Source organism: Ranitomeya variabilis, chromosome 1 (genome assembly GCF_051348905.1).
Source record: "Ranitomeya variabilis isolate aRanVar5 chromosome 1, aRanVar5.hap1, whole genome shotgun sequence".
In the NCBI taxonomy this organism is placed as follows: Eukaryota; Metazoa; Chordata; class Amphibia; order Anura; family Dendrobatidae; genus Ranitomeya; species Ranitomeya variabilis.
Genome location: NC_135232.1, coordinates 914,710,136 through 915,128,580, shown reverse-complemented (window position 1 = coordinate 915,128,580; position 418,445 = coordinate 914,710,136). Strand labels below are relative to the sequence as shown.

The window sequence follows — 418,445 nt, the reverse complement described above, 5'->3', positions numbered from 1 at the left end:
TCTACCTGTGTGTCAATATGATCACTGCACCCCTAGCTGAATTTACTGAGAGGTGTAATTGGTAAAAATGGGGTCACGTATGGGGGGATTCTGCTGTTCTGGCACCTCAGGGTAAAATCTGCCCTGCAGTATCGGTGTACTCAGGAGATGCTCCACAACAAATTTTGAGGTTCAGTTTCTGCTGTTACCCTTGCGAAAATGCAAAATTTGTGTTTAAACAAAGTGGGAAAAATTATTTTTTTATTTTCACGGCTCATCGTTATGGTTTCAAAGTGCTCACCACACAGCTAGATACGCTCCCTGAGGGGTCTAGCTTCCAAAATGGTTGGGCCTGAAGGAATTTATCTAGAGGTACGGTGAGCACCTTGAACCCACAGGGCCTTCACAGGAGTTCATAACACTGAACCGTGAAAATAAAAAAAATAAAAATCACATTTTTCCCCACTACAACGTACCGTAATTTTTCGGACTATAAGACGCACCAGACTATAAGGCGCACCCAGGTTTTAGAGGTGGAAAATAGGGAAAAAAATATTTGAAGCAAAAAAAATGTGGTAAAATATTTAATAACATAAATAACATACTATTATATGTGGTGTTATTATATATAATAGTATGTTATTATGTTGGAAGCTGCGGGACCAGTGTGGTGTCTGTGAAGTACGATATGAAGACGCTGGAGGGTGAGTATAAGGGCTCATTTCCACATGCGAGGCACACGTCCGTATCTCGCATGTGGAAACCAAGCTCTGGCGCCGGCACTTTGGAGCGGAGCTGTGCAGCTCCATGTGTTCCTATGCGGCCGCACGCTCCGCTCTGGAGTGCCGGCTCCACAGCTTAGTTTCCACATGCGAGATACGGACGCGTGCCTTGCATGTGGAAATGAGCCCTAAGAATGGGGGCACAGGGCTTATAGTGAAAGCACCACTCCAGCACTGCAAAATAACACTGGAGTGCTGCTTTAAAATCCCATGGGAGAACTATAACTCCCAGCATGTCCTGCAGATCCTATGACATGCTGGGAGTTATAGTTCACCAAAGGAGTGGCAGAGTGCTTTATTGTGTTTTGTAAAGACTGACCTCTTAATTGTGGCAGCCAGCCACACTGTTGTGAGGTAAAAGCTGGAGCATCCCATGGCTGCACACACACAGAGCCCTCCCTGTTGTTGCCTTTCCACAGCGCAGGACATAAGAGGAAGCTGCAGATTCTAGGTGGGAGTCTGAAGGACCTGTGATGATGTCAGAAGAGGGAGGGCTCTGAGCTGCCATGTGATGCTCCAGCCCGCCCACTTCTGACATCACACAGGTCCTCCCTGTGCACCACAGACAGCTCAGCGCAGGTATGCAGCGATTTCCTGGCCCCTGCTGCTGCCTCCTCCTCCCCCGGACACACAGATTCTCCCCGGAATCAGTGCTGGGGAAACGGTGTGTCGCTGCTTAAGTGCAGTATTCATTTGCTGCTCCCCGCTCACCGCTCAGCTGGTCGGTGGGTGGGGAGCCGCTAATAAATATTCACTGCACTTAATCAGCGGGGCCATGTGCTTTCCCCAGCAGCTGATTCCGGGCAGCGGGGACATCCTGAAGTGGGATAACAGTGTGATCCCACTCGCTGCTGCCCCCCTCCCCACATGCTATATCCGTACTATAAGACGCACCCACACTTTCCTCCCAAATTTGGAGGAAAAAAAGTGCGTCTTATAGTCGGAAAAATACGGTATTTTAATTTCACAAGGGTAACAGGAGAAAATGGAATTCAAAATTAGTTGTGCAATCTCTCCCGAAACCCATATGTGGATGAAAACTACTGAGGAGTGCTCAGACATCCCATGTGTGGTAGGAGACACTGCCGAGCTCCGAATGGAAGGAACAACGTTTTTTAGCTATACTTTGATGGAATTGTCTGTGAGTGGCATGTTACATTTGGAGAGCCACTGATGTGCCTGAACAGTTGAACCCCCCTACAAGTGACCCCATTTTGGAAACTACACTCCGCAAGGAATTTATCTAGACGTGTAGTTAGCACCTTGATACCACAGGCGCGTAAAATAAATTTATAGCATGAGCTGCGAAACAAAAAAATTATATCTTTCCCACAAAAATGTTGCTTTAGCCCCAAATTTTTCATTTTCCCAAGGATAAATAGGCAAAATCAAATGGTTCAATTTGTCACACAATTTATCCTATGTACGCCAATGTAATCTTATTGACACCACAGGTGAGTCATAGAACCCTATACTGGATGGTGAAGAAAACATAATTACATTATTACAACAAAAAAAGTTTTAACCCTTGAATTTACATTTTAACATGGGAAAAATGGGTAAAAATGGCACCAAAAGTTGTCACACAATTTCTGCTAAATAACCCATATGTGTCTGTTCAGTACGGCTTAGCCACACAGCGAGACTCTGGAGTGATGGAGCACTATTTGACTCTTGGAGCACAGATTTTCATTGAATAGTTGCGTACTCCATGTACAGAGTCTCAAAGCTCCAGAGCAGCAGAATCACCCCCAAGTGAAATTACACTCCTTTGGGAATTTATCTACAGGTGTAGTGACAATTTTGACTCCATGGGCATTTTCCAGAAACAAGTAGCACTAGATGTTGTTGAGTGTAAATTGCTTTTCTGCCATTGTACTGCCCAGTACGTTTTAGTGCCGTACATTGCGCCCAGCATGTGCTTCTGGCGACATTCTGTAAATTAAGCGGGCTCTCATCACTACAGTCCTGACAAAAATGTGGCTTAGGCACATTGTGTGGCTTAGAAGGAGGGGGCATTTGCTGGATTGCTTTTTAGCTTTTCTCCAGAGCCTTTGTGTTCCAGTAACGTGGAAGCCCCCTATATTTCTGTTAGCAGATGACAAACCTGAGTGGGGACTTTCGTTTTTTGTAGATTGAGTTGAAGCTTTTATTGGGAACATTTTACATAACATTTTAGCTCACTTATCCTGTGCTCTATACTGAGTACTTACGTCGGAGTTTCGATCTAAATCTCCAACTAATGCGATTCGGATGAAACCCCCTTTGGGCTCAATTCACTATAATGAGGCAACAGAGTTACTCTGGACTCCGTTCAGCGCTGGCCTTTTCAGAGGTGCACAAATCTGTGGCCAATGCACACTTAAAAACAAGGACACTGCTGAATCACTGGCTGGACAGAGTCCACGGTGCCTCCATCGGCCTTATTAGGCTATGCGCACACGTTGCAGATTAGCCTCTGGAATTTTTTGTGCAGATTCTGCATCTCTTGGCAGAAAACGCAGGTGCGGATTTGATGCACTTTTTTATGCAGATTTTGTGCGGATTTCATGCGTTTTTACCCCTGCGAATTCCTATAATGGAATGGATGCAGAAACGCTGCAGATCCGCACAAATAAATGACATGCTCCTTCTTTTAATCCGCAGCGTTTTCCGTGTGGAATTTTCCACACAATTAGCACAGCATTTTTTTTTTCCATTGATTTACATTGTACTGTAAATCACTTGCGGATCTGCAGTGTTTCTACGCGGAAAAAGATGCTGCGGATCCGCAGTAAATCCGCAACGTGTGCACATAGCCTTAGGGCAGAGACACACAGCCATATTTCTGGTGCAAGAAGCGCATCACACTGCATGGACTGGCCGGCACCTCTCCTGACCTGAGCACGACAGCATGATGGATTACTATGCAGCTGTCAAGCTCAGGTCAGGAGAGCCAACAGCCAGTACGAGTTTTACAATGCGATTCTCGCAGGAGAAATACGGCAGTGTGTCCCTGTCCTTATAAGGAATCACGTATTTCAGAGATTTAGATGAAAACCCCTTTAGTTTGTTATTTTTCTTTAATATTATTACAATTTTTAAAACTTTTTTTTTACCTTGTCCCAGTATGGAACATCAACTTTTCCTGCCCTTATTGCTGATCATAATACTCTGCAATGTTTTTGCATTGCAGTACATTTGATCAGTGAATTGAACACAGGGAGGAGGCGTGTCAGCTCCTTCTCTCAGTAGGAACTTTCAGGCCACCATACCTGGGTTAACCCGTGGACATCTTTCGGCCAAGGGCCACCATAGAGTCCATGGCCACAATGCCATCGCAATCTCGATGCAGATCAGAACAGAGAGGGGCACCCTCGCTCTGCACTCCGATTTAGGTCGCTGTTGTTGACAGCGGCATTAGAGGGGATAAATGCCCGAGATCGGCGCTATCACCAATCTTGGACGTTTCTGCATGCTGTCAGCTACCAGTGCTTCTCACAAAATTAGAATATCATCAAAAAGTTAATGATCTATACACTATGTTCCAAATTATTATGTAAATTACATTTTTATCAGATTTTCCTAAATGGTCGGTGCAAATGACAGTCAGTCTAATAAAAGTCATCACCCGTTAGATTATACATCAAATTTTATTGAAGAAACCTCCCAATGATAACAGTATAATCTCCAAAATGAATAAAAACTCAAAATGCACTGTTCCAAATTATTATGCACAGTAGAATTTCTAAACATTTTATATGTTTTAAAGAACTGAAAATGCTCATTTGTGGAATTTGCAGCATTAGGAGGTCACATTCACTGAACAAAAAAGCTATTTAACGCCAAAACATCCCAACAGGCCAAGTTACATGTTAACATAGGACCCTTCTTTGATGTCACCTTCACAATTCTTGCATCCATTGAACTTGTGAGTTTTTGGAGAGTTTCTGCTTGTATTTCTTTGCATGAAGTCATAATAGCCTCCCAGAGCTGCTGTTTGGATGTGAACTGCCTCCCACCCTCATAGATCTTTTGCTTGATGATCCTCTAAAGGTTCTCTATAGGGTTGAGGTCAGGGGAAGATGGTGGCCACACCATGAGTTTAACTCCTTTTATGCCCATAGCAGCCAATGACTCAGAGGTATTCTTTGCAGCATGAGATGGGGCATTGTCAGCATGAAGATGATTTTGCTCCTGAAGGCACGTTTCCGCTTTTTAGACCATAGAAGAAAGTTGTCATTCAGAAACTCTACATACTTTGCAGAGGTCATTTTCACACCTTCAGGAACCTTAAAGGGCCTTACCAGCTGTTTCCCATGATTCTGGCCCAAAACATGACTCCTCCACCTCCTTGCTGACGTTGCAGCCTTGTTGGGACATGGTGGCCATCCATCAACCATCCACTACTCCATCCATCTGGACCATCCAGGGTTGCTCAACACTCATCAGTAAACAAGACTGTTTGGAAATTAGTCTTCATGTATGTGTGGGCCCAATACAACCACTTCTGCTTGTGAACACTGTTTAGGGGTGGCCGAATAGTAGGTTTATGCACCACAGCAAGCCTTTGAAGGAGCCTACACCTTGAGGTTCGAGGGACTCCAGAGGCACCAGCAGCTTCAAATATGTTTGCTGCTTTGTAATGGCTTTTTAGGAGCTGCTCTCTTAATCCGATGAACTTGCCTGGCAGAAATCTTCCTCATTATGCCTTTATCAGCACAAACACATTTGTGCTCAGATACAGCCACAAATCTCTTAACAGTACGATGATCACGCTTATGTTTTTGGAAAATTTCTATTGTTTTCATCCCTTCATCAAGGCATTGCGCTATTTGATGCTTTTCAGCAGCAGAGATATCCTTTTTCTTTCCCATGTTACTTGAAAACTGTGACCTGCTTAATAATGTGGAACATCATTTTTAAGTAGTTTTCCTTTAATTAGAATCACCTGGAAAACCAATTATCTGTTGTGAATTCCGTTCTCGGTCTCCCTCCTGTGGTCGTGAATGGTACTTTGGTGAGTTCTGTCCTTGGACACCCTCTGGTGGCTTTGAGTGGAACTGCTGATCTTTGAGGTTGGCTTTCTCAGCTGCCCTCATTTATTGCTTCTGCTCGCTTCCCTATTTAACTCTGCCCAGGTCTTTAGTTCATGCCAGCTGTCAATGTCTCAGTACTGGTTCAGATCTCTCTTGGAATTCTCAGATGACCTGACTGCTCCAGCAGAAGCTAAGTCCTTGCTAGTCATTTGCTGTTTATTGGTTTTTGAATATATTTTTCAGTACATGCTATGTTTCAGTCCAGCCTGCTATTATATTTCCTTGCTAGCTGGAAGCTCTAGGGGTGCAGAGCTGCACCTCCACACCGTGAGTCGGTGTGGAGGTCTTTTTGCACACTCTGCGTGGTTTTTGTAGTTTTTTATACTGACCGCATAGTTCCCTTTCCTATCCTCTGTCTTTCTAGAGAAGATTCGGCCTCCTTTGCTAAAATCTGTTTCATTCCTGTGTTTGTCACTTCCCTCTTAACTCACAGTTAATATTTGTGGGGGGCTACCTTTACTTTGGGGAATTTCTCTGAGGCAAGGTAGGCTACTATTTCTATCTTTAGGGGTAGTTAGCTCTTAGGCTGTGAAGTGGCGTCTAGGGAGAGTTAGGTACGCTCCACGGCTATTTCTAGTGTGTGTGATAGGATTAGGGATTGCGGTCAGTAGAATTACCACTTCCTCAGAGCTTGTCCCAGGTTTTCTATTTTAACCATCAGGTCACTTCGGGTGCTCCTAACCACCAGGTCACAACAGTACAGCTGGCCCTCAAAGTGTTGATGCATCTCAAAAGAGGGATAAGAGAAGTTCTGAGTAAATTTTTTTTTCTTTGCAGCTTGTTTTGTCTTTCTTTTCCCCTTAACCTCTGGGTGGTTCAGGACTAAGGTTTGTCCTCTTGTGTGGATCAACTCACTGCTAGGGTACAGAGTATTCAAGATTATGTAGTTCAGAATCCGATGTTAGAGCCTAGAATTCCAATTCCTGATTTGTTTTCTGGGGATAGATCTAAGTTTTTGAATGTCAAAAATAATTGCAGACTGTTTCTTGCTCTGAAACCCCGCTCCTCTGGTGATCCCATTCAGCAAGTAAAAATTATTATTTCTTTGTTGCGTGGTGACCCGCAAGACTGGACATTCTCCCTTGAGTCAGGAAATCCTGCATTGCTTAATGTGGATGCATTTTTTCTAGCGCTTGGATTGCTTTATGACGAACCTAATTCTGTGGATCAGGCAGAAAAGATCTTGATGTCTCTATGTCAGGGTCAGGATGAGGCAGAAGTATATTGCCAGAAGTTTAGAAAGTGGTCTGTGCTTACTCAATGGAATGAGTGTGCCCTGGCAGCAATTTTCAGAAAGGGTCTTTCTGAAGCCCTTAAGGATGTTATGGTGGGGTTCCCCACGCCTGCTGGTCTGAATGAGTCAATGTCTTTGGCCATTCAGATTGATCGGCTTTTGCGCGAGCGCAAAATTGTGCACCATTTGGCGGTGTCCTCTGAGCGGAGGCCTGAGCCTATGCAATGTGATAGGACTTTGACCAGAGCTGAACGGCAAGAACACAGACGTCAGAAGGGCTGTGTTTTTACTGTGGTGACTCCTCTCATGCTATCTCTGATTGTCCTAAGCGCACTAAGAGGTTCGCTAGGTCTGTCACCATTAGTACTTTGCAGCCTAAATTTCTCTTGTCTGTTACTCTGATTTGCTCACTGTCGTCCTACTCTGTTATGGCATTTGTGGATTCAGGCGCTGCCCTGAACTTGATGGACTTGGAGTTTGCCAGGCGCTGTGGTTTTTCCTTGGAGCCTTTGCAGAGTCCTATTCCCTTAAGGGGGATTGATGCTACGCCATTGGCCAAGAATAAACCTCAGTACTGGACTCAGCTGACCATGTACATGGCTCCCGCACATCAGGAAAATATCCGCTTTTTGGTGTTGCATAATTTGCATGATGTTGTCGTGTTGGGTTTGCCATGGTTACAGGTTCATAATCCAGTACTGGATTGGAAATCAATGTCTGTGTCTAGTTGGGGTTGTCAAGGGATACATGGTGATGTTCCTTTGATGTCAATTTCTTCTTCCACTCCTTCTGAAGTCCCTGAGTTTTTGTCGGATTACCAGGATGTATTTGATGAGCCCAAGTCCAGTGCCCTACCTCCTCATAGGGACTGTGATTGCGCTATTAATTTGATTCCTGGTAGTAAGTTCCCTAAGGGCCGACTGTTCAATTTATCTGTGCCAGAACATGCCGCTATGCGGAGTTATGTAAAGGAGTCCTTGGAGAAAGGGCATATTCGCCCGTCTTCGTCGCCGTTGGGAGCAGGGTTCTTTTTTGTGGCCAAGAAGGATGGCTCTCTGAGACCCTGTATAGATTACCGCCTTCTCAATAAAATCACGGTAAAATTTCAGTACCCTTTGCCTCTGTTGTCTGATTTGTTTGCTCGGATTAAGGGGGCTAGTTGGTTTACCAAGATTGACCTTCGTGGGGCGTATAATCTTGTGCGTATTAAACAGGGCGATGAATGGAAAACAGCATTTAATATGCCCGAGGGCCATTTTGAGTACCTGGTGATGCTATTCGGGCTTTCTAATGCTCCATCTGTGTTTCAGTCCTTTATGCACGACATCTTCTGGAAGTATCTGGATAGGTTCATGATCGTATATTTGGATGATATTTTGGTCTTTTCGGATGATTGGGAGTCTCATGTAAGGCAGGTCAGGATGGTGTTCCAGGTTCTTCGTGCTAATGCGTTGTTTGTGAAGGGCTCTAAATGCCTCTTTGGAGTTCAGAAGGTTTCCTTTTTGGGCTTCATTTTTTCCCCTTCTACTATCGAGATGGATCCTGTCAAAGTTCAGGCCATTTATGATTGGACTCAACCTACATCTGTGAAGAGTCTTCAGAAGTTCCTGGGCTTTGCTAATTTTTACCGTTGCTTCATCGCTAATTTTTCTAGTGTGGTTAAACCTTTGACTAATTTGACGAAGAAAGGCGCTGATGTGGTGAATTGGTCCCCTGCGGCCGTTGAGGCCTTTCAGGAGCTTAAACGTCGTTTTACTTCGGCCCCTGTGTTGCGTCAGCCAGATGTTTTGCTCCCTTTTCAGGTCGAGGTTGATGCTTCTGAGATTGGGGCAGGGGCTGTTTTGTCTCAGAGAAGTTCTGATGGCTCCTTGATGAAGCCGTGTGCTTTCTTTTCTAGAAAGTTTTCGCCTGCCGAGCGTAATTATGATGTCGGCAATCGGGAGTTGTTGGCTATGAAGTGGGCATTTGAGGAGTGGCGACATTGGCTTGAGGGAGCCAAACATCGCGTGGTGGTCCTGACTGATCACAAGAATCTGACTTACCTCGAGTCCGCCAAGCGGTTGAACCCTAGACAGGCTCGATGGTCACTGTTTTTCTCCCGTTTCGATTTTGTGGTCTCATACCTTCCGGGATCTAAGAATGTGAAGGCTGATGCCCTTTCTAGGAGTTTTTTGCCTGATTCTCCGGGAGTTCCTGAGCCGGCTGGTATTCTTAAAGAGGGGGTGATTCTGTCTGCCATCTCCCCTGATTTGCGGCGGGTGCTGCAGGAGTTTCAGGCTGATAGACCTGACCGCTGCCCAGTGGAGAAACTGTTTGTCCCCGATAGATGGACTAGTAGGGTTATTTCTGAGGTTCATTGTTCAGTGTTGGCTGGTCATCCTGGGATTTTTGGTACCAGAGATTTGGTTGCCAGGTCCTTTTGGTGGCCTTCCTTGTCACGGGATGTGCGTTCTTTTGTGCAGTCCTGTGGGACTTGTGCTCGGGCCAAACCTTGCTGTTCTCGTGCCAGTGGGTTGCTTTTGCCTTTGCCTGTCCCGAAGAGGCCCTGGACACATATTTCCATGGATTTTATTTCTGATATTCCTGTCTCTCAAAGGATGTCTGTCATCTGGGTGGTTTGTGATCGGTTTTCTAAGATGGTCCATTTGGTACCCTTGCCTAAATTGCCTTCCTCCTCTGATTTGGTTCCATTATTTTTTCAGCATGTGGTTCGTTTGCATGGCATTCCGGAGAACATTGTGTCGGACAGAGGTTCCCAATTTGTTTCTAGGTTTTGGCGGTCCTTTTGTGCTAAGATGGGCATTGATTTGTCTTTTTCTTCAGCGTTCCATCCTCAGACAAATGGCCAAACCGAACGAACCAATCAGACCTTGGAAACCTATCTGAGATGCTTTGTTTCTGCTGATCAGGATGATTGGGTGACCTTCTTGCCATTGGCCGAGTTATCCCTTAATAATCGGGCTAGTTCTGCTACTTTGGTTTCGCCTTTTTTTGTAATTCTGGTTTTCATCCTCGTTTTTCTTCAGGGCAGGTTGAGTCTTCTGACTGTCCTGGTGTGGATTCTGTGGTGGACAGGTTGCAACAAATTTGGACTCACGTGGTGGACAATTTTACGTTGTCTCAGGAGAAGATGCAACGTTTTGCTAACCGCCGTCGCTGTGTTGGTCCCCGACTTCGTGTTGGGGATTTGGTTTGGTTGTCTTCTCGTTATGTTCCTATGAAGGTTTCTTCTCCTAAGTTCAAGCCTCGTTTCATTGGTCCTTATAAGATTTCTGAAATTATCAATCCTGTGTCGTTTCGTTTGGCCCTTCCAACTTCTTTTGCCATCCATAATGTGTTCCATAGGTCGTTGTTGCGGAGATATGTGGCGCCTATGGTTCCTTCCGTTGATCCTCCTGCTCCGGTGTTGGTTGAGGGGGAGTTGGAGTATGTGGTGGAGAAGATTTTAGATTCTCGTATTTCGAGACGGAAGCTTCAGTACCTGGTTAAATGGAAGGGCTATGGTCAGGAGGATAATTCCTGGGTTGTTGCCTCCGATGTCCATGCTGCCAATTTGGTTCGTGCCTTTCATTTGGCTCGTCCTGATTGGCCTGGGGGCTCTGGTGAGGGTTTGGTGACCCCTCCTCAAGGGGGGGGTACTGTTGTGAATTCCGTTCTCGGGCTCCCTCCTGTGGTCGTGAATGGTACTTTGGTGAGTTCTGTCCTTGGACACCCTCTGGTGGCTTTGAGTGGAACTGCTGATCTTTGAGGTTGGCTTTCTCAGCTGCCCTCGTTTATTGCTTCTGCTCGCTTCCCTATTTAACTCTGCCCAGGTCGTTAGTTCATGCCAGCTGTCAATGTCTCAGTACTGGTTCAGATCTCTCTTGGAATTCTCAGATGACCTGACTACTCCAGCAGAAGCTAAGTCCTTGCTAGTCATTTGCTGTTTATTGGTTTTTGAATATATTTTTCAGTACATGCTATGTTTCAGTCCAGCCTGCTATTATGATATTTCCTTGCTAGCTGGAAGCTCTGGGGGTGCAGAGCTGCACCTCCACACCGTGAGTCAGTGTGGAGGTCTTTTTGCACACTCTGCGTGGTTTTTGTAGTTTTTTATACTGACCGCATAGTTCCCTTTCCTATCCTCTGTCTTTCTAGAGAAGATTCGGTGTTATGATCCTTAGTGGTTGAGGATCACAAAATACTCCAGCTAAGTAACAAAACATAGGACAAGCTCTAGAGAGGTGGCAAACTGGACTGACCGCAAATCTGAACCTATCCAACACACTAAAGGTAGCCGGTGAACGTGTCTAAAATCCTAGACGTCTCGAGCCAGCCTGAGGAACTAACTACCCCTAGAGAGAAAGAAAGACCTCACTTGCCTCCAGAGAAATAATCCCCAAAGATATAGAAGCCCCCAACAAATAATAACGGTGAGGTAAGAGGAAGGCACATACACAGGGGTGAAAGCAGATTCAGCAAATGAGGCCCACTAATACTAGATAGCAGAAAATAGAAAAGGGGTCTGTGCGGTCAGTAAAAAACCCTTACAAAATATCCACACTGAGATTTCAAGAACCCCCACACCAACTAACGGTGTGGGGGGAGAAACTCAGTCCCCTAGAGCAGCCAGCAAGCGAGGAAATCACATTTTAGCAAGCTGGACAAGAAACATGATGAATGCTGATAATCAAAAAATAAACAAACAAAAACTTAGCTTGTCTTGGAGAGACTGGGAGCAAGGTAGTCACAAGGAATCTGAAGAGCACTGAATACATTGAGAGCAGGCAAGGAACTGAGTATCCAGGTGAGCTAAATAGGAAACCAACCAAGGATAACGAACCAGCTGATGCTGCCAACCTGCAGAAAGACAACACTACACAGTACCGCTTGTGACCACTAGAGGGAGCCCAAAAATAGAGTTCACAACAGTACCCCCCCCTTGAGGAGGGGTCACCGAACCCTCATCAAGACCCCCAGGGCGATCAGGATGAGCCGCGTGGAAGGCATGAACCAAATCGGCCGCATGAACATCAGAGGCGACAACCCAGGAATTATCCTCCTGACCATAGCCCTTCCACTTAACCAAATACTGAAGCCTCCGTCTAGAGATACGAGAATCCAAAATCTTCTCCACCACGTACTCCAATTCGCCCTCGACCAGCACCGGAGCAGGAGTCTCAACAGAAGGAACCACAGGTACCACATACCTCCGCAACAAAGACCTATGGAACACTGTTGTGAATTTGGATTCTGGGCTCCCCCGGTGGCCGCTTGTGGAATTGGACTTGTCATCCTCTTTCCTGTTTCACCTGATTCCATCAGTAGTGGGTGTCGCTATTTAAGCTCATTTCTCTGGTGGTTTCTTGCCGGTCAACAATGTTATCTGATGCCTCTCAGTGCTTGTTCCTGCTTCTAGACAACTACTGATAAGTTGGACTTTTGTCCATGTTTTGTTTTGCCTATTTGTTCCAGTTCGCAGCTGAAGTTTTGTTACTGTGTCTGGAAAGCTCTCGTCGATCAGGGATTGCTACTCTGGCGTTATGAGTTAATGCCAGAGTTTAAGGTAATCTCTGGATGGTGTTTTGTTAGTATTTTTCTGCTGACCATGAAAGTATACTATCTGTCTTCTGCTATCTAGTAAGCGGACCTCAAATTTGCTAAGACTATTTTCCTGCTGCGTTTGTTGTTTCATCTGAACTCACCGTCATTATATGTGGGGGGCTACTGTCTTCTTTGGAATATTTCTCTAGAGGTGAGCCAGGTCTTATATTTCCCTCTGCTAGCTATTTAGGTCTTAGGCCAGAGCTGGGCATCTAGCGATTAATAGGAAATGCTACCTGGCTATTTCTAGTTGCGCGGCAGGCTTAGTTCATGGTCAGTATAGTTCCATCTTCCGAGAGCTTGTCCCTCTATAGGCTTGCTATGATCTCTGCCTGCAGAGATCATGACAGTTTGACCGGCCAATAAAGTGTTAAAGACCCAGGTTGAGAAAGGAGAGTTATAAGAAGTCTGCTGGAATTTTTTTTTTTTTTTTTTTTTTTTTTTCCTCCAGTCTGCCTTGCTGCAGTCTTTTTTCTCTCTCTCCTCCTAATCTCTGTATGCTCTGTGTGCACCTGACAATAATGGATCTCCAGAGTGTAACTGCGGGTTTGAATAATCTCATCACGAAAGTACAAAATTTACAAGATTTTGTAGTACATGCTCCGGTATCTGAGCCGAGAATTCCTTTGCCGGAGTTCTTCACAGGGAATAGAGCTAGCTTCCAGAATTTCCGAAATAATTGTAAGCTTTATTTGTCCCTGAAGTCTCGTTCAGCTGGAGACCCTGCTCAGCAGGTTAGGATTGTGATTTCCTTGCTCAGGGGTGACCCTCAAGATTGGGCCTTCTCATTGCCAGCAGGGGATCCTGCGTTACGCGATGTGGATGCGTTTTTTCTGGCCTTGGGCTTGCTTTATGAGGAACCTCATTTGGAACTTCAGGCAGAAAAAACTTTGATGGCACTATCTCAGGGGCAAGACGAAGCTGAAGTTTTCTGCCAAAAATTCCGTAAATGGTCTGTGCTTACTCAGTGGAATGAGTGCGCCTTGGCGGCAATTTTCAGAGAAGGTCTCTCTGATGCCGTTAAGGATGTTATGGTGGGGTTCCCTTTGCCTGCAGGTCTGAATTTGTCCATGACAATGGCTATTCAGATTGATAGGCGTCTGCGGGAGCGCAAACCGATGCACCATCTGGCGGTGTCTATGGAAAAGACGCCAGAAAGTATGCAGTGTGATAGAATTCTGTCCAGGAGCGAGCGACAGAATTTTAGACGGAAGAATGGATTGTGTTTCTATTGTGGGGATTCTACTCATGTTATATCGGCATGCTCTAGGCGTACAAAGAAGCTTGATAAGTCTGTTTCCATTGGCACCATTCAGTCTAAGTTTATTTTGTCTGTAACCCTGATTTGCTCTTTGTCATCCATTGCCACGGACGCCTATGTTGACTCTGGCGCCGCTCTGAGTCTTATGGATTGGTCCTTTGCCAATCGTTGTGGTTTTGATTTAGAGCCTTTGGAGACTCTTATTCCTCTGAAGGGGATTGACTCCACCCCATTGGCTAATAATAAACCACAATACTGGACACAAGTAACCATGCGTATCAATCCGGATCACCAGGAGATTATTCGTTTCCTGGTGCTGTATAATTTACATGACGATTTGGTACTGGGATTGCCATGGTTGCAGTCTCACAACCCAGTCTTGGACTGGAGAGCTATGTCTGTGTTGAGCTGGGGATGTAAGGGTATTCATGGGGACGTACCTTTGGTTTCTATTTCGTCGTCCATTCCCTCTGAAGTCCCTGAGTTCCTCTCTGATTATCAAGACGTCTTTGACGAACCCAAGCTTGGGTCGTTACCTCCGCACCGTGAGTGCGATTGTGCCATAGATTTGATACCGGGTTGTAAATATCCAAAGGGTCGTTTGTTTAATTTGTCTGTGCCGGAACATGCTGCTATGCGGGAATATATAAAGGAGTCTTTGGAAAAGGGACATATTCGTCCATCTTCTTCTCCCTTGGGAGCTGGGTTTTTCTTTGTCTCAAAAAAAGACGGCTCTTTGAGACCATGTATTGATTATCGGCTTCTGAATAAGATCACTGTTAAGTATCAATACCCATTGCCATTGCTTACTGATTTGTTTGCTCGTATAGAGGGTGCTAAGTGGTTCTCTAAAATTGATCTTCGTGGGGCGTATAATTTGGTGCGGATCAGGCAGGGGGATGAGTGGAAGACCGCATTTAATACGCCCGAGGGCCACTTTGAGTATTTGGTCATGCCTTTTGGTCTTTCTAATGCCCCTTCAGTTTTCCAGTCTTTTATGCATGATATTTTCCGCGATTTTCTGGATAAATTTATGATAATATATCTGGATGATATTCTGATTTTTTCTGATGACTGGGACTCTCATGTCCAGCAGGTCAGGAGAGTTTTTCAGGTTCTGCGGTCTAATTCTTTATGTGTGAAGGGGTCTAAGTGCGTTTTTGGGGTCCAGAAAATTTCCTTTTTGGGGTATATTTTTTCTCCCTCTTCCATTGAGATGGATCCCGTCAAGGTGCAAGCTATTTGTGACTGGACTCAGCCCTCCTCTCTTAAGGGTCTTCAGAGATTTTTGGGCTTTGCCAACTTTTACCGCCGATTTATTGCTGGTTTTTCGGATGTCGTTAAACCACTGACTGATTTGACCAGACAAGGCGCTGATGTTGCTAATTGGTCCCCTCATGCTGTAGAGGCCTTTCAGGAGCTTAAGCGCCGTTTTGCCTCTGCCCCTGTGTTGCGTCAGCCTGATGTGAATCTGCCTTTTCAGGTTGAGGTTGACGCTTCGGAGATCGGAGCTGGGGCAGTGTTGTCGCAGAAAGGTTCCGACTGCTCCGTCATTAGGCCTTGTGCCTTCTTTTCTCGCAAATTTTCGCCCGCAGAGCGGAATTATGATGTTGGGAATCGGGAGCTTTTGGCCATGAAGTGGGCGTTTGAGGAGTGGCGCCATTGGCTCGAGGGGGCTAGGCATCAGGTGGTGGTATTGACTGACCACAAAAATTTGATTTATCTTGAGACTGCCAGACGCCTGAATCCTAGACAGGCGCGCTGGTCTTTATTTTTTTCTCGCTTTAATTTTGTGGTGTCATACCTACCGGGTTCTAAGAATGTTAAGGCAGATGCCCTTTCTAGGAGTTTTGACCCGGACTCTCCTGGTAATTCTGAACCCACAGGTATCCTTAGGGAGGGAGTAATTTTGTCGGCCGTTTCTCCTGATCTGCGGCGGTCCTTGCAAGAGTTTCAGGCGGATAGACCGGATCGTTGTCCGCCTGATAGACTGTTTGTTCCGGATGATTGGACCAGCAGAGTCATCTCTGAGGTACATTCTTCTGCATTGGCAGGTCATCCCGGAATTTTTGGTACCAGGGATTTGGTGGCAAGATCCTTCTGGTGGCCTTCTCTGTCACGAGATGTGCGAGTCTTTGTGCAGTCATGTGACGTTTGTGCTCGGGCCAAGTCTTGTAGTTCTCGGGCTAGCGGACTGCTGTTGCCCTTGCCTATTCCTAAGAGGCCTTGGACACACATCTCGATGGATTTTATTTCAGATCTGCCTGTTTCCCAGAAGATGTCTGTCATCTGGGTGGTCTGTGACCGTTTCTCTAAAATGGTCCATTTGGTTCCTCTGCCCAAGTTGCCTTCTTCTTCTGAGTTGGTTCCTCTGTTTTTTCAGAATGTTGTCCGATTGCACGGTATTCCTGAGAATATTGTTTCTGACAGAGGTACCCAATTTGTGTCTAGATTTTGGCGGGCATTCTGTGCTAGGATGGGCATAGATTTGTCTTTTTCATCTGCTTTTCACCCTCAGACTAATGGCCAGACCGAGCGGACTAATCAGACCCTTGAGACATATCTGAGGTGTTTTGTCTCTGCTGACCAGGATGATTGGGTTGCTTTTTTGCCATTGGCAGAGTTCGCCCTCAATAATCGGGCCAGTTCTTCCACCTTGGTGTCCCCGTTTTTCTGTAATTCGGGGTTTCACCCTCGATTTTCCTCCGGTCAGGTGGAATCCTCGGATTGTCCTGGAGTGGATGCGGTGGTGGAGAGATTGCATCACATCTGGGGGCAGGTTATGGACAATTTGAAGTTGTCACAGGAGAAGACTCAGCGTTTTGCCAACCGTCATCGTCGTGTTGGTTCTCGGCTTTGTGTTGGAGATTTAGTGTGGCTGTCTTCTCGTTTTGTCCCTATGAGGGTCTCTTCTCCTAAGTTTAAACCTCGGTTCATCGGCCCTTATAGAATATTGGAGATTCTTAATCCTGTTTCTTTCCGTTTGGACCTCCCTGCGTCCTTTTCCATTCATAACGTTTTTCATCGGTCGTTATTGCGCAGGTATGAGGTACCTGTTGTACCTTCTGTTGAGCCTCCTGCTCCGGTGTTGGTTGAGGGTGAGTTGGAGTACGTTGTGGAGAAAATTTTGGACTCTCGTGTTTCCAGACGGAAACTCCAGTATCTGGTCAACTGGAAGGGTTACGGCCAGGAGGATAATTCTTGGGTCAATGCATCTGATGTTCATGCTTCTGATCTTGTTCGTGCCTTCCATAGGGCTCATCCTGGTCGCCCTGGTGGATCTGGTGAGGGTTCGGTGCCCCCTCCTTGAGGGGGGGGTACTGTTGTGAATTTGGATTCTGGGCTCCCCCGGTGGCCGCTTGTGGAATTGGACTTGTCATCCTCTTTCCTGTTTCACCTGATTCCATCAGTAGTGGGTGTCGCTATTTAAGCTCATTTCTCTGGTGGTTTCTTGCCGGTCAACAATGTTATCTGATGCCTCTCAGTGCTTGTTCCTGCTTCTAGACAACTACTGATAAGTTGGACTTTTGTCCATGTTTTGTTTTGCCTATTTGTTCCAGTTCGCAGCTGAAGTTTTGTTACTGTGTCTGGAAAGCTCTCGTCGATCAGGGATTGCTACTCTGGCGTTATGAGTTAATGCCAGAGTTTAAGGTAATCTCTGGATGGTGTTTTGTTAGTATTTTTCTGCTGACCATGAAAGTATACTATCTGTCTTCTGCTATCTAGTAAGCGGACCTCAAATTTGCTAAGACTATTTTCCTGCTGCGTTTGTTGTTTCATCTGAACTCACCGTCATTATATGTGGGGGGCTACTGTCTTCTTTGGAATATTTCTCTAGAGGTGAGCCAGGTCTTATATTTCCCTCTGCTAGCTATTTAGGTCTTAGGCCAGAGCTGGGCATCTAGCGATTAATAGGAAATGCTACCTGGCTATTTCTAGTTGCGCGGCAGGCTTAGTTCATGGTCAGTATAGTTCCATCTTCCGAGAGCTTGTCCCTCTATAGGCTTGCTATGATCTCTGCCTGCAGAGATCATGACAGAACACATTATGAATGGCAAACGATGCTGGGAGATCCAAACAAAAAGACACCGGGCTAAGGATTTCCAAGATCTTATAAGGACCGATGAAGCGAGGCTTGAATTTAGGAGAGGAGACCTTCATAGGAACATACCGAGAAGACAGCCACACCAAATCCCCAACACGAAGTCGGGGACCCACACCGCGGCGGCGGTTGGCAAAGCGCTGAGCCTTCTCCTGTGACAACCTCAAATTGTCCACCACATGGTTCCAAATCTGCTGCAACCTATCCACCACAGAATCCACCCCAGGACAGTCAGAAGGCTCAACCTGACCCGAGGAAAAACGAGGATGGAAACCAGAATTGCAGAAAAAAGGCGAAACCAAAGTAGCAGAACTAGCCCGATTATTAAGGGCAAACTCGGCCAATGGCAAAAAAGTCACCCAATCATCCTGATCAGCAGAAACAAAACATCTCAAATAAGTTTCCAACGTCTGATTAGTTCGCTCGGTTTGGCCATTAGTCTGAGGATGGAAGGCCGACGAAAAAGACAAATCAATGCCCATCTTAGCACAAAAAGTCCGCCAAAACCTGGACACAAACTGGGATCCTCTATCAGACACAATATTTTCAGGAATGCCGTGCAAGCGAACCACATTCTGAAAAAATAGAGGAACCAAATCGGAGGAAGAAGGCAACTTAGGCAAGGGCACCAAATGGACCATCTTGGAAAAACGATCACACACCACCCAGATGACAGACATTTTCTGAGATACTGGAAGATCCAAAATAAAATCCATGGAAATGTGCATCCAAGGCCTTTTCGGAATAGGCAAAGGCAAAAGCAAACCGCTGGCACGAGAACAGCAAGGCTTAGCCCGAGCACAAATCCCACAAGACTGCACAAAGGAACGCACATCCCGCGACAAGGAAGGCCACCAGAAGGACCTAGCCACCAAATCTCTGGTACCAAAAATCCCAGGATGACCCGCCAACACCGAAGAATGAACCTCGGAAATAACTCTGCTGGTCCATCTCTCCGGGACAAACAGTCTCTCTGGTGGACAACGGTCAGGTCTATCCGCCTGAAATTTCTGCAGCACTCGTCGCAAATCTGGGGAAATAGCAGACAAAATCACTCCCTCTCTGAGAATACCAGCCGGCTCAGAAACTCCCGGAGAGTCAGGCACAAAACTCCTAGAAAGTGCATCAGCTTTCACGTTCTTCGAACCAGGCAGGTATGAGACCACGAAGTTGAGACGGGAGAAAAACAACGACCAACGAGCCTGTCTAGGATTCAGGCGCCTGGCAGATTCAAGGTAAATCAGATTTTTGTGATCAGTCAAGACCACCACGCGATGTTTAGCTCCTTCGAGCCAATGTCGCCACTCCTCAAATGCCCACTTCATAGCCAACAACTCCCGATTACCAACATCATAATTCCGCTCGGCAGGCGAAAACTTTCTTGAAAAGAAAGCACATGGCTTCATCACAGAGCCATCAGAGCTTCTCTGCGACAAAACAGCCCCTGCTCCAATCTCAGAAGCATCAACCTCGACCTGGAAGGGGAGAGAGACATCTGGCTGACATAAGACTGGAGCTGAAGAAAACCGGTGCTTCAGCTCCCGAAAGGCCTCCACGGCCGCGGGAGACCAATTAGTAACATCAGAACCCTTCTTGGTCAAATCCGTCAAAGGTTTAACCACGCTAGAAAAATTAGCGATGAAACGACGGTAAAAATTAGCAAAACCCAAGAACTTCTGAAGACTCTTAACAGACGTGGGCTGAGTCCAGTCATGAATAGCCTGGACCTTGACTGGGTCCATCTCCACAGTAGAAGGAGAAAAACTAAAACCCAAAAAGGAGACCTTCTGTACTCCGAAGAGGCATTTTGAGCCCTTCACAAATAAAGCATTAGCACGCAGGACCTGAAACACCATCCTGACCTGCTTCACATGGGACTCCCAATCATCAGAAAAGACCAAAATGTCATCCAGATAAACAATCATAAATTTATCCAGATATTCTCGGAAGATGTCATGCATGAAGGACTGAAACACAGAAGGAGCATTAGAGAGTCCAAAAGGCATCACCAAGTACTCAAAATGGCCTTCAGGCGTATTAAATGCTGTTTTCCATTCATCTCCCTGCTTAATGCGCACAAGGTTATACGCACCACGGAGATCTATCTTGGTGAACCAACTGGCACCCTTAATCCGAGCAAACAAATCAGACAATAGTGGTAAAGGATACTGAAATTTGACTGTGATTTTATTCAGAAGACGATAATCTATACAAGGTCTCAAAGAACCGTCCTTCTTGGCCACAAAAAAAAAATCCTGCACCAAGAGGGGAAGAGGATGGGCGAATATGTCCCTTCTCCAAAGACTCCTTTATATAACTCCGCATCGCGGCATGCTCTGGTATAGACAGATTAAAAAGTCGTCCCTTAGGGAATTTACTACCAGGAATTAAATTTATAGCACAGTCACAATCCCTATGAGGGGGCAGGGCACTGGACCTGGGCTCATCAAATACATCCTGGTAGTCAGACAAAAACTCAGGGACCTCAGAAGGAGTGGAAGAAGCAATAGACACCAACGGAGCATCGCCATGAATTCCCTGACAACCCCAACTTGACACAGACATAGCTTTCCAATCTAAAACTGGATTATGAGCCTGCAGCCATGGCAGACCCAAAACGACAACATCATGCAAATTATGCAGAACAAGAAAGCGAATCACCTCCTGATGTACGGGAGTCATGCACATGGTCATTTGCGTCCAATACTGAGGCTTATTCTCAGCCAATGGTGTAGCATCAATTCCCCTCAGAGGAATGGGAAATTCCAAAGGCTCCAGGACAAAACCACAGCGCCTGGCAAACGACAAATCCATCAGATTCAGGGCAGCACCCGAATCCACAAAAGCCATAACTGGGTAGGACGACAAAGAACAAATCAAAGTAACAGACAAAATAAATTTAGGCTGCATAGTACCAATGGTGACAGGTTTAGCGATTTTTTTTAAGCGTTTAGAGCATGCTGAGATAACATGAGTAGAATCACCACAGTAAAAGCACAACCCATTTTGACGTCTATGACTTTGTCGCTCAATTCTGGTCAGAGTTCGGTCACATTGCATAGACTCAGGTCTCTGTCCAGAAAATACCAGATTTGCGCTCCCGCAAACGCCGATCAACCTGAATGGCTAAAGCCATAGAATCACTCAGACTTGTAGGGGTGGGGAACCCCACCATAACATTCTTAACGGCCTCAGAAAGACCTTCTCTGAAATTTGCAGCCAGGGCACACTCATTCCATTGAGTAAGCACCGACCATTTCCGAAATTTTTGACAATACACCTCTGCATCATCCTGACCCTGAGAGATAGCCAGCAACGCTTTTTCTGCCCGATTCTCAAGATTAGGCTCCTCATAAAGCAGTCCAAGAGCCAGAAAAAATGCATCTACATTAAGCAATGCAGGATCTCCTGGCGCCAGAGAGAAAGCCCAATCTTGAGGGTCGCCACGTAACAAGGAGATAACAATTTTAACTTGCTGAGCGGAATCACCAGAGGAACGAGGTCTCAGAGATAGAAATAACTTACAATTATTCTTAAAATTTAGAAACCTAGATCTATCTCCAGAAAACAACTCAGGGATGGGTATTTTTGGTTCAGACATAGGGCTATGAATAACAAAATCCTGAATACTTTGCACCCGTGCAGCAAGATGATCCACACTAGAAGCCAGAGTCTGAACATTCATGTCTGCAGCTGAGCTCAAAACCACCCAGAGTTCAAGGGGATGAAAGAAGCTAAACAGACTGCAGCAAAGGAAAAGGGGGAGGACAAAAAAAAGTGTACTCAGGTCTTCTTTTTATCCCACTTCTGCGATGCATTAAACACTTTTTTGTCCTGCTCTACTGTTATGATCCTTAGTGGTTGAGGATCACAAAATACTCCAGCTAAGTAACAAAACATAGGACAAGCTCTAGAGAGGTGGCAAACTGGACTGACCGCAAATCTGAACCTATCCAACACACTAAAGGTAGCCGGTGAACGTGTCTAAAATCCTAGACGTCTCGAGCCAGCCTGAGGAACTAACTACCCCTAGAGAGAAAGAAAGACCTCACTTGCCTCCAGAGAAATAATCCCCAAAGATATAGAAGCCCCCAACAAATAATAACGGTGAGGTAAGAGGAAGGCACATACACAGGGGTGAAAGCAGATTCAGCAAATGAGGCCCACTAATACTAGATAGCAGAAAATAGAAAAGGGGTCTGTGCGGTCAGTAAAAAACACTTACAAAATATCCACACTGAGATTTCAAGAACCCCTGCACCAACTAACGGTGTGGGGGGAGAAACTCAGTCCCCTAGAGCAACCAGCAAGCGAGGAAATCACATTTTAGCAAGCTGGACAAGAAACATGATGAATGCTGATAATCAAAAAATAAACAAACAAAAACTTAGCTTGTCTTGGAGAGACTGGGAGCAAGGTAGTCACAAGGAATCTGAAGAGCACTGAATACATTGAGAGCAGGCAAGGAACTGAGTATCCAGGTGAGCTAAATAGGAAACCAACCAAGGATAACGAACCAGCTGATGCTGCCAACCTACAGAAAGACAACACTACACAGTACCACTTGTGACCACTAGAGGGAGCCCAAAAATAGAGTTCACAACAATTCGGCCTTCTTTGCTAAAATCTGTTTTATTCCTGTGTTTGTCACTTCCCTCTTAACTCACAGTTAATATTTGTGGGGGGCTACCTTTACTTTGGGGAATTTCTCTGAGGCAAGGTAGGCTACTATTTCTATCTTTAGGGGTAGTTAGCTCTTAGGCTGTGAAGAGGCGTCTAGGGAGAGTTAGGTACGCTCCACGGCTATTTCTAGTGTGTGTGATAGGATTAGGGATTGCGGTCAGTAGAGTTACTACTTCCTCAGAGCTTGTCCCAGGTTTTCTATTTTAACCATCAGGTCACTTCGGGTGCTCCTAACCACCAGGTCATAACAATTATCACATGTGTTTAAGATTGATTTCAGTGATCCATTGAACCCTGAGACACAATACCATCCACGAGTTTATTTGAAAAACAAAACAATTAAATCTTTATGACACTTAAATCCAATTTGCATAATAATTTGGAACACAGTGTAGAGTGATCTATTTCAAGTGTTTATTTCTGTTAAAGGGAATCTGTCACCAGTTTTTTGGCCTGTCAACTAAAAATATAATCTAATAGAGTGTGAGCTATACATTACACAACTACTTGTGAAACCCCTCTGACTCCCCATGAATCCCCCATAAAAACCTTTTATATTGCTCCTGTGCTGTATGGAAATATCCTTGGTCCGGTCCGATAGGTGTTGGTTCTGGTCTCTATCTCCACCCCAAATCGGCATGCTGTACGCAGTCCGTTCTGTGAATAGCGTTGTTCGTGTACAGGTCCTGCGCATGCGCCTTCAAATTGCCCTCTGCGCGTGCGCAGTATGCTTTGCCCAACTGCGGGCAAAGCCGAAAAGCATTAGTACGCATGCGCTGATGAACTTTGTCCCGGAACACAGTGAAAGACGTCCGGGACATAGTACTTCCGGCACATGCACACTAATACTTTTCGGCTTTGCCCGCAGTTGGGCAAAGCTTACTGCGCACGCGTGAGAGGCCAATTCAATGTGAACGCGTGGTAACTCTATGAGATCTGTGATATTCACAGATCACAATACGTACAGCAAGCCGAGGAGGGGGAGAGAAGAATAAGCCCCGCTCATCGGATCGAGGAGATTTACATACACCGCAGGAGAGCTAAAAATGGTATTTATGCATCAAAGGTGGACAGTCGTGGTATCAAAAGTACTGCTATAATGCTTATGTGACACTAAATTGAATAATATTTTTAAATCATATCACAAAAAATGGGTGACAGATTCCCTTTAATATTGATGATTATGGCTTACAGCCAATGAAAACCCAAAAGGCATTATCTCAGTAAATTAGAATAATTAATATAAAACACCTGCAAAGGCTCCCTAAGCATTTTAAAAGGTCCCTTAAGGTACCTTCACACTGAACAACTTAACAACGATATCGCTAGCGATCCGTGACGTTGCAGCGTCCTGGATAGCGATATCGTTGTGTTTGACACGCAGCAGCGATCAGGATCCTGCTGTGACATCGTTGGTCGGAGCTAGAAGGCCAGCACCTTATTTCGTCGCTGGATCACCCGCTGACATCGCTGGATTGGTGTGTGTGACACCGATCCAGCGATGTCTTCACTGGTAACCAGGGTAAACATCGGGTTACTAAGCGCAGGGCCGCGCTTAGTAACCCGATATTTACCCTGGTTACCAGTGTAAATGTAAAAAAAAAAAAAAACACTACATACTCACATTCCTGTGTCTGTCGCGTCCCCCCGGCGTTCTGCTTCCCTGCACTGTGTCAGCGCCGGCTGGCCGTAAAGCAGGGCACAGCGGTGACGTCACCGCTCTGCTTTAGGGCCGGCGCTTACAGTGCAGGGAAGCAGAACGCCGGGGGACGCGACAGACACAGGAATGTGAGTATGTAGTGTTTGTTTTTTTTTTACATTTACACTGGTAACCAGGGTAAACATCGGGTTACTAAGCGCGGCCCTGCGCTTAGTAACCCGATGTTTACCCTGGTTACCCGGGGACTTCGGCATCGTTGGTCGCTGGAGAGCTGTCTGTGTGACAGCTCTCCAGCGACCACACAGCGATGCTGCAGCGATCGGCATCGTTGTCTAGATCGCTGCAGCGTCGCTAAATGTGACGGTACCCTTAGTCTGTTTCAGTAGGCTTCGTAATTATGGGGAAGACTGCTGACTTGACAGATGTCCACAAGGCAGTAATTGACACACTCCATAAGGAGGGTAAGCCACAAAAGGTAACTGATAAAGAAGCTGGCTGTTCACAGAGTGCTGTATCCAACCAGATTAATGGAAAGTTGAGTAGAAGGAAAAAGTGTGGTTGAAAAAGGTGCACAAGCAACCGGGATAACCGCAACCTTGAAAGGATTGTTAAGAAAAGGCCATACAAAAATTTTGGGGAGATTCACAAGGCATGTACTCCTGTTGGAGTCATTGCTACAAGTGTCGCATTCCTTGTGTCAAGCCACTCATGACCAATAGACAACGCCAGAAGCGTCTTACCTGTGCCAAGGAGAAAAAGAACTGGACTGTTACTCACTGGTCCAAGGTGCTGTTTTCAGATGAAAATAAATGTTGCATTTCATTTGGAAATCCAGGTCCTAGAGTCTGGAGAAAGACTGGAGAGGCACACAATCCATGCTGCTTGAGGTCTAGTGTGAAGTTTCCAGTGATGGTTTCGGGAGCCATGTCATCTGCTGGTGTAGGTCCACTGTATTTTATCAAGACCAAAATCAGTGCAGCCGTCTACCAGGAAATTTTAGAGCACTTCATGCTTCCCTCTGCCGACAAGCTTTTTGGAGATGGAAAATTCATTCTACAGCAGGACTTGGCACCTGTCCACACTGCCAAAAGTATCAATACTTGGTTTAACCCCTTCCCGACCTGTGACGCCACGTAGGCGTCATGAAAGTCGGTGCCAATCCGACCTGTGACTCCTATGTGGCGTCATGGAGGGATCACGTCCCTGCAGATCGGGTGAAAGGGTTAACTCCAATTTCACCCGATCTGCAGGGACAGGGGGAGTGGTACTTTAGCGCAGGGGGGGTGGCTTTGCCCCCACGTGGCTACGATCACTCTGATTGGCTGCTGCAATTTCAACAGCCAATCAGAGCAATTTGTAATATTTCACCTATGAAAAGTGGTAAAATATTACAATCCAGCCATGGCCGATGCAATATCATCGGCCATAGCTGGAAACCCTGATCTGCCCCCCCCCCCCACCGCCACCGATCTCTTCCCCAGTCCTCCGTCCTGTGCTCCGCTCCCCTCCGTCCGCCTGTCCGCTCCCCCGTCCGCTCCCCCCCTCATACTTACCGAGCCTCCCGGTGTCCGTCTGTCTGTTCCATGGGCGCCGCCATCTTCCAAAATGGCGGGCGCATGCGCAGTGCGCCCGCCGAATCTGCCGGCCGTCAGATTCATTCCATGTACATTTTGATCACTGTGATAAAACCTATCACAGTGATCAAAATAAAAAAAATAGTAAATGAACCCCCCCTTTATCACCCCCATAGGTAGGGACAATAATAAAATGAAGAAAATATATTTACTTTTATTTTTTCACTAGGGTTAGGATTAGGGTAAGGCTATGTTCACATGTATTCTGGTCCTCTGCGGATTTTTCCGCAGCGGATTTAATAAATCCGCAGTGCAAAACCGCTGCGGATTTATCGCGGATTTACCGCGGTTTTTCTGCGGATTTCATTGCGGTTTTACAACTGCGGTTTTCTATAGGACCAGCTGTAAAACCGCTGCTGAATCCGCAGAAAGAAGTGACATGCTGCGGAATGTAAACCTCTGTGTTTCCGCGCACTTTTTTCCGCAGCATGTGCACAGCGTTTTTTGTTTCCCATAGGTTTACATTGAAGTGCGGATCCGCAGCGTTTTCCGCAGCATGTGCACATACCTTTAGAATTAGGCTGTGTGCACACGGTGCGGATTTGGCTGCGGATTTGGCTACGGATCCGCAGCGGATTGGCCGCTGCAGATTTGCAGAAGTTTTCTATCAGGTTTACAGTACCATGTAAACCTATGGAAAACCAAATCCGCTGTGCCCATGGTGCGGAAAATACTGCGCAGAAACGCTGCATTGTATTTTCCGCAGTATGCCAATTCTTTACGCGGATTCCGCAGCATTTTACACCTGTTCCTCAAAAGGAATCCGCAGGTGAAATCCGCACAAAAAACACTGAAAATCTGCGGTAAATCCGCAGGCAAAACGCAGTGCCTTTTACCTGTGGATTTTTCAAAAATGCTGCGGAAAAATCTCACACGAATCTGCAACGTCGGCACATAGCCTTAGGGTTGGAATTAGAGTTAGGGTTGGATTTAGGGCTAGGGTTGGAAATATGGTTAAGATTAGGCTTGTGGTTAGGGTTAGGGGTGTGTTGGGGTTAGGGTTGTGGTTAGGGTTGGGATTAGGGGTGTGTTGGGGTTAGGGTTGTGGTTAGGGGTGTGTTGGGGTTAGGGTTGCATTAGGGTTATATCTAGAGTTGGGATTACAATTAGGGGTGTGTTTGGGTTAGTGTTGGAGTTAGAATTGAGGGGTTTCCACTGTTTAGGCACATCAGGGGTCTCCAAACGCAACATGGCGCCACCATTGATTCCAGCCAATCTTGCGTTCAAAAAGTCAAATGGTGATCCCTCCCTTCCGAGCCCTGACGTGTGCCCAAACAGTGGTTTACCCCCACATATGGGGTACCAGCATACTCAGGACAAACTGGGCAACAACTATTGGGGTCCAATTTCTCCTGTTACCCTTGTGAAAATAAAAAATTGCTTGCTAAAACATCATTTTTGAGGAAAGAAAAATGATTTTTTATTTTCACGGCTCTGCGTTGTAAACTTCTGTGAAGCACTTGGAGGTTCAAAGTGCTCACCACATATCTAAATAAGTTCCTTGGGGGTCTAGTTTTCAAAATGGGGTCACTTGTGGGGGGTTTCTACTGTTTAGGCACATCAGGGGCTCTGCAAACGTAACATGATGCCCGCAGACCATTCCATCAAAGTCTGCATTCCAAAATGTCACTACTTCCCTTCCGAGCCCCGACGTGTACCTAAACAGTGGTTCCCCCCACATATGGGGTATCAGCATACTCAGGACAAACTGGACAACTTTTGGGGTCCAATTTCTCCAGTTACCCTTGTTCAAATAAAAAATAGCGGACTAAAAAATCTTTTTTGAGGAAAGAAAAATGATTTTTTATTTCACGGCTCTGTGTTATAAACTTCTGTGAAGCACTTGGGGGTTTAAAGTGGTCACCGCACATCTAGATTAGTTCCACGGGAGGTCTAGTTTCCAAAATGGGGTCACATGTGGGGGAGCTCCAATGTTTAGGCACACAGGGGCTCTCCAAACGCGACATGGTGTCCGCTAACGATTGGAGCTAATTTTTCATTTAAAAAGTCAAATGGCGCCCCTTCCCTTCCGAGCCCTGCCGTGTGCCCAAACAGTGGTTTACTCCTACAGTGTACTCAGGAGAAATTGCCCAATAAATTTTAGGATCCATTTTATCCTGTTGCTCATGTGGAAATGAACAAATTGAGGCTAAAAGACATTTTTTGCGAAAAAAAAAAAGAGCACTTTTTCATTTTTACGGATCAATTTGTGAAGCACCTGGGGGTTCAAAGTGCTCACTATGCATCTAGATAAGTTTCTTGGGGGGGTCTAGTTTCCAAAATGGGGTCACATGTGGGAGAGCTCCAATGTTTAGGCACATAGGGGCTCTCTAAACGCGATATGGTGTCCGCTAACGATTGGAGCTAATTTTTCATTCAAAAGTCAAATGGTGTCACTTTTGGGTATTTTCAGCCAGATAGACCCCTCAAACTGACTTCAAATGTGAGGTGGTCCCTAAAAAAAATGGTTTTGTATATTTCATTGTAAAAATGAGAAATCACTGGTCAAATTCTAACCCTTATAACTTCCTAGCAAAAAAAAATTTTGTTTCCAAAATTGTGCTGATGTGAAGTAGACATGTGGGTAATGTTATTTATTGAAGACAAAAAGAGAAATGATCCAGCTGGAGGTGGAGGCGGTTCAGAATTTGTGAGACTTTATTAGACAACTAAAGCGATAAATGGTTCTTCAAAAGGAAAAATCTTTACATAGCAAACACCTGGCACACCAGTGAGGAGGATTTATCGCTTTAGTTGTCTAATAAAGTCTCATAAAGTCTGAACCGCCTCCACCTCCAGCTGGATCATTTCTCTTTTTGTCTTCATTTGCTGTCGGTGCTCACCCCGAACCGTGCTGGGCATTGGCAGGTCTGGGGATTTCGTCTAAGACCGGTAAGCTGACTACATTCCTTTTTTCTAATGTTATTTATTAACTATTTTGTGTCACATAACTCTCTCGTTTAACAGAATAAAAATTCAAAATTTAAAAATTGTGAAATTTTCAACATTTTTGCCAAATTTCCATTTTCTTCACAAATAAACGCAAAAATTATCGACCTAAGTTTACCACTAACATGAAGCCCAATATGTCACGAAAAAAACAATCTCAGAACCACTAGGATCCGATGAAGCGTTCCTGAGTTATTAGCTCATAAAGGGACACTGGTCAGAATTGCAAAAAACGGCCAGGTCATTAAGGTCAAAAGGGGTTAAAAACAACAATATTACTGTGCTTGATTGGCCAGCAAACTATTGTCAAGAGGAAGATGAGAGACACCAGACCCAACAATGCAGACAAGCTGAAGGCTGCTATCAAAGCAACCTGGGCTTCCATAACACCTCTGCAGTGCCACAGGCTGATCACCTCCATGTCACACCGCATTGATGCAGTAATTGATGGAAAAGGAGCCCTGGCCAAGTATTGAGTGTATTTACTGAACATACACTCACCGGCCACTTTATTAGGTACACCATGCTAGTAACGGGTTGGACCCCCTTTTGCCTTCAGAACTGCCTCAATTCTTCGTGGCATAGATTCAACAAGGTGCTGGAAGCATTCCTCAGAGATTTTGGTCCATATTGACATGATGGCATCACACAGTTGCCGCAGATTTGTCGGCTGCACATCCCAAAGATGCTCCATACAAGGCAGGATGGATCCATGCTTTCATGTTGTTTACGCCAAATTCTGACCCTACCATCCGAATGTCGCAGCAGAAATCGAGATTCATCAGACCAAGCAACGTTTTTCCAATCTTCTACTGTCCAATTTCGATGAGCTTGTACAAATTGTAGCCTCAGTTTCCTGTTCTTAGCTGAAAGGAGTGGTACCCGGTGTGGTCTTCTGCTGCTGTAGCCCATCTGCCTCAAAGTTCGACGCACTGTGCGTTCAGAGATGCTCTTAGGCCTACCTTGGTTGTAACGGGTGGCGATTTGAGTCACTGTTGCCTTTCTATCAGCTCGAACCAGTCTGCCCATTCTCCTCTGACCTCTGGCATCAACAAGGCATTTCCGCCCACAGAACTGCCGCTCACTGGATTTTTTTTCTTTTTCGGACCATTCTCTGTAAACCCTAGAGATGGTTGTGCGTGAAAATCCCAGTAGATCAGCAGTTTCTGAAATACTCAGACCAGCCCTTCTGGCACCAACAACCATGCCACGTTCAAAGGCACTCAAATCACCTTTCTTCCCCATACTGATGCTCGGTTTGAACTGCAGGAGATTGTCTTGACCATGTCTACATGCCTAAATGCACTGAGTTGCCGCCATGTGATTGGCTGATTAGAAATTAAGTGTTAACAAGAAGTTGGACAGGTGTACCTAATAAAGTGGCCGGTGAGTGTACATTTCAGTAGGCCAACATTTCAGATTTTAAAATAATTTTTCAAGCTGGTGTTATGAAGTATTCTAATTTACTGAGATAATGACCTTTGGGTTTTCATTGGCTGTAAGCCATAATCATCAACATTAGCTGAAATAAACACTTGAAATGGATGACTCTGTAATGACTCTATATAATATATTAGTTTCACTTTTTTTTAATGAAGAACGAAGATAAATAACTTTTTGATGTTATTCTACACTGTGTGCAGAATTATTAGGCAAGTTGTATTTTGATCACATGATACTTTTTATACATGTTGTCCTACTCCAAGCTGTTCAAGCTTTGAGAGCCAACTACCAATTAAGCAAATCAGGTGATGTGCATCTCTGTAATTAGGAGGGGTGTTGTCTAATGACATCAAAACCCTATATAAGGTGTGCTTAATTATTAGGCAACTTCCTTTCCTTTGGCAAAATGGGTGAGAAGAAAGATTTGACGGGCTCCGAAAAGTCCAAAATTGTGAGATGTCTTGCAGAGGGATGCAGCAGTCTTGAAATTACCAAACTTTTTAAGAGAGTTCACCGAACAATCAAGCGTTTCATGGCAAATAGCCAACAGGGTCGCAAGAAGCGTGTTGGGCAAAAAAGGCGCAAAATAATTGCCCATGAATTGAGGAAAATCAAGCGTGAAGCTGCCAAGATGCCATTTGCCACCAGTTTTGCCATATTTCAGAGCTGCAACGTTGCTGGAGTAACAAAAACCACAAGGTGTGCGATACTCAGGGACATGGCCAAGGTAAGGAAGGCTAAAAAAGGACCACCTCCGAACAAGAAACATAAGATAAAACGTCAAGACTGGGCCAAGAAAATTAAGACTGACTTTTCAAAGATTTTATGGACTGATGAAATGAGAGTGACTCTTGATGGGCCAGAGGCTGGATCAGTAAAGGGCAGACGCTCCACTCCGACGCCAGCAAGGTGGAGGTGGGGTAGTGATATGGGCTGGTATCATCAAAGATTAACTTGTGGGACCTTTTCGGGTTGAGTATGGAGTGAAGCTCAACTCCCAGACCTACTGCCAGCTTATGGAAGACAACTTCTTCAAGCAGTGGTACAGGAAGAAGTCAGTATCGTTCAAGAAAAACATGATTTTCATGCAGGACAATGCTCCATCACATGCCTCCAACTACTCCACAGCGTAGATGGCCAGTAAAGGTCTCAAAGATGAAAAAATGACATGGCCCCCTTGTTCACCTGATCTGAACCCCATAGAGAACCTGTAGTCCCTCATAAAATGTGAGATCTACAGGGAGCGAAAACAGTCCACCTCTCGGAACAGTGTCTGGGAGGCTGTGGTGGCTGTTGCACGCAAAGTTGATAGTAAACAGATCAAGCAACTGACAGAATCTATGGATGGAAGGCTGTTGAGTGTCATCATAAAGAAAGGTGGCTATATTGGTCACAAATTTTTTGGGTTTTGTTTTTGCTTGTCAGAAATGTTTATTTCTAAATGTTGTGCAGTTATATTGGTTTATCTGGTGAAAATAAGTGAGATGGGAATATATTTGGTTTTTATTAAGTTGCCTAATAATTCTGCACAGTAAGTTACCTGCACAAACAGATATCCTCCTAAGATAGCCAAATCTAAAAAAAAAAACACTCATACTTCCAAAAATATTAACCCCTTCATGACCCAGCCTATTTTGACCTTAATGACCTGGCCGTTTTTTGCAATTCTGACCAGTGTCCCTTTTATGAGGTAATAACTCAGGAACGCTTCAACAGATCCTTGCGGTTCTCAGATAGTTTTTTTCGTGACATATTGGGCTTCATGTTAGTGGTAAATTTAGGGCGATAATTTTTGCGTTTATTTGTGAAAAAAATGGAAATTTGGCGAAAATTGTGAAAATTTCGCAATTTTCAAATTTTGAATTTTTATTCTGATAATAAGTTATGTGACACAAAATAGTTAATAAATAACATTACCCACATGTCTACTTTACATCAGCACAATTTTGGAAATAATTTTTTTTTTGCTAGGAAGTTATAAGGGTTAAAATTTGACCAGCGATATCTCATTTTTACAACAAAATTTACAGAACCATTTTTTTTAGGGACCACCTCACATTTAAAGTCAGTTTGAGGGGTCTATATGGCTGAAAATACCCAAAAGTGACACCATTCTAAAAACTGCACCCCTCAAGGTACTCAAAACCACATTCAAGAAGTTTATTAACCCTTCAGGTGCTTCACAGCAGCAGAAGCAACATGGAAGGAAAAAATGAACATTTAACTTTTTAGTCACAAAAATGATATTTTAGCAACAATATTTTTATTTTCCCAAGGGTAAAAAGAGAAACTGGACCCCAAAAGTTATTGTTATTTGTCCTGAGTACGCCGATACCCCATATGTGGGGGGGAACCACTGTTTGGGCGCACAACAGGGCTCGGAAGGGAAGGAGCGCCATTTGACTATTTCAATGAAAAATTGGATCCAATCTTTAGCGGACACCATGTCGCGTTTGAAGAGCCCCTGTGTGCCTAAACATTGGAGCTCCCCCACAAGTGACCCCATTTTGGAAACTAGACCCCCCAAGAAACTTATCTAGATGCATAGTGAGCACTTTGAACCCCCAGGTGCTTCACAAATTGATCCGTAAAAATGAAAAAGTACTTTTTTTTCACAAAAAAATTCTTTTAGCCTCAATTTTTTCATTTTCACATGGGCAACAGGATAAAATTGATCCTAAAATGTGTTGGGCAATTTCTCCTGAGTACACCAATACCTTATATGTGGTCACAAACCACTGTTTGTGCAAACGGCAAGGCTCGGAAGGGAAAAAGCGCCATTTGACTTTTAAATGAAAAATTGGCTCCAATCGTTAGCGGACACCATGTCGCGTTTGGAGAGCCCCTGTGTGCCTAAACATTGGAGCTCCCCCACATGTGACCCCATTTTGGAAACTAGACCTCCCATGGAACTAATCTAGATGTGCGGTGACCACTTTATCCCCCAAGTGCTTCACAGAAGTTTATAACGCAGACCTGTGAAAATAAAAAAATCATTTTTCTTTCCTCAAAAATTATTTTTTAGCCCGCAATTTTTTTTATTTTCACAAGAGTAACAGGAGAAATTGGACCAGAAAAGTTGTTGTCCAGTTTGTCCTGAGTACGCTGATACCCCATATGTGGGGGGGAACCACTGTTTGGGCACACGTCGGGGCTCAGAAGGGAAGTAGTGATGTTTTGGAATGCAGACTTTGATGGTATGGTCTGCGGGCATCATGTTACGTTTGCAGAGCCCTTGCAGAGTTCCTCATGTGCCTAAACAGTAGAAACCCCCCCACAAGTGACCCCATTTTGAAAACTAGACCCCCCAAGGAACTTACCTAGATATGTGGTGAGCACTTTGAACCCAAATCATATATAAATGCCCTAACTATAAAATAGTCTTTATTATTAAAACCAAGGCAAACTCAAAGTGACAAAAAAAACACAACAAAACAGGTGCTCAAACACAAACAACGTATACCCACAACCTAATGGGGAATACTAGACACCCTAGCTTGAAAATCTATACTAGCTCCTTCCTGGCTGCGGAGGTTGACGTCCTAGGGGGGAACGTTGTGGCGCCCCCGCTCCACGATGGCTGGCCCTGCACGCCCTGATGTGTCCTACAGCCTCTAGTGAGAGCCCCTACCCACAGACTTGAGGGTCCTCTACCACTATACAGAGAAAAATCTATGCTAGGGAAGAACTAGGTCCCCAATGAGTATAAAAACAATGTATGAACACATGGCGAATATATGATGAAGAGGGATATAATACCGCTCTATTGATGAGCAAATCAGTTCCAGCCCAGGTGGTTTTAAAAACCCAAGCTAAATGTTCCACCTCATGGAACCAAAATAACCAGACCACCTATGCCATCCACATGATTGGGGACCTCTCTTGTACTTTGACCTGATATATAAATCAACAATGTACATCCCCTGCAGGTAAGGCTAAAGCTCATACCATACACACCCTGCATAGAAAAATCATAATCAGTGGAATATATGAATACTCATCTCTGGTTGTATATATGGTAGTTCATCAATCGCCATAACTTATTAGCGCCTCAACGCGTTTCGCCTACTTAGGCTCCTCAGGAGGCCTGATACTCAGATGATACGTGTCATATCCAATGATAAATAGCTATCTGCCCAATCCAATTCACCTACTTTTATAATTACCGCCTGGTTCCCCGCCGAAGCGAGGTGCCTCCCCTCCATTTCCTGTGGCATCCAGGGGTAACTCCTGTGCATGCCCGTTCTGGACCGCAAACAGGACGGAGGGTCCCTCCCCTTTCTGACCAATGACGTCGTGGCCGACTATTACGCCCACTCCTCTAGGAGCGCACGCCAGTATCATGAAGCCCCCTTGCCTTGAAGAATTTGTTCAATGAGGTGTATGGTGGTTACAAAGAATATCTTAAATCCTGGTGGGAGATTAGGGCACTAGAAAATTACTTGAAAAATCGAATTGTCCCTAGGGGATTAAGGATCAATATTACCCCCTCACAAAGGATTGCATCACCTGAGTTCTTGAGCATTTGGCTTAAAGAATCTGTGGAGTCATCCATTAGATTCATGCAAATTCTCTTGATTGAAGAGAAAAAAGTTTTTGAGACAGCAACCAGCCAGCTTAATCAACTCATTGAACGGGTCCTTAAGTGCAAGTCAGACCCAGATTTCAACAGGAGGGAGGGACTGCTACAGACCTCTGTTGAGAGATATCAGGCATTACTCAAGGAGAGAAAACACCTACAATTTCAGAGGGATCTGAAAGACTTTAATGAAAATCAGGTTCTTACTCCTCAGGTAGAAAGATCGTCTGAAGCATCCTCCTCAGACATAGATACATCCGACACAGAGAGGTCTGACTTTACAGGTGGTAGGACGCAGTTCTTTAGGGGCCATCAGAATAGACAGAGATGGCAAGGCGGAAAGGGGAAATCCGGGAAGAGGGGGAAAGGAGCACACAGGAATGGCTTAGGTACTATGACTCCATTCCTGGCACCCAACTCAGCACCGGCTCATCCGTCTGGGGCCTCTTCAGCATCATCTGTCTCTTTTTTGGAGCGGGGTGCGAGTACAGGATACCAGCTCAGAACCCGACTCAATTGAGTAGGGGCCAAATCATTAACCTGTCCTCGCACACACTCTCAAGGGAAGAGTATAGCGTACTCCAGAGAGGTCTGAACTTTGTTCCAACCAACAATTATAATTGTTTTGAGTGGGTTAAAGACTTGAACCTTTTCTGTAGAAAATTAAAATGGAAAAATTTTTCAAGCACAACACCCGTGAGGAATGCTATAAATTGGGTCTGAATGAGGAAGACATGGAAGGGAATGAAGCACTGTGTGGTCTAATTCAGGAGAATAACAGGACTCCTGAGGAAGGAAAAGGGCCGTTTACCTCACTGAAAAATAAAAGTGTAAGAATGCCACCACAGGGGGATACTGGAAACATTGACATGTTCTCACTATTAGTGGAAAGGGACCTCAAAAAGCTGGGGAAAAATGATTGGCATACTGAGGATAACCTCACGGTGAGTGAACGGGGGGCACTAGATGCCCTTAGGAGAAATGACCAATTGTGTTGTGAATTTGCTTTTTGCTCCCTCTAGTGGTTACTAGTTTTTTGACTCTGGTTTTTCTGTCATTCCTTTTATCCGCACCTGGGTCGTTAGTTAGGGGTGTTGCTATATAAGCTCCCTGGACCTTCAGTTCAATGCCTGGCATCGTAGTTATCAGAGCTAGTCTGCTGTGCTCTTGTCTACTGATCCTGGTTCCAGTTATATCAGCTAAGTCTGCCTTTTGCTTTTTGCTATTTGTTTTGGTTTTGTATTTTTGTCCAGCTTGTTCCAAATCTATTTCCTGACCTTTGCTGGAAGCTCTAGGGGGCTGGTGTTCTCCCCCCGGACCGTTAGACGGTTCGGGGGTTCTTGAATTTCCAGTGTGGATTTTGATAGGGTTTTTGTTGACCATATAAGTTACCTTTCTTTATTCTGCTATCAGTAAGCGGGCCTCTCTGTGCTAAACCTGGTTCATTTCTGTGTTTGTCATTTCCTCTTACCTCACCGTCATTATTTGTGGGGGGCTTCTATCCAGCTTTGGGGTCCCCTTCTCTGGAGGCAAGAAAGGTCTTTGTTTTCCTCTACTAGGGGTAGCTAGATTCTCCGGCTGGCGCGTGTCATCTAGAATCAACGTAGGAATGATCCCCGGCTACTTCTAGTGTTGGCGTTAGGAGTAGATATATGGTCAACCCAGTTACCACTGCCCTATGAGCTGGATTTTTGTATTCTGCAGACTTCCACGTTCCTCTGAGACCCTCGCCATTGGGGTAATAACAGTTTGCCAGGCCCTTATTAAATGTTTAATGCATTGCAGAAGAGGGATTATAAGAAAGAAGATTCTGAGTTTTTTTTTTCTCCTTCCCCTTTACCTCAGAGTGGCTATGCTTGCTGCAGACATGAATGTCCAGACCTTGATTACAAGTGTGGACCAGCTGGCTACTCGTGTGCAGGGCATACAAGACTATGTTATCAGAAATCCTAGGTCAGAACCTAAAATACCGATTCCTGAACTGTTTTCCGGAGACAGGTTTAAGTTTAGGAATTTCGTGAATAATTGTAAATTGTTTTTGTCCCTGAGACCCTGTTCATCAGGAGATTCTGCTCAGCAAGTAAAAATTGTTATTTCGTTCTTACGGGGCGACCCTCAGGATTGGGCTTTTTCGCTGGCGCCAGGAGATCCGGCATTGGCTGATCTTGATGCGTTTTTTCTGGCGCTCAGTTTACTGTATGAGGAACCCAATCTTGAGATTCAGGCAGAAAAGGCCTTGCTGTCTATGTCTCAGGGGCAGGACGAGGCTGAAGTGTATTGCCAAAAATTTCGGAAATGGTCCGTGCTGACACATTGGAACGAGTGTGCACTGGCCGCTAATTTTAGAAATGGCCTTTCTGAAGCCATTTAGAATGTTATGGTGGGTTTTCCCATTCCCACAGGTCTGAATGATACTATGGCACTGGCTATTCAAATTGACCGGCGGTTGCGGGAGCGCAAAACCGCAAATTCCCTCATGGTGTTGTCTGAACAGACACCTAATTCGGTGCAATGTGATAGAAAAACCGCAAATTCCCTCATGGTGTTGTCTGAACAGACACCTGATTTAATGCAATGTGATAGAATCCTGACTAGAAATGAGCGGAAAATTCATAGACGCAGGAATGGCTTGTGCTACTACTGTGGTGATTCTACACATGTTATCTCAGCATGCTCTAAACGTATAGCTAAGGTTGTTAGTCCTGTCACCGTTGGTAATTTGCAACCTAAATTTATTCTGTCTGTAACTTTGATTTGCTCACTGTCATCTTATCCTGTCATGGCGTTTGTAGATTCAGGTGCTGCCCTGAGTCTCATGGATCTCTCATTTGCTAAGCGCTGTGGATTTACTCTTGAACCATTAGAAAATCCTATTCCTCTTAGGGGTATTGATGCTACACCATTGGCAGCAAATAAACCGCAGTATTGGACTCAGGTTACCATGTGCATGACTCCTGAACACCGCGAGGTGATACGTTTCCTGGTTTTACATAAAATGCATGATTTGGTCGTTTTAGGGCTGCCATGGTTACAGACCCATAATCCAGTCCTGGACTGGAAGGCTATGTCAGTCTCAAGTTGGGGCTGTCGTGGTATTCATGAGGATTCCCTGCCTGTGTCTATTGCTTCTTCTACGCCTTCGGAAGTTCCGGAGTATTTGTCTGATTATCAGGATGTCTTCAGTGAGTCTGAGTCCAGTGCACTGCCTCCTCATAGGGACTGTGACTGTGCTATAGATTTGATCCCAGGCAGTAAATTTCCTAAGGGAAGACTGTTTAATCTGTCGGTACCTGAACATACCGCTATGCGTTCATATATCAAGGAGTCTCTGGAAAAAGGACATATTCGTCCGTCTTCTTCCCCTCTTGGTGCGGGATTCTTTTTTGTGGCAAAAAAGGACGGATCTTTGAGACCTTGTATTGATTATCGGCTTTTAAATAAGATCACTGTCAAATTTCAGTATCCTTTACCGCTGTTGTCTGACTTGTTTGCCCGGATTAAGGGTGCCAAGTGGTTCACCAAGATAGACCTTCGTGGTGCGTACAACCTTGTGCGCATTAAGCAAGGTGATGAATGGAAAACCGCATTCAATACGCCCGAAGGTCATTTTGAGTACTTGGTGATGCCTTTTGGGCTCTCCAATGCGCCTTCAGTTTTTCAGTCCTTTATGCATGACATTTTCCGGTAGTATCTGGATAAATTTTTGATTGTTTATCTGGATGATATTTTGATTTTTTCTGATAATTGGGATTCGCATGTGGAGCAGGTCAGGTTGGTCTTTAAAATTTTGCGTGAAAATTCTTTGTTTGTCAAGGGCTCAAAGTGTCTCTTTGGTGTACAGAAGGTTCCCTTTTTGGGGTTCATTTTTTCCCCTTCTGCTGTGGAGATGGACCCAGTCAAGGTCCGAGCTATTCTTGATTGGACTCAGCCCTCGTCAGTTAAGAGTCTTCAGAAGTTCTTGGGCTTCGCTAACTTCTACCGTCGTTTTATCGCTAATTTTTCTAGCATTGTGAAACCTTTGACGGATATGACCAAGAAGGGCTCCGATGTAGCTAACTGGGCTCCTGCTGCCGTGGAGGCTTTCCAGGAGTTGAAACGCCGGTTTACTTCGGCGCCTGTTTTGTGCCAGCCTGACGTCTCACTTCCCTTTCAGGTTGAGGTGGATGCTTCGGAGATTGGGGCAGGGGCCGTTTTGTCGCAGAGAGGCCCTGGTTGCTCTGTTATGAAGCCTTGTGCCTTTTTCTTTAGGAAATTTTCGCCTGCCGAGCGAAATTATGATGTGGGCAATCGGGAGTTGTTGGCCATGAAATGGGCATTTGAGGAGTGGCGTCATTGGCTCGAGGGTGCTAAGCATCGTGTGGTGGTCTTGACTGATCACAAAAATCTGATGTATCTCGAGTCTGCTAAACGCCTTAATCCGAGACAGGCCCGCTGGTCATTGTTTTTCTCCCGCTTTGATTTTGTTGTCTCGTATTTACCAGGTTCAAAGAATGTGAAGGCCGATGCTCTTTCTAGGAGCTTTGTGCCTGATGCTCCTGGAGTCGCTGATCCTGTTGGTATTCTTAAAGATGGAGTTATCTTGTCAGCTATTTCTCCGGATCTGCGACGTGTGTTGCAGAGATTTCAGGCTGATAGGCCTGAGTCTTGTCCACCTGACAGACTGTTTGTCCCGGATAAGTGGACCAGCAGAGTCATTTCCGAGGTTCATTCCTCGGTGTTGGCAGGTCACCCGGGAATTTTTGGCACCAGAGATCTGGTGGCCAGGTCCTTTTGGTGGCCTTCCTTGTCAAGGGATGTGCGGTCATTTGTGCAGTCCTGTGGGACTTGTGCTCGAGCTAAGCCTTGCTGTTCTCGTGCCAGCGGTTTGCTCTTGCCCTTGCCTGTCCCGAAGAGACCTTGGACACATATCTCCATGGATTTCATTTCTGATCTTCCGCTATCTCAGGGCATGTCCGTTATCTGGGTGATATGTGATCGCTTCTCCAAGATGGTCCATTTGGTTCCTTTGCCTAAGCTGCCTTCCTCTTCCGATCTGGTTCCTGTGTTTTTCCAGAACGTGGTTCGTTTGCACGGCATCCCTGAGAATATTGTGTCAGACAGAGGATCCCAGTTAGTTTCCAGGTTCTGGCGATCCTTTTGTAGTAGGATGGGCATTGATTTGTCGTTTTCGTCTGCTTTCCATCCTCAGACTAATGGACAGACGGAGCGAACCAATCAGACTTTGGAGGCTTATTTGAGGTGTTTTGTCTCTGCTGATCAGGACGATTGGGTGACATTCTTGCCGTTGGCTGAGTTTGCCCTTAATAATCGGGCTAGTTCCGCCACCTTGGTTTCGCCTTTTTTCTGCAACTCTGGTTTCCATCCTCGCTTTTCTTCGGGTCATGTGGAGCCTTCTGACTGTCCTGGGGTGGATTCTGTGGTGGATAGGTTGCAGCAGATCTGGAATCATGTGGTGGACAACTTGAAGTTGTCACAGGAGAAGGCTCAGCGCTTTGCCAACCGCCGCCGCGGTGTGGGTCCCCGACTACGCGTTGGGGATTTGGTGTGGCTTTCTTCCCGCTTTGTTCCTATGAAGGTCTCCTCTCCCAAATTTAAACCTCGTTTTATTGGGCCTTACAAGATATTGGAAATCCTTAATCCTGTATCTTTTCGTCTGGATCTTCCTGTGTCGTTTGCTATTCACAATGTATTTCATAGGTCCTTGTTGCGGCGGTACATTGTGCCTGTAGTTCCTTCTGCTGAGCCTCCTGCTCCGGTGTTGGTTGAGGGCGAGTTGGAGTACGTGGTGGAGAAGATCTTGGATTCTCGCCTCTCCAGGCGGAGGCTTCAGTACCTGGTCAAGTGGAAGGGCTATGGTCAGGAGGATAATTCCTGGGTGGTCGCCTCTGATGTTCATGCGGCCGATTTAGTTCGTGCCTTTCATGCCGCTCATCCTGATCGCCCTGGTGGTCGTGGTGAGGGTTCGGTGACCCCTCACTAAGGGGGGGGTACTGTTGTGAATTTGCTTTTTGCTCCCTCTAGTGGTTACTAGTTTTTTGACTCTGGTTTTTCTGTCATTCCTTTTATCCGCACCTGGGTCGTTAGTTAGGGGTGTTGCTATATAAGCTCCCTGGACCTTCAGTTCAATGCCTGGCATCGTAGTTATCAGAGCTAGTCTGCTGTGCTCTTGTCTACTGATCCTGGTTCCAGTTATATCAGCTAAGTCTGCCTTTTGCTTTTTGCTATTTGTTTTGGTTTTGTATTTTTGTCCAGCTTGTTCCAAATCTATTTCCTGACCTTTGCTGGAAGCTCTAGGGGGCTGGTGTTCTCCCCCCGGACCGTTAGACGGTTCGGGGGTTCTTGAATTTCCAGTGTGGATTTTGATAGGGTTTTTGTTGACCATATAAGTTACCTTTCTTTATTCTGCTATCAGTAAGCGGGCCTCTCTGTGCTAAACCTGGTTCATTTCTGTGTTTGTCATTTCCTCTTACCTCACCGTCATTATTTGTGGGGGGCTTCTATCCAGCTTTGGGGTCCCCTTCTCTGGAGGCAAGAAAGGTCTTTGTTTTCCTCTACTAGGGGTAGCTAGATTCTCCGGCTGGCGCGTGTCATCTAGAATCAACGTAGGAATGATCCCCGGCTACTTCTAGTGTTGGCGTTAGGAGTAGATATATGGTCAACCCAGTTACCACTGCCCTATGAGCTGGATTTTTGTATTCTGCAGACTTCCACGTTCCTCTGAGACCCTCGCCATTGGGGTCATAACACAATTGGTTATAAAACCCTCCGATAAGGGGGGAAACTTAGTCATCATGAATCACCCTGAATATCGCGCTATGTGTACCTCGATTCTACAGGATAGGACAACGTATGAGATACTTACCACGAACCCACTTGAGACTTCTAGGAGTGAGTTGAGACTCATTCTGGAGGAAGCTCTGTCCCTGAAATTGATTTCAGGAAACGAATTTAACTTTATGTTACCGAAATGTCCTTTGGTGGCGACGTTTTACACACTCCCCAAGATACATAAGGGGTACCACCCCCTTAAGGGATGTCCTATTGTCTCCGGGGTGGACTCCTTAACACAGAATTGTGGGCTATATGTGGATCAGGTCCTTCGCCCCTTCGTCACATCCATCCCGTCTTACCTGAGAGACACATCTGATTTATTACTCAAGCTAGAAGGATTGCATTTGGGACAAAATGCGTGGTTGGCTTCCATCGATATTGAAGCACTGTACAGCAGCATCCCGCATCAAACGGGCGTTAATGGGGTGAGACACTTTTTACAACAAAGATCGGTTGCGTGCTGGGAGCACAATGAGTTTGTGCTTACATTGCTTCAATATATCCTTACCCATAATGCATTCAACTTTGACAGGAAATACTTCCACCAGCTTAGGGGCACTGCGATGGGGTGTCCCTGTGCCCCATCGTATGCAAATATGTTCCTGGGCTGGTGGGAGGAGACCATTGTCTTTGGAGGTGACGATAGATGGTGGCACGAGCATATATCTATTTGGTATAGATATATTTATGATGTATTTTTGGTGTGGACAGGCTCCAAGGAGAGTTTTGAGGAATTAATGATACACCTGAATGTGAATGATGTGGGTCTGAGATTCACCTCTGAAATTGAGAATGAAGAATTGGCGTTCCTGGATCTGAGAATTGTGAAAGAGGCAAATGGGGGAGTTGCCACAAACATTTATAGGAAACCTACAAGTACTAACAGCTTACTACATTGGCAGAGCCACCACCCAGCCTCTCTCAAGAGAGGGATCCCTAAGGGTCAATTCCTAAGATTGAGGAGGAATTTGTCATGTCGGACGCTGTTCAGACCAGGTCGTTCGACAGACAGCGGTAATTCCGCTTTTGACCACTATGGGCTCATTGGCGTCGGCTAGATTTTTTCTAGCTGTTCCGGGGTTAATTTACCTGATTCTCGGATTGGAAGCTGGGCCATGCCCATTGCCTTTAAATAGTTCTCCTGATCATTGGGCGTCGCCGATTATAGCTTCTGTCTTGTGCGTTGTTATCTCGGTCTGGAGTGGAGAGCTGGTTGTTGGAGATTCGTTGCTGGTGGTGTATTTTCCTTTGTCTTATTTACTCCTTCCTATATTTGTATTTATTTTAACCTGCACATTTATAATGTATTCCTGAGTGACTGCGGCATGGTGTATATTTTCCTTTATCCTTGTCTGTGCTAACTGTGGGTATTGGAGTATTACCTCTTCACTGGGTGGTGCGCGGCGGTTTCAGCCTAGGGTTGAAACAGGAGACAGGGTGAGGTTCGAGGCCTGGACATGCACACCATCAGTGTAAACTCCAGGTAGAGGGTCAGTCAGGATTTCCCTAGTCTGAGGGAAATTGCAGGGGCCCGGGTTATTAGCTCTCGCTCACCTAGTCTTCCCGTGACAGAATTGCTCTAGATATGACATGTTCAAAAGTCAGGCAGGGTACATGTTTAATAGATTTGATGAGAAGGGGTACCCTAGATATGTCCTGAACAGGGCCTATGATGCTGCAAGGAAGGCAGATAGACAAGCCCTACTGCAGAAACGCACGGGGGAGGAGTCGGCTGACATTCTGAGGATTATCGGCACCTTTGATACGCAGCACCAGGATATTAGAAAGATCCTTACCAGACACTGGGATGTGCTTAAATTTGATCCCGACCTGACGGACATAGTGGGTGAACGCCCTAATATCACGTTTAGAAAGGGCAAATCTATCAGGGATTTGCTGGTGCATGGCCAGTATCAGAGACCTAAGCCAGGGGACACATGGTTGGATAGAAGATCATGTGGCTTTTTCAAATGTGGCGACTGTAGCCTTTGTAAGTGGATGAGACCCTGTAAAAGGTTCCAGAGTTCCACCACGGGTAAAATCTTTTACCAACGTGATTTTTCCAACTGTAAGACAGCAAGTGTGGTGTATTTGGCTTCCTGCTCCTGTCCGAGAGATTATGTGAGGAAAACTAAGAGGGAGTTCAGGAGAAGAGTGGGGGAACATATGGGTGATATTAGTAACAAAAGAGACACCCCACTGGCCAAACACATGCACACGCACCACAGGGGGGATCCAACGGAGGTGATATTCATGATTATAGAGGTGGTCAGGATGAACCCAAGAGGGGGAAATCATGACAAAATGATTCTCCAACGTGAATGTGAGTGGATCTTTAGGTTAGAATCCCTCGAACCAAAGGGTCTTAATGAACTGATATCGTACGCATGTTTCCTGTAGATGGGTGGCAGACATCTCTTCACCACATGGTCTGTGGAGTTTATTTGTCAGCCTTTTATAAGTTAATTTTGCTATACCAATGCTTTGATGGATTCCCCATCTCTGGGGAATTACATGGATTTCCATGACATATTGAATTTTTCATCATTTTGTTATGTTTTTTTTGGTTTATCTGCTTTATATACTTACCGCCTCGTTGCACACATTAGCCTGCCCACTAGAGAAATATGTAGGTATGACAATCCACTCCATCTTTGTGGGCTATCGAGAGATTGTAATATACAATGTTTATGGTCCCTAAGATCAGTCAATATGCCTATATGTTTATAGAATGCAGGCTACACCGCCCTATAATTTCTTCTGGCCCGCACTTGTGTAATTACTGGGTTTATTATCCCCTATCTTATTTATTGTCGGGCTGAATACCCTAGAGGATTGATAGTGGCCGGTAGTCTGCGGAGTGACCATCTAGGTGGCTTGTGTGGGTAGGTACCAGAAAGTGGGACCTAGAAGCTGTTATTTGAGGCTGTCTAGCAAGCATAAATGATAACTAAAAAAATTTGTTTATTCATATTATACACATTCAGCGTCTTTATGCGCTAGCGCACTGTATTTGGGATATGCACCCCCCACCCCTAGTTACCCTGGGAGAGCCTTTTCTTTGAAGTGGATAGAATATGTTCTCTTTTGACTGTGTACACTCCCCCTTTCTTTGACGCGTTGGGACCGGGTTTGGTCAGAGACCGGCGTCACTAGGGGCGGACTCATCAAGAGGAGCAGGCGCAATAGTCTGCCATGATGTCATTGGGTAGTAAGGGGAGGGACCCTCCGCCCTGTTTGCGGACCAGAACGGGCATGCGCAGGAGTTACCCCTGGACGCCAGAGGAAATGGAGGGGAGACATCTCGCTCCAGCGGACTCATGATACTGGCGTGCGCTCCTAGAGGAGTGGGCGTAATAGTCGGCCACGACAGCATTGGTCAGAAAGGGGAGGGACCCTCCGTCCTGTTTGCGGTCCAGAACGGGCATGCGCAGGAGTTACCCCTGGACGCCACAGGAAATGGAGGGGAGGCACCTCGCTTCGGCGGGGAACCAGGCGGTAATTATAAAAGTAGGTGAATTGGATTGGGCAGATAGCTATTTATCATTGGATATGACACGTATCATCCGAGTATCAGGCCTCCTGAGGAGCCTAAGTAGGCGAAACGCGTTGAGGCGCTAATAAGTTATGGCGATTGATGAACTACCGTATATACAACCAGAGATGAGTATTCATATATTCCACTGATTATGATTTTTCTATGCAGGGTGTGTATGGTATAAGCTTTAGCCTTACCTGCAGGGGATGTACATTGTTGATTCATATATCAGGTCAAAGTACAAGAGAGGTCCCCAATCATGTGGATGGCATAGGTGGTCTGGTTATTTTGGTTCCATGAGGTGGAACATTTAGCTTGGGTTTTTAAAACCACATGGGCTGGAACTGATTTGCTCATCAATAGAGCGGTATTATATCCTTCTTCATCATATATTCGCCATGTGTTCATACATTGTTTTTATACTCATTGGGGACCTAGTTCTTCCCTAGCATAGAATTTTCTCTGTATAGTGGTAGAGGACCCTCTAGTCTGTGGGTAGGGTCTCTCACTAGAGGCTGTAGGACACATCAGGGCGTGCAGGGCCAGCCATCGTGGAGCGGGGGCGCCACAACGTTCCCCCCTAGGGCGTCAACCTCCGCAGCCAGGAAGGAGCTAGTATAGATTTTCAAGCTAGGGTGTCTAGTATTCCCCATTAGGTTGTGGGTATACGTTGTTTGTGTTTGAGCACCTGTTTTGTTGTGTTTTTTTTTGTCACTTTGAGTTTGCCTTGGTTTTAACAATAAAGACTATTTTATAGTTAGGGCATTTATATATGATTTGGATTCTGGTTCCCCTGTGCTACTACATATTTTTTCTAGAGCACTTTGAACCCCCAAGTGCTTCACAGAAGTTTACAACGCAGAGCCGTGAAAATAAAAAATCATTTTTCTTTCCTCAAAAATGATGTTTTAGCAAGCAATTTTTTATTTTCACAAGGGTAACAGGAGAAATTGGACCCCAATAGTTGTTGCCCAGTTTGTCCTGAGTACACTTGATAACCCATATGTGGGGGTAAACCACTGTTTGGGCACATGTCGGGGCTCGGAAGGGAAGTAGTGACGTTTTGAAATGCAGACTTTGATGGAGTGGCCTGCGGGCGTCACGTTGCTTTTGCAGAGCCCCTGATGTGCCTAAACAGTAGAAACCCCCCACAAGTGACCCCATTTTGGAAACTAGACCCCCCAATGAACTTATCTAGATGTGTGGTGAGCATTTTGATCCCCCAAGTGCTTCACAGAAGTTTATAACGCAGAGCCGTGAAAATAAAAAATCATTTTTCTTTCCTCAAAAATTATGTATTAGCAAGCAATTTTTTATTTTCACAAGGGTAACAGGAGAAATTGGACCCCAATAGTTGTTGCCCAGTTTGTCCTGAGTATGCTGGTACCCCATATGTGGGGGTAAACCACTGTTTGGGCACACGTCAAGGCTCGGAAGGGAGGGAGCACCATTTGACTTTTTGAACGCAAGATTGGCTGGAATCAATGGTGGCGCCATGTTGCGTTTGGAGACCCCGATGTGCCTAAACAGTGGAAACCCCTCAATTCTAACTCCAACACTAACCCAAACACACCCCTAATTCTAATCCCAACTCTAGATATAACCCTAATCACAACCCTAGCCCCAACACACCCCTAACCACAACCCTAACCCCAACACACCCCTAACCCTAATCCCAACCCTAAACCTAATCCTAATCCCAACCCTAACCACAACCCTAACCCCAACATACCCCTAACCCTAACCACAAGCCTAATCTTAACCCTATTTCCAACCCTAGCCCTAATTCCAACCCTTACCCTAAGGGTATGTGTCCACATTGCGGATTCGTGTGAGATTTTTCCGCACCATTTTTGAAAAATCCGCAGGTAAAAGGCACTGCGTTTTACCTGAGGATTTACCGCGGATTTCCAGTGTTTTTTGTGCGGATTTCACCTGCGGATTCCTATTGAGGAACAGGTGTAAAACGGAATCCGCAAAAAGAATTGATATGCTGCGTAAAATACAACACAGCGTTTCCGCGTGGTATTTTCCGCACCATGGGCACAGCAGATTTGGTTTTCCATAGGTTTACATGGTACTGTAAACCTGATGGAAAACTGCTACGAATCCGCAGCGGCCAATCCGCTGCGGATCCGCAGCCAAATCCGCACCGTGTGCACATAGCCTAATTCTAACCCTAACCCTAGTTCTAACCCAAATTCTAACCCTAGCCCTAACCCTAGCCCTAGTGGGGGAAGAAAAAAAAAATATATTTTCTTTATTTTATTATTGTCCCTACCTATGGGGGTGATAAGGGGGGGTTCATTTACTATTTTTTTTATTTTGATCACTGTGATAGGTTTTATCACAGTGATCAAAATGTACCTGGAACGAATCTGCCGGCTGGCATTTTGGAAGATGGCGGCGCCCATAAAGAAGACGGACGAACACCGGGAGGCTCGGTAAGTATGAGGGGGGAGATCGGAGCAGAGGGGAGGGATAGGAGCACAGGGGGGTGGATCGGAGCACGGGGGAGCGGATAGGAGGACGGAGGGGAGCGGACCGCAGTACGGGGCAGAAAGGATGACTGGGGAGGAGATCGGTGGCGGTGGCGGGGGGCAGATCAGGGTTTCCAGCCATGGCCGATGATATTGCAGCATCGGCCATGGCTGGATTGTAATATTTCACCACTTTTCATAGGTGAAATATTACAAATTGCTGATTGGCTGTTTCACTTCCAACAGCCAATCAGAGCGATCGTAGCCACGGGGGAGCGAAGCCACCCCCCCGGGCTGAAGTACCACTCCCCCTGTCCCTGCAGATCGGGTGAAATTGGAGATAACCCTTTCATCCGATCTGCAGGGACGTGATCCCTCCATGGCGCCACATAGGCGTCACAGGTCGGATTGGCACCGACTTTCATGACGCTTACGTGGCGTCACAGGTCGGGAAGGGGTTAAGCTTTGATATTTGTGAGTCTTTTGGGTTGATTGAGAACATAGTTGTTGATCAATAATAAAAATAATCCTCTAAAATACAACTTGCCTAATAATTCTGCACACAGTGTAATTTTGTGAGAAGCACCTGCATATCATATAGCTGACACCCGCTAATGATTGCACCATCTCTACAAGTGGGCAGACGCGATAGTTGTGCCGTACATGTACAAAGGGTTTACGGGAGAGCACACCTCCTGCTGCACCATAATTGCACGGCTGATGTTGTGAAGGTTAAACCCGCAGCTCTTGTCAATTTATGCTGTGGACATTTTACATAACATGTTAATGATATTTTTACAATATCATGCACTATATGCTGGCAGTTAGACTGCCCCCAATCAGCTGATTGCTACTACGTATTGTTTTTGCTTAATACACAGTAAATGTAACAAATGCCACATGTTGGCTCTCTGGGAACTTGGTCTCAGCGTAAAAGTAAGTCCTCGTTCACACTTCCGTCTTTCAGCTCCTGTCACAATCCGTCGATTTTTGAGAATGCATGATAAAAAATTTGCAGGATCCTGCATTTTCCCATAGACTTGTATTAGCGATGGATTGTGACGGATAGCCATCCGTTTCATCAGTCGTGCACTGGATCCTGTGTAAAAAAACCAAAACGGTCCGTCGGGCAGAGAAAACGTTCAGAGGAACGTTTTTTTCTGCACGTCGGAAAATCGGTCAGCGACGCATCCTGAGCTGCCAGTCACTGGCTACAATAGTAGCCTATGGACACATCCTGCGCCGCTGACTGTGAAAAGCAGGAATCCAGCGACGGGTCCCGCCTTTTCAAACTGAGCATGCGTGGAAGAATTTCCCGTCAGGGAAATACTCGCTCGCTCTCTTTCTCTTTTTACTATTGATGCTGCCTATGCAGCATCAATAGTAACAAGATATAATGCGAAAAATAATAAAAAAACCCGCAATATTCTCACCTACCGGCATCCCACGTAGCGTCACCGATGCTCCCGGCAGCCAGTGTTCCTAGTAATACATTGCAAAATCTCGCGAGAAGTTGCGGTCTCGAGAGACCGCGACTTCTCGCGAGATTTCGCAATGTATTACTAGGAGCGCTAGCTGCCGGGAGCATCGGTGTGCGGGACGCCTGTAGGTGAGAATACTGCAATTTTTTTTATTTTTTTTTAATCTGGTTTGTGTTGTGTATGAGTTTTCGCAGCGGAAAACCGCTGCAAAGACGCATATACAACAGGTGCACATAGCCTCGAAGGGTCCATCCGAAAGACGGGCCCGGTGTACACGTTTTCCACAATCTGCACAGGATCCGTCATTTCAACGTCTTGACAGATCCTGTGCAGATTTGGAAGATGGAAGTGTGAAAGAAGCCTAAGTGTTCTTGGAGGCAATCGTGATTTTCCTTAGAGGTTTTCAGGGTTGCAGGCATTGGTCCTAATATGGGGAATATTATAACATAAAAAAATAACTTGGTTGTACCTGAGAGTACTGGAAGTGATGAGGTCATGTCCATCAGCCACCTGACGTTTGCAGCCAATCACTGGCCCTTATTGGTAATGGTTGCTCTTGCATGCTTGTCTTGACTGCTGATGTTAGTGACTGGTTGCAGTGGTCAGCTGACTAATGGACATGACAATTGCTTCAGCGCTCTCTGTCCCCAATGAAACGCACATGGGCAGAGAGTGATGACAATGTTTAGGGAGCGGAATTTGTTGATGCCACAGCTACTTTACTAGTGTGATGAAACTGTTCTAACTACACACAGTAGTAACAACTGGATTTAAACTTGTCAACAATTTATTGTTATGGCCAATGAAGAAAGTCACAAAATTTCACAGTTAATATTCTGTAGTTATTACAGAAAAATAATCATATTGCACATTATAAAAACGCAACGGCAGACATTTTACAGTGCCGAACCCCACTTTTTAGTCCAAAATATACATAGTCATGCAATGCTTTATCCTTTGTGAAAAGGTAGCATGCACCATGGTAAACAGGTACATTCACAACGGAATTATCAAATCCCTCTCATCCCTGAGTCTTCTTTATATTGAGATGTATACAGTGCTGGAGAAAATCCAAATCTGAGGTTTCCCTCAGCCAGAATGTATGGAAACGGAGTTCACAGAGTGCCATGTACATTGCAGTAGAATATCACAAATACACGAAAAGTGTGCGCTCACAGGAAGGGAAGTGGTTCACAGGGATGAGAGAACAGCTGTTTCTCACTTCTAAATCCATGTTAAAACATCTCCCTGTACAATATAAAAACACATGTAACGCATTTGATCGTTGTCATTTGTTCATATTTGATAAATGTTCAGTGCTCCTCTTTGTCCTTTCCTTTCTTTTCCTTCTCATCTTGTAAAGCTGATCCAAGCTTTTTTATGAGGACTGACAGGACTTTGTCTAGCGGATCCATTACTCCACGCTGAAGCCATTTGGGAATGGTGGTTCTTGCATGGTGGAAACCTAACTTCTGAAGTATGTAATCAACACCCACTGGATCAATCTTCCTTCCAGTCCAAGATATGAGCCTATGGGGGTATGAAATAGGAAAAATATTTCAATGTATATTAACAACTCTGGTCATAATTTTTTTTATTTAAGGAAATGCATTCCTTTAGGAGGATTCCTTCCACATAGATGATGTAACGGATGGTGAGAAGAAATAATTTCCTATGTATACTGTGAGTAGAACATTAAGGAATAAATACCTAAGTGTGGGCTCCAAGTGCCAGGTATTACACATGAATTCCCTCCAGTCCACATAAGTGTAGTTAGAGCTCTCCTCCTTATCCTTGTCAGAAGTCCCATCATCAACCTGTATCACTGGACTTTTCTGCCCTGGACGAGTAGTGAAGACTCGCGGTGGGAGAATGACTGTGTAGGAAAACCACACATTACACAAAGGATAGACTACGAGAATGGAAATGAGAACTGTTTAATACTCAACCAGAGAATGAATTAATTAGCAGCTAAAAAATAAATACATGAACTAACCAATCTATTACAGCTGCTGAAGAGAAACAACTAATAGCACATAAAGATAAAGCATGGGCATCATTTCCTCTGTATACCTGATACTACTGGACAACTCAGATTCTAGCATGTTAAATAGACTGTCACCAGGCGTTTGCTACTTCATCTGGCAGCAACATGCTGTAGAGTCCAAGACCTTGATTCCACTGCTATGTCACTTACTAGGCTACTTACTGTAATTTTCATAAAACACTTATCAGGAGATTATTACTGAGAAGACTAGCAAATTTAAGGAAAGCAGTTCTCAATATTCATGAGACCCATGAGCTTCATCTATCCCAGGGGTGGACAATTAATTTTTCCGAGGGGCCACATGAGAAACTGTGACTGTTCTGGAGGGCGAAACCAATAGGCTGAAATTAATTCTGCTCAATATGAATATTAACATATTAATTATAATTATTTTAGATTACTTGTATGGCTTAAAATTGAGCAGAATTACCATATTTTTCGGGCTGTAATATGCACCCCAAATTTTGGGGTGGAAAATAGAAGAAAAAAGATTTTTATAAAATGGGGGTTTGTATTATTGTCCGAATTTAAGGTATGTTACCGGAGGGCCGGCGGTGGTAGAGCGGGGTCATCGGAGAAATGGTCCCTTTCTCAGGGAGGAAGAAGTGGGGCAATGCTTCAGTCCCGAGGTATCCCAGCAATGCGATGCTGTGGGTCCGGTGTCAGCGGTGAGGCAGAGCGTGGAGCAGGGTCCCTTCCTCAGGATGCCGGTGGCAGAAATGTGGCGACACCGTGGCCCGAAGTCCACGGCAAGCACAGATTGAGATCTCGGCAGCACTCAGAGTCAGGAAAATGGCTGCCAAGATCTCAATCTGCGCACGCGCGGCCTCCGGCAGCTTCAGTAAAATAGCCGCAGGGAAACAAACGATGCACTCCACACCGCCCACCGCTGACACCGAACCCCAGCATCGCCACACCACTGCCGGTTCCCTGAGGACGGGACGCTGCTATACCACTGCGGCAACCCCCCCGGTAGAATAAATATCAATTGCACACTCCTTTTGAATGCAAACAAGATTTATTTTATTAAAAAGGTCAAAAAATGTTAAGAGCAACCTTTGAATGCCAATGCGTTTCAGCCAACTCAGCCTTTTTCACGACAGTGGCACTCAGTAGGTATTCTCTTCTAGACAGGGATTTTTCTTCCCTGGAGGTGCAATTTGTTAAGTCTGGAAGGTATTGTTCAAGAGATATCCTTGAGTAGGTTGATGAATGTGGAAAGCCTGTATTTCACATGTCCCAGACCGAGTGCTTGCTTAAATGTGCTCTTATTTTTTTACCTTTAATAAAAGAAATCTTGTTTGCATTCAAAAGGAGTGTGCAACTGATATTTATTCTACATGGTCTACGAGGGATTTCACCAATCCCCTCAATTGGAACCTCCACTAACTCAGAGTGCACGGCGATATCTATTTTTCACGCAACCTCCCAGTAAACCTGTGTTCGGACTATGACGCACCCCCCATTTTCCTCCCAAATTTATTTGGGAAAAAGTGAGTCTTATAGTCTGAAAAATACGGTAAGTATTCTGATATCCCCCTATATACCGTTTGAGCTCCCACACAGGCTCTCCCTGACCAGCATGAGCGCCCATAGCCTCCCCATGCCCAGCAAGAGCCCCCATATCCAGCAGTAGCCTTCACGGCCTCCGCATGTCCAGCAGGAGATACCCATAGCCTCCCCATGTCCAGCCAAACATCCCGTACACATTAAAAAAAAAAAGCACCACATGCTCACCTTGCTCCAGTTTCCCCCAGCGTTCTGCTCCTGTCTCTGATGCACTGACTTTCCGAAGTGCACAGCTGACGCAATGAAATTACGTCATCGCATCAGTTGTTTCACACACTGATTGGTGGAAGAAGGGGTCGGCGGCCCCTCCTCCACTAATGCATTCACAGTGGATGCAGATAGCGGTGGCAGCAGGCAGGGGAGGGCACGGTGCGGCCTGTGGGCCATTGTTTTCAGCCCCTCTCCTGTCTCGGTCCACAAGCCGGACTTGAACAGCCAGGGAGCCTGGTGTGGCCCGCAGGCTCCACTTTGCCCAGGTCTGATCAATTCCCACTCCACAAAACACAGATTGCAGAGGCAGAAAAGTGTCACAGTGTACTCAAAGCTGTCAGTCAGTGGTGTGGACAGAGTTATACAGAGCTGAGAATTGAGAGAACTGGTAGATCTGCATCAGATAAAACAGTGATTTTGTCAAAAACTACAGTAACTACAGTAAGAAGCCCAGGATATGACATATCACTGGAATCAGAGTATCTGCGCCGACATTATGCGCTCAGATGGGGCAGCAAAACCTGGTGACAGTTTCCTATTAAAATAAATTACAATTTAAAAAAGCTGAACATTTACACAATACACAAATGCACAAAGGACTGTATAGTGCACCTTTCTCTTTTTCCTTCAGGTATGCAGATACCATATCATGAAGAAATATTATAAGCTCTGCATCCATTGTGACACAGATGTGATCTGTAAACTCAGTCACAACACTGCATTCCACCTTTGGTTTGCTGTCGACATCTGTAAGACACAAAATGATATACAGTACATAAATCATGTAACATCCACCTCAGTATTCAGATTTTACATATATGTACAATAAATAAATTCTCTACACAAACTAACTTCATATGCATTTAAATATTCTCACTTATTCTGAGACTTGCTGTATCTGTGCTGAGACCAAGCAATGGAGACAGGCTCTTATGCTTAACACAGATGTAACAAAATCAGAAGTGTGCGGTACACAGCAGCAGACCATGGAGGATGCATGTTGAATACAATGGCAGAGGAAGGAGCCAACAGGTCCCGACATTCAGCCTTAGGTCTGAGGTTCAATGCAGCAGGTGCAATGACTTCACTAAATCGCGACTGCTGCTCAGAGCCTCAGACTGCATATTGCACAGAGCCTCAGACCGCACGCTGCTCAGAGCCTCAGACCGCACGCTGCTCAGAGCCTCAGACCGCACGCTGCTCAGAGCCTCAGACCGCACGCTGCTCAGAGCCTCAGACCGCACGCTGCTCAGAGCCTCAGACCGCACGCTGCTCAGAGCCTCAGACCGCACGCTGCTCAGAGCCTCAGACCGCACGCTGCTCAGAGCCTCAGACCGCACGTTGCTCAGAGCCTCAGACCGCACGTTGCTCAGAGCCTCAGACCGCACGCTGCTCAGAGCCTCAGACCGCACGTTGCTCAGAGCCTCAGACCGCACGCTGCTCAGAGCCTCAGACCGCACGTTGCTCAGAGCCTCAGACCGCACGTTGCTCAGAGCCTCAGACCGCACGCTGCTCAGAGCCTCAGACCGCACGCTGCTCAGAGCCTCAGACCGCACGTTGCTCAGAGCCTCAGACCGCACGCTGCTCAGAGCCTCAGACCGCACGTTGCTCAGAGCCTCAGACCGCACGTTGCTCAGAGCCTCAGACCGCACGCTGCTCAGAGCCTCAGACCGCACGCTGCTCAGAGCCTCAGACCGCAAGCTGCTCAGAGCCTCAGACCGCACGTTGCTCAGAGCCTCAGACCGCACGCTGCTCAGAGCCTCAGACCGCACGTTGCTCAGAGCCTCAGACCGCACGCTGCTCAGAGCCTCAGACCGCACCCTGCTCAGAGCCTCAGACCGCACGCTGCTCAGAGCCTCAGACCGCACGCTGCTCAGAGCCTCAGACCGCACGCTGCTCAGAGCCTCAGACCGCACGCTGCTCAGAGCCTCAGACCGCACGCTGCTCAGAGCCTCAGACCGCACGCTGCTCAGAGCCTCAGACCGCACGCTGCTCAGAGCCTCAGACCGCACGCTGCTCAGAGCCTCAGACCGCACGCTGCTCAGAGCCTCAGACCGCACGTTGCTCAGAGCCTCAGACCGCACGTTGCTCAGAGCCTCAGACCGCACGTTGCTCAGAGCCTCAGACCGCACGCTGCTCAGAGCCTCAGACCGCACGTTGCTCAGAGCCTCAGACCGCACGCTGCTCAGAGCCTCAGACCGCACGTTGCTCAGAGCCTCAGACCGCACGTTGCTCAGAGCCTCAGACCGCACGCTGCTCAGAGCCTCAGACCGCACGCTGCTCAGAGCCTCAGACCGCACGTTGCTCAGAGCCTCAGACCGCACACTGCTCAGAGCCTCAGACCGCACGTTGCTCAGAGCCTCAGACCGCACGTTGCTCAGAGCCTCAGACCGCACGCTGCTCAGAGCCTCAGACCGCACGTTGCTCAGAGCCTCAGACCGCACGCTGCTCAGAGCCTCAGACCGCACGTTGCTCAGAGCCTCAAACCGCACGTTGCTCAGAGCCTCAGACCGCACGCTGCTCAGAGCCTCAGACCGCACGCTGCTCAGAGCCTCAGACCGCACGCTGCTCAGAGCCTCAGACCGCACGCTGCTCAGAGCCTCAGACCGCACGCTGCTCAGAGCCTCAGACCGCACGCTGCTCAGAGCCTCAGACCGCACGCTGCTCAGAGCCTCAGACCGCACGTTGCTCAGAGCCTCAGACCGCACGTTGCTCAGAGCCTCAGACCGCACGTTGCTCAGAGCCTCAGACCGCACGCTGCTCAGAGCCTCAGACCGCACGTTGCTCAGAGCCTCAGACCGCACGTTGCTCAGAGCCTCAGACCGCACGCTGCTCAGAGCCTCAGACCGCACGCTGCTCAGAGCCTCAGACCGCACGTTGCTCAGAGCCTCAGACCGCACGCTGCTCAGAGCCTCAGACCGCACGTTGCTCAGAGCCTCAGACCGCACGTTGCTCAGAGCCTCAGACCGCACGCTGCTCAGAGCCTCAGACCGCACGCTGCTCAGAGCCTCAGACCGCAAGCTGCTCAGAGCCTCAGACCGCACGTTGCTCAGAGCCTCAGACCGCACGCTGCTCAGAGCCTCAGACCGCACGTTGCTCAGAGCCTCAGACCGCACGCTGCTCAGAGCCTCAGACCGCACGCTGCTCAGAGCCTCAGACCGCACGCTGCTCAGAGCCTCAGACCGCACGCTGCTCAGAGCCTCAGACCGCACGCTGCTCAGAGCCTCAGACCGCACGCTGCTCAGAGCCTCAGACCGCACGCTGCTCAGAGCCTCAGACCGCACGCTGCTCAGAGCCTCAGACCGCACGCTGCTCAGAGCCTCAGACCGCACGCTGCTCAGAGCCTCAGACCGCACGTTGCTCAGAGCCTCAGACCGCACGCTGCTCAGAGCCTCAGACCGCACGCTGCTCAGAGCCTCAGACCGCACGCTGCTCAGAGCCTCAGACCGCACGTTGCTCAGAGCCTCAGACCGCACGCTGCTCAGAGCCTCAGACCGCACGTTGCTCAGAGCCTCAGACCGCACGTTGCTCAGAGCCTCAGACCGCACGCTGCTCAGAGCCTCAGACCGCACGCTGCTCAGAGCCTCAGACCGCACGTTGCTCAGAGCCTCAGACCGCACGCTGCTCAGAGCCTCAGACCGCACGTTGCTCAGAGCCTCAGACCGCACGTTGCTCAGAGCCTCAGACCGCACGCTGCTCAGAGCCTCAGACCGCACGCTGCTCAGAGCCTCAGACCGCAAGCTGCTCAGAGCCTCAGACCGCACGTTGCTCAGAGCCTCAGACCGCACGCTGCTCAGTGCCTCAGACCGCACGTTGCTCAGAGCCTCAGACCGCACGTTGCTCAGAGCCTCAGACCGCACGCTGCTCAGAGCCTCAGACCGCACGCTGCTCAGAGCCTCAGACCGCACGCTGCTCAGAGCCTCAGACCGCACGTTGCTCAGAGCCTCAGACCGCACGCTGCTCAGAGCCTCAGACCGCACGCTGCTCAGAGCCTCAGACCGCACGCTGCTCAGAGCCTCACACCGCACGCTGCTCAGAGCCTCAGACCGCACGCTGCTCAGAGCCTCAGACCGCACGCTGCTCAGAGCCTCAGACCGCACGCTGCTCAGAGCCTCAGACCGCACGTTGCTCAGAGCCTCAGACCGCACGCTGCTCAGAGCCTCAGACCGCACGCTGCTCAGAGCCTCAGACCGCACGTTGCTCAGAGCCTCAGACCGCACGCTGCTCAGAGCCTCAGACCGCACGTTGCTCAGAGCCTCAGACCGCACGCTGCTCAGAGCCTCAGACCGCACGTTCCTCAGAGCCTCAGACCGCACGCTGCTCAGAGCCTCAGACCGCACGCTGCTCAGAGCCTCAGACCGCACGCTGCTCAGAGCCTCAGACCGCACGCTGCTCAGAGCCTCAGACCGCACGCTGCTCAGAGCCTCAGACTGCACACGGCTCAGAGCCTTAGGCTACTTTCACATTAGCGTCGTTTTGGAGAAAAAACGCATCCTGCAAAGTTGCCCGCAGGATGCGGTTTTTCTCCAAAGACTTTCATTAGCGATGCATTGCGACGGAGTGCCACACGTCGCAACCGTCGTGCGACGGTTGCGTCGTGTTTTGGCAGACCGTCGGCACAAAAAAAGTTACATGTAACTTTTTTTGCGCGTCGTGTCCGCCATTTTCGACCACGCATGCGCGGCCGAAACTCCGCCCCCTCCTCCCCAGACATTACAATGGGGCAGCGGAAGCGTTGTAAAACTGCTTCTGCTGCCCACGTCGGGCATTACTTTCACAACGCGCGTTGGCACGTCGGGCCGACGTTAGTGTGTTGTGAACTCTATTTTTGGGCTCCCTCTAGTGGTCACAAGCGGTACTGTGTAGTGTTGTCTTTCTGCAGGTTGGCAGCATCAGCTGGTTCGTTATCCTTGGTTGGTTTCCTATTTAGCTCACCTGGATACTCAGTTCCTTGCCTGCTCTCAATGTATTCAGTGCTCTTCAGATTCCTTGTGACTACCTTGCTCCCAGTCTCTCCAAGACAAGCTAAGTTTTTGTTTGTTTATTTTTTGATTATCAGCATTCATCATGTTTCTTGTCCAGCTTGCTAAGATGTGATTCCTCGCTTGCTGGTTGCTCTAGGGGACTGAGTTTCTCCCCCCACACCGTTAGTTGGTGCGGGGGTTCTTGAAATCTCAGTGTGGATATTTTGTAAGGGTTTTTTACTGACCGCACAGACCCCTTTTCTATTTTTCTGCTATCTAGTATTAGTGGGCCTCATTTGCTGAATCTGCTTTCACCCCTGTGTATGTGCCTTCCTCTTACCTCACCGTTATTATTTGTTGGGGGCTTCTATATCTTTGGGGATTATTTCTCTGGAGGCAAGAGAGGTCTTTCTTTCTCTCTAGGGATAGTTAGTTCCTCAGGCTGGCTCGAGACGTCTAGGATTTTAGTCACGTTCACCGGCTACCTCTAGTGTGTTGGATAGGTTCAGATTTGCGGTCAGTCCAGTTTACCACCTCCCTAAAGCTTGTCCTATGTTTTGTTACTTAGCTGGAGTATTTTGTGATCCTCAACCACTAAGGATCATAACATAGTGTGAAAGAAGCATCAGACTGCACATTGCTCAGAGCCTCAGCGAGCACATTGCTCAGAGCCTCAGACTGCACATTGGTCAGAGCCTCAGACTGCACATTGGTCAGAGCCTCAGACTGCACATTGGTCAGAGCCTCAGACTGCACACTGCTCAGAGCCTCAGACTGCACGCGGCTCAGAGCCTCAGACTGCACGCGGCTCAGAGCCTCAGACTGCACGCGGCTCAGAGCCTCAGACTGCACGCGGCTCAGAGCCTCAGACTGCACGCGGCTCAGAGCCTCAGACTGCACGTTGCTCAGAGCCTCAGACTGCACGTTGCTCAGAGCCTCAGACTGAACGCGGCTCAGAGCCTCAGACTGCACGTTGCTCAGAGCCTCAGACTGCACGCTGCTCAGAGCCTCAGACTGCACGCGGCTCAGAGCCTCAGACCGCACACGGCTCAGAGCTTCAGCCTGCACATTACTCAGCCTCAGACTGCACATTGCTCAGTGCCTCAGACTGCACACGGCTCAGAGCCTCAGACTGCATGCGGCTCAGAGCCTCAGACTGCACGTTGCTCAGAGCCTCAGACTGCACACGGCTCAGAGCCTCAGACTGCACATTGCTCAGAGCCTCAGACTGCACGTTGCTCAGAGCCTCAGACTGCACACGGCTCAGAGCCTCAGACTGCACATTGCTCAGAGCCTCAGCCTGCACATTACTCAGCCTCAGACTGCACATTGCTCAGTGCCTCAGACTGCACACGGCTCAGAGCCTCAGACTGCACATTGCTCAGAGCCTCAGCCTGCACATTACTCAGCCTCAGACTGCACATTGCTCAGAGCCTCAGACTGCACGCTGCTCAGAGCCTCAGACCGTACAGAGCAGCTTATTGGGGTGCAATCAGAACTTTTACTAGGTGCAGCATGATTTCTGTCTACAACCCTGATCAAAATATATTAATAAGCAGCAGCTCTATCAGGATTAAAGAGAAGCTATCATTGGAAAATGACCCATTATTTAAATGAGGTTTTTGAATTACATGTATTATTAAACATTTTTGGCTTTTTTTTCATATCACAATCTTTAATAAAAAAGTTTATTGCAAAGATATAAAGAATCAGATACATTATGGAGACAGCAAATGAAGAGGTGTTGATGTTTAGTAAATCATTACTAGGAACGAATGGAAACATATTTAGTACATGGTAGTAATAGTATCAAGGATATTGTAGAACAGATATAGAGTACTTAAATAGAATATCTTAAAATCCATGTGTGTTTCTTTCACAAATGGAAAACCATACAAAATAAACTAAGTTAAGCTAAAACTGACTAGTGTAAAGACAGTATGGTCTGTATGATTAGTATGGTCTGTAGAGACAGAAACATCACTCTTTTGGTATCATCAGCCTTCTAAATTGCTGGACCCATACCTGTTCCTCAATACCATTGATGTTAGCTGTGCAGACAGTATAGGTGTTATGCATTATGATTGGTAATACCTTGCAGTGTGGGCTCTTGTGGCTCCTGTACATGGATTGATTTAAAGTCCAGCTGCATCCTAGGTAGAGCAAAGATGGTCTCGGTCTCATGGTTGTAACTGGATCCTCCACGAAATCCGCTCAATAAACTTGCATTTTTCACTGCAGTGCTGCTTTCTGAATTGTTTGCATCAACATTTCGAAGCAAGTTCAGCTCTATAACAAAATAAATATATGCTTTGCTATAAATTAGTTCCGTTTGATCTTTTTATTAATAATAATTGTTCTGTCTCCGCCATCTAATTTGTTACCTCTAATTATCTGTTTGCATAATTTGCAGTTTTCTCAGCCAGTATACAGCAACTGATTTAGTCATACCTTTATTTGTAGCGTTTTGGCTCCCTCTAGTGGTCAGAGTCATGTTCACACTTCTATTTCTGTTTTTTCCTATTTTTTCCCCATGTCTGATTCTCCTCCCCCTTTGCAAAGCATTATGGTAGCTCAGCCTACATCTCCCTCCATTTTCTCTTCACTTCCTTCAGTCTGCTTTGCTTTCAAGGAAAGACGCTTCATCCCCCTTGCGATTGCATTGCCGGTATGTCTTTATGCTTTCTGTAGATAATTTCTGCTCTATATTAGCCTAGCTTAGTCAGTTGTACTCCTAGTTCAGTTACTAGCTTTCTAAATGTTTATGCATAATGTACATCATGTGTAGTATGTATTTCTTCTATACCATGCACTGATTGTATGTATATCATTGTTTACAGTTTCACCGCATCAATATACCACTACGTTTAATAAAGCATAGACTCAACCACAGTCTCCTTATTGGACTCCGGTATAGCGGTTTAGCTGCCTGTATAGCTACATATGAGCCTGCCTCATTTAGTGAGGACAGAACAATAATTTTATTTATATAGTAATAATTTTATTTATATATATAATTTTATTTTATTATGTTTATGTAGTAAAATCAAATACAAATGTGAAATTTACTGCCTGTTTAGCCTCATGGGGTAGACCAATTAAAACACGTGAACATGTATCTGCAGCATAGGTGATAACTTGCTGATTGGTGGGTGTCCTATCGTTGAGACCAGCACTGATTGTCAGCGCAGCAAATTTTTATCCCTGCTACAAAATGATGCGGCAGGTCAGACGACCAACTACAGCTCCATTCATTCTCAATAGGGCTGCCAAAAAAAGATGAACACAGCACTCCATATCCCCATAGGGAATGAATGGAGCAGTGGTTGAGTATGCACAATTCCGCTTCATATTAATGGGAATAAAAGTTTATCGTTCTGTTGATTGATGCGGGTCCCATTGCTCAGATTCCCATTGAATCAATAAGTTGTCACCTGTTCAATGGATAGTTACTTTTAAAAAAAATTCCTCATGAAAGTCATTTATGCTTTCAGTAGACTTGATTTTCCATTATGGATCACGGTCTTGCTGTATTAAACAAGTATGCTTCAGGTTCTTAGGACAGATTGCATGTATTTTCAATAACACTCAGAAAAAAATAGATCCACCATGCTGACAGTCTGTTTTTTTTACTGTGAAATTTTGCATTTGGGCCATATCAGACATGTGGGGGAGTTTTTTTATGTTGTTCACACAGTTCCACAGTAGTTTATAGGACCATAGAATATTAAAAAAAAAACTGAGAGATCATCTGGTGTTTTTTTCTGCAGTTATTAACTTTGATTAAGGGTGCTCTGTCACCAGAAACGCGTTGATACTGTTTTTATTTCTGTTGTTGCTGATGTTTTTATCCTCCACATATATTATTGAAGTGAATAAAGGAACGACACGGTTTTTTCACTATTTCGTTGAGCTGGATTTTCCTTTTTTCTTTGATCCCTCCACGCCCTGACACAGCGGTTCCGTGCTCCGAATATTCAGAGATGTCAACTATGGTGAGCTGGACTTTGCTTTGTTTAGTTATTAACTTTACACATGAGTAGTATGGCTGATGTTTATTATTAGGACTTTGATATTGATGGCCCATGCTAATTATGGGATATCAATAACAAAATGATGGTGGAGTTGGACTATGCCGAAGTGTAGAAGCGATCATCAGATCACATTGTTATATCCCTTATTAGAACAAAAAAAGATTAAATACTATTTTAAAAAGTTTATTAAAATCAACATGGTGAAGAAAATAGGTAACACTCCTGTAATTAAGTGGTTAAAAGGGTTGTCTAGTGACTAGATATGACTGGAGAATCGTGACAGAGTGCAATGCGCAAACTGCCACTATTCCTTGAGCCAGTGGGCGGTCATGTGACTGCATGTATGTGATTTGCATACTAGTGGCCACCTGCCAACTAGACTCCGGCACTTCTCCCAGTTCTTTCTTTTGAGAGAATATGGGTGAGACTAGTCTGCTTGTGACTGCATGTACACAAATCACATACATGTGGTCACGTGACCATCCACTCACATGGACATACAGGGAAATCATTGCATATTGTCCTAATGTGTCAGTCTGCAATCACAAAGACTGCAGACTTTTCATCTGAAACTGGACAAGTAACAAAATCCCAGGAGGAGAAACGCATCAGGACATGGGTTTATACATATGTGGATGTTTAAGAGTCTGCACGAGGTAAGTATGGTTTACTACACTTTGTCCTTGGACTGTATTATTTATTCAATAACCAAGTAATCCACCTAGATTACTTTTCATAGGGGCATCATTCTCCCGCTGATTTGATGTGCTATTCCTGGGAGTGAGCATGGTTCACTGTTCAATGCTCAAGTATTAGACTTCTCTAATCTGGGATTTTGTTACTTATTGATTTGTCCATCTGGTATTTATCAGGGGTATTACTGTTCCCCATATACATATTTTTTCTCTTTGACATATTTCCAGGACTTAGGTTCACTACCTGTGCTGCACTTTATTTTTAGATTAAGTGTGTAACAGGGTTTACAGGGCTATCCATCGCAGAGCGGGGCTCCATACCGTATACATTTAGGGTGCCCAACTCCAAGGACAGGTATGTGTGAATTAGGGCAGAGGTGTCAAACTGCATTCCTCGAGGGCCGCCAACAGGTCATGTTTTCAGGATTTCCTTGTATTGCACAGGTGATAATTTAATCACCTGCCCAGAATGATTCCAGCACCTTGTGGAATGCTAAGGGAATCCTGAAAACATGACCTGTTGGCGGCCCTTGAGGAATGCAGTTTGACACCTCTGAATTAGGGTATTATAAGCGATACCGTATATACTCGAGTATAAGCCGAGGCACCTACTTTTGCATGGAAAACTGGGTAAGCTTATTCACGCGAGTATAAGCCGGGTATGCATTGTCCCCCTCATCCATGTCCTGCTATGCATGGCTCCCCCCGTCCTGTCCTGGTATGTGGCTCCTCCTGTTGTATGCATGGCTCCCCCAGTCCAGCATTGCACAGCTCCCCCGGTACTGCATTGGTCAGCTTCCCTGGTCCACATGGCTCTGCTCCCCCGTCCCGCATGGCTCTGCTCCCCCGTCCCGCATGGCTCTGCTCCCCCGTCCCGCATGGCTCAGCTTCCCCTGTGCCATGGTTGTATGCATGGCTCACATTGCCCCGCCCCCTCCCCGTCATGCTCACCCTCCTCGCGTCTGCACCTCCGTTGTCCCGGCGCCAGCGGCTTGCCTCTTCTGTGCTGAGTGGTCATGTGGTACCCCTCATTAAGGTAATGAATACGCGCTCCACGCCTATGGGAGCGGAGACGCATCCATATTCATTACCTTAATGAGCGGTACCACGTGACCGCTCAGCACAGGAGAGGAGAGCTGCTGGCGCCTGGATAACGGAGATGCAGGGATGGAGATGCAGCGACGGAGGGTGGGTATGATCTCTTCTGTTAGCTGGCGGCTGCAGCTGTTACTGTGCCACAGCTGCTGACTCCTGCCGCTGCTTGGTTAAAAAAAGTAACCATTACTGACTACCACATTTTTTGCTCTTGATTTCTTTTAGTGTTTTTTAAAGCCAGAAATTTGCCATTTGAAATGACTTTGGTTTTGTGCCATGTCTGTGATCTGCTTTTTTTTCCACAAAATTAAACAACTGAATGAACATCCTCCAAGGCCGGTGATTCCATAATTTTTGCCAGGGGTTGTAGTAGATCACACCTAACGTGTGACTGTGGTAAGTGCGAGGAAATAAATCACTCGGAGGTAGAGGTCAATGTGAAAAGAATATTACATCAACATATATTTGTGTGATAATACTTCTGCTGTGATGTTAGCAGTGACATTAAAGGATTTCCATGAGGTAAATGAAAGCAGATTTGCTGGCAAAAAAGTCAGGGTCATCTCACAACCTACCTTCATTTCTCATGGCGGTGACATAATTAAACCATTCCTTTACACTAGCTACTCCGTGCGGTGGATTTTCATGGCGCCTTCGTGTGATTTTAGTGATTGTTGCCATAGGGCTCTCCAGTGCACCACAGGGCTTTGTGACCATTGTGTTGTGTCCTAGGTGAAAATCGAGGGTCTGTACAATGTAAGTCGAGTGATCACTTGAGCCTTAAAAAATAAAAATTCATAAAAAAAACAATTAATTTAGCACTTACAAAAGAGCCAGCCTTGTGCATTTACTCTTAAATTAGGAAAGCAACAATACCCTTTTTTATTGCAACTACAATCACTGAAGGCAAGCATAAGACTGCATATTCCCTTCCAACCATACTATGGATATATGGCTACCCCCACCCACCAATAAGCATACACAGCCTTTACAATAAAGAAAATCACTACTTATGGTGAACATTTGCTTATGAGCAAGTAATGTAAATATATACATAAGTACCTTCTTCCCAAATTTTTTGTGCTTCTGTCCAAAAGGCAATATTTGGCTCTTCTAAATGAAACAATGCCCACGATTTTGAACGGAAATTAGGCCCATGGAAACATGCTAATGTCATATGATTGCCATGTAGGCTCATTGAGCCACCTAACTGGACAGTATCTTCTGGTAGTGGATTCTCAAACAAGGATATGTGGCATCCAGATATTATCTTCAATACTCCTGGCCAGTGACGATGGTGAGCGGCATCCAGCACTGAAAGACAAAGTTGCACAAATAGTATACTTTGTGTCTATTTGGGTGTGATAATATTTAAAGGGTCATTCCTAAAATCACAATGTGGTCTCACAAAACCGCTCGCAAATATCTATTCAGTTATCCAATATGGCTCATTTTTAAATCTGCTCTGTTTTGCACTTTTTTGCCCTCCAAAGGATGACACATTGGCAGTTGCCATTGGATTGGTCCTGCTGCAGTTCCACTGCTCTTGGTTGATAACTAGGCAGTGCAGAGCTGAGACTCAAGCAGGGCTGAGCTGAGTTTAATACCTGTAGTAGAGAGACCAGTGATGTGAAACAGCAAATGCTCTGTTGATGCATATGGCTGAAGATAATCCTCTGTCATATGCATCATCAGATCATATGCAGTTTCACATCAGTGATCTGTTTGCCACAAGCATCCAACTCAGGTTAGCCCTGTTTGTCTGAGCTCTCCACTGCCTACAGTCACATATACTTCTGTAGATGGCATAAGATAAAATAAGGCTACCAGAGTTGTGTATATGGCTATATAGTGCACAGAAAAACAGAGCAAATTCTACATTTAGATTAGCTTGATGACAAGTCAAACATATGATAAACTGTCATTTTTTTTACAGGAGTAAGTTCACTAAACTGCCCCAATGAATTATATAACAAGTAAAAAAAATAGTGTACTTGGTGTACCAAAAAACAGCCCTGAGGGTGTTTTACTGCAATGCTTAGTGGTAGACAACAGACAGGGCTCTCTCACTGCAGTATTGCCCAGTAATCGAATGTACCAGGATGGCTGAAAATTGTGTCAGGATAAAAAAAGTACACACGTGCATATACACCTCAAAATGATGGAATAAAATAATTCCAAAGTGAATAGGCCTTTACAATTTAACTCTTTGGTTAAAGGAAAGGTGTCACGATTCATGCTGCCGAAACCATGAAGAAATATACCTGGCTTCAATCTTCAAGTAAATTGTTTGCCTACCGTGACCCCCCAAAATAACCCATGTTATATGTCTGTTTATACATTTTTTTCTAGTGGAGAAGTGCTCCAATAGCTCTTGTTAGTTAGGCTGAGCATACACAGTTACATTACTGTCAGTCTACAGTACAGCGAATCTGGGCACGTGCAGTCTGCCTGTTCTAACTGAACTGTGTGAGCATGTGCAGTGTGTACAGCACAGTGTGTGTGTGTGTGTGTGTGTCCCTGAGCTGAAGAGCCTCATTTTCATTAGTGCCGCCCGATTGTATGACAGCAGGAGTTGAGCTAGAACAGAAGACCGAAGTTCCACACTTTGTATTTGCGGCACTCAACTTTGTAACATCAGCAGTTCCGTAAAAGAGGAAGAATGAAGCTTCAAACATTGCATAGCTGCTGTTACGTTACAGAAGAGGCTGGGCGAGACTGAACATATGAAATCGCCTGTGATACAAGGCCGGAGCCTGGTGGAAATTCAAGGCGTTCTGATACATACAGTTCTAAATCAGTGGTCAGATGCAAGACCTCCCACTTTACTTAATGTTGTGAAGAATGGGGGAAACTGGGCAAGAAAAGTGACAATGCAGTCATGTACATTTATCTATGCACAGTATTGGAACGTTAAGTAGGTACTGTGGTTAAAAATACCCCAAACATTACATTTTTTAATGTATCATAAAGCTTTCTTTCCTTATATGCAAATTATTGCATAGGTAGTGACTATATAATAATATGTGTACACATGAAACAAATAACAGACATTCTACACATTTACTAATGTAACAAAGCACAGAGAGGGGCAGCTCCTACATTGTTCCCGTGAGTTCTTTTCCACGTTGGTCACAACAGCCTTGGGTGGGAGGTATGGAACAGGCCCCCAAGTGGATAGAGCTCGCTTGCTTGTGTCAAACTGCTGAGTAAAAAATTCTTGCAACTTCATTCCAATTTTAATAAGGTCTGGAGTGGTTGACCGTGATATCATCACCTGAAAAATGTCCCACTGCAGGTCTCCGTGGATAAATATTACACTAAGGAAGAAAAATGAGTTAGAAAAACAACGGAAGCAATTGTGTCACAGAGTGTACGCAGAACACACGTGTGTATACCTTTTGTCAGATATGCTCGTGTCCATTGGGGTGTATAGGTTAACGTTCCACTCATCCTGTAACTTTAGGTCTGCATTACTGAAGATTCCCATGAGGATACTGGAACCCATGTAATCAACACGAGCTTCCGTGGAGCCCATCGTGATCTGGATTTTATGACTGGGCTGTTGATTTGGATGTTCCGAAATGTGAGCTATAACATAACAATTAACCATATTATTGTTAACACTTTAAATGAAATGTGTAAAGTAACCTCCATTATGTTTGTGAGCAACAAGCATTTAAGCATTCATTACAATGTGTAGTCTAAAGGAGTTGTTCCAACTTACAACCACAGGATAAATGAAAACTTGCTGGTCGCTGGTGATAACTTGGGACAAATCCCTTTAAGTCATCCCTCACATTTTGTTTTCTTAAACCTCAGATATCTGATGACATGATGTTGTAACAATGTGACAATACAGTTTTAAGGAGGATCTGTCATCTGGCAGCACATTGAAAGAACAGGTCTGCAGTAAAACTATTATAGATTGGGCCAATAGAGCCTCCAAGGAATACAGGGGATTCATACTAGTAGATATGAGTCTGCTCTTCTCAAAAGGGAGGTACTCCCATTGCCATACCCACCAGAGACTTGCAGTAACTGCATGTGTACAAAGTAGCCATCAGTCTCTGGTGAAGGGAAAAGCAAATTCAAGTAACAAATCCAATAAAATGCATCATGTAATAAATTAGATATAAAAATGCAGCAAACTTCTACGTCCATGTACAGCAAAATGGAGCTACATTAAAAAATGAAACCAAAATAGTTTGTTGGCCAACTTACCAACCATTTCCAAGGTATTAACATCTATTGTGCCACCAACAACTCCCCCTCTGGAGTCCAGCTGAGATCTTCCCAGGCCTACAGACATGCTGATTTCCCGGTCTCTGTTACTTCCTACAGACAGACGGCCCTGGCTTTTCAGTCCACTTGTGGTCCATCTGAAGGCAATGCAATTTGTTACAGGAGCTATATTTTCCCTCTTCTTCAAGGTGTTTATATGCATACATTCCATGTACTAAGTGCTCCTGTGTTCTCTATAAGAGGGCCACTGCCAGACTCATCTGATGGTGACATATTTCCCAAAAAACAAAACGATCGGCTGTTGGAAATCCACCCAGCCAGACCCTTCTCTAGCATTATGGTCAGGGGACAATTGGGACGTTCCCATACACATTGGACTATTGGTTAATCCTGCAGATAGCAGGACCGGGCAACTTTAGTTTATGGACCTTGAAATCACTGAAGAGTATCAGCCGTTATAATTTTAAATAATTAATTAATAGAACAAATATAAATAAGAAACTTTGTAGTATATCTAGTTAGAGAAATCAGGTTTTTCTCCTGAACTGATTATTCATTTGCATCATGAATTTAGAGTAAGAGATCAGTCTAGGTGGAGAAAGAAGCAGATTTCTCTGATAAAATAGATTACAAAGTTTCTTATTTTCATGTGTTTTATTAATTTATTAAATAAAATTATAACAACCGTTACTCTTTAACATTTCCCAAAAAACTAACACGCAATACTAAAGACTAGCGATGAGCAAATTTGTCCGGGTCCCTCCTTATTCGGCAAGCTATAACGCTTACCGAATAAACTGCAGAGGGAACCCGGCGTCCTGGATCGCTCCGGCTGATCAACTCTTCGGCGCCACAGCTGCATGTGTTGCGGCTGTTTCACTCACAATATATGCATGGAAAGCCCAACAAACAGGTTATCCATGCATGTGTTGTGACACAGCTGTGACACATGCAGCTGCAGTGCCGGGCAGCTGATCAGCCGACGTGCTCCAGGTATCCGGGTTCCCTCTGCAGTTTATTCGGTAAGCGCCATAGCTTGCTGAATAAAAGGGAACCCGAACAGATTCGCTCATCTCTACTCAAGACTCATTTTGATATCACTGCTGGAACCTTTTTATTGAGAAGCCATCAAGAAAAGATGACAGCATGGCTAAACATACTTCAAGTGCCCTAAAGATTCATTAACAATGTTTTGTGAATAGGACTAGCCAAACTCTGACCTGATGTAGTAAGGGAAACAAGTGTCCACAAAGGGGTCTGGCAGATGTATATTTCCCCTTCCAAAATAATATTAAAAATAACATTCACCCTAAAATCAAACATTTTATTCTGTTAGCAACCCTTCATCTTGTGTTATTTGATAATGTTGATAATGACAGATGTTTTACCTCCTTAATCATCATATTAAAAAAGAACTGTACTAATATCCAATGTTACAAAAAAGTTATCATTTTATCTATTATTATAAGCACTCATCAGAAAGAAATATGGCGTCCCATATTTCTAAATACGTACAAGGTAGAAATGTGGACCAAGAAGGGAGCCAATTCCAATGTAAAATATGGGGTCACACACCTATTCAAAGGGAATTCTGTTCCTGGGTTGTGTAGAGCAGAGGTGTCAAACTGCATTCCTCGAGGGCCGCAAACAGGTCATGTTTTCAGGATTTCCTTAAAATTCCACAAGGTGCTGGAATCATTCTGTGCAGGTGATTAAATTATCACCTGTGCAATACAAGGAAATCCTGAAAACATGACCTGTTTGCGGCCCTCGAGGAATGCAGTTTGACACCTCTGGTGTAGAGGATACTGTGGTCCAACAGCAATAAACCAACTTACAGGGGTGTTCAGGTTTGAAAGTTATCCCCTATCCAAGTGAAATCCAAGGGGACAACTTTCCGATGGGGGCATCCACCAGCGATCCCGAGAATTGGGGCTCTAAGGAGTCCTGGATGCGTGGAGAGGAGGTCAATTGCTCTGTCTATCTATTGACTCTAATGGGAGCGCTAAAGATCAGGTGACAGCAGCATTTGTCAATCTCCAGGATTTCCATGAAAAATAAATGGAGTAGTAGTGTGCATGACTGACCACCGGTGTGGGATTGTTGGGGGCCATGCTGGTCAGACTCTCAACCATCAGAAAATTATCCTCCATCCCATTGATATGGAATAACTTTCAAAGATGAAAACACTCCTTCAAATCAAATGTTCTCAACTTACGTTGTATTTCCCATTACATTGCTCATGTTCATTTGAACATTCAACTGCTTCAGATTGATAGCAAAAACAACGAGCGTCTCCCATGGGGAGCCCTGCTGGCTGGATGGCTTACTGGACTTGCTAAATGCGGGAGTGGAAGTCTTCGTGACAGAATCTAAATGAGAGAAAAGTGGAGACAGAGTTTTTACTGTTGCACATTGGAGAAGGTTCACACGGAAATTGAGATAATAAAAAGACATAAAACAAAGCAGACCGAAATAAAGAAATAACATTAATCTCCTCACATGTAGTCTTGATAACCACATAAAAAACACTGGCTTCACCAAGTACGCTTTGTCTTAATTTAATAGTGTAACAAAAATTGTGCAGTCTGGTTATGAGCGTCATGGCTGGACAGGGCGGGCTCAGCGCAAATATTATCATTGTGGCGGGGAGCTCTGCGCAATCTCATTATTTCATGTTAGTACTGTAATAAACATTGCTCTGTGTTATAGGAGGTCATATGCCCTTTGTAGCTTTATATCAAATTACCTAGATATGTAAAATGCCCATTTTATTTTACTGAACATTAAGGCCGGGCAGCCCCCAGACAATGCCTACATTTCTACTGCATGCTTGAGTATACATTATTGAGGTGCCACAGATCTCGTGAAACCATAATCTCGGATGATGTCTGTGCAGTGAAAATTGTGTATAGTTAAAGGCTGTGTACACCATGACACAGCTTTTTTAATTGTTTGCTTGCTTACTAAATAGAAAATTAAGCAACTTTTTAAATAGCAATCATTAAAATGTTCTATTATTTAGCGACTGCAGTGTCGATAAGTCTCTTATCTAGCGGAGTTCTTTTCCAAATCGTACAAATCCTTAAGATTCCTGATGTCTCTCATTTCTCTCAGTGTTTGGATTCACACGTACAAGTTTTGCAGTCCAAGTACGCACTGTGATAGACAGACCGGCTTATATATGCCTATGAGGCTGTTAATTTCAGGTCAGGAGACCCCCGGCCAGACCATGCATCGCAGACCATACTCAGACCGCAAAACAAGATTGTGTGAATCTGGTTTTACAGATAGCAGCAGGGAGGGGGTTCTATACAAATCTAAAAAGGGGATATACAGGAAATTATCTTGCACCCCAAGGACGGAAGAGAAAACAGGCCATAGAAAAGGAGCAAAAACACACGGAGGCAATAAGTGCAGGATAAAAACTGCTGATATATGAGCTAAAGACGACAGCAGCACCCTGGATCCAAACAGACCTCACACCCAGCCTATATTGCAGGGAGGACAATCCCACAAGAGAAATATCTGAAACTTGGATCAGGCTGCAAACTGCATGTCAGGGGGGTCTGAAAATGAATGCAGGAATAATGGCTGCAGACAGAAACAAAGGGCAATTTTATTAACCCCTTAGTGATAGAGCCAATTTTGTACTTAATGACCAAGCCACTTTTTAAAATTCTGACCACTGTCACTTTATGAGATTATAGCTCTGATTCTGAGACTGTTTTTTCGTGACATAATGTAATTCATGTTAGTGGTAAAATTTCTTCGATATGATTTGCATTTATTTATGAAAAAAAAAAACGGAAATTTGGCAAAAATGTTGAAAATTTTCAAACTTTTTATTTTTGTGCCCTTAAATTAGAGAGTCATATTGCACAAACTAGTTAATAAATAACATTTCACACATGTAAAATTGGCTGGAATCAATGGCAGGAGCCATGTCGCGTTTGGAGACCCCCTGATGTACCTAAACAGTGGAAACCCCCCAATTGTAACTCTAACCCCAACACGCCTCTAACCATAACCACAACCCTAACCCCAACACCACAACCCTATCCCCAACACTACAACCCTATCCCCAACACCACAACCCTATCCCCAACACCACACCCCTAACCCCAACACCATAACCCTATCCCCAACACAACCCTAGCCCAACCCTAACTCTAATGGAAAAAAATACATTTTTTTTATTTTATTATTTTTACCAAACTAAGGGGGTGAGATAAAGGGTGGTTTTATTTACTATTTTTTTATTTTGATCACTGTGATAGGGTCTATTCACAGTAATCAAAATGAACAAATAGGAAAAATCTCGGCAGGCGCACTGCACATCTGCCCACCATTTACTTCCCGGAAGAAGATGCCGAGGGCCTGGGAACAGAGCCGGATGGACTGTGGGATGCTGGAGGTACTGGGGACCCCATTTCTCTCTCCTCTGGTATGCTAGATCATATCAAAGGAGAGAGAAATAAATGGGAAATCAGACTTTTTTTTTCGGTTGCCGTTATTTGGTGAATAATGGTGATCGCAACACTGGGGATAGTAAAAACCGACTCGAATAATTGTTTTTCTGATGCTGGGGGGCGCTCTCCACTTATTTCTCAGCGCAGTTAAACATTAAACATGTAATATATTAAACACAGACATGTAAGTTTTTATAAGTGTATATTACAATTTAGTATTGTACAAGATTAGATGCATAACTTGAAGCTCTTGGACCCAAAGGTAAAATCTGTAATAAAGCTTCTCTTATAGAATACATACCCCTGCGTGGCACTGAGGAGTCAGACACACTTCTAGATCTAGTCACAGCTGGAGATTTTAAGGAGGCAGGAGACATGCTGGTGTTTGGTGTGTGCTCATTAAACACATTGGGTGACTGTGCCATGTGACTGAATGATGCCGACTGGCTGGGCTGCTCCCAAGTTCTACAGTAGGCTTTGCGAGAAGATTCAGGAGAAAGATGCTGATTTACTCCCTCAACAGAATCAGGCGTTCCAGGTCCAGAAGCTGGGAAAAAGACACATTGGTTACTGGATCAAAAAATCTATCAACTAATATAGCATGAAATCAATCTTTCCATATCAGTAGGAGTCAAAAACCACACTGCCCAATCTATTTGTTAGGTCACTCAATTGGTACCTGCACCCAGGCTGAGCTTATAATGGTTCCAGTAAATATGGAAAACAGTTTAAGGATCCAGCGTCTAGTAAAGTAATAAAATTCTATATTCAAATATTAAAAATCCATGGGGATAAAGCAGGGAACAGGAAAACACATGGCGAAGCGTTTCGAATGCAATCGCCATGTGTTTGATTGCGTTCGAAACGCATCGCAATGTGTTTTCCTGTTCCCTGCTTTATCCCCATGGATTTTTAATATTTGAATAAAAACAGGATTTTTATTACTTTACCTGGAGCTGGAATCTTCAGCCTTGTCACAGCGTTATTCCCTGCACGCTGCACTGCATGACATGATGAGCTGGCTATCTCTCCAACTGTTTCAGTAAATGTGCTCAGAGCAGCACATTTAACTTACTTGGTAAATTGATGGTTTGGTCACCAAGGAAAAGACGTCTTGCAATGCTCCTTCTGTACCATGCCCTTGGAAATGCCAAAATTTCACTGAGACGGCGCATGTCATACTTGAATGAAGCAGAGCCTATATCACAGACAGCTATAGGAAGAAAAAAATGATAAGCTTTCAAGGTTCAACCTGAGAAAATACTACCCAATGACTACTACATTCATATCAATCACAGCGCTAGGCCACACTGCATTTTCTTCCATCAATCTAAATATTTCTATGTTTTAGTGTTCTCTTATTCTTTACTAATAGCTTCAGAAAAATAAATCTCAATACCGGAGATGTTTATTAAGGTGGTGTCCATTTTACTTGATGCTTTATTAGGTGACAAATTTTCAAAGAAAGATGTTCCTCCTGAGCGCCTCATTCTAGACAAGCTGACTTTGACAAACTCCAGATTGATACTGAGGGAGTCTTTACGGCCAGTTACTGACGAAGGCTCTTCATCAACGTGTCCTACAAATAAGACATTTGGTTTAAATTAATTACAGTTAAAATAAAAACACTAATTGAAAGGTTTTCCTTTTGATTTGGAAAGCCCTTTATTTTCTATAGGAGATTCAGTCCCACTCCTGGACATTACAGCAAAGGGATATAATCTTTGATGGAACTTAAAGGGAACCCATCAGCAGGATTGTGCACAGTAAGCTACAGACACTGTTAGGTCGACACTGTTATACTGATTAAAATAACTGGGTTGCTGACAGGTTCACTTTAGCAGTTTGATCCCTCTGCAGGACCACAGGAAAAAAAGGAAGCATTACTAAAACTGATGAATGGTCTATGTAACACACAGATGCACAGGGTCCTCAAGAGTGAGAGACACCCATTGTAGGCGCTCTCCACTGACTAATACATTAGTGTTATGAACAGAAGACATCAATATATGAGGCCACTTGAAACCTGCATGCTAAAAGGATTAAAGAAGGGAATCAGTCAGTATGACAACCCGTCTAAGCTGTCTATATTGCCACACAGGTCATAGGAAGCTGAATAAAATGACACCTTGATATCTGCAATCCGATGTCTTATTCCAGAGAAATCCATGCGTTCCTTATGTAAATGAGCTGTTCCAGGCTATGGGCCAGACACTGATCTGCATGAGAATCTGCCGTCATTTTACACAAATAGGGAGTTACCAGTGTGATGTGTAATGGCCGCTCTCTGCTCTCCTGGTCTCACTGCAGAGCTGTGTGTGATTATAACTGACACTTCCGCAGATTCCTCTCTGCTTCATCTTCCAGCTCACAGGCAGACAGGGCTGTAATATTATTACATTGCAGCAGAGCTGTGGTAGCTACAGCTGCTAACGTGTGATTGTTGTGAGACAAAGTTTAGTTCTACTGTCCTGTGTTAGTTACATGTCTCACACTGGTAACATCATGCAAAATAAGCTCTGGAGGCAAATTCTCATACAGATCAGTTTTCGCCCTATAGCTTGTAAAGCTCATTTACAAATAAGAAAAACATGGATTTCTCTGGACTAAGACATCAGATGACAGATATCAAAGTATCAATTTATTCAGCTTCCTATGACATACATGCCTATTTATACAGCTTTTAAGGGTTGATCCTACTGACAGATTCTCTTTAAGGGCTACTTGGGATATCATTGTATACACAGGGAAATTATGTAACTATAGAACTTGCATACTGGTCATACCTAAGCCACTGGGTCCTGGAGCAAGACCAGAAACTGCAGATTTCTGCTTGCCAGCTCCATAAGGATGAAACACGTATAGAGAAAAATCAGACATGCATGCTGTGAAGCTCAGCCCTGACGAGTTGCTGCTTGTACTGGTAAGATCTGATTGGCTGCTGCTGTGCCGTGTTCTTCCCAGAGGGCTTCCCAGCCCGGGGGACGGTCCTGTAAATTTGTAAATTAGAATATCATGAAAATCTATTTTGGAAGGAAAAAACTATTGCAAAACTAAATGTATATAAGGTATACCATTGCGTACCTGCTGTTCCTAGTTTGTTCAGGGACAGTTTTGATCCACTCGGCATTGAGAGATTACCAATGCTGGAATCTGAAGGATGTGTTACTCCTTGTGTTTCTAGTTCACTTCGATTTGAGGAGAACACAAGGTCTAATGATGGAAGCTTCAGCATGCATTCAACACGTGAGACTGGTAGGCAGCTAAACTTAATCTGGGAGGGCTGAAGAAGAGAAAATAAGAATGACAAATGTCATGTCACTAAGATAAGCCATAAGATTCTGAACTCCCGGACCCCCACTGATCCCTAAAACAACTTTGTATATGCTGCATTAAAGTCGTTTTCTGTTTTGTTTTTTTGTTACATTATGTCTGTAAGTTACATTGAGGAACATTACTTACTAATGCACTGTCTCTAACAGCGCTGACTCTATAAGCGGGTCTAGCATGTAGTCCCACGACCATGCTCCCGATCTAAGACGTCTACTTATGTGAAGTCTCCTAAACTGGACAAGTAAATATATCCATCTCCCTGTAGTACTAAATATCACACATCACATGCGCCTCGTCTCCACTGGTCTCTGCTCATGCCATTTACTCGCTGGTTCTGCCAAGGTCCCGGCTTAAAATCCTAGACAGCAGCTAAGGCTGCTTTCACACATCAGTTTTTTACTGTCGAACTCAATCTGGCGATTTTTCAAAAAACTGATCCGTTGCATCAGTTTTTCACAATTTCCGACGAATCCGTTTTTTTCAAAATTCGCCAGATTGAGCCTGACGACAAAAAAATGATGTGTGAAAGCAGCCTAATGCAGAACCAGTACATAAAAGAACATCTGAGAAATCTCTCAGTAGCAGATCTATGTTATTTGAGGCAATGTCTGTGATGAAAATCCTTCACATTGGAAATCCCATGCACAGCCAGCCCTGACAGCATCAAAACAAAGGTGCAAAGCAGAGCTTTACTAGATAATGAAAGTATATATATAAAAAAGTCTACTTCTACTGTAGGGTGGCCATTTAGACACAGAGTAATTATTTTACATTTTTAGAAATTAATATAATCTTTATTTTTTATATAGAGCTAACATATTCCGCAGCGCTTTACAGGTTGCACACATTGGGGTCGCTGTCCTCATTGGGGCTCACAATCTAAATTGGCTAAATTAGCTAAATATAGCTAATGTTGTAGAAAAAAATGTTAACATTTCTATTTAGAGATTTTTTTTATGGTAATAAAAAAACAAGATCATAAGAAAAAAAATGTTCTTAGCATGTTAAAGAAGTTGTCCACTACTATAACCTTTTTTTTTTTTTTTTCATAAATCTTGCTATTATGGGCCACTGAAAACATCTACTGTGTTTATTTTAGCAACATTACCTTTTATCATGCTGTAGCAGCACATTTTAGTGCTGGATTCAGCTCTCATGGGGTTAATCGACAACTTCCTTTCTCCTGAGTCATTGTGCTCTAATACTACAAGTTCCATGATGCATTGCACTGCTACTAAGCCTGAACCTACCACACCCACTCCAAAACACACCCCAACCCCTCCCTCCTCTCCCCCCTCTAGCTTCAAAAAGATTTGTGATGTCATTTCTGTCCGACCTCCTCTTTTACATTTGTCCAACCCACACTCCATTACAGATAGATAGAGGGAAAGATAGATAGATAGATAGATAGATAGATAGATAGATAGATAGATAGAGGGAAAGATAGATAGATAGATAGATAGATAGATAGATAGATAGATAGATAGATAGATAGATAGATAGATAGATAGATACAGATATATCTATATATCTATGTCTATTTCCATAGATATGTCCATATCCATGTTTCTAAACCCCTTCACCCCCTGGAGCTTTTTTGTTTTCGTTTATCGCTCCCCTTCTTTCCAGAGCCATAATTTTTCCGTCAGTATGGCCATGTGAGGGCTTATCTTTTGCAGAACAAGTTCTACTTTTGAACGACACCATTGGTTTTACCATGTCGTGTAGCAGAAAATGTGAAAAAAATTAAAAGTGCAATGAAATGGCAAAAAAAGTGCAATCCCACGCTTGTTTTTTGCTTGGCTTTTTGGCTAGGTTCACTAAATGCTAAGGCTGTGTGCACACGTTGCGGATCTGATTGCAGATCCGCAGCGTTTTTTGCTGCACTGAATTGCATCAAATCCACAGTGTAGTGCACAACCAATGTAAGTCTATGGGAGCCGCAGACTTGTTGTGCACATGCTGCGGAAAAAGCCGCACCGAAACCGCACCAAGAACTGCATCAAGACCGCACCAAAAACTGTATCAAAACCGCACCAAAACTGCGAAACTGCACCAGGTTTTGATGCAGTTTTTGGTGCAGTTTTGATGCAGTTTTTATGCTTTTTTGGGTGCAGTTTATGCGCGGTTTTAATGCCGTTTTTGGAAATAAGTAAATAAACGGAAAATGTGCATGATTTGAATGGAAACATGCATGAAAAAACGGATTCCAAGGCCGGATTCATCATTTCACAGCTCAGTTTCATACTTTTTTTGCCGGATCCGTCGCTGTGCGTTTTTTCGCCGGACAGAAAAAACGTTCCTCTGTATGTGTTTTCCATCCGGCGGAAACAGCTTTTTTGACGGATCCGGCAAAAAACGGATGAAACTCTATGAGAAAAAGACGGATCCGTCGGAAAAAAATGGATCCGTTTTTTTCAAAACTCGCCGGATTGTGCCTCACGGCAAAAACCTGATGTGTGAAAGCAGCCAAATATATGGATAGATACATCTATGTATCTATAGATATATCTATAGATAAATATATCTATAGATAGATATATCCATAGATATATAATAGAAAGGCCGATGTTTCTAAGGCTACTTTCACACTTGCGTTTTTCGCAATCCGTCTTTTTGGGAAAAAAAGGGATCCTGCAAATGTGCTCGCAGGATGCGTTTTTTACCCATAGACGTGTATTAGTGAAGGATCGCGACGGATGGCCACACGTCGCGTCCATCGTGCAACGGATGCGTCGTGTTTTGGCGGACCGTTGGCACATCCGTCTCGTCTGCCATTTTCTACCGCGCATGCGCGGCCAAAACTCCGCCCCCTCCTCCCCGGACTTCAGAATGGGCAGCGGATGCGTTGAAAAACTGCATCCGCTGCACACGACGTGCACAAATTTCACAACGTGCGTCGGTACGTCGGCCCAACGCATAGCGATGGACCCGTGCCGACGCAAGTGTGAAACAGGGCTTAATGAGCATTTAATTTAATAAAAAACTGAAAAAAATGGCGTGGGCTCCCGCGCAATTTTCTGCGCCAGAGGGGGAAAGCCGACGGCCGAGGCCAATATTTGTAGCCTACTATGAATATCAGCCCGCAGCTGTCTGCGTAGCCTTTACTGGCTATTAAAATAGAGGGACCCCCCCAAAAAATGACGTGGGGTCCCCCTATATTTTATAGCCAGAAAGGCTACGCAGACAGCTGCGGGCTGATATTAATAGCCTAGAGAGGGGCCATGGATATTGGTCCCCCCCCCCCCCCGGCTACAAATACCAGTCCGCAGCCACCCCAGAAATGGCGCATCTGTAAGTCTACGTTCACATTAGCGTTCGTCGCCGCATGCGTCATGCGCCCCTATATTTAACATGGGGGCGCATGGACATGCATTGTGCTGCGTTTTGCGACGCATGGGTTTTTTTGGCCGCAAGCGTTGGGCGCAGAGGACGCAGCAAGTTGCATTTTTTTTGCGTCCAACTTTCGGCCAAAAAGGACGCATGCATCGTTTTAGCGTGCGTTTTGTTGCGTTTTTGTGTGCGTTGCGTCTCCGACGCTGCGGCGCACAACGCAAATGTGAACGTAGCCTTAGATGCGCCAATTCCGGCACTGAGGCTGGTTTCACACTTGCGTTTTTGGACGCTGCGTTTTAGCGCTAAAAAACGCATGCGGTTTTTTCCTATACTTAACATTAAAAACGCATGCGTTTTTTCACATGCGTTTTGACGCGTTTTCGGCAACGCATGCGTTTTTGAACGCGCGCGTTTGTTTGCGTTAAAAACGCATGTGTTTTTATAGAAAAAAAACAGAAAAAACACTGAAAAACCACCCACCACCATCAGGGTGATAAAGGGATCCAAACCCTAACCCTACCCCTATAACCTCACCCCTAACCGTGTAATGAACATTTTATGACATAGTGCCACGATATGTAAGTGCCACGTATGTAAGTGCCACGTATGTAAGTGCCACGTATGTAAGTGACACGTATGTAAGTGTCACGTATATAAGTGCCACGTATGTAAGTGTCACGTATGTAAGTGCCACATATGTAAGTGCCACGTATGTAAGTGCCACGTATGTAAGTGCCACGAGCCACGTATTTAAGTGCCACGTATGTAAGTGCCACGTATGCAAGTGCCACGTATGTAAGTGCCACATATGTAAGTGCCATGTGCCACGTATTTAAGTGCCACGTATGTAAGTGCTATGTGCCACGTATTTAAGTGCCACGTATGCAAGTGCCACGTATGTAAGTGCCACGTAAGTGCCACGTGCCACGTATGTAAGTGTCACGTATGTAAGTGCCACGTATATAAGTGCCACGTATGCAAGTGCCACATATGTAAGTGCCACGTATTTAAGGACAATGGCTCCTGCAGTGCATCACTGAGGTTACTATAGTTCACTGGTCTCACTTTATGGCAAAAAGCTGCGTGGGAACTTTCTCATACAGCATGCCATAAAGTGAGACTAGGGACTATTTTCTCACAGGGGCGTAGGAATACATTGTGGGGAATACATTGTGGAAGGATACCTTCCTCCCCTCATTGTCTTCCTGGAGCCCCTGGAGAGTGGTTGCATCAGCAGATGCTCCTGTTCTCCACGGGAGATCGTCATGGGACACTCGTTTTAATTGGATTTCTGCGGATCAGGGAGTATATTGGTTGTTTATTATTTTAATATTTTTTATGACACTGGCTTCGGGGATCAAAGTGACAAGTGATGGTGAGTATGTAATCTATGTTATATGTACTGTATGTCTGTATGTATGTACTGTATGTCTGTATGTATGTATGCGCATGTCGTCGCATGCCATCGCATGGCGCATGGCGTCGCATGGCGCATGGCGTCGCATGGCGCATGTCGTTACATGGCGCATGTCGTCGTATGCCGTCGCATGGCGCATGCAGTCGCATGGCGCATGTCGTCGCATGGCGCATGCCGTCACGTGGCGCATGTCGTCGCATGGCGCATGTCGTCACATGGGGCATGTCGTCGCATGCCGTCGCATGGCGCATGTCGTCGCATGGTGCATGTCGTCGCATGGCGCATGTCGTCACATGGCGCATGTCGTATGCCGTCATATGGCGCATGCAGTCGCATGGCGCATGCCGTCGCATGGCGTCACGTGGCGCATGTCGTTGCATGGCGCATGTCGTCACATGTCGCATGCCGTCGCATGGCGCATGCAGTCGCATGTCGTCGCATGGCGCATGCCGTCGCATGCATCATGTCGTCGCATGGTGCATGCAGCATGTCGTCGCATGCAGCATGTTGCATGTCGTCGCATGGCGCATGTCGGCGCATGTTCTGTATGTGTGTATGTACTGTATATGTGTGGGTTTTTTTTTTTTTTTTACATTCAACACATTAGCCGGATGATGGGACTACTACTGTCCCATCATTGGCTAATGTGTCACTTACTGTCACTGTAGCAGACAGAGCCCGATGGGACTTGTAGTCCCATCGGACAATGCCTGCACACAGAGACACACACACACACACACACACACACCAAAGACCACCCCACCCCCCGCAGCAGACCCAGCACATACCGGCAGCAGAGCCCCAGCGCCGGCCCCCACCCCCACCCCCACCCCCACATGCCGGCGCAGAGCCCCGGCGCCGTACCTACATACCGGCGCTGGCACGCAGAGCCCCGGCGCCGTACTTACATACCGGCGCTGGCACGCAGAGCCCCGACGCCGTACCTACATACTGGCGCTGGCACGTAGAGCCCCGGCGCCGTACCTACATACCGGCGCTGGCACGCAGAGCACCGGCGCCGGCACGTACATAAAGACCTCAGCGCCCGCACCTTCATCATCACTGCCTAGCCCCGCCGCCCCCAGCACAGCCCCGCAGGCAGCCACCAGCCCCGCCCACAGCCCAGTCACTCTTGATGAGTGACTGCTCTGACTGTGCGGCTGGGACACACCTGCTGCTGACGTCACGTCAATTTCCAGAGCCTGGAAATTGACGTGACGTCGGCGGAAATAAGCGGTGGCTGCAGCCTGGGGGTCACGTGACCCGGACTCAGCCGCCGCTACAGCGCCGCTCACAGGCAAAAACGGCAACAAAAGGTATTTGCACAATTCATCAGGGGCCCCGGGGGGATACATTGGGGGGTTAATTGAAAGTAGTGGACAACCCCTTTAACTATTAAACTCTTGGCTTTTTTATATAAAACATGATAAAGACCTGTCAAAAATCTGAAAAAAAAAATAAAATCCCTACATAAAATATAAAAATTGTAAAACATACCTGAACTCTAACATAGACAACCACATCAACAGGAAACGATGAGTAGGCGGATGTTGAAGATGACACCAATGAAGTTGTTGATTCCTCTAGTGGATCCTGGAGGTCAAACTGCCCAATATCTTCATCCTGGGTGCTTACTGCTGTTAGCAAAAACATGCGTGTTTGTTACAGTATTTCTACATACAGATATCATAGGAAAATATGTTGGGGTAGGAAACACTAGAGCAAATCAATGTGAATGGGACATCTGTGTGGGGCTCTCCATTGTGAGGGCAATGGTATTGTCTATGCTATAAGTATTTTCTTACCAAAGAAAAATACAATTACCACAAGCTTCCAAAACATACTGTATGATCAGGACACCAGGCTACCTGTATAGTTTCTTTCAATGGGTGTGATTGGTATAGTTTCCAAAGCTTTCTCTAAAAAGTCAAGCAGATTTGGACTGATGACCATTTCTTCAGGTAGAGACTGTAAGGCGACCCAGGCATATAACTTTGCTGTTTTCACTCCACCACTTCCCTTTCCTTTAGCTGCAAAGTAAAAATATATTACTAATGCTGAAGCCACTAATCTAATATATAATTGCCTAGAATACTACTTCCTGCAATTTGTGCCAACTTCCGTGGCTTTGTCCGGAGCTAATGTCCGGAGCTAATGTCCGGAGATAATGTCCGGAGCTAATGTCCGGAGCTAATGTCCGGAGCTAATGTCCGGAGATAAGTGACGTCACCAGTGTCCTACACCCAGGCAGAGCACAGGGGCCCCAGGCAGCATATGGGGCCCCAGGCAGAGCACAGTGGCCCCAGGCAGAGCACAGGGGCCCCAGGCAGCATATGGGGCCCCAGGCAGAGCACAGTGGTCCCAGGCAGAGCACAGGGGCCCCAGGCAGCCTATGGGGCCCCAGGCAGAGCACAGTGGCCCCAGGCAGAGCACAGGGGCCCCAGGCAGCATATGGGGCCCCAGGCAGAGCACAGGGGCCCCAGGCAGCATATGGGGCCCCAGGCAGAGCACAGTGGCCCCAGGCAGAGCACAGGGGCCCCAGGCAGAACATGGGGCCCCAGGCAGAGCACAGGGGCCCCAGGCAGCATATGGGGCCCCAGGCAGAGCACAGGGGCCCCAGGCAGAGCACAGGGGCCCCAGGCAGAGCATATGGGGCCCCAGGCAGAGCACAGGGGCCCCAGGCAGCATATGGGGCCCCAGGCAGAGCACAGTGGCCCCAGGCAGAGCACAGGGGCCCCAGGCAGAACATGGGGCCCCAGGCAGAACATGGGGCCCCAGGCAGAGCACAGGGGCCCCAGGCAGAGCACAGGGGCCCCAGGCAGCATATGGGGCCCCAGGCAGAGCACAGGGGCCCCAGGCAGCATATGGGGCCCCAGGCAGAGCACAGGGGCCCCAGGCAGCATATGGGGCCCCAGGCAGAGCACAGTGGCCCCAGGCAGAGCACAGGGGCCCCAGGCAGCATATGGGGCCCCAGGCAGAGCACAGTGGTCCCAGGCAGAGCACAGGGGCCCCAGGCAGCTTATGGGGCCCCAGGCAGAGCACAGTGGCCCCAGGCAGAACATGGGGCCCCAGGCAGAGCACAGTGGCCCCAGGCAGAGCACAGGGGCCCCAGGCAGAGCACAGGGGCCCCAGGCAGCATATGGGGCCCCAGGCAGAGCACAGGGGCCCCAGGCAGCATATGGGGCCCCAGGCAGAGCACAGTGGCCCCAGGCAGAGCACACACCAAATCGGAGGCCGAGGGGCCCCGCCAACCAAATCGGAGGCCGAGGAGCCCCGCCCACCAAAGCGGAGGCTGAGGGGCCCGGCCCCGCCCACCAAATCGGAGGCCGAGGGTCCCCGCCCACCAAATCGGAGGCCGAGGGTCCCCGCCCACCAAATCGGAGGCCGAGGGTCCCCGCCCACCAAATCGGAGGCCGAGGGTCCCCGCCCACCAAATCGGAGGCCGAGGGGCCCCGCCCACCAAATCGGAGGCCGAGGGTCCCCGCCCACCAAATCGGAGGCCGGGGGTCCCCGCCCTCCAAATCGGAGGCCGAGGGGCCCCGCCCACCATATCGGAGGCCGAGGGGCCCCGCCCACCAAATCGGAGGCAGAGGGTCCCCGCCCACCAAATCGGAGGCCGAGGGTCCCCGCCCACCAAATCGGAGGCCGAGGGTCCACACCATCCAAATCGGAGGCCGAGGGGCCCCGCCCACCAAATCGGAGGCCGACGGGCCCCACCCACCAAAGCGGAGGCCGAGGGTCCCCGCCCACCAAATTGGAGGCCGAGGGTCCCCGCCCACCAAATCGGAGGCCGAGGGTCCCCGCCCACCAAATTGGAGGCCGAGGGGCCCCACCAACCAAATCGGAGGCCGAGGAGCCCCGCCCACCAAATCGAAGGTCGAGGGGCCCCGCCCACGAAAGCGGAGGCCGAGGGTCCCCGCACACCAAATCGGAGGCAGAGGGACCCCGCCCACCACATCGGAGGCCGAGGGGCCCCGCCCACCAAAGCGGAGGCCGAGGGTCCCCGACCACCAAATCGGAGGCCGAGGGTCCCTGCCCACCAAATCGGAGGCCGAGGGTCCCCACCCACCAAATCGGAGGCCGAGGGTCCCCGCCCACCAAATCGGAGGCCGAGAGTCCCCGCCCACCAAATCGGAGGCCGAGGGGCCCCGCCAACCAAATTGGAGGCCGAGGGGCTTCGCCAACCAAATCGGAGGCCGAGGAGCCCCGCCCACCAAATCGAAGGCCGAGCGGCCCCGCCCACCAAAGCGGAGGCCGAGGGGCCTGGCCCCGCCCACCACATCGGAGGCCGAGGGTCCCCGCCCACCAAATCGGAGGCCGAGGGTCCCCGCCCACCAAATCGGAGGCCGAGGGTCCCCGCCCACCAAATCGGAGGCCGAGGGTCCCCGCCCACCAAATCGGAGGCCGAGGGTCCCCGCCCACCAAATCGGAGGCCGAGGGTCCCCGCCCACCAAATCGGAGGCCGAGGGGCCCCGCCAACCAAATCGGAGGCCGAGGGGCCCCGCCCACCAAATCGGAGGCCGAGGGGCCCCGCCCACCAAATCGGAGGCCGAGGGGCCCCGCCCACCAAATCGGAGGCCGAGGGTCCCCGCCCACCAAATCGGAGGCCGAGGGTCCCCGCCCACCAAATCGGAGGCCGAGGGTCCCCGCCCACCAAATCGGAGGCCGAGGGGCCCCGCCAACCAAATTGGAGGCCGAGGGGCCCCGCCAACCAAATCGGAGGCCGAGGGGCCCCGCCAACCAAATCGGAGGATAAGGGGCCCCGCCCACCAAATCGGAGGCCGAGGGGCCCCACCAACCAAATCGGAGGCCGAGGAGCCCCGCCCACCAAATCGAAGGCCGAGCGGCCCCGCCCACCAAAGCGGAGGCAGAGGGACCCCGCCCACCAAATCGGAGGCCGTGGGGCCCCGCCAACCAAATCGGAGGCCGAGGGTCCCCGCCCACCAAATTATTCTTACATTTGAATAAATAAAGTATATATGGATTCTAGACTCCCGATTCTTTAGAATCGGGCTGCCATCTAGTTTAACATAACATGGTAAACTTTAATATTTAGCTTGCCCAACCTGACCCTTATTCTCCAGCGAAAAGGGCAGGACCAAGAACCAACTCCCCTGAGAGACATTCTGGGGGAGATTTATTAAAACTCGGGTAGCACTATCTTTTCCCTTCACAAGGGTTATGACATTTAACATCAGAGGGCATGTCCTGAAATCAAATAGAGCTTAATTTTAATACTTAAAGGGGTATTCCCATCTCCAAGATCTTATCCCAATATGTAGTAGGTGTAATAATAATATTAACAAATACCTCCAATTATTAATGTAGCATGGTTTTTCTGATTTGCTATGTCTCCTTCTTCTTGTGCAGGTATTGTAGGACCTTAGGTATCCAAGGTTACGACCACTGATATAGTGACATTTAGTTAGCTAGTTGCTAGTGGTCGTAACCATGGATACCTAAGGTCCTGCAATGCCTGAACATGAGCAATGAGACATAGAAAATCAGAAAAACTATACTACATCTCTAATCAGAGGTATTTGCTAATATTATTATTACACCTGCTACATATTGGGATAGCATCTTGGAGATGGAAATACCGCCTTAAGCCTTTTTAGTAAAACCTGGCACAATTCAGTGAAACCTCCTATATTCATGCAGTTGTAATGATCCTCTTTAAATGTATAAGGCTTAAAATATTCCAAAATCATGAAAGTAATACAAGATGGCAATCGTACGATATCATATTAATCCATTGATTTTGAGCAACCCCAGAATGATGGGATGTCATGGAAAACTCCCATAAGTCTATCTACTATCCCACTAGTGCTACACTGGATTCAATTATGGGCTCGTATGCTGATGACATCCTAAACTAGTTCCCCAAACTCCAGTCCTTATGGCCACCCAACAGATCAAGTTATTAGTATTTCCTTAGTATTGCAGGTGATGGAGTTATCAATGCATCAGAAATGGCCACAGGTTCTCTTAGCTGTGAAATACTATGGAAATCCTGAAAACATGATCTGTTGGGGGCCGTGAGGACTGGAGTGTCAGAAATACTGTCCTAATAGATGGCACTAGTATTTTGTGATTTTACGATTTAGGAGCTATAATGAAAAGTTTCTTAAAAAGGAATAGGTCACCAGGATTTTGCCACCTAATCTGGACCATGGCCACAATGACTCCGTCAGCTCCATTTAAGGGACACAGTCACAGAACGTTACAACTCTACATGAACGATCACGGAGGTTTGCAAATGAACGTACAATGAACGTTGTTCCAGACACAATAGACAAAGTACCTGAGGGGATGGGTGGGGGAGGGGGTGGTAATAAGGTGTTAGTCTTGCTGTGGACAGCACTAGGTAAAGGAGATGTTGCAGTATCTTTCATACCATACAGTTTTGATTCTTTTGAAAGGGTTCTTGGTAAAGATGATCCTCTTGAAGCATTTGGCGATTCGGTCTTTAGTGTTTTCGAGTTATAGTGCAGCTAAACAGAAACACGTTATCATTTAATTTCACATAGTTGAAGAAAATTCTAATTTTCTGTAGCCAAGACCCCCTAGCATTCAATCCCGGAACACAGAGGAGTTAAAACCGAAAACTTAAAAGCTTTGTCAAGCGTTTTCTTAGGCATTGGTTGTTATAAAAAAAATAAAAATAAATGGAGGCATTCTCACCTATTGTCACCCTGTGCATCCATTGCAGGATGCTTCGGTGGTTAAAAATGCTGACTGTGCAGACCAGATGTTACCAGACCGCTGAAGCCTGTGACTGGTGGCAGCGGTCAGTTGAGTGCAGCAGCGCATCATGAGAGAAATATCTGACGATGAGCTGGTCCGGTCACAGGATTCATTGACAATGACATGGAGCAGTTATAACTTATGATGCGGACATCCACCCTTGGAGTGAAAGCTATGGGGTTAACAACAGGTGACGACATACAGTAGAATCCCAGTATTTTATAACAGCCCATGCCTGAAAGAAATGTCAAGAGCTTGACAATGCCTTTAAAAGGAACCTGTCACGTCCAGAAATGCAATTTATCTGTAGATATAGGGTTAATCTTTAAATAAATAGCGTTTAAATCTTGTGCAGCCGCTAGAATGAGACAATTAGGTTATATTCTTCCTGCAGCCTAAAAAATGGCCAACATCATACAGGGAGCAGGGAAAGGGATTAGTGGTGCCTCACCGGAATCCAAATGAACACAGGTGCCAGGAACAAGTGGCTGGATAGCACTCTGTAGCAATAGCAAAAAAGGAAAAAAAGGTCCAGCACCAGGCATCTCTTCATAAAATCTTCAGTACTTTATTCTCATGTCAAGAAAGAAAACATCATGGGGGGATGCAGCCCCTAAACGCCTGACGCGTTTCAAACAAAGTTCTTAGTCATAGGCAATGCAGTTATCCGGCTACACAGGATCTGCATGCTATTTACATGAAGATTAACCCTATATTTGAAGGTAAATAGCATTTCTGAATGTGACAGGTTGATTGTGAATGGTACTAAAAAACCTCACCCAAGAGATCTTTTCATTCACCATGCAGATATACCTTAAACAGGTAAGGGCATGCACATTAAAACATGCGGCTTACTTTACGGTGGATGGAGTCTGTGCATCAGATGTTTCCCACACCTTTTTTATCTTCCCTTTTCTTTTTTTCAGTCATCCCCATATTCTTTTCCCCATTCCCAATTTTCCCAAAGAGCCTATATAATTCCCCAAGAATAGGCAACATAATTTCTCAAAGAAGCAGAAAAAAAACAGTAATCTACTCCCACTGCAATATTCCATGAAACATAGGGCTACCATAACAGAAATATACTAAAATATACTAATACCCTACATGGACCTGTGACCACTTCTTCATTTGCCTAAATGACAACACCATAGACCTGGACACTACAGACCATGTTAGCGCCAAGTATGATCACCTACCATTAGAGATGAGAGGATCAATTTTGCAGGACTCCGGACCAGCGTCAATGGTATCTGGCAGCTTGATGGGAGATCCATGAATCTCTGACCTTCCAGCACCCCTGCCACAGCATTTGATTTGTCAAGGCTGGTGCAATGTCATCTGTGCGATGTGACTGGAGTCCCACCAATCAATTCGCTCATCTCTACCTACCATATTTGATCCCACCCTATATTTCCCTCTTCTCTATAGTGTCCTTTATTTTTACTTTGCCCCTGTCATTGTTTCAAAAATTATGTTGAAAAATGTTAAAATGAAAACCTAAAAGTAAAAAAACAAAATGTTGCTTAAATGTCTAAATGTCTTATAAACAGTTGTATGGATAGAACAAAGCTCAATAATAGAATAGAGTATTGAAGACCACCATCAAGGGGCGGATAGCATATTACAACACATTATTACTGTGGATATATGGAGATAGTTAGAAAAATGCAAAGTTGAATGTTTCGCAGCCAGAAAATCTGAATGGTACAATATTATTAACATGAGCACACTATTAATAAGTGAGTGGCTCATGCCAATAGCTAAGCCAACCCCCTTCTCTGTTACAGGAGATGCACAGACAGACGGACATAGGAAACTATGTCCTTTGTCACGCACATACTAGAAGTATAGCTGCCAGGACAGGATCGATATCTAAAGAACAGAGTACCATTGTAAATACAAAAAAATTACTAAGCTTTATGTATTTATAGCCCTAAAAAGTTAAAATATTTTTTTGAATGGATAAACCACCTAAAAAACTTTCCAATGTCCACTTACTACTCTACTGGTCCACTCTACCAAAATTCGGGTCCACTCACCAAATTTTAGAGTACCTCACCACAGATGATATGATTATTACAAAGTAGTTACAGTGGGTACGGAAAGTACCGTATTCAGACCCCTTTAAATTTTTCACTCTTTGTTTCATTGCAGCCATTTTGTAAATTCAAAAAAGTTCATTTTTTTCACATTAATGTACACTCTGCACCCCATCTTGACTGAAAAAAAACAGAAATGTGGAAATGTTTGCAAATTTAATAAAAAGTAATACTGAAAAATCACATGGATATAACTATTCAGACCCTTTGCTCAGACACTCATATTTAAGTCACATGCTGTCCATTTCCTTGTGATCCTCCTTGAGATGGTTCTTCTCCTTCATTGGAATACAGCTGTGTTTAATTAAACTGATAGGACTTGATTTGGAAAGGCACACACCTGTCTATATAAGGCCTCTTTCACACTTCAGTTGTTTGGCGTCAGTCTAAAACCGCCAGTTTCCTCAAATAACGGATCCGTCATTTTTTTTTTGGCGGATCCTTTATTTTCCCATAGACTTGCATTGGCGACGGATTGTGACGGATGGTCGTCCGTTCCATCCGTCATGCGACGGATCTGTCGAACTTTGGCGGACGTTGTCTAGACATAGACGGACATTGAAACGTTTTTTGTCAACGCCAAAATGGCGGTTCGCTGCGGATCCGTCGCGTCCGTCATTCCATAGAATGGCCGCCTATGGGCGACGGATCCGTCGCGACCGTCATTTCGGCGGATCCGTCGCCCCAATCCGCTTTTTCAATTGCGCATGCTCCAAAAAGTAGATACTTTTCCCAGACAACCCCCAAGTAACGGATCCGTAAAAAAAACGGATCCGTTGGAACCGTTTTCTCAACAATTGTGACGGATCCGTCGATCCGTCACTATGTCGGAAGTGACTGACGCCAAACAACTGAAGTGTGAAAGAAGCCTAAGACGTCACAGCTCACAGTGCATGTCAGAACAAATGAGAATCATGAGGTCAAAGAAACTGACCAATGAGTTCAGAGACAGAATTGTGGCAAGGCACAGATCTGGCCAAGGTTACAAAAGAATGTCAGCAGTAATCAAGGTTCCTAAGAGCACAGTGGCCTCCATAGTCCTTAAATGGAAGAAATTTGGGACCACCAGAAGTCTTTCTAGACCTGGCCGTCCAGCCAAACCGAGCAATCGTGGGAGAAGAGAGCCTTGGTGAGAGAGGTAAAGAAGGACCCCAAGATCACTGTGGCTGAGCTCCAGAGATGCAGTAGTGAGATAGGTGAAAGTTCCACAAAGTCAACTATCACTGCAGCCCTCCGCCAGTCAGGCCTTTATGGCAGAGTGGCCCAACGGAAGCCTCTCCTCAGTGCAAGACCTATGAAAACCTGCATAGGGTTGGCTAAAAAAGACATGAAGGACTCCCAGACTATGAGAAATAAGATTCTCTGGTCTGATGAGATGAAGATAGACCTTTTTGGTGATAATTCTAAGGCTTCTTTCACACTTCGGTCGGCTGGGGGCCGTCAGAATGCGTCACTGCGACGTATCAACGGATGTCTTAAAAATAGTGGAAAACGGCTGTAACGCATCCAGTTTTTTTACGGATGCGTTGAATTATGCACTGCCTTAAATAATTTGAATGGGGAGAGAGAGAGAGAGATTCCCCTAACTAGAAAATCCTTCCAGGCATGCTCAGAAGAGAAAAACTGGATACGTCACTGGATTCCTGTTTTTGACGGTCAGCAACGGATCCTGCGCCCATAGGCTTCCATTATAGCCGCCGACGGACAGCGCAGGACCCGTCGCTGAGCGATTTTCTGATGTGCAGAAAAAACATTCCTATGAATGTTTTCTCCATCCGATGGACCGTTATAATCCGACGGATCCAGTGCACGAGGGATGAATCGGATGGCCATCCGTCACAATCCATCGCTAATACAAGTCTATGGGAAAAAACAGGATCCTGCAGAAAAATTTGCAGGATCCTGTTTTTTCAAAAATCGACGGATTATGACGGGAGCTAAAAGACGGAAGTGTGAAAGAAGCCTAAGCAGTATGTGTGGAGAAAACAGGCACTGCTCATCACCTGCCCAATACAATCCCAACAGTGAAACATGGTGGTGGCAGCATCATGCTATAGGGGTGTTTTCCAGCTGCAGGGACAAGAAGACTGGTTGTCATTGAAGGAAACATGAATTCAGCCAAGTACAGAGATATCCTGGATGAAAACCTCTTCCAGAGTGCTCTGGACCTCAGACTTGACCGAAGGTTCACTTCCCAACAAGACAATGACCCTAAGCACGCAGCTAAAATAACAAATGAATGGCTTCAGAATAACTTTGGGACCACTCTCGACTGGCCCAGCCAGTGCCCAGACCTAAACCCAATTGAGCATCTCTGGAGAGACCTGAAAATGGCTGTCCACCAACGTTCACAATCCAACCTGACGGAACTGTAGAGGATCTGCAAGGAAGAATGGCAGAGGATCCCCAAATCCAGGTGTAAAAAACTTGTTGCATCATTCCCAAGAAAACTCATGGCTGTACTAGCTCAAAATACTGAGCAAAGGGTCTGAATACTTATGACCATGTGATATTTCATTTTTTCTTTTTTAATAAACTTGAAATTACTACATTTCTGCTTTTTTCAGTCAAGATAGGGTGCAGAGTGTACATTAATGAGAAAAAAATGAACTTTTTTGAATTTACCAAATGGCTGCAATGAAAGAAAGAGTGAAACATTTAAAGGGGTCTGAATACTTTCCGTACCCACCGTATGTTCATGTAAATGGCCTTAGCCATGTATATTGTTCGTACAGAACTTACCTTCACGTCAACCCCAGGAATATAGAAGACTGTGGTTTCAGAGTCACTTGCTTTAGTTTGCAGAGATGATGGCACTTTCTTCCCAGCCAGTAAATGAGTTGTAGATGCATAATTATTTTGAAACTTTTTCTTTTTAGAAGGGGAGTCTTGATCAAGACTTCGAGAGCTTCGGTCATAGCTGCTGCGCAAACAATAAACAGGATGCGCTCCGTAAATGGTATACGTATGAGGATAGTCCAGCAAACATATTCGCACGCAAGTGGTTTTATGTGCACTAAATAGCCGATTACACATGATATATTAAAATAGTACTAAGGCTTAAAAAAGTGAAATTACCATCATTCTCATGATATAAAAAATCAGCACAAATTACACAAAAAACTGATATATTAATATACAATATTAGTAAGAGTAGTGTATTACTATGATCGATGAAAAAATAGCTATAGAAAATGTAAAATCAGAATCTATATTGCATTCCCATACTGTAAAAAGATTTACCGTAAGTACGTTTTCGCAAAAGATTCACTGTGGTTTCAAATATCTATTTGGCTTTTTAACCAGTACTAGTTGATTAAAAGGGTTGTCCAGGCCTGACATAAAAGACCGCAGTCACTTTAAGTGCCTGCAGTCTGCTGAATCGTGGCAGCGAGTGCTGCACATACAGTCAGGATTCCCCGATATTGCCAGTGCAAGTAAGTGGCCATGTGACCGCATGTTTGCGATTTGCCAGATATGTCTAGTCGGCTTGTGACCACAGTTATGCAAATGGCATATATGCGGTACAATACATGTCACAATGTGACCCCATTCACCTGCATTTCACTGTGATGTACCGGCGGTATACAGCACTCATTTGCTGAGCGACCTATGCGAACATCCGCCTTAATTGGTCTGTGCTTAGACACTGATAACTATTAAAATTACCGTCTCAAACTTATGTCATCATGATCTGGTTGTAGAGTTGTGGGGTGTAGCACACATTTGCCACAGTCTATTTCCACTCTTATGTCTAGCTCAAAGTCTATGTTCCTTTCAGTTGCAGTGCTAGACACGTTTCGGCTGGATGGAGTAGATGGCCAGCGCTCTGTAAACAGTTGGTGAACTGCCGCAAATCCAGACGACTTCTTCCGGTTGTTTGGTCTGAGTGAAACAGGATTACATCGTTGCTGTGTAATCTTAACAATTTTTCAACAATTTGTCTAGAAACATACCTTAAAGTGGACCTATCAGCTTAATATGCTGGCCTACATAAAGGCAATACAGTATGAGGGTAGGTCCGTACTGTAAATATCCAAAATGACACGCAAAAAAATGTTGTTTATTTTGGTTAGTAGTAGCACTGAAAGAAAACTCTAGACACACAGTGGCCAATTCAGTAAGACAGGCATTTCCTATGCTGGAGGACTCGTTGGAGTACAATGCACCAAATTCATTATGAAGCACCAGTGGCTTTATAAAATCGGCGCATCTTATCAGAGGCGGGGGCCTCCATTGCACCTGGCAGTTTCAGTCAGGGGCTGGAGTAGTTTCTGGAATCAAAAACGAGGACAGTTTTGCAGAATTTGACAGGTGGGCATAGCTGTGCCCTGTCCTACCCAGCTGCTCCCAAGCTAGGTCCATTTTTGTGCAGCTGCTTCAAAGTGCCATAAAAACGACAAAAGGGGCAAAATGTTTGCGCAATTGCGAGTTGCGCAAACATTTTGAAACTTTTTAAAGTATTTTAAGCAAGTTTTCTGAAGTAAAAGCTTTGATGAATTGTCCCCAAAGTTTATGAGCCTGATATATTAATGAGGATATATCAGGGATTGACAGATTGCTGTGCAAGCTCTCTCCCAACTTCTCCCTGCCCCTCAGAGTAGTGACTGTAGGGCTTCTGTGTATGCACTCCAATCACCATTTCTTCCTGCCCCTCATGTAGCGTTGGCAGACTGCTGTGTATGCTCTCCTCACCTCTCCAGGGTAGTGATTCACAGATTGCTTTATACAAACTTCCACCATTTCTTCTTGCCCCTCATGGTAAATGACTGAAGTCTGCTGTGTATGCACTACCCCCACTTCTCCCAGCCCCTCAGAATAATGATTGACAGATTCCGGTGTATGAACTGTAATGATTGAAAACTGCTGTTTATGCACTCCCTCCACCTCTCATTGCCTCATGTTAGGGATCACGGGCTACTGCCGTGTCTATGCACCACCTCTCCCGACACTCAGGTAGTGGTGATTGACAGACTGCTGTGTACGCACTCCCATTACCTCTCAGGATACTAATTGACAGGCAGCTATGCATGCACTCCCCTCAACGTTTTCTGTCCATTACGGTAGTGATTACACACTGATGTCTATAAACTCCAACCATCTCTCTCTTCCCCCCTCATGACTCCCACTATGTCTCCCTCCCCCTCATGCTTCCCACTACTACTCCTACCCCTCATGACTTTCACCACCTCTCCCTCTCATGACTCCCCCCACCTCTCCCTCCCCCTCATGACTTCCACTACCTCTCCCTGCCACACATGACTACTACCACCTCTCCCTGCCCCACATGACTACCACACCACCTCTCCCTGTCCCTCATGCTTCCCACTACCACTCCTAGCCCCTCATGACTTTCACCACCTCTCCTTCCCTCTCATGACTCCCACCACCTTTCCCTGCCCCTCATGACTTCCACTACCTCCTCTCCCTGCCCCACATGACTCCCACCACCTTTCCCTGCCCCTCATGACTTCCACTACCACCTCTCCCTGCCCCACGACTCCCACCACCTCTCCCTGCCCCTCATGACTTCCACTACCACCTCTCCCTGCCCCACATGACTCCCACCACCTTTCCCTGCCCCTCATGACTTCCACCTCTCCCTGCCCCACGACTCCCACCACCTCTCCCTGCCCCTCATGACTTCCACTACCACCTCTCCCTGCCCCACATGACTTCCACCACCTCTCCCAGTCCATCATGACTCCCACCACCTCTCCCTTCCCCCTCATGACATACAGCATAACATTTTTGTGTCATTTTGGCTACTAAAGTATAGCTGTAATAGACTGCCTTCAAATTGGGAAGCATTTCAGGCTGACAGATCCACTTGTATACTAGAAAAAAGGCATACTTGCATTAATAAACTCAAAGAATAGATTCAGAAAAATAAGAAACTCAGCTGACCTTAATTTTGTGCTTAAAATACCTTTTTCTAGTTTGCACCTGAATTAAGGCCACTTACTGTGGTCTCCTGTAGATATACATCTTTTCTCTATCATGATCTTCCTCTTTTTCAGAGTCTTCTGATGATGAAGAAGTAGTGTCTTCCCTCTTTTCTTCGGTCTGGAAAGGAATGCCTGGTGAAAAAACTTGTGGGGTGTTGGGGGAACTGAACACGGAATGTGAACCATCACTAATGGATGAGTAATGAGATGGACCATCAATGGAAACTGACAACAGATCAGCATCTACCTCCTCTGGAAACTGTGTCAAAGGGAAAACATAACAAAATACAGTTATAACACGTTTTACTTAAGACATTTTTTTCCCATGGCATCATTTAAGCAACTGCTAGTGATGAAATAGAGCAATTACATAAAAAAGCAGCAGCAATTAAAGTCCCAACAGATCTCCACTATAACAGACACTGATTAGTGAGCGATGTAAATGTGGGAACATGGCGAATTATGAGGCATTTCCAAACAGAGCATAGGAATGAAGACCAGCCACCGAGAGCAAGTAAACAAGGAGCCAAACAAGATGGAACACGGATTCATTAAGATTGCCTGAAAATCAAATACGATTAGTGATAAGAAATTATTCATGCAGACTCGAGCAGAAAACTGTACAGCAACCTCATTAATAACCGGTTCAGGGGTTCTTGACAGATTTATGGGGATCCAAAACTGCTGAATGACCCAATTATGGATCACACTGCAATACAGTTGTATAATATGCCAACAGTGGTGCCAGTAAGACATATAATGTACACCTCATTATTTCCTTTAAGAAATTTAATTCAATGGAATTTAGAAAATGCTTTCATTTGTTCTAGTAACAGAAGTGCAGAAATGTCCAAGAGCAGAGATCTTAGGAAATCCCTCTATATAGAAGTATGTGTGGTAACCTACACATATAGAGCACTGCATGCGGACCAGGTAGTAATGTGGTGTAATGTAAAGTATACCTATCTCTTCATATATTATCACTCTGCACACATCCCGCCAATCATTGTGGTTCACATCCTGAGACCTCCACCAATTGCCAAAAAATTGTTCTAAAACATGCAGCTCATCAGGCACTCATCTCCTGTGTGACACCACGCACACGGTGTATGGGTTAACTACAATGTCTATGAGCCCACACTCCACTCTGGACAATCTCACACTAAACACCGGTAATTTCAGTAAAATGCACTTTACTTCGGTCCCAGGATTGCAGATAGACACATCAGTGGAATGAATGACAGCTGTTTCGTGTTTTGTTTGATTCTATTTTTCCTTGTAACTGGGTGTAGTGGTAGTGACAGCTTTTTTTCTTTTGGTCTTTGTCCACTACAGATTAGCCCAATGCTTTGCTCTTAACCATTCTTGGATGTTTTTAGCTCTATGTTTTGGGTCAAAATATTGTTGGAGGACCTATGACCTATAACTCAGACCAAGCTTTCTGAAACTGTGAAGCATATTCGCTTCCAGATTGTCTTGATAGTCCTGACATTTATTTGTACCTTGAACAGATTCAAGACACCCTGTGCAGTAAACCAGCCCCAAAACAACCAAACCTCCTCCATGTTTCACAGTAGGTACAATGTTCTTTTCTTTGTAAGTTTCATTCTTGCATCTGTGAAGATAGAGCTGATGTGTTGCCAAAATACTTTGTCTCTTCTGTCCAAAGGACATTCTCCCAGAAGCTCTGTGGCTTGTCACTGTGCACTTTGCAAATTCAAATTTCGCTTTTTATTTTCTACTTTCAGCAAAGGTTTCCTCCTCAGTTGAATTCCATGAAGTCCACCTTGGCCATGGTAAAGTTGGATGGTGAGAGCTGACACTGATGAACCTTGGAATTTACCTCTAATCGCTTTGGAAGTTGCTCTGGGCGCTTTTGTTACCATTTGTATTATCCAGCTCTTTAATTTGTCATTAATTTTCCTCTGACAGCCACTTCCAGGGAGGTTGGCTACAGTCCCATAGACCTTACATGGTTTATTCACCTACAAACATGATCAGTCAGTCTGCCTATTCAAAATGTGAAAAGTGGTCACTGTGATGTTTCGTATCACGATGGTGTATCACAATGAACATGGACTAAAGAAAGCTGAGGAAAGAGTTGTTTATAGACAAACCTGTTAAAAGGTAAAGGCTATAAGACCATCTGCAAACAGATTGATGTTCTTGTTCCTACAGTTGCACATATTATTTAGAAGTATTTTTTTTTTTACTTAGATGCATGCAAATGGAGCTAAAAATCATTTTTGCAATTGGGTTTTATTAAAAATGTTGAACTGTTTGCCTCCTGTAGCCACTATATTACACTGTCTAGTGCAAGATGCAGAGTGAGTTAACGGCATGGGCCATATTCTCTTTATTTTTAATTATTCTGTTGAACCACAATTCAAAAGCAATGGCTGATATTCATTAATTGATATCCAGGAAATTTAAATAGAAAATTAAGTTTGTCACTTTCAAGTTACAGTATTTCAGTGATTATCGTGGGTTTTTCTTACTAACAAAAGGGTACCCACAAGTGTGTCAACGTCTATACATCTATATACACACATACAAATGAATATAGATAAACACACATATATGTATACATACATACACACACACATATATCTCTCTATATACTCCTTAACACGGAGACTGAGACACAAGAAGGAAAAGATTGACATTCTACTCTGCACAAGTGTACATACATACATACAAGTGTACAGAGATAGGTGTCAGTCTGTGTCCGCTGGACCCTGAGCCAAAAGTAGCATGTAGTAAATGAATAAACTTATACTGAATCTTTTCCTGCAAAACTATACACCAACTCCTCCTGATGCGGGCAGGTCAAAAATGTTCAAAGCACATCATTATTTAAAGCACATAATTTTAATTAATAAAGTAAGTTTGTGATTAAAGTTATCAATCTCAAATTTGAACCGGCATTAAATAAGAGTTGTTGCACACTCTGCTTTGGTTTCATGTAACAAAGAGAGTAAAATTTGGATGAAGTTGGAGTAGATTTACAAGACAGTTTTCCATTTACAAATACCTTGAAATACCCTTCCTCCCATGAATATCGAGACTGATGATTAAATCCTAAAACTCTCTTATTCAACTTCAATTTTTGAAAAGAAGAAAGAAAATGATAATGGATTTTAGATAATTATAATTAAGCAACAGAAACCAAATCACAGCTCTGATGTTTAGAAGGAGATCATACATATATGACCAAAGGCACCGCACACTGCATATATGTCAGAAGCACGGAAATCAAGGATGACATTCTCTTAATGGCATTGATAGTAAAATTACCATTCAGAGGGCTATAGTGCACTTATCCGCACTGCTGCATGATAGATGCAAACAAAATGACCCAATACATACCCTTACCCTAGGATTGATGCATCTTATATTTGTGTTTAATATCACAAGTTCATCAGAGAATTACAATATAGGGATATTTTTTGTAAAATCCCATTAGCAGCACAACTGATTACTACAGCAGTGATACTAAACTGGCGTTCTGACGTGCAGGCCTTAGTGTGGTACTTACACTGTCCTGAATGTTGAAGGTCACTCTGGGACCGGCAGGAGAAGCCGCTTCAATACGGATTTCAGGAAGTTCTTCACCGTCTAATCTTGAGCTGTATAGTGGGAAAAAAAAGTCTGATCACTGTAAGGCCCTAATCACACATCATTTTTTTTTTCTTTTTTGTTCAAATGAAACCTGGATCAATTTGGTTTTTCAGATTTTCATCTGTGTTTTGATTTCTGCATCTATTTTTACTATTAACATGTCATATTCCTTTTTCTCGTACTCAAATAAAAAGTGTTTTCGCTGTGGAAGACCTGCCCTGTCCCGCATTACAGACAACCTATTAATTTGAATGGTAGCTCTGTAACATAGTTGCACCTGTGGTGGTGCTACAAGGTAACTTACTACTGGTAGGAGTTTCAGCTCAGGTAACAGCTGATCACTGGGGGTCTCAAGCATGGGGACAATCTGTGACATGTATACTACAGAAGGACCCTTCTGACGAATAATGTATAAGGCCAGGTTCACATAGCGCCTTAGCGTTACATTACTGGCTCTGTCAGGTCTTCTGTCTTAAGCCCTGGAAAACGGAATTTGGACATTTCCGCTGACGGGGCCATTGAGCGTAATGATGCAGAGGAAGTCACTACATGCCCTGTTGAACATAATTTTCATCCATAGCTGGCTGAGGTGGGCAGCCGGCCTCAAATGTGAGGTGAGGACACAGCAGAAAATGATGTCTTACTCCGTCTGCATCATTACAGTCAATGGCCACGTCAGCGCATATGTACGAATGCTATTTTCCAGATTAAGCCACGACACAGCTACTGACGTGAGAGTAAAATGCAATATGGACACACCCTAAATTGTAGAACCCCTTTAAGTTTATTTCCACTGCCTCTCCCCAAACTGTATTACTTTTAATAGACTTTCACAATATATGGAAGTTTTAGAGGAAGGAAGAGATAAGGAGAAGGATGTTATTTTCTCCCTGCACTGCGAATAGGGGGATCAGTTGTACCTTTGTGTTTGATAGACGGAAATGTGCAATATTTTATGAATAGAAAGATACCTTCACAGAATTAACAGGTTTTCAAAAAAATACCAAACTGCAATATTTAATAAATTACCTTGCTCTGTCTGTTCTTTTTAGAGGTGGTCTTCCCGATGCAGTGATGCTCTTGGAACGATTATAGCTTGGTTTATATCCAAGGCCCCATTTATCCTTCAGTGAAGCTGCCTTCAATCATAAAAAAGAGAAAACGTATTACCTTCTCAATAATTTTGCATATTGCAAATATATGGCCATTTGTAAAGACTCACCCTCATACTGGATCTACGCAGCTTCTTCCGAACATCTCTACGGATATCATTAACCGCCACAGACTCAAGTTGCTGATACCGCTGAATTTCCTGGTTTATAGTTCCTTCACTTGCTCCAAGTTTCCTTATAGAAAATGAGAGCTGCTTAACAAACGCCCTTGAGCTAGAATATATATTCTACTAGACCCTTCATAACCGGACGGGAGAATTTTGCACTTTTGTGTTTTCCTCTCCTTCTTCCAAGAGCCATATCTTTTTATTTTTCTGTCATTATAGGTGTATGAGGGCTTTCTTTTTGTAGGACAAGTTGTAGTTTTGAATGGCATTAAAGGAACAATGCACAGTATATTTTATTCAATTGATGATACAGAATAAAATAGTAAAAAGTGCTCGGAGAAGGTGTGATCCGAGCATGCTTGGTGCTAACCGAGTGTCTTTGGTGTGCTCAAAATATGTTTGAGCCCTCGCGCATACATGCCTCGCAGCTGTTAGACAGCCAAAACACATGCAAAATTGCCTGTTTGTTAGACAGCTGCAACACGTGTAGGCGAAGGGACTCGAACAAAAAATAAACGCTCTTGACATGTACGTTGGGAGTTTTCTCCAGGATTCACCAAGTATTGAATTATAAAGTGATTTGTTTCAAAACGAAAAAACGAAAAGATATTAGTATAGCTTAAGTATTACTATAGAAAAATGTGCAAGTCTACTTTTATACACCATATCAATTATGGATCTATTATTTGAAGACCCTAAATAAAAAAAAAAGTTGATACAGAAAAACAATCAGCCCATGCCGAAGGGATTAGGAAAGTTCCCTCATTGCCCACTTACTTGAGATCATCAATAACTTTGGCTTGTTCATTCAGCTCTCGTATATCAACTAGACGCTTCACAAACTTCTGTCCTCCCCGTGCGCTCTGAGATCCAGCCTGCCCTGGTCGCCTGTAGTCTGCGCTCTCCTGGATTAATATATCACATTACATTCGGATTTAGCCCCACAATAGCACTGACTGTATGACAACCAATAACCATGTAAGTTAGGCATGCAGTAATCATGGATTAAGATTCAATTAAATTCCTTGTGACATTCACCAGTGATCCGAGTTTGGTTGATTTGATTAAGGTTGGCTCATTTTTACATACATTTGCCCATGAGTGAGACCTGCTTGCGTTCGTATGTAAACTGACAGAACCGGATGTTTCTGAACCAGAGAGATAATCTGCAGGGACTGAGTAACGTTGTCGTTTGGGGTGCAGGCCAAGTAGGTGATTTACAAGTCGCTGACCAAAGGTAAGTTTGTGGCTTTCTCCATTTACACAAACTGCTTCTGGGCTCTAAACAGCAAACAGCGCGGTTAGTTCTAAATGCTACAGGACAAAATAGTTACGTTACTGCGGATCTTATATTCATCTTACATCTTTCTAAAGCTTAAAAATGTGAACGGAGTAGATGACATTACCTACAATTCTCTAATGTGTAACTTATAGCCAAATGACTACCTTCAAAAAGCAAAGGAAAGACGGGCAAAAAAGAATGTATTGGAAGCGATGGTGTGGCCTCAAGGACCATACTATGTAAGTATTCTCTTTCTGATTTAGAAAAAACAAGGCAACAAAGTGTGTTTGTACCAAAGAAATCTTTCTGGAAGTAGTGCAATTTCGGGAAGAACCCCAATAATAGCTTTCACTACTGAGGAGAGCAGCCTGGTTGAAGATAAAATTGAACAGCTCCAAGCGACATTACCAAGTCCCAGACTCCATGGCACTCACCCACTGATAACATAGTGCTTCTTACACTGGAGTAGGTCAGTGGACATGTGGAATAACTGCACGGAAGCTTTATAACAAAGGACAACCGCAGATATATATGGGATGATGCCATGGATCCCCCCCCCATCATCATCAGATATGTTCTCATACATACAGATCTGCCATGTTACAGTTGTGCACAAAAGTTTACATACCCGGCAGAATTTTTGCTTTCTTCTCCTTTTTTGCAGAGAATATGAATGATAACACCAAAACTTTTTCTTCACTCATGTTTAATGGTTGGGCAAAGCCATTTATTCTCAAACTACTGTGTTTTCTCTTTTTAAATCATAATGACAACCCAAAACATCCAAATGACCCTGATCAAAACTTCACATACCCTGGTTGACATAAATGGGTTTGAATGGCTACTAAAGGTAACATCCTCACCTGTGACCTGTTTGCTTGAAATCAGTGTGTGCATAAAAGCTGAGTGAGTATTTGGGATCCAGACAGACTCTTGCATCTTTCAGCTACAGACTTTTCTGGATTATGAGTCATGGGAAAAGCAAAACAATTGTCAACGGATCTACGGGAAAAAGTAGTTGAACTGTATAAAACAGGAAGGGGATACAAAAAGATATCCAAGGAATTGATAATGCCAGTCAGCAGCATTCAAACTGTGATTAACAAATGGAAAATCAGGGGCTCTGTAAAAACAAAATCACGGTCAGGTAGAGCAACAAAACTTTCGTCCACAACTGCCAGGAAAATTGTTCAGGATGCAAAGAAAATCCCACAAATAAGATCAGCTGAAATATGACAACAATCCAAAACACAAGGCCAAGTCGACCTGACAGCAGAACAAAGTGAAGGTTCTAGAGTGATCATCTCAGTCTCATGACCTCAATATCATTGAGCCACTCTGGGGAGATCTCTAGTGCGTAGTTCACGCTAGACAGCCCAGGAATTTACAGAAACTGGAGGCTTTTTGACAAGAAGAGTGGGCAGCTTTACCATCTGAGAAAATAAAGAACCTCATCCACAACTACCACAAAAGACTTTACACTGTCATTGATGTTAGAGGTGGCAATACAAGGTATTAAGAAATGAGGTATGTGAACTTTTAATCAGGTAGTTACTGTTGGAGAAATAGCGCAAAATAGAGTCTTATCCGAGATTCAGATGGTTAAGATTGTACTCACAAGATAAACCATAAACTGGCTCTATGATAGTATTCTCTGCAGCAGATCCATAGGTCTAATATTGACCAACTGAAGGAAAAAAAATGGCAGATGTGGTGCTTTTTTCTGATGAAGAGGTCGGTGAACTCCAAAACGCGTTGAATAAACATCCTATATGACATACGTCTGGACTTTCACTTATTCAGCAGCACAGAGTGAATCCACGTCTACCCATTTTTTTAATCTTTTGATCAGGGTCATTTGGGTTGTCATTATGATTTAAAAAGAGAAAACAGAGTAGTTTGGCAATACAAGGCTTCAGCCAACCACTAACCATGAGGGGAGAAAAAGGTTTGGTGTTATAATTCATATTCTCTAAAAAAAAAATAAAGGCCAAGAAAGCTAAAATTCTGCCGGGGTATGTAAACTTTTGAGGACAATTGTATATCTAATATAGGAGGGTTGTCAAAGGCACAGGTAAGTTAGTGCATGTAATGCGTCAGCATGCTGCACTATTCTGATAGGAGAACTGGTGCCAACGTGAACAGTGTTAGCCAAATAGTGCAGTTATTTCCTCTCTATAAAAGCTATTAGACCAAGAATAAAGCTTTGCAATCCCTAACACAAAGCTATGTGTATGGCTTTCATTCTAGAAAGATAAAAGATGTGAACACTTACACAGTAAATGGCAAAGATCAGTCGCAGCATACGGAGCACAATAATAATGGCAGCCAGAACTTACTGCATGTACGGTGGGAGACATAGTATCAATGTCGTCTTCGTCTGACAGGTCAGCTATATTCACAGAGTTCAGGTCCGCAATGTCATCAACGTCTTCTTCTCCGGTCAGTGTGGTGAGGGTATTGCCAAGAGCATTAAGCCTTTTACCAATGTTTGGGTCCATGTGCACATCAATGCCACACATCTTCCATAACACATTCAGAGTCCATATGCCCGCACTGCGGCTTTCTACAGTACAAAAAACAAATATCAGATGTGTATGTACTTAAAGAGGTGCTGTCACCGGGTCTAAAGTGGACTCGTTACTCTTATTTTATTCCTGCAGCTCCCTGGAGTATTTCGGTTTAGCTTTTAATTCCGCTACATGGTTCCAGGGAAATGAGCCTTTTTATTTAGGTCTAATTTTTGTGTTTTTCACCAAGGAGGCGGTGCTCACAATTTAATTATGCAGAGCAGCCTGAAAACACGCCCCTAGATATTCTGACATGTTACTAAAGACCAGAAAAACTAGCATATCTGGCACACTTAGTAAAAAGAGCCCAAAGTATATACTACTAATACTACTATTATTAATAATTTAAAAGGGGGACAGTGGGAATAACTTAAGAGTAAAATCACTTTTGTAGTGGTGTCCGCTTTAATGTGACCATAGGGTTCAAACATATATTTCTCCAGAATACCTCACCCCATACAGTGCCTTGCGAAAGTATTTGGCCCCCTGGAACTTTTCAACCTTTTACCACATATCATGCTTCAAACATAAAGATACCAAATGTAAATTTTTGGTGAAGAATCAACAAGTGGAACATAATTGTGAAGTTGAACCAAATTTATTGGTTATTTTACATTTTTGTGGAAATTCAAAAACTGAAAAGTGGGGCGTGCAATATTATTCGGCCCCTTTAACTTAATACTTTGTTGCGCCACCTTTTGCTGCGATTACAGCTGCAAGTTGCTTGGGGTATGTCTCTATCAGTTTTGTACATAGAGAGACTGAAATTCTTGCCCATTCTTCCTTGGCAAACAGCTCGAGCTCAGTGAGGTTTGATGGAGATCGTTTGTGAACAGCAGTTTTCAGCTCTTTCCACAGATTCTCGATTGGATTGAGGTCTGGACTTTGACTTGGCCATTCTAACACCTGGATACGTTTATTTGTGAACCATTCCATTGTAGATTTTGCCTTTTGTTTGGAACAATTGTCTTGTTGGAAGATAAATCTCCGTCCCAGTCTCAGGTCTTTTGCAGACTCCAACAGGTTTTCTTCAAGAATGGTCCTGTATTTGGCTCCATCCATCTTCCCATCAATTTTAACCATCTTCCCTGTCCCTGCTGAAGAAAAGCAGGCCCAAACCACGATGCTGCCACCACCATGTTTGACAGTGGGGATGGTGTGTTCAGGGTGATGAGCTGTGTTGTCTTTACGCCAAACATATCGTTTGACATTGTTGCCAAAAAGTTTGATTTTGGTTTCATCTGACCAGAGCACCTTCTTCCACATGTTTGGTGTGTCTCCCAGGTGGCTTGTTGCAAACTTTAAACAACACTTTTTATGGATATCTTTGAGAAATTGCTTTCTTCTTGCCACTCTTCCATAAAGGCCAGATTTGTGCAGTATATGACTGATTGTTGTCCTATGGACAGACTGTCCCACCTCAGCTGTAGATCTCTGCAGTTCATCCAGAGTGATCATGGGCCTCTTGGCTGCATCTCTGATCAGTCTTCTTGTTTGAGAGGAAAGCTTCGAGGGACGGCCGGGTCTTGGTAGATTTGCAGTGGTATGATACTCCTTCCATTTCAATATGATCGCTTGCACAGTGCTCCTTGGGATGTTTAAAGTTTTGGAAATTATTTTGTATCCAAATCCGGCTTTAAGCTACTCCACAACAGTATCACGGACCTGCCTGTTGTGTTTCTTGGTCTTCATGATGCTCTCTGTGCTTCAAACAGAACCCTGAGTCTATCACAGAGTAGGTGCATTTATACGGAGACTTGATTACACACAGGTGGATTATATTTATCATCATTAGGCATTTAGGACAACATTGGATCATCCGGAGATCCACAATGAACTTCTGGAGTGAGTTTGCTGCAATGAAAGTAAAGGGGCCAAATAATATTGCACGCCCAACTTTTCAGTTTTTGAATTTCCACAAAAATTTAAAATAACCAATAAACATCGTTCAACTTCACAATTGTGTTCCACTTGTTGATTCTTCACCAAAAATTTACATTTGGTATCTTTATGTTTGAAGCATGATGTGTGGGAAAAGGCTGAAAAGTTCCAGGGGGCCGAATACTTTCGCAAGGCACTGTGCACCCCATGGAAATTTGGCCGAGCTGTCCTCAGTGTGAGGAGAATTAGCTGTTATCCAGTAAGAACATAATGATCGAGCATGTTGAAATCCAGTATCCAATACAATATCTATACTGCTTGGTATACAGCATTTTATTCAGCAGTAACATTGGAGCCTATGAGTGACGAATGTCACTGTATTGTATCCTCAGTATTAATGTGATCTGGACAGGGCATTGGAACCTGAAGATTTGGCTACAAGTGACATAACAGTTGGTATTTGGCCAACGTTGGCAGTAGGCGTGGTATCAGCAAGCCCTTACACCCCATGCTGCTTTCTAAAATAAAATGAAGAGTCTGTGTAAACTGTGCACACATTTGGAAGTAATGCTGATATTTGGTAACCTGTCCAGGAAAAAGCATTACATACACTAATATTATGCAGATTTCCTCTTCAGAGAGGAAGAGAACTAGAACTGTATTGCCGGCTATTGGGGTAGCAATCCTAAAAGTCAATATTGACCGTTTAAGAAGCCTTGCCATGTGAAGCTAAACCAGGTACTACATTTGCAGAGAGTGTTTGCCCCTCATCAGGGGAAAAGCAGGAGGTGCGATTTGGCTAGGTGGTGGGGCCTGTGACATTAACCATATCTAGGTATAGTCTACAATGATTGTTGATTTATGAAGAAAGGAAGAAAAAGTATGGATAATGGCCTTCTAAATAGCTCACTTACTATGCTTGGCAGAAATATCACATGTGGCTAGGATGAGAAGACAGTTATCTCAGTTAAGAGGATTAGAGGTGTGTTCTACTACTTTAATGTTCATTAGAAGACTTGTGGGGTCCAACACCATGCACCCCCATGAACAGCTGTATTCAGTGTTGTTGCTGGCTGGATGTTTGCATTTGCAGAAAAAAAATAATACCTAGCTAAGAATCTATGACTCAAACGGGAATGCTGCTCGGGTGAATAAAGTTAATTTTTCTCTCCACAGCTTTAGGATAAGTGCAGGTGCCATCCAGCATCATAATGCTATTAACCTGCAGATTAACCCCATATCTGCAGACTAATAGAGTTTTTTTCTGGTGACAGGTTCCCTTTAAGGTTTGCAAGAAATTCATAGAATATACTGTATAAGTGCTTCTCACTAAATAGGAATATCATCAAAAAGTTAATTTATTTCAGTTCTTCAATACAAAAAGTGAAACTCATATAGAGTAATTACAAACAGAGTGATCTATTTCAAGTGTTTATTTCTCTTAATATTGATGATTATGGCTTACAGCCAATGAAAACCCAAAAGTCATTATCTCAGTAAATTAGAATACTTTATAACACCAGCTTAAAAATGATTTTAAAATCCGAAATGTTGGGCTACTGAAATTCATGTTCAGTAAATGCACTCAATACTTGGGTCGGGGCTCCTTTGGCATCAATTACCTCATCAATGCGGTGTGGCATGGAGGCGATCAGCCTGTGGCACTGCAGAGGTGTTATGGAAGCCCAGGTTGCTTTGATAGCAGCCTTCAGCTCATCTGCATTGTTGGGTCTGTGTCTCTCATCTTCCTCTTGACAATACCCCATATGGGGTTAAGGTCAAGCAAGTTTGATGGCCAATTAAGCACAGTGATGCTGTTGTTTTTAAACCAGGTTTTGGTACTTTTGGCAGTGTGGACAGGTGCCATGTCCTGCTGGAGAATGAAATTTCCATCTCCAAAAAGTTTCGGCAGAGGGAAGCATGAAGTGCTCTAAAATTTCTAGTAGACGGCTGCGCTGACTTTTGTCTTGTTAAAACACAGTGGACCTACACCAGCAGATGACATGGCTCCCCAAACCATCACTGATTGTGGAAACTTCACACTAGACCTCAAGCAGTTTGGGTTGTGTGCCTCCCCGTTAGTCCTCCAGACTCTGGGACCTTGATTTCCAAATGAAATGCAAAATTTACTTTCATCTGAAAACACCACCTTGGACCACTGAGCAACAGTCCAGTTCTTTGTCTCCTTGGCCAGGTAAGACGCTTCTGACTTTGTCTATTGGTCATGAGTGGCTTGACACAAGGAATGCGACACTTGTAGCCCGTGTCCTGGATATGTTTGGGTGTGATGGCTCTTGAAGCAATGACTCCAATTTTTTGAATGGCCTTTCCTTAACAATCCTTCCGAGGCTGCGGTTATCCCGGTTGCTTGTGCGCCTTTTTCTACCACACTTTTTCCTTCCACTCAACTTTCCATTAATATGCTTGGATAAAGCAATCTGTAAACAGCCAGCTTCTTTAGCAATGACCTTTCGTGGCTTACCCTCCTTGTGGAGTGTGTCAATAACTGCCTTCCGGACATCTGTCAAGTCAGCAGTCTTCAGCATGATTGCGAAGCCTAATGAAACAGACTAAGGGACCGTTATAAATGCTTAGAAAGCCTTTGCAGGTGTTTTTGTTAATTATTACTGATGAGCAAATATTTTTTAGTGCTCGGAGTCCTCCGTAGTACATGCCTGCACAAGGCAATCTTGCCTTACGCAGGTGTGTACTATGGCGGACAGAGAATTAACTTCAATCCAATATTGCAGCCAGCATGCAGCCAGCAGGTAAGGAAAGGGTGAATCAAACACCCGAAAACCCCGCCCATATGACTGAAAATTGTTCCCTCCAAATTCAGGTGACAGAGTCCCTTTAATTATTCTAATTTACTGAGATAATGACTTTTGGGTTTTCATTGGCTGCAAACCATAATCATCAACATTAACAGAAATGAACACTTGAAATCTGTCCATGGAATAACAAACTGGAGGATTTGACACATTTCTTGAACAAAATCTATATATAAATAATTGTCTAAGGGGTACTTCCGTCTTTCTGTAGGCAAATTCCGTCACGGTTATTCATTCGCTGATTGGTCTCGCCAGCTGCCTGTCATGGCTGCCGCGACCAATCAGCGATGGGCACAGTCCAATTAGTCCCCCCCTACTCCCCTGCAGTCAGTGCCGGGCGGCCGCTCCATACTCCCCGCAGTCACGGCTCACACAGGGTTAATGCCAGCGGTAACGGACCGCGTTATGCCGCGGGTAACTCACTCCGTTACCGCCGCTATTAACCCTGTGTGACCAAGTTTTTACTATTGACGCTGCCTATGCAGCGTCAATAGAAAAAGGATCTAATGTTAAAAATAATAATAATAAAAAAAAATCATTATATACTCACCTTCCGCCGCCTTTCCCGCTCCTCGCCACCCTACGGTAACCGCTCTGTGCAAGCGGCAGGTTCCGGTAGCAAGGATCGTATGGCAGAAGGACCTGCCATGACGTCACGGTCATGTGACCGCGACGTCATCACACCCTGGGACCGGAAGCTGCCGCCCGTACCGCGCACAGGCGACAGAACTACACGTATGGTGAGTATGTTAGAACTACAAGGGGCCCTCGGATCGGAAGGTGAGTATGTTTATTTTTTAACCTGTGACATATGTGGCTGGGCAATATACTACGTAGCTAGGCAATATACTACGTGGCTGGGCAATATAGTACGTGGCTGGGCAATATACTACGTGGCTCTGTGCTGTATACTACGTCGCTGTGCAATATACTACGTCACTGGGCAATATACTACGTGGCTGTGCAATATACTACGTGGCTCTGTGCTGTATACTACGTCACTGGGAAATATACTACGTCACTGGGCAATATACTACGTCACTGGGCAATATACTACATGGCTGGGCAATATACTATGTGGCTGGGCTATATACTACGTGGCTGGGCAATATACTACGTCGCTGGGCAATATACTACGTCGCTGGGCAATATACTACGTGACTGGGCAATATACTACGTGGACATGCATATTCTAGAATACCCGATGCGTTAGAATCGGGCCACCATCTAGTACTAGAATAAAATGCCACACCACATTTTAGGTACTTACTTAATGTACACTGCTCCAAAACAATAAAGAGAACACTAAAATATCACATCATAGATGACATGGAATTAAATATTCCAGTTGGAAATCTTTATTCATTAAATAGTGGAATGTGTTGAGAACAAAAACACATAAAAATGATCTATGTAAATCAAAATTAATCCCATGGAGGTCTGGATTTGGAATGATGCTCAAAATCAAATTGGAAAATCAAAATACAAGCTTATCCAACTTCAGTGGAAATGCCTCAAGACAAGAAAATGATGCTCAGTAGTGTGTGTGGCCTACACGTGCCTTGTATGACCTCCCTACAACACCTGGGCATGCTCCTGATGAGGTGGTGGATTGTCTCCTGAGGGATCTTTTCCCAGACATGGATTAAAGCATCAGTCAACTCCTGAACAGTCTGAAGTGCAACATGGCGTTGGTGGATGGAACGAGATATGATGTCCCAGATGTGCTGGATTGGATTCAGATCAGGGGAACGGGCAGGCCAGTCCAAAGCAACAATGCCTTCATTATTCACTGCTGACACACTTCAGACATATGAGGCCAAGCATTGTCATGCATCAGAAGGAACCCAGGGCCCAGTGCACATGCATATGGTCTAACAATGGGTCTGATGGTCTCATCCCGGTACCTAAAGGCAGTCAGGGTACCTCTGGCTAGCTTGTGGAGGGCTGTGCTGCCCTCCAAAGAAATGCCACCCCACACCGATACTGTCCCACTGCCAAACCGTTCATGCTGGAGGAAGTTGCAGGTAGCAGAACGTTCTCCATGGTGTTTCCGGAACCTGTCACATGTGCTCAGTGTGGTAAAGAAAATGTTCAGCACAGCCTTGCAAGGGGGAGGTGCACAGGAATAGGTTCCCAAACCTTAATGTGAAGTACAAACTACTGGCACACTCCAAAGATGTGATGCAAAAGGGGGTTTGTTTATTATACATACAGTATAGAACGTTTCGGTCTACAATTGACCTTCATCAGCGTGCTAGAAAATAGCAGGGGAAGTATGGATGTCAGAACCCCAATAAGTCTTAATAGATATGCATTAAAAATGTTGTGGATGTCATGAAAATTTACATACATATGTGTATGTGTAGGCCAAAGTAAATGGCACACGGTCCGGCGAGTGGGGAGAGGACGGCACAGGGACGACGCGGTATCCACCGCAAGTAGCAGGAGGTCTATTTTCTAGCACGCTGATGAAGGTCAATTGTAGACCGAAACGATCTATACTGTATGTATAATAAACAAACCCCCTTTTGCATCACATCTTTGGAGTGTGCCAGTAGTTTGTACTTCACATGTGCTCAGTGTGAACCTGCTTTCATCCATGCAGAGCACAGTGCACCAGTGTCGAATCTGCCAATCTTGGTGACCTCTGGCAAATGCACAAAGGAGGAGGTAACGGTCCTGCTGTGGATTGTTGCCCTCCTTCGGCCCCCTCCACATTTCCTGGTGTACTGGCCTGTTTCATGGTATCTGCTCCATGCTCTGGACACTGTGATGACAGACAGCTACACTTATTGCCACAGCTCGCATTGATGTGCCATCTTGGATGAGCAGCACTACCTGTGCAACTTTTGTGGGATGTACACACCGCCTAATGCTCCTGTACAGTACCTCTAGGGATGAGAGCAATGACAAAATGCAAAAGTGACCAAACCAACAGCCAAAAAGGATGAGAACAGAGAAATGGTCTGTGGTCACCACCTGCAGAACCACTCCTTTATAGGGATTGTCTTGCTAATTGCCTCTCATTTCTACCTGTTGTCTGTTCCATTTGCACAACAGCTGGAGAAATTGATTCAGAATCAATGTTGCTTCATAACTGGACAGGTCGAATTCACAGAAGTGTAATTGACTTGGATATACAATGTGCTGTTTACGTGTTCTCTTTATTTTTTCTGCAATGTATGTGCTTGGGCGTATGTATTAAATAGATGCTTCAAATTGGTGTCACACCGTGTCATCCATCAACATGATTATAAAAAAAAAAAAGCATACACATTTAACATATATATCTATACTGGATACTGTGGTTTGGAATAACAAGATTGGGCTGTTCCAAACAATGATATATAGTAAAAAAAAAATAAATAAATAAAAAAAAATGTACGTATATGCTCCCCCCCCCCCCCCCCAGATTCATATACTGACAACTGCCGTTTTCTATTCTGAAGCATCCGTTTTAAAGTATTACGTTAATAAAACCCAATTGTCAGAGAAGACGCACTGTGTCCTCCTACCTGCAGAAGCCTGTCCTGTGGTCCTAGAGCACACCTCATAAGTTCCATCAGGTACCACACCTAGGTATTAATTCACAAAGACATTAGATTTCTGTAAAAGTGTATTAAATAAAAGTGTTTGCTATATTTTCATTCTGCAGTGGAAAACGTCTGATAATTTAGTGTTTTTCTAGTCTATATTCAATTGTCTACCAAATAAGCAACTTCTGTCACAGTTGTAAGAAGATCTTATTAACACCCAAACTGTACACAGAGAATAGGTAGATAAATGCTTAGAGGGGTTGTCTGGTGTTGTGCTGTTGATAACTTATCTTTAAGGTACCGTCACATGCCGACGATGCCGATCGCTGCAGCGTCGCTGTGTGGTCGCTGCAGAGCTGTCACACAGACAGCTCTCCAGCGACCAACGATGTCGAAGTCCCCGGGTAACCAGGGTAAACATCGGGTTACAAAGCGCAGGGCCGGTGTCTGTCGCGTCCCTCGCCTTCAGCTTCCCTGCACTGTGTAAGCGCCGGCCCTAAAGCACAGCGGTGACATCACCGCTGTGCTTTGCTTTACGGCCGGCACTGACACATTCAGTGCAGGAAGCTCTGAGCAGCAGCGCGGACGCCGGGGGACGTGACAGACATCAGAGGGTGAGTATGTACTGGTTTTTTTTTTACTTTTACAATGGTAACCAGGGTAAATATCGGGTTACTAAGCGCGGCCCTGCGCTTAGTAACCCGATATTTACCCTGGTTACCATTGTAAAACATTGCTGGCATCGTTGCTTTTGCTGTCAAACACGACGATACACGCCGATCTGACGACCAAATAACGTTCTGGACTTTCAGTAACGACCAGCGATATCACAGCAGGATCCAGATCGCTGCTGCGTGTCAAACACAACGATATCGCTATCCAGGACGCTGCAACGTCACGGATCGTTGTCGTTCTCGTTGCAAAGTCGTTTAGTGTGAAGGTACCTTTAGGATAGGTTAACATTATCAGATCGGTGGGGGTCTGACACCCGGCACCCTCACTATTCAGTTCCGAGTGGATGTAAACAGTGAATAAAGCCAGATCAGCACAGCTCTATTTACCATGTAGTGGCCATTTCTGAGAACTGCAGCTTTGCTCATATTCACTTCAATAGGAGCTGGACTACAGTCCCTGAGAATGACCACTACATAGTAAACGGAGCTATGGTGCTTCAGCTGTGTTCACTGTTTACAACCAGCCGCTGGTTGTTGGGGGTGCCGGGTATCAGTCCCCTACTAATCTCATATTTATGACCTATGTTGTGGACAGGTCAACAAAACTGCAAAGCCGAACTACCCTTTAAATGGGGATATCCACTTTTGACAATTCTGATTAGCAACAAAGGTCCCTTGAAAACACACTAATCACAAAGAGTCCGCTTGCTGAACCCCCAGTGATTAGCAGTTATCTGTGGAGAAATTTGGCAGAAAATGTTCAATTTCTCTGCAGCGCCACTAAAATGAAAATTAATCATAAATCAGTGTTCATTCATATTAACCAGTTGTCCTTGTAAGGATGGTCATACAACCATGGTCTCTTCTGCATGAACTGGCCACAAGTTTTCTGAGCACAACTCAGCAGCCTTATACCTTTGAGGTTGTGGAGATCGGGTCAGGAGACCAGCGGTCAGTCAGTTCATCGTGGTCCTTACTAAGACCACGGAACTCAGATGCAAGATGTTCCCCTATTGAAGGACAAGGCAAATCCTCCAGAGTGAGAGATGCATCAAATTTCTGGGCTCAGTGGTCTTGTGCCCAGTACAGCGCCATCACGGCTGTACCCAGTGGTCATATGTGCTGTGGTTAGCATACCAAAACATGCCAGGGGCAGCAGTGGTGGAGAGGCAGCAATAGACAAGTAAAAATTATTATTTTTACAGTGAACAAGTTTCTGGATTAAAAAAAAAAAGCCTGGAAACCCCTGTTAAAAATATAACTACCGTATATACTTGAGTATAAGTCGCGAATTTCAGCCCATTTTTTTAGGCTGAAATTGCCACTCTCGGCATATACTCTAGTGAGGGGAGAGGTGGAGTGGCAGCTGTCTAAGCATACTCACCTGCTCCTGGCGCGGTGGTCCCTGCTTCCCCAGCGCTGGCAGCTTCTTCCTGTAGTGAGCGGTCACATGGTACCACTTATTACAGTAATGAATATGGACCCCACTCCATTCCCATAGGGGTGGAGCCGCATATTCATTACAGTAATGAGTGGTACCACGTGACCGCTCACTACAGGAAGAAGCTGCCAGCGCCGGGGAAGCAGGTGAGTATAAGCAGTGCGCAATATTCACCTGCTCCCCGTTCCACCGTCGCCGGCCGCCGCTGCGTCTTCTGCATCCTCTGCACTGACGCTCAGACCAGAGGGCGCGGTGACGCAATTAGTGCGCGCCGCCCTCTGCCTGAGCAGTCAGTGCAGTGGACGGGGAACGTTGCGCCAGCTGGTGGCGGTGGAACGCGGAGCAGGTGAATATAGAAATTGCCGGGGGCTTGAGCGACGAGAGGGGAGTATGTGATTTTTTTTATTTTTTTTTATAGCAGCAACAGCATATGGGGCAAATGACTGTATGGAGCATCTTATGGGCCATAATCAGCATTTATGGGGCATTACATGGGGCAAATGACTGTATGGAGCATCTTATGGGGCATAACCAGCATTTATAGAGCAGTACATGGGACAAATGACTGTATGGAGCAACTTATGGGGCCGTAATCAGCATTTATGGAGCATTACATGGGGCAAATCACTGTATGGAGCATCTTATGGGGCCATAATCAGCATTTATGGAGTATTACATGGGGCAAATGACTGTATGGAGCATCTTATGGGGCCATAATCAGCATTTATGGAGTATTACATGGGGCAAATGTCTGTATGGAGCATCTTATGGGGCCATAATCAGCATTTATGGAGCGTTACATGGGGCAAATGACTGTATGTAGCATCTTATGGGGCCATAATCAGCATTTATGGAGCATTACATGGGGCAAATGACTGTATGGAGCATCTTATGGGGCCATAATCAGCATTTATGAAGCATTACATGGGGAAAATGACTGTATGGAGCATCTTATGGGGCCATTATCAGCATTTATGGAGCATTACAAAGGGCAAATGACTGTATGGGGCATCTTTTGGGACCCATCATGAACTGTATGGAGCATTATATGGGGCTCCTGATTCAATATGGATATTCAAAAACACTTAACCTACTGATGTCTCAATTAAGTTTTTTGTAGCAAAATTAGGGGGTCGGCTTATACTTGAGTATATACGGTAATTGAAGAAAAAAAAAGTATGCACTGCCAATGTATTCAAAGACATAGTCCTTAAGCAATTCCACTAAGTAGGTCATGCTATATATCAAATATATGTAGACAACAGTGGACATAAATATAAATTCTAGTTCCAGGTTCCTTTAAGTTTAACACAAAACATTGAAATTGAAAAATATCATTAATTTAAAAAAGAAAAATAAAATACTATGCATGTAAAAATAATTAGATTATAAAGCAATAAATATAACTGTTGATCCATTGTACATGCTAATAACATACTTACATGCATTCATAACCAGGTCAGTTCTAATTTCTGGCTTCCAATCATCCCATGAGGTTTCAAAACCATCAGCAAAGCGAATGCAGAAGTTTTTGAAGTGCCCTTTGCTCACCAAAGACTCCGAAGAACAGGCTGTGATCAGAGTGCTCTCAATTGTAAGCACCAACGCAGAACCGGTATCAAAGTCAGCTGTATGATTTGCCTATGGAAAAACAATAATTTATTGCTGAAAAAAATGAATTGTATATATATTTATTTCATGAGGCTTATGATGATTGTCATTACAACAATTCAGCCCAGATTCAGGGAGCGTAACGCTGCAGCAGAACTGACCAATGAGCCAGTGTGTTGACCAACATGCAGGTACACAGAAGTATTTGAACAGTGAAGCTTCCCAATTTAACATTGGTACATCATGAGAGAAAGAACCAAGCAATCAAGAAATGGCCAAAGTGTAGACTTACAGATTCAGTCCAAGGAGTTTTACAAAAAGTTTGAGTATTCTCAGGTTTGGAAGTCATTCCCTATCCATGGGACAGGGAATAATTACAGATTGTGTGTTCGATTGCTGGGATCTCCACCCATCCCCAGAACCAAGGCTCTGAGGAGCATAGTGTGAACTGAGCGATGATCGACCACTCCATTCATGTGGGTAGAGCCCTGGTTCTCAGGATCAGTGGGGTTCTCAACCGTCGGACCCCCAGCTGCCTAGAAGTTGTTCCTTATCCCATAGATACGGAATAACTTCTCAACTTGAGAAAACCCTTTAAGCATTTAGGGATTACAGCTATTTTAACATAGGCTCACAGGTCCAAATGTGAATTAACAAACAATTATAAATATAAGCATTATGTTTAATGCTTGGGTGCAAATTCTTTGTAGTCAATGACTGTCTGAAGTTTGGCACCTGGACATCAAGGAATACCGAGTTTTCTCCCATATGATGCTTTACCAGGACTGTTCTGCAGCAGTCTTCAGTAAGTGGATAGTACAGTCAGTCAGGCTGAGGTCAGGAGACTACTGAAGATTATTCCATTTCTATTCTTTCATAACAAAGCTATGGGGATGATTCTTGCTCTATGTGTTGGTCATTATCTGTACTGTGAAGCACGGTCCTATCAGTTTTGTATCTGAACAGGACATATAATTCCATATATTTTCAGAACTCATCCTGCCGCTTCATCTCAGATACTTATAAGGCCCCTGCCAACTCTGTGTCACTGAATTAAGGCGACAGAGCAGTGCCAGAAGACCGCAGCGTCTGATGGCTCCTGCTTCGCCGTGGAAAAGAAGCACTTCTCCAGTGTATTAACCCCTTCATGCCGCGGCCCTTTTTCTTTTTTGTGTTTTCGTTTTTCGCTCCCCTCCTTCCCAGAGCCATAACTTTTTTATTTTTCCATCAATATGGCCATGTGAGGGCTTGTTTTTTGCGGGACGAGTTGTACTTTTGAAAGTCATCATTGGTTTTACCATGTCTTGTACTAGAAAATGGGAAAAAAATTCCAAGTGTGGTGAAATTGCAAAAAAAAGTGCAATCCCACACTAGTTTTTTATTTGGCTTTTTTGCTAGGTTCACTAAATGCTAATACTGACCTGATATTATAATTCTCCAGGTCATTACGGGTTCATAGACACCAAACATGTCTAGGTTATTTTTTATCTAAGTGGTGAAAAAAAATTCCAAACTTAGCTAAAAAAAACAACAAAAAAACAATGCGCCATTTTCTGATACCCGTAGCGTCTCCATTTTTCGTGATCTGGGGTCGAGTGAGGGCTTATTATTTGCGTGCCGAGCTGGCGTTTTTAATGATACCACTTTTGTGCAGATACGTTCTTTTGATCGCCCGTTATTGCATTTTAATGCAATGTCGCGGCGACCAAACAAATGTAATTCTGGCGTTTCGAATTTTATTCTTGCTACGCTGTTTGGCGATCAGGTTAATGCTTTTTTTTTATTGATAGATCGGGCGATTCTGAACGCAGCAATACCAAATATGTGTAGATTTGTGGGTTTTTTTATTGTTTTATTTTGGATGGGGCAAAAGGGGGGTGATTTAAACTTCCATATTTTTTTTATTTTTTCATATTTTTAAAAACATTTTTTTTTTTACTTTTGCCATGCTTCAATAGCCTTTATGGGAGGCTAGAAGCTGGCACCACTCGATCGGCTCTGCTACATAGCAGCGATCTGATGTTCGCTGCTATGTAGCAGAAATGCAGGTGTGCTGTGAGCGCCGACCACAGGGGGGCGCTCACAGCAGGTCGGCATTAGTAACCATAGAGGTCTCAAGGACCTCTATGGTTACCATCCTGATGCATGGCCGACCCCCAATCATGTGACAGGGGTTGGCGATGAGGTCATTTCCGGCAGCCCGGCCGGAAGCGCCGGTTAAATGCCGCTGTCTGCGTTTGACAGCGGCATTTAACAGGTTAATAGCGGCGGGTGAATCGCGATTTCACCAGCCGCTATTGCGCGCACGAGTCAGCTGTACAAAACAGCTGACATGTCGCGACTTTGATGTGGGCTCACCGCCGGAGCCCACATCAAAGGGGGAGACACGACATGCGCAGTAATAGTACGGCACATGTCGTGAAAGGGTTAAATGTGTTTGTTTTCTTTCAGCAGGGCAAAGGTTAATCGGCCATGTGGAAATCCCTGCATTCAGCTGTGCTCGGTTAGCCACTCCTCTCTCCTATAAAAGCTAGGCCTTCTGGCCAGATCCTTGTCTGAGTTAGCACTTGCTACATAGACTTGGAGAGTGAGGAGCTCGTGTCTGGAGAGCTGGAGGAGTTTATTGTGCAACTGTTGCTTGGTTCCTACACTTGGAAATTCCTCATCCTTACCTGCCTTATTTTCCTCCCCCGCCCTTCACACCCTGGTGAATACCTCTGCTATTTGTGAGAGTATATTTGTGTGAGTGGAATTTTGTTCTACCCTTGTCTTTGTTCCCCAGTATGTCGGTTTGGTGTACTGAGATACACGCTAGCGCCTCTCTTCCCCAGGTGGGGGAGGGGGACAGACGCAGGGCTGCAGCTAGGAGACAGGTCAAGGGCGGAGGCCCCGTCATCCTCGTCATCTGAGATATCAGGGCGAGCTAGGGCGCCCCCTAGTGCTAGGGCCAAGAAAGGTGCCCATGGTCCCAGCTTGCTCGCCAGTCCTATTGTGACACTCTGCCATAGTTTTCTTCTTTTTCAGTCTAGTAATGGCTGCCTTCACTTGCACTGACACGTCTTTGGATCTTTGGACTGCATATTAAGAGTTCCCAATAACAGCTACCAGATGCAAATTCAACATTTAGAATCAACCACGACCTTCCTTTATCACCTTAGCTTGCCATGAATTATTTAGGCAACGCGGCGGTTCATGGCAGGAGACCTATCAATCAAGTGTCCAACTAATTTTGAACCTGTGAAAATGAAGGCACTATGTAAATAATGTAATCATTCCCAGGAGGTAAATGTCATTCTTTCACAAAAAAACACTTGAAATAAAGCTGGAAATCTACATGTCAATCGCATATTGATGGCTTTGTTTTAAAAGGAGTGTTCCACAGCATATGCCATCAACGTGTAGTAAAAATGGGTTCTACTAATGTGACCACAAGGCATTCTGCTGTAGGTTTAGAAGAGCACAGAATTCTCATATGAATGAGGATTCACACCACCTCCTCTCTGAAAGATGCGTGGGTCAGGTCCGCGATTTTCAAATACAAGCAGCTCTCATTGTTGGCACCCATATCTGCTATACATTTATGGTTATGCCATAAAGTAAAAAAATCAGAATACCCCTTTAAATCCATTGTACTGATGTCCAGAGACTAAATTATCTAGATTGTGTCACTGTCCATATACTGTTGCACCCTACTATATATCACACATACACATGCAACATTTACCAGCACTGAAACACATTTTAGTTTGTTTTCCTACCGCTGGAGCATTGGTGATGGGTAAGCATATACCCAGGTCATTAACTGTTAGCTGAAGGAAGAGTGTTCCCAGAGCCTGAGCAGATGTTTGTTGAATGCCTGGCAGCATGTCCACCACTTCTTTAGTTGCCACATGAATATCTTTATTTAGTGCCAGTCGCTGCTCATTCCAATTATCATATGCTGCCTTGTAATTCAGCCAAAAGAGGACAGCTGAAAAGAAGCAGAACAAATTCATCATGAAGATTGGCATCAAAGGGCGGAGGGGATTCTAAATAAATATATATATATATATATATATATATATATATATATATATATATATATATATATATATATATACACACACACACATAGTGTGTAACAAACCAGCAGACTTCTAATATAGTTGAGGTGTTAACAGTCAAGTATTTTCAAGATCTCTGCTTATTACTATTAAATGACGCAACAAAGAACCGAAACTGAACCAGAACCTGTAAAAACACAGATTACAGATGAGCACAAGTTACAGGCGTGCCCAGCCTAGAGGATGGTAGACTCTGCTTAGCTGACGGGTTTGCCAATCTGTATTTTGTTGTGAAGTTCAGTTTTTTACAGAAAATGTAAGAAGAATTAGTTCTGGACAAAGACAAATATTAAGATTGGAGAGTCCTCAGTGGTTGATACCTTTTAGGCCAGGTGTCCACGATCCAGAACTAGTTGTGTTTTGGATGCAGCACATCTTCGCTGCCGCCTACTGAACACAGGTGCCTCCGCATGAGGTCACTGAACCGTGCGGATTCACCGCAAATACATTGTATGGGGGAAATTTCTCTAGACTAGTGTCTCCGCAAGAGAAATTGCCATGCTGCTGTCTGGAAAGACGCTCCACGGGTGAGCTGCAGGCATCTGTGGGCTCTTACTGGACAAGGGATTTCTTGAAATCCCATCCACTAAGCTGTAACGTCTGGGTGCTGCGGGTTGGATGCTGCACAAGTACCCAGCGTCCAACCTGCAGCGATTACTGATCATGTGCACATACCCTCAATGGCTAACTGAAAAGATGGTAACAAATTGCAAGCTTTCAAGACTACTCAGGTCTCTTCATCAGGCATAGACTAACAGAAATTCTGAAGAATCACATATGTAGGCACAACAAGACATAGAAAGGAGAAAGGTCGGTCACTGGGTGGAAACATGAGCATTTTCAATAATTTACAACTAACAAAGATCTTGAAAAAGGTAATGGACTAAAATTAAGTACATTACAAAGGTGCGTACATTTTCTTAATACAAGAAGAATATGCTTGGTTAAACTAAGGGTGTTATCCGGAAGGGATCGCTTCAAAAAAAGGTGAGGGAGGCCATGTAATGGTTACATGCAGCTGTCAGATCAGTGGGCACTGTAAGGATGGAGGATATAGGTTTTAACCAATATTGTAATGTAAAGGCCTCCTAATCATGTACAATTGAAGAATTATATAAAAAAAAATAAAAAATAAAAATGTAAATCTAAATCCAAATTTTTGTGCTTTTGCTTTAGTACCACAGAGATACTTGGGCATTGCTAAAAAGTGACAACTTAATGTAAGCAGTGAAATAAAGGTGGGGTAAAATATTAGGTTAATACCTCTGTCAAAGGCGACGGGCTGTGCATAGACGATAGGCCTACTTAGGGTGATAAGAACTGCTTCTCTGCCTATTGAGCCACTGATCTCCTCCTGGAAGGCATTACGCAAGCCAATACGAGTTTTAAAATACGCAACTTGATGAAAATCGGATCCAGCCTCTTCATAAACCTGTACAGGTCACAGCAAAGAAAAATGCAAATAAAGGTAGGAAATATTATAGTAAAATCAAAGAAAACCACACGCAGTGCAACCCATCACATCAGCGGTGTAATATGAGCCTAGATCAGAGCTAGGTCAGTTATTATATAGAGCTACACGTATCCCTGCACATAGTTAGTGCCCATGTGTAAACAGCACGTGTGCTGCCGAGAACAATGGCCATGTTCCTTCTACAGCCTCTGTGTTGCACTGTCCATTGTAGCCTGCAGAATAAGCATCTGAAAATCCATCAGTTTGTTCTGCTGGGAAAATTTGTATCTTTTTTATCTGTTTTTTTTAGCTCCTCTCAGTTGATCTATATTCACTGATCACATTAAAGATGCTGCATTTTATCTGTCAATTGAGAATTTTGAGAATGATCAGCTCAGAAACAGAAAGGTGTGGATTTTTCTAATAAATATTACAAAGTTTCTTATTTTCACATGTACTAACTATCTATGAAAAATCATTTAAACAATTAATTACTTTTTAAATTAAAAGAAAAAATTATCCCTCAGTGGACAGTCCCTTTAAAGTGTAACTAAACATTGAAAGCATTTTTCAGAAGTGCTCAGCACGTAGAAGTGCAGACAGCTGTTCATGAAACCTTAAGGCCATGTTCACACTTTGCGGGTTTTACCGCGGATCCGCAGCGTTTCTGCAGCTGCGGGTCCGCAGCAGTTTCCATAGCGTTTACATTTACATGTAAACGCTATGGAAACCGCAATCCGCTGTGCACATGCTGCGGGAAAAACTGCGCAGAAACGCAGCGGTTTACATTAAGCAGCATGTCACTTCTTTGTGCAGAATCGCTGCGATTCTGCACACATAGGAATGCATTGATCCGCTTACTTCCCGCATGGGGCTGTGCCCACGATGCGGGAAGTAAGCGGATAATGTGCAGATGGTACCCGGGGTGGAGGAGAGGAGACTCTCCTCCAGGCCCTGGGAACCATATTTGTGTAAAAAAAAAAGAATTAAAATAAAAAATAATGATATACTCACCTCTCAGCGCTGCACGCGGCCGTCCGGTCGCAGTGCGAGCAGGACCTGCGGTGACGTTGCGGTCACATGACCGTGACGTCGCGCTCACATGACTGTGACGTCACGAAGGTCCTTCTCGCACAGCATCTTTGGAACCAGACCGCTGTGTGCAGCGCCGAGGAGATCGGGACGTCAGAGGGTGAGTATATAACCATTTTTTTTATTATTTTTAACATTACTATTGATGCTGCATATTGCTGCATATGCAGCATCAATAGTATAGGAGTAAACCCGCAGCGGAAACCGCAAAACAAACCGCGATAAATCTGCAGGGATAACCGCAGCAGTTTTGCCCTGCAGATTTATCAAATCCGCTGTGGGAGAACCCGCAGAGGGACGCCGCAAAGTGTGCACATAGCCTAAGAATTTCGAGGTTGCTGTTGCCAGATTCATGCAGGAGCACAGGTGATTCTACCTGATAATCTGAACGCTTCCCCACAGTATTTTGGGTGATCATTTGTATTCTCAAGACCCAGAAGTTTATAGAAGCTAAAACATTATATACAGCGGGTGAAATAAGTATTGAACAAGTTACCAATTTTCTAAGTAAATATATTTATAAAGGTGCTATTGACATGAAATTCTCACCAGATGTCAGTAACATCCCATCCAATCCACACAGGTAAAGAAATCAAACCATGAAAGTCCATAAAATAAGTTACGTGTAATAATGAGAAATGATACAGGGAAAAAGTATTGAACAAAAAGAAAAAGAGGTGCAAAAATGATGAAAAATCATGACACCAGCTGAAATCTATCAGTAATTAGAAAGCATTCCTAACTCTTATCAAACATAATATCAGATGATTATTACATGATGGGTAAACCAGTGAGCTGTCTCAAGACCTTTGCAACCTTATTGTTGCAAAATATACTGATGGCATTGGTTGCAGAAGAATTTCTAAACTACTGAAGATTCCAGTGCGTACTGTTGGGGCCATAATCCACAAGTGGAAAGAATGTCATTTCAGCATAAACATAATTTAAAATAAATGAGCAGGGATCATGTTTATTCACTCACAAGATCAATGGAAAGGGTTACATAAACAAGTAGAACACAATAATGACAACAATATTGTAAAATTGTATGCTCTAAATATAAACAAGCAAATATATCTGTGATACTAATCAAATTCTTATAAAATACAAAAAAACTCACAATGTGACCTATGCTTCTAGGAAAAAAATAAAGAAGTTAACCTGATGCTTCACAATTTGTCCAAGGGCCAAGTTCAAATCAACCTGACATTTCCCAAAAAGCTTCAGATAGCTGCTGCTTCCAGGCATGGCCTTTGTCTGAATCCGATTTGACAACTCCAGTTCTATTAGCCCAGTCTCAAATCTGACTGCTCTCATGGATGGCGTGGTAGCTGTCACTTGAATGCCCTGAAATATAAAATATAGATGAAATATGACTCAAATACCCGTCAGTGTGAATTGGTGGGAATCTAGATGACATGTTACAAAAAAATACAAAGCATGAATTACAAGATATTTTTCTCATAACACTGTCTGTACTATGGAGCATCAATATTGTTTTTCTACATCAATGGGGGATGACTAGGGGACCAGTCTATATATATATATATATATATATATATATATATATATATATATATATATATGTGGCTCCTATTGACTTCAATCAGAGACACCTTCAGATCTTCTATCTAGTGGTTGGAAAAGACAGCCGAGATTTAAAAATATGATAATAATTAGATAGAATTCTTTCTTCAAATTAACTGTTAATTGATAGATCAAATTACTGCAGCGGCCCACAGAAGTGTATTGAGAAAGGAGCTGGCAGATACAAGGATGGAAAAAGAGAAGCTGCTGCAGCTTCTAGTGCCTACAACCTGCAAGGCTGAAAATGGATAAAAGGTGCCGTACACAAGTCACATAATGGCCAGAAATACTATTATTTCTCATGTACAGACAAATGTGACATCTAATTCTGAAAAGTCACCTGAAATTAAAGTGACACCTTAACCTTTTAGCGTGTGATGAACAGGCATAATTTGCTTTGTCAGAGATAGACTGAGCACAGTATTCTATAAGGGAAGCACTCTAAATCATTACTATTGCTGGTTTTGCAGGGGTACCTAAACTAGAAATAGCATTTGTTCCTACATAGATCCTTTAGTAAAGAGCACATATAAGAGTCTGCAGTGGATGCAGACCCGCTGGATGGTACCTGAACTCGAGACTCGGGCACCATTGCAAATCATGAGCGGGATAGTGATGACAGCGGATTGGCTTCAGAGACAACACGTGGTCACGACTTCAAATCATTTTGGGGGCATATAGTAAATAAATGACATAAAATCTTGCAAATATATACCTTAAATCGCAAGTTGAGGGAATAAAGCAAGATTTTTGGTTTATCTCCATCTGTGGCACCATCATGTTCATTCCAGAGAGGAATTGGCTGTTCTCCACCTAAAAATATGTTCAGGTCATGTGAGTGGGCTGCTAACACCAAACCATGGTTCTCATAGGGTACAGTAGTTTCAGAAAATAAGAGCGCTTATTTTTAAAATGAAAAGTAATACAATTTTACAGTATACCGAACTTTCTGTAGCAATTGCATAGAGCTTGTGGTTATTCATTAGGAACTGTCATTGTTTCCTCCCATCCTGGTCGTGTGATGACCCTATGGGCGTACAGCTTGTGACAGATTTTTAAACATTCAGGGCCAAGAACAAGAATTTTAAAGGAGTGTTCTAATTGTGTTACTGACTTTGAAGATATGACAAAATTATCCTCCATTTATTGAAAACTGGCACATCACATATTTTTACCTACAACGCAGACTGGCAGAGAGCTATGAATTCGACCTAGGTATGCAATGCTGTAAGCTAGCAGAGTCTTCCTCCTTTCTGATCTACAGCACAAAAGCAAATTCTTATAACTGAAGGAAAAGCTCCAGCAGCAGCAGAGCCCGGGGTCTATCCTCCTAACACATCTATATGGGCATTTGTGGTCATATGTTGAATAAACTACCTTGATATCTGAGATCTGATGACTTATACACAAAGAAATCGACATTTGAGTATAAATGAGATGTTAAAATCTCTCAGTGGGACATAGGTCTTCCTGAAAGGGGCTGGGCAAATCCTAAGCAGAAGAAAGTTGAAGTTAATGTCAATAGAAGAGCATCTGTACACGCCCAAGATTTCATGAGGGATCACTAAGAATTAAAATAAGCTCTGGAGGCAGACTCTCGGGAAGATCTGTCATCGGATCTCAGATATTAAGGTATTGATCTATTGGTCAATATTCCATGACCTGCATGCCTATATACAGTATATACTCGTGTATAAGCCGAGTTTTTCTGCACATTTTTTTATGCTGAAAACGTCCCTCCTCGGCTCATTCTCGAGTCACGGTACAGAAAACCGGCGGGGAAGGGTGGTCAGCGGAGCAGCGGGTGCCAGGAGCCGGCGCACACATCATACTCACCTACCTGCGCGCCCTCGGTGCTGGCACTGCATCTCGTTCCGGCCTCCAGCGCCTGCCTGCAGCTTTTCCTGTGCTCAGCGGTCACGTGGTACCGCTCATTAACGTGATTAATATGGATGCGTCTCCACTCCCATAGGGGTGGAGCGAATATTCTTCACCTTAATGAGTGGTACGACGAGACCGCTGAGCACAGGAAGAGCTGCAAGCAGGCGCCGGTGGCCGGAACAAGATGCAGTGCCAGCACCGAGAGCGCGCAGGTAGGGGGGAATGATGCTTTTTGTTTTGTTTTTTCAATAGGAAACATGCACACAGGGATAGGGAATAAGGAGGCATGCATACATGGAAGGAACTGGGAGGCATTTATACCAGGACAGAGAGGGGGAGGCATGCGGACAGGGACTGAACGGGGGAGGCATGCATACATGGAAGGAACTGGAAGGCATTCATACCAGGACAGAATGGGGGAGGCATGCATACAGGGACTGAACGGGGGAGGCATACATACAGGGACTGAACGGGGGAGGCATACATACAGGGACTAAACGGGAGAGGCATACATATAGGGACTAAACGGGGGAGACATGGAGACGGGCAGGGATGGGGAGGCATTCATACCAGGACAGAATGGGGGAGGCATGCATACAGGGACTGAACGGGGGAGGCATACATACAGGGACTAAACGGGGGAGGCATACATACAGGGACTAAACGGGGGAGACATGGAGACGGGCAGGGATGGGGAGGCATTCATACCAGGACAGGGAAGAAGTAGGCATGCATACAGGGACTGAAAGGAGGAGGCATGCATACAGGGAAGGAACGGGGGAGGCATTCATACCCGGGCAGGGAAGGGGGAGACATGCATACAGTGACTGAACGGGGGAGGCATGCATGCAAGGATTGAAAGGGGGGGGCATGCATACAGGGACTGAAGGGGGGGGGGGGCATGCATACAGGGACTGAACGGGGGAGGCATGCATACAGGGACTGAACGGGGGAGGCATGCATACAGGGAAGGAATGGGGGGGCATGCAGACAGGGGAAGGGATGGGGAGGCATTCATATCAGGACAGGGAAGGGGGAGACAAGCATACAATGACAAGGACAGGGGAGGCATGCAGACAGGGACAGGGATGGGGGAGGCATTCATACCAGGACAGGGAAGGGGGAGCCACGCATAGCAGGACAGGGATGAGGGGACAATGAAGACCCGGCTTATACTCGAATCAATAAGCTTCCCCAGTTTTCCGTGGCAAAATTAGGTGCCTCGGCTTATACTTGGGTCGGCTTATTCTCGAGTGTATACGGTAGATGGCTTAGGATGGTTGATTTTCTGACAGGTTCCTATAAGTGACCAACTGTGTAAATTTTTTTTTTTTTATTCAATCCTTTCTCTTGCAATGTTCAGAAGGGGGTTTATGGCTACTAGAAAATTCCTATTGAGTTTTCCCATTCACTAATGGGCTAAACATAACCAAGATAGACTAGTGAATGGCTGCAACCAGTGATCTGAAAAGCTATTGGGAAAACTGTGCAACTTTTCATTATATTCATATAGCATTTATTTGCAGAACCAGGTGTACACAATGTAAGATAAAGCAGTGTGTGATGATACACAGTACATAGAATACTTTGAGGCTATGCGCACACGTCCGGAATTGCCGAGGAAATTTCTGCGGCAATTCCGCAACTCCTGCCGCGGGTATATCGCATGCGGAATTGGCATGCGTTTTCCCGCTAACACTAGCACTTTACAAGCATAATTAGTTTGCAGAATGCTAGCGCTTTCCAAGCGATCTGTAGCATCGCTTGGAAAATTGATTGACAGGTTGGTCACACTTGTCAAACATAGTGTTTGACAAGTGTGACCAACTTTTTACTATTGATGCTGCCTATGCAGCATCAATAGTAAAAAGATCTAATGTTAAAAATAATAAAAAAATCATGATATTCTTACCTTCCGGCGTCCCTCGCAGCGTTCCCACTCCTCGCGATGCTCGTTTTCCCAATAATGCCTAGCGGCAATGACCCCAGATGACGTAGCGGTCTCACGAGACCGCTACTTCATCATAGGTCATTGCCGCAAAGCATCCCTGGGAACGGGAGCATCGCGAGGAGTGGGAACGCTGCGAGGGACGCCGGAAGGTGAGAATATCATGATTTTTTATTTTAATTCTTTTTTTTTTTTTTTTTTTTTTTTTTATAACAATTATATGGTTCCCAGGGCCTGGAGGAGAGTCTTCTCTCCTCCACCCTGGGTACCAACCGCACATGATCCGCTTACTTCCCGCATGGTGGGCATAGCCCCATGCGGAAAGTGAGAGGATCAATGCAGTCCTATTTGTGCGGAATCCCCGCGATTCCGCACAAAGAATGAACATGCTGTGTTTTTTTCCCGGAATGCGATTCCGTCGCGGAAAAAAACACAGCATGTGCACAAAAAATGCGGAATGCATTCTAATAATAGGATGCTTAATGTATGCGTTTTTTTCATGGTTTTATCATGTTTTTATAGCGAAAAAACAAGAAAAAAACGTGAAAATTCCTGAACGTGTGCACATCGCCTAAGTGATTAAAAGTATGTATAATATGTAAAATAATCATAGAAAACATTGAATATTATTAATCCAAAGGAAGAAACATAAGTCTGTGCTGCTCTAACAACATGTTAGGCTACTTTCACATTAGCGTCGTGCACTGCAAGTCGCAATGCGATGTTGCGGCGCACCGACACATACTGTGCAAGCGCCGCACAACGGGGGCAGCGGATGCTGTTTTTCAACGCATCCGCTGCCCCATTGTGAGGTGCGGGGAGGTGGGGGCGGAGTTCCGGCCGCGCATGCGCAGTCGGAAATGCTGGACACGACGCACCAAAAAACGTTACATGCAACGTTTTTTGGTGGCGACGGTCCGACGCAACCGTCGCACGACGGTTGCGATGTGTGGCAATGCGTTGCACTGCGTTGCTAATGCAAGTCAATGGAGAAAAAACGCATCCTGCAAGCACTTTTGCAGTATTCGTTTTTCCTACAAAACGACGCATAGCGACGTGCAGTGCACAACGCTAGTGTGAAAGTAGCCTAACATGTGATGAGCTGCTTTATTTTTTTAACTTGTATCAAACTGGGAATTTCGTCAAGGCACCTCAGCTACATTATAAATTATGATGAATTGGGCTGATCACTTCTAGCAGGTTATTAAATCTATCCACGTTGCATAGAGTTTTACACAAATGAAAATACACATAAGACAACTAGTAAAACAATGGTGAGGTTAACGTCATCTTCTAAATTGTTCTTTGGTAGAGGTCTGAGCCTAAAATTATCCCAGAACCCAATATGAAAAGTGATAAATGGCAAACAATAAAGAAGTCTTACAAGCCACATAATGGTCAGAAACCTGCCCAATGTATGAGGAGTCTGCCTCACTGCAGTGTCGGGGCTGCCCTCTGCTAAATTCAGAACATTTATTAAAATCAATACTTTATAATGAGCCTCAACATTTCTAAGAAGTTCTGAGGTGTTACCACAGCTGACAATCGTATGCATTCAATGAGAACATAAGAAGAAATAGAAGCTAAAGGAGCAGATCTGCATTCTTCACACAGTAGTCACCCACAAACCTGACACTTTCTGTATGACTTCATTCACTTCTTTCATGAAGACTTTTTGCACAAATACCAGGTGGTTCAGTAGATCAGTAGTAAGATTGTGTTCAAATGATCCAACCTGTCATTGAGATATACCGGTTATTAATATTTTTCAGCTTCTATTTTTTTTTTTTATCAATAAACTTTTATTGAAACCCAAATAACAGTTTACAGAATAATAATTATTTTACATGTCGCCACACAGTACATATACAGGAATAGCGCCTATATAATCCAATTATTTAATGACATTCAAAAAATCACCATACAGTTCTCCCCTTCCCACCCAGAACTAACATTCACCCTCCCCACCTTTCAACTTCTTTTTAATATTCAACAATTTCAATTTCCCTCATAATAATACATTCAATAGTTGTATGCTTTTTACATAACACTAAAGATCTTTCTGCCAAAATTGACAGGAAAGGCAGTAGCTGTTAGGAATAAAAGTGCTAAATATCATATATATGATAGGAAAGGAAGTAGCTGTTAGGAATAAAGGTGCTAAATATCATGAAAGGGGTTGTTCAAGCTGATATAAATGTTGATGAACTATCCTCAGAAAAATATCGGATCTGTGGGGGTCCGACACCAGGAACCTCCACCAATCAGCTTGGTTCTGATTGGATGTAAACAGTGGACTAAGGCTGAACAGCACAGCTCCGTTCAAAGTGTAGAGTTTAGAGACTCCGGTACAGCACAGGCGACTCTGGCTAAGACTGAAACAGACCGCATCTGACCTTCGGTGGGTGCGGCACCACTGCTGGATTTCGGCTTTACCATAATGGAGTCTGTGATTCCCCAGGCACTGGCTCCTATTTGCACTTACAATCTTTACAACCTCGATAACTGTACCACAGACACAATGTTATCTGTTCCCGCTGGTAAGCAGACCCATGCAGCTTGTGAAATGAAACCAAGGCCTAGCATTCCTTAAAGGTACCTTTACACAGTGCAATTTTGATCGCTACGACGGCACGATTTGTGACGTTCCAGCGATGCATTTACGATATCGTTGTGTCTGACACGCTACTGCGATCCGGATCCCCGCTGAGAATCGTACGTCGTAGCAGATCGTTTGAAACTTTCTTTCGTCGTCTAGTGTCCCGCTGTGGCGGCATGATTGCATCGTGTGACACAGGTTGTATACGATGTGCGCACAGTAACCAACGGCTTCTACATCGCAAATACGTCATGAAATTATCGCTCCAGCGCTGTGTATTGCAACGTGTGACCGCAGTCTACGACGCTGGAGCGATACTTATACGACGCTGCAACGTCACGAATCGTGCCGTCGTAGCGATCAAAATTGCACTGTGTAAAGGTACCCTTACAGTCTTATCACTGGAAAATACAGAATAACAAGTATACTTCTCACCTCAGCAACACAACGCAAGTAGTTTCCTTGTAGATAATAGCCCTGCTTGGCAGGCAGGTCATCCACACTCCACGCCTGATCGGAATAATTGTCATGTTCTTCCATGATGTATTTACCATGCATTGTGACCGGAGGAAGATTAAGACTCGCTGATGGGGGAATTGTAGACATGTCGGTAGGGGATACCTTCGATGTGAAACGTAATCTGTGATTTGGCAGCTCAAATGTAAACCTTGTCTGGGCACCTGCAACAAAAAAGCAAGAAATACTTGATTGTTTGTGCACCAACTGTTTGTGAATATGTACACGACATTTGTTAAATGCGGGGGAACCGGCCAAGTTTTTTGTAAGTGGAACCCTCTTCAGGATAGGGCAAGGATTTTTGCGGGCCTTTTAAAATGCTACAAAACATGACAAGAGTCTTCCAAGCAGAAGCCCCTAAAGAATGGCCAGGTCACTTCTTTTAACCTCTTTGGATCTCTTAAAAGCAGTTAAAAGACGATAAAAAGACTGAAGTATAAACAGCACCTCATTTTGACATAGAAAATGCATATGTTCAATCTTCTGAGCATTTGTAAAATACTTTTTTTTACAAAGGTTTCAACACAGACCCACCTGAAAAGATGTCATGTGTACATGCCCTTAGTCCACTAAAAGAGGATCTTCTCATGCAATTTCTGGAGTGTCAATTGCCAAATATCAAAACTGATTTAATGGAGTGGAGTTTTTTCCCCCATCACTCTCACTATACCGCTAATACCTATATCTGTTTTTTTGCCGTACTTCATGTGACGTTTCGCTTGAGAGGAATCTCAAACGGGAAGTCACAAGAGGATTGCCCTGCAGTCTCCTCTCTGCAGCTTATATCACCCCCCTTAAACAGGATGTAATCATGGGTGGTGATACGGTCACTTACTACAGCTAGTGTCCATGCCACCCACATCTTCAGAAACCGATGCCACACTTTAGTCGGTACTTTCCCAGTCCCAGCTTTTGACACCACCTCCTCTTTCCTTGAAATTAATAGTCTTCAGGAGGAGGTGACAATTGCAATGTGAGTGGCAGCATCACGATCCCCCCGTTTCCGTGACCAGCCTCAAAAGAATTGTTGTCAGGGGGCGGTGATGGAAGCACTGTGAGTGCCATCTCACAGCTACTGCTACCACTCTGAAATGAATTGTTATCAGACACCGGCACTACTGTCACTCACACTGATTCTATCCCTGCCCCCCCAGTGACAATTCATTTGAGGGAAAAAGCGGCAGCTCCATCACCACCCCTGAAACAGGTCATCAATAAGGGACAGTGAGTGGTGACAGAAGCTGTGGTAAATGACCGCTCCCTGATGACATCCTATTTCAGTAGGGGGTATGAAGAGCTGCAGAGAATTGACTGCAGGGGCAATCCCCTGTGACATCTCGTTTGAAACTCCTCTCAAACATAACGTCATAGGAAGAAAAAAAACAAAAAACTAAAATATATAAAATAAATGATAAATAAAATATAGATTATTAGTATAGGGCAACCATTTTAATGGATTTGAGTACCGTATATAACTTTGTACATGCAGAATTTGCAGTCAATTGCCATCCTGGGACACTAGTGCTAAATCTCTATGGCATATTAACATGCAAAAAAGGCATTTTCATGCTAGTCTTAGATACATGATGTACATGTCTACAAAAATAGTTTTCAATATTACAAAAGAGGAGCAATTTTTCATTATAAAGTGTTCTACATAGTTTATGAAGACAGAATAAACACAAAGGATCACTCTAAAATGGAAAAGATTGTCCTCAGATTTGTACCTGTCATTCCATGACTTCTCATTCTTCCCATTTTGTACTCTGCTTTAAGAGACGGTAAGAGTGCAGCTCCAATGGCAATGCCATCCAGCATAGCACTGAACTTCAAGACAATGGGCTTCTTCTCCAAGCCCTCTGGGAGCTGAGGAAACACATTGGTTTCTATAGGAGTTTGGTTGACACTTGTGGGGGTCTTTTCAGAGAGTAAGGGAGTGGCCACATCCTCCTTTGCTGGGGGCACTCTGTAAAAGAGATAGTAATAAAGATCTGTTAGCGTACAATACCAACACATGCACCTCAATTTTTGGTGGAAGCTTGGCGTTACAGAGTGAGAAGCTGAAGCTGCACTTAGAGCTTCATCAGGAGATGACTATTATAAGAGTGAAAAATAAGTGAGGTTGTTAAAAGTCAGCTTTCATGGGGAAAGGTGAGATTCTTTAGTGCACATAGGCTGCCACTCTTCTCGGCAGCACGTCCTGTTTACACAGAATGATGCACTGCCAAGAAAGATGATCTTATGTACAGCACTAAATATTTTGTCACCCAGCGAAACGAGCATTATGTTTATTCACTGGGTGATCGGCAGCCTGTTTACACTGCACGATTATCATAAAACAAGTGTCCCTAAGAGTACTCAATCATGATAATCGTGCAGTGAAAATGGGCATGAATGATGTGTAGGGATACATTTTACTGCATACACATACTGTCGAAATATTCATATTTTGATTCTTTCATATGGCTTATTGGTACAGTAATAAGTGACTTTTTTCTATACTTAAAAGGAACCAGGCATCAGGTTTTCCTATAAATGCTATTGCCACCATGTTTTTAAACCATTTCATCTATATCATCGAGGCAGCGCCACATACATTATACAAAAAGCTTTGGCATTATCCCAAGTAGTACTCTAATGAGCACAAAGCGGTCTGATGGACAGCTCTGTATTGCGCTCGGTCACCCCTTTCTGCTTTGAAATACTGCCAATAAACTTATAACTGAACTACACAGCCAGCTGTCCAGATAAGTAAAAAATGTCATCCATGTCACTCATGGGTGGAGGGGATAGTGTATCAAAGGTAGGAACGGGGTGCCAGATTCAGTTCAGAGACATCCATTGGACTGCTCGGCGCTCATTAGAACACAGGACAGGACAACTCTAAAGATTTGGGTTTTTTTTTAAATCATTTATGCAGCTCTGCAAGGGCGACATAGAGGGGCTTGTTAGGGACAGAAGAAATGGCAGAATAACTTGGTGGAAACCAACAGTCTTTATATGGAAAACCTGATGATAGCTTCCACTTAAAAGGGTTATCCAGAAAAACATCCATATTCGTGTTCATTAATATTACATCTGTGGGGGTCTGACAACCTGGCACCCCCAATGATTAGTTGTGAGCACCGACAACGCCTGGATGTAAACAGTGACTGGGGCTGAACACAGCTCCGCTCAATGCATCGTGGCCGCTCCCAAGAACCGCAGATCAGCTCCTATTCAAGAAAATAAAGCCTAAGGATAGGTCATCAATATTCTATGTCAGGATGACCCCATTTAAAACAGAAACATTAAACCCATGTACAATCGGATTATAACCTGACCGATGGCCTTTTAGGTCAATATACCTTCATGCGTAACCTCATTTTGCTGCTATTTGCAAAGTCTGTAATTTCTTTTTCCAGCTATGAATGTTTTTCCCTATACTATGCTATACACTGTATGAATGGAATTACTGTTTGCATTAGTTGTATAGGATAGGGATTATATAGCGCTGGGTGATTACATTGTATTGTCTAATGTTGCCCTTAGGTACTGTAATTTTACGTAACAGAAACACGTAATTTCCACAGTTCAAAGTCAAATGAACATGTTGTTACATTCAGTAAATGACATCTATATAATGTCATGCTCCATGTTTGTGCACAGAGCCGGAGATGGATGCGGGGAGCACATTTCCTGACTCACACTGTCGATGGCTGGCGGATGAGATCGGAGATCTGCTTGGAGAGCTGGTGGGAGCTGCGGACCATCATGCTGTGCAGAGTTGCCGGGTGCTGTGGGATGTTTATGCTGATTGCTCCAACTTTGAACACCGCAGCGTTGCTTGTCCTCAGGCCTCTCTGCGCACTATAAAGAGCTTGAGATTTTGCAATGCTGCATTTTACCACAGTCCTGGATGAATAGAAAAGACAGATTAAAGACATTAACACTGTGCACCCTTGTATGTGTGTTATAGCAAAACAAGTGATGAACTTTCACAGTGACACATGCATTACTGACAGTCATGCTCTGGTTCGCACGTAGGTCGTGCATGAGATTTGACTCCAAGAATGGTCAAGCAAACAAATATTCCCTGCACACATATGGGAAAAGGCTGGATGTGTCATTTCTAGAAGGACGTCATTGTGCAGAACAGTTCATTTCTCATTATTCATGATGATCGGTGGGCTGGACGCAGAATTCACGTACTTTACCCTAATTTATATACTACCTTACATTAAATGGTAATAGATAAGGGATCCACTGCTACATGGGAGCCTACTGGACTCAGTAATAGAGAAAAAACTGTCTAATAAGAGAGTTTGGGCGACATGGGGAGATCACACAGACAGCAAACCTCAAGATGTCAGTTCTCAAAAAGTACAGCACATACACCAGTGACACACGGCTAAATCCGGTGTCTAGCACTACTTCATGCTGCCCGAGTAACCACGATGACGTGATTCCTTTAAAGGTGATGTCAACTGATCACACTGGTTAAACAGGGGTTCATGAAAAAAGATCCCACCAATATCCAAGGTAGGCCATGGCACAAAAAATCTCTAGCATCCTATGTAAAGCATATAAACATGAGCGCTTTGGCTTTGGTGAAACTTCCCCAGAAAAAAACAATGGGATACAGAGAGCGCATGTCATATATTTAATGATCTACAAGGATCCAACTATGGGGACCCTCTGTGGACTAGAGGATGGGGGTCTGCATTTGTATTTTGCACGTAGAAATTGTGTTTTACTTGGCTATAATACTTACTTATACCCAATGCCTCTATATATATTCTCCTTAAAGGGAACATTCTGTAATGCTGTAGATAAGCCCCCAATGTATCCTGAAAGATGAGAAAAAGGGGTTAGATTATACTCACCCAGGGCCAGTCCCGCTGAGGTCCGGTCCGATGGGTGTCGCGGTCCTGTCCGGGGCCTCCCATCTTCTTACGATGACGTCTTCTTCTTGTCTTCACGCTGCGGCTCCGGCGCAGGCGTACTTTGTCTCCCCTGTTGAGGGCAGAGCAAAGTACTGCAGTGCGCAGGCACTGGGAAAGGTCAGAGAGGCCCGGCGCCTGCGCACTGCAGTACTTTGCTCTGCCCTCAACAGGGCAGACAAAGTATGCCTGCGCCGGAGCGTGAAGACAAGAAGAGGACATCATGGTAAGAAGATGGGAGGCCCCGGACTGGACCGCGACGCCCATTGGATCGGACCGCCCGCCCAGGTGAGTATAATCTAACCTCTTTTTCTCATCTTTCAGGATACATCGGGGGCTTATCAACAGCATTACAGAATACTGTAGATAAGCCCCTGATGACGGTGGGGCTTATCTACAGAATTCCCCCATCTTCCATTTTGGGGGTGATAGGTTTCCTTTAAGTCTACCGTTCCCTACATAAACTTAGAACTGTATACAACAGTATGGGACAAATTGTTACATGCACAGAAATGAAAGCCCTGAATAGGGGTGGAATTAAGTACTGAAAATCATCACAACACAAGATCACGACAACTGAACAAGTAACGGTCAGGACATACAGAAACTCTTGTTTGGCTGTGCTTGTTGGAGACGTAGGAAAATCCTCCAATCTACAGGGGAAGATTCAAGAGAAAGCAAGAAGAAAACAAAAAAGAAATCAAAGAAAGATCAAACATCTATACAACTCTAGCTGGAAACAAGACAGCAAACCCAACAATATGACTTTAACTGGGCAAATGGCAACTGAGGTCTTACATTTTTACAGCGCACCGACCATACAGCCATATACTTATCCAGGTACTTCTATATTGTTCATTTTTTAAAGTTACAATCATTTTATAATCTGGACAAAACTGACTGTATTTTTTAGATGTAATTAGATTACTACAAATGTATATCCAGGAATAGTATAATACACACCCAAAATATTTGGGCTGAAATCTCAAAGTAAAGTTTTTACCTAAACACTAAAAGAGTGATTTTTTTCAATCTATATACTAAATGGTTAAAAGTATGGGAATCCTACATTACATCTAAAGGAGCTTTATGGCAACCCATTCTAAATCCATAGCCATTAATGTGGAGTTGGTCCCCACTGTGGAGTGTGTCATCAGACACCGATGTTGGTTGAACAAGACAGCCTGGCTCATAATCTTCATTGTAGATCATCCCAAAGTTGTTAAGTGAGGTTGAGGTAGGGCTGTGTGTGGCCAGTCAAGATCTTCCACACCAACCTCACCAAACCATGTCTTTAGGGAGCTCGTAATAAGAACCAGGGCATAGTCAAGCTGAAGGGCCTTCTCCAAACTGTGCTCACAAACTAGCATAATTTAATCCAAAGTGTCTTGGTATACGGAAACATTTTGATTTAGCTTAACTGGAGCTAAAAGATCTGGGCCAACCCCTGAAGAACAAACACACAGCATTACAACTCCTCCGTCAAACTTTACAGATGACACAGTGCAGTAGGCAGGTCATGTTCTCCTAGCATTCGTTTCTGAAATCTAAACTTGTCCATCAGACTGCCAGGTAAGAGAAATGTAATTTGTCACTACACAAAACACATTTATACTGCTCTAGAGCCGAACAGCACTGAGCTCTATACCACTCCATTAGTTGCTTGGCATTGTGCTTGGTGATGTAAGGCTTGCCTCCAGCTGCTTAGCCATGGAAACCCAAGTAATGGCAGCTCACAGTTTTTGTGCTGATGTTAATGGCAGAGGAGGTTTAGATCTCTGCAGAGTGAACAGAGCGTTGGTAACATCTATGCACTATGTGCGTCAGCACTCGCGGACTCCGCTCTGTTGGGCTACATTCCAAATAGGAGTATTTGGTGAGTTCTTGATGCTGCAGATTTTCTGAAGCATTTCTGCACCTATTAGATAAATTAGGTTACTTGCATTTTTTTTACATGAGTTTTACTTGTGTATTTACAGTTAAGCTTCTTGTCTCTTTTTGTTATGTAATCTTTTAAATATAGTTTCTTTGTTTTTGACACTTCCTGGTATTTCACTTTGATAAAAATTTATTAATTCAGTCATGTACGGATTACATGAGTTTTTAGTATATTTAAGAAACAGAAATGCAGTAAACGCATATTTTTTTTACCTTCGGATTTTCCGCATCTAATGCAATTCTATGGGGAAAATCTGTGTATAAAACATGTTGCAGATTTCAAAAATGTACTGAAAGTCAGTTTACACTGTGTAAAATAAAATATCAGTGGGCATCAGAATTCTATAAATCCCATCCACTTTGCTGGAACTATAGGACGTTGAGGCATGAAAAATTCACCAAAAACTCAATGTGTGAACTTAACCTAACTTTACGTGGTCTGCCATTTCATGTCCAAGTTGTTGTGGTTCCTTCCACTTTTCAATAAAATTACAAACAGAGGATAGTGGAATATTTAGGAAGAAGACATTTCATGACACGACTTGTTGCACTGAAGACCTGCTATTGACCCGACTTGTTGCACTGGTAAAGTGCTATTGACCCGACTTGTTGCACTGATGACGCGCTATTGACCAGACTTGTTACACTGGTGATGTGCTACTGACCTGACTTGTTGCACTGGTGACGTGCTATTGACCCAAATTGTTGCACTGGTGACGTGTTATTGACCCGACTTGTTGCACTGGTGACGTGCTGTTGACCTGACTTGTTGCACTGGTGATGTGCTGTTGACCTGACTTGTTGCACTGGTGACGTGCTATTGACCTGACTTGTTGCACTGGTGACGTGTTATTGACCCAATTTGTTGCACTGGTGACGTGCTATTGACCTGACTTGTTGCACTGGTGACGTGTTATTGACCCAACTTGTTGCACTGGTGACGTGCTGTTGACCTGACTTGTTGCACTGGTGATGTGCTGTTGACCTGACTTGTTGCACTGGTGACGTGCTGTTGACCTGACTTGTTGCACTGGTGACGTGCTGTTGACCTGACTTGTTGCACTGGTGAGGTGCTATTGACCTGACTTGTTGCACTGGTGACGTGCTATTGACCTGACTTGTTGCACTGGTGAGGTGCTATTGACCTGACTTTTTGCACTGGTGAGGTGCTATTGACCTGACTTGTTGCACTGGTGACGTGCTATTGACCTGACTTGTTGCACTGGTGAGGTGCTATTGACCCGACTTGTTGCACTGGTGAGGTGCTATTGACCTGACTTGTTGCACTGGTGAGGTGCTATTGACCCGACTCGTTGCACTGGTGACGTGCTATTGACCCAACTTGCTGTACTGGTGACGTGTTATTGACCCAACTTGTTGCACTGGTGACGTGCTGTTGACCTGACTTGTTGCACTGGTGACGTGCTGTTAACCTGACTTGTTGCACTGGTGATGTGCTGTTGACCTGACTTGTTGCACTGGTGACGGGCTATTGACCTGACTTGTTGCACTGGTGGCGTCCTATTATAGAACCATACTTGAGCTCAGTGAGCTGTGTAGAACAAGACCTTTTATCAGAAATATTAGTAACTGCATGGCGAGGGGCTGGATTTGATAGAACTGTAGCAATGGGATTGAATGAAACACCTGATCTCAAAGATTAAGGTACGGTAATCTGTGTCTCTATTTTCTCTTGCCCATAGTGTATCTTAGTGTTTGGCCATGTGCACACGTTCAGGATTGTTAGCGTTTTTTTCGCGTTTTTTCGCTATAAAAACGTGATAAAAACGCGAAAAAAAACGCTTACATAAGCCTCCTATTATTTACAGGGTATTCCGCATTTTTGGTGCAAATGTTGCGATTTTTTCCGCGAAAAAATCGCATAGCGGAAAAAAAAGCAACATGTTCATTAAAAATGCGGAATTGCAGGGATTCCGCACACCTAGGGGTCCATTGATCTGCTTACTTCCCGCACGGGGCTGTGCACACCATGCGGGAAGTAAGCAGATTATATGCGGTTGGTACCCAGGGCGGAGGAGAGGAGACTCTCCTCCACGCACTGGGCACCATATAAGTGGTCAAAAAATAAGAAATAAAATAATAAACAGTCCTATACTCACCCTCGATGTCTTGCCGCCTCCTCGCACGCTGCCGTTCGGTTTCTGTACCTGGTGTGCGCTGAAGGACCTCGCCGAATGACGTCACTGTCCTGTGATTGGTCGTGAGCGGTCATGTGACCGCTCACGTGACCGTGACGTCACGGGAGGTCCTGTGCGCACAGACCAGCTATACGGAACGGACGCCGGTGAGATGTCTGGGTGAGTATAAGCATTTTTTTATTTTTTTTATTATTTTTAAACATTCTATCTTTTACTATAGATGCTGCATAGGCAGCATCTATAGTAAAAAGTTGGTCACACTTGTCAAACGCTATGTTTGACAAGTGTGACCAACCTGTCAGTCAGTTTTCCAAGCGATGCTACAGATCGCAGGGAAAACTTTAGCATTCTGCAAGCTAATTACGCTTGCAGAATGCTAAAAAAACGCGAAAAAAACGGAAAAAAAACGCAAAAAAAAAAATGCGGATTTCTTGCAGAAAATTTCCGGTTTTCTTCAGGAATTTTCTGCAAGAAATCCGCAACGTGTGCACATACCCTTAGAGTCATTGCCCCACTGCTCCGAAAAAGCAGATTTATAGGATCATACATTCCGGTAAATAATTGTAAATATCATTTGTCAAACTTTACCACACAAAACTAACATATGCCAACATCACGTCATAAAATGCCTTTAGAGCAAAACATGCATGACATATTAATATTGAAGTACATCATAAGCTACAAAATCCATCAGTAGATGAGGATCAGAAGGAGGTCCGATACACAGCTAATGACAACAGCATACAGTAACGTCATTTTATCATTGGTACAAAAATTACATTAAGAAATCAGAGGTCACTTTGTATACAAAGGAGTAATGATAACTCCTATTGAAAGTAAAAAAAGCTGCAGAGTGAAAGCAGCAGTGCGGTTACAGGGGCTCGTTCTTTATAACTATTTTTTTTTTCTTTTTAACTTGAATTAATCGATGTTTTGATATGCAAATTGCCTCTTCAGAGAGGAAAATGAATTGAACTCTATAGCGCCACCTGTAGGAAGCAGCAATCCTACAAGTCACTACCAACTCTTTAACTGGCCTTGAAATGTGACTTAGGATAAAGTCTAAAGGTACCTTCACACTGAGTAACTTTCCAACGAGAACGACAGCGATCCGTGACGTTGCAGCGTCCTGGATAGCGATCTCGTTGTGTTTGACACGCAGCAGCGATCAGGATCCTGCTGTGATATCGCTGGTTGGAGCTAGAAGTCCAGAACTTTATTTCGTCGCTGATCACCCGCTGTCATCGCTGGATCGGAGTGTGTGACGCCGATCCAGCGATGTGTTCACTTGTAACCAGGGTAAACATCGGGTTACTAAGTGCAGGGCCGCACTTAGTAACCCGATATTTACCCTGGTTACCATTGTAAAAGTAAAAAAAAAAACCACTACATACTCACATTCTGATGTCTGTCACGTCCCCCGGCATCCACAGGGTTACAACTGCTTTTGGCAGGAGCGCTTGCTAATGCTGCGCTGCTGCCGAGAGCTTCCTGCACTGACTGTGTCAGCGCCGGCCATAAAGCAGAGCACAGCGGTGCTCACATTTATAGTTATTTTATGTTTTACCAATTGTGCATAATAAATTTACAGGTTTTTTTTTGTTTGTTTTTTAAATCATCTTTTCTGTATCGCTAAATTTTAAGAGCCTTCTCATTTTTTTTCTGTCAATGGAAAAAAAAGGACTTTGTTTTTGCAGGACAAGATATTATTTTTACGATCTTAGAGCAGGTGCATCTTTTTATCACTTTTTATTCTCCATACTTTTTCTTTTTACGTTTTTTTTATACAGCTATGTGTGAGATGAAAAAGTTTGTTACGAACATAATAAAGTGAATAATGCCAATTTTGTGTCATAAAATACAATGGAAGAACAGTGTTTTTTATGGTTTTTTTTTTACTTAAAAGTTCGCTTTTATTTTTATTTAAACTTTTTTTATTTTATGGGCAGTTCCACCGTAGGACTTAAGCACTGAAATTCCAGCAAGTGCCATGTTATGTTTTGTTTTTACGGAGTTCATTGTATAAAAAGAATGACAATATGAATCTCCAGTATTACAGAAATTCCAAACTTACATAGAGCTTATTATTTTATTTAAATGGTGAAAAACAAAATCAAATGTTTGAAAAAAATTTACAAATTTTGGTCTATGCTATTTTTTTTTTTTTTAGACTCTTAACGCTTTTATACTTCGGTCGAAGAAGCTGATACAGGGATTATTTTTAGAAAGGCGTTTTCATTGATAACACTTTTTCCGCTCAGTTTTTGAAAAATCTGCAGGTAAAACGCACTGCGTTTTACCTGAGGATTACCAGCAGATTTCCAGCGTTTTTTCTGAGGGTTTCACCTGCGTTTTAACACCTGCGGATTCCTATTGAGGAGCAGGTGTAAAACGCTTCGGAACCCGCACAAAGAATTGACATGCTGCGGAAAATAAACCGCAGCGTTTCCGAGCATTTTTTTCTGCAGCATATACACTGCGGATTTTGTTTTCCATAGATTTACATGGTACTGTACACCGGATGGAAAACTGCTGCGAATACGCAGCATCAAATCCGCAACGTGTGCACATAGCCTTAGGGTACATGCATCGTTTTACCACTCTTTATTGTATTTTTTTTTTTTTTTAACCCCTTAAGCCCCGAGGGTGGTTTGCACGTTAATGACCGGGCCAATTTTTACAATTCTGACCACTGTCCCTTTATGAGGTAATAACTCTGGAACGCTTCAACGGATCTTGGCGATTCTGACATTGTTTTCTCGTGACATATTGTACTTCATGATAGTGGTAAAATTTCTTTGATATTACCTGCGTTTATTTGCAAAAAAAATGGAAATTTGGCGAAAATTTTGAAAATTTTGCAATTTTCCAACTTTGAATTTTTATGCCCTTAAATCACAGAGATATGTCACACAAAATACTTAATAAGTAACATTTCCCACATGTCTACTTTACATCAGCACAATTTTGGAAACAAATTTTTTTTTGTTAGGGAGTTATAAGGGTTAAAAGTTGACCAGCAATTTCTCATTTTTACAACAAAATTTACAAAACCATTTTTTTTAGGGACCACCTCACATTTGAAGTCACATTTAGGGGTCTATATAGCAAAAAATACCCAAAAGTGACACCATTCTAAAAACTGCACCCCTCAAGCTGATCAAAACCACATCCAAGAAGTTTATTAACCCTTCTGGTGCTTCATGAGAGCTAAAGCAATGTTGAAGGAAAAAATGAAAATTTAACTTTTTAGTCATGAAAACGATCTTTTAGCAACATTTTTTTTATTTTCCCAAAGGTAACAGGAGAAATTGGACTGCAAAAGTTGTTGTCCAATTTGTCCTGAGTACGCTGATACCCCATATGTGGGGGGGTACCACTGTTTGGGCTCATGGCAGGGCTCAGAAGGGAAGGAGCGCCATTTGACTTCTTCAAGCTAAAATTAGCTGGAATTGAGATCGGACGCCATGTCGCGTTTGGTGAGCCCCTGATGTGCCTAAACAGTGGAAACCCCCCACAAGTGACCCCATTTTGGAAACTAGACCCCCTAAGGAACTTATCTAGATGTGTGGTGAGCACTTTTATCCCCCAAGTGCTTCACAGAAGTTTATACCGCCCGTACGTGAAAATAAAAAAACATATTTTTTCCACAAACATGATGGTTTAGTCCTCAATTTTTAATTTTCACAAGGGTAACTGAAGAAATTGGACCACAAAAGTTGTAGTCCAATTTGTCCTGAGTACGCCAATACCCCATATGTGGGGCGGAACCACTGTTTGGGCGCATGGCAGGGCTCAGAAGGGAAGGAGCGCCATAAGACTTTTTCAAGCTAAAATTACCGTATATACTCGAGTATAAGCCGAGATTTTCAGCCCAAATTTTTGGGCTGAAAGTGCCCCCTCGGCTTATACTCGAGTCACGGTCTGTGGCAGGGTCGGCGGGTGAGGGGGAGAGGGCGCTGAGGCATACTTACCTAGTCCCGGCGATCCTGTCACTCCCCCTGCCCGTCCCACGGTCTCCGGGTGCAGCAGCCTCTTCCCCTGAGCGGTCACGTGGGACCGCTCATTAGAGAAATGAATAGGCTGCTCCACCTCCCATAGGGGCGGAGCCGCCTATTCATTTCTCTAATGAAGCGGTGCCGGTGACCGCTGACAGAGGAAGAGGCTGCGGCACCGAACACAGGCAGGGGGAAGGAGCGGGACGCCGGGAGCAGGTAAGTATGACATATTCACCTGTCCTGGTTCCACACGCCGGGCGCTGTCTCCATCTTCCCGGCGTCTCTCTCTCCTCACTGACTGCAGGCAGAGGGCGCGATGACGCATATAGTGTGCGCGCCGCCCTCTGCCTGATCAGTCAGTGCAGGGAGACGCCGGGAAGATGGCGCCGAGAAGCTGCAAGCAAGACAGGTGAGTATGTGTTTTATTATTTTTATTGCAGCAGCAGCAGCAGCACAGCTATGGGGCAATAATGGACGGTGCAGAGCACTATATGGCAGAGCTATGGGGCAATGGTGCAGAGCACTGTATGGCACAGCTATGGGGCAGTAATGGTGCAGAGCACTATATGGCACAGCTATGGGGCAGTAATGGTGCAGAGCACTATATGGCACAGCTATGGGGCAGTAATGGTGCAGAGCACTATATGGCACAGCTATGGGGCAGTAATGGTGCAGAGCACTGTATGGCACAGCTATGGGGCAATAATGGTGCAGAGCACTATATGGCACAGCTATGGGGCAGTAATGGTGCAGAGCACTGTATGGCACAGCTATGGGGCAATAATGGTGCAGAGCACTATATGGCACAGCTATGGGGCAGTAATGGTGCAGAGCACTGTATGGCACAGCTATGGGGCAATAATGGTGCAGAGCACTATATGGCACAGCTATGGGGCAGTAATGGTGCAGAGCACTGTATGGCACAGCTATGGGGCAATAATGGTGCAGAGCACTATATGGCACAGCTATGGGGCAGTAATGGTGCAGAGCACTGTATGGCACAGCTATGGGGCAATAATGGTGCAGAGCACTATATGGCACAGCTATGGGGCAGTAATGGTGCAGAGCACTGTATGGCACAGCTATGGGGCAATAATGGTGCAGAGCACTATATGGCACAGCTATGGGGCAATAATGGTGCAGAGCACTATATGGCACAGCTATGGGGCCATAATGAACAGTATGGAGCATCTATTTTTATTTTTGAAATTCACCGGTAGCTGTTGCATTTTCCACCCTAGGCTTATACTCGAGTCAATAAGTTTTCCCAGTTTTTTGTGGCAAAATTAGGGGGGTCGGCTTATACTCGGGTCGGCTTATACTCGAGTATATACGGTAGCTGGAATTGAGATTGGACGCCATGTCGCGTTTGGTGAGCCCCTGATGTGCCTAAACAGTGGAAACCCCCCACAAGTGACCCCATTTTGGAAACTAGACCCCCTAAGGAACTTATCTAGATGTGTGGTGAGCACTTTTATCCCCCAAGTGCTTCACAGAAGTTTATACCGCCCGTACGTGAAAATAAAAAAACCGATTTTTTCCACAAACATGATGGTTTAGTCCCCAATTTTTAATTTTCACAAGGGTAACTGAAGAAATTGGACCACAAAAGTTGTAGTCCAATTTGTCCTGAGTACGCCAATACCCCATATGTGGGGCAGAACCACTGTTTGGGCGCATGGCAGGGCTCAGAAGGGAAGGAGCGCCATAAGACTTTTTCAAGCTAAAATTAGCTGGAATTGAGATTGGACGCCATGTCGCGTTTGGTGAGCCCCTGATGTGCCTAAACAGTGGAAACCCCACACAAGTGACCCCATTTTGGAAACTAGACGCCCTAAGGAACTTATCTAGATGTGTGGTGAGCACTTTTATCCCCCAAGTGCTTCACAGAAGTTTATACCGCCCGTACGTGAAAATAAAAAAACCGATTTTTTCCACAAACATGATGGTTTAGTCCCCAATTTTTAATTTTCACAAGGGTAACTGAAGAAATTGGACCACAAAAGTTGTAGTCCAATTTGTCCTGAGTACGCCAATACCCCATATGTGGGGCAGAACCACTGTTTGGGCGCATGGCAGGGCTCAGAAGGGAAGGAGCGCCATAAGACTTTTTCAAGCTAAAATTAGCTGGAATTGAGATTGGACGCCATGTCGCGTTTGGTGAGCCCCTGATGTGCCTAAACAGTGGAAACCCCACACAAGTGACCCCATTTTGGAAACTAGACGCCCTAAGGAACTTATCTAGATGTGTGGTGAGCACTTTTATCCCCCAAGTGCTTCACAGAAGTTTATACCGCCCGTACGTGAAAATAAAAAAACCGATTTTTTCCACAAACATGATGGTTTAGTCCCCAATTTTTAATTTTCACAAGGGTAACTGAAGAAATTGGACCACAAAAGTTGTAGTCCAATTTGTCCTGAGTACGCCAATACCCCATATGTGGGGCGGAACCACTGTTTGGGCGCATGGCAGGGCTCAGAAAGGAAGGAGCGCCATAAGACTTTTTCAAGCTAAAATTAGCTGGAATTGAGATTGGACGCCATGTCGCGTTTGGTGAGCCCCTGATGTGCCTAAACAGTGGAAACCCCCCACTAGTGACCCCATTTTGGAAACTAGACCCCCTAAGGAACTTATCTAGATGTGTGGTGAGCACTTTTATCCCCCAAGTGCTTCACAGAAGTTTATACCGCCCGTGCGGGAAAATAAAAAATCCTATTTTTTGCCCACAAAAATGATCTTTTAGTCCCCAATTTTTTAATTTCCCAAGGGTAACAGGAGAAATTGGACCACAAAAGTTGTTGTCCAATTTGCCCTGAGTACGCTGGTACCCCACATGTGGGAAAAAACGGTTTGGGCACACGTTGGGGCTCGAAAGGGAAGTACTGACGTTTTTGAATGCAGACTTTGATGGAATCGTCTGCGGGCGTCATGTTCCGTTTGCAGAGCCCCTGATGTGCCTAAACAGGAAAAAAAACCACAAGTGACAACATTTTGGAAAGTAGACCCCCAGAGAATAACCTAGATGTGCCAACTTTGGAATTATTCTATTTCCTGTAAAGTAAATTAGTAGTGCATGGAGGTGTGGTACAATTTAAAGCAATCCTTCATACACAGGCCAGGTTTGTCGGGGCAGGTGTCGCATTGATAGATGGTGTCACTTCGAATTCCTCTTTTGTAGCACACTCGGCACCTTTTTTGCGGCTTACCTTTTTTTTTCAGTTGGCGGGACCACCCCAGGAAAATGCTGGCCTGGTACGACACGTGCACCTTCAGTTCCAGAAGTACTGGAGCCCGCTCCTTCCCTCGTGCCAAACATCAGGGCCTTAACCACTACCTCCTGGAAATGAAGGTACGACGTATCGGTGTTGCGTGCACATCGTGACAGCAGGAAAGCGTTGAGCATTGCCATTTGTACGATGTGCACGGACAGCTTTTTGTACCACACCCTGGCCTTTCTCAAAGCACTGTATGGTTGGAGGAGTTGATCGGAGAGATCAACGCCCCCCATGTTTTTGTTGTACCCCAGTACACAGTCCGGTTTGCAGACCTGTGCAGAGGTACCCCGTACAGTGCTGAGGGCGCTGCCATCACCGTGTATGGTGGTCAACAGAAGGACATCCCTTTTGTCCTTGTACTTGACAACCAGCAGGTGGTCGCTACATTGGGCTTTGCTCTCGCCTTTTCTGAGAATCTGCCCAAGTAGCGTCTTCGGGAGGCCTCTCTGATTTTTGCGGACAGTACCGCAAGCTGCGATACCTCGCGCAAAGAGAGATTTGTAGAGTGGGATGCTGGAATAAAAGTTATCGGTATAGAGGTGATAACCTTTATCCAGCAGTGGGTGCACCAAATCCCACACAATTTTCCCACTCACTCCCAGGATAGAAGGACACTCAGGCAGTTCAATCCTGCTGTCCTTCCCTTCGTAGACTCTAAAGCTGTGGGTGTACCCTGAGGTACTCTCACACAGCTTGTAGAGTTTGATTCCGTACCTGGCCCTCTTGCTGGGCAGGTATTGACGGAATCTAAGCCGCCCCTTAAAATGAATTAAGGACTCATCCACGCAGATGTCCCTTTGAGGCACGTACACTTCTGCAAACTTTTTGTTGAAGTGTTCGATGACCGGCCGAACTTTGAACAGACGGTCAAAGTTGGGGTCATCACGTGCGGGACACCGTGCATTATCGTTGTAATGCAGGAACTTATGGATGGCCTCAAAGCGCGTCCGGGTCATGACCATTCGGAATACTGGAGTGTTATATAAAATATCCACACTCCAATATTGCCGAAGTTCAGGCTTCTTCAGGATCCCCATGTGGAGGACCAGGCCCCAAAACTGCATCATTTCAACTGCGTCTACAGGAGACCAGTTAGAATATGATGAACCCGAGTTTTGGTCCAAAAATTGCCGAGCATACAGATTAGTTTGCTCCACCATGAGGTTGACGAAAGCCTCAGAGAAAAAGACTTTGAAAAAGTCTAGTTCTGTGAGGCCGGTGGTGTCAAACTTGATTCCTGATTCTGCCACAAAATCAGGAATCAGTGGCTCGTAATTTTCAGGTGTCGAGGTCCATATGGGGTCCGCAGTGGGGTGCGCTGGTTCGTCTTCAGCAATGGTGGGCGCTTCATCTTCATCTTCATCAACGATGGGCCTAGCCTCATCTTCTGTCCTGCGGCGTCTGCGTGGCGGTTCCGCAGGGCCGGAGGAGGAAGATGAGGAGTGGGAAGAGGATGAGGAAGAATCAGAAAAATAAAGAAAAGTGGGATCCTCTCCCTCGCTATCAGTGTCGGAGGCAAGGAAAGAATATGCCTCCTCCGCTGAATAGCGCTGTTGGGACGAACGAGATGAGCGGGACATTTTTTTTGTAAGTGTGGTGCTTGGGTGCACTTTATTGGTAACTGTGTAAGTGTGGGGGGATAGTGTTTGGTGCAAACTACTCTGAAAAGAAAAAGCTAAAGGAAAAAAAAATACCTGTGAAAGAAAAGTATAAAACAGCAGGCCCTAGCTCTGATAAGTGAACCGCGTCACTTATCAAAGTTTGGCGGCTGCTGGGTGTGTGAACGGGGATGTGAAAAAAAAAAACCGCAGGCACGAGAGCTCTGATAAATGAACCGCGTCACTTATCAAAGTTCAGTGGCTGCTGGGTGTGTGAACGGGGATGTGAAAAAAAAAAACGCAGGCACGAGAGCTCTGATAAATGAACCACGTCACTTATCAAAGTTCAGCGGCTGCTGGGTGCGTGCACAGGGATGTGAGAAAAAAAGAAAAAAAAGCACGGGTTAGACGCGGCGGGGTGAGCGCACGGAGATGTGGGGGAAAAAAAAAAGGAAAGCACGGGTTAGATGCGGCGGGGTGAGCGCACGGAGATGTGGGGAAAAAAAAAAAAAAAAAGAAAAAGGAAAGCACGGGTTAGACGCGGCGGGGTGAGCGCACGGAGATGTGGGGAAAAAAAAAAAGGAAAGCACGGGTTAGATGCGGCGGGGTGAGCGCACGGAGATGTGGGGAAAAAAAAAAAAAAAAAAAAGGAAAGCACGGGTTAGACGCGGCGGGGTGAGCGCCCGGAGATGTGATGAAAAAAAAAGAAAAGGAAGGCAAGGGTCAGATGCGGAGGCTGGGTGAGCGCACGGGGATGTGTAAAAAAAAAAAAAAAGAAAACGGCAGGCACGAGAGCTTTGATAAGTGAACCGCGTCACTTATCAAAGTTCGGCGGCTGCTGGGTGTGCGCACAGGTGTGGTGAAAAAAAAAAAGGAAAACGGCAGGCACAAGCTCTGATAAGTGAACTGCGTCACTTATCAAAGTTTGGCGGCTGCGGGATGGGTGTACGGAATTGGGCAAAGGGGGCTGCTGAAAAAAAAGCGAGCACGAGTGTTGATCAGTGAACTGCGTCACCAATCAACGCTCGGCGGCTGCTAAAAGTGCGCACGGCGGCGACGCAAAGAGGGACGGAGGGGGTAAAAAAGAGGGGGGAAGGGGGGGAAGGAGGGGGGGATGGGGGGGTGGATGGAGGGGGGGATGGATGGAGGGGGGGATGGGGGGGTGAAGTGAGACCGGGTAGGGGCTGTTAGCACTTACCTTTTGTAGTCTCTCTTCTTTCTTTGGTTTTCTTTCTTCTTTCTTTCGCTTTTTTTGTATCGCAGGGGATTGTGGTGTTACAGGCTTCTGTAGCACCACAAGGCCCAGCAAGACAGGATCTGGCTGTGTGACCGCTCAGCAGGAGTCCCTCAGCTAGAGTGAGGACCCCTGCAGAGCGGCCACACAGGTCACCTGCAGGTGACAGACAGGTCACAGAGCGGTCACACCGCTGCTGTGAGCTGTCATTGGTGGGATCGAATGATAACATCGATCCCACCAATCCCTGCAGGGCTTGGTGACCATGGCAACTGCCTTGGATCTCTCCTATCCTAGGCAGGTCACTGCCAGGTCACCAGCAGGGCACACAGCGGTCACAACGTGACCGCCGCTGTGCCCTGTGATTGGCGCGATCGTCAATCGCATCGATCGCGCCAATCAGCACCTGCAGGCCCTGCTGGGCCTGCACTAATCACTGGCCTGTGATCGGTGCCATTGCAGCACCGATCCAGGCCGCTACACCGGGGGACAGCAGGGAGCAGGGCGTACGGTACAGAAGGGCACAGCGGCGGTATTACCGCCGCTGTGCCCTGTGATTGGCGCGATCGTCGATCGCATTGATCGCGCCAATCAGCTCCTGCAGGCCCTGCTGGGCCTGCACTAGGCTCTGGCCTACGATCGGTGCTATTGCAGCACCGATCCAGGCCAGTACAGCAGGGCACAGCGGCGGTAATACCGCCGCTGTGCCTTGCGATTGGCGCGATCGATACGATCGGCGATCGCGCCAATCCGGGGGGGTTGTGCCGGTGCCTGGCGTTGCCAGGCACCGGCCCTAGGATCGAGTACATCGGTACTCGATCCTAGCCTGCGACCTCATTGTTTCAGCCGCTCCGATTGGCTGAAACAATGAGGAACGCTGTGATTGGCTGTTCAGAATTGAATAGCCAATCACAGCGATCCAGAGGCCTGGGGGGCGGAGCCAGGCCCGGGGATGTCGGCGCCATCTTCATCCAGGTAAGATGGCACCGGCAATTTAATGCGATCACCGCGACTTAAGTCGCGATGTCGCATTAAACAGTATGACGTACTATACCGTCGGTGGGAATTAAGGCCCACCCCACCTCGACGGTATAGTACGTCAGATGGGATTAAGGGGTTAAGGATCTCTGGTCACTAATGAAAAAAAAGCATGGATGTAATGGTAAGGAGTTAAGGTAGTGTAAAGCGTTAATTAGAAATTTCCGCTTGATGGATCAAAGTAAAAGAACTAAAGGCCCTTGTAGGTCTATTTTACCAACTATAAAACTTTGTCCAGAATTTCACGTACAAATAAAATGCAGATTAAAAAATACCAACGAGGTTGCACAACTGTATTCCCTGTTGGAGATAAAGAGGTGTATACAAGCATAACATAGGTGTGATCCACTTCCTCTACAAAACTGAAATCATGAACCCTACAGAAATCGCTCTCAACTGCTTAAAGGAAGTCTGTGAGCACATGTAGCCTTGTAAGGAACATAGCCCTTATAAAAATTGTGCCTTTATTTATTTATTTTTAAATGGCATCCTCTGTTTGCCATAAAATGTTGATTATTCTCATATGCAAATTAGGTTGGTGCCACCTTGGCGTGCTCAAGCGTTTTAGTTTAGTTACCTCCACAGGTTTTGCATGCATCCCTGCCTCCCACCCTTTAGATTGCCAGTGATGGCTTTCCAGAAGTGACCGCTGACTGCACTGAGATCTAACAGTACTAGGGGCTATGCCTCGTACAAGGCTATGTGCTTAGCTTAAACTGTCATTTTGAGCAGACAGGCTCCAATTTATTTATCTGGGTTCTAAGTAAAAACCCAGCTCAGACACTTGTCACAGCTTAGTATTCATCGGTGCAGTATTAGAAAAGAACTCAAAGGGAACCTGTCAGCACATTGTCACATTTTAAAGTAGTGATATGACAGTACAGGTGCTAAAACCTTTAATGAAAAAGACAACTTGTGTGTATCGATCCGATATGCCAGCCATAGCGTAGAAGCAACATGCAAATCAGGCTGGAAGTGCATTGGGGGCGTCAGTGCATTTGGATGGCTTCTCCTGAGTCCATTGACATGCCCCTAGTGCCATCTAAAACCTATTCCCATTAATAACATTAATAAATATACCATAAATAAGACATAATCAAACTTACTGAATATTTGGGGTAATGCCTTCCAGAAGAACAATGTTTACACCACCAATATGGGCTGTTGCACATGTTTCAGTCATTTTTTGATGCAGAACATCTAAACACAAATACAGGCAGTTAAAAGCCATTAGTTATTTAGACTAATTTGAGGGAAAAATAAGTAAAGGCACAAATGACAAAAAAAAAAAAATCTATAGATAATTGAAAGAAAATATTAATAATATATATATAACAGTAAAAGCTTAAAACTGTATGACATTGTGACAAGAAGCAGCAAATTAATGATGATAATACCCGTGGTATCCAACAGAGTAAATTTATTTGTAATGGGGTACACACAGGGTTTTTCAGGGGGTATCGTTTTGAAAGAAATAAATTGGGTAGCACCATTTTCTTCTGTAAAAACGTCTCCTCAAAGTCACCTACATAGATGTGAACATAGCCTAAACAAAATACAAATGAACACATGCCGTCAGCATTCAGAACAATACCTTTCATTTTTTCCTTTAGGGTAAAACTCCCATGAATCCTTTTGAGCTCAGATTCCATTGTCAGACCCCCGATATCAGCTTCTAGGTGGGTGCGATTAACCATGCCGATTCCGAACACAATCAAGGTAACGTGCTGGGGTTCAGCTGCAACCAAGCTGCGCTTTCTTTGACTTCTGTTTAAGCTGTTGCTGTCCTGTTCATTCTCAAACACCACTTTGCATGTGGGCTCCGACGGACTCCTCCCTCCTGGGGATTATTCAAAAAAGGAGAAAGGGTTAACTGAATACCCATGTGACATTACAAAATATATGAAACTCACTTCCATGTAGGTCAAGTCTTACAAATGACTGCAGTGTTTGAAACACATAAATGTGAGCCAGGAAGCAATAAGCTGTTCAGTTTGCTTACCTGCTGGACCAAGTGGTTCCGAGGACTTTTCCAAAAATCCAGTGGGGTCAGAGATTAAAGAGTAAAAGTTGAGCAGCTTGTACATGTTCTGCCAGCACTCGGCTGACGGCTCACTTTGTTCAGACACAGTTATGGAGTCAGAGTCATCCATATGAATTGCCATATGGTCTACCGCATCTTTTGAGCCTTTTCGGGACACCTTGGAGGTTCTTCTCTCTGACCTTCCCACAGAGCTTTTGTTCCTAGTTTCCTTTTTGTTGGCATCATTGTTTGCTCTTTTGTTCTTTATATTATTAACCCTGGCACCACCATTTAAACTGCCTCGAGAACTACGGCTGAAATCTGAGGAGCGAAAGTCCCTGTGTTTTCTCGTCTTGAAGGTAGGTGTTGGTGAAGCTGAACCGGCTGTATATCTGTTTAGTTTGATATCAGTCTGTGTTGCTTTGATATCGTCAATCATAGTACTGAACTGATGTATAAGCCGTACCAAAGCCATGTCTACGTGCTGACTGATGGACTGGCAGGAGATGGTAAAGTTGCAGTGAAAGGTATTGTAGTATCTCTTGCTGAGATCATGGAAGGAGAGAGCACTGGTAGAATTCTGGGGGGTGCACATAGACTTTTCCATTATCACTGCATTAATGCTGAAAGTTTCCAGCATTAAAGCTGGTTTGAATTCAAGAGGAGGTAGATTTATGGCTCCTTGCCTACAACATTAAATAAATAAAAGTAAATGAAATAGTCTAAAAAGAAAGAATATCTCGTATCATACTTATCAACAAATGCGCAGTGCAAAAACCTTGTCTCTGCGTCAGATTTGAAGACAATCACATTAATGAAGAAACAAACCTTCTGGCTCTTTTACTTCTCCTTTCCTTTGATGTATCAGAATCTACTATGTCAGCTCTAAGACAGTCTAGTGTGCCAGAGAAGGACAAGTGTTCCCCAAAATACATCCTATAGCTGAGAGGTACGACGTCTTGTGCCTGGATGCCTGTATGACTGAGCAGAGGCTTGAAAACCACCTGTGAAAGAGAAGAGTCAGAGAAATGCCTTAGTAAAACAAAATGAATATTGGAGACATTTTACCAATGGTTATGTTAACAAAGAATTATTGCTATGGTGTTAAAACTCAAGTAGAAAATGCCTCAAATTCGACCTTTTCTTTGCCATTTTGTAATCTTTTCTCCAAGGGATTTTAAAGTGATATTCTAAGGTCTATGGTATAAGAATGTCTGTGAAAAAAGAATGCCATCTACATGCTGAATTTTGATAAGCACACCAAACTCCAAACATTGCAAAAATCTAATTATTTGAGAATGTTTTTTTTTATAGGACAGCCATGCCCCACAGTAAAAAAAGAAAAGCATGTCCATATTTTGCTACTAACAGTCTGCAAGCAGCATCGTGCCTCAAAAATTTGCAGATGAGTAAGCGCTCATTCACATATCTAATTTTAAAGTATAGGTTATGTGTTTCTGAAAGAACAAGCACCAATTATATATAGACTATAAACTGTTTCACATGCACAAGAAAAAGAGACATGTTCCTTTTTGGTCTGAGTCATTGATGAAACTCACCAATGCGAGTGAATGGGTCCATTTAATTGTTTTCTTATTTAAAAAATAATAATAATAATAATCAGATACTACAATGGCACAGTGCTGGTAAAAATGGAAGTAAAGTAATTCAACCAACACTGACTCAAAAATGTTATAAAATGATATTTTTGCTATTCCACCTGTGCATCTGCAAGCTGGACTGCAGGAAATCCTTGGTTGCCCTCTTCGATTCCAGCTATATCGTCTTGGCTACTGCTGTGTTGGGAATGGGTTCCATCCAATGTGTTTTGTTCACTGGACAGGACCGTATTGAAGTCAGACGCTGATGGGATAGTCGGCAGGTTATGTGTAGTTCCTAAAATGACAAATTACATTTTCTTTAGGATAACTAATAAAGAGAAAAAACATTAACATACTGTAAAATTGATTTGTCTAAATCTGATACACAATGTCAGTCTGTAATCTAACAACGTGTACTTTCTCAAAGGGGTATAGGCCACAGAAATAAACATGTTATATATAGTGCCTTGAAAAAATATTCATACCCGTGAACTTTTCCACATTACGCCGACAAACTTAAATGTATTTTATTGGGATTTTATTTGATATATCAACACTAAGTAGCTAATATTTGTTAAGTGTAAAGAAAATGATACATGGTTTTCAAAATATTTAAAAAAATATAAATCTGAAAATTGTGATGTCCATTTGTATTCAGCCCCTTGTAGCCTGAAACCACTAAACAAAATCTTGTGCCCAATTACCTCCGTAAGTCTCATAATTATTAAACAGAGTCAATCTGTGTGTAATTTAGTCTTGGCATAACTGCAGCTGTTGTGTGAAGACATAAGAGGTTTGTTTGAGAAGATTAGAGATGAAACATCATGAAAACAAAGGAACACACCAGACAGGTCAGGGATAACGTTGTGGAAAAGCGTAAAGTAGGGCAAGGTTATAAAAGTAGGGCAAGGTTATAAAAATAGCCCAAGCTCTGATTATCTCAAGAAGCACAGTTCAGTCAATCATCCAAACATGGAAGGAGTATGGCACAAAAGCAAACCTACTTAGACATGGCAGTCCATCTAAACTAATAAGAAGAAAACTCCGGCACACTGCTTTTCTTGAAATGAACAATTCTTTGTTTATTACTTTTTTATCATATTTTTTTCAAAATATTCTTTCAAATGGTGGGATTCCATATATGAGAAAAATTTTTTTTTAACAAACTTCAGGTGGATAAATATATATTCTCTCTGATGAACACATACACTTTCGGACACATATGCTTTCAACGTTTCGGCTGAAAAGCCTTTATCAAGAAATAATGTCCTTCTGTAACACATATGAAAGATTATTTAAGACAACAAAACAAAAACCAAGAAATTTCAAATGTCGAGACATTTAATAACATGTCCCTTATTAGCTTATTATCCCCAACCACCATATGAATAATACAATCCTTGCCTACTTTTTGTATACCAGAGGAGAATCTTCAAAGGAAAAAATAGTAAAAAAACCTATGGAAAATAGGAGTTCTTTTAACACAGAAACCTATGTATTTGATATGTTCAGCTGACAACAATAAGGGCCACATCCTAACTGACCATGCGGTACATCCTTATAATTCTTATACATGTTGTATTAAAAAAAGGAGAAAAGAAATCTAATAAATATATATCCCCTATCTATCGCATAGGGATATGAATATGCTGGAGATGTGGAATAGGGTAGAGTGGGAAATTGGATTTTTTAAAGCGCTCATGCATATAACCATATATAACAAAAGGAAAATTGCTATACTTGCAAGTGTGTTGCACAGGAGAAAAGAGAATCCACTCTGTGGAGACAGATTTCCATAATTAGTGCCTTATGTACAGGCTAATTAGAAGACCGTGCATTAAATAAATACCTTAGTCCAATAACCGGTATGCACCGTGCTCGATGTGCTTTTGCGCGACCGCAGTCAAAGAAGCGTGTGTGAGAAGACAGCGTGTTACCAGCTTTTACCCTCTCAGTGCTCGTATCCGCCCTAATACTTCCGGGTGAAAGTTCACAAAAGAACATGTGACGGGAGCGTTATTGCAAGGTCCGGAGTGGGACGAGAAGTGCCGGAAAAGACCGAAGTTATGCGCATGCGCTGTTTATTGGTGCTCTGTTTCTAATTCCTGCTTGTGTGCTGAAAAAGGAAGGAAAGAAAGGACATAATTAGAGCATATAATATAAATTTTCCTATTCTATCCACTCTCCATGTATCTGTATATAAGAAGAAGCATGTATAGAAAGTCATTAATAGAAATTATGATTTTGGCTGAAACTAATCTTTAGACATAACCACACAGAAATGGGCACAATTGATGAAAAATTGGGGGAATTTCTGGTGAAACAACATCCAGTGATGCCGGTATTCTATACCCTTCCAAAGATTCACAAACACCCAACAAAGCCCCCAGGACCACCTATAGTTGCGTCCACAGAGTCCTTATTATCTCCTCTAGCTATTATACTTGAAAAGATTTTATCTCCCTTAATACCAAGTATCAAATCCTATCTTAGGGACACGATGGATTTCTTAAAGTCTCTTCGTGATATTGGCAGAGTACCTTCAAAAGGTATATTAGTAACGATGGATGTAAATAGTTTATATACTAGTATTAGACATGGAGATGGATTGGAGTCAGTCATGTCATTTTTGTGTAGCCACACGGATTTCTCAAGCAATCAACGAGCTTTTTGCCGAGACTTACTCACACTGGTATTGACCCGCAATTTTTTCATGTTCGAGGATCAATTTTACATACAAAAGAAGGGCACTGCCATGGGGTTGAATATGGCACCCCCTTATGCCAACATCTTCATGAATCAATTTGAGATATCACATGTCTATTCACATCCTAGTTTCACATCCTATGTGACATATTGGCGACGTTATATAGATGACATTTTTCTCATATGGACAGGTGACGTTGAGACCCTTCTTACATTTCACAGAGATCTCAATTCCAGTTTACCAGGCCTGACCCTCTCAATATCTTATGATTCCACTTCCATGAATTTTTTGGATACCATGGTGATCATTAATGACGACAGGAACATAGAGACAGATCTATATGTAAAAACAACAGACAGAAATAGTCTACTAAAATACGACAGCTGCCATCCTCACCATGTAAAAAAAGCTCTCCCCAAGTCACAACACGACAGGGTCGACAGAATTGTGTCCAATTCAGACACCAGTCAGATTAGACATCAAGAGATGAATACTAAGTTTTACAACAGAGGATACCCGGAGCACATTCTCTCAGTAAAAGGTGATGTGACTAGACCAGATAAACACCAGAGAGCACCAAAACTTGCTTTTGTTAACACATTCCACCCATTTAATTATCTTATAAACAAATGTGTCCTTCAGCATTGGGACATCTTGGGCAAAGCATACCCCCATGTGAAAGAATTTCATTCTATGCCAATTATTTGCAATAAACGCTGCCCCAACATTCGGGATCGTTTGGTCAGGGCTGACGTGGGCTCTAGAGACAGGGGACCAGTACAAAGAGTGCTAGCTACATCACGTAATGGGACATTCCCTTGCTTAAGCTGTTACCAATGTTCAAATGTGTCAAAAGGGGATTCCTTTACACATCCACGTTCAGGAAAGAGATTCCAAATTAAGGGTTATTTCACATGTAATTCTTCTTTTGTCATTTATCTGATAAAGTGTCCGTGCGGTCTCGGGTACGTTGGGGAAACTACCCAGCATATCCGAGATCGCATCTCACAACACAAATCCACTATTAGATGTGGTAAGACTCTGTTGCCAATTCCAGCTCATTTTTTACAGGCAAAACATAGTGTGGCACAATTAAAATATCAAGTGATAGACCATGTCCCGTTGGCTAGAAGAGGGGGTGACAGGATCAAAAAACTTAAGGAACGTGAATCTTTTTGGATCCACACACTACAAACCTTATCACCACACGGTTTAAATAGAGAATATGAGATCTCTTATTAAGATAATGGAGTACATATGACTTCTCTCATAATAGTCATTTGTTCTTAAAATTATTATGTGGTCTTTCTCATCATAACTGTATGTTCTTATTCTCCAGATTGTAACAAGTGATGGTAATGTATGTTGAGGTATATTCTTCTAACCTCTAAAATGACTCTAATATAGACTTGATGGTCCTCAGGTTATGTCTAAAGATTAGTTTCAGCCAAAATCATAATTTCTATTAATGACTTTCTATACATGCTTCTTCTTATATACAGATACATGGAGAGTGGATAGAATAGGAAAATTTATATTATATGCTCTAATTATGTCCTTTCTTTCCTTCCTTTTTCAGCACACAAGCGGGAATTAGAAACAGAGCACCAATAAACAGCGCATGCGCATAACTTCGGTCTTTTCCGGCACTTCTCGTCCCACTCCGGACCTTGCAATAGCGCTCCCGTCACATGTTCTTTTGTGAACTTTCACCCGGAAGTATTAGGGCGGATACGAGCACTGAGAGGGTAAAAGCTGGTAACACGCTGTCTTCTCACACACGCTTCTTTGACTGCGGTCGCGCAAAAGCACATCGAGCACGGTGCATACCGGTTATTGGACTAAGGTATTTATTTAATGCACGGTCTTCTAATTAGCCTGTACATAAGGCACTAATTATGGAAATCTGTCTCCACAGAGTGGATTCTCTTTTCTCCTGTGCAACACACTTGCAAGTATAGCAATTTTCCTTTTGTTATATATGGTTATATGCATGAGCGCTTTAAAAAATCCAATTTCCCACTCTACCCTATTCCACATCTCCAGCATATTCATATCCCTATGCGATAGATAGGGGATATATATTTATTAGATTTCTTTTCTCCTTTTTTTAATACAACATGTATAAGAATTATAAGGATGTACCGCATGGTCAGTTAGGATGTGGCCCTTATTGTTGTCAGCTGAACATATCAAATACATAGGTTTCTGTGTTAAAAGAACTCCTATTTTCCATAGGTTTTTTTTACTATTTTTTCCTTTGAAGATTCTCCTCTGGTATACAAAAAGTAGGCAAGGATTGTATTATTCATATGGTGGTTGGGGATAATAAGCTAATAAGGGACATGTTATTAAATGTCTCGACATTTGAAATTTCTTGGTTTTTGTTTTGTTGTCTTAAATAATCTTTCATATGTGTTACAGAAGGACATTATTTCTTGATAAAGGCTTTTCAGCCGAAACGTTGAAAGCATATGTGTCCGAAAGTGTATGTGTTCATCAGAGAGAATATATATTTATCCACCTGAAGTTTGTTAAAAAATTTTTTTTCTCATATATGGAATCCCACCATTTGAAAGAATATTTTGAAAAAAAATATGATAAAAAAGTAATAAACAAAGAATTGTTCATTTCAAGAAAAGCAGTGTGCCGGAGTTTTCTTCTTATTATACTATTTTTCCAGAGCACCTCTGACTTATCAAGTGAGCACCCTCTTCACCATACAATTTTAGTCCATCTAAACTGACATCCCAAGCAAGTAGAGCACCAATTATAGAAGCATCCAAGAGGCCCCTGGTTATTCTGGAGGTTCTGTAGAGATCGACAAGACAACTATTATATACTCCACATATCTGCCCTTTATAGTATTGCAGCAAAAAAGAAAGCAATTTTTTAAAGCAAGCCTTGAGAAGTTCCATTTGCAGTTTGCAAAAAGCCATGTACAGGACACAGCTAGCATGTGGAAGAAGGTGCTCTGGTTAGATGAGACCAAAGTAGAAGTTTTGAGACTAAATGCAAAATGCTATGTACGGCAGAAAACAAGCACTGCAAATCACCCTGAAACACCATCCCTACTGTAAAACATGGTGGTGGCAGCATCTTGCGGTGGGATGCTTTTCTTTAGCAAAGACAGGCTAACTGGTCAGAGATGATTGGAAGATTGATGGAGCTAAATACAGGGCAATCCTGGAGAACAACCTATTAGAAGCTTCAAAAAGCATAGGGGCATAGGTTCTCCATCCAGCAGGACGATTCTAAACATACTGCCAGAGCTACAAAGGAATGGTTTAGATCAAAGCATATTCATGTGTTTGAATGGAACAGTCAAAGTCCAAACCTAAATCCCATTGAACCCCAAAAGGCTAGCAGCAGTAATTGCAGCGAAAGGTGGTCCTACAAAGTATTGGCTCAGGGGGAATGAATACAAATGCACATCACAATTTTAGGATTTATATTTTTAAAATATTTAGAAAACCATGTATAATTTTTTTTACACTTGACAAATACTTGCTCCTTTTTGTTGTTGTAGCACATAAAATCATAACAAAATACATTTAAGTTTGTGGGTGTAAGGTGAAAAAATGTGGAAAAGTTCATGGGGTATAAATACTATTTCAAGGCACTGTACTCTGTGAGCTTGGATGTCAATAAACCTCAGGTTAAGGAGTTGTCATTAATTATTTTGGTAAATCATATGTAGTTTAGTACAACCCATCTTTCTTAAAATCAACTATTGCCAAACCTAATTTATACGGAAACATTTTACTTAAACAAGTTTTTCACCCCAGGGCAAACTTCTGGCAAGCAACGTAGCTTACTGAATACTGGTGGTGTGCAATATTAAGATTTTTGGTACTCAGTGTAATATCTCTTTCTCATAGCCTTCATTGGGGGGCACAAGAACCATGGGTTGTACGCTGCCAACCCGAGGCTGACACTAAGTATACAGGTCCTTCTCAAAAAATTAGCATATAGTGTTAAATTTCATTATTTACCATAATGTAATGATTACAATTAAACTTTCATATATTATAGATTCATTATCCACCAACTGAAATTTGTCAGGTCTTTTATTGTTTTAATACTGATGATTTTGGCATACAACTCCTGATAACCCAAAAAACCTGTCTCAATAAATTTGCATATTTCACCCGTCCAATCAAATAAAAGTGTTTTTTAATAACAAACAAAAAAACCATCAAATAATAATGTTCAGTTATGCACTCAATACTTGGTCGGGAATCCTTTGGCAGAAATGACTGCTTCAATGCGGCGTGGCATGGAGGCAATCAGCCTGTGACACTGCTGAGATGTTATGGAGGCCCAGGATGCTTCAATAGCGGCCTTAAGCTCATCCAGAGTGTTGGGTCTTGCGTCTCTCAACTTTCTCTTCACAATATCCCACAGATTCTCTATGGGGTTCAGGTCAGGAGAGTTGGCAGGCCAATTGAGCACAGTAATACCATGGTCAGTAAACCATTTACCAGTGGTTTTGGCACTGTGAGCAGGTGCTAGGTCGTGCTGAAAAATGAAATCTTCATCTCCATAAAGCATTTCAGCCGATGGAAGCATGAAGTGCTCCAAAATCTCCTGATAGCTAGCTGCATTGACCCTGCCCTTGATGAAACACAGTGGACCAACACCAGCAGCTGACATGGCACCCCACACCATCACTGACTGTGGGTACTTGACACTGGACTTCAGGCATTTTGGCATTTCCTTCTCCCCAGTCTTCCTCCAGACTCTGGCACCTTGATTTCCGAATGACATGCAAAATTTGCTTTCATCAGAAAAAAGTACTTGGGACCACTTAGCAACAGTCCAGTGCTGCTTCTCTGTAGCCCAGGTCAGGCGCTTCTGCCGCTGTTTATGGTTCAAAAGTGGCTTTACCTGGGGAATGCGGCACCTGTAGCCCATTTCCTGCACACGCCTGTGCACGGTGGCTCTGGATGTTTCCACACCAGACTCAGTCCACTGCTTCCTCAGCAATCTTCCTCAGGGTCCGGTCACCTCTTCTCGTTGTACAGCGTTTTCTGCCACATTTTTGCCTTCCAACAGACTTACCATTGAGGTGCCTTGATACAGCACTCTGGGAACAGCCTTTTTGTTGAGAAATTTCTTTCTGGGTCTTACCCTCTTGCTTGAGGGTGTCAATGATGGCCTTCTTGACATCTGTCAGGTCGCTAGTCTTACCCATGATGGGGGTTTTGAGTAATGAACCAGGCAGGGAGTTTTTAAAAGCCTCAGGTATCTTTTGCATGTGTTTAGAGTTAATTAGTTGATTCAGAAGATTAGGGTAATAGGTCGTTTAGAGGACCTTTTCTTGATATGCTAATTTTTTGAGACAGGTTTTTTGGGTTATCAGGAGTTGTATGCCAAAATCATCAGTATTAAAACAATAAAAGACCTGACAAATTTCAGTTGGTGGATAATGAATCTATAATATATGAAAGTTTAATTGTAATCATTACATTATGGTAAATAATGAAATTTAACACTATATGCTAATTTTTTGAGAAGGACCTGTATATCTTAGGGAAAAAAAAGCTGAGTCCTCCTCAAAAGCCTACACCTTGCCAGCAAACACCCAGCTATTTGGTTAGTAAAAAGCATTAAGAGATGCAAAACCAAGAACCCCTTAACAAGGGAGGGTGATGTGTCCTGCAATAAAGGCTACGAGAAAAATTTAAGATGAGTAGCAAAAATCTTCAATTCTCGGACAGAAAAGCAGTCCCTGGGGTGGGAAAACTAATACCAGTACTGCAGAAGGAAAATAGCAATCCATTAGACTATCACCCAAGCAACTGCCGCTTGGAGTACCTATCTTCTAAGAATACATAGACGCAAAAGTAAGAGCTCTGAAAAGATGTGGACTGAAGTAGGAGCAGCACTATGGAATAGAAGAACAGACGTCTTAACCTAGAAGGCTTCTATGACAAAGGGGAGCAAGCTGTGCCCTGGCAGGGGCGCCCTAGCTTAGCAAGAACTTCTGTGGGGTTAGATCAAAACCAATGATAACCCTAGAGGTGGGCAAACCTCTGCAAGAGCATAATGGGATGGCCAATAAGGCATCCGAACAAAGCTGTGAAAGGTAGGTAGAGATGTACAGCTCTTAGTACATCAGATTATGTAAGAACCTCTCAGGTGACAGATAAAGTGCTTTAAGGAAAGAGATCAATCTCCTCATTAAGATGAAAAGCTGAGAACAAGCTAGGGAGAAAAGGGGATGTCAAACGCAAATCTACACTGTTTCGGAGAAGGAGAAAGACCACTCGGAGCCTCACCCGATGGAATAGATTGTTACGAGGAACTAAATCACTCTGCTGGAGAGATATTTCCAACAAGCAAAAGGAAAGAGGGCTGAAGACCATCCAAGACTAGATTGAGATTCCTCAGATCTAAAGGTGCTAGTAGGGTGGACCCAAGTTCACCATGCTCAGGCAGGCAGTCTTGAACTACGGTCTACAAGTAAAGTTCAGCTGGACAAGGACAGCCAAGGCAGGAATCCCGCCCTTTGGAGTCAACCTTGGTTGAAGAAAACATTAGAAAGGGGTATAACATCATAGGAGCACTGCCAAAATGTCTTCACTTACAGAAAAGAGGCTTTCTAAATGAAAATGTGGAAAAGTGACGTCTAAGGCCCTAATTCCCTATTCCTAGTCAGACCAACCTAATCAAAAAGGCCAACGCCTTATAACATTAAGCTAAACTAAATAGCTGGGTTATGGCTGGCCAGGTGTAGGCTGTAGGGGAGAAGTCAGATTTTTTATGAACATGCATTCATATTGTTAGCCTCCATGTGGCACCATATAACCCATGGTTCCTGTGTCCCCCAATGAAGTCTCTGAGAAATACATGCAGTTAGAACTCAGCTTTACTAGCCGCTTCAAGTGATCATCACGTGACAGCAAGTATGATATTTACATACTTGTGGTCACGTTCTGACTAGATTCTCATCCATTTCTCTGAATGTTCCATTCAATATTAATATTCAGCAAGCCTACTTGTGTGTCAAACGTTTGACCTGGGGTGGAAAACACCTTTAAAGGGTTTGTCCAGGATTGAAATAATGAAGACCCATCCATAGTATAGGTCATCAATATATCAATATACTGTATAATTGATCACCCCAATGATCACCTGAAATTCACTCCGACAGTGGCTGGATAAAAGCAGTAGGAGATACAGTGCAGTACTCGGCAATGGCCAATAAGCAATGTTCTGAGCTGCGGAGTTCCACTTCATACAGCACGACTGGATGTCAGAACCCCCACTATTTCATTCTTGTGACCTATAATATGGATAGGTCATCAATTCTTCACTCCTGGACAAACCCTTTAACCTTAAGAGGAACCTGTCACCAGGAAAAATGTACTCTAATCTGCACGCACCATGTAATAAAACAAGGGGACACTAATAGTGATGAGTGAGTGTACTCGTTGCTCGGGTGACCTCCGAGTAAATTATGACTGATCGCAGATTTAGTTTTCATTGCGGCAGCTAAATGATTTAGAGCTACTAACCAGGCTGAGTACATGTGGGGGTTGCCTGGTTGCTAGGCAGCCCCTACATGTACTCAGCCTGGGTAGTAGCTCTAAATCATTCAACTGCCGCGATTAAAACTAAATCTCCGATCAGTCATAAATACTCGGAGGTCACCCGAGCAATGAGTACACTCACTCATCACTAGACACTAATAAACATATATAGTCCTGTGAGAAAAGATTTAGTATAACCTGTATTTTAATAATTTATATCTTTGCTCTTTCTGGGATTTTTGGTCCTGTGGTCAGTCCTATCAGTGATTGACAGCTATCTTTCTATGCACACTTATACAGATATCGCTTTCAGTCACTGATAGGACCGTCAATGGTCCAAAAAGCCCAGAAATAGCAAGAGATATCAATGAATAAAACACAGGGTAAACTAAATCTTTTTAAAAAGCAATATGGATAGATTCAAAGAGGGGTAGCATCTTCCAACCAAAAACCAGAAAGAAGAATTACCCCTTAAAAATATATATTTATTAAACATCAAAAATACAAAAAAAAATCAGAATATATAAATAAAAAACACCTGCATAGGAATATATAGGGAATCAAGGCAGAGTTCTCTGGGAGGTGATACAATAAACCTAACACTCGCCCTGGTAGGTCCTAGAGTCTGACGGCCTACCTTACAGCACCCTAATTATGCGATGTGGCGTTCCCGCTCCACAACGGCTATTCAATCCCTAAAAGTCCCTAAGTCTATAAGAGAAAACACAGAAAGAAACAGATGCAAAAAGATCCAAATGGATCCAATGCATTTGTATACAGTAAGTTCAAACACACTTGACTACTGATGTGCATATAAGCTAGATAATACTTTGTATAAGCTGGGTTAAAGAACAATAGCTGTTTTATTTTGACTAACTAATATGGTTATTGACTAGCATGCAGATGGTATGCTGTATAGTTAAAAAAGCCTCGCCCATTCACTCAAAAATAGTGTCTCCGAGGAATGCAGTTAGATACACGCTTGATCTAAAGAGATTCATACACTGTCTACCTATCTAGCAGTATATGGTAAACACGATGACTAAATATTAGGGAGGAAAACTCCAATGGTATAGGAGTGTCAGACTCAAAGTATAACAGAAGGCTACAGTATCAGCTTCATTAAGACCCTTATAGGAGTAGCCTCTAAGTCCCTGTGAAGGGCAAAAAACAGAGAGATATTCCAACAATAAAATGCAATCTTTTTGCATCTGCTTTTTTCTGTATTTTCTCTTATAGACTTAGGGACTTTTAGGGATTGAAGGGACAGCCATCGTGGAGCGGTGGCGCAACATCGCAAAATTAGAGTGCCAGCCTCCGCTGTTAGGTAGGCTGTCAGACTCTAGGGCCTACCAGGGGGAGTGTTAGGTTTATTGTACCTCCTCCCAGAGAACTCTGCCTTCATTCCCTATTAATTCCTATAGGGGTGTTATATATATATATATATATATATATATATATATATATATATATATATATATATATATATATATATATATGTGTGTGTGTGTGTGTATGTATATATATGTATATATATATATATGTGTGTGTGTGTATGTATATATATGTATATATATATATGTGTGTGTGTGTATGTATATATATGTATATATATATATATATATATATATATATATATATATTCTGAAATATAATATTGCTTTTTGATGTTTACTATACTAAATCTTTTCCCTGCTCTAAAACAGGTTGCCTACAGATTAGACTGCATTTTTCTGGTGAAAGGTTCCCCTTAATAGACCTTTGCTGTCAACCAAAAGTCTCTGTCCTAAGACAACTGTGGCAGAAAAGTGCTCCTATTCATTGCAGTATTTATAGATTTAAAGAACGGATATATTGAAATGTAGTACACAAAGACAAAAGTGATAAAACAAATAAATGGATTATGTATGATGATGCATGACAATGCTCACAGAAAACAATAAGACAATTTACTGAAAGGTATAGAGAATCAGGAATTGCTCCCCATGAATCCAACAATAGGCCTTTTAGTTGCCTCTTTTGTAGGTAATTCTCCATCAACGTCTATCTGTCATATCGTACTGCTTACGTATGATAGCAGTAATGTGATATTCTATTTATTCTAATGCTATTTATCCGTGACTTGCTTCACATTACGAGTTCCCTGTGAATGGTTCGTCCAACTTTTACACTACTCGTAAGTGGACAATCTTGGTCTAAGCAATGTTCCGAAAGAACCTCAGTGCCAATACCTGTTGGAAGACTGTTGTGTCCAGACTTGATCAGGGGTGACTCGTGTACCACACTGCCTCTATTACCCACTGCATTTGACATCCAGTTATAGAAGCTCACAGAGGATGGTTCAGACAATAAAGGATGTTCTGATAACATTTCTGTGGCCACAGGATTCCCTGTATCAATGAATCAGGAGAGGTTTCAGAGAATTCTTATGTCCAAGAATGAAAATAGAAGACATGGTTAACCACGGAGTAATATGTTTTTTAAATTAGTACTTTCTCGTTAACTATTGTGTGAGTGGCAAAACTATTACAGGACATCCACAAACAAGAACATTTGCTTTAAATCCTCCCTACAGAAGACTAGTTATATAAACCATCCAGTGGGGTGCAAGAAGGAATAATGTTATACAGAAGGGAATATAACATTACAGCTGACGTTGCCTGGAATAGGGTTTTAAATATTTTATAGCTGGCATTTAGAGTTGGTGCAAATTGATTGGCAGGACCCAGTCTATCATCCAGGTCAGTAATCTGTGGTCACTGGACGGGAACCCGGATATCCTCTTCCCAACTCCTGGAAACCATGGCTCCTCATTTGAATAACCAAAATGGCACAACACTGCATGTGAGTCACAGCGCATCGATGATGTCAAAACGGGCCGGCTAATCAAAAGAAGAGTACAGTGGCACGGATACCGAGAGTGAGGAAGGAGTTCTCGGGGCTCCCGTCCACCAACCACAGATTACAGACTTGTGCAATGGACCAGGTCCAGCAAATCGATTCATAGCAACTCTACTGGTAATAGAAAACAAATTTTAGAATAAAGTACATATCTGTCAGAATCATGTGTCATTGTCTGCAGCGAACAGGATTTTCTATTTATGATTTTATATGTGCAACAGTAATAATAATAATAATAATAATAATAATCTTTATTTTTATATAGCGCTAACATATTCCGCAGCGCTTTACAGTTTGCACACATTATCGTCACTGTCCCCATTGGGGCTCACAATCTAAATTCCCTATCAGTAAGAGAATAATGAGACAAAAAGTGTCTATCTACTAGAACATGATGGTATTCTCGTGTGGACACAAAGATATAGACATGTAACATACTGCTGGTGAGAACAGACTGATGGACTATGGAAATATACAGTACATCCGACACACAGTAATGCAGGAACTGAAGAGAGAAACTTCAGAGCAGCCTAGAATGAACAGCCACAAACCATTACCATCAGTACATTTCCTCCTGGAGATAAAATAGCACGCAAAACCTGGCAAAATGTACACTGCTCAGCAGAACAATGGCCTTAGATAAGTGTTTTAGGTCATGGTCATGTTGGAAAAGCACACATCTACCAAGGGCACAGGGTGATGATAGCATCTTCTCTTTCAATATATAAAACTGTACATCTGGGAATTCAAGATACCATCAATGAAATGTAGGTGTACAGCCATACTCATACAGCCCCACATAAGGACACTGCCACCACCATGTTTCACTGTAGGCATCATGCATGATACTTTGTATTCCTTACCTTTGCAACACCATATAATTTTTTTAAGCTATCAGTTCCAAAAACTTTTGTCTTGGTCGCATTACTCCAGAGCAAAGAGTACCAGGAGTCTTCATATTTTTCAGCATTGGCCTTGGCAAATTTTATGCTGGCTTTTTTATTCATGGGAGAGTCTTCCTTTGTGGGAGACATTCATGCATGCTATTCATCTGCAGTGTACGCCATATAGTGCCATGGGAAACACTCACCCAAGTATGGCTTTCTACTTCTTTAGGTAACTGCAGTGAATTTGCATATTAATTTTCTTCAACCCTTCTAATCAGCAGATGCTCCTATTTAGGTGTTAACTTCCATGGTTAGCCTGGACGTCTCTGTGAGATGGTTGCAGTTCCATCTTTATTACATTTTTGTATAAATTTTGCCACAATTTTCTAACTGATAGTAATGCTTTGTTGATCTTCTTGCAGCCTTAACCTATCTAGTGCAAATAAATTATTTTCTTTCTCAAGTCTTATGGCACTTCTCTTGCTTGCAGTGCCATTGCTGACAGCATGAAATGGGAAGGGTTGTTCTTTGTTAAGTAACGTCATTTTAGAGTCAACTGTCTACTGGACATCTGATTAATGTATAATTAGACTTACCAAATGGTTGGACCTGGTGGTTGGATTCTTGTCAATCAGAAGTTTGTAGTTTAAACATTAGCTTTGCTCCTAAGACTTTTATTTGCATAAACCGATTTTTGCAATATGGTCTTGAATTTGTTAGGAAAATTACCTTTTTTGTGTGCAAAATAACAAATCTTGTTTGCGATCAATGTCTCACATTAGCAGGAGTAATTTGTAGTATGTTAAGCCATAGAAAATGTTGATTCTGAAAGGAAACTAAAGGTTTTCTGACAAATCTGTTGAGATGTACTGATGAATGCTGAGCACTGTACAGCAATAATATCAGAATATCAGACTGTTATTGATTGGTGCACAGAGAAGCTAACTAGGAATACAAACAACTGAATAACACCATGTAACATCAAAAATTAGAGGGGTCTTCCCAGATTGCACATTTATCACCTGTCCACCTATCTGTAGAACAGGAGTCCCATGTCCTCCATTTCTCTTCAATGCATGACAACATTGAGGGGCAGATTGAAGAAAGAAAGGGTCATGTACAGCTCAGTACGACTCAATGCCTTTGTGAACGACTGAAACATTTGAGTGCCACAGTGCCATAACCAGTGAAAGGAGTGGCATTTCTCATGGCCACTTCATTGATGTGTGATGAGGAGGAATACAGGAAATGAGACCAGAGACCAGACTGTAATCATCTATCACGTGGATGCTTTTATTGCAAGGTATTCATTAGGAAAATAAAAATAAGGTAGGATCATTTATATTTTATAGATGCATGGGCAAAAGAGTGAGTGCCATATTACAAGTAGACATGGGCAAAGAACGCGTCACGCTGAGTGTCATGATTTGTGATGTTGAGAAAGGTCAGAGAACGAGTAAGCTCACTATAATTACGGCTTGTAGGTCTCATCATACTAATCTATTGGATTAATGGAAACCCAACTATGCTGTATCTCAGTTAATGCTAAGTGTTATTATCTTGTAGTGCCCATTTTCTTACAGATAAAGAAGTTGTCTAGTTTAATAGATGTGCAAAGCACATGATTTGCCAATATATACAGTGGGGAAAATAAGTACCGTATGTTTTGGGCTACAAGATGCCCTGGACCATAAGACGCAACTAGGTTTTAGAGGAGGAAATTAGAAAAATAAAAATTGAAGCAAAAAATGTCGTCAATTCTGTATTTAACATCCCTTATCCTGGTATATATGAACCCCTCATCCCCATCCTGGTATACATGGCCCCTCTCATCCCCAACCTGGTGTGCATGGCCCCCCCATCATGGTATGCATGCCCCCCCCCATCCCCATCCTGGTGTGTATCAGCCTTATTCTAGAATGCATGGCCCTCTCATCCCCATCCTGGTGTGCATATTCCTCTCATCCCTATCCTGGCATGCTTGGCTCCTCTATCCTGGTGTGCATGGGCCCTCTCATCCTTATCCTGGAATGCATGGCCCCTTTCATCCCCATCCTGGTGTGCATGGCCCCCTCATTCCCATCCTGGTATGCTTGGCCCCCCTCATCCTTAGCCTGGTAGGCATGGCCCCCTCATCCCTATTCTGGTAGGCACATCCCCTATATCCCTAGCCTGGCAGGCATGGCGCCATCTTCCCTATCCTGGTAGGAATGGTCCCGCTCATCCCTATCCTGGTAGGAATGGTCCCCCTCATCCCTATCCTGGTATGCAGGGCCCCATCTCAGTCATGGTATACATGGCTCTATCCTTATCCTGGTATTATATGCCCTCATCCCTGGCCTGTTATGCATGGCCCCATTCTTATCCTGGTATGATATGCCCCCATCCTCGGCATGGTATGCATGGCCCCATCCTTATCCTGGTATGATTGGCCCCCATCCCTGTCCTGGTATGTATGGCCCCATCCTTAACCTGGTATGATTGGCCCCCATCCCCATCCTGGCATGCATGGCCTATCAGAAAAACATTAAAAGAAAAAAACATTACACTTAGGCCAGGTTCACACTGTTTTAGCGGTCCGTTAGACGGACTACGCTACACCGCGGCATAACGCGGTGTAACGCAGTCCGTTAACGGCGCCACTAAGCCGTATGGCGGACGCATCGCTAGCACACGCCCATCCGCCATTGAGTGACGGACCCTGGGACGTGGGCTGCAGTGTTTCCGGGTCCGTCACCACTAGCGCAGATAGAGCATCTGCTAGCTCTATCTACGCTAGCGGTATGACAAGCCGGCACTTGCGTTAACAGCAGCCCGTTAACACATGTGTTGAACGGGCTGCTGTTAACGCAATGTGAACCTAGCCTTACATTTCTGCGCTTCCTCAAAGCGTCTTGTTCCGTTGCCAGCAGCTGCTTTAAGCTTGTAAGTAGCCCATGGCAGGGATGTCATGTGCTGCTTACAAGCCGACGGACAGCTGTTGGAATACTCACTGCTCTACATGATGGGACTATATATATGGAGGCCAGTGAGTATTTATTGCTCTTTAGTAGAGCACATAGTGTCAGCCACGAGGCCAGGCGGTCACGTGTGCCCACTACTTAAAGGGAACCTGTCACCCCGTTTTTTCCGTATGAGATAAAAATACTATTAAATAGGGCCTGAGCTGTGCATTACAATAGTGTATTTTGTGGACCCCCGTTCCCCACCTATGCTGCCGAAATACGTTACCAAAGTAGCCGTTTTCGCCTGTCAATCAGGCTGGTCTGGTCAGATGGGCGTGGTGTCTTCCCCCAGATCTTGCTTATTTTTCCGTTGGTGGCGTAGTGGTTTGCGCACGCCCAAGTCCAGAATCCACTGCACAGGGGAGGGAAAAGAGCCCGATCTGCGCTATTCCCCTGGTGATCGGTGAGGGTGGCCATCTTTCTGTGGCCGCGCGTGCGCAGATGGAGCGCTCTGCTGCCCGGGGCTTCAGGAAAATGGCCGCGGGATGCCGCGCGTGCGCAGATGGAGATCGCGGCGGCCATTTTCCTGAAGCAGAGTTTGCATCAACGGAAAAATAAGCAAGATCTGGGGGAAGACACCACGCCCATCTGACCAGACCAGCCTGATTGACAGGCGAAAACGGCTACTTTGGTAACGTATTTCGGCAGCATAGGTGGGGAGTCGGGGTCCACAAAATACACTATTGCAATGCACAGCTCAGACCCTATTTAACAGTATTTTTATCTCATACGGAAAAAACGGGGTGACAGGTTCCCTTTAAGAGAAATGAATATTCACTGCATTCCACTCCCATGGGCGTGGAATGCGGTGAATATTCATTTCTCTTAAGTAGCGGCACATGTGACCGCCGGCAGGTGGGAAACCTTGCAAAATCAGCAGCATTTTAAATACTTATTTTACCCACTGTAAGAATTACAGGTTCTCCTGTACAGTCTTCCTCACACACAGCACAGAGCTCCTCTTCTCAATGACAAGTAATGCAGGAATCGGGTGTCCATTAACCTCCTCCAAGTAAATACGCCACACACCAGAAAACTTTTTATCAATTTATCAATTGGAGGCAGCCGAGGAACAGGTCTGGTCATGTGTTTCTCCACTAGCACCCATTTTGAGAACAGTCGAGCAGTGAAAACTAGGGAAGCCTGTACTAATAAGTGCAAGGGGAGATCCTGTTACTCTTATGTATTTATAAGTGCCACAAACTCATGACCCCAAAACATCTGTTAAATTAAGATGTATAATGGCCAATCCCTTTAAATGTTTTGCCAGGTCTATTAATTTTATACAGATATAAATATCTTCTGGTACCTTCTTTCTGCCTTCAAACATGCCTCAATCACACCTATCCTGAAGAAACCAACCCTGATCCAACCTCTACTTCCAACTATCATCCCATAATGCTGCTCCTGTTTGCCTCCAAATTCTTCAATCAGCATGTCCTTGCAGAACTTTTCTCCTACTTCTCATCTACCTCACTCTTTGACAACCTACAATCCTGCTTCGGTCCCAACCAATCCACTACAAATGTCCTTATCAAAATTACTAGCTACTTACTGCCACAGCTAACAGAAAATTCTATAACACTCCTCCTTCTAAACCTGTCCTCTGCCTTCACAGTCAACCACTCCCTCCTACTACAAATCGGCTCTTCCTTTTAAGTCAAAGATCATACCATTTCCTGGATCTCCTCGTACCTCACTAACAGCACATTTAGAGTTGCCCAATCCTATATAACCTCCTCATTCTCATTCCCAAGGCGCTTTCTTAGGCCCTCTACTCTTCTTCATCTATACCTTTGGTATGGGACAACTGATAAAGTCCCATGGCTTCCAGTACCACCTATATGTTGATGACACTAACATCTACATCGCTGGCCCAGAAGTCACCTCTCTGCTGTGCAGAATCCCAGTGTCTATCAGCTATATCCTCTTTGTTCTTACAATAGTAATTAATAATAATTGTATTTCTATAGCGCCAACATATTCCGCAGCACTTTACATTTTAGGGTATGTTCCCACGGTCAGTAAAGGCTGCAGGTTGAACGCTTCGTACATCCGCAGCGTCCAACCCGCAGCGGCCAGATGTTACAGCATAGTGGATGGGATTTCAAGAAATCCCATCTCCACTATGCGTGCATGGACGCCTCCGACTTCCCTGCAGAGTCGGACATGCGGCGCGTCTTTCCAGACCACAGCATGTCTATTTATCTTGCGGAGACGATCAGTCTCCGCAAGATAAATATCACCAGTCCAATGTATTGGGTGCGGTGATTCTGCAAGTTTCAATTAACACATGCAGAATCACCTGTGTTCAAAAGCCGGCAGCGCTTTGGAGGGAGCAGACATTCCAAAGCGCTGCCAATTACTGACCGTGGGGACATAGCCTTAAAGTTCTTCTCTCGCTTCATGAAGCTCAATGTGGACAAAACTGAAAGCATCATCTTTCTTCCATCTCACTTAACTACCCTACCTGATCTACCTATCACAATAAATGACATCACTCTTTTCCCTGTACCAGAAGTCTGCTGCCATGGAGTAACCCTGGACTCTGCCCTGTCCTTCAGACCACACAGCCAACCTCTTACCATCTCCTTCTGCCTCCATCTCAAAAATATCCCCAGAATCTGTGCTTTCCTCAACCCTGAATCTACTAAAATGCTAGTGCAGGTCATAATCATCTCCCGCCTTGACTACTGCAATATCCTCCTCTGTAGCCTCCCTGCTAACAGTCTTGCATCTCCCCAGTCAACTCATTCACTTCTCTTCTTGCTACTCCTTCACTTATCCCCTCTGAAAATTCATCAATTGGCTCCCAATTCCCCAACGTATCTAGTTCAAACTACTAACATTGATCTACAAAGCCATCCATAATCTGTCTCTCCTATTTATCTCCAAACTAATCTCTCAATACTTTCCTACACAATCTCCGGTCTCCTTAAGACCTTCTTTTCTCCTCCACACTACGTTCCTCACAAGTCTGATTATCCAAAACATTCAGAAATTTCAGACAGAACTTGAAAGACCAACTCTAAGAAAGCTTACAGACTGCAATGATCCTGATGCCAACGCACTAACATTGGAGTTGCTGCAATCCTCAACCTTCTGTCTACTTCCCCATTATCCTTTAGCCTGTAAGCCCAGAAGGACAGGGCCCTCTCTGCTGTGTACCAGTCTGCCATTGCTCATTTGTTCATTTAAATTTATTTGTAATTTGTATGTATCCCCTTCTCATGTACAGCACCATGGAATCAATGGTGCTCCAAAAGTAAATAATAATCCTATACGTGGCAATTGGATTTATTGAAGGGGGACCTAAGAATGATATAAACTCATAACCACTAAAGCAATCAATACCTGTCCTCGTGAGTGAGCTGCTTTTAACAGCGGCTGCATTTCTCTGTGGCGTTCCATCCAGGAGATTGTGCAAGCTGGGGAAACTCCCAGTCAAGTAGCTCAGAAGACTTTCCTTCCTTGGGCTTTCTTTCACAGGCATTCCAGATCTACTGACGTGGGCAGGAGAATCATTCGCCGTATCGCCACTAGTGTAGCTCAAGGAATGATATGGGTGGACTCCCTTTAAAACAGAAAAAAATTAAAATAAATACAAATAACTCCTGTAATTTGCATAAAAAAAGAATTTGACAAAATCTTTGCGACATGAGCAGAGATAAGTCGTTGCCTGAAGATGTAAATATTCCTGAAAGCAATGGAGAAGGTCAGTATCATGTAATGCCAAGTGACAAGGCAGAACGAGGGTGGAAGTTCATAGAATTGCGGTGACTGTTACTCTAATCCCCCCAGTTATATAAGATGCATACACTATAAATTACATCACTCCAACACACATGAATGATTGTGTGGCTGACATCAGTCGAATGTGTATGCAGGGGCTTTCATTTTACAAGTAGCATGCCTTTTGGTATATAAAAAAAAAGGTTAAGAGTGGACAACCCTTTTACGCACAGATGATGTAATTCAATATTTCTGAACACAAATACAAAGGAATGGATCAAAAAACAAACAATTAAACTTACTTTAATCTTCAAAGCTGAGTCACTGTGAGCATGGGATTTCGATAACTTCCTCATAATTTCAGCTCCACTGACAGGACCAGAAGAAACGCCGGCAGGAGGCGGCCGTGCATTGGTTCCTTCCAGAAGCATGGTGTGTTCACTAATAGTCGCTGAGACAGAACATCAAACACAAATCGTTTAAGACAAATAGAATACAAGTGAGGTACAAAAGTTAGACATCCTACCAAAGGTGGTCTCATCCTTCCCAAGCTGTGTCGGGTTATTTTCACACCTCCTTTGCTGTTGCACTCTTGACTCCACTTGCCTCACTAAACTCAATAGCTCTGTCGCAGTTCTGTCTAAATCCAATCCCTCGATGGTTTTGATGGTGGCAGCCGATGATCACGTCATGTCCAGATTTTGGGGATTTTTATAGTAATCTAGTGCTTCATTTAATGTAATCTGAGCAGCTCTTAACTAGAAGTAGCTCTTTAACCGGTTGATAATATTTATATATTGCATGCTGTAATATTCTGTACTACTCGGGTCATATCTGTACCTTGTGTTCAATCACTTTCCTACACAAAGGAATCATTTTCAGATTGTTTAATTTGCGAGGTTGTCTGAGTGTTTAGTGAGGAGCCTCAAGCAATGACTAAAAACCATGTGCTTGATGTCAAATAAGTAATGGCATTCCCACAACTTTCCAGTTCTGTGTTTAGCCAAATAAAAAAACTTTTCTGCTTTTATGTCAAAACAAGAGCTTGATTTTACAACCAATTTTGTATTCATACTATAGTAGTGGTGGATGAGGAGTACGCTACCCTCCTCAGCACCTTCTGGGATACCAACACATATCTTCACTCAATTATACTTAGTTTGAAAACATTATTTTTACTTTGTTTGATGCCACATTCACAAATCCAGGTGTCATGGCCCGAGCATGGACTGTTTGCATTCTCCTGACCCAAACTTGACAGCCTCATATATATGGACTAGGAGGCGGTCAAGTTCGATAAGGGCATCCCAGTTTTGAACACGTAACAAGAGCAAAAAGCAATCGGCACCGAAACACCTGCAGTCCGCATTGATGATCGTATAGGGGGAGTGCTGAGTGTACCATCCCAGGGATCTTGGATGCCAACCCAACATAAGAAAAAACGATGCCAAAGTCTTATTCAAAAATAGAAATGAGGGTGGCACTCACCGTCCCAGTAAAATGTCCTTTTATTTGGAATCACAAAGACTCTCTGGCCTCTGTTTTTTTATGTGATTCCAAATAAAAGGACATTTTACTGGGACGGTGAGTGCCACCCTCATTTCTATTTTTGATACATCAAAGTCTTTGGATCACAATCAGTGTTGGAACTGTGACACTTCGATGTGTGAATGGAGCGTGACACCGATGGAAAATACAATTGTGTGAAAACAGTCAGAGGTAATATATTTCAAGCTATATGCATAATAGACTAATACAACTTGTGATTGTAAAGAAGTTCTGCAGCAGCCAAAAAGTGGGCAGGGAAAATAACACACTGCCATGTCTGAGGACACAGATACAGGCTGTTCATGAATGTGGTGAATATTATGAGCATTCAAAAAAGTGAGGGTAAACCCCGACTACCTAAAGTGGGAAAACGTACGTAAAAAGACAGATTTGAAACAATCATTGCCAATTTCAGATATATGGAACAACAATTTATCCCATGCAGGTAAGAAGCAAAATATAATGTGATTTTATCACATAAGCGAGAAGTCTGGCTAAAATTAACCAAAGTCCTAGTCAATAATTGAGTAAAATTGTTACTAACATTTTTTAATTTGAGAAGAATAGTAAGATTAAAAAAGGGAGTTATTTGCAATTAATTATTTGGTGAATAGTTTTAAAAAGGCCCTTTCACTTAATTGAAAAAAAGGAGTTCTTCTGCCCTTTTCAGTTCACTTTGCGTGGTCTTCTCTAGGGGCGTGCACATTCACACCTCTTTCCCAGATGCTACCAAAGCACATGCCCTTAGGAAAAACTCTAAAGAATCATCCAGTTGGACTGCAAATCAGAGATTTCACATAATGGACTCAAAAAGTAGCTCATTTGAATATTTATGCGGTGGATTGGCACAGCACAAAATGAAAAAGTGCGACAGAATCTGGAGGATTTTACAAAGTATTTAACTGAATTTTTTTGAGTCTGGAGGATTTTACAAAGTATTTAACTGAATTTTTTTGAGTAAGTGACAGATCCTTTTTAATGTCAGTTTGGTTTTATTAGATTTAACCTTTCTCCTCTGACGATGTCCTGGAACAAAGATCACCAAAACTAGCAAACAAGAATATCATACGTGTGAAATTGAATCCATAAATGTATGCATCATACCTGCATCAAACTCAAATTCAGCACCATCTGCACTGGTATCACTTTGCAGTGCTCCACCATTCTCCAAACCATTGAGATCATCCTCCTCTTTCTTCAGAGTACTTTGTGGCTTTAGTGGCTGGGCCGGCCTTACCAACCGTACACCCTTAAATGTTGGGGTCACAACAATAAACTTCATCCATTGCCTAGCCAGAGCAACGAGCCCTTTTTTCAGTGTGACAAGTGCAGGGAGACCATCACTCTTAAAAAAATAAATAAAAGTGAAACCATTAAAAATCATGCAATTATTATAAGAAAGCAGATGGTAAGGTCCTGGATGGCAGATTTGTGTCACCGAGGAGGTTGGCCTTGGTAATATAAAGTCTGTACCAGTAACACTAGGTTACTAAGAGCGTTCTATTTTGTTTGGATTTTGTGTCTAAGATTTAGGAGGAGTCAAAACATTCTGGGAGGGAAAGGTTGTTCCAATAATCTAGCTCGGGGCTCACAGGGGTAATTACAGCAGCTAGGTTAGCTCAGCAGAGTGGCGTTTGGGCTTCAGCCGAACAGAGGTTGATTTGGTGAACATGTTTAAAAGTGCTGTAGCCGATACTGCCTGGAATACCGGGATTGGTGAGGCTGCTACATCTACTTTTTTCCTTTTCCATTGTGCCTGAAGAAAGGACTTGTTCATGCTATTCATTTGTACTGGAGGAAAGCGGCTTTTATTTTAGAGCAGTAAAGTTTATGAAAGACAAAATATTTTATGCTCTTGACATATTTTATATGAGTATTTTATATCCTGCACAGCTAGGTTGCAGGAGGCCCCGGCGTAGAGGAAAACAGAGGAGAGGAAGCAGTGCTGTATTTGGATTTCACCCCTTTTATTTTAAAGGTGGTGAAAACAGATATTAAAGAGAACCTGTCATCGCTGAGCTACAGGCATTGTCAGGTTGGTGCCCTTACGCCATTATGCTATAGTAAAAACATTTTTTCAACAACAGCAAAATGGCGCTGGCACATGCGCAGTAGCATCTATAGCTTGCTGATAGGTGCTAACGAGCAAGTGCCACCACCATTTTGTTGGAGGAAAAAAAATGTGGCTGTAGCAAAATGGCGCTGACGCTTGCATCAGCATCTATCAGCAAGTGATAGATGCTATTGCGCATTCGCCTCCGCTGGTGCCATTTTGCTGAACTTCCTTTTTTTTTTTTAAAGACCACAATATGATAGGAAGCGCTGTATTTAAAATAGGAGGCAGGTCACTGAAGATTCAGTGAAATGTCATTTAAGCCCATAAGGATGAATATGAGAACAAAGCACCAAACAAAGACCTGCCCACAGGCCCATCCCAAAGCACAAGAGTCTCATTAACTGAAAACTACAAATACAGATTAAACAACAATCACAAGTCAGGTATTATTTTAATCAGTGTAACACCGCAACCTGACAATGCCTGTATGATAACAGGTTGCTACATATATATATATATATATATATATATATATATATATATATATATATATATATATATATATATATATATACTGTATATCTACTATATAATTGTCTAAGGGTCACTTCCGTCTGTCTGTCTGTCCTTCTTTCAGTCTTTCTTTCTGTCACGGATATTCATTGGTCGCGGCCTCTGTCTGTCATGGAATCCAAGTCGCTGATTGGTCGTGGCAAAACAGCCACGACCAATTAGCGACGGGCACAGTCCGGCGGAAAAATGGCCGCTCCTTCCTCCCCGCAGTCAGTGCCCGCTCAGTACTCCCCTCCAGTCTGCCCTCACACAGGGTTAATGGCAGCGGTAACGGACCGCGTTATGCCGCGGTGTAATGCACTCCGTTACCGCAGCTATTAACCCTGTGTGACCTACTTTTTACTATTCATGCTGCCTAGGCAGCATGAACAGTAAAAAGATCTAATGTTAAAAATAATGAAAAAAAAGATAAAAAATCGTTATATACTCACCGTCCGTCGGCCCCCAGATCAACAAAAGGCCTTTCCTGCTCGCGATGCTCCGGTAACCGGTCCATGCTGCGATCTCGCGAGATGATGACGTAGCGGTCTCGCGAGACCGCTACGTCATCATCTCGTGACACCTCGATGCACTCTTCAGACCGGAGTGCACGAGCAACAGGGATACGATGCCCCCATTGCTATATACTGCGAGGGCTGGGCAATATACTACGTGGTTGGGCAATATACTACATGGGCTGTGCTATATACTACGTGTACGGCGCAATATACTACGTGGGCTGCGCAATATACTACGTGGGCAGAGCAATATACTACGTGGGCTGCGCAATATACAACGTGGGCTGCGCAATATTCAACATGGGCTGCGCAATGTACAACGTGGGCTGCGCAATGTACAACGTGGGCTGCGCAATGTACAACGTGGGCTGTGCAATGTACTACGTGGGCTGCACAATATACAACGTGGCCTGCGCAATATACTACGTGGGCTGCGCAATGTACTACGTGGGCTGCGCAATGTACTGCGTGGCTGTGCAATATACTACGTGGGCTGTGCTATACACTACGCATACATATTCTAGAATACCCGATGCGTTAGAATCAGGCCACCATCTAGTATATATATATTCCACAGTCTCATCAGATGTATGGTGGTTCCCCTACAGAATATTACACGTTCACTACTTTTTGCGATGGTTAAAATACAGCATGCCTTACATGCATACATATCGATAACTTCCTACAGATGATGAAGCAGGGCAATAGGAAGATATACAGTCAGCAATCAATTCTATATTTGTCACAACGGTCATTTTAATTCGGTCTAAACGACAATTTGCAATATAATGTTAAAATAAAAAAAGATTAATTGAACTCACTAATGTGGCATCTTCTATGATGGAGTAATTGGCTTGATGTAAATAGTGATGAAGCAAGTTACAAAGTAGGCAGGATGGATTTTCTTGAAGGAAACGTGATTGTTTAGTGAGCCTGTTATACTTGCTTCTCAGGGGAAAGTGGAGACTTTTATTCTGCAACACATTAAATAAGTAATAAAGAAACACAACACTAATGAGTTTATTGAAGAATATGATTAGAGATAAAAGTGACCGGTCAAATGATATACGTAAAGCAATTATACAAGCAATTTATATATGTAAATGCAAGTGTAGGTTATATATATATATATATATATATATATATATATATATATATATATATATATATATTGTGAGACTGTGGCCTCTGATACAGCTAGGGGGTGCTGTTTGTTCTCCCCAGAATGTGCATGCAGACGGATGAAGTCCATAGGTGTGCATGAGAGTCATGGATTTCCGGTCCGGGTTTTCCAGGTGGCTGAAGGCCACAGGTTTGTGTGTGTTTAAAAGCCCTGCAGTAAGGGGTTTGGGTGTGTCAGGCCGTGCAGGCCGTATCTGGCCAGGTGTGCGAGGTGCGTCAGTGTCAGTCTGGTGTGTGCTGGTCTGCAGAGTGCATGGAGGCCAGCAGAGCCAGCACCCAGGGCAGCTGAGTAGCCTGGCACCCGCAGCGTACACAGAGATGCAAGTCGTCCATGGTACTGGTCTCGGAGGTGGACAGTCCTGTGCCCGGAGGTGGACAGTCCTGTGCCCGGAGGTGGACAGTCCTGTGCCCGGAGGTGGTTGTCCTGTGCCCGTAGGAGTCGGATGTGGACAGACCTGTGCCCGGAGGTGGATGTTCTGTGCCCGGAGGTGGATGTCCTGTGCCCGAAAGAGGACTAGCATGTGCAACGATTGCAAACAGGTGGATATGGTGCCCGGCTGCTATCCGGAGGATATCCTGAACTGTGTACGACTGTGTGAGTAAAGAGTCTGTAAGAGACTTTGTCTTATGTGTACCCAGCTGCACTCCAGAGGATAAAGAGTGCAGTGCGCTGAGTGAGTACAGAGACTGTGATACAGCGATGCAGGACACACACGAGAACTAGTCAGAGGAGGGCTGGCATGAGTAGTGTCTGCAACATATGAGGCTGTGTGTATGGAAACGTATAGAGTCTGAGATGGCGTGCGGTCGCCCAGGGAAACTGGACAAGGGAAGTCTGGCCTGTTTAGGGACCGCAAATCTAAAGCCATGTGAAATGTATTGCATTGAACTGGTGTAAACTGGTCACTGAAGTTATATGCATTTATGTGAACTGGACTTTAATGCTGTGAAGAAACACATTAAAAGAGACTTTTGTGTTTGAATTTGTGGGTCACTGCTTCTTCACTGCATACGATGCTACTACAGCTTTACAATATATATATATATATATATATATATATATATATATATATATATATATATATATACATATATATATATATATATATATATATATATATATATATATATATATATATATGTATATATATATATATACACACACACAAAATGTATACACACAGATCATTCACATGTGTGTATACACAAACAAACACACGGGGGCATGCAAAGGATTGGGCACCCTAGGTCAAGATTATTGTTATTGTGAACAGTTAAGCAAGTTGAAGATTAAATAATTTCTAAAAGGCCAAAAGGTTAAAAATGATCGATTTCCTTTTATTTTGGGACAAAAAACATATATAAATTTACATCTTTTACATTTTAAAAATTATGACTTTGGAAAATATTGTAGCCTCTGTAATTTTTGTACCAATAACAATTGAACTGTATCAGCAAGGTCTAGAACAAACAAAGAGTGGAGGAGAGTGGTGGGCGTATGATTGGGAATTTGTGTTCATGTTTGTTTATGTTGTATTTGGAAAAATTCAATAAAAATATTATCTGATTTAAAAAAAAATCACAGCTTGTAAATGCTTTTAAAAAAAATATCACAGCTTGTAAATGCTTTTTGTAGCCAGCCAAGAGTCCTTCAATTTTTGTTTGAGGGATTTTCATTTATTTTTTCTTGGAAAATTCTTCCAGTTCGGTGAGATTCGTGAGTCGTCTTGCATGCACTGCTATTTTGAGGTCTAGCCACAGATTTTCAATGATGTTCAGATCAGGGGACTGTGAGGGTCATTGCAAAACCTTCAGCATGCGCCTTTTGAGGTAGTCTATTGAGAATTTTGATGTGTGTTTAGGTTCATTATCCATTTGAAGAAGCCATCCTTTTTTCAACTTCAGCTTTTTTTTACAGATGTTTTGTTTGCAAAAAGAATTTGTTTACATTTCATTGAATCCATTCTTCTCTCTAACCTGTGAAATGTTCCCTGTGCCATTGGCTGCAACATAACCCCAAAACATGATTGATCCACCCCAATGCTCAATGGTTGGCGAGATGTCCTTTTCCTGAAATTCTGTGGCCTTTTTTCTCCACACATACATTTAATCAATGTGGCCAGAGAGTTCTATTTTAACGTCATTGGTCAACAGGACTTGTTTCCAAAATGTTTCAAGCTTCTGAAGCTGAATTTTATGAAAAGGACTCAAGAGAGGTTTTTTTCTGATGACTCTTTCATGAAGGCCATATTTGTCCATGTGTATCTGAACAATAGAACAATGTACTACAACCCCAGAGTCTGCTAAATCTTTGTGAAGGTCTTTTGCAGTCAAGCAGGGGGGTTGCGATTTGCCTTTGTAGCAGTCATACGAGAAGCTCTGACTGAAATTTTGCTTGGTCTTCCAGATCTTATCTTGTTCATGTAGAGTTTCATTTCTTTTCACTTCTTAAATAGCTTTCAAACTGAGGAAAGGGCAACTTGAAAAAGCTTTGCTATCATCTTATAGCCTTCTCATGCTTTGTGGGTCTCCACCATTTTCATAGTGCTAGGCAGCTGTTTAGAAGAACCCATGGCTGCTGTCTTTTGGTATAAAGTTAGAGGAAGCTGGGATTTTATAAAGCTGGGAAATTTGCATAACCTGGCCTTTCCCAACGATGATAGTGAACCTTAACAGGCTAATTAAAATCTGAAATCTTGTTGAAAGATATCAGAACATACAAATCTCCAAGGGTGCCCAAATATTTCCATCTGTTCAGTTTCCTTTTTGGAATTTTTAAAATTTAGACTTTTTTGCCTAAAATGCAAAGGAAATGTGTCATCTTTAACTTTAGGCATTTTAAAGATCATTTCATCTTCAAGTTGCTTAACTATTCACAATAGCAGTCATTTTGATCAGAGGGGGTCAAATTTTTACATGTCATTGTAAATCTACATATATAATTCCCAGTTGGGACTTCGGGCCGCTGTCCCCGAATCCCATAAGGCACCGCGGGAGTGTCACTTGTGCAGGCGCAAGTGACATACACGTCTCCGCTATTCCCACGCAGACACAGTAACAGCCGCGTCTTTACTACACATGCGTGGGAATAGCCACAACTGTAAGATATGTTGGAAAGCGCAAACGGTGTGAGACATGTCCGCTGCTCCTGTCAGCACCACTAGGCATACACAGATGTTAATTTCACTGCACTCCCGATGCGATAGCATCGGGTCTATTTCTAGTACATATATATATGTATAGGTGGAAAGTTGTCAAAAACATTTAGTTTTCTATCAGAATCAATATTTTCTATGGGATACCAAACTTCATAATACTGGGCCATTGATTGCAAACATGATTTGTTATTTTACACAGTCAAAAAAGTAGTTTTCCTAATATACCGTATTTATTTAATACTATGTTGGAAAAATGGGTGTCCTAGTAGCAAAAGTAAGGTTTACGCTACAAAGTTATGATTAACAGTGATTAATTTGCACTGCCTTGGGAGCTAACCTGGTCCCTAGAACTAGGGGCGCCTTAGTTTATCCCTGTCCCCCGGAATACTACTGAAGGTGGAGATGCCAGGTTCACGTGCCTTGCTATGCTCCTATATCAACCCTTATCTGTCCCTTCCTCCACCCACGGAGGTGGGAAGCCAAAGTGTATGGGATAACATTAACTAGACAAACAAGGGAAGACAGACAGGGATAAATGAAAATAACAATCATACACTCACCAAACAAAAGAGTGGAACACAGGGCAGTTAAAGGAAGGAGAAACCAAATAGAAGATGAGAATGTGCACACACACAAAACTCCAACAACAATCTCCTAAACAAATCTCCAAACTCCAACCACAAACCACTGTTCCAACTGCAAACTAGGCAGTATGAACTAACACTGGCAATTCCTATGTAGCAGAGGCAAGGATATATAGCAAAGGGGAGTGGCCAACACTGAACAGCTAAGACAATCCAGGTAGGAAAGCTCCAAGAGCTTCAACTGAACAGATTAACACTTGCACTGCCAGCAAGGAAAAAAACTGCACTGTTTAATAAGATGTTGAAGTACTTTTAACCAGTACAGGGGTTCGTCAAACCATACACAGCAATCTCCTGGCCCTTCTCTGTTGCGGTCTCCCTCTGACAACAAGAATAAAACCATAGGCAAGTCTAATTTTTTCTTAACCAGGTGTCCAGAAGACAGTTAACTATAAAAGGGTGTTTCTTAAAGAAAACTCCTTTACATTTCATACTGACAGCAAGGGTACCAAATGAAAGAAAAATGTCACAAGACCTAAGAAAGAAAAAAAATTCTTTACACAAGGTGAAGGCTACAAAAAGATCAGGAAAGCTTTAGCTAATCAGTTATAATACTGTAGCAAACGGGATTCAAAAATTTAACAAAGGTGGAACTGACACTATCTCAAAGATGTTCATCAAAGATGTTCAGGCCGGCCACGGAAGTTAATAGCTAAACAAAAATGTCTTTAGACAGAAAGGTTGAAGAAAATAAACATGCAAGTTCACTGCAGTTAGTTAAAGCAGTAGAAAGGTAAATCGGGGTCAGCGCTTCCCGTGGCACAATACGGCATACACTGTAGAGGAATGACGTACATAGATATCGTTCACGAAGGAAGCCACTACTAAAGCCCATGAACAAAAAAAACCACCAATGGATATTTCTGAAAAATATGAAGACTAAAGGAACTCTATATACAGGAGTGTTGAGACCAAAATACATGTTTTTGCAATTAATGGCTTCAAAACTGTATGGGGTCAAAAAATTGAGGAGTACAACAAAAAAATGAATGATCCCAACAGTGCAACATAGTGGTGACAGTGTCCTTATGTGAAGCTGCAAAAGTGCAGCTTGTGTTAAGGAGCTACATTTCAATGAAGGCTATATTGAAAGAAGATACTATCATCACTCTGTGCCCTTGATTAGACGTGCATGTTTACAACATGACAACGATTCAAAACATACATCTAAGGCCACTGTTGCATTTCTGAAGAACAGGGTGAAAGTGATTCAGTGGCAAAGTATGTCTACTGACATACATAAACAAACTCGAACACCTATGGGGGATTCTGAAGAGAAAAGTTTGTCATCACTCTCTATCCATTCTTCAAGAACGACCTCTTGTAGAGGCTGGATGAAGAAAGTATTTGCAACATGTCGCCAAATTGTTCATTCCATGTAGATGACCTGGCGCTGTCCTTAAAAATCAAAAGAGATAGGGGGGCGTGTCAGGGATGTCGGGCTGAGAGGACGTGCAGCAGAAGAGCTCCCTCCAGGCATTGCAGATTGTAAGGTTCCATAGCTTCATCTCCGGCCAGCTAACCTTACATGATGGGCCGCAGGAGAGCCAGAACCCCAGCACATGTAGGTGCAGAATCTTCTGTCCCGGCGACAGCCATGGACGTGTTCCTCCTCAGAGAGCCAGCAGGCTTTGAGGATCCGACGCCATCTTACCGCAAAGCTGATTCGGCTGCTGAACAGGAGGGGGAAGGTGAAGCCGTCGGTTCAGACACGGGGGAGCTGCTGGTCTCAGCAGGAGACTCATCTTCATATTCCCATCTTTCAGGGTCATCAAAGGTTTCTTCGCTTTGGGGTAAACCAGGACCACTTTCAGTTTGAGGCCCTTTCCTTTGGCTTGGCCACAGCACCCAGCGTGTTTAAGAAGCTTTTGACCTCAGTTAAGCAACTGCTCTGGACCAGAAGGGTTGTCGTGATACCTTACCTAGATTTTTCCATCAAGGCACCTTCCTATTCGCAGAATTTGGATAGCCTTCAGATCATCCTAGACTTCCTAGCTCACTTTGGATGGATAGTCAACAGGATGAAATCCTCTCTGGTCTTGAGACAGCAGCAACATTTTTGGGGGATTATATTCAGCACAGTTCAGGTGTCAGTCTAGCTCCTGGAGAAGCAATCAGCTGTTCTGTTCTCAATATGGACATTGAGACAACCTGGGAAATATGCCCTCTTGTTCTGCATGAGAGTCCTGGACAAGACTGTGACAACTTTTGAGGTGGTCCTGTTTCATTCAAAACTCCTGCAGAATGCCCTTCTGTACTGCTCAGACAGGTCGATGCATTCTCTGGATCGTCCCATTCACCTTTCGCTTCACAGCACTCAGTCTCTCGAATGGTGGGTAATATCACCCTTGAGTAGCTCCTTTTGCCCCAATCAGTGGCAGATCCTGACGATGGATATTAGGCAATCTTCCACTACCTTTCTGTTTAGTAGACGGGAGGGGTTCTCACAATCAACATGCTGAAACTCGGGGCCACCAGTCTTGGGCTTCTGCAATAGCAGCACCTACTCTCAGGTTTACCAGTACAGATTCAGTTGGACACTATCAATCATTAGGGCAGACAGCGGAGCCTATCCTGTTATGATCTGGTGGCCTAGGAGCAGCATGAGACGTACTCTGGAGAAGGTGGTACCTGTACTGACCGCAGACCCTGAACTTAACACCGCAACTAGAAGTAGCCGTGGAATGTACCTAACACTCCCTGGACATCTCGACACAGCCGGAGGACTAATTACCCCTAGAGATAGAAAAGGGAAAACTATCTTGCCTCAGAGAAAATCCCCAAAGGATAGACAGCCCCCCACAAATATTGACTGTGAGAGGAGAGGGAAATAACATACGCAGACTGAAATCAGAATTTAGCAAAGGAGGCCACTTCTAGCTAAATAGAAAGGATAGGACAGAGTACTATGCGGTCAGTATTAAAACACTAGAAAATATCCACCACAGAAAATACAAAAACTCCACATCTAACTAAAGGCATGGAGGGTATATCTGCATCTCCAGAGATACCAGCTTGGCTGAACAAATCCTTATACAGACCAAGCTGGACAAAACAAAACATGGAAAATAACTTGAACGATCAGGCCCACAGCATGTGGACTGCAAAAAACAAAGCCAGAACTTATCTTTGTTGAAATGAACAGCAAGCAAGAGAGACCAGGCAGGGAAGTGAATCCTCCAGGAAACAATGGACAACTGGCACTAACTAAAGGGTCAAGCAAGACTAAATAGCCCAGTCAGAATTGCAATAAGTGGACACACCTGATGAATGCTGCGATCCAAAGACAGCAGCGCTACCACTTATAACCACCGGAGGGAGCCCAAGAGCAGAATTCACAACACTATCCACTATGTCAGAAGTGACAAGGATTTTGGAGTGGGCAGAGTACAGAATACAATTCTTATCAGCAATTATCATACATGGGGAGAACAAATATGTGGTAGATGTTTAAAGCCATTAGGGAGTAGCAAGAGTGGTTACTGAGGGTATTTCATCAGGTCTTTCTTTGATGGGACACTCTGGATGTTGATCTGATGACGTCCAGGCTAAACTGCAAGGTGCTCAGGTTTGACGCCAGGTCTCGAGATCCTCAGGACGTCACAGACAACACATTGGCAATCCGTCTAAGTTCACTATGCATTGCCTTTTTCCTCCTCAAGCCTTGCTGACTAGGCTTCTCAAGAAGATCAGGGCAGAGTGGATTCTGGTCATCCTCAAAGCGCTTGGTATTAGAATGTGATCAACCTCCTGCTGTATGTTCCAAGGACTATCCTGGAACATCCAGTCTTTCATTCACATGGTCCGTTCCTCCATCAGAATTCACAAGCACTCAGAATAACGGTATGGCTGTTGAAGCCGCAATTCTGAGGTCAGTGGGTCTGTAAGATTCAGTCATCCAGACTATAATGAGGCCACAAAAGCTCTATTTGCTGCATATCTATCAGCACACTTGGAAGGACTGCTTTCTTTGCTGTGAGCTCACTAATGTTGTTCCAATGTCCTTCTCCTTACCAGTGCTTCTTTCTTTTTGACAGTTGGGTCTGCAGTCTGGACTGGCGCTGAAATTCCCACAAAGGACAGCCTTGGCTATTTTATTTCAGAAGGATTTGGTCTCTAAGCCAAGTCTAGACTTTTCTTCAGGGAGGGACTCATACTAGGCCACCGTATCGTTTCCAACTCGATCTTTGGGATCCTAATCTTGTTTTGAGAGCGTTTCAGGCCCTGCCTCTCCGGGCTGCGTTTTTCCTATAAAGTGTTTTTTCTTATAGACATTACCTCCATTAGGAGCGTGTTGGAACTGAGTGGTCTCTCTTATTGCGTTCCTTACCTCAACCTGCACCAGGATAAGGTGCTGTTGCGGCCAGTTCCATCCTACGGCTTTCCACCTTAATAAGGACAGTCTGGTCTACTTTCTGCCCTGTGTTGTCTCATACAACTGTGAGCTCTGCACAAGCTAGATGTTGTCAGGGCCGTGTGTCGCTATTTGTCAGCAACCACTCCATTCAGATGTTCAGACTGCTTATTAGTCATACCGGAGAGCCCTTGCAGAGGCCTAGCCATCTCTAAGGTGACGATTGTTTGCTAAATTATATCGGCCATAAGTGAGTCTTATCAGGCAAGGGCCAGTGCTCCCCCATTCAGGTGTAGGGAACACTATGAGGGCTGTAGGAGCTTCCGGGACTGTTCATCACCAGTCGTGAGGGCCTTCTCAGTCATTTTTGAGCCTCAGCTCCTGAAATATAGTCTATCACTGTCATTAAATTCCGCTCTGCGAACAATGCACTATCAGACTTTGTCACCTCACAATTTAGAGTCATAATTTTGTTAGGCCTCCTCCAGCCCAAGGGGTCAGTATGTAGGCACAATTCCCTTGCACACCTAACTACGGTCTGGTCTGACTCTTTGTCACCATGTCCGCTACAGGGTATCCTGCCTAGGCTACTGAGAACTGAGTTAACAGAGGAGTCACTACTTCTAACCCTTCCGTTTCCTCTTCCATCAGGCCACCTTCGTTTGTCTCTCTGTTGGTAAATTCTCCTATTATCTTTATTAACCAGAGACCAGTCATTCCATTTATCTCTACTTCCAGTTTTAGCTTCAGATTAAGTACCACCACTCTTTAGAGAACACCTTCGTCTCTCTATACCTCGGGTTGAAAGTGGTCCCCATCTTCTTTCCATTTCCTGGAGCTTTTTATTAATCTGCCATCTGTCAAGTCTTAGCTGCTCTACCTCTCTTAAGAGTCTCTCACACGATATTCAAGGAGTATGCAGATATTTCTAAGGCTTTCCACATCTACCTGGGCTTCGTCATCAGCCGGAATCCTCACTTTTGCCATACCGGACTTATTCACGATTTCCTGTATTACTTTTCCAAGTCTGCCAGTAACTTTCCTTACCATATTCCCGGGCACTTGAAAGAAGTCTTCCACAAACCCCAACCGACTTTGACCTTTCCTTGTACGCTCCAAATGTCGAGCGGCATCCTCACTCCTCAACAGGATCATCCGTTTTGTGCAAAGACAGTGTAGGTGAATGTCACTCAGGATAGTCACCCGCTTCACTGTGACTTCCCCTAGTTGACAGTATAACTGCTTAGACTCTGGTGCCCAGTTCACACTACACACTTCCACCACCTTCTTAAAATCTTCATGCACATACTCACTGGCACAAACTTCTCTCAAGTCCTCGGGTACCTCTACTATGCACTTGAAGAGAGAAGTCTCATCCTCTACAGGGACTGACGGCTCCTGGTTTGCCTTGGGAGTTTCCATCAAGTCATCTGCAACCACCAGGTGATTGCCTTGTTCAGCTCTCCCTGAGCTTCACACTCTTCAAGACAACTCGCCAAAATGGGAATTTGCAGCTCAGCCCCATTACCACTCTGGAACTGCTACTGTAAATCTGCGACCACCATCTCCTTCTCGTGTAGAAGTCCCCTTAATGCTTCTTTGAGCACCTCCATATCTTTCAATACGGCCTTGTTCACTGTTTGACACGTTGACAGGTGATCTCTCTGATCCCTCAGCTCAGAGACTTCTTTATCCAGCTCATCCACTCTGTGTTTAGACGCTTGTCTCAAGACCTTTTCTTGCTCGACATGGTCGTTTACTGTCTCCTTGAACATCTCCATTTCATGATCCTGTTCCCTTTTTGCTAGCACGTGTCACACCATAAATTCCTTAATTACATTTTCAGATGGGGCTGCTTGACCACCCCTCTCTGCTGCTTCAGAGTTAGACCTGCTCTTTTCCTTTTCACTCTTTCATCAGCAGGTTCAGCTTTCTCTTGGAACTCCCCCCCCCCCTATTACCTTTCACTGCCTTTAGGATTTCTGCTGGGTTCTCTGAAGCTTTCATGTTCTCGTTCCCACACACCATCTCCCCAGCCTCGGGTTCTTTGGAGTCCTCACCCCCCACTGTCATTGGGTCACACGCCTCCTCGCAGTTCCCTTTTCCTTCAACAGTTTTGACGCAATTGTCATTTTCCGCCACCTCAGAGTTGAATGGACCACCAGTCTGGTCTCCGTGTCCTTTGTGGGTTTTCTCTCCACCTGTGCTCTCTGGGATATCGTCTCCTACTGTGATATTCGCTGATGGATCTCTCCCGTCACCCTGTGTCAGTTTATTTTCAGCACATCATTGACTACCTCTTTGCTGGGATTTGTCAGAGGCAAGGTGACCTCCTTTATCAAGGACAATAACCTTGTTGGCCCCTGACCCTGTCTCTTCATCAGTCCTCTTTTCAGAGGGTGTAGCCTGTCCTACCTTTCTGCAGCCGCCGTGTCCCCGGCGACGAGAGGAAGACTTGCCATTTGTCCCCAGCTCCACCTTACCGCACTCTCTTTCCCTTGTGTTAGAGTCACAGTCTGAATGGGAGTCTCCACTATTCACCCTGTCACCCTGGAACAACAAGTCCCCACTTAACCAGGTGTCAGACTCCTTTCCTGGAGTTGCCCCATTTCCAAAGGTCACACTGTTGGTCACCCCTGCTAAGTCCCGGAGTTGATTAAACACACCCTTTCTTTCGATCACCCCTATCTCTGGGCCATCACCCTTAGGGGGCGCTACCTCCTCCTCTTTATACATCACATTACCTGGAACCCCTTCAGCCGCTTGCTGTGGTGGGGCTCCCTTAGGGTCATTCCGGATCCCTTCTGCGCAAGCAGACACTTCCCTTCTCTCCTACAAGTTCCAAAACAATTCAAAGTCCTGGCCTATTATAATAGGGTATGGCAAGTCCAGGACTACAGGGACGTCAAGGCTGTTAATAATCGTGGGTGTGTCAATGATTACCCTGGACACCGGATAATCCCTAGAGACCCCATGGATGCAGTGGACTTCCATCTTCCTTCCAGGAATCAAATAGGCAGGGAGTGTGGCGCTCACCAGGGTCACCGAGCTCCCTGAGTGTAGAAGTCCAGTCACGCTCTCTCCATTGACTTCCACAGAACACCTCTCGTTACGGCTCTCTAAGACTCCAATATGCAGACTTCATGGACCCGCCGATCCATAGCAAGCCACCCGGAGTTCGTGAACCCACCGAACCACAGCAAGCCGCCCAGAGTTCGTGGACCTGCCGTTCCACCGCAAACCGCTGCTACAACCCCCATATGCCCTTCCTGGACCGTTGCCCGCATTCTCCACCACATGTGACAGTGCACTCACAAGGCAGCACAGAGAGGTAGGAAAAATGGGTACACCATCTCTTTAAGTCCTTGTTGGTTTACTAACAGGCAGCATAAACCAACTCATGCAAACAAAACTCAGCCTTTCTGGCTAAAACATGAATAGAAACAAGCAAAAAGGAACAAAAACAATAATGCTGCAACACAGTCCGTATGTAAAGGGTGGCACCCCACTCTGTTGCAGCTAGCCAGGAGAGAGGAGTCTCCAGTGGCTTTGTGGCTTGTTGGGCACAGACTGAACCTGTACTGCTCCAGTGCGGGGTGCCACCCGCAACATACGGACTGTGTTGCAGCATTGTTGTTTTTTTTTCCATTTTGCTTGTTTCTGTTCATGTTTTAGCCAGAAAGGCTGAGTTTTGTTTGCATGAGTTGGTTTATGCTGCCTGTTAATAAACCAAGGAGATGGTGTACCCATTTTACCTACCTCTCTGTGCCGCCTTGTGAGTGCACTGTCACAAGACCCACACCTTTTGGTTCGGTAGACACAAAAGGAAGATACTGCAGGCAGGTTGAGCAGCAGCATATACTTCTCTGGTTACAGTAAAATATTTGGTTTTCATTTTCACCCCGGGACAGCTTTATGGTTTCTGTGTCTCCCAATAAACAACATTTTTGGTAATCACGGTAAAATCTCTCTTGTAGTTTTCATGGGGGAAGCAGCACCCATCCTTTGTTGCAAGATCTGGAGCGCATTTACATGGTTTTTCTCTCTGGGTGAAATTGGATTATTTTCTTTTCATTCTTTAATTCTTTTTGCTTTCTCGCTAGACTGAGGAGGTCTGATGCTAGCAAGCAATGTATAGTCTTCTGGGGAGGAGACAGTTTTTCATTTGTTAGATGTATTATTAGTGTCAGCATCAAGGTGACAGCTGACTAACCCACGGTTCCTGTCCTGTGTTCCCCAATGAAGACTACAAGAAATAGATTTTATGGAGAGTACCAAAAATCTTTATATTCCCCACAAAGGAATAAGACAAAAAAAAACCATAAGCTACTTTTTGTGCTGTCCTACTTCACGCATATACAATGGAATACATAGCAGCCCCAAAAGAGGTATACAGCAGGAAATCCTGTCAACAACTGCTTCCAAAGGAAGGCTTTTACAGTGATGGGAGCAGAATCCGCTTATGTAATGTTTCACCTTCAACTGTTCTTGTGGCCGTCCATTACTCACATTAGAGATGTGTCAAAAGGACTTAAGGTAACTGATAAAATAAGGAAACAGGCAAGATGTGCAAATGTACACGAAATATTTATTACATTCTTCAGTATTTGGCTGCATTGGTTTTGTTTGATAATTTAATAAATTTGTTTTTTTTACTTAAAGAGTAACAGCTGTTTTAATTTTTATTTTATAAGCCAACAGCACACACAAAAATAAGTAACTCTTTAATATATATTATCAGAGAAATCTGCTTCTTTCTCTTCTTTTCTGTTCATAGGTAAAATCTGGATTCAGTGAAAAAAATGTTTTATATTACTGAGATAGGAGATGGCAGATATCACTGATAAGATTCTATTTCCAAGGGGGGTTATTAGGAAGGGAAGGAGCTCTGCCTCTAGCATATGTCTCCTTCTTCCTCCGCTCTACATAGAATCTTGTCAGAATTTTTTCGCTCCAATTCTATGCACTTGTGTGTGTATATAAGTGTAATATAACTCACCTAACTGCAAGCACTTGGAGCTAAATTTTTTACATAGGCAAACACACACATATATATATACCATATATATTCGAGTATAAGCCGACCCGAGTATAAGCCGAGGCACCTAAATTTGCCATGAAACCTGGGAAAACTTATTGACTCAAGTATAAGCCGGGTATGCATTGTCCACTCATCCCTAACCTGGCTCCTTATCCCTGTCCTTGTATGCATGGCTCCCCATCCTTGTATGCATAGCTCCTTATCGCTGTCCCTGTATGCATGGTTCATATAAAAAAAAAAAAAAACAAAAAAAAAAACACATCCTACTTACCTTCCCTGCGCTCCCTCGCTGCATCTCGTTCTGGCACCAGCAGCTCTTCTGGCTAAGCAATCGCATGTCCACGCTCATTAAGGTAATGAATATTCACTCCACGCCTATGGGAGTGGAGAGACATGAATATTCATTACGTTAATGAGCGGGGGACACGTGATCGCTCGGCCGGAAGATCTGCTGGCGCCGGCTGGAATGAGATGCAGCGAGGGCACGCAGGGAAGGTAAGCAGGATGTGTGATGGTTGTAACTGCATGCTATAAGACCAGGTTCATATTGCATTATTGGCAATGTGCTAACAGCATCCGTTACACAGCAGCACTAACGCAATGTAACGGATGCTTCAGCGCACCCAATGACTGCCATTATGTAGCGCATCGCTAACGCATGTCATAATCAGCATGCGTTAGCGATGTGCCGTCATTCTCTGACGGACCCTCGGACGAGGTCTGCAGCGTTTCTGGGTCCGTCACAGCTAGCGGAGGTGCTACTGCGATGGCATAACTTGATCTTGGAAAAGGCACTAGCGTTGCGCTGTCCGTTTAACGCATGCTTTGAACGTACTGCACCAACGCAATATGAACCTGGCCTAAGAGAAATTAATATTCACTGCCAGCGCAATGAATATTATTTTCTCTTTAGCAGTGGGCACAGGCTTTAGCTGCAGCTGCCAGCTCCTACTTCTGTGACCCGCTGCTCTGCCGCACCACGTCCCCTGACGTCTTTCTGGGACAATTACTTGTGTGTAAGCCGAGGGGGCTGAAAAACTCGGCTTGTACGTGAGTGTATATATATATATATATATATATATATATATATATATATATATATATATATATTCATTTTTTCTAAACACATGTGATCAGAGTTAGAAATTATTTTGCTGTTTCCTGGAAAGGTGGACAGCTCCTCTTATATTATGTCCCCCAGCTCCTAGCTTAAGTACAAGGTGGTGGCGCAGGGGTTAGCACTGTTTCGGTGCAGCATTGGGGACCCGGATAATATCTGACCATGGGCAACATGTGCATGGAGTTTGTATGGTATCCCCTGGTACTTCGGTTTCCTCCCACGCTTCAAAAACACGCTGATGGGCTAATTATATCGGAAGTCAATTAACCTAAGTGTCTATTTGTGTGTTTCAGAGATATGGAAATTAGGTTGTGAATCACCTCTGGAGACAGGCTAATGTGAATACTGATAATCTCTGTGGAATACTTTGGCACTATATAAAAAAGAAACAAGAAATAAACTGAAAAAAGGAAAAAATTGATATGAAATCTGGTAGATGGATATATATAATAACTAGTTCAGCATTCTCAACAACATAAGCTACAAAAACATGCATCAACATGGGAGAAGGAGAAAAAGGATTTTCACATTGCTCACCGGAGTATCGCAAGATCACAGGTGCCAGGTTCATTATGGATGGAGTCCACTTGTAAATGCAGGCAAAAAAAGGAACAACCAGCACCAGGAAACGCATCAGGCATGCGGGGGATGTTTGCCCCTTGACATTCTATGACATGTATGTTTTAAACTTTTTACAAACAATGGATTAAATAAAAGACAAAATTTGAATTTTTATGGAAATCACCTGGTGCTGGTTGTTCCTTTTTTGCCTACAGAAACATGCCTTTTCCTTAAGATTAAGGTAAAGACAGAATGCATAAATATGTGTAGCCCTTATACTTTAGAGGTTGTCCCCGACTTTATCACTGATGACCTTTCCTTAGGATACGTCATGAATGTGTCAAGGTGAAAATATACTTTCTTATATACTTTTTGTACTTTCATATTTTATACTGTAAAACAATAAGTTTTTCCTATCTGCTTGCGAATGTAACTGTATTTAAAGATTGCTGCCAGTGTCCAGTTTCGTTTCAGTTTAGTGTCCGAAGGGTTAAGATTCATTTCTTTAGAAATCGAAACTTAAGGAATGTGAAGAAAAGGAGGATCCACCAGAAGATGTCAGAAAAAATCAGAAAGACTGAATGCTAGCTTAAACCCCGCCTAATGCACGCCTTCCCCTAACACTCAATATAGTATTGTGTATTTTAGAATAAAGCCAGTTGGTGTGACCGTTGCGGACATGTGTGGACGCACGGGGCATTAACTAAGTTTGAACCAGCTACCTGTCTGACTCATTCTTATCCGGTACCAGATGCCTTGCACACATATTAATTTGGAATGACTGGTGAATGAGGGTATATTGTCGTTTACGACCCCGACAATTTGGCAGCCCAACGGGGGGCGTGGCCAGCGATCCGAGACCCTCTGGACCCATGCCTGGATGTCTGTGGATGATACCCGTAGTGGCTGACCTCGAGGACTGATCACCCTCCGAACACGGTAAGTGGCGATCATATACACTGTATGTGTCACACTTGCTAGTGTCTCAGCCGTTATTGGTTTGTCTGTGGTCTCCTTGGGTCCGGGAGGTGACCGGTCGAGTGGTGAGATCGAATGCGATCCTGTGCCACGCTCTGAACCAGCAACTGAGAAACGTTGCATCCGGCGCGTCCTCATGTACACCACGCCTCCTCCACCGGTCATTGTACTCCGTTCAACCACCCTACCCGTGACTATTGTCTAGTAGTGAAGTGGACTGAAAAATTGAGCTAGTTGTAGATTGTGGGGCGGCTTAGAGAAAGGGATAGGAGACGCAGCCTCTGTGATATTGTACTAACCGGTAATTAAGACGTCCCAAGTGGGGGACCACCAGAATTTTGAGTACAAATAGGTAATTAAGACGCCCCGTATGGAGCCACCAGAAATAGGTAATTAAGACGTCCCGGAACGGGACCACCAGAAACAGGTAATTAAGACGCTCCGTACGGGACCACCAGAATTTTTGTGGAGGGGTCTCATTAGGAGGCTGCCTCCCAACGGTTTGGAATATCGTGGCAGGATAGTCTGTTAATCACTATTGTTCAGGTTAGGGACAGGAAACATTGAGCGCGAGGCTCTTTTCCTAATACGTTGAGCGAGAGGCTCCGTGTTTATTAGAACAAAGTGTTGATATCGCTGCTAGTGGTTTTACTGCAGAAAACCATAGTATTCTGTGAGTCATGCTGCGTATCTTAAAGCAGAAGAAGTCCGTGCCCCACAAGTTAGATGAGGATGCCGTGGAAGTCAGGGCAATAGTTGAGCCACGGGAGGGCAAGAAGGCAGTCAAGAATGTTGAGAGATTGTATAAGCATGTAGGATTGCCCTAGTCAGGGAGATTGTAGCTGGCTATGTGGCCCAATTTCATAGAAAATAAAAGGGGCATGTTGAAAGATAAAGGATTGTTAGAACAAGCGCAAGCTCATCTGCGAGTTGCGCGAAGCTTAAAGAACAAAGAATGAAAATAGGTTGATGGAGAGGAAGGATCAGACAATGTAGAACCCGTGTTTGGTTATAAAATGCCTTTGAACTGTGATTTTACAGATTGTAAAATGGCCGCCGTGCCACTGATGATGAAAATGCAGTCCCAGCCACTGCCCTGTAATGGCGACGGGATGAGCTTTCCAGAAGCGTAGGTGTGTCCTGTTTGTGTTGTGCAGAATCCAACCTGGGTGGAAACCTGCCTTGTGTGTACGTACGGGCCGTCCTTGGGGCTCCGCCCAGACCACGGAGGATCATAGGAAAGTTTTGTAGAAATTAAGTCTGAAAACTGCTGCAATTTGTTACTTTGTAGAAGATACGGAGCTTTGTATCAGTGCTGTGTAGTAGATGGGAGGGGCGGAGCGGACCGCTGCGAGATTTCTTTGTCGGTTTTCTTCTTTCCTCCTTATCTATGCTACAAGCAGGAGAAAGGGGGGCAGGGAGCTGGGCTTCGCTTCTCCCTCTTGCGCTGAGGAATGCAGTGATTTTTCTTATCTCCGTGTTACTAGATGGGAGGGTGTGAGTGAATCTGTGCGCGATCTGCTTGAAATTTCGCCGGTGCTGTGGGCTACAGAAAGGGGGGCAATGTATTGCATTCTAAGTTTTCTCTGTCCTTGGTTTAGTACACGCTGAGAGATTTGTGTTTAAAGCAATAAGTACTGTATGAAATTGGAAGTGAAATAGACCTGTGCCTGGTCTTGGAGGAAAAACTTGTAAGTAATTGAAAGATTGGTAAATTAAGCCTCTTCTCCCGACTGTAAGCTCTGTGCCCCTCAATCCCAAAGCACCAATATATACTGGGTTGCCAAAACTTAGTGCACCTCTATTCTATGATCCTGTCGGGTGGATTTGTGATGTATGCGGAGTTACTAATTCTCAGTGTAGAGAGGTCTGTTACAATTGTGGAGCGAGTAGATTCAGGGTCGTAGCCCCCACCTTTCGCTTGCTAAACGCTGACAGCAATTCCCCGCTCCAAATACAGCCCCCACCCCACCGCAGTCCGCAGTACAAGGACGAAGCTTCATTCCTTATCAGAGTCTATGTAACAGAGTTCAGCCTCTGCCCTCCCCCCACTTCACACTCCAATACGCCTTTAACCCTGTATAGGAATCTCACTCTATTCCCAGTCTCGTTATGTCAATTTTCAGACCAAGAGCTTGCTTTAATCGGTGTAAAATGGCAGACCCCCCAGCCCGGAAAGGCCCCTACATCTCCTCTTCCCATGAAACCTTCACACTTACAAGGCCAGATTTTCCAGGAATCTGAAGTTTGGTTCCCTGTCATTCACGTTGCTACATCACATCTCAGGAATCTCAGGTTCTTTTTTCAGTGGGGTATGGGGACATAGTTACCCACCAGGTAGGAGCTATAAGTGAACCCAGCTAATTCTACCCTGTCACATAGAGGTGGTTTGGCCCAACAAATAGCAAAAAAGGGGAGCCAGTCATAGCCCAAGAGTCTCAGGCCTACCTTGCCACAAATGGCCCCTTGCATCCAGGAGACGCTATGTCCACCCAAAGAGGGAATTTGCCCTGTGATATAGTGTTACACACTGCAGGCCCCGTATATGATTACAAGACACCCGAGCACTGCCGTACAGTATTGCAGACTGCCTTGCAGACAGAGCTCACCTATGCAGGGCATGCTACAGGTGTGCTGATTCAGCTTCATGGAGACAAACAGAGACCTGTTGCTTATTACAGTGGCCGCCTGGATACGGTGGCAAGAGGAAGTTCCTCCTGTGTTTGGACTGTGTTGTCTGTCCAGCTGTTGCTACACAAATCTTCAGATATTGTTTTGGATTACCCACTGATGGTCCACACCCCACACGATGTATATAGTATCCTTAACCAGGTACAACCTAGCCACATGTCCATGGCTGGACAGCTGCGACTTTGGTGTGCTATTCTCATGCCTACTAATGTGACTTTGAAAAGATGCACTGTCCTGAACCCCGCTACTCTTCTCCTAGTTCCCCTGGATCCAAAGGGGGGAGGAATAGGTGACATGAGCAAGGACACTCTTTTTCTTTTAAGAATGGATCCAGAGGAACAAGATTAGGTTTCCAAACCATATGATTGTCTAGAATTGATGTCTCAGGAAACGGCTGGTCTCTAGTGTGCCTATTCTAATGCTGATTTTGAGCTTTTTGTAGATGGATCCCGTCACCAAGATGACCAAGGACGCTTCTGTACCAGATATGCTGTGGTCTCAGAACATGAGGTAATCAAGGCAGAGTCAATGCCAGCTCATATGTCTGCACAAGAAGCAGAAACGTACAAACTAGCAGAAGGTAAGACTGTAAATATCTACACTAATTCCAGGTATGCTTTTGGCATTAAACACGGTTATGGGCCTATCTGGAGAGCCAGGGCTTTCCTGACAGCAAATGGCCACCCCATTAAACATGCTGAGGCAGTCCAGCAACTTATGAATGCACTACAGCTTCCCACCCAAGCAGGCATCATAAAGGTAAAGGCACATACCAAAGGCACTGATGGACGGACAAAGGGTAACGCACTGGCAGACCAGGCTGCCAAGAAAGCAGCAAGCACTCCTGTAGCCTCTCAAGTACATCACCTAGACACCCCACCATCTCCACTTGTGTTGAAAGACATCTTAGCCCGGTTACAAGAACAGGCAAGTAAGGAGGAGAAAAATAGGTGGCAAAGGATAGGGGCTTGCTCTGATACCGTCACTGGACTATGGGGGAGGGGTGAAAAGGTCTGCCTACCACAGGCACTGTACCCAATGATGGCACAGGTTCTGCACGGGAATGTGCACCACTCGAAGACGGCCATGTGTGACACCCTACAGAAACAATGGATTGCCCCCGGGTTTTCCACCTGCGCAGAAAGGCAGGTACAGAGCTGCATGATATGTGCCACACATAATCAGAGTAGGACAGTGAAAACCCCATCCAAACACACTCCCTGGCCCTTTAACCAATTCCAGAGACTGCAGATTGATTAAATTCAGTTACTCAGGGTAGGGACGTATGAGTATGTGTTGGTCTGCATTGATTTATTTTCAGGTTGGCCAGAAGCCTACCCAGTTGCCAAAGCTACGGCTAAGACAACGGCGAAGAAACTGATGGCTGAGATCATATGCAGGTATGGAGTTCCTGAAGTCATTGAAAGCGATCGGAGTTCCCATTTTACTGGAGAGATCATGTCAGAGGTAATGGTAGCACTGGGGGTAAGTCAAGCATTGCATACTCCATCCGCAGAGCAGTGGAAGAGTGGAGAGGCTAAATGGAACTCTTAAGCCTAAAATCCAGAAGGCAATGACAGAGACTGGTAAACCATGGACAGAATGCCTTCCTCTAGTTTCGTTTTCAGTAAGATATACCCCAAACAGGAAGACAGGACTGTCACCGTATGAGATTCTGTTTGGCAGGGGCCCCAATCTTGAATGTTTCTTTCCACAACAGTTGCAACTCAAGTACCAGGACTTGACTATCTATGTGCAGGCCTTACATGGACACCTTGCCAAAGTGCATTTAACTGTCTTCAGTTCTCTTCCAGACCCAGACAAGGTTCCTGGACATTATCCCTTTGTGCCAGGAGATCTGGTGTATGTGAAAAAGTTTGTGCGCAGAGATTGTCTCCAGCCGAGATTTGAAGGACTTCACACGGTGATCCTGGTCACCCCCACTGCAGTTAAACTTGAAGGAAAGAGCACTTGGATCCACGCCTCACACTGTAAAAGAGACCGAACCAGTGTTTAGTCACAGTAGTGACTGAAGGGAAATGTTGCTGTTTTTGATCCTGGAACTGAGGGCTATCCTCGCCCCTACCTCTTCGGCCCCTATTGTAAATAAGAATTCTGGCCCCACTATTCTCTGGGTAAACCTGACAGCCCCGGTGAATATATGGCGATTTGATTTCTGTGATGTAGTCAAGTGCCTTGAGACAGAACGGGTGGTAGAGGGGATCATCCAGTTTTATATGTGTGTTACCAGACAATACAACAATAATTGTCATTATTGGACAGATGCTGCCTGGAGTACGGGGAATGATTGGGGATATAAACCTAGTGAAGCCATGTTCCCTAAGGATGGGACGGGTAGGAGTCTTCGTGAGAGAATGCATCTAACAGCCCTCCTGCAACCACTTAGAGGCTGTAAATGGGGTAGAAGTTGTCACCCCCTCCTCCTGAATCTTGAAAACCCCCAATCTGCTGATCTGCAGACGTTCGTATTGGGAAGGCATTATAATTATGTATTTAGTGATGGACCCTATGGGTATTTAGGCCACATACAGCTCCAGGATATTAGCTTCAGACCAACCATGACCCCTGTTACCAGTACAGCTAAAACAGGCCCAGGTGAGCGTTTGCAAAATGTAGTTAATGAAGTGATACCCATTCCAGGTCTCAGTTGGCAAGAGGTTTTCTCCATAGAAACACAAACAACCCCAAGGAAAAACCTATGGTTAGAATGGGTGAGATACAATGTAAGAGTCCAGAATATCTCTGTAGGATGTATTGCTTGTGCTGCTGCGAATACACACCTATACACACATGCATTACTTTTTCCTGATGACAACATCACTGCCTGTGTCATGAATCTGTTGAAAGGTTTGAAGCCCACTGATTGCCCAGACTATGTCCCACTAATTCATGAGAGACCCAAACTAAAGGTCCCAGGAGAAGTAATCGTATTAGCTGACAATTATACCTGCTATAATTCCCATAACATTACAGGTACACCAGTAGGGATCTTCGAGACAGGTTTCTGCAAGGAGAACAGTTCCTTAGATACTGATTTGCTAATCAAACATACACAATATATGTACGACATTTATTGGTTATGTGGAGACGGTAAGCTCCGTCCTAGGTTGCCTAATGCCTGGATAGGCCAATGCACCCTTGTTAGACTGGCCATGCAGTTCAAGATTTTACCTTGGGATCCAGAGGTACCTGATGAACCTACCAGAAAGAGGAGAAGTTTTGATCAGCTCCACATGAGTTATGAAGAAGATCCACTAGTATATATTGATGCCATTGGAGTGCCAAGGGGGGTGCCTGACCAGTTTAAAGCCCAGAACCAGATTTATGTCGGCATTGCTTCTATAATCCCACAGGTGCAGATTAATAAGAATGTTGAATGGATCAATAATATATATTACAGAGAACAAAGATTTGTCAATTATAGCTGTGATGCCTTCCAGGGTATAGTTGAGGATTTGGGCCCTAACACTTGTATGACCAGTGCTGCAACCCGACCTAAGAGAATTACACTGAATCCTGTCCAGACAAGATCACATGCAGTGATATAAGAAGCTGACACAGGATTGTGGTTCGCGGATAGTGGGGACATTAACTTTTAGGAGTAGGCTGACAGTAATCCTTTTGGGAAGGAGCTGTAGACCAGCATGTCATGTCACTCCCCACCACCAGAGAACCAACCACATCAGGTAGGGTAAGACAGATACAGGAGTATTATCCCTGGAGGCCCTCTGACTAGCTATGCAAAAACAATTGGCTGACCCTGAGAACCAACCTTTCTCATTTTACAGACAAATAAGACAATATGATGGATGTATAAATCCACCTAGGCAGGCCTAGGTAGTTAGTGAGCACAAAAACAGGTGACGTGCTAAGACGCAAATTAAGATTTTCTACAGATGTGACAAAGGAGAGCGTGTAGAGCTATACTTTGGACGGTTACAGCTAAAATGGGAAGATATGGAGTACAGTCCCATAAACCCACTTGATGTTAAAGTATTGGTAAATACATTCATTGACGGTATGACCAAAGACTTACGAGACGAAATATAGACAGCCAGACCTGAATGGCGAAATGTAGATCCGAGAAAACCTGAAGGTTGTTAAAAGAAGTTGAACAAATTAGGACAATAATACGACGTGTCATGTATGCTGGAGTGGACATATCTTTCTTCTCCAGTTGGTTAGGTGGGATCAAGGGATTCCTTCAATAAGTTTGTTTGGTACTGATTGCCCTCCTTATAGTTGAATCGATAATTCTCTGTTGTGTTATTCCCTTGTACAAAAAGGTTATTGCCAAAGCAACTCCGACTGGCACCTTCCTCAATCAAGAAATAGATCCACCAGAGTACGATGGTACTGATCCAGGGGAGATCCCGAAGTATATTCCTCTCAAGAGAATAGACAAAACCCCCCATTCTCAGATGATGCTAAGAGATTTAGTTTAGGGACAGTGGGAGAACTCCATGTGAGGTTAGTGAAGGGTTCAGCTGCCTGGAGGCTTCTCGCTAGGGGAGAGCTTCTGAGGTGTCTGGATGAAGAAATCCACCTCCCCTTTTCCCATCACATGGACAGTCTCAAAGGATCTTTCTTTAAGGGAAAAACTTAGTGTTTAGGGGGGATTGTCAAGGTGAAAATATACTTTCTTATATACTTTTTGTACTTTCATATTTTATACTGTAAAACAATAAGTTTTTCCTATCTGCTTGCGAATGTAACTGTATTTAAAGATTGCTGCCAGTGTCCAGTTTCGTTTCAGTTTAGTGTCCGAAGGGTTAAGATTCATTTCTTTAGAAATCGAAACTTAAGGAATGTGAAGAAAAGGAGGATCCACCAGAAGATGTCAGAACAAATCAGAAAGACTGAATGCTAGCTTAAACCCCGCCTAATGCACACCTTCCCCTAACACTCAATATAGTATTGTGTATTTTAGAATAAAGCCAGTTGGTGTGACCGTTGCGGACATGTGTGGACGCACGGGGCATTAACTAAGTTTGAACCAGCTACCTGTCTGACTCATTCTTATCCGGTACCAGATGCCTTGCACACATATTAATTTGGAATGACTGGTGAATGAGGGTATATTGTCGTTTACGACCGCGACAAATGTCTGATCGGTCAGGGTCCTACCCCCGCCAATCAGCTGCTCTCTGTGCACTATGTGACACAGTAATCTCCGCTCACCTCAAGTGCTTCAGTCAGGATACAACCCATGACGGCGCAGACTCTCAGAGTTTCCTCAGTTTCCAGCTTGTTCAGCGAAGATTTTAACTGGTCAATAGGAACCAACCACGCCTCAACAGCCGGGGTTGCAGTGCTAAGCAGGTTCAGTTGTCTACATGATGATAATAATAAAAAGATGGAAAAAATACAAAACAATAAAACTAAAGGAAAGGTAGGTATTGAAAGTACTGTATATAGCAGTACACATACAGAAACGGGGCAGACTCATGTATCTATAGAGCCAAATGATAACGTTATGACTGGCTGCATCCACAAGGGGGCGCACATTGAAGAAGCATCTTCATAATTGATATCCTAATCTCCCTGCAGTGACGTGGCAGGTGGTGACAATTGTATCATTTAACAATCTGTGTTAAGGGAGACTGTTATTTTTACTGTGCTTTTAGCACTTCGTTTTTTGGTGTGTGTTTTTTTTTTTTTCAGAAAATCTGCTGTGTTAAACTATCCAAGCAAAGTAGATGAAAACTCGTGACCACGTGGCATGTAAAGATGCAGTTGAACTGTGCGCTTTATTTTTTCTCTACAGACTTATAAAGAACCTGAAAAAAATGTATATTATTAAAAATAGGTTAAACGAAAACATGGAAAAATGCAATAAATGGCTAACACAGTGTTTAAAATGCATCCAATATAATAAGATCAGTAAGAAGAAGCAAATCCGGTCAGCTGTTTTTAGTTCCTTGTACTAACCTGGAAAAAGTAAATGCTGGAGACCGTACATTTGTGGGAGCCGCAAAGCTGAACCAAATCTCCTTGATAGTAAGTTTCATGCTGCTTGAGTCAGGCGGAGGAGGCATTAGAGGAAGATCTTTCTTCAAGTCATCTGATTCGACACCTTCATCCTTTAAGGTAACAAAAAACAAAAATAAAGGCCTTAGCTGCACATCTAATAATGTAAGAAATAGAATATATAATAATTTGTATGATATCTATAGCTTTGCCATTAATCTATTTAGGACATAACAATAGAAGTTGAAACCATTTCAAGAATAGAGTAAATTCACAATTACAGGATGACATCCCAACTCAATTTATACTCCTAATGCTTCGGTTTATTTTGGCGACATGCGCAATAACATAATTATCTTTCAGACTGTAACATCGGCTCTTCATCAAGCTGAATAACACTAATAAACTAAGGTCAATAGTTGCAAAGTAATAGAACATGTGCAATACATAACTAACTATCCTGCTAGTGTGTAACCAAGGTTCTAACAACAGTGGATGCAAAATGGACTTGTGGGATATGGACACAGCGCAGTTTGTTATTTTTGAATAAGCTGCAGCCAGGACCGCACATTACATGAAAGGGAACAACTCCAGTAAGGCTAGGTTCAGATTTGTAGGGTACATTCTGCTGGTATACACCCAATTTCAGGTATCTATAGACTTAAATGGGCAAGATGGCAATCAGAAAAAAGACATGGCACAAAAGTATTGTATGCTGGAAACACAACTAAAATAGAATAAAAATAGAGTAAAATAGGTGAAGCACTCCCATATATAGTTTGCATTAAAAAAAAAATTATGAGCCCTCAATAAAGCCTAGAGAAACGTGCGTCGCGGTTCTGACTGCAGGCAACTCTCTTTCCTTACAGTCATGGATAAGCACTAGCTATAAATATGAAATCTACTATACCCATTTTCTGCTTCTAGATTTACTAAGGTGATATATTGGCTGTAATTTATTCTACTGGGGGGACATTCAGATGCTCTGTGCTTTTTAATATAGAGGTATTACAAATCTGTATAAAGCCAAAGGTACTTCATTTGCTCTTATATTGCACTATATTATTGTATTGTTAAGTTTATTGAAATTTTTCTTAGACCAAGATTTTTTTTACTTGATATGTGTATTTTTGTGTGACATATAATGAATGACACTTTATTTGCATTTGCATTTTATTACAATATTATATGTATTATTATTATTATATATTAATGGACCTCCTTTCAGACTAGCATGCATAAGATTTGCTCTATCACATACATGTATTATGTATAACTATGCAATGAATGTTCTATAATCACCTCTATCTAAATAAACAGACAAGGATCTGCAGGACATATCTGATAGATGTGAGTCCCACTTTTGTTAATAATGGAGACTGATCTAGGGGTCGCTGTGAATGGACAGCTCCACACACGTGCGCTGCTCACTTTTCATTTAACTTACAAAGGAGCTCTGGATGGGAATAACCCTTCAGATGGTCTCACGAGAGCTGCCATCTGCCACCACTAAGGAGAGACTATAGGGTCAATGTACACTACCCCCATTAAACTCATTATGGAATAAGCTCCCCCTTATACACACAGGAATAGAAAGCACATTTGTATAACACACATCCCTCAATGACAATCCGGAGAAAAAGTATGTACTGTAGATGTTCCTAAGGCAGAAGCTGGAACTAAATCTGTTTATTGATTATATTTTAATCTGAATAAAAGACAACAAAGCAAATATTTGGGAATATTTGCTATAAGTAACAACAATTCTACCTGAAATATGAGGTTAGATGTTATAGACATCAAATACATTGCTCATACCGCCACTTACTTGTTCATCAGACACAGAATTTCCATTGACATCAGAGGATGGGCTCATACCATCACATGGGATATTATCATCAGATACATCAGTGCTATACCCACTTCCAGTAGGGGAATCAGAAGAATCATTAGACTTAAGGTTTCCACTCCGCTCATTGGTGCCAGATTTCCCCAGTACACCAAAAGAATTGTATAAGAGAGCCCCAGACTGCCGCCCACCTGGAAGCAATAGACTAACATTAACTAAATTCATATCAAACGAAAAAAGTCATCACCTACCAGCAGACTAGGAAGTGATGAACTCAGCATCACTCAGACCAACATGATCATCCTTAGATCACAAGCTTGGACAAACATGCTACTCCCAGTCATTACCTGGTAACAGGTTTCTCAGCCTTAAATCTGTATTCTCTTGGTATTAAATTGTGTCAGTTAATTAGACAGCATGGAAATAAGCAAATTTGTAATTGACTTTATTTCTTATCTGCTTTTATTCTTGTGCAGTAAGAGATTTTATCTTACACAGTGTACAGCTTGTTTCCAAGGAGCTCGGCCACCAGAGCCTGCCCGAGAGTGAACAGTAGTTACATTCCAGGAAAAGAATTAACTTTTAGCATCCCATTCAGTTCTCTCAAGCCCATTGATTTCTATAAAGAAGTTAGCTGCTCACATCCCTCCCTCTCAGCTACTGAGCTGTTACCAATCCTGTAAATCTCCAGCCCCCACCATCAGCAGCTTCTAGAGAAGCTCTCCTAACCACTGCTCTCACTTTCCTGAGCCTTTGTGATAAAGTAGACACTAAAGGTACCTTCACACTGAACGATATCGCTAGCGATCTGTGACGTTGCAGCGTCCTGGCTAGCGATATCGTTGAGTTTGACACGCAGCAGCGATCAGGATCCTGCTGTGCCATCGTTGGTCGGAGCAAAAAGTCCAGAACTTTATTTAGTCGCTGGACTCCCGCAGACATCGCTGAATCAGTGTGTGTGACGCCGATTCAGCAATGTCTTCACTGGTAACCAGGGTAAACATCGGGTTACTAAGCGCAGGGCCGCGCTTAGTAACCCGATGTTTACCCTGGTTACCAGTGCTAATGTAAAAAAAAACAAACACTACATACTTACATTCCGGTGTCTGTCCCCCGGCGCTGTGCTTTCCTGCACTGTCAGCGACGGCCAGCCATAAAGCAGATTACAGCGGTGACGTCACCGCTCTGCTTTCCGGCCGGCACTCACAGTCAGTGCAGGAAAGCACAGCGCCGGGGGACAGATACCGGAATGTAAGTATGTAGTGTTTTTTTTTTTTTACATTAGCACTGGTAACCAGGGTAAACATCGGGTTACTAAGCGCGGCCCTGCGCTTAGTAACCTGATGTTTACCCTGGTTACCCGGGGACCGGCATCGTTGGGTCGCTGGAGAGCTGTCTGTGTGACAGCTCTCCAGCGACGCTGCAGCGATCGGCATCATTGTCTAGATCGCTGCAGCGTCGCTAAATGTGACGGTACCTTAACAAACAGTGACAGACTGATAATGTGTATTAGGCTGTAGCTCTTTGATCAGAACTGCCATTTACGAATGCCTGCCCCCTCAAGCAATCAGGCAGTAAGAAGACTGCATAGCTCTCAACTACTGTACTGATCAAAATGATAACTGCAGTGAATCCTTTTTGTGGTTCTTGTGTAATAAGTGTTTAAAGTTTTGCTGTAATCATGTCTTTGTGCATCCAGGAGGGAATATGGCCAGTGCCTTTTCTTGTTGCTCTGGCTCCTCCGTCTGCCTCTCCTGTTTGAATGACAGGTTACTGATCCATCACTGAGCTGTCCCCTATATTGCGCCCCTGCAGTACTTTATTTTGTCTCCAAAAAACATAATCTTAGTCTGCCACAAAATGCTGGCAGCACATGTGCGATCGCATCTAAATGTCTGTGCTAATTCCCAACCTTTGCATGCGCCACCCATCATGCCCAGAGGACCAGCGTGGGAGCGCGCAGACGAGGAGACGGCAAACATAGCGCTTGTCCTCTGGGCACGGTGGGTGGTGCATGTGCAGATTGTGAATTAATATACTTTGACATGCAACCGTACATACGCCACAGCCATTTTGTGGGAGACCTAATGTTTTTTTGGAGAGAAAATAAAGTACTGCACAGGCACAATATTTAAAATGGGGGTCAGGTCATTGACGGATCGGTAACCTGTCATTCAAACAGGAGGCAGATGGAGGGGCCAGAGCAACAAGAAAAGACACTGGCCATATTCCCGCCCCGAATGCACAAATACATGACTACAGCAAAACTTTAAACACTCATTACACAAGAATCACGAAAAGGATTCACTGCAGGTATCATTTAATTAGTATTCCAGCACTAATAAGTCCCTGTCTGTAGTTTACATAGCAATATCCTGTTGACAGGTTCTCTTTAAGAGACAACTTGAGAATGAATACTTTTTTAACCTCATCAATAGGAAATGTAACTGATAATGTAACAAGAAACATGATCAATAATGCAAGTACAGAAAGACGGATTGCTGACCTAAACTCCTCCACGTATGGATAAAAGACAAACATTATGTATAATCACTTCAATAAATAAAATGTTGCTATTAATAATTGTAAATTTAAAGAAAGGTTAATATACAATAAAGAAGCACTCCTATCAAAATGTGTATACCCCTTAATATACTGCAGTCATTGGATTATATAGCACGCTGTACATACAATTGCTCATTTTTCCTTTCTACCCAGTTAATTCTTCCGCTTTCCATTAAGTCTATGACATCACGTGATTAAAAACTGAGTAGCTGAATCCTTCTAAGCTCTATGTAGAAACAGAAGGTCAATTTTGTCTGGACAAGTGTTACTGCAAAAGCTCCTGGCGGAGGGGGGGGGGGAGAGGAAAGAGGAGAAGCTGGGTCAGAAGTTGAATAGGGGAATGACAAATTTAGGGACAAAATACTTCCTGTTTCTACATAGAGCAGAGAAAACAGAATAATTAACTCGGTAGAAAGACAAAAAGAGCAATTGTAAGTATACAATGCCATATAATATGATGATTGCAATATATTAAGAAGATAAAAACTTCTATCAGCTCAAAGCCACCACCAATACTATAGTTATACATTTTCATTGCAAACAATAACGTTAATCACCTTTAACGACCAGGTTCTCAATTCCACACTCAAACATTATCCAGCCCCATTTTTCTTGACTTGGACCAATGCGGGTCACATCAGTAGTTGGAGGCTGTTCAGTTTCATCCACAAATGTGAAATCATCCAATTCTTCCAGGGTGAAAAGAACCTTTGATTTTTCAAAGGGAATAGTGGTGATTGCGCAGGTTCCCATGTCTGATCAAAGGGAGGGAAGAAATATAATCAGAAAGGCATATGACACTTATCTACAAGGCAGCAGACACAATAACATTCTGGCTGCGCACACACAAAAAAATATATGCAGTCGCTTACACTGCAAATCAGAGACAGAAAAGTTTATATTCCTTGTAAATAAAAAAGAAGCCTCCTTGCGGTGGTCCATAAGTTCTCAGCAGATTAGCACTGCAGTGGAATTAGGAACAGTTCATTCATTTGGAACGTTTGTACACCCAGCTGATCATTATTACAGGCCTATACAATACGCTTCTCACCTGATGTATCCAAGCCTCGGAGCTGGCCGTGTACTCGATGGACATTTAATTTGGCAGCTATTTCTTTCCCTTTCTCAGCTCCAGCATTGGACCTTAATGACCCAGATGATTGTGGTTGCATTTTCGTGGCATTGGCGTATTTCTCTAAGTTTACAGGTGGACGACCAGTCTCTGGATTGTTTGCCGTTTCTTCTACTACACCTCTTTAGTGAAGGAAAAATAGAAAAATAGGTTACACATTTCCAAAATGAAGAAACAGGATCCCTTACTTCTATACAGGATAAGGGTAAGTTCACACAGGGCGTTTTTGTAGTTTTTTTTTTCTGCAGCAAAACCTGATCTTCATCCATTCAAGTCAATGGGTGAAAAAACGCAGCAAACATGCTGAAAGAAGTGACATGCTCTATGTCCAAAAAACGCAGTAAAGCACAAAATACTGATCAAACAAAAAACCAATGTGTGTAGATGAGATTTCTGAAATCTCATAGGCTTTGCTGGTATTGTAAAAAGCAGCTGAAAATTAGCAAAAAAAAAGCAGCAAAAACGCAGCAAAAACGCCCTGTGTGAACTTATCCTTAGTCATAACACTGTAAAGGGAAAGCGGGATTCATAGTCAGAGATCCCAAAAATGATTCCCAATCCTTTTAACTTTTCTCCAGCAGAAGTCAAAGGTGCCGTCATGCAGTTGTCTGCACAGGTAGAGCTGGGAAATGCGACAAGTTAAGCTGGCCATACACAAGGGATAATGGTCAGCGGACAGATCTCTCTCCAGGGTTCCCTGTACACATGGGATAACGGTCAGCGGACAGATCTCTCTCCAGGCTCCCCTGTACACATGGGATAACGGTCAGCAGACAGATCTCTCTCCAGGCTCCCCTGTACACATGGGATAACGGTCAGCAGACAGATCTCTCTCCAGGCTCCCCTGTACACATGGGATAACGGTCAGCGGACAGATCTCTCTCCAGGGTTCCCTGTACACATGGGATAATGGTCAGCAGACAGATCTCTCTCCAGGCTTCCCTGTACACATGGGATAACGGTCAGCGGACAGATCTCTCTCCAGGGTTCCCTGTACACATGGGATAATGGTCAGCAGACAGATCTCTCTCCAGGCTTCCCTGTACACATGGGATAACGGTCAGCGGACAGATCTCTCTCCAGGCTCCCCTGTACACATGGGGTAATGGTCAGCGGACAGATCTCTCTCCAGGCTCCCCTGTACACATGGGATAACGGTCAGCGGACAGATCTCTCTCCAGGCTCCCCTGTACACATGGGATAACGGTCAGAGGACAGATCTCTCTCCAGGGTTCCCTGTACACATGGGATAACTGTCAGCAGACAGATCTCTCTCCAGGCTCCCATGTACACATGGGATAACGGTCAGCAGACAGATCTCTCTCCAGGCTTCCCTGTACACATGGGATAACGATCAGCGGACAGATCTCTCTCCAGGCTCCCCTGTACACATGGGATAACGGTCAGCGGACAGATCTCTCTCCAGGCTCCCCTGTACACATGGGATAATGGTCAGCGGACAGATCTCTCTCCAGGCTTCCCTGTACACATGGGATAACGGTCAGCGGACAGATCTCTCTCCAGGCTCCCCTGTACACATGGGATAATGGTCAGCGGACAGATCTCTCTCCAGGCTCCCATGTACACATGGGATAACTGTCAGCAGACAGATCTCTCTCCAGGGTTCCCTGTACACATGGGATAACTGTCAGCAGACAGATCTCTCTCCAGGCTTCCCTGTACACATGGGATAACGGTCAGCAGACAGATCTCTCTCCAGGCTTCCCTGTACACATGGGATAACGGTCAGCGGACAGATCTCTCTCCAGGCTCCCCTGTACACATGGGATAATGGTCAGCAAACAGATCTCTCTCCAGGCTCCCATGTACACATGGGATAACTGTCAGCAGACATATCTCTCTCCAGGCTCCCCTGTACACATGGGATAACTGTCAGCAGACAGATCTCTCTCCAGGCTCCCCTGTACACATGGGATAACGGTCAGCGGACAGATCTCTCTCCAGGCTCCCCTGTACACATGGGATAATGGTCAGCAAACAGATCTCTCTCCAGGCTCCCATGTACACATGGGATAACGGTCAGCGGACAGATCTCTCTCCAGGCTCCCATGTACACATGGGATAACTGTCAGCAGACAGATCTCTCTCCAGGCTCCCATGTACACATGGGATAACGGTCAGCAGACAGATCTCTCTCCAGGCTTCCCTGTACACATGGGATAACGGTCAGCGGACAGATCTCTCTCCAGGCTCCCCTGTACACATGGGATAATGGTCAGCGGACAGATCTCTCTCCAGGCTCCCATGTACACATGGGATAACTGTCAGCAGACAGATCTCTCTCCAGGCTCCCCTGTACACATGGGATAACGGTCAGCGGACAGATCTCTCTCCAGGCTCCCCTGTACACATGGGATAATGGTCAGCAAACAGATCTCTCTCCAGGCTCCCCTGTACACATAGGATAATGGTCAGCAGACAGATCTCTCTCCAGGCTCCCCTGTACACATGGGATAATGGTCAGCGGACAGATCTCTCTCCAGGCTCCCCTGTACACATGGGATAACGGTCAGCGGACAGATCTCTCTCCAGTCTCCCCTGTACACATGGGATAATGGTCAGCAGACAGATATCTCTCCAGGCTTCCCTGTACACATGGGATAATGGTCAGCGGACAGGTCTCTCTCCAGGCTCCCATGTACACATGGGATAATGGTCAGCGGACAGATCTCTCTCCAGCTTTCCCTGTACACATGGGATAACGGTCAGAGGACAGATCTCTCTCCAGGTCTCCCCTGTACACATGGGATAACGGTCAGAGGACAGATCTCTCTCCAGGCTTCCCTGTACACATGGGATAACTGTCAGCAGACAGATCTCTCTCCAGGCTCCCATGTACACATGGGATAACAGTCAGAGGACAGATCTCTCTCCAGGCTCCATAGTACACATGGGATAACGGTCAGCGGACAGATCTCTCTCCAGGCTCCCCTGTACACATGGGATAATGGTCAGCAAACAGATCTCTCTCCAGGCTCCCATGTACACATGGGATAACTGTCAGCAGACATATCTCTCTCCAGGCTCCCCTGTACACATGGGATAACTGTCAGCAGACAGATCTCTCTCCAGGCTCCCCTGTACACATGGGATAACGGTCAGCAGACAGATCTCTCTCCAGGCTCCCCTGTACACATGGGATAACGGTCAGCGGACAGATCTCTCTCCAGGCTCCCCTGTACACATGGGATAATGGTCAGCAAACAGATCTCTCTCCAGGCTCCCATGTACACATGGGATAACGGTCAGCGGACAGATCTCTCTCCAGGCTCCCATGTACACATGGGATAACTGTCAGCAGACAGATCTCTCTCCAGGCTCCCATGTACACATGGGATAACGGTCAGCAGACAGATCTCTCTCCAGGCTTCCCTGTACACATGGGATAACGGTCAGCGGACAGATCTCTCTCCAGGCTCCCCTGTACACATGGGATAATGGTCAGCGGACAGATCTCTCTCCAGGCTCCCATGTACACATGGGATAACTGTCAGCAGACAGATCTCTCTCCAGGCTCCCCTGTACACATGGGATAACGGTCAGCGGACAGATCTCTCTCCAGGCTCCCCTGTACACATGGGATAATGGTCAGCAAACAGATCTCTCTCCAGGCTCCCCTGTACACATAGGATAATGGTCAGCAGACAGATCTCTCTCCAGGCTCCCCTGTACACATGGGATAATGGTCAGCGGACAGATCTCTCTCCAGGCTCCCCTGTACACATGGGATAACGGTCAGCGGACAGATCTCTCTCCAGTCTCCCCTGTACACATGGGATAATGGTCAGCAGACAGATATCTCTCCAGGCTTCCCTGTACACATGGGATAATGGTCAGCGGACAGGTCTCTCTCCAGGCTCCCATGTACACATGGGATAATGGTCAGCGGACAGATCTCTCTCCAGCTTTCCCTGTACACATGGGATAACGGTCAGAGGACAGATCTCTCTCCAGGTCTCCCCTGTACACATGGGATAACGGTCAGAGGACAGATCTCTCTCCAGGCTTCCCTGTACACATGGGATAACTGTCAGCAGACAGATCTCTCTCCAGGCTCCCATGTACACATGGGATAACAGTCAGAGGACAGATCTCTCTCCAGGCTCCATAGTACACATGGGATAACGGTCAGAGGACAGATCTCTCTCCAGGCTCCCCTGTACACATGGGATAACGGTCAGCGGACAGATCTCTCTCCAGTCTCCCCTGTACACATGGGATAATGGTCAGCAGACAGATATCTCTCCAGGCTTCCCTGTACACATGGGATAATGGTCAGCGGACAGGTCTCTCTCCAGGCTCCCATGTACACATGGGATAATGGTCAGCGGACAGATCTCTCTCCAGCTTTCCCTGTACACATGGGATAACGGTCAGAGGACAGATCTCTCTCCAGGTCTCCCCTGTACACATGGGATAACGGTCAGAGGACAGATCTCTCTCCAGGCTTCCCTGTACACATGGGATAACTGTCAGCAGACAGATCTCTCTCCAGGCTCCCATGTACACATGGGATAACGGTCAGAGGACAGATCTCTCTCCAGGCTCCATAGTACACATGGGATAACGGTCAGAGGACAGATCTCTCTCCAGGCTCCCCTGTACACATGGGATAACGGTCAGCGGACAGATCTCTCTCCAGGCTCCCATGTACACATGGGATAACTGTCAGCAGACAGATCTCTCTCCAGGCTCCCATGTACACATGGGATAACGGTCAGCGGACAGATCTCTCTCCAGGCTCCCCTGTACACATGGGATAAAGGTCAGCAGACAGATCTCTCTCCAGGCTCCCATGTACACATGGGATAACGGTCAGCAGACAGATCTCTCTCCAGGCTCCCCTGTACACATGGGATAATGGTCAGAGGACAGATCTCTCTCCAGGCTCCCATGTACACATGGGATAACGGTCAGCAGACAGATCTCTCTCCAGGCTCCCATGTACACATGGGATAACGGTCAGCAGACAGATCTCTCTCCAGGCTTCCCTGTACACATGGGATAACGGTCAGCGGACAGATCTCTCTCCAGGCTCCCCTGTACACATGGGATAACGGTCAGCGGACAGATCTCTCTCCAGGCTCCCATGTACACATGGGATAACTGTCAGCAGACAGATCTCTCTCCAGGCTCCCATGTACACATGGGATAACGGTCAGCGGACAGATCTCTCTCCAGGCTCCCCTGTACACATGGGATAACGGTCAGCGGACAGATCTCTCTCCAGGCTCCCCTGTACACATGGGATAACTGTCAGCAGACAGATCTCTCTCCAGGCTCCCCTGTACACATGGGATAACGGTCAGCGGACAGATCTCTCTCCAGGCTCCCCTGTACACATGGGATAATGGTCAGCGGACAGACCTCTCTCCAGACTCCCATGTACACATCGGATAACGGTCAGCGGACAGATCTCTCTCCAGGCTCCCATGTACACATGGGATAATGGTCAGCGGACAGATCTCTCTCCAGGCTCCCATGTACACATGGGATAATGGTCAGCAGACAGGTCTCTCTCCAGGCTCCCCTGTACACATGGGATAACGGTCTGAGGACAGATCTCTCTCCAGGCTCCCCTGTACACATGGGATAACTGTCAGCAGACAGATCTCTCTCCAGGCTCCCATGTACACATGGGATAACGGTCAGCGGACAGATCTCTCTCCAGGCTCCCCTGTACACATGGGATAATGGTCAGCGGACAGATCTCTCTCCAGGCTCCCATGTACACATGGGATAATGGTCAGCGGACAGGTCTCTCTCCAGGCTCCCATGTACACATGGGATAACGGTCAGCGGACAGACCTCTCTCCAGACTCCCCTGCACACATCGGATAACGGTCAGCGGACAGACCTCTCTCCAGACTCCCCTGCACACATCGGATAACGGTCAGTGGACAGATCTCTCTCCAGGCTTCCCTGTACACATGGGATAATGGTCAGCGGACAGATCTCTCTCCAGGCTCCCCTGTACACATGGGATAACGGTCTGAGGACAGATCTCTCTCCAGGCTCCCCTGTACACATGGGATAACTGTCAGCAGACAGATCTCTCTCCAGGCTCCCATGTACACATGGGATAACGGTCAGCGGACAGATCTCTCTCCAGGCTCCCCTGTACACATGGGATAATGGTCAGCGGACAGATCTCTCTCCAGGCTCCCATGTACACATGGGATAATGGTCAGCGGACAGGTCTCTCTCCAGGCTCCCATGTACACATGGGATAACGGTCAGCGGACAGACCTCTCTCCAGACTCCCCTGCACACATCGGATAACGGTCAGCGGACAGATCTCTCTCCAGGCTCCCCTGTACACATGGGATAATGGTCAGCGGACAGATCTCTCTCCAGGCTCCCCTGTACACATGGGATAATGGTCAGCGGACAGGTCTCTCTCCAGGCTCCCATGTACACATGGGATAACGGTCAGCGGACAGACCTCTCTCCAGACTCCCCTGCACACATCGGATAACGGTCAGCGGACAGATCTCTCTCCAGGCTCCCCTGTACACATGGGATAATGGTCAGCGGACAGATCTCTCTCCAGGCTCCCATGTACACATGGGATAATGGTCAGCGGACAGGTCTCTCTCCAGGCTCCCATGTACACATGGGATAACGGTCAGCGGACAGACCTCTCTCCAGACTCCCCTGCACACATCGGATAACGGTCAGCGGACAGATCTCTCTCCAGGCTCCCCTGTACACATGGGATAATGGTCAGCGGACAGATCTCTCTCCAGGCTCCCCTGTACACATGGGATAATGGTCAGCGGACAGGTCTCTCTCCAGGCTCCCATGTACACATGGGATAACGGTCAGCGGACAGACCTCTCTCCAGACTCCCCTGCACACATCGGATAACGGTCAGCGGACAGATCTCTCTCCAGGCTCCCATGTACACATGGGATAACGGTCAGCGGACAGATCTCTCTCTCCAGGCTTCCCTGTACACATGGGATAATGGTCAGCGGACAGATCTCTCTCCAGGCTCCCCTATACACATGGGATAACGGTCTGAGGACAGATCTCTCTACAGACTCCCCTGTAAGCATGAGCGCTTGTCACAATGTTCATTTTTTTTCAATGGGAAGTGAGGAAAAAGCTCCTGATAGATATCTTTTATTTGGAAAAAAAAGGGTCAACTATTACAATTCAGCAGCCTGAACCTTCTCTCTCCCACCATCATCTCCAGAAAGAGAACCAGAAGGCCACATTCACATTAAATTATACCACTGAAAACTGAATTTCAGCCAGCTGTCATCTAATGTATGTGTCTTTAGCCATAAACCTTTACAAGCCCTTAACAAGGCTAATTCACTCTGAGAATCAATGGGAGAATGCTGGTAATCAGAAAGTGATAAAACTTTCGCACAATATGGTATCGAAAAAACTTTTTATGATGGACATGCTCATTTTTTTTTATATAAGTGTGCCTATTTATAAAAGTTCAGATTCAGGGTCAATCGAATACATTAAGAATGACAGTTGATAATGTGATCTCAATGACACACATGATGTAATATACCCTTATCCGAAAAGTCTTGCCGAGTTTACACCTTAAAGTTAACCAGACAGCTCACAGGCAGCATGTATAAGGGACTGGCTGTATGATCTCATGTTTGATTCTGAAATGCTGCGGCGATCCAGAGAAGAAGATACATTAAATAGCAACCGCTTCTCTCCACCTACTAACCTGAAGGGACTTGTGTCTCCCTATACACGTACATTGGCAGAGACCTGTCAATACAGGGCAGCAGGCAGGATGAAGCCGCTGGGGAACTGGCTATGCGACTAGTCTCCACTGCGGCTCGGTCCCCGGCGGCCTTTAAGTATGCTTTTCTCTGAAACGTTGTTCAGCGTCAAACATACCTGGCTGAGATAAAACAGTCAGTGCCTGATACATGCTGCCTGAGGATCGGGCAGGTTCACTTTAAGGTCTAACTTTCAGTTTAATTTTTATTTAATAAATGAATAATACACATGCAAATAACAATTTTTTTTATTATATCTTATCAGAGAAATTGCCTTTTTTCCCTCCTCCTGGGCTGGTAATTTTCAAAATTCTCATTTCATAGTTAAAATCTGTATTCAGTGAAGACAGACTTTCTTATTACTGAGATACAAGATGGCAGTTGTAAGTTATAAGATTCTAGGACGAGGGGAAGGAGGAACTACAGACAGAGCTCTTCCTCCTCCTCCTCCTCCCCCTCCCATCTACATAGAATCTTATCAGCAGCAGCCGCCATCTATCTCAATAATGCAATAATCTGTCTTCACTGAATACAGATTTTACCGGTGAATTGAGAATTTTGATAATGAAATGATCAGCCCTGGCAAAGAAAGAACCAGATTTCTCTGATCAGATAAATTTAAAGTTTCCTATTTTCATGTTCTGTTGATTCCTAAAATAAAAATTAAAACGACGGTTACTCTTGAACTACTCTAATTTTTTACCTGTTCATCCGGAGTTGTGTAGCAATTCTATCAAAGCAAAGTGCGATTAAAGAAACATGGGTGACACTTTTGTTTGCGGCTAGATTAGAAGACTCTTCAATGGATGCTTGTAACAAACACAGATTCACCTGAAACAAGACAGGATGATTATTTCCACAGATTACCTCTGGCCATTTTTCTTACATAGAGCTAACAATAATACATATAATTATAAGACTAGGTTCAGCACTGTGGGATGGGAAGAATATAAAGTACTGTAGCAAAGGGAGATATATTGTGCAGTGCTGCTGAAATCTGAGAGTTCATCAGAAGATGTCTTCACTGTTTCAGCCCCCAGCATATCCTGAGCAGCTAGTGTAAAACTGGCCTGTATATATGATCTCCGTCTAGATAATGCACGTCAGGAAGGAGAAATACGGCACATGAAACGAGTTAGGAATTTATGTCCCGTTAACCCGATCCTTGATTGTTGTAGAAATACAGGTTTGTTACCTTCTATTGTCATTTTTAGCTTCTATTTTAGTGTCATGCTTTTACAACTTAATGGCACTGACAGCTTTTGCATCATCATATCTGATTATTATTCAGGTTACCCGTGGTTTGGGCAGCATGAATCAGAGCTTGGATGCATGATTATAGCCAGGTATATTCTTCTCTGAAGTGCTCCAGTATTTGGAGAACATATAGTCAGAAGATCTGGCCAGAGACCATAGTGAGAGATGAGTCTAGTCTGATGCCACTTCCAGCCGGCTTCTATCCGTACCACTGATGAGTGACATGTCTCTCCCATAACAAGACACCAGTCAATCACCTGGTAAAAGCTGGCCAGAGGTGGCGCTGGACTAGTTTAATGTCTCCCTTTGGTCCCCTTCCAGATCTTTTAACGATGCTTTCTCTGAAACAGCGGAGCATTTCAAAGAGAAATATCATGCAATCACGAAGCCAGACTCTGATTCATGCTGCCTGTGGTTTGGGCAGCATGAATCAGGTAATTAGCTCCCTTAGAGGGGTATTCCCATCTCCAAGATCCTATCCCAATAAGTAGTAGGTGTAATAATAATAATATTAGAAAATACCTCTAATTAGAAATATAGTATAGCTTTTCTGATTCGCTATGTCACTTTCTTCATGTGCAGGCACTGCAGGACCTTAAATATCCATGATTACATACACTGATGAAGTGACAGTTAGTTAGCTAGTTGCTAGTGGTTGTAACTATGGATACCGAAGGTCCTGCAATGCCTGGACACGAGGAAAGACATGGCGAATCAGAAAAACTATACTATAATAATAATAATAATTTTATTTATATAGCGCCAACATATTCCGCAGCGCTTTACAACTTATAGAGGGGACTTGTACAGACAATAGACATTACAGCAAAACAGAAATCACAGTTCAAAACAGATACCAGGAGGAATGAGGGCCCTGCTCGCAAGCTTACAAACTATGAGGAAAAGGTGAGACACGAGAGGTGGATGGTAACAATTGCTTTAGTTATTTGCACCAGCCATAGTGTAAGGCTCGGGTGTTCATGTAAAGCTGCATGAACCAGTTAACAGCCTAAATATGTAGCAGTACAGACACAGAGGCTATTAACTGCATAAAGTGTATGAGAACATGATGCGAGGAACCTGATTATGTTTTATTAGGCCACACAGGGATAGTTAGGTTAATGCGTTGAGGCGGTAGGCCAGTCTGAACAAATGCGTTATTAGGGCACGCTTAAAACTGTGGGGATTGGGGATTAATCGTATTAACCTAGGTAGTGCATTCCAAAGAATCGGCGCAGCACGTGTAAAGTCTTGGAGACGGGAATGGGAGGTTCTGATTATTGAGGATGCTAACCTGAGGTCATTAGCGGAGCGGAGGGCACGCGTAGGGTAGACTGAGACCAGAGAGGAGATGTAGGGTGGTGCTGAGCCATGGAGTGCTTTGTGGATGAGGGTAGTAGTTTTGTACTGGATTCTGGAGTGGATAGGTAGCCAGTGTAATGACTGGCACAAGGTAGAGGCATCGGTGTAACGGTTGGTGAGGAATATGATCCTGGCAGCAGCATTCAGGACAGATTGGAGCGGGGAGAGTTTGGTAAGAGGGAGGCCGATTAGTAGAGAGTTACAATAGTCCAGACGAGAATGAATAAGTGAGACAGTAAGAGTTTTTGCAGAGTCGAAAGTAAGAAAAGGGCGAATTCTAGAAAAGTTTTTGAGATGCAGATAAGAAGAGCGAGCCAGTGATCGGATGTGGGGGGTGAATGAAAGCTCGGAATCAAGGATGACCCCAAGGCAGCGGGCATGTTGCTTGGGAGTAATGGTGGAACCGCACACGGAGATGGCAATGTCAGGCAAAGGTAGGTTAGTAGAGGGAGAGAACACGAGGAGTTCAGTTTTTGACAGGTTCAGTTTCAGATAGAGGGAGGACAATCACTAGTGTTTTCTAAGAAGGTCGGAGTGAAAGCAGGAGAAGAGGTGTATAATTGGGTGTCATCAGCATAGAGATGGTACTGGAAACCAAATCTACTGATTGTTTGTCCAATAGGGGCAGTATACAAAGAGAAGAGGAGGGGGCCTAGGACTGATCCTTGAGGAACCCCAACAGTAAGGGGAAGGGGAGAGGAGGAGGAACCAGCAAAACATACAGTGAAGGATCGGTCAGAGAGATAGGAGGAGAACCAGGAGAGAACGGTGTCCTTGAGGCCGATGGAGCGGAGCATAGTGAGGAGGAGCTGATGATCCACAGTGTCGAATGCTGCGGAGAGATCCAAGAGAATTAGCATGGAGTAGTGACCATTAGATTTAGCTGTTAGTAGGTCATTAGAGACTTTAGTGAGGGCAGTTTCAGTAGAGTGTAAAGAGCGGAAGCCAGATTGAAGAGGGTCGAGAAGAGAGTTATCTGAGAGATAGCGGGTAAGACGGGAGTGGACCAGGCGTTGCTGGAGTTTAGAGATGAAGGGAAGATTAGAGACAGGTCTATAATTAGCGGCACAGTTTTGGTCGAGGGAGGGTTTTTTAAGTAATGGATGTATGATGGCATGCTTAAATGAGGAGGGAAAAATACCGGAAGTGAGGGAAAGGTTGAATATTTTTGTTATGTGAGAGGTGACAGCCGGGGAAACGGACTGGAGGAGATGTCACGGAATGGGGTCACTGGTGCAAGTGGTCGGGCGAGAAGATGCAAGGAGCCTGCTTACTTCTTCTTCTGTAACTGGTTCAAAGTTAGAGAGTGAACTAGATGCAGTGGGGGAGGGAGGACAGTGCCTGGTATGAAGAGATTGGGAGATGATTTCCTGTCGAATGTGGTCAATTTTTTCTTTGAAGTAATTGGCCAGATCGTCAGCGCGGAGATCTGTGGTTGGGGCCTGCTCTCTTGGGTTGAGTAGGGACTGGAAAGTGTCGAAGAGATGTTTAGGGTTATTGGACAGCGAGGTGATGAGTGTGTTGAAATAGGTTTGTTTGGAGAGGTGAAGGGCAGAGTTGTATGTTTTTAGCATGAACTTATCATGGATGAAATCTTCGGGTAGATTAGATTTTCTCCACAGACGTTCGGCGCACCTGGAGCACCGCTGCAGGAAACGTGTTTGCAGCGTGTGCCACGGTTGTCGCCGTCTGTGTCGAGTTGCTTTATGTATAGGAGGAGCAGCTTCATCCAGGGCACTTTGCAGGGTTTCATTGTAATGCTTCAGAGCAGAATCAGGACATGAGATAGAGGAGATTGGGGCCAATGAGGACTGCAAGTTCTTCATAAGTTTCTGGGTGTTAATGGCCTGTATGTTTCTATAAGTGTGGAAAGTGGGGGTGACCTGAGCGGGATGGCAGTTCTTGATAGAGAATGAAAGAAGGTTGTGGTCAGAGAGCGGGAGAGGGGAGTTTGTGAAATCATCCACTGAGCAAAGCCGGGAGAAGACCAAGTCAGGGGAGTTTCCATCTTCATGCGTTGGAGAGTTAGTATGCTGCGAGAGGCCGAAAGAGGAGGTTAGAGATAAAAGGTGAGAAGCAGATGGGGAGAGGGGAGAAGCAATGGGGATGTTGAAATCACCCATGATAAGGGTGGGGGTGTCACAGGAGAGAAAGTGTGGAAGCCAGGTGGCAAAATGATCCAAAAACTGATGAGAGGGGCCAGGAGGACGATACACCACCGCCACTCGCATGGAGAAGGGGACGTAGAGTTTGACAGCATGGACCTCAAAGGAAGGGAATACAAGTGAGGGTACTTGGGGGATAACTTGGAAGGTACATTTGGGTGAAAGGAGCAGACCAACGCCTCCACCTGCTCTGTTGTCTGATCTTGGGGTATGAGAAAAGTGTAGTCCACCATATGAGAGAGCAGCAGCAGCGGTGGTGTCTGACTGCTGGATCCAGGTTTCAGTAAGAGCCAGGAGATTAAGAGAATTAGAAAGGAAGAAGTCATGAATCAAGGAGAGTTTATTACACACAGAGCGAGAATTCCAAAGAGCACAATTGAAAGAGACAGAAGGCATGCATGGAATATTAATAAGGTTAGAGGGGTTTCTGGGTGTAGCAGTTGGGAGGTTTGACTGGCTATAACATGGGGGGCCGGGGTTTGGAGAGATGTCTCCAGCGACTAGGAGAAGGAGGATAGAAAGAGTGAGCAGATGGTTAAGTGATTTGTGAGAGCGTCTCTTGTGTTGGATGGTGGGACTGAATGGATCTGCGCTGTTAAGCAATGTGAACAGAGCATGAGTGCTATACATAGGAGAGGCAAGGACAGAGGGGCCGATATGGATGGAGTTTAAAGAGTTTATGCAAGGGCGGTGAGTGAATGCAGCAGCCAGGATATAGATTATACAGATACATATGGTGAGTATTTGTTCTGTTTCAAGTGAATAAGGAATAGGTTTAGATTGTCTTACCTGTCTCCTGCCCTGTCTAACTGCCATGTTATAACTGCTGCATACTTAGAAAAAAATACTTTGAATAAAACTACACGAATAATAGTGCACGAATGCACCCCTGCATGAATGCATCCCCAAGCTATGTCTAAATTTATAGAAGGCTAGCTCTTAGATCTCTTTTTTTTTTTTTAAAGGGTGTTTCTCCCCCTCTCGTTACCAATCAATACTACATTTCTAATTAGAGGTATTTGATAATATCATTACTATACCTACTACATATTGGGATAGTATCACGGAGATGGGAAATACCCCTATAAAGTTTCATTGTTTAGGATATTTAACTAGAAAAAAATCTAAATCACAAATAAATTCAGCCATTAATCCTCCTGGTATCCATAGAAATAACATACACTTGAGTAGATTGCCCTTCTTGTTGTCCTCTACAATCTCAGTAAAACAAAGATTTACTAGATATTAAGCATGGGTATTTATGACATGATTTTAAAAGGGAATCTGCCAGTAGTTTCTGCTACCTCACCTGAGAGCTACATGAGGAAGGCAAAGAGACCCTGGAGTCACTTACTTTACTGGGTGCAGCCGTTCTGACACAATCAGAGCTGAGGTAGCGAACCCCACCCTCACCAGGCTCTGCATATATAATGTCTATAGACAGTAAGGCACTTATCACAGGAGGGGGCGTGTCGGACTAGCATGCACATGCTGCTGTGTCCAGCAATGATAAGCTCCTGGTGCTAAAACAATCATAGCAAGTAAACAATAGGATGGAGCTTGATAGGCGAGACATCACTAAAATCTGTGTTTAAACCTCTACCTCATGCTGTCTTCAGATTACATAGCACAAACCTACTGACAGATTCAGCACAAACCTGCTGACAGATTCCCTTTAAAGGCTTTTAATGCTTTAGGGTTAGGGATGGGGAACCTCCGGCCCTCGGGTCGCATGCTTTTCATGCGACACGAGGGAAGGTCCCCGGAGTCCGCAATGTTCGGGCGGCAGCCGTATCCTGCAAGCTGCCGGCCCTTTAACCCCCAAGTGCACGGTAAGCAGCATTCATTACAGAACGCTGCCTACACTGCACATGAATGATGACGTCATCAGGGTGGGCGGGGTTAGCGGCCAATGCGCTCCCCTCCTCCTGTCCCGGAAGAGGAGCTGCTCCAGAGAGTCCAGAGCGATCTCTGTGCCGGCAGCTCTGTGCTTGTCTGCAGGTCATCTGTGCCCCTCAGCTACATGCCCCCCTGAGATCTCTGTGCCCCCGGTTATGTGCCCCAATATGATCTCTGTGCCCCCATTTGATCTCTTTGCCCCCCAACTATAAGCCCCCTGTGATCTCTGTGCCTCCCAACTATGTGCACCCATGTCATCACTGTGCCCCCCCATGATCTCTATGGCCCCAGCTATGTGCCCCCCCCCCGTGATCTCTGTGCCCCATAGGTTATTTCCACCAGTGATCCCTGTGCCCCCAGCTATGTGCCCCCCTGTGATTTCTGTGCCCCCTGTGATCTGTCTGCCCCTCCAGCTATATGCTCCCCTGTGATTTCTGTGCCCTCCAGCTATATGCCCCCCTGTGATTTCTGTGCCCTCCAGCTATATGCCCCCCTGTGATTTCTGTGCCCTCCATCTGTATGCCCATGATTTCTGTGCCCTCCAGCTATATGCCCCCCTGTGATTTCTGTGCCCTCCATCTGTATGCCCATGATTTCTGTGCCCTCCAGCTATATGCCCCCCTGTGATTTCTGTGCCTTCCAGCTATATGCCTCCCTGTAATTTCTGTTCCCTCTAGCTATATGACCCCGTGATTTCTGTGCCCTACAGCTATATGCCCCCCGTGATTTCTGTGCCCTCCAGCTTTACGCTCCCCTGTGATCTGTGCCCCCTAGCTGTGTGCATTCCTGTGATCTCTGTGGCTCCCGTTTTGTGCCCCCTGTGATCCCTGTGCCCCTGCTATGTACCCCCTGTGATACTTGTGCTCCGATGTGATCTGTGCCCCCTGTGATCTCTGTCCCCTCCAGCTATGTGCCCCCCTGTGATTTGTGCCCCCCCTGTGATCTTCGCACCGCCCCTGGAAAAGCAGCTGGGAGAAGCAACATGATCAGTATTATCACCTAACATCACAGCTACACCAAAGAGAAGAAGCTCCAGCTGTCACATTAAGGGTGAGTTACCAAAATTAATTGTTTGACTAAATATACCGGGATAATTTTCTTGGTGATCATTTTTGTCTGGCCCCCGAATGATGCTAGAAATTTCCAAATGGCCCCCAGCTGGAAAAAGGTTCCCCACCCCTGCTTTAGAGAATAAACACACATTATACCTTGGGTATTGAGACATTGGCTTGAAGCCCCTTGATTTTCACATTATCTTGGTTTAGCCCGCCTTTGGTCTGCGTTTGATTTGTGCTTCCTTTAACATGAGTCTCAGGTTTGGATAATTTATTTTCTTGCTTAGACGGTTGCTGGAAAAGAATATGACACAAATGCACAGACTTTATCTTCTCGTAATGTGGCAATGGCAATGAATATTTTACTCCATATGTATCATCGCTAATCAGTGCAATGGAAATACTATCAGCTGGCAACAAGACATCAATATATTGCTTTCCTTATCACTAGTTTTATAGGGCTCGCAATAACCTATCCGAGATCTGCACATAAATTATACAACACGCTATTGCGAGGATTATAGCTCCGCTCTTCATGAAAGCCTGGAATTAAGTCATATGAGATTAAATCAGCGTTTTCAGTAAATACCTCCAGGCTACACTTGACTGAAGTGGACATTTCACACTTACTCTGAGCTTGACCATCACATAGACACTAAAGGCAGTAATAGCACGTAATGAGCGTCCCTCTGAAAACTATACTAGCTGCCAACATGGGCACCTCTCACTGTCAATTATCTGCTTAACTACTCCAATATAAAAACACCAGATGTAAAAACAGAAAGAAACCCAGATGGATTTTAGGTGATAAACATTTATTGAACTTACATTTTCCGAGAAGGTGGTCTTACTGTTTTGCACAGCTTCTTTTAGCACCTTGGTATGTAGGTCATCAACAATCACAGCTGGATGTCTGGTGCTAGTGAAATGTACCATAGCCTCTATGTACCTAAGGACAGCAAGAACATTTATAAGCCCGGCTAAGGGGCAATCCAAGAGATCACATAGCCGCTTACACAAATCAGCGCAGTGTGGTTATCTTTATATATTATCAGAATCGGGAAATTTTATTAAGCAAAAATTATCAGGAAAACATGACAACTTTGAGAGACAGCTAAGTAAGGCTTCTTTCACACTTGCGTCGGTACGGGTCCGTCGCTAAGCGTCGGCGTGACGTACAAACGCACGTTGTGAAAATTTGGCACGACATGGGCAGCGGATGCAGTTTTTCAACGCATCCGCTGCCCATTCTAAAGTCCGGGGAGCAGGGGGCGGAGTTCCGGCCGCGCAAGCGCAGTAGGAAATGCCGGACGCGACGTACGAAAAAACGTTTCCTTGAACGTTTTATCGTGCCGACGGTCCGCCAAAACACGACGGATCCAGTGCACGACGGACGCGACATATGGCCATACGTCGCGATCCGTCGGCAATACAAGTCTATGGGCAAAAAACGCATCCTGCGGGCACAGTTGCAGGATCCGTTTTTTCCCCAAAACGACGCATTGCGACGGACGTCACACGACGCAAGTGTGAAAGTAGCCTAAGGCTACTTTCACACTTGCATCGTTTTGAATTTGTCGCAATGTGTCGTTTTGGGGAAAAACGGATCCTAAGTGCCAAATTTTCACAACGTGCGTCGGTATGTCGCGCCGACGCTTAGCGACGGACCCGTACCGACGCAAGTGTGAAAGAAGCCTAAGGCTACATTCACACGCTGCAGTCTACTACAAGTAAATGCCAGTGCACATGTCAAACATATTCGTAGGGAACAATTCACCCAACCAAATCCTCAGTACTTTTGTTATACAGAATAGCATCAAGCGCTACAAAGAAACTGGCTCACATGAGGACCGCCCCAGGAAAGGAAGACCAAGAGTCACCTCTGCTTCTGAGGATAAGTTTATCCGAATCACCAGCCTCAGAAATCGCAGGTTAACAGCAGCTCAGATTAGAGACCAGGTCAATGCCACACAGAGTTCTAGCAGCAGACACAACTCTACAACAACTGTTAAGAGGAGACTTTGTGAAGCAGGCCTTCATGGTAAAATAGCTGCTAGGAAACCACTGCTGAGGACAGGCAACAAGCAGAAGAGACTTGTTTGGGCTAAAGAACACAAGGAATGGACATTAGACCAGTGAAAATCTGTGCTTTGGTCTGATGAGTCCAAATTTGAGATCTTTGGTTCCAACCACCGTGTCTTTGTGCGACGCAGAAAAGGTAAACGGATGGACTCTACATGCCAGGTTCCCACCGTGAAGCATGGAGGAGGTGTGATGGTGTGGGGGTGCTTTGCTGGTGACACTGTTGGGGATTTATTCAAGATTGAAGGCATACTGAACCAGCATGGCTACCACAGCATCTTGCAGCGGCATGCGATTCCATCCGGTTTGCGTTTAGTTGGACCATCATTTATTTTTCAACAGGGCAATGACCCCAAACACACCTCCAGGATGTGTAAGGGCTATTTGAGCAAGAAGGAGAGTGATGGGGTGCTAAGCCTCCACAGTCACCAGACCTGAACCCAATTGAGATGGTTTGGGGTGAGCTGGACCGCAGAGTGAAGGCAAAAGGGCCACAAGTGCTAAGCATCTCTGGGAACTCCTTCAAGATTGTTGGAAGACCATTCCCGGTGACTACCTCTTGAAGCTCATCAAGAGAATGCCAAGAGTGTGCAAAGCAGTCATCAAAGCAAAAGGTGGCTACTTTAAAGAACCTAGAATATAACACATATTTTCAGTTGTTTCACACTTTTATGTTAAGAATATAATTCCACATGTGTTAATTCATAGTTTTGATGCCTTCTGTGTGAATGTACAATTTTCATAGTCATGAAAATACAGAAAAATCTTTAAATGAGAAGGTGTGTCCAAACTTTTGGTCTGTACTGTAAATGAAAGCCAAATATACCTGTCTAAAACTTCTGCTACAAGGGGGCTCAAAACAACATCCACTGCCCCTTTTACTTCTACAATGGCCGTCGTCCGGGTATGAGAAACAGGTTGATCCAGAGTCCATTCTTCGGTTATTGTTTCATCATCTGTATTGTCCATTGCTTTTTTCTCCAAAGGAGTGTAAGGTGTGCTAACCAAAAAGAATAAAATGTAATTAACCCCTGCGTAAATGAAAATGGTATATTAAATAAGGATTTGTTATAGACACAACTATCCTTATTTCATGAGCCTCTAGTGCTAGTGGAGGTGTGTCACCGAAAATGCCAACATATGTAAAAGACTTATGCATAATATAGTGCATGTAGGGGCACCATGGTGGCTCAGTGGGTAGCACTGTAGCCTTGCAGCACTGGGGTCTTGGGTACAAATCCCACCAAGGACAACATCTGCAAGGAGTTTGCATATTCTCCCCGTGTTTGCGTGGGTTCTTAAGTTTCCTCCCCCACTCCAAAGACGAACAGATAGGGAATCTAGACTGCAAACCCCAATGGGAACACTGCCTATGTTTGTAAAACACTGTGGAATTAATTGTGCGCTATAAGGCCATGTTCACACTTTGCGGTGTGCTCTGCAGGTTTATCCCGCAGCGGAATTGATAAATCTGCAGGGCAAAACCGCTGCGGTTATCCCTGCAGATTTATCGCGGTTTGTTCCGCAGTTTCCGCTGCAGGATTACTCCTGTACTATTGATGCTGCATATGCAGCAATATGCAGCATCAATAGTAATGATAAAAATAATAAAAATTGGTTATACTCACCCTCCGATGTCCGGATCTCCTGGGCGCTGCACCCGGCGGTCCGGTTCCAAAGATGCTGTGCCGAGAAGGACCTTCGTGACGTCACCACAGGTCCTGCTCGCACAGCAAACTGAAGACCGGACGGCCGCGGGCAGCGCTGAGAGGTGAGTATAGCATCATTTTTTATTTTTATTCTTTTTTTTTTACACTATTTATGGTTCCCAGGGCCTGGAGGAGAGTCTCCTCTCCTCCACCCCGGGTACCACCCGCACATTATCCGCTTACTTCCCGCAACGTGGGCACAGCCCCATGCGGGAAGTAAGCGGTTCAATGCATTTCTATGGGTGCAGAATCGCTGCGATTCTGCACAAAGAAGTGACATGCTGCGGGTTTTAAACCGCTGCGTTTCTACGCGTTTTTTCCCGCAGCATGTGCACAGCGGTTTGCGGTTTCCATAGGGTTTACATGTTAATGTAAACGCTATGGAAACTGCTGCGGACCCGCAGCATCAATATCGCCGCGGATCCGCGGTAAATACCGCAAAGTGTGAACATGGCCTAAGGGAGTAAAATATATATATAACTAGTATATTAAAAATCACTGTGATGGTGCTTGCAAAAGAAAATAAGTCAAACTTTATCCTATGTCCTCCATTTTATTATACTGATCACAGAGCTTGTGGGTCAATTATTACAACTTGAAATAGTCAATAATCTCAATTTGTTAATAAACTAATGGTGGCTGCATATAATAAATCATCATGCCTTTGTTACTGTAGTAACTACTTATTTCTTTCTTTGGGGTCTATAACTGTCGCATGACAGGGTACATCTGAAGGTTTTATAACTCACCTTGAGGAATTGCCCATAAGTTGCATCCCCCTGTCCAGTAAAGCATTAGCTGAAAGACCTTGTTTTACAACCTTGAAATATATAAAAAAAAAAAAATCAAGTTAGAGGAGAGAGCAAGCACAGGTTTTACAAATTCTGTAGTGAAAGAGTCAAGTGGGATAGAAGCAGAGTACAATTAGTGCAAATCGACTTATAGGACTGAGCCCGTCAGTCATTTCAGTAATCCATGGTCACCAGATATAAGTTTTGAGAACAGCTTTCTACCTGGCTGCATCCACGGTTCTTCTTTTGTTTACCAGGACCGTCGTGAAGTCACATGTGCATCACGCCAGGCCGGCTAATCAAAAGAAGAGCCGTGGATGTTGGAAGTTCAGAGGCGGTTCTCAGGGCTCCTACCCGGTGAACATAGACTGCAGACCAGGCCAAAGGCCCTGATCCTGCAAATCTATTCCCGTGAACCCTAAAGGCAAACAGTGCTCCATAGTGCAGAACGGACACAATAATCCAGTTATAGCTGCTTTTCTTTACTATGAATTAAAAGTGTGTATTTACGTATGCATGAAATGTTTAATTCCCATGAAGTGTTTAATTTCTATGAAAAAATACAAAATAAAACTATTTACAAGAAATAGTCCAATGACAGCACAGATGTTAATACCAGTTTTACCACTAGACCTACCTTAAAAGTTGGGACACAGAGCTGTTCATAAGACATTGAACTTTCTTCACTAGTTGGTGTATCCAAATCTAAGGGTCGGTGCAGAGAAGACTTTGACGTTCTTTTATTTGTGGGATGTTTGACAGACCAGTTAAACACCTGAAATTGGCTCAGATAGTTCTGGTAACAAGACATTATAGGCTGCTGAGACGTTTGCTCATGATCTGTGGGTTTCTCAGCCTCCATTGGATAAATATGCTCCAAGGGCTCCTCTTCTCCCCCTAAAGCAGAGACAAATGACGCCTGAGAGGCATGAGTTCGGATTGGCAATGTTCTTGAATCCAGCCTGTCTTCTCCTTGGGCAGCAGCAGTTAATGGACCTTCCACGCTATGGTAAATTGAACCCCGGCTATAGTCAATATTTTGAGCCTGCCTTTTTCGTCTTTTTCTCCCAGGATAAGTGCCAGGGCCTTCATCACTGCTTATAGGCTCGAATTCTTCAGCTGCAGAAAAGTAGGCTTCACTGTCCGCCATTGACATGCTGGAGTCCATTGAACGGTATTGATGAAATGAGTTAGAATCTGCTGATGGAGTGTAAGGGAAGGAACCAAAACTCCTCCTCTGTTTTGGCGAATCAAGGACATTTTCATCACTGCGTGAGACATCGCTACTAAACTGAACTCCGACAGGTCCTGGTGCTTTGTCCCCATAAAAGGCAGCAGAAAGGCTCTTTGTGCTGCCAAGTCTTGTCGAGCACACAGATGCTTGGCGCTTCAAAGGAGATCGGAGTGGAGAATGAATCACAGGTCTATCTTGAGAATTTGGAGAAACAGGACTACTACCCGAAGCTTCAACCGGAACACTAAAACTACAAGACAAGTAATGAAATTATAATTAGCTTAAAGAGATTGTTCATGATCATTTATTAGAAGAGGCTTGCAAAAGAAATAAAACTTTAGGCCAAGTTTTCCATTATGCTAGCAATTTCCTTTCACTAGCCACTTGAATGCAATCAATCAATCAGTCAATATTTTAAGGATAGGCCACCAGTTTCACAGTCCTTAACCCCCAAATATGAAAGCAATACTTTACTGCCCAAACCTTAACGTTATGGAACAGGACTTGGTTATGACTGAAAGCGTTGGTAGATTGGGGAAGGATAAGAAGACTTTACTGCACTGTCAGAACACAAGTTAGGAAACATCTGGTGAGGCATATACCTTAAAGAGGTTGTTCAACCCCGAAATCCAATTTTTTTTAGCTAATCAGTGCTGTATTGTGATATACATCACCCCTAGAAACGTTTTTTGTTTCTGCCTTTCTTTCCTCCTGAATTTCACTTAATTCCCATAACTGAGTCACATGTCCACACCCACAGTGGTGAAAAAGCATCACATGTCCCCAAATTACATCCACAGGGGTGACAGATCTTCACATGTCCTCATGTTTCATCCACAGTGGCGACAGACAGTAACATGTCCCTACATTACCCCTGACATACGAGTACTGTGAAGAGTCTATAGTGATGTGTGTGTATCTACATATAAAACATAATACACTTCAGCTGCTGCAGAACCTCAGTCTATACTGATGTATAACTACATATATACCACATAATACACTTCAGCTGCTGCAGAATCTCAGTCAATAGTGGTGTGTGTGGATGGATGGATGAGGGAGGGATGGATGGATGATGGAGTGATGGATGGATGACGGAGTGATGGATGGATGACGGAGGGATGGATGGATGACGGAGGGATGGATGGATGACGGAGGGATGGATGGATGACGGAGGGATGGATGGATGACGGAGGGATGGATGGATGACAGAGGGATGGATGGATGACAGAGGGATGGATGGATGACAGAGGGATGGATGGATGACAGAGGGATGGATGGATGACGGAGGGATGGATGGATGACGGAGGGATGGATGACGGAGGGATGGATGATGGAGGGATGGATAAGGGAGGGATGGATGCACAGAGCGTATTATAGGAAAAGGAAAGGATTCGACACTCCAACCTGTATAGTAAAATCCAAAAAGTTTATTCCGGCAAGTCAAGCCATGTTAAAAACATAGGAAACACCTGATGTGTTTCTGGTGCGTTAGACGCACCCTTACTCATAGTCCTATGAGTAGGGGTGCTTCTAACACAGCAGAAATGTACTGTGCTCACCAGCGGATCGAGCACCCACCTGTTTTTGTGATTGAACTCAGCCTAAAGTGATTTCATTCTTGGATCATGTCGAAAGCTGCCAGACCTCTCTTTCCTGCACAGCGTATTATAGTCACCTATGTAGAAGCCTTTTCTTTTCTGGCTAGTCAAATCGGTTGAATCATTCCCCTGAAGTATGAGGGTCGGGCAGAGACTGGGGGCAGGTATGACAGGAAAACTCTAGTCAGTGAGTGAGCAGCTCCTCCAGAATCAGGAGACAAGTGCTCACATGACTAGGAGTGCTACCTAGGACACCATGCAGAATGCTGAAGGGAGTAATTACACACTGTCAGCATTCTGCAGCCTATGTGCACACACAAATTATACAGAAAGCCCGGAACCACCCCTTTAATAGGCATTTTTTTTACTTTATGTAATGGTAGGCTATGCAACCAACTGTAATTAGTTAATGCAGAGATCTGTATGATAAATAATAGGGATCAGGAAGGCATTTTCTACAGTCTATGCAGTTCTTGAAAATCCTTTGTTTCTTTTGGTTCATTGTCCACTTTGAATCATTGAAGATGGATTGTAAGCTTGCGAGCAGGGCCCTCACTCCTCTTCGTATCTGCTAAATTATGTGTTACTCTGTAATGTCTGATATTATCTGTACATGTCCCCTCTGAATTGTAAAGTGCTGCAGAATTTGTTGGCGCTATAGAAATCAAAATTATTAACATAAAAACATTACGGTAAATAAAGTCAAACGATACAACATAAGGGAAAGGGTATTCACCTGCCATGGGCTTCTTGTGACTTTGCTCTGGCTGGATAGTCAACTTGTCCTATACTTTCCTCTGTAATAGAAGATGGGCTGTCTTTTTCACCAGCCAGCAAGGGAAGGGCAGCACTGCAGCTGCTATTCTCTTCAGAAGATGACGAGCTATGAGAACGCAACGGGACTTGGAGGCTCAAGTGCTGCGCTTTTCTTTCAATCTCTATCACCACAGATCTGGAGTCCCATTCCTTTCTTTTACAGCCATTAATCTTAGCTTAAAAACAAAAAAATCACAGTTATTTTTATATAAGCCATAGCATGTTTCAGTGAAGTTCAACATATTTTTGCATTAAAAAAAACCCACACTTCTCAGGCCTCTTTGTATAATAATTTTCACAAAACATCTAGTGTCTATGACACTTTTACCCCAAGTAGTAATACAATAGTTTTCTTCAGTTGAACATCTGTTCGTGTACAATTCACATTAAATGCATAGAGTAAGGCACACAATACAAAAACTGTAAAACAAATCGATGTATCCCGATGCCCACCATCTCCTGCTTTTGGCATTTCTTTAGTAATTATCCATTCAGTAGGTTGCAGTAAAGACTGTCCGTAGAACATATCGGACTCAGCACTCGTGTTCGAAAATGCAGAGCTACTTGATGGTGTCAGCTCCTCCAGTCTAAAAAAGTCAAGTCCTGTTGTGGTGCCACCAAAAAAACGACAGCCACCGAGGCAACCACACTTATTTCTACTCCTCTTGTTCTTCACATTGTCATCAGGCCATAGGAACCACAGCCTAGAATTAAGATAAAATAAGAGATTTGTGAGGTTAAAAAGTAGATGATAAAGCCAATAGCTTCTTTTAATGCATCTCCATAAGGTTGTGTTGCTCAAAGACTTAAAAGCTGTATGATAGCTGGGTTACCTCAAGCTCTCAGGAATACAAGTGACTCATCACTCTAATAGTAAGGGGCCATCTTCTATGGACAGCAAGCCCCAACGTAGTATAATGAAAGGGATGGGATTTAAGGAAAATAAATTATATGTAATACAAGTTATACATTACTTCCACTGCTTTAATTACTAACATTAGCGTAGTTGGATATGTCATTCCCATCTTCATAGATGACTATTGTCGCATAGTTCTTGTAAAATGAAGTACTTTTGCAGTTTAATTAAATTAATTAAAATTTTCAGATGTTCTTGCAAGTTTAACACTTCATTTCTTTTGTTTACAAGCCGTTGTCTAGTAGACAGACCACCCATGCTGTTTAGCTAAAGTGTCCAAATATGCACCCTACTCATAAGCTCTTTTCTATTGAGCTTGTAATCACTGCTTTGCACTGTCCGCTCCTAATCCTGAAGCAAAGAACTGTAAAGCAAAGTATATCTCAAGAAAAACTTAACATTTTGAGAAGCAAAACATTGATTCATTTTATGAGCACTATTAAACAATACCCATCTATGAAGATGGCAATACCCTTTACTAGTGCTTGTCAGTTCCAAGAACCTATTCTATGTGTAGTTGTCTGAACTTATCACTGGCTCTTTGACAAGTGACTGCCCTTCCACTTATCGGCCTGGTCCAGGATTCCAGCTTTCACAGACAAGATAGATCTACTGGACTCCTCCTTCTGCATTGTGACCATCAAAATGAATTGATATCCTTGATGGTCCAGCTATAAACTGCTCTTCTGAGTGCCATCTTGCCTCACTTATGAGTAGTATCAGTAATGGGTCAATTGTGTGAGGGCAACTAAGTATGCTTCAGAAAACTGGACTCTAGCGTTTGCAGGCCATAATTCTTTTCTATGGCACATTTGACCTGTAACTACCGTATACCATTTCTACATCATATTTAGACAATGACATTGAAATGCAAAAATCCTCCTACATTACAAGAATACATGACATCTATAGACTGCATGGAATGACTGCTATTCAGTCCACAAATGCCAAAAAATTCTCACTGACTCACCTTTTAGTCCTGCTGTCGTGAGTTTCCAAAAAGTGCCTTTGGACCTCATGTTTAGAAGAATGGTCCGCAGCTAGGGCTATATCTGCTGTGATGAGCCCTAAAACCAGAGAGCCAGTTTCTAGCCAATAGGCTCTACGCAAAACGGCAGGCTGGAGTCCCAATCTGCTACCGTCCAGCTGTTCAACGTACTGTCTCAGCTGCAAATCTTGCACCGCTGCACTAATACCTTCACCTACAGCTTGGTTGTGGAGGTTACAATTCGCAAGCCGGATAGCACCCATCTGTTAAAAAAGGGCATTGTGCTATAAAATGCATGAAAATGTAAAAAGACCCAAAGCTCAAAATATAGACGTGAAACTGCGTTACCAAGTAACTAATTAATATTTTTAATCATTATTAGGATCCCAATACCAAACGGTTACACAAAAATGAGAAAAACACATATATGGAATGTAGAAGTCACCAACAATGATCTCAGCCACTAATATGGAGTGTTTGAGAAAGTTGGCTATGGAGGTAGGTAGAACAAGTTCTTGCTAGGTTTCCCCAGGTTTTGGAGTGAAGACATAGCAGACCCCTTGTCCTGGCATATTTCCACTTTTTCCTTATTTAAAATAGTTTTTTTCAGATATAATTTTTATCTGATCCTTACCAATCACTGTCTTCTATGGTTTCCAGCAGTGATCTAGTCCTCTTCTGTACCACGTGACTTAAAGACGCATTCATTAAGTAATTTATTGCGCTCACACTACATACATATATAGAAAAATTATATTTAAAACCAGCTGGGAGGATTTCTTTACATTAATTGGGGTATCTGCCGTTTCCAGCACAGCTGGGTGGCTGGGAGCATCATTACAGAAGGGACAGTTAGAAGACACAGAGCTAAGCATGCACTATATCCATTTCTTTCCTAAAATCATTGAAAGTTAGACTCCCAGCTATCATAAAGTGATGGTATCCTAGCAGTAGCCATCATTTCATGAGATGGGAACACCTTTAACAATGGTCTGGGCAACCACATTTTCCCTGCAGAGGAAATGCAGTATTTAAGACCAGTAGAGCAGAAGGTTTCATTTAGAGCCACTCTTCTCTTAAGAGTAGGTGCCCCAAGGAGAGGAACCGCATCTGTGAGGACATATAGAAGGTATTACATAATAATGGAGTATTTAGTGATACACGTGCCCAGCTGGCAGCATTTCCAATGGCTTTCTGCTGAGACATAAATGTACAGACCCTACCTTAATGTTTGTAGCACAGCCATGCTCGACCACGTAAATATTGGCACCGTCAGCCGAAACACGAGTCATTCTATACTTCAAGTCGTCCGCCGAAAGGCAAGGGCCTGGATAGCAGCTCAGCTTTTGGAAAAAAAAAAGATGAAATAAAAATGGCCAATAGTTAACATGAATCAGTCTGTAGGATCAACCCTCCTAAGCCGTCTGCCAGGTCATAGGAAGCTGAATAAAATGACACCTTGATATCTGTGATCCGATGTCTTATTCCAGAGAAATCCATATTTTTCTTATATGTAAATGAGCTGTTCAGGACTATGGATCGGACACTGATCAACATGAGAACTTGCCTCCCAAGATTATTATAGCTAAAAGGAGGCCAATGTGATGGCCGCTTTATGGATCTCACTGCAGAGCTATGTGTGATTATACCTGACACATCTGCAGGTTCCTCTTACCTAGAGCTTTAATCTTGTCAATATTACAGCAGAGCTGTGAGAGCTGCAGCAAATGTGTTTGTCATGAGACAAAGTTCAATTCTACAGTTCTGTGTCAGTTACATGTCTCACACTGGTAACGACCCCTTTCACAAGTGGGGTAATAATCCATGGCAGCCCAAAGACATGCGCACCAAACCCGAGAATCCCATGACCCATGTCTCCATGGTAAAGACCATAAACATTTGTACTAAATAAAAAGGCCCAGATCTCTGGAACCGTATAGCAAATTTACAAAGAAAAGGAAAGTGGAATACTCAAGTCAGCAGTGGGAATAACATGAGAAGACAACCTGGACTCTTGACTTGGTGGCAGGTCCTCTGTAAGGGTACCGTCTCACTATACGATTTACCAAAGATCACGACCTGCGATACGACCTGGCCGTGATCGTTGGTAAGTCGTTGTGTGGTCGCTGGGGAGCTGTCACACAGACCGCTCTCCAGCGACCAACGATGCCAAGGTTCGCTGGTAACCAGGGTAAACATCGGGTTACTAAGCGCAGGGCCGCGCTTAGTAACCCGATGTTTACCGTGGTTACCAGCGTAAAAGTAAAATAAAAAAAAACCGTACATACTCACCATCTGATGTCCGTCGGGTCCCTTGCCGTCTGCTTCCCGCTCTGACTGAGTGCCGCCGTACAGTGAGAGCAGAGTGCAGCGGTGACGTCACCGCTGTGATCTGCTCTCACTTTCCGGCCGGCAGTCAGTCAGAGCGGGAAGCAGACGGCAAGGGACCCGACGGACATCAGATGGTGAGTATGTACGGTTTTTTTTTTTTTACTTTTACGCTGGTAACCACGGTAAACATCGGGTTACTAAGCGCGGCCCTGCGCTTAGTAACCCGATGTTTACCCTGGTTACCAGCGAACGCATCGCTGGATCGCTGTCACACACAACGATCCAGCGATGACAGCGGGAGATCCAGCGACGAAAGAAAGTTTCAAACGATCTGCTACGACGTACGATTCTCAGCAGGGTCCCTGATCGCTGCTGCGTGTCAGACACTGCGAGATCGTAACTATATCGCTAGAACGTCACGAATCGTGCCGTCGTAGCGATGAAAATGCCACTGTGTGACGGTACCCTAAAAGTTAGGCTTTATCAAATTTTACATGTGGACGCGTGCATGTTGAATCAGTGGATTACAGCGGATTAAGGTAGTAGGTTCTACAAATCTCATCCACATAGTGGAGGGCCTTTCTGTGCAGAAACTGACTTAACATCTGCATTTTAATTTCTCTTGCAGAAGTGAAATTTGTAATAAAATCCACATGTAAGATGTCACATGTGGACCTTCCCTAAGGACAAATAGTGTATCACCGCAGGTCTCTCTAATAATATGCCTGTTAGTATACATTTCTTTTCTTACCAAACAGATTACCAAAAGGAGAGTTGAAGTAGCCTAAATTTAAAGGAGTTGTCCATCTTATCTTTATTTTAACAAATGTGTTGGAGGTGTGATTCTATGGCCCTCACTAAAATATATACACATAAGTATTACAGCTTTTCCTCACTGACTGCACAGCTCTCATGTTCTCAAGATGGCCGCCGATGGAAAAGCATGTGACCAGTCCAGCAGCTTCCTCCTCTGCGAAAACAAATTTCAGTGCTCTTGAATTGGATAATACTGATGGACAGGTCTGCTCACATGCTCCTCCATTAGCAGTCATTTGGGGAATAGGAGGTCTGTGAAGCAGGTTGCACTAATTTCTAAAAAAAAAAAATATATATATATATATATATATATATATTGGGCAGCACGGTGGCGCAGTGGTTAGCACAGCAGCCTTGCAGCGCTGGAGTCCTCGGTTCTAATCCCACCTTGGACAACATCTGCAAAGAGCTTGTATGTTCTCTCCGTGTTTGCGTGGGTTTCCTCCGGGCACTCCGGTTTCCTCCCACATTCCGAAGACATACTGATAGGGAATTTAGATTGTGAGCCCCATCGGGGACAGCGATGATAATGTGTACAAACTGTAAAGCGCTGCGTAATATGTCAGCGCTATATAAAGATTATTATTACTATTATTACACACACACAGTGCCTTGCGAAAGTGTTCGGCTCCTTGAAACTTTTCAAGCTTTTCCCACATATCATGCTTCAAACATAAACATACCAAATGTAAATTTTTGGTGAAGAGTCAACAACAAGTGGAACACAATTGTGAAGTTGAACGAAATTTATTGGTTATTTTTTTGGAAATTCAAAACTGAAAAGTGGGGCGTGCAATATTATTCGGCCCCTTTACTTTCAGTGCAGCAAACTCACTCCAGAAGTTCATTGTGGATCTCTGAATGATCCAATGTTGTCCTAAATGCCTAATGATGATAAATATAATCCACCTGTGTGTAATCAAGTCCCGTATAATTGCATCTGCTCTGTGATAGTCTCAGGGTTCTGTTTGAAGCACAGAGAGCATCATGAAGACCAAGGAACACAACAGGCAGGTCCGTGATACTGTTGTGGAGAAGTTTAAAGCCAGATTTGGATACAAAATGATTTCCAAAACTTTAAACATCCCAAGGAGCACTGTGTAAGCGATCATATTAAAATGGAAGGAGTATCATACCACTGCAAATCTACCAAGACCCGGCCGTCCCTCTGAACTTTCATCTCAAACAAGGAGAAGACTGATCAGAGATGCAGCCAAGAGGCCCATGATCACTCTGGATGAACTGCAGAGATCTACAGCTGATGTTTGACAGTCTGTCCATAGGACAACAATCAGTCGTAAACTGCACAAATCTGGCCTTTATGGAAGAGTGGCAAGAAGAGAGCCATTTCTCAAAGATATCCATAAAAAGTGTTTTTTAAAGTTTGCAACAAGCCACCTGGGAGACACACCAAACATTTAGAAGAAGGTGCTCTGGTCAGATGAAACCAAAACCGAACTTTTTGGCAACAATGCCAAACGATATGTTTGGCGTAAAGGCAACACAGCTCATCACCCTTAAAACACCATCCCCACTGTCAAACATGGTGGTGGCAGCTTCATTGTTTGGGCCTGCTTTTCTTTAGCAGGGACAGGGAAGATGGTTAAAATTGATGGGAAGATGGATGGAGCCAAATACAGGACCATTCTTGAAGAAAACCTGTTGGAGCCTGCAAAAGACCTGAGACTGGGATGGAGATTTATCTTCCAACAAGACAATTATCCCAAAGATAAAGCAAAATCTACAATGGAATGGTTCACAAATAAACGTATCCAGGTGTTAGAATGGCCAAGACAAAGTCCAGACCTCAATCCAATCGTGAATCTGTGGAAAGAGCTGAAAACTGCTGTTCACAAACGATCTCCATCAAACCTCACTGAGCTCGAGCTGTTTGCCAAGGAAGAATGGGCAAGAATTTCAGTCTCTCGATGTACAAAACTGATAGAGACATACCCCAAGCGACCTGCAGCTGTAATCGCAGCAAAAGGGTGCACAACAAAGTATTAAGTTAAAGGGGTCGAACAATATTGCACGCCCCACTTTTCAGTTTTTGAATTTCCCAAAAAATTTTAAATAACCAATAAATTTCGATCATCTTCACAATTGTGTTCCACTTGTTGTCGATTCTTTACCAAAAATTTACATTTGGCATCTTTATGTTTGAAGCATTACACTGTGTTCCAAATGATTATGCACAAAGAGTTTAGGAGTGATAAGTAGTGTTGAGCATTCCGATACTGCAAGTATCGGGTATCGGCCGATACTTGCTGTATCGGAATTCCGATACCGAGATCCGATATTTTTGTGATATCGGGTATCGGTATCGAAACAACATTAATGTAAAAATGTGTAAAAGAGAGAATTAAAATAAAAAATATTGCTATACTCACCTCTCCGACGCAGCCTGCACCTTACCGAGGGAAGCGGCAGCGTTCTTTGTTTAAAATTCGCGCTTTTCTTTCCTTTACGTGAGTCCCGGCTTGTGATTGGTTGCGTGCCGCCCATGTGACCGGGACGCAACCAATCACAGCAAGCCGTGACGTAATTTCAGGTCCTTCAGGATTTTAAAATTACGTTCCGGCGTTGTGATTGGTTGCGTCGCAGTCACATGGGCGACGCAACCAATCACAGCAAGCCGTGACGTAATTTCAGGTCCTTAAGGATTTTAAAATTACGTCCCGGCTTTGTGATTGGTTGCGTCGCAGTCACATGGGAGACGCAACCAATCACAAGCCGTGACGTCACGGGAGGCTGGACACGCGCGCATTTTAAAATGGGCGCGTGTCCAGCCTCCCGTGACGTCCCGGCTTGTGATTGGTTGCGCCGCGATCAACCAATCACAAGCCGGGAGGCTGGACACGCGCGCATTTTAAAATTTTAAAATGCGCGCGTGTCCAGCCTCCCGGCTTGTGATTGGTTGACCGCGGCGCAACCAATCACAAGCCGGGACGTCACGGGAGGCTGGACACGCGCCCATTTTAAAATTTTAAAATGCGCGCGTGTCCAGCCTCCCGGCTTGTGATTGGTTGACCGCGGCGCACAAAATGAGTGAGGATGAACTAAACCAAACAAGGGGAAACTGCCAATGTTGTCAAAACATCAATTATTGCATAATAAGTTTGGTCGAATTTGCAGGATGTGTCTCACATTCCCATGTATCACCTCTCAGCTGATGTATTATACAAGCCTCCCGGCTTGTGATTGGTTGACCGCGGCGCAACCAATCACAAGCCGGGACGTCACGGGAGGCTGGACACGCGCCCATTTTAAAAAGCGCGCGTGTCCAGCCTCCCGTGACGTCACGGCTTGTGATTGGTTAATGGCGGCCATGTTGCCGGGACGCGGACCAATCACAGCAAGCCGTGACGTAATTTCGTCACGGCTTGCTGTGATTGGTCCGCGTCCCGGCAACATGGCCGCCCTGACCAATCACAAGCCGGGACTTCACGTAACCAAGTAAAAGCGCGAATTTTAAACAAACAACGCTGCCGGTTCCCTCGCTGAGGTCCAGGCTGCGTCGGACAGGTGAGTATAGCGATATTTTTTATTTTAATTCTTTCTTTTACACATTTATATGGATCCCAGGGCCTGAAGGAGAGTTTCCTCTCCTTCAGACCCTGGGAACCATCAGGAATACCGTCCGATACTTGAGTCCCATTGACTTGTATTGGTATCGGGTATCGGTATCGGATTGGATCCGATACTTTGCCGGTATCGGCCGATACTTTCCGATACCGATACTTTCAAGTATCGGACGGTATCGCTCAACACTAGTGATAAGGTTAGATTTTTTTTGTTTGTCATTTAAACTCATTGATGGTGATGTGTGTCAGGGCTCTTTATATCACTGAAAGCAATTGCAGATACCTGTGCAAATTAGTTTGGCAGGTGAGTCCAAATAAAGGCAAGACTACTTAAGAAGGCTGTTCCACATTATTAAGCAGCCTACATTTTTTGCCAAAATGGGAAAGAAAAAGGATGTGTCGGCTGCTGAGAAGCAACAAATTGTAGAGTATTTAGGTCAAGGCATGACTACAATCAACATTGCCAAGACACTTCATCGTGATCATCGCACAATCAAGAAGTATGTAGCTGATTCCCAGCACATGTACGTGTGCGTGCTGATAAGGAAAAATTGAGGACTCTTTCCAACAGGCAATTGCGTAAGGTTAAAAGAGCAGCTGCAAAAATGCCTTGTCATAGCAGCAGACAAGTTTTTGAAGCTGCTGGTGCCTCCAACGTCCCCAGAACAAGATGCAGGGTCCTTCAGAGGTTTGCAGCTGTGCATAAGCCATCCTGTCGACCACCTCTATCCACTGAACACAAGCAGAAACGGCTTCAGTGGGCCAAACGATACATGAAGACTGACTTCCAAACGGTTTTGTTCACCGATGAGTGCTGTGCAACGCTCGATGGTCCAGATGGATGGAGTGGAGGACGGCTGGTTGATGGACACCCCATGAAAACACGGCTAAGGCGCCAACAAGGAGGAGGTGGTGTAATGTTTTGGGCTGGAATCATGGGGAGAGAGATTGTCGGCCCCTTTATGATCCCTGAAGGGGTAAAGATGAACTCCATAATCTGTGGGGAGTTTCTAAAACAACACTTCCTGCCATGGTTCAAGACGAAGAACCGTGCTTTCCGCAGCAAGATCATTTTCATGCATGATAATGCACCGTCTCATGCTGCAAAAAACACATCTGCATCTCTGGCTGCTATGGGCATAAAAGAGGACAAACTTATGGTGTGGCCACCATCTTCCCCAGACCTCAACCCCATTGAGAACCTCTGGAGCATCATCAAAAGGAGTGTCTATGATGGCGGGAGGCAGTTCACATCTAAGCAACAGCTCTGGGAGGGTATTCTGTCCACATGCAAAACAATTGAAGCAGAAACCATCCAGAAACTGACAAATTCAATGGACGAGAGAGTTCAGAAGCTTCTTTCGAACGAGGGGTCCTATGTGCACATGTAACATCACCTAGAATAAAGTTTTCACTTGAAAACTGTTTGATTTCATTTTGTAATAAGCTGATAGTGCTTATAACTTCACAATTGGCCATTTTTTTTTTCAAAATAAAAAAAAAAGGTTGAAAACTCTGCTGTGCATAATAATTTGGAACATGCATTTTGAGTGTTTATTTTTTTTTAAAAAGATACTGTTTTCGTAGGCAGCTTGTTCCAAAACATTGCAATTATACTAGAATAGTAGATGACTGCAAAATAACAATGACTGCAATTCAGATAGGTAATTTAGAGAAAATAAGAGGAAATATTATTTGCATAATAATTTGGAACACAGTGTTTATGTGGGAAAAGGTTGAAAAGTTCCAGGGAGCCGAATACTTTCGCAAGGCACTGTGTGTGTCTGTATATATATAGAGAGAGAGAGAGAGAGATATAGATATATATATATATAGATAGATCTATATGTATAATCGTCTAAGGGGCACTTCCATCTGTTTGTCTGTCTGTCACGGAAATCCCGCGTCCCTGATTGACCAATTAGCGACGGGCACAGTCCGGCAGCGAATTCGCCCCTTCCTACTCTCTGTCAGTGCCCCCTCCAGTCAGCGCTCACGCAGGGTTAATGGCTGCGTTACACCGCGTTAGGCCGCGATCTAACGCAGTCCGTTACCGCTGCTATTAACCCTGTGTGACCAACTTTTTACTATTGATACTGCCTATGCAGCATCAATAGTAAAAAGATCTAATGTTAAAAATAATTTAAAAAAATAAAAAATCATTATATAACTATTTTTTATTTTAATAAATATTTTATTTTAACTCTTTTTTATCAGGGATATGGTGCCCACATTGCTATATACTATGTGGGCTGTGCTATATACTACGTGGGCTGTGTTATACACTGCGTGGGCTGTGCTGTATACTGAGTGGGCTGTGCTATATACTATGTGGGCTGTGTTATACACTGCGTGGGCTGTGCTGTATACTGCGTGGGCTGTGCTATATACTACGTGGGCTGTGCTATTTACTACGTGGCTGTGCTATATGCTACGTGGCCTGTGCTATATACTACGTGGCTTGTGCTATATTCTACGTGGGCTGTGTTACATGCTACATGGGCTGTGTTATATGCTACTTGGCTGTGGTATATTTCTCTGCTGTATCTGTGCATCATGAATCGTGGTATGTGTTAAAGAGGGGGGCCCACTGAGACTCTTTCGCCCGGGGCTCTCAAAAACCTGGAGCCGGCCCTGGCTTCACTGATTGGTCACGCCCGGCCGGCAGCGAACAATCAGCGACAGGCGAAGTCCGGCCGCGAATTGGCACGGAATTTGAACCACGCTTCGCTAACTGGTCGCTCCCGGCTGGCCGAATCCTGTGTATAAATTGCATTATTCTGAAAACCTCATAATAATGCGTTAGAATCGGGCCACCATCTAGTGTATATATATGCAGTATATACAGTATATATACAATAATAATAATGATAATAAATTGAATTAAATAAATGAATATTGTGTTTTTGCCACTTATTTTGTATCAACATTCTGTTTTTTACTGTAAGTTGGAACTAACACTCACCTTCGCATCACAAAGCCTCCGATCAATACCGTGCTGGCAGATCACCACAGACTTTGGCCTCTCCAGCTGGAACTCATTGCACACGACATGGAACACAAAGGTCTGCCCCCAATCCAGCAGGCATGCCAGCTGTAAGACAGCAGGTCACTGACATGGTAAGGACTGTGGCAGTATAATCAGCGATAACAATATTACAAAAGTAAGAACACACTGGCACAGCTTGACAATTCAAAGGAGATTTATCCTTGCAGCTATATAATGTAACCCTGGTCTCCCAATTATATTACTATTTACCTGTCTCTACATTAAGACTTTCAAGATTGAGGGCTTTTAAAAAGGATTATTCTATTTATCCCTGTTTATTAATAGCAACTGCATTTCATTCCTCTTTTTATAGAAACATCCTCTGGCTCCTAATGTCCTGTGGTCACCTTCAGCCCAGCACTTTCTGATACATAGGAAAAGTAGGTTACATTCCCCTTTCCACACACTTTTAAATCAATTTTCATCTTCTTTTAGCCAATTTGTGGAAAAGGCACACAGCTGGGATGTTTCGCAGTTTAATATTCGATCAGTGAAGAACCATTACAGTGAATAAAAAGTGAAATGATATGGTAGAACTCAAAGCAAACAAAGTTTTCTTCCCCAAATTGTAATGGAGGATGTGTCTGAATTTACATCTACCATTGTTTCTTCCGTTACCGCAGACATTATACGTCCCAAGGAGAAAGTATGGATACAATCAAATAATATGCGCTAAAAACTAATACATTTGTATGACACACTGTTAAAAAAACACATGATAATAAAAACACAGTGAATGCAGACCAGATTAAAAAGAATCCAAAGAATCTACACAGAAAAAGTAGAAGCCCGTGTGTCCGAAACGCCTGTAGGGCATTGCGGGAGTCCAGGTAGTATGCCATTTCTTTTTGTTGTCTTTTTCCTTCCTATAACTCGTTGATTTAGGTCATGATATACCTTTGCTCCTACTAATAAATCACTGCGCATGGTGGCTCAGTGGTTAGCACAGCAGTGCTGGGGTCCTCAGCTCAAATCCCACCTAGAACAACATCTGCAAGGAGTTTGTATGTTCTCCCCGTGTTTCTGTGATTTCCTCCCACACTGATATACTGATAGGGAAGCTAGATTCTGAGCCCTAATGGGGACCATGATGATAATGTCTGTAAAGTGCTGTGGAATTAATGCTATATGAGTGAGAAAAATAAATAATAAAATACATAACTGACCTATCCGGATCTATGATTGATTTCTGCTTTTCAGATGATTTTCTATATTGAAGCATTGTGCTGTTGATGTTGTTTGCATTGCTCATAGTCCAGCATGGACACTGAAAGTTCCACCTTCTGCATTTTCTGTGTGGATGCATTTTTAATCTTGCCTGCACTTCATGCGTTTTTAATCAGTATTTAATTTAAAATGTTTATGTTTTGTAGTGAATATTGCTTGGTCATATCCATGCTTTTGTGGCAGGTGTAATATATTGCTATATGTATGACACTGTCCTAACCATCAGGAACCTGACATGAGATTGATACAAAGGCAGCATAGATCAGCGATCGGCTGAGTTATTTCAGCCATGCATGTTTCACTGTGACATGCTACAGTGCTTCAGAGAAAATATACTTTGTAATAGACAGATATGTCCCTATGTGGGGACTTGCCTCAAACTAGTCATCCATGACCCAAAAACCCGAGATGCTGCAGCGATTAAGACTAAATCATACACAGATGCAATAGCGCAGTCCGTGTCCGATTTAGGCTGCCCATGGTTGCCCTTCCGTAAAACACTATAGGAGATACAAAATGAGTGTGACTCACAGTTTACATATATCCTATAGACCTATATGGAGCCGCCAAGCACATGTGTGGCCATCATAATGATCAGAGGGGGCTCAAATGGTAGGGTTCCCACCAACTTTAAAGTCAGTGTCTATAGAAGATAAACAATAACCTCTAAAGAAGCACTCTCATCACAATTTTCATCGTTTTAATATATTGCAATCATCATATTATATAGTATACATTATATAGTATATATTACTGTGTACTTACAATTGCTCATTTTGCCTTTCTACCAGATAATTCTTCTCTTTTCCATTAGGTCTATGACATCATATGATTATAAACAGTGTAGATGAATCCTTCTAAGCTCTATGTAGAAACAGGAGATCAATTTTCCCTGTATGAGACATAAGTCACAGCAAAAGTCCTCGGCAACGGGGAGGAGCAGAGCAGGTGTGTAAGGAGTTGAAGAGGGGAATGATAAATGCAGGGACAAGAGACTTCCTGTTTCCACATAGAGCAGAGAAAACAAAATAATTAACTGGGCAGAAGGGCAAAATGAGCAATTGGAAGTGCAGTGCTATATATAATATGATGACTGCAATATATTAAGAGGATAAAAACTTTAATGGGAGGAGTGCTTCTTTAAGGGAGGTGTGCTAGCATTTCTTTTTTATTTCTCTGAGAAGTTGGTTTACTCACTTGCGGTGTGGTGACCATTGCACTGAGAGCACCAGCCTGCACATCAATCAGCCATGCATATTCCAGAGAATCGGCACCAAGAAGAAGGCCTTCTGCAGAGAACATAGCATGAGCCCGTAACTGTAAGCCAGAAAGGCTAATGTGACCTTCTCGAAGCATCCCATCCACTGCTGGCCTCTACAGCGAATACAGAGAGAATGTAAGATGATAAAGCATGTCATGTGCTAATTCTTCACATCTGCATAAATGAATGGGCTTGTAAACATTTACTACAATTAATCTCGCAAGAACACAGCAATATTAAGTCAAAGTGATCTAAGATCAATGAAATCATCTGGCTTTGATCAATCTACGTAGGTCCAAAAGTCTGTATTAATTCATTCTAATAATACATCATTATTGCAGGGGTTGAAGATCTAACTTGCTAACAGATTGCTCCAAATCGTTCACTCAACCTAACTGCTTGCAATAGGCAAATTCCTTTAATGGAACCTGTCACCAGGAAAATACAGTCCGATCTGCAGGCACCATGCTATAGAGCTGGGGAAGCGGAGTTAATTGATACACAGTTTTGTGAGAAAAGATTCAATATGATCTGTGTTTTAATGATTTAATCCTCTGCTCTTTCTGGGATTGATCCAGTGGGCGGTCCTATCAGTGACTGACAGCAATCTCTGTATTCACACTTATACAAAAAGGCTGTCAGTCACTGACAGGTCCGTCCACTAGAACAAAAAGTCCCGGGAAGAGCAGAGAATTAAATGATTAAAACAGGATACTGAATCTTTTCTCACAAAACTATATATCACTTTACTCAGATTCCACAGCTCTATAACATGGGGCCTACAGGTAGGACGGCATTTTCATGGTGACAGATTCCCTTTAGTTTTCTTTTGCACTAATTTTGATAAACTTCTCATCTTAATCTGATAATGACAAAGCACCATAAATTTGGGCTCTGATCCAACAAATTTACACGTCAGCAGTAAAGCTCCTGCAATCTGAGAAGAGCAAGTCATGTCACCGGAGGTCAAACACACGGTCTATATAGTGCTCAGTGAGCGCTATGTACTGATGCTTCTATTGGACCCAGCGATCCCATGATCAGTAAAGCAGAGCTGCTGGTTTCTAGCAGACCCGGATCAGCTTTGTCAGTGCACCGGGCTGTTTTACTTTTTGGGGCATCTATGACTCTTACAGTGGAAACAATAAATTAAAAACAAAATGATGTCCCTCCCAAAAGTCGTTACTAAAAATACAGAAACGTTTTATGTTTTAATATTAAATACAATTATTACAAACAAATAGCAAAAGTCCCATACAAATTAGGCATCCACAAGACCGTAATAACCTGAAGAATTGGTTCAGTAGAATTGAAAAAAAAATAAACACAAAGAAAAAATATATATATTTTTTGCCATTCCAAAAAATAATTAAGAAAATAACATTGTAATTTATAAGTACAACAAAATAATGCTGTAGAATAATACAATTTCTCCTGCAAAAAAAACAAGGCCTCCTACATCCATATCACTTTAAAAAAAAAAAGTTCTGGGTGCTGAAATGTTGAGGGGCAGAAAATGAAAAAAAAAAAAATTTGGCTGGTCACTAAGACCCTTTGAGGCTGTGTCATTGAACGGGGAAGGTCTTAACCTATAATAAGAGTGCTTAACCCAATCTGGCACAGTTGTATGTGCACCATTATACCCAACGCTGAAGAACTTCTCATCATATACTTATGAGAGCACAGTAGAAAAACATTGCGTGATCTCAGGGCAGGCCTGGCAGTACCAGAGGATTATACGGTTACTCAGCTGCCCCATTAGTGTCCTAATAATAAAGATGCTACTCTCACAGCAGGTAATTACTTCCCCACACGTCTCTTGAGGTTTCTGGACATTTTTACTCCACTTTAGGAAGTTTCAGAAAGGCACTAATTGCCTTGTCTTCAAGACTTGCCGTTTTCTCCTGTGTCCACTGCACAATACATGACCTACACAGAACGGCTCATGATTACATTCTGATTTAATAAGCAATTCTGTGGATTTTTGCAATGTAAATGTAGGTAAGTAATGTGATTTCGGCGTTTGGGCAGGCTAGCTTTGTACGTACAGGACAGTAGGTAAGCCTTGGTGCAATAGAGCCCATAAAAATCTGTATATAGGGCAATGCTACAATATTAGTGAAACATGTAATCTGCAGAAATTCTATAAAATACGAGCTATTAGATAGAAGCTATTCTGATAATAAACTAGGGAAGATGCAATGTATTCCCTGTGGTCTCCTCGCAGCCCTTCTGGAGACTCAGGCTACTTTATGACAGCTTGTGGCTTATAAAAGGGCAGCTTGTATTCCTCTAATGGACTCATCAGGCGACAGCAGAAACTGGTTCAGATGATGAGAGGTAACCAATGACATTAAAAAGCCATTTTATATCTTATACTTCAATGACTTCAATGTAAAACAAAGCACATGATTTTTTTCCCCCTAAATAGAGTGTACAATGTAATGTTTTGCATCATCTAATTCCCAATGGCAGTGGATGGATTGTATATTCTCAATAAAGAATACCACAGAAAAAAGGTAAATGTAAGTCAGCGATTCGTCACTGACCCATAAGAACGATGATCCTGAACGTATTGTATAACAAAGGGTGGAATAATGACGGGTCATAAGGAGAAGTATTTACATGGAGAGGCACAAAGTGTCTGCAAACAGCTTCTATATACCTGATAGTTGTCATTTACAAAGATGTACACAGGAGACAGGACAAGCTGAAGAAACGTCTCTCTGTACGTTTTCTTCATCTCGAAGCAGAGCCTCTCAAGGTAACTAGTTGGGCAATCGGGTCCATCATTGCCGCAATGCTGGGGATAAAAACGAGACATGGTAACTAAATGTACAAATGCAACCTTAGACAGGTATTCACATTACCATACTTCATTACTAATTACTAACGGTAAAGCAGTGATGTCGGCTATACAATGCCTAGTAAAACAGGGACATCAAGCTACATGGTAGCAAAGTAGCACAACCCCACTTTCAACTTTTTAAAACAAACTCATCTTCACTAAATACTGTATCAACTAACAATGCCGTCACTAGAGTACAATGAGTCCCGGTACAAAAACTGTACCTGGACCAACATCTGCTTGTTGGTCAGATGTTCGGGCCCTTGTAGTATTCTTGATCCTAAAATGACATGATAGCCCCCTCATGTAGTGATGTCCCCCTTCCTGTAATAATGCCACCTACAATGGGCCCCTTTTCTGCAATAATATCCTTCATCCTGAGCCTCTTCCTGGTATTCTGGCTCTTTCCAGTAATAATGTCCTCCATCCTGGTATAATGTCCCTCATTCTGTGCCTCTTCCAGTAATAATGTCATCCATCCTGGGCCCCTTCCTGGTATAATGTTCCAAATTCTGGTTCTTTCCAGTAATAATGTCCCCCATCCTGGTATAATGTCCCTCATTCTGTGCCTCTTTCAGTAATAATGTCCTCCATCCTGGGCCCCTTCCTAGTATAATGTTCCTAATTCTGGTTCTTTCCAGTAATAATGTCCCCCATCCTGGTATAATGTCCCTCATTCTGTGCCTCTTTCAGTAATAATGTCCTCCATCCTGGGTCCCTTCCTGGTATAATGTTCCCTGTTCTGCCGCTCTTTTCCAATACATTTTAAAAAGGCAGCTGACTTTGGCGTACTAGCCACAGGCGGCACATGATGTTTCTGCCATGTGCCATCCATGACAGGCACGCCAACGCTAGCTGCTGGCCTCTGATTTGCCGGCGGCGTGTATTGCAGTGCAGGGAAGGTCTCTGTGACGCAGTACTTTTCAGATCCTCGGACACACATCCAGGTGAAATAGGCTCTGGCATCGATGGGCCTCCCTCTCCACCTCAGTAACCATGATCATTAGACCACTGTCTGCAAATAACCTTACTTATGATATCTCTAAAGATATAGAACAGGATTATAGGGGTTGCTATGGAGAGACATAGGTAGGAGACATCATTGTGGGGGCTTAGCTCTGACTGGAAATGCTAAGACAGACAATGCACCTAGTATAGATGGCACACAGCCAAGTTCTGCTGAAGACGGAGCCTCCTGGTCATAAAGTGATGGTAAATCCTACTGATATACTAGCAATAGGGCCAAAAACATGAACAGATCAGAGTTGGGCTATGTTCACATGACTTCTTAGTCATGTGGCCTCCGGGAACTGCAAAAGCACCCCATAAAATGGACATAACGCCCAACAATGTAGCAACTACACTGCTCGGCATTTGTTTAATCTTATGTCACTTCTTTTCACCACATTTGGGGTTTGGAAACCTTGAAGCAACTAAAAGTAGTAAATGCTCATTCTTTGGAGCTTCTGTAGGGAAGTATACACGCAGTGGCTTCACCCGGCAAAACTTGGCTGCGTCAGCATCTAAAAGTCACCATGTGCACAGTCATAAAGGGTTTGCCCAACACTGAGGTTATAGTAGGCAAACACATTTTTTTATGAAAAAAAGGAAGATTTCTTTTAGCTCTAATTTTATGCATTAAAGTAAAAAAAATGCCCGCAAAAGATTGACACCACCTTTAAACCTTATGTCATGTATACACGAAGGACATCAGAACTGGGAATAGCTCTCTAAAAACTGACACAAAAACCATTCTTGGAAACATTTTAGGATTTATTCATAGCAGTATCCATTCCAGAGGACCAGTAGACAGAAAGTGTAGTGGCGATAATTACAAAAGAGGGGTCAATACTGATCCAGGCCTGTAAATTTATTGGCTATTGTGAATATGTCCAGCAGGAGTTTTTAAAGATCTGTCTTGTCGGATCAGTTTGATCTCCTTCTATGAGAAAACAAATTCCAGACGGATCAAGATAACTGTGGATGTTGTGCATGTACAGACATTTCACATTGTGTCACATAAAAAGGTTGGCAGGAAAAGTTGCAGAAAAGTAAACTTATTTTATAGCAGCATTTTCCGCCATTAAGTTCAATGTTTCAAATCCAGGACAAGCCAGTAATTAGAGTTTCTACCTCTAGTAACTTTCATTCCTCCAATTTGCTGACATTGCCAGTACATAAACACTCACCACTGGTAGTTTGGCATGGACTTTGTGCACATTGACAAGTACAGTGATATCCCATGGTCTCAGGGCCAATGGATGGATAGCTTTAGCTGCTGGATCGTGGTCTCTCTTGCTATTCTCCATACCAACTGCAGTCCAGCCGGAGCTGGAAGATGTGGACATAGACAACACAGGACTGGATATGACTTCTTCAAAATCAGTGTACATGTCATCCTCTCCAAAGTAATTTTCCTAAGGGAAAAAAAAAAACATATTAATGAAGACTGTCAGGAAAACACTTGGTTCAATGAAAGAACTTACAGAGGCAATCTAAAAGGATACCATGTATCAAATCAACGAACATTAAAAAATTGTGAGGAAATTGTGTACAAAAAAGGCTGATAATAGTAATAAACACCTTCAAACATAGCAAAACATAGATAATGTAGGCATTATTAGTGATGGGATTTAAAAAAACAGAGTTTACAGCAGAGGTGAACAACCTTTATTGGTCCAAGTTCCAAATTTTGTGACTGTACCAACCACAAGGGACACAAAATATTTGAAGAGGTATTCTGATTCGATGTATACATTAAGAGTATTACATATGCCACAATCTAATAAAAAGGGGGCTCCATTTCTGGAATTTCTACTGAGGGACGCACAGAATGGCATAGCAGGCTATAGGTTGTGGCCCTTGGTTCAGGGCAGTGGTGGGGAATCTCTGGCCCGAGGGCCGTTTAAGGCCTTAAAGAACTTTATCCGGCCCCTGGGCAGATTTCCGGGGACCTCATTGCTTAGGCCAACAGCATTACTTTGCCGGCCCATGGCCCATTAATTTCTTCTTGCTCTGTGAGCATGCAGTGCTCACTACTGAATGCTACGGCGCGTGCAAAGACAGATTACGACCGGACACCAGTGCCAACGTCAGGATGTACTTTGTAGATGGAGTTAGTGCGCAATTTGTATGGCCCCAGAAGGATGGCATAAATATCTAAATGGCCCTTAGCACAAAAATGATTCCCTGCCCCTGGTTTAGGGCATCGGCATCTACAGTTGTGTGAAAAATTTTGTTTGTCCTTCCTGATTTGTTAAGCAGCTGCCTAACAGCAGCAAAACATGCAGGAGCGGGGACTTGAACATATAACTCAATCACGCCCGAGAGACTTAGAAAACGCTCGAGCATGCTCGGATCACGCGTTACCCGAGCACGTTCGCTCATCTCTAGGTGCTGATGTTATTTAATGTACAGACATTTTTTGTTTTTTTAATTAATCTATATTAGCTGATGGAAATGTATAAAATAACGTGGCCAAATTGTGAACAAATCGAACACTCAAGAATCTGATCTCATAGATAAAAGCAAAAAAAGATTACATTGGTGAATTCTGTGGTCTTTTACAACCAATTATATCCAAATGCTAAGAGCCACAGACTTGAAGGAAATTTTGCTGAGAATCTGCTTTGTTTTCAGTTATAGAATTCTACTGTATAAATGATGTAAAAGACGTTAACCTCATTCTACAGCCTTTACTTTCGGAACATCAGAAGCGGTCAGATATCGTGGACCACTGATGAGATGTCCTCACAATTACCTAGCAGACTAGTTTTCCCCTTTAAGGAAGCCTTTCCTCCATCATAATCCGGATGATGTTCATTCTATCTTTGTGATAAATCCCACAATCGGTTACAAACCTATACCATTGCCCTACTTGAAAGAAGCAATGGCAACACCTGATCCCTCATCTCTACGGGGCTTACTCAATGATTCCAGATTGTTCAGCCTTCTGAAAAGAAATAATTAGAAACATACCGCACAATAGCACAGTGGGTCTTGTGCGGATCAATCAGGTACGGCCCTGCGGAGAGGAGTTATTTTTGACCGTAACAGCTTCGCCAAATATTGTGAACAGCTGTAGTTTCGAAGCAGAACAGAAGTCAGTGGGACAAACAAAGTCATTTCCAAAGAACGGTCCAACAGATGAATAATGCAGCAGACCGGGTTATAATAGTGCTTTCAGCTACAGGCCCACCACTTTTAATTTAACTTTATTTTCAGAAATCCAACACGTGTATTAAAATAGAGCAATGGTTCCCTACAGAGCTGGCAAAAATGGATTTTAGGCCGGGTCTCAACAATGCTTTTAATTGGTATTACATGATTGTGATGGAAAGAAAGCCTTCATATAGGTCATAAAGCAGTGTGAATACAGACCCCAGCAAAAATAGAAAATCAATGGACAGTCAGAAAGAAATGATGTTCTTCATCTAACATGACAACACTCAGAAGACTCTAAAACATTTACAAGGTAACATATGCGAGCGGATCGTGACTGCAATAAACCATCAGCGAGGGATGGTGTCTAAAATACAAATTGCCAAAGCATCAGTCACCTGGCAGCAGACAGAGCCGACGTGTACAAGGCTTATTACAACAGCGATGGATCTACATTTAGTCCTGACAGTAACACAGAACAGAAAAGATGGAGCTGCAATTATAACAGATGTGTGAAATGAGAATTAGCTGCAGCTAAAAGTGTCTCTAATGACGTCCACGCTGCCATGCACACAGATATATATATATATGTATACATACACACACACACACACTACGGTTCCAAAGTTTAGGGTCATAGAGACAATTTTGTGTTTTCCATGAAAACTCATATTTTTATTAATCAAACTAGATGGTGGCCTGACTAACGCATCAGGTATTCTAGAATATGTATGCGTAGTGTATAGCACAGCTCACGTAGTATATTGCGCAGCCCACGCAGTACATTGCGCAGCCCACGCAGTACATTGCGCAGCCCACGCAGTACATTGCGCAGCCCACGCAGTACATTGCGCAGCCCACGCAGTACAATGCGCAGCCCACGTAGTACATTGCGCAGCCCACGTTGTACATTGCGCAGCCCACGTTGTACATTGCGCAGCCCACGTTGTACATTGCACAGCCCACGTTGTACATTGCGCAGCCCACGTAATACATTGCACAACCCACGTTGTATATTGCGCAGCCCACGTTGTATATTGCGCAGCCCACGTTGTATATTGCGCAGCCCACGTAGTATATTGCGCAGCCAACGTAGTATATTGCGCAGCCCCTGTTGTATATTGCGCAGCCCACGTTGTATATTGCGCAGCCCACGTTTCATATTGCGCAGCCCACGTTGTATATTGTGCAGCCCACGTATATAGCAATGTGGGCATGATATCCCTGTTAAAAAAAAAAGAATAAAAATAAAAAAATAGCTATATACTCAACTTCCGTTGGCGCCTGGATCCAGGAAGCGGTTACCGACGCTTGGGATCCACCGAAGCTGCGCCGAGCCGCTCGCGCCGGCCACCATCTTCCGTTCCCAGCGATGCATTGCGAAATTACCCAGAAGACTTAGCGGTCTCGCAAGACCGCTAAGTCTTCTGGGTAATTTCGCAATGCATCGCTGGGAACGGAAGATGGCGGCCGGCGCGAGCGGCTCGGCGGACTACGGAGTGTGAGTATAGCAGGTTTTTTGTTTTTTTATTATTTTTAACATTACATTTTTTTACTATTGATGCCGCATAGGCTGCATCAATAGTAAAAAAATGGGGACACACAGGGTTAATAGCAGCGGTTACGGAGTGCGTTACCCGTGGCATAACGCGGTCCGTTACCACCGGCATTAACCCTGTGTGAGCGGTGACCGGAGGGGAGTATGCGGGCGCCGGGCACTGAGTGCGGGGAGTAAGGAGCGGCCATTTTCTTCCGGACTGTGCGCGTCGCTGATTGGTCGTGGGCGTTTTGCCACGACCAATCAGCGACTTGGATTTCCATGACAGAGGCCGCGACCAATGAATATCCGTGACAGACAGACAGACAGAAAGACGGAAGTGACCCTTAGACAATTATTGAGTTGTTGAATGAATTTAAGATCTAGTCCAGACTTTTACAAGGTTCGGAAAAAAAGATTTTTATTTGAAATAATAATTTTCTCTTTCAAACTTTGCTTTAGTCAAAGAATGCTCCATTTGCAGCAATTATAGCATAGCAGAGCTTTGGCATTCTAGCAGTTAATTTGTTGCTTCCAGAAGCCCTTCCCACAGGCTGGTTTGGCTTGATGGGCACTTTTTGCGTACCATACGGTCAAGCTGCTCTCACAACAGCTTAATGGGGTTGAGATCTGGTGACTGCGCTGGCCACTCCATTACAGATAGAATACCAGCTGCCTGCTTCTTCCCTAAATAGTTCTTGCATAATTTGGAGGTGTGCTTTGGGTCATTGTCCTGTTGTAGGATGAAATTGGCTCCAATCAAGCGCTGTCCACAGGGTATGGCATGGCGTTGCAAAATGGAGTAATAGCCTTCCTCATCCAAAATCCCTTTTACCTTGTACAAATCTCCCACTTTACCAGCACCAAAGCAACCCCAGACCATCATATTACCTCCACCATGCTTGACAGATAGCATCAGGCACTGTTCTAGCATCTTTTCAGTTGCTCTGCGTCTCACAAAGGTTCTTCTGTGTGATCCAAACAGCTCAAACTTGGATTCGTCTGTCCACAACACTTTTTTCCAATCTTCCTCTGTCCAATGTCTGTGTTCTTTTGCCCATATTAATATTTTCCTTTTATTAGCCAGTCTCAGATATGGCTTTTTCTTTGCCACTCTGCCCTGGAGGCCAGCATCCCAGAGTCGCCTCTTCACTGTAGATTTTGACACTGGTGTTTTGCGTGTACTATTTAATGAAGCTGCCAGTTGAGGGCCTGTGAGGTGTCGATTTCTCAAACTACAAACTCTAATGTACTTGTCTTGTTGCTCAGTAGTGCAGCGAGGCCTCCCACTTCTCTTTCTACTCTGGTTAGAGCCTGTTTGTGCTCTCCTCTGAAGGGAGTAGTACACACCGTTGTAGGAAATCTTCAGTTTTTTGGCAATTTCTCGCATGGAATAGAATTCATTTCTAAGAACAAGAATAGACTGTCGAGTTTCACATGAAAGTTCTTTTTTTTGGCCATTTTGAGAGTTTAATGGAACCAACAAATGTAATGCTCCATATTCTCAACTAACTCAAAGGAGGGTCAGGTTTATAGGTTCTCTAATCAGCCAAACTGTTTTCAGCTGTGCTATCATGCTTGCACAAGGGTTTTCAAGGGTATTCTAACCATCCATTAGCCTTCTTACACAGTTAGCAAACACAAAGTACCATAAGAACACAGGAGTGATGGTTGTTGGAAATGGGCCTCTATACACCTATGAAGATATTGCATTACAAACCAGACGTTTGGAGCTAGAATAGTCATTTACCATATTAACAATGTATAGAGTGTATTTCTGAATCATTTAATGTTCGCTTCATTGGAAAAAATTGTGCTTTTCTTTCAAAAATAAGGAAATTTCTAAGTGAACCTAAACTTTGGAAAGGTAGTGTATATACATATATACAGCTGCCTATAGATATACACTATACACCCCCAGACAAACACACACGCTAAATGAACAAAAGTATTGGGAGTCACCTCTAACAGGGGTTGACCTCTATTAGAAGACTTTATGCCATTCGCTGTGACAATTATAAAGTACTACTTACTTACCTACCCTCCCAGGACCAGCATAGTCTCCCCGCCAATTCACCGTTAGGCTGCAGTGGTGGCGTCACATTCACAACGCTGAAGCCAATTACTGATCTCAGTGACTTTACCCATGTATACGGCATGAACAGCTGAGCTCAGCTATTGGCTGCAGCAGTGTCATCATGTCACCAGCGCTGCAGTCAACCAATAGATCAGGGCAGCAATGGAAACTGCACTGGATACAGGAATGGTTTTCCTATTTCAGGCTATGGCATACATTTTCTAAAAGAGGACAACCTCTTCAATCATTGAATTCAGGAATTCAGGTATTCCGTTCAGTCGTATGGCCATAGTATACTATCCAGCCCCCTAATTCACAAACAATTCTAAAGAGCTCTCTGAATTTGAGCATGGATGGTACTTTGATAGGACGTCACTTTGTAACAAGTCACTTCATTAAATTCGTTCCCTCCTAAAATTTCCACCATCAACTGATAGGTATTATTGAAAAATGGAGGCGCTTTAGACATTGTATTTCCTCAAGTAAAACATGAGAACAAAAACATGGCCGAGCTGCTGGATGTCTTATATCACCAAACACTCCAGACCAGAAAGCTTTGTTTGGAAGTGTTGTTATGAAGCATGCTGTCACCGGACTCTGGAGCAGTGGAAATGTGTTCTATGGAGTGACATATTCCTATCAGGCATCTGATGGCAAAGCCTGAGTATGGCAACAACTTGGATAAAGTTACATGCCTGATTACATTGTGACAACTGTGAAATTTGGAAGGAGGAGGACAAATGCGATGGGCTTGATTCAAAATCAGGAGTGAAGTTTCGTCAAATGAGGAGAAATTTCATTCAGACAGCAATGAGCAATGCAACTGCAAAGGGGATTCCAGATTTGGCATAAAAGTGAGTTGCACATGCAGTCACGATTCCCCAGAATTCCCAGTACAAGCTGGCGATCACATGACCGAATGTACAGTATGTGATTTGTAAACTTGTGGTCACATGCTGAATAGACTTTTTTGCTGACTGCACTTTTTCAATTCTCTCAAAGGAAACCGAATGTGCCATGCTAATTACATACATGTGGTCACATAATCGCCCACTCCCACAGGTAATACCATGTGCAACGCACACTGCCACGATTCAGCAAACTTCCATCACAGAGGAACTGCAGACTTTAATTTCCAGCTTGCTCAACCCCTTTAAAGGGAACCGGTCACCAGATTTGTCCTGTGTTGACTAAAACTATGACCTAGTATCATAGAATGTTAGAGTTGGAAGAGACTTCCAGGGTTGGCAGCATGGTGGCTCAGTGGTTAGCACTGAAGTCTTGCAGCACTGGAGTCCTGGATTCAAATTCCACCAAGGAAAACATCTGCAAGGAGTTTGTATGTTCTCCCCGTGTTTGCGTGGGTTTCCTCCTGGCACTCCGGTTTCCTCCCACATTCCAAAGACATACTGATAGGGAATTTAGATTGTGAGCCCCATCGGGGACAGCAATGATAATGTGTGCAAACTGTAAAGCGCTGCGGAATATGTTAGCGCTATATAAAAATAAAGATTATTATTGTGTCCAATCCCCTGCTCAATGCAGGATTCAATAAACCATCTCAGATGGATGACTGTCCAGCGTCTGTTTGAAGACTTCCATTGAAGGAGAACTCCCCAACTGTCATGGCAGCCTGTTCCACTCATTGGTCACCCTCACTGTCAAAAAGTTTTTTCTAATTTGTATCTTCTCCCTTTCAGTTTCATTCCATTGCTTCTCGTGTTTCCATGTGCAAATGAAAATAAGGATGATCCCTCTACACTGTGACATCCCTTCAAATATTTGTAGACACCTATTACATCTCCTCTTAGCCTCAGGTTTTGCAAGCCAAACATTCCTAGATCCTTTTAACGGTTCCTCTTGGGAGGGATGTACTTTGCGGTGCGCTAACTATCCTGCTAGCTCTTCTCTGAACTTGCTCCAGTTTTTCAATGTCTTCTTTAAAATGTGGTAACCAGGACAGGTCACAGTATTCCAGATGAGGTCTGACCAAGGAGGAGTAGAGGGGGCTAATTACTTCACTTGATCTAGACTATGCTTCTTTTAATATATCCCAGAACTGCGTTCTTTTTTGCTGCTGCATCCCACTGTTGACACACATGCAGTCAGTGATCTCTTAGTATACCCCAAGTCTTTTTCACACGTGCTGTTGCTTAGTTTTATTCTTCCCATTCTGTAGATGGAATTTTCATTTTTCTTGCCCAAATGTAAACTCTTGCATTTCTCCCTGTTAAATACCATTCTATTAGTTGCTGCTCATTGTTCAAGCTTATCTAGATCCTCCTGAATCCTTTCTCTGTCTTCTCTAGTGTTCGGTATCCCTCCTAGCTTTGCATCATCTGCAAATTTGATTAGTTTATCTTAAGTTCCCTTATCTAGATCATTTATAAAAATGTTGAACACTGGGGCCAGGACAGAGCTTTGTGGTACCCCACACTCTTCTAATTGGATGCGCAACAATTTATTAGCACTCTTTGAGTACGATCACTGAGCCAGTTATGAATCCACCTAACCGTAGCATTGTCAATCCCATCATTTTTTCAATAAGGATAGTATGAGATACTTTATCAAAGGCTTTGCTGAAGTCGAGATATACTATATCTACCGCATTTCCCTCATCCACCCAGTCAGTGATTCCATCATAGAAAAAAATTTGATTAATCTGGCATGACTTTTACTACAAACACATGCTGGCATTGGTTAATTACTGCATTCTTATCCGAGTACTTACATACATGCTGTTCAAATATCTTTCCTGGTATATAAGTAAGGCTCACTGCTCTGTAATTTTCTTGCTGCATCTTGTTTCCTTTTTTGAAGATAGGGACAACAGTTGCCCTTTGATAATCTGGGACTTCTGTTCTCCAGGATTTTTCAAAAAATTTTGGCTAGTGGTTCTGCAATTTCCTCTGCTATCTCTTCCAGTACCCTAGGATGTAATTCATCTGGACCAGGAGATTTAAATTCATTTAAATTAGCTAAGTGTTCCCTCACCATCTCTCTGTTTATAGATAGTGTGGATTCTTTTATTCCTTCGATGGCATTGTGAAGATCAGTTGATGTTACAATTGCTTTCTTAGAAAATACAGATGCAAAACAGGAATCTGAAAGTTTGGCCTTCTCAACATCACTTTTGACCACTTCACCCTTTCCATCCTGTAAAATCCTATAGCATCTTTGACTTTTCTTTTGCTTTTGACATACCCCCCAAATCCTTTTTCATTGCTTTTGGTCTCCTTTGCAAACCCCACTTCATTACTGGCTTTAGCTCTTCTAACTCTTGCCCGGCATACCCTGCAAACAGCATTATATTCTTCTTTAGATATGCCCCCTTCTTTCCATTTAATATACATTTCTTTTTTTGTTTTTAACAAGTGTTTACGTTCTGTTTTTATCTATCCTCGTCTTTTTAAATTATTCCAATTATTTTTCCTTCTTTTCGGGATTGTTACTGATTGTGAAATGAGAATTTCTTTTAGCAAAATCTCCAATCCTTCTTGGACATTTCTGTCCTTTAGAACATCCAGCCATTGGACCTTTCCTACTCTCTTTCTAAGTCCATTAAAATTTGCCTTTCTGAACGGAAACCTTAAAGTCTAAGTCCTTGCTGGTCTTTCTCCTCTTGTAATCCAAGATTCGGGAACAGCAGGATTGCTGCCTCCTAAATTCCCAGCCACCTTTACTTCCTTAACCATTTCCTCCTTATTGCTAAGAATTAGGTCCAAGATTGCAGATCCTCTTGTTCTCTCTTCTACCTTTCGAAAGAGAAGATAAGAAATTTCTGGACCCATTACGTTTGCCTGAGAGAGGTTTCCAACAAATATCTGGATAGGTAAAATCTCCCTTGATCACTAGTTCATACTATTTTGAGAATGGAGACAACTGATGTAAAAAGAGTTTATCCATATCTTCAGTCTGTTCATGTGGCCTACAGTAGACCCCTAAATAGTGTACTTTCTGTTCTTCTCTCCTTGTATTTTTACCCAAAGTTTCTACAGAGCTACCAGTCTCTGAAGCCTGGACCTCTGTGGAGATAAACGTTTTCCTAACATACAATGCAACACCTCCTCCCCTCTTGTTACCGTATTTACCGGCGTATAAGACAACTTTTTAACCCCTGAAAATCTTCTTAAAAGTCGGGGGTCGTCTTATACGCCGGGTGTCGTCTTGTACGCCGAGTGCAGACACCAATGTGTATATGGTGGGGGAGTGGTCCCGATGACAAAGAGGGGGCGTCTCACAGGAAAGTGTGAGTGGAGTATCCCCCATTACCTCATTGTAGCTGCAGCGTGGGGTCTCTGTGCTGGGGAGCGGCAGCGGCTCCTCTTTGTGCCTCGTGGGTGCTGTGCTTGGGGGGGCTCCTCTTCGTGCAGCGTCGGGGCTCTGTGCTGTGGGGCGGCGGCGGCGTATCTTCGTGCAGAGTCAGTCGGGGCTCCTCCGGCATTTCCTCAAAGCCCGGAGGCCCCGGCAGCTCCATTGCTGCGATGCGGTTGCCTCCGGGAAAATGGCCGCTGGGGGCGGCGCATGCTCAGATTCAGATCTCGTCCCGAGATCTCGGGAGACAAGATCTGAATCTGAGCATGCGCCGCCCCCAGCGGCCATTTTCCCGGAGGCCACCGCATCTCAGCAATGGAGCTGCCGGGGCCTCCGGGCTTTGAGGAAATGCCGGAGGAGCCCCGACTGACTCTGCACGAAGATACGCCGTCCCACAGCACAGAGCCCTGCGCTGCACGAAGAGCCACCGCCCCACAGCACAGCACCCACGTGGCACAAAGAGGAGCAGCCGTCGCCGCCTCTCCCCAGCACAGAGACCCCATGCTGCAGCTACAATGAGGTAATGGGGGGTACTCCACTCACACTTTCCTGTGAGACTCCCCCTCTTCGTCATCAGGACCACTCCCCCCCAAAAGGCACATTAGTCACCGGCCCTATAAGACGACATGCGGCGTATAAGAAGACCCCCGACTTTTAAGAAGATTTTATATTTTAACTGGAAAAGTTGGGGGGTCGTCTTATACGCCCAGTCGTCTTATACTCCGGGAAAATATTCTGTTTCTAATCAATAAGTTGCAGGCTCCAAGGCTTGAGTTCCAATCATGTGTATCATCCAACCAAGTTTCCATGATGCCTAGGACATCTAATCTCTCTTCCTGTGATAGCAGCTGCAATTTTCCTTGTTTATTTCCCACGCCCTGTGCATTTGTATAGATACATTTTAGTTAGTTGGTTTCACTTGCTCCTTTATTTTCATTCAGAATTTGTTGTTATTGTTCTTTATTTCCATTTCTCAAAAGAATTCATTAGCTGCATATTTTTTTCCTGGCCGCATATTTCCAATCTCATATTCCTCTAGTTTAAAGCACCTGTGCGGCAGTCCATCAATTGTTATATAACACCCTGTATACCTCCCAAAAAAACCTTTCGAAATTCTCCAGCGCTGTGTGTTAATCCTGTTGGTCCGATCCCATGGGCATGGTTTCGGTGGTCTCCATTCCAGCTTCTCTATCCCTCCCCCTGGTTGCTGATAGCCGTCCTCCTGCCGTAATTGATGTGGATAACTCCTTCTGCATCATCCACATAGCCGGGCGAAATCTTGAGACTGCGCAGAGAAATCGCTGGCTCGTGCCTGCGCCCTATGCTCTGTCCTATTGCGGCAGAGCGCCATTATGATTTAGGCTCTGCCCACAATACAAAAGAGCATAGTGCGCAGGCGAGAGCTGGTGATCACTCTGCACAAGCGTGAGAAAACTGCAGGAGGACAGTGATGAGGGGGGACAGTGAGGGGGTTATAAAACCAGTGATGGACTGCAGCACAGGTGCTGATTAAAATCATAGTTTAAGTTGACACAGGACAAAACTGGTGACAGGTTTCCATTAAAGAGGACCATTTCTCCAGTGTCCCAGGAGCTGTTTTTCAATACAACGCTAGGCCGTATGTTGCATGTGCTACTGTGAGCAGCCTGCATGGCCTATAAGTACTACCATGGCCTTCCAGTCTCCATAACGGTTTCCTATCAAGCACATAGGCGACATCATTTGTCAGCATCTACAAGGGGAGTGGACAGCAGCGGATCTTGCTGATTTACATGCTCTAGTGCATTCAACATGGCAGAACATTCCTCAAACCACTAATAACCTCACTGATAGTATACCAAAGCATGTAAGTGTGTGCATATCGGTATGGTGCTCATACTCAATACTTAATAAGTCGAGATGTTTTCAAAAAAATGTTTCCACTTTTTCATCATTTGCATATTAACATGTCTATCGACCCTGTGATTTTCATAATTCCACAACTTTTCCTTCTTGGTCTTTCAATTTTAACGTTGAGGAAATATATATATATATATATATATATATATATAGTTTTCCTGCGCCTTATGCTAATTGAATCTGAACAATCCGATGAAAGTCTCCGGAATGTGCTCGGCACTGGCTTGCCTGTGCAGATTCTAAGAGTTAGACAGATTGTGTGGATAACGTACGAGACTTTATCCACGTCAATCAAGGCAGGAGAGGCATCGACTGCGGTGACAGAGGAGGTGGCCCTGCACACTCCAGATAAACCATTGGCTACATAACTACAGCATTCTGTAATGCTGTAGATAAGATAAGTTTCTGAAAGATGAGAAAAAGAGGTTACATTATACTCACCTGGGCGGGCGGTCCGATCCAATGGGCGTCGCGGTCCGGTCCGTAGCCGCAGCGTGAAGACAAGGAGAGGACGTCATCGTAAGAAAATGGGAGGCGCTGAACCGGACCGCGACACCCATCGGACCAGACCACAGCGGGAACGCCCCTGGGTGAGTATAATCTAACCTCTTTTTCTCATCTTCCGGGATACATCGGGGGCTTATCTACAGCATTCCAGAATGCTGCAGATAAGCCCCTGATGCTGGTGGGCTTAGCTCACCTTCGATTTTGGGGGTGACAGGTTCCCTTTAAATAATCACATCCCAACTGATTATGCAAATCAATGTACCTAACTACCGTATATACTCAAGTATAAGCCAAGATTTTCAGCCCATTTTTTTAGGCTGAAAGTGCCCCTCTCGGCTTATACTCGAGTGACTGTCCTAGCGGGTCAGCGGGGGAGGGGCAGCGGCAGGAGTGGAGGCTGTCACATCAAACTCACTCTCCAGGCGCAGTCTCTGCACATCCCTGCTTCTCAGGTGGTCTTGGCGCCGGCAGCTCTTCCTGTGTTCAGCGGTCACGTGGTTCCACTCATTAAAGTAATGAATATGGACGCACCTCCACTCCCATAGGTGTGGAGCGCATATTTATTACTTTAATGAGCGGTACCATGTGACCGCTGAACACAGGAAGAGCTGCCGGCGCCGAGACCATCTGAGAAGCAGAGACGTGCAGAGACCGTGCTAGGAGGGGGCGAGTATGACGGGGGAGGGTGAGCCATGTGATATTCACCTGTCCCCGTTCCACCGCCGGGCTCTGTCTTCCGCATCCTCTGGCTGTGATGTTCAGGTCAGAGGGCGCGATGACGTGTTTAGTGAGCGGCCTCTGCCTGAACAGTCACTGCAGACTACCTGAAAACACAGCGGCGCTGGAACGGGGACAGGTGAATATTGCAAGTGCCGAGGGGCCTGAGCCAGCGGCAACACCGGCACCTGGCCGCCATAGCGCGACGATGTCCCCGCCTGCTCAGGACATCGGCACCTGGCTCCCAGCGACTAGAGGGGAGTATGTCTTTTTTTTTTTTTTAAATCGCAGCAGCATATGGGGTCATATTATTCTGTGGAGCATCTTATGGGGCCATCAACCTTTATGGAGCAGCATATGGGGCATATTATTCTATGCAGCATCTTATGGGGCCATCAACTTTTATGGAGCATTATATGGGGCATATTATTCTATCGAGCATCCCATGGGGCCATCTTTAACCTTTTATGCATCATTATATGGGGCATATTTTAATATGGAGCATCTTATGGGGCCTGCCAGTGGTCGTGGCCTAGGTCTATACACTTGTTTTGAGCCGAGACCACACCCCGTCTAGTGATGTGGCTGGCCAGTGGGCGTGTCCAACTAGAGGGTGTGGCCTTTCTCCAAGTGAATATAGAGCGCGCCCACTGGCAATAGGCATGTATAACTCATACATACCCTCCAGTCCCAGGTCTTAAAATGGCGAATACTTGCAGAGTGACTGCAGACTTATCTGTTTAGACCGGAGAATCCTTTAACCCCTTCACCCCGAAGCCTGTTTTCACCTAAGTGACAGGGCCAATTTTTAGAATTCTGACCACTTTCACTTTATGAGGTCATAACTCTAAAACGCTTCAACGGATCCTGGTGATTCTGACATTGTTTTCTCGTGACATATTGTACTTCATGATAGTGGTAAAACTTCTTCAATATGACTTGCATTTATTTGTGAAAAAAACAAAAATTTGTCGAAAATTATGAAAATTTAGCAATTTTCAAACTTTTAGTTTTTATGCCCTTAAATTAGAGAGTTATATCTCATAATATAGTTAATAAACAACATTTCCCACATGTCTGCTTTACCATCAGCACAATTTTGGAAACATAATTTTTTTTTGTTAGGGAGTTATAAGGGTTAAAAGTTGACCAGCGATTTCTCATTTTTGCAACAAAATTTGCAAAACCATTTTTTTTACGGACCACCTCACACTTGAAGTGACTTTGAGGGGTCTATATGAAAGAAAATGCCCAAAAGTGACACCATTCTAAAAACTGCACCCCTCAAGGTACTCAAAACCACATTCAAAAAGTTTATTAACCCTTCAGGTGCTTCACAGGAATTTTTGGAATGTTTAACAAAAATTGAACATTTAACTTTTTTTTCACTAAATTTTTACTTCAGATCCAATTTGTTTTATTTTACCAAGGGTAACAGGAGAAATTGGACCAAAAAAGTCGTTGTACAATTTGTCCTGAGTACGCCGATACCCCACATGTTGGGGTAAACCATTGATTGGGCACATGGCAGAGCTCGGAAGCGAAGGAGCGCCATTTGACTTTTCAATGCAAGATTTGCTGGTATTGAGATCGGAACCCATGTCGCGATTGGAGAGCCCCTGATGTGCCTAAACAGTGGAAACCCCCACAAGTGACACCATTTTGGAAAGTAGACCCTCTAAGGAACTAATCTAGATGTGTGGTGAGCACTTTGAACCCCCAAGTGCTTCACAGAAGTTTATAATGTAGAGCCGTAAATAAAAATTCATATTAATTTTCACAAAAAATGATCTTTTTGCCCCAATTTTTTTATTTTCCCAAGGGTAACAGGATAAATTGGACCCCAAAAGTTGTTGTGCAATTTGTCCTGAGTACGCTGATACTTCATATATGGGGATAAACCACTGTTTGGGCGCATGGCAGAGCTCGGAAGGGAAGGAGCGCCATTTGACTTTTCAATGCAAAATTGGCTGGAATTGAGATCGGAACCCATGTCGTGTTTGGAGAGCCCCTGACGTGCCTAAACAGTGGAAACCCCCACAAGTGACACCATTTTGGAAAGTAGACCCTCTAAGGAACTAATCTAGATGTGTGGTGAGCACTTTGAACCTCCAAGTGCTTCACAGAAGTTTATAATGTAGAGCCGTAAAAAAAAATTCATATTAATTTTCACAAAAAATGATCTTTTTGCCCCAATTTTTTTATTTTCCCAAGGGTAACAGGATAAATTGGACCCCAAAAGTTGTTGTGCAATTTGTCCTGAGTACGCTGATACTTCATATATGGGAATAAACCACTGTTTGAGCGCATGGCAGAGCGCGGAAGGGAAGGAGCGCCATTTGACTTTTCAATGCAAAATTGGCTGAAATTGAGATCGGAACCCATGTCGTGTTTGGAGAGCCCCTGACGTGCCTAAACAGTGGAAACCCCCACAAGTGACACCATTTTGGAAAGAAGACCCCCTAAGGAACTTATCTAGATGTGTGGTGAGCACTTTTAACCCCCAATTGTTTCACTAAAGTTTAGAATGTAGCGCTGTGAAAATTAAAAAATAATTTTTTCTTCCACAAAATGATGTTTTAGCCCGCAATTTTTTTTTCCCAAGGGTAACAGGAGAAATTGGACCACAAAAGTTATTGTCCAATTTGTCCTGAGTACGCTGATACCCCATACATTGGGGGGAACCACTGTTTGGGCGCACGGCAGAGCTCGGAAGGGAAGGAGCGCCGTTTGAAATGCAGACTTAGATGGATTGGTCTGCAGGTGTCATGTTGCATTTGCAGAGCCCCTGATGTACCTAAACAGTAGAAACCCCCCACAAGTGACCCCATATTGGAAACTAGACCCCCCAAGGAACTTATCTAGATGTGTTGTGAGAACTTTGAACCAACAAGTGTTTCACTACAGTTTATCATGCAGAGCAGTGAAAATAAAAAATATATTTTTTTCCACGAAAATGATATTTTAGCCCCCACGTTTTTATTTTCCCAAGGGTAACAGGACAAATTGGACCCCAAAAGTTGTTGTCCAACTTGTCCTGAGAACGCTGATACCCCATATGTTGGGGGAACCACTGTTTGGGCGCACAGGAGAACTCGGAAGGGAAGGAGCACAGTTTTAGTTTTTCAAAGCAGAATTGGCTGGAATTGAGATCGGATGCCATGTCGCGTTTGGAGAGCCCCTGATGTGCCTAAACAGTGAAAACTCCCCAATTCTAACTGAAACCCTAACCCCAACCCTAACCCCAGCCCTAACCCTAGCCCTAACCCCAGCCCTAACCCTAGCCCTAACCCTAACCCTAACCCTAGTCCTAACCCTAGCGCTACTTTCACACTAGCGTTTTTTTGCATACGTCGCAATGCGTTTTGGCGAAAAAACGCATCCAGCAAAGTCATCTGCCGGATGCGTTTTTTCCCCATAGACTAACATTAGCGACACACGTCGCAACCGTCGTGCGACGGTTGCATCGTGTTGTGGCGGACCGCCGGCAGCAAAAAACGTTACATGTAACTTTTTTTGTGCCGATGGTCCACCATTTCCGACCGCGCATGCGCGGCTGGAACTCCGCCCCCACCTCCCCGCACCTCACAATGGGGCAGCGTATGCGTGGAAAAACAGCATCCGCTGCCCCCGTTGTGCGGCGCTTACACAGTATGCGTCGGTACGTCGGGCCGACGCAGCGCGACTGCCCCGTACCGACGCTAGTGTGAAAGTAGCCTAACGGGAAAATGGAAATAAATATATTTTTTAAAATTGTATTATTTTTCCCTAACTAAGGGGGTGATGAAGGGGGATTTGATTTACTTTTATAGCGTTTTTGGGGCGGATTTTTATGGTTGGCAGCCATCACACACTAAAAGACGCTTTTTATTGCAAAAAATAGTTTTTGCATCACCACATTTTGAGAGCTATAATTTATCCATATTTTGGCCCACAGAGTCATGTGAGGTCTTGTTTTTTGTGGGACGAGTTGACGTTTTTATTGGTACCATTTTCGGGCACATGACATTTTTTGATCGCTTTTTATTCCGATTTTTGGGAGGCGGAATGAACAAAAACCAGCAATTCCTGAAATTCTTTTAGGGGGGGGGCATTTATACCATTCCACGTGTGGTAAAATTGATAAAGCAGTTTTATTCTTCAGGTCAGTACGATTACAGCGATACCTCACTTATGTAATTTTTTTTTGTTTTGGCGCTTTTACACAATAAAAACTATTTTATATAAAAAAAATAATTGTTTTTGCATCGCTTTATTCTGAGAGCTATAACTTTTTTATTTTTCTGCTGATAATGCTGTATGGCGGCTTTTTTTTGCGGGACAAGATTACGTTTTCGGCGGTGGTTATTTATATCCGTCTTTTTGATCGCGTGGTATTCCACTTTTTGTTTGGCGGTATGAGAATACACAGTTGTTTTTTGCCTCGTTTTTTTTTTTTTTTACGGTGTTGACTGAAGGGGTTAACTAGTGATATAGTTTTATAGGTGGGGTCGTTACGGACGCGGCGATACTAAATATGTGTACTTTTATTCTGTGATTTTTTTTTTATTTAGATAAAGAAATGTATTTATGGGAATTATTTTTTTTTTTTTCTTTATTTAGGATTTTTTTTTTTCTTTTTTTTTTTTTTACACATGTGGACATTTTTTTTTTTTTACTTTTTCACTTTGTCCCGGGGGGGACATCACAGATCGGTGATCTGACAGTGTGCACAGCACTCTGTCAGATCACCGATCTGAGGGGCACGTTCCAGAGGCTTGCCGGCGTCTGCTAATAGGAACTCTCAGCAGGCGCCGGCAAGCTAGGTCATCTCATGACCCGGAAGGAGTCCCGCGGCCATCTTGGATCCGGGGACTCCTTCCAGGTCACCGGAGCAGCGCGATCTCATCGCGTTGCTCCGGTGGGAGAGCGCAGGGAGCCCCCGTCCCTGCGCGATCCCCCTCTATGCCGCTGTCACTATTGACAGCGGCATCAGAGGGGTTAAATGCCCGCGATCGGCGATAGCGCCGATCGTGGGCATTGCTGCGGGGTGTCAGCTGTCATATACAGCTGACACCCACACCCGATCACCGCGGTGCTCAGCGCGAGACCGCGGTGATCGAGCCGCCGTACTAGTACTGCGGCTGGCACAAATGCAGTGCCGGCAGCGCCGTACTAGTACGGCGGGTGGCACGAAGGGGTTAAGTGGTGAAAAAAAGTTTTTGCATTTGTTGCCATTTTCTAAGACCTATAGCGTTTCCATTTTTCTGGATCTGTGGTGTGCGCTGGCTTGTTTTTTGTGCCCCTGAACTGACGTTTTTACTGATACCATTTTGGGATAGATACAATGCTTTGATCGCCTCTTATTGCAATGATGAGTCCATAAAAAAAAAAAAACCTTTGTTTTGGCTTTTCGATTTTTTTTCTGATTTATTTTATCTTTTGATAGATTGGACATTTCCGCATGCAGCAATGCCAGATATGTGGGTTTTTTTTACGAAATACCATAAAGCGAACCTGCCAGCAAGATTTTGCTAAGTACACTACAAGCATCGTCATGTTGCCACTGTGAAACTGATTAAAACGATACCCGGTGTGAAGAAATCCGTCTTGTGTAATCAGTCTTAGAAGTTTTCAGCTAATAATATGCCCGTGCTCCTGGGCGGGACTGTAGGCAGAGTCTTATCTTTCTGCTCTAGGCCAGAGAAACCAAGGAAACACCTGCCCACAGGCCAACCCGGACCACAAAAAGTCTGTCTATATGATGAGGAACAGGTTTGTGCTTCGGGCTGGTCCTGTGGGCAGGTCTTTCCTTGGTTTCTCTGGCTTAGAGCGGAAAGATAAGACCCTGCCTACCATAAGAATATTTTGTTTTTAGGATCAAAATCAAACTGAGGACAGCTTTTGACATACTGTAGGCACACTACCAAACAGGGGAGAAGAGAGATTAACTCATATATTGTACTTTTATACGTTTTGTGTCTACTTCTACCTATGTAAAGCACCCCCTCTTGTAAAGAAATGGATTTGGGACATTCTGAAGTGCAATTCCAATTGTGGATCATTGTTGTTTGAATACCCTTTACTTGCATATCGTAAAGGACGGTCATTGATCATGTTCATTAGGACTAATGTTCACCCTAAACAAAAGGTAACAGACAGACATTTGCTGGCACTTGATGAAAAGCCGATGCTGTGTGCCTGAATTGCCAAAACTGCAATGCAATTTGTAAATGGGAATTTGTCAGTTATCACAGGAAGAGTCTGAAAATAGCCATGAGAGGATTTATCATGTGTGACACTACAGATGTTATATATCTGCTAAACTGTCCCTTTGATAAAGCCTTGGTTGGACAGAGATTGACATACATAATAATACATAATAAATGAACACAAATCACATACAAAGAAATCTAAGGCGCTAAAACAAAAGGAAAGATAACAAGAGGTTAAGAAGGATATAGGTAAAAATGAACAGAACAAAAACTGAAATAGTAGTGAACCATTTCTTATGAATGAATCATCAGATGGCAGATAACGAAACTGGGTAGGGACAAAGAAAACATGTGGGTAAGAAGAGTAATTAGACCCCTTTAAATTTATCACTCGTTCTTTTATTGCAGCCATTTGGTAAATTCAAAAAAGTTAATTTTTTTCACATTAATGTGCACTCTGAACCCTATCTTAACAGAAAAAAACAGAAATGTAGAAATTTTTGCATATTTATTAAAAAAGAAAAACTGAAATATCACATGGTCATAAGTATTCAGACCCTTTGCTCAGACACTCATATTTAAGTCACATGCTGTCCATTTCCTTGTGATCATCCTTGAGATGTTCTACTCCTTCATTGGAGTGCAGTTGTGTTTAATTAAACTGATAGGACTTGATTTGGAAAGGACACACCTGTCTATATAAGACCTCACAGCTCACAGTGCATGTCAGACCAAATGAGAATCATGAGGTCAAAGGAACTGGCCAAGGAGCTCAGAGACAGAATTGTGGCAAGGCACAGATCTGGCCAAAGTTACAACAGAGTTCCTGCAGTACTCAAGGTTCCTAAGAGCACAGTGGCCCACATAAGCCTTAAATGGAAGAATTTTGGGAAGTCTAGACCTGGACATCCAGCCACACTGGGCAATCGTGGGAGAAGAGCAATCAATCTTAACAAAATGATGAATTAAATGATGCATACTTTTGTTGAGTTCAATAAAAGGCACCAGAGTTATTCAATGAACTTCTTTATTAAAGAGAATCTGTCACCAGGCTTTTGCCAACTCATTTGAGAGCAGTATAATGTTGGAAAAGAGACTAATACCATCGATGTACCACTTAGATTACTGGGTGCAGCAGTTGTGACACAATCAGAGATTTTAGATGCAGCAGAGCTGAGAAAGCTAACCCCGCCCATGCCACAGCTTTCAGTGCACATTGTCTATTGACAGTAAGCTGCTCATCAGGAGTGGGCATGGTCGGTCTAGCAGGCTGTGAGCTGTAGTCAGTGATTATGTTCAGGTGATAAAACCCTCATTGTAAGTAAACCTTTATTATAAGTAAACAGCAGCACACAGCCTGATAAGTGACACATCCCTGAATTCAATGTTTAACCCCTGCATTATGCTGTCCTCAGATAGCAAAAACTGCTGACAGATTACCTTTATTCAAGCCATAAATAAGGCAGAAAAAGCAAAGATTTGGCTACAAAATGACTTTTATCAAAACTAAAAAAAAAAGACAAAACTTGTCCTTTTTAACTTTAGACTTGACAAATGCTATTTTGTTAAGCACAGTACCCATCAACCACTTTCATCAGCCAGACAGAACTGTCAGGGAGTAATAAGGAGACCTAATGTCCTCAGAGCCTTCATATCTCCCAAAGCACTTCCAGGATCATTTCTATCTGGCTTCAGTGCTTTATTTCTATTTGCCAGCCAATGTAGATTATTGTTCTGGAATCAATACAGCCTTACCAGTGTCAATAGTAAAGTTATCCTTATTGGATCCCTTTACGCAATGCATGCAGGAAGAGCTAACAATTTAGTAATATAGTAAACCTTACCTTTATCGACAGAAAGGCCTTCAAGAGGGGTCCGTAGAAAACGACCTGGGAGTCAGGTGAGAGCTCTAGCTCTACATGTAGCTTGTCTGGAGGCAGTTCAGAGGGGTCCAGTGCAGGTCGGATTAATGCCGTGGGAGACGTGACTCGCTCTGATGTTCTCTGGCAAGGTCTCAGCATTGATAGCATGGATTCTTCCATTTCTGATACTGAGAAAATAAAAAAAATGTAACATAGAAGAGAAAAAATGAGTGTTCCATTTTCACATCAATGAATGTTTGACAGCACCAAAAATAAATAGATAACATGATCAGTTACGGTCACTTACATGACTGTTTAAGTTGCTCATCAGCCTTTTGGGGATATATTGGATGCCAGGTATAGTCGATCTTTAACAGAACCGAGGGGACGGTCCAGCACTCCACCCATCCAGACCTTTCACACAAAGAAAGTCTCAAACAAGGACAATATAATGATATTCACATACACAAGGAGAATCAGTATGGAAGTCACAAGGACAGAGGCGGCAAAACAAGTCTTACCCGGCTTTCGTTACGTTTCTCCATTTCGGCTTGCAGTTTTTTTGCCCACTTTGATTCTCCGCCGAGTTGCAAGAGTCGGGACTGGTTTTATTCAGATGACTGTCTTTTACCAATGTAAGTAGGGAATATTTACTTGGGTGGCAGTCAGGTAAATACAAATGCAGATCTACATCTCCCCCCTAAAAAGGAAATGGAACATTTATCTGTATCTGGGTTCTGAGAATGTCGACATGCCCCCAAAGTCCAATACATAAATATATAAATGTACTGATTGTTTGCAATATTAATCAGTTTGTAGGTTCAAAGCATTTCCAGTTTGTCATACTAAGGGCTTGTGCACACACGGAGTACTTGCAGCGTTTTTTTAGGACGTTGTATTGTGCATAAAAACACTTTTTATGGTACCTGCAAAATAAATGAGACTTCTGAAATCTCATGCACAAGCTGCTTTGTTTTTCCTTGTATATTTTAACTATAAATGCGCTTTTTTCCCCAAATCTGCAGCACTGCAATTCTTTCAGTGTTTTCCAGTCATTAAAATGCATGCATAAAAAAGCAAGCGACAAAACATCAAAAACGGGTTTCTTGTTCGCTGCGTTTTTCCGGTCAAGTGATGCAATTTTAGTGCAGAAAAATCAGTTGCAAACATTCAACATGTGCACATACCCCAAGGTTAAAAACAATCATACACATGCTCAGTGGCTTCATTTTCCACACGGCCAAACCAAGAGACAGGTTTTCTCGTACAAATTGCTTAGTAGGTGACCTTTAAGGCAATGATACTCACTCTTAAGGAAAATCTAGTACTGCATGTACTTGGAACAAAATCAGTAAATGGCAGCGCAAAATCGATGTTTAATGTTTCTCCGCAGGCAGCCAGATACACTGGAATAACAAAAACACTCTATAAAATAAGGAAAAATCTATACAGGAATATTCAGCACACAAGAGAAATGGTGGAAGAAAGGAACCATCTAATATGGAGAGGAACACAAGTCTAGAACCACCCGAAAGCAAATATCTCATTATATGTGCAGAAAGAAGAAAGATCATTACTTGGGAACAAACAATATGTTCGCAGGCATTCAGACTAGGGCTTGGGGATTCGGCCTAAAAATAAAATCTACATTAAAAAACTTTAGACGATTTGCAATTTTATTCTTGTTTTTTTGTATACACAGTGAAGGCAAGTCTAAAATAAAAACAAGACTATAAAAACCCTCTACAACCCCCATTCCCTGATGCTTTTATAGAAGCACTTGCTGCTCCCTGTAGACAATGTGCTACCACACGTGAAAGCTGGGATTTCTCATGTTTGGACACATTGCAATCAGAAAGGCTTGAAAGCCGTACAGAAGTCACAGAATGAAGGCAATATTAGTAGTAATGCATAAGTCCTTCAAACAGATCCGTTTACATCCATCAAAAGTAAAAAATTAGTAGGACGTCAAAAGACAGAAGTCTTAGGGTACCGTCTCACATAACGATTTACCAACGATCACGACCAGCGATACGACCTGGCCGTGATCGTTGGTAAGTGGTTGTGTGGTCGCTGGGGAGCTGTCACACAGACAGCTCTCCAGCAACCAACGATGCCGAAGGCCCCGGGTAACCAGGGTAAACATCGGGTTACTAAGCGCAGGGCCGCGCTTAGTAACCCGATGTTTACCGTGGTTACCAGCGTAAACGTAAAAAAAAACAAACCGTACATACTCACATTCCGGTGTCTGTCCCCCGGCGTTCTGCTTCTCTCCACTGTGTCTGTGCCAGCCGGAAAACACAGCGGTGACGTCACCGCTGTGCTCACTTTCCGGCTGGCCGGCGCTCACAGTGCAGAGAAGCAGAACGCCGGGGGACAGACACCGGAATGTGAGTATGTACTGTTTGGTTTTTTTTACTTTTACGCTGGTAACCACGGTAAACATCGGGTTACTAAGCGCGGCCCTGCGCTTAGTAACCCGATGTTTACCCTGGTTACAAGCGAACGCATCGCTGGATCGCTGTCACACACAACGATCCAGCGATGACAGCGGGAGATCCAGCGACGAAAGAAAGTTCCAAACGATCTGCTACGACGTACGATTCTCAGCAGGGTCCCTGATCGCTGCTGCGTGTCAGACACAGCGATATCGTATGGATATCGCTGGAACGTCACGGATCGTACCATCGTAGCGACAAAAGTGCCACTGTGAGACGGTACCCTTAAAGAAGCCTGATGAGGGCTTCTGTATGCAGCGTTTGCCTTCCCTACCCAGAATATCGTGGATCTTTGGCATTCTGACCTCCTACTACTTCTTCATTTTTGAGTGATGACCAAGAAAACGTCTCTGCTGACTATCATTATCATGACACCGGCAGGGAACCAGGGAAGTGTTGCCACTGCAGCAAGTAGGAGAGCATAACATTTCATATATATTTTGGGTTATGTGACTGGTTGATAAGAGGAAGAATGCAAAAAATAAAACTAAAAATCCACACCAAAATCTGAATGATTTGCTGTGGATTTGTCATGCTGTGGATTTGTCATGCAGAGTTCCCTGTGGAAGCAAATCCATCACGTGTGAAGATGCCCTATGAGGATTCTACCTACCATTTCCATTGAACTGGAGACCGGTCAGGGGCAGGAGGTGACAGGCAAGGGGTCAGGAATAATCTTTATAGCAGTTGGAGCATTGGGGGCAGATGACAAGCAACAGGCAGTGTGCGGGGTTAATCAACAAATCAGGATGCAGGAGGGGTAGTAATGGGGGGTTATCCGGCAATGTCTTACTTGTCACATCAGTACTGGGTGCTGCCAGTGACATTACAACACGCATGCCTGATGAGACACGTGTGTGTGTCCAATCCTATTCCAATGGAGAGAACGTGTTGTGCACACAACCTGCTAATTGTGTGACATCATTGGAAGTAAGTGGCTCTGAACATCAACAGATAACCCCTTTAAAGGGACTCTGTCAGCACAGAATGGTGTTCAAAGTAAGTCCCACCACTCGGTGCTTTATGGCGGGGCCAATCATTTAAATACACCGTCCCACCTGCTTGGTTTCCATCTATCCCCACCACCACCCCTCCTTATTTGATTGACAGCTCTGGCTTCATAGCACCAGGGAAGGGTGGAGGTAGATGGAAACTAAGCAGGTGGGAAGGTGCATTTAAATGACTGTCCCCCACCATGAAGCACTGAGAGCCTGTATCTGATTTGAAAAGTCATTCTGTGCTGGCAGAGTCCCTTTAAATCAATTTACACACAGAGAGAGGTGAGAAGGAACGGCACTGACAATTCATTATGCAAGAAGGTCACAAACTGAAGTTGTGGGAACACTCTCTAGTACTGGAGGCCAGAGAACGTAACTGTAAGGAAGGCTTAACTACTGAGCAGAATATTCCTTAGGAATACTTTGCCCAAGCTTTATTGTCTTTCCTTTTACCTCCTAACAGCCTACACTGATAGGAGAAGCTGCAGGTAGACTCAGCAGACACTAATTAGATGCTCTCCCTGCACCTAAACTGCAGTGCCCCGGATATCGGAGGGTTAAGTTTGGCTGCATCGTTGCCACTTGCACAGAATACCACAGCTCCGGCACACAACTCTTCTAATTCTCTGCATCACTGGCAGGGCCCCAATTACTAGCTGCTACAAGAGTGTCTCCTGGCCGCACTCCACACACATGTGCCCGCGTAATCCAGGTGCTCTGCAGATCCGCAGATCCTCGCTTCTTCCAACAAAGCTTGTTTCCACAAACGGAAAAAAAAAGATGATGTTTACAGGGCTAAAATCAAATATTCGATTTTGCCAATCAGAATCAGGCGGACATGGAATGGTGAAGTTGTCAAATTCATTTGATATAATCCCCAACTCTAATTAAGATTGAAAGCATTTTCTTTCTAATTTTGGTAAATGAACATTAGACACAATGCTGTGCTGTCAGTGTCAGCAGCTGACAGTCATGTAAGATATATGACTCACTAACTAGGTATCCAATATGAAATATATGTATTATCCAGTGTACAATATTTCACGACCTTAGCCAGGCCAAGCATGTCTTATATTACTGATTACTTATGTTCTCACAATGGATTTTTTGTTTTTATCTAGTGGCCAATCTCCTTGACAAGCAACTCTGAATTGGTTGAATTTTTATTTTTTAATCCTCATTTTATCGGATGCAAATAGAAGTGCAAAAATGAGGACACTTCCATTTTGGAGCTAAGGGGCACAAATAAATCAGCAAAAGAGGGCAACAAAAAACAATGTAGTGTAAGACAATATACAGTGGGGAAAATAAGTATTTAATACACTGCCGATTTTTCAGGTTCTCCCAGCTACAAAAAAAATGGAGAGATCTGCTATTTTTATTGTAGGCACACTTCAACTGTGAGAGGTAGAACCTAAAAATAAAAACCAGAAAATCACATTGTATCATATGTAAATAATTAAATAGCTTTTTTTTTTTGCATGAAATAAGTATTTGATCACCTACCAACCAGCAAGAATTCTGGCTCTCAAAGACCGGTTAGTTATTCTTTAAAAAGCCCTTCTACTCTGCACTCATTACCTGTATTAGTTACACCTGTTTGAACTCGTTGGGCTACTTTCACACTAGCGTCGTGCACTGCACGTCGCTATGCGTCGTTTTGCTTGCAGGATGCGTTTTTTCTCCATAGACTTTTATTAATGACGCAGTGCGACGCATTGCCACACGTCGCAACCGTCGCCACCAAAAAACGTTGCTTGTAACGTAACCCCTGCCTCCCCGCACCTCACAATGGGGCAGCGGATGCGTTGAAAAACAGCATCCGCTGCCCCCGTTGTGCGGCGCTTCCACAGCTAGGGTCGGTGCGCCGCCACGTCGCATAGCGACATGCAGCGCACGACGCTAGTGTGAAAGTAGCCTTACCTGTATAAAAGACGCCTGTCCACATTCACTCACACTCCAACCTTTGCACCATGGCCAAGATCAAAGAGCTGTCTAAGGACACCAGGTACAAAACTGTACACTTGCACAAGGCTGGGACGGACTACAGGACATTAGGAAAGCAGCTCGAGCCAGCACAAGTCCAAGCCCATCTGAATGAAGTAAAGGAGGCATTGAAGAAGGTCATGTGGTCAGAGGAGACCAAAATAGAACTTTTTGGTATCAACCCCACTCGCCGTGTTTGGAGGAAGAAGAAAGAGGACTACAACCCCAAGAACACTGTCCCAACAGTGAAGCATGGTGGGTGAAACATCATACTTTGGGGGTGCTTTTCCGTAAAGGAGGAGGATGGATGGAGTCATGTATCGCTAGATTTTGGCCAACAACCTCCTTCCCTCAGTAAAATCATGGAACATGGGTCGTGGCTGGGTCTTCCAGTATGACAATGACCCGAAATACACAGCCCGGGCAACTAAGGAGTGGCTCCGTAAGAAGGATTTCAAGGGCCTGGAGTGGCCTAGCCAATCTCTAGACCTGAACCCAATAGAAAATCTTTGGAGGGAGCTCATACTCAATGATGTACAGCGACAGCCCAGAAACCGCAAAGATCTGGAAAAGATCTCTATGGAGGAGAGGGCCCAAATTCTGCTGCAGTGTGTGCAAAAGCGGTCAAGAAATACAGAAAACGTCTGACCTCTGTAATTGCAAACAAACAAAGGTTTCGGTACCAAACATTAAGTTCCATTTTCTATTGTATCAAATACTTATTTCTTGCAAATTATGTTAAAACCAAACATTGTGATTTTCTGGATACTCTTTTAGATACTGTCTCTCACAGTTGAAGTGTACCTATGATAAAAATTACAGACCTCTCCATTCTTTGTAAGTGGGAAAACTTGCAAAATCAGCAGTGTGTGAAATACTTATCTTTCCCACTCTATAGTGTTACTTGCCACTAAACAGGCATTATAGAGGGCTAGAAAGCAGCAATCTGCTGAAGTCCAGCAATGAATGGGGTTGGATAAGAGGAGTGGGAAGTCATTAAAGGTACCTTCACACTGAACAACTTAACAACGATAACGATAGCGATCCGTGACGTTGCAGCGTCCTGGATAGCGATATCGTTGTGTTTGACACGTAGCAGCGATCTGGATCCTGCTGTGATATCGCTGGTCGGAGCTAGAAGTCCAGAACTTTATTTGGTCGTCAGATCGGCGTGTATCGTTGTGTTTGACAGCAAAAGCAATGATGCCAGCAATGTTTTACAATGGTAACCAGGGTAAATATCGGGTTACTAAGCGCAGGGCCGCGCTTAGTAACCCGATATTTACCCTGGTTACCATTGTAAAAGTAAAAAAAAAAAAACAGTACATACTCACCTTCTGATGTCTGTCACGTCCCCCTAAGTCCGCGATGCTGCTCAGAGCTTCCTGCACTGAATGTGTCAGTGCCGGCCGTAAAGCAAAGCACAGCGGTGACGTCACCGCTGTGCTTTAGGGCCGGCGCTTACACAGTGCAGGGAAGCGGACGCCGGGGAACGCGACAGACACCAGAATGTAAGTATGTAGTGTTTGGGTTTTTTTACATTTACACTGGTAACCAGGGTAAACATCGGGTTACTAAGCGCGGCCCTGCGCTTAGTAACCCGATGTTTACCCTGGTTACCCGGGGACTTCGGCATCGTTGGTCGCTGGAGAGCTGTCTGTGTGACAGCTCTCCAGCGACCACACAGCGACGCTGCAGCGATCGGCATCGTTGTCTATATCGCTGCAGCGTCGCTTAATGTGACGGTACCTTTAGAGTTAGTTGGTTGCGTTACTCTAGGCCTCCAACTAGCTCTTTAAACAAGAACAAGTCAAGGCTAGGGATCTTGGCTCTCTTATCTCTTCCCATTGAAAAGGCTAAAAATCTTGGCTCTTTTATCTCTTCCCATAGCTGAGAAGGGCACTAGCCACAAAGCTCTAACTGGAAACATTTGATACCCTGCCTAAGGCTTCATTCATAATTCCCTTTTTATGTTCTGTCTCTTGCATTTAGAAAAACAAACCAGCTGAATTAATTTGCAAAATTGATCTGTTGATAACAGATGGAAATAGAGGAAAGCCTTTGATTACTATGGGATCAGCCTGGCTTCCATTTGGTCTCAGATTTTAGAAAAGAAGACAAAAACACCGCTTGCATCCACCCAGTAAATAAATTATTTTTCTCATAGTGATTTTCTTTTACAATAGGAATAAAAAAAATAATATAAATTGCAAATCACAGTGATCATATTGAGTTGCAGATAAAGTTAACATTTTAAAGGGAACCTGTCAGCAGGATTGTGCTGAGTAACCTGCAGACACTGTCAGAAGCCATACAGATGAATATGTAAGCAGACCACCACATAAAGCCCCCCTACAGGCCGCCCCGAAGCACGAGAATCTTATTAACTGAAATCTGACAAAAAAGATTAAACAACAACCACAAGATGGATTTCATCAACCAAGGATTCATTGTAATCGGTAAAATGGCGCCAACCTGACACTGTCTGTAGGTTACTCAGCACGGGTTCCCTTTAATCATATTTTATGGTGAGCGCTATAAAAAAATAAAATTGTATAGAACTGGACTACAGCCTGTATTCACAGCGTCTCTAGGACATGTTCAGATGCCTGGAGGAAGCCATGACTGTCATGAAGAAGCTGTAAAATAAGAAGGCAATCTATCCCCAGTGGAGATCTGCGGAGCATGTTTGAAATCCTCAACATGCCAGTTTCTCCATCAACAGGTAAACAACACGTGATTTTAGTGCGTTTCCGCACTAAAAATGCATGTAATCCACACATGACTAGATCAATAAAGTTTTGTCAACGCCAAATATCATAAACTATAAAAAAAACTAAAAAGAGACAAAACGCAATAAAAATACACGCTAACATACAATGAACAAAAGAAATGCAAGTAAACTAATTTACCTAATAGGTACAGAAATTCTGCAAAAAATCTGCAACATTGAAAACTGAGCAAATACTCATCATGGGAACATAGCCTTAGAAGTCAGGTCAAAATGAATATCATACCGTTGCTGCCGCCTCCTCCGCCCTGTCATACTTACCTGTCTTCAGCGTCCCGGCGCGCTTCTCCTTCTGCAGCGTCTTCCCCTCTGCGCTTGCCCCCAGTCTCTGCTACTCGTGCGCGCGCGCATACCAGGTTCAGAGCTGCGCGCACACTTCTAATCTTCTGTCGGCGCTCCTTTTCGTCCTCTCTATGGTCCTGGAGGACTAGTACCCGGAAGTCTGCACTCCTTATCGTCCTCTCGATGGTTCTGGAGGACTGGTACCCGGAAGAGCCGCGCTGCCTTAAGGTATTTAAACTACTTCCTGCCGTCCCTCTGTGCCTGGTGATCATTTGTTTCCTTCAAGTGCTCCTGGCCGCCCTTGATCTCTGTGTGTTCGTTACCCTCTGACTTTGGGTTAATCCTGTCCTCTCAGTACCCTGCCAGTCTCTTTGTTTCTTCAGTACCTCCGTCAGTCCCTGTACCGCTGCAGTACCTCCGTCAGTCCCTGTACCGCTGCAGTACCTCCGTCAGTCCCTGTACCGCTGCAGTACCTCCGTCAGTCCCTGTACCGCTGCAGTACCTCCGTCAGTCCCTGTACCGCTGCAGTACCTCCGTTAGTCCCTGTACCGCTGCAGTACCTCCGTCAGTCCCTTTGCCTCTGCAGTGCTTCGGCAGTGTCTGTGTTGCTGCAGTGTTCCCGCTATCCTTTTGTCCCTGTCACACCCGCTCGCTCTGTGTCTCTGCAGTACTCTCTTATCCTGTGGTCCTACCGTCTCCGCCTCTTCTTGGTCTTCTCCCATCCTGGTCCTCCAGCTTCCATGGCGATAGTCCCTCACAGGCCTGCCACTAACTCTCCCTGTATAGGGGGCGGTCTATCTGGTCAGCTCGTCCGTGGGGGGTTCGTCGTCGCGGTCTAGAGGGTCCACTTTCCGTTTTCCCTCCTTGAACCGTCACAATGAAAAGCTTAACCATATATCAAATACTTCATTTCTGTGTAGATTAGTTTCATCGGAGGTAGTATTTGTGCTTACAGGACCTTAAATATTAATCAGCAAGAACATGCTAAGTGATTTTTGGGAAGAAACTCACCGTTTTCTTGTTGCTTTGTTGAGCAATCTATCCAATTGTGTTGATTTGCTGCCCAGATCATCTCAAACTGATGAAACATGATCTTTAAGTTCCAAGTATATGGGACAAATGAAAACAAATCCGGTGGACTGTCACTTGACCAGTCTTGAATGAGGTCTATAATAAAAGTAAAATGACGAAATATAAATATTAAACATCAAATATACAGCTGGTACGGAAAGTATTCAGACCCCTTTAAATTTTTCACTCTGTTTCATTGCAGCCATTTGGTAAATTCAAAAAAAGTTCTTTTTTTTTCTCAATGTACACTCTGCACCCCATCTAGACTTAAAAAAAAACAAAACAGAAATGTAGACATTTTTGCAAATTTATTAAAAAAGAGAAACTGAAATATCACATGGTCATAAGTATTCAGACCCTTTGCTCAGTATTGAGTAGAAGCACCCTTTTGAGCTAGGACAGCCATGAGTTTTCTTGGGCAACAAGTTTTTCACACCTGGATTTGGGGATCCTCTGCCATTCTTCCTTGCAGATCCTCTCCAGTTCCATCAGGTTGGATGGTGAATGTTGGTGAACAGCCATTTTCTGGTCTCTCCAGAGATGCTCAATTGGGTTTAGGTCAGGGCTCTGGCTGGGCCAGTCAAGAATGGTCACAGAGTTGTTCTGAAGCAACTCCTTTGCTATTTTAGCTGTGTGCTTAGGGTCATTGTCTTGTTGGAAGATGAAACTTCGGCTAAGTCTGAGGTCCAGAGCACTCTGGAAGAGGTTTTCATCTAGGATATCTCTGTACTTGGCCAAATTCATGTTTCTTTCAATGACAACCAGTCCTCTAGTCCCTGCAGCTGAAAAACACCCCCATAGCATAATGCTGCTACCACCATGTTTCATTGTTGGGATTGTATTGGGTAGGTGATGAGCAGTGCCTGGTTTTCTCCACACATACCACTTAGAATTATCACCAAAAAGGTCTATCTTCCTCTCATCAGACCGGAGAATCTTAGTTCTCATAGTTTGGGAGTCCTTCATGTGTTTTTTAGCATACTCTATGCGCGCTTTCATATGTCTTGCACTTCCGTCGGGCCCGACTGGTGGAGGGCTGCAGTGATAGTTGACTTTGTGGAACTGTCTCCCATCTCCCTACTGCATCTCCGGAGCTCAGCCACAGTGATCTTGTGGGGTTCTTCTTTACCTCTCTCACCAAGGTTCTCCCACGATTGCTCGGTTTGGCTGGACGGCCAGGTCTAAGAAGACTTCTGGTGGTCCCAAACTTCTTCCATTTAAGGATTATGGAGGCCACTGTGCTCTTAGGAACCTTGAGTACTCCAGAAATTCTTTTGTAACCTTGGCCAGATCTGTGCCTTGCCACAATTCTGTCTCTGAGCTCCTTGGCCAGTTCCTTTGACCTCATGATTCTCATTTGGTCCGATATGCACTGTGAGCTGTGAGGTCTTATATAGACAGGTGTGCCTTTCCAAAACAAGTCCTATCAGTTTAATTAAACACAGCTGTACTCCAAGGAGTAGAATCATCTCAAGGAGGATTACAAGGAAATGGACAGCATGTGACTTAAATATGAGTGTCTGAGCAAAGGGTCTGAATACTTATAACCATGTGATATTTATTAAAAAAGAAAAACTGAACTATGAAACATTTCAGCTGTTTCCAGTCAAGTTGGGGTGCAGAGTGTACATTAATGAGAAAAAAATAACTTTTTTGAAATTACCAAATGGCTGCAATGAAACAAAGAGTGAAAAATTTAAAGGGGTCTGAATACTTTCTGTACCCACTGTCTGAGTAGGAACTTACATTTCATACATGAGAGAGACAAAATTTAAAGGGGTCTGAATACTTTCTGTACCCACTGTCTGAGTAGGAACTTACATTTCATACATGAGAGAGACAAATCCATATGGAACGCAAGCAGATTCAATAAGCCCTCAGCTGCCAGCACCGGGCTATGGTCAGTCCCCAGCAGGTACAGCTATCAGTACCGGGCTATGGTCAGTCCCTAGCAGGTACAGCTGTCAGAACCAGGTTATGGTCAGTCCCCAGCAGGTACAGCTGTTAGCATTGGGCTATGGTCAGTCTCCAGCAGGTACAGCTGTCAGCACCGGGCTATGGTCATTCCCCAGCAGGTACAGCTGTTAGCAGTGGGCTATGGTCAGTCCCCAGCAGGTACAGCTGTCAGCACTGGGCTATGGTCAGTCCCCAGCAGGTACAGCTGTTAGCGGGCTATGGTCATTCCCCAGCAGGTACAGCTGTTAGCAGCGGGCTATGGTCAGTCCCCAGCAGGTACAGCTGTCAGCAGCGGGCTATGGTCAGTCCCCAGCAGGTACAGCTGTTAGCAGCGGGCTATGGTCATTCCCCAGCAGGTACAGCTGTTAGCAGCGGGCTATGGTCAGTCCCCAGCAGGTACAGCTGTCAGCAGCGGGCTATGGTCAGTCCCCAGCAGGTAAAGCTGTCAGCACCGGGCTATGGTCAGTCCCCAGCAGGTACAGCTGTTAGCAGCGGGCTATTGGCAGTCCCCAGCAGGTACAGCTGTTAGCACCGGGCTATGGTCAGTACCCAGCAGGTACAGCTGTCAGCACTGGGCTATGGTCAGTCCCCAGCAGATACAGCTGTCAGCACAGGGCTATGGTCAGTCCCCAGCAGGTACAGTGGTCAGCACCGGGCTATGGTCATTCCCCAGCAGGTACAGCTGTCAGCACTGGGCTAGCGTCAGTCGCCAGCGGCGCAGGTCTTTTCTCACTCACACAGAAGTGCTGCTGTACTGGGGTAAATGTTTTCTTGCAGTTTCAATCATTGGCTGTAATAGTCACTTTGTACATTACCTTCAAACCTTTAAAAAATTATACTAAAGAAAACCTTACATCTACGTGTAAAACATAGGAACTACATGGTAAGTCAGTTGCAGTAATCCCTAATGCTTACATAAAAAGACAAACCATGTAACCTGAATGTATGCACCGGCCCCAATCAGCTGATTTCTGAACAAGCACTGGTCAGATGTAAGCAGAGTAAGTAGCAGAATAGGGCAGCTCAGTATATACAGTAGTTTAGTGGCCGCTGCCAAGTACTGCTGTTTACCTCTCAATTCACTTTTACGGAAGATGTCCGGCAGTACTCGGCAGCGGCCGCTACACAATGCACCATTTCATTTTTCCTTATCACAGCCTTTCATGTAGTCACCTAAAAAGGGCTAAAGTCATATCCTGGTTACAGCCCCCAGACCTGGTCGGCGGGGTCTGAACTACGTAGGAGATGTGGCTTTCTTAGGATTGGTGTGGCTTCCAATAATCAGGGTGTATGTATGACAACACTTGCAGGATGTTACGGAGGAATGGTTTTATAGGAATACATCAAATTTACCAATATGATGAAGTTACCTGTAAAAAAGTTTTTCTGAGCAAAAATAAAGTGGTATGTTGCCTTGTAGACTTCTAGTTCACATTGCCATGTCTGGGGCATATTCCACACCCTGGGATAGCTGGCATTTATATGAAACTACGGCAAAAGACAATCCAAGATTAGCATCTCTAAAACGAAATAAACCTGTACATATCTACTGCTTGTAAAAAAAAAAAATCTTCACTGTTATTTATTGCTGCCATTATTAGAGGGGCTGTCCCCTTAAAAAAAACAAAAACGCTTTCCTCAGGCAGTTTCATTGAAAATTTGAAAAATACAAGCAAACTGAGCTTTACCTTCCCATCCCGGGTCCACCGTTGTCTCCACCACTGCCTTGTGCTATGTTGCTTGGCCAATCACTGAGCTCAGGGACTCATGCTGCCTATATTGGCAGTGCTGCTGACCTCAGTGATTGCCTGCAGTGCTGTTGACAACATGTCACTGCTGCAGCCAAACAACATACAACGGAGCACTGTCGGACACACAAAGCTGGAAAGTAAAGCATACCCTGTTTTCTTAAAGCTAACTGTGGCTTGACAAAAGTTTTCATAAAGTGGAAAAGCCCTCTAAGTGACTATATATATATATATATATATATATATATATATATATATATATATATATATATATATATATATATATATATATATATATAAAAAAAACATAAAACCTTTAGGCTATGTCCACACGTTCAGAATTCCTTGCAGAAATTTTCTGAACAAAACCGGACTTTTTCCGCAAGAAATCCGCTCGCGTTTTTATCGTGTATTTTTCGCGGTTTTTATGCAGATTTTTCCGGAGCTTTCCACTACTATATTATATAGTGGCAAATCCGGCAATTTTCCGCAAAATTAATGAACACAATGTGCACAAAAATTGTGGATTGCATTCTAATAATAGGATGCTTAATGTAAGCTTTTTTAGTGTTTTTTACCGCCGAAAAAACTTGAAAAATCCTGAACGTGGCGCTATTGTAAATACAGTACCTGCATTTACCATGAACAATATTCGTGAGCATTGTATCTGATTTGTGCCATTCCTCTTTACCTGGAAAAATATGAAAAAACTGACAACTGGTTGTTACTAATTCCCTTTGTTAATAGGGCATGTCCGTACATGGACACTGGCCAGTCACTGCGGATATTTTGAGTTTGTAAGGACATATCCAAGGGGTATAATAATGTCCAAATGCCAATATATGCCTACATTTCCAGGAGGAATAACAGTAGCATTGCACAATGCAATATATGCTAAAACAAATGTCAAAAAAAGCTGTCGGCGAGAAAAAATGTACCAAAGTCATGCAAGGAAAACTTTGATAAAACAGCTATCTATAAGCAACTAACTGTCACGTGAAATTTCTATGAGAGAACTACGCAAGGCAGGGTCTGCCTGAAATGTTTTCTTAAATTTGTCAAAATGAAGTCAGATAGGAAAAGATCACTAAAACTTACTGCAAGCATTTCTGCTTCAAGTAGTGTCCTGTACTGCATACTCGTAGTGGTGTCTACATGTAACAGCTGCCCTTTGATTATGGGAGAATAACCTGAAAAGAGATAATGGCATAAGTATTATATACACACAGACATATTAAAATAAATATACCAGTGCTTCTCCAAAATTAGAATATCATCAAAAAGTTAATTTATTTCAGTTCTTCAATACAAAAAGTGAAACTCATTATATAGTCATTACAGAGTGATCTATTTCAAGTGTTTATTTCTGTTAATGTTGATGATTATGGCTTACAGCCAATGAAAACCCATAAGTCAGTATCTCAATAAATTAAAATACTTTATAGCACCAGCTTGAAAAATGATTTTAAAATCCAAAATGTTGGCCTACTGAAATATATGTTCAGTAAATGCACTCAATACTTGGTCAGGGCTCCTTTTACATCAGTTACTGCATCAATGCGGAGTGGCATAGAGGCGATCAGCATGTATTACTGCAGAGGTGTTATGGAAACCCAGGCTGCTTTGATAGCAGCCTTTAGCTCATCTGCATTGTTGGGTCTGGTGTGTCTGATCTTCGTCTTGACAATAATCCATAGATTCTCTATGGGGTTAAGGTCAGGCGAGTTTGCTGGCCAATCAAGAACAGTGATATTGTTGTTTTTCAACCAGGTATTGGTACTTTTGGCAGTGTGGACAGGTGCCAAGTCCTGCTGGAGAATGAAATTTCCATCTCCAAAAAGCTTGTTGGCAGAGGGAAGCATGAAGTGCTCTAAAATTTCCTGGTAGATGGCTGCGCTGGCTTTAGTCTTGATAAAACACAGTGAACTTACACTAGCAGATGACATGGCTCCCCAAACCATCACTGATTGTGGAAACTTCACACTAGACCTCAAGCAGCTTGGATTGTGTGCCTCTTCACTCTTCCTCCAGACTCTGGGACCTTGATTTTCAAATGAAATGCAAAATTTACTTTCATCTGAAAACACCTTGGACAACTGAGCAACAGTCCAGTTCTTTTTCTCCTTGGCTCAGGTAAGACACTTCTGGCGTGGTCTATTGGTCATGAGTGGCTTGACACAAGGAATGCGACACTTGTAGCCAATGTCCTGGATACGTCTGTGTGTGGTGGCTCTTGAAGCAATGACTCCAGCAGCAGTCCACTCCTTGGGAATCGCCCCCAAATTTTTGAGTGGCCTTTTCTTAACAATCCTTTCAAGGCTGCGGTTATCTCAGTTGCATGTACACCTTTTTCTACCACACTTTTCCTTCCACTCAACTTTCCATTTTTATGCTTGGATACAGCAATCTGTGAACAGCCAGCTTCTTTAGCAATGACCTTTTGTGGCTTACCCTCCTTGTGGAGTGTGTCAATGACTGCCTTCTGGACATCTGTCAAGTCAGCAGTCTTTCCCATGATTGAGGAGCCTACTGAAGGGACCATTTTAAACGCTTAGGAAGGCTTTGCAGGTGTTTTTTGTTAATTATTCTAATTTACTGAGATAATGACTTTTGGGTTTTCATTGGCTGTAAGCCATAATCATCAACATTAACAACAATAGATCATTCTGTTTGTAAAGACTATCTAATAGGAGTTTCACTTTTTGTACTGAAGAAATGAAATAAATTAACTTTTTGATGACGTTCTAATTTTGTGAGAAGCACCTGTAGGTAATATTGTGATATCTATTTATATAATTGCCTTACAATGTTTTCATTTCCTGTTCTGTCCAGAGGTCACAGTATCCCAGAATTCCAAGCGGAGGAAGTTCACCGACCGCCACATTGGGACACCCAAGAGATGGGTATTGCAATATGGAAACTGCTGCTGGTACCAACCTCCAGCGGAACACCGTCGCACCACACACACACTCTATACGCCGTACGCACCTCACACAATCTCTCACACACTCACGCAGCCTCTTGTGCGGTACCACCAGCAGAACACAGTCGTGAACACGCCGCCGCCAGGATCAGCTGAATGATTCACTGACTGTCGCCATCTTTGTACAGGAGGAGCGCATGCGCAGTTTTAATGTGACCGCCGCTATCTGTCTGCACAAAGATGGTGGCGGTCTGATATACTGCGCCTGCGCAAATTACATGCAGGTGCAGTGAATCATTCGGCTGATCCTGGCGGCAGATGCGTGACGTGTCTACGGACAGAGGAAGTCGGTCACATTATAGGGGTTTTCCCACGAACGAAAGTTCATTTTAAAAATTGACTGCGTCTGACTGTGTTGGGAGCATACCCCATCTCCTGGGCAGGGGAGGAAGCAAAAGATAATACTGACATTACAGCAGGGGATCACAGTGGATTCATTTTGTGAGGTAGAATATTTCACTGACTGTTTTTAAAAAATATTTTACCTCACAAAATGTATCCTCTGTGATCTCCTGCTGTAATGTCTGTATTGTCTTTTGCTTCCTCCCCTGCCCAGGAGCTGTGGTATGTTCGGTACACGGTCGACACAGAATATTTTTACAATGAACTTTTGTTCCTGGGAAAACCCCTTTAAAAAGCAAATATCAACGCCAACATGGCTCCTCATAAAAAGTACGCCAATGACAATGTAAGGAAAGCAGCAAAGGCACAACATCAAAGACAACACAGGGCAAATGAAACTCTTGAAGATCAACAGCATCGCTGGGACAAAAACAATGCATATCAGCGTAGGCGTCAAGCACGAGTCCCCTGATGCAAGTTATTAAGATTATCACAGGATGCCATTAGGCAACAACAGCGCCTCATGCCTGTCCCCATCGTGACATTACCGCCCTCCCGATGTGATAGAATCGGGCTTCCATCTAGTTACTTATAAAAGTGAAAAACTGGGGCCAAAGCAACATTTTAGAGTAAAAATAACAATTTATTTTTTTAAATTTGACTTTGTATTAAATTCCTGTGTAGAACCTGAAAGGTTAAAAAAAATTCCTGACAGCAGTTTTGAAGCATTTGAGAGGTGGAATTTTTAAAGTAGTATCAGTTTTAGGGAGTTTCCAATGTCTACGTTTTGCAAAATTCATTTAAACCTGAAAATTACAGGTTTTGTAAATTTCAAATAAAAAAAAAAATTATTTCACACTGTGAGGATTCTCCGGGAGTGAGCTGTCATGTGACTCAAGCAGGCTATTTGCAAACTTCCGGCAACATTTCGGCTTTGCCTATTTAGCTAGCACATGACCGTATGTATGCAAATCACATATCTGGGGTTACGCACAGACTTGTAGCCTAAGGTTAGCAAAATTAGGACAATCTGCTTTCTCTATTAACTGTGAAATTGCCCACTCTTGCTAGCCAACAGGTAGTTGAGGTGGGATAGAGGTGATTTAAAGAAGTTGTCCACTACTATAACCTTTTTTTTTTTTTTTCATAAATCTTGCTATTATGGGCCACTGAAAACATCTACTGTGTTTATTTTAGCAATATTACCTTTTATCATGCTGTAGCAGCACATTTTAGTGCTGGATTCAGCTCTCATGGGGTTAATCGACAACTTCCTTTCTCCTGAGTCATTGTGCTCTAATACTACAAGTTCCATGATGCATTGCACTGCTACTAAGCACGAACCTACCACACCCACTCCAAAACACACCCCAACCCCTCCCTCCTCTCCCTCCTCTAGCTTCAAAAAGATTTGTGATGTCATTTCTGTCCGACCTCCTCTTTTACATTTGTCCAACCCACACTCCATTACACAGATAGATAGAGGGAAAGATAGATAGATAGAGGGAAAGATAGATACAGTGGGGCAAAAAAGTATTTAGTCAGTCAGCAATAGTGCAAGTTCCACCACTTAAAAAGATGAGAGGCGTCTGTAATTTACATCATAGGTAGACCTCAACTATGGGAGACAAACTGAGAAAAAAAAATCCAGAAAATCACATTGTCTGTTTTTTTATCATTTTATTTGCATTTTATGGTGGAAAATAAGTATTTGGTCAGAAACAAACAATCAAGATTTCTGGCTCTCACAGACCTGTAACTTCTTCTTTAAGAGTCTCCTCTGTCCTCCACTCATTACCTGTAGTAATGGCACCTGTTTAAACTTGTTATCAGTATAAAAAGACACCTGTGCACACCCTCAAACAGTCTGACTCCAAACTCCACTATGGTGAAGACCAAAGAGCTGTCAAAGGACACCAGAAACAAAATTGTAGCCCTGCACCAGGCTGGGAAGACTGAATCTGCAATAGCCAACCAGCTTGGAGTGAAGAAATCAACAGTGGGAGCAATAATTAGAAAATGGAAGACATACAAGATCACTGATAATCTCCCTCGATCTGGGGCTCCACGCAAAATCCCACCCCGTGGGGTCAGAATGATCACAAGAACGGTGAGCAAAAATCCCAGAACCACGCGGGGGGACCTAGTGAATGAACTGCAGAGAGCTGGGACCAATGTAACAAGGCCTACCATAAGTAACACACTACGCCACCATGGACTCAGATCCTGCAGTGCCAGACGTGTCCCACTGCTTAAGCCAGTACATGTCCGGGCCCGTCTAAAGTTTGCTAGAGAGCATTTGGATGATCCAGAGGAGTTTTGGGAGAATGTCCTATGGTCTGATGAAACCAAACTGGAACTGTTTGGTAGAAACACAACTTGTCGTGTTTGGAGGAAAAAGAATACTGAGTTGCATCCATCAAACACCATACCTACTGTAAAGCATGGTGGTGGAAACATCATGATTTGGGGCTGTTTCTCTGCAAAGGGGCCAGGACGACTGATCCGGGTACATGACAGAATGAATGGGGCCATGTATCGTGAGATTTTGAGTGCAAACCTCATTCCATCAGCAAGGGCATTGAAGTTGAAACGTGGCTGGGTCTTTCAACATGACAATGATCCAAAGCACACCGCCAGGGCAACGAAGGAGTGGCTTCGTAAGAAGCATTTCAAGGTCCTGGAGTGGCCTAGCCAGTCTCCAGATCTCAACCCTATAGAAAACCTTTGGAGGGAGTTGAAAGTCCGTGTTGCCAAGCGAAAAGCCTAAAACATCACTGCTCTAGAGGAGATCTGCATGGAGGAATGGGCCAAAATACCAACAACAGTGTGTGGCAACCTTGTGAAGACTTACAGAAAACGTTTAACCTCTGTCATTGCCAACAAAGGATATATTACAAAGTATTGAGATGATATTTTGTTTCTGACCAAATACTTATTTTCCACCATAAAATGCAAATAAAATGATAAAAAAACAGACAATGTGATTTTCTGGATTTTTTTTTTCTCAGTTTGTCTCCCATAGTTGAGGTCTACCTATGATGTCAATTACAGACGCCTCTCATCTTTTTAAGTGGTGGAACTTGCACTATTGCTGACTGACTAAATACTTTTTTGCCCCACTGTAGATAGATAGATAGATAGATAGATAGATAGATATATAGATAGATATGTATCTATATATCTATGTCTATTTCCATAGATATGTCCATATCCATGTTTCTAAACCCCTTCACCCCCTGGAGTTTTTTTGTTTTCGTTTATCGCTCCCCTTCTTTCCAGAGCCATAATTTTTCCATCAATATGGCCATGTGAGGGCTTATCTTTTGCAGAACAAGTTCTACTTTTGAACGCCATCATTGGTTTTACCATGTCGTGTAACAGAAAATGTGAAAAAAATTCAAAGTGCAATGAAATGGCAAAAAAAGTGCAATCCCACGCTTGTTTTTTGCTTGGCTTTTTGGCTAGGTTCACTAAATGCTAAGGCTGTGTGCACACGTTGCGGATCTGATTGCAGATCCGCAGCGTTTTTTGCTGCACATTATTGCATCAAATCCGCAGTGTAGTGTACAACCAATGTAAGTCTATGGGAGCCGCAGACTTGTGCACATGCTGCTGAAAAAGCCGCACCGAATCCGCACCAAGAACTGCATCAAAACCGCACCAAAACTGCAAAACTGCACCAGGTTTTGATGCAGTTTTTGGTGCAGTTTTGATGCAGTTTTTGGTGCAGTTTTTATGCTTTTTTGGGTGCGGTTTATGCGCGGTTTTAATGCCGTTTTTGGAAATAAGTAAATAAACGGAAAATGTGCATGATTTGAATGGAAACATGCATGAAAAAATGGATTCCAAGGCCGGATTCATCATTTCACAGCTCAGTTTCATACTTTTTTTGCCGGATCCGTCGCTGTGCGTTTTTTCCCCGGACAGAAAAAACGTTCCTCTGTATGTGTTTTCCATCCGGCGGAAACAGCTTTTTTGACGGATCCGGCAAAAAACGGATGAAACTGTATGAGAAAAAGACGGATCCGTCGGGAAAAAAATGGATCCGTTTTTTTCAAAACTCGCCGGATTGTGCCTCACGGCAAAAACCTGATGTGTGAAAGCAGCCAAATATATGGATAGATACATCTATGTATCTATAGATATATCTATAGATAAATATATCTATAGATAGATATATCCATAGAGATATAATAGAAAGGCCGATGTTTCTATCAGGCTACTTTCACACTTGCGTTTTTCGCAATCCGTCTTTTTGGGAAAAAAACAGATCCTGCAAATGTGCTCGCAGGATGCGTTTTTTACCCATAGACGTGTATTAGTGAAGGATCGCGACGGATGGCCACACGTCGCGTCCATCGTGCAACGGATGCGTCGTGTTTTGGCGGACCATTGGCACATCCGTCACGTCTGCCATTTTCTACCGCGCATGCGCTGCCAAAACTCCGCCCCCTCCTCCCCGGACTTCAGAATGGGCAGCGGATGCGTTGAAAAACTGCATCCACTGCCCACGACGTGCACAAATTTCACAACGTGCGTCGGTACGTCGGCCCAACGCATAGCGATGGACCCGTGCCGACGCAAGTGTGAAACAGGGCTTAATGAGCGTTTAATTTAATAAAAAACTGAAAAAACGGCGTGGGCTCCCGCGCAATTTTCTGCGCCAGAGGGGGAAAGCCGACGGCCGAGGCCAATATTTGTAGCCTGCTATGAATATCAGCCCGCAGCTGTCTGCGTAGCCTTTACTGGCTATTAAAATAGAGGGACCCCCCCAAAAAAATGACGTGGGGTCCCCCTATATTTTATAGCCAGAAAGGCTACGCAGACAGCTGCGGGCTGATATTAATAGCCTAGAGAGGGGCCATGGATATTGGTCCCCCCCCCCCCAGCTACAAATACCAGTCCGCAGCCACCCCAGAAATGGCGCATCTGTAAGTCTATGTTCACATTAGCGTTCGGCGCCGCAGCGTCGCCGCATGCGTCATGCGCCCCTATATTTAACATGGGGGCGCATGGACATGCATTGTGCTGCGTTTTGCGACGCATGGGTTTTTTGGGCCGCAAGCGTTGGGCGCAGAGGACGCAGCAAGTTGCATTTTTTTTGCGTCCAACTTTCGGCCAAAAAGGACGCATGCGTCGTTTTAGCGTGCGTTTTGTTGCGTTTTTGTTTGCGTTGTGCGTTGCGTCTCCGACGCTGCGGCGCACAACGCAAATGTGAACGTAGCCTTAGATGCGCCAATTCCGGCACTGAGGCTGGTTTCACACTTGCGTTTTTGGACGCTGCGTTTTAGCGCTAAAAAACGCATGTGTTTTTTTCCTATACTTAACATTAAAAACGCATGCGTTTTTTCGCATGCGTTTTGACGCGTTTTCGGCAACGCATGCGTTTTTGAACACGCGCGTTTGCGTTAAAAACGCATGCGTTTTTATAGAAAAAAAACAGAAAAAACACTGAAAAACCACCCACCACCATCAGGGTGATAAAGGGATCCAAACCCTAACCCTAACCTCACCCCTAACCGTGTAATGAACATTTTATGACATAGTGCCACGATATTTCAGTGCCACGTATATAAGTGCCACGTATGTAAGTGCCACGTATGTAAGTGCCACGTGCCACGTATGTAAGTGCCATGTATGTAAGTGTCACGTATGTAAGTGCCACGTATATAAGTGCCACGTATGTAAGTGCCACGTGCCACGTATTTAAGTGCCACGTATGTAAGTGCCACATATGTAAGTGCCACGTATGTAAGTGCCACGTATGTAAGTGCCACGTATGTAAGTGCCACGTATGTAAGTGCCACGTATGTAAGTGCCACGTGCCACGTATATAAGTGCCACGTATGTAAGTGCCACGTATTTAAGTGCCACGTATGTAAGTGCCGCATATGTAAGTGCCGCATATGTAAGTGCCACGTATGTAAGTGCCACGTGTCACGTATGTAAGTGCCACGTGCCACGTATTTAAGTGCCACGTATGTAAGTGCCACATATGTAAGTGCCACGTATGTAAGTGCCACGTGCCACGTATGTAAGTGCCACGTATGTAAGTGTCACGTATGTAAGTGTCACGTATGTAAGTGCCACGTATAAGTGCCACGTATGCAAGTGCCACGTGCCACGTATATAAGTGCCACGTATGTAAGTGCCACGTCCACGTGCCACGTATTTAAGTGCCACGTATGTAAGTGCCACATATGTAAGTGCCACATATGTAAGTGCCATGTATGTAAGTGCCACGTATTTAAGTGCCACGTGACACGTATTTCAGTGCCACGGATTTAAGTGCCACGTATTTCAGTGCCACGTGCCATGTATTTCAGTGCCACGGATTTAAGTGCCACCTATGTAAGTGCCACGTATTTCAGTGCCACGTATTTCAGTGCCACGTATTTCTGTCACGTTTAGGGTTAGGGTTAGGCCCTAACCCTACCCCTAGCTATTTCAATTTATAGTGGGTTTTCTTGTGGATTTTGATGATTGGCAGCTGTCACACACTTCTCAGCATGCGTTTTAAAAACGCAAACGCATGAAAAAACGCATGTAAACGCGGCAAAACGCCGCGTTTTTTTCTACATGCAAAAACGCATGCGTCTAAAAAACGCAGCGTTTTACCACGTTTACATGCGTTTTTTCACACATGCGGTTTTTTATAAAACGCATGCAGATAAAAACGCAAGTGTGAAACCAGCCTAAGCCCCTCTCTTCCCACTCCCGTGTAGCGGTGGGATATGGGGTAATAAGGGGTTAATGTCACCTTGCTATTGTAAGGTGACATTAAGCCGGGGTTAATAACGGAGAGGCGTCAATAAGACGCCTATCCATTATTAATCCAATACTAAAAAAGGGTTAATAAAACACACACACATTAGGAAAAAGTATTTTAATATTCTTCATTTCACCATACTTACCATACTTCAGCCCCTGCAAAAAAACGTAAAATAATAAACCGTATACTACCTGTCCGCCGTAGTCCAAATAATAACGAGTGTCCCACGACGACCTCCCCTATAGAACAGAGACATCGGGTGATGTCACTGCTCTATAGGACCCTCAGTGACACACTGACAGGAGACAATGGCTCCTGCAGTGCATCACTGAGGTTACTATAGTTCACTGGTCTCACTTTATGGCAAAAAGCTGCGTGGGAACTTTCTCATACAGCATGCCATAAAGTGAGACTAGGGACTATTTTCTCACAGGGGCGTAGGAATACATTGTGGGGAATACATTGTGGAAGGATACCTTCCTCCCCTCATTGTCTTCCTGGAGCCCCTGGAGAGTGGTTGCATCAGCAGATGCTCCTGTTCTCCACGGGAGATCGTCGTGGGACACTCGTTTTAATTGGATTTCTGCGGATCAGGGAGTATATTGGTTGTTTATTATTTTAATATTTTTTATGACACTGGCTTCGGGGATCAAAGTGACAAGTGATGGTGAGTATGTAATCTATGTTATATGTACTGTATGTATGTATGTACTGTATGCGCATGTCATCGCATGCCGCATGTCGTCGCATGCCGCATGTCGTCGCATGGCGTCGCATGGCGCATGTAGTCACATGGCGCATGTCGTCGCATGGCGCATGCAGTCGCATGTCGTCGCATGGCGCATGTCGTCGCATGGCGGCGCATGCAGTCGCATGGCGCATGTCGTCGCATGCAGCATGTTGCATGTCGTTGCATGGCGCATGTCGGCGCATGCAGCATGTCGTCGCATGGCGCATGTTCTGTATGTGTGTATGTACTGTATATGTGTGGTTTTTTTTTTTGTTTGTTTTTTTTTACATTCAACACATTAGCCGGATGATGGGACTACTACTGTCCCATCATTGGCTAATGTGTCACTGACTGTCACTGTAGCAGGCAGAGCACGATGGGACTTGTAGTCCCATCGGACAATGCCTGCACACAGAGACACACACACACACACACACACACACCAAAGACCACCCCACCCCCCGCAGCAGACCCAGCACATACCGGCAGCAGAGCCCCAGCGCCGGCCCCCACCCCCACCCCCACCCCCACATGCCGGCGCAGAGCCCCGGCGCCGTACCTACATACCGGCGCTGGCACGCAGAGCCCCGGCGCCGTACTTACATACCGGCGCTGGCACGCAGAGCCCCGACGCCGTACCTACATACTGGCGCTGGCACGTAGAGCCCCGGCGCCGTACCTACATACCGGCGCTGGCACGCAGAGCACCGGCGCCGGCACGTACATAAAGACCTCAGCGCCCGCACCTTCATCATCACTGCCTAGCCCCGCCGCCCCCAGCACAGCCCCGCAGGCAGCCACCAGCCCCGCCCACAGCCCAGTCACTCTTGATGAGTGACTGCTCTGACTGTGCGGCTGGGACACACCTGCTGCTGACGTCACGTCAATTTTCAGAGCCTGGAAATTGACGTGACGTCGGCGGAAATAAGCGGCGGCTGCAGCCTGGGGGTCACGTGACCCGGACTCAGCCGCCGCTACAGCGCCGCTCACAGGCAAAAACGGCAACAAAAGGTATTTGCACAATTCATCAGGGGCCCCGGGGGGATACATTGGGGGGTTAATTGAAAGTAGTGGACAACCCCTTTAAAGTGCTGTCAGATGCATGCACTCCTCAATACCAAGGTCTGGCTGGCTCAGACAGGCAAGTGTGTTGTTTTGGTGGCCATAGGCTAGTAAGCCTCTGCCATAAACTTCTGGCAGCTTCCTTTCTCTGATGGAAACCCTTTCACGCAACTAATTGATTAAATGGGGTCAGGTATTAGAAAGGCACGGAAACAGTCACATTTGTCAATAGGTTGTGTCTGTTACTGCAGCTCAGTTCCACTGAAGTGAATACCACATATGAGCAGATCTTAAAGAGGACCGGTCACCTGATCAAAGTTTTTGCTCTTATTTTATCCCCCATCTTCTCCGGAGTATTATGGTTTTTGCTTTTTTAAAATCCGTCATCCAGTTCCAGAAATATGAGCCTTTCATTTTCGTACTACTTTTGAGGGTCTTTACTAAAGGGGTGGGCACACTAGTAAGAGTGTAGAGCAGCCTAAAGTCACGTCCCCAGAGAATCCTGTCAGCCATGCCCCCTTGGTAAGTACAATAAAAATTATCACTATATAAAAAGGTGTACATCACTGGAACTGTATAGTAGATTAAAAAAAATAAAATAAAACAAAATAGTATACTCAGGGGAGAGGCGGGAATAAAATACTCAGGGCAGAGGCGGGAATAAAATAAGAGCAAAACTGGTCACTTTTGACCTGCATGGCTGCTATGAGCAATAAATAGCTGCTCTGTGACTTTCAATAAAAATGGCATGGCGCCCAGGTGCAGACACAAGGAACGGATATGGTGATCCTGCCTACTGCGTGCTGTGGGTGTACGGTTTAATGACTCATTAGAAAGATGACATTATATGACAAAGGTTTTCATCCCGGAGCAGAATGGGAGAGATGGAAACACAAACATTTACTGTAAATACAATATGGCCAAACATTGAAAAGCAGATACAGACTAGGACTAGGTGGATTTGCAGTCTTCGCTGACTGCAATGTTTAGTGTAATGTCCTGCAACTTCTAACAAGTCTGCGTTTTTCACACTCACCACTCTCAGTGACTGTCATGGGGATGTTTACTTCCAAGTAGGATCCTGCCCAAACATTCACATGAACAGCATTAGTTTCCTGTAAAAAAATAAAGAGAATAATAGCTATCGCACGCTATACTAGTAACTACTAATTGTGTGACACAGTTAGTTTTTTCCTTGGTTCTGAAAATCCAATATATTCTGAAATTATGAACCACAATAAGGGCTAGACTATCAATGTCAGATGAAAGATAGGTTCCAGAATAGATTAACCACAAATGTTTGCATATATTTAATTTACCGCGTTATTTATGAGAAGTGGAAGGCCAGTACAGAGTGAGTCTTCAGATGACATTAGATTTTGAGTGTTAGGCTGGATGAATGTACAAACAGGTCGCCATTAGTGTTGAGCATTCCGATACCGCAAGTATCGGGTATCGGCCGATACTTGCGGGTATCGGAATTCCGATACCGAGAGCCGATACTTTTGTGGTATCGGGTATCGGTATCTAAACAACATTAATGTGTAAAAGAAAGAATTAAAATAAAAAATATTGCTATACTCACCTCTCCGACGCAGCCTGGACCTTACCGAGGGAACCGGCAGCGTTCTTTGCTTAAAATGCGCGCGTTTACTGCCTTCCATGACGTCACGGCTTGTGATTGGTTGCGTGCCGCCCATGTGACCGCGACGCGACCAATCACAGCAAGCCGTGACGTAATTTTCAGGTCCTGAATGCAGAATTAGGCATTCAGGACCTGAAATTACGTCACGGCTTGCTGTGATTGGTCGCGCCGCGGTCACATGGGTGGCACGCAACCAATCACAAGCCGTGACGTAATTTAAAAATGCGCGCGTTTCCTGCCTCCCGTGACGTCACGGCTTGTGATTGGTCGCGTCGCCCATGTGACCGCGACGCGACCAATCACAAGCCGTAACGTAATTTTCAAATCCTGAATGCCTAGAATTAGGCATTCAGGACCTGAAAATTACGTCACGGCTTGCTGTGATTGGTCGTGTCGCAGCCACATAGGCGGCACGCGACCAATCACAAGCCGTGACGTCACGGGAGGCAGTAAACGCGCGCATTTTAAGCAAAGAACGCTGCTGGTTCCCTCGGTAAGGTCCAGGCTGCGTCGGAGAGGCGAGTATAGCAATATTTTTTATTTTAATTCTTTCTTTTACACATTAATATGGATCCCAGGGCCTGAAGGAGAGTTTCCTCTCCTTCAGACCCTGGGAACCATCGGGGATACCGTCCGATACTTGAGTCCCATTGACTTGTATTGGTATCGGGTATCGGTATCGGATTCGATCCGATACTTTGCCGGTATCGGCCGATACTTTCAAGTATCGGACGGTATCGCTCAACACTAGTCGCCATACTAAACCGAGCATGCAGCAGTCGACAGGTTCCTCACAAGTATGGAAGGGTTAAGGAGTAACTGTCGGTTTAATTTTTATTTCATAAATCAATAGCATACAAGAAAACAAGTAACTATGTAATATATCTTATCAGAGAAATCTGCTTCTTTCTCCATCAGGACCAAATTCTCAAAATTGTCAATTCACTGGTAAAGTGTATTCATTAGGATAGATTTTTACATTATTCAGAATCTTATCAGTAGCAATTGTAATCTCCTATGTAGAGGGGAAGGGGGGAGGAGGACAAGATGGGGAGCTAGAGGCAGAGCTCCTCCCTTCTAGTACCCCCTTCCCATTATATGGAATCTAATCAGTAGAAATTGTAATCTCCTATGTAGAGGGGAGGAGGAGGAGGAGGACAAGATGGGGAGCTAGAGGCAGAGCTCCTCCCTTCTACTACCCCCTTTCCATTATATGGAATCTAATCAGTACAAATTGTAATCTCCTATGTAGAGGGGAAGGGGGAGGAGGACAGGATGGGGAGCTAGAGGCAGAGCTCCTCCCTTCTAGTACCCCCTTCCCATTATATGGAATCTAATCAGTAGAAATTGTAATCTTCATTGTAGAGGGGAAGGGGGCGAAGGACAGGATGGGGAGCTGGAGGCAGAGCTCGTCCCATCTACTACCCCCTTCCTATTACATGGAATCTAGTCAGTAGAAATCGTAATCTCCTTTGTAGAGGGGAAGGGGAAGGAGGACAAGATGGGGAGATAGAGGCAGAGCTCCTCCCTTCTAGTACCCCCTTCCCATTATATGGAATCTAATCAGTAGAAATTGTAATCTCCTATGTAGAGGGGAAGGGAGATGAGGACAGGATGGGGAGCTAGAGACAGAGCTCCTCCCTTCTACTACCCCTTCCCATTATACGGAATCTAATCAGTAGAAATTGTAATCTTCTATGTAGAGGGGAAGGGGGAGGAGGACAAGATGGGGTGCTAGAGGCAGAGCTCCTCCCTTCTACTACCCCTTTCCCATTATATGGAATCTAATCAGTGGAAATTGTAATCTATGTAGAGGGGGAAGGGAGAGGAGGACAGAATGGGCAGCTAGAGGCAGAGCTCCTCCCTTCTACTACCCCCTTTCCATTACATGGAATCTAATCAGTAGAAATTGTAATCTATGTAGAGGGGGAAGGGAGAGGAGGACAGGATGGGGTGCTAGAGGCAGAGCTCCTCCCTTCTACTACCCCCTTCCTATTATACGGAATCTAATCAGTAGAAATTATAATCTTCTATGTAGAGGGGAAGGGGGAGGAGGACAAGATGGGGAGCTAGAGGCAGGGCTCCTCCCTTCTACTACCCCCTTCCCATTACATGGAATCTAATCAGTAGAAATTGTAATCTCCTATGTAGAGGGGAAGGGAGAGGAGGACAGGATGGGGTGCTAGAGGCAGAGCTCCTCCCTTCTACTACCCCCTTCCTATTATACGGAATCTAATCAGTAGAAATTATAATCTTCTATGTAGAGGGGAAGGGGGAGGAGGACAAGATGGGGAGCTAGAGGCAGGGCTCCTCCCTTCTACTACCCCCTTCCCATTACATGGAATCTAATCAGTAGAAATTGTAATCTCCTATGTAGAGGGGAAGGGAGAGGAGGACAGGATGGGGTGCTAGAGGCAGAGCTCCTCCCTTCTACTACCCCCTTCCTATTATACGGAATCTAATCAGTAGAAATTATAATCTTCTATGTAGAGGGGAAGGGGGAGGAGGACAAGATGGGGAGCTAGAGGCAGGGCTCCTCCCTTCTACTACCCCCTTCCCATTACATGGAATCTAATCAGTAGAAATTGTAATCTCCTATGTAGAGGGGAAGGGAGAGGAGGACAGGATGGGGTGCTAGAGGCAGAGCTCCTCCCTTCTACTACCCCCTTCCTATTATACGGAATCTAATCAGTAGAAATTATAATCTTCTATGTAGAGGGGAAGGGGGAGGAGGACAAGATGGGGTGCTAGAGGCAGAGCTCCTCCCTTCTACTACCCCCTTCCCATTACATGGAATCTAATCAGTAGAAATTGTAATCTCCTATGTAGAGGGGAGGAGGAGGAGGACAGGATGGGGAGCTAGAGACAGAGCTCCTCCCTTCTACAACCCCTCTCTGCTACATCGAATCTTATCAGAAGCAGCTGTCATCTCCTATCTCAGTGTAACATTTAGTCCTCAATGAATATAAATTTTACCAGTGAATTAAATATTTTAAAACTGACTGATCAGTCCTGGCAAAGAAAGAAGCGGATTTCTCTGATAAGATATATTACAACATATTACATTCATATGTTGTATTGATTTATGAAATAAACAATAAAATGATGGTTAATCTTTAATTCAAGCAGAAAATGCATGTGCAAACGGAAAGGTTCACTTAAAGTGGTTGTTCGGTCGAAACTGATAATTGTGAAGTCACACTGTGCAATCCCCAGCAGTCACACTGCATTGATCGGGCCACGTTCCAGCTAGCCACGCAGCTTGCCAGTGGGCATGGCCGAATAGAGGGTGTGTCCTCGCTCCATACAAGTGTATGGAGAGCGAAGCCACAGCCACTGGCCAAGAATATGTATAACCCATACCCCAACCCGGCGCACTCCTGGGACGCACATAGTGCGTGCGCTGGGACGATGCACACAGAGTGACTGCAGACTTATCGCTTTGGCCCGGACAGCCCCTTTAAGATTAGATGGAGTTTAGATACGATGAGACATTGGTACTTACTTTATTTTTTGTAAAGAGCAAGTCTATAGTAGCATTTGCTATTATGTTCATTCTTAATTCAAATGCCTGGATCTGCCTTTGTTTACCAGGCTCTGGAATATCAGAAACTTTCATAACCTGATAATCTGGTGGGAAAAAAAATTTCCACAAGCACTCCCTGTCAGGAAAAAGAAGACACCGATTACTCATTTATCACAGGATGGGCGATAGATGTCTGAAGTCAGGGGTCCTATGTATCAGGGTCCTTAGCCCCACATTTCTGCTCCCTGAATGACTGGGGAAGACTCTGCAGAAATGGCCAGACATGCTCCATCCAATGTCTATGGGGCTGGAGGAAACAATCATGTATGGGTCTTGACTGTCTCCGCCCCATCAATGCAACAGACAGTGAAAGGACATTGCGCAGGTCCCACCAAAGGACTGATCTGTTCTACTCACTGCAGCCATGTGTGACCCTAGTGATTCTGGGCCAGGCTAGGTTCACACTGCGCTGTCAGGGTGCAGTACATATTCTCACAGCTCCATGAAGTACACACAATGTTGGTAGCTTCTGTGACTACAGTTGCACTCTATAGACACACACATAGAAGACTACACCAGTAGTATACAGCACATAAACGCATCCTCGTCAGATTGTCCCACTTCCTACTGTGATCCTCATTAATGCACAGAATACAAAAACTACATGAAACAGCATGAGGAGTTTCACCTAGAAGTGATGGCGGATGTTTTTACCTCTGCCTGTCCGCCCATGGGCCATAGTTGAAATCTGTCCCCTTTCCACACACAATGTCTAAGCCCCAGCAGGGCGGTAAGTCTTGTAGTTTTGCATCTTCTGTATTGTTTTCATTTTCAACATTTTCTCCAGAATCTTCTGGAACGAGGCCTTTGAAAAACAAAAAATGCTGTCAATAAAGGAAAACTAAGGCTAAAGTCTGACAGCTTACTTCCTAGTCTCCAATAACAGAGACGAATGGTTTGCTTCAGCATTTGCATTTTTTTTTCAGTCGCTTTTCTTTTCTTAATCGCCTGGTATGATCTTACGTTTTTTGTAGCAAATGTATGAAAATGGTACCCGCAGTTCATGAATTTTGCAAAAGTAAAAAAATTAGCTCTTTGTCTGTCTTAAAAGGAGTTGTCCTTATGCTAATCATTTTCTAATAACTGCCTATCTATTTAGTCCCATAATTTAAGCTATTTTCTAATAGACTTGCTTTAAAGTTTCCCTACCAATCCCCAACTACACCAGCTAAGGGCTTTTGTATTTTGTTCCCTACTTCCTGTCTGATGATGATTCCTTTGAGTATCCCCAGTGCATGCTGGGATACAGAGAAGAAGCATCATCAGAGGGCAGAGGCTGTGGTCACTGCCCCCTCCCTGAAGGCAGGCATCATCGGTGACGTTTTTTTCAGGGGCGGTGCTGTCCCCAAGAGTTTCCTTTGTGCGGTGTCTCCCCCCGAGCCCTGTACGATGAGCGCAGCGTCCGCTTTGTCTGTATAGATGCATACTAATAAGCCGGCAGCAGAGCGGTGTCGCTATACCCCACAGAGACCAGTGACGGCACTTGCGGGGGTGGCGCTCATCTCCTGAACGCTGGGTATAGTGACACCGCTCTGGAGTACATTTCACACAAATTTTGAGACTTTAATAAAAAAGTCGCAATCTAATAGACTTTTAAAAAAGGTCAAAAATGCAAAGATTAAAAAACGAAAAAAATTCCGCAAAACAACAAAAACTAGATAAAAAAAAAAAAAAAAAAAAGACGCAAACGCAATAAAAAAATCGTGCCTGATAAGTCCATTTACACGACAATCATACAACATAGAGCTGCCTATCAATTAATGAATGAGCAAAAGGTTAGATCACTGGGTAAAATGATTGTTTTGGTTTGCACAAAAGATCATCGTTCTCGGCAGCACATCGCTTCGTGTAAACAGGATTTGCGCTGTCGAGAACAGTGGCAGCCTATGCACTCTGAGCGATGACCGATCATTCAGTGTACATCTAAACTCTGACTAAATGAGTAACCAGTCCACCAATCGGCAAACAAGCAGCTGATGGACAACAGTTTAGTGCCGCACATCGACTAAAGTAAATCGGACCCTAGATAGTGAGTGTCACTACAAGATTTATGCAAAATAGCCGATCGTGCGCTTCACTACATGGCACCTCTATGGACACAACAGCACCATTGCCCCGGGCAAAGAGGTAAGCAGCCCCCTTTCTGGTGGCAGTTTGCCCTTTTAACTCAACTGAAATTAGAAGCAACCCTCATCCCAGGGCTTTATGCATTATGGACACTGGACTAATGCCCCAGACATGGTCACCGACCCTATACCACTGACTGCTACAGTTTTAGGCTGCATTAACACTGGTCATTCCCACAATTTCACACTACTACTAACCGATCATGGACTGTCTGGTAACTTTGTTAGCACTGATGATACTAGGTGTTTCCCTTCATACCACTTCTTATACATTACTCTAGGACGTAGAATGATACCCTTTACAATAGTTGATTCAACAATATAAATAAACTGCTCAAAATAAAATAGAGGGAACATTTCAAAAACACAATGTAACTCCAAGTCAGTCACACTTCTGTGAGATCAAACTGTCCAGTTATTAAGCAACACTGATTGTGACGCAATTTCTCCTGCTGTTGTGCAAATGGAATAGACAACAGATAGAAGTGACAGGCAATTAGCAAGACAACCCCTATAAAGTAGTGGTTCTGCAGGAGCGGCAGAGTCCATTTCTCTGAAGGATAGCTGTGTCTGTCAGCACAGTGTCCAGGGCATGGAGCAGATACTAGGAAATAGGCCAGTACACCAGGATATGTGGAGGTGGCCGCAGGAGGGCAACAACCCAGCAGCAAGACCACTACCTCCTCCTTTGTGCAAGGAGGAACAGGAGGAGCAGTGCCAGAGCCCTGCAAAATGACCTCCAGCAGGCCACTAACATCCATGTGTCTGCTCAAACTGTCGGAAACAGACTTCAAGAGGGTGGTACGAGGGCCAAACGTCCACAAGTGGGTGTTGTGCTTACAGCCCAACACCATGTAGGGCGATTGTCATTTGCTAGAGAACACCAAGATAGGTAGATTCGACATTGGCACCCTGTGCTCTTCACGGATGAGAGCAGGTTCACATCGAGCACATGTGACAAATGTGACGGGGTCTACAGACGCCGTGGAGAATGTTCTGCTTGCAACACCCTCCAGCATGACCATTTTGGCTGTTGGTCAGTAATGATGTGGAGACGCATTTCCTTGGAGGGCTGCACAGCACTCCATGTGCTAGCCAGAGGTAGCCTGACTGCCAATAGGTACCAGGATGAGATTCTCAGACCCATTGTGAGTCCATATGCAGGTACACTCAGCTCTGGGTTCCTTCTGATGCATGACAATGCTAGGTCTCATGTGGCTGGAGTGTGTCAACGGTTCCTGCATGATGAAGGCATTGATGCTATGTAATGGCCTGCCCATTCCCCAGACCTGAATTCAATCGAGCACATCTGGGACATCATGACTCGTTCCATCCACCAACGCCACGTTGCACCACAGACTGTCCAGGAGTTGACTGATGCTTTAATCTATGACTGGGAGGAGATCCCTCAGGAGAATATCGGCACCTCCATTAGGACCACGCCCAGGCGTTGGGAGGTCATTCAGGCATGTGGAGGCCACACACTACTGAGCATCATTTCCTTGTCTTGAGACATTTCTACTGAAATTTGATCAGCTTGAAATTTGATTTTCTACTTTGATTTTGAGTATCATTCCAAATCCAAACCTCCAAGGGATATTAGTTTTTATTTACATTGATCATTTTTATGTTTTATGGTTCTCAACTCATTCCACTATGTAATGAATAAAGATTTGCAACTGGAAAATTTCTTTCAGTGATACCTAGGATGTGGGATTTTAGTGTTCCCTTTATATTTTTGAGCAGTGTAAATACAACGTAGGTTTCAAGCATTATTCTCATCTTGTTTTGCCCTTTTCATCTCTGATCAACAAACGTTTCACAAGATAAATTATAAGCCTGCTATTTTTAGTAGACTTGACAAGACCAAGTGACACAACAGATATCAAACACATCAAAATTAGTAAAGGTCAAGATGAACCACGTACAAAAAAAAGCTATATGACCACAAACATCAGGTTGATGCTGACCATAAACATGAGTGGAACATATTGGATCTGACAGAGAAAAATTACATTCCACCCCTGAAATGAATTAACTATGGAGCAAATGACTTCATCACGTTAGCTATTTCCATCTACTTGCTGCAGATTACCTGGCTCATCCATGTAGTAGTAGATGTCAACATCATTAGACTGCATGACCACAAATCCCTCTCCCATGAGTCTAGGAGGCCTTAGAAGAAAAAAAGAAGGAAAAAGAAAAAGATCAACACCAAAATTGGATATAACATTTTGCAGCACCATTTAAGACAACATACTTTTAGCGAATAAAACATTCAAAGGGAACCTGCCACTAAGATCATTACTTTGATTGATAGCTCCCTGTCTGTGTGATATCAGGCAAGGAAATGAGACAGCAAGTTATCAATCATGCTAAAGAGGCTGGTGAAAGAAGGAAAAACGAACTGGGTACACAGTGGCTGCTTAAGTGCTCTGTCACTCCCATAGCACTTAAAGTATCATGGCGTGGCCAAATATTTAAGTGCACCTTCCTGACTTAAGAGGGTTGATCCCATAAACATATTCCCTTTAAAGTGTAATATATTACATTGACAGGCAGCAAAGTTAGGGAATGCGCTGTACTCTTAATAACCAAATCACTAGACTCGGATAAATCATTCAGTGTTCCAAAGATGAATTGGTAAAATACAGCTTGTATCACATTGTTCATAATAGCAAAATAAATAACACTGCATCAGCAGAATTAAAGAGCACGCTATAAGCATACCCTACATAGCTCTCTGCTGATAGACGCTGACAAAGCAGTCAGTGTTCCACGTGTGGACTGACATGCCTTCGTATAGAGTGTTGGCTTACCCGGACTTAAAGAGGTTGTCCATTACTTTTTCATTGATGACCAATCCTAAGGATAGGTCATCAATGCTTGATCTGCCGGGGTCAGACACCTGGCACTCCCGCTAATTAGCCGTTATTGGCAGCCGCCATCTGGAAGTACTCTCATGAGAAGCTGGCTGTCCTCTGATAGTGGCCACCACAGGGTATTAAACATTCGCCTCCTATTCTAATCAATAGGAGGCGGATGTGCAGTACCAAGATGTAGCGACTATCAGAAGGTGGAGCAGCTCCCCAAGAGAGTACTTGTGGCTGACACCGGTAGCAAGTGATCGGCGGGGGTGCAGGGTGTTGGACCCTGGCCGATCAGACTATCCTACGGATAGGTCATCAATGAAAAAGCAGTGGACAACCTCTAATCAGGCTAAACTAGTCCCAACATGGCAGTATTAACAGCTATTTCTAGGGGCGTAATCGGCCACATGATCTGCCTATTTAAGAGCAAAGCATTGATTGGCAGTTCTATTAGTCAATAAGCATCTCTCCATAGCAGTGTAGTGTCGAATAATCTACCTGAATACCCATATATGCGGTTTGCAGGTGATTGGTCTTACTGACAGATTTCCTCTAGAAGAGGAAGCAGTTTAGGTTTCACTAAAACAGAGCGGTACATAGCAATCATTCATGGAGCAGGGTGATGCTGTGGTATATAGTGTGAGAAAACAATCTAGCCCTGACTAATCTATTGATATGGTTACATGCTATGTTCATATTGAGAATCTTTATTTTTCTTTATATTGTTCAAAAGTATCCAAAATGGAAAAGGCAGTAATTATGCAAATAGTGTTAATGAAAAAAGTCCTATTTTATTTGTGCATACAGCTCCTATATGTGTTCATAGTAAAAGGCAACAATCCTTGGGTAGTCTGAAAAATAAACTTAAAAATTAAAATATTTGTTCTCCGAAAAAAAGTGGTCGGCTCCACTTCCAATGAAAACGAAGCACAGAAAGAAAACCTGTTAAGAGACTAGCTGCCAAATAACAGAATTTCAATGAGCCACATGCCTCTTTATTTATCAGATTAGAATAATCGTTTCCTGTCTGTTTCTAAGACTCCACAGAAAGAACAGATACACATATTGGCCTTATGTCAGAGAAGTGCGCCATACTAGTTACATTAAGGTCCGGGCATCTGGAAGAATGAGGAATATTACAAGTTAACTCAGATTTTCTCCAGAGCCCTGGAAAGACCTACTTAGAAAAAAAAACTGTATCTCTATTTTCAAGTGCCCTAAATTTCAGAATTATTTATCTTTTTTTGTATGTTCTAGGCTTCTTAAGCAGTGAGGGACAACCAAGCTCATTATAAAATTAAAAGGCAAAATGCTCGTGACTGATGTGTTTCATTAGGCTATGCGTGCTCTTCCAGGAACGCATTAGGCATGCATTTTGTCGCCTTGCACAAATCATTAAAGCACACCTCGAGTAGAAACTTAGTTAGACTTTTAAGAAATAAAGTGTTCTAGAGGTTCTTAAAGGGAATCTGACACTAGGTTTTTGCTACCCCATATGAAAGCAACATAATGTAGAGAAACAGACCCTGATTCCAGCGATGTATCACTTAGTTTACTGGGTGCAGCAGTTGTGATACAATCAAAGTTTTTAAATGCGGCATCTAGCAGAGCTCAGACAGCTAAGGCTACTTTCACATTTACGTCTGCAGTCCCGGCCAGGAAAGAGACAGAGAGACATTTCCTGCCGGGCATGCGCAGACGGAAAAACTGGATACAACGCACAGAAAAACGTTCCCTTGAACGTTTTTCCCAGACGACGGGCCGCCAAAACCCGACGCATCCAGTGCACGACGGACGCAACGTGTGGCCATACGTTGCGATCCGTCAGCAATAGAAGTCTATAGGAAAAAAACGCATCCTGCGGGCAAGTTTGCAGGATGCGCTTTTTTACCAAAACGACACATTGTGACGGGGAGTGCCCGACGGAAATGTGAAAGTAGCCTAACTCCAACCACACACAGCTTTCTGTGTACCGTTTATATTGACAGTAAGCTGGTAACCAGTGCTGAGGGAGGGGTTGGACCAGGAGGTCTGCAGGCAGCTAGTCCAGCAGTGACAATCTGCTGATAAACCAGCACCCAGCCTAGTAAGTGACATATCGCTGAAATCAGTGTCGCAGCCCCTACCTCATGCTGCCCCAGATTAAATGGAGAAAACCTGCTGACAAATTCCCTTTAAGAACAGTAAATGCAGAAAAAGACACTTACTCATCATTCTGAAGTCCGACGTATCTTGGACTGGGTACTAGCATCACCCTTACATTCTCCAATTTGCCCTTCAAGATGTGCATGAACTGGTCCAGGTGACTTGATGGAGGCTTAGTTGTGTAAGTGAGGAATGCATCATCAAAATTTACACACAGGGTTTGAGGCTGATAATGATTTCCAAAAGCCAACCGCCCCTAAAGTCAACGGTATAGTATTAATTAGATAAATAGAAGACGGTATTTTCCAACTTGCTGCATTCTTATATGTATTAGCAAAATGAAAGAAATAAGATCAATATCACTGTGTAAATTAACAACTAAAATTATGTTTAGCGTGGTTGTTTCAGGCCAGAAATGATGAGGCAATGAAGCCATTTTTCACTTTCGTTTCTCATTGCCATGTTTCAATAGACATGACTTATTTTTCTGTTGCCACAGCCATGTACGGTCTTGTTTGGGTTTTTTTGTGGGAATAGTGGTATTTTGTAATGATCCATTTAACTTCCCATGTAATGTATTGTAACAAAGAAAAAAAATGCTTTTTGGGGTGCAAATAATCAAAAATTTCAAAAGCAAACAAAAAACAAAAAAATACCTTTATCATTTTTGAACAATGCATTCTGACTCTTAACATATTAATAATAAAAAAGACAAGACAAGTTTTGAATATTATTATAATCAAAAGGATTACATTTCTCTTGCCCACCTTTGAAGACCTTTTGACTGATAAATGAACTTAAAACTAGCCAAGGCTCAAAGAATGGAAAAGGTTTTTCGGTGTTTTTCTGGATTTAATCCATGCAACTTCTAACTAATCATTTCCCACATTCCTACTATCTATCATTATGGATTCCGTGAGATAGAAAGTTTTTCATTGGGCTATACTGGTGGCAATTTATAGACTGGCAGGAACCGAATGCCAAGACCCCCACTGATCATCAGAATGGGGAACTTTTGTACCCAAGTTTAACAGAGGAGCGTTACCCAGCTATCTCTACTTCCATAGAGCAATACTGGTAAAGCATGTGCGCGTCTACTCCATTTAATCAGTGGACAAAAGGTGACCCTTTCTTATTTCCAGAATACCCCTTTAAGCTGTTGTGCCGTATTATTGTATTGTATTGTATGCCATTACATCATTACGTATTTTCAAAATTTGTCTGAGTGTAAAATACAAAAAATAAATATATAATACACCAGGCAGACTAACCAATAATGGATAGTTTGGTATTAAAGAAAAGAAATCCCTTATCCTCTCTGATTTATAAGGGGAAGGTGTATGTACGTGTGTGTGTTTGGGGATGGGATGGGGGGGGGGCTGATAGCATGATGAAACGTTAATGTAGTCACAACCTCCCTGGGATCACTGAAAACTTGCAGGGGGAAGGATGATACCAAACTCTTGAGAATTTTCTCCCTTTACCATCTTCAGTTTCTTCATCTCAACTTAACCCTTCTAGTCTAAAGTCATGGAATGTCACATACAAGTTTGGCAGTGCAAGGGTTATGGCAAATCCAACCATAATTGACTTTTCTAGCGTGAATTCCAAAATTGGCAAGATTCAGAAAATGTAAACATATGACCCAAACCCATCTCACCAAGTCAAGGGATGGGCTACACTCCAATCACCTGTTGAACATAAAGATCCATAGAGCAACTATTAAGGTGCATATTGAATCAAGAAGTGTTAGGCTTTTAAAACGTTATAACTTTATTGATATACAAAAACTACACACAATAAAACACAAAGTAAAACAATGCCTCATCAACTTGAAAAAAATTTTTTATTTTTTTTTTGAAAAATTATTAGTTAAAATGTTGTGGCAGAAAAAGGCAGAAAAATGCAGAAAAGTTCAAAGGCTAGCAGGAGCAGACGGTAATAATGAAATTTCTATAGTTAAATTTGATCTGGCTCAATAGTTCAATACAGGACAGCTGCAGTTAGGCTACGTTCACATTTGCGTTGTGCGCCGCAGCGTCGGCGCCGCAGCGCACAACGCAAACAAAAACGCGGCAAAACGCACGCTAAAACGCTGCGTTTTGCGCCGCATGCGTCGTTTTTGCCCGCAAGTTGGACGCAAAAAAAATGCAACTTGAAGCGTTTCTTGCGTCCAACGCTTGCGGCCATGCGGCGCAAAACGCAGCACAACGCATGTCCATGCGCCCCCATGTTAAGTATAGGGGCGCATGACGCATGCGGCGCCGCTGCGGCGCCCGACGCTGCGGCGCTGACCGCAAATGTGAACGTAGCCTTACTCAATTTTGTAACAAAAAATGAACTAACACAGTAAATGTGCTCAGCAGCACAGTATTAAGTCAGAGCACTGTGCATAGATTTCAGCAGTAGGTTTCTGAAAAACAAATGCAGACAAGCCGGCCTTTAAGTCACACGATGCAATACAATCTACATGTGCACCTGTAAGGCAGCAGCTAAATTCCTTTAGTATATATCATAACAACAACGATCACCAATGAATTCAAGGCGTCACTTAGCCAATATAAAATAAGTCTTGTAAAGACAAGATCCGCTGCTAATCAGTGCATAGCATATGAGAATGGAGAAGATAAGCAAAAACTACAAAAATACATATTACCTGGCAGTATAATGCGATGCTATGCTTCCTGCTGCCAGCCACGTAAGGCACACCAGTCTCTGCCTAACCCCGACACGTGTTTCGCACCAGCTTCCTCTTGGGGGCGAAACACGTGCGAAACACGTGTCGGGGTTAGGCAGAGACTGGTGTGCCTTACGTGGCTGGCAGCAGGAAGCATAGCATCGCATTATACTGCCAGGTAATATGTATTTTTGTAGTTTTTGCTTATCTTCTCCATTCTCATATGCTATGCACTGATTAGCAGCGGATCTTGTCTTTACAAGACTTATTTTATATTGGCTAAGTGACGCCTTGAATTCATTGGTGATCGTTGTTGTTATGATATATACTAAAGGAATTTAGCTGCTGCCTTACAGGTGCACATGTAGATTGTATTGCATCGTGTGACTTAAAGGCCGGCTTGTCTGCATTTGTTTTTCAGAAACCTACTGCTGAAATCTATGCACAGTGCTCTGACTTAATACTGTGCTGCTGAGCACATTTACTGTGTTAGTTCATTTTTTGTTACAAAATTGAGTAACTGCAGCTGTCCTGTATTGAACTATTGAGCCAGATCAAATTTAACTATAGAAATTTCATTATTACCGTCTGCTCCTGCTAGCCTTTGAACTTTTCTGCATTTTTCTGCCTTTTTCTGCCACAACATTTTAACTAATAATTTTTCAAAAAAAAAATAAAAAAAATTTTTCAAGTTGATGAGGCATTGTTTTACTTTGTGTTTTATTGTGTGTAGTTTTTGTATATCAATAAAGTTATAACGTTTTAAAAGCCTAACACTTCTTGATTCAATATGCACCTTAATAGTTGCTCTATGGATCTTTATGTTCAAAAAGATTCAGAAAATGTCCAGATTTCTTACTACCGTGGAGAAAATAAGTATTTGATACACTGCCGGTTTTGCAAGTTTTCCCACCTACAAAGGATGGAGAGGTCTCTAATTTTTAGCGCAGGTACACTTCAACTGTGAGAGAGAGAATCTTTAAAAAAAATCCAGAAAATCACACTGCATGATTTTTAAATAATTAAATTGCATTTTATTGCATGAAATAAGTATATGATCGGCTTACAACCAGCAAGAATTCTGACTCCCACAGACCTGTCAATTTTCTTTAAAAAGTCCTCCTACTCTGCACTCAATACCTGTATTAATTGCCCCTATTTGAACTTGTTACCTGTTTAAAAGACACCTGTCCACACACTCGATCAATCACACACCAATCTCTCCTCCATGGCCAAAAGCAAAGAGCTGTCTAAAGGTACCTTCACACTAAGCGACGCTGCAGCGATATCGACAATGATGCCGATCGCTGCAGCGTCGCTGTGTGGTCGCTGGAGAGCTGTCACACAGACAGCTCTCCAGCGACCAACGATGCCGAAGTCCCCGGGTAACCAGGGTAAACATTGGGTTGCTAAGCGCAGGGCCGCGCTTAGTAACCCGATGTTTACCCTGGTTACCAGTGTAAATATAAAAAAACAAACACTACATACTTACATTTGCGTCTCCCGGCATCCGCTTCCCTGCACTGTGTAAGCTCCGGCAGTAGCAGGGCACAGCGGTGACGTCACCGCTGTGCTTTGCTTTCCGGCCGGCACTGTCACATTCAGTGCAGGAAGCTCTGAGCAGCAGCGCGGACGCCGGGGGACGTGACAGACATCAGAGGGTGAGTATGTACTGTTTTTTTTTTTTACTTTTACAATGGTAACCAGGGTAAATATCGGGTTACTAAGCGTGGCCCTGCGCTTAGTAACCCGATATTTACCCTGGTTACCATTGTAAAACATCGCTGGCATCGTTGCTTTTGCTGTCAAACACAACGATACACGCCGATCTGACGACCAAATAAAGTTCTGGACTTTCAGCAACGACCAGCGATATCACAGCAGGATCCAGATCGCTGCTGCGTGTTAAACACAACGATATCGCTATCCAGGACGCTGCAACGTCACGGATCGCTATCGTTATCGCTGCAAAGTCGTTTAGTGTGAAGGTACCTTTAGGACACCGGACACCAGGGACAAAATGGTAGACCTGCAAAAGGCTGGGATGGGCTACAGTACAATAGGCAAGCAGCTTGATGAGAAGGCAACAACTGTTGGCACATTTATTAGAAAATGTAAGAACCACAAGATGACTGTCAGTCTTCCCCGGTCTGGGGCTCCATGCAGAATTTTACCTTGTGGGGTAAGGAAGATTCTAAGAAAGGTCAGGAATCAGCCCAGAGCTACAAGGGAAGACTTGGCCAATGACCTGAAGAAAGCTGGGACAACAGTCTCAAAACATTACCTTTAGTAACACACTACGCTGTCAAGGATTAAAATGTTGCAGGACATGCAAGGTCCCCCAGCTCACACCAGCACATGCCAGGCTAGCTTCAAGTTTGCCTATGAGCATCTGGATGATCCAGAAGAGGAACTGGAGAAGGTCACATGGTCAGAAAAAAACAAAATAGAACTTTTTGGTATTAACTCCACTTACCGTGTTTGGAGGAAGAAGGATGATTACAACCCTAATAACACCGTCCCAACCGTGAAGCATTGTGAGGAAACATCATACTTCCCTGCACCGTATTGAAGGGAGGATGGATTGGGTCATGTATCATGACACTTTGGCCAACAACCTCCTTCCCTCAGTAAGATCATTGAAGATGGCTTGTGGCTGGTTCTTCCAGAATGACAATGACCCGAGACATACAGCCAGGGCAACTAGGGAGTGGATCCGTAAAAAGCATTTCAAGGTCCTGGAGTGGCCTAGCCAGTCTCCAGACCTGAACCCAATAGAAAATCTTTGGAAGGAGCTGAAACACGATATTACCCCGCGACATCTCCAACACCTGAAAGATCTGGAGAAGACCTGTATGTAGGGAGGAGTGGGCCAAAATCCCTGTTGCAGTGTGTACAAACTTGGTCAAGAACTACAGGAAACACCTGACCTCTGTGTTGCAACAAAGGTTTCTGTACCAAATATTAAGTTCTGTTTTTCTACTGTATCAAATACTTACTTCATGCAATAAAATGCAAATTAATTATGTAAAAATCATACAATGTGATTTGCTGGATTTTTTTTAGATTCTGTCTCTCACAGTTGAAGTGTACCTAGGAAAAAAAGTATAGACCTCTGCATTCTTTGTAGGTGGGAAAACTTGCAAAATCGGCAGTGTATCAAATACTTATTTTTCCCACTGTATGTGTGGAAGTCGATGTGGTTTTGAAAACCCTAATCAGATATTATTCGGAGTTGTCGTCTTGCCTTAGACATTGCTACATGGTTTATGTTGGTGCATGTCAGCTTTTAGGAATTGCAGATAAAAGCTTTGCGAGGTATGTTATTGTACAGTAATATCTTAAAGCAAATGACAACTTCTTTACCTAGTTTCGTTATACTTACTGTGCTGATATTCACTTTAATCACTGGTATGAGAGACCTCCAAGATGAGGACGGATCTGGGGACTCTATTTTACCACTTAAAAAGTTAAAAAAAAAAAGAACAAACAGAATATTGGATGTGAAAGATACGAGAGGTATGGACTATAGAGATATTACATATTTTGTTTTTCAAACAATTCAAGAAGATAAGAAAAGAACCTTGGTGAATTTCCTCTAAATCTGTATTTTTTATGGACAGGCATTATATGACTGCATAAGATAATGCAGCAGCACATCATCGCAGAATAGGTAGAAAGCGTGATTGATATTTCTTAGAGATAAGAAAAAAGACCAGACACAGAGGATCAATAGCATAACCATTATATGTTTCTAACAACCTTCTTCTTAATAGTTCAAATGACGCCGAAGCATTTAATCATGCTTCCAATATTTTATTATACTGAGGAGGTCTACCCCTCTTACTATATAAGAATAATATTATTCACCCTAGTATTGAATTCTCTGCGTGTAGGTGGATTTTCTGATAGCCATACCTTGGCTATCAGTTTCCTGCTAATGTACAGGACTCTGGCAGATGGCAGTTTTCCATATTCGTTACTTTGGAGATCATCTACATATCCTAAATTGTACACCAGTGAGTCTCTAGGAATTGCCCTTCTGCTGGTGGACACAACTGTTTTCCTCTCCAGTTATGCTGGGTGCGGTCCGATGTTTTCCACGAAGTCTTAGGGCTTGTTCACACGATCCTTTTTTCGCTGCGGAATTTTCAGGTCCTGATTTGTGAAAACCGCAGTGCAAAACCTGCGGTGGTTTTCACTGCGGTTTTCAGTCCTTTTTCTACTGCGGATTCCACTGCGGGTTTCCAGCTGCATTTTCCTATTGGTGCAGGTGGAAACCCGCTGCGGAATCCGCAGGCAGAATTGACATGGTACTTCTTTTTTTCCGCTGAAAATCCGCGCTGATTTTCAAGCCGAAAAAAGGATAGTGGGCACAGCGGATTTCGTTTTCCATAGGGTAGCATTGTACTGTACCCTGCATGGAACACGTCTGCGGATCCGCAGCTGCAAATCCGCTGTGGATCCGCAGTGAATAAAGGATCGTGTGAACACAGCCTTAGACTCGCATTGCTACTTTTGATCCGACACCCAGATGAAAATGTGACATGCTCCCAATTTTTCTTTCAGACCACTCGGACATGTGCACAGCCCCACAGAATAGCGTTGGTATGAGTGCTACCCATCAAAACCATGGACAGCACTCTCCCAATATAAACGGTCGTGTGCACAAGCCCTTTCAGTAACTAACTGAGGTCACAGTATTTTACCCAAAAAGTCACATGTTAAGCTAAGGCCCCTTTCACACATCAGTTTTTTGCCATCAGTCACAATCCGTTGTCTGGTCGGGTCGACGGATCCATCGCAGATTGTAAACTGATGCGACGGATCCGTTTTTTGGATGATCTGACTAGCAGATCTGACTATTTGGATCGGAGCATGCTCAGTTAAAAAAAAAATGTTGCCGAATTCCGTCATTTGACGGATCTGGCGCCATAGGCTTCCATTCTAGCATTCGACGGACGGTGACTGATCCACCGCTGTCCGTTTTTCCGCCGTACACAAAAAACGTTACTTTGTCCGTTGTCTCTGGCCGCCGGACAAACAATTTTCGACGGATCCGGCAAACGACGGATGAAACGTGTGGCCATCCGTCGCAATTCGTCACTAATACAAGTCTATGAGAAAAAAAACAGATCCAGCGCCATCAGTCACCGGATCCGTTTTTTTTCAAAATTTGACGGATTGCGACTGATGGCAAAAAACTGATGTGTGAAAGGGGCCTAACAATTACATATACATCTGCACACATCATTTAATTTCCCAATATTAATAAATACCGCGCTCCAAGGGTTTAAAAATAGTTGGAAATAAACCAAAAGTTAGATGCTGATTCACTTTGGACCGGTAAATTTAGCAGCATATAGGGGGAGTGTACAGCACTATTGTCAAAACAGCCGTTGGCTACAACCAATATAACCAACAGTTTGAAGTAGCTTACAGTTAATACGTGCCTTAAATACAATTAGAATAATCGGCTGATAACCCACATAAAGCACACTGGCGCTACTAAGAAGACCAACCCAAGTGCTGCAGGTATTAAGGCAGATCTGTGCACACTCTGCCACAGCTAATAAATCACTCAATATTAATAAATACCGCGCTCCAAGGGTTTAAAAATAGTTGGAAATAAACCAAAAGTTAGATGCTGATTCACTTTGGACCGGTAAATTTAGCAGCATATAGGGGGATTGTACAGCACTATTGTCAAAACAGCCGTTGGCTACAACCAATATAACCAACAGTTTGAAGTAGCTAACAGCCTTAAATACAATTAGAATAATCGGCTGATAACCGGGTACCGCTGCCGGGACGGTTCCTGGCTCTGTACTGTGCAGCGGTACCCGGTCTTCTCGCTGGATAAGCGGTATCGGCGTGCTTCCTGCTTATCGCCACCGCTCCCAAAGGACCACCTCCCTCGGTCCACCGCGGTAGAGCACCTTACACATCTGGGACCATTTTTCACCTTAAGCAAGCAGCGAAACCAGTATGGTATGTGGGTTATCAGCCGATTATTCTAATTGTATTTAAGGCACGTATTAACTGTTAGCTACTTCAAACTGTTGGTTATATTGGTTGTAGCCAACGGCTGTTTTGACAATAGTGCTGTACAATCCCCCTATATGCTGCTAAATTTACCGGTCCAAAGTGAATCAGCATCTAACTTTTGGTTTATTTCCAACTATTTTTAAACCCTTGGAGCGCGGTATTTATTAATATTGAGTGATTTATTAGCTGTGGCAGAGTGTGCACAGATCTGCCTTAATACCTGCAGCACTTGGGTTGGTCTTCTTAGTAGCGCCAGTGTGCTTTATTGTTATCATTTAATTTCCCTTTTATACAATTATTTAATTGCTCCATATGAAAATATTTTTGAGACTGCAGCCATTTGAAGCTCGGTTTCGAGGGAAAAGTACTGTGTTTTCCAACTGTTGAGCAATTGCAATGTTTCTCTATGAGAAAGGAAGGATCAGACAACCGTGGAAAAAACTTCTCACTGGGAAAGAATGAAGCTATACTGTGTCATGTTACTTAATGTATACTGACCACTCCATGTTACCGTGGACCTTCGTTGTAGAGTCTACAGGCAATCAATTTGCAGAAAATCAATTAGCTGATCTCCAGCATTTTACTATTTCTCTTTACAAAACAAAATACCTTTCAAGTACAGATTGTGCTTTTTGTTTCCCATTCTCTCGAACTTTATCATCATCCTTCCTGGGAGGAAATATTGTTGGGTCCAAGCCAAAAACTTCCTGGAGGTGTCCGTACAAATGAGAGCGATTGTAAACATGGAACTCAAAATCATTTACGGTGATGTACAGCCTGGTTTCTGCTTTAGGATCTAAGAAGGAAAAAACAAGTATAAAAATGCAGTTACAGCGGGAGAGGGTGTTCTCTGCTGGAAACGATCCATTAAAGGGGTCGGCTGGTCCAAATCATTATGTGTGACTGCAGACTTACGGATCCCCGCAGCGCTCACACTATGGGCTGGAGGGGATTCGCCAGGTTCTGAGCCGGGACCGGACGGTATGTATGAGTTATACACCCTCACAGGCAGTGGGCACGGCGTCGCTCCATACACTTGTATAGAGCGAGGCCGCTCCCCGATTAGTGACATGGCTGTCCAGAGGGAGTGAACAAGAAGAACACGTCATCGTATGAAGATGGGAGGCCCCAGACCGGACAACGACGCCCATCGGACCGGACCGCAGCAAGACCACCCCTGGGTGAGTATAATCTAACCTCTTTTTCTCATCTTTCAGGATACATCGGGGGCTTATCTACAGCATTACAGAATGTCGATTTTGGGGGTGACAGGTTCCCTTTAAGTCTCCTTATCTCGGCATGCTTAGCATGTCAATCTCCACAAGGAGAAACTATACTTCTTGGATATTGGTCGGAAGCCTCTCACACAGCCAAACCAGATCTCCACTTAGCACTGACGAGGGGCAGTATCCCGAAAAACAGTGTCTGCAAATTGAGATTCTGGTTTGGCTATTATCCTAAGTCATGTGACAAGGCTCGTTAAAGGGTCGACATTGACTTGTAGGATTGCTACCTTCCAATAGGTGGCACTAGAGTTCTAGTTTTCTTCCTCTCTGAAGAGACAATTTGCATAATAATCAGAGAAATTGAGGAGTCTGAGTCAGAGTCAGAGGTTTGGCTTATGGACTTCCACAGCGCCTGAGCAATGTGTGAAAGTAAACAATGCCCGACCAATGTGTAAAAGTAAGTACACCGTACATGGCCAATGTGTGAAATGGAGCAATGCCTGGCCAACTAAAGGCACTGCCAATGTCTTAGGTAAACTATGCCTGACCAACTCAACTCCCCACCCCCACCCCACCTCCCCGTTTTTACATTTGCAATTGTGGCTTTTTTCATTAACTTTTTTGTTCAGAATAGTCACAATTTTTCTCCAACATAAAATTATTTAATGGCAAAAGTTTTTTATCAAAATGCCCTTTTTTCCAAAACAGTTTTAGGTTTTCACATTCTTGCATTGGTGGCCTAACACGTTGTATTATTAATGCTTGTATGGTTGAAGCAAAGCTAAACTTTGGGATCCTGAAAAACGCAGTAAATATGCAGCAAGAAAAGCAGCAAAAATAGGTTAGCAAACCAGCTTTTTGTCTGCATCTTTTTTACTGCCAAGAGATCAGGTTTTGATTGCAGACAAAAGCAACAAAAAAGCAACGTGTGAGCATAGCTAAGTCTCCCTGGTTTGTTGCCTGGTTTCTCACTATGCTGTGTAGCCTGATAATACACTGTGCTTGCAGTCATCTTGGTTAGACCAAGACATCAGCAGATAATGATTTCAGGAGGTTGATGCTAGTGGGTGATGTAGAAAGTGGCTCAGAAGTGAATACGCATACAGTAGTACACGATTTCTCTTATAAGATATATAACAAAGGGTACCGTCACACAGTGCCATTTTCATCGCTACGACGGCACGATTCGTGACGTTGCAGAGTCGTATAATTATCGCTCCAGCGTCGTATACTGCGGTCACACGTTGCAATACATGGCGCTGGAGCGATAATTTCATGACGTATTTGCGATGTAGAAGCCGTTGGTTACTGTGCGCACATCGTATACAACCTGTGTCACACGATGCAATCATGCCGCCACAGCAGGACACTAGACGACGAAAGAAAGTTTCAAACGATCTGCTACAACGTACGATTCTCAGCGGGGATCCGGATCGCAGTAGCGTGTCAGACACAACGATATCGTAAATGCATCGCTGGAACGTCACAAATCGTGCCGTCGTAGCGATCAAAATTGCACTGTGTGACGGTACCCAAAGTCTCATATTTGACTGTGATATTGATTTATACAAATACTATTGAAATAGCAGTGACTATGTAAATAAGTTTCTGACAACTGATAAGACTGGTGTATTTTCTTTGAGTATCGATGTCAGAATGGGTGTATGATGTCCTGATTATATAAATGAGAATTTTAGGAGTCCTGATATACAGTAGAATGAAATAGCTCCCGAGTCCAAGTGTAGTCAGTCTCTGCCAGCCCATCCTGACTGACAGCTTGTACTGAGCAGTGGGAGATCTCTTCAGCGGCAGGAGAAACACAGAGGCGCTGTCATTCAGACTAGCTAGGCGGATTTTAAGTTAAATGCTTCTAAAGGATTATACATTCTGCCATGGACTTTCAAAGTGACCACATCAGCCTCATCTGGTCAGAGACCCATTTAGAAATGTATGCCATTTGTATTGTGAAATCTTGAGACACAAAAGATTGAGAAATTGAGAATTCCAGATACATGCATGATCACAGTATAACACAATACTAAAACAACTTCTGCGCACCTCTTAAAGGAAGAATCCTTTTGTTATTTAAAGCTAATTTGTCAGTTTAATACAATGTCCTATGTAAAGGCAGTAAGCTACAGGTGCTAGTGCCCATACCTCCTAAAATATGTCAGTTGGCTACTAGGAGCAGTAAAAGAATACACCAAACACATAGGATATGATACATAGTGGCTGCTACAACATGCAGCCCCTAGCCCGTTCAGCAGCAAGAACGGTGGCCAATAGCCAAGAGAAAAAGTAGCGTGCAAAGGTAAGGATCACCACAAGTAATACAACAAAATGATGATATAAAACTTTATTAAGTTGGACAAGCAACAAACAAGTTAAAAACAGTTAAAAAGCCATAAGGTCAACACATGAACAAAAGCATGAAGGGCCTTATAAGTGCCCCCCATGCAGAGGAAAACCTGCCTCCACTGTCTGCACCAGGAGTGTGTTTGTAATAAAACACACAAAAGCCACTGAGAAAGAAGAGAAAAACTAATACGTCACAGAAAAAACCTTACAAAATAATGAATAATAACAAAGATATATCCGTGATAATCAGAAGCAAATAGTATTCGATAGAAAAAGGTCAACAGACTCACAGAATCACAGAAAAATGGCAAAATACAATGCATAGATAAATAATTAAAGCCTATATCCCCCTAGAAGCAAATCCATAAAGTCCTGGAAGGTGGGAAAACAATGTAAGAAAAGAAAACACTCTGAATGATAAACAGAAGGAAAAAAAAAAAAGGGAAGGCAAGAAAGTGAGGATACAATATGCAGCCCACACATGCAGTATAGTAAGTTGACAGATCCGCTTTATAGTGGTTGTCCAGGCAAAATGAAAATTTTCCCGGTGTCTTGGTAGGTTTAAAAATAATAAAGTGATACTTACCTATCAGCACATACCTGTATCCAATGCAGACTGCTCAATGGGCTTGATTCACACCAGGAGAAGTCTCCATCCACCAGCAGCAGGACCACTGCGGTCTGTGACTGGCTGCGGCGGTCAGATGACTCCCTCACTGTGTCATTAGAGACATGACGGATGATGCACTGTGGAAGTCACCTAACCACGGTGGCCAATCCCAAATAACATCTGTTTGAAACAATGACAACCTTCTGGTGTAAACGCAGACTATGGAGCATCATGTACTGGATTCAGGCAAATGCCAGAAGGTACCACTGTGAAATCCGCCACCAGGAGGATTTCACAGACAATCCCTTTAAATTACTATAACAAAATACAAAGAAGGCAGTGGTGATAAACTGTGAGGCTATACTACATTAGAATGCGAGATTTGTCTATCATTGTATCTAGACGGAAGGCAGTCTATACTCATGATAATTCATGAAATTATTCTAGAGAATTAATAATAATAATAAATAAAATAAATAATAAAGATTCTAAAATGTACCTGTATTATGGTCACCTAAAAAAGGGACTATGAGGAATAAATAAAGATTCACCCTTAGTGTATGGTTCTTTTTTTTTTTTATACACAACCAAAGTTTCCATTTTCTGGTGATTTAGAACAGAGATACGCAGAGTACAGCCGGTGAGCAACATCCGTTCCTTCGGTTGTCCCATGCCAGCCCTCGGACCAAGACAGCCGAGGAGGTGAAAACAGTTTCCACGGGCTCATGCTGTACAAAATGGGCTATTGTGGAGGCTCATGTTGTGTATAGGAGGCTATGTGTAGGCTCATCCTATATATAGGAGGCTATGTGGGGGCTCATGTTGAATATATGAAGCTATGCGAGGGCTCACACTGTATATAAGAGGCTATGTGAGGGTTTACACTGAATATAGGTGGCTATGTGAGGGCTCATAATATCTATAGAATGCACCTAATGCATACAGGAGACAGTGTGGGGGCTCACACTATAGAAGGTTATGTGGGGGCTAACACTGTATACAGGAGGCAAGGTGGGGACGCACATTGTATATCGGAGGCTATGTGGAGGCTCGAGCTGCAAATAGATGGCTATGTGGGGGCTCACACTGTATATAGGGAGCTATGTGCGGGCTCATACTGTATAAAGTTGGACCAAACTGGAAATAGAGGGCTACGTGGGAGCTCATAATTGTATATAGGAGGATACGTGGGGGTCCACATTGCATATAGGGGAGGCTATGTGGGGCCCCCACCGCATATAGGTGAGACTATGCAGGAGATTATACTGCATATAGGGGGCTATGTGGGGGCTCATACGGTATATAGGAGGTGTCGGCATATTTAATTCTGCTCAATATTAAGTGATACAATTAAGATTAAATAATAATTATAATGTTATTAACCCCTTTCTGACCTCGGACGGGATAGTACGTCCGAGGTCAGAAGCCCCTCTTTGATGCGGGCTCCGGCGGTAAGCCCGCATCAAAGCCGGGATATGTCAGCTGCTTTGAACAGCTGACAAGTGCCCGTAATAGGCGCGGGCAGAATCGCGATCTGCCCGCACCTATTAACTAGTTAAATGCCGCTGTCAAACGCAGACAGCGGCATTTAACCTGCGGCCGGAAATGAGCGCATCGCCGACCCCCGTCACATGATCGGAGGTCGGCGATGCTTGTACATTGTAACCATAGAGGTCCTTGAGACCTCTATGGTTACTGATCCCTGGCAGCTTTGAGCGTCACCCTGTGGTCGGCGCTCACAGCACACCTGATTTTCTGCTGCATAGCAGCGAACAGCAGATCGCTGCTATGTAGCAGAGCCGATCGTGCTGTGCCTGCTTCTAGCCTCCCATGGAGGCTATAGAAGCATGGCAAAAGTTTTTTTAAAAAGTTAAAAAAAATGTGAAAAAAATAAAAAAAATATAAAAGTTTAAATCACTCCCCTTTCGCCCCAATCAAAATAAATCAATAAAAAAACATCAAACCTACACATTTGGTATCACCGCGTTCAGAATCGCCCGATCTATCAATAAAAAAAAGCATTAACCTGATCGCTAAACGGCGTAGCGAGAAAAAAATTCGAAACGCCAGAATTACGTTTTTTTGGTCGCCGCGACATTGCATTAAAATGCAATAACGGGCGATCGAAAGAACGTATCTGCACCAAAATGGTATCATTAAAAATGCCAGCTCGGCACGCAAAAAATAAGCCCTCAACCGACCCCAGATCATGAAAAATGGAGACGCTACGAGTATCGGAAAATGGCGCAATTTTTTTTTTTTTTTTTTTAGCAAAGTTTGGAATTTTTTTTCACCACTTAGATAAAAAAATAACCCAGTCATGTTAGGTGTCTATGAACTCGTACTGACCTGGAGAATCATAATGGCAGTTTTAGCATTTAGTGAACCTAGCAAAAAAGCCAAACAAAAAACAAGTGTGAGATTGCACTTTTTTTGCAATTTCGCCTCACTTGGAATTTTTTTCCTGTTTTCTAGTACATGACATGGTAAAACCAATGATGTCTTTCAAAAGTACAACTCGTCCCGCAAAAAATAAGCCCTCACATGGCCAAATTGATGGAAAAATAAAAAAAGTTATGGCTCTGGGAAGGAGGGGAGCGAAAAACGAACATGGAAAAACGGAAAATCCCAAGGTCATGAAGGGGTTAATATTAATCAGAATTAATTTTAGTGTATTGGTTCAGACCTCTACAGCAGTCACAGTCTCTCATATGGTCCCTCAGGAAAATAAATCACCCTCCCGATTTAAAATAAAGATTCTAGGACTCAAGACAAAACTGAATATTTTCCTCTTCACTGATATATATGGTAATTCATTCCAATATCATAAAGAGATTGGAGAACTACACAACAAATACCCTGTATTGTGATGAAAGGCAAAAGATCATTTTAGAATTAGAAGGATTTTGAAAATTACATATTTGCTATACTTTGCTATATATAAATTGATAGTCCATCCACTATGATTAAAGGTGAATCTCCAAATTTACAGCTGGTGTTGCCCAAAATTGCAAGAATTAATGAGAACCAGTCAACTAATTCATGCTGCCCAAGGACAATTGTGGCAAGGTATATTTTCCTCTGAAATGCCAGATGGCTGCAGAAAATACATTGGGAACGTACCCTTAGACCTGATATAGATGGTGCAGGTATTTTGAAAATGTATGCAGGACTAGCTGTATAATCCCAATACAGATACAGTGTGTACCGAGCAGTGTGAGATATCTGCAGCAGGAGGGACACGGACCCACACCAGCCTCATCAGGTCTTAGCTAATAATGTAAGAAATTTGTATTGTGAAATCTGGTAAGAGATCTCAGTAAAGATGCACTCTCAGCTGACTTTGCAAAGTTGTCATATATTTACATGAGGAATAACGCTATTTCAGGACCTTAAATGACGTGTAGTCTAGATTATTTTAAGTCCAGTTTAGCAAATAGTGGTAATAATATTAAAAAATAACTTTTATTCTAAACTATAAAAATCATAAAACACAAAAATCATAAAGAAATCTCTAGGGACTAATAATGCAACAAGGTCAAAAAATACCTGAACAGAATACCATGTGTATTATGCCCCTATAGAAACACAGACCTATTACAGCAGCAAATAGTCCCGTGAAAATATCTGGTTCAGGTCAAGACATGCTACCAAATTCCTAGTAAGTTTAGCATGATATAAAGGGAAGCAGCATATTACGGTACGTGAGAACGTTCACACAAACTAATGCACATATTGGTAAGATCTCACCATTAGAAGTCTCACGAATAGCGTCTCCTTGTCTGATGGATTGATGTAGAGGTCCCATTAGGCCATCACCATGTCCATGATTAAATACATTACTCAGGACGTTTCCTCTTGTAAGACTCTTCAGGGGAGACTATCTAGCTGGTGAAATCCTCATAGCACCATGCTTAAAGAATTATGACACCGGTCATTCATTTGACCTTCTGCAGACCTTGACCTTGTTGCATTCTTACCCCTAGTGATTTTTTAAAAGGATTTTTGTGTTTATGGTCTTTAATAGTTCAGAAAAAAAAGTTCATTTTTAAAATTAGCACCATTTGCTAAACAGGACCCATTATACCAGTGGCACTCGATATACACACTTTTTTTGCTTTAGATTATCTTAAGCAATTTTGCCCTTTGGAATCTGTAGCTTCTCTTCTTGTGCTTTGCCTCTTTCTACCTCCAGCTTCTCTCCCTCCATAGATATTTCCAACAGAGGAGGCAGGGCATTGACAGACCGGAGGCAGGCGGAGGGGTCGGGAATCACAGACAGGGAGGAGATTACCCAGCGCACAGTCAGGTCCCGATGCACCAAAATCCAATTAGCAGAAATTTTCAAATGGTGATTACAGAAGAACAACAAAGCGGATTTCTTCACCATGCAATCTGTATTACAGTGCTATTACAGCCATGCCTTTACATTACAAAACTGTGCTGACCGCTCCTCTTTAACTCCTTACATGCTGCGAATAGTTTTGTTCCTGCTTTGAAAATCGGTTTGGTTTCTGACTATGGTAAAAGGTATAATTAGAAAATTGGATAATATAATTATTTATGTAGAATTGTAAACGCCGGTTCAAACAATACAATAAAACAGGAAAGTAAAACACTTAATGAAGGAGAAGAGCAGAAAGTTGGGCTATTAATTAGAAGAATCTCCTCTAAGAGACTCTGATCAATTATACATAGAAAATTAAAGCGGACCATGGTCCACAAGGGACTCCGTCATGCTATCAACAGGAAGATGATTGCATTTTTTTCTCTATGAATTAAATCTCTTGGGTAGCCACTGGGCCTCATTAAGAGACTAATGCTAAATTATGTAAGACAAATCAGGCAGGTTGCATTTAACTTGCAATCTTTAGTATTAAATGAAATAAAATAAAATGCCTGTAGTCTGACAGTCATTTATGAGCTGACACACGTTAATTCATGGTAAACCCCCTGTATTAATGAGCTTATAATCACACAGGATAAGTCATAGCACCGTATATGACAGGCATTCTGTTTGCAAATCCAAACTATCCTCAGTATAGGTGATAACTTCTTGATCGGTGGAGGTAGGGCTGCCAGGACCCCCACTGATCTTAAGAAAAAGGCTCTCACATATCTTCTCATATATTCACTTACACTCCCTCCATGACTTTATTTTATCATGTCTGTTACATTGTGTAGCTAATAATAATAATAATAATAATAATAATAATTTTATTTATATAGCGCCAACATATTCCGCAGCGCTTTACAACTTATAGAGGGGACTTATACAGACAACAGACATTACAGCATAACAGAAATCACAGTTCAAAACAGATACCAGGAGGAATGAGGGCCCTGCTGCTCGCAAGCTTACAATCTATGAGGAAAAGGGGAGACACAAGAGGTGGATGGTAACAATTGCTTTAGTTATTTGGACCAGCCATAGTGTAAGGCTCGGGTGTTCATGTAAAGCTGCATGAACCAGTTAACTGCCTAAGTATGTAACAGTACAGACACAGAGGCTATTAACTGCATAAAGTGTATGAGAACATGATGGAGGAACGTGATTATGTTGTTGTTTTTTATTAATAGGCCACACAGGGATAATTAGGTTAATGCGTTGAGGCGGTAGGCCAATCTGAACAAATGAGTTTTTAGTGCACGCTTAAAACTGTGGGGATTGGGGATTAATTGTATTAACCTAGGTAGTGCATTCCAAAGAATCGGCGCCGCACGTGTAAAGTCTTGGAGACGGGAGTGGGAGGTTCTGATTATTGAGGATGCTAACCTGAGGTCATTAGCAGAGCGGAGGGCACGGGTAGGTTGGTAGACTGAGACCAGAGAGGAGATGTAGGGTGGTGCTGAGCCATGGAGTGCTTTGTGGATGAGGGTAGTAGTTTTGTACTGGATTCTGGATTGGATGGGTAGCCAGTGTAATGACTGGCACAAGGTAGAGGCATCGGTGTAACGGTTGGCGAGGAATATGATCCTGGCAGCAGCATTCAGGACAGATTGGAGCGGGGAGAGTCTGGTAAAAGGTAGGCCAATTAGTAGAGAGTTACAATAGTCCAGACGAGAATGAATAAGTGAGACAGTAAGAGTTTTTGCAGAGTCGAAAGTAAGAAAAGGGCGAATTCTGGAAATGTTTTTGAGATGCAGATAAGAAGAGCGAGCCAGTGATCGGATGTGGGGGGTGAATGAAAGCTCGGAATCAAGGATGACTCCAAGGCAGCGGGCATGTTGCTTTGGAGTAATGGTGGAACCGCACACAGAGATGGCAATGTCGGGCAAAGGTAGGTTTGTAGAGGGAGAGAACACGAGGAGTTCAGTTTTTGACAGGTTCAGTTTCAGATAGAGGGAGGACATGATGTTAGAGACAGCGGTAAGACAATCACTGGTGTTTTCTAAAAAGGTCGGCGTGATAACAGGAGAAGAGGTATATAATTGGGTGTCGTCAGCATAGAGATGGTACTGGAAACCAAATCTACTGATTGTTTGTCCAATAGGGGCAGTATACAAAGAGAAGAGGAGGGGGCCTAGGACTGATCCTTGAGGAACCCCAACAGTAAGGGGAAGGTGAGAGGAGGAGGAACCAGCAAAACATACAGTGAAGGATCGGTCAGAGAGATAGGAGGAGAACCAAGAGAGAACGGTGTCCTTGAGGCCGATGGAGCGGAGCATAGTGAGGAGGAGCTGATGATCCACAGTGTCGAATGCTGCGGAGAGATCCAAGAGAATTAGCATGGAATAGTGACCATTAGATTTAGCTGTTAGTAGGTCATTAGAGACTTTAGTGAGGGCAGTTTCAGTAGAGTGTAAAGAGCGGAAACCAGATTGAAGAGGGTCGAGAAGAGAATTATCTGAGAGATAGCGGGTAAGACGGGAGTGGACCAGGCGTTCCAGGAGTTTAGAGATGAAGGGAAGATTAGAGACAGGTCTATAATTAGCGGCACAATTTTGATCGAGCTAATAAAGGTTCTTATTTCTATTTGGGCCACATTACTTCGATCTTTGTTTGGATGTTCTGATTTTTTGGAATTGCCCTTATATACAGTATAATGAAAACGTCTGCAACCTTCTTATACAGTTTGTACTTGAAACTTCAAGATCTTTGCGGTGAATGGGAACATTCTTGTTTAAATACAGATACTGAAAACCGTATATACTTCTCATATTCAATACAATTGTATCCACTCAAGACAACGCTGAGGTTAGCAGCCTGGACGCCACACTGGTACACTTAGCATAAGTAGCCAATTTGTGAGTGCAGGAATTTTTTGTTCATTATGTTCTTGAAAATATTACATAGAAGCACAATAAAAAAATAAACTTCTATATAAACATTAAATGGGTTCTCTATATCTAATAAATGTAAAATTGCCAAGTGATTGTAACAAGCATTAAAAATCCTCTCCGTTCTCGATAAAGTAGGGATTTTGCTTACTATTGCTTACTGTTCGATGTCACAGCTACCTCTGTGGTCTATCTGGAATTAATGCTGTAAAAACATGTTAGAAAATGGAGCTATTTAGTGCACAAATTGGCCAATTCGCATGAGCCCAACAGCCAGTCACAAGGCGTACCCCTTTGTTGGGACCCTAAACCTAACATGATGCTTCTCCTGGGCTTGCTCCTCCCTGCCCATAAAATTGTAGGCTTTGAGCCCAGGAGAGGCATCATGTTAGGTTTAGGGTACCAACAAAGGTGAACGCCTTGTCGCTGGCTGTTGGGCTTACGCGAATTGGCCAATTTGTGCACCAAGTAGCTTGATTTTTTAACATGTTTTCTACAGCAGTAATGCAATTCCAATTTCATATATTCAATGTTTACATATTATAGCACTATTATTTTATTTATTTATTATGGCACTATTATTATTATACCCGAGTATAAGCCGACCCCCCTAATTTTGCCACAAAAAACTGGGAAAACTTAATGACTCGAGTATAAGCCTAAGGTGGAAAATGCAGCAGCTACTGGTAAATTTCAAAAAAATAGATACCAATAGAAGTTAAATTAATTGAGACATCAGTAGGTTAAGTATTTTTGAATATCCATATTGAATCAGGAGCCCCATATAATGCTAAATACAGTTCATGATGGCCCCATAAGATGCTCCATACAAAATACGCCCCATATAATGCTCCATACAGTTTATGATGGGCTCCATATGATGCTCCATATTAAAATATGCCCCATATAATGCTGCACAAATGTTGATTATGACCCCAAAAGATGCTCCATAGACACATTTGCCCCGTATAATGCTCCACAAATGTGGATTACGGCCCCATAAGATGCTCCATACAGATATTTGCCCTATATAATGCTGCACATGGCCCCATAAGGTGCTCCATAGAGATATTTGCCCCCATATAACGCTGCACATGGCCCCATAAGATGCTCCATACCGATAATTGACCCATATAATGCTGCACATGGCCCCATACAGATATTTGTCCCATATAATGCTGCACATAGCCCATAAGATGCTCCATACAGATATTTGCCCCCATATAACGCTGCACATGGCCCCATAAGATGCTCCATACCGATAATTGACCCATATAATGCTGCACATGGCCCCATAAGATGCTCCATACAGATATTTGCCCCCATATAATGCTGCACATGGCCCCATAAGATGCTCCATACAGATATTTGCCCCCATATAACGCTGCACATGGCCCCATAAGATACTCCATACAGACATTTGCCCCATATGCTGTTGCTGCGATTAAAAAAATAAAAAATGACATGCTCACCTCTCAGGCCCCCGGCACTTGCTATACTCACCTTTCCTGTTCCACCGCCGACCGCCGCTGCGTCTTCCTCGTCCTCTGCACTGACGTTCAGGCAGGGGGCGGCGCGCACTAATTGCGTCATCGCGCCCTCTGACCGGAGTGTCACTGCAGAGGACGCGGAAGACGCAGCGGCGCCGACGGTGGAACGGAGAGCAGGTAAATATCGCGCACTGCCCCCGCCATACTCACCTGCTCCTGGCGCGTCCCTGCACATCTGTTCCCCGGCGCCGGCAGCTTCTTCCTGTAGTGAGCGGTCACTTGGTACCGCTCATTACAGTAATGAATATGCGGCTCCACCCCTATGGGAGTGGAGTCGGGTCCATATTCATTACTGTAATAAGCGGTACCATGTGACCGCTCAATACAGTAAGAAGCTGCCGGCGCTGGGGAAAAGACGTACAGGGACCGCGCCAGGAGCAGGTGAGTATTATTACACAGCTCAGCTCCTCCTCCCCTGCCGACCCCTGGGAATGACTCGAGTATAAGCCGAGAGGGTTACTTTCAGCCCAGAAAAGTGGGCTAAAAATCTCGGCTTATACTCGAGTATATATGGTAAGTGTAAAGTATCAAGCTCACAGCTCAAGCACTCACACACATAGAATTCACTGGTAATGTGGTGTAAAATGTGTTTAAAGTCCAAGCTATAAATATGATTACTATTCATAATTTTCAAGTTTGTGAAAACACGTGTTGCAGAAACAAAAAAACTAAAATTATTAAGGCTATGTGCAAATATCAGGATTTCTTGCAGAAATTTCCTGAACAAAGCCGGACATTTTCTGCAAGAAATCCGCATGCGTTATTGTCACGTGTTTCTCGCGTTTTTTGTGCGTTTTTTTTCCGGAGGTTCCCAATGCAATAATATAGTGGGAAATCCGCAAAATTAATGAACATGATGCGTTTTTTACCGCGATGCATTTTTTTCGCGGAAAAAAACGCAACATATGCACAAAAATTACAGAATGCATTATAAATGATGGGATGCATATGTATGCGTTTTTTAAGCGTTTTTATAGCAAAAAAACGCGAAAAAAACGCGAAAAATCCTCAACGTGTGCACACAGCCTAAACCCCACATAATGAAAACATGGATTTTCTTTAAATTGTCAAAGCCTGGCAAAAATTATGGAATCACCGGCCTTGGAGGATGTTCATTCAGTTAATTTTGTAGAAAAAAAGCAGATCACAGACATGGCACAAAACTAAAGTCATTTCAAATGGCAACTTTCTGGCTTTAAGAAACACTAAAAGAAATCAAGAACAAAAAATGTGGTAGTCAGTAATAGTTACTTTTTTTAACCAAGCATAGGGGAAAAATTATGGAGTCACTCAATTCTGAGGAAAAAATTATGGAATCATGAAAAAAAAAAAAAAAACAACACTCCAAAACATCACTAGTATTTTGTTGCACCACCTCTGGCTTTTATAACAGCTTGCAATCTCTGAGGTATGGACTAAGGCCTCTTTCACACTTCCGTCTACTGTTGAGCGTCCTAATGCGTTGTTGTGACGTATCGACGGACGTCGTGAAAATAGTGTAAGACGTGCGCAACGCATCCAGTGTTTTGACGGATGCGTTGTTTGTGTTAATGCCTGAATTTCAAAGGAGAAATTTCCAGGGAGAGGGAGAAAGAGAGGGAGAAAGAGGGGGAGAGAGGGAGAGGGGGAGAGAGGGAGAGAGGGAGAGAGGGAAAGAAAGAAAGAAAGAAAGAAAGAAAGAAAGAAAGAAAGAAAGAAAGAAAGAAAGAAAGAAAGAAAGAAAGAAAGAAAGAAAGAAAGAAAGAAAGAAAGAAAGAAAGAAAGAAAGAAAGAAAGAAAGAAACTTTTTCCCGGACTTAAAAATCCTTCCAGGCATCCTCAGAGTGGAAAAACGGGATACGTCACTGGATTCCTGTGTTTGACGGTCAGCGACGGATCCTGCGTCCATAGGCTTCCATTATAGCCAACGACGGACAGCGCAGGACCCGTAGTTGAGCGATTTTCCGACGTGCAGAAAAAACATTCCTCTGAGCGTTTTCTCTGCACAACGGACCGCTATTTTCAGATGGATCCAGGGCACAATGGATGAAACGGATGTCCATCCATCACAATCCATCACTAATACAATCCGTTGCTAATACAGGATCCTGTTTTTTCAAAACTCGACGGATTTCGACGGGAGAGTAAAGACGAAGTGTGAAAGAGGACATAATGAGTGTCAAACAGTACTCTTCATCAATCTGGCTCCAACGTTCTCTGATTGCTGTTGCCAGATCAGCTTTGCAGGTTGGAGCCTTGTCATGGACCATTTTCTTCAACTCCAATTCCACCAAAGATTTTCAATTGGATTGAGATCCGGACTATTTGTAGGCCATGACATTGACCTTATGTGTCTTTTTTCAAGGAACGGTTTCTCAGTTTTTGCTCTATAGCAGGATGCATTAACATCTTGAAAAATGATTTCATCATCCCTAAACATCCTTTCAATTGATGGGATAAGAAAAGTGTCCAAAATATCAACATAAACTTGTGCATTTATTGAAGATGTAATGACAGCCGTCTCCCCAGTACCTCTACCTGACATGCAGCCCCATATCATCAGTGACTGTGGAAATTTACATGTTCTCTTCAGGCAAATCAGGGCAGAATGGGGGACATAAGTCCCAGCGGAGGGACCCACTCCTGGCTAACAATCAGCACAGATCCAACTGATAGAGATTAGTTTACCTAGACCAGAATTCCCCCTTCATTTTAAAGTTTTCCAAAAATTCTTAAGATTTTCTTTTGAAAAACTAATTTGAAAATAAAAATCTTAAAAATGAATTTCAATTGTAATTCTAACCCCATGTCTTGTGCAGAATTTTCAGTCCTCAAATACAATTTAAAAAAATAAATATCACAACAGCGGACATCACCTAAGAGAACACTTTTATATAAGAAATCTGCCATTCCCCTAGGGTGTCAGACTTTTTATGCAGTGATAGGAATAAAGGGTATGTTAGGCATTAGAAATCAAGGAGTATACTCACCATGTTGTTTTTGTTTTGGGTTATACATTTTCCACCATCGAAATATAATAAATCCATCCTGTATTCTGAAAGATAATTAGGAAAAACAAATTGTTTTTAACCACAATTAATCTCATATTGTCTTTGCTGCTTTAATTGTAACAGCAAGTAGTTAATACTGCGGAATATTAAATAAGACAAGACCTTCAGCACAAGGCAATGTACTGTGGAGCTTAACCAGCAGGACAATAAGATTATATGACCGCATGATTATATGATTACACAAAGCAGAAATGGGCACCCAGCCTATGTGGCGGAGTATTACATAGACACCAGAAAAAACAAAGCCATTGTACAACTGCGGCCACAGCTCCACCACTCAACTAACCGAAATGTGACATTGTCTACGGTATAACCGAGACCTCAGGAGAAAAGACTGTGCAATTAATTTGTGACATTTTGGCTTTACTCCAAGGTACAAAATGTCATCATTTATTATTTTATAAAATAACATATCAAAGTCCTCTGGAAAAAGGTTCATGCAATTTACGTAAAAGAGCAAAAAGAAATAACGAAACCTTTCAGATTTGGTCCTTATACCCGAAGATCAACAGACCAAGAGTCATACGCTTTCAATATAGAATAGATCCAAACACGGAGCCAGTATTATTCTAGGGCGCTATTCACACCCATGTAATTGTACACTATACTCCACAGCTGATTCATTGCATAGCTCATGCTCCTTTAAGAGCTTGTTTCAACTGCTGCTCTGCAAGATCTTTGTGTATGGAACTTTCCTTGTTCAACAATGGTGGTGGGGAGCAAAGAAGGTCAGAAAGGGAAGATGCTGTATAGACTTCCCTTGTGTTCCCATTCTACCTCTCCTTCCATACAGCCCTATGATTCTTTACCCTTACCCTCCCTCTCGTATTCTGTCTTGTTGGTGTGGTTAAAATTTTCACTAAAAATCATTTGAAAAGGAATATAGGACAGGAATAATTATTAACATTTTTGAATTAACTTTTTTTTTTGTTTAATATGTTATTTGTTGATATTTTTGCAACAAAATTATTCAAAATGGCACATGCTATATGAGTTTTGCGACTTTTAAGCACAAAAAGGTCAGGTAACAATAAAATGTTACAAAATTTGTTCAAAATAGGGGTGCATCCTGAAAATCACTCCAAGAAGGAACTGGAAATTTGCACAAAAATATTTAAACTTTTTAAAAAGTTACAACTGGTGAATCTACAAAAAAAATCTGGAAATCCTAAACCCTGCCAAAATTACAAATCTAAAATAAAGTAAAAAAAATCCACAATCTTGAAGGATAAGAGGCAAATAAAAATCCCACGGAAATATAAAAATAATAATTTTACAAAAAAGGCACAAATGCAATAATGATTTTGGCCTGTAGAGGATGGATCCTGCTGAGCAGCAGCTGAAAGGAGCTTCTAAAGGAGCATGAAGTGGTCACTGAACAGCACTGCAGCAGAGTGTTTGAGAGAGAAGGAGGCAAAATAACTTTGCAAAAGGCTGATCACTAATTACATACCATATATACTCATGTATAAGTCGACCTGAGTATAAGCCGAGGCACCTAATTTTGCCACAAAAAACTGGGAAAACATATTGACTCGAGTTAAGCCAGGTATGCATTGTCCCCTCCCTATACTGGTATGCATGGCTCCCCGTCCCTGTCCTAGAATGCATGACTCCCCATCCCTGACCTTATATGCATGGCTCCTCATCCCTGACCTTGTATGCATGGCTTCCCATCCCTGTCCTTGTATGCATGACTCCTCATCCCTGACCTTGCATGCATGGCTCCCCATCCCTGTCCTTGTATGCATGGATTCCCATCCCTGTCCTTGCATGCATGACTCCCCATCCCTGACCTTATATGCATGGCTCCTCATCCCTGACCTTGTATGCATGGCTTCCCATCCCTGTCCTTGTATGCATGACTCCCCATCCCTGACCTTATATGCATGGCTCCTCATCCCTGACCTTGCATGCATGGCTCCCCATCCCTGTCCTTGTATGCATGGATTCCCATCCCTGTCCTTGCATGCATGGCTCCCCATCCCTGTCCTTGTATGCATGGCTTTCCTTCCCTGTCCTTGTATGCATGGTTTCTATAAAAAAAACCAAAAAAACTAAAAAAAAAAAACCTACTTACCATCCGTGCGCGCCCGTGCTACATCTTGTTCCACTGCCAGCAACTCTTCCGGCCGAGCAATCACATGTCCCCACTCATTACGGTAATGAATATTCACTCCACGCCTATGGGAGTGGAGAAGGGTGAATATTCATTACCTTAATGAGCGGGCACTCATGTTAACCCGGCTGCTGCTGGAAGCCGGCAGCTGTCACTGTAACTGTGCACGCTATAAGAGAAATGAATATTCAGTGCCAGTAATTTCTCTTTAGCAGCGGGTACAGGCTTTAGCTGCAGCTCCTGCATCTGTGACCCGCTGCTCCCCCTCCCCCGCTGTCTTTCTGGGACAATGACTCATGTATAAGCCAAGGAGGGGTGTTTTCAGCACAAAAAATGTGCTGAAACACTTGGCTTATACACAAGTATATGCGGTATATAAAAAAAAGTTTAGTTACTCTTTAAAATTGCTTTCCAGATTTTTGACCACAGACATAATGGTCTACTGATATCATTCATGAGAAAGAACTACACTAGAGACGGGTGTCCTATAAAGTGTATGACTATGTGAGTGTAGAGGGTTTTTTCTTTTTTTTAGGAGGTTTGGATACAGAAAGAGAGGAAACTAACAAATGAAATGTCTTCAAATGCTCCTCAAAAACATGGAGGTTGTGCTCAGTTTCTGCTCCAAAAACTCTGCTAATCCCACATAAATACACATAGGTTGCTCTGCCGAGGGAGCATGCTTGTGGTAAGAAGTATTTTGATGACTTTCTTGTAAAATGTACGATTAGTTTAGGTTCCTTCCATTAACACATACATTTTATATAAAGTAAATAGCTTCCACGAAGAAAGTACGGTATGTGAAAAAATTTGGAGAGATAACTCAGCTTTTCATATACCGTAGGTCAATGTTAACCCCTTCTTCCCCATATGGAAATGAATAGACTGATGGATTTTTCTACAAGAGGACTTTAATGGCTCTGCAGTCCATGCACACCGTGCCATTAGCAGGTTGGTGGTGCCACATGGACTTCTGCTAAGGAATGCCATGACGTTAATATGGAAGCATGCAAAGAACACGCAACCTGCATTAAAGGAGGAGCAATTCTGTCACAACAGGGTTAACCTAGCACCACTTTCTTATACTTAGGCCATTGTAGGAAATATCTATGTTTCTGTACAACTGCTAACGCAAGTGCTTGTAAAGGTATCAGTCATCAGCTTTATGTTTCCACGGGCTCATTAGTTTGGCTGTGCAGAGCCGGCAGAATTCTGGGGCTGTTCTGGTCAGCACTTTATAGATCTAGACAAAACAAAAAGGAACGTGAGAAACATACCTAATGGACATGTCCTCTGTAATATAGTAGATTTCACGTAACATAATCTTTCCAGAAAGGACGGAGAAAGAAAATGATCCTATGAAAAATGAGGGGGGAGAATGAATCAAAGATATGCAAAATACAGCAATTAGCAAGCTGATTACTACATTGTCTGAGTCCTGTACTGACTCCTACCTACGCACCTTGTAGGGCTCGACTATGTATTAGTAGGGTTGTCTATTCCAATAAATAACGTCCACAGGGTAGGTGATAAATGTAGAATCGCTGGGGGTCTGACCACTGGGACCTCCACCAATCCTAAAAAACTCACAAATAACCTGTGGGGGTCATTTATCATCTCTCCTGTGGAAAGGTGTACGAAAATGTGTCTGGAACCTTTTTAACATCAAATCTATGGAGTAATATGGCTTCCTCAAATAAAATGTAATGATTCTATACTGGAAAAGTGTCCCCGTTTCTCATACATATTCTCTGTATATATCTCACAATTAGATGATGAGCGGACACGTGGAAGTTCGGGCTTGTTGGGTTCGACCGAACTTTAGTCCAAAATTCGGTTCGGGTACCATAAAAACAATGGGAACCCGAACTTTAGAGCTGGAAATTCTCTCTTTCTCCCTCCTCGAACTGTAAAACAGACATCCAGAAGAAGTCCGAGTCTGGAGTTCAGAACCGGACACCAAGAACCCCGATCTTTACAATTTGGGTTTGCTCATCCCCCTCATGATCCCTAAAACTACATGTTAGCACAGTTTACAGTCATTATGTGACCTCATGTGTACAGCTCTAATAACTTTATTTAACCCTTTGTCTCAGCAGCCAAACAAGACTTGCTATCATTTAAACAGAGAAATTTTTTTTTAGATTTGTAAAAAAAAAACAAAAACAAAAAAAAAACTTAGTTTGTCACCATTTTTCGTGACCTGTAACATGTTTAATTTTCTATAGATGGAGCTGTGTGGGGTTTGCCTATTTGCGATTTAGTTACACCAATTTTGGGTAGACATGGCATTTTTTTGGGTAATTTTTTATGTTTTTTTTTATTTAAGGGAGGGGTGCTGAATGCAAAAACCATAATTCTGGCACTCTGCATTTTTTTTTCTTATTGTGGCATTTACTGATTAAGTTAGTTAATTTTATATTTTTATAGCTCTGACTTTTATGGATGCAGCTATAGCAAATATTTTTTATTTTTGATGGGAAAAAGAGGGCGATTCGAACTTGTAGGCCTTTAGGTTTTTTTTCTTACTTTATTTTTTCATCTCCTTGGTGAACTTGAGTCTTTGATCATCCATCACTTAGACTACATATTACAATAGCGCAGTATTTCAGTAGATAGTGAAAACCGTGGTCTCATATAAAGCTCAGCACATAGCCGAGCTTCAGGGGAGGTAAAAGACAGCAGTGACAGGGGCACTCAGCACCACCTACCCTGTCACAGTAACTCATCGGGGTCCCACAATCTTGTCACAGTGCGCCAATGGGAATTGATATGCGCCAGCACCAACATGTGTCCCACATAAAGGCTGATGTCAGAGATTGTTAACGGCATTTAATTGTAGAGCTTAGCTCCGCCTGTGGCTGTTAGAGACAGATTCCGGCTATTTAACATTGTTTAAATCAAGGTTTTATGTTAAATTTATGATCTGGAAAAAATCATCACAATAGGTGATGCTCACAGCTCACCTTCGCCCTCTTCCTTCATCTTTGCCAAAACTAGAGAATGTTCAAAAATGATTTCTATACAACTTAGAATCTGATCTATTGCTGCTAATGGGGATGTATCTGCTGAAAGTCTGAGTCTAATCTTAGGAAATGTGCACACTTTTTGTTTCTGCAGCGAACATTCTCGGCAAAGTGAACATTTAAAAATCATCTGTACATGTGGCTTATCTTTTCCTTGCAGATTGAAAGGGAATCGCAGATAGATGCTACTGCACAGGCGCCGTCAGCGCCATTTTGAGACAATTTTTTTCTAAATAAATTTATATCACCAAATAAAATAATTAAATGCATATTATACGTACAAACAAGCTGCAGCGCAGGCACCTGTGAATGTGATTTTTTTTTTCCAATACATATAATAAGTACGTAAAATAGGGGGCAGGTCACTGAGGGATCAGTGATCTGTCAGAAGCCATCAGTATGAATACCTAATCAGAGCACCACATGAAGACCTACCCACAGGCTGCCCCAAAGAACGGGCATATCATTAACTGAAAACTGAAAATAAGGATTAAACAACAAGCACAAGATGGATTTCATCACCAAGGTATCATTGTAATCAGTATAACGGCGCCGGCCTGACACTGTCTGTAGGTTACGGTGCACAATCCTGCTGACAGGTTCCCATTAATGGTTTAGATAGGGCAAATGTGGTGACAGATTCCCTCTAAAGCTGTTACAGATCTGCAGAATGTCAGCTCTTTCAGCGGTTTTGCAGCATTTTTAATCTACTTTTAAATAGTGATATAGAAAACTGAAGAGGAAAAAACAACAAACAGAAAAAATCCATTTCACATAAAAAACCTGATTTAAACACTAGGTCATTTTCTGAGGACACGTTCCCTTCCAACTTAAATGACCCACGAAAAGTTCAGTAATTTGTGAACCATGACTTCACAAATGTATCACACGATAAAGTGTTAAAATAGCACTGTGCGGCTCTGCAAAATCAGCAATTCTGCATAACTTCCTTTTTATATATAATACAGAGATAAGGCCATGAGAAAACTCACCAATATGAATGTATCCATCTTTGTACAGTCTATTTAATACCAGTGTTAAAATCAGTCCTATATTGCGGGAATTGTAATAAGTTAGATAAATAATCCATCCACAGGATAAAATGGTCGCTGCAATCAAATAAAAAAATATTGTATTAGAAACAGAAAAAAAATACAGTACAATTTTACCATTTCCCACCCAGTAGTCACTTTCACAGTCAAACTGGTTAAAAGGGTTCCCTCCCCAAATCCACACAAGATTCCATCCAGTCCCATTTTCCCTTTGCCTGGCACTCACAGGGCATTAAATACTTAGGAATTCTTATACAGAGGCCTCTCCCGTTTATTTGATCTTAATTTTCTGCTCTTTATTGAACAACTCTATAGAGATCTTAATTATTGGATGGTGAGAGATTTTTCCTGGTTTGGCAGAATATACTAAAAATGAACGTCCTACCTAGACTATTATACATCTTTCAAACCGTCCCCATAGCAATCTTCTCCAATGTTTGTAAAAGGCTGTGCAGTAGCTTTTGGCAGATTTATTTGGGTAAGTGGGCGCCCATGTATTCGGGGAGAGTTCCTGATGAGACACAAACTAACGGGAGGTCTTAGACTTCCGGAAAGTAGGTGGTGTTACATGGCAGCAGTACACACTAGAGTTCTGGACTTCTTCTATCATTTGGAGGGGAAATTATGGGTCAAAATAGCTCAATTCATTTGCCCTAAAGCTCTTATCACTCTCCCACGGTGCGCCCATTTAACTGTTCCCTCTCCTAGCCTCATGTCATATAGTACCTACACCACTCTTCTGGCTTTGAGATCCCATAAAAAAGCTTATCCTTAATCAACCCCCAGGGCCCTTTGCTCCTGATTTCAGATAATCTGGATTTCCCACCAGGCCTATCTGCACATAGATTTCTTGGTCCCAACTAATAAAGTGGCACCAAATCCACAAAGATCCTTAGAATGATGAGGACGTAGCTATAAATTAGCACTGTAGGTTCTTTATTCACAAGGCCTATAGGGGTCCAGGTAAGACATAGCCTAGCGATTTGATATCACTTTATAAGATGGAAATACTCCTTTGAATTAAAAACATGTATTTATTATTACATACTATCAGTAATGGATCAATATTAACACATGCAATGCTATTTTCATAGAGGGGTTATGCTACTTTAAGACATTTTAGAAAGTGAAATAATTAAGATCTATATTTGTCATAATGTTTCTTGCATTAGTTTTCAAATAACAAATTAGAAAATGCACTGCCAAAAATTGCTCTCACATACTAAAGGTACCTTCACACTAAGCGACGCTGCAGCGATACAGACAACGATGCCGATCGCTGCAGCGTCGCTGTTTAGTCGCTGTGTGGTCGCTGGAGAGCTGTCACACAGACAGCTCTCCAGCGACCAACGATGCCGAAGTCCCCTGGTAACCAGGGTAAACATCGGGTTACTAAGCGCAGGGCCGCGCTTAGTAACCCGATGTTTACCCTGGTTACCATTGTAAAAGTAAAAAAAAAAAACACACTCACATTCCGGTGCCCGGCGTCCGCTTCCCTGCACTCCTCCTGCATCCTGTGTCAGCGCCGAACATCTCCGGCATCTCCCACAGAGCAGAGCGGTGACGTCACCGCTGTGCTCTGCTTTTACTTTCCGGCCAGCAGTCAGTCAGTGCGGGAAGCAGACGGCTAGGGACCTGACGGACACCGGAATGTGAGTATGTACGTTTTTTTTTTTTTTTACATTTACGATGGTAACCAGGGTAAACATCGGGTTACTAAGCGTGGCCCTGCGCTTAGTAACCCGATGTTTACCCTGGTTACAAGCGAACGCATCGCTGGATCGGTGTCACACACACCGATCCAGCGATGACAGCGGGAGATCCAGCGACGAAATAAAGTTCCAAACGATCTGCTACGACGTACGATTCTCAGCAGGGTCCCTGATCGCTGCTGCATGTCAGACACAGCGATATCGTATGGATATCGCTGGAACGTCACGGATCGTACCGTCGTAGCGACAAAAGTGTCACTGTGAGACGGTACCCTTAGAGTAAGGCAGAAACATACAGAACAGTAACTATACCTGCAAGATTCAGGGTAACTTTCCTTGCGGGTCTACCTGTCTTCTTAAAGACTTTGGCAAACGCTAACAAACACGAGTGATATAAAGGGTATACACAGCCCAAAGGTAAACCGCCACCAGAAGCAGCTGACTAACTGGGACGGGGTGCCAGAATAGCAACTTCTGGCAGAAACCGGAAATGGGTAACCGCTAGTGTATTAAGAACAGTGGAAGAAGGAATTGACAACCAGATCATCAAAATTGGGGAGGATTCAAAATGGAGAAAATACCAAAAAATTCACAGCAGAGAACAGCAATAAAAAAAAACACCTGTAAAATCCAGCCTGTACAGATACAGAGTAATGTGTGTACAGCAGTGTAGCAACTACACTAATATGCTGGCGATTTCACGCGCCACACAGACACAAACCTGCCAGACAACCATCTATGGGGACATCCGGACTGTCGGAAGGTTGGAATTCAATAGCCCAATTCTCTTGTTTGGCACATGGATAAGCCATTGCCAGACAATTCAGTCAGTGCCTCTGATAAAGAACACATTAACGCTCGGCTTGGTCTTGCAGATGGAGAGAGATAGCTGACAGCTAAACAATGGTCCGTCAGACAGTTGTACAGCGCATGGCCATTTTATGTCCTGTACTTTTTCTCCACTTTTCAAAAGCTTTTTGAGGGAAAGAATGGGTATCACACAAAGAAGTGCCACGTACCTCTCCAAACAACCGGCGCCATAGCACCACCACACTCTGTGGCCTGCGCTAGGATAGGAAGTGATGACTGCCCATTCATCAGCCCCTGACCCAGCAAACAATCAGTGGCCCATCTCTCAGGTCAACTAACATGTCACCACTTCCAGTCCAGAGGCGACCACAAGAACAGTGAAGCTGTCGCAATGGGGGGATTCACTTCGTTATAGTAAAATGAGCCTTTCTTAAGACGGCTTTTAAAGTGTTAGGAGCAGTAAATTACAGCTAAGGGACTGTGTACCTACTAGCCAAAAGAGTACAAAAATGTTGTTCCATCTAACTAAAGAAGTTCTAAACCATATATATTGGAGAATGGACCAGTAGCTGAAATTTGCTATTCTCATCTACAGCAGAATAGTAAGCCAAGAGATACACTAAAAGGGAAATTTGTCATGCCCAAAACCTACATGGAGCATGAATGAAACCTTGGTAATGTATGTTTTACTTTAAAACACTCCGCCATTTCAGAAAAGATATACTTTAAAGGTCAAGCTGGGGACCATACGGAAAGATCATATTGGTCTGGTGTCACCTCCGTTTGTCTTCTCCTTATACCACTCTGGTTGACTGACAGCTCACATAACAGACGCCTGTCAATCAACTAAGGAAGGAGCCGGTCAATGTCCGTATCAGGCTACTCTCATTCCTTCTTTAAACTGTTTTTTCTCTAAAATGCCAGTATGTGTGCTGCAATCACGCATCCAGGCTACCCGTGGTTTGGGCAGCAAGAATTGACTGACAGGTTACCTTTAAAGGGTCTTGCTGGGAGGAAAAAATTAGATTTGCCGGTCAAATGATCCATTATGTGACTTTATAAAGGAGACAGACCAGAGAATAAGATCTTTATATAATGGAACTTACCAACAAGCAGCCATACCACATTGGAATTGTGTTCAGTAAGATATCCTTCAAGTTCAGTAATACTTGGAACAAAACTGTCATTAGCCGTGTCCATTGTGAGCAGCCTGTTCACTCACTGCCTGGAAAAAGAGAATATAGATGGTCACCAAAACAGACATCACTTTCCATCTTATGCATCTGTAAAAGAAACCCCTGTACAACAACACAGGCAATCCCCTGTACTGCAGACGTCTGAAATCTTTTCATGGTCGCCCCCCCAAAAAATCAAATATTGCCCTGGAAACAATATATTCATTTCTGAGGCAGCGAGGGTACAGTCTGTACAAGAAAATATCCATTTATCCCTCGTAAGGCAAATGACGAGTATTTGCAAAAAACATTTTTAACATTGCTGTGCATGCTTACGCTTGAAATACCACACTCCCGTCATATACGACCTATGAGTCACGGATGGCATGCTTGTAACAAAATATCTGATCAGAATAGGAGGACATCTCGCTTTTTAATATTATAATCACAAAAAACTATTATTAAAACAAAAAACTGGGAATGAATCCAAAAAAGACATTCTGTCGGTGACACTTCTTATCCATTTAAGTACCAATATTTACCTTGGTCAAAAAATGGGTTTCCAATATATCATGCCTCAGCATGTCCGCTGTCTGCAGCATTATTGCTGACGGCTATGCACACCGTACATGCTGGTGGTTACCTAATATTAGTTTGAGCTATAATTATTTCCTCGGCGCACCCTTTTTGGGCTATGCATTTTTTCTATTTAACTTTCCACGGGTAGGTTGTGAAGCAGTAAGGCTATGTACACATGTTGCGGATTCTGATGCGGATCCGCAACGTTTTTGGATGCGCGGAATTTCATCAAATCCGCAGTGTAGTGCACTAGCAATGTTAGTCAATGAGAATTACAGAATTGGTGTGCACATGCTGTGGAAAAATCCAGGCGGATTCGCAGCGTTTTATTTTCCGCAGCATGTCAATTCTTTTTGCAGATCTGCAGCGTTTCTGCATCCATTGACTTCTATAGAGTCAGTCAAATCCACAGCAAATCCGCAGGTGTAAAAAGATTTGCGGTTTTGCTGCGGGATTACGTGCGAAAAATGCTGCAGATAGGTAGGAGGAAGAGTGTGTGGGAGGAAACTGTGTGTGTGGGCGGAGAAGATGTGTGTGCGGAGAAGATGTGCGGGTCTGTGTGCGGGTGTCTGTGTGTACCTGGGTGTGTGTGCGGGGGTTTGCTGCGGGTGTGTGTGTTGTGTGTGCGGGTCTGTGTGTAGACAGGCATCGTCTCATGGGACTACTAGTCCCATCCAGCTATGTCTGCTGTCACATAGAACAGTGACAGCATTAGCCAATGATGGGACAGTAGTTGTCCCATCATCCGGCTACTGTGCTGAATAGCAAAAAAAAACAAAACACACACATACAGTCTATATATATAATCATCTAAGGGGCACTTCCATCTGTTTGTCTGTCTGTCTGTCTGTCTGTCAAGGAAATCCCGCGTCGCTGATTGGCGACGGGCACAGTCCGGCTGCGAATTCGCCCCTTCCTACTCTCTGTCAGTGCCCCCTCCATACTCCCCTCCAGTCAGCGCTCACACAGGGTTAATGGCTGCGTTACACCGCATTATGCCACGGTGTAACGCAGTCTGTTAATGCTGCTATTAACCCTGTGTGACCAACTTTTTACTATTGATGCTGCCTATGCAGCATCAATAGTAAAAAGATCTAATGTTAAAAATGATAAAAAAAATAAAAAGTAATTATATACTCACCTTCCTGGGCCTTTCCCGCTTATCGCGACGCTCTGGGCCTTGCATTGGGGTCTCGCGAGATGATGATGTAGCGGTCTCGCGAGACCGCTAAGTCATCTGGGTAATTTCGCAATGCATCGTTGGGAACGGAAGCTGGAGGCCGCATAGTGCGCATAGGGACAGCTTCGCTGGATGCCGGAGGGTGAGTATATAACTATTTTTTATTTTCATTCTTTTTTTAACAGGGATATGGTGCCCACAGTACTATATAGTACTTGGGCTGTGTTATATACTGCGAGGCTGCTATATACTGCGTGGGCAGTGTTATATACTGCGTGGGCAATGTTAAATACTACGTGGGCTGTGTTAAATACTACATGGGCTGTGTTAAATACTACATGGATGCTACATATTACGTGGGCTGTTTTATATACTACGTGGGCTGTGTTGTATACTACATTGGCAGTGTTATATACTACGTGGGCAGTGTAATATACTACGTGTGCAGCGTTCTATACTACGTGCGCAGTGTTATATACTACATGGGCTGTGTTATATACTATGTGGCAGTGCTATATACTACGTGCGCAGTGTTATATACTACGTGCGCAGTGTTATATACTACGTGCGCAGTGTTATATACTACGTGCGCAGTGTTATATACTACGTGCGCAGTGTTACATACTATGTGGGCAGTGTTATATACAACGTGGGCTGTGTTATATACTACGTGGGCTGTGTTATATACTACGTGGCTCCTATATACTACATGGCTGTGCTATATACCATGTGGTTGTCTGTGTGATGTGGCCTCTGCTATATGCTATGTGGCTGCTATATATATATATATATATATATATATATATATATATATATATATATATATATATATATATATATATATATATATATATATATATATATATATATATACACACACACACACACACACACACACACACACATACATACATACATATTCTAGATTACCCGATGCGTTATAATCAGGCCACCATCCAGTACATACATAAGCACACACAGAACATACTCCCCATACAGCTAATACCCGACGCCCTCGATCACCTGCAAACAGGAGCTCCGGTGATACAGTGACCGGAGATGATCCTCCCGCAGTGGATCACTCCGCCGCCTAGAGGTCACCGGAGTTCGTCCTGTCACTTGCGGCACCGCTGAATGAGAAAATTCTCACGCAGCGGTAGTGCCTTAAAGTGAGAGCGGCACACTGACCGGAGTATTATCTCCAGTCAGTGTGTCTTCGGCGGCATCTGATGTGACCGCTCTACATGGGAGATTGTCATGGGACAGTCGTTATTAAATGGATTACATCAGAACAGGGAGTATACTGTTGGTTTATTATTTTATTTTTATTACAGGAGATTGAGGGCATCGCATGGATTAGCTGGATAATAAAGATGGCAAACTGTGTTTAGTGTTTTATTTCATTAAAAAACTTTATTCTGGCTGCGTCTTTATTTAACCTATAACAACTATAGGATTAGTAATGGATAGGTGTCTTATTGACACCTCTCCATTACCAAGGCAGGCTTGATGTCACCGGACACTACACAGGTGACATCAACCCAACAACTATTACCCCACTTGCCACCGCTACAGGGCAAGTGGGAAGAAAAAGTATAAGTGCTGGAATTGGCGCATCTTAGAGATGCGCAATTTCTGGGGTGGCTGAGAGCTGGTGATTGTAGCCGGGGGGGGGGGGCTCAATATTACTAAACATGGTGCTTGGTATTATCTATCTATAGATTTAACTATTTAAAGATTTATTTATCTATCTATAGATATGCACATTGCCTCTTCAGAGAAAAAGAGGACTTAACTCTATAGCACCACCTTTTGGAAGTTGCGATCCTACAAGTCACAATAAACCCTTTAACGAGTCTTGCAATATGACTTAGGATAAAAGCCAAATCAGTATCTCAATTCGCAGACACGGTGTTTCGGGCTGTTTGCCCTCATCAGTGCGAAGTATGAGAACTGATTTGGCTAGGTGAGAGGCTCTGGACTGAGGTCTAAGGCGTAAGGTTTCTCCTTGTGGAGAATGATATACCAGCTCTAGCTTGTCAAGGTAAAGAGGAGTATTTGCCGTGCAATGCTCCTCTGGGAAATGTAATATGCAAATTGCCTCTTCAGAGAACTTAAACTCTATAGTGCCATCTGTTGGAAGTAGCGATCCTTCAAGTCACGATCAACCCTTTAACGAGTCGTGCAATATGACTTATGGATAAAAGCCAAATCAGTATCTCAATTCGCAGACACGGTGTTTCGGGCTGTTGGCCCTCGTCAGTGCAAAGCATGAGAACTGATTTGGCTAGGTGAGAGGCTCTGGACTGAGGTCTATTCACTTATATTTGTTTTGTATGTGTAAACATTATATTTGAACATGGTAAGTGATGATATTATTGTCTTCAATGGAGTATGTAAAAGAAGAGGTTGGACAAAGAAATTATGTCACAATTCTTTTTTTTGTTTGTTAAATAATAGATTTTTATTTAGCTTACAAAAACGCATACAAATCCGCATTTAAAAAAACGCATGAAAATAAGAATCCGCACAGAAAATTCCACAGGCAAATCAGCAACGTGCACATCCTAAGATGAGAGTCCTGCTCTGCCCCTGTCTATTTTGAGCCCTGCTGGCATGTAGCAAGGTGGACTACAAGAGTGAGGGAACATTGACACTGGGTAAACCTTTATATAATTACCAGTAACGTAATAACAATAACTCATGTAAAGGGCGACTCGCCAAACAATGATTGATAAAGGAGAAAACCGAGTCAAAATATACCAATAAAATGTCACCAAAATTTATTGATTCAATGAAATGAACAACATACAAAAATTAATACTAAATAAATACAAAAATGTAATAAATGGGTTTTGGTCACCAAGTGATTAAATCCACAGGTGTAAATAATGGGCCGAACAAAAGGTCAGGATTAACATATACATAAGGTGCAAACAGAAGGAAAAGAGGAAATGTGATCCAATACAAGGACAATAACAAAAGGATTTCACATGTGTGTTGCCATATTAACCTTAAGGGTATGTGTCCACGTTCAGGATTGCATCAGGATTTGGTCAGGATTTTTCATCAGTATTTGTAAGCCAAAACCAGGAGTGGAACAATTAGAGGAAACGTATAATAGAAACATATGCACCACTTCTGCATTTATCACCCACTCATGGTTTTGGCTTAGAAATACTGATGAAAAATCCTGACCAAATACTGATGCAATCCTGAACGTGGACACATACCCTAAGGGTGAGTGTCCACGGTAAGTAAATGCTGCGTGTTTGACGCTGCAGCGTCAAACACGCAGCGTCCAGATGTTCCAGTATAGTGGAGGGGATTTTTTGAAATCCCGTGTCCACTATGCGTGGAAACCCGCACGCGGCGGCCCTGCGACTCCGGACATGCTGCGCGTCTTTTCAGATCGCAGCATGTCCGTGCTACCTGCGGCTACGCTGCGTCGCCGCAAGTAATATCACAGGGCCCTATGGCGAGGGGTGCGATGATCCCGGATGTGTACAGTCCCAGAAAGGGGGCGGGGCTTAGCGCCGAGCGGTCATCCTGACCGTGGACACGCACCCTAAGAGTCCAGTATAAAGACCTCTATATCTCACTGCTGCAATATAAAGTAATGTTAGTAAAATAGGGGTTAATTACCCAGTGATGCTGCGTCCTGCCTTTACCTCGGCCACGTACACCACGTAAACCTTGCTGCAGTTGGATGATTTTTACACCCTATGTTACTTACATGTATTATTACCATTTACTTTTTTTCTTACTGCAGGGTATTTGCTCATTTTTCTGTCTTTTTTATCCTCGGTTCTATTCTCCTTCCTTTCGCTCATATTCATTCCTCAGCATATGCAGGTTGCAGGCTTATCTTAGTTTCAGCTTTCTCGTGCAGGACTTCGGCCGTGTGACTTTTCTCATACCCTCCCAGTAATACATGCTCGATGTTAGGTCTGCATCCAGGATGATGCAGTTGGCTTCACTAGCCCTTATGTAGCAGTACAGCTTTACTGCTGGACCGATTTCTCCTACAGCTCCTGACGAAACTCTTCTCCCTTGTACTGACAAATACCGAGGATGGAAGGTGCATGATTAACCCTAAGGGTACGTTCCCACGGTCAGTAAACGCTGTGGGTTGGACGCTACGTATATCCGCAGCATCCAGATGTTACAGCATAGTGGGTGGGATTCCAAGAAATCCCATCTCCACTATGCGTGCACCGGAACCAGCAGCTTCCCTGCGGAGACGAACATGCAGCGCGTCTTTCCAGACCGCAGCATGTCTATTTATCTTGCGGAGACGCTCAGTGACCAGTCTAATAAATTGGACGCGGTGATTCCGCACGGTTCAATTAACACATGCTGAATCTCCTGCATTCAATAGCTTGCAGCGCTTTTGGACGGAGCAGACATGTGCCACGTCCAAAGCGCTACTGACCATGGGGACGTAGCCTTACATTTTGCCATGGGTTTTCTCTCTCTGTACACTGGTACACAGCCTGTACACACCTCCCTGCAGAGTCCTCTCCATACCTTCACCCTGAAACGGATGTAATAGTTGCTACAGAGGGCAATAAAAATATTTTTTTCCTTTTTCGTTTTAATTTTGCCTCTCCACTGAGGAGAGATTAGAGCTTAAAGGGAACCTGTCAGAAAAAACGCTATCAACCTGCAGATATGGGGTTAGTCTGCAGGTTAATAGCGTTACTATCCTGCCAGGCGCCTGTACTTAGCCAACTGCTGCGGGGGAAAAAAATAACTTTATTCCATCCAACAGCATTTTGATTTCAGTCACAGGGGCGGCGCTAGTGATGGTTCAATCACCGCTCGGCGACTGTAACCGCGCCCCCAGCTCTGACTGACACTCACTCTGCATTGGGGCCGGCTGTCAGTCAGGGCTGGGGACACGGTTACAGCTGCCACTCTGTATCTGAGAGAACGACCCCTCCTGCAGATTAACAGCATTTTTCTGGTGACTTATTCCCTTTAAAGTATTTGGGACCTAATGAGTTAAGTTCAAGTGGGTGTTATAAGAGTTTTCACTGGGGACATGTATTGCAAGATAAGACAAATCATCTAAATACAAGCAGGAGCGGAGAATTTCTATTAGCTTACACAACAGAGGGGAAAAATTTAAAAATGGAATATGTGACACATATACAGTCATGGTCGAAAGTTACATAGTTATTAAGGTTGAAGGAAGACTGTAAGTCCATCTAGTTCAACCCATAGCCTAACCTAACATGCCCTAACATGTTGATCCAGGGGAAGGCAAAAAAAACCCATGTGGCAAAGAGTAACTCCACCATGGGGAAAAAAATTCCTTCCCGACTCCACATACGGCAATCAGACTAGTTCCCTGGATCAACGCCTTATCAAGGAATCTAGTGTACCGTATTTCGCGGACTATAAGACGCACCGGACCATAAGACGCACCCCAAATTTGGGGTGAAAATTGCAGAAAAAAAGATTTTTTATAAGATGGGGGTCCGTCTTATTGTCCGAATTTACAGTATCTTACCTGTGGGCTGGTGGTGGCAGAGCAGGGTCACAGGAGGCATGGTGTCGGCAGAGGTGGGGTAAGGCGGTACGGCATGCACCTGAGCAGGGTCCCTTCCTGCTTAGGTGGGCGACGCCACGGCCTGGTGTCCATGGGAGGGTGGCAGCAGTGGTTACCGGCAGAGGTGTTGGGATGAGGAGGCACAGTGAGAGGTATGGCGTGAGAGGGGTCCGGGTGAATCCTGTTGTTACCGTGGTGGCAGAGGTGTGGAGACGAGGAGGCGCAGTGAGCGGGGTCCCTTTCCCTGGTGAGGTGATGCAGCAGCCCCGGTAATGCAGCAGAGCCGGGTGAATTCTGTGGTTACCGTGGTGGCAGAGGTGTGGAGATGAGGAGGCGCAGTGAGCGGGGTCCCTTTCCCTGGTGAGGTGATGCAGCAGCCCCGGTAATGCAGCAGAGCCGGGTGAATTCTGTGGTTACCGTGGTGGCAGAGGTGTGGAGATGAGGAGGCGCAGTGAGCGGGGTCCCTTTCCCCGGTGAGGTGATGCAGCAGCCCCGGTAATGCAGCAGGGCCGGGTGAATCCTGTTGTTATCGGTGCGCGCGGCCATCTTCCTGAGGCCGCGCGTTCGCAGATGGAGCTCTGCTGCCCGGGGCTTCAGGAAAATGGCCGCCGCGATCCCCATCTGCGCACGCGCGGCATCCCGCGGCCATTTTCCTGAAGCCCCGGGCAGCAGAGCTCCATCTGCGAACGCGGGGCCTCAGGAAGATGGCCGCGCGCACCGATAACAACAGGATTCACCCGGCCCTGCTGCATTACCGGGGCTGCTGCATCACCTCACCGGGGAAAGGGACCCCGCTCACTGCGCCTCCTCATCTCCACACCTCTGCCGCCGCACCTCTGCCGCCACGGTCCACGGTAAGCCTGCATTGCGAATATAAGACGCACCCCCCATTTTCCCCCCTTTTTTGGGGGGGAAAAAGTGCGTCTTATATGCCAAAAAATACGGTATATACCCTGTAACATTATACTTTTCCAGAAAGGTATCCAGTCCCCTCTTAAATTTAATTAACCCCTTCACCCCCGGAGCTTTTTCCGTTTTTCCGTTTTCGTTTTTCGCTCCCCTCCTTCCCAGAGCCATAACTTTTTTATTTTTCCGTCAATTTGGCCATGTGAGGGCTTATTTTTTGCGGGACGAGTTGTACTTTTGAACGACATCATTGGTTTTACCATGTCGTGTACTAGAAAACGGGAAAAAAATTCCAAGTGCAGTGAAATTGCAAAAAAAGTGCAATCCCACACTTGTTTTTTGCTTGCCTATTTTGCTAGGTTCACTAAATGCTAAAACTGACCTGCCATTATGATTCTCCAGGTCAGTACGAGTTCATAGACACCTAACATGACTAGGTTATTTTTCACCTAAGTGGTGAAAAAAAATTCCAAACTTTGCAAAAAACAAAACAAAACAAAATTGCGCCATTTTCCGATACTCGTAGCGTCTCCATTTTTCGTGATCTGGGGTCAGGTGAGGGCTTATTTTTTGCGTGCCAAGCTGGCATTTTTAATGATAGCATTTTGGTGCAGATACGTTCTTTTGATCGCCCGTTATTGCATTTTAATGCAATGTCGTGGCGACCAAAAAAACGTAAATCTGGCGTTTCGATTTTTTTTCTCATTACGCCGTTTAGCGATCAGGTTAATGCTTTTTTTTTTATTGATAGATCGGGCGATTCTGAACGCGGCGATACCAAATATGTGTAGGTTGGGGGGTTTTTTTATTGATTTATTTTGATTGGGGCGAAAGGGGGATGATTTAAACTTTTATATTTTTTTCACATTTTTTTTTACTTTTTTTTTTTAACTTTTACCATGCTTCTATAGCCTCCATGGGAGGCTAGAAGCAGGCACAGCCCGATCGGCTCTGCTACATAACAGCGATCATCAGATCGCTGTTATGTAGCTAAAATGCAGGTGTGCTGTGAGCGCCGACCACAGGGGGGCGCTCACAGCCACCGGCGATCAGTAACCATAGAGGTCTCCAGGACCTCTATGGTTACAATGTACAAGCATCGCCGACCCCCGATCATGTGACGTGGGTCGGCGATGCCCTCATATCCGGCCGCACGGCCGGATGCGGTAGTTAAATGCCGCTGTCTGCGTTTGACAGCGGCATTTAACTAGTTAATAGCGGCGGGTGATCGCGATTTCACCCGCCGCTATTGCGCGCACATGTCAGCTGTAAAAAACAGCTGACATGTCGCGACTTTGATGTGCGCTCACCGCCGGAGCGCACATCAAAGCGGGGGTCCCGACATGTGACGTACTATACCGTCACATGTCGGGAAGGGGTTAATGAATCACTCATTACAACATCATACGGCAGCGAGTTCCATAGTCTCACTGCTCTTACAGTAAAGAATCCGCGTCTGTTATTATGCTTAAACCTTTTTTCCTCCAGACGTAGAGGATGCCCCCTTGTCCCTGTCTCAGGTCTATGATTAAAAAGATCATCAGAAAGGTCTTTGTACTGTCCCCTCATATATTTATACATTAACATAATATCACCCCTTAGCCTTCGTTTTTCCAAACTAAATAGCCCCAAGTGTAATAACCTATCTTGGTATTGCAGACCCCCCAGTCCTCTAATAACCTTGGTCGCTCTTCTCTGCACCCCCTCTTGTTCAGCTATGTCTTTCTTATACACCGGAGACCAGAACTGTGCACAGTATTCTAAGTGTGGTCGAACTAGTGACTTGTATAGAGGTAAAATTATGTTCTGGTGTTGGTACCCTTGAAATTGTTCCAGAAAATAAAGTATTTCTCCGAGAAAATTATTGCAATTACACAGGTTTTGTTATACACATGTTTACTTCCTTTGTGTGTATTGAAACAACACAAAAAAGAGAATAAAAGGCAAATTGGAAATTATTACACACAAAACCCCCAAAGGAGCCAGACAAAAATATTGGCACCCTCAACTTAATATTTGGTTGCACACCCTTTGCAATAAATAACTGCAATCAATTGCTTCCTATAACCATCAACAAGCTTCTTACACCTCTCAACAGGAATTTTGGACCACTCTTCACTTGTAAACTGCTCCAGGTCGCTCATATTTGAAGTGTGCCTTCTCCCAACAGCAATTTTAAGATCTCCCTACAGGTGTTCAACAGGATTTAGATCCGGACTAATTGCTGGCCACTTCAGAACTCTCCAGCGCTTTGCTTCTATCTATTTCTGGGTGTTTCTTGAAGTATGTTTAAGGTCATTGTCCTGCGGGAAGACCCATGACCTAGGAGGCAAACCTAGATTTATGACACTGGGCACTACAATACTTTGGGAATCTTAAGATTTCATGATGCTTTGCACACAGTCAAAGCTCCCAGGGCCAGAGGCAACAAAACAACCTCAAAACGTCTTTGAACCTCCACCATGTTTGAAAATAGGTATTGTGTTCTTTTTTTGTAGGCCTCATTCCATTTTCAGTAAACAGTAGAATGATGATGTGTAGAATAAACAGTAGAATAAACAGTAAAATGTTGTACTTTACCAAACAACACTTTCTTGGTCTCATCTGTCCCCAAGATAATTTCCCAGAAGAATCCCTGAGACTGCAGGACAGCTTGAGTTTCTTTGGGACTTGATTGGGGCTGCTTATCCACCATCCAGACTATCATGCGTGACAACCTTTCAATAATTTTTCTCTGCTGACCACATCCAGGGAGGAAAGCTACATTGCCATGGGTTCTGAACGTCTTGATTATATTGTGCACCGTGGACAAAGGAACATCAAGATCTCTGAAGATGAACTTGTAACTGAGATTGTTGATATTTTTTAACAATTTTGCTCCTAAAGTGCTCAGACAGTTCTCTTCTCTTTTGGTTCTCCATGTTTAGTGTGGCACACAGAGACACACAATGCAAAGATTGAGTCGACTGTCCTCTTCTTATCTGGTTTCAGGTGTGACTTTCATTTTACCGTTACTTGCCACAGGTGAGTTTAAACAAGCATCTCATGCTTGAAATATAGTTGTTTACTCACAATTTTGGAAAGGTGCCAATAATTTTGTCCTGCACATTTTTGTGTTTTGTGTGAAATTATGCCCAATTTGTCTTTTTCCATGTCGTTCCAATACACACAAAGGAAATAAACATGCGTATAACAAAACGTGTAATTGCAAAAATTTTCTGGGAGAGATACTTCATTTTTTTGGGAACAATTTCAAAGGTGCCAACACTTTCGGCCATAACTGTATATCAGCCTATGTAACGTAAAAGAGGTTATCCAGGACATTAATTATTTTTTTACATGGGCTATGAACGAACAAGCAGTAACTACCTATATGATCTCTGCCGTCTCAGCTAGCGATTCTGCTTCTTCAATTAATCACTCCTCAACAGACCAGCTCTTCGTCTTCCGATCTGCTCTGTCGACAGGGCATCACCGCAGACATCATGCTAATTAACAGCTGGCTACCCGCAGTTGAGCAGCAGGGAGCTGACTTTCAATCAACACAACATTGACACCCCATCAACAGGACAGAGAGGAGCAGAAGATGCTGCTCTGTTGATGCAACATCAACGGAAACCGCATAATGGCCGTCAGGAGCGGTCTGTGGATGCACTGAGCCACCAGATATCTGCACTAATCAGAACAGGCAAGAAATTAGTGACTACCTGCCTATAAGTTCTTAGCCCCATGTGCAAAAATAATAAAAGTCTGAGATAACCCCTTTTAGGTTACAATTTATGTTTGGTCACAAATTCAAGATGCAGACTATGTAACCTGGCAGAAGCTAATGCCTGTAATCACATGATACCAGAGTCCAAACTCTACTTGCCAATGATTTTCATATCTAACATCACAGAGGAACACAAAATGCTTCCTAAACTAAACAATCAACGAACATATACATTTTGAAGTTTGGTATGCATATTACATTAGTCTTATACTGAATATCTGAGATATTATTTGTGCTTATTATCCTTGGAGAGTGAGCCATTTACTTCTATAAAGGCCAGCTAATTCCCAAACCTCAAAAGAACTACTACCACCACCCATCATACTACTTTTTGGAGATATTTTTACCACTATTCATCTGAGTTTTCACGGATTGTTTAGTTACCTTGTGATGCAGGCACACATGTGACATTTGTCCTGATCATATGCTTGGTACCTTGTTGGTGTAGTATCTCTGTACACATCTCCGCTTTTTCATGGTTTTATTCTTTTTGTGACTTAATAAAGGTAAATTTGATTTGATCTTTAGACTTTACATTTCTTTTTCTTTGCAGGTGTTTTTATGACAACATGGTTGGCCATGAATGAAATAATCATTTAATTGCTGGACATAACAGAAAGCATTTTATGTTCCCCTGTGACATGCCTTCTTTTTTTCTTGTAGGTGCTTGTATTTATTAGAAGTGCCCTTCATTCCCTGGGCGCATATACGGATGTGGCATGTTCTCATGAAGAAACTGACAGTACTTATCCTCCAGAAAAGGTCTAAAGTAATGTCACATAGCAAAAGTAGGCCCTGGGGATTTTCATGTTGTGCAATGTTCTGAAGTCTGCTGAACACAACTTATTTTGTAAGACGAAATCACATGTTTACAGATTAGGTTGAGCAAATAGCTGATTTAAGGGAACCAGACACTTGCTGCAGCCTGCTTTTGCAGCCAGGTATATGTTACATAACGTACTATGAAAGGCCAGAAGACCAGTCCGAGGCTGGCAGCCGGCAGCTTTTTTTCTGCCTTGCTCCACTAGACTGACACGTCTCTCGCTAGGTGTGTGTATAAGGAGAGGCTTGTCACTCTAGGAGAATGGGGCAAGATAAAACTGCTGGCGACTTGCCTCAGACTAGTCACCCAAGAAGAATTGTATCCACAGTTTTTCAAAGTATTTCTTCTCCAAAATGCAGCAGTGTTTGAGTGTAAAACATTCTGTATAGCTGCAATAATATAGCACTTGTTGGATTTATGCAGCCTGTGATTCGGGCAGCATGTACCAGATGACAGGTTCCATTTAAAGGATTGTTCCACTATTCTGATATTGTCGACCTATCCTCGGGTACTGCAGATCCGCCACTTATCCAGTGCAGTACCTGATATACAGTGTACAGAGCTGTGTTGTTAGGCTTTTCTGCGCCTGCAAACACCCGGCCGCCAGCAGTACTGAGAACAACTGATTGGTGGGGGTGCTGGGTGTCAGGCCCCCACCAATCTGATATTGGTAACCTATCCAAAGGATCCATTATCAATATAAACTATATAGAATTTAATATACATTTAACACTATACTTCCTAAACCCAGAAATTGTACCATAAAATACAATTAACTATATCTCCCAGAAAGTGGCGATACAAAACTAAAAACTGGTCCTGCACATGATGGCTGCAGTCAGTTAATGGCCAAGTCAGCACTGGCATGTACGGCTCGTGATCACTCAACCAGTTATTGCTGCAGTGGTCACATGAATGAAGAACACGCCATCATTACTGCAAAATCGACAGGGACCTTTGGAGCAATGGTGGTACTCCTGAAGCGCATCTATTAAAATATCAAGCAAATATTTTGTCGCCTGGGTTTCCATCTGATGCCATTCAAGTTCTATTCACTTGAACAGAGAGAATCACTCCTTCCAAAACCCTGCTACATACTGTACACAATCTTCTTCCAGATTCTAGAATACAAAATGCATACATTATTCAATAGATCCATTGGACCTGATGACTGTGTACGGACCTTGAAAATGCATGTCAGTAAATCTGAATTAGGCTGGAGTCACACACAACGTATAAAACAACGGTTTGTTTTTCACGGCCAAAATTCGCAGAAATGTTCCCCAACAGTGATCCATCCGTATGTCATCCGTGTGCAATGTGAGGATGTGATTTTTTTCTCATTAAAGCATCCGTGTGACATCCGTATGGCGAGATTTTCTCGCCGGCTCGCAAAACGGACATATAATGGATCCATGGCCTCAAATATTCGTGCAAATATATATATATATATATATATATATATATATATATATATATATATATATATATATATATATATATATATATATATATATATATATATATAGTCACTGAGCATGTGCAGACTCTCTGCCTGATGCGGTGAACTTGACAGCTTGGGAAAATGTTCAGAAACTTTCCCACACTAATGAGTTCATGTCTGGTCAGGTGGGGAGGAAGCTTTTCATTCATTCCTCCGTGGTCTACAGCCTGGCTGGTAGCATTAGCGCCACTCAGGGTTGTAAAATATTTAACCCCTTGAGATGGATTGCAGCGTGGGACTTGACTGTATGGCGGACAGGTATGGGATATTGTTGCTTTTTTTATTTTGCTTTTTTTTTTTTTTTTTTACAGAAGAACGAGGGCTTCGCTTGGATTGAGAGTGCAATAAAGATGTTAAACCTGTGTGTTTAATTATTTCATTAAAAGACATAATTCTTAATGTGTGTGTTTTTTAACCCTTTCATACTATTGGATTAATAAAAAATAGGTGTTTTATTGCCACCTCTCCATTATTAACCAGGCTTAATGTCACCTTACAATAGCAAAGTAACATTTACTACTTATTACCCCATATGCCAATGCCACAGGGCAGTGGGAAGAGAGAGGCTAAGTGCCAGAATAGGCGCATCTTACAGATGTGCCTTTTCTGGGGTGGCTGGGGGCAGATGTTTTTAGCCAGGGGAGGCCAATAACCATGGTCCCTCTCTAGGCTATTAATATCTGCCCTCAGTCACTGGCTTTCCCTCGCTGGGGGAGAAAATTGAGCGAGAGCCCACGCCAGTTTTTTCCATGAATTAATCCTTTAATTTAACACGTACAGCTCCAAAATTTTACGCACACACACTACTAACATTATTAGTCAGGGACATACCGTATATAAATCTAACGGATAATGCAATAATATAAGCTGTCAGTGTGATTTTACTATACACTGCACTGAATTGCCGGCTTTTCTATAGGACACCAGTGCATATTTCTCGCAAGTCACACTGAGGGTCTGTGTGGTGTGCTATTTCCTCCGCACGTATAATACGGCCGAGAACACAACGAATGATGGGAGCTGCCCCACAGATTAACATTGGACCGAGTGATATGCAATTTTTTATCGCATAGCACTCGTCCGTATTACGCTCTAGTGTGACTCCGACCTTAAGGCCACATTCACACGTTCATTATTTGGTCAGTATTTTACCTCAATATTTGTACGTCAAAACCAGGAGTGGAACAATCAGAGGAAAAGTATAATGCGGTTTTCATTCTGCAGCATGTCAATTCTTTGTGCGGAATCCGCAGCGGTTTGGCACCTGCTCCATGTTAAAAAACCGCAGGTGTCTAAAACCGCAGTGGAAACCGCACAAAAAAACGCGATAAATGCGCAGTACTTTTTGCACTGCGGATTTCATCAAATCCGCTGCGGAAAAATCCACAGCAGAATCCGCAAAGTGTGCACATAGCCTCAGAGTGCTTTTACAAGTTGCGGCTACAGGCTGTTCATCAAAACTGTGACAAGGTTTTCAGCTGCTTGGCTTGTACGGGTAAAGCGCAATTTCTGTTATTCAAAAATACACCTTATGGTTGTCGGAGATTCCCCTTCTCATAGATGGTCAATCCAACAGCTGGGGGAATGTCCCAGACTATGAAAGTACTATATGAATACAACAAGGGGGTGAAGCGGTAATCAGAGGAACTGTGCCAGGAAAATTAAAATGGAGGGTGCCAGGTATTTTAAAGAGGTTGACCAAAGTTTTTAAAAAAGTTGATAGGAACAGCACACAATTACACAGTAACATCCTCGCTGTTTTAGTTCTCTCTGACAGCTGCAGACTTAAAAGGAACCTAGCACCAGGTTTGGCTGATATAAGATACGGCCATCACCTTTCAGGGATGATATACAGTATTCTATAATGCTGTAGATAAGCCCCCGATCCAAACTGTAAGAGAAGAAAAATAACTTTTATTATACTCACCTGCGGGGCGGTCCGTTCCGATGGGTGTCGCTCTTCTTGGTCCGATGCCTCCCATCTTCTTACCATCCCTGTCCTCCTGCTTGCTTCATGTGGATGATGTGTTCCTGCGTCATCCACACAGGCTCCCCGGCATCACGCTCCTGCGCAGGTGTACCTATCTGCCCTGTTGAGGGCAGAGCAAAGTAATCAACAGGGCAGATAAGTACGCCTGCGCAGGAGCGCGATGCCGGGGAGCCTGTGTGGATGATGCACGGATGCGTCATCCACATGAAGCAACCAGGAGGACAGGGATCGTAAGAACATGGGAGGCATAGGACCAAGAAGAGCGACACCCATGGGACCAGACCGCCACCAGGTGAGTATAATAAAAGTTATTTTTCTTCTCTTACAGGTCGGGTTGGGGGGATATACAGCAATATAGAATGCTGTAGATAAGCCCTGAAAGGCAGTGGCTGTAACTTGTATCGGCCAAACCTGGTGACAGGTTCTCTTTAAGAAGTCCTGTAATATCTGAAAGGTCCAGTCATCGCTTCCAGTGCTGCCAACCACCAGTAAAGTTGACTGAGTGGGTTCCGTGTAGGTGAGAACAGGCAGTACCCATGTGTGTTATTTTTTTAATAGCCTTTGCTAAGAAATTTGTATTTAACAATGGACAACCCTTTTAACTATGCATTAAGCATTTATTGCATTCATTAGGCACATGGCCAGCAGGAGACTAGTACAATTAATCAGTTGCCACAGCAATCACATGTTATTCACACAAAAACCTAAATCGCTGCACGAGAGTCAGCACTGGACGAGAGGAGCAGAGACTAGCTAAGTGTCGTTGTTTTTGCTATTTTACAAAATTGACAGCCATTTTTTAAAAAAAGTCCTAATGATGGATAACCCCTGTACGTTATTTCTGCAATAGAGATCGAAAGTTAAAAAGGGACTTTTCAAATTATTTGCATACATTATAAAGTAAGAGAGAAAGCCAACAATGTAAGTAAAGCAGCTGCTGCCCCAGGCACAAGGACACAACTTCCTCAGGAGTACATGGTCATCCCTTAGTGTCCCACATGGGTATCTCCAGCTCAGCACTACAATAGTGCACAGGTATTGTATCGCTCAACATGGCTTCCTTCATAACAGATGACACACTCCATTACAGCAAAGGGCTGCGTGTTGCAGACAGATGTTCATGAGCATCCAGGCATCTATATGATCCATACTATGGAAACAACTAAGGGTGTGTGCCCAATAGGAGTCAAGAACGCAGTGTCTCACAGTTCCAGCAAAGTGGAAGGGATGTATAGCAATCTTTTGACTTCTGCACCATTTTATTCAATGTAATGTGACAGGTGTTTCCAATCTGCAACATGTCAATTTCTCTTACGGGTACGCAGAGTTTCATGTGCAGATTTGCCCCATAGACTTGCATCAGATACGGAAGTTATCCACACATGACTGTTTCAATAAAGTTTTGTCAAACCCAAATACTTGGAAATATCAAAAATAATGCAGCTTTATTTAAAACATGACATACCAACAAGAGACAAAAGCCGCAGCGTCAACGACACGTGAAAAAACGTACTCGAAAGCAAAATGAAAAAAATGCAAGTAACCTAATCTTCTTAATAGGTGTAGAAAGTCTGAAACCTCAAAAACTCACCTAAAGCTCCTTGTGGGAACGTAGCCTAAGCCGAGCAATCATCACCCTTGTGTCAATTACAAATATTCTTTTACGTTAACGGGATTTTTACTATATTGAGAACAGTTTGGGTAGACGGATATAAAAGAATAATAAAGCCACGTTCACACTTTGCGGCGTCCCTCTGCGGGTTCTCCCGCAGCGGAATTGATAAATCTGCAGGGCAAAACCGCTGCGGTTATCCCTGCAGATTTATCGCGGTTTGTTCCGCGGTTTCCGCTGCGGGATTACTCCTATACTATTGATGCTGCATATGCAGCAATATTGCAGCATCAATAGTGATGTTAAAAATGATAAAAATTGGTTATACTCACCCTCCGATGTCCGGATCTCCTCGGTGCTGCACGCGGCGCTCCGGTTCCAAAGATGCTGTGCCGAGAAGGACCTTCGTGACGTCACGGTCATGTGACCCGGGCGTCATCACGGTCATGTGACCGCGACGTCACCGCAGGTCCTGTTCGCACAGCAACTCTGACCGGCCGGCCGCGTGCAGCGCTGAGAGGTGAGTATAACATGATTTTTTATTTTTATTCTTTTTTTTACCCCAAATATGGTTCCCAGGGCCTGGAGGAGAGTCTCCTCTCCTCCACCCCGGGTACCACCCGCACATTAACCGCTTACTTCCCGCAACGTGGGGTAAGCGGTTCAATGCATTCCTATGGGTGCAGAATCGCAGCGATTCTGCACAAAGAAGTGACATGCTGCGGGTTTTAAACCGCTGCGTTTCTGCACGGTTTTTCCCGCAGCATGTGCACAGCGGCTGGCGGTTTCCATAGGGTTTACATGTAAATGGAAACGCTATGGAAACTGCTGCGGACCCGCAGCATCAAAATCGCCGCGGTTCCGCGGTAAAAACCGCAAAGTGTGAACATGGCCTAAGACTATCACCCAAGAGATACATTTCCACCGTCCCAGGCCTGACAGTGGCTCTTTGTTCACTTCGCTGCAGCAATGATATCCCCAACTACCCAAGTGACCGCTGCAGATAATCACTGACCACTGTGGCACATTACTGAGGCCAGAAACTCTTTATAGAGACCAGGAGGGTAACTGGGATGTCCTGTTCATTGTCTGGTGTAAGTCGCTCATAGCTGGTAGCCAAATGGCACAATGGGACGGAGTTCCTAAAGCTGTCCAAGGGTATGTTCACACTGAGCCTTTGACCACTAGTCAAAAGCGTCTGTTTTCAAAAGGAAGATGATGCAAGAACTGCTCTTTGATTCCGTGCTTTGTCGATGGTTTTTCATGTCAACGTTTTCGGTTAACAATTTTCGAGCATTCTTTCAGTGTCTTTTTATTGGCACATTTCAAAATCCATTTTGCAATGAATATAACTCTCACAAGATGCGCAAAAATAAGGCCAAGCATCTTCTGGGCGTTCTTTTAGCCTTCCTGTTGATTCTTATTGTATAGATTGTAGCAACACAAGAAAATACACGTCACTTCTTTTAACCACTTGACATGTTTGAAAGCATTAAATATTTAAAAGACGCACAAAAGACTGAACAAATAAATAACAGGTCATTTTTCCAATGAAACGCCGTCATTTTTTTGAGCACTTGGTGCTTTTTCAAATGTTTTTAAAGGCTAAAAACTCGGTAAGGCTACTTTCACACTAGCGTTGTGTGACGTACGTCGCAATGCGTCGTTTTGGAGAAAAAACGCATCCTGCAAAGTTGCCCGCAGGATGCGTTTTTTCTCCATAGACTTGCATTAGCGACACACTGCGACAGATTGCCACACGTCGCATCCGCCATGCGACGGATGCGTCGTGTTTTGGTGGACCGTCGTTACAAAAAAACCTTCCATGTTACTTTTTTCGTGCGTCGCATCCGCCGTTTTCGACCGCGCATGCGCGGACGAAACTCCGCCCCCTCCTCTCCGGACTGCAGAATGGGAAGCGGATGCGTTGTAAAACTGCATTCGCTGCCCACATCTTGCAGTTATTTCACAGGTTCCGTTGGTACGTCATCCCGACGCATTGCGACGGCCCATACCGACGGATCAGTGTGAAAGTAGCCTAAAAGACACAGTGTAAATATACCATAACTTTCCTGACAGCGTCAACAGACGTACTGGAGCCATTACAACGTTGTTGGCCCAGGTCTCCCAAGGCTCATGTGACATTGTTATGCCACGTGAACCTTGCAGCTAATCACCAGGGGATAATGGGCTGCAGTGGTCACACATCCTAGGTTCTTCTGCAGGAAAAGAGAGCCCAACAGCTCAATAGCAGCCACTGATTGTCTGCAGGGCTCATGTGAGCCTCGAGAGCCCTGGTGCCAGTACAGGGGGCGAGCACATGCTGATATTATCTTACATTGTATGTAATATACTATAGAAGATGTACAATCCCTTTACAATGCACCAGTGGCTCATACTTTCTGATTAATCTTGAGCATCTTCAGACTGTCCAGTCCTACTTACAGCGTCCATTAGTTGGCTTATTTTCGTCTTTTACGTTATTCTAAATTGTGGGGCGATTTTGGTGCAAGGGATCACAATGCAGGGAGCATATCGAAAAAAAAAACATGTCTAAAACAGATTTTTTTTTTTGCACACATAAAGCCAGATTCCTGGGGCATGGAGTTTAGTACCTCAGCCACAATGGATAAATGCTTAGACAAACGACCACCACATACTGGAAGATGAAGCTGGACAGCGCGAGGGAACAAGAGGTAGTTACCGATACAAGCCAATTATTGGTCGTTAAAGGGTTAGTCAACCACTAAAAGTCATCATCTGTCTGGAGGATAGGTGCTAACGTGCAGATCAGGTGGGGTCCAGTATGACCCACAGCAACTCACTAATTTGGCTCTGAAAAGCCCTCTTGAAATGGAGAGCATGCATGTGCACAATCGCTCCATTCATTCTCCATGGGAATGATCAGGGCCGGACTGGGACTAAAATTCAGCCCTGGCATTTGAAGTTACACAGGCCGACTTGTCACATGGTGACTGTATAATATCTTTGTACACTTGTAGGCAGGGCCGGTTTTGGGGCCCTAGGCAAAGTTTAAAATAGGGCCCCAAATGCACATCACACAAAAGCATTTCGGTTGTATTTACATGCGCTTATCTCAGGCCTCTAAATGAGTTTGATCAACAATACTGAAGTTGTTCAACGCTTGTTTCCCGGCCTCTTTCCACCAGCTGAGGAATAATGATGGGACAGAACGATCACTAACAGATCACTATACAGTATCATGTTATCAGCAGCACATGTACAGTTTACACCAGCGATGTGCTGCTGAGAACAATTGTTTTTTGTTCCAGCAAAAACAATCTGAATATGCAGCATTTTACTTGTTTAGTAAAATACACCCCATAGTCCTCCATATATTATAATGTGCACCACAGTCCTCCATATAGTATAATACACTCCTCATAGTGCCCCATATAATATAATGCACCGCCATAGTCATCCATGTAGTACAATTCACTTCCCATAGTATAATGCACCCCATAGTTCTTCAAATAGTATAACAGAATTCCCCATGATCCTCGATACAGTATAATGCAGCCCACATAATGCAGCCACCACCCTACAGAGTATAATGCAGCCACCCCAGAGCATAATGCAGCCACCCCATAGAATATAAAACAGCCCACCTCCCCATAATATATAATGTAGCCCCCATAGAATATAATGCAGCCCCCCATAGTATAACACAGCATCCCCCATACAACATAATATACCCCCACAATAGTATATAACAGCCACATAGTATATAACACGGCCTCCACCATAGAATATAATATACCCCCCATAGTATATAGAACAACCCGCATAGCAGATAACACAGCCCACATAGCAGTATACAGCACAGCCCATGTAGCAGTATACAGCACAGCCCACATAGTAGTATACAGCACAGCCCACATAGTAGTATACAGCACTGCCCACATAGTAGTATACAGCAGAGCCCACATAGTAGTATACAGCACAGCCCACACACTAGTATACAGCACAGCCCACACACTAGTATACAGCACAGCCCACACACTAGTATACAGCACAGCCCACACACTAGTATACAGCACAGCCCACACACTAGTATACAGCACAGCCCACACAGTAGTATACAGCACAGCCCACACAGTAGTATACAGCACAGCCCACACAGTAGTATACAGCACAGCCCACACAGTAGTATACAGCACAGCCCACACAGTAGTATACAGCACAGCCCACACAGTAGTATACAGCACAGCCCACATAGTAGTATACAGCAGAGCCCACATAGTAGTATACAGCAGAGCCCACATAGTAGTATACAGCACAGCCCACACAGTAGTATACAGCACAGCCCACACAGTAGTATACAGCACAGCCCACACAGTAGTATACAGCACAGCCCACATAGTAGTATAGTAGTATACAGCACAGCCCACATAGTAGTATATAGCAGAGCCCACATAGTAGTATATAGCAGAGACCACACAGAAGTATACAGCAGAGCCCACATCTCTCCTCCCCCTAGAATGGCCCCACAGTCCAGTAAAAAAAAAAAAACACTCCTCACCTCCCCTCGTGCCCACGGTGCTCCCTGTTCCTGTCTCGGCGACTGCAGCTGCACTGCCTGGGACACAGTGAGTGCACGCGCACCCGCAGTGTCAGAGGCAGAGCGGGGAATGATGGGAGAGGGGGCGTCAGGTGACGCTCTCTCCTCCATCATTGCATTCAACTGTACCGGCATCAAAGACGCCGGTATAGTTGAATGCACCAGCAGCGGCGCTGGGTCGGGGGGGGGGAGGGTGAGTCGCCATGCAGTGGCCCACTACTGGCACCAGCCCTTCTGGCATTTGCCAGAACTGCCCGATGGCCAGTCCGGCCCTGGGACTGATAAAGGCAGGTACAGCGTTTGGCGATTTTGGACAGACCCATAGGTAATGAATGGTGCAAAATTAAGTCTTTGGATAGATGATAGTTTTTGGAAACCCTTTAAAGAGTACCAAAGCGACCGTTATTACCAACCGTTTTGTAAATTCCCCTATAGAGCAGAATAGCTGCGCACTCCGACTTAGGTCTTCTGGACCACATGGGCTGCACGCTCACAGCATTTAGGAAACATATACTGTGACATGAATTGTGGCGTATATGTCTGCTGTCGAACACTCTCTTCAAAATCCACATGTGCTACATACAGATTCAGATGCAGACGTGCAGCGAATTGTAATGGGTGAAATCTGCCTCATGTAACACTCCGGACCTACGAGAAACCGGACGTCCATTTATAGCAGGAGCTACGGCAGAAACGATTTCAGCTAAGGATGTGCCAGCAGAGTAACACAAGTATACAGCAAAAATTACGAGACCACTGCAAAATGTTCAGTTTGTCTGATATTCTCTTTATAGGTATACTTTCGAGTGAAGTGCAAATTGCTGTTTTATTCTATAAACTTCTGACAACATGTCTCCGAAGTTCCAAGCAATACATTTGGTATTTTTTTCTGACACAGAAAAATTGTCAAAAGAAAAAAAGAAAACCCAGTGCTTTCAAAGAAAACAAGTTCATAATCATTTAGAAACAACAATACTAATGTTTTAACTCAGGAAGAGCTCAGAAATCAATATTTTGTGGAATAACAAGGATTTTTAATCACAGCTTTCATGCGTCATGGCATGCTTTCCACCAGTCTTTCACACTGCTTCTGGCACAAGAATGTAAGCAGTTCTTCTTTGTTTGATGGCTTGTGACTATCCATCATCCTCTTGATAACATTTGAGAGGTTTTCAATGGGGTTCAGGTCTGGAGATTGGGCTGCCCATGACAGGGTTCTGATGTGGTGGTCTCTTCAGTTTTGCCAGAGCTGCAAGTTTTCTCATGGACAGACAAGACATGAAGCTTTTTTGCTGTGATCTATCATTACTTTCACTTCACTCAGACAAGTAGAAGCAGTGAAAATGGAGCAGCTGATTGGCTGCAAGAGTCACATGACAATAACGCCACGTGAACACCGCAAGGAGCAGAAGGCGCTAGAACGGATGGTGAGAACAATAATTTTAATTTACAAGGGGGCTGCTTCATTTTAAAGGGGGTGCACAGGTAGTGTAGTGGACATCCCCTCTAAATGATGACTTCCCCCCTAGTGACATGCTCAGGTGACTGTCACATGACCACACAAAGCCCAATCTGTATAGTGTGACACCTCCCTCCAGTCCAGTCAGTGACCCATGTAGCTGCCCCCTCAGAGGCCACGGAGCTCAGCCCCAGTCATTAGACCGCTCCACCACACCGGCCGGAGCAGCAGCAGGACCGAATCACACGTTCCCGAATCTGTCACACAGCAACGGCACAAGCAATTGTCAGAACACCCGTGCGGATAGTAAACCCCCAGTCCTACCCGCCAGCCCCGATATTCCTCTCACCGGTCTCGGTGACTCCTCCTCCACTTCATCCCCTGTAATAAACACCGGCTCCCCGCCGCTCCCGGCCCACAGAGGCAGCCATTTTGCACTGTGTATAGGAACACTCCCGGTGTGCTGACGTCATCAGTAGGTAGCGACAGGAGACTGCCCCCAGGACGGCTCATCCAATCACACGCAAGCAAGGAGGCGTCACAGCCAATCGCGTGCTGCCTGACATATCACAACAAAGCCCGTAAACATAGTGTGAGAATGTGGCGATGAGGAGAGATGGCACAGCGCTTATGTCTGCGCAGCACTGCGGCCACTGTCTGAGGGAGAGGTGGACGGGTGTGGGTGTCATATATACACACTGCGGCCACTGTCTGAGGGAGAGGTGGATGGGTGTGTGTATATATGTGTGTGTGTCATACTGTATGCTCTGCGGCCACTGAGGGAGAGGTGGACCGGTGTGTGTATATATTTATATGTGTGTGTGTCTCATATTATACACACTGCAGACTTTATATGAGGTAGAGAAGTGAACGATGTGTGTGTGTGTATACATATATATATATATATATATATATATATATATATATATATACACTGTATGTGTGTTTTATACTATACACACTGCAGGCCTCTGTATGAGACTAGATGGTGGCCCGATTCTAACACATCGGGTATTCTAGAATATGTATATAGCAACCACATAGTATATAGCAGAGTCCACGTAACGCAGCCATGTAGTATATAGGAGCCACGTAGTATATAAATCAGCAACGTAGTATATGACACAACACACATAATATATAACACAGCCCACGCAGTATATAACAGCCCACGCAGTATATAACAGCCCACGTAGTATATAACACAGCCCACGTAGTATATAACACTGCCCACGCAGTATATAGCACAGTGGCGTAGTATATAACACAGGCCACACAGTATATAACAGCCCACACAGTATATAACAGCCCACGCAGTATATAACAGCCCACGTAGTATATAACACAGCCCACGTAGTATATAACACTGCCCACGCAGTATATAGCACAGTGGCGTAGTATATAACACAGGCCACACAGTATATAACAGCCCACACAGTATATAACAGCCCACACAGTATATAACAGCCCACGTAGTAAATAACACTGCCCACGCAGTATATAACAGGTCACGTAATATATAGCAGCCACGCAGTATATAACATTGCCCATGTAGTATATAGCAGCCTCGCAGTATATAACACAGGCCAAGTACTATATAGCAGTGTGGGCACCATATCCCTGTTAAAAAAAGAATCAAAATAAAAAATAGTTATATACTCACACTCCGGCGTCCAGCGAAGCTGTACCGATGCGCGCGATGCGGCCGCCTGCTTCCGTTCCCAGCGATGCATTGCAAAATTACCCAGATGACTTAGTGGTCTCTGATCCTATAATTTCTCTATCACATCACTTTTTTGCGCTATTGGTATATAGCCCATTTTAATGAATTCCATGATTAATTTTAAGTAGTGTATGAAAAGTGCCGGTTTATACGGTTCACTAAGGTAAATTTAGTTTTCATTTAGTCTCCCAATAAATGTGAGAATATCTTTGTTTTCTTTGAACATGCATAATTCCCATATGTTATGATAACACCCTTGTTTTCTATGCTACTGGGACAGTAGAGCTACAGCAGAGCATTGGGTGAAAACTGAATGGCCTCAGTGACAGAGTTTGGCATCTGGCGATAAGAATGTCATCCATGATCCTCTAGTGGATAGGAAGGACATTGTCTTTCCTCCCTTACAGATAAAACTTGGATTGATGAAGCAGTTCGTCAAAGCTCTCAATCACAGTGGAGAATGCTTTAACTATATATGTTCAACTTTTCCTGGTCTTAGTAAAGAGAAGAAAAAGGCTGGAATATTTGATGGACCTCAAATAAGAACACTTATGAGAGACCCAAATTTGATCACATCAATGAATGAGACAGAAGAAAGAGCTTGGAAAGCATTTTGTAATGTGGTGCAGAATTTCCTAGGGAATCAGAAAGCAGACAACTATGAAGAGATTGTGGAAGAGCTACTAATGAGTCTGCAAAATCTTAGATATAGAATGAGTATCAAGATTCACTATTTACACAGCCATTTGGACTTTTTTCCAGAGAACCTTGGGGATGTGAGCGAGGAACAAGGGGAGCGTTTCATCAGGACTAGTGTTGAGCGATACCGTCCGATACTTGAAAGTATCGGTATCGGCCGATACCGGCAAAGTATCGGATCTAATCCGATAACGATACCAATACAAGTCAATGGGACTCATGTATCAGACGGTATTCCTGATGGTTCCCAGGGTCTGAAGAAGAGGAAACTCTCCTTCAGGCCCTGGGAACCATATTAATGTGTAAAATAAAGAATTAAAATAAAAAATATTGCTATACTCACCTCTCCGACGCAGCCTGGACCTCACCGAGGGAACCGGCAGCGTTGTTTGCTTAAAATTCGCGCTTTAACTTCCTTACGTGAAGTCCCGGCTTGTGATTGGTCGCGTGCCGCCTGTTGTGGATTCTGTTTGTGGGCTCCCTCTGGTGGTTACTGCTGGTACTGGGTGACTTTGGTGGGTTGCGGCCTTTGGTTTCCACCTGTCCATCAGAGGCTGGGTGTTTCCTATTTTACCTGGCCTTTCTGTCATTTCCTTGCCGGCTATCAATGTATTCAGATGTGCTCTGTTTTGTTCCTGCCTACCTGCTCCCAGATCTTTCAGGATAAGCTAAGTGCTGATTTTCAGTTGTTTGGTTTTTTGTCCAGCTTGCTTATTATGTCTCTATGCTAGCTGGTAGCTCTAGTGGACTGAGGTTCTCCCCATGTGCCATGAGTTGGCACATGGGTTCTTGTAATCTCAGGATGGTTTTTTGATTAGGGTTTTTTGCTGACCGCTCAGACCCCTTTTGTATCGTTCTGCTTTCTAGTTTACAGCGGGCCTCAATTTGCTAAACCTATATATATCATCTCTATGTGTGTGCCTTCCTCTCATTTCACCGTCAATACATGTGGGGGGCAACTATACCTTTTGGGGTTCGTTCTTCTGGAGGCAAGTGAGGTCTTTATTTTCTCTGCAGTACTAGTTAGCTCTTAGGCTGGTGCGTGGCGTCTAGAACCAACGTAGGCACGCTCCCTGGCTATCTCTAGTTGCGTTTGTCAGGCGTAGGGCAGCGGTCAGCCCAGATTCCATCACCCTAGAGCTCGTCCGTTATATATTTGTACCTTGCTTGTCCTGTGCTATCCCTAGCCATTGGGATTCATGACAGTATAGCCGGCCCACAAAGTGTTAATTGTTTGGGCTGAAGCAGGAGAAAAAGAAGTGTTTAAGGGAAATTTATTTTTTATTTTTTTCCCTTTAGAGTTTTGCTGCCTAGCCCTTAATTGCTGTCTAGCTGCTTCTTACCTCCTCTTAACCCTTGAATGGCTCTGATCTTAGCTGTTTAACATGGATGTCCAGAGTTTGGCTTCCAGCCTGAGTAATCTCGCGGCAAAAGTTCAAAACATACAGGATTTTGTTGTTCACACTCCCATGTCTGAACCTAGAATTCCTATTCCAGAGTTCTTCTCTGGAGATAGATCTACCTTCCTGAATTTCAGGAACAATTGTAAATTGTTTCTTTCTTTAAAATCTCGCTCCTCTGGAGACCCTGCTCAACAGGTCAGGATTGTAATATCTTTCCTGCGGGGCGACCCTCAGAATTGGGCATTTGCATTGGCACCAGGGGATCCTGCATTGCTCAGTGTGGATGCGTTTTTTCTGGCATTGGGATTGCTCTATGAGGAACCCAACCTGGAGATTCAGGCTGAAAAGGCTTTGTTAGCCCTCTCTCAGGGGCATGATGAAGCGGAAATATATTGTCAAAAATTTCGGAAATGGTCGGTGCTTACTCAGTGGAATGAGTGCGCCCTGGCTGCAAACTTCAGAAATGGTCTTTCTGAGGCCATTAAGGATATTATGGTGGGGTTCCCTACGCCTACAGGTCTGAATGAGTCTATGGCTATGGCCATACAGATTGATCGGCGTTTGCGGGAGCGCAAACCCGTGCACCAGTTGGCGGTGTCTTCTGAACAGGCACCTGAGACTATGCAATGTGATAGAATTCAGTCCAGAAGTGAACGGCAAAATTATAGGCGGAAAAATGGATTGTGTTTTTATTGTGGTGATTCAGCTCATGTTATATCAGCATGCTCTAAACGCACAAAAAAGCTTGATAAATCTTTTGCCATTGGTACTCTGCAGCCTAAGTTCATTTTGTCTGTGACTCTGATTTTTTCACTGTCTTCCATTTCCGTTGATGCCTATGTGGATTCGGGCGCTGCCCTGAGTCTTATGGATTGGTCATTTGCTAAACACTGCGGTTTTAGTCTGGAGCCTCTGGAAGTTCCTATTCCTCTGAAGGGAATTGACTCTACACCATTGGCTATGAATAAACCGCAGTATTGGACACAAGTGACCATGCGCATGACTCCCGTTCATCAGGAGGTGATTCGCTTCCTTGTACTGTATAATTTACATGATGTACTAGTGCTGGGGCTGCCATGGTTACAAACTCATAATCCTGTCCTGGACTGGAAATCAATGTCTGTGTTAAGCTGGGGATGTCAGGGGGTTCATGATCATGCACCTCCGATTTCAATCGCTTCATCTACTCCTTCTGAGATCCCTGAGTTTTTGTCTGACTATAGGGATGTTTTTGAGGAGCCTAAGCTCAATTCGCTCCCTCCTCATAGAGATTGTGACTGTGCTATAGAATTGATTCCTGGCAGTAAGTTCCCTAAGGGTCGTTTATTTAATCTGTCACTGCCAGAGCATACTGCTATGCGGAATTATATTAAGGAGTCCTTGGAAAAGGGACATATTCGTCCATCTTCGTCCCCTCTGGGAGCAGGTTTTTTTTTCGTGGCAAAAAAAGATGGTTCCCTGAGGCCTTGTATAGATTATCGCCTTCTGAATAAGATTACAGTCAAATATCAGTATCCATTGCCATTATTGACTGACTTGTTTGCTCGCATTAAGGGGGCTAGGTGGTTCACTAAGATAGATCTTCGCGGTGCGTATAATCTGGTGCGGATAAAACAAGGTGATGAGTGGAAAACCGCATTTAATACGCTTGAGGGCCATTTTGAGTATTTGGTAATGCCTTTTGGACTCTCCAATGCTCCGTCAGTCTTTCAGTCCTTTATGCACAATATTTTCCGTGAATATCTGGATAAGTTTATGATTGTGTATTTGGATGATATTTTGGTGTTTTCTGATGACTGGGAGTCTCATGTTCTACAGGTCAGGAAGGTGTTTCAGGTTCTGCGGGCCAATTCTCTGTTTGTGAAAGGCTCAAAGTGTCTCTTCGGAGTCCAGAAGATTTCTTTTTTGGGGTACATTTTTTCTCCTTCTACTATTGAGATGGATCCCGTCAAGGTTCAGGCAATTTGTGACTGGACACAACCTACATCTGTTAAGAGCCTACAGAAGTTCTTGGGGTTTGCTAATTTTTATCGTCGGTTCATTGCAAATTTTTCCAGTATTGTTAAACCTTTGACTGATTTGACTAAAAAGGGTGCTGATGTTGCTAATTGGTCTCCTGCGGCCGTGGGGGCCTTTCAGGAACTTAAGCGCCGGTTTTCTTCTGCTCCTGTGTTGTGTCAACCAGATGTTTCACTTCCTTTTCAGGTTGAGGTTGATGCTTCCGAGATTGGAGCGGGGGCGGTTTTGTCACAGAGAAGTTCTGATGGCTCGGTGATGAAGCCATGTGCATTCTTCTCTAGAAAATTCTCGCCCGCCGAGCGCAATTATGATGTGGGTAATCGGGAGCTTTTGGCCATGAAGTGGGCATTTGAGGAGTGGCGTCATTGGCTTGAGGGTGCTAAACATCGTGTGGTGGTCTTGACTGATCACAAGAATCTCATTTACCTTGAGTCTGCCAGGTGTTTGAATCCTAGACAGGCTCGTTGGTCGTTGTTTTTTTCTCGTTTCAATTTCGTGGTTTCATACCTGCCAGGTTCAAAGAATGTGAAGGCAGATGCTCTTTCCAGGAGTTTTGTGCCTGACTCTCCTGGAGACTCTGGGCCTACTGGTATCCTTAGGGATGGGGTAATATTGTCCGCCGTATCCCCAGACTTGCGACGTGCATTGCAGGAGTTTCAGGTGGATAAACCGGATCGTTGTCCACCAGAAAGACTGTTTGTTCCGGATGATTGGACCAGTAGAGTCATCTCCGAGGTCCATTCTTCTGTGTTGGCTGGTCATCCTGGAATATTTGGTACTAGAGACTTGGTGGCCAGGTCTTTTTGGTGGCCTTCCTTGTCTAGGGATGTGCGTACCTTTGTGCAGTCTTGTGAAGTGTGTGCTCGAGCTAAGCCTTGCTGTTCTCGGGCCAGTGGGTTGTTGTTATCCTTGCCCATCCCGAAGAGGCCTTGGACGCACATTTCCATGGATTTTATTTCTGATCTCCCGGTTTCACAGAAAATGTCCGTTATCTGGGTTGTGTGTGACCGCTTTTCTAAGATGGTTCATTTGGTGCCCTTGCCTAAGTTGCCTTCCTCCTCTGAGTTGGTCCCTTTATTTCTTCAGAACGTGGTTCGTTTGCATGGGATTCCGGAGAATATCGTTTCTGACAGGGGATCCCAGTTTGTGTCTAGATTTTGGCTGACATTTTGTGCCAAGATGGGCATTGATTTGTCTTTCTCGTCTGCATTCCATCCTCAGACGAATTGCCAGACGGAGCGAACTAATCAGACCTTGGAAACTTATTTGAGGTGTTTTGTTTCTGCTGACCAAGATGACTGGGTTGCTTTTTTGCCACTGGCCGAATTTGCTCTTAATAATCGGGCTAGTTCTGCCACGTTGGTCTCTCCTTTTTTTTTGTAATTCGGGGTTTCATCCTCGTTTTTCCTCTGGTCAGGTGGAGTCTTCGGATTGTCCTGGAGTGGACGTGGTGGTGGACAGGCTACATCAAATTTGGAATCAGGTGGTGGACAATTTGAAGTTATCTCAGGAGAAGACTCAGCAGTTTGCTAATCGCCGTCGCCGCGTGGGTCCCCGACTTCTTGTTGGGGATTTGGTGTGGTTGTCTTCTCGTTTTGTCCCTATGAAGGTCTCTTCTCCTAAGTTCAAGCCTCGGTTCATCGGTCCTTATAGGATCTCGGAGATTCTTAACCCTGTATCTTTTCGTTTGGATCTCCCAGCATCGTTTGCTATTCATAATGTGTTCCATCGGTCGTTGTTGCGGAGGTATGAGGTGCCCGTTGTTCCTTCGGTTGAGCCTCCTGCTCCGGTGCTGGTGGAGGGAGAATTGGAGTATGTTGTTGAGAAGATCTTGGATTCTCGTGTTTCCAGACGCAAACTCCAGTATTTGGTTAAGTGGAAGGGTTATGGTCAGGAGGATAATTCCTGGGTGGTCGCCTCCGATGTTCATGCGACTGATTTGGTCCGTGCCTTCCATAGAGCTCACCCTGATCGCCCTGGGGGTTCTCGTGAGGGTTCGGTGACCCCTCCTCAAGGGGGGGGTACTGTTGTGGATTCTGTTTGTGGGCTCCCTCTGGTGGTTACTGCTGGTACTGGGTGACTTTGGTGGGTTGCGGCCTTTGGTTTCCACCTGTCCATCAGAGGCTGGGTGTTTCCTATTTTACCTGGCCTTTCTGTCATTTCCTTGCCGGCTATCAATGTATTCAGATGTGCTCTGTTTTGTTCCTGCCTACCTGCTCCCAGATCTTTCAGGATAAGCTAAGTGCTGATTTTCAGTTGTTTGGTTTTTTGTCCAGCTTGCTTATTATGTCTCTATGCTAGCTGGTAGCTCTAGTGGACTGAGGTTCTCCCCATGTGCCATGAGTTGGCACATGGGTTCTTGTAATCTCAGGATGGTTTTTTGATTAGGGTTTTTTGCTGACCGCTCAGTCCCCTTTTGTGTCATTCTGCTTTCTAGTTTACAGCGGGCCTCAATTTGCTAAACCTATATATATCATCTCTATGTGTGTGCCTTCCTCTCATTTCACCGTCAATACATGTGGGGGGCAACTATACCTTTTGGGGTTCGTTCCTCTGGAGGCAAGTGAGGTCTTTATTTTCTCTGCAGTACTAGTTAGCTCTTAGGCTGGTGCGTGGCGTCTAGAACCAACGTAGGCACGCTCCCTGGCTATCTCTAGTTGCGTTTGTCAGGCGTAGGGCAGCGGTCAGCCCAGATTCCATCACCCTAGAGCTCGTCCGTTATATATTTGTACCTTGCTTGTCCTGTGCTATCCCTAGCCATTGGGATTCATGACAGCCGCCCATGTGGCCGCGACGCGACCAATCACAGCAAGCCGTGACGTAATTTCAGGTCCTTCAGGATTTTAAAATTACGTTCTGGCTTTTTAAAATGCGCGCGTGTCCAGCCTCCCGTGACGACACGGCTTGTGATTGGTCGCGTCGCCCATGTGACCGCGACGCGACCAATCACAAAGCCGGAACGTAATTTTAAAATCCTGAAGGACCTGAAATTACGTCACGGCTTGCTGTGATTGGTCGTGTCGCGGCCACATGGGCGGCACGCGACCAATCACAAGCCGGGACTTCACGTAAGGAAGTTAAAGCACGAATTTTAAGCAAACAATGCTGCCGGTTCCCTCGGTGAGGTCCAGGCTGCGTCGGAGAGGTGAGTATAGCAATATTTTTTATTTTAATTCTTTATTTTACACATTAATGTTGTTTCGATACCGATACCCGATACCACAAAAGTATCGGATCTCGGTATCGGAATTCCGATACAGCAAATATCGGCCGATACCCGATACTTGCGGTATCGGAATGCTCAACACTAATCAGGACATTAAAACAATAGAAGAACAGTGTCAAAGCCGGAGGGACTCACATATGATGGCTGACTATTGCTAGAGCTTTATGAGAGACAACCCAGAAGCTGTACATCACAGATCAGCCAAGAAAAGAGAAAAGAAAATTCAAATAACTGCCATTTGTCATTCATCTGTGTGCCATATATATGTGTTTTTATATTTTGTAGTTTAATTCTGTAAGTATATTTGATTTGCTGTACATATTATTATTATTATTATTTATTTATATAGCACCATTAATTCCATGGTGCTGTACATGAGAAAGGGGTTACATACAGAGTTATAGATATCATTTACAGTAAACAGGTTTACAGTGACACACTGGTACAGAGGGGAGAGGACCCTGTCCTTGCGGACTTACATTCTATACATATACTTTGTAATCTTTGTTATTCCTTGATTAAAAATATACAAAATGTAGTACCGAAAATCATGTGTTTTTATCATAAAACATTAGGAGTAATTTTCATCAAAAATTGAAAATATCTCGAAATCCTGATGTGATACCCAAAAACAGAGTTCATATTCATAATCAGCAGCCAAAATTAACTTAAAATATGTTTTAAAACCTTTTGCCAGAAAAATTGCGTTGACCATTGTTATATAGATAGATAGAGGAGAGGTGAACGGTGTGTTTATGTGTGTGCATATATACAGTATGTGTGTGTGTATACAGTCATATGAAAAAGTTTGGGCACTCCTATTAATCTTAAGCTTAATGTTTTATAAAAATTGTTTTTTTTTGCAACAGCTATTTCAGTTTCATATATCTAATAACTGTTGGACACAGTAATGTTTCTGCCTTGAAATGAGGTTTATTGTGCTAACAGAAAATGTGCAATCTGCATTCAAACAAAATTTGACAGGTGCATAAGTATGGGCACCCTTATCATTTTCTTGCTTTAAATACTCCTACCTACTTTTTACTGACTTACTAAAGCACTTTTTTTTGTTTTGTAACCTCATTGAGCTGTGAACTTCATAGCCAGGTGTATGCAATCATGAGAAAAGCTACTTAAAGTGGCCACTTGCAAGTTGTTCTCCTGTTTGACTCTCCTCTGAAGAGTGGCATCATGGGCTCCTCAAAACAACTGTCAAATGATCTGAAAACAAAGATTATTCAACATAGTTGTTCAGGGGAAGGATACAAAAAGCTATCTAAGAGATTTAACCTGTTAATTTCCACTGTGAGGAACATAGTAAGGAAATGGAAGAACGCAGGTACAGTTCTTGTTAAGGCTAGAAGTGGCAGGCCAAGAAAACATCAGAAAGGCAGAGAAGAATAATGGTGAGATCAGTCAAGGACAATCCTCAGACCACCTCCAGAGAGCTGCAGCATCAACTTGCTGCAGATGGTGTCACTGTGCATTGGTCAACTATACAACGCACTGTGTTTTTTTGCCGCCATGCATAACGCCTTTTTGTATGACCAAACAACTCAATCTTGGTTTCATGAGTCCACAGGACCTTCTTCCAAAAAGAAATTGGCTTCTCCAAATGTGCTTTTGCATACCTCAGTCGACTCTGTTTGTGGCGTGCTTGCAGAAATGGCTTCTTTCGCATCACTCTCCCATACAGCTTCTCCTTGTGCAAAGTGCGTTGTATAGTTGACCGATGCACAGTGACACCATCTGCAGCAAGTTGATGCTGCAGCTCTCTGGAGATGGTCTGAGGATTGTCCTTGACTGATCTCACTATTCTTCTTCTCTGCCTTTCTGATGTTTTTCTTGGCCTGCCACTTCTGGCCTTAACAAGAACTGTACCTGTGTTCTTCCATTTCCTTACTATGTTCCTCACACTGGAAATTGACAGGTTAAATCTCTGAGACAGCTTTTTGTATCCTTCCCCTGAACAACTATGTTGAATAATCTTTGTTTTCAGATCATTTGACAGTTGTTTTGAGGAGCCCATGATGCCACTCTTCGGAGGAGATTCAAACAGGAGAACAACTTGCAAGTGGCCTCTTTAAGTAGCTTTTCTCATGATTGCATACACCTGGCTATGAAGTTCAAAGCTCAATGAGGTTACAAAACCCAAAAAAGTGCTTTAGTAAGTCAGTAAAAAGTAGGTAGGAGTATTTAAAACAAGAAAATGATAAGGCTGCCCATACTTATGCACCTGTCAAATTTTGTTTGAATGCAGATTGCACATTTTCTGTTAGTACAATAAACCTCATTTCAAGGCAGAAACATTACTTTGTCCAACAGTTTTTAGATATATGAAACTGAAATAGCTGTTGCAAAAAAAAACATTTTTATAAAACATTAAGCTTAAGATTAATAGGGGTGCCCAAACTTTTTCATATGACTGTATATGTATGTGTTATACACACTGTGGGCCTCTATATGAGGGAGAGGTGAACTGTGTGTGTGTGTATATATGTGTGTGTGTTATACTATACACACTGCAGCCGCCATGTGAGGGAGATCTGTGTGTGTGTGTCAGTCAGTCAGTCAAGGATCACAGCCTGGGAAGGCCTTGCAAGAATCACCCGCTGTGATCTTTATATCAAACAACTCTCCCCTATTGTCTGAAACTATTAAACGATTGTCAATCAACAGAGGAGGCCGTAGACTGCATTTGTTGGCCGGTTATTGTGAAACAATGAGCGTATGGTATATACTTATCCGGTTCCAACGTATGTAATATATGTATATACACCCGATACAGTCACTACGAACTCCATTATAACCCCAGACTACTTGCTACCAACACCTGTCATTTTTTTTTTATTCAGGCTGATTATGGGCGTGGTTCTGGTAGCGTAATGCTTTCAGGGGTGTGGTTTACAGAACAAAAGGAACATAAGTATTACATTTTATATTTAATCTAAATGATAGTGTTTGTAAATAAAATGTTCAAAAGATTTTACAAAGTGGACAAAACAATACTGCATATACTGCATATACAATTACAGAAAATAAAAAAGAATTAACAAAAGACATACTACACCAATCACAGAGATAATTCAGCTAGCAGACGGAAGCAATCCGATTGAAAATATCTGGTTAATGGGATCCAGCCTACACTGACATGTATCTTTATCTTTTCTATGTATTGAACACATAATTTGTCTTGAACTTTTATCAGTACCTAAGTTATGCCCACACCCTCCATGATGATCTCACAAGGATTTTATGAAGTTCCTGACTTATGTGATAACTTCACTCCTGATGGTAACAGAAGTTTGAGATCGCCGCCATATTTTCCATTGGGATTTTACTTTTCCCCAGAGATCAAACATGACAAGGCTCTTGTCAGTTATCTGACCACTATGGATTTGGAACTTTAATGCAGGGGTTAAAGTTACGAAGAAACGTGCATCTTCTTCCTAACTAGCGCTGAAGCTGAAAATGTATGTCTCATCACTATCGGATATATGCAAGCACCAGTATTTATAATTTTCTACCAGTGCTCAGGCGTCTGGCAAAGATGTTTGGATTAAAGGAATGTGCAACTGTGAAGAACAATAGCTATCTCTAAGGGTGTGAGATATTCACTTCAATCCTCTCAAAAAGTAAAAAGCCTTTTTCTGTCTTAACTATTTGTCCAATCTGTACATTTTTGTCTATTTACAATAGACATTCTCGTCACGACTCGCCCTGTTCCCCAGGTTACTTCTGATAGTGAAGATGCCAGGGCCATGTACCTTGCCTTAGCTCCTGAATCCAACCTCAGTCTGTACCTTTCCCCCACCCAGGGAAGAGAGAGGGGAGTAGTAGTGTACTGTAATACCCAAAACCAGACTAACAAGGTAATACTAACAGGGGTAACGAAAAATACCAAACACACAAATATACACACAAATAGAGGGATGCATCGGGGAGTAGAGGATGGAGTATAATGCATCCCATAGTCCTCCATACTGTATAATGCACACCCCATAGTCCTATAGTATAATGTGTCCCATAGTCCTCAATATAGAATAATGCACTCCCCATAGTTCTCCATATAGTATAATACACTCCCCTTAGTCCTTCATGTAGTATAATACACTCTCCGTAGTCCTTCATGTAGTATAATACACTCCCCATAGTCCTCCATATAGTATAATACACATCTCAGTTCCTCCAAATAGTATAATACACTATTCATAGTCCTCCAGATTGTATAATGCACCTGCATAGTCCTCGATGTAGTACGATGCACTCCCCATACTATAATGCACCCTATAGTACTTCATATAGTATAATGCATTCCCCATAGTCCTCGATACAGTATAATACAGTTCACATATAGTACATATAGTATAATGCACTCCCCATATTCCCGTAGAGTATAATGCAGCCCTCCTCAGAGTATAATGCAGCTACCCCATAGAGTATAATGCAGCCACACCATAGAGTATAATGCAGCCACAACAGAGTATATTGCAGCTACCCCATAGAGTATAATGCAGCCACACCATAGAGTATAATGCAGCCCCCTCATAGAGTACAATGCAGCCCCCTCATAGAGTACAATGCAACCACCCCATAGAATATAATGCAGCCACCCCATAGAATATAATGCAGCCACCCCATAGAATATAATGCAGCCACCCCATAGAGTATAATGCAGCCACACCATAGAGTATAATGCAGCCACAACATAGAGTATAATGCAGCCACCCCATAGAATATAATGCATCCCCCATAAAGCATAATGGAGATCCACAGTCCTGCAGTATTATGGACACCACGTACTCACTGATAAAAAAAATGCAATACCTCTCCTCCTCGTTCCCCGACTACTCTGGTCTCTGCAGAGCATCTCAGCAGCTCCACTGCCCTGCACGGTACGCGATGAAGTGATGTAATGGTGCTCCCACTGTGTCAGACGCAGAGAGGAATGATGGGGGAAGGAGCTCCTGACTGACTCACGGCCCCATGGCGACCACGTGGTGTGTTGTTATTAGTGGCACTCCACTAACTGGGCGAGCGGGGTCCCTAGGCAGATGTCTAGAGAACATGGAAAGCTAGCACTCCACCATTGTGAATGTGACGGTGCCAGTGAATGGAGCCAATGGTCCCATAAATTGTAGAATAAAGTAATCACTGCACTCGTATCATGAAGGATGCTTATTTCAAGTGAAAAGTTTATTTAAACATTGTAGTGGAGCGATAGGCAAAAACGTTTCGGCCAACCCGTGGCCTTGATCACAATATCGCCTAATTGGAAGTTTTTCTAGAGTGGGTATACGGTGTTGCTGAGGATATCGGCTAAGGATAAAGTTGTATACACCAGCGTAGTGTTGATATGGCTAAAGCCAGGTACATAACGAATAGGATGCCACAGTTGTATGGGCCTGGAGGGTATGACTGCCATACTCTCCTCCACTGCCTGGACACGGTTTGTGTCAGCTCTTCCCACTTATCCACCAACGTCGGCTCCGGGTGGGAAGAGCCGATACAAATCGTGTCCAGGCAGTGGAGGAGGGTATGGCAGTCATACCCTCCAGCCCCATACAACTGTGGCATCCTATTCGTTATGTGCCTGGCTTTAGCCATATCAACACTACGCTGGTGTATACAACTTTATCCTTAGCCGATGTCCTCAGCAACACCGTATACCCACTCTAGAAAAACTTCCAAATAGGCAGATGTCTAGTCTGCCTGCGCCTAACGCCGGACCTGCTTATAGTACAGAATCAATCATGGATAAATCATCGTGTGACAAATGACACTGGAGTGATCATGCGGAATCCCACCACTGCTACCACATGAAAAGAACCTGCAGCTCACCACCCCTCCTGACCACTATTATGTCGGAGGGATCACACGGTACGGTCTCCTCACTTGCACCAACATGACGTTCTGCACCCCCTGGGGTCACATAAGGCCAGCGTTGCACGGTTTTATACTGATACCTCCCGGGTCCAGGAAGGCATGGGGAGTGAGAGAAGGTGGACCACGAAGTCCAAGATGTGGCACAACACTCGCTCACAACCTTGACAGACTGAGAGACCCCTTTCACTAGCATCAGTGCAATAGAGCCCTGCCAGCCTGGTAGGACTGCCACTGATTCCTCGTTAGATATACTGTAAGCCTGATCCTTTAACAGAATTATTTTGGGCCAGAAACCAGCAACGGTAGCATGTGAAGTTCAAACCAAGAACATAGATGTGGATACTTGAATCGAGATAAAAGAGTAGCCCAAGGTTAAATTATATATTTAATTGCCTTAAGGGCACACTATACAAAACATTATATACAGGATGGTTATACATATTGTGACAGAGTCACTGGCAGAGTGGTAGAAGGGAGATATGTGTCACTGTGCTTAATGGCGTCAGTGATATGAAACCAGAATCTTTTTTCTCCAGCACACTACGTGTTGAGAGGGTTAAGTTGCATAAAAGGGCTGGTTTTATGTGGACCCTAATAAAGCGGGTGGGAGAGGGTCCACTTTATCTCCCGGGCAGACCTGCCAGGACCTGCGTGAGGTCATGATCATGTGATCAATCACATGATGGAAATCAGAGGCTTAGGTTTAAATAACCGAGCTCTACAGTCAGTTGGTGTTCAGCTAGCCAGGAGAAAAGAGTCTCCAGAGGCTTTGTGGCTGGGGCAGAGATTGAACCTGTGCTGCTCCAGAGCGGGGTGCCGCCCGCAACATAAACAGACGGTGTTGCAGCATTGTTGTTTTTTTCCTTTTTGATTGTTTGGACCAGTTTTAGCCAAAAAGGCTGAGTTTTGTTTCCATGAGTTGGTTAATGATGCCTGATAATAAACCAACAAGGGCTTAAAGAGACTGTGTACCCAGTTTTTCCTACCTCTCTGTGCCACCACGTGAGTTAACTACCACAATATACAATGGTCAAATATGCTAATACAAGTGAAGAACGAAATATATAAGCAGCTGTATCATGTCATTTACCAGTTTGATGTTCGACCATGTATGCTAGGCCGCATGGGGGCCTGGGACTGCCAGCTGGTTCCAGTTCCTTCCAGCACCTTACTAGACATGGTCCCCCCTTTGGAAGTGAACAGTAAGCATGGCAAAGAGAGAGAGGACATGGCCATTCACAAGCATTTAACCCCTTAATCAGGTACATCCTGCTCCGTCCCCTGATCCGTATCCCCCTCCTCTGGGGGTTTGTAGTTAAAACTCCCCAAATGGAAGGTCATAGGGCGGTGGTTCTGGCGCCATTGGATCTGGCCGGGCCCCTGTTTACACCTGGAGGCTAAACAGGTTTGTTTCGCTACCTGGCTTCTACTAGCCGTTCTGCATAACTCCTCACCCTGGGGTGCTATAACGGATTGAGACCCTGGAAGGCATTTGTCCCATTCCAGAGATCTCGAAAATGTAACTGGTTTGTTGCTAGGATGTACGAAAACTCCATATTTTCCTTCAATCTCAATCAGATGGAATTTTCATCGGGCTGAATGAAGCAGTTACACAGATGGCCGCCTGTGGATACTAGCTAAACTGGTGAGGGTGTGAGTTTTCACTTTGAAGCTGAGAGGACTGGACCACCTGCTTAGCCAGGTGTCCCATTACAGCTGCTCGTGCTGAAGGAGGACTGTAGTATGATATGATACAGTTCAAGGGCATTGTTAGCACCACGCCGAATCCCTGCTCTGACAGGCAGGTTCTCCGGTGTGGCACTCCACTCACCCATGCTGCGGACAGTTCTTCCCTTCCTCATGCTCTGCATACTTCCAGATGGTCCTCTAGCCATGTCCTTAGGGCACGCACACATGCACTCCTGCCCTCTTAAAGGGCCAGTGCATGCACTTTCTATTTCCTCCCCTGCCATTGGATGAGAGGCATTAATTATGTATATATTGCTACCGCTCCACTGGGGAGGTGCCTGAACAACCTTCCTGTTTGCAGTCTATGTTCTGTAAGGTTGCTTACCAGTCCCTGCTGCACTCTGGTGCAAATCCTGCCAGCTGCACTCTGGTACAATCATGGCTGCTGCACTCTGATGCAGATCATGCCTACTGCACTCTGGTGCAAATCCCGCCTGCTGCACTCTGGTGCAAATCCTGCCTGCTGCACTCTGGTGCAATCCTGCCTGCTGCATTTTGATGCAGATCCTGCCTGCTGCACTCTGATGCAGATCCTGCCTGCTGCACCCTGATACAGATCCTGCCTGCTGCACTCTAATACAAAGACTGCCTTCTGCACTCTGATACAAACTCTGTCTGCTGCACTCTGGTGCAAATCCTGCCAGCTGCACTCTGGTGCAATCATGGTTGCTGCACTCTGATGCAGATCCTACCTGCTGCACTCTGATGCAAATCGTGCCTACTGCACTCTGGTGCAAATCCTGCATGCTGCACTCCGGTGCAAATCCTGCCTGCTGCACTCTGGTGCACATCCCGCCTGCCGCACTCTGGTGCAAATCCTGCCTGCTGCACTCTGGTGCGATCCTGCCTGCTGCACTCTGATGCAGATCCTGCCTGCTGCACTCTGATGCAGATCCTGCCTGCTGCACTCTAATACAAAGACTGCCTTCTGCACTCTGATACAAACTCTGCCTGCTGCACTCTGGTGTGAACTCCGCTGCACTCTGATGCAAACTCTGTCTGCTGTACTCTGATGCGAACTCTGTCTGCTGCATTCTAATAGAAACTCTGCCAGCTGCTCCCTCCAGCCTGTCCTCTGGGTCTAGCTGCTGTGCGTCCGTTGGTCTGTCCTGGAGTGGCACCTGGCGCTCATCGGGGGCCAAGTCTAACCTCACCATCAGAGGCTCTAGTGAACAGTCAGGTGCGTGGCACAGTGGTTCCACAAACCAAGTCCATGACAGGCATGACTTTAATCCCCCCATATTTTTCACACATGGAACCAGTAGTATGTCTATTCCTCCAAAGTATCATGAGGCAGTTTTCAATATAGCCCATGGCCACACAGTGCTTGTGATACTATGAGCAGCATTCATGGCTTAACCCCTTCCCGACATGTGACGGTATAGTACGTCACATGTCGGGACCCCCGCTTTGATGTGCGCTCCGGCGGTGAGCGCACATCAAAGTCGCGACATGTCAGCTGTTTTTTACAGCTGACATGTGCGCGCAATAGCGGCGGGTGAAATCGCGATCACCCGCCGCTATTAACTAGTTAAATGCCGCTGTCAAACTCAGACAGCGGCATTTAACTACCGCATCCGGCCGTGCGGCCGGATATGAGCGCATCGCCGACCCCCGTCACATGATCGGGGGTCGGCGATGTGTCAGGAAGGTAACCATAGAGGTCCTTGAGACCTCTATGGTTACTGATTGCCGGTGGCTGTGAGCGCCCCCCTGTGGTCGGCGCTCACAGCACACCTGCAAATCTGCTGTGTAGCAGCAATCTTATGATCACTGCTGCATAGCAGAGCCGATCGGGTTGTGCCTGCTTCTAGCCTCCCATGGAGGCTATAGAAGCATGGCAAAAGTAAAAAAAAAAAGTTTTTAAAAATGTGAAAAAAATAAAAAAAATATAAAAGTTTAAATCACCCCCCTTTCGCCCCAATCAAAATAAATCAATAAAAAAAAACCCCAACCTACACATATTTGGTATCGCCGCGTTCAGAATCGCCCGATCTATCAATAAAAAAAAGCATTAACCTGATCGCTAAATGGCGTAATGAGAAAAAAATTCGAAACGCCAGATTTACGTTTTTTTGGTCGCCACGACATTGCATTAAAATGCAATAACGGGCGATCAAAAGAACGTATCTACACCAAAATGCTATCATTAAAAACGCCAGCTCGGCACGCAAAAAATAAGCCCTCACCTGACCCCAGATCACGAAAAATGGAGACGCTACGAGTATCGGAAAATGGCGCAATTTTGTTTTGTTTTGTTTTTTGCAAAGTTTGGAATTTTTTTTCACCACTTAGGTGAAAAATAACCTAGTCATGTTAGGTGTCTATAAACTCGTAGTGACCTGGAGAATCATAATGGCAGGTCAGTTTTAGCATTTAGTGAACCTAGCAAAATAGGCAAGCAAAAAACAAGTGTGGGATTGCACTTTTTTTGCAATTTCACTGCACTTGGAATTTTTTTCCCGTTTTCTAGTACACGACATGCTAAAACCAATGATGTCGTTCAAAAGTACAACTCGTCCCGCAAAAAATAAGCCCTCACATGGCCAAATTGACGGAAAAATAAAAAAGTTATGGCTCTGGGAAGGAGGGTAGCGAAAAACGAAAATGGAAAAACGGAAAAAGCTCCGGGGGTGAAGGGGTTAACCATGCTACCATGGCCTTCTGCATCTTGGGACTTTTCTCCAATTTAGCACATCTAGGACTTCATTGGCCAGCCATTCCACAGAGAGCTGCCAGCACTTGATATTGATGATTTACATTCAGCGTGACAGAATATTCCTCAGACAATCATTAATAACCTCATTGATAGCATGCAAACTTGTTTAAGTGTGTGTATTTCTGCAAATGGCGCTCATAGTGAAGACTGAATATATTGAGATGTTTCAAAATATTTGTTTAATTTTTTTCATCATTTGCATATCATTAACATTTCAATTGGTCCTGTGATTTCCATAATTCTACAACTTTTAACTTTTTGTGCTACAATTCCAGTATTGAGGAGTATACGTATGTGAAGAGAGTGTTAATCGTATGCATTTATGTGTGTACAACCTTATATACCGTATTATTCAGACTATAAGATGCACCTTTTTCCTCCCAAAATGTGGAGGAAAATGGGGGGTGCGTCTTATAGTCCGAATGTATGGGGTCTGTGTTGTGATCCGCTTTTTGGGCTCCCCTAGTGGTGGCTGGTGGTACTGGAGACTTGTGTGTTCTTTTCTGCCTCAGCTCACCTGCTTTTATCAGTTTTGGGAGTTCCCTATTTAGCCTTGCTCTCCAGTCACTTCCTTGCCGGTCATCATTGTAACCTGAGTCTTTCAGTTGCATGTTCCTGCTACCAGTCTGCTGATCAGCTAAGTGGACTCTTGTCCTTTTTGTTTTGTATTTTTTGTCCAGTTTACAGTTTGTCATTTCCTGTTACTGGAAGCTCTTGTGGACTGAAATTGCCACTCCTGTGTCATGAGTTGACACAGGAGTCTTAAAGTAATTTCAGGATGGGTTTTTGAAATGGTTTTTCAGCTGACCGTGAAGTCCTCTTTTGTATCCTTCCTCTATCTAGTAAGTGGACCTCGCTTTGCTAAATCTACCTTCATACTGTGTATGTCTTTTCCTCTGAACTCACCGTTAATATATGTGGGGGCTACTATCATCTTTGGGGAATTTCACTAGAGGTAAGCCAGGTCTGTTCCTTCCTCTTCCAGGCGTAGTTAGTTCTCCGGCTGGCGCATGGCATCTAGGCAGCCGTAGGAATGCTTCCTGGCTACTGTTAGTTGTGTGGTAGATTTAGGTCACGGTCAGCTTGAGTTTCCATCACCCGAGGGCTAGTCTGTTATTTCGTGTTTCTGATGTTCCCATGCCATTGGGGAATCATGACAGTATGACCGGCCACTGTTAAAGTAATTGGCAGAAGAAAGGAGAGTAAAAGAAGTCTGTAGATTTTTTTTTTTTTTCCCTCACATGTTTGCTACTTAGTTGGCTCAGTTGTATTTCTGCTCTATTTACAGCCTTGCCTTTCTCTCCTTCTAATCCTTGAATGGCTCTGATCTCTCCGGTTTAAGGATGGACTCTCAGAGTTTGGCTGCAGGTTTAAATAATCTTGCTACGAAGGTTCAGAATTTACAAGATTATGTTATACGTACTCCTATTTCTGAACCTAAGATTCCTACACCAGAGGTATTTTCCGGAGATAGATCTCGGTTTCTGAATTTCAAATGTAATTGTAAATTATTCCTTTCTCTCAGACCTCACTCCTCTGGAGATCCTGTTCAGCAGGTTAAGATTGTGATTTCTTTGCTGCGAGGCGACCCTCAAAATTGGGCATTTTCATTGACACCAGGGGATCCTGCGTTGCTCAATGTGGATGCGTTTTTTCTGGCTTTAGGGTTGCTGTATGAGGAACCTAATTTGGAGATTCAAGCTGAAAAAGCTTTAATAGCCCTGTCTCAAGGGCAAGATGAAGCTGAGATATACTGCCAAAAATTTCGTAAATGGTCTGTGCTTACTCAGTGGAATGAGTGTGCCCTAGCGGCAATTTTCAGAGAAGGCCTTTCTGATGCCGTTAAGGATGTCATGGTGGGGTTTCCTACGCCCACAGGTCTGAATGAGTCCATCACAATGGCGATTCAGATTGATCGGTGTTTGCGGGAGCGCAAACCCGTGCACCATTTGGCGGTATCTTCTGAAGGGACGCCAGAGAAAATGCAATGTGACAGAATTCTGTCAAGAAGCGAGCGGCAGAATTATAGGCGCAAAAATGGCTTGTGCTTCTACTGTGGTGATTCCGCGCATGTTTTATCAGCATGCTCTAAACGTACTAGGAAGGTTGACAAGTCTGTTTCTATTGGCACTTTACAGTCTAAATTTCTTCTGTCTGTAACTCTGATTTGTTCATTATCAGTTATTACCGTGGATGCCTATGTGGACTCTGGCGCCGCTCTAAATCTCATGGATTGGTCCTTCGCCAGGCGCTGTGGGTTTGATTTGGAGCCGCTGGAAGTTCCTATACCTCTGAAGGGTATTGATTCTACACCTCTGGCTTGTAATAGACCACAGTTCTGGACGCAAGTGACTATGCGTATGACTCCAGACCATCAGGAGATGATTCGCTTCCTCGTGTTGCATAATTTACATGATGTGTTAGTGCTTGGATTACCATGGTTGCAATCTCATAACCCTGTACTGGACTGGAAAACTATGTCTGTGTTAAGCTGGGGATGTCGGGGGGCTCATGGGGACATACCTTTGGTTTCTATCTCGTCATCTATTCCCTCTGAGGTTCCGGCATTTTTGTCGGATTTTGGGGATATTTTTGAAGAGCCTAAAATTGGTTCTCTCCCTCCCCACAGAGAGTGTGATTGCGCCATAGATCTGATTCCAGGCAGTAAATTTCCAAAGGGTCGTTTGTTTAACCTATCTGTACCTGAGCATGCTGCCATGCGAGAGTATGTTAAGGAGTCCCTGGAAAAGGGACATATTCGTCCTTCTTCATCACCTTTAGGAGCTGGGTTTTTCTTTGTCTCTAAAAAGGATGGCTCGCTGAGGCCTTGTATTGATTATCGACTCCTGAATAAAATTACTGTCAAATATCAGTATCCGTTGCCGCTGCTTACTGATTTGTTTGCTCGCATAAGGGGGGCTAAGTGGTTCTCCAAGATTGATCTCCGTGGGGCGTATAATTTGGTGCGAATTAAGCAAGGGGATGAGTGGAAAACCGCATTTAATACTCCTGAGGGCCACTTTGAGTATTTAGTAATGCCTTTCGGCCTTTCTAATGCACCTTCAGTTTTTCAGTCCTTTATGCATGATATTTTCCGTGAATATCTGGATAAATTTATGATTGTGTATTTGGACGATATTTTGATTTTTTCTGAGGACTGGGAGTCTCATGTTCAGCAGGTCAGGAGGGTTTTTCAGGTCTTGCGGGAGAATTCTCTGTGTGTAAAGGGTTCTAAGTGTGTTTTTGGGGTTCAAAAGATTTCCTTTTTGGGGTACATTTTTTCCCCTTCTTCTGTTGAGATGGACCCTGTCAAGGTTCGGGCTATTTGTGACTGGACGCAGCCTACTTCTCTAAAGGGTCTTCAGAAGTTCTTGGGCTTTGCTAATTTTTATCGTCGATTTATAACTGGTTTTTCTGGTGTTCCTAAGCCTCTTACGGATTTGACTAAGAAGGGTGCTGATGTTGCCAATTGGTCCTCTGCCGCTGTGGAGGCCTTTCGGGAACTTAAGCGCCGCTTTTCGTCTGCCCCTGTGTTGCGCCAGCCTGATGTCTCTCTCCCCTTTCAGGTTGAGGTCGATGCTTCCGAGATCGGAGCGGGGGCGGTTTTGTCACAGAAAAGTTCCGATTGCTCAGTGATGAGACCTTGTGCGTTCTTTTCTCGAAAATTTTCTGCCGCCGAAAGAAATTATGATGTCGGTAATCGGGAGCTTTTGGCCATGAAGTGGGCATTTGAGGAGTGGCGTCATTGGCTTGAGGGTGCTAGACATCAGGTGGTGGTTTTGACTGATCACAAGAATCTGATTTATCTTGAGTCTGCCAGGCGCCTGAATCCTAGACAGGCGCGCTGGTCGTTGTTTTTCTCTCGGTTTAATTTTGTGGTCTCATATCTACCAGGTTCTAAGAATGTGAAGGCAGATGCCCTTTCTAGGAGTTTTGAGCCTGATTCCCCTGGTGATTCGGAACCTACAGGTATCCTTAAGGATGGGGTGATATTATCCGCTATTTCCCCAGGTCTGCGACGTGCTTTGCAAGAGTTTCAGGCGGATAGACCTGATCGCTGTCCACCTGGTAGACTGTTTGTTCCTGATGATTGGACCAGTAGAGTCATCTCGGAGGTTCATTCTTCTACACTGGCGGGTCATCCTGGAATTTTTGGTACCAGGGATTTGGTGGCTAGATCCTTCTGGTGGCCATCTCTGTCTCGAGATGTGCGTGTTTTTGTGCAGTCTTGTGATGTGTGTGCTCGGGCCAAGCCTTGTTGTTCTAGGGCTAGCGGGTTGTTGTTGCCCTTGCCTATTCCGAAGAGGCCTTGGACGCACATCTCGATGGACTTTATTTCTGATCTTCCTGTCTCTCAGAGGATGTCTGTTATCTGGGTGGTGTGTGACCGTTTTTCTAAGATGGTTCATTTGGTGCCATTGCCGAAGTTGCCTTCCTCGTCTGAGTTGGTTCCTTTGTTTTTTCAAAATGTGGTTTGCTTGCATGGTATTCCTGAAAATATCGTTTCTGATAGGGGTACCCAGTTCGTTTCTAGATTTTGGCGGGCATTCTGTGCCAGGTTGGGCATTGATTTGTCTTTTTCGTCTGCCTTCCATCCTCAGACTAATGCCCAGACGGAGCGAACTAATCAGACTTTGGAAACGTATTTGAGGTGTTTTGTGTCTGCGGATCAGGATGATTGGGTTGCCTTTTTGCCGTTGGCGGAGTTTGCTCTTAATAATCGGGCTAGTTCGGCCACTTTGGTTTCCCCTTTCTTTTGCAATTCGGGGTTTCATCCCCGTTTTTCTTCTGGTCAGGCGGAGTCTTCGGATTGTCCTGGAGTAGATGCTGTGGTGGATCGGTTGTATCGGATTTGGGAACAAGTGGTGGACAATTTGAATTTGTCCCAGGAGAGGACTCAGCGGTTTGCTAACCGCCAGCGTCGGGTTGGTCCTCGCCTTCGTGTTGGGGACTTGGTGTGGTTGTCTTCCCGTTTTGTCCCAATGAGGGTTTCTTCTCCTAAATTTAAGCCTCGGTTCATCGGTCCCTATAGGATTTTGGAGATTATTAACCCTGTTTCCTTTCGTTTGGACCTCCCGGCATCTTTCGCTATCCATAATGTGTTCCATTGGTCGTTGTTGCGGAGATACGAGGTGCCGGTGGTTCCTTCTGCTGAGCCTCCTGCTCCTGTGCTGGTTGAGGGTGAATTGGAGTACGTTATAGAGAAGATCTTGGACTCCCGTATTTCCAGGCGGAGACTCCAGTATCTGGTTAAATGGAAGGGCTATGGTCAGGAAGATAATTCTTGGGTAACTGCCTCTGATGTTCATGCCTCGGATTTGGTTCGTGCCTTTCATAGGGCTCATCCAGGTCGCCCTGGCGGTTCTTGTGAGGGTTTGGTGCCCCCTCCTTAAGGGGGGGGTACTGTTGTGATCCGCTTTTTGGGCTCCCCTAGTGGTGGCTGGTGGTACTGGAGACTTGTGTGTTCTTTTCTGCCTCAGCTCACCTGCTTCCATCAGTTTTGGGAGTTCCCTATTTAGCCTTGCTCTCCAGTCACTTCCTTGCCGGTCATCATTGTAACCTGAGTCTTTCAGTTGCATGTTCCTGCTACCAGTCTGCTGATCAGCTAAGTGGACTCTTGTCCTTTTTGTTTTGTATTTTTTGTCCAGTTTACAGTTTGTCATTTCCTGTTACTGGAAGCTCTTGTGGACTGAAATTGCCACTCCTGTGTCATGAGTTGACACAGGAGTCTTAAAGTAATTTCAGGATGGGTTTTTGAAAGGGTTTTTCAGCTGACCGTGAAGTCCTCTTTTGTATCCTTCCTCTATCTAGTAAGTGGACCTCGCTTTGCTAAATCTACCTTCATACTGTGTATGTCTTTTCCTCTGAACTCACCGTTAATATATGTGGGGGCTACTATCATCTTTGGGGAATTTCACTAGAGGTAAGCCAGGTCTGTTCCTTCCTCTTCCAGGCGTAGTTAGTTCTCCGGCTGGCGCATGGCATCTAGGCAGCCGTAGGAATGCTTCCTGGCTACTGTTAGTTGTGTGGTAGATTTAGGTCACGGTCAGCTTGAGTTTCCATCACCCGAGGGCTAGTCTGTTATTTCGTGTTTCTGATGTTCCCATGCCATTGGGGAATCATGACAGGTCTGGCTGTGGTGGGGAAGTGGGTCACCGTTTCAGCGGAGCATTGGGTCACAGGAGGCTTGAGCCGGTGGCTCCAGCTAACTCCGGTGCCCACTTCTAAAGAGAAATGAATATGCACTGCATTCCATGCCCATGGGCGTGGAATGCAATGCATATTCATTTTTCTGGCATCCTGGTATAAATGGCCCCATCCTGTTCCTGGTATTATTGATCCTATCCTTTTTCTCACTCTTCCCAACATCGAAATTACCCTGGAGGGTTCAACCATAACTCCCAAGCAGCATGCCCGCTGTCTTGGGGTCATATTCGACACCGATCTTTCCTTTACTCCCTATATCCGATCACTCACTCGCTCTTGTCACCTGCATCTTAAAAACATCTCCAGAGTCTGACCTTTTCTCACCTTTGAAACTGCTAAGACTCTTACTGTCGCTCTTATTCATTCTCGTCTGGACTACTGCAACTCTCTTCTGATCGTTCTCCCTCTTACCAAACTTTCTCCTCTCCAATCCATCTTGAATGCAGCAGCCAGGGTCATATTTCTGTCCAACCGCTTCACCGATGCCTCCATCTTGTGCCAGTCATTACACTGGCTACCCATTCGCTACAGGGTCCAGAATAAACTCATCTCTCCTACCCACAAAGCTCTCCACAGTTCTGCACCGCCTTATATCTCCTCTCTCATCTCTGTCTATCGCCCTACACGTGCCCTCCGTTCTACAAATGACCTAAGGCTAACATCCCCCGTAATCTGAACCTCGCACCTCCGTCTCCAAGACTTCTCTTGTGCTGCGCCAGCTCTCTGGAATGCACTTCCCCAGACGATCAGACTGATACCTAGCCCCGACCTATTCAAGCGCGCTCTAAAAACCCATCTCTTCAAACAAGCCTACCACATCAACTACTCAGTAAACTAACTTTGCCCTGTTCCCTCCCTCCAAATATTATTCTAAATTTACACCCTACTATTCATCTGTCTCCACACCCTCCATGCACATGATAACTGCATTTGATACTTGACTATTGCACTTAAAACACACGGGCTGATGACCGGATCATGCAGCTTTATATGAAAATCCCTATTTATTATAATTGCCAGACCTGAAATAACAAGCACTTTTCACCTATTGTGTTCCCCCCCCATTTCCTGGTAGATTGTAAGCTTGCGAGCAGGGACCTCACTCCTAATGTCACTGTTTAAATTGTCTTAACTTGTATTGAATTTGTCTGTATATGTCCCCGCTTAATTGTAAAGTGCTGCGAAATATGTTGGCGCTATATAAATAAAAATTATTATTATTATCTTCTTTTATAATTGGCCCCATCCCATTCTTGGTATCCATGGCCCCATCAGGAAAGATAAAAAAAAAAAATTACACTCACCTACACGGCGCTCCCTCGCAGTGTCCTGCTCCGGTGCCAGCAGCTGCTTAATGCTTGTAAACAGCGCATGGCAGGGACTTCATGCGCTGCTCACAAGCAGAGCACAGCTGCTGGAATACTCACCGGGACCGTTCATCACAGAGAGCGGTGAGTATCCATTCCTCTTCAGTAGCACACACCGTCAGCTAGCGGCTTCCTGCTGGGGCCGGTGGTTACGTGTGCTGATTCTTAAGATAAATGAATATTCAGAATAAAGGATACAGGTCCGTTTTGAGAGGATTGCCATGCACCTAGTAGGTCCCCTAGCTAAGTCTGCACGGGGCCATCAGTACATCCTAGTGGTCATAGACTATGCGACCTGGTACCCTAAAGCGGTGCCACTAAGGAACTCTTAGGCTAAGAGTATCACCCGGGATCTTGTCCATATCTTTACTAGGATGGGTCTGCCAAAGGAGATTTTGACGGACCAGGGAAGACCCTTTATGAGCAAAGTGATGAGGGAGCTGTGTAGAGTAATCCAGATTTACCCAGCTGTGAACCTCAGTTTACCATCCATAGACTGATGACCTGGTAGAGCTCTTCAATAAGACCTTGAAGGCCATGTTCAAGAAGGTCGTTGAGAGGGATGGAAAAGACAGGGACATCTGGTTCAAATCTGCTCTTTTCCATGAGAGAAGTCCCTCAAGCCTCCACTGGCTTCTCACTGTTCGAGCTCCTGTATGGTCGACATCCGTGAGGGCTTCTGGACAGTGCCAAGGAAACATGGGAAGCTGAGGCCACACCACACCGGAGCGTCATTGAGCATGTCACCCAGTTGCAGAAGACGTTGGCGCACATGATGCCTATCGTGAAAGAACATGTTCTCAAGGCACAGGCAAGGGTATTTTGACTGATCAGCAAGGCTGAGGCAGTTCCAGCCCGGGGACCTTGTGATAGTGCGTATCCCCATGGTGGAGAGCAAGTTGCTAGCCAAGTGGCAAGGCCCATATTAGGTGGTGGAAAAACTGGGTGAAGTGAATTACAAGGTACACCAGCCTGGTCGAAGCACCAAGTATATCATGTAAACTTGCTCAAACCATGGTGAGATTGAGAATCGCTGGAAGCTCCTTTCTGGGATCCCGTCCCAAAGCCAAAGTGGGGGAGATCACAATTGCACAGACTCTGATGCCGGCCCAGAAGCAACAGTGTCAGGAACTGCTGTATCGGAACTGTGGCCTATTCTCGAAGTTGCCAGGGCATACACAGGTGGTGGAACATGACGTGTTAATAGAACCGCATATAAGGGTGAACGTGAAGCCCTATATAATTCCCAAAGTACGCCGGGAGATAATTTCAAAGGAGGTTAAGAGACTGCTAGACCTGTGTAGCACCCCAGGGTCCTGGTTTTTACAGTGGCATTGCTTTCCTCACGGGGAGAGTGTTGTCATGCTTGGAAGCAAGGGAAGATCTCTTCTATCAGGTAAACACAAACATGCAACATGTTCACACTCCAGGCCAGAAGGGGGAGCTCTAAACCTGGTTTAGGGGGAACTTCCCTGATATATACATCCTGGTCTGGAGGAGGAGTTAGTTGGTGCCATACAGCAGACTGGAACAGTCTGAGGCAGAAAGACGTGTGAGGGGCCGTGCAGCCAGAGGTGCTGCAGCTCCAGTATTGAGAGAATACAGAAGAAAGAACAGATTCTAGATAGCGTGCAGGAGAGCGGAGCACAGGAGAGTGAGACCTGGGGAGGATAGCTGTGACTGATCTATCTCCCTGCAGAGCACAGATTCCAGTAGCTGGAAGATCGAGGCTGTGTCGGACTCTAGGAGGCACAGCAGAAACCTGCAGGACAGCTGGACTACACGTAACCTGTCCACCCTAATACCCAGGAGATACAGTGGTGCATGGAGCCTGGGTCGTGATAGAGACCCTGTAAAAAGGCTCGAGCAACCTGTCATACGGGTTAGTGTCCCACCTTTATGAAGGACAGAGAGAGCTGTGAGGACCTTGATAGAAGCCACAGGCAGCAAGGGACTGCACAAAAGCGCTGGTGGGAAGGCTTTCATCTCCACCTGGTAAAGGGGACTCTGAACTTGCTTCCAAGCCAGCCAGACCCTGCCTGTACCTGTGATCTGGTGCCCTGGACTGCGAATACCTGAAGTGTTCAGTTAACCAGGTAAAGAGACTGCAAACCTGTGTCCTCCGTTTCTTACCGCACCATCCACCATCTTCACCTACACACCGGGAGCCCTGGGGACCCAACTTCACCTGTGGGAAGTTATACCATCTTAGCTGCCATAACATCACCCCAGAGGATCCCTTTAAGCAGCGTCGGTCCCCACTGACCGAATAACACAGGTGGCGTCACGAACACAAACTTAATTCCAAACCCATTTAAGGACCTTCCCTGTTGTGAATTTGCTTTTTGCTCCCTCTAGTGGTTACTAGTTTTTTGACTCTGGTTTTTCTGTCATTCCTTTTATCCGCACCTGGGTCGTTAGTTAGGGGTGTTGCTATATAAGCTCCCTGGACCTTCAGTTCAATGCCTGGCAACGTAGTTATCAGAGCTAGTCTGCTGTGCTCTTGTCTACTGATCCTGGTTCCAGTTATATCAGCTAAGTCTGCCTTTTGCTTTTTGCTATTTGTTTTGGTTTTGTATTTTTGTCCAGCTTGTTCCATATCTATATCCTGACCTTTGCTGGAAGCTCTAGGGGGCTGGTGTTCTCCCCCCGGACCGTTAGACGGTTCGGGGGTTCTTGAATTTCCAGTGTGGATTTTGATAGGGTTTTTGTTGACCATATAAGTTACCTTTCTTTATTCTGCTATCAGTAAGCGGGCCTCTCTGTGCTAAACCTGGTTCATTTCTGTGTTTGTCATTTCCTCTTACCTCACCGTCATTATTTGTGGGGGGCTTCTATCCAGCTTTGGGGTCCCCTTCTCTGGAGGCAAGAAAGGTCTTTGTTTTCCTCTACTAGGGGTAGCTAGATTCTCCGGCTGGCGCGTGTCATCTAGAATCAACGTAGGAATGATCCCCGGCTACTTCTAGTGTTGGCGTTAGGAGTAGATATATGGTCAACCCAGTTACCACTGCCCTATGAGCTGGATTTTTGTATTCTGCAGACTTCCACGTTCCCCTGAGACCCTCGCCATTGGGGTCATAACAGTTTGCCAGGCCAGTATTAAATGTTTAATGCATTGCAGAAGAGGGATTATAAGAAAGAAGATTCTGAGTTTTTTTTTTCTTCTTCCCCTTTACCTCAGAGTGGCTATGCTTGCTGCAGACATGAATGTCCAGACCTTGATTACAAGTGTGGACCAGCTGGCTACTCGGGTGCAGGGCATACAAGACTATGTTATCAGAAATCCTAGGTCAGAACCTAAAATACCGATTCCTGAACTGTTTTCCGGAGACAGGTTTAAGTTTAGGAATTTCGTGAATAATTGTAAATTGTTTTTGTCCCTGAGACCCTGTTCATCTGGAGATTCTGCTCAGCAAGTAAAAATTGTTATTTCGTTCTTACGGGGCGACCCTCAGGATTGGGCTTTTTCGCTGGCGCCAGGAGATCCGGCATTGGCTGATCTTGATGCGTTTTTTCTGGCGCTCGGTTTACTTTATGAGGAACCCAATCTTGAGATTCAGGCAGAAAAGGCCTTGCTGGCTATGTCTCAGGGGCAGGACGAGGCTGAAGTGTATTGCCAAAAATTTCGGAAATGGTCCGTGCTGACACATTGGAACGAGTGTGCACTGGCCGCTAATTTTAGAAATGGCCTTTCTGAAGCCATTAAGAATGTTATGGTGGGTTTTCCCATTCCCACAGGTCTGAATGATACTATGGCACTGGCTATTCAAATTGACCGGCGGTTGCGGGAGCGCAAAACCGCAAATTCCCTCATGGTGTTGTCTGAAAAGACACCTAATTCGGTGCAATGTGATAGAAAAACCGCAAATTCCCTCATGGTGTTGTCTGAACAGACACCTGATTTAATGCAATGTGATAGAATCCTGACTAGAAATGAGCGGAAAATTCATAGACGCCGGAATGGCTTGTGCTACTACTGTGGTGGTTCTACACATGTTATCTCAGCATGCTCTAAACGTATAGCTAAGGTTGTTAGTCCTGTCACCGTTGGTAATTTGCAACCTAAATTTATTCTGTCTGTAACTTTGATTTGCTCACTGTCATCTTATCCTGTCATGGCGTTTGTAGATTCAGGTGCTGCCCTGAGTCTCATGGATCTCTCATTTGCTAAGCGCTGTGGTTTTACTCTTGAACCATTAGAAAATCCTATTCCTCTTAGGGGTATTGATGCTACACCATTGGCAGCAAATAAACCGCAGTATTGGACACAGGTTACCATGTGCATGACTCCTGAACACCGCGAGGTGATACGTTTCCTGGTTTTACATAAAATGCATGATTTGGTTGTTTTAGGGCTGCCATGGTTACAGACCCATAATCCAGTCCTGGACTGGAAGGCTATGTCAGTCTCAAGTTGGGGCTGTCGTGGTATTCATGGGGATTCCCTGCCTGTGTCTATTGCTTCTTCTACGCCTTCGGAAGTTCCGGAGTATTTGTCTGATTATCAGGATGTCTTCAGTGAGTCTGAGTCCAGTGCACTGCCTCCTCATAGGGACTGTGACTGTGCTATAGATTTGATCCCAGGCAGTAAATTTCCTAAGGGAAGACTGTTTAATCTGTCGGTACCTGAACATACCGCTATGCGTTCATATATCAAGGAGTCTCTGGAGAAAGGACATATTCGTCCGTCTTCTTCCCCTCTTGGTGCGGGATTCTTTTTTGTGGCAAAAAAGGACGGATCTTTGAGACCTTGTATTGATTATCGGCTTTTAAATAAGATCACTGTCAAATTTCAGTATCCTTTACCGCTGTTGTCTGACTTGTTTGCCCGGATTAAGGGTGCCAAGTGGTTCACCAAGATAGACCTTCGTGGTGCGTACAACCTTGTGCGCATTAAGCAAGGTGATGAATGGAAAACCGCATTCAATACGCCCGAAGGTCATTTTGAGTACTTGGTGATGCCTTTTGGGCTCTCCAATGCGCCTTCAGTTTTTCAGTCCTTTATGCATGACATTTTCCGGAAGTATCTGGATAAATTTTTGATTGTTTATCTGGATGATATTTTGTTTTTTTCTGATAATTGGGATTCGCATGTGGAGCAGGTCAGGTTGGTCTTTAAAATTTTGCGTGAAAATTCTTTGTTTGTCAAGGGCTCAAAGTGTCTCTTTGGTGTACAGAAGGTTCCCTTTTTGGGGTTCATTTTTTCCCCTTCTGCTGTGGAGATGGACCCAGTCAAGGTCCGAGCTATTCTTGATTGGACTCAGCCCTCGTCAGTTAAGAGTCTTCAGAAGTTCTTGGGCTTCGCTAACTTCTACCGTCGTTTTATCGCTAATTTTTCTAGCATTGTGAAACCTTTGACGGATATGACCAAGAAGGGCTCCGATGTAGCTAACTGGGCTCCTGCTGCCGTGGAGACTTTCCAGGAGTTGAAACGCCGGTTTACTTCGGCGCCTGTTTTGTGCCAGCCTGACGTCTCACTTCCCTTTCAGGTTGAGGTGGATGCTTCGGAGATTGGGGCAGGGGCCGTTTTGTCGCAGAGAGGCCCTGGTTGCTCTGTTATGAAACCTTGTGCCTTTTTCTCTAGGAAGTTTTCGCCTGCCGAGCGAAATTATGATGTGGGCAATCGGGAGTTGTTGGCCATGAAATGGGCATTTGAGGAGTGGCGTCATTGGCTCGAGGGTGCTAAGCATCGTGTGGTGGTCTTGACTGATCACAAAAATCTGATGTATCTCGAGTCTGCTAAACGCCTTAATCCGAGACAGGCCCGCTGGTCATTGTTTTTCTCCCGCTTTGATTTTGTTGTCTCGTATTTACCAGGTTCAAAGAATGTGAAGGCCGATGCTCTTTCTAGGAGCTTTGTGCCTGATGCTCCTGGAGTCGCTGATCCTGTTGGTATTCTTAAAGATGGAGTTATCTTGTCAGCTATTTCTCCGGATCTGCGACGTGTGTTGCAGAGATTTCAGGCTGATAGGCCTGAGTCTTGTCCACCTGACAGACTGTTTGTCCCGGATAAGTGGACCAGCAGAGTCATTTCCGAGGTTCATTCCTCGGTGTTGGCAGGTCACCCGGGAATTTTTGGCACCAGAGATCTGGTGGCCAGGTCCTTTTGGTGGCCTTCCTTGTCAAGGGATGTGCGGTCATTTATGCAGTCCTGTGGGACTTGTGCTCGAGCTAAGCCTTGCTGTTCTCGTGCCAGCGGTTTGCTCTTGCCCTTGCCTGTCCCGAAGAGACCTTGGACACATATCTCCATGGATTTCATTTCTGATCTTCCGCTATCTCAGGGCATGTCCGTTATCTGGGTGATATGTGATCGCTTCTCCAAGATGGTCCATTTGGTTCCTTTGCCTAAGCTGCCTTCCTCTTCCGATCTGGTTCCTGTGTTTTTCCAGAACGTGGTTCGTTTGCACGGCATCCCTGAGAATATTGTGTCAGACAGAGGATCCCAGTTCGTTTCCAGGTTCTGGCGATCCTTTTGTAGTAGGATGGGCATTGATTTGTCGTTTTCGTCTGCTTTCCATCCTCAGACTAATGGACAGACGGAGCGAACCAATCAGACTTTGGAGGCTTATTTGAGGTGTTTTGTCTCTGCTGATCAGGACGATTGGGTGACATTCTTGCCGTTGGCTGAGTTTGCCCTTAACAATCGGGCTAGTTCCGCCACCTTGGTTTCGCCTTTTTTCTGCAACTCTGGTTTCCATCCTCGCTTTTCTTCGGGTCATGTGGAGCCTTCTGACTGTCCTGGGGTGGATTCTGTGGTGGATAGGTTGCAGCAGATCTGGAATCATGTGGTGGACAACTTGAAGTTGTCACAGGAGAAGGCTCAGCGCTTTGCCAACCGCCGCCGCGGTGTGGGTCCCCGACTACGCGTTGGGGATTTGGTATGGCTTTCTTCCCGCTTTGTTCCTATGAAGGTCTCCTCTCCCAAATTTAAACCTCGTTTTATTGGGCCTTACAAGATATTGGAAATCCTTAATCCTGTATCTTTTCGTCTGGATCTTCCTGTGTCGTTTGCTATTCACAATGTATTTCATAGGTCCTTGTTGCGGCGGTACATTGTGCCTGTAGTTCCTTCTGCTGAGCCTCCTGCTCCGGTGTTGGTTGAGGGCGAGTTGGAGTACGTGGTGGAGAAGATCTTGGATTCTCGCCTCTCCAGGCGGAGGCTTCAGTACCTGGTCAAGTGGAAGGGCTATGGTCAGGAGGATAATTCCTGGGTGGTCGCCTCTGATGTTCATGCGGCCGATTTAGTTCGTGCCTTTCATGCCGCTCATCCTGATCGCCCTGGTGGTCGTGGTGAGGGTTCGGTGACCCCTCACTAAGGGGGGGGTACTGTTGTGAATTTGCTTTTTGCTCCCTCTAGTGGTTACTAGTTTTTTGACTCTGGTTTTTCTGTCATTCCTTTTATCCGCACCTGGGTCGTTAGTTAGGGGTGTTGCTATATAAGCTCCCTGGACCTTCAGTTCAATGCCTGGCAACGTAGTTATCAGAGCTAGTCTGCTGTGCTCTTGTCTACTGATCCTGGTTCCAGTTATATCAGCTAAGTCTGCCTTTTGCTTTTTGCTATTTGTTTTGGTTTTGTATTTTTGTCCAGCTTGTTCCATATCTATATCCTGACCTTTGCTGGAAGCTCTAGGGGGCTGGTGTTCTCCCCCCGGACCGTTAGACGGTTCGGGGGTTCTTGAATTTCCAGTGTGGATTTTGATAGGGTTTTTGTTGACCATATAAGTTACCTTTCTTTATTCTGCTATCAGTAAGCGGGCCTCTCTGTGCTAAACCTGGTTCATTTCTGTGTTTGTCATTTCCTCTTACCTCACCGTCATTATTTGTGGGGGGCTTCTATCCAGCTTTGGGGTCCCCTTCTCTGGAGGCAAGAAAGGTCTTTGTTTTCCTCTACTAGGGGTAGCTAGATTCTCCGGCTGGCGCGTGTCATCTAGAATCAACGTAGGAATGATCCCCGGCTACTTCTAGTGTTGGCGTTAGGAGTAGATATATGGTCAACCCAGTTACCACTGCCCTATGAGCTGGATTTTTGTATTCTGCAGACTTCCACGTTCCCCTGAGACCCTCGCCATTGGGGTCATAACACTTCCCTTTTACTTGGGCGCCCAGGGCCACGGACCTGGTCACAGCCACCGTGACATCCCCTTAAAGTACCCGGTACCGAGTATCCCACGGCCCTGACGGGCAACTCACCTCAGTGTGATAAAGGAGTCAAAAAGTGGATGGTAGGGTCCCATTGTCCTCTGGTCGAAGCCCGATGGTGAGCAGTGGTTTTGCAATGACTACCGCAGGCTGAAAGAGGTGTCCAGTTTTGATGCATATACGATGTCCCTTGTGGAAGAACTCATTGAGAGATTTGACCCCACGGGGTACCTTACAACCCTCGACCTGACAAAAGGCTACTGGCAGAATCCCATGTCCCAGAGTGCCAAAGAGAGGACAGCCTTTTCAATGCCTGATGGGTGTTTCCAGTACACCAGAATGCCCTTCAGCCCTGACTGGAGTAGTCATCAACCAAAAGTACAGGCGATCCTGGATGCGTTAAGAAAAGCTGGGTTCACCGTAAATCCGAAAAAGTGTGCCATAGGGAAGGAAGAAGCCAAGTACTTTGGCTACATCATCGGGAGAGGCGAAATCAAGCCATAGTTAAACAAGATCGAGGCAATTCAGAAGTGTTGTAAGAAGTGTTTCTTGGAATTGTGGGGTATTACCAGCATTTATCCCAAATTTCGCTATAATTGCTGCACCATTAATGGATCTTCTTAAGGGCATTAAGTCAACAATGGTGAAATATACTACTGACACTGAGGTGGCATTTCAGGAGCTTAAACGGGCTCTGTGCAAGCATCCGGTTCTGGTCACACCGGACTTTAGCAAAGAATTTGTGGTCCAGATGGATGCTTCAGAAGTCAGGTTGGGAGCTGTGCTGTCTCAGGAAATAAACGGAGAAGAGCATCCCATCCTGTATTTGAGCCGGAAACTCTCTTCCTGCAAGAAAAACGATGCGATTGTTGAGGAGTACTTAGCCATAAAGTGGGCCGCAGATACACTGAAATATTACCTACTAGGCCGACAGTTCAAACTAGTGTCAGACCATGTTCCTCTGAGATGGTTAAGAGAAAAAAAAGGTAACAATGCCCAGGTGACTAGGTGGTTCTTAGCCATTCAAGATTTCAATTTCCACATAGAGCATAGGCCAGTAAAGTTACATGGTAACGCAGATGCTCTCTCCCGAATCCCTTGTTTGGTGTCTGAAGGTGCCAAAACCTGGCTTTGGTCAGAGGGGGGAATATGTGACAGGGTCACTGACACTGTGTGTGAAGGGAGATATGTATCACGGAGATTGCTTTCTTCCGTGATCTAGAAACCTGTGATCTAGAAACCCACAAGTTTCTCTCCAGTATGTTATGTGCTGAAGGCGTTAATCAGCCATGATAAGGGATGTGTTTGTAAAAGAGTAGGTCAGAGATGGGCGGGATGCCTACTCACCACATCTCCACCTAAAAGGTGTGGCTGAGATGTTAACCCCTTCGCGACATGCACCGTACTAGTACTGCGCTGCCGGCACTGCATTTGTGCCAGCAGCAGTACTAGTACGGCGCACCGATCACCGCGGTCTCACGCTGAGCGCCGCGGTGATCGGGTGCGGGTGTCAGCTGTATATGACAGCTGACACCCCGCAGCAATGCCCACGATCGGCACTAGCGCCGATCGCGGGCATTTAACCCCTCTGATGCCGCTGTCAGTAGTGACAGCGGCATAGAGGGGGATCGCGCAGGGACGGGGGCTCCCTGCGCTCTCCCACCGGAGCATCACGATGAGATCGCGTTGCTCCGGTGATCCGGAAGGAGTCCCCGGATCCAAGATGGCCGCGGCACTCCTTCCGGGTCATGAAATGCTCTGGCTAGCCGGCGCCTGCTGAGTGTTGCTAAGAGCTGGCGCCGGAAAGCCTCCTACACTTGCCTGTCAGATCGTTGATCTGACAGAGTGCTATGCACACTGTCAGATCAACGATCTGATGTAATACAGTGATGTCCCACCCTGGGACAATAGTAGAAAGTAAAAAAAAAAAAATAGAATGTATAAAAAAAAAAAAATCCCCAAATAAAGGAAAAAAAAAAACATTTCCCAGTAAATCCATTTATTTATGTAAATTAAAAAAAAACAATAAAAGTACACATATTTGGTATCGCCGCGTCCGTAACGACCCGCTCTATAAAACTATCCCACTAGTTAACCCCTTCATAGAACACTGCAAAAAAAAAAAAAAAAAACAAGGCAAAAAACAACGCTTTATTATCATACAGGCGAACAAAAAGTGGAATAACACGCAATCAAAAAGACGGATATAAATAACCATGGTACCGCTGAAAACGTCATCTTGTCCCACAAAAAAAAAGCCACCATACAGCATCATCAGCAGAAAAATAAAAAAGTTATAGCTCTCAGAATAAAGCGATGCAAAAACAATTATTTTTTTTATAAAAGAGTTTTTATTGTGTAAAAGCGCCAAAACATAAAAAAATTATATAAATGAGGTATCGCTGTAATTGTACTGACCTGAAGAATAATGCTGCTTTATCAATTTTACCACACGTGGAACGCTATAAACGCCCCCCCTAAAAGAATTTCAGGAATTGCTGGTTTTTGTTCATTCCGCCTCACAAAAATCGGAATAAAAAGCGATCAAAAAATGTCACGTGCCCGAAAATGTTACCAATAAAAACGTCAACTCGTCCCGCAAAAAACAAGATCTCATATAACTCTGTGGGCAAAAATATGGATAAATTATAGCTCTCAAAATGTGGTGATGCAAAAACTATTTTTTCCAATAAAAAGCATCTTTTAGTGTGTGATGGCTGCCAATCATAAAAATCCGCCAAAATAAACGCTATAAAAGTAAATCAAACCCCCCCTTCATCACCCCCTTAGTTAGGGAAAAATAATAAAATTTAAAAAAATGTATTTATTTCCATTTTCCCATTAGGGTTAGGGTTGGGGTTAGGGCTAGGGTTAGGGCTGGGGTTAGGGTTGGGGTTAGGGTTTCAGTTAGAATTGGGGGGTTTCCACTGTTTAGGCACATCAGGGGCTCTCCAAACGCTACATGGCGTCTGATCTCAATTCCAGCCAATTCTGCTTTGAACAAGTAAAACAGTGCTCCTTCCCTTCCGAGCTCTGCCGTGCGCCAAACAGTGGTTCCCCCCCATATACGGGGTATCAGCGTACTCCGCACAAATTGGACAACAACTTTTGTGGTCCAATTTCTCCTGTTACCCTTGGGAAAAAAAAATGTGGGGGCTAAAATATCATTTTCATGGAAAAAAAATATTTTTTATTTTCACGGCTCCGCGTTATAAACTGTAGTGAAACACTTGTTGGTTCAAAGTTCTCACAACACATCTAGATAAGTTCCTTGGTGGGTCTAGTTTCCAATATGGGGTCACTTGTGGGGAGTTCTACTGTTTAGGTACATCAGGGACTCTGCAAATGCAACATGACGCCTGCAGACCAATCCATCTAAGCCTGCATTTCAAACGGCGCTCCTTCCCTTCCGAGCTCTGCCGTGCGCCCAAACAGTGGTTCCCCCCATATATGGGGTATCAGCGTACTCAGCACAAATTGGACAACAACTTTTGTGGTCCAATTTCTCCTGTTACCCATGGAAAAAAAAATGTGGGGGCTAAAATATCATTTTCGTGGAAAAAAAATATTTTTTATTTTTACGGCTCTGCGTTATAAACTGTAGTGAAACACTTGTTGGTTCAAAGTTCTCACAACACATCTAGATAAGTTCCTTGGGGGGTCTAGTTTCCAATATGGGGTCAATTGTGGGGGGTTTCTACTGTTTAGGTACATCAGGGACTCTGCAAATGCAACATGATGCCTGCAGACCAATCCATCTAAATCTGCATTTCAAACGGCGCTCCTTCCCTTCCGAGCTCTGCCGTGCGCCCAAACAGTGGTTTCCCCCCATGTATGGGGTATCAGCGTACTCAGGACAAATTGGACAATAACTTTTGTGGTCCAATTTCTCCTGTTACCCTTGGGAAAAAAAAATTGCGGGCTAAAACATCATTTTGTGGAAAGAAAAAATGATTTTTTAATTTTCACGGCGCTACATTCTAAACTTTAGTGAAACAATTGGGGGTTAAAAGTGCTCACCACACATCTAGATAAGTTCCTTAGGGGGTCTACTTTCCAAAATGGTGTCACTTGTGGGGGTTTCCACTGTTTAGGCACGTCAGGGGCTCTCCAATCGTGACATGGGTTCCGATCTCAATTCCAGCAAATCTTGCATTGAAAAGTCAAATGGCGCTCCTTCCCTTCCGAGCTCTGCCATGTGCCCAAACATTGGTTTACCCCAACATGTGGGGTATCGGCGTACTCAGGACAAATTGTACAACGACTTTTGTGGTCCAATTTCTCCTGTTACCCTTGGTAAGATAAAACAAATTGGATCTGAAGTAAAAATTTTGTGAAAAAAAAGTTAAATGTTCAATTTTTTTTAAACATTCCAAAAATTCCTGTGAAGCACCTGAAGGGTTAATACAATTTTTGAATGTGGTTTTGAGTACCTTGAGGGGTGCAGTTTTTAGAATGGTGTCACTTTTGGGTATTTTCTGTCATATAGACCCCTCAAAATGACTTCAAATGTGAGGTGGTCCGTAAAAAAATGGTTTTGCAAATTTTGTTGCAAAAATGAGAAATCGCTGGTCAACTTTTAACCCTTATAACTCCCTAACAAAAAAAAATTATGTTTCCAAAATTGTGCTGATGTAAAGCAGACATGTGGGAAATGTTGTTTATTAACTATATTATGTGATATAACTCTCTAATTTAAGGGCATAAAAACGAAAAGTTTGTAAATTGCTAAATTTTCATAATTTTCGACAAATTTCTGTTTTTTTTTCACAAATAAATGCAAGTCATATCGAAGAAGTTTTACCACTATCATAAAGTACAATATGTCACGAGAAAACAATGTCAGGATCACCAGGATCCGTTGAAGCGTTTCAGAGTTATGACCTCATAAAGTGACAGTGGTCAGAATTGTAAAAATTGGCCCTGTCACTTAGGTGAAAACAGGCTTCGGGGTGAAGGGGTTAAATGTACAGCCACTTTTTTTTCTGTGTTGTCGTTTTGGAGAGGAGAGACTCCAGATGTGGCTCCAGGAGGAGCTGAGGACACATGATGGTCTGAGCGTGCGAACCCCTCGGAGATAAGGACTTTGCTATACTTGATCTTTTGTTTTGCTCTTATGCAGAAAGGCCACGTTTAGTTTACTGAACCATCCTATGGTTTATGCTGTTCCATAATAAACCAGCAGGTGAGTTACCTAAGAAGTGTTCCTGTGTTTACCTTTGCAAGCAGCTGAATGAGTCAACCCCTTACAATTTATATAGTGCAATTCAAACATTTTTTTAGGCTGGTGTGAAAAAAAACCTGTGAAGTGTGAATAATTTCAAAAATAGAAGTGTTAACAGTTTATTTTTAGCATCTGTCAAAATGCAAAGTGTAGGAACAAAAGAGGAATCTACCGTATTTTTCGGACTATAAGACGCACCGGACCATAAGACACACCCCAATTTTGGGGTGAAAATTGCATAAAAAAATATTTTTTATAAGATGGGGGTCCGTCTTATTGTCCGAATTTAAAGTATCTTACCTCAGGGCTGGCGGTGGCAGAGCAGGGTCACAGGAGACATGGGGTCGGTAGAGGTGCAGTGATGCTGAGGCGCTGTGGGTGGTATGGCGGGCACCTGAGCAGGGTCCCTTGCAGCTTAGGTGGGTGATGCCATGGCCTGGTGTCCATGGGAGGGGATGTTGCGGCAGTGCTATGGCGGCGGCAGAGGTGCAGTCAGCTCTTCAGGTGAGGGCCCGGTATCCAAGGTGTGCAGCAGAGCCGGGTAATCACCTGTTTCTCGGTGGCGGCGGCCATCTTTCTGAGGCCGCGGGAGGCCTCGCGTGCACAGATGGAGATCGCGACGGCCATTTTCCTGAAGCCAATATCTCAATCTGCGAATTCGGCTTCAGGAAAATGGCCGCCACGATCTCAATCTGCGCACGCGCGGCCTCCCGCAGCCATTTTCCTGAAGCCCCGGAAAGCAGAGAACTCAATTTGCGCACGTGTGGCCTCAGGAAGATGGCCACTGCCACTGAGAAAGCCGTGATTCACCCGGCTCTGCTGCTCTCTTTGGATACCAGGCCACGGCATCACCTCACCTGTGGAAGGGACCCTGCTCACACCATACTGCTCACCACACCTCATCATCCCCGCACCTCTGCCGCAGCCACACCACTGCCAGTAACCCTGCATTCGAACTATAAGACGCATCCCCCATTTTCATCACAATTTTTTGGGGGAAAAGGTGCGTCTTATAGTCCGAAAAATACGGTAAGTCGATATTTAGTGTCATCACCTTTTAACCTTGAAAACAGCATGAATTCCTTTAGATTCACTTGGATACAGCTTTTGAATAAACTCAGCAGGAAAGCTGATCCAAATGTAAGGCGGCCAGAGTGGTAGTCGTGGCAACTTGCTGTATGGCTCCCACACCCTGGTGCCCCACAGATGAAATGTAATGTCTCTCTTGATGTGTGTACAGTGTTCGCTGCAAAACACAGTCACAGCCAGGTTCTTCTCAGCTATTGTCATGTCGGCTCAGCATCCATGAGCTCCACAAATCACTTCAGAGACAAGGTCTTTTTCCAGCAGCTTAACTTTACTGAACAGCAGCATATTCATCACATGAGCACAAGGCTGCCACTAGAAATTTCGGGGCCCCATACTGGCACAATTTTCGGGGCCCCCTTGAGACTCCGCCCAGGTTCCACCCCAGCCCTGCCTCCAAGCTCCACCCCTCGAACTGTCCACAGTCCCACCATTCTCTCTTGGAAAAACGCCACTTCTCACCTATCACACATTAATGGTTCCCATCACCAGATCACACATATAGCCGACAGCTTTTGTTTTGGCCAAAAGATTTTTTAAGCCGCCACCATAACATGGTAGACACTTTTGTCCGGGCCCTACTCTGCTGTAACCTATTAAATATTTGTTAAAATATGCAATACAATTTAGGTATATTTTTATTTATTTTTAAATTTTTAAAATGACCAATAATATCACATACAAGGAACAAATACTGCTACACCATGTCAAGACCACATATTACCACCAGTGACCGAAAAATATCACATAAAAGAAACAAATACCACCGCACCATGACCAGACCACATATTACCACCACAAAGTGACCAAATAGCACATGCAAGGGACAAATACCACAACACCATGTCCAGATCACATATTACCACCACATAGTGACTGAATACTACAATACTGATCAGTAATTTAAAAAACCACAATACTATCACCATAAGTGCCATTATACAAAGGAGATCTGTACTTAGTATGCAGTGTCCGTGTACAGGTAATACAGTGAGTACTGGTGACATTATACACAGGACCTCTGTATATAGTATACAGTGTATAGTGTCAGTGTATAGGTAACATACTGACTCACCAGTGACGTCTCTAGGTGATGTCCTTCATCTTTGTTTTTCATATTTCATCCAGCACAGTCCGCCATCACTTCTTCCAGCCAGGACTCATCTCTGCAGGAAATAACACAGTTATCTCGAGCTCCGCTTGCAGAACACATTACTTAATTTTTCCCAACTTCTACACTACACCACATGAAGAAAAAAAGGCGACATAGTGTCGCTCTGCACAATAACAAAACCGCACCCCCATTTAAAACAGTATACTCAAAAAATAAAATTAATACATCACTGCAGTAATAATATCCCTTAATTAGCCCCAATGGTAATAAGCCATGGCTTCAGCCATATGTTCTCGCATCCTGCCCTCATGAGTATCCATTCTGCCCCATATGATCTCCCCATCCTGCCCCATCTGTCTCCATCGTATCCATCCTGCCCCATGATCCTGCACGATCTGACTCCAATCCTGCCCCCAGTGTCTCCAAACATGCCCCCATGTCTTTCATTCTGCCTCGTGTCTCCAATCATGTCCCGTATCTCCATTCTGCCCCCTATGTCTCCAGCATTCTGCCCCCAGTGTCTCCAGCATTCTGCCCCAGTGTCTCCAGCATTCTGTCCCAGTGTCTCCAGCATTCTGCCCCCAGTGTCTCCAGCATTCTACCCCCAGTATTCTGCCCCCAGTGTGTCCCGCATTATGCCCCAGTGTGTCCAGCATTCTGCCCCCAGTGTCTCCAGCATTCTGCCCCAGTGTCTCCAGCATTCCGCCCCCAGTGTCTCCAGTCCTGCCCCCAGTGTGTCCAGCATTCTGTCCCCAGTGTGTCCGGCATTCTGTCCCCAGTGTGTCCAGAATTCTGCCCCAGTGTCTCTAGCATTCTGCCCCCAGTGCCTCTAACATTCTGCATCCAGTGTCTCCAGCATTCTGCCCCAGTGTGTCCAGCATTCTGCCCCCAGTGTCTCCAGTATTCTGCCCCCAGTGTCTCCAGCATTCTGCCCCCAGCATTCTGCCCCCAGTGTCTCCAGCATTCTGCCCCAGTGTCTCCAGCATTCTGCCCCCTCTGTGTCCAGAATTCTGCCCCCACTGTGTCCAGGATTCTGCCCCCACTGTGTCCAGCATTCTGCTCCACTGTGTCCAGCATTCTGCTGCCCCAGTGTCCAGCATTCTGCCGCCACTGTGTCCAGCATTCTGCCACCACTGTGTCCAGCATTCTGCCCCACTGTGTCCAGCATTCTGCCCCATTGTGTTCAGCATTCTGCCCCACTGTGTCCAGTATTCTGCCCCACTGTGTTCAGCATTTTGCCCCACTGTCCAGAATTCTGCCCCACTGTGTCCAGCATTCTGTCCCACTGTGTCCAGCATTCTGCCCCAGTGTCTCCAGCTTTCTGCCCCCACTGTGTCCAGCATTCTGCCCCAGTGTCTCCAGCATTCTGCCCCCACTGTGTCCAGCATTCTGCCCCACTGTGTCCAGCATTCTGCCCCACTGTGTTCAGCATTGTGCCCCACTGTGTCCAGCATTGTGCCCCACTGTGTCCAGCATTCTGCCCCACTGTGTCCAGCATTCTGCCCCACTGTGTCCAGCATTCTGCCCCCACTGTGTCCAGCATTCTGCCCCAGTGTCTCCAGCATTCTGCCCCCACTGTGTCCAGCATTCTGCCCCACTGTGTCCAGCATTCTGCCCCACTGTGTTCAGCATTGTGCCCCACTGTGTCCAGCATTCTGCCCCACTGTGTCCAGCATTCTGCCCCAGTGTCTCCAGCATTCTGCCCCCACTGTGTCCAGCATTCTGCCCCACTGTGTCCAGCATTCTGCCCCACTGTGTTCAGCATTCTCTCCCACTGTGTCCAGCATTGTGCCCCACTGTGTCCAGCATTGTGCCCCACTGTGTCCAGCATTCTGCCCCAGTGTCTCCAGCATTCTGCCCCCACTGTGTCCAGCATTCTGCCCCCACTGTGTCCAGCATTCTGCCCCACTGTGTCCAGCATTCTGCCCCACTGTGTTCAGCTTTCTGCCCCACTGTGTCCAGCATTCTTCCCCACTGTCTCCAGGATTCTGCCCCAGTGTCTCCAGGATTCTGCCCCGGGCCTCCCAGATCGCCGCTCTAAAAAAAACGCACAAAAAACGAGTTCTTCTTACCTGGCCGCGCTCCAGCGACGAAGCTCCCTCCACGCAGCTGAAGTGCGCACTTGCCGGCGATTGACAATGACGTCAGACGCCGGCAACATGCGTGCTGCGGCTAATGTCACCTCTGATTGGCTGGCGGCTGTTAACTATTGTCGTGCGGGCCTGCATGTCAATAGCGTTACACTGCCGTAGCGCTGGTAGGGGCCCGGTGAGCATGTGAGACGGGGCCCAATGCGGGCCCCCTCTGCCCACCAGGCCCCATACGCCAGTCAGGGCAGTAATGCCCTGATGGCGGCCCTGCATGAGCAGCACAATTCACAGAGAGCCACATATCCTGCACATTCCCTGCCTTCTGGGCAGACTCTATTCTTTCTGTAATTTCTCTTTCTTTCTTCCCGGCATTCGCTGCCATACTTCTAGTCAAAGCCTCTTCTGTCTGTGCCTTCCTTTTCCTTGCCATCCGAGCAGCCCCTTTGGACAGTCCGTGTCCCATCTGTGATTTCCACGTCACCAGCTCCCTGTCAGCCCCTCGTCCGGTTCCAATTGGGAAAGGTGCCAGGAACGCCATGTCAGCTTTTCCCGCCCTAGTCTTAGACCCCCAAATCCTTCTTGGGGATGGTCCTATTGAGCTGGTGCCCGACTGCACTATTCTGCAGCCTAGGGGCCCCTTCCTGCCATAGCAGCTTTATCCCCACGGCCTGCAACTGTCTGCTCACTACTTCTCACACACCCTGCCCTGGGCAAGGGTGCCCAAGCTTATGCCTCTAATCAGGAAGTGCCTGTCCTATACCTCCCTGCTCTGTAACTCCTCCCATCTGCTTAACCCCTATGCTGTCTGTATCTACAGTAACTAACACTTCTATCTATGCTATCCTATCTCTATGATGCCCCCTATATACAAATCCCCTATAGTCCTAAGCTTAAGCACAATACATACACAATCACATTACAGGATAATAACATTAGTAAACTGAACATTAAATCAACATCAATAAAACGTCAGGGTGCCGCAATAAAACTGGTTGAATTCCAGTTATTTTTGGTCAGAAGCATCAAGTCTGGATGTACTCCTTTCATCCACACACAATTTCAGTAGGCTGTTCCTCTGACTGAAAATCCTCCTAGCTATTACGTCGCTGCCACTGCCGCTCCCCGTGCTCTGCCATACTCACGTGTCCTTGGCATCCCGGCGCATCTCCACTGCTGCAGCATCTTCCCCTCAGCGCTCGCTCACGGTTTCTGCCACTCGTCAGGTGTGCACGCACGCTAGGTTCAGCGCTGCGCGTGCACATTTCTGAACTCTATTCTCGTACCTGCTTCCTGTCCTATCTATTACCTTGGAGGACTCCTAAACCAGAAGTGCTACGCAGCGCCACTTTATTACCCTGCCTTTTCCTTTCCCCTGTGCCTGATGCTCATTTGTTATTACAAGTGGTCTTGGCCGCACGCCTTTCTGTGTACCTTATTTCCTGACTTGGTTCTTCCTTTGCTCTCCTTAGATCCAGTCCTTGGTGTCCCTCCTGTTTGCCCTGTGCCATGTGTTTCTGCCGTACCTGCCAGCCCCGAGGCTCTGCCTTGTCCATCTGTCCTGTGTCACAGCCGTACCTGCCAGCCCT

The 418,445-nt window shown here is 44.2% G+C and overlaps 1 protein-coding gene across 17 annotated transcripts; it reads right to left on the bottom strand.

The window, feature by feature from the left end:
• Positions 1-50,107: 50,107 nt before the first annotated feature.
• BLTP1 (bridge-like lipid transfer protein family member 1) lies at positions 50,108-372,683 on the bottom strand. Of its 17 annotated transcripts, none has more exons than XM_077279045.1 (87): positions 372,558-372,683; positions 348,176-348,294; positions 344,488-344,604; positions 341,747-341,825; positions 338,270-338,334; positions 322,885-323,071; positions 319,613-319,688; positions 313,613-313,806; positions 310,631-310,710; positions 307,064-307,214; positions 306,329-306,485; positions 302,215-302,293; positions 290,385-290,476; positions 288,909-289,026; positions 285,523-285,678; positions 277,265-277,362; positions 276,478-276,656; positions 276,264-276,370; positions 275,939-276,144; positions 254,878-255,105; positions 252,506-252,643; positions 249,777-249,953; positions 247,269-247,397; positions 238,796-238,915; positions 237,555-237,835; positions 236,122-236,372; positions 235,589-235,844; positions 232,655-233,501; positions 231,976-232,046; positions 230,344-230,517; positions 228,264-228,384; positions 227,589-227,729; positions 220,401-220,528; positions 211,836-212,038; positions 211,342-211,539; positions 208,199-208,410; positions 206,332-206,483; positions 205,582-205,732; positions 181,472-181,624; positions 178,629-178,869; positions 176,279-176,427; positions 175,599-175,818; positions 167,683-167,841; positions 155,326-155,501; positions 154,434-154,609; positions 153,585-154,291; positions 153,177-153,422; positions 152,689-152,782; positions 136,944-136,994; positions 135,107-135,313; positions 133,147-133,385; positions 131,339-131,583; positions 129,934-130,039; positions 125,191-125,288; positions 124,050-124,235; positions 121,607-121,775; positions 119,999-120,210; positions 116,072-116,270; positions 112,494-112,553; positions 104,033-104,259; positions 101,501-101,692; positions 101,189-101,316; positions 100,355-100,478; positions 100,162-100,271; positions 99,050-99,140; positions 98,546-98,611; positions 95,529-95,770; positions 93,233-93,448; positions 92,306-92,486; positions 87,019-87,208; positions 82,583-82,744; positions 82,212-82,351; positions 75,713-75,911; positions 75,415-75,618; positions 74,028-74,207; positions 73,704-73,841; positions 72,930-73,175; positions 70,375-70,528; positions 68,136-68,293; positions 67,310-67,502; positions 67,014-67,231; positions 64,974-65,225; positions 64,487-64,690; positions 60,182-60,376; positions 53,736-53,870; positions 51,008-51,173; positions 50,108-50,827 (listed from the first exon to the last, which is right to left on the bottom strand). In XM_077279045.1, the coding sequence occupies exons 2-87, from the start codon at positions 348,267-348,269 to the stop codon at positions 50,611-50,613; spliced, it is 15,234 nt and encodes a 5,077-aa protein (XP_077135160.1). In that variant the 5' UTR covers positions 348,270-348,294; positions 372,558-372,683; the 3' UTR covers positions 50,108-50,610. The 17 variants fall into 17 exon arrangements, with proteins under 17 accessions (XP_077135160.1, XP_077135162.1, XP_077135167.1 ...); XM_077279047.1 differs by having other exon boundaries at positions 82,212-82,348; XM_077279052.1 differs by having other exon boundaries at positions 87,112-87,208.
• Positions 372,684-418,445: the final 45,762 nt, after the last annotated feature.

What these genes read in the sequence shown, in the direction of transcription:
- BLTP1 (XM_077279045.1), bottom strand. Translation starts at nt 348,269, where the DNA reads ATGGACACGGCTAATGACAGTTTTGTTCCAAGTATTACTGAACTTGAA. An exon ending in ATCCGCCAGCCATCGACAGT is followed by an intron (nt 133,386 to 135,106) that starts GTGAGTCAGGAA and finishes TCTCTTTTACAG; the next exon opens with AGTGCCCCCAGCAAAGGAGG. An exon ending in TCCCCCACCCATCCCCTCAG is followed by an intron (nt 82,745 to 87,018) that starts GTACTTTGTCTA and finishes TTTACTTTGCAG; the next exon opens with CTAAAGGAAAGGGAAGTGGT.